This window comes from Hypanus sabinus, chromosome 3, assembly GCF_030144855.1.
Source record: "Hypanus sabinus isolate sHypSab1 chromosome 3, sHypSab1.hap1, whole genome shotgun sequence".
In the NCBI taxonomy this organism is placed as follows: domain Eukaryota; kingdom Metazoa; phylum Chordata; class Chondrichthyes; order Myliobatiformes; family Dasyatidae; genus Hypanus; species Hypanus sabinus.
This window is the reverse complement of record NC_082708.1, coordinates 8,631,859-9,161,845: the sequence shown is the minus strand read 5'-3', so window position 1 is coordinate 9,161,845 and position 529,987 is coordinate 8,631,859. Positions and strand designations below refer to the sequence as shown.

The following is a 529,987-nucleotide window of genomic DNA, read 5'->3' as shown; positions in this document are numbered from 1 at the left end:
CTTACTCGTCACCATACAAGGAGACATTGTCAGTGCGCTGTTGAATGTGGCGTGTCCTCTGAATGCTTGTCCTTTATATTGGTCACTATGTCGGAAGCTCGATTGTGATGCAGGGAGGGAATCTCCTCACTGATTGGTTGCGTGACGACCTTTGTGTGTTGTGGTCTGGAATTCTGCCCGCGTTGGCTCATAAGTAGGATCGAGGTCCACTTGTTTGTTTTCAGAATTGTTTGTGGATAAACACACTTCTAGGAATTCCCTTGTGCCCTGACTCTCACTGCCTCCCAGTCCATTTTTTGCCCCTCTTGATCTTCATGGGTAGAGATGAGGAAGAGTTGGTCATGCTGCTTTACAGCCAGTTGAGGTTCGTGTTGCTGAGACTTTAGCAATGTACTGTACATGCGAGGGGTAGAAAGTTGTGGGCATGTTGTATTGATGCTGGAAGTGTGGTACTTGAGGGCTGCTCACCCCCCCCCTGCCCCGGCACGATCTCAAACTGTGTTGGTTGTTGACTCAAATGACACATTTCACTGTATGTTTAGATGCACATTTGACAATTTGAAAAAAAAGCTAAAGCTAATATTTTCGTGGTGGTAGGTGGGGTTACGAGGTGTGGTCAGAATATCCTGGGCAAGTAATTACAGTGCTTAGGTAGGTGGGAGGCACAGTGTTGACTTTGCTAATGTTTGGGAGAATTTAATGTTTAGAGGAACACACACGAAGAACTGGAGGAGTTTGACACGTCAGGCAGCATCTGTGCGCAGGAATAAACAGTCGACGTTTCAGGCTGAGATCCTTCTCCAGGATCTGACCCCAGCAATCCGCGGTGCACTGGCTGCTATCACAAACTATACATTTCACCGTACGTTTCCACGTACATGTAATAAATAAATCCTAATCTGATCTGATCTGACTTGCCAACTTCCCCCAGCATTCTGTGTGTGTTGCTCAAGATTTCCAGCATCTGCAGAATCTCTGGTGTTTATAGTGGTTAGAGGAAGTGGGCTCTGATTAATGGGGCAATCATCAAGCAGCCCGCTTTGTCCTGAATAGTGTTGAGTGTCTTGAGAATTGTCCAAGCTGGAAAACTACTAATACATAAAATTATTAAAAAAAGATGCCCTGTTGACTAAAGGAGACGTGTGTCACATAGAGTTATAGAGTAATACAACTTGGAAAGAGACCCTTCAACCCACCTCAGCCAAGCTGAACAAAGTGTCCATCTAATTCTAGCCTTTTTGCCCCTGTTTAGCCATTATCCTTCTGAGCCTTTCCTATCCATGTACTTATGATGACATGAACATTAATTTCTCCTTACAGTATGTTTTTTGCTTCCCCTTCCCTCTTCTTCTATTCCCTCTGGCCTCCTATCTCTTCTCCTCACCTACCTTTTGCCTTCCCCTGATGCACCTCCTTCTTCCCTTTCTCCCATGGTCCACTTTCCTCTCCTGTCAGATTCCATCTTCTTCACCCCTTTTCCACCTATTACCTCCTAGCTTCTTACTTCATCCCCCTCCCCCACCCACCTGGCTTCACCTATCACCTTTTAGCTTGTCCTCTTTCCCCTTCCCTGAACTTTTTACATTGGCAACTTCCTCTTTCCCTTCCAATCCTGATGAAGGGTCTTAACCTAAATGCCGACTGTTTATTCATTTCCATAGGTGCTGCCTGACTTGATCAATTCTGCCAGCCTTAAGAAATAGGACTGGAATTAGGCTATTTGCCCCATCAAGTCTGCTCTGCCATTTCATCATGGCTGATCCATTTCCCTCTCCACCCTAACCTCCTGCCTTCTCCTTATATCCCTTCATGCTCTGACCAATCAAGAATATATCAACCTCTGCCTTAAATATACCCAGTGACTTGGCCTATACAGCAACACATGGCACCAAATTCCACAGATTTGTCACCCTCTAGCTAAAGAAATTCCTCCTCATTCTAAATGGATGTCCCTTTATTCTGAGGCTGTGTGCTCTGGTCTTAGACTCTCCCATCAGAGGAAACATCCTCTCCACATCCACTCTATCTAGACCTTTCAATATCTGACAGGTTTCATCGAGATCCTCCTTCATTCTTTTGAATTCCAGTGAGTACAGACCCAGAGCCATCAAAAACTCCTCACATAAGTCAGACAATTCTGGAATCATATTCATTAACCTCCTCTGAACCCTCTCGAGTGTCAGCAGATCCTTTCTTAGATTAAGTGGCCCAAAACTGCTCACAATGCTCCATGAAACTTCACCAGTGCTCTACCTTAAATAAGCCCAATTATTGGCTTTCACAGCTGCAATTCCACAAATTTGCCACACTCTCTTCCTCATCTCTGTTTTAAATAGACATGCCTCCATCCTCTCCACAGACCTTTTAATATTCGATGTTTCAGTGAGATCCCACCTTATTCAAATCCAGAGCAGCAACACACACACACACACACACACACACACACACACACACACACACACACACACACACACATACACACACACACACACACACACCCACACACTCACCCACACACACACACACACACACACACACACACACACACACATACACACACACACACACACACACCCACACACTCACCCACACACACACACACACACACACACACACACACACACACCCACACACTCACCCACACACACACACACACACACACACACACACACACACACACACTCACACACACACACACACACACACACACACACACACACACACACACACACACACACACACTTTGTTACTCTGGATTTCCAGCATCTGCAGAATCTCTTTATCATGTACTTATCTAAGCAGCTTTTAAACCTGGTCTCCATTGATGATGCCCGACCCGCAGAGTTCCTCCTGCATTTTGTTGTGTTACATTTTACCTGCTTTGATCACTTCCTCCGACAGCTCATTCCATCTACCCACCAATCTCTACGTGAGTAAGTTACCCCTCAGGTCCATTCCCCTCCCATGTTTTACCTGCTTCAATCACTTCCTCTGGCAGCTCATTCCATCTACCCACCCAAGTTGCCCCTCAGATCCCTTCTCCTCTCACTTTGAATCTATGTCCTCTATTTTAATTTATTAATTTTATTTTGAGATGTGCCCAAAACAGCGCCCACCCACCCCAACACCACCAAGCCTCACCACCCAGCCAACCAACTATTTAACCCTAGCCTCACCACAGGACAACTTACAATGACCAATTAATGCACTAACCGGTACGTCTTTGGACTGTGGGAGGAATGGAATCCTGAACATAAATGCCCCTAGCTGTAATAGCATTGTGCTAACCACCTACACTACCATGGCTTTCCTTTTAGTTCCCTTTCCTCGAGGAAAAGAAGCGTGCATTCACTCTGTCTATGCCCCCCCCCAATCTGAGAATGGCCTCATTGTGGCAGTAGAGAAGGGCTGGACCGACATATCAGAATGGGAATGTTGACTTGGAAATATATCACTGCACTGAGTCTAAATGACAGAACTGCCTCTCACCAGCCCCCTCGGAGCACCTTTACCAGAAGGACGGCTGCACGCATCGCCCCTATATTCTCAAGGCCAATTGGGGATGAGCAATAAATGCTGACTTTTCCATTGATTCAAAACATTCCAAAAAGTCAATTAAAAATTAATGGTTTAATCTATCAATATTCCTTGTAAACCAATACAAGATTCAAGAATGAAGATCTTTTCCTTGCCGTTCTTCAGTGCACGAATGTAAAGGAGAACTAAATGATAAACACGAGGAAATCAGCAGATGCTGGAAATTCAAGCAACACACACAAAATGCTGGTGGAACACAGCAAGCCAGGCAACATCTATAGGGAGAAGCGCTGTCGACGTTTCGGGCCGAGACCCTTGGTCAGGACAAACTGAAAGGAAAGATAGTAAGAGATTTGAAAGTAGGAGGGGGAGGGGAAATGTGAAATGATAGGAAAAGAACGGAGGGGGTGGGGTGAAGCCAAGAGCCAGACAGGTGATTGGCAAAAGGGATACAGAACTGGAGAAGGGAAAGGATCATGGGACAGGAGGCCTCGGGAGAAAGAAAGGGGAAGGGAGCACCAGAGGGAGATGGAGAACAGGCAGAGTGATGGACAGAGAGAGAGAAAAAAAAACTAAATATGTCAGGGATGGGATAAGAAGGGGAGGAGGGGCATTAACGGAAGTTAGAGAAGTCAATGTTCATGCCATCAGGTTGGAGGCTACCCAGACGGTATATAAGGTGTTGTTCCTCCAATCTGAGTGTGGCTTCATCTTGTCAGTAGAGGAGGCCATGGATGGACATATCAGAATGGGAATGGGATGTGGAATTAAAATGTGCGGCCACTGGGAGATCCTGCTTTTTCTGGTGAACCAAGCGTAGGTGTTCCGCGAAATGGTCTCCCAGTCTGCGTCGGGTCTAACCAATATATAAAAGGCCACACCGGGAGCACCGGACGCAGCATACCACACTAAATGATTGTTACTCTGGATCTGATGCAGCGCAAAAAAAACAAAATGCCTTGTCTCTGGTTGTCCTATTCAATGAAATCCACACAATGCAGTCATGAACACTACAGATCCTGCAGAGGCTGGAAATTAGACGATTGAGACCATAAGATCTTGTGCAACACACACAAAGTGCTGGAGGAACTCAGCAAGTGAGGCAGCAACTATGGAGAGTAGTAAACAATTGACTATTTATTCTCCTCCATAGATGCTGCCGGACTTGCTGAGTTCATCCGAACTACGTGGCATTTTTTGAAGTCCTTTACATCACAGTCTCCAGTCTACAGTGTTTAGTCAATGGCCGTTCTTCATGAAACATTCCATTTCCGGCAGCAGTCAGACCATCCTCACGTTCAGAGTCAGAATCAGGTTTATTAGCACATACGTGTGTCATGAAATTTGTTGTTTTGTGACAGCAGTACAGAGCAACACATAATAAAGTATAAATTACAATAATAAATATACTGTATATGTATATATATAGATACATACATTACTGTGCAAAAGTCTATGGCACATATATATTCGTAGCTAGGGTGCCTAACACTCTGCACAGGACTGTATTTGTCAACTTGGAGTGGAAAGCAAGTTTGTAAATCTGGCAGGACCAGAGGACGTGAGGAATAGCGAGGGTGAAGCGCTGTGGGAGGGGTGTGGGACAGGTGGCAGAGAAAGAGTGCCAGGGCAGAGTCGCCAGGCAAGGTAATTTGATTCCATGCAAGTGGTCTATTGATCATTACAGAACGTCTCTCTGGTGCTTCCTGCTCCCTCCCCTCTCCCTTCCCTTTTCCCAACCATGATTCCCTTCTCCTTGTCCCCGTCACACCCTCAATACACAATAGAGGCCCGTATCAGAATCAGGTTTATCATCACTCAGATATGTCATGAAATTTGTTTTTTTTTGTGGCAGCAGTACAGTGCAATACATAAAATTACTATAGTCCTATGTAAAAGTCTTAGGCTCCCTAGCGCACTCTCTCCCTCTCTCTCTCTCTCTCTCTACATATACATATGCACTTAAAACTTTTGCAGAGTTCTGTATATGTGTATGTAAAAATTAAATAAATTAAATTAAATAAGTAGTACAAAAAGGGGGGAGAAAATACTGAGGTAATTTTCATTGGTTCATTGTCCATTCAGAATTCTGACTGCAGAGGGGCAGAAGCTGTTCCTGAAACATTGAGTGTGAGTCTTCAATCTCCTGTACCTCTTCCCTGATGGTAGCAATGAGAAGAGGTGATGGGGGTCCTTAATGGTGGATGCTGCCTTTTGAAGATGTCCTTGATGCTGGCCTATGCCATAAGCAAATCCATCCAATCTCACTGTGTCAGGGGAGTTTGCCGGGCAGGAAGCAGGGACCACTCAGATATGGCATTTGCTTATGAAAGCCCATCTTTCCCTGAAACAGTTAAATATTTATAACCCTCTGTACTGCATGTTGCTGGATGACCTCACCAAGTTCTCACTCTATCTCGTGAAATCTACAGCTGGTCTATAAAACTTCCCACAGAGCTCTGGATTGTAAAAAGAGCAAAAATATACAACTTATCTGTTTTGCTTACAAACCAGGTTCCTGTGGAAAGCTTTACACTACAGTCACAGAATGCAGGTTAAGATGCTATCACTGAGTTGCAAAACAGAATGATTTCATCTTAACATGCTTTCTGTGGCTAGAGTCCAGATCTTTCATGTCTCTTCCTACCATGATATCCTATTGGTCTTCAGTGACCCAATGGAAGATCAGAATGATTCAAAATGACAAGAAGATGTCCTTCACAAGAAAGTAGAAAACCTGAGGCTTCATCAACAACACCTCACAAGGCCAGCCATGTCCTCCTGTAACAAGCGGGGGGTGATACAATGCTTCATGCTCCCATTCAACATCAAGTTTTTATCAATTCCTGTCCACCCTTACCAGGTTTTATATAGAAAACAGCCTATCTGGATTCATCAAGAATTGATAAGGTGACTGCTCCGCCTGAGTTTGCAAGAAACAGCAAAGAGTTGTGGACACAGTTCAGCTTATCACCTAAACCAACCTCCACTCCATGGACTCCGTCCGTACTTCCCAGGGCCTTGGTAAAGTAGCCAGAATAGTCAAAAACCCAATCCACCTTGGACGTTCTCTCTCCGTCCTTCTCACATCGGGCAGAAGATACAAAAGCCAGAACGCATTTCCCAACAGACTCCAGGACAGCTTCTATCCCACTCTTATAAGACCATTGAACAATCCTTAGTTTGATAAGATGGACAGTTGACCTCATAATCTTCCTTGTCTTGGCCCTTGCAACTTATTGTCTGCCTGCACTGCTCTTTCTTTGTAGCTGTAACCCTTTTCCTACATTCTGTTATTGTTTTCCCTCAGTGTCCTGTTGTGATTAAATGATCTGTATGGATAGCATGTAAAATAAAGTTCCTCCATACATGTGACAAATCTCCAACAGGATCCCACCACCAAGCACATCTCCACCCCACTTTCTGCTTTCCACAGGGATCGCTCCGTACGCGACTCCCTTGTCCATTCGTCCCTCCCCACCAATCTCCCTCCTGACACATCCTTGCAAGTGGAACTGGTGCTACACCTGCCCGTACACCTCCTCCCTCGCTACCATCTAGGGCCCCAAACAGTCCTGCCAGGTGAAATGACACTTCACCTGTGAGACTGTTGGGGTTATCTACTGAATCCGGTGCTCTCAGCGTGGCCTCCTGTATCTTGGTGAGACCTGATGTAGATTGGGAGACTGCATCGCCAAGCACCCATGCTCCGTCCACCAGAAAGAGTGGGATCTCCTGGTAGCCACCCATTTCAGTTCTTCTTCCCATCCCCATTCTGACACGTCGGCCCATAGCCTGCTCTACTACTGCGATAAGGCCACACTCAGGTTGGAGGAGCAACACCTTATATTCCATCCGGGTAGCCTCCAACCTGATGTCATGAACATAGATTTCTCGAACATCTGATAATTGCCTCCCTCCTTCACCATACCCCATTCCTGTTTCCCTCTCTCACCTCATCTCCTTCCCTGCACATCACCTCCCTCTGGTGTTCCTCCTCCTTCCCTTTTTTCCATTGTCCTCTCCTATCAGATTCCCCCTCCTCCAGCCCTTCATCCAATCAAATTCCCAGCTCTTTACTTCACCCTTCCCCCCCTCCTGGTTTCATCCATCACCCTTGTACTTCTTCCTCCCCTTCTGCCACCTCCTTACTCCTCCTCCTCATCTCTTCTCCAGTCCTGATGAAGGGTCTCGGCTGGAAACATTGGCTGTGTTGATGGCGGTCGATCACGATGGATGCTGCCGTTTGAAGACGTCTTTTCCATAGATGCTGTCTGACCTGCTGAGCTCTTCCAGCATCTTGGGTGTGTTCTCATGTGACAATTTATTTATTTGGAGATACAGTGTTGAGGGGGCTCTTCCAGCCCAACCAGCAACCCACCTATTTCACTCCAGCCTAATCACAGGACAATTTACAATGACTAATTAACCTATTAACTGTTACTTCTTTGGACTGTGGGAGGAAATGGAAGCACCCGGTGCAAACCCACACATTTACGGGAAGAATGTATGAACTCCACGGCACCAGAACTGAACTCTGAACTCTTGAGCTGTAATGGTGTTGCTCTAACCACTACACTACCATGGCACCATGCAATAATAACCAATTTACCCAACACATACTTCAAGAGTTAGGACCTCCAAGACCAACAGATAATTGGGATTGCTACCATTTCCACCTACCCCTGAAAACAACCCTCTGGTCTTTCCCCAGGGCAGCATCTAAACCCTGGAACTCTCTCCTCCACCAGAGGGACCACACAGTTCCCAGAGGCAGCTCTGAATCAAGTTGAATATCACTGGCATACATCGTGAAATTTGTTGTTTTGTGGCAGCAGTACTTTGCAATACATAATCAAAAATCTATAATTTTAAAAATATATTATCATTAAGAAATATATTTATATAACTTAAATAAGGAGAGCAAAAAAGAGAGAGAAATAGTAAGGTTTTGTACATGGATTCATTGTCTGATGGTGGAGGGGAAGAAGCTGTTTCTAAAACATTGAATATGTGTCTTCCGGCTCCTGTACCTCCTCCTTGATGGTCGCAATAAGAAGAGGGCATGCCCTGGCTGACGGTGGTCTTTCATGATGGATGCTGCTTTTTGAAGATGACCTGGATGCTGGGGAGGCTAGTGCAAATGATAGACCTGGGTGAGTTTTCAACCTTCTGCATCTTCAAAAGGCAGCATCAATCATCAGCAGTGGTGTAATCAGTTATGTCGAGCGGGCAGCGGAGTCCGTGGAAGCAGAGTCCTGGGCTTTGGCTAAGTGGGCTTCGGCATAAGGGGACTTCGGTAAGCCTGTGTGATTGCTCGCTGAGGGGAAGAAGGTAAGGTCGCTAGGTGCTTTTTAGACTTATTCTATTAATTCAGTTCAGGTATGGGGGAGACAGTCAGAGCAGTGGTGTGCTCCGTATGCAGTATGTGGGAGGTCAGGGTCAACACAGTTGTCCCTGATGACCACACCTGCAAAAGGTGCGTCCAGCTGCAGCTCCTATCAGCCCGAGTTAGGGAGTTGGAGCAGGAGCTGGATGAACTACGGATCATTCGGGAGGCAGAGGCAGAGATAGATAGGAGTTATCAGGAGGTAGTCACACCAAAAATCCAAGAAGTAGGCAGATGGGTGACGGTCCAGAGAGGCAGGGGGAGCAGGCAGAGAGAGCAGAGCACCCCTGCGGCCATTCCCATTAACAATAAGTATACCGTACTGGATACTGTTGATGGGGATGACCTACCAGGAATGAGTTGTAGTGGTCCTGCCTCTGGCACAGAGGTTGAACCCTCAACTAGAAAGGGGAGGAGGGAAGAGAAGAGAGCGTTAGTTTTAGGGGATGCTATAGTCAGGGGGGCAGATAGGAGATTTTGTGGGGCAGATCGGGAGTCTCGGATGGTATGTTGCCTCCCTGGTGCCAGGGTCCGGGACATCTCAGATCGGGTGCAGGCTATTCTTGAGAACGAGGGCATGAACCCAGATGTAGTGGTCCATGTAGGGACCAACGATGTAGGTAAGGTGAGTGAGGGGGTCCTGCTTAGAGAGTTCAGGGAGTTAGGAGTGAAGCTGAAAGGCAGGACCTCCAGGGTGACAATCTTGGGATTGCTACCTGTGCCACGTGCGAGTGAGGCGAAGAATAGAATGATTATGCACATTAATACGAGGCTGAGAGCATGGTGCAGGAAGGAAGGGTTCAGGTTTTTGGATAATTGATCTTTGTTCCAGGGAAGGGACGATCTACATCTGAACCGGAGGGGTACTAACATTCTTGCAGGAGTGTTTGCCAGTGCTGCTCGGGGGGGGGGGGGGTTTAAACTAGATTTGCAGGGGGCAGGGATCCAGATCCAGAGGGTTGGTCAAAAGGAGCATGGGGTTAAATGTGTACAAGGTTTGGGTGATCTTGAGAAGGTCATCAAAATTCAGGGTGCAATTTGCCTGATGGAAGTTCAAGGAGCTGGGTTAGGTACAGTAGACAATGTTTTAAGCAAAGAGAGGAGGAATGGGCTAAGAATTCTATACTTGAATGCGTGTAGTGTCAGAAATAAGACAGATGAGCTTGAAGCTCAGATGAAAATGGGGAACTACGATATTGTTGGGATAACGGAGACATGGCTGCAAGGGGATCAGGCCTGGGAATTGAGTGTACCAGGGTATACGTGCTATCGTAGAGACAGAAATATGGGAAGAGGGGGTGGGGTGGCCTTGTTGGTGAGGAATGAGATTCAGTCCTTAGCGAGAGGTGACTTGGGAACAGGGGAAGTAGAGTCTGTGTGGATTGAGCTGAGGAACAGTAAGGGTAAAAAGACCCTAATGGGTTTTGTGTACAGGCCCCCAAACAGTAGCATGGATATTGGGTACAAGTTGATTAGGGAGTTAACATCGGCATGTGCCAAAGGTAATGTAGTCGTTATGGGAGATTTCAACATGCAGGTGAACTGGGGGAATCAGGTAGGTGCTGGACCCCAGGATAGGGAGTTTGTGGAGTGTCTAAGGGATGTATTTTTGGAACAGCTTGTGCTTGAGCCAACCAGGAATGAGGCTATTTTGGACTTGGTGATGTGTAATGAACAGGAATCGATAAGTGATCTTGAAGTAAAGGAGCCATTAGGAAGTAGTGATCATAACATGATAAGTTTTTATCTACAATTTGAGAGGGATAAGGCCAGATCAGAGGTGTCAGTGTTGCAATTAAATAAAGGAGACTACGGAGCCATGAGGGAAGAGCTGGCCAAAGTTAAATGGGCGGATGCCCTGGCAGGAAAGACAGTGGATCAGCAGTGGCAGATATTCTTGGGCATAATACAAAAAATGCAAAAGCAGTTCATTCCAATGAGAAGGAAGGATTCAAAGAGGGGGAAGGGGCCACAGTGGTTGACAAAGGAAGTCAGAGATTGTATAGCATTAAAGAAAAAGAAGTATGACAGGGCTAAGATGAGTGGGAATACAGATGATTGGGAAAGTTTTAAGGAACAGCAGATCTTAACTAAAAAAGCAATACGGAGAGAAAAAAATCAGGTATGAGCTCAGTCTAGCCAGGAATATAAAAGGGGATAGCAAAAGCTTTTTTAGCTATGTGAAGAGAAAGAAGATAGTTAAGAACAATGTTGGCCCCTTGAAGAATGAATTGGGAGAAATTGTTATGGGAAACAGGGAAATGGCAACAGAATTTAATGCGTACTTTAGATCTGTCTTCACCAGGGAGGACACAAGCAATCTCCCAGATGTATGGATGGGCCAGGGTCATAAGATATCAGAGGAATTGAGACAGATTGACATTAGGAAAGAAACTGTGATGAGTAGACTGGTAGGACTGAAGGCTAATAAATCCCTGGGTCCAGATGGTCTGCATCCGAGGGTTCTAAAAGAGGTGGCTCAGGAAATTGCGGATGCATTGGTAATCATTTTCCAATGTTCCTTAGATTCAGGATCAGTTCCTGAAGACTGGAGAGTGGCTAATGTTATCCCACTATTCAAGAAGGGAGGGAAGGAGAAAATGGAGAACTATCGCCCTGTTAGCCTAACGTCAGTCGTGGGGAAGATGCTTGAGTCCATTATTAAGGACGAAATAGTGGCACATCTAGATGGCAGAAATAGGATTAGGCTGAGCCAGCATAGATTTACCAAGGGCAAATCATGCTTGACTAATCTGTTGGAGTTTTTTGAGGGTGTAACAAGGATGTTAGACGAGGGTAAGCCAGTGGATGTTGTATACCTAGATTTTCAGAAGGTATTCGATAAGGTGCCACATAGGAGATTGGTGAGTAAAATCAGAGCTCATGGCATTGGGGGCAGGGTTTCAACATGGATAGAAAACTGATTGGCAGATAGAAAGCAAAGGGTAGCAGTGAATGGGTGTTTCTCAGACTGGCTGGAGGTGACTAGTGGGGTACCACAGGGCTCTGTATTGGGACCACAGCTCTTTACGATTTATGTCAATGATTTAGATGAGGGCATTGAAAACTATATCAGCAAGTTTGCTGACTATACTAAACTGGGTGGCAGTGTGACGTGTGAAGAGGACGTTAGGAGAATACAAGGAGACTTGGATAGGCTGGGTGAGTGGGCAGATACTTGGCAGATGTCATTCAATGTGAATAAATGTGAAGTTATCCACTTTGGAAGCAGGAACAAGAGGGCAGAGTATTGTCTGAACGGTGTAGAGTTAGGTAAGGGAGAAATGCAAAGAGACCTAGGAGTCCTAGTCCACCAGTCAATGAAGGTGAATGAGCAAGTGCAACAGGCAGTGAAGAGGGCAAATGGAATGTTGGCCTTTGTTACAAGGGGAATTGAATACAAGAGCAAGGATGTCCTTTTGCATTTGTACAGGGCCCTGGTGAGACCACACCTGGAATATTGTGTACAGTTTTGGTCTCCAGGTTTAAGGAAAGACATTCTGGCAATTGAGGAAGAGCAGCGTAGATTCACTAGGTTGATTCCTGGGATGGCAGGGCAGTCTTACACAGAGAGATTGGAGAGATTGGGCTTGTACACACTGGAATTGAGGAGATTGAGAGGGGATCTGATTGAAACGTTTAAGATAATTAAAGAATTTGATAGGATTGAGGCAGGAAATATGTTCCAGATGTTGGGAGAGTCCAGTACCAGAGGGCATGGATTGAGAATAAGAGGTCAGTTATTTAAAACAGAGTTGAGGAAGAGCTTCTTCTCCCAGAGAGTTGTGGAGGTGTGGAATGCACTGCCTCGGAAGACGGTGGAGGCCAATTCTCTGGATGCTTTCAAGAAGGAGCTAGATAGATAGGGGAATCAAGGGATATGGGGACAAGGCAGGGACTGGGTATTGATAGTGAATGATCAGCCATGATCTCAGAATGGTGGTGCAGACTCGAGGGGCCGAATGGTCTAATTCTGCACCTATTGTCTATTGTCTATTGTTTATTGAATGCTCTCCATGGTAGGGAACATCCACTCAGACAATCGGGCAATTTCATGCCTTACAAAGCGCGGAACGGAAGACTGTGTGGCGCGCCACTCCTCACACAGATATCTTGTTTTTTCTTTATTTTACGAGGTTGAGTTGCGAGCCGAACGCTCAACCCCGTGGTAGAGTTCATACTCACCTGAGTGCAAAGAAATTCTTTGCCTGTGTGAAGTTCACGGAATAAACAGTATACATGGTGATAATAAATACAATGGATTCAGATTTGGATTTACTTTACACATGAAAATGTTAGAGTCGGTTATCAAAGATGTGATAACAGCACATTTGGAAAGAGGTGAAATCATCGGACAAAGTCAGTATGGATTTGTGAAAGGAAAATCATGTCTGATGAATCTTATAGAATTTTTTGAAGATGTAACTAGTAGAGTGGATAGGGGAGAGCCAGTGGATGTGGTATATTTAGATTTTCAAAAGGCTTTTGACAAGGTCCCACACAGGAGATTAGTGTGCAAACTTAAAGCACACGGTATTGGGGGTATGGTATTGATGTGGATAGAGAATTGGTTGGCAGACAGGAAGCAAAGAGTGGGAGTAAACAGGACCTTTTCAGAATGGCAGGCAGTGACTAGTGGGGTACCACAAGGCTCAGTGCTGGGACCCCAGTTGTTTACAATATATATTAATGATTTAGACGAGGGAATTAAATGCAGCATCTCCAAGTTTGCAGATGACACGAAGCTGGGCGGCGGTGTTAGCTGTGAGGAGGATGCTAAGAGGATGCAGGGTGACTTGGATAGGTTAGGTGAATGGGCAAATTCATGGAAGATGCAATTTAATGTGGATGAATGTGAGGTTATCCACTTTGGTTGCAAGAACAGGAAAACAGATTATTATCTGAATGGTGGCTGATTAGGAAAAGGGAAGATGCAATGAGACCTGGGTGTCATTGTACACCAGTCATTGAAGGTGGGCATGCAGGTACAGCAGGCAGTGAAAAGGGCAAATGTTATGTTGGCATTCATAGCAAAAGGATTTGAGTTCAGGAGCAGGGAGGTTCTACTGCAGTTGTACAAGGCCTTGGTGAGACCGCACCTAGAATATTGTGTGCAGTTTTGGTCCCCTCATCTGAGGAAAGACATTCTTGTCATAGAGGGAGTACAGAGAAGGTTCACCAGATTGATTCCTGGGATGGCAGGACTTTCATATGAAGAAAGACTGGATCAACTAGGCTTATACTCACTGGAATTTAGAAGATTGAGGGGGCATCTTATTGAAACATATAAAATTCTAAAGGGATTGGACAGGCTAGATGTAGGAAGATTGTTGCCGATGTTGGGGAAGTCCAGAACGGGGGTCACAGTTTAAGGATAAAGGACCGAGATGAGGAAAAACTTCTTCACACAGAGAGTGGTGAACCTGTGGAATTCTCTGCCACAGGAAACAGTTGAGGCTGGTTCATTGGCTATATTTAAGAGGAAGTTAGATATGGCCCTTGTGTCTAAAGGGATCAGGGGATATGGAGAGAAAGCAGGTACAGGGTTCTGAGTTGGATGATCAGCCATGATCATACTGAATGGCGGTGCAGGCTCGAAGGGCCGAATGGCCGACTCCTGCACCTAGTTTCTATGTTTCTATGCTTCTATGTACATCAAAATGCAAAGTGCAATGCATTGTTTGTGTTGACATCTGTTGGAATCTGATGTTATGATCCAAGGTTCTTTCAGAAGTGAAGAAAGAGTCATAAAACCTGTTGCTTCATGACCACTTTATAAAACACCATTTGAAAAAAGAGGACTGGAAACATAGAGCTGCAAAAGTCTAGTAGCTAAGAACAAAGAACAAAATAAAGATATGTTCAGCCCTTATTAAACTATAGATAAGGAACATTCCATTCAAATTTGTAGATAAGAGTTAACCAATCAGATAGCCATTATTCAAATAATAATCCTCCAGTTCCACACAAAGAACTGTCACCACTAAGAAACATATTAAACAGTTCCATGCATAAGCAATTGAACAATTGGATATACATACTGTGGCCACCAGGAAATATACTAAACAGTCATGTGCATGAAATACTAGCAAGCATAAAGTGTTAAACTGCAAAGTAAATAATGGTTATACAGTCAGATCTAACACAACCAACACACACGGATGTGCTGGGGGCAGCTTGCAAGCAAAACAATGGAATGGTGCAGTGTGGCGTAGTACAAATTGCAGTGGTGCAAATACTGAATCATCCCCTTCATTCTTTAACAAATCACCATCGCTGAATCCTATTCCCATTTCCAATTACGATAATCAAGATTATCACAATAATTCAAGATTCAAGATTGTTTAATATCATTTTCAGTACACAAGTGTAAAGGAGAAGAAAATAATTATAACTTCAATCTGATGAAGCCCAAATAAACACAATAAGGTAAAGGACACAATACATAAGATAGCTCATGCACATAGATCAATTGTATGTCCATAAAGGGACTCTAGGCCCAGGAGTGTCTGTACACAAGGTGACTGACAGGAAATGATAAAGTAGTGGTGGTTGGGGGTGTGGAGCCTTGGGGAAAGTAACTGTTTTTGTATCTGTTGGTCCTGGCGTGGATGTTATGTAGCCTTCTCCCTGATGGGAGTGGGACGAACAGTGGGTGAGATCCCTCATGATGTTACTGGCCTTTTTCCGGGACCTTTCTATACATTTGTCCTTGATGGCAGGTAGGCTAGTGCCGATGATGCGTTGGGCAGTTTTGACTACCCATTGTAGAGCCTTCCCTGCCGCAGTGCAGTTTCTGTACCATGCAGTGATTTAGCATTGTATGATACTCTCTACTACACATCTGTAGAATGATATGAGTATAGATGTGCACAGTCCAGCTCTCTTCAGCCTCATCAGAAAGTAAAGGCGTTGGTGAGCTTTCTTGATTGCGTACGACGTGTTCTGAGATCAAAGGAGACATGCATTTGAAACTGCTCACAGTTTCCACTGCTGGAATGTCACCAGACAGAGTTAAGAATTACAAGAATGCCGTCTTGTCATACTATTAGCTGGATGTGCAAATTAACAGATTTCTCAATAGGTTAATCTTTTGAATTTTAATTCAATTCTGTGATTAAATAACGTGACCTAAATGCTGGTGTATTTCTGTACCTGCACTGCGTTGATGTTGTACATGCACACAGTGAGCACTGCGCTACCTGAGAGTCTTAGAGATGAGATATTAAGTTAAGTCCCAAAGATTCACGAGGTTAATTCCTGGGATGTCCGGACTGTCTTACGCAGAGAGGTTAGAGAGACTGGGCTTGTACATGCTGGAATTAAGGAGATTGAGAGGGGATCTGATTGAAACTTATAAGATTATTAAGGGATTGGACAAGATAGAGGCAGGAAATATGTTCCAGGTGCTGGGAGAGTCCAGTACCAGAGGGCGTGGTTTGAGAATAAGGGGTAGGTCATTTAGGACAGAGTTAAGGAAAAACTTCTTCTTCCAGAGAGTTGTGGGGGTCTGGAATGCACTGCCTCGGAAGGGAGTGGAGGCCAATTCTCTGGATGCTTTCAAGAAGGAGCTAGATAGGTATCTTATGGATAGGGGAATCAAGAGATATGGGGACAAGGCAGGAACCAGGTATTGATAGTAGATGATCAGTCATGATCTCAAAATGGTAGTGCAGGCTCGAAGGGCCGAATGGTCTACTTCTGCATCTATTGTCTATCCTAAACACAAAAGATTCTGCAGATGCTGAAAATCCAGAGTAACACACAGAAAATGCTGGAGGAACTGAGCAGGTCTGACAGCAACTACGAGAGGAATAAAGAGTTTCGGGTTGAGACCCTTCTTCATCGCTGGAAAGGAAGGGGGTAGAAGGTGGGGGAAGGGGAAGAAGATGGGGGACGGGGAAGGAGGACAAACTAGAAAGTGATAGGTGAGACCAGGTTAGGGGGGAGGTGGGTGGGTAGAGGAGGGGAGAGGTGAAGTGAGATGCTGGGAGGTGATAGTTGGAAAAAGTAAAGGACTGAAGAAGAAGGAATCTGATAGGAGAGGCCAGTGAATTATGAGATAAAAGGAAGGAGGAAGAGCACCAGAGGGAGGTAATGGGAAGGTGAGGAGAAGGTGTAAGAGGGGATCCAGAATGGGGAATAGAAAAGGAGAGGGGAGAAATTACTGGAATTTGGAGAAATCGATGTTTATGCCATCAGGTTGGAGCCAACCCAAGTGGAATACGAGGTGTTGCTCCTCCACTCTGAGAATGCCTCATCATGGCAGTAGAGGAAGCCATGGACAGACGCGTTGGAATGGGCATTAAAAATGGGACATGTTAGGATTGGAATTAAAATGGTTGGGCACTGGGAACTCCTCCCTGTGGCAGACAGAGGCGAATGTGCTCAACAAAGCTGTTCACCAATGTATGTTGGATCTCACCGAAGTAGAGGAGGCTGCAACGGGAGGACTGGATGCAGTTGATGACCCTGACAGACTTGCAGATGAAGTTGTCTCACCTGGAAGGACAGGTGGGGGGCCTGAATGGACGTGAGGGAAGAGGTGAATCGGCTGGTGCAGCACTTCTGCCGCTTGAAGGGATAAGTGACTGTAGGGAGAATAGACGGGAGGGAAGAATGGACAAGGAAATCATGGAGAGAGTGATCCCTGTAGAAAGTGAAGGATTGGGGTGGGGAGGTGGGCAGGTAGGTAAAGATAGTACATTTGCTTTGAACTTATAGTGGCATTTTATCAAGCACAAGGTGGCAAGAGATAGCTGTGGGAGTCAGTGGGTCCTGGTTATGTGACCACTGGTGTCAGGCAGTTTCTAAAGAGTCCTGATTGTGGCTGGGATCACCCATCTTGTAAAGACACTGCCCAGAAAAAGGCATTGGCAAACCGCTTCTGTAGAAAAATTGGTCAAGAATAATTATGGTCCTGGAAAGACCATGACCGCCCTTGTCATAAGACATGGCACATAAACGACCAAACAGTAGGGCCCAGAGATGGAGACAGAGAGATCAAGAAAGGGGAGGGAGGTGTCAGAAATAGACCAAGTGAACTTAAGGGCAGGGTAGAAGTTAGAGGTAAGATTGCTGTGATTGACGAGCTCAACATTGGTGCATGAAGCAGCAGCAATGCAGTCATCAATGTAGCGCAGGAAGAGTTAGGAAGCATTACCAGTCAACCCAGCTAAACTTTTTTCGTGGTCACAAACAAGAGAAAATCTGCATATGCTGGAAATCCAAGCTACACACTCAAAATGCTGGAGGAACTCAACAGGCCAGGCAGCATCTATGGAAGAAAGTACAGTTGAAGTTTCAGGCCCAGACCCTCCACCAATCCTACCCCAGGGTTTCGGTCCAAAATTTCGACTGTATTTTTTCCCATTGATGCTGCCTGGCCTACTGAGCTTCTCCAGCATTTTGTGTGTGTATTTTTTTTGGTATCAGTTTATTATTGTCACATTTAAAGTGGTACTTGATTAATCAGGGTGTCAAAGATTATAGGGAGAAGGCAAGAGAATGGGGTTGAGAGGGACAGTAAATCAATCATGATCCAATGCCTCCAAAAGGATAACAAACTTGTCAATAGATTTGGAGGCTTGCATGCCTCAATGACCCAGAGCTCTATGTTGGCTGGAGTGAGGCCTTTATGCTTTGGCTCTTGGGAGAGTTACCCATGCCGAACAGGTCAAAGGGTAGAGGTCAGACCGGTCCACCAGTCCTCCAGATTTAGGGGTTCTGCTCAGGGCTAACAACCCCGACTGCTAAAACAAAACTGTTAAGGAAACACCAAATTAGAATCCTTCTCCATCTGAGTGTGACGGTGTTCCTGAGTGCCCACCCAGGACTTGCCTGTCTGACAGAAGTGAACACCGAAAGGAAGCCACTGACGTGATGAAGGCAGTCCTAAACACTGCCATTGACTGAGGACCTTTATTGCTGCTCCAAGTGCTAGTGGTGCCACAAGTAATGAATAAGTAACCAACTTTTTTTCTGCAAACAAGTTAGACTTGTTCTGAACAAGTTAGGTCTTTATTCTTTGGAGCATAGAAGGTTGAGGGGGGACTTGATAGAAGTATTTAAAATTATGAGGGGGATAGATAGAGTTGATGTGGATAGGCTTTTTCCATTGAGAGTAGGGGAGATTCAAACAGGAAGACATGAGTTCAGAGTTAGGGGGCAAAAGTTTAAGGGTAACACGAGGGGGAATTTCTTTACTCAGAGAGTGGTAGCTGTGTGGAACGAGCTTCCAGTAGAAGTGGTAGGGGCAGGTTCGGTATTGTCATTTAAAGTAAAATTGGATAGGTATATGGACAGGAAAGGAATGGAGGGTTATGGGCTGAGTGTGGGCCAGTGGGTCTAGGTGAGAGTAAGTGTTTGGCACGGACTAGAAGGGCTGAGATAGCCTGTTTCCATGCTGTAATTGTTATATGGTTATAAACAATTCCATAATCAGACAGGTAGACCTTGATCTCATTGATATGCTAATACCAGCAAAATTTCAGACAACGCACAGAGTTCACTCCACAGCTAATCAGCAACAAGGCGCCCTCCCTACATCACAGCTGTATTTCCGTAATGATAACCAATCAACTGATTGATAAGTAAACAAAGGCCAAGCATTTGGAGGACACGCCAAAAGTGATGTCACCTCGTTTGGTGACAAAATACTTGGATTGCCAAGATCGGAGACCAACTCAACCCAGCCATAAGTAAGTATGATCAAGTAGCAAAATGGATTTGATGGACCGAATGGCCTAATTCTGCTCCTATGTCCTATTATCTTCTTTGACAACAATAAACCAATCAGCAGGTGGAACTTTTGTGAGTCAGAAGCTGGAGGCAAAGGACTAACCATTCAGTGCAGTACAAAGGGATCTCTGTAACCGAGAGACTCAGGCTAATAGCCCAGAAAATGTGAGTTCAAATCCCACCCTGAAAGTCATAAAAGTTCAACTCAGTTAAAAAAATCTACCAATAAAATAACTGACATCAGTAAAAGTGATTATGAAACAGTCAGGTTGTTGTAAATCCCAATGGCTCACTAATAACTTTTGGAAAAGAAGAAAGATGAACAAGTTCCATTTATATAACACGTTTTAAGATCCAAGTTCGACACAGGAGTGGAATTAAAAAAATAACCAGAGTGGACTATTTGCACAGGTCATCAGAAACAGAGAGTGGCGGGTACATAGAACACTCTGCCAGGGGAAGTGTTGGATGCGGGTACAATTACTGCTTAAGAACAATTTAGATGCCCACCTCCATTAAGGACATCTTCTAAAGGCAATGCCTCAAAGAAGCAGCATCCATCATTAAAGACCACCATTTACCAATAACATGCTCTCTTCCCATCGAGGAGGAAGTATAGGAGTCACAAGACCCACACTCTGTGCTTTAGGAGCAGCTTCTTTCCCTCTGCCATCAGATTTCCGAACAAATTACGAATCCATGCACACTTCCTCACTATTGTTCTTGTTCTCTTTTTGCATTTCCCACTGTGATTGATAGTTTTTTATTATTATATATTGCAATGTACTGCTGCAAATCTCACATTGTATGCCTGTGATAGTAAACTGATTCTGAATGTAAAGCACTTGAGAATGGGAGACTAGGGACCCATGTACCGGCAGATGTGTTTTGTTCAAAGTTCCATGTCCCATGTTCTATCTTGTACATGCCAGTGGCCACTTTATTAGGAACACACATACACTTCATGAATGCAGATATATAATCAGCCAATCATATGGCAGCAATTCAACGCATAAAAGCATGCAGACATGGTCAAAAGGTTTAGTTGTTGTCCAGACCAAACATCAGAGTGGGGAAGAAATGTGATCTAAGTGACTTTGATCGTGGAATGATTGTTGGTGCCAGACGGGGTGGTTTGAGTATCTCAGGAACTGCTGATCTCCTGGGATTTTCATGCATAGAATCTCCAGAGTTTACAGAGAACGTTGCAAAAAACAAAACACATCCAGTGAGCGGCCGTTCTGTGGGCAAAAATGCCTTGTTAATGAGGGAGGTCAGAGGAGAATGGCCAGATTGGTTCAAACTGACAGGAAGGCGACAGTAACTCAAATAACTACCTGTAGCAACAACACACACAAAGTGCTGGAGGAACTCAACAGGTCAGGCAGCAGCTATGGAAATTAATAGACATTCAGCATTTTGGGCCGAGACCCTTCTTCGAGAATGGAAAGGAAGGAAGAAGATGCCAAAGTGTTACAACACGTCTTTACAGTGGCTTGCAGACGAGTATCTCTGAACACACGCAGTGATTCAAATCTTAGACCATAAGACCATAAATCATAGGAGCAGAAGAAGGCTACTTGTCCACCAGGTCCTCTCAGCCATTTCATTACTGATATATTATCCCTCTCAAAACCGTTTTCTTGCCTTCTCCCTGTAACCTTTGATGCGTTGACTAATCAAGAACCTATCAGCCTCTACTTTGAAAGTACTCAATGACAGCCGTCCGTGCCAATGAATTTCACTGACTCATACCTTCTAGCTAAAGAGGTCGAAGCAGATGGGCTACAGTAGCAGAAGGCTACAGGTTTGCTTCCTGTACTTAATAAAGTGGCTACTAAGTGTATATTACAGTCTTACCATTCAGCTATGACCAGTTATTACCCTACAACCATCAGGCTCCGAAACCATCTCACTTCAAGACTGAACTGAGGACCCTGCTGGTTCCTCAGTCCGGTTACTGATGGATTCCTTTAATATTCATTTAGAACTGCATGGAGTTCACATGGAGTCTCTTGGGATAATTTTACCTTGGTGGATTGTGAAAAATGATACGTTGAGGTGAGATGGCATCAGAGGAGAAGGCTTTCCGAAATGATCTGATCTGACCGCTGGCTCCCATAAAGCTCCAGCGGATGACAGTCCACTGTTAGTGTGGTAAGGCCAGGCGTTGTCAGCTGAGTGGTCAGCAGGGGTCTATCAGCCAAACAGAATTGAGGGTCATTGCAAATGTCCCTCGGCTGAAACCCTCAACCTCCACACTATATCCTGGAACCTGGCATCAGGTTACTCTCCCCAGCAACACAACGGGATGGGGGCCAGATTCAAGCAACACACAGCAGGAACCCAGCAGGCCAGGCAGTATCTATGGAAAAGAGTACGGTCGATGTTTGAGGCCGAGACCCTTCAGCAGGACTGGAGAAAAAAAAGATGCAGAGCAGAGTTAAAAGGTGGAGGGGGGAGGGTAAAACACAAGCTGATGGGTGAAATGGGGGGGGTGTTCAAGTAAAGAGCTGGTAAGTTGATTGGTGAAAGAGATACGGGGCTGGAGAAGGGGGAATCTAATAGGAGAGGATGGAAGACCATGGAAAAAAGAAAAGGGGGGAGAAGGAGCACCAGAGAGAGGCGATGGACAGGCAAGTAGATAGGGTGAGAGAGGGAATAGAGGATGGGGAGTGGTGAAGGGGGGAGCATTCCCAAAAGTTCGAGAAATCAATGCTCATGCCATCAGGTTAGAGGCTACCCAGATGAAACAAAAGGTGATCTTCCTCCAGCCTGAGTGTGGCCTCATCGCGACAATGGGGGAGACCACGGATTGACGTATTGGAACGGGACGGGGAAGTCGAATTAAAATGCGTGATCACTGGGAGATCTCGCTTTTTCTGGCGGATGGAGGTTAGGTGCTCAGTGAAGCGGTCTCCCAATCTACGCCGGGTCTCACTGACATATAGGAGGCCACACCAGGAGCACTGGACACAGTATATGACCCCAACAGACTCACAGGTGAATTCTCATTCACATTCCACTATGTCCCAACCATTTTAATTCCACTTCCCTCCACCCACCTTTTAACTCTACTCCTCATCTTTTTCCAGTCCTGCTAAAGGGACTTGGCCCGAAATATCAACTGGACTCTTTTCCAGCATTTTCTGTGTGTTTTGCATGGATTTTCAGCACCTGCAGATTTTCTCTTGTTTGGGCCAAGATTCAAGTTTGTTTGTCATGCATACATAGAGAAATACAGTTAAATACAGTACTGTGCAAAAGTGTAGGCACAGCTATATAGCTAGGTTACCCAAGACTTTTGCACAGAACTCTATTTGTCAACATGGAGCAGAGAGCGAGTTTGTAAATCTGGTGGGAGTAAAGGAGGTTGGCAATGGTGAAGGTGGAGCACCGTGGGAAGGGTGTGGGATAGGTGGCAGAGAAGGAGTGGCAGGATATCGGACCACTAGACATCGGGCCACGAGACATCGGGCAAGGCCATTAGAATCCAAACGTTGGCTTATAGATCATCATCTCTGGTGCTTCCCACTTTCTCCCCTCTCCCTTCCCCTTTTCCCAAGCATAATTCCCCTCTCCCTGCCCCCATCCTATTCTCAGACGACAGAAGAGACCCATATCAGAATCAGGTTTATAATCACTTACATAAAAATTGTTTTTTTTGTGGTAGCAGTACAATGCAATACATAAAATTACTACAGTACAATGCAGAAGTCATAGGCATCCTAGCTATATCCATGTGCCCAAGACTTTTGCACAGAACTCTATATGAGGCACTGATCATTACAGAACGTCTCTCTGGTGCTTCCCACTCCCTGCCCTCTCCCTTCCCCTTTTCCCAACCATGATTCCCCTCTGCTTGCTCCATTCCTATTCTCAGTCCACAATAGCGGCCCGTGTCAGAATGAAGTTGATCATCACTGACGTATGTTATGAAACTTGGTGGGTTTTTTGTGGGAGCAGTGCGGTGTAATACATAGAGATACTAAAGTTATGGCCTCAATCTGCCATTGAGAACATCTGTACGGAGCACTGTTGCAGGGAAAGCAGCATCGGTCGTCAAGGACATGCTCTCCTCCCACTGCTGCCATCAGGGAGGAGGTACAGGAGCCTCAGCACTCACACCACCAGGTTCAGGAACAGTTGAATAGATAGATAGACAGATGGATAGATACTTTATTGATCCCAAAGGAAACAACAGTGTCACAGTAGTAATTGATCCTGAGCGGAATTGGCTACAAGTGCACAGATATACAAATATTAGTATGAAAGAATAAAAAAAAAGTTACCTCAAACAGTCTATGGGGGGCGGGGGGGGGGGGGGTGGGTCATCACTTCCCCAGCTTTAGGTTGACTCAATATAGAGCCTGATGGCTGAGGGTAAGAATGACCTCTTTGGAGCAGCACAGTTGTCTTGGTCTATTACTAAAAGTGCTCCTCTGTTCAGCCAAGGTGGCATTACCAGGAGTTTCCGTAGGGTCCTTTGTTCTACCTCAACCTCCAGTGTGTCCAGTTTGACTCCTTTAACAGAGCCAGCCTTTCTAATCAGTTTATTGAGCCTGTTGGCATCACCCGTGTTGATGCCATTTCCCCAGCACACCACCGCATAGAAGATTGTACTGGTGACAACAGATAAGTAGAATATGTGAAGGAGAGGCCTACACATTCCAAAGGACCTCAGTCTCTCAGGAGGGAGAGTCGACTCTGGCCCTTCTTGTACACAGCCTCTGTGTTGATGCTCTACTCAGTTCTGTCATCCAGGTGCCCCCCCCCAGGTACTTGTAGTTCCTCACCACACCCTCGTCATCACCACCAATCGTAACAGGGAGCAGTGCAGGCTTAGTCTTCTTAACGTCCATCACCATCTCCTCTCTCTTACTGATGTTGAGCTGCAGATGATTCGGCTTGCACCATTTGACAAAGTCCTCCATCAGGGTCCTGTATTCATCCTCCCGTCCTCCCTTTATACACCCAACTATTGCTGAGTCATCAGAGAATCTCTGCAGATGACATGACTCAGTGGTGTATCTAGTCTGAGGTATACAGGGTAAACAGGAAGGGAGCCTATGCGGTCCCCTGTAGGGCCCCAGTGCTGCTTATAGCCATGTCTGACACACAGCTCTGAAGCTGCACAAACTGTGCTCTGCCAGCCAGGTAGCCTAATATTCAGGATACAATGGACGTGCCAACCTGCATTGAATGGATCTTTTCCCCCAGCAATGAGGGCTGTATGGTATTGACGGGACATAAGAAACCCAAAGAACATGACACTCACAGGCTACTACCCCTCAACCATCAGGCTCTTGAACTGGAGGGGATAACTTCACTCAGCTTCACTCACACCATGTCTGAGCTGTTCCCACAATCTACGAAGTCACTTTCAAGGACTCTTCATCTCTTGTTCTCAATTATTTATTAAATATTATTATTTTGTTTGATCTCTTCTATTTTTGTATTTGCCTAGTTTGTTGTCTTTTGTACATTGGTTGTTTGTCAATCCTGTGTGTGGTTTTTCCTTGTTTCTGTTGTTTTTCTTTGTATTTACTGTGAATGCCTGCAAGGAAACGAAGCACAGGGTTGTATTGGTGACATAGGAGGGGTGATTGATAAGTTTGTGGCCTAAGGTAGAAGGAGATGAATTATTAACTTCAAACTTTCTGCATAATTACTCAAAGAGTTGAACTGCATGTGCATGTAACAAGAGCTATATAACTTATCTCCTTCTACCTTAGACAACAAACTTATCAATCACCCCTGCTGTGGACACTCTACGGAGGTCCAAGATCTGTATGCTCCACGACTGCTGGACTAAGTGGGTAAATGTAGGAGGGGACTGTGTTGAAAAATACATGTGCCAGGTTTTCTAAAATTGACTCCTTCTATCTTAGGCCACGAACATATCAATCACCCCTCGTATGTGAGTTTTGATAATAAATTTTCTTTGAACTTTGAAAAGGACTATGCACCTTCAACCTGTCTGCGACCTCAAGATTTTGAACTCCTCCACAAGCCATGATGAATTGGCGGAATGGACTACCGGCCAAAATGCCTAATTCTACTTCAGTGGCTTAAGGTCTTATGAATCTGCTTGTGTTGACTGCGCAGTGTTTAAGAGCAGTGCAGTGCCTCTGGTTTGACAAGAAATTGCTCTAACACATGTCAATGTTCACTGAGTTCCCTTGCCATGGGAGGGCTCCAGCTCGTTCATCACGGCCCAGTCAGACCGCTGGATCCAGACGCAGGTCACAGGATTCAAACCAGCAGTTAGCACCTCCCCACATCCCCATCCTCGCACACACCTCCCCCACCTCGATCAAAGGTTGTCCTGTGCAACTGAGCCGAGCAGATGATCTCTGTGGGTAGCACTTACACAAACTCCTCTCCTGACCGAGCAAGGGGAGAGAGGGAGAGGCCGCATTTAGTCTTTTATGACTGCTCTTACCTCTTGTCCCTGTTATTTTCAGCCTGTTCCTTCCTGCCAATGTTGCACCTTGTGACGTCGGGCAACGTTTTTGCCATTTCCGTGGCATTTGACTGTTTTTATGAAGCTGATTTGTTAGCTTGATGGTCTACCCAGTACGGGTAGGAAGCATGCAAGAAGCCAGCCAGATTCGAACTCGAGACTATTCAACCGATGCCACGACACCACTGGCTGCTTTCCTACCAATGAATGCAGACAATATGACATCACAGTCTAAGAAATGGGAAGGATATTGGAATTACATTCAGTGGCCACTTTATTATGTAGGTGACTGTCATGTATTTGCAAAATATCCTAGTACTTAATCGGATAGTGCATTTATCATGACTCTCGACGCTTAATGCTCTGAATGTGTCTTTATTTCTCATTCTCACTTCCAAGTTCCCTCACGTGTGTTCCTGTCCCAGACTGATGACATCATCACCATACCTAGCAAGTGTCAAACTATATTAACCACACTTACCATTTCAATGCATGACAGTGACCAGAACTTCATGTGATACTCCAAATTATGCCTCACCAATGTCTAATACAACTTCGACATAATGTAATGTGTCCAGTGTGTTAAAAAGTCTCTGTCTCCATCCTCAAGCAGTACATTCCAGATTCTAACCAGTCCCTAGGTGATTTTTTTCCCCCTTAAATCCCCTCAAATCCCCTCTCAATGTCAGACACTTACCTTAAACTTATGTCTTCCGGTTTTAGACCCAAAGGGAGTGGAGTTTACCTTTCCCCTCTGTACTCCTCATCAATTTATATGCCTTGAAGATTGCATGCAATGTCTGGGGAAAGAGAAAGTGACAAATCAGAGAATTTAGTTGTTTCATGTTTAAGGATCCACCATCAGCAAGTCTGGAGGTTGAGGCCTTATATTCGGGAATCCATCATCAGTGAGTCTGGAGTTTGAGGCTTAATGTTCAGGGATACATTATCAGCGATCTGAGCTTGAGGCCTGGTGTCTGGAGTTCTGCCATCAGCGAGTCCAGAGTTAGAGGTCTAGTGTTTGTGGATCCATTATTGGTAAGTCTGGAGTTTGAGGCCTAGTGTTTGGGGATCCATCATCAGTGAGTCCAGAGCTTAAAGCCTCGAGTTCAGCATTTGGCAAGTCCTGGGATTGAGGGTTGAATCTGTGAATCTGTTAATCTTGCAAGTCCACGAGGGAGGTCGAAGCCCTGTGCCTGCAGGATCCACGTCAATGCCCGCTGGAGGGTGGAGACTGGATTCTTGTCCTGGGGTTAGTGTATGTGCGTGGGATTGAGAAAGAGGGCTATTTTTTGCCGTTGTTGCTTTGATGCTTGTTGTCACGTGTTTCGCTGTGGTCTGAGTTGTTCTGCTGAGCATCGTGGACACGTTACACTGGCACCGGAATGTATGGCAACACTTGCGGGCCGCCACCAACGCATTCTTGGGCGTGTTGGCTTGTTAATTCAAATTGCACACTGTATGTTTCGATGTATACGTGATAAGTAAGCTTGAGTCTTGAGCAATGAGCTCTCTCAAAGAGCTAGGACAACCACAATGGCCTGAATGGCCAATCTGTGCTTGCTTCAATAAGACAGTGACACTTACCATCTCATTGCTGTGTTTGCCTGAGCTGTACTTAAAGTGATTTATTCTGTCTGCTTATATCCCGAGTACAACATGCTTAGATTTATTGGTGGTTATATTAAAGTCTAGAATTTTCCAAACAGTTAGTTTCATTGTATCCCTGGAAATGCAAGCACTTTTGTTTGATCTTGTATTGAGAGCATTGTGGACAATCTTGGAATATTATGAGCAGTTTTGGGGCTGTTATCTGAGAAAGGGTATGCTGGTATTGGAGCGGGCCCAGAGGAGGTTCACACCAGTGATTCTGAAAAACAAAGGATTAATGTATGATGAGTATTTGACGGTTCTGGGTCCGTACTCACTTGAGTTTAGAAGAATGCCAGGGATCTAACTGAAAACTATCGAATGTTGAAAGGCCTTGATAGAGTGGATGTGGAGAGAATATTTCCTTTTGCAGGTGAGTCTAGGACCAAAGGGCACAACCTCAGAACAGAGGGATGCCAATTTAGAACAGAGATGAGGAGGAATTTTTTTTTTAGACATGGGGTGGAGAATCTGTGGAATTCATTGCCGCAAATGGCTGTTGAGGCCAAGTCAATGGGTATATTTAACGCAAAGGTTGATAGGCTCTTCATTAGTCAGGGTGTCAAAGGTTATAGGGAGAAGGCAGGAGATTGGGGTTGAGAGTAATAGTAAATCAGCTATAATGGAATGCAGAGCGGACTCAATAGGCCAAATGGCCTAATTTTGCTCCCATGTCTTATGGTCTTGTGGATTTGGATATCTTTCATAGGTTTGAGAGCCTGGTTTTCTTTGGGGTTTATTTGATTTCTGTAGAGTTAGAGGATTGTGGAATCATGCAGCCTGTCTCTTCTGTGCTTGTAGAGAGTAGATGAAGTCTGACCGAGTAAACCAAATGGAGCATAGACTGGGAGTCCTTGTGCAGGATTCCCTAACGGTTAATTTGCAGATTGAGTCAGTGATGAGGAAGGCAATGTTCGCATTTATTCTGAGAGGACTAGAATATAAAAGCAAGGATGAAACGTTGGGGCTTTATAGAGCACTGGTGAAGTTTTATGGACCATTGTGAGCAGTTTTGGGCCCCTTAATCTAAGAAAGGATCTGCTGACACTCGAGAGGGCTCAAAAGATGTTCACAAATATGATACTGGGATTGGAAGGCTTATCATATGAGGAGATTTATTGATGGCTCTGGGTCTGTACTCACTGGAATTCAGAAGAATGAGAGAGGATCTCATTGAAACCTATCGAAAGTTGAAAGGCCTAGGCAGAGTAGTTGGGGAGGGGATGATTCCTATGGTGGGGGAGTCTAAGACCAGAGGGCACACCCACAGAATAGATGGACGCCCATTTAGAATGGAGATGAGGAGGAATTTCTTTAGCTCGAGGGTAACAAATCTGTGGAATTTGTTGCCACAGGTGGCTGTGGAGGACAAGTCTTCAAGTATATTTAAGGCAGAGGTTGATAGATTCCTGACCGGTCAGGGCATGAAGGCAGGAGATGAGGGCTGAGAGGGAAATGGATCATGAAATGGTGGAGCAGACTCGATGGGCCAAATCACCTAATTATGCACGTATATTTTCTGGTCATGTGGTTGTATAGATTGTATGGACAGTCAGAGACATTTAGTGTACGGATTGACTTCAAGAGCCACAAGGTATTGTTGCAGCTCTATAAAACCCTGGTTAGACCACACTTGGAGTATTGTGTTCAGTTCTGGTCACCTCATTGTAGGAAGGATGTGGAAGCTTTAGAGACGGTGCAGAGGAGATTTTCCAGGATGCTGCCTGGATTAGAGAGGTTCTCTAATAAAGATAGGTTGAGCGAGCTAGGGCTTTTCTCTTTGGAGGGATGGAGGATGAGAGGTGGCTTGATAAAAGTGTATAAGATTATGAGAGTCATTGACAGAGTGGACAGCCATCACCTTCTTCCCAGGATGGAAATAGCTAATACAAGGGGGCATAATTTTAAAATGACTAGAGGGAAGTATAGGGGATCTCAGCCTGAAACGTCGACTGGAGAGAACCCTCCACAGATGCTGCCTGACCTGCTGAGTTCCTCCAGCATTTTATGTGTGCTGCTCTGGATTTGCAGAATCTCCTGTGTTAATGTTACCAAGGACCTGGCTCCTGGGTATGTTTTGATTGGCTGGTTTGCAGCGAGTGCCCATGTTTTCATTGGACGATTGGCCCTCCTTGTTCTGCTTGTCTGGGCTTCAGCTCTGTATGCACAAAGGTATGTGAGCTGTGAGAAGTCTAGAGGGAGTGGGGTGGGGGTGTGAATATTCAGAAATGTCTGCTCTTCATGTTGGAGGCAGCCATATATCGGTGATAGGATTCTGGCCTTCCTGTCAGGGAGGGTGATGTCACATGTACATGGAAACACACGGTGAAGTGCGTCATTCTGCGTCAACGGCCAACACAGTCGAGGGTTGTGCTGGGGACAGACTGCCGGTGCCAATATAGCACAATTTACTAACCCTAAACACAGGAGGTTCTGCAGATCCAGAGTAACACACACAGAGTGCTGGAGGAACTCAGCAGGTCAGGCAGCATCCAAGCAGTGTCAAAGACTTGGGCTGAGATCCTTCATCAGGACTTCCTCTCCCCAACCCACATGTCTTTGAAACGTGGGCGGGAAGTGGAGAATCCACAGAGGAAACCCACGTACTCTCGGAGAGGATGGACAAACTCCTTCGAGACAGCAGTGGGAATTGGGCTGGCACGGTACCATAATGCTTCATAATACCCACAACTTGTGTTCAATTCCCACAGCTGACTGTAAGGAGTTTGCACGTTCTCCCCGTGACCATGTGGATTTCCTCCAGGTGCTCCGGTTTCCTCCCACAGTCCAAGACCTACTGGTTGATAGGTTAATTGGTCATTGTAAATTGTCCTGTGATTAGATTAGGGTTAAATTAGGGGTTATTAGGCGGTATGGCTTGAAGTTGATTTCATGCTGAATCTCAATCAATCAATAAGTAAATAACCCCCAATCACCAACGCTGTAAAGCATTACTCTAAGTACAATATTACTGTGCCACTGCCCCGTGCAGAGGAACAGGCAGCTGGGCTCTGGAAATAATGCTGGGTAGGGCAGGGTGGAGTTAGAATTGTACATACAGGCCCTTCAGCCCATTCAGCCTGTGCCAACCAATCCCCTCTCTGTAAAACAAAGTTTCCTCCCCTCGCTAATCCGACACTAATTCTATTATTTTTAACACCAGGGCCAGTAGAGTGTCTGTTGTTTGGCAAATGACCCCACATCAAAACTATCACTTGAAAGATATTCCAAAGCAAGTGTGGGAATCCAAATGTGTGTGTGTGTGTGTGTGTGTGTGTGTGTGTGTGTGTGTGTGTGTGTGTGTGTGTGTGCGTGTGTGTGTGTGTGTGTGTGTGTGTGTGTGTGTGTTTGTGTGTGTGTGCGTGCATGTGTTATGGGGATAGTATGTAACAAATTGTGTGGTGTTCTGGTCACCTACCTACAGGAAAGGTATCAAACAGATTGAGAGAGTGCAGAGAAGGTTTACAAGGATGTTGCCAGAACTTGAGGACCTGAGTTACAGGGAAAGGTTGAATAGGTTCAGACTTTATTCCCTGGAGCGTAGGAGAATGAGGGAGATGTGATGGAGGTATATAAAATTATGAAAGGTATAGGTAGGGGAAATACAAACAGGTGTTTTTTACTATGGTTGGGTGACACTAGAACCAGAGGTCATAGGCTATGGGTGAAAGGTGAAATGTTAAGAACACAAGAGGGAGCTTCTTCGTTTAGATGGTGGTGAGAGGCTTTGATTTCAACACTTAAGAGATGTTTGGATAGGTATGTGGATGGAAGGGATATGGAGAGCTACGGTGCAGGTGCAGGTCAACGGGACTAAGCAGGTTAATATTTCAGTATGGACTAGATGGACCAAAGGGCCTGTTTCTGTGCTGTCATGTTCTTTGACTTCTATGACTAATATTGAGTGTGTTCAAAGCAGAGATCAAAATCCTTTCTAATAATCAGTGATTCACCACACAGTTTTCAGCTTATTTACAGATAGATTATCAAACCAGGACCGGGCTCAGAGACAAACTGTTCTCTTTGACAAGAAGTCTTTTTGTCAGAGCTCAGGCCGGGCTGTCAAGTGCTGCAGCCTCTGAAGCTAATCCTCCATCTGACTGTCCAGGCAGGGTGCGGGCTGAGAGGAGGCTGTTCGAAAATGGGCCTCGTTGTTATGACAACTCTCTCTGAATAAAAGAAAGGCCAAAGCAATCAAAAGTCAGAATATTACTCAGAGAAACAGAGGCAGGGTGAGAGTTTTATAGCGGGAAGGATATATCGGTAGTAAGCTTTTTATTGTCCTTGGCCAAACTCCCATGGTAACCAGCAAAATGCTTCCTTGGCAAGTCCCACATGAGTCGTGTTTGATCATTCTCTGAAGAATGTTTTTTACCTTTGCACAGGCAGGGATTAGCAAAATAACTCAAACAGTGAAGTTTAACAAAAGTCTTCAAACGCAAAATGGTCTGTTGAGCGAGGAGGCAGATTTTCACATAGTTACATCATTTTCCTCGGTTGTTAATATTGAAAAGTACTTGAATGAGCGAGGCCCAGTGTAAGTACTGGTAAATGGGCTTAATATTGATAGGTGCTTGTTAGTGGGTCGAAGAGACAGTTTCGGTGCTTGATGCCGCTATGACCTTGGAAATTTTTACAGATGCACCTTAGAAAGCATTCTGTCTGGATGCAGAACGACTTGATACGGCAATTGCTCGGCCCATGACCACGAGAAACTGCAGGGAGTTGTGGATTCAGCTCAGCACATCATGGGAAACAACATCACCATCCACGGACTCTGTCTGCACTTCTCGCTGCCTCCATAGAGCAGCCGGCATCATCGCAGACCCCACCCACCCCGCACATTCTCCCTTCCCCCCTCTCCCCTCAGCAAGAGGGACAAAACGCTAACTGCACATACCACCAGCTCAAGCTTCTACCCCACTGTTAAACCCCTGTCATAATATTGTTGTGATGAAGCTCTTGTTCAGGGTGAGAATTAACTCGTGCTTGAACAAGGGCTTGCACACGCTGCAACTTGCTTATCACCACAATAGGCCTACAGTGGATTCAGTCTTACTGGCTCTCAGCTTGGCCTTGGATCATCTGAACAATAGCAGTGCCTAGACCAGGCTGCTGCTCATAGATTACAGCTCAGCGTTCAGTATACCTGTGGTGAACTACATATACCTGTCTGGACATGCCCCCTTGCTGACTGCTCCTGTGGCTCCACCCACAGACCCCTGTATAAAGGCGATCAAGGCCTGAGCCCGGCCTCTCAGTCTCCAGGATGTAGTATGGTGGTCACTCACTGCTTGTTCCTTCTTCCAGTCAATAAAAGCCGATATCCGTCTCAGAGTGAGTTATTGATGGTGCATCAATACCCACAGCACTAATTAACAAGCTCCAAAATGTGAACCTCCAGGACCTGCCTTTGCAGCTGGATCCTTGACTTCCTCAACGGGAGACCAGTCGGTGTGCATCAGAACATAACATCTCCTCCTTGCTGATGCACCTCAAGGATGCTGCTTACCTCTTTCCACTCACGACTGTGTGCCGAGGCACCGTTCAAGCGCTGATGATGAATTTGCTGATAACACCACTGTCACTGGCAGAATCTCAGATGGAGATAAGCAGGCGCACAGGAGCAGGATAGATCAGCAGGGTGGGTGGCGCCACAACAACAACCTCACACTCGATGTCAGTGACAGCAAGAAATTGATTGTGGACTTCTGGAAGGGGAAGTGGGGAGAACACACACCAGTCTTCATCGAGGGATCAGTAGTGGAAAGGGTGAGCAGTTTCAAATTCCTAGTTGTGAACACTTCTGAAAATCTATCGTGGGCCCAACATGCATTTCCAAAAAAAAGCATGTTTGCCGCTATATTTCATTAGGAGTTTGAGGCAATTTAATATGTCACCAAAAATTCAAGCAAATTTTTACGGATGTGCTTTGGACAGTATTCTGACTGGTCCCAGCATCGTCTGGTACGGTGGAGTTAATGCACAGGATCGGAAAAGCTGTAGAGAGTTGTAATCTCAGCCAGATCCATCGTGGGCATCAGTCTCCCCACCATCAGTGAAATCATCCACCATTTAAGGACCCTCAGTTCCCAGGAGATGCCCTTTTCTCACTTCTACCATCAGGGAGGAGGTAAAGACACACATTCAACGCTTTAGGAACAATTTCTTCCCCACGGCCGTTAGATTTCTGAACGGACAATGAACCCATGAACACTACCACACTATCTTGCTCTCTTTTCAAACTATGTATTTATTTGCTTGTTTGTTTATTTATTATTGTTACCTGTAGCATATTTTATGTATTGCACTGTACGGTTGCCATAATAAAAACACAAATTTCATGATAAATGTGAGCGATGATAAACCTGATTCTGATATGGGTCTCTACGAGGGGTGATTGATAAGTCTGTGGCCTAAGGTAGAGGGAGTCAGTTCTAGAAAACCTGGCACATTTATTTCTCTGCATAGTCCCGGCCTACATTTACACACTTAGTCCAGCGGTCGAGGAGCATACGGATCCCTTCTTTGTGGAAGTCGCCGTTTTGGACCTCCAGGAAGTGTCCACAGCAGGGGTGATTGATAGTCTGTGGCCTAAGGTAGAAGGAGATGAGTTATACAACTCTCGTTACATGCACATGCAGTTCAACTCTTTGAGTGTTTATGCAGAAAGTATGAAGTTAATAACTTTTGTGTTATTTCTGTTTCTGATAATTGAAAATTGCAAGTAAGCACTGTCTGAGAAAATGGACAACATCGGCCTTCGTGCAGTCATCCGCTACCTCGGTCTCAAGGGCTTATCACCCAAGGAGGTCCACGAGGACATGGTGGCAACACCAGGGGAGGGTGAAAAATAAATGTGCTAGGTTTTCTAAAATTGACTCCTTCTGCCTTGGGCCACAAACTAATCAATCTCCCCTCGTATTGTGGACTGAGAGTGGGAAGGGGGCAAGGAGAGGGGAATCATGGTTGGGAAAAGGGAAAGGAAGAGGGGAGGGAGCAGGAAGTAACAGAGAAATGTTCTGAAATGTAAATAAACCAATTGCTTGGAATCAAGTCACCTTACCGGGTGTCTCAGGGCTAGTTGCGTCCTCACCCATACCATGCCCCACCCCTGGCACTCCTTCTCTGCCACATGTCCCTCACCCCTTCCGCAGTGCTCCACCCTCACCACTCCCAACATCCTTTGCTCCCACCAGATTTACAAACTTGCTCTCCGCTCCACATTGACAAATGCTGTACTGTGCAAAAGCCTTAGGCACTCCAGGTATATACTGTACATGTGACTAAGACATTTGCACAGTACCGTATGTCAGTGATATTAAACAGAATCAGAATTCAACCAGCCCTGAGACACCAGGTAAGGTGACTTGATTCCAAGCAATTGGTTTATTTATATTACAGAACATTTCTCTGTTGCTTCCTGCTCCCTCCCCTCTTCCTTTCCCTTTTCCCAACCATGATTCCCCTCTCCTTGATTCTGATTCTGATCCAGATCAGTGATAATAAGTCAATGATAACTTGAAACTTCTGATTCTGATCCAGATCAGTGATCAATAAGTGATCAGTAATCCAGATAAGTAATCCAGATCAGTGATCAATAACTTCTGATTCTGATCCAGACCAGTGATCAATAAGTGATCAGTAATCCAGATAAGTAATCCAGATCAGTGATCAATAACTTCTGATTCTGATCCAGACCAGTGATAATAAGTCAATAATAACTGAAACACAAGAGAAAATCTGCAGACGCTGGAAATACAAGCAGCACACACAAAATGCTGGAGGAACTCAGCAGGCCAGGCAGCATCTGTGCAAAAGAGTGAATCCAACTTCCATCCTGCACTCAAGTTTACCTGGTCCATTTCTGTCACCTCTCTCCCCTTTCTCGATATCTTTGTCTCTGTCTTTGGAGACAGTCTATCTACTGGTTCCGGAAAACTGGAAAATTGCACATGTCACTGCACTCTTCAAGAAGGGAGCGAGGCAGAAGGAAGGAAGCTATAGTCCAGTTAGTCTGACCTCAGTGGTTGGGAAGATCTGGAGTTGATTATTAAGGATGAGGTCTCAGGGTACTTGGGGGCCCATGATAAAGTAGGCCAAAGTCAGCATGGTTTCCTCAAAGGAAAATCTTGCCTGACCAAATCTGTTGGAATTCTTAGAAGAAATAACAAGCAGGATAGACAAAGGAGAATAGGGTGATTTTGTGAATTTGGATCTTCAGAAGGCCTCTGACAAGGTGCTGCACGTGAGGCTGCTGAACAAGCTACGAGCCCATGGTACTACAGGAAGGATTTGAGCATGGATAAAGCAGTGTTTGATTGGCTGGAGACAAAGAGTGGGAATAAAGAGAGCCTTTTCTGAATGGCTGCTGGTGAGTAGTGGTGTTCCACAGGGGTCTGTGGTGAGATCGATTCTTTTTACAGTATATATCAATGATTTGGATGATGGAATTGATGGCTTTGTTGCAAAGTCTTCATATTATATGAAGATAAGTGGAGGGGCTGGTAGTCTTGAGGAAGTAGAGAGACTACAGAAGGATTTAGACAGGTTAGGAGAATGGACAAAGAAATGGCAGATGGAATACAGTGTCAGGAAGTGTATGGTCATGAACTTTGGTAGAAGAAATGGAAGGGTTGACTATTCCCTAAATGGAGAGAAAATACAAAAAAAAAACTGAGGAGCAAAAGGACTGGGAGTCCTTGAGCAAGATTCCATAGTTTACAGGTTGAGTCTGTGGTGAGGAAGGCAAATGTAATGTTAGCATTAATTTCAAGAGGACTAGAATATAAAAGCAAGGATGTAATGTTGAAACTTTATAAATGACTGGTGAGGCCTCACTCGGAGTATTGTGAACAGGGTTGGACCCCTTATCTTAGAAAGGATGTGTTGAAACTGAAGAGGGTTCAAAGGATGTATACGAAAATGATTCCAGGAGTGAATGGCTTGTCATCTGAAGAGTACCTGATGGCTCTAGGCCTGTATTCAATAGCATTCAAAAGAATAATGGGGGATGTCACTGAAACCTATCGAGTGGTGAAAGGCCTTGAAAGAATGGATGTGGAGAGGATGTTTCCCATGGTGGGGGAGTCTAAGACCAGAGGACACAGCCTCAGAATAGAGGGGTGTCCTTTTAGAACAGATCTGAGGAGGAATTTCTTAAGTCAGAAAGTGGTGAATATGTGGAATTCTTTGCTAAGGCAGCTGTGGAGATCAAGTCTTTATGTATATTTAGGCAGAGGTTGATAGATTCTTGATTAGTCAGGGCATGAAAGGATATGGGGAGAAGGCAGGAAATTGGAGCAGGGAGAAAAATTAAATCATCCTGTCACTTGTAAAAATGCCATCCCCTTCTCTCAGTCAGAATCAGAATAATAATCAGGTTTATTATCCCTGGCATGTGTCATGAAATTTGTTAACTTAGCAGCAGCAGTTCAATGCAATACATTTCAAAGGTTTAATGTCAGAGAAATGTGTACAATATACATCCTGAAATTTTTTATCTTCACAACCACCCACGAAAACAGAGGAGAGCCACAAAGAATAAGTGACAGTTAAATGTTAGAACCCCAAAGTCCCCCCAGCTCCCCTCCCTCCCGCGTGCAAGCGAGAGCAACGACAATACCCCCACCAACAATAAAAGCACCGGCACCCACCACTGAGCACTCAAACATGAGCAAAGCAACAGCAAAGACACAGAGTTGCAGTTACCCCAAAGAGTTCGCGTTTCACCCGGCATTTGACATACCACAGGCTCCCTCTCTCCTTAATAAGGGAGAAAGAGACGTCTCCATTTTCACAGTGAGCGGGGAGACATAACAAACAACTCGCTGGTTTTTGAGTCCATTCCGTCGCTTTTTTTTGAGCTCTGTGCCCAAAGATCTGGGCACACAGCCATAGGTATTCTGACTCCCCCAACAACACACGGGTCTCCTGCTGTGACACCGACCCTCGATCCACCCGTCTCCTAGGCTTCCAAATCCGAGCTGGACTGACAGGCCGAGCCCTTGGCGTGCTGAACAACAATGGCCAGTTATGAAACCCCGAGAGTGGGTCCCATTCCCACAAAGAACTGTAGTCAGTGTGTAACTCCAGGTCAGGGTCTTCAAAAGAACCCTGAAAAGGAAAAATAAAAATACTAAAGATGGAAATAGAGCTGTTTCCGAAGATGCAAGGAGAGGAGTCGCCACTTAACCCCATCATCACTCCACTACATACTATAGATGAAGAGAAAAAACAAATAAATAAATCAATGAATAATAATAAATTAATCAATTACAGTATACATATATTGAATATATGCAAAAAAAGAAATACATATTTAAAAAGTGAGGTAATGTCCATTTAGGAATCAGCTGGCAGAGGAGAAGTAGCTGTTCCTGAATCGCTGAGTGTGTGCCTTTAGGCTTCTGATGGTAACAGTGGGAAAAGGACATGCCCCGGGTGCTGGGGGTCCTTAATAATGTATGCTGCCTTTCAGAGACACCGCTCCCTGAAGATGTCCTGGGTACTTTGTAGGCTAGTATCCAAGATGAAGCTGACTAGATTTATGACTCTCTGCAGCTTCTTTTGGTCCTGTGCATAAATTGAAGTTTTTTAGTGTTTTTGTTGACATACCAAATCTCTTCACACTCCTAATGAAGTATAGCACCTGTCTTGCCTTCTTTATAGATGCATTGATATGCTGGGACTCCTCAGAAATCTTGATACACAGGAGCTTGAAGCTGCTCACTCTCTCCACTTCTGATCCCTCTATGAGGATTGGTCTGTGTTCCTTCATCTTACCCTTCCTGAAGTCCACAATCAGCTCTTTCGTCTTACTGATGTTGAGTGCCGAGTTGTTGGTGCAATACCACTCCACTATTTGGCATATTTCACTCCTGTATGCCCTCTCCTCCCCATCTGAGATTCTACCTACAATGATTGTATCATCAGCAAATTTACAGATGGTATTTGAGCTATGCCTAGCCACACAGTCATGTGTATATAGAGAGCAGAACAGTGGGCTAAGCACACACCCTGAGGTGCACCGGTGTTGATCATCAGCGAGGAGAAGATATAATCACCAGTTCACACAGATTGTGGTCTTCCAGTTAGTAAGTCGAGGATCCAATTGCAGAGGCAGGTACAGATGCTCAGGTTCTGCAATTTCTCTATCAGGATTGTGGGATTGATGGTATTAAATGATGATCTATAGTTGATGAACAGCATCCTGACGTCGGTGTTTGTATTGCCCAGGTGGTCTAAAGCCATGTGAAGAGCCATTGAGATTGTGTCTGCCGTTGACCTATTGTGACGACAGGCAAATTGCAATGGGTCTTGGTCCTTGCTGAGGCAGGAGTTCAGTCTAGTCATGACCAACCTCTCAAAGCATTTCATCACTGTCGATCTGAGTGCTACTGGGTGATAGTCATTAAGGCAGCCGCATTACTGTTCTCTGTTGTGGCCTCTGTCGGTCGTGGTCGACCATGGGTAGTGCGCCTCTGGCAGTCACCGGGAGTGGCTTCTCCGGGGCACAAGCCAGGGCAGAGTTGATGTGGAGGTCCGCCTGTTGCCCGTACAGTGGGACCCCCCCCCCCATGCCGATGACGGGTCCAAAGGAACGACGGGAGTCGATACGGTTTGGCGCCAGCAGCATCGCGGGAGTTGCCGTGCCGGTGCTGGGTACAGCAGTCAGCTGCCTTCGGGACTCCGATTCCAGATTTTTCCTTGGGGTTCATCCCCAAAGCCTTTCCTGTGAGCGGGTATAGCTGCAAGGCAGCGGAGGTTTGAAATCGGAGTTTTCCCTCTCCTAGATGAGCTGCCATCCGCGGTTAATGTCCCATCTGCCTGGAGCGACTGGTTTTAAGGTGCCAGTGGCCCGCCTTTGCCCCTTCTCCGGTCAGTGAGAACAGCTCCGCCAGGCTTAAGAACTATGCCACACGTGCAGGCCTGGAGTTGGACTTGATTGTTAGAGGCTGTTTGAGACACACGCCATGAAGAGCATTTGTTCAGCAGTGGGAGCTCATCCCCACTACCACCCTTCGTCTATGACTACCCTTGGAGCCTATTCTTCTTAGGCACTGGTATAATTGTTGCCTTTTTGAAGCAAGTGGGAATTTCCGCCCATAGCAGTAAGAGGTTGAAAATGTTCTTGAATACTCTCCCCGGTTGGTTGGCACAGGTTTTCTAAGCCTTATCAGGTGCTCTGTTGGGGCCTTTCGTTTTGCAAGGGTTCACCCTCTTAGACAGCCTAACATCGGCCTCCAAGACAGAGATCACAGGGTCACCAGGTGCAGCGGGGGTTTTGCATCTGCGGTTGTGTTCTCCCTTTCAAAGTGGGCATAGAAGGCATTGAGTTCATCTGGTAGTGAAGCATCACTGCCATTCATACTATTGGGTTTCACTTTGCAGGAAGTAATGTCTTACAAACCCTGCCAGAGTTGTTGTACATCCAATGTCATCTCCAACCTAATTTGAAATAGTCTCTTTGTCCTGAAAATAGCTCTCTGCAAGTCATACATAATTTTCTGCTACAGACCTGCTTCTCAATTCCTCTGTCTCTGCTGCATCTGCTCTCAGGATGAAGCTTTTCATTCCAGAACTAATGAGACGTCCTCTTTCTTCAAAGAAAGGATATTTCCTTCCTCCATTATCAACGCTGCCCTCAACTGCATCTCTTTTATTTCACGCATATCTACCCTCACCCCATCTTCCTGCCGCCCCACCAGGATAGTGTTCCTCTTGTCCTCACCTACCACCCCAGCAGCCTCCATGTCCCGCAAGTAATTCTTCATAACTTCCGCCATCTCCAACAGGATCCCACCACCAAGCACATCTTTCCCTCCCCCCACTTTCCGCTTCCTGTAGGGTTCACTCCCTACGCGACTCCCTTGTCCACTTGTCCGACCCTACTGACCTCTCTCCCAGCACTTACCCTTGCAAGTGGAACAAGTGCCACACCTGCCCCTACGCCTAATCCCTCTTGAACATTCAGGGCTCCAAACAGCCCTTCCAGGTGAGTTGACACTTCACCTGTGAGCCTGTTGAGGTCATCTCTATATTGGTGAGACCCAACGTGGATTGGGAGACTGCTTTGCCGAGCACCTACGCTCTGTCGCCAGAAAAAGTGGGATCTCCCGGTGGCCACCCATTTCAGTTCTTCTTCCCATTTCACGTCAGTCCATGGCGCCTTCTACTGCTGCGATGAGGCCACGCTCAGATTGGAGGAACAACACCTTACGTTCCATCTGGTTAGCCTCCAACCTGATAGCATGGACATCAATTTCTCAAGCTTCTGGTAATTGCCCCTCCTTCTCCGTCACCACTCCCATCCCCCTTTTCTTCTCCTTACCTGCCTGTCACCTCCCTCTGGTGTTCCTCATCCTTCCCTTTCTTCCATATTCCCTCTTCGCCAGCCCCTTACCTCGTTCAACAATCAAGTTCCCAGCTCTTTATTTCACCCTTTTCCCCTCTTCTGGTTTCACCTATTACCTACCACTTTGTACTTCTTCCTTCTCTCCTCGCCCATCTTCTTACTCTGACTTCTCATTCTTTTTCCCAGAACTAGTGAAGGGTCTGGGCCTGAAACATGGACTGATTATTCATTTCAATAGATGCCGCCTGACCAGCTGAGCTCCTCCAGCATTTTGTGAGTGTTGCAATAGTAATCCGATTCTTGATCTCCCTCCTATACTCCAACTCACCGTTATTTGAGATTCAGTCCACTATGGTGGAGTCATCGGCAAACTCATCGATGGATTTAGAGCATCTGTTCTTGATTTTGTTAGATCCCCAAAGCCAGACAAGGTTTTCCCTTATGGTCCTCCACCAGACCCATTTTAGAATCTATTTCCACTGCTCTTTCAGATAATTCCTTCCAGAATATAGCAGCCAACAGCACAAAATACGTTCTCCTCATCCCGGCCTCCAGCCCCTGTGCCAACTATCTTTAGGCCTCTTCCTCAAGTTACCAATACAGTTGCCAGTGGAAACACGTCTCCCTCATTGGCTCCGTCAGAACCCTGCAGAACATTGGGATTACATTCTGAAATAACACAGGAAGGCATTCCAGAAACATTTTTCTGGGATAATCAGTGGCAGAACAGGGAAGGAAGGATGCCAAATCTGGTTGGAAGCGTTCCTAGAAGTTCAGAAGCTGACCTCCCACCTTGCATCAACACTGTCCTCCATTCCTCTGCCATTGGATTCGTTCTCTTCTGGTCGGTTCAAGAACCCGTTGGTTGTAAGAAAATAGTTGACCCTGAACCTGGTGGTGGGCAGCTTCTGCACCTCCTGCCCAATGGTAGCGGTGAAAAGATGGCATGGTCTGGGCAGTGGGGATCCTCAATGATAGACGCTGTCTTGTTGGGGCAGTACCTCCCGTAGGTGCTGCCAGTAGTGGGGAGGGTTGTGCCTCCATGATGGGCCAGGGTGTGTCAACTATTCTCGTGTTTCTATGCATTGAATCAAGAATCTAATAGCTTTATAATCAGAGCAACACATACAAAATGCTGGAGGAACTCAGCAGGCCAGGAGGCATCTATGGAGAGAAACAAACTGTCGACATTTCAGGCCAAGACCTTTCATCAGATTGGAAAGAAAATAGGAAGAATCCAGAGTAAGAAGGTGGGGGGGGGAGAGGAAGTAGGACAATCTGGCATGTGGTAGGTGAGGCCAGGTGAGAGGTGACGATAAAAGAAGCTGGGAGGTGATAGGTGGAAATGTGAAGGGCTGAAGAAGGAAGAATCTGATAGGAGAGGAATATGGACTATGGGAAAAAGGGAAGGCGGAGGGGCACTAGAGGGAGGTGATAGGAATGTGAGAAGAGAAGGGGTAAGCAGAGGGCCAGAATGGGGAATGGAAAAATGCAGAAGAGGGAGGGGAGACATTACCAAAAAATTAGAGAAATCTTTATAGTCATCACTGCCAGTGACCAGATTTATTTTACCTTCCACAGCTGCTGGGGTACAGTTTAAAGTCAGGTCTTCGGGTTATTGCTCAAAGCCTTTGGATATCTATTGATGTCTCACAGCAAGTGTCCTATCTGGATGTATCACGGCTTGGGATGACAACTACTCTGCCCGTGAGCGCAAGAAGCCGCAGAGAGCTGTGGACACAACTCAGCACATCACGGAAACCAGCCTCCCCGCCACAGATTCTGCCTACACCGCTCGCTGCCTTGATAAAGCAGTCAGCATAATCAAAGGCAACCCCCCAGCCCCGGACATTCTCTCTTCTCCCCCACTCCTATCAGGCAGAAGGCACAAAAGCTGGAAAGCAGGAACCACCAGGTCCAAGGACAGCTTCTATCCCGCTGTTACCAGACTATTGAACGGTTCTCTAGGATGATAAGATAGAATCTTGACCTCACAATCTAGCTCATCATAGTCTTGTACTTTATTGTCTACCTGCACTGCACTTTCTCTGTAACAACTGTAATGCTTTATTATATATTCTGTTATTGCTTTCCCTTATACTACCTGGATGTACTGATGTGTTGAAATGATTGGTATGGATGGCATGCAAAGCAAAGTTTTTCAGTGTCTCCTCCATTGAAGCTGTCTGCCTCTCTGAGTTCCTCCAGTATTTTGTGTGTATTGCATGATATTGCAGGTGTGGCCTCGCCAAAGTCTAGCACAAACACAACTTAATGCAACGCAGTGCTCACTCCATCTCGTGCCGCCTTAACGGTGATGACATTCGTCTCGCCCTTTCCTACCACCCTGTGAGCCTAGCATCCGACACAACATCCCCCGCAACTTCCACCAACTCCAACAGATTCCTACTGCTTTACCTCCCCCCCCCACCTTCTCCGCTCCGTAGGGTTCGCTCCCTCCGTGACTCCCTTGTCCATTCATCCCTCCTCGCTAATCTCCCTCCCTGCAAGCGGCCAAAGTGCCACACCTGCCCGTTCACCTCCATTCATGGCCCCAAACAGTCCCTCCACGGGAGGCAACAATTCGCCTCGAATTTGCTGGAGTCGTCTACTGTGTTCGATGCCGCCGATGTGACCCCCTCTGCGTTGTTAAGGCATGTCAAGAAATAAGGGACCGCTTCACTGAACATCTGTGCTCTATCCCCCAAAAGCAGATCTTCCCAGTGGCCAAACATTTCAATTCCCATTCCACTTCCCGTTCCGACGTGTTCAGTCAGAGCGTGGATGCATTTGGTCCATCACCTCCTCTTGTGCCAAGATGAGGCCACCCTCGGGGAGCAACACTTCATAATCCATCTGGCTTGCCTGCAACCTGATAGCATGGATATTAATTTCTCCTTCTGCTTAAAAAAAAATTTCCTTCCTCTTCAGTCCCCCCACCTCCCACCCCCCCTCCATCATGGGCACTAGCCTCCATCATATCCAGGACATCTTCAAGGAGCGATGCCTCAAAAAGGCAGCATCCATCATTAAGGACCCCCATCATGCAGGACATGCCCTCTTCTCATTGCTACCATCAGGAAGAAGGTACAGGAGCCTGAAGACAACCACTCAATGATTCAGGAATGGCTTCTTCCCCTCAGTCATCTGATTTCTGAATGAACATTGAACTCATGAACACTACCTCACTACTTCTTTAATTTCTGTTTTTTGCACAACTTATTTAATTTGCCTATTTAACATGTACATATATATATTTACTGCAATTCAGTTTTACTTTCTCTAATATTATGTATTACATTGTACTGCTGCCGCAAAGTTAACAAATTTCACGACATCTGCCAATAGTATTAACCTAATTCTGATTCTGATTCTAGTAGTATAGCCTGGACCACCGAGCACGTCCCCGAGCCCTGCTGTAGGCAACACGTAACAAAGGCAAATGAACATGATCCTACACTCGCTACGTTGGTGCCAGAAATGTGCCGACACTTGCGGCAGTTCACAATCCTTGCTGATTTGAATTGACGCCAACTCCGCATATTGCTGTATGTTTTGATGTATACGTGACAAGTAAGGGTAATCCTTAGCTTAATCAATGCCTCTGTGATGTACAGTTCCAAGAGAAAAACTGGGTAGGATTTGGTGGAACATTTGTAACACTAGTTAGGTAGGTCTGTACTTCCAATGCTCCCTCTAAGCAGAAGCCTGGTGCCTGTAATGAAAATCATTTTACAATTCTTTCTGTGTTCTTTCCTGATTCAGTTCAGGGCACTTGCAAGGGAGGTTCTGCACACGTGTTAAACACTTCGTTAGAACTAGCACACATTTATTTATTTATTGAGATAGGCCCTTCCGGCCCTTTGAGCCACACTGCCCCACAACCCCGACTTTAACCCTAGCCTAATCCCGGAACAATTCACAATGGCTACCAACGATACGCCTTTGGACTGTGCGAGGAAATCAAAGCACCCATACATTCCACGGGAAGGGTATATAGATTCCTTACAGATGAAGAAGCAACTGAACTCTGAACTATCACCCTGAGCTGTAATACTGTGGTGAACTACATATACCTGTCTGGACACGCCCCCCCCGCCCCCCGCTGACTGCTCCTGAGGCTCCTCCCACGGACCCCTATATACCGGGGTGTAAAGGCAATTGGAGACACAGCCCTGGCCTCAGTCTCCAGGATGTAGCGTGGTGGTCATTTGCTGCTTGTTCTTTCTTCCAGCCAATAAAAGCCTATATCTCGCCTCACGTCTCCGAGAGTTATTGATGGTGCATCAAATATGGTCCACAATACAGAAAGAAAATTAAATGTCTACAGCAACAGTGCCACAGAAATCAAGATAACATTTAACATCCACTAAACAAGCTTATCTGCAGAATGCCGACATCTTCCACACAGCCTTTTCACTCTCTCTAACTCCGACTCGCTATATTCCCCCTCGTTCACCATACTTGCCCCTCATTTTCTCCAACTCTTAGCACTAGCTCCTGCCATGACCAAGCCAAAGACAAGGCTCACCCCAAGACAAAGGAAGTTCCCCCTTTTTATACCCTTCAATACCCCTTACACTCATACTTCTCAAAGTTCAGAAAGTTCAAACTCAAACTACATACAGTATGTGTCACCCTAAGATTTGTATTCCTGCGGGGATACACAGTAAATCAAAGAATTATAATCAAATCAGTGGAAGACCACACCCAACAGGGTGGATAAACAATTAGTATGCAAAAGACAAAGAAGTGAAAATACACAAAGAAAAAATAATAATATTAAATAAATAGGCAATAAATATTGAGAACGTGAGATGAAGAGTCCTTGAAAGTGAGTCCACAGGTTGTGGGAGCATTTCGGTGATGTGATGAGAGAGTTGAATGAAGTTATCCCCTTTGGCTCAAGAGCCTGAAGGCTGGGGGGTAATAACTGTTCCTGAACCTGGTGGTGTGGGTCCTGAGGCTCCTGTACCTCCTCCCCAATGGCAGCAGCAAGAGGTGAGCATGTCCTGGATGGTGGGACCCTTGATGATGGACGCTGCTTTCCTGCTTTCAGTGCTCCATGTAGGTGTGCTCAGTGGTGGGGAGGGCTTTACCTGTGATGGACTGGGCTGTAGCCGCTGTTTTTTCTAGAATTTTCTGTTCAAGAACTTAAGAGTTTCCATACCATCCCTCGATGGTACTACCTCCAGCCCAGACAACATGTTTCTCACTGTGTTCCACTATCATGCCTGCAGACTTGAACTTCCTTGACTCCCTCAAAAATTTGTGTAGACCGGTTCTCTTATACTTTCTCAAAGCAATCTCACTACAAGTTAACAGCATTTTGTCTTATAGGCTTCCGTTTTATTTTAGCCTATCTCAAGGAGCATGGGTGGTGGGGTGGAGATACGAGGTGTAGGGAGCTCCTTCCTTCCATTAGACTGCTGGCCACCCTTGGGCAAGGTGGAGCGCCTGCTTAACCCCCTCCACCCCCCCCCGAGCAGGGTCACGTGAAGCCACGGGATGGTTGTACGAGCAGCCGGTGCAGATCATATTCTGGTTATGTGACTACTGACACCAGACAGACAATCTCTGAAGGAGTATTGATAATGGCTGGGATCCCCCGTCTTGTAAAGCAATGGTAAACCACTTCTGTAGAATTTGCCAAGAACAATCATGGTCATGGAAAGACCACGATCACCACGTCATACAACATGGCACATAATGAGGATGATGACTAAGGGAGAACTACCACTTAGCATATTTTTCCCTACCCTTACCTCCCTCTCTGCTTTCTGCGGTAATCACTCCCCCTGTGGTTCCCTTGTCCATTCATCCCCCTCCACTAATCTCCCTCCAGGGACAACCCTGCAAGTGGCCTTAGTGCTACACCTGTCCTCACCTCCACTCAGAGCCCCAGACGGTCCTTCGCGGTGAGGCAACGCTTCACCTGCGAATCTGCTGGGGTCACTTCCTGACTCGGGGACCGCTTTGCCGACCACCTCCGCAACATCTGGCACAAGCCCGGTGTCCGAACTGTTTAATTCCCATTCCCCTTCCTGGTCTGACACGTCGATCCACGGCCCCTTCTTGTGCCAAAGTGAGGCCACCCTCAGGGTGGAGGAACATCACATCCATCTGGGTAGTCTCCGACCTGATGGCATGAACATTGACTTCTCTAACTTCCGTTAATGCCCCTCCTCCCCTTCTTACCCCATCCCTGATATATTTAGTTTTTTTCCCCCTCCATTTTTTTTCTCTCTTTCTGCCCATCACCCTGCCTGTTCTCCATCTCCATCCCCCCCCTTTCTTTCTCCCGAGGCCTCCCGTCCCATGATCCTTTCCCTTCTCCAGCTCTGTATCACTTTCACCAATCACCTTTCCGGTTCTCAGCTTCACCCCACCCCCTCCGGTCTTCTCCTATCATTTCGCATTTCCCCCTTCCCCCACTATCAAATCTCTTACTGTCTTTCCTTTCAGTTAGTCCTGACGAAGGGTCTCGGCCCGAAACGTCAACAGCGCTTCTCCCTATAGATGCTGCCTGGCCTGCTGTGTTCCACCAGCATTTTGTGTGTGTTGCCTGATGCATGAATACTGATTTCTCCTTCCGGTAAACAACACTGCCCTCCCCCCCCCCCCCACCCCCTTCCATTATCCTCACTCTGATCTTTTTCTTGCTTGGGTCCCCTCCTCCTTCCCTTTCTCCTACTGTCAACTCTGTTCTCCTATCAGATTTTTTCCTCTCCAGCCATTGCCCTTCCCCACCTACCTGGCTTCACCTATCACCTTCCAGCTAGCCTCCTTCCCCTCCCGCCACCTTGTTATTCTGGCATCTTCCTCTTTCCTTCTCAGTCCTGAGGGTCTCGGACCGAAAAGCCGACTGTTTATTCACTTCCCTAGATGCTGCCTGGCCTGCTGAGTCCCTTTGTATGTGCTGCACTGCATCTCCAGCATCGGCAGACTTCCTTGCGTTTGTGGATCACATTTGACCCTTTCCTTGCAATCCCAAAATACATGAGGATTGAATTAAGACAAAAATGTCCACCAAAAGTCACACTCAGGTTTTGAGCGGCTAAACCAAACCAGAGAAAAGTCCTCCACGATGAATGAGTTGACCTCGTCAGAAGCATAAACCCCAAAGACTGAACGTAGCTACAAACAATTAACTCTCAAGAATTGTTTATTATTTATCCAAGAAATAAAAATACGATAAAGATGATGCTCGACACAACAGTACAACAGTTGTTTATGAGATGTAAACATCTGAGCAAAGGAAACCCAATTAAAATTAAAGATGTAAGCTGTAGGAATGAACCTTCCTAGACAAACTGAAAACAAGTATTGATGTCATACAAGAGAAATCTACAGCTGCTGGAAATCCATGCAACACACACACAAAATGCTGGAGGCCAGGTAGCATCTGTGGGAAAAACTACAGTTGACCTTTCAGGCCGAGACCCTTCGGCAGAAGTACCAACCTGCCGAGTTCCTCCAGCAATTTTGTATGTGTTACAAGTACAGATGTGTTTATGTATCCACTCATCCACTGGGAGCCTTAAACTATGTCCGGCTGGGACAGGACAGTCTACTGTGAAGGTACAAGAGAGTGGAGGTGCTTGAATCCACAACAACAGACAAGATTTTGGCTATGAAGCAAAGAAACAGGCCAGCTGGTGGTATAGTGGCATTAGCGCCAGACTTCGAGGCGAGTGTTCCCAGGTTTGAATCCAGAGTCTCCTTGCATGCTTTCCATCCGTACTGGGTGAGCATCGAGCTAACTTCGCCTCATAAAAAACAGACAAAATTCTAAAGAAATGGCAAAGTTGTCACTCAGTGCACCACAGGGTGCGGAGAGGAACAGAAGCTACGATAGATACAGGTCCTTCTTGCAACTACCATCAAGGAGGTGGATCGCCACGGTAACGTAGCAGTCAGCGTGTCGCTATTACAGCTTGGGGTGTCGGAGATTGGAGTTCAGTTCCAATGTCCCCTGTAAGCAAGTTTGTTTGTTCCTTCCCATGTGTGCATGGGTTTCCTCCAGGTGCCCCGGTTTCCTCCCACAGTCCAAAGTTGTACCAGTTACTGAGTTAATTGGTCATTGTAAATTTCCCCATGATTAGCCTCAGGTTAAGTCGGTGAGTTGTCGGGTGGAGTGACTCAAAGTGCTGGACGTGCCTGTTCTACACTGTTTCTTCACATAAATAAAGCACAAGAGTCCACTCCACCAGGTTCAGGAACAGTTACTGCCCTTCCACCATTATACTCCTGAACCACCGTGGATAATTCCACTCACCTCAACTCTGAACTGATTCCGTGACCTACACACACACTTTCAAGGACTCTACAACTTGTGTTCTCAACTTCTTTTTTTGAACAATTTGTTTTCTTTTGCATATTGGTTGTTTGTCAGTCTTTGTATATATATTGTTTTTCAGAAATTCCATTGTACTTCTTTATTTTCCTGTAAATATCTGCAAAAAATGTATCTCTTTATAATACATGGTGACATATGCATCAGTAAACCTTGGGACTCAGGGACTGGGTCTATATTTATTTTTTGTGACCTTATGTTTTGCTGCTATTGTGATTAACTGTGCTATCTGTGCCTTGTGCTGTGTGCTGTTGGTACTGCGTTTTACACATTGGTCCCAGAGGAACGCTGTTTCGTTTGACTGTATTCAGGGGCATGGTTGAATGACAATTAAACTTGAACCTGAACTTCGATCCAAGTTGGTCCCATTTGCCCATGTTTGGCCCTTATCCCTCCAAACCTTTCCGATCCACGTACGGTTTCAATTTTGTTAATGTACCTGCCTGAACCACTTTATCTGACAACTCATTCCATATATTGACCAGGCCCTTCGGCCCAGCTCATTCATGCTGACTAACATGCCCATCTAGGTGAGTTCCATTTACCCATGTTTGACCTGTTCAGAACATGGGACTGAATGGTTAGTTAGGTTCAAGGAGCTGAGTGGCCTCCTCCTGTTCCCAATTCGTTCAGCTTTCACTATGTGTAAACATAGGGAACATTGTTGTCCTGATGACTGATGGTTCTGGACCAGTCAGACAGAGGATCATAATATTCTGTACTTTGTCTAATTATGTCTTGTGGGCCACTGTAATGAAACAAGCCGGTGTACTCCAGCTAAATAGTGGTTGACAGTATTTTGTGTTATGCAATTCCAGATTATGTTCAAAATTCAACATAAATTTATCATCAAAGTACTTAAATTTCACCATATCGAGCATAGAACAGTACAGCACCAGAACAGGCCCTTCAGCTGCACCATTTAAATTAGTAATCAAATGGACAATTAAACAAAACCTGTCTGCCTACACAATGTCCATATCCTTCCACCTCCCTCACTTATCTAAACACCTCTTAAAAGTCTCTAATGTTTCTGTTTCTACAGCCACCCCAGGCAGCATATTCCACACCCCCACCTCCCCCCAACTCTGTGCAAAAAACTTGCCCTCGACATCTCAATAGTTCAATGTCTTCATTTAATATTAGACAATAGACAGTAGGTGCAGGAGTAGGCCATTCGACCCTTCTAGCCAGCACCACCATTCAATGTGATCATGGCTGATCATACACAATCAGTACCCTGTTCCTGCCCTCTCCCCATATCCCTTGACCCTGCTATCTTTAAGAGCTCTATCTAACTCTTTCTTGAATGCATCCAGACACTTGGCCTCCACTGCCTTCTGGGGCAGAGCATTCCACATATCCACCACTCTCTGGGTGAAAAAGTTTTTCCGCATCTCTGTTCTAAATGGCCTACCCCTTATTCTTAAACTGTGGCCTCTAGTTCTGGACTCACCCATCAGCGGGAACATGCTTCCTGCCTCCAGCGTGTCCAATCCCTGAATAATTTTATATGTTTCAATCAGATCCCCTCTCAACCTTCTAAACTCCAGTGTATACAAGCCCAGTCGCTCCAATCTTTCAACATATGACAGTCCCGCCATCCTGGGAATTAACCTTGTGAACGTACGCTGCACTCCCTCAATAGTAAGAATGTCCTTCCTCAAATTTGGAGACCAAAACTGAACACAGTTGGTCCATGGATTCATTAGAGAATGTATAGAATATACAACCTGAAATTCTTACTCTCTGCAGACATCCATGAAACAGAAGGAAAACCTAAAGAATGAATGACAGGAAGACATTAGACCCCAAAGACCCTTTCCCCACTTCCTCGCCCAAGCAGCAGCAAAACGTCAACCACTCTCCTTCCTCCACCTTTCAGTAGAAAGCATCATCCTCACCCCCCACCGCTCACCATGCTGGGAATAGCAGCCTCTGAGAAGACCATGAGTCCATCAAAACCTACTGTTCACCCCAAAAGCTTGGCAGTGTACAGGTTCTCCTTTGAAATTACCCCCTCTCACCTTCGATGGATGCCCTCTGGTATTAGACATTTCAAACCTTGGAGAAAGGTACCTGTTGTCTACTCTATCCATGTCCCTCAGAGTATTAAAATCCTTACAGGGGTTCCCACCCTGGGGTCAGCCGACCTCTTGCTTATTGGTATTGGTCCACGGGTAAGAAAAGGTTAGGAACCCCTGCTCTATCAGATCTCCCCTCTGCCTCTGCCACTCCAGAGAGAACAGCACAAGTTTGTCCAACCTCTTGTTACTGCACATGTCATCTAATCCAGGTAGCATTCTCGTAAACTTCTTCTGCACCCTCTCCAAAGCCTTCACATCCTTCCTATAATGGGGTGATCATGATATCTCTCTGAACCTTTCCTATACAAACTTCTTTCAAATGTTCTCATTGAGTCATAGGGAGACAGAGCATGGAAATGTGTCCTTCAGCTCAAGGGAAAACAGCCCATAGGACTTCATGATTAATGACGTATCTCTGACGTATGGTCGTTTCTATGACATGGGACATGTATATAGTCCGGTGCCACCACCATGGTGCCAGTCTTGGTTCAGATGGCAGTTTTTTTGCCTTTGAGTGAGAAGATCATGGTTCAAGCCCCACTCCCAGAAGCTGAAACAAGGGGACGTACACTCAGTTGCTGTCTTATAAGGTAAAATGGTACAATAGCTGGTTAATGCAAATATCTAATTAGCCAATCATGTGGCAGTAACTCAGGTCATGAAAGCATGCAGATGTGGTGAACAGATTCAGTTCTCATTCAGATCAAGCATCTAAATGTGATCTAAGTGACATTGACTGTGAAATGATAATTGGTGCCAGATGGGGTGCTTTGAGTATCTCAGAAACTGCTGATCTCCTGGGATTTCCATGCACAAGTTTACAGAGAATGGTGCAAAAAACAAAAAAAAACATCTTGTGAGCAGCAGTTCTGTGGGTGAAAATGCCTCGTTAATGAGTGAGATCAAAGGAGAATGGTTCAAGCTGACAGGAAGGTGACAGTAACTCTAATAACCATGTTATAAAAGAGTTGTTGAAGAGAGTGTCTCTGAATACACAGCGTCAAATCTTGAAGTACATTGTGCACAACAGCAAAAGACCACAGGAGGTACCTAATAAAGATGCCACTGAATGTAGTTACAAGATCATAGACCATAAGACCACAAAACATAGGAGCAGAATTAGGCCATTTGGCCCATCAGGTCCACTCCACCATTCAATCGTGGCTGATCTTTTTTTCCCTCATCAGCCCCAGTTCCCGGCCTTCTCTCTGTAACCATTGATGCCATTTCCAATTAAGAACCTATCAGTCTCTGCCTTGAATACACCCAACTACCTGGCCTCCACAGCTGCTTGTGGTAACAAATTCCACAAATTCACCACCCTCTGGCTAAAGAAATTTCACCTCATCTGTTTTAAGTGGACCCCCCTCTATCCTGAGGCTGTGTCCTCTTGTCCTAGACTCCCCCACCATTGGAAACATCCTTTCCACATCTACTCTGTCTTGGCCTTTCAACATTCGAAACATTTCAATGGGACCCGTCCTCCATCCTTCTGAATTCCAGTGAGTACAGACCCAGAGCCATCAAACCTTCCTCGCATGATAACCCTTTCATTCCCAGAATCATCCTCGTGAACCTCCTCTGAACCCCCTCCAATGCCAGCACATCTTTTCTTAGATGAGGAGCCCAAAGCTGTTCACAATACTCAAGGTGAAGCCTCACCAGTGCCTTATGATACTTCAGCATCACATCCCTGATCTTGTATTCTAGACCTCTTGAAATAAATGCTAACATGGAATTTGCCTTCCTCACCACCGACTCAACCTGCAAGTTAACTTCTAGTGTGTTTTGCACAGGACTCCCAAGGACTCACAAGATTAAAGTTGTTACTTAAAACTGTGTTACAGCAGAACTTCTTCTCTCAGAAAGTGGAGTTCTCTGCACCAGAAGCTGTGGAGGTTGGACTGCTGGGTGTGTTTTTACACAGGAAGCAGATACATTTTTTGAGGGGAAAATATATCAGCTTTGTCCTCCAAACTTTGCCAGCCTCTGTGAAAGAGAAACTTCCCAAGGACCCAAATGTTCCAAGCATGCTCAAAAGTAGCAGAGGTCACCGATGTTACAACAGGCTGGACTGCTCCTGACTCTCACCTCCCTGATGCTATTTGGATCTGGTCCATTCTCCAGCTACGCCTCCCAATTCAAGCTTCAAGATTGCTTAATGTAATGTTCAGTACGCAAGTGCAAAGGAGAACAAAATAATTGTTACTCTGGATCCGATGCAGTACAAAAAACCAGAATAATAGTAAGTCAAATCACTTTTATTGTCATTTCGACCATAACTGCTGGTACAGTACATAGTAAAAATGAGACAACGTTTTTCAGGACCATGGTGTTACATGACACAGCACAAAAAATAGACTGAACTACGTAAAAAAAAAACACAGAAAAAAAACACTAGACTACAGACCTACCCAGGACTGCATAAAGGACACAAAACAGTGCAGGCATTACAATAAATAATAAACAGGACAATAGGGCAGTAAGGTGTCAGTCCAAGCTCTGGGTATTGACGAGTCTGATAGCTTGGGGGAAGAAACTGTTACATAGTCTGGTCGTGAGAGCCCGAATGCTTTGGTGCCTTTTCCCAGACAGTAGGAGTATACATAAATGCATAAGATAGCTTATATAAGTAGATTGGTTATATATCCGTAAAGTGACGCTAGGCAGAGAGTGTCTGTACATAGGGTGACTCTGACAGGAAACGATAAAGGTCGTGGTAGTGGGGTAGGTTAGTGGATGAAGATATTGATCACCCTTACTGCTTGGGAAGAGCAAAAGTGTTTTGAGTTCTGGTGGAAGCTACGTAGCCTCCTCCCTGATGAGAGTGGGGGGCAGACAGTCCATGAGCAGGGTGGGCGGGATCCTTCACGACGTTACTGGCCCTTTTCCGACACCTTTCTGTACGTGTGTCCTGGATGGCAGGTCGGCTGGTGCTGGCGATGCGTTGGACAGATTTGACTCCCCTTCCTGTATTCCGAGCCGAAATCCACCGTGACATTCCAGCTAATTAAGCCAAAACACGCTCCGTCCCTGTAAGGTCTCAAGAAAAAAGCCTAGTGACAGCTTTGATTGTAAAATAAATAAGGCTTACAGTGGATTAATTCATGGCGATCCACCGTGCTCTCTCCAATAATGGCAGCCCAAGTATACGGCCAGGGAGGGTTAGGCAATGTGGGAGAGCAAGTGTGCGTTTAGTCTCATTAATCATACGTTAACTGCCTGCTCTCCTACCACTGAGCAAAGCACTAAAGGCATCGGCTTCAATGAGGTCGACACCACGGCACAAATGGAGCCTTTTAGCATACTCCAAACAAAACCTGTCGCCTCACTTGATATTTTCTCAAGCAAATATCTGCTTTGAATGGCGCAGTATGACATCTTGAAAGAAGAATGCTTGGAATGGCAGGCAGGTTAGGGATGGCAGATTGCCACAAGGCTGAATCAGCAGGTTCTGAAGAGTTAATGACCCTTTTCTGCCTGGCTTGGAGACTTTGACATTAGCCAAATTTAATCCTTGTTTTCAGACCCTGACGTGGTCTTGCTCTTGGCTCCCTGCCCCTCTAAATTACTGGGCTGTTCCGCCAGAGACATGGAGGATGCTGGTGCTTTTCCGAAGCAGTGGGAAATATAGAGTCTGAGTTAATAGAGGGGAGGCTGGTTTTTCTGATGGACTGGGGTCCTCAGACCCTTCTGTTATAGGTAGGTGACCATGGCAAAAAGAACTGCTCTGCTAGGTCACCTATTAACCTCCTTCACTCCAGGAAATATCCTCTCCACATCAACTCTATCTAGGCCTTTCAATGTTTGATTGGTTTCAATGAGATTTCGTCCCCCTCACCCCCATTCTTCTAAACTCCAGTACTTATTTATTTAGAGGTACAGTGCAGAACAGACCTTTTGGCCCAACAGGCCGCACCACCCAGCAACCCACTGATTTAACCCCAGCTTCTCACAGGACTATTTACAATGACCAGTTAACCTATTAACCAGTAGGTCTTTTGACCGTGGGAGGAAACCGGAGCACCCAGAGGAAACCCACACCATCATGGGGAGAACGCACATGGGGCTCCAGAAATGAACTCCGAAATGCAGGACACCCCGAGCTGTGATAGCATTATGCTAACTGCTACACAGCTGTGGTTCCCCCCAAAACAGGCCCAGGTCCAACAAGCGGTAGTGTAAACTGTGGAAGGTTCTATCCCCACCACTGATCATCTGCAGTGCATTTTACTAACCAAAGGACCATTTATTTTTATTCTTTCCCTTAGCTAACCAATGTTCTATCCACGTACTGTGTTTGTAGGTTAATAATAATAATACTTTATTGATCCCGAGTGGGAAACTCTGTTACAGCAGCAACATTTATAAACATACTTAGCAGTGTTCAGACTTAACTAATAATAAAGCACAGAATAATAATATACATAATTATAATTTACCAGTGTGCAATAATTTGTAATAACGTATGAAATAAAACAGACTATTGTACTATGATGTGTGTTCTCCTGTCACACAGAGATGAACTGTTGTACATGCTTATTGCATTTGGAAGGAAAGATTTTCTGTAATGATCCTTGTGACGGCAGAGCTGAATGAATCTGATCAAAAGGGTGTTCCACTGCTTATTCAGCCGGTCATGGAGAGGATGTGCCAGAATGTCCAAAATGAATAACAGTTTGTTTAGTGACCTCCTCTCCACCATTAACTCAAAAGAGTCCGGGTTGTAGCCAAGGGCGGATCTAGTCTTTCTGATGAATTTACTTAGTCTTTTTCCATCACCAGCACCTGTGCTGCTCTCTCAACGTAAAGCCATGAAGAAGACTGCACTCGCTAGAAAAGATCTCCAGCACCCTACTGCGCACATTGAAGGATCTCAGCTTCCTTAGGAAAGAGAGTCTGCTCATTGAAATTGCTCATTGTAAAATGTCCTGTGATTAGGCCGCAGTCAAATCTTGCAAATGTACCTGGCTGGAGCACTTCCTCTGGCAGCTCATTCCAGGTACCCACTAAGCTCAGGGTAAAGGAGTTACCATCAGCTTTCTTAAAATTGCCTCCCTTCTCTTATGCCCTTCAATTTTGGGCTTCACAACTCTGGGGAAAAGACCATGACTTTGTCCATTCACCTCCTGAATTTAGAAACTTCTATGTGGTCACCCTTCACTCTCCTATGCTCCAAGGATAAAAAGAGCCAAATGAGCAAATCCTTCCCTTAAACTCAGACCCTCGAGGCCAGGGGTTCCCAACCTGGGGTCCACGGACCACCTTGGTTAATGGTTGGGATCCATGGCATAAAAAATGTTGGGAACCCCTGCTCTAGTCCTTGCAGCATCGTTGTGAATTTCTTCTGCATCCTCTTGCCAATGTTCTTCCTTTAACAGGGTGATCGAAACCGTACACAAAACTCCAAGTGCGGCCTCACAAACGACCTATACAACAGCAACATGATATACTTCCCTACTCTTGAATATATTGCCCTGACTGATGAAGGCCAGCATGATAAACACCATCTTCAACACTACCCTCCCCCCCCCCCACCAAGGTGGAGGTGTCAAGGATGAGAACATTTGTTTAAGGTGAGAAGGAGGAGGTTTAGAGGGGATCTGAGGCAGGATATTTTTCACCTGGGTGGTGGTGGTGGGGGGCAGAATGGTTGCAACTTGGAATGTCCTGCCTGAGGGGGTGTGATGCAGTCTGTTCCATCATGGGCACAGCCTTGCTGACTGACAACACCTCAAGGTGTCTGTCATTAAAGACTCTCGCCACTTTGGTTGTGCCCTCTAATCATTATTACCAACAAGGACCGACACTCGATGATTCAGAAACAGCTTCTTCCCTTCCAACATCATATTTCTGAATGGCCAATAATCATGAAGGCTACCTCATTGTTCCTTTAATTTATTTTTTTATGATTTATAGATTTTTATGACTTTGCATGGTACTGCAGCCACAAAACAGCAAAGTTTCGCATCAGACATCAGTGATAATAGAAGTTTAAAGTTCAAAGTTTCTGCCACTGTCTGTAAGGAGTCTTAACGTTTTTCCTGTGACCGTGTGGGTTTCCTGCAGGTGCCATCATTTCCTGCCACAGTCCAAAGACGTACCAGTTGGTAGGTTCACTGGTCATTGTAAATTGTCCTGTGATTAGGCTGGGGTTAAATCGGGGGTTGCTAGTAATGCCGCTCAAAGGATCAGAAGGGCCCGTTCCACGCTGTTTCTCAATAAATAAATAAATACATTTATTATCAAAGTACGTCAACCATATCCTACCCTGAGGTTCATTTTCTTTCAGGTATTCACAGAAAGAAGCACAATAGAATCAATGAAAAACCACATATAACATAGACCGACAGACAGCCAATGTGTAAAGACAACAAATTGTGCAAATCCTCAAAAGGAAAGAAGAAAAAAAACCAAGAATAACGATTAAATAAACAATAATAGAAAATATGAGCTGTAGAATCATTGAAAGTGAGCCCACAGGCTGCGTTTGATGATCAGTTCAGTGTTAAAGTGAGTGAAGTTATCCATTGCTGGTTCAGGAGCCTGATGATTGAAGGGTAATAATTGCTCATGAACCTGGTGGTGTGGGTCCTGAGACTCCTGTACCTCCTCCCTGATGCCAGCAGCAAGAAGATAGCATGGGCTGGATGGTGAGGGTCCAGACATTTAAGAAATAACTGGATAAGCTGTGCATAGACAGCTACTGACATAATGAGGGTAAACCGGATTACTGTAGAAAGGTACTGCAGCCCGCACAAGCATGGAAGAATTGGAATTGCAAATGGAATTGGTTTATTATTGTCACATAGACAGACAGACAGACTGGCACATGGACAAACTGAGTGCCCTGGCAGATAATAGCAAGTTTCTAGAGTCACAAACTCAAGAAAATCTGCAGATGCTGGAAATCCAAAGCAACACTCACCAAATGCTGGAGGAACTCAGCAGGCCGGGTAGCATCTATGGTAAAGAGTAAACGGTTGATGTTTTGGGCCGAGACCCTTCATCAGAACCGGAAAGGAAGGGCAAAAATCAGAGTAAGAAGGTGGGGAGAGGGGAGGGAGAGGTACCATGTGGTAGTGAGAGGTACAACTGGGTCAGGGGGATGGGTGAAATGAAGAACTGGGAAGATGACTTGTGAAAGACATAAAGGGTTGGAAGAGGAAGATGGGACAGAAGTCCATGGAAGAAAGGGAAGGAGGAGGAGCAGCAGAGGGAGGTGATGGGCAGGTAAGGACACAAGGTGAGAGAGGGAAACAGGAATGGGAATGGTGAAGGAGAGGGGAGGTCGACGATTGGTTGAAGTTCAAGTAATCAAAGTTCATGCTATCAGGTTACAGGCTACCCGGACGGAATATGAGGTGTTGCTCCTCCATCCTGAGTGTGGCCTCATCGTGGCAGTGGAGGAGATCACGGACTGACATGTCAGAATGGGAGTGGGAAATGGAATTAAAATGAATAGCTACAGATCTTCTTGCGTGGCCACTTTCAGTGAGTAGTCACTAGACAGATAGACAGACAGACAGACAGGTAGCTAGCTAGATAGAGAGACAGGTAAACTGACAGAAAGACTGATAGAGCTTATTGAGAAAGTAAGGAGGCATGGGATCCAAGGTGACATTGCTTTGCCCAGATCTGGCTTGCCCACAGAAGGCAAAGAGTGGTTGTAGATGGGTCATATTCTGCATGAAGTTTGGTGACCATTGGTGTGCCTCAGGGATCTGTTCTGGGACCCTTACTCTTCGTGATTTTTGTAAATGACCTGGATGAGGAAGTGGAGGGATGGGTTAGTAAGTTTGCTGATGACACAAAGGTTGAGAGTGTTGCGGATAGTGTGGAGGGCTGTCAGAGGTTACAATGAGACATTGATAGGATGCAAAACTGGGCTGAGAAGTGGCAGATAGAGTTCAACCCAGATAAATGTGAGGTGGTTCATTTTGGTAGGTCAAATATGATGGTAGAATATAGTATTAATGATAAGACTCTTGGCAGAGGGATCTTGGGGTCCGAGTCCATAGACGCTCAAAGCAGCTGTCCATGTTGATTCTGCTGTTAAGAAGGCATATGGACCCTGTATACGGACCCTATATAGGACCCTGGTCAGACCCCACTTGGAGTACAGTGCTCAGTTCTGGTTGCCTCATTACAGGAAGGATGTGGAAACTATAGAAAGGGTGCAGAGGAGATTTACAAGGATGTTGCCTGGATTGGGGAGCATGCCTTATGAGAATAGGTTGAGTGAACTCGGCCTTTTCTCCTTGGAGCGATGGAGGATGAGAGGTGCCTTGATAGAGGTGTATAAGATGATGAGAGGCATTGATCGCGTGGATAGTCAGAGGCTTTTTTCCCAGGGCTGAAATGGTTGCCACAAGAGGACACAGGTTTAAGGTGCTGGGGAGTAGGTACAGAGGAGATGTCAGGGGTAAGTTTTTTACTTAGTGAGTGGTGAGTGCGTGGAAGGGGCTGCCGGCAACGGTGGTGGAGGCGGATACGATAGGGTCTTTTAAGAGACTTTTGGATAGGTACATGGAGCTTAGAAAAATAGAGGGTTATAGGTAAGCCTAGTAATTTCTAAGGTAGGGACATGTTTGGCACAACTTTGTGGGCTGAAGGGCCTGTTTTGTGATGTAGGTTTTCTATGTTTCTAGATAGAAAGTCAGATGCAGATAGACAGGGAACTAGTTGGAAAGATAGATAGAATGATAGATAAATAGACAGATAGATACACGGATATACAGATAAATGGGTAGATGGACAGATAGAGATGCAGTAGCTGGGAGAAGCTGGTAGACAGGGCCTTGACCTTCCTGGTCTGGTAGTTTCTGTTAGTACTATTATCTACCTGTAACTGGCAGTGAGTTAATTTCCCTTCTTGGGCAACACCATTTTCTCTGAAAACGTTCCTGCCACATGGAAAATAGCCACACAGTGAGCGCTGAAGCAGAGCTCTTCATGGCAGTTCAGGAAATACCCTGCCAAGCTGAAGCCTTGACTTCCTTTTCTTTCAGTGGCATTTTAGCTGAGCTGAAAGATCTCATCTTGAACTGATTATCTCTGAAAAACAAAGCAGGCCCCTGCGCTCATGAAAACCACTTGCTGAGCTCAGGGGAGATGGATGATTTCCACGAGCCCTCCCAACAGTGGCGCCAATCCATCAGCTCCGGCTGGGGGACAGACCTCACACCCAGAGCTTCTCCACCTCTCAGAACCCTTCATCATTTCTCCTGGACATTGAACTTCGCCCAGCGCGGGCCGTGAGCCATCACTGTTACACAGAAGGAGACAAGGAAGTCAATCCGGAAAGCATTTCCATATGTGGGTAAACTGTGAGCAGCTGATTGAACACATTTGGGTAACTGACGTGGCAAGTGAGGGTTGAATTGTCTGAATCGATTCACCAATAGAAACACCATTGAGAACTGGTAAAACAAGTATCGAAGAGACCTTGACTGCTCCCCCTCCTTCTTATTCTGGCTTCTGCCCCTTTCCTTCCCAGTCCTGATGAACGGTCTCAGCCCGAAATGTCGATTCTTATTCCCCTCTATCGATGCTGCCTGAGCCGCTGAGTTCCTACAACGTTTTGTGTGTGTTACTCTCAGAATGAGTTGTCTGAATGGCTCACCAATGGGGAAAGTGCCATCACAAAATGGCACAACAGTGCCTCCCACTTTCTTAGAAGTTTGAACAAACTTGGCACCTGAAACTTTGACCACCCTCTATAGATGCTCTGTGGAGACTATCCTGACTGGTTGTAGAAAGTAAGATAGATAGATACCTTATTGATCACAAAGGAAACTATATTACAAGTGCACAGATATACACATCACATTCTGGCATGAAATGGAAAAGTTTAAAGAAACTGGTGGATACAGCTCACTCCATGACAGGAAAAGAACTCCCCACCATTGAACACATCTACGACAATCATTGCCACCAGAAAGCAGCATCCCTCATCTCGGAACCTCACCATCCAGGCCAGGCTCTCTTCACACTGGGAAGGAGGTACAGGAGTCTTAAATCCCACACCAGCAGGTTCAGGAACAGCTAATACCTTACAAACATCAGCCTTCTGAACCGGTGTGGATAACTTCACTCATCTTAACACAGAACTGATTCCACATCCTGTGGATTCACTGTTAATGATTCTACAACTCATCTTCTCAGCAGTTTTTATTTATTTTGTTTGCACCGTTTGTCTTCTTTTGCACATTGGTTGTTTGTCAGTCTTTGTGTGTAGTTTTTCATCGATTCTATTGTATTTCTTTGTTCTCTGTGAATGCCTGTAAGAAAATGAATCTCAAGATAGTATATGGTACTTTGAGAATACATTACTTTGAACTTTGAACAATAGAAACACCATCTCCAATGTGACTGATTACTAAATGGTGAAAAATAGATACCTTTCTTGAAGGTCTTGGCTCTAAACATCAACTGTTTACTCCCCTCCATGGTCTGGACTTACAGCATCTGTAGAATCTTCTGTGTTTATGACTTTCTTTTATTCTGTTTCTCCATTCCTCAAAATCCCTCAATGTCCAGAAATCCCTGTAGTTGTTACCCTTAGCTTTCACCCACGAAGGAATAAGTTGGCCCTAAATTCTCTCCATCTCTTCTTTGAATAATTCCCTCTGTGCAGGAGGGGACTGACTTCCAGGTATTGGTCCAAGAGCCATGAGGTAACGTTTCAGCTCTATAAAACTCTGATTAGACCACACTTGGAGTATTGTGTTCAGATCTGGTCACCTCATTGTAGGAAGGATGTGGAAGCTTTAGAGACGGTGCAGAGAAGATTTAACAGGATGCTGACTGGATTAGAGAGCATAATTTATGAGGATAGGTTGAGCAAGTGAGGATTTTTCTTGCTGGAGTGAAGGAGGATGAGAGGCGACGTGATAGAGGTGTAGAAGATGATAAGAGGCTGAGTGCCTTTTTCAGTGTGGCAATGGCTAACAGCAGAGGACCTCCTTTTAAACTGTTTGGAGGAAAATATAGAGGGGGATATCGGAGGAGGGTTTTTTGCACTGAGAGTGGTGGGTGCCTGGGGTGGTGATAGAGGCAGATACATCAGGCTGAAACATAGATAGGCACACGGATGATAGAAAAATGGAGGCTATGAGTGGTGGCATGGTAGCGTAGTGGTTAGCACAGCACTTTACAATGGGGATGACCTGGGTTCAATTCCCATTGCTGCCTGTAAGGAGAATTATGTTCTCCTCATGACCGCACGGGTCTTCTTTGGGTGTTCTGGTTTCCTCCCACAGTCCAAAGACATACCGGTTGGTAGGATAATTGATCATTGTAAGTTGTCCCGTGACTAGGCTGGGAATGAAGCTGGGGTTGCTGGGTGGTACAGCTCCAAGTGGCTGGAAGGGCCTGTTCTGCACTGCATCTCAATAAATCAATGAATCAATAAACAAAATATTGATCTAAGAGCAGGTTAAAGGTTGGCTCAAGGGCCTTTTCTGTGCTGTACTGTTCTACAAGAAGAAGGAGTTTTACAATGTTCTGGTGTTATCACAGATACTGAGATGGACATTGTTTGTTAAATTCTAGATTTATTACTCAGATTTAATCTCCGAGTTTCCCCACTATGAGATATGTCACTATTTCAGTGCACTGGGTTTCTGGGAATGGACCTTTATGCCGCTAGACTAGAGGCTTTAATTTGATCCACAAGGCGTCCAGCATTCACACAGATGCCATTGGTAGCTGGAGACACAGGAGTCTCCAGATGCTCAGTTGTGAAGCAACAGACTATTTGCTGGAGGAAGAAATCTGTTATGGAATTCTTCGCCACAGAAAGCTGTGGAGGTCAAGTCACTGGTCATATTTAAAGTGACGGTTGATAGGTTCTTGATTAGTAAGGGTATTAAAGGTTACAGAAAGAAGGCAGGAGAATGAGATTGAGAAGAATAATAAATCAACCTTGATGGAATAGCAGAGCAGATTGGATGGGCTGAATGGCCTAATTCTGCTATGTCTTATGGACACTTTCAGGGAAACATGTACTTGCAGTTCAAGGACTCTCTGTTCTACTAAGGAGTATGTACAGGTTACAGCCAAGATGCCAGCATGGCATGTCCACACCAGATCTTTGACAGACACTGCCTAACCTGAAAAGCTTCATTGAACAAAGGCTATTAGTGTGATAGTACATATTTAATCCCTGTATTTCACCTGATCAAAAATGGATCAGCGCTGAACACCACAGACAGATTTGGAGGCCAAGTGGCTGGGCATATTTAAAGCAGAGGTTGATAGGTTCTTGATTAATAAGGGCATCAAGGTTTATGGGGTGGAGGTGGGAGAATACAGTTGAGGAGGATAATAAATCAGCTATGGTGGAATAGCAGAGCAGATTCGATGGGTTGAATGGCTTAATTATTTTCCTATGTATTATGCCAGGGGTTCCCAACCTGGGGTGCCCGCACCCCCAGGGGGTGAGAGATGGAATTTCAGGGGGTGCGACAAGACTGGCTTGTGTGCTTGAGTGACGAGTCAGGAGTCATCACTCAGCCAGCTGCCAGTGTGCCTTGAGAAGTGGTAGTAACATTTGTCCCAAGCACACTCCAGTCTCCCGCTGCCTGAGTCGAGAGAGACGTAAACTCACTCCAGTCTCCCGCTGCCCGAGTCGAGAGAGACGTAAACTCACTCCAGTCTCCCGCTGCCCGAATCGAGAGAGATGTAAACTCAATACAGTCTCCCGCTGCCCGAGTCAGCGTTGAGGATTCTCATCAGTGTTAGCTGGGAAGTTACACCTCAGAGATGAGGAGTCTCATCAATTTACTGTTTACAATTTTTTCTGAATAAATTAGAATCTAATTGCTCAATTTATATTTGCATTTTATGCACTGAGTTAAAAGCTTATATTTTAAAGTTCAATTTGTTCACCCACAGTATTGTATGTGGTTCAAAAATTAGAAATTAGACTTCTTCATCTTCAAGCATGATATTACTTTTGTAGGGGGTGCGAACATTAATCAAACATTTCCTAGGGGTGTGGGGGATAGAAAAGGCTGGGAACCACTGTATTATGCTCTTATGGTGGACTGACTTTCAAGGGCTCTGCATCTCTTTCTTCTTGACACTTATTGTTTGCTTACTTACTTATCTATCTATCTATTTACTTATTTATAGTTCTTTCTTTTTGAATTGCAGGTTTGTTGTCTTTTGAACACCAAAGTTGACATGGTCTTTCCTTGATTCTATCATAGTTATCATTCTGTTTTGGACTTATTGAGTTGCCGTGCAAGGAAATGAATCTTAGCATTGTATATGTTGACATGTATGTACTTTGATAATGGCTCTACTTTGAACTTTGATCAATGGATCCAATTTCTGGGAAATGGACCACTTGGTGCCACATTGCGTCCATTATACACACAGGCACTCTGGTAGTTTGGCTTGGAGACTCCAGACGCTGGGTTCTGGAGCAATGATTGATCTGCTGGAGGCTCTCAGTTGAGCAACGTTCACCATTTGTTGTGGTTTCGGGGGGAAATTGCAGATTGCCTGTTGCCCCAGACTCCAGTGTCTACAGTCTTCTATGTCTCCTTGCAGGGGTTCAATCCAAAAGGTGATATCTGCATATCCCTGCGTCTGCTTCTCTAGTTGCAGCTCAGGTATCTCGGTAAGTGGGGCCGGGCTGAGAGATTGATGCAGTCTGACTCCTGTTTGCAGATACAAACCGTATCTGTCAACACAGAGATGGGAACTGAGCTCGGTCTTTGGGAGATCAGGTTACACTTGTACAAGACCACACTTGGAGTATTGTGAGCAGTTCTGCTTGCCCAGCTATAGGAAGGATGTCATTAAGCTGGAAAAAGTGCAGAAAAGATTTGTGAGGATTGAATTTAATTGAATTCAATTGACTATTACTTACATCCTTCATAAACATGAGGAGTAAAAATCTTTACGTTATGTCACTGTCTAAATGTGCAATTTATAGTAATTTGTAATAAATAGTATGTACAGCAGGACAGTCAATATAACATAGAAATACAGTTGTGTCAGCATGAATTAATCAGTCTGATGGCCTGGTGGAAGAAGCTGTCCCGGAGCCTGTTGGTCCTGGCTTTTATGCTGCAATATCGTTTCCCAGTTGGTAGCAGCTGGAACGGTTTGTGGCTGGGGTGATTCGGGTCTCCAATGATCCTTTGGGCCCTTTTTACACACCTGACTTTGTAAATGTCCTGAATAGTGGGAATTCACATCTACATAAGTCTTTTTCACCACACAGCCAGTACGTACAGACCACGTGAGATCCTCAGTGATGTTTATGCTGAGGAACTTAAAGCTGTTCACCCTCTCAACCCCAGATCCATTGATGTCAACAGGAGCTAGCCTGTCTCCATTCCTCCTGTCGTCCACAACCAGCTCCTTTGTTTTTGCAAAATTGAGGAGATGACTTCCTCTCTGTAGGCCACCTCATTATTATTTGAGATCAGGCCAATCAGATGTTGCGGTGACTGGACAGCTTGAGTTATAGAAATCACAGAACACTACAGCACAGTAAACAATGTTGTGCTGGCCTTGTAACCTGCTCTAAGATCAATCGAACCTTTCCTTCCCACTTAGTCCTATGTTGTTCTTTCATCCATGAGTCTACCTAGGAGTTTTTAATACCCCTAATGTGTCTGCCTCTACCACCAATCCCAGCAGGATATTCCACACACCCACCACTCTCTGTGTAGAAAGCCTAGCTCTGACACCCACCACTGTACTTTCCTCCAATCACCTTAAAATACTGCCCCTGGTATTAGCCATTTCCACCCTCTGACTGTCCACTCCATCTATAGAAGGAAAGGACATATATAACAAGAACATAAAACAGTACAGCACAGGAACAGGCCCTTCAGCCCACAATGTTGAGCTGAACCATTAAATTAGTGATCGAAATGGCAACTAATTCCTTCTGCCTAGACAAATGGATATATTTTTCAACTTCCCCTATGTTCATGCTCCTTCCTAAATGTCTCTTAAAAGTCCCTGATGTATCTGCCTCTACCACCGCCTCAAGCAGCGTGTTCCAGGCACCCGTCGTTACCTTCCCACTGCTGCCTGTAAGGAGTTTGTGTGTTCTCTCCGGTTTCCATCACTGGTCCAAACACGTACCAGTTGATAAGTTAATTGGTCATTGTAAACTGTCACATAATTAGGCTAGGGTTAAATCGGGGGGTAACTGGGCTGTGCTGGAAGTCTATTCCGCACTGTTACTCAATCAATCAATAAATAAATAACTTGTCCTCACATCTCCGTACCCCCTCTCCCCTGGGTGATCATAGTCTTTCCATGACCATGATTGTCCTTGGCAATTAGTTCTATAGAAGTGGCTTGCCAATGCCTTCTTCTGGGCAGTACCTGAGCAAGATGGTGACTCCAGCCATTATCAATTGTCCATATAGAGTCCTGACCAAGGGTCTCGGCCCGAAACATCGACAGTGCTTCTCCCTATAGATGCTGCCTGCCCTGCTGCGTTCCACCAGCATTTTGTGTGTGTTGCTTGAATTTCCAGCATCTGCAGATTTCCTCGTGCGTGCCCATGGATATTGTCTGCCTGGTGTCAGTGGTCTCAAAACCTGGACTTGTGATAGAGTAGAGGAGGCTAAAACTAGAAGGCAGAGGTTTAAGGTGAGAAGAGACAGATTAAACGGGTCTGAGGGACAAGTTCTTCCACACAGAGGGTGGTGAATGTGTGAACTGGGCTGTTAGAGGAACGGTGGAGGTGGATATAATAATATTTAGCAAACACTTGGTTTTGGAATTGGTTTATTATTGTCACATGTACTAAGAACAGTGAAAGCTTGTCTTGCATTCTTTTCATGCAGATCAGATCATTACAGAGCATTGAGCTATAATAAGATAAAATAAACGATACAGAATAAAGTATAAAAGCTTCTGAAAAAGGTCAGTGCAGGTAAACGATAAGGTGCAAGATCACAGGGAGGAGGACTGTGAGGTCAAGAGTCTATTACATTGTTCAACAGCCTGAAAATCATGTGATTGAAGCTCTAACCCCTGCACCCCATCCTCCTGCCCACTGACCTCTGCTCACATCCAACAGCCCTGCAAGCTTAAGCCCACTGAAACAAGACTAATTGGCCGGTTCACTCAGTGACAATGGGATCTTGCTATGTCCAAGGTGGCGGCAACACGGGCGCCACAGTGGTTAGCGCAATGCTATTACAGCACCAGCAACACAGATTCAATTTCTGCCGTTGTCTGTAAGGAGTTCGGACGTTCTCTCCGTGACCGTGTGGGTTTCCCCCGGGTGCTCCCGTTTCCTCTCACAGTCCGAAGATATCTGGGTTAGTAGGTTCATTGGTGTAATTGGGTGGAACGGGCTCACTGAGCTGGAAGGACCTCATAGTCACAGTAAAGTACAACCCTTTTGGTCCATCAGGCTCATGCCAAACTATTTAAACTGCCTACTCCCATCGGTCTGCACCTGCACCAAAGACCTCCATACCCCTATCATCCATGTATCTATCTGAACTTGTCTTAAATGTTGAAATTGGCATGCTGTTATCGTGATGTATCTCTAAAATCCTAAAGCTTTCTACGGTGGCCTGGGACGAGAGATGCGGGCACGTTTGTGGGAGACGGTGAAGGGCTCTGTGAGTCAGACCCTCATTCCCCAGCTGTATAAAATCGCTGCTGCTGGGTACGTAGAGTGGATTGGGAGTTCTAATTTTTAATCTGGGTTGAGATCTGTGAGAGATGTTTATGCAGGGATCTCACAGAACATGTTGCAAGCTGGAATATTCATAGTAAATACTCTGTATTCCCCTAGACAGACCTCATTAATCACAGTCGGATCATTTAATTTTTACCTACCACACAGCTCTCTACTTAAAACCAAGTTTTATTTAAACATACTGAGTCTCCACCGCTCTTGGGTTGCTGAATTTCCAGAATAACGCCGGAGTCTCCAGGAGTTGGATATTAATCTTCAGCACTCGGCTGTGGGGGACCCCCAGAGAGAAATCAGAGAGGTTTTCACAAAGCATTTAACGTTTGCTGAGAACACTTCTGTCTATTAGTTAAAATAATATTGGACCTGGGAAAAGAGATTGATTGATGACGCAGCTGGATAAGAAAAATTCTGTAGCCCAGTGACTATCTGAGGCCGGACATGGCGCATTAAATGTGCAGTGCAATGGGCTTCAGGGGCAGGCACACAACTCTGTTCCCTGTAAAGTCCCTGTCACAGAATAGGCCCTACAGACTGTAGCATGCCCTTCACTCACAGACCATGCAACAGAAAAGATCAGGTTTAATATTACAAGAAGAAATAACATTCTTACAATAAGAAATATATAAAGCATAAATAAGTAGTCCAAAAATAGTGAGGTAGTAGTTCATGGGTTCATTGTCCATTAGAAATCTGATGATGAATGGTAAGCTGTTGCTAAAACATTGTGTATGTACCTTCAGGCTCCTGCACCTCTTTGATCATAGTAGTGAGAAGAAGGGATGTCCTGGGTGATAGGTGTCCTTAATGATGGATGGTGCCTCCTTAAGGCACTGTCTTTTGAGGATGTATTCGATGCTGAGGAGGCTCAGTACAGAAGAGCTCAACAAAATACAAGCCCTTCGGCCTACAATGTTCTGTTGACCTTTTAACCTGCTCCAAGATCTCCTCCCTTTCCAGACCTGGCGAAGGGTCTTGGCCCAAGACATCAACTGTTTATTTCCCTCCATTGATGTTGCTCAAGCTGCTGAGTTCTTCCTGCATTTTGTAACGTCGCTCAGGATAATTAAGCCTGTGATTTTCCATTATGTTTGAGTGACTAATACCATTGGAATCAATGTCCCTTCTCCTTACCTGTCCATCACCTCCCTCCTCCTTCCCCTTCTGTCATGATCCATTCACCCCTCCTCTCAGGTTCCTTCTTCTTCAGCTCTTTACCCCTTCCACTTCTCACCAGTTTCTCACTTCATCCCTATTCCCCCACCTTCCCCCTCACCTATCTGCCAGCTTGTATTTTTTCCCCTCCCTCTACCTTCTTATTCTGGCTTCTACCACCCACCTCTTCTCAGCCCTGATGAAGGGTCTTGCCCCAAAACATTGATGCTGCCTGACCTGCTGAGTTCCTCCAGCTTTTGTGTATTGCTTTGGATTTCCAGAATCTGTAGAATCTTGTGTTTGTGTATAGAACAGTTCTGTGCACTGCAGGCCCTTTGGCCTACATGTTGTGCTGACCTTTCAACCTACTCTGAGATCAAACTAACCCCTCCCTCCCACAAAGCAATCAATTTGTCTTTCATCCATGTGCCTGTCTAAGAGCCTCTCTAATGATATCACCACCCCCGGCAGTGCTTTCCATGCACCTATGTGTTAAAGACCTACCCTGACGTACCTTGTATTTTCCAAAGACTTTAAAGGTTTCGCATCATTATGTGATGTGTCGTATGGCTGAGGCAATCATGGTCTTAACCATGATTGTTTTTGGCAGATTTTTCTACAGAAGTGGTTTAACGTTGTCTTCTTCTGGGCAGTGTCCTTACAAGGTGGGTGATCCCAGCCATTATCAATACTCTTCAGGGATTGTTTGCCTGGCATCAGTGGTCACACAACCAGGACTTGTGATATGTACCAGCTGCTCCTATGATCATCCATCACCTGGTCCCATGGCTTCATATGACCCTGATTGGGGGCTAAGCAGGTGCTACACCTTGTCTAAGGGTGATCTTCAGGCTAGTGAAGGGAATGAGAGTCTTCCACCTCCTTTGGGAAAGATGTATTTCCACCCCACTATCTGTTTCTCCACCAGCCATTCCTGCCCCAGGAAAAAGATCTCTGGCTGTCCACTTTATCTATGCCTGTTATCTGTGTATCATATTAAAAAAATTGTACAGTACCTACCTCAACTACTTTCTCTAGTGGCTCCTTCCAAATACATACCACTCTTTGCTAAAAAGTTGCCCTTAATCTATTAAAAACATCTAGATACTGCAAATTGTAAGTTGAAAGGTGAGGGTTGTTTTCTTAAGCTTCTGATGAATTTCACTGTTACAGAGGATAGAATACATTCGCTTTATTTGACACATGTATAGTACATCAACAGTGAACTGGGTTGTTTTGTGTCCATTAGACATTGAAAAATTAGGCCATTGGGCCCATTGAGTCTGCTCTGACATTTCCTCTAGATGGAACAGTGTTGGGAAATGTATGATAATGCATTTTGGTAAAAGAAACAATAGTGCAGACTCTTATTGAAATAGGGAGAAGGTTCAAACATCAGAGGTGCAGAGAGACTTGGGAGTCCTCGTGTAAGACTCCCGGAAGGTTAATTCACAGGTTGAGTCTGTGGTAAAGAAGGTAAATGCAATGTTGGCTTTTATTTCAAGGGGAATAGAATATAAAAGCAAGGGGATAATGTTGAGGCTTTATAAGACACAGGGCAAGCCACACTTGGAGTATTGTCAACAGTTGTGGGTCTCATATCTTAGAAAGAATTTGTTGTCATTGGAGAGTCCAGAGGAAGTACATGAGGACAATTCCAGGAATGAAAGGGTTAACATACGAGGAGCATTTGGCAGCTTTGGGCCTGTATTCAGTGGAATTTAGAAGAATGCAGGGGGATCTCATTGAAACCTACAGAATGTTTAAAGGATTAGATAGAGTGGATGTAGAAAGCATGTTTCCTATGGTGAGGGTATCCAGAACTAGAGGGCACCACCTCAAAATTGAGGGGTGACCTTTTAGAACAGAGGTAAGGAGGAAGTTTTTTAGCCAGAGAGTAGTGAATCTGTGGAATGCTTGCCACATACTGTGCTGGAGGCCATGTCTGTGGGTATATTTAAGGCAGAAGTTAATTGTTTCCTAACCGGTCAGGGCATCAAAGGATATGGGCGAGAAGGGAGGTGTATGTGGTTGAGTGAGATCCTGGAACAGCTATGATGGAATGGCGGGGGAGACCTGATGGCCTAATTCTGCTCCTATGTCTTATGGAGTGTGGGAGAAATGATAGAGGTATATAAAATTATGAGGAGTATACTGAATGCACACCCTATTCACAAGACCAATTTATTTTTCTACTGAAGTTGGGTTAGACTAGCACTAGAAGTAGTGGTTCAGGAGTGAACGATGAAATATTTAAGGGGGATCTTCTTCACACAGGTGGCACAAGTGTGGAACGAGCTGCCAGCGGAAGTGGTGGATGCAAGTTCAATTTCAACATTTAAGAGAAGTTTAGATTGGTACATGGATGTGAGGGTAATGGAGGGCCTATGGTCTGGGTACAGGTACATGGACTCAGCAGAATGTCAGTTCAGCACAGACTAGATGGGCCGAAGAACCTTTTTACGTGATGTAGTACTCAAGCCAGAGAAAGCAATCAACATTTTTCCCAGCAACGCCCACACAAGACTATTTTTTTAGAAAGCAAGAAACCACACAAGATATGGTAAAACAATATTTTATTTTGTTTTGCTTACCAAGACGATTTTCATTGACACTTCAATCATCAGCAAGAATGTGAATACAAATTGCAAATGATTACAGCCTTTTACTGTTTGCAGGAGTAACAATTTAAATAAACACTGCATATTTTTTCCTTAATAAATAGAGACCTTATAAAAGGGTTTACCAAAGTGAGGGGAAGGGTGAACATAACTACAAATCAGCAGTGATTCTGGCAGACCTAGTGCCACTATAGTTGAATGGAGAAATTTAGAACCAAACTCAGCTTGCTTGGACACAAGTGATTCTGCAGATGCTGGAAATCCAGAGCAACACACACAAGATGCTGGAGGAGCTCAGCAGGTCAGGCAGCATCTCTGGAAATGAATGAACAGTTAACATTTCAGGCAGGGATCCTTCATTTCCACAGATACTGTCTGACCTGCTGAGTTCCTGCATCACTTTGTGTGTGTTGCGCTACTTGCTTGGATATTGTTCCGTGGACTTTGTCTCTGCCTTCCTGTGATAACCAAGTATGTCAGCTCCGCAGAAGATTCGGAATGAACTCATCATTGCTGGCAAGGGTGCATTGGCTTACCTCCACTTGGCCTCATGGCTTCAAGCTCTCCCAATCATCAAACAGCAGTGTGTTATCACCTGATCTGATTGAGGCAGCACTCTATGACTACCACATTTCCTGCTTCTATGCTATACAGAGACAAGCAACCAACTGTATCTTCCAGCTTTGTAAGTGGAATGATACAAGAATCTTGGGGTTCCCATATTCTAAGCCCCATCTGGATCTTATTCCCTCACTCTCAATGTTATGAAATAAAATGGTGGCTTCCACTAAGTGAGCCTCAGACTGGTGAGAACTGGTTCCCACACATATTGAGGTGGCGTTTAGGAGAACTTTTACACATCAGAGAAGCACACCTCTGGAAGGACAACTATTTGATGAAGGGCTGGGTGGTCTTCACCCTGGCTGCACTCACTGTCAGGGAACTGTGGGACAAAGTATATTGCATTAAAGCTGCCAATTTGTACACAGCAGGTTTCTGCCACTGGCAAGGTGACGACGATTAATCTGTTGTTTTAACAATGTTGGTGGAAGGACACATGGCACTGGTAAGAATGCTCGACCTTTCGGGGAAGTATCACTACTTTAGATACTGGGAGCTAGATACCTAGAGCTGGGAGGCATTTCCATTCAACAGAAAGATGGACTTGTACCTGATTACAAGGGTGGGATCTTTGCAGGCGACACTTTCCACATACTGACCCATAATTGTAAGGTTCTTGTGATTAGGTGAATGCCAAGAATGAGTTTTGATGGACTAATTCTCTAACTCTGTCATGGGTGGTCCCAAGCCCAGCTGTGATAGGAGGAGGGTTGGGCATGGGGCTAGCAAACCCCATCCTATTAAAAATCCATTGCTACAGAAGCTCCAAGGACCTCATCCCTGGGAGAGGAAGGACAAGATGGGCTGTGCCTGGAATAACTTGATAGGCTGGCCCATGGAAGAGGACTCCAGCAAGCTGTGGTCAGTGGCCTATGCCCTAGTTAGGGGCGATGGGCTTAAGTAAGTAATTCTCTGGAGTTCCAATTCGTCTGCTGCTGACAAGTCTTGTTGTTTCTTGTACTTATGTTGTTCTGTTACCAGAAGAAACCTGCTTGTAAAATAAACAATATCCTTGTTATGTAGGAGTTCGTTGGAGCTGGCCATTGCTCCCTGAGTGATGGCTCAACTTTCAGCTTGGAGTCGAGCACAGACATAATAGGCCTGGTTGGAAAATAGCAGAAAGTGTCCATGATATGGTGAGGGAGAAGGCTAGTTATACACCAGCCAGGATAAGATTATCCAGACCACACTACATTGTGTGAGTTCTACCCTGCCAGCTTAGTCTTTATGCAGAACATGACAGACAAGACATTATATTATTTGCTCTAAGAAAGTTTACCAGAAATAAATCTTTGGTGTGGCAGTGAAAACCAGGCGCAATGACTTATCTAAAAATATTCCCAGCTCATTTGTAATAAACTCAAGAGATTGTGCAGAGGCTGGAAATCCAGTTCAGCACACACAAAATATTGGAGGAACATAGCAGGGCAGGCAGCATCTATGGAAAGGAATAAACAGTCGACGTTTCGGACTGAGACCTGATGAAGGATTTCAACACAAAACATAGATTGTTTATTCCCCTCCATGGATGTTGCCTGAGCTGCTGAGTTCCTCCAGCAGTTTGCTTGTTGATGTGTTACTCTGGACTTCCAGCACCTGCAGAATCTCCTGTGTTTCTCAATACTCAGCCTATCCAATTTTCTAGTAGCTTTTATTTTCCCTCAGTAAACCAGTATAAAGAGGTAAATGGCAGATTTAAAGATAGTGAGGGGGAAAATGGGAATAATTTTATGTAGGGTGTGTGATATATATATATATTGTGGGTGTACAATAGTTCAGAGGAACGTTGTTTCATTTATGAACAGGTCAGATGACAATAATCTTGAACTAGGAAGGAACAATTTACAGTCTGGATTTCATGTCACACTGACCACTCTGAATACTCTGTGATCTCATCCCTTGTCCCCAGCTTCACTGTGTTTCACCCTAAACCAACTAGGCTTCTAGTGCATCTGTTATTTATTTACTCCTTTGAGTTCCTTAACTGGATAAGATGGTGCTAGATTCACTGTACACTGGATAAGATTGTGATTCCACCCAAATACCTAAATCCTACACAAAGTAGTGGATTAAGGTCTAGTCTAGCAGGTATAAAGGCCTCCTTACCATTGAGTACATCTATACAAAGGGTTGTTACAGAAACACTCTGTTCTCCCTGCTGCCATCAGGAAGAAGGTTATTACCCCTCAATCATCAGGCTCTTGAACCAGAGTGGATAACTTCACTCATCCCATCACTGAGCTACTCCCAAAACCTAGGGACTCACTTTCAAGGACTCTTGAAAGTCCTTCTCATGTTCTTGTTATTTATTTATTATTATTATTTGTTTTTTGTATTTGCAGAGTTTATTGTCTTTTGCACACCGGTTGAACACCCAAATTGGTGTGGTCATTTGTTGAGTCTATTATGGGTTTATTGAGTATGCCTGCAAGAAAATGAATCTCAGGGTTGTATATGGTGACATATATGTATTTGATAATAAATTTATTTTCAACCTTGAACTTCAACTAGACTTCCATAGCTTCTTTAAGCTAACTGTTTAACATGATAAAAACTGTCATTTGGGCTGTGTACATACATGGCTCAATCATGTGAAGTGTCTTTCAGTAAGGGACATTTGGAAAGAGATCTAAACTGCAAGGGCATATGTTCCAAATGATTAAGGGCAAAACAAGTAGTAACGTTCTCTGATTAAGAGATTTAGTCCTCTCACGTGAGTGATGAACTGAGTTTTTGAGAAAGCTCAATAGACCACCATTGAATGTATGTGAATTTATTGCAAACATTATAAAGCTAGCTGATCCAGTTCCTAATTCTGCCATGGATGGTCCCAAGCCCAACTGCAGAACAAGGAGGATAGGGCATGGGGCTAGCAACCTCATCCCATAAAAGCCCAGAGCTACAGAAACACCAACAGAAGTGCCAAAGGATCTTCAAAGATGGGTTACACCTGGGGACAAAAAGGACTGGTCCAGGATAGAGGACTCTGGCAAGCTGCAGTCGGCAGTTTATGCCCCAGTAGGGTTGATGGGCTTAAGAAGATGAAAGATCCTGTTCCTGGATGCAACAGTTCAATTTTCTACTGATGGGGTTACGTTTTATTGCTATGGAACATTAAAGCCAAAAGCAACACAAGCCCATCATTATCTGAACCAAGAATTGAACACACTGTACTAACACACAGAACTGCTCCGTCTTCAACTGTGTGATGCTATTAATAAGTAACCTCTGGTTTTGGATTTGGGTGACAGATGCCCAACTACAGGTGAAGGTGACAGCAAAGCACAAACCACAGACTGAGATCTTCAGAGTTTGACCAAAGTTATCCCAAAGACAAGATGCAAGTCCATTCACTTGGCAGCGTGGATTAGCTCAACAGTTCCTCTGTCTGCAATGGGCAACTAACCAATGATTTTGGTGTGCAAACTCAAGAGTACAGTCAAATAATATCAGTGCATGGTATTAGTGAACTCCACCACAGATGGTCCCAAGCCCGGCTTCAAAAGAAGGAGGGTTGGGTATGGGCTAGCAACCCCATCCTGTAAGAGAAAACAGAGCTACCAAAGCTCCAGCGACCTTGTCCCTGGGAGAAAAGGATCTTGGAAAATAGGCAACACATGGGGACAACTTGAAGGACTGGTCCAGGACTGGCGACTTTGATGAGCTGCAGTCGACAGACAATGCCCCTGTAGAGGTGATGGCCTTAAGAAGAAGAAAATAGTTCTAATGGGGCAAAAGATATGAAATGTAACAGCCTCATACCATTGACAACTGTCTTATCCGTCTCAGTGGAACAGCAAGGTATGCACATGTATATTTTAAGTGTGAACACCAGGTGTACAGGGCTGTTGGGTGGTAGTCTCCATGGATAAGTACTTACTCCCAACTGGCTGCTTGGAAAGCCTTCAGCACCAAAGTTCACAGCAAACAGCATTCAGACAAAAACATACTTAAATTTGATCCAAGCAGCCGATACACAGAATTGTATGCATTAATGGACCGCAAACAAATAATTACATTCATAATGCCAATACTTCTAAAAGCAAAAAAAAACACACACCAAATTAACTTGTCAAATTCAAATCAGCGCCATGGTGAAATGTCATACTCAACAGTGCTACGCCACGGGAGAGGCAAATGAAATTGCACAGAGATCCCACAGGCAGAATGTTCTCCCTTATCTGCACTTGCCCCAACCCTGTACAGAAGCGAACCATACCTTCTTTATTCAAAAACAGGGCCCTCTGACCCCAGTGAATGGAACCTGGGATGAAAACAGACCAGACAGCTAAGTTAGAAAAGTTTTGGAAGATTCGAAGTGAGGAAGAGGAGACTGTAAAGCTAGTTAATACTTGAATGTAATTAGATTCAATTCTCCAGACCAAATACTTTGGCAATGCAGTGGTTTGTTCACTAGAACTTTTCATCCTCAGGAAAGTTGTGTTTTTAAAGTAAGGTTTGGCGGGGGGGGGGGGGGGGGTCGAAGGAGGGAAAGGGGAAACAAAGATTGATTAAATTTGTTGTACGAAGTAACAGGAGCCATTAATCTTGACGAAAGAATGTCTTTGCTACATTTGCAAACTTATTCCAGTGTATCTTAAGTTCAGCTGGTACAACATACTGTGCAGTTCAAATCTCAGTGGACAACATAAATTATGATTTAATTATAATTTTAAAAAAAGGTTCTTGAGGGAGACATCCAGAAACAAATGTATTCTGTCCACATACTCACTTGGAGGGCAGCAGAGCTATAGTCAGTATCACCTGTGTAAAGGAGGTATAAATCAGTCCATACTGAACCTAACACTATGTAGATAGCACAGGTAGGCAGCAGTTCTAGGGACAATGCACCTGTCAATTGAATTCAGGTATTATTTCCTTAACCTACTTCATCAAAACAGAAACTCCCAATGAGGTTGAGATTGGGTGCCTCTTGCCGGCTGAGGCTGCTCAGCCACTGGAGGCAATACCGGTCAATGAAATCTATGAAGGTCAGGTTTGCCTGAGGTGCTGGAATTCTGGGTGGTGTCCCCCCCCCCAACCTGAATTGTATGGGCGGCTGCGGAGCTGGTTAACGAGTTGTCACCAGAAGTCTCTATGAAGGTCAGATTTACCCTGAGGCACTATGAGCCCAATATGAATTCCAAACAATGTTCCCCCCAATTTCACATGTGTGATTTTTGTACGGGCAGTCACAGTGCTGGTTAATGAGTTGTCACTGGAAGTCTTTATAAACGTCAAATTTGACTCACCAGGAGGGCCGGAACAACTGTCTATTTTAAATCTGATATTTCAGAGGTTAGATTAAGAAGCAATTTTTTTTTGGGGGGGGGGGTTAGTAAAACAAGTGCAAGGGAAAGAAAATGAACCGCTCACATCAATTAAATCAACAGATAAGTGAACATCACACACCCACAGCCTTTTATATTACCAAATGCATAGGGGAATTTCATGCACTTTCCCTGTTTTCAGTTCCTAGGTGGCTGTCGAGTTGTGAAGGGGAGAAGGTTCGGATAGTTATCAAAACAGGTCAACAATACCTGAGACTGTACAATTCTGTAGTCAAAATGTAGGCAAGCAATATTTGGCCAATTAAATTAAAACTATTTCCTTGATGTTTTCAACTGCATGGAGAAATAGCTCTCAAAGTGGTTTCCACCAAATGACTGACTTTATTTTTTATTTTCCAATTACCTTCAGCAAGTTCTATTGCAAAGAATAAACGAAACCTGAACCAGAAGTTGTTTGGCAGGACTTCATCAGAACCCTGCAGCAAGCCCCCATCTCGGAGAAATGTCAGGAGCTCAGAGCTTCTGCATCAGGGTCAAAGAAATTCTGCTTGGAGTCATTGCACGTAAGTTACTTAGCAGACACAGCCAGTTGTCATTTCTTGGCAGCTTCCTGGGTTGACATATTTTCGGCACGAGGGCGGTCTGCACTGAGGCATAGGTGCTGTGCTGGCTGGACAACGTTAATGCGGCTGAAGGCCAGATCTCGTGCCCTTTCGGCGTTATGCTCAGTGCTCCTCTCAGTCCCAGGAACGTAATCCTGGGTTCACTGGGAAAGGGTGACCAATTGACTGATTCCTGTTTAGTTGAAAAGACTGGGCAAGTTTATCTGCATACAAAGGTTGGTAGATACAAGCATGCAGCCATGGATAACATGAAGTCATTCTGCAAAGCCATGGATCGAGATGCATTTGCTCTGCTCCTTCTCACATCTCTGTGTATGATTCATTCATTTTCTCTCAGCCTTTCCATTTCAAATGCAACAGCCATAATCTCATTTCAGCAAACTCTCTCAGAAAGTGCAACTTGGCTTCTCATTACAGCTCACAGGTCTTTGCTGTGCTTTGACCTGAGTGTCTCACTTTTCGGAGCCTTTGCGATGTCGCCGGAAACTCGAGACATTCTCGTTCAGTGCATAGATCCTCCGGGAGAACTCCTCAAACCCTTCGGCATCGAGCTCGCCCAGAACCTGGTCATCGCTCTCCACAGCCACGGCTTGGTCAACAGGAATGCAGAATCCTTCTAGCTGTTCTTCTGAACTGAAGCCTGTGGCTTCCATTCCGATGATTTCCTCTGCCCGCTCCACCGAGCAGAAGACACCTCCGCCCTTAGGGTGGCCAAAGTCACCCGAGTGTGGGCTGCTGGACTTAGCGATGGGTGCACTGGGCAATGTCATCCCATTTACCCCAGAGGAAACTGGTTGTGACCGTGGCGCTTCATCAACAACACCATTTTCATTACCGTGCACTCCATTCTTAAAGGGGTCACACACTGCCTCCTCCTCCTTGAAGGAGCTGCCAGGTACCTCCAGCATTATAGAGGTGCGCACCTTGCACGCGTCCGTCGGCGGTGGCTCTGCTTGACACGCTGCTGCATTGTGGCTTGGGGTCAGATCTTCTTCCAAACACCCGCGCGACTGCCTCCAAGCTTTGTCTGGAGAGGGGATTCCACCACTCCGAGCCTGCGTCACCAAGCCTACTGACGCGATGGCCGTTTGCCTCCGAGGCACGGGAATGGTACTGGAGAGAGGCCGGTCACTTGTGGGGAAAATAAAAAAAATACTTGTTAACTTGGGAATGTAACACAGACACCAGATCATATTTTCATCCTCTGCATAAAGTTAGCCATCACCATCAGGGTCCTGAACCAGCGTGCATAACTTCACTCTCCCCATTGCTGAACTGATTCTACAACCTATGGACTCATTTTCATGGATTCTACAATTCATGTTCTCAGTTTGTATGTATGAATTTATTTACTTTACAGTGAATTCTGGTTAATTGAGCCATTGGTTAATTGGTGTATCTGCTTATTTGGGACAACTCTGAAAGAACAAAAACTAACCAAGAAAATAGCCAGGGTTCCCTTTGTTTATGTAACCCTTACCCAACAGGCTGGTATATGTCTAGGGGAAAAAGGAGATCCAGCCACTCTCCAACCCACCTCCCGTACACGCAGGTGCTGTGAGAATCGAGTTAATGCCTCGCGCCCGCCAACAGTATCAAACCCACAACAAATACCGTTATGAAATACACTTTAAAGAGTTTACTAAAATTAAAAAAATAGTAGGCAATACAATATATATATATATATATATATGTATACAAGGAAAAAAACAAAAGGCGCCAACTTATCAAAGTTCAGTCTGTTTAGTGCACTCGTTGGAGCTCAATCAACGAACCAATTGACCCATCCGGCCATCGCACCTGGGACTACCCCGGTGGTCTTACGAGCAGTCCAGCACACGTCCACCTTCCTCAGAGTCTTCCTCGGCCTCTCCAAAAAAACCCGCGAAAACCCCTCCCCCAAGTTCCCAGCATCACAAGACACAATGACATTCCCCATTGATTAACAAAATGAATACAATTACCATATCAGCCAATCTAAAGTGAAACAACGGCGAGAGAAACACTTATCCGACAAAGAAACATTCCTACTTGTAACAAACCAAAGAGGCTATTTTGAGTAACATACCCAGGACATTGTACATTCTCTCCCCACCAGCAAATGTCATGCCCTCATGGCATTACTAGAGGTCCCCAAAGCTTCTTGCAACACACAAAACCCAACCCAAGTGCAGAAAGCAGTGACATAACTACCCAGAGCAGTAGAAATCACACTCGGTTCTCCCGGTACCACATATGTCAACCTCTCCGGGGGGCGCCTAATCCTCTGAGATCTCCATACCCCTTCTGCCCCACTGGGCTCCCTCGTCACCTGCGAACCCACTGTCTCGGACACCCCAGGTCTACCTGACAGACCCGCACCCCCTTCCTCACAGGGGTCCTCCCTCACCTGAGATCTCTCCGGCTCACGCTCGGGTTCCACCCTCTCTCCCACCAATGTAGGCTGCCTCTCCATCTGACCCTCAAGACCTTCCCTCCTCTCACCCAATTCAGTATGGGAAGGGCCAGGAGCCTCCTCTCCTGGTACTGGAGCACCAGCGAATGGGAACAGGGCCCACTCATCTGAGTCGTCCTCCTCTGAATCGGTAGCCATTCCCGGATGAGGGACCCGTCCCCGCTCTTCAGCAGCGGGCTCTTCCCGTTCTCCGCGCCCTCGCAGAGTCCTTGTACTGGGCGTAACCTCCCACTCGGGCTCCTTATCCACCTGCACCGCTTGACCCTGTGGCAGCAGGTGATTCCTATGGAGTACCTTGATAGGCCCTTTTCCATCCTCAGGTTTCACCCGGTAAACGGGCAGGTTCGGCATCTGGCTCTCTATTACATAGGGGCTGGCCGCCCATCGATCTGCCAACTTGTGCTTACCAGGGAGTCCCAAATTCTGTAAAAGGACCCGGTCGCCCGGTAATAATTGTACAAACTTCACCTTTCGATCATACCGCATCTTATTCTTCTGATTTTGTTGGGTAGCCGCCGCCTCGGCCAACTCGTACGCCCGCTGTAACTCCCTCTTCATGTCGGACACGTACTTTAGATGGGACTTCCTGGGAAATTCACCCACTCCACCTCCAAAACACATGTCAATGGGCAACCTCGCATCCCGCTCGAACATCAGATAATAGGGTGAATACCCTGTAGCCTCATTGCGAGTACAATTGTAACAGTGAACCAATTGTCCAATATGACGACTCCACCTGCTTTTCTGCCCAATCTCCAGCATCCCGAGCATATCCAACAGGGTCCTGTTGAATCTCTCTGGCTGAGGGTCTCCCTGTGGGTGGTAAGGGGTAGTCCTGGATTTCTCAACCCCAAGCATAGTCAGTAATTCCTGGATAAGGCGGCTCTCAAAGTCCCGCCCCTGATCACTATGGATTCGCCTGGGAAGGCCGTAATGCACAAAATACTTCTCCCATAACACCTTCGCCACTGTCGTCGCCTTCTGATCCTTGGTGGGAAATGCCTGAGCATAGCGAGTGTAATGATCGGTGATGACTAATACATTCGCGGTGTTGCTGGTGTCAGGCTCAATCGACAGGAAATCCATACATACCAGGTCCAGAGGTCCCACACTCTACAAGTGCGACAGTGGAGCCGCCAACGCTGGCAGGGTCTTCCTCTGGATGCAACGACGGCATCCCCTACAGTATTCTTCGACGTCCCCCCTCATCCGGGGCCAGTAGAACCGGTCTTTGAGTAATCCATATGTCTTTTCCACCCCCAAATGTCCAGAATCATCATGTAAGGCCTGGAGTACAGCATGGCGATACTCCTCCGGCAGGACCAGTTGCCAACAGTGGGGTTGGTCCGGAGGCGTCGTTACCTGGTACAAGATTTTGTTCTTTAACTTCAACCGAGACCACTCCTTCAACAACAGAGGCACGCATGGGTGTTTCGCCTTCTCAGCCAACGCCCCATCCCCCTTCTCGACCGCATGCAAGGCTTATTGAAAAAGTAAGGAGGCATGGGATCCAAGAGGACATTGCTTTGTGGATCCAGAACCGGCTTGCCCACAAAAGGCAAAAAATGGTTGTATACGGGTCATATTCTGCATGGAGGTCGGTCACCAGTGGTGTGCCTCAGGGATCTGCTCTGGGATCCTTACTCTTCGTGATTTTTATAAATGACCTGGATGAGGAAGTGGAGGGCTGGGTTAGTAAGTTTGCTGATGACACAAAGGTTGGGAGTGTTGTGGATAGTGTGGAGGGCTGTCAGAGTTTACAGCGAGTCATTGATAGGATGCAAAACTGGGCTGAGAAGTGGCAGATGGAGTTCAACCCAGATAAGTGTGAAGTGGTTCATTTTGGTAGGTCAAATATGATGGCAGAATATAGTATTAATGGTAAGACTCTTGGCAGTGTGGAGGATCAGAGGGATCTTGGGGTCCAAGTCCATAGAACACTCAAAGCTGCTGTGCAGGTTGACTCTGTGGTTAAGGCGGCGTACAGCGCATTGGCCTTCATCAACCATGGGACTGAGTTTAGGAGCAGAGAGGTAATGTTGCAGCTATATAGGACCCTGGTCAGACCCCACTTGGAGTACTGTGCTCAGTTCTGGTCGCCTCACTACAGGAAGGTTGTGGAAACCATAGAATGGGTGCAGAGGAGATTTACAAGGATGTTGCCTGGATTGGGGATCATGGCTATCATGGCTTATGAGAATAGGTTGAGTGAACTCGGCCTTTTCTCCTTGGAGCGACAGAGGATGAGAGGTGTCTTGATAGAGGTGTATAAGATGATGAGAGGCATTGATCGAGTGGATAGTCAGAGGCTTTTTCCCAGGGCTGAAATGGCTGCCACAAGAAGGCACAGGTTTAAGGTGCTTGGGAGTAGGTACAGAAGAGATGTCAGGGGTAAGTTTTTTACGCAGAGAGTGATGAGTGCATGGAATGGGCTGCTGGCAACAGTGTTGGAGGCGGATACAATAGGATCTTTTAAGAGACTTTTGGATAGGTACATGGAGCTTAGAAAAATAGAGGGCTATGGGTAACCCTAGTAATTTCTGAGTTAGGGACTTGTTCGGCACAACTTTTTGGGCCGAAGGGCCTGTATTGTGCTGTAGGTTTTCTATGTTTTTATCAAACCTTAATCCTAGGAGGACCAAGCTCTCCTTAATGGGAGCTTTTGTGAAACGGGGCAACACGTTGAAACTGACCATTATGTCCTCCGGGGTCAGCTGGATGTTGATTATCGTTTTTATGAAGTTGGTCAAATTTGTGATGTGATGCTCACAGCCCCCAACAAAGGGAGACAGCATGGTCATTCAATGCTTAGTGAGGTAGTAAGTTGGAGTATCAACCCCACTGGTGATAGGTTTTGGGGGGAGCCCTCTTTGTATGTCTTAGGGAGTCCGTGAAGTTTTGGTGGTACTGGCAACACTGGCACTTGAGGAGTGGGCTCGGAGTCCACTGCCCTTAAGGCCCAAATGCTTCTTCAGATACGTCGATGACACCTTCACAGTAAGGCCTCATGGACTCCAGGCACTTCAACAGTTCCACAACCATCTGAACAGTATACATCCAAACATACAATTTATGATGGAGATGGAGAAGAATAGTTGCCTCCCATTCCTGGACATTTTAATATGATAGAAACTGGATGGTAGCCTCAGACATGCTGTCTATCAGAAATCCACTCACATGGACTTGTGCCTCAACCATAACAGGCACCATCACATCTTCCTACATAGAGTAGTTTTTTCTACTTTGATTAACCATGCAAAAACTATTTTGGACTTAGAGAGTCTCCTTGAAGAAATAAGATGATTATGCACGACATTAATACAGAATGGGTACATGGTGAAGGAACTCAATAGGGCCCTTAAAAAGGCCGATGAAAAAACCAGGAAACCTAACAACGAGGAGGAACCCATTGCAACCACCTCTCTTCCCTATTTCCACAGCTTTTGGAAGGATCGCCAGAAATACTAGATTAATACCATCTACAAACCTGTAAGGAAGCTCAAATCACAGTTTATGCGGGTCAAAGATGACCTGGGACTCAGGACAGCTGGTGTTTACAGGATTCCCTATGAACGCTGCGTAGTGTATATCGGCCAAATGGGACATACGGTGGAAACTCGCATCAAGAAGCACAGGAGGTGTTACCATTTGGGTTACCCAGAAAAATCAACAGTACCAGAACATTGCATTTGCAATGGTCATAGGATTAACTTCGACGGCACTTAACTATTGTGCCGTGCCAATGGCTTTTGGAACCACCTGGCGAAGGAAGCTATTGAAATAAAACTAGAGGAAAAGAACTTTAACAAAGGTGAAGGTCTCGCTTTGAGCAAGAACTGGAATTCAATTATAAACAAGGTGTGTCAATGGAAGTCTGATTGGATGAGATTAACCAATCAGGAGGGATGAATGATGGGGGTGTAAATACCATTGGACTAGACATGCCTAGGCATCATCCCTGATGAAGATGGCACAGCTTGTCATCGAAGAGTCAGTTAAAATCAATAACTGTACACGGCTGGAAGCCTGAGAAGAGTTTATTTATCATATCTGTCAGGAAAACACTAGATCCTATTTCCATGAAACTTCGACTAATTGGGACAGCTGCTTAATTGGGCCAAAATATACTGGTCCCTATCGGAATTCACTGCATTTTGTTTTCATTTCTTTTTCGTATTTGCACAATTTGTTGTCTTTTGTACATTGATTGTTTGTGCATCTTTGTCGTGTGCAGTTTTTCATTGGTTCTATTGAGTTTCTTTGTATTTACTGTAAATGCCTGCAAGAAAATGAATCAGGTTTGCATATGATAACGTATTTGTACTTTGATAATAAATTTACTTCGAAATTTGAATTGTATCTTCATCATTTAAAACAAAACTACACCACATCTTACGGGCATTACAGATATCCCACAGCTTTTCTGAATTGATAGGTATCAAAGAGAGAGCAGAGAAGTTTAGCAGCCAATACTCCTGAGTCACAGAACACTACAGCACAGAAACAGGCCCTTCAGACCTTGCTGAACTGTTATCCTGACCAGATCCACTGACCCACATGCAGACCATGGTCTTTCATACCCTTTGAGTCTATGTACTTATCCAAGTCTCTATTAAAAAATTCGTCAAACCGGCACCCACCACTTCTACTGACATCTCGTTTCACACTCTCACCACCCTCTGAGTGAAGTTCCCCTCACGTTCCTCTTAAACATTTCACCTTTCACCCTTAGCCTCTAGTTCTAGTTCTAGTCTCACCCAAGCTCAGTGGAAAAAGCTTCATCAAATCAAATTTTAATCTTCTGTGTAATTTGCATTTTTATCATTTAAAACAAAACTAAGCCAATTCTTATAGAAATGCTGAAGCTTGACTAAATTCAAGTTCAGGTTTACTGTCATTCAGCCATATACATGTACACAGCTAAACAAAACAATGTTCTTCCGAACCAAGGTGCACAACACCCTACATATAACTCACACACAACACATGAAATAATATTATTACAATACATTAACAAATAATAAAATATATTCCACAACATATAGTTTCAAGGAGAGTGGAGACAAGTTTAGCAGCTGATTCTCCAGAGTTGGAACTGAAACAGCTTATTAGACATGTTTGCCACTTTAAGCAGGAGATTTGTGGAAGGACAGATGTGGATGAGCACAGATAATTCTGGATGTGGAGGTTGATAGAAATAGAGAGAAAGAAACAGGAACAGAAGCCCATAAACATGAGGAAGTCTGTAGATGCTGGAAATTCAAAGCCACACACATAGAATGCTGGAGGAACTCAGCATATCAGGCAGCATCTGTAGAAATGAACAAACAACAAATGCTTAGGGCTGAGACTCTTCTTCAGATCTGGAAAGGGGAAAGACGCCAAAATAAAATGGAGTGTGGGGGTGGGGGGTGGGTGGAGGAGGAAAGCTAGAAGGTGATAGGTGAAGCCAGGTGGGTGGGAAAGGTAAAGGGCTGGAGAGGAAGGAATCTGATAGGGGAGGAAAGAGGAACACAGGAAAAAGGGAAGGAGGAGGAGACCCAGGGGAAAGCGATAGGAGAGGAGAAGTAAAGAGCCTCCAAGCCCGGTCAGCATTGGCTAACTTTTCACTGACTCCAGCTTCCATGCTGTTGCTTAACTATGTTATCACCCCCCAAAAAAATCAAAGTTTCACAAAAGTGTGAAGAAAACAGTAGGGTAGCACAGTGGCTACTTAATGCTTTACAGTGCCTAAGATCAAGCTTCAAACACCCTTATCGATCCTTAGTGGCTGTAACTCCTTAGAGTTGCTGTCTGTAATGAGTTTGTAAGCTCTCCCTGTGACTGCCTGGGTTTGCACTTGGTGATCCGGTTTCCCACCACAAACCAAAAAATGTTGGGGCTGGAGTTAATAAGTTGTGGCCATGGTATGTTGGCGCTGGAAGCATGCAACACTTGCGGGCTGCCCACAACACTTCTCGGACTGTGTTGGTTGTTGACGCAAGCATTGCATGTTTGGATGTACAGTACTGCACAACAGTCATAGGAACATTTATATAACTAGGAAGCCTAAGACTTTTACAAAGAACGCGTAGTAATTTTATGTATTCTATTGTACTCCTGCAGTAAAAAAAACAAATTTCATGACATGTGAGTGATGATAACCTGATTCTGGTATGGGGTCTCTGTTGTGGATTGAGAGTGGGAAGGGGGCAGGGAGAGGGAACCATGGTTGGGAAAAGGGAAAATGAAGAGGGGAGGGAGCAGGAGCATCACAGAGACATTTTGTAATGATCAATAAACCAATTGTTTGGAATCAAATGGCTTTGCCTGGTGTCTCAGGGCTGTTGTATCTGCACACATGCCACCCCCCCCCCCCCCCACGCCCCTGGTACTGCTTCTCTGCCACCGACCTGTCCCACACTCACCTGCGGCGCTCCACCCTCTCCATTCCCAACATCCTTTACTCCAGCCAGATTTACAAACTAACTCTCCACTCCGTACTGTGCAAAGGTCTTGGACACCCTAGCTATATATGTGCCTAAGAATTTTATACAGTACTGTACATGTGACAAATACAGCTAATCTCTAATCTTTTATTCTTGGAATGTGGGAGACTGAGGGGTGACCTATTAGAAGTGTTGAAAATTATGAGAGGCATTGATAAGGTGGACGGTAAGTGTCTTTTCCCCAGGGTAGGGCAGTCCAAAACTAGTGGACATAGAGGGTGGCACGGTAGTGTAGCAGTTAGCACAACACCTTAGTGTATCAGCGACCCGCATTACATTCCTGCCACAACTTGTAAGGAGTTCGTATATTCTCTCCGTGACTGTGTGGGTTTCCTCTGGGTGTTCCGGTTTCCTCCCAAAGTCCAAAAACGTACTCATTGATAGGTTAATTGATCATTATAAGTTGTCCCGTGATTAGGCTAGGGTTAATTTGGGGGATTACTGGGCAGCTCAAAGGGCCTATTCTGTACTGTATCCTAACAAATAAATAAATTTAGGGTGAGAGGGAAAAATTTAAAAGGGGGTCAAAGGACAACTTTTTTCATGCAAAAGAAGCTGTCAGAGAAAGTGGTTGAGGCAGGTGCACTTAAGAAGCACTCGGAAAGGTACATGGAGGGGGGGTCCTGGAGGGACATGTGCTGAATGCAGGAAATTGGGGCTAGCTGGGTGGACAACATGGTTGCTCATGAACTCATTGGGCCAAAGGGCCTTATATTTGTCCTGTATTGCTCTTTGACTCTTCTTAGTCTTCCAAATATTCAAGCCCTAATTTTAAGGCAAGTTTGTCAAATTTTGAAGCTTCCAGCCAGAAAACACTTCTCTTCAATATCTGTCCAAATATTTCCAAGGATTGGAACAACACAGAGTCTTGCCATCTTCAGAAGTTTTCTGATGACTCTGCCATAGTTGGATGCATCAGCAAGGGAGATGTGGCTGAGTACAGGGCGACGGTGGGAAACTGTCACATGGTGTGAGCAGAATCATCTGCAGCTTAATGTGAAAAAGACTAAGGAGCTGGTGGTGGACCTGAGGAGGGCTAAGGCACCGGTGACCCCTGTTTCCATCCAAGGGGTCAGTGTGGACATGGTGGAGGATTACAAATACCTGGGGATACGAATTGACGATAAACTGGACTGATCAAAGAACACTGAGGCTGTCTACAAGAAGGGGCAGAGCCGTCTCTATTTCCTGAGGAGACTGAGGTCCTTTAACATCTACCAGACGATGCTGAGGATGCTCTATGAGTCTGTGGTGGCCAGTGCTATCATGTTTGCTGTTGTGTGCTGGGGCAGCAGGCTGAGGGTAGCAGACACCAACAGAATCAACAAACTCATTCATAAGGCCAGTGATGTTGTGGGGGTGGAACTGGACTCTCTGACGGTGGTGTATGAAAAGAGGATGCTGTCCCAAGTTGCATGCCATTTTGGACAATGACTCCCATCTACTCCATAATGTACTGGTTAGGCACAGGAGTACATTCAGCCAGAGACTCATTCCACCGAGATGTAACACTGAGCGTCATAGGAAGCCATTCCCACCATCAAACTTTACAACTCCTCCCTCGGAGTGTCAGACAGCCTGAGCCAATAGGCTGGTCCTGGACTTATTTCCACTTGGCATGATTAACTTATTATTATTTAATTATTTATGGTTTTATATTGCTATATTTCTTCACTATTCTTGGTGCGGCTGTAACGAAACCCATTTTCCCTTGGGATCAATGAAGTATGTCTGTCTGTCTGATTAGAGAGTATGTCTTATGAGGATAGGTGAGTGAGCTCGGGCTTTTCTCTTTGAAACAAAGAAGGATGAGAGATGACTTGATAGAGGTGTACAAGGTAAAGCAAACAGACTTTTTCCCAAGGTAGAAATGGCTAATATGAGAGGGCATAATTTTAAAGTGATGGAGGTGAGTATAGGGGAAATGTCAAAGGTCAGTTTTTTTTAAAACACAGATAGTGGTGGGTGTGTGGAACGCACTGCCGGGGTAGTGGTAGAGTCAGATACATTAGGGATGTTTATGAAACTCTTAAATAGACAAATGGATGAAATAAAAATAGAAAGCTAGGTAGGAGGGAATGGTTAGATTGAACTTAAGAGTAAGCTGATATAGCATGGTAGGCCAAGGGTCTGTACTGTGCTGTAATGTTGTATGCTTTATTTCCGAGGAAAGCAATGGTCAAATATTAATGAAAAACAGATTATTTTGAAAGGGAGAGAGAGAGAGTGAATGGGAAAGAGAGAGTGAGAATGCGAGAGAGAGAGAGAGAGAGAGAGAGAGAGAGAGAGAGAGAGAGAGAGAGAGAGTTTGAAAGAGAGTGGGAGTGGGAGAGAGAGTGTGAGAGAGAGTGAATGAGTGTGAGAAAGTGAATGAGAGAGGGATGGAGAGGGAGGAAAGGAGGGAGGGGAGGGGAAGACAGAGAGGGGAGGAGGAGAGGGTGACAGAAAGACAGTGAGAGAGAATGACAAAAAGAATGACAGAGTGGGAGAGAAAGCGTGAGAGAGAGTGAGGGAAAGAGGGAGGGCAAGAAAGGAGGGAGGCAAGTGAGAGAGGTAGTGTGGGAGGTGAAGGGGAGAGAGAAGAGTAGTGAGGGAAGGGGAGTGGGAGGTGGGGGAGAGAGAAAGGGAGAGGAAGAGGGAGAGAGAGAGGTTATAGGGAAATAAGAGGCAAATGGTACTGGTAGGAATGTTTCTAAAGATGCATTGATAATGTTGCAAAGAAATATAAAAGGAAATATGAACGTAAGAATCCTGCAGAAATAATGGGGAACTGCTGGATCTAGTGACTCATACCCCAGTATTTAAGAGGTTTCCTTTGGGATAATAAATGCATATGTTTTGATCTTCCAAGTTCCTTAGATTCTAGAACAATTCCTATGGATTATGCAACCTCTCCAACCCCTAGGCTTGTTATTTTTGGCATCACTGCAAGCTTCTCCTTTCAATCCAATAGTACCTTTAATTTTCTGGATTGCCACAAAGTGTCAGGGAGCAAGGTTAAAACGATTCTTCCATGCACCCAGCGTTCCAGGATTCATTTTCCATGTAATTTCCTGTCAATTGATCCAAAAGATCGGAAAATCTGCAGCCACAGCATTTTTCTTGGGTGGTATGATGAAGGGTTTTGGCCTGAAACATTGACTGTTTATTTCTCTCCATAGATGCTGAGTTCCTCCAGCATTTTGTGTGTTTCTTGGTTAGTAACTGTGTAAATTATGCTTTATCAGTTCAGATAGAGGTGGTTGTTCTGTGGAAATGAATCTGATAGCATCACTGAACTATCGAGATTCAAATTATGAACTCAAGCTTGACACATTAATAATAATAGGGATCAGCAATTAGGGTTCAGTTCCTTCTGTTTATCCATTCCTCCATGGCCACCCAGGGTGCTCTGGTTTCCTCCCACATTCCAAGATGTATAGGTTAGGGTTATTAAGTTGTGGCCATGCTATGTCAGTGCCACTTGCAGGCTGCCTCCAGTATACCTTCGGACTTTGTTGGTCATTGACACAAATGATGCATACACTGTGTTTAGATGTTTCAATGTATATGTGACAAATTATCAACTCAAGCCAATCTTTATCTTTAGAGTTAACTTTATCAGTTCAGAAAGAGGTACTTACTGAATCGGATGTCATCACTGTACTACAGGTATTCGGATTATGAATTCAAGCTCACTCTTATCACTTTTGCTCAATATACTCTACAATCTTTAAGTAACGTTACTGGCGTAAAAGCAGTAGCTTTAAATAAAATTTTAACAAACATAAATTGGCAATTTTATGTCTGCTACAAAGGATGTAATACAAGGACTCCACTTATAAAACTGAACCATGCTGGCTCACTAGATCTTTACTCAAAGAACATTTGGCATAATTTTTATTCACATAATCTTTGGCAGAGGGGTTTGACAGAAATTGTGTTGTTTTAGTTTCTTGTTCACTGGTCTGCATAACTCTTCAAAATTATCACACAAAAACTCTCTTTTTTAATATAAATATATCAACCTCCCACAGATGGATTGGACAAACCAAAATCAATACTTCTACCGATCAAATATCTTCCCATAAATCACAAGTTAACTAGAATCAGATGAGGTCACATCAATCTTATTTTGAGAGAATAACAAAAGAAAATTCCACAGCACTTTAAGAACACTGAAGGAAAGAAAAAGCACCCAGAATATGAATTTACATAGCTTAATTTCAATTTAAACTTGGGCCAGTACAGTGCAGGAACAGGCCTTTCAACCCACAATGTGGTGTCGAACCAAATAAATTAGTAATCAAATGGCTAACTAAACTAAACTCTTCTGCCCACACAACGTCTATATTCTTTCATTTCTCCACATTCATGTACCTATCTAAATGTCTCGTAATACTCCCTAATGTATCTGCTTCTACCACCAGCCGAGGTGCGCAATCCAGGCACCCACAGCTCTCTGTCTAAAAAAATCTTGCCCCTCAAATCCCCTTTGAAATACCCCCTCTCCCTTTAACTGTACGCTCTTTGGTATTAGACATTTCAACCCTGGGAAAAGGATACAGTCTGTCTATCTATGCCTCTTTTAATCTTATAAGTTTTATAAGTGCAAATATTGCCAATGTTATTGCTTGGAATCTCCAGAATTGAAATGACTTCAGTTTCTTTAAAACAGAGTAATGACTTTGCATTAATGAGAGAAGATTATAGATGCAGTGACAAAGTTAACCACGTTTCAGTGAAGCAGACTGAAAATTTTCACACAACAGCATTTGAACTGAATTAGACATTTAGGCCTTTCAGACATGGGTTGTGTCTGGAATATTTTGTGTAAGATGGGAAGAGAGCTACAAGTCTGGTTTTGGGAGTGTAAACAAGCCGAGATAATACACTTAAAGAAATGAGCCTTTCAGAATCATTCCAAGGTGCGGGACAATAATTAAATACAGGGGATTCTGCTTAACTCTCAAAGAACAAAATCAAAAACTGTTCCCACAATCTAAGGACCCACTTTCAAGGACTCTTCATCTCATGCCCTCCATATTAATTATTTATCTATCTATCTATCTATCTATCTATCTATCTATTTATTTATTTATTTGTTGATTGATTAATTAATTATATTTATTTTTTTTATATCTTTAAAAGATTTGTTGAATTTTGAACAATGGCTGTTTGTCCATCCTGTTAGGTGCTGTTCTTATTACAATTCTTGGATTTATTGAGTGTGCCTACAAAAAACTGAATCTCAGGGCTGTACATGGTGACTTTGATAATAAATTTATTTCGAATTTTCAACTTTAATTGAGAAAAAGGCCGGGGTTCCCTTAGTTTACTTGGTACACTATGCCGTTTAATTGTGATGCAGAGTGTTGCTGAACAGTTTCTAACTAGCGTCAGTTGCATGCACTTCTGTGGCTGTTAGACAACACTATGCTTAGAGCAAAACAATTTTTGATTAGCGTCAGTTGTGGCATTTGTGTTCAAAAGGCAGTGAGTTTTATCATTGATAGCTGGTGAGAAATAAGCAGTATTACAATTCTGAACTGTTTTGCCCACTGCGGTTTCAAGCAGTCAGGCTTGGAGATGCCTGAAACAGCTGGATTGAAAATGAAGCGATTTCACTACTTCAACTAGTTAGAGAATATTAAGGATTTGAATGTTACAATGAAACTGAAGATTTGGAGGATGCAACTGTCAAAAGCAGTGTATGAAGGAAGTCCATTATCTGCACTAGGTGTCTGTGCTGGTTTTAGAACATAGAAATCTACTATACATTACAGGCCCTTTGGCCCACAATGTTGTGCTGACCATGCAACCTACTCTAGAAACTGTCGAGAATTTCCCTACTGCAAACCCCTCTACTTTTCTAAGCTCCATGTACCTAGATGCCTCTTAAAAGACCCTATTGTATCCGCCTCTACTTGGCAATGCATTCCACACACCCACCACACTCTGTGTGAAAAAACTTACCTGACATCCCCTTGTACCTACTTCCAAGCACCTTAAAACTATGCCCCCTTGTGTTAGTCATTTCAGCCCTGGGAAAAAGCTGCTGGCTATCCACACATCAATGTCTCTCATCATCTTATACACCTCCATCAGGTCACCTTTCATCCTCTGTTGCTCCACGGAGAAAAGGCTGAGTTCACTCAACCTATCCTCATATGGCTCGCTTTCCAATTTTGTTCAATTACAGCCAATCAAAAGAACACGGCAGCATACACTGGATGAATTCTAGGAACTAATACAGTTTCATAGTACTGTATTAGTATGGGTAGTGTTCTAATTTGCTCTGTATTTCATTTAAATACCTAATTTGTTACCATTTAAACAGTTGTTTGCTTTATTATACCTTTTTAACTATTTCCATGAAACTTCAGCTAACTGGGAGAGCCACATAATTGTGCCAATATATACTGGTCCCAATGTGTCCCAAATCCACTGTACTTTTGAAGTGCAGTTACTGCTGCCATATATAAGCAGCAGCCATTTGTACACAGCAAAATCCACAAAAAGACATGTAAATACTACCAGATAATCTATTGTTTATTTATTTTGAGGTATAGCATCTTAACAGGCCGTCCAGCCCAATAAATCTGTGCCACCCATGTGACCACTGAGCCTACTAACCCGTACGTGGGAGGAAAATGAAGCACCCACAGGAATCCTACGTGGATTTAAAGCTAGGTCACTGGGGCTGCAGTAGCATTATGCTAACTGTACCACCCATACTGTTGAGATGCTAGTCCAGGGTACACCTCAGCTCTCCTATCAGATTCCTTCATCAATCCTTTACCTCTTCCACCTATCACCTCTCAGCTTGTCATTTCACCCCCCTCCCCCACCCACCCAGTCTCATCTATCACCTGTCAGCTTGAACTCCATCCTCTCTCCCCATTTTCTTATTCTGTCTCCTGTCCCCTTCCTTTCCAGTCCTGAAGAAAGATCTTGTCCTGAATGGACGACCGTTTATGTCCCTCCATTGATGTTGTCTGGCCTGTTGAGTTCCTGCAGCATTTGTGTGAGTTGCCTAAGATTTCCAGCATCTGCAAGATCTCTTGTGTTTATAATATAACAATCTGATCTATTACACTTAATTGACCAATACAGTCCAATTCTGACAGGAGAAGGACAAGGTGGATTACTGGTACTTTAAAACCGGTCGCTTCAGGCAAGTGGGGCTCATCAGCCATGGTTGCCAGCTCATCTAGGAAACTGAAAACTCTGATCTCAAACCTCTGCTCTTACGGCTATACCCACTCATGGGGACGACTTCGGGAGTAAATCCCGAGGGAAAAAACTAGAGCTGGAGTCTCTAAAGCCGTCCTACATTGAGTTCAACGTTGACTGGTAACTCCTGTGATGCTGCTGGTGCCAAACTGTATTGGTCTCTGCCGTTCCTTTGCGTTCATCAGCTGCGTGGAGAGGGGTAGCCTGCTACATGGGCAACAGTTTGCTCTCCATGTTGTTCTGTCAAGGCTTGTGTATCTAGATAGCTAGGATGCAACATCCATGATCAACTCTGACTGGCAGAGAACCATACCTTAGTCTAATTCTCCACACTAGCTTATCTCAATGTTACCTCAGTCATAACTATAATGGTAGAAATTAACATAACAAGTGAGTCTTATTTACGTAATAGGACTAGAATGGTTCTTTAAAGGAAAAAGCCAAGATAAAAATTTGGATTATCAGTTTTAATAATCCTACCATTAGAAGTACAGCTATTTTATCAGTGGAAATTCATGACCTCCACCAGGATATTGTAAGAAAGCAATTATAGTTTCTACTTTTTGAAAGGGTAGTGAAATATAGAGAGAAATTTTATGTAACGTTAATTGTTTTAACCTGTAAAAAGCATTTCAGGATGTATATTGTATATATTTCTGTGACATTAAATTGGACCTTTGAACGTTTGTAAATGTTTATGAATAGGGTAGGGATGTGTATGGTCATGCACCTTGGAAAAAGGAATAAAGGCATATACTATTTTCTAAATAGGCAGAAAATTCAAAAATCAAAGGTGCAAAGGGAATTAGGAGTCCTCATGTAGGATTCCCTGAAGGTTAACCTGCAGGTTGAGTTGGTGGTGAGGAAGGCAAATGTAATGCTAGATTTCATTTCAAGAAAACTAGGATATAAAAGCAAGGACGTACTGCTGAAGCTTTATAAGGCATTGCTCAGATGACACTCAGAGAGTACTGCGAGCAGTTTTGGGCCCTTTATCCAAGAAAAGATGAACTGACATTCAAGAGGGTCCAGAAAAAATCCACGAAAATGATTCCAGGAATGAAAAAAGGTTAATGTATGAGGAGTGTTTGATGGCACTATGCCTGTAGTCACTGGAGTTTAGAAGAACGGGGGGGGGGGGGGGGGGGTGGAATCTCTTTGAAACCTATTGAATATCAAAAAGTCTAGACAGAGTAGATGTGGAGAGGATGTTTCCTACTGTGTGTGGGTCTAGGACCTGAGAGCACAGCCTCAGAATAGAGGCACATCCATTTAGAACAGAGATGAGGAGGAATTCCTTTAGCCAGAGGGTACTGAATCTGTTGAATTCTTTGCCATAGATGGCTGCGGTTGCCAAGACATTGAGTGTATTTAAAGCAGAGATTGATAGGTTCTTGATTAGTCAGGGTGTCAAAGGTTATGGGGGAAAGGCAGGAGAATGGGGTTACGAGGGATAATAAATCAGCCATGATGGAATGGTGCTGCAGACCTGATGGGCCAAATGGCCTAATTCTGCTCCTGTAACCTTTGCTTTTATGGTCCTCTCTCTTCATACCCCACTCCTAGTACACAGAGGATTCAAGAATATGAAATTTGTTATAAGAAAATAAGATGGGCTCTTATTGTACGAGGGAACATTAATAAAAACAGTTCCCTATGCACTAGGATGGAGCATTGACTTCATAACGGCAGAGCAGATGCAATGGGCTTAATGGGCTCATTCTGCTCTTACGTCTTGATATCTTGTCCACTTGCACTTCATTTTTTTTGTAACTGTAACACTTTATTCTGCATTCTGCTATTACTCTTCCTTGGACCACCTCACTGCACCGTTGTAATGAAATGATATAGATGGATGGCATCCAAAACAAATGCTTGTTACTGTACACGTAACATTAATAAACCAGCTTCCAATAGTCATGCTTGGAAATACATTTAGGGCAACAGGCAGGGCTCAAAGTTCAAGTTCAAAGTAAATATATCAAAGTCACCATGTACAACACCAAGATTCAATTTCTTGCAGGCATATTCAGAGCAAGAAGGCTGCGATTTCTAGAGCAAAGACATTTTCCTACTCGGTAAAGAGAGGCAAGACTGTGCAGGCGCATGACATCAACCAGTAAAGTGGGAAAAGTTTAAAAAGAAGGCAGCCATATTCAGCAGGAAGCGTTCAGAGCTGGCAGCGAAGTGAGAGGTAGCAGAGTGGTAGGGCTTTGGCGGTAACGAGGCGAGGTAGGTCTACCTGTGTTAATTGCGGAAAGGAAGTATGTGTGTGTGGCTGGTTTTATGTGCTTGGTGTCAGACGAGGTAGGTCCTGGAGTGTCCCAGCCTCCCGGACGGCCATATCTGCACAAGGTGTGTTGAACTGCTGCTCCTTAGGGACTGTATTAGGGAACTGGAGATGCAGCTTGATGACCTTCGTCTGGTCAGGGAGAGTGAGGAGGTGATAGAAAGGAGTTAGAGGCAGGTGGTGACACTGAGGCCACAGGAGACAGACAAGTGGGTCACAGTCAGGACAGGGAAGGGCAAGAGTCAGGTACTAGACAGTACCCCTGTGGCTGTACCCCTTGACAATAAGTACTCTTGCTTGGGTACTGTCGGGGGTGGGGGGACAGCCTACCTGGGGAAGTGGCAGTGGCTGTGCCTCTGGCACAGAGTCCAGCCCTGTGGCTCACAAGGGTAGGGAAAGAAAGAGGAAGGCTGTGGTGATAGGGGACTCTATAGTTAGGGGGTCAGACAGGCAATTCTGTGGACGCAGGAAAGAAACTCGGATAGTAGTTTGCCTCTCAGGTGCTAGGGTCTGGGATGTTTCAGATTGTGTCCAAGATATCCTGCAGTGGGAGGGAGAACAGCCAGAGGTCATGGTACATATTGATACCAATGACATAGGTAGGAAAAGGGAAGAGGTCTTGAAAACAGACTACAGGGAGTTAGGAAAGAAGTTGAGAAGCAGGACTGCAAAGGCAGTAATCTCGGGATTACTGCCTGTGCCACGCGACAGTGAGTATAGGAATAGAATGAGATGGAGAATAAATGCGTGACTGAGGGATTGGAGCAGGGCGCAAGGATTCCGATTTCTTGATCGTTGGGACCTCTTTTGGGGCAGATGTGACCTGTACAAAAAGGACGGGTTGCACTTGAATTCTAGGGGGACCAATATCTGGTGGGGAGGTTTGCTAAGACTTTTGAGGAGAGTTTAAACTAGAATCGTTGGGGGGTGGGAACCCAACTGAAGAGACTGGGGAAGAGGGGGTTGGCTCACACATAGCAGACAGTGTGAGAGGGAGGATAGGCAAGTGATAGAAAAGGGACGCTATCAGACTGACGGTTTGAGATTTTAACCCAAGGAGTGTTGTGAACAAAGCGAATGAGCTTAGAGTGTGGATCAGTACTTGGAGCTATGATGTGTTGGCCATTACAGAGACTTGGATGGCTGAGGGACAGGAATGGTTACTTCAAGTGCCGGGTTTTAGATGTTTCAGAAGGGAAAGGGAAGGAGGCAAAAGAGGTGGGGGCTTGGCACTGTTGATCAGAGATAGTGTTACAGCTGCAGAAAAGGTGGATGTCATGGACAGATTGTCTGTGGGTGGAGGTTAGGAACAGGAAGAGGTCAATAACATTACTGCGTGTTTTTTATAGGCTGCCCAATAGTAACAGGGATATCGAGGAGCAGATAGAGAAACAGATCTTGGAAAGGTGTAATAATAAGAGTTGTCGTGAAGGGAGATTTTAATTTCCCAAATATCGATTGGCATCTCCCTAGAGCAAGGGGTTTAGATGGGGTGGAATTTGTTAGGTATGTTCAGGAAGGCTTCTTGACACAAAATGTAGATAAGCCTACAATAGGAGAGACTGCACTTGATTTGGTATTGGGAAATGAACCTAGTCAGGTGTCAGATCTCTCAGTGGGAGAGTATTTTAGAGATAGCGATCATAATTCTATCTCCTTTAAAATAGCATTGGAGAGAGATAGGAACAGACAAGTTAGAAAAGCGTTTAACTGGAGTAAGGGGAATTATGAGGCTATCAGGCAGGAAAATGGAAACTTAAATTGAGAACAGATGCTCTCAGGAAAAGTACGGAAGAAATGTGGCAAATGTTCAGCGGATACTTGTGTGGATTTCTGCATAGGTATGTTCCAATGAGACAGGGAAGTTATGGTAAGGTACAGGAACCATGGTGTACAAAGGCTGTAATAAATCTAGTCAAGAAGAAAAGCTTACACAAGGTTCAGAGAGCTAGGTAATGTTAGAGATCTAGAAGATTATAAGGCTAACAAGAAGGAGATTAAGAAGGAAATTATGAGAGCCAGAAGGGGCCATGAGAGGGCCTTTGCGGGCATGTGAAGAGCAAAATGATAAGACGTGAAAGAATAGGACCTATCAAGTGTGACAGTGGGAAAGTGTGTATGGAACCAGAGGAAATAGCAGCAGTACTTAATGAATACTTTACTTCAGTATTCACTATGGAAAAGGATCTTGGTGATTGTAGTGATAACTTGCAACAAACTGAGTACATTAGATATTAAGAAAGAGGATGAGCTGGAGCTTTTGGAAAGCATCAAGTTGGATATGTTGCTGGGACCAGATGAGATATACCCCAGGCTACTGTGGGAGGTGAAGGAGGAGATTGCTGAGTCTCTGGCAATGATCTCTGAATCATCAATGGGGACAGGAGAGGTTCCGGAGGATTGAAGGGTTGTGGATGTTCTTCCTTTATTCAAGAAAGGGAGAAGAGATAGCCCAGGAAATTACAGACCAGTGAGTCTTACTTCAGTGGTTGGTAAGTTGATGGAGAAGATCCTGAGAGGCAGGATTTATGAATATCTGGAGAGGTGATTAGGAATAGTCAGCATGGCTTTGTCAAGGACAGGTCGTGCCTTATGAGCCTGATTGAATTTTTTGAGGATGTGACTAAACACGTTGATGAAGGAAGAGCAGTAGATATAGTGTATATGGATTTCAGCAAGGAATTTGATAAGGTACCCCATGCAAGGCTTATTGAGAAAGAAAGGAAACATGGGATCCAAGGGGACATTGCTTTATGGATCCAGAACTGGCTTGCCCACAGAAGGCCTTTACTTGTCTGGGTTGAACTCCATCTGCCACTTCTCAGCCCAGTTTTGCATCCTATCAATGTCCCGCTGTAACCTCTGACAGCCCTCCACGCTATCCACAACACCTCCAACCTTTGTGTCATCAGCAAACTTACTAACCCATCCCTCCACTTCCTCATCCTGGTCATTTATAAAAATCACGAAGGGTAAGGGTCCCAGAACAGATCCCTGAGGCACACCAATGGTCACCAAACTTCATGCAGAATATAACCTGTTTACGACCACTCTTTATAACCATAACAATTACAGCACGGAAACAGGCCATCTCGGCCCTTCTAGTCCGTGCCGAATGCCAACTCTCACCTAGTCCCACCTACCTGCACTCAATCCATAACCCTCCATTCCTTTCCTGTCCATATATCTATCCAATTTTTTTTAAAATGACAAAATCGAACCTGCCGCTACCACTTCTACTGGAAGCTCATTCCACACAGCTACCACTCTCTGATTAAAGAAATTCCCTCTCGTGTTAGCCCTAAACTTTTGCCCCTTAACTCTCAACTCATGTCTTCTTGTTTGAACCTCCCCTACTTTCAATGGAAAAAGCCTATCCACGTCAACTCTATCTAACCCCCTCATAATTTTAAATACCTCTATCAAGTCCCCCCTCAACCTTCTATGCTCCAAAGAATAAAGACCTAACTTGCTCAACCTTTCTCTGTAACTTAGGTGCTAAAACCCAGGTAACATTCTGGTAAATCTCCTCTGTACTCTCTCTAATTTGCTGACATCTTTCCCATAATTTGGTGACCAGAACTGTACACAATACTCCAAACTTGGCCTTACCAATGCCTTGTACAATTTTAACATTACATCCCAACTCCTACACTCAATGCTCTGATTTATAAAGGCCAGCATACCAAAAGCTTTCTTCACCACCCTATCCACATAAGATTCCACCTTCAGGGAACCATCACTCTGTTCTACTGCATTCCTCAATGCCCTACCATTTACCATGTGTGTCCTATTTTGATTAGTCCTACCAAAATGTAGCACCTCACACTTATCAGCATTAAACTCCATCTGCCATCTTTTAACCCACTCTTCTAACTGGCCTAAATCTAGGACCCGAGAGCACAGACTCAGAATAGAGGCACATCCATTTAGAACAGAGATGAGGAGGAATTCCTTTAGTCAGAGGGTAGTGAATCTGTTGAATTCATTGCTACAGACAGCTGTGGTTGCCAAGACATTGTATTTAAAGCAGAGGTTGATAGGTTCTTGATTAGTCAGGATGTCAAAGGTTATGGGGTGAGAAACACCCAGAAATATGCTGAATTAAATGAGGAAATTTAAAGACTATGGAATATGAACAGGGTATACATTGTCCCAATAGTAATATCTACAACCGGTATTATCCCAAAGTCCCTAGACAATAGTATGAAACAATTAGGCTACACAGCAATATTTATGTAAATCCTCAAAAAGCCACAATACTAGACACCACCAGAATAGTCTGAAAGGTCCTAGCAATTGAGAATGAGTGTGTTTGGCCATGGAATTCTAGCTGAGAACTCTAAATAAAAACAGAACTTAATTGTATATATAGAAATCAACTTGAGCTGAGAAAAAAATCAATAAATATCAAGAAAATGAGATGAAGAATCTTTGAGAGCAAATCCATAGGTTTTGGGAACATATGGTCAAAGGAAAATTAAATCCAGTTTCATAATGCTCTGCATTCAAAGAAAGGAAATTTAATGAAAGTTCCTTTCTGGAAAAACTATGATGTTACACTGGGCAAAAATAGAAAATTGGTTTTTTACAGGAAACTTTCTTTCCATATGCACCTCTGAGACATAAGGCTATGTGTTCAATTGCCAGTCTGACTGAAGCGTTGAGGGCTGCGTGGTAAGTAGCTCCAGTTCTTGTTGAGTTATAAAATCGAGGGCCCGCTTTTTACGCTCTGAAGTGAACACATTGACCAAAGAACACATCTGCTAATCAGGAATAGACCTGTTCCTCTAGTCACGTAAACAAATCTTATCTGGACATTATTTTATTTTCATTTAGAGATACAGAGCAGAAAAGGCCCTTCCAAGCCAATGAGGTTAAATATAGTACTATGCAATAGTCTTAGGCACATACATCCAGCTTCGTGCCTAAGACTTTTACATAGTACTGTATATTATGTCTTTCCAATTACCAAATAACACTTAATACCACTGAGTTAATACAAAGCAAAGTCCTCTTATTTCTTTCTCCTATCCCCTTATCCTGCCCATTACCTCTCTCTGGTGCTCCTCCTGCTTCCCTTTCTTCCATGATCTTCTACACTCTCCTATTAGATTACCTTTCCTCCAGCCCTTTCACCAATCAACTTCCCTGCTCTTTATTTCAGGCCCTCCCTACCTCCCGGTTTCACCTATCACCAACCACCTTGTGGTTCACCCCTCCACCGACCTTCTTGCTTTGACTTCTCATTTTTTTTTTCCCCAATGATGGGCCTTGGCCTGAAACGTCGACTGTTTATTCCTTTCCATAGATGCTGCCTGACCTGCTGAGTTCCTCCAGCATTTTTTGTGTGTTGCCTTGGATTTTCTCATGTTTGTGGTACTCTTATTTCTGTTTCTCAATCACCTTCCTGTTTTAACCAAGATAGAGTACTGTGCAAAAGTCTTAAGACACCCTAGCTATACATGTGCCCAAGACTTTTGCACTGTGCTATATTTAACCCGAGCCTAGTCACAGAAGAACATACAATGAATAATTAACCTAGGAACAAATATCCCTTTGGACTGTGGGAGGAAACTGGAGCACCCAGAGGAAACGTACAGATGCCATGCAGAAGATGCCGGGATTGAACTCTGAACACCGAGCTATGCAGCCTTGATGAACTTGGAGGCTTGATTTGCACAAATTTCTGCAACATTGCGCACATTACTACAGTAATGTTAATTCTAAAGGTCCTTTAGTACAAAGGTACTATCTACTTTTACAATTAAATTATCAAAATATGTACGCTCAGTGACTATTTTATTAAGCACATCTACTCTTTAATGCAAATATCTAATCGGCTGATCATGTGATAGCAACTCAATGCATAAAAGCATGCAGACATAGTCAAGAGGTTCAGTCGTCGCTCAGACCAAACATCAGAATGCGGAAGATATGTGATCTAAGTGACTTTGACTGTGGGATAATTGCTGGTGTCAGACAGGGTGGTTTGAGTATCTCAGATACTGCTGACCTCTTGCAATTTTCATACAAACAAAAATAGCTAGTGAGCAGCCGTTCTGTGGGCGAAAATGCCTTGTTAATGAGAGAGCACAGAGGAGAAGGGCAAACTGGTTCAAGCCGACAGAAAGGTGACAGTAACCCAGATATCCACGCGTTACAACAGTGGTGTGCAGACAAGCATCTCTAAACACAGGGCACGTTGAATCTTGAAGTGGATGGGCTTGAGCAGCTGGAGACGATAAATGTACACTCAGTGGCCACTTTATTAGGTACAGGAGGTACCTAATAACGTGACCACTGAGTATATACGTCACCATATACTACCTTGAGATGCATTTTCTTAGAGACATTTACAGGAAAATATAGACCAATAGAATTCATGAAAAAACTACATAAACAAACTGACAACCAATGGCAAAAGAGACCAACTTTGTACATTCTTTGAAAGTGAGTCTGTGGTTTGTGTAATCAGTTCAGAGCTCAGGTAAGGAAAGGCCTTCAAGATATAGCCCAATCAATCACAGGAAAAGCCTCCGTACCATTGAGTGCTGCCACAAAAAAAGCGGCATCCATTATCAGACCCTCACCATTCAGGCTAAGTACTCCTCTCACTGCTGTCATTGGATATGAAATACAGAAGCCTTGGGTCCCACACCACCAGCTTCAGAAACAGTTAATTCCCTTCAACTACAAGGTTCCTGAATTGGAGTGGATAACTTCACTCACTTCAACTCTGAACTGATTCCACAACCTATGGACTCACTTTCAAGGACTCCAGAACTCATGTTCTCAGTATTATTTACCTACATAGTTAATAATTTTATTGTATTTGCATAATTTGTTCTAATTTGCACATTGGTTATCAGTATTGATTTACAGGACTGTGCAAAAGTCTCAGGCACATATATATAGTTAGTATGCGTAAGACATTTACAGAGTACTGTATTTGTCAACGTGGAACGGAGAGCGAGTTTGTAAATCTGGCTGGTGCAAAGGATGCTGGGAATGGCAAGGGTGGTGCGCTGCGGGAGAGGTGTGGGACAGGTGGCAGAGAAAGCGTGCAAGGGGCGGGGGTTGGCAAGGGTGCAGACACACCAAGCCCTGAGACACCAGGCTAGGTTACCTGAGTCTAAACAATGGGTTTATTGATCATCACAGAATGTGTGTGTAAGACTTTTGCACAATACTGAAGAATATAGTTTTTCATAAATTCAATTGTATTTCTTTATATTCTGGAAATGCCTGCAAGAAACTGAATCTCAAGAGTTGTATACGATGAAAATATGTATGCTGATAATAGGTTTACCTAGAACTTTGAGAGAAATTCTAAGCAAATAGAAGTGAGTAGAGCGCCACAATAGCGTAGTGGTTAGCACAACGCTATTACTGCTTGGGGCATCAGAGCTCAATTCCGGCAGTATGAATTCAATCATATTATGATGACTGCTTCCTAATGGTTCTTTTATGTTAAGCACCTTAATAAAATCTGGATTACTACACAACACCCAATCTAAGATGGCCTTCCCCTGAGTAGGCTTTAGCACAAGCAGTTCTAAAAAGCAATCTCACAGGCATTCATCAAATTCCCTCTCTTGCAATTCGATACCAACCTGAATTTCCCAATCCCCTTGCTTATTGAAGTCCCCCATTACAAATGTGTCATTACCCTTATTTCATTCTATTAATCCAGTTCAGGTATGGGGGAGACAGTCAGAGCAGTGGTGTGCTCCGTATGCAGTATGTGGGAAGTCAGGGTCAACACAGTTGTCCCTGATGACCACACCTGCAAGAGGTGCGTCCAGCTGCAGCTCCTATCAGCCCGAGTTAGGGAGTTGGAGCAGGAGCTGGATGAACTACGGATCATTCGGGAGGCAGAGGCAGAGATAGATAGGAGTTATCAGGAGGTAGTCACACCAAAAATCCAAGAAGTAGGCAGATGGGTGACGGTCCAGAGAGGCAGGGGGAGCAGGCAGAGAGAGCAGAGCACCCCTGCGGCCATTCCCATTAACAATAAGTATACCGTACTGGATACTGTTGATGGGGATGACCTACCAGGAATGAGTTGTAGTGGTCCTGCCTCTGGCACAGAGGTTGAACCCTCAACTAGAAAGGGGAGGAGGGAAGAGAAGAGAGCAATAGTTTCAGGGGATTCTATAGTTAGGGGGGCAGATAGGAGATTTTGTGGGGCAGATCGGGAGACTCGGATGGTATGTTGCCTCCCTGGTGCCAGGGTCCGGGACATCTCAGATCGGGTGCAGGCTATTCTTGAGAACGAGGGCATGAACCCAGATGTAGTGGTCCATGTAGGGACCAACGATGTAGGTAAGGTGAGTGAGGGGGTCCTGCTTAGAGAGTTCAGGGAGTTAGGAGTGAAGCTGAAAGGCAGGACCTCCAGGGTGACAATCTCGGGATTGCTACCTGTGCCATGTGCGAGTGAGGCAAAGAATAGAATGATTATGCACATTAATACGAGGCTGAGAGCATGGTGCAGGAAGGAAGGGTTCAGGTTTTTGGATAATTGGTCTTTGTTCCAGGGACATTGGGATCTGTTTCGAAGGGATGGTCTACATCTGAACCGGAGGGGTACTAACATTCTTGCAGTATTTGCCAGTGCTGCTCGGGGGAGGGGGGGGTTTAAACTAGATGTGCAGGGGTCAGGGATCCAGATCCAGAGGGTTGGTCAGAAGGAGCATGGGGTTAAATGTGTACAAGGTTTGGGTGATCTTGAGAAGGTCATCAAAATTCAGGGTGCAATTTGCCCGATGGAAGTTCAAGGAGCTGGGTTAGGTACAGTAGACAATATTTTAAGCAAAGAGAGGAGGAATGGGCTAAGAATTCTATACTTGAATGCGCGTAGTGTCAGAAATAAGACAGATGAGCTTGAAGCTCAGATGAAAATGGGGAACTACGATATTGTTGGGATAACGGAGACATGGCTGCAAGGGGATCAGGCCTGGGAATTGAGTGTACCAGGGTATACGTGCTATCGTAGAGACAGAAATATGGGAAGAGGGGGTGGGGTGGCCCTGTTGGTGAGGAATGAGATTCAGTCCTTAGCAAGAGGTGACTTGGGAACAGGGAAAGTAGAGTCTGTGTGGATTGAACTGAGGAACAGTAAGGGTAAAAAGACCCTAATGGGTGTTGTGTACAGGCCCCCAAACAGTAGCGTGGATATTGGGTGCAAGTTGATTAGGGAGTTAACATTGGCATGTGCAAAAGGTAATGCAGTCGTTATGGGAGATTTCAACATGCAGGTGGACTGGGAGAATCAGGTAGGTGCTGGACCCCAGGATAGGGAGTTTGTGGAGTGTCTAAGGGATGTATTTTTGGAACAGCTTGTGCTTGAGCCAACCAGGAACGAGGCTATTTTGGACTTGGTGATGTGTAATGAACAGGAATTGATAAGTGATCTTGAAGTAAAGGAGCCATTAGGAAGTAGTGATCATAACATGATAAGTTTTTATCTACAATTTGAGAGGGATAAGGGCAGATCAGAGGTGTCAGTGTTGCAATTAAATAAAGGAGACTACGGAGCCATGAGGGAAGAGCTGGCCAAAGTTAAATGGGCGGATGCCCTGGCAGGAAAGACAGTGGATCAGCAGTGGCAGATATTCTTGGGCATAATACAAAAGATGCAAATGCAGTTCATTCTAATGAGAAGGAAGGATTCAAAGAGGGGGAAGGGGCCACAGTGGTTGACAAAGGAAGTCAGAGATTGTATAGCATTAAAGAAAAAGAAGTATGACAGGGCTAAGATGAGTGGGAATACAGATAATTGGGAAAGTTTTAAGGAACAGCAGATCTTAACTAAAAAAGCAATACGGAGAGAAAAAATCAGGTATGAGCTCAGTCTAGCCAGGAATATAAAAGGGGATAGCAAAAGCTTTTTTAGCTATGTGAAGAGAAAGAAGATAGTTAAGAACAATGTTGGCCCCTTGAAGAATGAATTGGGAGAAATTGTCATGGGAAACAGGGAAATGGCAACAGAATTTAATGCATACTTTCGATCTGTCTTCACCAGGGAGGACACAAGCAATCTCCCAGATGTATGGATGGGCCAGGGTCATAAGATATCAGAGGAATTGAGACAGATTGACATTAGGAAAGAAACTGTGATGAGTAGACTGGTAGGACTGAAGGCTAATAAATCCCCGGGTCCAGATGTTCTGCATCCGAGGGTTCTAAAAGAGGTGGCTCAGGAAATTGCGGATGCATTGGTAATCATTTTCCAATGTTCCTTAGATTCAGGATCAGTTCCTGAAGATTGGAGAGTGGCTAATGTTGTCCCACTTTTCAAGAAGGGAGGGAAGGAGAAAACGGAGAACTATCGCCCTGTTAGCCTAACGTCAGTCGTGGGGAAGATGCTTGAGTCCATTATTAAGGACGAAATAGTGGCACATCTAGATGGCAGAAATAGGATTAGGCCGAGCCAGCATGGATTTACCAAGGGCAAATCATGCTTGACTAATCTGTTGGAGTTTTTTGAGGGTGTAACAAGGATGTTAGACGAGGGTAAGCTAGTAGATGTTGTGTACCTAGATTTTCAGAAGGCATTCGATAAGGTGCCACATAGGAGATTGGTGAGTAAAATCAGAGCTCATGGCATTGGGGGCAGGGTTTCAACATGGATAGAAAACTGGTTGGCAGATAGAAAGCAAAGGGTAGCAGTGAATGGGTGTTTCTCGGACTGGCTGGAGGTGACTAGTGGGGTACCACAGGGCTCTGTATTGGGACCACAGCTCTTTACGATTTATGTCAACGATTTAGATGAGGGCATTGAAAACTATATCAGCAAGTTTGCTGACGATACTAAACTGGGTGGCAGTGTGACATGCGAAGAGGACGTTAGGAGAATACAGGGAGACTTGGATAGGCTGGGTGAGTGGGCAGATACTTGGCAGATGTCATTCAATGTGAATAAATGTGAAGTTATCCACTTTGGAAGCTGGAACAAGAGGGCAGAGTATTGTCTGAACGGTGTCGAGTTAGGTAAGGGAGAAATGCAAAGAGACCTAGGAGTCCTAGTTCACCAGTCAATGAAGGTGAATGAGCAAGTGCAACAGGCAGTGAAGAGGGCAAATGGAATGTTGGCCTTTGTTACAAGGGGAATTGAATACAAGAGCAAGGATGTTCTTTTGCATTTGTACAGGGCCCTGGTGAGACCACACCTGGAATATTGTGTACAGTTTTGGTCTCCAGGTTTAAGGAAGGACATTCTGGCAATTGAGGAAGTGCAGCGTAGATTCACTAGGTTGATTCCTGGGATGGCAGGGCTGTCTTACGCAGAGGGATTGGAGAGATTGGGCTTGTACACGCTGGAATTGAGGAGATTGAGAGGGGATCTGATTGAAACGTTTAAGATAATTAAAGAATTTGATAGGATTGAGGCAGGAAATATGTTCCAGATGTTGGGAGAGTCCAGTACCAGAGGGCATGGATTGAGAATAAGAGGTCAGTTGTTTAAAACAGAGTTGAGGAAGAGCTTCTTCTCCCAGAGAGTTGTGGAGGTGTGGAATGCACTGCCTCGGAAGACGGTGGAGGCCAATTCTCTGGATGCTTTCAAGAAGGAGCTGGATAGATATCTGATGGATAGGGGAATCAAGGGATATGGGGACAAGGCAGGGACTGGGTATTGATAGTGAATGATCAGCCATGATCTCAGAATGGCGGTGCAGACTCGAGGGGCCGAATGGTCTACTTCTGCACCTATTGTCTATTGTCTATTGTCATGCTTTTTCCAGCTCCCTTTGCAATCACAACCCCACATCTTGGCTACTAGTTAGAGGCCTATATATAATTCCCATAATGCACTTTTTCACTCTTGCAGTTTCTTAACTTCACCCACAAAGATTCGACATTCTCTGACCCAACGTCACCTCTTTCTAAAGATGAAACTCCATCGATTACCAACAGAACCCTTCTTTCAGCCACGACTCAGTGATGTCTACAACGTCATATCAACCAATTTCTAATTGCGCCATGAATTTGTAGATCTTATTCTGAATACTACGTGCATTTAAATACAGTACCCTCACTCTTGCATTCTTTGCCCTTTTGAGTTTTGCCTCTGTGGTACAATTTACCTCTTTGTTCTGTCTGTATTTGTACCCGGTCATTGCTTGTCCTTCTTTAAGCTCATGTCATAATAACATGGTTGTTATGATTGTGTCATAATAACATGGTTGTGTATTTTCCCCAATATTGATTGGCATCTCCCTGCAGCAAAGGGTTTAGATGGAGTGGAAGGCTTCCTGACACAATATGTAGATAAGCCTACAAGAGGAGAGGCTGTACTTGATCTGGTATTGGGAAATGAACCTGGTTAGGTGTCAGGTCTCTCAGTGGGAGAGCATTTTGGAGACAGTGGTCATAATTCTATCTCCTTTACCATAGCATTGGAGAGGGATAGGAGCAGACAAATTAGGAAAACGTTTAATTGGAGTAAGGTGAAATATGAAGCTAAAAGGTAGGAACTTGAAAGCATAAATTGGCAGCAGATGTTCTCGGGGAAATGTACAGCAGAAATGTAGCAAATGTTCAGGGAATATTTTCATGGTGTCCTGCATAGGTACATTCCAATGAGACAGGGAAAGGATGGTAAGATACAGGAATTGTCGTGTACAAAGGCTGTTGAAAATCTAGTCAAGATGAAAAGCTTATGACAGGTTCAAAAAACTAGGTAATGATAAAGATCTAGAAAATTATAAGGCTAGCCGGAAGGAGCTTAAGAATGAAACTATGAGAGCCAGGAGGAGCCATGAGAAGGCCTTGGCGAGCAGGATTAAGGAAAACCCCAAGGCACTCTACAAATATGTGAAGAGCAAGAGGATAAGACGTGAGAGAATAGACCCAATCAAGTGTGACAGTGGAAAAGTGTGTATGGAACTGGAGGAGATAGCGGAGGTACTTACTTTGCTTCAGTATTCACTACAGAAAAGAACCTTGGCGATTATAGGGATGACTTATGGCGGACTGAAAAGCTTGTGCATATAGACATTAAGAAAGGGGATGTGCTGGAGCCTTTGGAAAGCATCAAGTTAGATAAGTCACAGGGACCACAGTCTGGTTGAATTTTTTGAGGTGGGACTAAACACATTGATGAAGTTAGAGAAGTAGATGCAGTGGATATGGATTTCAGCAAGGCATCTGATAAGGTATCCCATGCAAGGCTTATTGAGAATGTAAGGAGGCATGAGATCCAAGGGGACATTGCTTGGTTTGCCCACAGAAGGCAAGGAGTGGCTGTAGACGGGTCATATTCTGCATGGAGGTCAGTGACCAGTGGTGTGCCTCAGGGATCTGTCCTGGGACCCTTACTCTTCATGATATTTGTAAATGACCTGGATGAGGAAGTGGAGGGATGGATTAGTAAGTTTGCTGATAACACAAAGATTGGAGGTGTCGTAGATAGCGTGGAGGGCTGTCAGAGGTTACAACAGGACATAGATAGGATACAAAACTGGGCTGAGAAGTGGCAGATGGAATTCAACCCAGATAAATGTGAAGTGGTTCATTTTGATATGTCAAATATGATGGCAGAATATAGTATTAATGGTAAGACTCTTGGCAGTTTGGAGGATCAGAGGGATCTTGGGGTCCGACTCCATAGGACACTCAAAGCTGTTGCGCAGGTTAACTCTGTGGTTAAGAAAGCATACAGTGAACTGGCCTCCATCAACCATGGGATTGAGTTTAAGAGCCGAGAGGTAATGTTAAAACTGTATAGGACCCTGGTCAGATCCCACTTGGAGTACTGCGCTCAGTTCTGGTCACCTCACTACAGAAAGGATGTGGAAACTATACAAAAAATGCAGAGATTTACAGGGATGTTGCCTGGATTGGGCAGCATGCCTTATGAGAATAGGTTGAGTAAACTCGGCCTTTTCTCCTTGGTGCGGCGGAGGATAAGAGATGACCTGATAGAGGTGTATAAAATAATGAGAGGCATTGATCGTGTGGATAGTGAGAGGCTTTTCCCCAGGGCTGAAATGGCTAACACGGGAGGGCACAGTTTTAAGGTGCTTGGAAGTAGGTACAGAGGAGATGTCTGGGGTAAGGTTTTTACACAGAGAGTGGTGAGTGCGTGGAATGGGCTGCTGGTGGTGGAAGCGGATACGATAGGGTCTTCTAAAAGACTCCTGGATAAGTACATGAAGCTTAGAAAAATAGAGGGCTATGGCTAACCCTAGGTAATTTCTAAAGTAAATACATGTTCGGCACAACATTGTGGGCTGAAGGGCCTGTATTGCGCTATAGGTTTTCTATGTCTCTATGTTTCTATATTACACTCATCATCTACTTGTAAACCTGCTGGCTCAACCTCAGCTCTATCACTACTCCCTGCCATATTAGTTAAACCACTCCCAACAGCTCTAGTAACCCCATCCGCAAGAATTGGTCCACCTCGGACTCAAGTGCAACCTGTCCCTCTTGTACAGGTCACACCTGCCCCAGAAGAGGTCCACAATCCCTGTCTCCTGCACCAATTCTTCAGCCACACATTTATCTGCCACCTAATTCTACTCTTATCCTCACTGTCACGTGGCAAAGGCAGTAATCCCAAGATTACTACCCTTGAGACCCTGCTTTTTAGTTTCCTTCCTAACTCCCTGTATTCTGTTTTCAGGACCTTCTCCCTTTTTCTACCTATGTCGTTGGTTCCAATATGTACCATGACTTCTGGCTGCTCATCCTCCCCTTGTAGGGTAGGCTTTGTGCTGAGGTTATGAAAGGCATCACAGGCACAGTCTGGCTTGTCTGACTGAGCAGGAAGCTGTTTCTCCATCTGTGCACAATGAAGTCTGATTACATGCACCAAGTGGCCAATGAATGTGTCTGCAGAACAGTCTAAGAACTTCACATAGTCACACAAAGCATGCAAGCATTTTGTGATATTTGAGAGATGTGATAAAATGCCATGTCACTGCAAGGATTTTTGACAAGGAGTCATATTTTTTCAAAAATGAATTTGGCTTCACTCTTACCTACTTAACTGCTGACAGAAATGGCTGACTCCGTTGGGGAATCATTATAATAATGATCTATTGAGTATAAAATAATGTGCTCTACAATAAAGCACACTTGGTAATCATTTGCATTTTATGAATAAAAGATTAACACATAGAACATTACAGCACAGTACAGGTCTTTTGACCCACCATGTTGTGCCAACCTTTCAACTACTCAAGATGAATCTAATCCTTCCCTCCCTCATAGCCCTCCATTTTTCTATCACCCATGTGCCTATCTTAAATCTCCCTAATTTATCTGCCTCTACCACCACCCATGGCAGCATGTTCCACGCATCCTCCACTTTGTGTGTAAAACATTTACCTATGTCATTCCCCTTATACTGTCCTCCAATCACCTTAAAATTATGCCCCCTCTTATTAGCCATTTCTGCCCTTGAAAAAAGTCTCTGGCTAACCTTTGAACTATGCCTCTTATCATCTTGTACACCTCTATTAAGTCACCTCTCATTCCCTTTTGGCCCAAAGGAAAAAGCCCTAGTGCAGAAGGATGAGAGGCGACTTGATAGAGGTGTACAAAATGATATGAGGCATAGACAGAGTAGCCAACCAGAGACTTTATCCCAGGGTAGAAATAGGTAAAATATAAGGACATAATTTTAAGATGATTGGAGGAAATTATGTTGGGATTGTTTTACATAGAGAATAGTGATTATGTGGAATGTGTTGCCTTGGGCAGAGGTCGAAGTAGATATATTAGGAGGATTTAAGAGACTCTTAGGCACATGGATGAAAGGAAAATGAAGGGCTATGTGGGAGGGAAGTGATAAATTGACCTTGGAGTAGGTTAATAGGTTGGCACAACATCGTAGGCCAAAAAGCCCATGCTGTACTGTGATGTTCTACACTCAGTAGTCACTTTATTAAGAACACCTGTACATTTGCTCATTAACACAAATATCTAAGCAACCAATCACGTGACAGCAACTCAAAGCATAAAAGCATGCAGACATGATCAAAAGGTTCTGCTGTTGTTCACACTAAACATCAGAATTGGGAAGAAATATGATCAAGGAGTCTTTGACCATGGAATGACTATTAATGCAGTCGGGGTGGTTTGAGTATCTTAGGAACTGATGATCTCCTGGGATTTTCACACACATCAATCTCTTGAGTTTGCAGAAAATGGTGAGAAAAACAAAACAAAAAAAAATCCAGTGAGTGGCAGTTCTATGGACGAATATACTTTGTTAATGAGAGAGGCCAGAGGAGAATGGCCAGATTGGTTGAAGCTGACAGGAAGGCGACAGTAACTTAAATAACCGCGTGTAACAACAGTGGTGTGCAGAAGGGTGTCTCCGAGTGCACAACATATCTAACCTTTAAGTGGAAGGTTACAGCAGCAAAAGACCATGAACATATATTCAGTGGCAACTTTATTAGGTACCACTTGCACCTAATAAAGATGCCACTGAGTATATGTTGTATGTTCACACACACAGTGAGATCTGAAATTTAAGTTGTAGTGTCTAACTAAGTATGTGAAAGGAAAAAATTTGGCAGAGATTGTGAGTTTGGAACTAGACAAGACGTCCCTGGAACAGGTCTGGAGTCAACAGGCTGAATGGCCTCATTCTGTGATGCTGGTGATTCTTGGAAAGTGATGTTACAATAGATAGGTAAAGATATACAAAACACATGAGATTCTGCAGATACTGGAAATCCACAGCCAGTCTCTTTCGGAGGATCAGAGGTGGAAAGGATTAGCAACTTTAAATTCCTTGGTATGATCATTTCTGAGGCCCAGCACTTAAGTGTAATTACGAATAAAGCACAGCAGCACCTCTTAAGAGTTTGTGAAGATTTGGCATGACATCTAAAACTATGACAAACTTCTATAGATGTGTGGTGGAGAGTATACTGACTGGCTGTATCAGGGCCTGTTATGGAGACACCAATGCCCTTGAATGGAAAATCCTGCAAAATGTAGTGGATACAATCCGTTATGGGTAAGACTCTCCCCACCACTGAGCAAATCTACACTGAGTGTTGCTGCAGGAAAGCAGCATCCATCATCAGGAACTCCCACCACCCAGGTCATGCTCTCAGCTCATTGCTGCCATCATGAAAAAGGTACAGGGGCCTCAGGACCCAGACCACCAGGTTCAGGAACAGTTATTACCCCTCAATCATCAGGCTCTTGAATCAAAGGGGTAACTTAACCCATCACTGAACTGTTCCCACAAACTATTGACTCAATTTCAAGGACTCTTCATCTCATGTTCTTGATATTTATTGTTTATTTATTTATTATTATTCCTTTCTTTTTGTTTCTGCACAGTTTGTTATCTTTTGCACACTGGTTGAACACCCAGTTGGTGCAGTCTTTCATTGATTCTATTATTATTATTCTAGTATGGATTTATTGAGTATGCCTGCAAGAAAGTGAATCTCAGGTTTGTATTTGGTAACATATATGTACTTTGATAATAAATTTACTTTTAACTTTGAGTGTAACACACAGAAAATGCTATAGGAACTCAGCAGGCAGTATCTATGGAGAGGAATAAACAGTCACTGTTTCAAACAACACTCTTCATTAGGGCTCACCAACATTTTAACCTACTCCAGGATCAATCTAACCTTTCTCTGCTATATAGCCCTCTATTTTTCTACCCTGATGAAGGGCTTTGGCCCAACTATCAAGATTATGAAGGAAAACTGACAAAAGGCGTTGCAGGAAACTGCTCTTAATGGTAATGAGTTCAAGATAGAAGGAAGACATGTTAACTGTACATCTTCGCACCAAGAACTTAACTCAGTTTAATATGTCATCAGCCACTGAAAGAAGTTTATTTAAAAGGCAATTATTTTCATTTTGGAGAGAGAAGGAATTGAGGGAAAGAGGGGGAGCTTGTTAAGGTACAAGGATGCTGGCATTTTGACTGATTTTACAATTTTTTTTGTTCTTTTCCCCATGCCATTTTAAAATAATGCTAAACTGATTCAGAATCTGAATCAAATTAAAGATCAGTGGCATATGTGTTGAAATTTATTGATTCCAATTATGTCCATAAGTCATAGGAGCAGAATTAGGCCATTTGGACCATTGAGTTTGCTCCATCAGGGCTGATTCTATCTATTTATTTATTGAAATAGTGTGAAATAGGCTCTTCCAACACAATGAGCTGTGCTGCCCAACAATCCCCTGATTCAGCACAGGCCTCATCACAGGACAACTTACAATGACCAAATAATCTACCAACCAGTATGTCTGGCCTGTGGGTGGAAACCAGAACACTTCCTCAGGAGCCTGCACAGGTTCCGCATGTTATCAAAAATCTTGGCAAGCTTCCATAGATGTGTGGTGGAAAGTGTGCTGACTGGCTGCATTAGAGACTGGTATGGAGACACCTATGCCTTTGAGTGGAAAATCCTACAAAAGATTGTGGATTCAGCCCAGTACATCATGGGTAAAACCCTCCCAACCATTGAGCACATCTACATGAAACACTGCCATAGAAAAGCAACATCCTTCATCAAAGATCTTCACCACCCGGGCCATGCTCTTTTCTTGCTGCTGCATTAGGCAGAAGCTAAAGGAGCCTCAGGACTCATCACCAAGTTCATGAACAGTTACCACCCCTCAACTATCAGGCTCTTGATCAAAAGGGGATAGCTACACTCACTTAAGGACTCTGTTATATTGTTATTTTATGCTTGTTATTTATTACTATTTACTTATATCTGCATTTGCACAGCTTGTTGTCCATTGATCTTGCTTACAGTTACTGTTCTATAGATTTGATAAGTATGTCTGCAGAAAAAGAATCTCAGGGTTGTATGCAGTGACAATGTGTGGACTCTGATAATAAATTTTACTTTGAACTTTATACCCAGAGGAAACGCACAGTTATGGGGAGAAAGTATAAACTCCTTACAGACGGTATCCCTCTCCACCCTATTCACCTGCATTCTGCCCCGTAAATTATGATGCATTTACTAATCAAGATCCTATCAAACTCTGATTTAAATATACCTAATCATAAACAAGAAAAAATCTGCAGATGCTGGAAATCCAAGCAACACATACAAAATGCTGGAGGAACTTAGCAGGCCAGGCAGCATCAATGGAAAAGGGTACAGTCAATGTTTTGGGTCGAGACCCTTCAGCAGGACTGAACCTGCCCCTATACCTCCACCTTCCCTACCATTCAGGGGTCCAAACAGTCCTTCCAGGTGAGGCGACACTTCACCTGTGAGTCTGTTGGAGTCATCTGTTGTATCTGGTGCTCCTGGTGTGGCCTCATGTATATTGGTAAGACCCGACATAGATCGGGGACCGCTTCACCCAACACCTATGCTTTGTCCGCCAGAAAAAGCGGATCTCCCAGTGGCCACCCATTTTAATTCCACTTCCCATTCCCTTTCCGACATGTCTATCCATGGCCTTCTGTACTGTTGCACTGAGGCCGCACTCAGGCTTGAGGAACAACACCTTACATTCCATCTGGGCAGCCTCCAACCTGATGGCATGAACATCAATTTCTCGAATTCCTGGTAATGCGAGCCCCCCTTCTCCTTCGCCATTTCTTGTCCCCCTTTCCCTCTCTCATCTCATCTCCATACCTGCCCATTGCATGCTTCCGGTGCTCCTCCTCCTTTTTCTTTCTTCCATGGTCTTCCATCCTCTCCTATTAGATTCCCCCTTCTCCAGCCCTGTATCTCTTTCACCAATCAACTTCCCAGCTCTTTACTTCACGCCTCCCGGATTCACCTATCACCTTGTGTTTCTTCTTCCCCTCCCCCACCTTCTAACTGACTCCTCATCTTTTTTTTCTCTAGTCCTGATGAAGGGTCTTGACCCGAAACATCGACTGTGCTCTTTTCCACAGATGCTGTCTGGCCTGCTGATTTCCTCCAGCATTTTGTGTGTGTTGTTTAAATATACCCATTGACTTGGCCTCCACAGGCATCTGTTGTGTTAAGAGTTCATCCATTTTTGACAAGTCATAATGCAGGGATTAGATACGTACCATCGCACCATTAGCCCTTGTTCCATGAAGCTTTTCAGGTTAGGCAGTGTCTGTCGGAGATCTGGTGTGGACATGCCATGCTGGTATCTTAGCTGTAAATACAAAATAAGTTTATTGTCTACTGACAGCTATAGTTTTCAAACACTGCACATATTAGCATCCTGATATTAGCGTCCTTTGTATAGTTTTTTAAAATAAACTCTATTGTATTTTTTATTTCCATAAATGCCTGCAAGAAAACGAATCGCAAGGTAGTATATGGTAACTTACCTACTTTGATACTAAACTTACCAAGCTACTTTGAGGATCCTTGTGGCTTTTACAGGATCTATACAGTATTGCTGCCACAAAAAAACCATAGTTCATGTGCATGATACTAAATCTGATTCCGATATGGGTCTCTTTTGTGGACTGAAAGTAGGAAGGGGGCAGGGAAAGGTGAATCATGGATGAGAAAAAGGGAATGGAGATGGGAGTAAGCGGGAAGCACCAGAGAGACATTCTGTAATGATCAATAAACCAATTGTTTGGAATCAAATGACCTTGCCCGGCGGCTGAGGGCTGGGTGTATCTGTACCCATGCCACCCGCGCACCTGGTACTTCTCTGCCCTCCTGTGGCATTACACCCTCACCATTCCCCACATCCTTTGCTCCCACTGGATTTACACACTTGCTCCCTGATCCACATTGACAAATACAGTACTGTATGTTAGAGATATTACACCTGAAATCTCAAACTTTTCTGTGGAACATTCTGACATGTCAGTCCGTTGCCAACCACAGATGGTGAGCCCCATCAGCCCAAAGTGACTGGTTTTAAGGTGCTAGTAAGATGCCATTGTCCCTTCTCCTGTCAGTAGAAATGGTTCTGCTGGGCTTAGTAGCTTAGCTACATGTGAATGCCAGGAGCTGGACTTGGTTGCCAGAGGCTATTAAATGGGAGCATTTAATAGGTAGTGGGAGCTTATCCCTACTACCTCCCCTGGCTACAGCAACCTGATACTTTAACCGTAACCTTATACTCTGCCGAATAAAAACCAGCTACTGTATTTATCTATAAGCTGATCAATCACATTGTAAAGTCATTCACTGGATGTTGAGATAAACTTGTCTGAACAGTTTTAAAGATGGAGATTAAAAACTTGTTGATTCACTTACAATGGTTCTTAGACTGATCATAGAGTTGTAGAGACTTGCAGCCATAAAAGGCCCTTCACTTCATCTAGTTCAAGCTGAAATATAATTATGTCAAGTCATATCTGCCTGTAGCTGGGCAATACTACTCCTGTCCATGTACTTATCCAAACCTCTCTTAAATGTTGTAATCAAATCTGCTTCCACCACTTCTGCTGGCAGCTCGTTTCACACACACATCAACCACGGACTGAAGAAGTTCCTCTTAAATTATTTCACCTTTCACCTTTAATATATGACATCTGGTTCTAGCCCCACCCAGCCTCAGTAGAAAAAGCCTGCTTACATCTACCCTATCTATACCTCTCCTTGAAATCTCCCCTCCATGAAATCTCCCCTCAGTCTCCCACGCTCCACTCTACACCGGTATTCCACTTTCTTCTCACCTTCCATTAAAGGCATATCTTAATTGGTAATTAAAAAGGCCAGAATTATAACTTTGATCCCATCTTTCCAGACCGAAGAGATTGCCTCCATCTTGGAGACCAAGTCATTGGGTATATTTAAAGCAGGGGTTGATAGATTCTTGATTAGTCAGGGCCTTAAAGCTCACACGGAGAAAGCAGGTGAATGGGGTTGAGAGGGATAATAAATCAGCCATGATGGAATGGCAGAGCAGACTCGATAGGTTGAATGACCTAATTCTGCTCCAATATCACATGATCTTAGTTTTCCACATTCACCACTGGCGTGGAACCAAGTTGCAGGTGCTCCCAGTACAGTGCTTTGCATATGCCGACCTTTCACTATTATAGTTCTTAATGTACTAATGCATAGTTTATAACTTCCCAAACTACTCCAACAAGAAAAATTGCCTCTTCTAATAACTTCTCTCTCCTTGTAATGTGGTTTAGTTATGACTCCCAGAGGCAATATTATTGAGCAGCTATTGTATTGGAGTTATCTTCAACTAGAATAACTCCACTTTTTGGCAAGAAAGTAAAGGGGATGCTTTCAGAACGAGGTCTTCAAGATATCCGTTAAGTAATAAAAAATCAAACATGTGTTACACTGTTCCCTAAATTTCAGAGCCTGGTTGGTTAGAACAGCCAAACATCTGCAGCTAGGCTACATAATTATAAACATAAGCTGCAGCGACGTTAGAAAATCCATCTCAGTAGGGTGGTTTTAGATTGGATTCAATGTTAGAGCAGACAGAATTGGTACCAAGCTTGGAGGGAGCAGGTAGGGTAATAATGAAGTCTGGTTTTGAACAGGGTTTCAATTGCTCAATTCACTCGCATCGATGTTCAAGCAATGATGGTACAAGGCTCCAAACCAGGATACAGTTAAAAGCTGTATAGATATACCAGTGGGAGTAAGTTTAAGGTGACTGGAGAAAAGTATGGGGCTTGGGGGGAGATGTATAGCTTTCTCTTGCCTCTTGTATGTGTCATGAAATTTGTTGCGTTGTGGCAACAGTATGGTGTAAGACAAAAAAATACTATAAGTTACAAGAAATACAGACTACAAAGGATGAATAATCCACTGACCATTCAGAAATCTACCAAGCTAGTCCCAATTTCTTGCATTTGACCCAATTCCCTCGAAAAACTCCTTTTGCATATTCATGGTAGTGTAGTGGTTAGTACAATGCTTTACAGTACAGGTGACCTGGGTTCAATTCCCACTGCTGCTTGTAAGGAGTTTTTACATTCTCCCAGTGACCACATGGGTTTCCTCTGGATGCTCTGATTTCCTCCCACAGTTCAAAGACGTACTGGTTTGTAGGCTAATTGGTCATTGTAAATTATCCTGTGATTAGGCTAGCATTAAACTGGAGGATTGCTGAGCAGCTTGGCTCGAAGGTCCGGAAAGGCCTACACTGCGCTGTATCTCAATAAATAAGCAAAAAAAAAGTTCTAGTATATAATCAATGAAAACTACCATAATTTCCTAAACAAGTGAAAAAATCAGCAATTAACAAGAAAAATGTACAGAAATCTAATGCAAGAGGGCAAAATTTTATAGCGTTTGGAGAAAAGTATGGAAAAGTTTGGAAGTCAGCAGTAAGTTTTTTTTTACACATAGAGTGAGTGGTGGGTCCATGAAATGCTTTGCCAAGGGTGATGGTAGAGACAGATACATCAGGGCATTTAAGGGACTCTTAAATAGGCACATGGATGAAAGAAAAGTGATGGGCTAAATAGGAAGGAAGAGTTAGGTTGACGTTAAGAGTAGGTTAAAAGGTCAGCACAACATCATGGGTCAAAGGACCGGTACTGTGCAGTACTATTCTATGTTTTACCCTCCACGAATCAAACAATTACTTCTTAGTCAGAAGTCACAAATCCTGCCCCTGGTGCCCAAAATGGTATTCATTGTACCAGTTACAAACATGACCTCTTGTCCCTTTGAGTCATGGAGATATACAGCATAGAAATAGGCCATTTAGCCCAACTCATCCATGCCAACCAAGATGCCCATCTAAGCTTGTCCCATTTGTCTCTGCTTGGCCAACCTTCCTTCAAGTTAGAGTCTAAACCTTTCCAATCCGTCTATTTCAGCAACATTGTAATTTTATTGTACCTGCGTTAACCTCTTCCTATAGCAGCTCATTCTGTATATGCATTACTCTCTGTGTGAAGTTGAACCTTGCTGCTCTTTCCCCACTCACCTTATGGTTAAGAAGGCATATGACGTGTTGACCATCATTACTTGGGGTACTGAGTTCAAGTCGTAAGGTAACGTTGCAGCCCTATAAAACCCTGGTTAGACCACACTTGCATTGTGTTCAGTTCTACTTGCTTTATTATGGGAAGGATGTGGAAGCTTTAATGAGGGTGCAGAGGAGATTTACCAGGATGCTGCCTGGATTAGAGAGCATGCCTTATGACAATAGATTGAGCAAGGTCAGACATTTCTCTCTAGAGCGAAGGAGGATGAGAAGTGAGTGACTGACAAAGGTGTACAAGATGATGAGGCGTAGATTAAAAATTAAAAATAAAATTAGTCAGCTCTAGCATGGGTATGAGTCTCTGTAGTGTCCCAAGACATCTTCAAGGAGTGGTACTCTAGGAAGGCACTGTTCATCTTTAAGGAGCCCCATCACCCAGGACATCCCCTCTTTTCTTTGTTACTATCAGGAATGAGGCACACACTCAGCGATCATGAACAGCTTCTTCCCCTCTGCCATCCGATTTCTAAATGGACATTGAACTTATGAAAACTATCTCACAACTTTTTTTGTACTTCTGACCACAGATTTTTTTTGCACTACTTATTTTAACTTAACTATTTAACTCTGTGTGTGTGTGTGTGTGTGTGTGTGTGTCTATATTTGTTTAACTTTCAGTTTTTTTCTCCATATTTACTGATCATGTATATCATTGTACTGCTGCCATAAAGTTAAACTACTTCATGACTTATGCCAGTGATATTACACCTGACTCTGATTGTGATAGAGTGGTTAGCCAGTACCTTTTTCCTTGGATGGAAATGGATAATACGGAAGGGTATAGCTTTAAGGTGACTGGAGGAAAGTATAGGCTGGACGTCAGAGGTAGGTTGTTTTTTACACAGAGACTGGCGGGTGTGTGGAATGCTTTGCTAGGGTGGTAGAGGCAGATATATTACGGACATTTAAGAAACTTTTAGATAGGCATACAACAATGGAGAGCTTTGTAGGAGGGAAAGTTGGATTGAGCTTAGAGAAGGTTAAAGGGTCAGCACAACATCGTGGGCCTATTGTGTGATGTAATGTTCTATGTTCTATGCTTTTGCACCTATACCCTTTTCACGACATGGCCAAGGCAAGATAATTATCTGGTATAACACTCTTCTGCATATTTTACCCAATAAAATTCTGTCAATTTCTGGACAAATCTATGGAACATCCCAAAGCATTTCATAAGTAATGGATTGCTAGTTGCTGAACACAATTCACTTCCAGCAAGGTTTCCTGTGAGTAATAACCAGACAATTTGCTCTTCAGCTGTTGTGGTGAAGAACATGTTTGGGCAAGATTCTGAAAACTGCTTGCTTCCCTTCAAATTGTGCTGCACTAACGTAAGCACCCCAAAGAAGGCAGATTTATCTCCATACAGGATCAGAAAAAGCCACAGAGGGTTGTAAACTCAGCCAGCTCCATCATGGGCACTAACCTCTCTAGCATCGAGGACATCTTCAAAAGGTGGCATTAAGGACCCTTAACATCCAGGACATGCTCTCTACTTATTACTACCATGAGGAAGGTGGTACAGGAGCTTGAAGACCCACACTTAAAGTTTTAGGAATAGCTTCTTCCCCTCTGACATCAAATTTCTGAACATATATTGAAGCCATGCAAATTACCTCACTATTTTTGCTTTTTTTTTCACTACTTAATTTAATTTTTTAAATATTTTCATTGTAATCTATAGTTCTTTTAATATATTGCACCATGCTGATGTCACAAAACAAATTTCAAGACATATGTCAGTGATACTAAACCCAATTCTGATACTAATACATATCTTCAGAATTGGAGGCAAGAAATTTTGGAAGGTGGAATCGTCCGAAGGGAGCTAAGTATCAAAGACCAACCAAGTGATGTGTTACATGTAGTTCTGGTGGTCACACTACAGGGAGGATATGGAAGCCTTGGAGAGGGTACAGAAGAGGTCAACAAGATGTTGCTTGGATTGATGAGTATTGGCTGTCAGGAGAGGGTGGACCAGTTTGAATTGTTTTTTCTGTAGCACTGGAGGCTGAGGAGCAACCTAGCTGAAGTATGGTCTGCAAGCAAAGATGGTCTGCTTTCCAAAGATGGAAATGGCAATTAGGACCATAAGACATTGTAACAGAAAAGCCCACAGAGTCTGCTCTTCTATTCCATCATAGCTGATTTATTTTCCTTCTTGACTCATTCTGCTGCTTTCTCCTCGTAACCTTTGACACAATTACTAATCAAGAACTGATAAACCTCCACCAAGGATTTAGCTCCAGAGCTGTCTGTTGCAATGAATTCCAGATATTCACCACCTTTTCACTAAAGAAATTCTTCCTCATCACTGTTCTAAAGGGACGTCATTCTATTCTGAGACTGTGTCCTCCAGTCTTAGGCTCTCCCACTAATGGAAACAACCTCCCTACGGCATATGATCTTGGCCTTTTGAAATTCAACAGGTGTCAATAAGATCCGTCATCATTCTTCTAAACCATAGTGAGGTACAGGCTCTGAGCCATCAAACGGCCCTCATACACTTTCATTGCCAAGACCATTTTCATAACTCTTGTTTGGACCCATCTCCAATGCCAGCACATCTGACCAATGCCTTACAAAGCAACTGGATTACATCCTTGCATTCATATTAGTCTTCTCAAAACGTTAGAGGGCAAAGCTTTTAAGGTGAGAGAGGGAAGCTTAAAGGCAATTTGAAAGGCAAGCTTTTATTGAAAACAGAGTGGTAGGTACCTGGAACACACTCCCACAGGAGCAGATGCGAATGCAGTGTTTAAGAAACCTTCAGGCAAGACACATAAACAGGCATGGAACAGAGGATTATGGACCATATGCCAGGAAATGGATTAGTTAAAGTAATAGAATCAGAGCACAGAAAGGTACCCTTTCAGCCTATCTAGTCCATGCCAAGCTATTGATCTACCAAGTCTCGTCAACCTGCAACTGGACTGTGGCTCTTCATATCCCCCCACCCCCATCCATGTTCCTATCCAAATTTATCTTAAATGTTGAATTCAAAATGACATCCACCACTTGTGCTGGCAGCTCGTTCTGCACTCTCACCACCCTGAGTAAAGATGTTCCCCTTAAACATTTCACCCTTCACTCATGATCTCCAGTTCCAGTCTCATCCAAATTCAATGGAAAAAGTCTGCTTGCAAAAAAAACCCTATCTATACCTCTCATAAATTTGTACACTTCTACAAAATCTCCTCTCATTCCCCTACGCTCCAGGAAATAATGTCCTAACCTATTGAAACTTTTTCTAGAACTCAGGTCTTCACGTCCCAGAACTCATAGCACCTCTCTGTGTTAACCTCCAGTCCATTTCCCTTCCCATTGGGGTGTTGCTAATACAAGATTCAAGATAGGTTAATGTCATTTCCAGTACACAAGTGTAAAAGAGAACAAAATAACTGTTACTCTGGATCTGACGGATGGGTGGAATTAGTGGGTGGAGGTGTTAATCAGCCTGATTGGGGAAAGCAACTGCTTATGAGTCTGGTGGTCCTGGTATGGATGCCATGTAGCCTCCTCCCTGATGGGAGTGGGACAAACAGTTCATGAGCAGGGTGGGTAGGACCCTTCATGATGTTACTGGCTCTTTACTGGCACCTTTCTGTATATATGTCTTTTGATTGCAGGTAGGCTAGTTCCGGCAGTTTTGGCTACCCATTTTATAGAGCCTTCCTGTCTGCCGCAGTGCAGTTTACATACCATGCAGTGACGCAGCTTTTAGAATGCACTTTACTGTGCATCTGTAGAAGGACACGAGTATAGATGTGCAAAGTCCAGTTCTCTTCAACCTGTGTAGAATGTGTTCTGAGACCACGAAAGGTTGTGTAAGGTGTGTACTCTCAGAAGTTTGACACTGCTCGGAATTTCCACTGCTGTGCTGTGTAAAAGGGGGTGCGAGTTCTCCTGAAGTCAATAACCTTTGTCTTCAATAGTTTTCTCCAGTAATATACTCAAAGATAATTGCTCTGCTCCACCAGTCAAAATCCTGGAGTCCCCCACTTCATGTTGGGAATACTATCAGTAGAATGCAGCAACTCAGCACACAGCAGACAGAATAGGCAATAAATATACCCATGCTCAGCAAGCTCCATGATAAATCACCTCTCAGGCTATTGCAAACTACTTGAGCACAGTGTCTACTTAATCTACAACTTATTTTTGGCAGAGCTCCTGAATTTAGTTACAGGGTCAGTTAAGAACTGGCAGGGTTGCTCACAAAGGAATGATTTGTTGCATCTAATGTTCTGAATAGATTTTACACCAGAATCTGCGAGGGATTCACTCCACATTAGGATTGAGATGCACTGTTAGCAGTCTCTCACCACCAATGAACACATTTACAAGGAGCACTGCCATAAGAAAGCAGCATCCATCACCAAGGACCCCAACCATCCAGGCCATCTCTTCTTGCTACTACCATCAGGAAGGAGGTGCAGAAGCCTTAGGTCCTACAGCACCAGGTTCTGGAACAGTTCGCACCCTGCAACCATCAGGCTCCAGAATCAGTGTGGATAACTTCTCTCACCTCTACTATGAACTGATTCCTCAACCTGCAGACTACCTTTGAAGGATTCAACAGTTAAGGTCTCAGTATTATTTACTTTTTATTTGCACAATTTGTCTTCTTTTTCACATTAGTTGTTTGTTATTCTTTACTTATGTACAGTTTTTCAGAAGTTCCATTTATTTCTTTATTTCCTGTAAATGCCTGCAAAAATGAATCTCAAGGCAGCATATGATTACATATACACAGAACAAAAGAGCACAGTATGGGCCCTTCAGTCCACGATGTTGTGCAAACTGTTTAACCTACTCCAAGATCAATCTAAACCTTCCCTCCCACATAGCCACATTTTGTGTGATCCAGTTCCCAAGGAGACATTGGATTGTGCATAATAGGAGGTCCAATAAAAAGAAGTTATGCTTTAAGTGGAGTACCCATTGTGATAGTGGGCCAGTGTTAGATTGGGAGTTGAGGCTTTGGCTCATCAAGGTTTCAAAGAGGGGAGGCAGTAGGTAGATTTTTATTGGTTATTTATTATTCTTTTCTTTTTTATTGCATGTGGTAGAGCAGTGGGGATACTAGACAGGACAGTGGAATGCTCCTCTCGCGGGAAGTGGGAAGGCAGGGAGACATCCAGTATCTCCGGCGACTATTCCTGCAAGAAGTATATTCAGCTGCAACTTCTATCAGACCACAATAAGGTGTTGGGAGCTAGAGCTGGATGAACTCTGGATCTCTCGAGAGGCTGAAGAGTTGATAAACAGGACATGCAGGGAAGTAGTTACCCCCGAGATGCAGGACACAGTTAACTGGGTGATTATCAGGATGGGGAAAGAGGATAGGCTGCCAATGCAGAGTATCCCTGTGGCTGTTCACCTCAACAACAAGTAAACTGTTCTGGATACTGTTGGGGGGATGGCCTAGTAGAGGAAAGCCACAGTGCTCAGGTCTCTGGTACTGAGTATGGCTTTGTGGCTCAGATGGAAAGGGGCGAGAATAGGTGAGCTGTAGTGACAGCGGGTTCTTCGGTTAAGGGAACAGAGAAGAGGTTCTGTGGACAAGAACAAGATCCCTGGATGGTATGCTGCCTCCCAGATGGCAGGGTCAGGGACATCTTGGATTGAGTCTACAGCATTCTTAAGTGGGAGGGTGGGTGAGCAGCCAGAGGTCTTGGTCTACTTCAGTATCAATGATGTGCGTAAGGAGGGGTGATGAGGTCCTGTAAAATGAGTTCAGGGAGTTAGGTGCTAAGTTAATGGACAGGACAGGACCTCCAGGATTGCTACCCATGCGACATGCTAATGAGGCCAGAAATAGGAAATCATACAGTTTAACATAAGGCTAAGGAGATAGTGCAGGAAGGAGGTCTTCAGATTTTTGTATCATTGTGCTCTCTTCCAGGGAAGGTTTGCTAGTGCAACATTTCCCAGTTGGGGAAGGGTGGTGGTTAAACTAGAGTTGCAGCGGGATGGGAACCAGAGTGCCAGAGCAGATAGTGGAGAGGTTGTGGAGACACATGTTGCTAAGTCTACAAAGTCACAAATCAAAAGGTCAAGCATGGTAGGACTAATGTTCTGAGCTGACTATATTTCAATGTAAGGTTTATTGTAGGAAAGGCGGATAAGCTTAGGGTATATAGATCAGCACGTGGAATTATGACATTATAACCATCAGTGAGACTTGGTTGCAGGAAGGGTAAGGCAGGCAGTTCAGTGTTTCAGGGCTCTGTTTTAGATGTATAGTAAGGAGGGGTTAAAGAGGGAGGAGTGGCATTACTAGTCAGGGATAGTCACAGCAGTGCTCAGTCAGGACAGACTGGAGGGATGGTCCAGTGAGTCTTTATGGGTAGAACAAAGGAATAAGGTCGATATGACCATGTTAATAGGGTTATATTATAGACCATCCAACATTCTGTGGGATTTAGAAGAGCAAATTTGTAGAGATATTGCAGACTGCTTCAAGAAACATAAGGTTCTGAGAGTAGGTGATTTTAACTTTCCACATATTGACTGGGTCTCCCATACTGTAAAATGGCTAGATGGGAAAGAGTTTGTCAAATATGTTCAGGAATGTTTCCTTAATCAGTACATAGAAGTTCCAATTAGAGTGAGTGCGACTCTAGATCTCCAATCAAGGAATGAGACAGGGCAGGTGACTGATGTTTGTGTAGGGGAACACTTTGCATCTAGTGATCACAATGCCATTAGTTTCAAGGAAATTATGGAAAAGGATAAGTCCTTGGGTTGAGATTTGAAATTGGAGGAAGGCCTATTTTGATGGTATCAGAAAGAATTTGGCAACTGTGGATTAAGACAGGTTGTTTTCTGGCAAAAGTGGACTTGGTATGTGGAAGGCCTTCGAAAGTGAAACTTTGACAGTACAGAGTTTGTATGTTCTTGTCAGAATAAAAGGCAAGGATAACAGATTTAGGGAACCCTGGTTTTCTAGAGGTATCGGGGCCCTGGTTAAGAAAGAGATGGAGATGCATAGCAGGTATAGGCAGGAAAGAACAAATGAGATACTTGAGGAGTATAAGAGATCAAGAGAACACTTAAGAAGGAAATTAAGAGGGCTAAAAGAAGGCATGAGGTTGCTGAGCATAGAAAGATAGAAATCTACAGAACATTACACGCCCTTTGGTCCACAATGTTGTGCCGACCATGTAACCAATGCTAGCAGCTGCCTAGAATTTTCCTACCACATAGCTCTCTATTTTCCTCATTTCCATGTACCTATCTAAGAGTCTCTAAAAAGACCCCATTGTATCCACCTCCACCACCTTCACTGGCAGTGCATTCCATGCATCCACCACTCTCTGTGTGAAAAGTGAAGGGAGATCTCAAGGGCTTCTACAGATATATTAAGAGACAAAATATAGCAAGGGATCACATTGATCCTCTGGATCAGCATTATCTACGTGGACTTTAGCAAGACTTTTGGCAAGGTTCTGCAACAGAGGTTGGACAAGAAGGTTCAGTGCTTGGCATTCAAGATGAGATAGTAAATTGGATTAGATATTGGCTTAGTGGGAGAAGCCAGAGAGTGATTGCCTCTGCCTGGAGGCCTGTGACTTGTGTTGTGCTACAGGGATTGGTGTTATATCAGTGTTCTGGATGATAATGCGGTAAACTGGATCAGCAAACTTGCAGATGGTACCAAGATTGGGGAAGACAATCAAAGCTTTCAGTGGGATCTGGATCAAATGGAAAAACTGGCTGAAATTTAATGTTACTGTCTATTTGAATATACACCCACTGCAACAGAGGCTGTGACTTTTCATACCGTACTATGAAAACAGTACATTACCAGTACTCCATAATGTACTGGTTAGGCACAGGAGTACATTCAGCCAGAGACTCATTCCACCGAGATGCAACACTGAGCGTCATAGGAAATCATTCCTGCCTGTGGCCATCAAACTTTACAACTCCTCCCTTGGAGTGTCAGACACCCTGAGCCAATAGGCTGGTCCTGGACTAACTTCCACTCGGCATAACTTACTTATTATTATTTAATTATTTATGGTTTTATATTGCTATATTTCTACATTATTCTTGGTTGGTGCGATTGTAACGAAACCCAATTTCCCTCAGGATCAATAAAGTACGCCTGTCTGTCTGTCTGTCTATCCACATATTTAATGCTAAAAATACTTTTCAAAACCACAAGAAAGTATTTTAAAGTAATTAGAATATGAGCTACTGTTTAGAAGCAAGTGATACTGCAATTCCCAATACCTGAGTATCTCTAGCATTTTGTGTGACCCAATACCACTATATAAATGCAAAATGACACTGTAGTGTCATGGTTGGTGTTCTGCTACTACAGGCCCCGCAATCCGGGTTCAATCCCAGTACTGTCAGCAAGGAGTTTATACATTCTCCCTGTGACCTCCAGGTGCTCTGGTTTCCTCCCACATTCCAAAGATGTACCAGGTTAGGGTTAGTAAGTTTTGGGTATGTTATGTTGGCCCTGGAAGACTGGTAACACTCGTGGGTTCCAACAGCCACATATTTGGATTATATTGTTTGTTACCACAAACAACACATTTCACTGTATGTTTCAATGCACATGTGACAAAAAAAGCTAACCTTAAATTGTCTTAAGCATGAACTTTGTTGCGCTGTACAACTGAAGTAGAAGGTGAAGGGTGCACAGTGTAGTAAGTTCAAATTCTTTTCCAGGCCTCGATTTGCATTTGTGGTAGCTTGTTTTAATTTTGAATTCCAATTACTCAATTTAATTTCCCTTTCTGCCAGTATTCATGTGTGCTCTTTCTCCCCCTCCAATATCCAACTCCATATTGTCAGTTCTTAACTAAAACAAAGCTGATGATTGATGTTGAGAGTTTAAAGCAGACTCATCCTTTATGTGCTCTTCAGCCTGACCCTGACTTTGAGGGGCAATCATCACTCCTCCGGAACACGACAGTTCCTTGATTTGCCGTTGAAGGAGCAGAAGTCCCAGTGGACTAGTAAGGTGATGAATTACTTTTGTACAACCATAGGGTGCACGGCACATCAAAAAAAAATTGTGAAGGAATAGATGAAGTACATCTAGTGACAGTTAACTTAAAAATAGCAGAGCTCTGGTGCTTTGATAACAATATGATGTAGTGCAAATTAATTGTATTCCACTCAAGGTTGCAAAGTTGAAGCTGGGAAAACTTGGTGTGATTTTGTTTCCTTAATTAACCCCCTGCCCTTCTTTCTGCTGCTTTGTGGAGTTGTGGGAAGGACAGATGATCATATTTCAACACTCCCATGCTCATATCCAATTTTTTACCCCCTTCTGGTCCCAGAACCTCTCATGTCTCTGCAGCTCACTTCTCATGGACCCCTGACTTTCAGTGTCACCTGAATGTGCTTCAGGCTGCAAGAACTTGCACTGTCTGACCTGTGGCAATCATGGAGACAATAGATATACCAACCAAATGAAAAGAGGACCTGCAGTTGACTACTCAGTAAGAGACAAAGAAGATACTTTCATTACTGAGATCCTGTTTCTAATGATCTACAGATTCACATGCAAGGACTCTTAATGACTCATGTTCTCTGTATTATTTTTTGAAATTTGCAAAATTTGTCTTCTTTTGCACAGTGGTCTTTGTTTATCTATATTTTTTGTAATTCTATTGTATTTCTTTATTTTCCTGTATATGCCTAGAAATAAATGAATCACAAGGTAATCCTGAAGAAGGGTCTCAGCCTGAAACATTGACTGTTTATTCCTTTCCATAGGTGCTACCTGAGATCCTCTAGTATGTGAATTTCAAGACAGTATATGGTAACATACAGTGCCTACAAAAATTATTCACTTTGCTTGGAAGTTTTCTTGCTTTATTGTTTAACAACATTACATCACAGTGACTAAATTTGACTTTTTTTTTAACACTAATCTACAAAAAACACTCGCATCAAAGTGAAAACCGATATCTATAGTGATCTAAATTAATTACAAATATAACACTAAAAATAATTGACTGCTTAAGTATTTACCCCCTGCAAGTCACTATTTAGTAGATGCATCTTTGGCAGCAATTACATCCTTGAGTCTGTGTGGCTATGTCTTTATTAGCTTTGAACATCAGGACACTGCAATTTTTCCCCCATTCTTCTTTACAAAACTCTGTTAGATTGCATGGGGATTGTGAGTGAACAACTTTTTTCAAGTCCAGCCACAAAATCTCAATTGGATTGAGGTCTGGACTCTGACTTGGCCACTCCAGGACATTAACTTTGTTGTTTTTAAGCCATTCCTGTGTAGCTTTGGCTTAATGCTTGGGTTCATTGTCTTGCTGGAAAACGAATATTCTCCCAAGTTGCAGTTCTCTTACAGACTGCATCAGATATTCCTCCAGATATTTCCCTGTATTTTGCTGCATTCATTTTACCCTCTATCTTCGCAAGCTCTCCAGTGTCTGCTGCAGTGAAGCATCCCCACAGAATGATGCAGCCACTACCATGCATCACGGTAGGGATGGTGTGTTTTTGATGATATGTGGCGTTTGGCTTACACCAAACATAGCGTTTAGTCTGATAGCCAAAAAGCTCAATTTTGAATTCATCAGACTATAGAACCTTCTTCCAGCTGACTTCAGAGTCTCCCACACGCCTTATATGAGTTTTATTCAACAGTGGCTTTCTCTTTGCCACTCTCCCATAAAGCTGCAACTGGTAAAGCACCTGGGCAACAGATGTTGTATGCACAGTCTCTCCCATCTCAGCCACTGAAGCTTGTAACTCCTCTAGAATTGCAATAGGTCTCTTGTTGGCCTCCCTCACTAGTCCCTTTCTTGCACAGTCACTCAGTTTGTGAGGACGGCCTGCTCTAGGCAGATTTACAGCTGTGCCATATTCTTTCCATTTCTTGATGATTGAATTAACTATACTCCAAGGGATATTCGCTGACTTGGAAATTTTCTTGTACCCATTTTCTGTTTATTGTGGTTTTCAACAACCTTTTGGAAGAGTTGCTTGGAGTGTTCTTTTGTCTTCATGGTGTAGTTTTTGCCAGGATACTGACTCACCAGCAGCTGGACCTTCCAGATACAGGTGTATTTTTACTACAATCAATTGAAACACCTTGTCTGCACATGGTGATTTCCAGTTAAATAATTATGTGAATACTTTTTATTGGTATTGTATAAATATTTTGATAACAAATTTACTTTGTCTGCTTTGTCTAATAATAATGAGACTCCATTGTGGCAAGTACTTAAACCCAGGATTCTGCATACAATCTCAAACTTAATGCACTGTTCCATTCCAGTATCATCACACAGTGTGCATGAGTGGGCACCTTCAATTCAATTCAGATTTAATTACCATTCAACCGTACATGAACGCCCAGGAATACAGTCAAATGAGAAAGCATTACTCCCGGACCAAGGTGAAAAACACAGTACCAACAGTCACACACAGCACATACAAGGTCGCAAGTGGCAATCAATCACAATATAGCTTGTCTTCTGCTGAGCAAACACTGGGTGGGGGCAGAACTTACTCCAGACTAGACGCCGCACCACACCACCCCTGTTGGAGTGCACTGGCTTTGATGCCTCTCCCCTGGCGGTTGTAAACAGGTGACACTGTGGCTTGAAGCCTCGGCCTTACTATGACCGAGGCCATGCAGCTCCCCCACCGTCCACCCCTTCTGTCCGCCAATAAATCAGTGAATGCCTCTGTGTATGTATATGTGCGTGCATGTGTCTGTATTGCATTGCATTACTGTAAATGGGTGCTTGATGGTTGGCGCGGAGTCCACTAAGCCAAATGCTTCTATTCTATTGCATCTATCTTTTTTTCATCTCTCATCATCGGAGCTACGCAATAACAATGTTAAAGGCCAGACAGCACTAAATGATGAGGTGCCCATCAGAAGAGCCTACAGGTGGTGCCTTAGTTTCCAGTGTCCGAGCCAATGCAATGTTAGCATTTGTTTCAAGAGCTCTCGAATACAAGAGTAAGGATATGATGCTGAGGCTTTATAAGACACTAATGAGGCCTTACCTTGAGTATTGTGAACAGTTTTGGGCTCTAACTTGGAAAAGATGTGCTGGCATTGGAGAGGGTCCAGAGGAGGTTCACAAAGATGATTCTGAGAATGAAAGGGTTATCATTCAAAGAAAATTTGATGTCTCTGGGTCTGTACTTGCTGGAATTTAGAAGGATGAGGGGGGATCGCATTGAAACTTTTCAAATGTTGAAAGACCTAGATAGAATAGATGTGGAAAGGATGTTTCCCATGGTGGGGGAGTCTAGCACAAGAGGGCACAGCCTCAGGATTGAGCAGCACCCATTTAAAACAGAGATGTGGAGAAATTTCTTTAACCAGAAGGTGCTGAATTTGTGGAATTTGTTACCACAGGCAGCTGTGGAGGTTAGGTTGTTGGGTGTATTTAGGCAGAGATTGATAAGTTCTCCTTTGGACATGGCATCAAAGGTTACAGGAAAAAGGCCAGGGAATGGGATTGAGGAGGGGAAGAAAGGATCAGCCATGACTGAATGGTGGAGAAGACTGAATGGGCTATATTCTATTCCTAAATCTTATTGTCTCATGGTCTAAATCAGTGGGAATTGGAGCACCTCAAAAAATGGCCAGAGGAGAGGCCTGCAGAATTGTAACATGAGGCAGCACGGTAGCGTAACGATTAGCATAATACTATTACAGCGCCATTGACCCTGGGTTCAATTCCTGCCACTGGCTTTAAAGAGTTTATACATTCTCCCTGTGGCTGAGTAGAGTGTTCCGGTCTCCTCTCACATTCTGGTGACAAACAGGTGAGTTGGTTTATTGACACAATGGTAGAATTGGGTGACACCAGCTCTTTGGGCCAGAGGGCCTATTCCATGCTGGATCTTATAAAGATTAGCTTTATTTGTCACATGTACATCAAAACATGGAAACATACAATGAAATGTGTCATATTGCGTGATGCTGGGGGCAACCCAAAAGTGTTGTCATGCTTCCAGTGCCAAAATAACATGCCCACAACATAATATATAATAAAAACTTCTAAGTAATAAGGCCATAAAATAATAACATTGGCAGGTATGTTCCTGCAAAAGACCAGCGTGACTACAGGCATTCCATGAGAGGTGAGCTTGGCTCTGGGTAGTTTTGGACATATCCTTGAAAGCCTCTGGGATGTCTAATCCCATATAATGTGCTGTATAACAACACTCAGTGGCCATGTTATTAGATGCACGAGATATCTAATGAAATAGCCATTCAGTGTATGTTCATAACCTTCTGGTACTATAGCCCATCCACTTCAAGGTTTGATGTGTTGTGTGTTCAGAGATGCTTTCCTGCACACCACCGTTGTAATATGTGGTTATCGGTGTTACAGTCACTTTCCTGTCAGGTTGACAGAACTGAATATTCCTGGACTGTTTTGGTGTGGTTTGATGTATTCTGTATTTTTCTCTCGTTTTTTTGCTGGTTGTGTGAGCCGCCTTTCTCTTTGCACATTGGGTGTTTGATCTTTTTCTTTGTATAGCTTCTATGGTTTTCTTTGTTGCATGGCTCTCTTACTTTGACAATAAATTTAATTTGACTTTGTACTAGTCTGGCCATTCTCCTACTGAAAAGCTATTCTGCCCACTGAACTGCCGCCCACAGGAATTTTACGTTTCACCCAATTCTCTGTAAACTCTAAAGACTTGTGTGTGAAAATCCCAGGAGATCAGCAGCTTCTGAGATACTCAAACAACCCTGTCCAGCACCAACAATCACTCCATGGTCAAAGTCACTTAGATCTCATTTCTTCTCCATTCTGATGTTTGGTTTGAACACCAACTGCATGTTTTTATGCATCGAGTAGCTGCCACATAACTGGCTGATTAGATACTTGTATTAGCGAGCAGGTCTAAGGTGTACCTAATAAAGTGGTCACTGAGTATATACACTACTGCCGTTGTTGAGAAAGGCTAAGTTTAAATCATTTACTGAAAAAAATCAAACAGAGGACCAATTAGCCATACACAACTGACTAATCATTTCAGGATTAGCTCCTCGAGTGCTTTAGTGCTGTCAGCTGTCCATTGCTAGCTGCCGAGCATGGTGCTACCCCTTCACAAGGAAAATTAGTGTTCAGTTTGGAAATTATAAATGACATGCAAAAGAATACAACTAAAAAGTCATTATAATTAACAGTATGCAGAAATATTTCCCACCCCCAGCCAAGCAGATTGCCAATATTTGTAACTGAGGAACAAATTTTAAAAATAATCCATTTGTCAATCCACCATATACTGAGTTATGAAGGGGCAGCATGGGATTGTAATTGCTCGTGCAATCGCTTTACAGCACCAGCAATCACCGATCAAGTTTCAATTCCCGCTGCTGCCTGTAAAGATTCTGTGCATTCTCCCCGTGACTGCATGAGCTTCCTCTGGGTGCTCCAGTTTCATCCCACATCCCAAAGATGCATAGGTTAGGGTTAGTAAGTTGCAGGCGTGTTATGTTGGTGCCAGAAGTGTGGCCCCAGCATGATCTTTGCTGATATTTTTTGATGTAAATGACCCATTTCACTCTATGTTTCAATGTCCATGTGATAAATAAAACTATTTTTTAAACAAAATCTTAAATGGCTAAGTGAAATAAGGCAACGAAACAGAAACATCTGTGATTTTGCACAGAGCTCTAATAAATTGATTTGATTTTTTAACACACATATTCAGTGGACATTTTATTAGATGCACCTGTACATCTGTTCATAAGTGCAAATATCTAATCAGCCAATCCTGTGGCAGCAACTTAATACAAAGAAACATGCAGACATAGTCGAGAGGTTCAGTTCTTGTTTAAACTAAGATTCAGAATGGGGAAGAAATGTGATGTAAATGACTTTGACCGTGGAATGACTGTTGGTGTCAGACGGGGTGGTCTGAGTATTTCAGAAACTACTGATCTTCTAGAGTTTTCATGCACAAAACTCTCTAGATGTTACAGAGAATGGTGCAAAAAACAAAAAAAAAGTTAGCAGCAGTTTCTGTGCATGAAAATGTCATGTTAATGAAAGAAGTCTCAAGAGAATAGCCAGACTGGTTCAAGCAGACAGGATGACGAAAAGTAATTCATATAACTATGTGTTTCAACAATCGTGTGCAGAAGAGCATCTCTGAACGCACAACATATTGAACCTTGAACTGAATGGGCTGCAGCAGCAGAAGACAACGCCATGTTCCATTCCTGTTCCTAATAAAGTGGCCATTGTTGTGCACAGAAAATTGGTCCTTGGGTCTATGCAGTCTTTTTAACTGGAAATGATGAGAATGCTTGTTTACTTATCTGGAGCACTTAGTCCATCAAAGTATGAAAATTAAAGGATTTTATAATCTTTGGAATGGATATAACACTTCTACTTATGGAAAATATGCCTGCATAGAAACCTGCCAAAATGCTTCATGCAATGAATTACCCTCAGGATATTGAGTATTGATATTGGGGAAATATTGGGGAAAAATGTCTTCTTCAGTAAGTTGCTCGGAGATGAGTGACTATTTTTTGTTGTTGACAGAATTAACTAAGGCAGGTATATGGCCAAGACAACATGGAGAAGTTCATGATTATAGGATCTTTAACAGCCATCCACTGAAAAAGTAGCAAACTGGACCCCAAACACAGAGTGATGCTTTCATAAATGCTGAAGCCCTTTCATTTTAAATCCTAAAACCTACACATATTATTTCTTTAAAACATGCAAAACATTAGGTAAAGGGAAACTGTAGATTCTGGAAATCTGAAACAAATTCAAGATTCAAGATTGCTTAATATAATTTCCAGTACACAAGTCAAAAGGAGAACAAAATAACTGTTACTCCGGATATGATTCAGCACAATAAAACAATAAGGAACACAATAATAATAAAAACACAATAAATAAAAATATGTAAGATAGCTTATATAGATTGATTGTATATCCATAAAGTGGTGATTAGGAGAATGGGAAGGGAAAGGGGAGGGAAAGGGAAGCACCAGAGTCATTTTGTAATGATCAATAAACCAATTGTTTGGAATCAAATGATTTTGCTTGGTGTCTCAGGGCTGGGTGTGTCTGTACCCGTGCCACCCCAGTCCCTTGCACAGCTTTTCTGCCACCTGTCACACTCTCCTCCCACAGTGCTCTACCCTTGCCATTCCTAAGCTCGTTCCCTGCTCTATGTTGACAAACAGTACTGTGCAAAAGTATCGGGCTCTATATATAACTAAGATGCCTAAGACTTTGCACAGTACTGTAGATAGTACCTCCAAGTGTTCTACATGCGAATTACAGCATTATTGCAGTTCAACACTATTACATCAAAGTTGCACTGCAGGGTCAACTATTCAAAAACCTCTGAGCCAATACCTTCTCCATCAAAGTTCAAAGTAAATTTATTATCAAAGTATGTATATATTACCATATCTTACATTGAGATTTATTTTTTGGTGGGCATTTTTCAGAAAAATAGAGAAATACAAAGGAATTTATGAAAAAAAACTATACATAAACTAAGACTGACAAACTACCAATGTGCAAAAGAAAACTGACAAAGAGTGACCAGGCAACACACACAAAATGCTGGAAGAACTCCACAGCATCTCTGGAAAGGAATATACATTAGATGTTTCAGGCCGAAACCCTTCATCAGGACTGGTGGGGGGGGGGGGGGGAGATCCCAGAATAAAGAGGTGGAGGAAGGGGAAGGAGTACAAGCTGAAAGATGAAAGGTGAAGCCAGGTGGGTGAGGAGGGGGGATGAAGGGGGAAGCTGGGAAGGGATAGGTGACAAAGGTAAAAAGGCTAGAGAATGAGTAGACCATGGGAGAAAGGGAAGGGGAAGCACCAGCGGTAAGTGATAGGCAGCTGAGAAGAATAGGTTAGAGGCCAGAGTGGGGAATTGAAGAAGAGGGAAGAGGAGAGGAGGAAAAATTACTGGAAGTTGGAGAAATCGATGTTCATGCCATCAGGTTGGAGGCTACCCAGATGGCATATGAGATGTTGCTCCTCCAATTTGAGAGGGGCCTCATTGTGGTAGAAGAGGAGGCCAACGACTGACATGTCAGAACAGGAATAAGGATAGGAATTAAAATAGTTGGCCACTGGGAAATCTCACTTCTTACAGATGGAGCAGAGGTGCATGATGAAACAGTCCCCTAATCTACATCAGGAGCACCAGATACAGTAGATGATCTCAACAAATTTGCAGGTGAACTGTTGCTTCACCTGGAAGGACTGTCTGGGGGCCCTGAATGGTAGTGAGGGAGGAGGTGAATGGGCAGGTGCACCACTCTGCAGCTTGCAGGGACAAGTGCCAGGAGGGAGATTAATGGGAAGGGACAAATAGAGAAGGGAAACACAGGTGCAGCAATCTCTGTGAAAAGAGGAAAGTGTAGTGGAGGGCAGAATGCAAAGATGAGTTTGATGATAGGGTTCTATTGATGATGGCGGAAGTTGCGGATAATGATGTGTTGGATGTGGATGGTAGGGTTCCATGGATGATGACGGAAGTTGCAGAGAATGATGTGTTGGATGTGGATATTGACAGTATTCCACCAGCTAAACAGATTAGCCTCAGGCCTTGCCTCACACACATGCAGCTCAAACAGTCGTCCATGTTTTTGTTCATTCTAGACATGGCCATTCCAATGCAGTTCTTTCTGTCCTTCCACTGTCCAACCTTCATAACCGCCATCAAATCTTCTCTCATACTCCTATTCTCCAGGGAATAAGTCAATCTACAATGTCCTCAAGTCCCAGTAATATCCTTGTGAACTCTCTCCACACCCTTTAAATCTTAGTGATAACATTCCTGTAGCTAGGTGACCAGAACTGCAAACAATATTTCAGATTAGGGCTCAACGATGTCTTATACAACATAACATCTTCAACTCCTGTACTCAGTTGGTTGATATATGAAAGCCAACATGCCAAGAGCTCTCTTTATGACCCTATCTATCTGTGCCACCTGTACCTCCGACAAAATCGTATCTTGAATCATATTTTGTATCTGATTTCAAGATGCTTTTACATGCAAGAGTTATTTAAGCAGTGGCTGATTGCTTCACAACAGTGGCGATGTTCTCATAACCACTGCGAGATGAGCACAGTGAGATCCCTTCAAGTTCCTGTGCACATCAAAAGGGGTTGACTGAAATACAGCATCATGAACAAGATCAGAAGACAAGGGAAAAGTACAGAAATCCGGTAAAACAAAAACTTAATCACAACTTAGATAAAGGTAAAGTTTGTGTTCCAGTATTTTCATTGTGTGTGTGCGGGTTGGTAAAGGGATTTGGTTTGCTGTTGTTGCTTGTATGCTGGCTGCATGTCATCCTGCTAAACGTGCTATGTTGGTACTGGAATGTGTGGCAACACTTTGTGGGCTGCCACCAGCATATTCTCAGCTGGTGTTGGTTGTTAACATTTCACTGTATGTTTCAATGCACACGTGATTAAAAAAATCTGAATCTAAAGCAAAACACACACACACAAAATTCTGGACAAACTCAGCAGGTCAGGCAGCTTCTATGGAAAGGAATAAACAGATGACATTTCAGGCCGAGACATTTTTTCAGGACTGAGAAGCAAGAGGGAAGATGCCAGAATAAAAAGGTGGGTGGAGGGGAAGGGAATGAATCTGAATCTGTCACAATCTCTTGCAGATGTAAAACATGTGTATATGATTAATAAATAAAGGAGCATGGAGGTTGGTGACCAGTGGTGTGCCTCAGGGATCCATCTGGGATCCGTACTCTTCGCGATTTTTATAAATTACCTGGATGAAGAACTGGAGGGATGGGTTAGTAAGTTTGCTGATGACACAAAGGTTGGAGCTGTTGTGAATAGTATGGATGGCTGTCAGAGGTTACAGTGGGACATTGATAGGATGCAAAACTGGGCTGAGAAGTGGCAGATGGAGTTCAACCCAGATAAGTGTGAGGTTGTTCATTTTGGTAGGTCAAATATGATGGCAGAATATAGTATTAACGGTAAGACTCTTGGCAGTATGGAGGATCAGAGGGATCTTGGGGTCTGAGTCCACAGGGCGCTCAAAGCAGCTGCGCAGGTTGACTCTGTGGTTAAGAAGGCGTATGGTGTATTGGCCTTCATTAATCGTGGAATTGAATTTAGGAGCCGAGAGGTAATGTTGCAGCTATATAGAACTCTGGTCAGACGCCACTTGGAGTACTGTGCTCAGTTCTGGTCGCCTAACTACAGGAAGGATGTGGAAACCATAGAATGGGTGCAGAGGAGATTTACAAGGATGTTGCCTGGTTTGGGGAGCATGCCTTATGAGAATAGGTTGACTGAACTCGGTCTTTTCCCCTTGAAGTGACGGAGGACGAGAGGTGACCTGATAGAGGTGTATAAGATGATAAGAGGCATTGATCGAGTCGATAGTCAGAGGCTTTTTCCCAGGGCTGAAATGGCTGCCACAAGAGGACACAGGTTTAAGCTGCTGGGGAGTAGATATAGAGGAGATGTCCGGGGTAAGTTGTTTACACAGAGAGTGGTGAGTGTGTGGAATGGGCTGCCGGTAACGGTGGTGGAGGTGGATACAATAGGGTCTTTTAAGAGACTTTTGGATAGGTACATGGAGCTTAGAAAAATAGAGGGCTATAGGTAAGCCTAGTAATTTCTAAGGTAGGGACATGTTCGGCACAACTTTGTGGGCTGAAGGGCCTGTATTGTGCTGTAGGTTTTCTGTGTTTCTATGAATATAAAGCAATCTAAATCAAATAAGTGCAATTTATAAGACTATAAAACATAGCAGCAGAATTCAGCCACTGAGTTAGTTCCAGCATTCCATCATAGCAAATGTATTATCACTCTCAAATCAAATCAAGTTAATTATCATTCAAACTGCACATGGATACAGTTGAAAGAGACTGCATTCCTCTGGGACAAGGTGCATAATATACGTTCAAAATAGTGAGAAAAAGAAACAAGTATCATTATGCAAGAAAACACATGTGTAGTCCAAGACCCTGAATGATATTCTCTTGCTTTCGCCCCATAATCTTTGACTAATCATGAACCTACCAACCTCTGCTTTAAATATACCCAATGACTTGGCTTCCACAGCCATCTGTGACAACGAGTTCCACAGATTCACCACCATCTGGCTAAAGAAATTCCTCCTCATCTCCGTTCTAAAGGGATGCCCTCCTATGCTGAGGCTGTACTAAATCTAATAAATCTAAATCTAATATAATCATTGCCAAGAATTAATTTCTATATAATGGCCTATAACTAACTTACACAACACATTAATATTATTCAATACTTGAGATCTTTGTCCTTTAGGTGAACTTCACTGGTTAAGTTCTCCCGAGGTAGGGCTGTGTAAAGTTTGCTCCCAGTTAACAGTACATGGCAATGAGGTAATTTTACAGCTGAGATTTGCAGCTTTTACGGAAGGATTCGGTGATGGGAACGCGTATATCAGCTCACCAACGCAAGCGGCTTCAAAAAACAGCAATGAGGTGGGAAACAAAAAGCTGTGAAAAGTAATACTTCCACAGGACAGGGATGATACAAGTCCATTCAATACCATGGTTTTGTCTCCATGAATAAACAGCATCAATGCATTCATTTCACAATTGAAGAAAGAAATTATAAAAAACTCCAAGATTACGATAGTATTTCACATCATTTCAAAGAGTGGCTTAAGATTTTTAAGATTTACTTTAGGACAAAATGGGGAGGAAGCTGGTTTAATTCCTGTCGCTGGGGGAGTGACTAGTTTCATAAAAGGGAAGACTGTGCAGACGTTATTTTAAATTACTAAGGACTTTATTTTATTGAATCCAATGTGCACAAATATAAAAATCAGTCGACAAGATGACAAAGAATGCTGAACACCAAACAGAGTACAATTAGCAGTGATTGCATTCCCTCCTAACAAAGAGATGAGAAGTGAGCAATGGCTCGAAAATTTCTCCCACACAAGAAGAGGGGTGGAGTGTTGGACGCCATTCAAAACACGATAGAGCAAACAACTGCCTGGATTAGAAGCTTTGTTCGGACCCTGGCTCTGAATAGTGACATCTGTGGTATATAAAGAGCAATATGTAAGCCATATTCAGATAAAACCAACAAACATATGTGTCTATTTTTACACACACGCATCCAAATTGGGCAACCTCGTAATTTCAATCATTCTTTTATAAATTTAGACTTTCTAAATGCCACCTACCGAGACGACATTTCATCGTCTCATCCTTATCAATTTACCTTCAACTTTAAGGGGTCTCAGAAGAGATGGCAGAGGGTGGGGGGGGGGGGGGGGTGAAGAAATGGTGGATGGATCAAGCAAGTTATGTTTGACCCACAGGGACATTTGGAAAAGCTTGCTACTCCATGATCTTTGCTTGGAATCTCTGAAATTTGTCAAAATCAAAAAAAAAGATAAAAATAGAGATTAGTCAAAGTACACTTATTATCAAAGTATGTATAATTTATACAATCTTGAGATTCGTCTTCTCACAGGCAGCCCCAAAACAAAGAAACCCAATATAACCGTTTGAAAACAAAGAAGAATGTCGAACACCCAACGTGCAGAGAACAAGAAAGAAAAACAAACACAAACAATAAAAATAAGCAAATAGCATTCAGAACTGGTTCTCAGAAGTGGGTTTGCACTGTGATTGTAGCAGGTCACAGCCACAGTTTGGTGGCGAGCTCAGTAAACCTTGCGGAGTAACAAGTAAACCTCGTGCAGCAGTGATTTGAACTGGCCTGAATAATCTGGCTCGGTGCTTAAATTGTCCAGACCTTACTCTCAGACATGGACCCTGCCACTTTGATACTTTCTAGGGCCAGTGCCCCACCACCTCAATTCGCCTGTACCCAGTTCAGTGGTTAAGTCAATCAAATCTCAGGTCTTTACTCACTCTCAGGCCCAGGCCTGGGCCTGGGACCCACCAAATGGACTTTCCATCACCCCCATACGCCTCAGTTCTGCCAAATCAAATTGCCCCCAAGTTCACTCCTGGAATGGCCAAATATTGGCTTGTACCCCGCTCTCTGACCTGGACCCCACCGCCTTGATTCAGCCTGTACACACCACGGCACAGCCAACCTGCACCTTCAAGACTTCAGTTCCCAATGCAGGAATGTCAGGTCGCATAGGCGCCTTGAAAGCTCAACTCCAACAAGGAAGTTACAGTCTGTTGCCTGCAGTGATTAGCTTTCTTTGTTACATATATATCAAAATATATAGTGACACGCGTTGTTTGTGTCTAATCAAATCAGCGAGGATTGTGCTGTGGGTAGCCCAAAGATGCTGCCACACTTCAGGTGCCAAAATAGCATGCCCACAATTCACTAATCCTAAGTACCTTTGGAAGGTGGGAGGATCTGGAAGAAACCAACATGGTCACGAGGAGAACGTACAGACCTCTTGCAGAGAACGGTGGAAATCAGACGCTGATCCTCCAGCTGGTATTATAATAGCGTTATGCTAACTGCTATGCTACCGTGCTGCTGTAGTACATTGAGTCAAACTATAATACACTCAATGTTGAATAAATAGTCATATGCACAAATACATGCATACACGGGTGTAAGGAAACAAAAAACTGAGAAAGACATGAAGATTAGGCACCATCTTCTCAACCATAAAAATGATACCAGAAGAAAGGAAAACGAGGGCTTGAGAAATAAAGTCTTTCACTGGCCATCATCTCAGGATAAAGAACCAATCACTTTGGACTGAAGCAGGGAAACACTACTTCACCTAGAAAGCTGTGAACCACTGAAATCATCTGCCTCATATAGATGCTCAATTATTGAATACATAGAGGAAAATGCAAGATCCATGGACACCAACATTTATTTATTTACTTACTGACATACTGCACGGAATAGGCCCTTCCAGCCCTTTGAGCCCTGCCGCCCAGCATCACCCAATTTAACCCTAGCTTAAACACGGTACAGTTCAGTGACCAATTAACCTACCAACCAGTACATCTTTGAACTATGGGAGGAAACCAAAGTACCTGGAAGAAACCCACATGGTCGTGGGGAGAATGTACAAACTCTAAACAGACAGTGGCAGGAATTGTACTCCAGTCACTGGTACTGTAAAGCACTGTGCTAACCACTACACTACCCTGCTGCCACCCATAGCCTCCATTGCCCTGACGAAGGGTCTTGGCCTGAAATGTCAACTGTATTCTTTTCCATCAATGCTGCCAGGCCAGCTGAGTTCCTCCAGCATTTTGTGTGTGTGGCTTGGATTTCCAGCATCTGCAGATTTTCTCTTGTTTGTCTAAATTAAATCCACTGTGATTCAATGCTGGAAAACAATAAAACTTCGAAGGAGAGGGTGAATATTTTTATAGGCACTGTAGCTTCTCCATTTTTTCCATTCATGTTTATCTAAGAGTCCCTTAAAATATATCTGTCTTTACCACCACCCCCTGGCAGGGTGTTCTGAACAGCCACGATCCTCTATGTAACAAAACTTACCTCTGACAGCCCCCGCCCAACTTATACTCCAATAACCACTGCCTGGGGTGATGGTAGAAGCACAAGCATTAGTGACTTTTAAGAGATATTCAGATAGGCACATGAATGTGAAGAAAATAGAAGAATATGGACATTGTATTAGCGCCCCCCCACCCCCCCAATCCCTGGATGAGGGTCATGTGAAGCCATGGGAGTAGGTGGTGGATGGTTGTAATGAGCAGCTGGTTCATATCACAAGTCCTGGTTATGTGACCACTGACGCCAGGCAGACAATCTCTGACGAGTATTGATAATGACCGGGGTGAACTGTCTTGTAAGGACACTGCCCAGAAGAAGGCAATGGCAAACCCCTTTTGTACAAAAATTTGCCAAGGATAATAATGGCCCCCGTCGTACAACATGGCATATGATGAATGAATTAATGTTTTATGGTCTTGATTGATTTTTAATACAAGATCAGCATGTTACCGTTGTCCTGCATTTGCAGAACAGTGATATTTAGTACTTGTAGCCAATATCCTGTTATCCTGTGGGCCAAAACAAGCAGAGTGGGTGCCAATTTTCATCAACAGATTAAAGCCTTGCAGGCAGTAACATGTATGCCGATTAGTAAATTGGTTAACCTGTACTTTTTGAGTCACTGGTAACGGCATGGATGAATGACAACCCAGATGTGAGAGGGTGAGTGGGAGGGAGGGATGGAAAAGGTGTTTGTTTCGCTGTTGTCGCTGCAATGTGTGGCAACACTTGTGGGCGGCCCCCAGCACAATCTTAGGTGTATCAGTTATTAATGCAAATGGCGCAGTTGGCTGTATGCTTCCGTAGAAATGTGATAAATAAATCTATCAGAAGATGTCACAATTGTCTGAGGGTGCAGAGCAAGGGCACACACTCAACCTTATACAACACCTTCACCCATTCTACTTGCGAGAATAATTAACAGTAAATTAATCAAATAAACAATACCCTTGCAAGGAATAAAAATCATCCTTTACGGCTTTGTTTTCCTCCCTAGTAAAGTGGCATATACATAGAAAGTTTTGATTCATTAAAACTTCTTTACTTGCATGGGAAATTAATAAATTCCATTCATTATGTTGATGGAAAAAGTCAAAATTATCCATGATTCACAAACACCTGAAAATTAGTTAACTCTTATCACGGGCACTAGCCTCCATGGTATCCAGGACATCTTCAAGGAGCAATGCCTCGAAAAGGTGGAGTCCATCATTAATGACATCCAGCACCTAGGTCCTGCCTTGCTCTCATTGCTACCATCAGGAAGGAGGTACAGAAGCCTGAAGGTACACACTCAATGATTCAAGAACAGCTTCTTCCCCTCTGCCATCAGGTTTCCAAATGGACATTGAATCATAGAAACACAGAAAACCTATGGCACAATACAGGCCCTTCAGCTCACAAAGCTATGCCAAACATGTACTTCCTTTAGAAATTACCTAAAGTTACCCATAGACCTCTATTTTTCAAAGCTCCATGTACCTATCCAGGAGTCTCTTAGACTCCTATCGTATCCATGAAATCCATGTTATCTTTCGTATCCGCCTCCACCACTGTTACTGGCAGCCCATTCCACACACTCACCACTCTCTGCATAAAAGACTTACCCCTGACATCTCCTCTGTACCTACTTCCAAGCACCTTAAAACTTAGCTATTTCAGCCCTGGGGAAAAGTCTCTGACTATCCACTCAATCAATGCCTCTCATTATTTTAGACACCTCTATCAGGTCACCTTTCATCCTCCGCCATTCGAAGGAGAAATGGCCGAGTTCACTCAACCTATTCTTATAAGACATGCTCCCCAATCCAGGCAACATCCTTGTAAATCTCCACTGCACCTTTTCTATGGTTTCCACATCCTTCCTGTAGTGAGGCAACCAGAACTGAGCACAGTACTCCGAGTGGGGTCTGGCCAGGGTCCTATATACCTGTAACATTACCTCTTGGCTCTTAAACTCATTCCCATGGTTGATGAAGGCCAATGTACAGTACGCCTTCTTAACCAGAGTCAATCTGTGCAGCAGCTTTGAGTGTCCTATGGAGTCAGACTCCAAGATCCCTCCGATCCTCCACACTGCCAAGAGTCTTACCATTAATACTATATTCTGCCATCATATTTGACCTACCAAAATCTCACACTTAACTGGGTTGAACTCCATTTGCCACTTCTCATCCCAGTTTTGCATCCTACCAATGTCCTGCTGTAACCCCCGACAGCCCTCCACACTATCCACAACACCTCCAACCTTTGTGTCATCAGCAAATTTACTAACCCATCCAGGTCATCCACTTCCTCATCCATGTTATTTATAAAAATCATGAAGGGGTCCCAGAACAAATCCCTGAGGCACACCACTGGTCAACGATGTCCATGCAGAATATGACCTGTCCAGAACTACTCTGCCTTCTGTGAGCAAGCTAATTCTGGATCCACAAAGGATCCCAAACCTCCTTATATTCTTAATAAGCCTTGCACCGGGTACCTTATCAAGTGTTTTGCTGAAATCCATATACAGTACACATACTGCTCTACCTTCATCAATGTATTTAGTCACATCGTCAAAAATTCAATCAGGCTCGTAAGGGACGACCTGCCTTTGACAAAGCCATTCTGACTATTCCTAATCACATTATGTCTCTTCAAATGTTTATAAACCCTGCCTCTCAGGATCTTCTCCATCAACTTACCAACCACTGATGTAAGACTGACTGGTCTATAATTTCCCGGACTAGCTCTGCTCCTTTTCTTGAATAAGGGAACAACATCTGCAACCCTTCAAACCTCCAGAACCTCTACAGTCCCCATTGATGATGCAAAGATCATTGCCACAGGCTCAGCAATCCCCTCCCTCACCTCCCACAGTAGCCTGGGGTACATCTCATCCGGTCCTAGAGACTTATCCAACTTGATGCTTTCCAAAAGATCCAGCACATCCTCTTTCTTAATGTCTATATGCTCAAGCTTTTTAATCCACTGTAAGTCATCCCTACAATCACCAAGATACTTTTCCATAGTGAATACTGAAGCAAAGTATTCATCAAGTATCTCTACTATCTCCTCTGGTTCCATACACACTTTTCTACTGTTACACTTGATCAGTTCTATTCTCTCATGTCTTATCCTCTTACTCTTCACATGCCTGTGGAATGCCTTGGGGTTTACCTTAATCCTGCTCACCAAGACCTTCCCATGGCCCCTTCTGACTCTAATTTCATTCTTAAATTCTTAAAACCTATGAACATTACCTCATAACTTTTTAAATATTTTTTCACAACGTTCTCACAGTTTTTTTTTACTATTTTGATGTACTGCATTGTGCTGCTGCCGCAAAGTCAACAAATTTCACAACATATGCCGGTGATATTGAACCTGATTCTGATTTGAAGATCAATGCTTTGGAAAATGTGGTATGCAAAACAAGATTTTCACTGTACCTCAGTACATGTGGCAATATTAAACCAATTTACAATATTTCCATTTTATATAATCTGCACCAGGTAAGGAGGGAGGGAGAGGGAGGGGGAGGGAGAGAGAGAGAGGAAGAGGGAGAAGGGAAGGGGGTGAGGGAGATAGGTGGAGGGGGAGGGGAGAGAGAAATGTCTAGCAGTGGTAATTTAGTTTTTGAACGTGCTAGAAACCAGGTTTCTAAGCACAGTATAGCAACACTAGGACAGCTTGCTGGGACTAGAAAGCAGTTGGACTGGTGCAATAATTCAATTGGTTTTGGAAAGTCCATCTTCAACAGAAGTCAAAATTTCATTTCTATCTTTGGACAGGTAAAGGGCTGAAGCTGGGAGGTGATAGGTGAAGTTCTATCACCTGTCAACTGCATTTCAACCCTCTTCCCTCACCTGGTCTAATGTATCACCTGCCAGCCTGTATTACTTCTCCCCCCACCACCTTCTTACTCAGGCTTCTTCCCCCTTCATTTCCTGACCTGATGAATAATCTCATCCTGAAACACTGTCTGTTTATTCCTCTCCATGGATGCTGCCCTGACCTACTGAGTTCCTCCAGCATTTTGTGCGTGTTGCTCGGATTTCCAGCAACAGCAAAATCTCTTACATTTATATTCCTTTATTTTGAGCTACCTTCACACACCAAGACTTTCCTTTACTGAGTAGAGCATAAAAATCAGCATACTTTTATCACTTACAAATACTGTACAACTCGTTCTCAGTACTATTTGTTTCATTATTATAATTATTTGAATTTTTTTGGTATTTGCACAGTGGTTGTCAGTCTTTGTAGTGTTTCATTGATTCTATTGTATTTTTCAGTTTTGAAAATAAAATGAATCTCAGGGTAGTATATTGTGACATACATGTACTTTGATATTCAATTTGCTTTGAAGTTTGAACTCATAAAATCGCCCAACTCTCTGGCAATTCCAAAACTTCAAATATTTAAACGTCAGAATATTGCGATGATGTCACCTAACTCGAGCCAGAATCTGAAAAACCGCCCGTTAAAATGGATAAGTTGGTTATTTGGTACGATCCACCACATTTTCAAGGAGTGATGCCTCAAAAAGGCAGTGCCCATCATTAAGGACACCTTTCACCCAGATCATGCCCTTTTCTCACTGTTACCATCAGGAAGGAGATACAGAAGCCTGAAAACACATACTCAATGATTCAGGAACAGCTTCTTCCCCTTTGTCATCAGATTTCTGAATGGACATTGAACCAATGAACACTATCCCACTACTTTTTATTTCTGGTTTTGTACTTAGTTCATTTAACTATTTAATATATGTGTGCATGTCCATCACAAGTGATGAAGACCACTGACATCCTTGGATGGGTGGGTTTGTGATGTTTGTGAGTTTTATTAAAGTAAGGGAGAGTTGTTTATACACACACACACTTACTGTAATTCATTTGCTTTCTGTTATTATGTATTATATTGTACTGCTGCCACAAAGACAACAAATTTCACGACATATGCTGGTGATATTAAACCTGATTCTTCTTGGGACAAACTCAAGAGGAATATGGGAAGTAGAGTATCAATGAAGCACAAGAAGAGAGTAAGGGAACATGATACATCACAAACTGCTTTGAAATTTGTTGGCCAATCAGAATATTCAGAAGTTGAAAATTCAAAGTACATTTATTATCAAAGTATGTATACCGTAGACAACTTTGAGATTCACCTTCCTGTAGACAGCCACAAAACAAAAAAATACAATAGAACCCACAAAAAAACCTGCACATAATAAAGACCGTCAACGTCCAATGTGCAAAAAAAAAAGATCGTGCAAACAATAAAATGTAAACAAAGAAAAAACAGAACATGAACTGTAGAGTCCCTGAAAGTGAGTGCACAGCCAAGCAGCCAGTTCAGCACTGCCAGTAAAACCTCACGTAACAGTGAGCTGAACACCAGTTTGTCCTTTGCCCTTGGCCTGAACACTTTAAACTTTTTAAAATGGCACAGCACTTAAAATGGCTAAACATCTCAGGCTTGGGTGCCACAGTGTCAATCCAGCCAGAAGTTTCAAAGTGTTTAGGAAGCGATGAGGTGGCTCTACTACAGAACCACCAGTATATCCACATTTGTGTTAGTCATTCCTTTGTCTTTAATCTATTCAGAAAGTAAAGCATAACTTTCATCCTCCTTGCAGTTTAATAATTCACTGGCCTTTACACTTGCTCTATTTTCAGATTTTGACCAAGGCTGCATTAAGATGTTAGTCCACTTTACATTTTATCCTCTTTCTGAGTCTACACAGGCTCCAGTTTACAGATGTGATTCTGAAATTCAATTCCTTGGTTTATAAGAGCATGATTGCACAGAACTGATTGCATCCCTTAAAAATGTCTCAAAATTTCACATGTAGAATAAATAATTTTGAATTCCATTAATGGTCTTGTAAGTAAATAGAGCAAGCATTTTTGCACAGTATGAATACTTTTGCATTTTGCACAGGGGCAGCATGGTAGCGTAGTGGTTAGCGCAACACTATTACAGTGCCAGTAACCTGGGATAAATTCCAGCCGCCGTCTGTAAGGAGCTTGTATGTTCTCCCTGTGACCACACAGCTTGTCTTCTTTTGCACATTGGATAGTTAGCATTTGTATGTAGTCTTTCATTGACTCTATTGCATTTCCCTGTTCTACTGTGAATGCATGCAAGAAATTGAATCTCAAGGTAGTAAATGGTGACATATACACTCAGATCCTACATAACGCTACCCCACATAGCACTGATTCGTTACATGGTGGTTATTCAATTCTTTATTAAAACTTTTAAAATGACAAGTCATTCTAAACTCTTAAAACTTCCTAACAGTGGCTGCCATTACAGTAAACAATCAGCCAATGAGAGTACTTTATATATGCTCCGAGCCACTCACACCCAATCATATATTAATTCATGCTCTGCCTGCCCTGCATGTGTAAACGCTCTGCTCTCTCGCCAATTTATTCCATTTATTTCACCCATGTTTGAAAAATAGCCTACAATTCCAGTGAAGGTAATACATCTAAGATGTCTAGGAAAAGCGCTGGCATGGATATGAAACTGCAAGTGATACGGTGTTTGGGAGATGGTGAGTGTCAGGTTGATGTTGGCACCTCTTTGAAATTTGCAATGTTCATTGATAAAGTCCCTGATGGGAGCGAGGCAGTAAGGCAAAGGGAGGTGTTCTCAACATGATTTCCTGGTCCTGAGAGCTGCTTCATGGAGGAAACTTAAGGAAAGGCAGTCAAATCTCGATGCCTACTTGAAGAAACCACCAAAGTCAGAGAAGGATCCACAGCCTGGTCCCTCCTCTGAGATGTAACCAACACCCGTTTTCCTCCGCTGATGTACAGGTTAGGCCTATTTGTATGTTTGTTAGTCCACAAATAAAACAATATTTCATATATCTTGGGTTTGATTTTTTTTATCAGGCAGACATGTCCATTTTGTAATGTTATAATGTCCCCATAGAGTGCTGATTTACAGAGCGCTCCACCTTCAAGGAACTCATCCTCAGCATAAAGCAGGGTCTGAGTGTACATACTTCGATAATAAACTTACCTTGAGCTTTTGGTTAGTTTGATGGAGGCAAGGAATATAACATTGAACAATAGGACTTATTTCAAGTACTTGTAAAACATAAACCATATCAACTGTAAAAGCTGTTTCTGCTGAACGATTTATACAATTACAGTGGCGCACAGAAATATAGGTCATTCCACAAATATGCATGAGGATCATTCTCCTATGTTATGAAACAGAACTTGAGTCAAAGAGCAAACTGACTAAGTGCATAAGCAAAGACCCTTCACAGATGAGTGAATTGATATCTGTTTGAAGATGAAAGGGCAGCAGGATTTAAAACACTTGATAATAATGACAGAGTCTATTTAAATGGAAAACACCATCTGGCAGGTGCCACAGAGGTTTTGTGCAATTGTGTGCTATATTAACAGCTTAGTCTGCATACTCATTTCCGCTGTAGAAAGCTTACATGATATAAATAACAGCCAAAATACAGCAAGATTCTCATTCTGAAAGACCCAAATTGATAACTTGCCTTAAGGAAAAACTTCCCACATGCCCCAAAAGATGAAAACCAAAATGATTTGTAATCAGATTTAGATTTCTCCTGCTGTCATTAATGGTCACAGTTCAAGCATACAGATTTTCTCCTCTCATCATAAAATCAGTATCTGAAGTTTTTATAGCTGTTTAACTCAGGGTAGGGCAAACGGAAGTAGGACATTTCCACTGAGGTTGCGTGAGACTAGAACTACAGGTCATAGGTTAAAGGTGAGATGTTTAAGGGGAACATGAGTGAGAACTTCTACACTCGGAGGGTGGTGAGAGTGTGGAACAAGCTGCCAGACAATCCTGAGTCCATGGCAGTAGTGTCTTAAGTTAAATTCTTACTTCTAAATGTACATGCCTACTCCTTCAGTATCACCAAGAGGACATGGCCGCAATCATCATGAAGAGACACTGGAGATGGATTGGGCATGTGATGAGAAGAGAGGCCAACTCCATCACAAAGACAGAACTTCACTGGATCCCTGAAGGGTGGAGGAAACACGGGAGACCAAAGACAACTTAGCACCATGCTGTAGAGGCAGAAATGAGGACCTTGAACCACTTGGAGCACAATAGAGAACTTGGCCAAGGACAGAGAGAGATGGAGGACCTTCATTGTTATTCTAAATGCCAGCATTGTGACAGGCAGTAAGTTAACTAACTTTTAAATGTAGGATTTGTAGGATCGATGATCAATTCAGATAAATACTTTCATCTCAAGTTTGAGCTATTTGGTACACCAGATATAGCAAAATAACTGCGTATTAGTACAGATGAGTATATAGAGACGGAGTCCTACAGCATGGAAACAGGTCTTTAAACCTGATGCCCACACTAAAGACCATTTGCTTTAATCCCACTAATCTCACCACATGGACTACCCCTGTGATGGTAGTTGATATGGCCCAGTACATCATGGGTAAAGCCCTCCCCACCACTGAGCATATCCACATGGAGTGCTGTCACAGGAAAGCAATATCCATCATCAGGAACCCCCACCATCCAAGCCTTGCTCTTTTCTTACTTCTGCCATCAGGAAAAAGGTACAGGAGCCTCAGGACCCACACTACCAGGTTCGTGAGCAATTATTACCCTTCAACCATCAGGTTCTTGAACCAAAGGGGATAACTTCACTCACTACAGCATAGAATTGTTCCCACAACCTATGGACTCACTTTTAAGGACTCCTCATCTCATGTTCACTATATTTATTGCTTATAAACATGAAGATTTGTACAGCCAGATTTGGGAACAGCTTCTTTCCAACTGTGATAAGACTGTTGAACGGATCCTGACCCGGATCTGGGCCGTACCTTCCAAATATCCGGACCTGACTTGCACTACCTTACTTTCCCTTTCCCTTTCTAATTATGATTTATAATTTAAATTTTTATTATATTTACTTTGATTTGTACTTCAGGGAGTGCGAAGCGCAGAATCAAATATCGCTGTGACGATTGTACACTCTAGTATCAATTGTTTGGTGACAATAAAGTAAAGTATTTATTTCTCTTTTGTATATTTGAAGTTTACTTTTTGCACATTGGTTGTTTGTCTGTCTTGTTTCATGCAGTCTTGCATTGATTTTATTGTGTTTCTTTGTAATTACTGTGAATGCCTGCAAGAAAATGAATCTCAGAATCAGAGTTGTATATGGTGACACATACATAATCTGATAATAAATTTACTTTGAACTCCCACCACGAGTTCTGCCACTCATCTACACACTGAGGGCAACTTACAGTGACAATTACCCTACCAGCCTGGTGGAGGGGTAGGCAGCACAGTGGCAGAGCAGTTGGTGGATCGCTTTGAGCAGCAGCAGTTGCCGATCATGGTTCAGTTCCTGGTGCTGCCGGTGGGGAGCTGGTGCACTCTCCCTGTGACCACATCGATTTCCTCCGGCTGTTTCAGATTCCTCCACATTCCGGAGACGTTTGTTGGGGTTGGTGAGTTTTGGACATGCTGTGTTGGCACTGGCAGCACTGCAACACTTGCAGGCTGCCCAGCACAAACCTCACTGATCTGATTGAATGCAAAAGATATATTTCACTGTGTGTTTTGATGTACATGTGACAAAATGAGCTAATCTCTAATCTTAATCTTTTACTAGCCCACATTTGTTTGGGATTCTATTTAGAGATAGAGCGTGGAACAGGCTTTTCCAGCTCTTCGGGCCATACCGCCCAGTAGCCTCTGGTTTAACCCTAACCTAACCATGGGACAATCTACAATGACCAAATAACCTACTTGCCAGTACATCTTTGGACTGTGAGAGGAAATTGGAGTACCCGGAGGGAAACCCACACGTTCCATGGGGAGGGTAGACAAACTCTTTACAGATGATGCTGGGATTGAACTCTGAACTCCAACGCCCTAAAGTGTAATAGTGCTGTGCTAACCACTAGGCTACCGTGGAATGTGGTGGGGAAATTGAAGCAAATGGGTAAAACACAAGCAAGCACAGGGAGAGTATGAAAATTCCATGCAGACATCTTAAGTCAGGATCAAAGTTGGCTGTCCTAGTTGTTGCACTGTGCCTAATTCATCGGGCTAAGCTTTCAGATTTCGAGGGATGTCAGCTCAACTTTGCAGAAGTTTAAAGTTTGAAGTAAATTTTATTATCAAAGTACATATACAACCTTTGTCAGGACGAAGGGTCTCGGCCCGAAACGTCAACAGTGCTTCTCCTTATAGATGCTGCCTGGCCTGCTGTGTTCCACCAGCATTTTGTGTGTGTTGTTGTTTGAATTTCCAGCATCTGCAGATTTCCTCATGTTTGCTCATTGAGTGTAATTATCCCCTTTTGTTCAAGAGCATGATTCCTAAACCTGGTGGTGTGAATAGTGAGACTCCTGTAATTTCTACCTGATTTAGATTTGCTGATGTGATAGAGAAGAGGGGGTAGTACAGGGGGGCAGGGAGATGATGTTTTAGTGATTAGGGAGAACGTCACAGTTGCACTCTGAAAGGACATCGTGGAGAATTTGTCCAGCAAGCCCATATGTGTAGAGCTCAGGAATAAGAAAAGACACAATCACTATGATGGGGTTATACAACAGGCTTCGCAACAGCCACTGGGAGATTTGTCAGTAGATCATAGGAAGATGCACACAGGGTAATGTTGCAGTAGGTGATTTTAACTTCCTCAATATTAATTGGGACCCATGTGGTCTTGCAGCAGCCATGCTAAGATGCAACATCCACGGTCAACCCTGACCGGCGGAAGCCTGTGGTCCCAGAGAATTGGATAGAACAGAATTTGTTAGGTGTGACTTGAAGGGTTCTTGAAACGATCCATGGATGGTCCAACTAGAGAAGGGGAAGTGCCAGACCTTGTAGTGGGGAATGAGCCTGGCCAAGTTGATTGAAGTTTGTGGGGGGGAGGGGGAGAGAGACAGTGATCAAATCTCTAAGTTTTCAGATCGTTATTAACAAGGATAAGACTGTTTCCAGTGCAGAAGCACTACATTAGGAGAAGGCTGATTACAGCAGCACCAGAGAGGACCTGGGCAGTGGTTGTTGTAAATCCATGTCTAACATGTGGGACTCTTAAAGGCCAGCATGCTGCCATGATGACGAGAGATTAAGGATAGGAAGGCTCTGGGGACTCTAGTCAAAAAGAAAGTAGATACAAGGTTGAGAAAGCTAAAACCTGACACAATCCTCAAGGAAAACAAAAGCAGTAAAGAACTTCAGGCATTAGTTATGGTAGAAGGGGCCGTGAAATGTCCTTTGTAAGGGGAATTAAGGAGAAGCGAATATAGAACAGTATAGCACAGTACAGGCCCTCTGGCCCACAATGTTGGACCAAGCTTTTAACCTACTCTTAAGATCAATCTAACCTTCCTCACGAAACAGCCCTCCACTTTTCTATCATCCATGTGACAATCTAAAGTTCTCTTAAACGTCCCTAATATATTTACCTCCACCACTACCCCTGGCAGGGTGTTCAACATACCTACCACACTCTGTGTAAAAAAAAACCTACCTGACTTCCTTCTCGTACTTTCCTCCAATCAGCTTAAAATTATTCCTCTTGTATTAGCCGTTTCCACCCTGGGCATTTTGTGCAATATTGAGAGCGTGAGGATCTCTAGTGTGCGTGTAGAGCAATGCTTTATAGTGCCAGTGACGGGTTTCAATTTCCGTCACTGTGAGGAGGTTCTCCATGTGACTGCATGGGTTTCCTCCGGGAGAAGTTCAAAGTTCAAAGCAAATTTACTATCAATGTCACCTGGAGATCCATTTTCAAAGTTCAAAGATAATGTATTATCAAGGTACATATATACCAACATATATTACCCTGAGGTTCATGTTCTTGCAGGTATCCACAGTAACTACAAAGAAACACAACAGAATCAATGAAAAACCACACACAATAAATATGCAAAAGACAACAAACTGGGAAAATTCAAAAAGCACAAAAGAGACAAAATGATAATAATAAATAAACAATAAATATCAATAACATGAGTTGTAGAGTCCTTGAAAGTGAGTCTACAGGTTGTGGGAACAGTTCAACGTTGAGGTGAGTGTGGTTAAATGAATTTAGCTGCTTTGGTTCAAGAGTCGGATGGTTGAGGGGTAATAACTGCTCTTGAAGTTAAGGTTAAGATAGCTCTACTGACTGAATATGTGTGACAGCTTCTGGTACTCAAATTGGTAAGAAATTTGACTAAAAGAATCATTAAAATACTTTTTCTGTGGTAAATTATCGCGCAAACAGTGAAGGGGTGAGCGATAGTGAGGCCAGTTCAGAGGATGAGCCAAGATGATGTGTTGCAGAATTGTTGCGGTTGGAATTCCAACGCATGTACAGCTAGCCCAGGTGTGAGGTTGGATCACTCTACACACCGAAATAAATTGAGGCCTGGGCAGAGAAGTCCTGATGCTTGTTCAATTGGCCCAAGAGTGAGGTTGGATCGCTCTGGCTGTTGAGCTGATCTGAAGAGCTTGAGAGAGCCTTCGGATTGGCAATGGAATCTGAGCCTGGAGCGAATTGTTGGAGAGTGTGGTCTAGGTTTGTGGCCGTACGCAGCAGCAATGCGCTGTTTAGACAATTTGGGCAGGCCCAGATTGGAGATGACAGCTGATTTTGCTTGCTTTCCGCAATCTTCACTCCTCTACTCCAGGGCTCAAAAGCTTTTCACTATTCTGTTGTTGGTTCAGTTTAAGTGCTAGCCCAAACAGACTGAAAAGGCGGTGTTGGTCAGGACAAGAGCCGATTTTGCTTGTTCTCCATGATGGTCAATGCCACAGACTGATTTGTCTGCTGTGCTCTGTGCCCGTTAATATGGTGAATTGATAAGCGTGGCTTTGGGCTTACTCAGGGTTCCGAGGATCCAATTTTGATTCGGAATGCTTCAATTGTTTGCATAATTTGTATTCTTTTACTTTCCCTTGCACATCAAGTATAGATCTTTTATTTGTTAATTCTTTTTTCTTTTAATTGGGTTCTTTTGGGTTTCTTATTTGTGGTACCTGTGAGCAAGAAAATCTAAAGGTTGTATAATTTAAATAATAAATAAATCTGGAAAAATTGAATCTTGAAGTGTGAGACCTGAGGCTCCTATACCTCCTTCCCAAAGACAGCAGTGAGGAGGGAGCATGGCCTAGAATGGGTTCCTAACCTTTTATATACCATGGACCAACAACATTAAGTAAGGGGACCATAGATCCCAGGTTGGGAATTGCTGGTAGATGAAAGGGGTCCTTAGTAATAAATGCTGCCTTCTTGTGGTGGTGCTCCTTATAAATGTGCTCAATGATGGGGAGGTCCTTACCTGGACCAGGCTGTATTTACCACTCTCTGTAGACCGGGCATCAGTGAGTCATGGCGCAAGCATGCAAGAGAATTCCTAGGCGTGGTTTTCCATGAACAATTCTGGAAACAAACATGTAGATCTTGATCCTATTTATGAGCCAATGTGGACAAAACTCCATACCACAACTCATGAAGTTTGCCATGCAACCAATCAGCAATGAGATTTCCTCCCTACATCACAACTGAGTTTCTGAAGTGATGACCAATCAGCTGATTGAAAAGTATATAAAGGGCAAGCATTCAGAGGACACACTGCAATTGATAGCACACTGATGATGTCTCCTCATATGGTGACAAAACGTTTGCAGGTAAATTGCCAAGATCAGAGGACAACTCAACCCAACCAGTCTCTTTTATTCCTTAACATTGGTGTTTCCATGCCAGGCCACGATGCAACCATTCAGGATACTCTCCACTATAGAAGTTTGTCAAAGATTTAGGTGACATGACGAATCTGCACAAACTTCTAAGAAAGCTATTGTGCCTTTGTCAAACTGCAAGCAGTGAGATATGTTGGAGGACTCCCCATGGGCCTAGTTGCTAGTGCTCCTATAAGCAGGATTAGGGGAGTGAGCGTGTGATGAGAGGGAACATGTGTGAAATGGTGTGTTGCCAAGGTGCTGACAAACCAAACAGAACCCATACCACCAGGGGTAGGAGATTTAAAAAGATCTCCCTTTGGGGAAAGGGTGAAGGAAAAGAAAGGAATACTTTCAATTGAAATACTCCTTCCTCCTTTGAACCACAAACAGGTTATTGCTACTATTATTCATTGCAATGCCGAGATGGCTGGGAATCATTTCACATTACGAAAGCTCCCTTGCACATATCCTCAGCTATTTGCAACACTTTCATGTCATGAAGTCAACAAAGTAGAATATGTGCACCAGAACATTACATGCATCTTTAGTGCTGCTGTTCTTTTTGGGCTGAATTTATTTGACATCTTGCCGAGAATAAGCAGACCCCAAGGCTCACAGCTCTGAAAGATGGAAACGTATTAAGTGACAAGAGGCGTTACATAAAACAACAGGTGGTTATGTAGAGGAATGCTCTTAAAAAGTGATCATGGTTTGCAGACGGACTCATGCAGATTTAATTGCAAATAACGTTTCCCAAGGAAATCCCAGGGAACAGCTTTGGCTTGTTCAACTCCAATAATAATTCTTTTTTCTTTTCAAAATCTTTCTGCAATAAAGGAAGCCTTATACTTTCACTGTCAGCAGTCCAAAACTATTGGGAGTTCCTGACATCAACAGCAAGCGGGGAAAAAAAAACCGAGATATCCGAGTCCCATAAAACATTTTCCCGCAAAAGGACCGCATACAAGTGGAACTTCCACAACTGTTTTTGAATTCATTGAGTTCAAAGCACCAGCTATTGTCAAAACGTAGATTTCTGCTCAGCCCAAATGACTCAAAGTTGCTGCGCAAATTGATAGAGTGGTGCAGAAGGCCTATGATGTGTTGTCAACGGATTGGGTTCAAAAGTCATGAGGTTTTGTTGCAGCTTTACATAGAGATTGGTGGTGTGGGGAACGAGTTGCCAAGGGTGGTCGTAGAGGCAAAGTTTCAAAGTATATTTATTATCAAATTATGTATGCAGTAGTTAACCCTGAGATTTGTCTTCCCACAGACAAACAAACACCATGGAACCCGTTCAGAGAAAATATCAAACACCCAGTCTGCCCTGATCAAAATCACACAAAATAGCACTAAAAAAGGAGTAACCTGAAACACATATAATATGAACTGCAGAGTCTAATCCACAAACCGCGCCGATTAAATACATCATACATTCGGGCCATTTAATAAACCCTTATGATAGGTATGTGGAAGATAGAAAAATGGGGTAGAAAAGGAGGGAAGGGTTAGATTGATCTTCGGTCAGCACTACATTGTGGGCTGAAGGGCCTGTATTATGTTGTTGTGTTCTAGGTTCTATGTAACTTGATTTGTATATAAACCCAAGAATTGAAGTGTCTTGATGTTTCTGCTGTTACATTATGATTAATTAACCACAAATAAACAATATCAGCTATATGCACATTAACTTTCAACTGATCCAACAGTAGATTTGCATTGGCCTCTGGAGCTCAACATCTCATTTTATTCCATACTGGACTCACGGATACATCTATAAGAAGTGCTGCCACAAGAAAGCACCACCTATCATCAAGGAACCCCACCATCTATACCATGCTCTCCTCTCACTGCTGTTATTATGAAGAAGGAACAGGAGCATCGAATCCTACACCACCATGGTCAGGAACAGTTATTACCCCTCAACCATCAGGCTCTTGAACCAGCATAGATAACATCACTCACCCCAACACTGAACTGATTCCACAAACTTGTGTTCTTGGTATTATTTATTTAGTTATTGTATCTGCACAATTTGTCTTCTTTTCCAGGGTTGATTGTCAGTCTGTGTTTGTATGTAGTTTTTCCATCGATTCTATTGTATTTCTTTGTTCTACTGTGAATGCCTGCAAGAAAATGAATCTCAAGGGCAAGTTTCGTTTACACAGAGTTGTGGGTGTCTGGAATGTGCTGCATGGGCTGATGGTAGAAGCAAAGACATTAGGAACTTTTAAGAGATGTTTAGATAGGCAAGTGAATGTGAGGAAAATAGAAGGATATGGACTTGTGTAGGCAGAGGAGTTTAGTTTAGTTGGCCATTTGACTACTAACTTAACTGGTTCAGCACAGCATTGTGGGCCGACACATAAATTGCACCATATAGAATTTAGAACAGTTCTATATGGTGCAATTTATGTAGTTTGATGATAAATTTACTTTGAACTTTGAACATAACACAAAAAAACTGTCAACCACTGCTTAGCTGGAGTACACCATCTTGGTTCATTACAGTGGCCCACAAGGATTGGACAGACATGATTAGACAAAGCACAAAATATTATGATCCTCTGTCTGACTGGTCTAGAACCAACAGTGATCAGGACAACAATGTTCCCTATGTTTACACGTAATGAAAGCTGAATGAACTGGGAACAGGAGGAAGCCACTCAGCCCCTCAGATCACAATAGTGGAACACTTCGCAGCGTCAGAAATCACCGATCGGAGTTCAATTCTCACCACTGTCTGTAAGGAATTTGTGCGTTCTCCCGAATTTGTGCCCCCCCCCAGCACAATCCTCACACCATGTTGGTTGTTGAAACAAAACAACACATCTCACTGCATGTTTCGAGGTACATGTGACAATTAAATCTTTTCTTCTAACTCTGCATCCCTGCCAAACATGTTAATCCTCCAGTCAAATGCTCACAAGAATCTAACTGCCTTCTATCTGATTCTACAAAGACTGCTTCTCTGAGGAAAACTGGTGACTCTAATTAAGAAAAATCAGAATCACCAGCATGTGACGTGAAATTTGTTAACATAGCAGCAGCAGTTCCATGCAATACATAATAGAGAAAAAAATAAATGAAATAAAAATATTCATAATAATAAAAAGTAAACAAGTAAATCAATTACAATATATGTATATTGAATATATTAAAAATCGTGCAAAAAACAGAAAATTGTATATTAAAAAAAGTGAGGTAGTGTCCAAGGATTCAATGTCCATTTAGGAATTGGATGGCAGAGGGGAAGAAGCTGTTCCTAAATCGCTGAGTGTGTGCTTTCAGGCTTCTGTACCTCTTACCTGATAGTAACAGTGAGAAAATGCCCTGGGTGCTGGAGGTCCCTAATAATGGATGCTGCCTTTCTGAGACACTGCTCTCCTCACCCATCTTCAATGGTATCCACTAGTTCTAGACCCCTTAGGTCCTTAAATGTTTTGAGTAAAGCAAAACAAAAACTGACCCCTTTTCTCACACCCTGTTTAGCATAGGCAGTGCAATCTTACTTTATTAAGTTTAAAGTGTTCAGGTAAGGTGACACCCAAACAACACACAAAGTGCTAGAGCAGGGGTTCCCTACCTAGGTTCCACGGACCTCTCGGTTAATGGTAGGGTCCATGAGATATAAATGGTTGGGAATCCCAGAACTAGAGGAATTCAACAAGTCAGACAGCATCTGTGGAGGGGAAGAAACAGCTGATGTTTCGGGCCAAGGCCCTTCATCACGAATCCGTTGTCCTATCTGACATAGGTAGGCTGGCAGGACTATGGTGTCCCCATATGACTCCATAGATGCTGCTTGACTTACTGAGTTCCTCCAGTATTTTGTGTGTGTTGTCCAAGATTTTCAACTGCAGACTCTCTTGCATCTATGATCATTTACAGATAATTCAGGTAGGACATACAACATTGTAGCAGAATTAAGCCATTCAGCCCATCGAATCTGCTCTGCCATTCCATCGTGGGTGATTTATTATCCTCCTCGTCTCAAGTCAATAAACATGACTTGATTTGACCTGACCTCATTCTCCTGCTTTCTGCCTGTAACCTCTGGAGACCTTACCAATCAAGATCCTACCAATTGTTGCTTTAAATATACCCAATAACTTGGCTTCCATTGCTGTCTGCAGCAATAAATTCCACAAATTCATCACCACCTGGTTAAATAAATTCCACCTCACCTCTGTTCTAAAGGCATGTACTTGTATTCTGAGGGTGTGCCCTCATTATAGGAAACGTTCTCTCTACATCTACTCTATCAAAGCCCTTCAATATTCAATAGGTTTCAATGAGATCCCCCTCATTCTTCTAAATCAAAAACTTCAACTGGCTACTTCCTTTCATAAATACTGCCTGATGTGCTGAGTTCCTCAAGAACTGTATGTGATGGGGAGGCTAATTTGCATGGAAGAGGAGGGAGGAGGGAAGAGGAAAAAAACCGTCGGATTCAGACAATGCCAAACATAAGGTTCGGATGACATTTACCTTGTGAAGCAAACAGCCAGTGTTAATTTGGAACACGTGATACCAATACTTTGTCCATTGCAAATTGGAGTTAGACCAAGATAAGAAGATGGAGGCTACACAACATTTTTCCAAATCTGCAGACAATCTGGCTTTGCACCTCAAAGATAGCATCAATCTTCCTTCACACATATGTTAGTACTGGCAATTATAACAAGGAAGAGAAAACACAAAATCTTGATATGAGAAATTTCGAAAGAGGGATGGTGCAATTTAGAATAGAGATGGGTAACCCAGCAGATAGGTGTTTAGAAGGATAATGATGGGGATTTGGTATTGGCATTGGTTTATTATCAGACCAAGACATAGGAGTAGAATTAGGCCATGCAGGCCATTGAATCCGCTCCGCCATTCCATCTCTGTTCTAGTGAATGTCTCTCTATTCTGAAGGTGTGCCTTCTGGTCCTAGACTCCCACACTCTTGGAAACATCCTCTCCATATCCACTCTCTCTAGGCTTTTCAATATTCTGTAGGTTTCAATGAGATCCTCCCTCATTGTTCTAAACTCCAGGGAGTATAGGCCCAAAGCCATCAAACTCACCTCATCCATTAACCCTTTCATTCCCGCAATCATTCTTGTGAACCTCTTCTGAAACCTCTCCAAAGCCAGTACATTCTTTCTCAGGTATAGGATCCAAGACTGATGACAATACTTCAAATGCAGTCTGATCATCCTAAACCCATAACCTCTAGTTCTAGCTCACCCAATTTCAGTGGAAAGAGCCTGCATTTATTTACCTTGACTATACTCCTCATACTTTTATATATCTCTATCAAATCTCCTCCCATGCTCCAGAGAATGAAGTTCTAACCTATTCAATCTTTCCCTATAAGTCAAGTCCCAGCAACATCCTTGTAAATTTCTTTTGTATTCTTTCAACCTTATCAATACCTTTCTTGTAGGTAGGTGATCAGAGCTGTGCACAATACTCCAAATTTGGCCAAGAGTTGAATTATTTACAGTCTGGCATTTATATAACAATCAGGTGAGCAGTTACACAACAGCAACTTTTCAAGCTCATTCCAAAGACTGTTTGAGCTAGGGCTGGAGATGAGAGGATTACAGGTCAGACTGAGCATCTTGGAGTTAGCCAAGGCCGGCAGAAATAAATCAAAGTGTACAGACTTTTGATTGCTCCCAGCAACTCCTACTGAAAGTGCACGTGTGGATGCTAGATTCAGGCAGAATAGGGTTTAGGCAGACTGTGTAATCTGTTTACCCTATATGAACCACTGAATAGTTATTAGCAGGAGGAATCATGCCCAGTACACATTCGAGTCAGGGATTGGGGGAGGGGAGGTTTGGCAGGTTGGGTTTTGTTTCAATTAGAGTGTAGCAGAGAGAGGGGTGAGCAGTAAGATAGAGTGAATCACTCAGCCTTTTCCCCAGGGTTGTGGAATCAAGAGCAGAAGGCACAGGTTTAAGAGGAGAGATTAAATAGAAACTTCAGGGACAATAGATTCACCTGCAGAAGAAGACAGGGCACAATGGTGGTGTAGCAATTAGCACAATGCCATCACAGCTTGGGGCGTAGGAGCTCAGAGTTCAATTTGCAGCCATCTATAAGGATTTTGCACATTCTGCCTTGACTGAATGGATGTCCTTCAGTTTCCTTCCATATTCCAAAGAGGTACTAGTTTGCAGGTTAATTAGTCATTTGAATTGTCCTGCGATTAGGTTAGTGCAGGGGTTCCCAAACAGTTTTATGCCATGGACCAATACCATTAAGCAAGGGGACCTCAGCTTGAGAACCCCTGGGCTAGTATTAAATAGGAGGATTGCTGGGTGGCACAGCTCGAAGGGCCAGGAGGGCCTTCTCCGAGCTTTATCTCTAAATACATACATTTGCTTTATTTGACACAAGTACATTGAAAAATCAAAACATACAGTGAAATGCTTTGTTTTGTGTCAAATCATATCAGTGAGGATTGTTCTGAGCAGCCTGCGAACAGGATAACCACAACTCTCTAACCCCAAACATACGTCTTTAGACTGTGGGAGGAACCTGGAGCACGCGAAGGAAACCCACACAGTCATGGGGAGAACATACAAATCCCTCCAGACAGTGGTGGGAATTGAACCCAGTCAGTGGTGCTGTAAAAACCTTACACTAACTGCTATGCTACAGTGCTGACCTGATCGGGAATGAATTGAACACTGCACATTAAGCAGACTACAATCAAGGGTTACAACCACGTTCACCAGCTCTGCTCGGAGACAAAGAGAGCCTCATCGTGTGCCCTCAATGAAAGAAGATTTTAAAATGTCATTGAGTAAGGCAGGCTGTGTTGATTACTCCCTCAGTTTGGCCAATACATGAAACGGGGTCTCAACATCATGATAGCACCTGCCACAGCTCAGCTCTGTTGTGAGAAGTTACCTCAAACACAAGTTATAAATAAAAATTCATCTCCAGTTGGATATCACTTCAAAGAGTATGTGCTGTTAATGGCCTCCAGCCAGCTGTCTGGGATCAATTTTAAACAGTAAGGGAAAAACTGATCACTGAAACAGTTTTAATATACACATTTTTGCTTGAAACCATCACAATCTTCGCTTTTAATATAGAAAACAAACAAACGATTACACACTAGCTGCGTTCGCAGTTTGCTGTTGAGTTAGGAAGCAAGGTGCAATATTCCCCTCAGGGGTTCAGCAATCCCCCTGTGGTTAAAATGCCAGAGATAGTTGAGCCCCTCCAACTAAACTAGAGAGGTGGTGGTAGGAGATGCCTTTTCATCTGGAACTGCTCTTAGCACATATCTCGAAGTTGTGATGGGTTATGTTTTGTGACTAAATGTTCAAGCTGCAAGATTGTTTGATGTCACATCCAAGGCAGAAGTGTAAAAGAGAATTGTTACACTGAATCTCAACTGCAAAAAAAAAACTGCTATAAGATAAAGGCAATATAATAATTAAAAAACCACAATAAATATAAATGCATAGATAGCTTATATACTTAGATTGACTGTATGTCCATAAAGTGATGCTAGGCACAGGAGTGTCTGTATATAAGATTCAAGATTGATTTATTATCAAAGAATGTATAAGTTATACAATTTTGAGATTTGCTTGCTCACAGGTAGCATCAAAGCAAGAAACCAAAAAGAATCCAATTAAAGAAAACAAAGAATAAAAAAAATAAAAGAGCAACATTTGATGCTCAAGAGAAAGGGTAAAAATACAAATCATGCAAATAATTGAAATGAACAACAGCATTCCCAACCAAAATTGAGTCCTTAAATCCAAAGCCTAGAGCAGCCTAGAGTAGTGCCCAAAGCCTCGCTTATCAGTTCATATTAGCTGGCATGAAACACAGCAGCCAGGGCAGTCTTCGTATCCTCAGCACCATGCAGATAATCATCGCGGAGAACGAATAAAATCGGTTCTCTTCCTGACTGACACCCTGACTTTTCCGTCTATCAGGGGCAGCATTTAAATTGACCTGATGACGGAACAGCAAAAGCCTCCGGCGCTCTGGAGAGATAAGTGAAGATCACAGACAGTAAACAAAATCGACACTTGTCTCCGATCTGGGACAGCATTTAAATTGTCTAAGCAACACATCGTACATTGCACTAGGATCCAGGCACTACCGCTGCGAAATGCTACGGGCCTAGACCGTGAAGCCTACCAACTTGCTCCAGGCCCAGATTCCGCTGCCCAGCCCTAAGCCACTCTCCAGTTCTCCAGATCAGCTAGGCACCCTCAGCATCCCAACTTCGCACCCAGGCCAGTTGAACAAGCAGCAGAACTTCTCTTCTGGGTCCCAACCTCTCCTTTCAACACCTACAGTGATCCAACCCCACACCCAGACCAGTTGTTTGGGCATCAGAACTCCTCTGCCTGGGCCCAGAGCAATCCAACCTCGGTCTCAGGCAGTTGTTCAGGCATCAGAACACCAACTGCAACGATTCTGCAACACACCATTTCGGCTCATCCTCCGAACTCACCTCGCCTTCACAGTTATCAGCGATAATTTAACACAATTCACCACAGAAATGTGGATAGGTGGAAGGCAGGACAGAGACTTATTTTATTCTTCTTGTTGCTTGTGTTGTTCTGGTGCACACTGTGGGCATGGTATGTTGGTGCGGAATGTGTGGTGACACTGGCAGGCTGCCCACGGTACATCTTTAGGTAGTGTTAGTTAACACAAATGAAGCATTTCACTGTATGTTCTGATGTATATTCAATAAATAAATGACTCCAACATGATGCTATTAGCAAATTCTATTAAACATGTAATTCTTTCTACATCTACTTGTACTAAGGCAGGTTTTATTTTTGTAAGGACGCAGTTGCTCAGTAACACAAGCGCAATGCTGGAGGAACTCAGCAGGTCAGGCAGCATTTGTGACAGGGATTCCTAAATCCGGGTCCATGACCCTCTGCTTAATGGTATTGGTCCTGGCATTACAAATGGTTGGGAACCCCTGATCTATGGAAATGAATAAATTGTTGACGTTTTGGGCTGTGACCCTTCATCAGGACTCAGTAATTGTCTTCCACCCTCTAGGATATAAACGGAAACAGCTAGGTTGTGATTTTGAAGGAAATCCTGATAATAAATCTAGATGAACACTGATTGAAACACCAGCTCTCTCTGCTGGAAGAGGTTGAGCCATAAATTCAAAACTTCAAAAATAAAATGCACTGCATGTGTCAGTTCTGGCTCAGTGGTAACTTGCTTGCTTGTCAGAAGATTGCTGCTTCAAGACCACTCTAGAGACATGAGCACATAAATCTAGAGACATTGCTTTTTTGGCTGCATCAATAAATGCAAATTCCCTTTTACTTCACAGATGGATTTAAAGTAGCAGTAGTTTGAATACTTGAGTATGATGTTCTCCTGTGAATGCCAGCGTGTGAGGTTGTTTAATGTGGGGAGGCTGATGCACGGGCAGCCACCACACTGCCCTTGACAGATCAGGGTCAGGGTCCAGTGGCATGGAGTGCAAGAGAAATGGGGACCGTTCATTGCCGCAGCCTTCTTCCACCTTCACTGCTATTGTAAGATGTCATCATTTTCCACCTGCTCCACCATTGAGGTCTTGGTTGGATCACTCTTTGTCCAGTACCTCCCCTTTGACCTTACTCCATGGGTGACCCTATCAGGAGCTAAGCTCCAGACAGCATCACTCTTGGGACATAAGGAACTCACAGACCTCTCCTCCACAACAAAGCGATGATCCTCAGAGAAAAGACTTAGAATATCCTATAATACACTCTGGGAGAACTATAATGATGAATGGTTTATGGTTTATAAGGCATTGGTCAAACTGTAGTTGGAGTATTGTGGATTGTTGTGGGTCCCTTATCTAAGAGCGGATGAAGTCCTGATGAAGAGTCTCAGCTCGGAATGTGCTACCTGGCTTGCTGAGATCCTCTAGCATTTTGTGTGTGTTGCTTGGCTTTCCAGCACCTGCAGATTTTCTCTTGTTTGTGAATTATCCAACTTAATGGATCAGCGGGTGGAGAATCTGCAGAAATCTTTGCCACAAACGGCTGTTGGGGACAAGTCATTGAGTACATTTAAAGCAGAGGCTGACAGGTTCTTGATTTGTCAGGGCTTCAAAGATTATGGGAAGAGAGGGCAGAAGAATGGGGATGAGAGGGATAATAAATCAGCCATGACTGATTGGCAGAGTAGGCTTGATGGGTAGAATGGCCTTAACTTGAAAACGTGACTGTAAAAGCCTCCATCTATAAGAACTCTCACTTTTAGCAATATCCATCATGACAAATTATATTAAAAATCTAGTCAATCGAAATTTCCTTCTTTTCTCTGAGAGGACAGAGGGACCACCAAAGAAATCAGTTTGACGAAGGTGGCTGTGTGGAATCTGGCTGCTACATTTCTTCGTATTAAATGAGTCCTGGCTCCTTAAATTTACTTCATTGGCTGTAAAGCCCTTTGGATCATGAGAGGCGCAAACAAGACGCATACCTATGCTTCCTGTTCAGGGGATTATGTGGAACCAACTCTCAGGTTCTGCCTCACCCTGGACATAAACAACACTCGAAGTTTCAAAGGTATTTGTAGGAAAAGGGAGGGAAATAATTCTTTCACTCTGTTGTGCTCTTCTGATGCTTAACATTCCCAAAGCAACAAAGTTTGCTTGCTTCATTTCAAGGATCAGCTTTACATATATTGGGAATTTTCTGTGGCATGTCAATGCGACATGCAACAGAAAACAACATTCAACAACTATCAAGAACAAAATATAAAAAATAAAGTTAAGAGATTAATGTATGGATATTGAATAAAATGTGCATGTGTAAGTTTTCTGTTTCTATGTACATAAATACCAGCATGTACTGTATTTACAATCTAAACAGCATTATAAAAAGTGGTTTAAAATGTTTACAGTGCAGTGACTGAGGGGGTGGGGCAGGGGCTAACTAGATTGGTTGATCAGTTAAACTGTCTGTGGGAAGTAACATTTAAGATAGCGTGAAGTTTTTGTTTTAATAGCCCAGAGCGTTTCCAGAAGGGAGCTTTGGTGGGCAGTGTCCTGCAATGATTTTTTCTGCCTGCTTCTTTGTACTGGACTATGAATACACCAAGAATATAAAAGGAGGAGAAATAACAGCACTAACTCTTTCACTTAGCTGTGTACCTCTGATGACTTACACTCTTAGAAACAAATTTCGTTTATTTTTTTATTTAGAGCTACAGCACAGAACAGGCCCCTCTAGCCTAACCAGCCGCACAGCCAAGTAACCCACCTATTTAACCCTAGCTGAATCACAAGATAATTTACAATGCCCAATTAATCTACTGACAGTCATGTCTTTGAACTGTGGGAGGAAACCGGAACACCCAGAGGAAATCCACATGTTCCTGGGGAGGAATCTACCAACTTCTTAAAGGTGGCATTGGAATTGAACTCTGAACTCCGATCCCTGTGCTGTAATACTGTTGTGCTAACCACTATGCTACCGTGGCACCCTACTTTAACTAAGAAGTATTCATATAAAGGGCAGCAGAATATTAGCAGAATTCATACAAATAGCATACATACAGTATTCACACAATAGGAAACTGCAAACAGCAGTGGGGTACAGAAGAAAAAGAGTATGAGGGTAAATTGAACCTACAAGCAATCTCAAGTGGTCTAGGGTTTCATTTCTTGATTGTGCCGCTTGAAAAAAAACAAGGTAAATAGTGGCAGACATACTGAGAAAATTAATTGCAGCCTTTTTATCAGGTCTAGACTGCGCCATTTGGGAAATTACAATCCAACTGAAAATATACATAAGAATACCAACAAGCAGGTGGCTGTTTTCAACCATCAAGATATTTCAAAACACAACCTTGGTTTAAATATAAGAGCATGAATGTACATAGTGAACAAATAAGCTTTGAAAATGAAAAGATATCACCAATTTTTGATGTTCTAATTGTGCAAGTAAAAGCACAAGGAATTTTCAGGCTTCTTCACAAATAAAAACAGGTAATTTGCAAAGATAAAGAGTGGAAGCATTTCCTGATCTAGTAATATGGGACCGCACGGTAGTGTAGTGGCTAGCGTAACGTTATTACAGTGCCAGTGACCCGGGTTCAATTCCACTGCTGTCTAGGTGCTCTGATTTCCTCCAATATTCCAAAGATGTTAGGATTACTATTGATGCACCATCAATAACTCACACTGAGACGTAAGGCGAGATATCGGCTTTTATTGACTGGAAGAAGGAACCAGGAGTGTGTCCATCATACTACGTCCTGGAGACTGAGGCCGAGCGTCAGGCCTCAGATCGCCTTTATACAGGGGCCTGTGGGAGGAGCCACAGGAGCAGTCAGCAGGGGCGTGTCCAGACAGGCACATAGTTCACCACATTCACCCCCCCTTTGTTTGAAAGAGTCCCCATGTGGCGAAGTTTCTTACAAGTCAAGTCTATCAGGTAGTCGAATCTGTCGCTGCGATCTACGTAGCACCGGCTGTGATCGCATGGATGCCGGTGACATTGGTGATTGCACAGGGGACAGAGGTTGCGCTTGTTCCTGCCCACTAGGCGCCGGTGATCCCTCACGCATGTGCGAGGCGCCTGGTATAAATGCGTACGCGTCAAGCTGCGTAAACCTATTGATGGTTTGACTATAGTCCACCACCATCCTATTTTTCTGCCCAGTCCGAACAACAACCACCTGGGCCCTCCAAGGGCAAGCCGATATCTCGCCTTATGTCTCAGTGTGAGTTATTGATGGTGCATCAATTTTATTGACTGGAAGAAAGAACCAGGAGTGAGTGTCCATCATACTATGACCTGGAGACTGAGGCCGAGCGTCAGGCCTCAGATCGCCTTTATACAGGGGCCTGTGGGAGGAGCCACAGGAGCAGTCAGCAGGGGCGTGTCCAGACAGGCACATAGTTCACCACAACTATGACATGGGCATGTTATGTTGCCGTCAGAAGAATGGCAACACTTGCAAGCTGGCTGCAGCACATCCTTGACACAAGCACACATTTCACTGTATGCTTCGATGCACATGTGGCAAATGAAGCTGTAATCTCCATTACAGGAAGGGTGCATTAGTACTGGGAAGAATAAAGGAGAATTTTACAAGGACACTGCCAAAAACTAAAACATCTTCATTCTGAGAGACAAGTGGGTAGGCTGGGACTGCTTGCTTTCCAACCTAGCACACTGGGTACACAAAGTCAACTACCTCTAACAGAGAGGACCGATTTAACTGGTAGAGACCACATTAAACCATATGTAATCCTCAGAGCATTCAACAATATCCAAGTACTCTAAAGGAATTGCTCCTCACTGCTGTTCTAAAGGGATATCCTTCTAATCTGAGGATGTGCCTTCTGGTCCTAGACTCCTCCACTAGAGGAAATATCCTCTCCACATCCACTCTTATCTAAGCCTTTCAATGTTCGATAGGTTTTTCAAAGAGATAAGGAGGAATTCTTTAGCCAGAGGGTGATGAATTGCCAAAGGTGGCCATGGAGGCCAAGTCATTGGGTATATTTAAATTGGAGGTTGATAGATTCTTGATTAGTTAGGGTGTCAAAGGTTACCCAGAGATGACAAGAGAACAGGCTTAAGGGGGATAATAAATCAGCCATGATGGAATGGTGGAGCAGACCTGATGGGCAGAATGGCCTAATTTTGCTCCTATGTCTTATGGTGTTATGGTTCTCAGCAAATTAACAACAGAGTGCCACAACAGTGTAGCAGTTAGCGTGACATTATGACAGCTCGGGGGGGTCAGGAATTTGGAACTCAATTGCGACATGATCTGTAAGGAGTTTATATGTTCCATGCTGTGAATGCATGGGTTTCCTCCAGGTGCTCCGGTTTCCTCCCACGTTCTACAGACGCACCGGTTAGTAGGTTAATTGGTTATTGTAAATTGTCCTGTGATTAGGCTAGGGTTAAACAGGTGGACTGGTGGGCAGTGTGAGTGTGTACCTCTAAATAAGCAAATAGATTGAGAAATTTGCTCCCCTCACCCAAGTCTTTTATAGGGGGTGTGGGCTGGGGTAGTGAGGGTGAGAAGGTTCCCGAGAGACAGATGGAAGCTGACAACTTCACATTTTAAACGTGCCTGGGTAAGCGCTTGAAGGACTACAACAAACGAGAAATGGGATCAAGCTATACAGCTGGTGTTGACACTAAGAGCTAAGTGATTGATTCATGTCACCTCCTGATGTATGAGCTATGAGGGAGGGAAAAGGTGGGGGTGGAAGAGGGGAATTTCCACCTTTATGTGCAATGAATAATTTAGCTTACCCTGAATTTCCAAACCTCTACAGTTTTGGGGGAATGTTGTGTTTGGGAGGGGGATGATGAAAGAAGGGGTTGAGACCACTACCCTTCAGTGCTCGATTACAGTGAAAATTTTAAGTATTTCCTCTGTATAAGTACTGTGAACAATGAAGGGTGAAAAGACCTTTTGACATCAATGGGGTAATGTGTCTTGGAGTGATGGCTGACGGTACCAAAATGGTTTCAGATACACACACTGACAGGAAACCAATGCTGTAACTTGCGACTCAGAAGCTGACCTGACACTTGACTGTTTTGAAGTCACGCAGTTGAGAACCAACTCCAAGAGACCCTCCACACTTCCTGGGCTTTGAATCAAACACAGTATAACTGTAACCTAAATTTTAAAATGATCCCAATGGTACTTTACAGCTAGAAACAAAAGACCTATAAAAAACATAACATCCTACAATCTGAAGACAGATGATTGATTTCAAAGACCTGCTCCTGAACGGGTCAAAACCAAAGCAGAAAGAGGCTGAGATGGAATTACACTGGTTAAAAGGAGCAAACTATTGTAAATTTTACAAAACATTTGCAGAGTTCCCTGCCCAGAGTTGTATGACCATGGAACTCAGTACCAAGTTTCCAGTCAAGATGACGCCGAGCTGTGGTCTCCATCTTGGTTGTGGCTGAAACTTAGCTGTTCTATTTAGGTTCGTAGGGATAGATATGGGGTCAGAGAGGGGAGTGAGGGCAAATCGATACTCATGTCATTCTACAAATGCATAGTAGAGAGCATCCTATCATCCATGTGCCTATAGTTTTACTGTTATTGTTGCTTGTTTCTTAAAGTTGGTAATAGGGACAGGCTCCCACTACCTATTAAATGCTCCCAATGGCATGCATCTCAAGTAGCTTCTGACAACCACCTCCAGCTCCTGGCCTTCACGTGTGGATTAGCCATCAAGCCCGACTGAATCATTTCCACCAACAGGAGAAGGGGCAAAGGTGAGTTACTGGCACCTTAAAACCAGTTGCTTCAGGCAGACAGGGCTTGTCAGCTGTAGTTGGCAGCTCATCTAGAAGAAAGAAAACTCTGATTTCAAACCTCCGCTGGCTTGCAACTATACCCGCTCATGGGGAAGGCTGCAGGAGTAAACCCCAAGGGAAAGTTCTGAAGCTGGAGTCCTATGTTGAGTTCAAAGCTGACTGGCAGCTCCTGCAATGCTGTTGGTGTCAAATCGTATCGGCCTCTGCAGTTGACAACGGGTCTCGGCTCAGACTCCTTTGGGCTGATATGCTGAGGTGCTCCAGCATTTTGTGTGTGTGTGTTGTGCTGCATTTCTCCCTATATTTTGATGTACATGTTGTGAATAAATGTGAATCTGAATCAGAAAGCAATAGCCAGGGTTGATAGCATAGAAATATTTAATAGGGCGTAGTGAAGCAAGAGTAGCGTAACAGTTAGTGCAAAGCTATGACTGCTTGGAGCATTCTGGAGCTTGGAGTTCAATTTCGGCACCATCTGTAAGGAGTTTGTGTAATGTGAAATGTGTGAGTTTCCTCCGGGTGCTCTGGTTTCCTCCCACAGTCCAAAGATGTTAGTTGTCATTGTAAAATGCCCTGTGGTTAGGCTAGGGTTAAATCGGTGGACTGGAGGGGCCTGTATATGCTGTACTACTGTATTTTTACACAAACTCAGCATCTATGGAAAAGACTACAGTCGATGTTTCGGGCCCAGACTCTTATAATGGCAACTCCTGCAACGCTGCTGGTACCAAATTGTATCACACATCGATAAAAGTTGGCCAGCAATTTTTGAAGCAGATTAGTCTCCTGAAGCACCTCAATAGGTTTCAATACGTACATTTAATGGCAGAGAATTGCATACAATATACACCCTGAAATTCTTTTTCAGGTAGTATAGTCACTATTATGCCTTCCCTACTATCAGGGTAGTGTTGACAGACTAAGGGAGCTCCAAGGTAATGTTCATCCCCAAAAACTTGAAACTGAATACCCTTTCCACTACCTCACCATTTATGAATAGTGTGGTTTGTTCAGGACCATTTGCCTTCCTGAAGTCAATTGTCATTTCTTTTGTCTTCTTGATACTGAATGAGGCCTTCTTGATGTTAAGAGGTAGTAAAGAATAGAAAGTTAATCTTGTTACACAAACAAGTGGAGCATAAATAATAAGAGTCCAGTGAGCAAATTAGTTCAATTCTCTACATGGTATTCTTTGAAACAAGGATGCAAACAAATGCCACATCGCTTTACTCTATAGTTCAAAGTGCAAACACTCATCTTTCACCAGGCTGTCTGTTTGTCAGGGTCAAGCATAGATGTTGCATCCTAGCTGTCTATGTGATACGCAAGGCAGGACAGTATGATATGGAGAGCACGCTGTTGCCCATGTTGCAGGCTCCCCCTCTCCAGGCAGCTGATGACTCCAAAGGGACAACAGAGACTAACACAGTCCGGCACCAGTGGCATCGCAGGAGTTGCCAGTCAGCGTTGATTTCAGCATAGGACTGCCTTAGGGACACCAACTCTGGATTTTTCCCTTTGGGTTTACTCCAGAAGCCTTCCCAATGAGTTGGTATAGCCACAAGGCAGCAGAAGTTTGAGATCAGTTTTCCTTCTCCCAGATGAGCTGCCAACTACAGCTGATGAGCCTCATCTGCCGCGACTGACTGGATTTAAGGCAGCAGTAATCAGCCTTTGCCCCTTCTTCTGTCAGTAAAAACCGTTCTGCTGGGCTTAGAAGCAAAGACACACGTGAAGGCCAGAAGCTGGACTTGTCAGAGGCTACTTGAGATGCACTCTATTGGGAACATTTAGTAGGAGTGGGAGCTTATCTTCACTACCACCTCCCCCCCCCCCCCCCCCACTATGACAAGCATGACCCTTCTATTTAACGGCTGCTGTTAATAGTGCAGAGGAGTCTCATCACATCAACTAAAAACAATGTATTCACTTTCACAACTAACAGCAACTTACAAATACTTTGTAGCCACTTAAAAGATGACTGTTCCATTCCTCTCCGTGGGACAGGAATTCCATTACAGACGACAGAGGTTAAATGGAATGTCACCACATCTGGATTTGCTCTAATTCGTTATCGACTTCCCTTTCAGGACAGAAAATAACTCACAATCTAAATGAGTTGCAAAACTTGTAAGCTGTAAAGCCTATATAGAGTTCCGCGCATGGTGTTAAATAGCTTCACAGCTGCAGTTGCTTCACAGAAGTACATAATCAACTTTGAACTTCAGGATCGTGATCTGGAAAGCTAAGTAGTGGAGGTGTTAATCCAAACGCTGAAGTGCTTGCGAAGCACTTCGACATAACAGACGTCACCAATCACACCTTTTCTACTTGACCCCCAATACCACAGCACAAAGGTTCAGAATGAAATTGGAGAACAAAAATTCAAAGGCTGACTGCGTATATATGAGGCGAGAGGAGAGAGAAAGGAGTGGAAGAAAGAGAAAGGGAAAGAGAGAGACAGACAGACAGACAGAGTGAGAGACAGGACAGGGACAGAGAAAGGAGTGGGAGAGAGAGAGAGAAAGAGAAGGAAAGGGGGAGAGAGGAGAGGGAAAGAGAGGAAATGGGGAGAGAAGGGGAGGGAGAGAGGGAGGGAGAGGGGGAGAGAGGAGATGGTGAGGGAGAGAAGAGGGGAGGCAGAGAAGGGGAGGGAGAGAAGAGGGGAGAGAGAGAAAAGGGGGAGGGAGAAGAAAGGAGGAGAGATGTGGGGAGAAGGGGAGAGACGAGATGGGAAGGGGAGAGAGACACGATGGGGAGACGAGAGTGGGAGAGAGATGAGAGGTGTAGAGAGGAGGAGGAGAGAGGTGAGAGGGGGAAAGAGAAGGATGAAGTGGGAGAGAGACAAAACAGGGAGATATGAGAGGGGGAGAGAGAGAAGAGGGAGTAATGAGGGGGGAGGAGAGGAGAGGGGAAAGAGAGCGGAGAGATTGCAAAATATTAAATAGAAATAAACTATCATTTTGATGTCAATCAGGAAAATAGGTGCAGAGTATATAAATTTAAACTAGTGAGAACCAAATCTAAAACAAGGAGGAAGAATGACCTCATACCCCGATAAATGTTGGCAATAAACTGGGAGCTAGGACATGAGGTTAAAAATTCTGCAGTGTCTTTAAAATATTATTGGATGTTACAAACTGATCATTCAGATATTAGAGAAATTAACTTAAATTGACTCGATGGGCATCCTTGGCCTTCATTTTCTAGTCTTCATAAAAGATATTAATTGAAGATGCTCCACTGGTCGGGGTCAACCATGGACGTTACATCCTTGCTGTCAAAATAGTTGATACACAAGCCAGGGCTGTACGATATTGAGAGCAAGCTGTTTCCCATGCCGCAGGCTCCCCCTCTCTTTATGCATGTGCCAAATCCAAAGGAACACCAGAGACTGATACAGTTCGGCACCAGCAGCATTACAGGAATTGCCAGTCAGCATTGGACTCGAAGTAGGACTGGCTTAGAGAATTCAGCTCCGGAGTTTTCCTCTGGGCTTCCCCATGAGCAGGTATAGCCACAAGGTAGCAGAGGTCTGACATCAGTTTTCCTTCTCTTAGATGAGCTGTCAACCACAGCTGATAAACCACATCTACCCGGATGATAAAAGATATTACAATTGCTCATTATTAAAGATGATAGTTTTAGAATCATTACGAAGCACATTTAATAGAACTTTACATTTAAAATTAACACATGGGGTGAAACAGCAATGTTGCAAAATGGTATAGCTTATAACAATAACACTTTCAACATGCTGCAGTTTATGGATTATACTGCCAGGAAAGGACAAGTATACTCTGCATTTCATGGACCAGTTACACAGATGCTACTCCTGCTAGAGTATGTTGGAGTGTGAAGAAAGATCAACGTATAATCATTCTCAGACGAGCTCAAGCAATTCATCAGCGCACTGACATACTCAACATGTACTTGCCAGCACATATATTCAGCTGTGCATATTTATCTGTCAAAATATCCCAAGAGGGGCACATAGTTTCCCTTTTATCTGTGCAAGCAGAAGTCTTCCACATATTGTAATATCCGTTACCTCAATTTTTATTGTGAAATAAAAATATCAAAATCTTTTATGGCTGATGAGATAAAGGCACTAGCTGATGTGGCTCTTTGTCGAGAAAGACCAGAGTCCAACTCGATCTACATGCCATGCCTAATTATTTAACTGGCCAATTCCAGCTGAAGGGCACTGGGTTTTTACAAGTTCAAGTTCATATTTGTGGTCATCTGACTGTCCTGGCGACGAGACCTCTGGAGGGTCTTGCAGTCCGATGCCTTGAAAGTTGTCAGGATGGGGGGGGGGGGGGGGTGGGAAGACTTGACGCCTCAATCTCCTGCGCCTTCTTCACTAGTAAAGAGGTGTTGTGAGGCCAGGTTAGATTGTCCATTATGTGCACTCCAAGGAACTTTATACTCTTCACTCTCTCCATGGCAGAGGCACTTTAAGGTGTTTATGGGGTATTGGTACATAAATGAGAGAAGCTGATACGCACTGGTGACGTCCAGGAATAGGAAACAACCTAACTGCTGGCCTTTCAGTGGAGTTTATCTAAATACAGTGAGGGAAGTTCGGAATTTATTTTGCAATTGATGGTCAATGCAAAGTTAAACATAGGTATTACATGGTTTAGGATATATTACATATATATAGTATAGTTAATTTAAATAAGTAGTGAAAAAATAGAAATAAAGTTGTGAGGTAGTGTTCATGGGATATATACATATATAGATACATGTACACACACACATACATACTTACTGTAATACACATTTTTCTATTGTTATTTCTTTGTACTGCTGTCACAAAGTTAAAAAATTTCATGAAATATGGCAGTGATATTAAACCTGATTCTGATACCTAAGCCCTGTTATCTTGAAAACACTCAGACCCAGTACCTAGGCCAGTGCTTGAGTAATGCAATTGAGCAATGTGGCAGAGCGAGACTACATTCTCATGAATCACTACCTTCAGAAATCAAATGTGGAGGATATAAGCAAACAAAGACACATTCTCCCATTGCATAAAGCTTCAGTACCAGAGTATTTGGACATGGGACCATAGTAGTGTCAATGAATTATGACTCTTCTACAAGATAGCAGGTAGCTAGAAAAATCAAAATCCTACTGGAGGAAATTAAAGTTCACAGTTATCAAAGTAAATTTACCAAAGTAAATTTGCGTATACGTCACCTTTTACTACCCTGAGATTCATTTTTTTTGCTGGCATTCAGCAAAGAGCAAAGAAATATAAAAGAATCAATTAAAAAGTACTCACAAAGACAGACTAACAAATAAGGTGCAAAAGAAGACAAACTGTACAAATACAAAACAAAACAATAAATAATTAAGTGAATAAGTAAATCAGTTCAGGTAGCACTTACGGAGGGAAATAGACAGCTGATGACAACAGTTCATTTGCCTACACAGATGTTGTCCGACTTGCTGAGTTTCTCTCGTTGCTTGCTTTTTGCTCTCGATACCAGTATCTGCAGTCTCTGAGTAGGTAGAAGATGCTGTCTATTTGCACATTTGGTTAAATGCTATCCACATCAGAGTAATGTACTCATACTCCCCAATATAGAGTACGTGAAAATGAAGTGTTCAGATCCAGTGTTCCTTTGGGGGTGAAGGTAATAAAGCAGAAGGTACGAATGGCCAAGTCAAATTGAAGATTGGCTCTTTCAGAGTAAGATTTATACATCCGATCAATCAGTTTGAACATGGTCTCAATGTGCAGGAGAAAGATGACTAAGGTTATCAGCAGTCCAGGCCTCTGTTCTGGGTTGAATGTCAGAGAGCAGGGGGTGTAAGGACTGGTCAGCCGGCCTTCCCAGAGTTCAAGCCTGGAATTTGGGTTCTGCCACCTAGCCAATCCGGAGGTTGATACTGAAAATCAGAGCCTGAAGGTTGCTCAGTTGTCTGGAAGTTGAAGCCTGGAGGCCCAGATACCAGTCCTGGAGTTTTATTTTAGTTAGAGAAAAAGCACCGAGCAGGCCCTTCCAGCCCACAGAGTGGTGCTGCCCTGCAACCCACTTATTTCACATGAACTTAACTGTAGGACAATTTACAATGACCAATACAAGTCTTAGCACTATAGGAGGAAACTGGCAAGAACTGTCCTGTGTGGGTGGGTGACAGGGAGAGAGGAAAAGGGCTTGTCTGAGTGTAGGTAAGAGGGAGAAATGGGGCTTGTTTTTCTGTTGTTGTTTTATTGATTGTTGTTTTCTGTGTTGTTCTGCTGAGCGTTCTCCAGCTATGTTGGCGCTGTAATGTGTGGCAACACCTGCTGGCTGCCTCCAGCACATCCTTAGCTTGTGTTGGCCATTGACACAGGTGACACGTCACTGTGTGCTTCAGTGTACGTGCAGTAAAACATTCTCAATCGGAATCTCAGAATCATTGCTGATAACTGCACAGCGGCTTCCTACCAATCTCACACCAAATTGCTCATGTGTCTCCGTAATGGACTCAAGATGGAATGCATATCTTAGATGAGGTAAAGTATCATTGTGGGGGGAAATAGAAAACTGAGGCAAACTGGCCTTGGGACACTCACAGTTCACAACTGTCAAGGATAGGCTTTCACAGCCAACAAAAACAGTAAACTGATACATCCCATGTATCAAAAAGTTTTAAAAGTCCATCTAGAATAATCAACTTCTGTAAAGAAGCTGAATGTTTGAATATCTGTTGCTGATTAACTGTGGTACAGCACAGAACCTCAGGTTACCACCTAGATATGACAGGCGGATCAGACTGCATCACTATCAAAATGAAAATTTCAAAATTTGGATATGCAACAGATCTCCGAAGAAAGGGAGACCAAGAGATACAGTACTGTGCAAAAGTTTTAGGCACCCTAGATTTTTTACATGGTTTCAGATGGTGTGGCCTCCACAGAGCCCTGATCCCAACATCATCGAGGCTGTCTGGAATTACCCGGAGAGACAGAAGCAAGTGAGATGGCCAAGGTCTGCAGAAGAACTGTGACAAGTTCTCCATGATGCTAGGCATGACCTACCAGCCGATTTTCTTATAAAACTACATGAGAGTGTACCTAAGAGATCTGAATCGGTTTTAAAGCCGAAGGGTAGTCACATCAAATACTGGTTTGATTTAGTTTCATTTTACTCTTTACTGTTCTTTATAGTAATCTTGTTGATATTTAGATACTTTTCATTTCATTATTTTTGAAAGCCTCTAACTATCCACAAGATTAATGCCTCCCATCATCTTTTACACCTCTATTAGGTCACCTCTCATCCTCCGTCACTCCAAGGAAAAAAGGCCAAGTTCACTCAACCTATTCTCATGCTCCTCAATTCAGGCAACATCCTTGTAAATCTCCTCCGCACTCTTCCTGTAGTGAGGCGACCAGAACTGAGCACAGTACTCCAGGTGGGGTCTGACCAGGGTCTTACATAGCTGCAATATTACCCCTCAGCTACCAAACTGAAACCCACGATTGATGAACGCCAATGCACCATATGCTTTCTTAACCACAGAATCAACCTGTACAGCAGCTTTGAATGCCCTACACCTCCAACCTTGGTGTCATCAGCAAATTTACTAACCCGTCCCTCCACTTCTTCATCCAGGTCATTTATAAAAAGCATGAAGAATAGGGGCCCAGAACAGATCCCTGAGGCACACTGCTGGTGACTGACCTCCGTGCAGAATATGACCTGTCTACAACCACACTTTGCCTTCTGTGGGCAAGCCAGTTCTGGATCCACAAAACAATGTCCCTTGGATCCCATGCCTCCATACTTTCTCAATACCTTATCAAATGCCTTGCTGAAATCCATATACACCACACCTACTGCTCTATCTTCATCAATGTGTTTAGTCACATCCTCAAAAAATTCAATCAGGCTTGTAAAGCATGACCTGTCTTTGACAAAGCCATGCTGACTATTCCTAATCATACTATGCCTCTCCAAATGTTCATAAATCCTGCCTCTCAGGATCTTCTCCATCAACTTACCAACCACTGAAGTAAGGCTCACTGGTCTGTAATTGAACAGAGTGATCTAGGAATAATGGTGCATAGTTCCCTGAAGGTGGAATCTCATGTGGATAGGGTGATGAAGAAAGCTTTTGGTATGTTGGCCTTTATAAATCAGAGCATTGAGTATAGCAGTTGGGATGTAATGTTAAAATTGTACCAGGCATTGGTAAAGCTGAATTTGGAGTATTGTGTACAGTTCTGGTCACCAAATTATAGGAAAGATGTCAACAAAATAGAGAGAATACAGAGAAGATTTACTAGAATGTTACCTGGGTTTCAGCACCTAAGTTACAGGGAAAGATTGAACAAGTTAGGTCTTTATTCTTTGGAGTGTAGAAGGTTGAGGGGGGACTTGATAGAGGTATTTAAAATTATGAGGGGGACAGATAGAGTTGACATGGATAGGCTTTTTTCACTGAGAGTAGGGGAGATTCAAACAAGAGGACATGAGTTGAGAGCTAGGAGGCAAAAGTTTAAGGGTAACACGAGGGAGAATTTCTTTACTCAGAGAGTGGTAGCTGTGTGGAATGAGCTTCCAGTAGAAGTGGTAGAGGCAGGTTCAGTATTGTCATTTAAAGAAAAAATGGATAGGTATATGGACAGGATAGGAATGGAGGGTTACCGGCTGAGTGCAGGTCAGTGGGACTAGGTGAGAGTAAGCGTTCGACACAGACTAGAAGGGCCGAGATGGCCTGTTTACATGTTGTAATTGTTACATGGTTATATGGTCTATAATTTCCTGGGCTAACTCTACTCCCTTTCTTGAATAATGGAACAACATCTGCAACCCTCTAATCCTCCGGAACCTCTCCCGTCCCCACTGATGATGCAAAGATCATCACCAGAGGCTCAGCAATCTCCTCCCTCGCCTCCCACAGTAGCCTAGGGTACATCTTGTCCGGTCCCAGTTACTTATCCAACTTGATGCTTTCTAAAAGCTCCAGCAATCCTCCTTTTTAATATCTACATACTCGGTCCACTGTAAGTCATCCCTTCAATCACCAAGATCCTTTTCTGCAGTGAATACTGAAGCAAAGTACACATTAAGTATCTCTGCTATCTCCTCCAGTTCCATACATACTTTTCCACTGTCACACTTGATTGGTCCTATTCTCTCACGTCTTATCCTCTACTTAGTGATGCAAGTTTTCAAATCGCATCCACTACTCCTTTCCATAACCAACATACCAGGACTTCAAATTCCTAAATAAATTTATTGTGACAGGACTGTAGATACAGTACTGTGCAAAAGTCTAAGGCACATATATATGTATATAGCTCGGGTGCCCGAGACTTTTGCACAGTACTGTAGTAATTTTATGTATTGCACTGTACTGCTGCCACAAAAAAGAAGCAAATTTCACAACATATGTAAGTGATGATTAACCTGATTCTGACATGGGTCTCTATTGTGAATTCAGAGTGGGAGGAGAGAACGAGGGATTGGACACGCTGGAGGCAGGAAGCATGTTCCTACTGATGGGTGAGTCCAGAACTAGAGGCCACAGTTTAAGAATAAGGGGTAGGCCATTTAGAACAGAGATGCGGAAAAACTTTTTCACCCAGAGAGTGGTGGATATGTGGAATACTCTGCCCCAGAAGGCAGTGGAGGCCAAGTCTCTGGATGCATTCAAGAGAGTTAGGTAGAGCTCTTATAGATAGCGGGGTCAAGGGATATGGGGAGAGGGTAGGAATGGGGTACTGATTGTGTATGATCAGCCATGATCACAGTGAATGGCGGTGCTGGCTAGAAGGGCTGAATTGCCTACTCCTGCACCTACTGTCTGTTGTCTATTGTCTATTGAGAGAGCAGAAACGAGAAGCACTACAGAGACATATGTATTGATGCTGATGCAAGTTTTTGAAATTATTCCAACTCACATCCACTGCTCTTTTCCATAACCAACATACCATGACTTCAAAGTCCAAGTAAATTTACTATCAACATACATATAAGTCACCATATCCAACCCTGAGATGAATTTTCTTGCAGGCATTCATAGTAAATACAAAGAAACATAATAAAATCAATGAAAATCAGCACATGAACAAAGAGCAATCAATAAGCAAGACAACAAATTGTGCAAATACAAAAATAAATGATAATAATAAATAAGTGATAAGTATTGAGAACGTGAGTTGTAGATACTTCCCTACCCACAGAGTTGCTTGTTTCACTTGCTCCTGTGTTCTCACCATCATGCCTACCTGTGCAATATTTTTGTTTAGTAGATAAACTCCATATTCAAACTGAAACTTCTCTCCTCCTCTTGGATACAGAGGGAACCTGTGGAGGCAAGCACAAAGAGAGCCTAGAGTTAGAGATATCTAGGGAACCAGCATTGTAACTAGTTTCATAACACAATAAAGCTTTTCTATGGTGACATTCAATGGGAAATAAAATGCTAATGCAGTGACTGAGCAGGAAATACGCAGACTTGACAAGCATTTGGCTGTAATGTTTTTGTCATTGCCAATAACTAGACTCAGAACACACACATTCACTTAAGGACTCAATCATACTTAATTGGACGCAGAACACTCATTCTCTTACAACTAAATCATACTTTATTTTACTTGTGCACAAGGAGAACAGCATTGCCCCATCACCACACTGTTCTGACATCTGAACAGAGAAATGCCATTTTTATACAGAATTGACTTGGATGGTATCTGTTAGTTTCGTGAAACCATGGATCTGTGTCCTCTCGAGGGCGCAGGCCTGTGCAAGGTTGTATGGGAGACCGGCAGTTGCCCAAGCAGCAAGTCTCCCCTCTCCATGCCACCGATGTTGTCCAAGGGAAGGACAAGGGCCGATACAGCTTGGCACCAGTGTCGTCACAGGAGTTGCCATAATGAGGTTGAAGGCAACGTCAGACTGCCTTAGGGACTCCAGCTCCGGACTTGTCCTCAGGGTTTACTCCCGAAGCCTTTCCCATGAGTGGGTATGGCCGCAAGGCAGTGGAGGTTTGAAATCAGAGTTTTCCCTCTCTTAGATGGACTGCCTTCCCAGGCTGACGAGCTCCATCTACCCGAAGCACTGATTTCAAGGCGCCAGGATCTGCCTTCACCCCTTCTCCTGTCAGTAGAAACGGTTCCGCAGGGCTTAGAGGCAAAGCCACACGAGAAGGCCAGGAGTTGGACTTGGTTGTCAGAGGCTATTTGAGGCGCTTGCTGTGAGGAGCACTTTTAGGTTGTGGGAGCTCGTCCCCACTACCACCCCTCGGCTTGACAACCTTGGAACTAGACGTTACAGATATTAACCATTTGGTTAGCTATGCATGTTTGCTTGCAAGAGCAGTCAGTACTAAAAGTTAAAAGTCAATACAAACTGAAAACCAATGGTACTTTGAAGTTAGTAAAGCAACCTTCCATAGGACAGCACAGAGGACTCTGGTGAGCTGCTGTTGGCAGCCTATGCCCCAGTGGGGGTCATGGACTTAAGAAGAAGACAGGCCCTTTGGTCCATGATGTTTTGTCAATCTTTTAACCTACTACAAGATCTATTTAACCCTTCCCTCCAACATAGCTCTCTCTTAGTTGGTGTGTCTGCCTTGGACTGCTTACAGTATATCGTCTCCAGACTCCAGGTGTGTAAAGGGAAACTATGCTTTTAAAAGACCTTTTTTGCCTGTGCTATCTGCACTCTATTTGGCTGTATATTGTCAACTCTTACTTTACCTCAACTTCCACACTTTGGATCAGAGGTTCCCAACCTGTGGTCTTATGGATGCCTCGGTTAATGGGTTAATGGTAGGGGTCCATGGTATAAGAAAGGTTGGGAACCCCCGCGAAAGAATCTCCTCTCCATACTTGCTTAGGTACGAGGTTACCACTTGTACTTTATCCTATAATACTTCATTCTATTAAACTTCAGTGGTATAAAATCAGATGGCTTTGATTGGGTGAAGTTAAAAGATGACACCAAGATTAATTGTGCCTCTTGAGTTCTCATCAGTCATTTCACAACACCAAACAAATAACACGTTACCTCCAGCATGAAAAAAATTCTCATTAAGTTGTGAAAATACACAAAAGGCCCAAGAACATTTCTCTCAAAAGACTCTGAATGCTGATGGGCATTGAAAAGCTTCCAAACTAAAAATCAAAGTTCAAAGTAAATTTATTATCATAGTTCAAATATGTCACCATATACAACCCTGAGATTCATTTTTTGTGGGCATATAAAGTAAGTCCATGAAACACAATAGAATCAATGAAAGACTGTACCCAACAGGACAAACAACTAATGTGCAAAAGACAACAAACTGAGCCAATATAAAAGAAAAAGTAATTTATATATATATATAAATAAAAAAAAAGCAATAACTATCGAGAATATGAGATGAAGAATCCTTCAAAGTGAATCCGTAGGTTATGGGAACATTTCAATGATGGGCCAAGTGAAGTTGAGTGAAGTTATCCCTTTTGGTTCAAGAGCCTGATGGCTGAAGGGTAATAAGTGTTCCTGAATCTGGTGGAGCGGTTCATGGGGCTCCTGGTGGCAGCAGTAAGAAGAGAGCATGTCCCAGGTGGTGGAGGTCCTTGATGATGAATTCTGCTTTCCTGCAACAACGCTCCATGTAGATGTGCTCAATGGTGGAAATCAAAATCAGAAGATTTCTATTAACAGCATCAGCAGAAATGTATTAAATCAAGTTCCAAAACTTGATTTTTTGCTCCAAAACTTTATTCCAAAATAAATCTGTCCTGATCTAACCATGATGATGTCATGGTCAAGAAAATTCACCAGCACTCTACTTCCTCAGGAGGCTAAAGAAATTCAGCATGTTCCCATCGACTCTTACCAGTCTTTATCGATGCACCATTGAAAGCATTGTGTCTCAAGGCAAAATGGCTTGGTATGATAATTGTTCTTCATGTGACTAAGAAACTGCAGAAGGCTGTAGACACAACTCAGCACATCATGGAAACCAACCCCTGCTCTGAGGACTCTGTCTACACTTCTCTGCCTCAAAGATCCCATCCATCTCGGACATTCTCGCTTTTTTTAATCATAGAGAAGGCAGAAGAATGAGGTTGAGAGTGATAAAAAATCAGCCAAGATCAAATGTTGGAGCAGACACGAAGGACTGAATGGCCTAATTCTGCTCCTATGCCTTATAGTCTGTGGTGTTTTGCCCTCCCCATTCATGCAGAAGATAGATACAAAGGCCTGAAAGCACGTTCCATCAGGCTCAAGGACGGCTTCTATCCCACTGTTATCAAACTCTTGTACAATAAGGTGGACTCTTGGCCTCACAGTCTACCACGTTATGATCTTACACTTTATTGTTTACTTGCATCACACTTTTTCAGTAGCTTTTACGCTTTTTTCTGCATTATTATTGTTTTACCTTGTGTTAGTTCACTGCACAGTGTAATGATGTGATCTGTATGAACAGTATAGAAGATAAGCATTACCTTGCATCTTGGTACATATGACAATATAAATCAATACCAAATTGATTCAACATACTCACTCATACACCTGTTCCTAATACTCTCTGTATCACTTGAAGCTATGTGTACAGTTGGTGAATATTTTACTCTGCAAGATCTTCCAGTAACATTTTCAGTACCAACTTATGTTATTTTCTGACGGACTTCTACAGATGTGTAGCTGAGAGCATCCTACATGCTGCATCACTGTGTGGTACGGAAACAGTACTGCGGCGGACAGGAAGGGTCTACAACAGGTAGTCACAAGTGCCCAATGCATCACCGCCACCAGCCTACCCGCTACCAAGGACATATATACAGAAAGGTACTGGAAAAAGGCCAGCAATATCATGAAGGATCCCACCCTGTGAGGGGAGAGACTACGCAGCATCCACACCAGTACCACCAGACTCAAAAGCAATTACTTCCCCCCAAGGCAATCTCCAGCCACCACTACTTTATCATTTCCAGTCAGTCATGTTAAGTACAGATACTTCCGTACCTAGCTTCACTTTCTGGACACACAATCTATATATAGCTAATCTTATGTATTTATATTTATTGTGTACTGTATTTCAAAATTACGTTCTTAATAGCAATTTTTTTATGCTGCATCAGATCTGGAGTAAGAATCATATTTTCTCCTTTTCACTTGTGTACTGGTGAATAACAATAAACAATCTTCAATCTTTCTCCCCTTTAATGGTTAAAAGTTATTGCTCTCACAGATATACCAGAGTGACAAGAGGGTCAATGAGAGGGTTATCAAGAAGGAATGCAATCACATATTTATGCCTCTTCAGCACAAAGTTGTGACATATCCAAGATGCTGGAAAATAGTTTTAAAGAATAACGACTGCTCTCCCCCACAAATGAATACATTCTGGAATGGCAAATAAAAAATGACTGCAATAAAATTTGAACAAAATGAAAACAAACGCGTGCCAAAACAGTGAACAGGGAAGGGCCGTTTGACTGGTAAGGTCCATTTGTTTCACAAGCGGACACATCGGACTCGAGCCAATCAAACAGCCATCTCCAAGCTCAGGAGGCTGTCAGTCTTCACAAAGGTGTCCAGAAATACTTTTGACAATCTGGAACAGATTTTACAGACAACAGTTAAATAACTTCAAGAGGATCACTAGGGACTTCCTTCTCCCTATTTGTGACATTTACTGGGAACATTGTACACGAAGGGCCTGAAGCATTGTTGAGGATCCCTACCACCATCTCACAATCTCTCTGACCCATTGCCTGGAAGGAGGTACAGGAGCACCAGGACCAGGACTGTTAGACTGGGTAACAGCTTCTCTCCTCTGTCAGACTAATGAATACTCTGCCACCACCAATGTTTCATCGTTAAAGAGATGTTCACTGTTTACCCGTGCTGCACACTATATGCATTTTACATTCTATTTTAGTAACTTAATTATGGTAACATTTTTTTTTGTGCTTTGTGTGATATATCTTTTGTGGGTACAATGTGGTCCGGAGCAAGCAGCCTTGTTTCATTTAGTTGTATATATGCACTGTCAGATGACAATAAACTTGAATTTGAACTTGAACTTTAATCCATGCCTGAATCACAGTAAAGATACCATTCTACACTGTCTTCAACTTTTCCTATTTATGGCTGCAAAGGGAAATCAATATCAAATTCATTGTCACTGATATACATCACATCATGAAATGTGTTGCTTTGCGGTAACCATACAGAGCAGACATAAAATCATTGTAAATTCAAAATAAATAATGCAAAAAAATTTATTTCGATAACAGTGCAGAGTATCCTGACTGGTTGCATCACTGGAAACACCAATGGCCAAGAATGGAAAAGCCCACAAAAAAGTAGTGATACCACCTAGTCCAATTCAGGAAAAGCCTTCCCCACCATTGAACACATCTACAAGGAGCACTGCCACAAGAAAGCAGCATCCATCATCGAGGATGCACACCATCCAGGTAACGCTCTCTTCTTGCCGCTGTAGGAACTTTAGGTCTCACACCACCAGAGTCTCAACTTCAGGTATCAACTGCACCTTTGGCTCCACCGATGTTGCCTGACCCGTTGGCTGGAATGAAGTTTGTTTGAAAAATAAAATAGAAGGCAAACTTTCAAAGTGTTAACAATGCTCTACCCATCTGCCACCCTCAACACATAAATGCTTTCACAGCCCCAGTTAACATTAACAAATCTTGCTCAGGTCTTACCTTGACCTAAAAATTGGAGTTAAACAACTATAGAACTTTTTTAAGCTCCATGTACCTATCCAGGAGTCTTCTGAAAGACTCTATTGTAACTGCTTCCACCACCGTTGCCGGCAGCCCATTCCACGCACTCACCACTCTCTGCATAAAAACTTACTCCGACATCTCCTTTGTACCTACTTCCAAGCACCTTAAAACTGTGTCCTTGTGTTAGCCATTTCAGCCCTGGAAAAAAGCCTCTGACTATCCACATGATCAATGCCTGTCATCATCTTTTACACCTCTATCAGGTCACTTCTCATCCTCTGCGCTCCAAGGAGAAAAGGCCGAGTTCACACAACCTATTCTCATAAAGCATACTCGCCAATCCAGGCAACATCCTTGTAAATCTCCTCTGGACCCTTTCTATAGTTTCCACATCCTCCCTGTAGTGAGGCAACCAGAACTGAGCAAAGTACTCCAAGTGGGGTCTGACCAAGGTCCTACATAGCTGCAACATTACCTCTCAGCTCTTAAACTCAATCCCTTGGTTGATGAAGGCCAGTACACCATATGCTGCCTTAACCACGGAGTCAACCTGCGCAGCAGCTTTGAGCGTCCTATGCACTACCTCTTATCCCAGTTTTGCATCCTATCAATGCCCCGCTGTAACCTCTGACAGCCCTCCACACAATCCACAACACCCCCAACCTTTGTGTCATCAGAAAATTTACTAACCCATCCCTCCACTTCCACATCCAGGTCATTTATAAAAGTCACAAAGAGAAGGGGTCCCTGAGGCACACCTCTTGTCACCAACCTCCATGCAGAATATGACCCATCTACAACCACATTTTGCTTTCTGTGGGCAAGCCAGTTCTGGATCCACTAAGCAAGGTCCCCTTGGATCCCATGCCTCCTTACTTTCTCAATAAGTCTTGCATGGGGTACCTTATCAAATGCCTTGCTGAAATCCATGTACACTACATCTACAGCTCTACCTTGGTGGAAGATATAAAGATAGGTGGAAGGGTAGGTAGCTCTGAGGATTATTTATTCAATGTTCAATGTTATGACGCTGCAGGAGTAGTCTGGGGAAAAGGGATTTAGTTATTGACGTACAGCACAGAACAGGCCCTTCTGGCCCTTCAAAACATTCCTCTCAGCAATTGCCCGATTTAATCTGAGCCTAATCAGAAGACAATTTATAATGACCAATTAGCCTGTCAATCAGCACGTCTCTGGACTGTGGGAGGAAACCAGAACATCTGGAGGAAATCCACACAGTCACAGGGCAGCGGCAGGAATTGAACCAAGTTTGCTTGCACTGTAAAGTGCAGTGCTAATCACTATGCTACCATGCTGCAAGGAGAAAAATTACTAATTACTTTTGAAAGATTTGGGTACGCTTGCCTTAAAGAGCTTATTCTTTAAGAAAGAGGGAAGCACGATAGTGCAGTGGTTAGCACATCACTTTACAGCATCTGCTGTTCGATTGCTGCCACTTTTTGTCAAGTCAAGTATTGTCATTTAATTGTATACATATATATATATATATAAGCATATAATGTATATAGAAATGAGAAAACGCTTCTCTGAATCAGGGTGTAAAGCACAGTAGTACACATAACACACATAAACATGATGTTAGGAAGGAAAGAATAAAATTTACAGATGAATATCACATATATAACAAATTAAAGTGCATTCATATTAAGTTATTGTAAGGTATGGAACAGATTAACCAGTGACACCAAATGCAATGTGGCTGGGAGTTCAGAAGCCTAATGGCCTGGGGGAAGAAACTGTTTCTCATCCTGACCGTTCTTGTTTTTATGCATCGGAGTCTCCTGCCTGATGCAGAAAGTCAAAGAGGATGCTGGATGGGTGGGTTCCTTGATGATACTAAGGGTCCAGCGTATGCAGCACACCTGATAGGTGTCCCCAGTGGATGGTAGGGAGACCTCTATGATCCTCTCGGCTGTTCTCACAGTCCTCTGTAGGGACTTCCAGTCCGATGCTCTGCTGCTCCCATACCAGATGAAGAAGCAACTTGTCAGGACGCTCTCAATATTGTTCCTGTAAAATGATGGTGGTGATGAGGTGTTGGGGGGGGGGGGGGGCGGGGTGAGGGAACTTTGTATGTTCTCTCGGTGACTGTATGGGTTTCTTCCAGGTGCTCCGGTCCCTCTCACATTCCGAAGACATACAGGTTAGAGTTAGTGAGTTGTGGACATGCTATGATGGTGCCAGGAGTGTGGCGACACTTGTGGGCTGCCTCCCCAGCACACTCCACACTGATTTGATTTGATGCAAATGACGCATTTCACTCTATGCTCACAGTTCAAAGTAAGTTAATTATCAAAGTACATAAATATCACCATATACAACCCTGAGATTCATTTTTGTGCAGTAAATCCACAGTAGAATAACCACCATAATAGAATTAGTGAAAGGCTACACTAACTGGGAGTTCAATCAGAGTGCAAAAGAAAACAAACTGTGCAAATATAAAACAAAAGAAGTAATACAGTCGGCCCTCCTTAACAGTGAATTCAACCAATCGCAAATCGTGAAAACCTGAAAGTGCTCTTCCAGCACTTGTTGTTCAAGCATGTACAGACTTTTTTTTCTTGTCATTATTCCCTAAACAATGCAGTATGACAACTATTTTACTTACTATTCACATTGTATTAGGTATTATAGGTAATCTAGAGATGATTTAAAGTATACGGGAGAATGTGCGTGGGTTATCGTGGATCGGAATCGAAAAAAATCGTAAGTTCTCTTACTAAGTAAGTCGGAACAGGTACTTCCGGTATTATTTTGCATCAATTAGTCAAACGTCTGCATTCGTATATAATACATACTTTACCTATTTATGCATATAAAACACTTAAGAATGTATGCTTCAGCGCCAGGCTTGGGAAGTGTCCAAGTTTGATCTAGTGACAGATCGATATGGAGTGCGCTCTCCATCTTGCCAGGTTGACGTGGAGGATCAAAAACCCAAAACCCCAAAACACAATAATTAAAGCACTGCGTTGCTTAGTAATAATTGTAGCTTTCACTGGGGCACAGCTTTCTCACTTTATCCTTTAAAATTGTTCTGATTGTTGACCGATGTAGCCTAACACTTTTCCAATGACTGATGGCGCTTCAGCTCTTTCCAATCGCTTTATTATTTCCACTTTATTTTCAATTGTAATCATGATTATTTTCGTGAACAGAAACACTGTGGATTCAGATCTCTGCCACTGGGTCCTAATGTCCAACGCACTGAGACAGGTTAAATAAGATCTTGGGTTCCGCTAGGTCCTAAGGCCCACTGCATTGAGACAGGTTGAATAAGGGACTTGAGCATTCGTGAATTTTGGTATCCGCGAGGGGTCCCAGAACCAATCCCTCGCGGATAAGAAGGGCCGACTGTAATCATTAATAAATGAGCAATAAATATCAAAAACATGAGATGAAGAGTCCTTGAAACTGAGTCCACAGATTGTGGAACATTTCAATAATGGGGCAAGTGAAGTTGAATGAAGTTATCCCTTTTGATTCAAGAGCCTGATGGTTCAGGGGCATTAACCATTCCTGAACCTGGTATAGTGAGTCCTGAGGCTCCTGTACCTTCTTCTTGAAGGCAACAACGGGAAGAGAGTATGACCTGTTCTTGATGATGGATGTTGCTTTCCTGTGACAACAGTCTGTGTAAATGTGCCCAGTGGTGAAGAGGGCTTTTACCTGTGATGGACTAGACCACATCACTATTTTTGTAGGATTTTCTATTCAAGGGCATTGGTGTTTCCATACCAGTCTGTGATGCAACCAGTCAATATACTCTCCTCCACATCTACAGAAGTTTGTCAAAGATTTAGATGTCATGCTGAATGATATCTAAAACTCTGTTTTGATGTATGTGTGATAAATAAAGCTAAATTTTAATTACACTGTTGAGTCTGAGCCTGAGGCTTCTGTTGGTCAGAGTTGACCATGGATATTGTGCCCTAGCTGCCTAGATATGCAGGCTTGGGCTGTGTGATATGGAGAGCGAGCTGTTACCCATGCAGCAAGCTGCCCCTATCCACGCATCTGATGAACCCAAAGGAACGGCATAGACTGATACAGTTTGGTTGGTAGCAGCAGCATCGCAGGAGTTGTCAAGTCAGCATTGAACTCAATGTAGGACTGCCCTAGGGACTCCAGCTCCGGATTTTTTCTCAGGGTGTACTCCTGAAGCCTTCCACACAAGTGGGTATAGCCACAAGGCAGTGGAGATTCGAGATCAGAGTTTTCCTTCTCCCAGGTGAGCTGCCAACCACGGCTGATGAGCCCCATCTGCCTGAATTACGCTGTTGCAATAACAAATAAGTCCACCAAAAGAGGGCAAATTAGTTAGGTAATTGACCATTCAGAAATCTAATGATGGAAGGGAAGAAGCTGTACCTGAAGCATTGAGTGTGTGGTAGGAATGAGAAGAGGGCAGGCCCTGGATGACAAAGGTCCTTTAAGGTAGAGGGTACTCAGCAAAGAGGTCACCCATACCATACTGTACAAAAGCTTTAAGCACATATATACAGCTAGGGTATGTAAGACTTTTGAATAGGACTGCATTTGTCAATGCCAAGTGCAGAGCGAGTTTGTAAATCCGGCAGGAGCAAGGGATATTGGGAATAGCGAGGGTGGAGCATCGTGGGAGGGGTGTGGTGCAGGTGCATACACATCCAGCCTTGAGACACCAGTCAAGGTCATTTGATTCTAAACAACTAGTTTATAGTATCAAACAGCAGTAAATGGTCAGCTGGACTTGCTGTGTTGTCTGGAAGTCATTCTTCAGTTCTGATCCATGGTGGCTAGTTTTCCAGCTTATAAACTCTGTGAGATGTTTACAGCAATCACATGACCCTCACCTTTAAACAACTCACAGGGTTTATAAAGCAGAAAACTACACACCATGGATCAGAGCTGAAGAAGTTACTCGGATAAGTGGCAAAACACCTTCTACACTACACAGTAAGTCCACTTGCCTTGGTTTACTACTGCTTGATATACAATGATCTGGATGACTGAAAACCTTCATAGACAAATTGGTCCTTGATCATCGCAGAATGTCGTTCTGGTGCTTCCTGTTCCCTCCCCTCTCCCTGTCCCCTTCCCACACTTAGTCCACAATACAGACCCATATCAGAATCAGGTTTATCATCACTCGCATGTCAATTTTTTTCTTTCTGTAGAAGTAGTACTGTGCAATACATAAAATTATTACAGTACTGTGCAGAAGCCTAATCACCGTAGTTATATATATATGTGCCTTAGACTTTTGCACAGTACTACATACGTAGATATAGGATTAATTTCAGATCTCTAGGGGGTAATCACTCTCTCTTAATCCAGTACTGCTAAGGAACAAGGGGTGATCCCCACAGGCTGGAAACCACTCAGCTCCCCATCTCTCCTTAAAAAAATGAATTCGGTCTCAGCTCATGTAACAAAAGCAATTCACTAATAATTTTGTTTTTCATTTCTCACCGCAATAAAGTAAACTTTCCCATGTCGAACAACTTGAGGCTCACCCTTCCAGGAGACTGTGTGTTTGCTTTAGTATGGCCTCGAATGTTAAAGGGGCACTGTGTACAAAGTCTGGCCCTGAGTTGAACCTGGCTAATTCATCACCTGGCATGTTTAATTGGTAGCACGCACTGGAGTTTTAAACTGTACGGAGCAGCTTGCTGTAACAATGCATGCTATTTATGCAAAATAATACGGAATTGGGGAATAGAGTTCCATGACCTTTTATTTAGTAGCAGGAAAAGGATACTGGACCAAATCAGCCCACCTCTTACGAAAACAAAATTACCTCCTTGTTAAGATTTGAAAATTTTTACATCTTTTCATTTTAAATGGAGCCTACATTCAAGAATCAAGATTGTTTAATGACATTTCCAGTATACAAGTGTAAAGGAGTTAAAATAATTGTTACTCTAGATCTGATGTTGCACAAAAAAGCATTGAGATAAAGAATGCAATATTAAACCAAAAATGGAATAAATATAAATACATATGACAGCCTATATACAGTACACAGATTGATTGTATGCCCATAAAGTGACTCAAGGCAAAGGAGAGCCTTTATATAAGGAGACTGACAGGAAATGATAAAGTAGTGCTGGTTGGGTGGGTTAGTGGATGGAGGTGTTGATCAGCCTTACTGTTTGGCGAAAGCAACTGTTTTTGAGTCTGGTGGTTCTGATGTGGATGCTAAGAAACCTCCCTGAAGGGAGAGAAAAACAGCCCATGAGCAGGGATACTACAAAGGGTTTGTTTTGATTCACAGTGGATACCAGTTAACTGTGCCACATCAGGACCAGTACATCTTGGACCAAACATAAAGTACACGGCAGATGCTGTGGTCAGATCAATACGTACAAAAAAGCTGGACGAACTCAGCAGGTTGGGCAGCATCCGTTGAAAGAAGCAGTCAACTTTTCCGGTCGAGACCCTTCGTCAGGACTGAAGAAGGAGGGTGCAGGGGCCCTATAAAGAAGATGGGGTGAGGGTGGAAAACCGAAGTTTGGCCTCATCATGGCAGTAGAGGAGGCCATGTACGGACATATCCGAATGGGAATGAGAGGGAGAGTTGAAGTGAGTGGGAACCGGGAGATCCTGTCTGTTGTGGCGGACAGAGCATAGCTGCTTGAGTGCTCGACCTCTGTGAGTTGTTTAAAGGTGAGGGTAATGTGATGCTCCATCCGCCACAACAGACAGGATCTCCCGGTTCCCACTCACTTCAACTCTCCCTCTCATTCCCATTCGGATACGTCCATACATGGCCTCCTCTATTGCCATGATGAGGCCAAACTTCGGTTGGAGGAACATCATCTCATCTACCGTCTGGGTAGACTCCAGCCCCTTGGTATGAACATCGAATTCTCCAACTTCCGGTAATTCCCTCCCTCTCCCTTCCCCTATCCCACCTTCACTCTGTCTCCTCTTCTAGCTGCCTATCACCTCTCTCATGATTCTGCCTTCTTCTACTCCCCATAGTGCTTTCCCCTTAGATTCCTTCTTCACCTCTCCTGCTTATCCTCTCCCTCACCCCTTGATCTTTCCTCTGACTGGTTTTCCACCCTCCCCCCACCTTCTTTATAGAGCCCCTGCCCCCTCCTTCTTTAGTCCTGACGAAGGGTCTCGACCTGAAACATTGACTGCTTCTTTCAACGGATGCTGCCCGACCTGCTGAGTTCATCCAGCTTTTTTGTACATCTTGGACCAATTAAGCAGCTGACCCAATTAGCTGAAGTTTCATGGAATCAATTAAAAGGTATAAAAATTTAACTGAGTATCAATTTATTTAAATGAAATGTAAAGCAAATTAGAACACTATCAATATTATAAAACTGTGTTTTAGTTCCTAACATTGACGGAGGAATTCATCTGTCATGTTCTAATGATTGACTGTAAATGAACAAAATCAGCGTAGACACCTAGTGCAGATAATGGACTAACTTCACACAATGCTTCACACAACTGCACCCTCCAAATCTTCATTTTCATTGTAACATTCAAGATGATTGTCAATACCTTCAAATTCTTCATAATTCCTAACTTGCTTAAGTAGTGAAATTGTTTCATTTCTACTCTCAGCTGTTTCCAGCATCTCCAAGCCTGAACACTTGAAAGTGCAGTGAGCAACACAGTTCCAAATGTTTTACTTCTTATTTCTTCACTAACTACCACACTGCTCTTTGAATACAAGTACATGCAACTGATGCTATTTAAAAATAGTTTGCTTTAAGCATGGTGTGGTGTTCAACAGCATGGTTAAGATGGTTGTTGACTTTAGGAGGGCACAGAGCAACCACTCTCCAATGAACATCAACGGCTCCTCGGTAGAGATCGTAAAGAGCGCCAAATTTCTTGGTGTTCACCTGACGGAGAATCTCAGCTGGTCCCTCAACACCAGCTCCATAGCAAAGAAAGCCCAGCAGCGTCTCTACTTTCTGCGAAGGCTGAGGAAAGTCCATCTCCCACCCCCATCACATTCTACAGAGGTTGCATTGAGAGCATCCTGAGCAGCTGCATTACTGCCTGGTTTGGAAATTGCACCATCTCAGATCGCAAGACCCTGCAGCGGATAGTGAGGTCAACTGAGATGATTATCAGGGTCTCTCTTCCCGCCATTATGGACATTTACACTATGTGCTGCATCCGCAAAGTAAACAGCATTATGAAGGACCCCACGCACCCTTCATACAAACTCTTCTCCCTCCTGCCATCTGGGAAAAGGTACCGAAGCATTCGGGCTCTTACAACCAGACTAAGTAATAGTTTCTTCCCCCAAGCCATCAGACTCCTCTATACCCACAGCCTGGACTGACACCAACTTACTGCCCTCTACTGTGCCTATTGTCTTGCTTATTATTTATCGTAATGCCTGCACTGTTTTGTGCACTTTATGCAGTCCTGGGTGGGTCTGTAGTCTAAAGTAGTTTTTTTTTTGTCTGTGTTGTTTTTATAATTCAGTGTAGTTTTTGTACTGTTTCATGTAACACCATGGTCCTGAAAAACGTTGTCTCGTTTTTACTGTGTACTGTACCAGCTGTTATGGTCGAAATAAAAAGTGACTTGACTTGACAAGTTCACGCGACTGATGCTAGTCAGAAACTGTTCAGCAACAGTCTCCTATTGCAATTAGATGGCAAATTATCCCAAATAAATGAAGGGAATTCCAGCTATTTTCTCAATGAGTTTTTGTTCTTTCAGAGTTGCCGCAAATAAATGACTGCCCCTATTAACTGATGATCCAATGAAGTGGAACTCAGAGCAGGATAAAACAAAAGAGTGCAATGGGTGGCGATAGTGGTAGAAATCACTGGCTGAAACCAAGGACCTGTTGATGATAAGATTAAATGCTCAAATGTACTTTCAAACTTGCAGTCAGACATACTTGGCAGTATGCCATTTCTTTCAGTGTGCTCCTGGGTGCGGTCTCCTGGCAGAGGCAGTCCCCAGGTGGTCAGCAACCTTGTGCAGTATGGGGTCTTCCGTGTTCCTGGATGTCATTGTTGATTTGCTGAGGGTAAAGTAAAGATGATGCTGAGCTGCAGTCTCCATCGAGGTTGCACCTTAGACTTAGCTGTTTATAAGTTCGTTGTACTGGCTTTCACTTGGCCATGGGTAGTACTAAGCCTGGCTTCAAAAAGAGGAGGGCTGAGCATGGAGCCAGTAACCCAATGCTGTAAAAACCTTGTGTTACAGTAACGCCAACAGATGCTCCAAAGACCTCCTCCCTAGAAGATGGGCAAAAACAGGATGCAGCATGAAGACTGGTCTGGAACAGAGGACTCTTATGAGCTATTGTTGGCAGCCTATGTCCCAGTAGGAGTAATGGGGCTCAACAGGAAGAATAAAAGGTATGGTTTTGGGGACAGGGAGGGGAGTTAGGTGTCAGGAGTTTACGGACTGGGATATAGGAAGAATTAGAGGTCAGGCAGTGTCTAAGTCTCCAGTTCTTTTTTGAAGGCCAGCACATTAAAGCTTGGAGTAGAGACTCATTACTGGACCTAGATAAACCATGTTGTTGTGTGGGGTTCAATAATTTTTTATTTTGTGTTCTCTTTGGTTTATGGAGCAGCACTTTGGTAAGTGTGATTGTTATAAGCTTATAAAAACTTTTATTTTGTTAAGTATGTTCTATTGTAAAATTTTCAAATATGGATGCTCAAATAATGTGAAAGCAGATTGCAATAGTCAGAAAATCCATATCTTTGATATGAATCTTGCTAATGTGTAAATCTAAGATAATAGAAGATTGTTTGCATGGACTAGATGGGCCAAAGGGCCTGTTTCTGTGCTGTATGACTCTATGATGCAGATGTGGGACATCCATGTTCACAAGCTGGACCAGCAGACCAGCATGGACGAGTGTGATTCCCCCCAAGCAAACAATGCATTTCACTGCATGTTTCAATAAATCTTGAATCTAAATTGGGGGGAAGGTCAGATCCAGAGGGCTAGGAAACTTGCAACTGTGCCTTCTGAGGTGCAAACACAGTTGCAACCTCCCACCATGGAGCACACTGGGTGAACATTTCAGTTGCCCGTGATACTGCGAACTGCAAAAGGGTCTGGAGACACCTGGACTACAGAGCTTCAGCATCTATCATCAAGGACCCCCACCATCCAGACTATGTTCGCTCTCACTGCTACCGTCGGGAAGGAGGAACAGGAGCCTTAGGTCCCATACTACCAGGTTCAGGAACAGTTATCACTCTTTAACCATTAACCTCCTGAATCACTGTGGATAACTTCACTCACCAAACACTGAACTGAGTCCACAACCCATGGACTCGTGTTCAAGGACTCTATCTCAAGTTCTCAATACTTCTCAGCCCCAAACATCAAATGTGCTCTTTTCCAGGAAGCTGCCTGGCTTGCTGAGTTCCTCCAGCACTTGGTGTGTGTTGCTTGGATTGCCAGCATCTAAAGATTTTCTCTTGTTTCTCAATATTTATTATGTATTTATTGTTATAATTTTGTATTTGCACATTTTTTTAACTTTCGCAGAATGGCTCTTTGTGTGCAGTTTTTCACTGCTTCTATTGTCTTTATTTGTATCTACTGGGAATACCCACAAGAAAATTAATCTCAGGCTAGTATATGGTAACATATATGTATTTTGATAATAAATTTACCTTGAACTTTGAACACTGTTGCTCAGTAAGATTCCTTGGGGAATGGGAGCTGAAGAGATGCTGTGTAACCACAGACAATTATAAAATGCTGCAATTACAACAGCAACATCTGTGTGCCCTTGGTGGACTTGACTCGTAGATGCTTGGCATTAAGTTACCTCCAGTGATGGACTTTTTAAACCTTTGGTTTATTAAACATTAACATTTAGTATTTTGAGAGCCAGTACCTGCACCCAATCTCAAAGCTTAACTTGTTTTCATTTAGAGACATAGCATGGTAACAGTTCCTTCCGGCTAACAAGCCCACAAAGCCCAATTATGCCCATGTGACCAATCATATGGCCACAGAGAAATCTGTTGCATGAAGTTCTTTTAAGTGCATTTCTTAAAAAATATATATTGCGGTCAATTGAGAAAGGGTAAGAGGATTGAAGTAGCAAATACCTGTTTCTAAAATGTGCTTTACTTTGTATCCTTTGCGATTTTTTTAGTATAAGCTTCCAACTAGTATGTATGAGATTATCTATTGTAGCTTAAATGTGGATGTTAATTTTCAGCACGAACTGAAAAAGTAATGAATTTTATAAACTCCTTACAGACAACAGAGGAATTGAACCCAGGCTGCTGGCGTTGTAATAGTATTATGCTAACTGTTATGCTACAGTGCCGCCACACAAAGAATACTTCTTTGAAAAGAACTTCTTAACATATTTCACAGTATGGGTTAATAGTCTGGGGGAAGTTACTAGCCTATTGGGTGCAAGTAATCTTAATTAGTTAGGAAATTGTCTGCAATTGAAATTACTGTTTTTGCTGAAAACCAGAGGCTGAAGTAGAATGATAACATTTTCTTTGGTTTGAACCCAAGTTTCCTAATTGACAGTAGAGACTGAAAATCTTCCTGCTTTTGTCCACAGAAGTTTTAACTACAGCATATCACATGGCACACCACTAACGTACATGGATATGATATGCAAAAATTTTCACAATGATTAACGGATATGTCGCAACTGGTAAACCCGAAGGTGGCATCCATCATGAACCATCCATACAGGAAGAAGGCAGGAGAATAGGATTGAGAGGGATAATAAATCAACCGTGATAGAATGGTAGAACTAACTTGATGGGTGGAATGGCCTAATCCTGTTCCTATATCTTATGGACCTATTGCTAACCAAACCTTTCAAAGTCTGTACTATTACAGTAAAATTGAGTGTTAACAAAAAAATCTGAAATGTTTACTGTTTTCCTTTCCATGGATGCTGCCTTACCTGCTGATGTTACTAGCATTTGCTATTATGGTGTCTGCTCCAGCAGAAATTGTTCTATTCCAAGTTTCAAGCTTTGGGAATGTAAGCCACTTGGAAACTAAGCCAACATCTTTTCTCACTCTTTTGACAACCATCACAATGGATCCTTTGCTTGAAACAATAAAACCAAGCCCGACGAGGAGGGATGTGATATCGAACGTAGAATACCACAGCAAAGTACAGGCCCTTTGGCCCACAATGTTATGCCGACCCTTTTACCAACTCAAAGTTCAACCCAGAACAATCCAAGAAACTTTGAAGTCACACAAGGTACGCAGGCATTTTGTGATATTTGGAAGAGGTGATAAAATGACATGGTGTCATATATTTTTCAAACCTACATTTGGGTTTACTCTTAATTAAATATTGACAGAAGAGGCTGAGACAGTTCCGGGAGCATTATAAGAATGATCTACAATACATTCACCTAAACACAAAAGCTCACTCAGCAATCATTTGTATTTTATTAATAGAAGTTTAACATATAGTACAGGGCACAGGTTTGGAAAATGTGATGCAATTAACTTTTAACACCAGAAGTCAGCTAGTTGAGTGTTAAGTCTCCCCTCTCGCTGTAAAATGGGACACCTCTTTTTCCATATTAGGGAGAGAGAGAACCTGTGGTAAGTCGAACACTGGGTGAATGAGTAGTCTTTGGGATACTGCAAGTCTATGTCTATTGACGCTTTGCTGCGTGCTTAAGTGCTCGGTGGAGGAAGCCGATGCTTTTTTGTGCTGGTGGTGGGGGGTCGTTGCCTTGCTGCTGCTTGTGTATGGGAGGGGGAGCTGGGTGGGGGGGGGGGCTTTAGGGTTTTAACATTTAACTGTCATTCATTCTTTGGGGTACTCCTCTGTTTCCGTGGATGTTTGCAAAGAAAAAGAATTTCAGAATGTATATTGTATACATTTCTCTGACATTAAATATACCTATTGAAACCTAGAACATTACAACGTAGTATACATTCTTTGGCCCACAATGTTTTGTCAACCATTCAACTTATTCTAAGATCAATCTAACCCTTCCCTTTCACATAGCTCTCCATTTTTTCTATCATTTATGTGCCTATCTGAGAGTTCATTATATGTCCCGAAGTAACTGCCTCTACCACCATCCTTGGATGGGCGTTCCATGCACCCACCTCTCTCCATGTAAAACACCTAACTCTGACATCCCTCCTATCCTTCCTCCAATCACCTTACAATTATGCCCTCTTGATTAGCCATTTCTACCCTAGGAAAAAGTCCACTCTATCCAGTTCAAGCTCTGTTTATTGTCTTTCAACTGCACATATGTATACCACCAAATGAAACAATATTTCTCTGGACCAAGGTGCACAACACAGTACATAATAACTCACACACATAACATAAAATATTACCAGAAATCAATTACAAATTATAAGGTGCTTTTACAACACAAATTAAAAAGTAAACAATATAACATTACTGGTGTTTCATACATGATGAGACCTGTGTGGTGGCAAAGAGTTCAGTTACTTCATGTCCTGACAGAAAAAGCTGTTTTCCATCCTAACAATCCTTGCCCTAATGCTATGGTACCTCCTGCCTACGATAGGGGGAAGAAAAGATTGTTGGACAGATGGGAAGGTCATTGACAATGATCTATCCCTCTTATAATCTTGTACACCTCTCTCAAGTCACCTTTCATCCTCCTTTGCTCCAAAATCTGCTGGATTAGCTCAAGCGCATTTATGAGGGAGAAGGAATTGTGGACGTTGTGGGTCAAAACTCTGCAACAGGACAGTTTTTCCAGCAGATCTGCTCTGTTTCCCAGATCGATGGTTCACAATCTTTCAGAAAACCAATACTCACATGAATTACTGGACGTGAATTATTATTTCTACAGACAGCCACCATGATCTACGTCATCCCAAAACATTTCTTCCTGATTTACAAAGTAAATTCCATCGAACCTTCTCTACTGATTCCTTCAAATGTCCAGTTGGAGTGTTTAGTTGGAAACATCTCATTTTAGAATTCTCACTCGAAATCTTTATCACTACTGAGGTGGGGCTTCACTGTCACTAACAGAAAGGGTCATTAATAATGAGGAACTATCTAATAGGATTATTGTAACAGTTAAATTTATGATCACTGGCATACAGTATATTTGGGTGGTGGGTTGGCTATGTCTCTACCAAAGGAGACAGTGCAAGGTGCTCCTTCCTTCCACTTGCTCTCAGGTCACCCCCGGGCAAAGTTTAGCACCTGCTCAGCCCCTCTGATCAGGATCATGTGAGGCCCTGGGAGGAGGTGGTGGATGTTCGTATGAGCAGCTGGTGCATATCACAGGTCCTGGTTATGTGACCATTGACACCAGGCAATCTCTGAACAATGTTGACAATGGCTGGGGTCATTGCCCAAAAAAAGGCAATGGCAGACCACTTCTGTAGAAAAATTTACCAAGAATAATAATGGTCATGAGATCATGATCACCTACAACATGGCACATAATGATGATGATACAGTATATTATGAAATATGTTGTTTTGCAACAGCAGTACAGTACAATGCATAATAATAAGTAACTTTAAGATAAAATAATATTAAAAAGATTTGTGTCTTCATGCTCCTGCACCTCCTCCCTGATGACAGAAATAAGAGAATGGCATGCTGTGGATGGTGCGGGTCTTTAATTATGGATGCCACCTTTTCAAGGCATCGCCTTTTTTAGGTGACCTGGGTGCTGGGGAGGTTAGATGGAGCTGGCTGAGCTTACAACTTTCTGCAGCTTTTTCCAATCCCGTGCAGTAGCTATACCCCCCCACCCCCCATACCAGATGGTAATACAGCCAGTTAGAATGCTCTTCATGGTACATCTGTAGAAGTTGCTAGAGTCTTTGGTGAAATACCAAATCTCCTCAAACTCCTCATGAAGTATAGCCACTGTTGTGCCTTTTTATTATTGCATCAATATGTTGGGGTCAGGAAACCGTCATAGATGTTGACACCCGGTAACTTGAAATTGTTCACCATTCCCACTGCTGATTCCTCTGATAAGGACTAATGTGTGTTCCCTCGACTTCCCTTTGCTGAAGTCCACATTCAGTGAAAAGCTTGGTGTGTACCATACAGACCATTCCATACACAAGGGACCACAAAGGAAAGCAATAACAATGAAAAATCAATGTTTCTTATTGATATTGGTTTATTATTGTCACATGTGTCAAGGTACAGTGAAGCCTTTTCTTACATGTTGGTTCAAAGCCTCTTTCATGTTCCTCTGAAGCCCTTCCAGGAACCAGCCTTTGAACTGACCTAATGATGGATTCTCCTAGACTAAAAAGCTAGTAATTGTTACATAAAGAGTCTGCTTCTGTGAATTTCACTATTAATAAATCAATAAGCCATTGACTTTTATTTAGTTAGAGATACAGGGTCACCGGCCCAACGAGGTAGTGTGGTGCCCAGCAACTCACCTAGCATAATCACAGGACAATTTACAATGACCAATTAACCTACTAACCCGTACCTCTTTGGACTGTGGGAGGAAACCCACACGGACAGACGGAGCCAGAATTGAACCCTGAATTCCAGAATGCCCGGAGCTGTGATAGCATCACGCTAGCTGCTATGCGACTGTGTATTATGTACTACGTAATACTGTGTATTATGTATACCCCAAATTCTAATTCACTATCGTCCATGATTATAAACTACTGTTCTTTAGTAGGAACAGCAGAGTGTAAAGGAACTTTCTATTAGGATTAGCTGAATCAAGACATTAGGTTTGTGTAAGTGTTGTTGGCTCACTGGCACTACTACTGTACCCTGTAAGATAATCCTCCTGGCGGTAATAAAAGTGTCTTGAAAACTATAAACACCAGTGGTTACAACTTGGGAGTTTCTTTACTGCACTTCCCTTCTTTAAAGTAATAAAGAAGTTGACTGAAAGTGGATAGAGCCTTAACAGGAAACAAATGTTTCTTTGGTACAACAAAGTGTTAAACAAAAATTATGGATTGACATTTTATGAATCCTTAGCCACATTAGCCTGCTCCTTCATTATACTGCTGTGGCGCCTGTTATTTATCATCAGGAAATAACAATCAGTTTCAGTCAGAAAAATTTCAGTGTTATTTCAAAGTTTTCATCGATTATTAAACTGGCCTTCACTTTAACGATTATTAGGTCACTGTCTTTTCTGATACAGATCCACACCTATAAATAAGCCTCAGATGTGGTGCCCCTCCTCCTTCCCTTTCTTCCATGGTCCATCCTCCTCTCCTATCAGATTTCTTTTTCTTCAGCCTTTTACCCTTTTCACTTAACTCCTCCCAGCTTCTTACTTCATCCCCCCTCACTGAGCTTCACTAATCACCTACCAGCTTGTACTCTTTCTCCTCCCCCACCTTCTTATTCTGGTGTCATTTCCCCCTTCCTTTCCAGTCCTGAGGAAGAGTCTCAGCCCAAAAAGTCAACCGTTTATTCCTCTCATAGATGCTGCCTGACCTGCTGAATTCCTCCAGCATTTTGTGTGTGTTCCTCAACTGTGGAATAACCTTTTCAATGTATTTTACCTCATCTCCTCCATCATCTCACCCTTACTCGATGTAGATTCTTTAATATTTCATGAAGTAAACCAAAACCACAGATGCCACGGTAGCATAGCAGTTAGCATGAAGCTATTACAGCTTGTAGCGTTCCGGATTTCAGAGTTCAATTCCAGTGCTGTTCTGTGAGGAGTCTGTACGTCTCCTGGTGGATTGCGTGGGATTTCCCGGGTGCTCCAGTTTCCTTCCATAGTCCAAAGATGTACCATTGTACAACTGGACATTGTAAATTGTTCATGAAGAGGTTAGGGTTAATCGTGGTTGTGGGGTGATGTGGCTCAAAAGGCTGGAAGGGCCTATTCTGTGCAGGATCGCTAAATAAATAAATAAATAAAAATAGCGACATTTAAACGGAAAGGAGCAAACGCTCTCAACATCTGGCCATGCTTATACTTCAGACAGCAATGTATATTGGCACTGAGGGTAGAAAGTGGAGAACTTGTTCCATTACCCAACACCGGCCATCCATCAACATGACAAATAGAAAGAAACAACCAACAGAAAAGAAGTGGTTGCTGCTTACATCAGGGAAATGATTTGGAAACGTTTCAAAGGAGAAAACCAACTGGCTTATGATACCCTTCAATGAAGAAAATCTGGTACCTTTTTATTCAGTCTGGTCTAAAGCGACTCCAGCTCACATATTGAACATGGATGTCTTTTAACTTCCTTCTGTAATGCCCCAGAGTTCAAAGTAATGATACTTGGGAATGGGCAAGAAATGATGAATTTGACAGAGACAGTCACATCAAGAGAAGGAACTATTTAAGAACATAAAAAAAATGGATAGTGTAGTAAAGGATGTGAGGGGTATGGAGGACTATTGTCTGGGCACAGGTCAATGGGACTAGGCAGATTAATGGTTCAGCAGAGATAGATGGGATGAAGGGCCTGTTTCTGTGCAGTTGTGTTCTATGACTCTAAATGCAAGAGATCCTGCAGATGTCGGAAATCCAGAGCAACACACACAAAGTACTCAAGGGACTCAGCAGGTGAGGCAGCATGTATGGAGGGGAATTAGCAGACGATGTTTCAGGCCTAGACTCTTCATCAGGACTGGAAGGAAAGGGAGGAAGAAGGAAGGTATAAATGTTGGGGGGGGGGGAGGGAAAGGAGTACAAGCTGACAGGTGATAGGTGAGATCAGGTGAGGGGGAAAATCAGAGGGTGGGTGGGTGGGTAAGAGGAGATGAGGTGACAAGCTAGGAGATGATAGGTGGAAGAGGCAAACGGCAGAAGAGAAAGAAATCTGATGAGAGTGGACCATGCGTAAAAGGGAAGGAGGAGGGTCCCCAACGGGAGGTGATGGACAGATAAAGAGGTGAGAGGAGAGCCAGAATGGGGAATGGAAAAAGAGAGAAGGGACGAAGTAGAGAAATTGATTTTCATACAGCAAACACGAGGAAATCTGCAGATGCTGGGAATTCAAACAACAACACACACAAAATGCTGGTGGAACACAGCAGGCTAGGCAGCATCTATAGGGAGAAGTGCTGTTGACGTTTCGGGCCGAGACCCTTCATCAGGATTTTCATGCATGGTTGAGGCTACTCTGACAGAATATGAGGTGTAACGACCCACTCAGCTACCTCCATGTTTTGCCATTCAGTAAGGTCAATACCAATTTCTTACAATGGCATCACTTTCCTGGACTGATCCCATCTCCCTCAATTTCCTTAATGTTTAGAACCTTTTTATTTCCATCCTGAGTATACTCAGTGACTGAACCCCAACTGCCCTTCTAGGTAGGCAATTCCACAGAGGAAATTTCTTCTGCAGTAATTTAGCAGTTAGCACAACACTTTACAGAGTCAGATGGAAGATTGGGGTTAAATTCTCACCACTATCTACAGGGAGTTTGTACGTCCTCCCCTGGACCATGTGGTTTTTGTCTGGATGCTCTGATTTCCTCCCTCTTTCCAAAGACATACGGTCAGGGTTAGCAAATTGTGGGCATGCTATGTTGGCACCAGAAGTATTGTGACACTTGCAGGCTGCCCAGCACTAACCTCACTAATTTGATGTGCAAAATGATGCATGTATGTTTTGATGTACATGTGACAAATAAACCTCATTTAATAATCCTGAATGGACTTTGTTCCTGACATCCCAGCCAGTGCATGTATTAAGAATGGACATTTTGATAAAATCAGCCCTGTTTATTCTAGACAAGAGCACATGGACCCTGTCTGCTCCAGCTCTCCTTGCAAGACAAAGCAGGAATCAATCCAGTGTATCTATGCTGCATTCCCCCTGGCACAAGTAACTTCCTCTTGCTTGCTTGCTTCTTCCGCTTGCTGTCAACATTCCCTGTATATCACACATGGTCAGTGATGCTGGGCAGGCCATAATGACTACAAGCTTGACAGTGGTCTCCCAAAGCAGTCAGCACCCCAAGGGAAGAGATTAGGTGAAGTATCAGGTTAATTAATGTAAAATGCTTAAGGGCAACTTGAGGGGGAACTTCACTCAGAAGGCGGTGCGAGTATGGAAAGAACTGCCAGTATTAGTGGTGAATGCAGGTTCGATTTCAACATTTAAGAGAAACTTGGATAAGTACCTGGATGGGAGGGGTATGGCGGGCTATGGTCCATGTGAGGGTTGATGTTATCTTAGGCAGCAAGGAACAGATGGGCTGAAGCACCTGTTTCAGTGCTGTTGTGCTCTATGACTCTATCATCGGGGAAAGGAAACGATTCAAGATCACATTTAAAACCACCTTGGCAAAATATTGTAAAATCCTCACCAACGCCTAGGAATCTCTAGCCAATGTGGAAGTGCAATTGTGAACCTCAAATGCATGCATCAGGTATACACAGAAGTTCTGATTAAATGGTGCAAGAGCACCAGCTCACAAACTAATGTTGGATTAGGGTGTAGTGTAGTTCGACTTTCCACCGTTTGCTTATAATTTTTGATATAATCACTGATTCTGTATTTTCCAGAAGCTGCTCAGGTTTTGTGCAGCAGCAATCACACCAACTGAATTTGGTTATTTTATAGGTTAATTGTTATCACTGGATTCTGTTTATCTCCAGTCTGGGTATGAGACAACCATGACTTCTTCTAGCTCCTGACCCATTTGAGAAAGAACAGTGAATCAGACAACTCCAAATTCATAAGTTGTGAAGTGAAACAACTCATCTTTGACCCCAATCTACCCAAATGCGAGATGACATAATATTCCAGAAGGAGTCTCACCCTCGACTTACATAAGGGGCGGTATGGTAACGTAGAGGTTAGCACAACGCTTTACCGTACAGGTAACCTGGGTTCAATTTCCATTGCTGCTGGTAAGGAGTTTGTACCTTCTCCCTGTGATCACTTGGGTTTCCATGCATAAATTGTCCCATAATTAGGCTAGGTTGGTTCCTAAAGTTGTCATAGCCGGGGTTGGTAGTGTGGATAAGCTCCCACTACCTATAAGGTGCTCCAAATGGCATGCCACTCTTATAGCCTCTGACAACAGACTCTCGGCCTTCATGTGTAGCTTAGCTACTAGGCCTGGCCGAACTGTTTCTACTGAGAAGAGAAGGGGCAGAGAGAGGTAGACCACTGGCGTCTCAAAACCAGCTGCTTTGGGCAGGTGGGGCCCATCAACCTTGGACAGCAGCCTGCCTAGGAGAAGGAAAACTCTGATTTTAAACCTCTACTACCTTGTGGCCATACCTACCCATGGGAAAGGCTTTGGGAGTAAATCCTGAGGAAGAAATCTGGAGCTGGGGTCCCTAAGGCAGTTTGATGTTGTTTACAACTTCACTCTGGCAACCTCTGCGATGACACTGGTGCCAAGCTGTATCAGCGTTTGCCCTTCCCTTGGACTACATCAGTGCTGTGGAGAGAGGGATCCTGCTGCATGGGCAACAGCCGGTTCTTCAAATCTTGCTGCCCAGGCTTGCGCCCTGGAGAGGATACAGTCCCCTGCTATTTAGGCTAGGATTAAATTAGGTGATTGCTGGGCAGCATGGCTCGAAGGTCAGAAGGGCCCATTCCATTCTATGTCAATAAGTAAATAGATAGACAGATAACTGGTGTGAGGCACCTTGTTTCTTGTGATCAGGTTCTCTTGCAATAAAAGTCTACATACTTGTTTGTACACCTCTATCAAGTCACATAGATGCACCGATAGAGGTGTTCAAAAATAACAGGAAGCATACATCAAGAGATCAGTCAGAGAGTAGTGATAGATTATGCAAGAGGGAAGGATTGGACTGATCTTAGAGTAGCCATTGCTGGAGTGGACTTGGAGGCAATTCAATGTGGCAGAACCAAGGTGCAGCAGAACAAGTGGAGGTGGTGGGGCCTGCTCCTGAGCCCAAGAGCGAAGGACCTGAGGTTTGATTGACTTAAGCATCGGGCCAAATTGGAAAGGTCAGGTATAGGCAGAATTGAGGGGTGGGCACCGGGCCTGACAGCATATCGAAGTGGCAGGACCTGTGTCCGAGATCGAGGAACAAACCAAGGTTTGGTCGATTTAAGCACCGGGCCGGAACAAAAAGGTCAGGGAGTCAAGGCCAGAGGTGACAGATAGGCCAGTTCAGCTCGCTGCTCTGTGAAGCTTACGTGTCTCTGTGCTGACCCGAAGCTGTGGCCTGTAAACTTCAATTCTGAATGCTATTTGCTTTCTTTTATCTTTTGCATAATTTGTTTCTATTTCCTGCACATTGGCCTTCAATTTTTTTTCTGATGGGTTCAGTTGGGTTTGTTTGTTTTGTGGTTGCCTGTAAGGAGAGAAATCTCGAAGTTGTATATAGTACTAGACAACAGGGTGATCCGTTGAGGCACCCTCTGAGAGAAGGGTAGTGCAGTCTAATGTGACCAGAATGAATGTTAAATTTTCCTGAATGCTTTTGGTATCACTTTGCTTTGGAAATTAAAGAAGAAAACTTCAGTTTATTAAAGAAGAATGATATGTAGCAAGGCAAATTATAGCTCCTCCTCATTTAATGAAGGACACTTTTGATGGCATAATTTCTGGTTGATCTGCCACCCTTGTGCCTCTTTTTGTCATTCTGGAGACGTGCAGCCCTTTCACCCCCCCGCCCCCCCCCCATCTCTTCATCTCTTCTGCTGTTTGTTCTTTGTCTCTGATCTTGGAGATGTTCATTTCTCAGCTCCTTTGTCTCTTTCTCTCTCCTCCTTCTATGCCTGTTGTTGTCATTCTGGAGACGTGCAGCCCTTTCACCCCCCCCCCCCATCTCTTCATCTCTTCTGCTGTTCTTTGTCTCTGATCTTGGAGATGTTAATTTCTTAGCTCCTTTGTCTCTTCCTCTCTCCTTCTCCTGTGCCTGCTGTTGTCATTTTGGAGACGTGCATGCCTCTTCTCCTCTGTCTCTTCTTCTCGCATCTTTTTTGTCCTGACTCTTTGATCCTGGAGTCATGTGGCCCTTGCCTCATCCGATTCTTGTTCTTCCCCTCTCTTTGCCACTTTCCAACGACGTTTGGTATCATCTCTTGACAATAATGTCCCCTTCTCTTTCCATGCGGCATAATTAAGCTGACCATATTTTTTTTACCTTAATACTGGATAGAAGATACGAAGCAGTAACACCAAAGCCTCCAGGATGCTGATTATTCTTGATGATGTGGTTGGCGCTCTCCTAAATGGACGGGATATAGTCACCACTGTCCTTTAAATGCAGTAAAGAGTTTTATGGGTGTCTCAAAGTATGTCATGACAATAAGATTTAATTATCTCTTATTGATGGGTGGCTGTTAGATCTGTCCCAATCCTTCACATTCTGATGGTGATTAGCAGAGTGCAACTGCTCAAAATAGAGCTGCCTTGCCCTTTTGCTCCGGTTGGTGTCGCTGCTGTGAGCATCATGAGTCGCTTCTGAGGCTGGCCATGTGCATGTGTCGTCGTGTCGCCTCATGGTTTCCATCATGGCTGACATTGGCTCTCGGGTGAAAGTGGGGCTGTTGATTTTGGTGAGTGAGCAATTTTATACAAATATATAACCCCGAAATTTGCCAGCATTCTGTAAGTTAGCGCATTTTAAGTTGATTTAGCTAAAAATAGTACCGCAGTAATTCACCGTTTGCGCTAATTGGAGGTCACAAACAGACAGAGCATTAGAGTTTTAGTAGTATATAAGATACATACTTTGATAAATGTACTTAGAACTTTGAAAAGGTCAGCACAACAGTGTGAGCTGAAGGGCCTGTACTGCGCTGAAATGTTCTGTGTTCTATACCACATGCTCTCCTAAAGACTTTCTGTACAGGGACATTAACTTTCAGTGTTTCGTGCTTAAGGATACCAGATCATTCTGAACAACCTTAGTCTTTCACCATTTAAAACAAAAATACAGCTTTATGTCTTTCTCTTGGAGTGGATGACGTCACATTTTACCAGATTATATTCCATCTGCCTTGATCCTGTCAAATTACTGGTAGGGTAATTCATGTAAAAGTTCCTAAATTAGAGAGCTTGTTTTCTCAACAGATGGCAAAACCAATGAGATTTTTTTCTCTGTGTATTGTACAATTAAAAACTAAAAAACAATTCCTTCTAAGTAAGCTTATAAAATGTACAAACTTTATGCATCAATTGCTTCAACAGACTGCATATCTACTTTACAAAATATTTGTAATGCATTTAGCAACCACAACTTTTAAGAAATTAACCCACATACTTAAATTTTGTCAAGAGCCTGGTTTTACTAATTTCACTGTTGGTTCTTGGATTGAGCAGCCAAAACCAAAAGTACTGCCCAATGTTGTTTCCCTGTGGTTGTGTACACCACTCTCCTTCAAGTATGAAGGTAATTGCTCCATTAGCAATCCAATCATCTCTAATTCAAACTGCAGCAGAGTGCTCCAATCTCTAGAAACAAATTTAACATAACCTTTCTCCTGATTATATTTTAAATTCATGCCCCAGTCATAATCTCCCCAACTAGAAGAAATGGGCTTTCCCCAAGCACACTATAAAAACAATTTATAACTTTAAAACATCTACTTGTCTCGACCTTTGCCAATTCAGTGGTTTTACCCTCAACGTCATGAGTTACTACAGCACCTTTCAAAGATTTAAGATGGTTTTTATGTCATTTTCAGTACACAAGTGTAAAGAGCACAAAATAATTGTTACTTTGAATCCTATGCAGCACAAAACATAATCAGATAGAGCATAAAAATAAAAAAAACACAATAAATATAAAAACATAACAACACACACAAAATACTGGAGGAACTCAGCAGGTCAGGTAGCATCTATGGAGAGGAATAAACAGTCGACATTTCAGGCCAAGACCCCTCTTCAGGAGAGAGATGCCAGAATAAAAAGGTAGGGATGGAGAAGGAGGATAGCTAGAAGGTGATAGGTGAAGCTAGGTAGGTAGGAAAGGTAAAGGGCTGGAGAGGAAGGAATCTGATAGAAACATAGAAAATAGGTGGAGTAGGCCATTCGGCCCTTCGAGCCTGCACCGCCATGATCATGGCTGATCATCCAACTCAGAACCCTGTACCTGCTTTCTCTCCGTACCCCCTGATCCCTTTAGCCACAAGGGCCATATCTAACTTCCTCTTAAATATAGCCAATGAACCGGCCTCAACTGTTTCCTGTGGCAGAGAATTCCACAGATTCACTGCTCTCTGTGTGAAGAAGTTTTTCCTCATCTCGGTCCTAAAAGGCTTCCCCTTTATCCTTAAACTGTGACCCCTCGTTCTGGACTTCCCCAGCATCGGAAACAATCTTCCTGCATCTAGCCTGTCCAATCCCTTTAGAATTTTATACGTTTCAATAAGTTCCCCCCTCAATCTTCTAAATTCCAGAGAGTATAAGCCTAGTCAATCCAGTCTTTCTTCATATGAAAGCCCTGACATCCCAGGAATCAATCTGGTGAACCTTCTCTGTACTCCCTCTATGGCAAGACTGTCTTTCCTCAGATTAGGGGACCAAAACTGCACACAATATTCTAGGTGCGGTCTTACCAAGGCCTTGTACAACTGCAGTAGAACCTCCCTGCTCCTGTACTCAAATCCTTTTGCTATGAATGCCAACATACCATTTGCCCTTTTCACTGCCTGCTGTACCTGCATGCCCACCTTCAATGACTGGTGTACAATGACACCCAGGTCTCGTTGCATCTCCCCTTTTCCTAATTGGCCACCATTCAGATAATAATCCATTTTCCTGTTCTTGCAACCAAAGTGGATAACCTCACATTTATCCACATTAAATTGCATCTGCCATGAATTTGCCCACTCACCTAACCTATCCAAGTCACCCTACATCCTCTTAACATCCTCCTCACAGCTAACACCGCCGCCCAGCTTCGTGTCATCCGTAAACTTGGAGATGCTGCATTTAATTCCCTCGTCTAAATCATTAATATATATTGTAAACAACTGGGGTCCCAGCACTGAGCCTTGCGGTACCCCACTAGTCACTGCCTGCCATTCTGAAAAGGTTCCATTTACTCCCACTCTTTGCTTCCTGTCTGCCAACCAATTCTCTATCCACATCAATACCATACCCCCAATACCATGTGCTTTAAGTTTGCACACTAATCTCCTGTGTGGGACCTTGTCAAAAGCCTTTTGAAAATTTAAATATACCACATCCACTAGCTCTCCCCTATCCACTCTACTAGTTACATCTTCAAAAAATTCTGTAAGATTCGTCAGACATGATTTTCCTTTCACAAATCCATGCTGACTTTGTCCGATGATTTCACCTCTTTCCAAAGGAGAGGAGAGTGGACCATAGAAGAAGAGGAAGGGGGGGAACCTTTGAGGGGGAGGGTGATAGGCAGATGAGAAGAGGTTAAGAGGCCAGAGTAGGAAATAGAAGGGAGAGGAGGGAGAAATATTTTTTTAACCAGAAGAAATTAATATTTATGCCATCAGACCGAATATAAGGTGGTGTTCCTCCATCCTGAGGGTGGCCTCAAATTGGCACAAGAGGAGGCCATGGACCAACGTCGAAAATAAATACATAAGAGAGCTTATGTACACAGATTGTATGTCCACAAAGTGACGCTAGGTACAGGAGTGTCTGCACATAAGGTGACTCTGACAGGAAATGATAAATTAGTGGTGATTGAGAGGGGTGCTGGCATGGTGTGGAGGGGTAGGTTAGTGGGTGGTGTTCATCAGCCTTACTGCTTGAAGATTTTTTTTCAGTCTGCTAGTCCTGACATGGATGCTATGTAGACTCCTCTCTGATGAGAGTGGGACAAACAGTCCATCATCAAGCTGTCATTGGAGCTTTTCTGACACCATTCTGTGTATATGCCCTAGATGGTAGGTAGGCTGGTGCTAGTGTTGCATTGGGCAGTTTGTAGAGTCTACCTGTCCACCACAATATAGTGATGCAGCAAACTATAATGCTCTATACTGTGCATCTGTAGAATGGCGTGAGTACTGATGTGCACAGTCCAGCTCTCTTCGGCTTCCTCACAAAGTAGAGACATTCTTAATTGTGTAGGATGTTTTCTGGGACCATATGCACTCCCAGGAATGTGGAGGGCGGTGCTGCCCGCAGCACATTCTTGGACTATGTTGGTCATTGATACAAATGACACATTTCACTGTGAAGTTTGATGTACATGTGACAAATAAAGCTAATCTCCAATCTCAATTCATATGTGGCTATCTGCCTTGCTTATTATATGCTCCCCAGCATCCAGGACATCTTCAAGGAGTGATGCCTCGAAAAGGCAGCAGCTATCATTAAGGACACCCATCATGCAGGACATGCCCTCTTTTCAATACTACCATCAAGGAGGTGGTACAGGAGCCTGAAGACATGCACTCAACATTTTAGGAATAGTTTCTTCTGCTCTGCCATTAGGTTTCTGAACGGACACTGAATCTATGAACACTACCACACTACTTACTTTTTCACTTTTTGAACTACATATTTAACTTTAAAAAAAATATATATTTACTGTCACTTACTGATTTTATTATGTATTGCAATGTACTGCTGCTGCTTAACAAATTTCATGACATATGCCAGTGATATTAAAACTGATTCTGATTATACGTCATTCATCATTGTTAGCTAGAAAGCAAATACAGCAAATAGTTTATCCCAGCACAGAGTGATGAAAAAGAATCTTCAAGTAACAAATCTTAGCATAGTCCATTCTAGTCCATGAATGAGAAAGCACTGGGCATGTTCCTGATGGAAATCTGTGAACTTTGCATTCCAATTTCAAGTGTATGAAATTGATGATAAATGTTGACGTTTAATTCTGGGATGAGATCGTCTCGTTGTCGCCTGAACCCTTCGTGCCTAGGTGGCACATGGGGCCTGCACAAGGGTCTTCTATTTCTGCCGGTCTTCCGCTCTGCTGCTTGCCAGTACCTAGTTCATGCCTACTTCTTTCAGTGCTGCTTCCACAGATCTTCGCCCCCACGTCACTTTGGGCCTGCCCCTACTTCGCTTTCCCTGTGGGGTCCACCTTAGTGCTTCTTTTGCTAGTTGACCACTTGGCATTCTCATTACATGGCCAATCCATCTCCATCGTCTTCTTTTCACACAAACTGAGATTGATTCCATATTGCAAGATGTAAGCAAGTCTTGGTTTCTGATTTTCTCGGGCCAGAAGATCTTCATACATTGTAGACATTTTGTCTGGAAAATGTCAAGTTTCTTGCAGATGTCTTTCGTCATCTTCCAACATTCACTTTCATAAAGTTGCACGCTTTTAAAAATTCTGATTTTGGTGTTAAGTTAGAGTTGTGTGGATTTCCAAACTGCATTGAGGCTACCAAGAGCTTGATTTGCTTTAGATAGTCTTGCTAATAGGTCCTTCCCACTATCTCCATCAGTGCTGACTTTACTCCCAAGGTACGTGAACTTGGGATGAGATTCCACTTTGAACTGAAAAGCAACTTGTCAGAAACAAAGTTCGAGGTCAAAGTACATTTATTATCAAGATATCTGTACTATATACATTGAAACCTCGATTTTACGCGCCCTGATTTAACATGAATTTGGATATAATGCGATGAGTCAATGGATTCCATGTTCATCCATACTACCCCTTCTCTAGCCTTGTATCCCTTTTGCCAATTAACTTTCCAGCTCTTGGCTTCATCCCTCCCCCATTGTGTTTTCTCCTATTATTTTGAGTCTCTCTCTCCCTCTCCCACCTTCAAATCTCTTACTATCTTCACTCCTATTCTCAAAAGCTCAAACCAAGAAGTTTCAAAAGCAGATCAATGGAGAAACCTCACAGCTCAAAGCTAGCAATGGATGGCTAGACCAGTTTAAATACCGTCACAGGATTTCTCAAGTGTTAGTGTCTGGAGAAATTTGCTCGGCTGACAGTGCCACTGCCAGCGAATACCCAGCTGAACTGAAACACTGATTTTCTTGAACCCTGATTTAGCGTGACCCCGCGATGCCATTTTATGGACCCAAATGATCGCGTTATAACAGGGTTTCACTGTACAAACTTGAGATTTGTCTCCTTAAAGGCAGCCAAAAACATTCAAACCACTTAAAAAAGAATACTGTCAAACACCCAATGTGCAGAAAAGACAATAGTGCATCTCAGAGATGCTGCCCAAAATTGCACAATTCCACTACAGAGTAACAGAGGGGGGAAAGGCTTAACAATGCAAAACTTGCTGAACTTTCCACCTTTCTAGAAGAAATTTAGTTCAAGTTTATTGTCAGTCAAACATACACAAACATATATGGGAAAATGAAACAATATCCCTTGGGACCAAGGTGCACCACACTGTACATATCACTCACACACACAACACATAAAGTAATATTATCACAAATAACTTAACAAATAATAAGCTCAATTTACAACACAAGTTAAAAAGTAAACAGTCTAACACTACTAACGCTATATATGTGATGAGCACTGGGCGGTGGGCAGGGAGTTCAGTAATCTTACTGCCTGGGAGAAGAAGCTGTTTTGTATCCTAGCAGCAATGTCCAAATGCTATGGTACCTCCTGCCTGATGATTGGGGGGGGGTGGGCGTCAAAGAGATTGCTGGATGGATGGGAGGGATGATTGACAATGCTAAAGACCCTGCTCCTGATACATATCTTGGATGAATGGAAGAGAGACCATGTGTACCAGATGCAGCTGGTCAGGACACTCTCAACGGTGCTCCTGTAAAAACTGGTTAGAATAAAGAGAAGTGGGGCAGCATCACTCGCCTCAATCTCCTCAGGAAATTAAAGGCACTGCTGTGCTTTCTTGACTAAATGCCATGTTTTCAGACCTCACCACCGATCAACATCAACATTGCAGCCTGTAGTGGAGACCAGGAACAACGAATTGCTGGATGTACATTGCAGATACCTGGGAGTCGTTACAACGGTCTCTCATAATTGAGGTCAAGAGCATGCAGTTTATAACAGTTTTAACTTAGAGATCAGATTGCAACCTTGTGCTTAATCCTGGCATGGACTATTTAAAATTATTAATGCGCTTTGCTTTTGTTTTCTGGTTTAGATTATTTTCTGCTGTTGGTGTATTCTGTTGCCCTTGATGTGAGAGGACATTCATGCATTAATTTAAGACATTTCTTGCCACGGTTTTGACTCACAAAATAATCTGCAAGTCATTATCTAGAAATTCGATGCCGCCTTGCATGTGTTAGTTGATATTTCCATTAAACATTCTTGAATCTTGAGGCAACACGGTAGTTCAGTGGTTAGCATGGCGCAATTACAACGCCAGAGACCGGGTTTCAATTCCTGCCGCAGTTTATACGTTCTCTCCGTAACCACTTGGGATTCTTCTGGGTTCTCTGGTTTCCCCCACACTCCAAATTCATGCTGGTTACTAGGTTAATTGGTTACATGGGTGTAATTGGACAGCACAGGATTGTTGGGCTGGAAAGGTCTATTATTGTGCTGTACCTCTGAATAAAATTTTCAAAATAAAAAGTCATTTTAGTAAAAATAAGATGGCCTCCTACTTAAAATCCACTTGATGTTTTCATTTTTTTCTACAATTACCTTGCGAACCCACCCCACAGTGCTGTGAACATTTCAGATATCGAAGGCAAACAATTAATTTCCTAACACTTCCCAAAGTCAGATGTCAGTTGCTAAGCTTAAAACAAAGGAAAACAGATCATAAATCAAGTCACAGGTTCAAGTGCAGCACCTATCTTCTCAACCCTATGTAAGTTTATAACTTTGTAAAACAAATGAATTTGTTATTGTTAATTTGGCTGCACGTGCCAAACTTGCATTATACTAGCTCTAGCAATTTGGGGCTATTAAAACATTTATCTTCAATACAATAGTCTAATAAAATGTATTATAATCCAGTGCATGATGTTAACTGGCATCAGCTGGTCTCTATTATAAAGGACACATCTGGTTTGCATCCCAACTGCTCATTTAGAGTGATATCATAAATGTGGCATGTGTAGAACACATATCTCTGAATTTAAATACAATTTGGTTTATGAAACCAAGTATTTCTTTCTTGTTTTCGGTGACAAGTTATCACAGGTGCAGATCTCATCCGGCATGTGCAAACTTTAAAGACATGGGAAGAAATAACGGTGGAACAATTACAAGAGGGCAACGAGGAACAAGGATAAATGTTTAAGAGCTTGCAAATTACAAGGTGCCACAATATTTATATAATAACAAATACTGTGAAGTTCTGCATTAATCTCCTTGAAAGACACATTTACTTGCAGGATTGTAGATGGAAGGGAGTTTGTGGAATAGCAAAAGATGATTCTGATAGTAAGGAAGTGTAGGACCATAAAGCACAACCAGAAAGAATAGAAGAATGCCCCTTTAGAAAAGATGAGGAGAAATTTTGGTATCCATCATTAAGGACCCTTATGACCCAGGACATGCCTTCTTCTTATTGCTACCATCAAGGAGGAAGTACAGGCGCCTGAAGTCACACACTCAACATTTCCACCATAAGATTCTGAATGGATTCTGCAAACTCCCATGCATTTACAATGCTGGATGGAAACATGTCTTTCAAGAACACTTCTCAGATTTTTTTTTCTATAAACAACAAATTTTACGACATATGCTGGTGAAATTAAACCTGATGCTGATTCTGAATTTTTTTGTGGTGAATCTTTGGAATTCATTGCTACTGATGGTTACAGAGGCCTGATCCTTGAGCATATTGATAGATTCTTGATTAGTCAGGGCGTCAAAGGTTATGGGGAGAAAGCAGGAGGATGGGGTTGAGAAGGATAATAAATCAGCCATGATGGAATGGTGAAACAGACTCAATGGCCTGAATGGCCTAATTTTCCTCCAGTGTCTTATGGTCTTATGCAGCAAAAAGAACAAATGAAGAAACAAATTAAAGGTATAAAAACCCGTCAACAACAAAGCAGCTCTGTATACTGGTTATCGCAACTGCTTTACAGTGCCAGCGATCACAAATCAGGGTTCAATTCCCGCCACTGTCTGTAAGGAGTTTGTACAATCTCCTTGTGATAAGATGGACAGTCTTTTTCTCCAGAACTGAGGAGTCTAAAACTAGACGGCACAGGTTTAAGTTAAGAGAGGAAAGATTTAAAAGGGGATCTAAGTGCACATCTTAACTATATGGAGATTAAAGATTAGCTTTATTTGTCAAATGAATATTGAAACATACAGTGAAATGCCTCATAGATAAGATGCTGAAGGAACTCAGCAGGTCAAGCAGCATCTATAGAAATGAATAAACAGTTGAAGTTTCAGGCCAAGCCCTTCACCAGACTGCATGTTTATTCATTTCTGTAGATGCTGCTAGACCTATTGAACTCCTCCAGCATTTTATGTGTGTTGCTTTTGAAACCATCTTGGTTTCCTTGGCTGTGTAAGTCTAGGGAAGACAATCTCCGGCCCAGCCAAATTTGTGACAATGAGGCGTGCTTGATTCCACCCCAAACCTTGGTTTGTGTGGATACTGTGTCATTTGCTACTCTTACAAATTAATGCCACAAAATAGTTACAGCTGGTCAGACCCCACTTGGAGTATTGTGTTCAGTTCTGGTCACCTCACTACAGAAAGGATGTGGAAACCATAGAAAGGGTGCAGAGGAGATGTACAAGGATGTTCCCTGGAAAGGGAAGCATGCTTTATGAGAATAGGTTGAGTGAACTCGGCCTTTTCTCCTAGGAGCGACGGAGGATGAGAGGTGCCCTGATAGAGGTGTAGAAGATGATGAGATGCATTGATCATGTGGATAGTCAGAGACTTTTTCCCCGGGATGAAATGGCTAGCATGAGAGAGCACATTTTTAAGGTGCTTGGAAGCAGGTACAGAGGAGATGCCAGGGGTGGGTTTTTTTACGCAGAGAGTGGCGAGTGCGTAGAATGGGCTGCCAGCAATAGTGGTGAAGGCAGATACGATAGGATCTTTTAAGAGACTCCTGGATAGGTACAGGAAGTTTAGAAAAATAGAGGGCGATGGGTAACCCTAGGTAATTTGTAAAGTACGTACATGTTCAGCACAGCATTGTGGGCTGAAGGGCCTGTATTGTGCTGTAGGTTTTTCTGTTTTTCTATGTTTCTAATAAAAGGCAGTACACTGCATATGAATAAAATAATTATATTTATGAATCTTAACTGAAGGGTTAGTAAAGAATAAGAAAAAGAAAAGGGCCCATTCTAATTAAACAGTCAAATGTGCACAAGTTGGAGCTCATCTTGAACTCTGTCTCTCACGCACTGGGCCCTCGGTCCACATGAAAGCCCACACCACCTTCCGAATGTCGCTCGAAATCCGTCTCAAACAAACAGGCCTCCCACCGGAGTGTACGCTACAACTGGTTCTCCCCACAGTCTTCTTTCTCATCTCCTCTCGAACAAAAGCCCAAGACCAACCTTATTGTCTCTCACCAAGAAAAACCTCCCGCTAAGTGGATGGCACACATTCCACATCATCCCTCATCTTCAACGGTAACCCAAACAGGCTGAAAGCAGAACAGAGCTGCTAAATGAAATACCCACAGCAGAACAGTCAAGATGTGAACCAGGGCATCACACTCTGGATTTCTGCAGAATCTCGCGCTCGTGATATGCTCATTTTGCGACAGTGACCAACACAATCCGAGGTTTGTGCTGAGGGTAGCCCGCAAGCATTGCTATGTTTCTGGTGCCAACGTAGGAAGACCGCAGTTCACTAACCCGAACACAAACCCTATCTGTACGCCTTTGAAATGTGGGAGGAATCCAGAGCACCCAGAGGAAACCCACATGCTCATTGAACATGCACAAGCTACTTCCAGACAGCAGTGGGAATAACCCTAATCGGTGATCATTTGCTAAATGCTATGTATGTGCAATGAGAATTTGAACTAGGTACTAAAGAATAACATAATTTCAATGGGTATGAAGCTCAAGAGTGTTGTGGTACTACGTTCATTCCACATTAACATATGGAAGCGAACATTGGACAATATAAAAGCAAAATGATGACAGACTCGAAGCTGCAGAAATGTGGTTTTTGAGAAGAATGGTGAAAATATCATGAAAGGACAGAGGAACAAATGAGGAAGTGCTACGGAAAGCCAGAATAAGAAGAGAGCTGATATCATCAATCTGGAAACAGCCGCTGGAATTTCTGGGATGTGTACTGAGGAAAGAGAAGCTCAAACATTTTGCAATAACGGGAAAAACTTATGGAAGAAAAAGTCCCGGTCAACAGCTCATGAAGTACATGAGTTACATCAATGGATGGCAAAAGTTTTGAAGCACTTATTAAAACTTCTCAGATTAAAAGATAAATGACCATGATCGTCCATGTCCTTCGACACGGCACATAATGATGATGAGGATGATGTCAAAGGAGGGTACAATAACAATGCTTAAAAAGAATTTGGTCAGCTTCGTGGATAGGGGATACAAGCTAAATGCTGGCAAATGGCACTAACTGAGGTACACAGCATTCACAGGTATGTTACACAGGTATGGTCAAGTTTGGCTGAAAGGTCCACTTCCATACTCTGTTACTATCATATTATATTTTCATTTCAGCTTCAGATTTATTTATCACACGTACATTGAAACACAGAGTGAAATGCATTAACAACCAACAGCTTGTTGTCTTCAGCACACTGGTTGCTTGTCCATCTTGTGTGTGGTTTTTCATTGACAGTATTGCTTTGCTCTGTATTTATTGTGAATGCTTGCAAGGGTTGTATGTGGTGACATATATGTCCTTTGATAATAAATTTACTTTAAACTTTGAACCCAAGAATGTGCTGGGGGGACATCGCAGCTTTCAGAGAACCCATAGTGTGCCTATCCCGAGTGGTTAAGATATTAAAAACATAACCAAACCTCGCTTTGAAATCAATACTTCAATTTCTCTGGAAAAAAGAAGATAGATGACTGCACATTAAAAATAACAATGTATAACCTGGGCTCCCTCTGAGGCCTCCGTTGGTCAGAGCCAACCATGGATGTTGCGTCCTAGCTGGCTAGATACACAAGCCTGGGTTGTACGATATGAAGAGCAAGCTGTTGCCCATGTAGCAAGCTCTTTTTCTCTGTACATTTGATGAATGCAAAGGAACAGCAGAGACCGATACAGTTTGGTACCAGCAGCAATGCAAGAGTTGCCAATCAGCATTGAACTCAATGTAGGACTGCATTAGAGACTCCAGCTCTGGATTTTTCCCTCAGGGTTTACTCCCAAAGCCTTTCTCATGAGTGGATATAGCTGCAAGGCAGCACAGGTTTAAGATTGGAGTTTTCCTACTCCTGGATGAGCTGACAAAGGCTGATGAGACCCATCTGCCTGAAGTGACTGGTTTTAACGCAGCAGTAACCCGCCTTTGCCCCTTCTCCTGTCACTAAGCTACTAATCCCGCTGGGGTTAGTAGCTAAGCCATATGGAAAGCCGAGAGCCGGACTTATTTGTCAGAGGCTATTTGAGGTGCACGCCATTGGAAGCATTAAATAGACAGCGGGAGCTTGTCTCCATTAGCACCCCTGGCTGTACCAACCTTAAGGAACCAACTTGGGCTCCACTTGCCACAGAACTACAGAATGCTCAAGATTGTGGGAAGCTCCCTTGGTTGTTTCTTGTCATGGCGTCAGTAATGGGCCGAGACAGCTGGAACACACTGTGTAATATATGATGACAGTAACTCTGAGAAACTGATTGCAATTCCATCATTCCCAGTTCCCTGAGATATAATCAAATGATCAGCAAGATAACAAGCCAGCATGTAAAAAAATGAGACTTTAATTAACATATGTATGTAGACATGTTTCATGCAGTCTGCTAATTATGGTTCCAATGGCATCGTGGTAATAGTTTTGCAAGCCTCAACACAGGATGACACATTAGTGTAGCGTCTGGCATAATGCTATTACAGCGCCAGCAATCAGGGTTCAATTCCTGCCGCTGTCTTGTAAAGAGTTTGTATGTTTTCCTTGTGATTGCGTGGGCTTCCTCTGGGTGCTCTGGTTTCTTCCCACGTCCAAAGAAGCGTGGATTAGTAGGTTAATTAGTCAGACGGGCGTAATGGGGTGGCGTGGGCTCGTTGGACGCAAAGGGCCTGCTGCCTTGCTGTATCACCAAGCAAAAAGAATAACAACAAAAAGCGATACAAACAACAAAAGTAAGTTGCCTTCTTCTTGCTGGTATAAAATGCAGAATGCTGGAAACACTCAGTAGGTCAGATTATCATCTGTGCATTGAGATCCAAAGTTAATGCTTCATGTTACGTCAGGTTCTGATAAAGATCTGTAGTCTGAAGTGTTAACTGTTTCTTTCCATCAATGCCGCCTGACCTCCTACCTGCTTCCAACATCAAAAGTTTCTGCTTTACTGTCAGGTACAGAGAGGCAACTGCACAGGCTCGAAAGAAGCTGCAGCTTCATCTTGGGTTCTAGCCTCCAAGGTACCCAGGACATCTTCAGGGTGCAGTGAAAGGCAGCTTCCATTATTAAGGACCTCCAGCACCCAGAGCATGCCCTTTTCCCACTGTTACCATCAGGTAGGAGGTAGAGAAGCCTGAAGGTACACACTCAGCAATTCAGGACACAAAATTACAACTGCAGATGCTGTGGATCAAAGAATACGTACACAACGCTGGAAGAACTCAGCAGGTCAGGCAGCATTTGTGAGAAAAGAGTAGCCAATGTTTTGGGCCGAGACCCTTCATCAGGAAAGCCAACGTTTCGGGAAGGGTCTCGGCCCAAAACATTGGCTACTCTTTTCTCATGGATGCTGCCTGACCTGCTGAGTTCTTCCAGCGTTGTGTACGTATTCAGCGATTCAGGAACAGCTTCTTCCCCTCTGCCATCCAATTCCTAAATAGGCATTGAATCTTTGGACACTACCTCACTTTTTAAAAAAAAAATACAGTATACAGTATTTCTGTTTTTGCAAGTTAAAAAAAAAAATTCAACATATGTATACCATAATTGAGTTACTTATTTATTATTATTTTTCATATTTTATTTATTTTTTTCTCTGGTAGATTATGTATTGCATTGAACTGCTGCAGCTAAATTAACAAATTTCACATCACACCAATGACAATAAACCTGATTATGATCTTTTGTTCTTGGTGTTGTTATCAGAGGGAAATATTCACTAAAAATTAAAGAGAAGGACCAATCCTCCTGCACATAGTATTGTTGGAACTCCAACTGTTTAAATCACATACAAAGAGACAGGTTTCAAATGCCACCTGTGTCAGTAAACAAGCAATTCACTTCAGAGCAAACTCCCTACAGTTAGCAAGCTGAAAGGAATTAGTACATTCTCTCCATGACCATGTGAGTTATCTCCAGGTGCACCGATTTCCTTACACATTCCAAAGATATACAGTTAGGGTCAGTGAGTTGTGGGCATGCTACATTGGCAACAGAAGTGTGGCGACACTTGCAGGATAACCTGTATGTCTTTGGAATGTGGGAGGAAATCGGAGAACTTGGAGGAAGCCCATGTGGACATGGGGAGAACATAAAGACACCTTACAGAGGGAATTAAACCCAATTACTAGCACTGTAAAGTGCCAATGTTAACCACTACGCCACTGTGCTGTCCCATCAACAAGTTGATTCAAAATCAGAATCAGAACAAAGTTAACACCACTGGCATATGTCATGAAATATGTTGTTTTGCGGCAGCTGTGCAATGTAATACATAATACTAAAATAGCTATAAATTACAGTAAGATATATAAAAAGAGAGAAAATAAGTTAAGTAATGTTCATGGATTCCTTGCCCATTCAGAAATCTACAGGAGAGGTGAAAATACTGCTCCTGAGATGTTGAACATGCGTCTTCAGGCTCCTGCACCTCCTCCTTGATGGTAGCAGTAAAAAGAGGGCATGTCCTGGGTGATGGGGGTCCTTAACAATGATGCTGCCTTTTTGAAGCATTGCCTTTTGAAGATGTTCTCAGTACTGGGGATGGAGCAGGCTGAGTTATCTGCTGAAGTTAAGAACTTGAAGGAAGGAGAACAAAGGATGTAGCTGGAGAGTTTGTGAGTAGCAGCAGGGGTGGGATGGGGAGGCAGGTATTGTTTAAAGCAAGGCTTCAAAGTAAGTTGGTGAAAACACTTATTTAAGACCGAGACACCCGACCTAAAATTTATATAGTTATTTTATTCAAGACAGTAACATTATAATACAAAATAATGCTGCATGGTATGGCATCTCTCTATGCTTGTAGAGAGGGAAAACTGAGTCAGACAGTTGGAACGAGAGAGAGTGGTATATTAGACTCTACCACCTACGAAGCACGAGGAATGCTAATGGGTCTGTTTTTTTGTTCTCTCAACACTAGACTGACTGCCAAGTTATTCTGTGTCAGTAGACTTGATGAGGATAAAATAAGCGCGTGATATATATTGAAAGTTACAGAGATTTTCAAAAAAAATCCACCTTCTCTTTTCAAAAAATCTGACTGTACATATTATTGCATAACTTACTTCATCTGGAAGTTCCAAACTGGCATTTGCAGCTTCCAGTATGGCTAGTCCCTGATTAATGTCGACTTTCAACACCAAACAACACTATGGGAGTCAGAACTGAAGACTTTCAGTGACCCACCACTGGCTGAAGCCAGAGCATGTACTAGGAGATGTAGATCTTGCCTCTTTTGCCAAGTATCTGCATTAGTGGCCTGCAAAACTGGTTTTCACTGTACCTTGGTTCATGGGACAATAATAAACCAGGTTATCAAGCACAGAAACAGGCTTGTTGGCCCATCTAGTCCATGCAGAAGTTATTCTGCCAGGTTCCAACAAGCTGCACCTGGACAATATCCCTCCATACCTCTCCCGGCCATGTACTTATCTAAACATCTCTTAAATGTTGCAATCCAACCCCAATGCATCTCTGGCAGCTTGTTTCACACTCACAACACCCTCTGAGTGAAAAAGATTCCCCTCCAGTGGTCATTAAATATTTCATCTTCCACCTTGAACCTGTAGTTCTAGCCTCATCTGATCACACTGGAAAAAGTATGCTTGCATTTTTACACCCAAACCATTCCCAAAATTCTTTGCTCCACCAGATTTACAAATTTGCTCTCTGCTCCATGATGACAAATACAGCACTATGCAAAAGTCTTAGGCACCCTAGCTATAAATCTGCGCCTAAGGCTTTTGCGCAGTACTGTAACTATGAACAAATGAAAAGGGCCTTGAAAATTGATTGAGGAGGAATGGGACAGTAATTGTAAGAAACACAATATCAGCAATATTCCAATCATTTCACATTTACAGCAGCTTGAAAAATGTAGATTTGAAAAGAAATTTAAACAATGAGAAATAATAAATATGACTCACTTAAAATACTTGATTTTATATTGAAAAACACAAAAATAAAGTGGCACATTTAGATGGCCTGGCAAGAAGATCCAAGTGAGACTACCTACATAAACCTTAGCCAAGTTCAACGATGTCCCTGCTTTACTGGAAAGAAATTATCAGAAATGTGATGCTGGAAAGGGTCCAGATCTTTGAGGCAAGAACACCTCATGAGATGCCATAGGACTCCAGACTTGTGCCTGTGATCAATCAAACTTCTTAGTCATCTCTATCAAAAGTGAACCCTGTAAAATGGTACACACAGCATCAAAGTAACAATCTAGTGTTTTAGTTCACCTTAAAGAGAACCAGTACTAAGATTCAGCTGGCTTCCAAGTTGGAAGATTAGAGTTTAATTCCCAATCTTAAATTCAACAATTCAGACGGCATTCTAAGGTAGGACTGACAGACTGCTGCAGTCAAGCATCAAGCCGGGGCCAGTCTGACTCCTCAGGAGACTGCTAATGAGCCCCTTCTGCTTTCAGAAGTGTAGCAATTCTCTCTACTGACCTGTGATCGTATATTTCTTACTCAAAATCTTTGAAAGACAGATCTGCATACAGAAACATCTTTCACAACTTCTAGACATCTTAGAACATTTTAAAGATATTGAAGCATTTACTGTACATAATAATGTAGGAAATGTGTGGTCTTTCTCTCATAGCAATCTATGGGAGTTTGTTGTGTGCATATTGGCTGTTCTATTGAATTGAATTGACTTTATTTCTTACATCCTGTACATATATGAGTAAAAATCTTTACATCATCTAAATGTGCAATGTGCAATCAAAGTAATTTATAATTTATAACAGTTAGAACAGTCAATGTAATATAGAATACACTCAAATCAGTGTGAGTTCATCAGTTTGATGGCCTGGTGGAAGAAACTGTCCTGGAGCCTGTTGGTCCTGGCTTTTATGCTGCGGTACCACTTCCAGGATGGCAGCAGCTGGAATAGATTGTGGTTGGGATGACTTGGATCCCCAGTGATCCTACGGCCATTTTTTCACACCTGTCTTTGTAAATGTCCTGAATCATGGGAAGTTCACAACTACAGATGCGCTGGGCTGTCCACACCACTCTCTGCAGAGTCCTGCAATTGAGGGAAGTACAGTTCCCATACCAGGCAGTGATGCAGCCAGTCAGGAGGCTCTCAATTGTGCCCCTGTAGATTCTTAGGATTTGGGGCGCATACCAAACTTCCTTAACCGTCTGAGGTGTGCCTTTTTTACCACACAGCTGTACACACCCGTTTACCCTCTCAACCCCAGATCCACTGATGTCAATGGGTCTCCATTCCTCCTGTAATCCACAACCAGCTACCCTGTTTTTGCGACATGGAGGGAGAGGTTGTTTCCTTGACACCACTGCGTCAGACAGTTGACTTCTACAACTTAGGCCATCTCGTTATTGTTTGGGATAAGTCCAATCAATGTAGTGTCATCAGCAAATTTAATTAGCATTTGAGCTGTGGGTGGCGATACAGTCATGGGTATAGGAGTAAAGGAGGGGACTCAGTACGCAGCCCTGAGGGGCTCCTGTATTGAGAGTCAGAGGGGTGGAGGTGAGGGAGCCCACTCTTACAACCAGCTGGTGATCTGACAGGAAGTCCAGGACCCAGCTGCACAAGGCAGGGTCAAGGCCAAGATATCTGAGCTTCTTGTTCACCCTGGATGGAACTATGATGTTGAATGCTGAACTGTAGTCTAAGAACAGCATTCTCACATAAGCATCCTTCTTCTCCAGATGTGTAAGGACGGTGTGTAGAGTACTGGCTTTTGCATCATCTCTTGATCAGTTGTGTTGGTAGGTAAATTGTAGGGGTCCAGTCTGGGTGGTAGCAGACTGTAGATGTAATCCAACACCAGCCTCTCAAAGCATTTGCTTATTGAGTGTGACAGGACAGCAGTTCAGGCATGTTACCTTGGTCTTTTTTGGTACAGGGACAATGGTGGATAATTTGAAGCAGGAGGGCACTCTACACTGGAGAGGGAGAGATTAAAAATGTCAGTAAACACACCCGCTAGTTGTGTTGTGCACATCCTGAGTACTCGCCCTGGGATGCCGTCCGGTCCCTCAGCCTTGCGACTGTCCACTTGTTGGAAACATCTGCGTACCTCAGCCTCAGAGATGACCATGTTGCAGGCTGTAGTGGTGGCTTTCCTCGGAGGCTTAGAGTTAGTTACATCAAACCGAGTGTAAAAGTGATTGAGCTTATCTGGGAGAGAGGCTGCGATGTTGGCGGCACCACAACATTTGGCTTTGAAGTCTGCAATGGTATGCAGCCCTTGCCACAAGTCACGTGTGTTATTTGTTGTGCATCTTGACTCAGTCTTGTCCTTGTATTGTTGTTTCGCAGCCTTGATAGCCTTGCGCAGATCACAGCTGCTTTTCTTGAACTCTGACTGATCTCCAGTGACGTAAACTCGATATCGCGCGGTAAGTGCTGCTCGCGTGGAACTACTGATCCAGGGTTTCTGGTTCAGGAAGATCCTGACCAACTTCTGAAGAACAACATCATCGATGCACTTCCAAATGGAGCACATGACTCCATTTGTGAACTTGGAGACATCCTCATCACGGAAGACATTCCAGACGACGTCATCGAAGCAGTCCTGCAGCATGGAGACTGACTGTCGGACCAACAGTGCACGCTCTTAACTATGGCCGCCTCTTGTTTCAGCTTCTGCCTGTATGTCGGTGAAAGCAGGCTCGAAGAGTGATCTGATTTTCCAAAAGCTGGGCGAAGGAGAGCTTTGTAAACGTTGCGGAAGGGAGTGTAACAGTGGTCAAGTGTGTTATCTCCTCGAGTGCTCACCTGGATGTGCTGACAAAACTTTGGAGAGACTTTCATCAGCGACGCTCAATTAAAGTCGACGATGAAGGCAGCCTCTGGGTGTGCAGTCTCCAGCGTGTCAATGGTCTCGTTCAGTTCCTTGAGAGCCAGGTCAGTACCGGCCTGCGGTGGAATGTACACCACTGTGATGGTAACAGTCGTGAACACCCTAGGCAGCCAGTAGGGTCTGCACAGCAGCACCAGGTATTCCAGGTCTGGGGAACAAAAGGATTTGAGTGAATGCACATTCTGGGGGGTTGCACCAAGCATTGTTGACCATGAAGCCTACCCCTCCTCCTTTACTCTTCCCAGTGAGGTTTTTCAACTTGTCTCCCTGGAACAGGAAGAACCCAGAGGGCTCGATGGCATGATCCGGGATCTCCTCCATCAACCAGGTCTCCACGAAGCACAAAATGTTGTATTTTGTTCCCCACTGAGAGGAGATTCTAGCTCTCCGTTCACAAAGATTGTTATCCAGGGACTGAATGTTAGTCAGGAGTATGCTAGAGAGCGGCGGTCGATTTGCACGCCGTCTCAGCCTCACCGGGACACTGCCCTTCTCCCTTGCCTCTGGCATTTCTTCTGAGGTAGAGGCGGTGTAAGAGATGGGTCTCCCTTGGATCACACAAGCAGGGATCCCAGTGCAGGAAAGGCAGCACATAGTGGGTAAATGCCATCTTGCAGATGTTCAGAAGGGGCAGTATATCATATCGATGTGGATATCAGCTACTTGAACAGAAAATGCTACGAAAATAGTAGAAATTAGTAGTATACTGTAGATTTAGAACGGAGCTAGCAACATGGCTGCAGTACACAGTGCCGTCTCGGTGAGAAATACAGCACAGAACAGGCCCTTCTGGCCCATGGAGCTGCACCACCCTGCAAACCACCTATTTAACTCTAGCCTACGCACATATTTACAGTGAGAAGTTAACATGCAAACTGAACTATCTTGGGAAGGACATACAAATCTCTTACTGAGGATGCCAGAATTGAACTCAGATCTTTGACGCCCCGAGCTCTAAAAGCAACAGGGCATCAATCTGTTTCTTACAAGCCTACAAAATCAGAAGAAATTAAGTTCCTTTTGTGTTTCAATGATATATGATTCCAGTTCTGATTGCGGTGGTAAGTTTCACTTCAGTGTGCTTTGAAGTTTCCCTTGAATTTCAACCAGGTTGTGCATTTCTATTTTACAAAGCTCCTGAAGCTGATACAATATCTAAGTGATTTTTTTATGGGGATTTTCAAAATTGTGCCTTTCACCTTATGTCTGTGCTACAGCTTTTTACAGGACTTTTGGGGAAGAGAAACTCAAGGAAAGGGAAATGGAGAAGTTATCGGCTCTGCAGTTGTAATACTGCACCATTTACTGGAAGACGTGCATTCCAAAGATTACCATAACAGTCAAAGGATATTAATGTCCTTTCTGAAATGTGGTAAAACCAAACGCATATTGGACTGCTACGGTAGCGTAGTGGTTAGCGCGACACTATTACAGCTCGAGGTGTCAGGGTTTGGAGTTCACCACCAGCTTCCTCTGTAAACAGTTTGAATGTTCTTCCTCTGAGCACATGGATTTCCTCGCACAACCCAAGGATATACCACTTAGTAGGTTAATTGGTCATTGTAAATTGTTCTGTGACTAGGGCTAAAGTGAAATCTTTCGGTTGCCAGGTGATGTGGCTCGGTGGGTCAGAAGGTCTCATACCACACTGTATCTCTAAAACAGTAAATAAAAAGGCCGGAATACCTCACCATGAAGGAAATACACATCTCTGTAGAACATCCTTCAATTTATAATGTGGCCAAGGAATGTAAGGAAACAAATTGTACTCTAGAGCACAGATTCCACCCACCGTGCTCATAGACTATTTGTCCCACTCCCATTAGGGAGGAGGCTATGTAGCATCCACACCAGGACCACCAGACTCAAAACCAGTTCCTTTCCCCAAGCAGTAAGGCTGATCAACACCTCCACACCCCCAAGCACCACTACTTTATCATTTGCTGTGAGTCACCTTACATACGGACACTCCTGGGCCTAGCATCATTTGATGGACATACAATCAATCTATGTGCTGTATATAAGCTATCTTATGTATTTATATTTATTGTTTTTTCCCCATTATTGTTGTATTCCTTATCCTTTTTTTGTGTTGCATCAGATCAGGAATAATAACTATTTTGTTCTACTTTACACTTGTGTCCTGGAAATGATAGTAAACAATCTTGAATCTTGAGGTTCAATCTTGAGTTGGAGAATTCAAGGAAACATCAGGTTAACCTGGTATTGCTAAGTGCAAAGAGAACCATTTATCACTGTTGCAAAGTAAAGGAACCTCCTTCAAACGATGTGGACTAGATTCAACTTTTAGACAGCCTCCTTGAATTGAGCCTTCAAAATGCAAGATAAATTAGTACTCTTTGAAGACTGCTCAGTCCAAAATGTTTAATTTATTTACATACCAGTGAAGTTACTGCAGCTGGTTTGGCTTTAATAAGCCCCTGATGTTATTGGGAATCCTTCACATGAGAAGGGACATTAATAAGAATTTCATTTAAAAAAAACCCTGTCACCATCAGTGGCCCTGCCACAAAATCAAACAATTATAAGATGGATGTTCTGGAGAGCATGGAATATCCAAAGATCTTTTTTTCTCTAGCCTGCCTAATTAATCATGCTTTATAGAGCCTCTGACACTGAACAATAGGTTCTCAATGTGGTTACATGCTAGTTGGGGAGCAGCAAGAACACCAAGCCTTCCAAGTTCTTGATGCTCTGCTTTCTAATCCCAGATTTGAACACTCGCTTGCTCAGGAGACAGACAGAACCCCAATCACAGTGCCCTTTATGCCACTGACCACAGCTTAATGTGATTCTGTGTCTGTCCCACTCCCATCAGGGAGGAGACTATGTAGCATCCACACCAGGACTACCAGACTCAAAAACTGTTACCTTCCCCAAGCGGTAAGGCTGATCAACACCTCCACCCACTAATCTAATCCTTCACACCCCTCACCAGTACTACTTTATCATCTCCTGTCTCTCACCTTAGGAACAGACACTCTTGGGCCTAGCACTATTTTATGGACATGCAATCAATTTATGTATAAAAGCTATCTTATGTATTTGCATTTATTGTGTTTTTTATTACTGTGTTCTTTACCTTGTTGTGGGTTTTTTTGCTGCATTTGATCTGGAGAAACAATTATTTCATTCTTTACGCTTTTTCATTAATTCTATTGTGTTTATTGTATTTATTGTGACCATATACAACCACGAGATTCATTTTCTTGCAGGCATTCACAATTTATTGATAATAAAGTTACTTTGAACTTTGTAGTTGTGTACGGGAAATAACATAAAAACTATACTGAACTTCGTACGTATCACAAACCAGGACATGGGATGCCTCCATGGCTACACAAGAGAGTTTGCTGATGCTGAAAATTTGGAGTAACACATAAAGAGCACCGGAATGATTCAGACAATCTAACTGGATTTTCAGCATCTGCAGAATCTTGAGTTTATAATTTGCTGCTCCGCCCGTAGTCCCTTCAAAGTATGCCTACCCTGAGGAAGTTTAAATCTTCCCTTCAACAGGAGTGGAGTAAAGCCCGCTCTCACTGCTTCCCACAACCCACTTGATCTCTGTTGCCTCCTGATTCTTACCATGTGCTCACTCAAACACAGTCATCTATCACCTGCTAGCTTGTACTCCTTCCCTTCCCCACTCCACCTTCTTATTCTGCTTTTCTCCTGTTTCCTTTCCAGTCCTGAAGAAGGGTCTCGGCCCGTAATATTGACTACTTATTCACCTCCACAGAAGCTGCCTGACCTGCTAAGATCTTCCAGCATTTTGTGTGTGTTGCTCTAGATTTCCAGCATCTTCAGGATCTCTTTTTTCTCTGGAAGAAAATTGACACTTGACATTTTGAGTCAGGGCACTTCATTCAGTCCTGTTGAAGAGCCTGAATTGAAATGCCAAACGCTCACCTCCTTCCAGAGCTGCGAAGTTCCACTTCCACTTTCTTTGTGTTGTTTATTAAGCACCCAATACATCATACCATTGCCCTGACTCTATAAATCTCAGCAACAAGATATTCATTATTATTTTGTGCTGTGGCGTTGGGAGTTTGGAGTTCGTTTCTGGCATCGTCTGTTCAGTCATGCATTATGTGCCATGTCATGGGAGATAATGGTCTCATTATCATGATTGTTCTTGGCAAATTTTCTTACAGAAGTGGTTTGCCATTGCCTTCTTCTGGCTAGTATCTTTACAAGATGGGTGGCCCCAGCCATTATCAATTCTCTTCAGAGGACGTTTGCCTGGCATCGGTGGTTGCATAACCAGGTCTTGTGATATGCACCGGCTGCTTGTACGACCATCCACCACATGCTCCCATGGCTTCACACGACCCTGATCAGGGGGCTAAGCAGGTGCTACACCTTTCCCAAGAGTGACCTGCAGGCTAGTGGAGGAAAGGAGTGTCTTACACTTCCTTTGGTACAGACGTTCCTCAACCCGCCACCTAAACAAGATTGTGATTACTCCAGTATTCATCCCTGGTGAATTTACAACTCATTCACAACTCTGCCACTTTCAATTAATACCAGATCTGCATTGATTCCATTTTAAAGTCACAAACAAGAAAAAATCAGCATATGCTGGAAATCTAAGCAACACACACAAAATGCAGGAGGAACTCAGCAGGCCAGGCAGCATGTATGGAAAAAAGCACAATCGACGTTTTGGTCTGAAACCCTTTGGCAGGACCATTTTACAGTTACTAGTTTTAAAATGTAGCCTATTTTAATACTACAATATCAGTGGTTTTCTCACTACTTGTGGCTCTAACATTAAGCTGTCTTGTCCTGGCACTCTGAAATGGACACAAATCGTTGCTCCTTCTCTGGAGATACCAGAGACTGCTGGCATCTACATCCTAAAGTTCTGATTGTAGGGTTTCAAACTGAAATGTAAGAACATAACTCAAAAAAAAGCGAGAGTCGACCATCTGGCCCATCGAGCCGTTCTGCCATCAGTAAGATCGTGGCTGATCTGGCCATGGACTCAGCTCCACATACTTGCTTTCTCTCTGAGACTAGAACTAGGGGACGTAGCCTCATGATTCAGGGGTACAGATTTAAGGTGATGAGGAGAAACTGCTTTTCACAGCCCATTCTGAAGCTCCAAAACGCAACACCAGGCACAAGGGCAGCTTCCATCCTGCTGCTGAATGGTTCCCTAGTACAATAAGAAGGACACTTGACCTCAATGCACCACTATCTTTTATTACTACCATTTTCCCCTGTACTGTTCTCTTCACACGACTACCATCAGGCAGGAGATATAGAAACCTCAGAACTCACATCACCAGGTTCAGGAACAGTTATTACCCCTTAGCCATCAGGCTGTTGAATCAGCGTGCGTAACTCCCCTTATCACAACTGAACTAATTCTATGACTTACAGACTCACTTTCAAGGAATCTTTTCAATTCATGTCCTCAGTGTCTTTATTTGCACAGTCCGTCTCCTTTTTCACATAAGTTGTTTGTCAGTCTTTGTTTATGTATAGTCTTTTGTAAATTCTATTGTACTTCATTTTTCCCCTATAAAAGTCTGCAAGAAAAGGAATCTTGAGGTAGCATTTAGTAACATCTGTGTATTTTGATAATAAATCAGGAAAACAGCATCCATCATCAAGGACCCCTGCCACCTAGGTCAAGCTCTCATACTGCTAGTCATCAGGAAGAAGATACAGGAATCTCAGGACTTACACCACCAGCTTCAGGAATAGTTATTACCCATTAGCCATCAGGCTCCTGAACCAAAGAGTATAACTTCACTCAACTTTTCGAGCCCTATCAATGAAATGTTCCCTCAACCTATCAACTCACTTTCAAGGACTCTTTATCTCATGCTCTCGATATTCACTGCTTGCTTGTTTGTTAGTTTGTTTATTTATTTGCTTGCTTGCTTGCAGAGTTTGTTGTCTTCTGCACTCTGTTGGAATGTCAAATTTGGTGAGGTCTTTCCTTGATTTTATTATGATTATTTTCTACTATGGATTTACTGAGTTCATCCTTCATCATAAATATAGTTATAATAGCTATAATCAGTTAAGTACTTAATCTATTTCACACTTCCATCTGCTTATTTCTTACCCTTTCTGTTCCTCCCTCCCAATGGCCGTTTAGTATTTCTCCCCACAGCCCCAGGCTGGCATGCAGCAATTTAAAATTCTCACTAAATATTTTTAAAATTCTGCCCACTCAGTTTGTATTTTTCAATTCAAACTTACTGAATGCATTAATAAAGAAAAATCCTTGTGGTTTGCAGTAAGGTGGGAGCTTTGCCAGAATAGTATGCTGATGCGACGGACTTGCTACACTCCAAACAGTTGCTCATTTCTGGAGACCCGAGAGACTGCAGATGTTGTAATTTGAACCAAAATTAAAGCTACTGGAGAGAAGAGTTGACATGATGGGACAAAATTTTTATCAGTACTTCACCATAGAGATGAATGTCTTGGGTATACTTAAAGTGGAGATTGACAGATTCTTTATTCATCAGGGCATCAAACATCATGGGGCGAAGGCAGGAGAATGGGATTGAGGGTGATAATAAATCAGCCTTGATGGAACGAATGGCGGAGCAGACTCATTTGTTCCTATATCTTATGGTCAACCCAAAATATTAACTGTTTATTTCTCTTCGCATATGCTGCTGGACATGCTGAATTCTTCCAGTCAACACACACAAAATGCTGGAGGAACTCAGCACGCCAGGCAGCATCTGTGGAAAAGAGCACAGTCAATGTTTCGGGCTGCAATGGAGGCTCTCGGCCCGAAACGTCAACTGTACTCTTTTCCATAGATGCTGCCTGGCCTGCAGCGTTCTTCCGGAATTTTGTGTGTGTTGACTGGACTTCCAGCATCTGCAGATTTTCTCTTGCTTGTGATTGAATTCTTGCAGTAGTTCGTTTGGGTGCTCATCATTGAGGACTTCAGCCTGATTGCTTTCTCCTCCACCAGAACATAGCACAGCTCAGAAACAGGACTTGGGCCCACGGGGTCAGGCTGAACCTAATCCTTCCTGTCTGCACATGGTCCACACCACTCCATTCTTTGCACAACCAAGAGTATCTTAAACATCTCCATCATATGTTCTTCCGCCACGACGACGACAGCACAGTCCAGGCACCCACTACTGCCCTGCACATCATCTTTAAGTATTAGGCATATTTCTAGTGTAAGTTCCCAGCTGTCTGTCTATTCCTCTCAAACTTAAAAATCTACCAATTGATATGTATGAATTAAGACATTAAGTAGTCAAGAGCATAAGTGAATGAGGGGAGATTTAATAGAGGTATACAAAATTATGAGGATTATAGATAGGATAAATGCAAGCAGGCTTGTTCCACAGAGGCTGGGTGAAATGAGAAATAGAGGTCATAGGTTAAGGATGAAAGATAAAACTTTTCAGAGGAACCTTTTCATTCAGAGGATGGTGAGAGTGTGAAACAAGCTGCCAGTGGAAATGGTGGATGGCAGTTCAATTTCAAATTAAGAGAAGTCTGGATGGGTAGAAACATAGAAAATAGGTGCAAGAATAGGCCATTCGGCCCTTCGAGCCTGCACCACCATTCAGTATGATCATGGCTGATCATCCAACTCAGAACCCTGTACCTGCTTTCTCTCCGTACCCTCTGATCCCTTTAGCCACAAGGGTCATATCTAACTTCCTCTGAAATATAGCCAATGAACTGGCCTCAACTGTTTCCCGTAGCAGAGAATTCCACAGATTCACCATTCTCTGTGTGAAGAAGTTTTTCCTCATCTCGGTCCTAAAAGGCTTCCCCTTTATCCTTAAACTGTGATCCCTCGTTCTGGACTTCCCCAACATCGGCACCAATCTTCCTGCATCTAGTCTGTCCAATCTCTTTAGTATTTTATATGTTTCAATAAGATCCCCCCCCCCCCACCCAATCTTCTAAATTCTAGCAAGTATAACCTTAGTCAATCCAGTCTTTCTTCATATGAAAGTCCTGCCATCCCAGGAATCAGTCTGGTGAACCTTCTTTGTACTCCCTCTATGGCAAAAATGTCATGGATGGGAGACATATGGACGTCCAGATGCAGGTCATGGGGACTAGGCAGAATAAGACCATAAGAACATAAGCCACACGAGCAGAATTAGGCCATCTGACCCATTGAGTCTACTCTGCTATTCAACCATGGCTGATCCTTTTTCTATCTTCGCGTAACCTCTGATGCCATGTCCAATCAAGAACCTATCAATCTCTGCCTTAAGTACACCCAATGACCTAGTCTCCACAGCTTCAAGTGGCAGCAAATTCCACATATTCACCACCCTTTGGCTAAAGAAATTTCTCCGCATCTCTGTTTTAAAAGAGCACCCTTCTACTCTGAGGCTATTCCCTCTTGTCCTGGACTCTCCCACCACTGGAAACATCCTTACCACATCTACTCTGTCTAGGCCTTTTAACATTCGAAAGGTTTCAATGAGATCCCTTCCTCATCCTTCAGAATGCCAGCAAGTAGACACCCAGAGCCATCAAATATTCCTTGTACGATAACCCTTCACAGTCATCCTTGTGAACCTCCTCTGGACTCTTTCCAATACCAGCACATCATTTCCAAGATGAGGGGCCCAAAACTGTTCACAATACTCAAGATGAGGCCTCACCAGTCCCTTATAAAGGCTCAGCATTGCATTCTTGCTCTTGTATTCTAGACCTCTTGAAATGAATGCTAACATGGCATTTGCCTTCCTCACCGCCGACTCAACCTGCAAATTAACCTTCAGGCTGTTCTGTACAAGGACTCCCAAGTCCCTCAGCATCTCAGATTCCTGGATTTTCTCCCCATTTAGAAAATAGTCTGCACATTTATTTGTAGTACCAAAGTGCATGCGCATGCATTTTCCAACATTATATTTCATCTGCCACTTTCTTGCCCATTCTCCTAATCTGTCTGTCCTTCTGCATCCTACCTGTTTCCTCAACACTACCTGCCCTTCCAACAATCTCTGTATCATCTGCAAACTTGGCAACAAAGCCATCTATTTTATCATCTAAATCATTTATATACAGTATAAACAGAGGTGGTCCCAATCCCAACCCCTGCGGAACACCACTAATCACTAGCAGCCAACCAGAAAAGGATCCTTTTATTCCCACTCACTGCCTCCTACCAACCAGCCAATAGTCTAACCATGTTAATAACTTTCCTGTAATACCATGGGCCCTTAACTTGGTAAGCAGCCTCATGTATGGCACCTTTCAAAGGCCTTCTGAAAGTTCAAATATACATCATCCACTGAATCCTCTTTATCTATTCTAATTGTAATCTCCTCAAAGAGTTCCAACAGGTTCATCAGGCTGGATTTCCCCTGAAGGAACCCACGCTGACTTTGTACTATCTTGTCCTGTGTCACAAAGTACTCCATCACCTCATCCTTAACAATTGACTCCAACATCTTCCTAACCACTGAGGTCAGACTAACTGGTCTATAATTTCCTTTCTGCAGCCTTCTTCCCTTCTTAAAGAGTGGAGTAGTGTTTGCAATTTTCCAGTCCTCTGGCACCTTCTCTCTTGTAACAGCAGCTGCAGCCACTTCTCTTCCTTCACACACTACAACATCACGCATACTGCTATTGGCTTCCATGGTGAAGACTGATGCAAAATATTCATTTGATTCATCAGCCATCTCCTTGTCCCCCATTATTATATCTCTTGCCTCATTTTCTAGCAGTCCTATATTCACTCTCATTACTCTTTTATTTTTAACATACTTGAAAAAAACTTTCACTAATAATAGTTCTAAGAATAATAGTTCGGCACAGACTAGATGGGTTGAAGGACCTGTTGCTGTGCTGTAGTGTTCTATGACAATGACTAGCAACAGAAATGGGCCATTTAGCCCTTCAAGCCTGCCCTGCCATTCAGCAAGAGCAATGTTGGAGCATTGTCAGCCAAGATAGTTCAGTTTTATGCGGCATAATCTCATAGTTGTATTCTGCAGACATACTTAGACAATAAATGTATTTAGATTCAGATTAGTTGGTTATGTACACTAGGGTGGAACCCAGTTCCTTACTTGCATGAAGCACTCAGAAGTGCTAAACTGCAGAATGGTGCAAAGATCGTAGTGCAAGCTGAAACAGTGCAAAAGCTGAATTGACAATGAAAGAATAAATGAGAGAGATAGAATTAAGAGTACAGGAATATAGCAGCACAAAAAGTGGGAGGGTTAGGTGTGAAAGAGGTAGTCAGTTCAGAAGTCTGTTTGCAGTGGGGAAGAATCTGTTCTTGAACTCTGGACACCCCGGCCTTTAAGCTCATGCATCTTCTCCAGAAGGTCATATGAGTAAGCACTGTAGATGAAGACCAGCAAAGACGAGGGTTGGTATACCATCGCATCCCCAGATCAGCCAGTCTCTTGTGGGATCAGTAGGATCAGAATTCCTTGTGGGCAGGAGGAACGAGGGCTGCTGGTACCCTGGGTCCAGGGGTTCAAGGTCTGGAGTTTGGGGTCCTGTAATCGGTGAGTCCTGGAGTTGATACTGAAGATGAACGCCCTAAACTCATCCAGAAGTCTGGAAGTCAAGGACTGATATTTGCATGCCTGAGACTGGAGACCTGAAGGCGGTCTGCACTGGATTTGGACAACAGACTTTGTACAGGGATAGAAGGAAGAGAGGAAAGGGGCCTGTTTTGCTGTTGTTGTTTTCTTGCTTGTTGTGTTGTTTTTTTTTGTTGTGTCCTGTGTTGTTCTGCCAAGCATTATGGGCCTGCTATGTTGGTACTGGAATGTGTGGACATATTTGCGGGCTGTCCCCAGCACATACTTAGCTTCTGGTGATCATTAACACAAATGGCACACTTTACTATGCATTTTGATGTACATCTGATAAATAAATGAATCTGACTCTGAAGGTGCAGAGAAAAGGGAAGGGTGGCCTTTGATGATAACTCTTGGTTCTCTTACTGATGAGAAAGATAACTGACACAGAGCTCCACAGACACTCATTCTTTTGTAGAAATTCTTTCTCATTTTAACTGGGTGCACACCTCTCAAAGGGTGAAGCCTAGAATGTCAAATCTGTGCCCCATCCACAAAATCTTTCCTTCATTTGCACTCAGCAAGATATGACAGGAAGGCAACAGTAATTCAAATAACTGCCCATTACAACAGAGCATCTCTGAACACATCGAACCCTGAAGTGGATGGACTATAGCAGCAGAAGATCACAAATATACACTCAATGGCTACTTCATTAGGTACAGGAGGTACCTAATAAAGTGGCCAGTGAGTGTACATTAATGTTAAAAATGAACTGTACTCTGTAGCTTTTTTTCAACGACTCATAAATATTTCAGACTTCTTTACAGCTAATGAAATATACCTGGTGTATTCACTATGGTAATGTTGAAGACATGCCAATTGAAAAAACATTCTCCATAAATAATCTGAATCAGAATCAGGTTTATCATAAACATGTGTCATGAAATTTGTTGTATTGCAGCAGCAGCATATTGCATAAATAAAAGATTTATTATAAATTACAATAAATAAATAAAATAAATAAACAAAATAGTGAGGCAGTGTCCATGGACTGTCCAAGAAACCTGAGGGTGGAGGGGAAAAACCTGTACCTAAGATGTTAAATGTGTGTCCTCAATCTCTTGTACCTTCTCTCTGATGCCAGTCATGTGAAGAGGGCATCCCCTGGGTGGAGAAGTTCCTAATTATGGATTACCCGACCTTTCCAATTAGGCCTGGCGCTTAAATCGATCAAACCTCGGGTCATTCCTTGCTCTCCACACTTCCACACATTTGTTACACAAGGCAAGGTGATTTTCTAGCCTTTAGTATTTGGATCCCATTAGCTCACTCCTCCATTCCCACATTCTTCAGCCAATCCAAAGGAAGAGATGAAAATTACTTAGTAGATTGACAGATTACGCATATCTTCTAAATAGGCAATCATGTATTTTGTTGACATTCAGTGAATTATATGATACCATCTCCCAGAGACCTCAAGAAGTCTGGTAATCATACATCCCATGTAAAGAAAATAACTGTTTTCACACATTCCAGGCTGGACTGATATGACATTATTGCACCTCCCTCAAAAGCAACCCTTATTTTTTTTTAAATGCTAAGTTACTGATTAATCATACTTCAGAATGTCTGAAACAAAGATTCACGTACACCTGGACAGATCAGTACAAAATTTTAAAAAAACACAGGAGATTATCTATTTTGTCTCTCTACAAACATGATCACTACTTGATAAGAGACAGGGCTTTACGATCTTTAGCTTGACAAACAAATCCTGCGTATAATCGTTTTCATTCCGCAACAAGCAGTGCTTACTAAAACCTACAAATCAATATTATCTCCAAACAACTGAAAGGAGCTCAAAGTTGATCAGTCAGAGATGTAACAGTGGCTACATTATTGTGTACCTCCTGTACGTAATAAATATATGGGGAGAAGGCAGGAGACTGAGGCTGAGAGGAAAAATTGGATCAGCCATGATGAAATGGCAGAGCAGACTTGATGGGCCAAATGACCTAATTATTATGATCTTTTTTGTGTACCTCCTGTACTTAATAAAGTGGCCACTGAGTGTATGTTCATGGGTTTTTTGCTACTGTAGCCCACCCACTTCAAGTTCAAAGTTTTGTGTGTTCAGAGGTGCTTTTTTGCTTCTTCTTCGGTTGTCCATCGAAATCTGATGACGACATCCACTCTTAACGGTGAGATCTTTGGTGACTATACAGTCCTGTCCTGGACCCACAAGCTCTACTGCAGGTGGGACATGTATATGTGGTCGTGATGGCAACCATGGCTGCATTTCTCCTGGCTCTCTTCTGGTTGTTCTTTCCATCTCCAGAATACAAACCCCGTTCCTACACAGCTGTTGCCAAGTGTTATGGTCAGCAGCAACATCCTCCAGGTCCTCAGGTCTGATCTTACACTTCCTTAAAGCATTCTTCATCTGATCCTTATAGCGTTTCTTTGGCCCTTCAGCTGAGCGTCGACCATGACGTAGCTGGCCGTATAACACTCTGCGGGGCAGCCGACATGGGGGCATCCTTATCACGTGCCCCAGCCACTGCAGCTGATGCTGGGTGATCATGGCCTCAATACTTCTGCAGTTGGTCTTTACAAGTATTTCAGTGTGAGGCACCCACTCACGTCAAGTAATTCCTAGGAGGTGCTAAAGGCAGCTTATGTGGAAGCTCTCCAAGGACTTGATGTGACGGCTGTAGGTTACCCAAGCTTCACAGCCATAAAAGAGGGTGGTGACACAGATCGCTTGGATTTGATTTTCTGCACACCACTGTTGTAACACATGGTTATTTGAATTACTGTCACCTTCCTGACAGCTCCAACCAATCTGGCTATTCTCCTCTGACCTCTCTCAGTAACAAGATGCTTTTGCCCACAGAACTGCCATTCAATGGATGTCTTTGTTTTTTGCACCATTCTCTGTAAACTCTGGAGACTGCTATGTGTGAAAATGCCAGATTATCAGTTTATGAAATTGTCAAGTCACCCCATCTGGCACCGACAATCATCCACTTAGATTACAGTTCTTTCCCATTGTGATATTTGATCTGAACAACAACTGAACCTCTTGATCGTGTCTGCGTGCTTTTATGCATTGTGTTGCAGCCAGATGCATGGCAACATTTGCGGGATGCCCCCAGCACATCTTCGGACTGTGTTGATTTTTGACACAAATGGCACACTTCAATGTATGCTTTGATGATTATGTTATAAATAAAGCTAATACTTATCTTTAATAACATCCCTTATAAACTTGGAATTGATTCTATTTCTTTGAGTATTAAACAGTGTACATGTATGGTGAATATGGAGTAATGCAAGAGAACACTAAAGATAGAAATCAGGAAGGCAAAAGGAAGGCATGCAGTTGCTCTAGCAGACAAGGTGAAGGAGAATCCTAAGGGATTCTATAGATATGTTAAGAGCAAAAGGATTGCTAGGGACAAAATCAGTCCTCTGGAAGACCAGAATGATAATCCATGTGAGGAGCCAGAAGTCCCTTGCAATTCAGGTCCTCCAGACCCAGAAACATCCTTATAAATCTCCTCTGCACTCCTTCAACTTAGTTTACATCTTTCCTGTAGGTAAGTGGCCATAAAGTTCAAATTAGGTCACACAAATGTCTTATACAACTTCAACATAACATCCCATCTTCTGAACTCAGTACATTAATTTATGAAGTCCAATGTGCCAAAAGCTTTCTTTATGACCTAATCTATCTGTGATGCCACTTTCAACGAATTATGGATCTGTATTCCCAGATCCCTTTGTTCTACCACATTCCCCAGTGCCCTAACATTCATTGTGTAAGACCTACTATGGTTGGTCCTACTGAAGTGCAAAACCTCTCATTTATCTGCATCAATTTTCATCTGCCACTTTCAGTCCAATTTTCCAGCTGATGCAGATCCCTCTGCAAGCCATGATAGCCTTCCTCATCGGCTGCTACAAACACAATCTTGGTGTCATTGCAAATTTGCTTATCTAGTTAACAAGCATTATCATCCAGATCATTGATATAGAAGACAAACAAAGGACCCAGCACTGCTCCCTACAGCACACCGCAAGTCCCCCGGCCTCCAGTCAGAGAGGCAACCCTCTACAACCACTCTCTGGCTTCTCCCACAAAGCCAATGTCTGATCCAATTTAGTACCTCATCCTGAATGCCGAATGACTGAAACTTCTTGACTAGTCTCCCATGGGGGACCCTGTCAAAATCCTCACTAGTCCATGTAGACAACATCCACTGCCTTGCCTTCATCCACTTTCCTGGTAACTTCCTCGATAAACTCTATATAATTTGGTTAGAGCTTAACTACCATGCACAGAGCCATGCTACTATGCCTAATCAGTCCATGTCAATCCAAATATTTATATATCTGGTCCCTTCCAATAACTTTCCCACATAAGGAAAGAGTGAGTAAATTAGGACATAAACAGGTGTAAATTTTGACAAACGCTGCCCACGTACTCCAGGATTGAAAACCGTGTTGGTTGAATAGAGGGAGCAACTGGCATGTATTGTGCTATCTCCTTACAAAATAAAATGCCTCTGATAGCACACATCAAACAACATTTCTACATCATATCCAATTGTCAACATCGTATCTATGCTGGGACACAAGAGTTTCACAAAGTGATCAAAGTTCAAGGTAAATTTGTTATCAAAGTACATATATGTCACCATATACAACCATAGATTCATTTTCTTGCAGGCATTTACAGTAAACGCAAAGAAACACAATAGATTCAATTTAAAGAAGTGCACAAGATGGATAAACAACCTATGTGCAAAAGACAATAAATTATGCAAATACAAAAGGAAAAAAAAGCAAAAATATGAAGAACATGAGATGAAGGGTCTATGATGAGATCATAGGTTGTGGAAACAGTTCAGAGTTGGGGTGAGTGAAGTTGAGTGACGTTACACCCTCTTGGTTCAAAAGAATGATGGTTGAGGGCCAATATTATGTAGATTCTGGGAGGAGTGTACTTGCACTTCTGTGGATCTTCTCGACCATGGATTCCCAACCCTTTTTTATGCCATGGAGCCCTACCATTACCCAAAGGATCTGTGGACCCCAGGTTGGGAACCCCTGTTTTAGACCAAGCAAAAAATATCTACGTGTCATCCAGGTGTTGGGATTTAAAAAAAATTATTACAACAGACATTACAATTCCCTGAATATTCAACCACTGGTTTTCTTCTAGAGCAATGTCATATTATTGGCAGTGTTCACTGAATTATACTGAATGCCAAAGCAATGCAGTTTCACAGGAGATCAGACTACAGTGATATGCACATATTGCAATAATTTATATAATCACCACAGTAGAACATTTCAGTTAATTTGAGCGATAAGCAAACATTACTTCATTCTCTCTGCAAGTTGTCGTACAGCAAGTCTTGGGATAATTACTATTGTTTCCAATATAAGTGATTGGTTAAGTAATTGCAGATTCTGACTTGAAGCGTAAGAGTTTAAACATTTGCAAAGAGAATTCTTAAAGGGAATAGATCATTTTATTAAACAACTGAAACAGCATCAAAAACTGGTCTTCTTTCCCTGACTGTTTTCTGTTTTCATCTTGCAGTTGTAGAGAACAGTTCACTATTGCTTAGGGAACAGCAAACGTCACGTATACCCTCAAAACAGTGGAGATAGATATCGACTTCAGGAGAAATGAGTCTCTTCTCTACCCACTTATCATCACCAATTCTACAGTCAGCACCATTTCAACAATCAGGTTCCTGGACAGAACCTCATGGAAGAAGCATATCTCCTTCATTAACAAAAACACTTGGCAAAGGATGTATTTCTTGCGACAGTTGGTAAAATTCCATCTTCACCAAAAGGTACCGGTGCAATTCTATGCTGTCATCATAGAGAACATCGTCACATCAGCCATTACCGTCTGGTCTGGCGCAGCATCCCCTCACAATAAACAGAAACTAGTGAACTGTCACATCAGCAGACAAGAGCATTGGCTGTACTCTACCATCACTGCAGAACTTGTATATGTTTGGGACAAAGATGCAGGCAGGAAAAAAATCTTTGGCAACACTACCCACTGTATAACCTGTTTTTTCCTAAAGATCTCTTCTGGAAAGTGCTATAGCATTATTAAAACAAAAACTTCAGGTTATCTTAAATGTTTCTTTCCCCAGGTAGTTAATCTGATCAACCATTCAAGTTAGACCCCCCACCACTCCTGCCCCTCCTATTACCCCAGTCACTGCACTTTAAACCACTTTTTATTCCATCATTAAGTCTGCAGAAGTACTTGGACAAATTGGGAGAATAAGCAAAGAAGTGGCAGGTGGAATATAGTGGATGGCCATGCACTTTGGCGGTGGAATAAAGGCATAGACTATTTTCTAAATGGGGAGAAAATTCAAAATCAGAGGTGCAAAGCGACTTGGGAATCCTGAGGCAAGATTCCCTAAAGGTTGTGTATGTTGCTTCCCTGAAGGTTAACTTGCAACCGAGTCGCTCATTTGTATTAATTTCTGGAGGACTAGAATATGAAAGCAAGGATATGAATCTAAGGCTTTATAATGCTTTGGTCAGACCGCACAGAGTACTGTGAGCAGTTTTGGGCTGCTTATCTAAAAAAAGATGTGCTGGCATTGGAGAGGATACAGAGCAGGTTCTTGAGAATGATCCAAGGAATGAAAGATTTAACAGGGAGTGTTTGATGGTTCTAGGCCTATACATTCTGAAGTTTAGCAGAATGAGTTGGAACCGCATTGAAACCTATAGAATATTAAAAGGTCCGGATAAAATGGATGTGGAGAGGATGTTTCCCATAGTGTGGTGAAGTCTAGAGCCAGAGGGTACAACCTCAGAATAGAGGGATATTCCTTCAGAACAGAGATGAGGAGGAGTTTTTTTTGCCAGAGGGTGCTGCATCAGTGGAATTCATTGCTACAGATTGCTGTGGCAATCAAGCCAATGGGTGTATTTAAAGTCATATTTGATAGATTCTTGATTAGCCAGAGCTTCAAAGGTTACAAGGGCAAGGAAGTAGAATGGGGTTGAGAGGGATAATAAATAATACATCAGCCATGATGAAATGGGGGAGCAGACTAGATGGGCTGAATGGCCTAATTCTGCTATCTCATGGTCTAACTTTAATTTTTAAATAATTCTTTATTACCAGGAGACTAGCAGACACTTGGACAACAGACAAAAAACTTTGGCACAGTAAAAGGTTGGATCATCAGCACGACACTACCACCCCGCACCCCTCCATACTCAACTCCCTGGACATGCATGACTGTGCAGCCAGATTTTACTCTAGCTCCATCTGCAGGTTTACATTATGACGGGCCATACATTGATCGTGATCAACTGGTCGATCTTTGAGACTTTCCCAGTAGATCCCGAAAAAATGAAAAATAAATACACAAATACTGTTGAGAGATTGTTTCTGGGTGGTGGGGTTTTAGTTCTGTTCTTTCTGCCCAGTGCGCACGTGTGTAGTTCCCCTGCCATGCACTACACAGTGTACTTCAGTGGTCCTCAACCACTGGGCCGTGAGGAAACGATATGATTAGTTGATATGAAATGATATGAGTCAGCTGCACCTTTCATCATTCCACCACGCTCAGTGTTGAACTTGAACGCACGCGAGGTCATCAGGCGCCTAAACATGATAGCCTCACGCCAAGGATCACTGGTTGACCTCGAGTAACCGCCGCTTTGCGCGGCCGGCGAGGTGCCGTTGCTACTAGCCTGGAGCACGGACAGATGGCCGCCATCTCTAAACCTCTTTAGCACACCGAATGTTCGTGGGGAATCCGGTGCTAAAATATTCGCAGACGACCTAATTTGGGCTCAGGGTTTCGCAAGTAGCAGAGCAGCTACCTCGCTGCGATCTACTGAAAGTCATCCCTCGAGCCAAACTTTTGTTGGCCTATAAATCCTACGGGGAGGGGGGGGCATGGGCGCATGCCCTGTCGTACTTCTCGCTTGGTCGGCCGCTCTCTCTGGACTGCGACTGCCGCGGCCCCGGTACGGGGACCTCCAGCACTTACTTTGTCCACTCACCCACCCATGACCAGCTGCACCTGGCCAAGGTGTCTGGCGGTGGGCGGAGGCTGTAAAATGAAGCCCTCAAAACTGCTTCGGCACCTTGAATCCAAGCACCCTGCATTTAAAAACAAACCCGTTGAGTTTTTTCAGTGGAAAAAACATGAGCAAGCAGGACAGAAGCTAAGTGCTGAGAGCCAGGTAAACTAAATTGCAGAATAGACTGGACATAAGGAACCTGCTTCGAGTATCAGTGTATTCCGTTGAGATGAAAAACTGCAGATGAAATTTAATACAGACATGAGTGCGGTATTGCACTTCGGGAAAATCATCTAGGGTAGGTCCTACACAGTGAGTGGTAGGGCACTGAGGAGTGTGGTAGAACAGAGGGACCTGGGAATACAGACCCATAGTTCCTTGAAGGTTGTGTCATAGGTAGATAGGGTAGTAAAGAAACCCAGGTAACATTCTAGTAAATCTCCTCTGTACTCTCTCTATTTTGTTGCTATCTTTCCGATAATTTGGTGACCAGAACTGTACACAATACTCCAAATCAGATCGCTTTCAGTGTGTGCTGTGTCTGCGAGGCTGGGTTCGATGGAGCTTTCATTGTGTACTGCGTCTGCGAGGCTGAGTTGGGCGGTGCCGTGGAAGTCCATAGCGGAGGTATTCTCTTCTGCCGTCTGCGTGGGATGACGAGTCTATCGGGAACCCTGAGGACTTGTGGAAACTGTGTGGTGACTTCTTTTGAACTTATAGTCTTTTAACATCTTTGGACTATTTTTACTGTGCCCATGGTCTGCTTTTTTAATCGGTGACCAGAACTATACACAATATTCCAAATTTGGCCTTACCAATGCCTTATACAATTTTAACATTACATCCCAACTTCTGTACTCAATGCTCTGATTTATAAAGGCCAGCGTTCCAAAAGCTTTCTTCACCACCCTATCCACATGAGATTCCACTTTCAGGGAACTATGCACCATTATTCCTAGATCACTCTGTTCTACTGCATTCCTCAATGCCCTACCATTTACCATGTATGTCCTATTTTGATTAATCCTACCAAAATGTAGCACCTCACACTTATCAGCATTAAACTCCATCTGCCATCTTTCAGCCCACTCTTCTAACTGGCCTAAATTTCTCTGCAAGCTTTGAAAACCTACTTCATTATCCACAATGCCATCTATCTTAATATCTTAGAATCCTACAGAAAATCCTGGCAGTTCTGGACAATGTTTCTTACCCTCTGCATGATACCTTGGCTGAACAGAGGAGCACTTACAGAAATAAGACCAAGGCAACTGTGCTGTTCCAAAGAGCACTATATGAGCTTACCATCAGCTATTAGGCTCTATAATCAGTCAACTTATAGCCGGGGAAGTGATGACCCCCTCCTGTTAAACTGTTTAAACTCTGTTTCCCACACCTTGTTATCCTGACACACTGTGCAATACTATCATCACTTATCTGGACAGCGTGAATGTGCACCCATTACTGTATAATAATTATGGCAAAGTTTGCACTACCACCTTGGTTTGAACTTGGAAATCTTGTAATTTTTATTTGTAATTCTTGTACATCTTATTTTTAAGGTAATTTAATTTTTATTCTTTCTTACTTCTCTTCTAATATTGTATATCTGTACACTTATAATGCTACTGTGACACTGTAATTTCTTTTAGGATCAATAAAGTATCTATCTATCTATTAAACCAGTCACATATGAGGGGAATTCATGCAAGACTTTCACAGATTCTCATCTTGTTTGATAAACCTTCCTGAAGCTTGTTTTTACATTGGTTCCCTATGAAATGAAGCCACATCTGTGTTGGCATAATATTGTTAATATAATCACAAATTGTTCTGGTTTCAGCTTTGGCTGAAAACTCCATTCAGTGCGAACAGTATGTCATAAAAACACTTGCCTGCTACAAAACAAGGAAATTCAGAACCAGGTACACTATGCCTAGGACGGTTTTGATTAAATACAATGGAATATGACACAATGTGATTGCATAGTTTTGAATTTCAGCCAATTTTGGAGGCTTGCACCTTTGAAGTTCCCATGCTGGTTTCCAAAAACTCCCATTACTTCATCACTCCCAATCTCTAATTTCCTCCATCTTGCAGCTTTCCAGATCTCCGTGCTCCTCCAATTCTGACCTCATGCAGGCCTTCAATTTTAATTATTCCCACTTGTCTTAAGCTCCAGAATTCTCTCTGCACAGATAGTTCAGGTGAATGAAAACTATCGCTGTGGAATCAAGAATTGGAGGGTCTAGATTTAAGGTGAGGGAGAAAGATTTAAAATAGACTTGAGTGGCAACTTCTACACGCAGACAATGACATGTATATGGAATGAGCTGGTACAGAAACATCAGTAACATTTAAAAGCTACTTGGACTGGAAATATTCATAACTACATCAAAAAACAAAGTCCAAAGTAAATTTATTCTCAAAATACATATACATCAGCAGAAACCATCCCAAGATTAGTTTTCTTGCAGGCAATCACAGGAAATCTAAGAAATATAATAGAATCAATGAAAGACTGCACCCAAAAGGATGGACAAACAACCAATATGCAAAAGACAACAAATAGTGCAAGTACAAAAGAGAGAAAAAAGGTAATAATAATAATAAATAAATAAGCAATAAATATCCAAAATATAAAACGACAAGTCCTTGAAAGTGAGTCCACAGATTGTAGGAACAGTTCAGTGAAGGGGGGAGTGAAGTTATCCTCACTAGTTTAAGAGCCTGATTGTTGAGGGGTAATAACTTTGAACTTAGAACTTCAAAGCTCCAGTGAGTTACCCCAAAATATTCAATGAGCATCTGAAACCTATTAGATTAGGGGATATAGGAATCACTTTCCATACTTCTGTCACCTGGCTTCTACAAATGTATACCTGTAAGGTGTGGTGGTAGACAGTGGATATTCAACAGGATTGGAAATTCTATATATTTTTATTACCTCCATGTTCTCATGTTCAGATCAAGGGAGCTACCAATAGTAACGCACACAAAAATAGGTAATCTTGAGATTTTAAGATGTTCTTCCAATTAAAAAAAACCAGCCTTTTAAACTAGATTTGGCACTGGTCCTCACTGAAGTTATGAACATCTCAAGCTGGTAAGGCATCATACTCAAGCTGGAAGACTAATATCCAAAGTTCAAATGATCACTTAGACAACAGACTTAAGGGCATTAACTTGTATTCTACCACAGGAGAAAGGGAGATTAAATTCTATTAGCTAAATAAGTTTCAATTAATAACATTACCAATAGTGCCTAAGAAAATACAAGCCCCCTTACGGTGTGCATTTCCTCCGGGTGCTCCAGTTTCCTTCCAAAAGGGTTAGTTGCAGATTTGATCTGGCATAGGTAACACAATTTGTTGTATGTTTCAGAGTTTTGTTGTATATGTGATCTACATAGTCTTTATCTTTATACGGCGGTATGGAGGTGCAGCTGTCAGTGTAAGGCTTCACAGTGCCAGCTATAAGATTGGGGTTCAACTCCCAGTGTTGTCTATAAGGACTCTGCACATTTTCCCCATGACTGCATGCATTTTCTCTTGGTGCTCCCGCCCACATTCTAAAGACCTATAGGTAAGGGTTAGCAAGTTGTGGGCATACTGTGAGGAAATCTTTAGCCAGAGGGTGGTGGAATCTGTGGAATTCATTGCCACAGTCGGCTGTGGAGGCAAAGTCATTGGGTATATCTAAAGTGGAGGTGATAGGTTCTTGAATAGTAAGGGCGCCAAAGGTTACAGGGAGAAAGTGGGAGAATGGCATTGAGAGGGAAAATAAATCAGCCATGATGGAATGGCAGAGTTGACTCGATTGTCTGAATGGTCTTATTATTACCATTTATGACTGAACGGTCTTATTATGGTCTTACTGTATCAGCAGGAAAACATTCATTTGTCACTCTTAAGATGGGATCTTATTCAAAACTATCAAATATTTATTGGCCTGAATAGAGTGGACATGGAGACCAACACTGGAGCGCACCTCCTCAGAATAAAAGGATACCTCTTTGGTATAGACATGAGAAGGAATTTCTTTAACCAGAGGGTGGTAAATCTGTAGAATTCATTGCCACAGATGGCTGTGGAGGCCAAGTCACTGGATTTACTTAAAGCAGAGGTTGATAGGTTATTGATTAGTCAGAGCAAGAGGCGAAGACAAGAGAATGGGGTTGAGAGGGAAAATAAATTAACCATAATGAAATGGTGAAGCAGAACTGATGGGCTAAACGGCCTAATTCTGCTCCTAAATTTTATTATTTTATGCTGCATAAAAGCATGGCAACACTTGCAGGCTGCCCCCAGAACATCTTGGACCGTGTTGATTGTTGGAGCAAACAAAACATTTCACTGTGCGTTTCAATGTATATGTGATAAACAAAGCAGATCTTTTAATCTCTTTACATCTCGATCACACATCCTCAGGGAAAGGAATCTGCAGCCCTCATTATTTCTACACAATGTGTTAATCCAGTTCCAGAACCATAGCTCTCCCCTTCAAAATGGCCCAGTGAGAGTTGCTTCAGAGGACGATTAGGGACAAATACCACTGTAGCCAGCAATGCCATGCCTCGCAAACAAACAACTACATTACTCTATGTGTATGGACCTTATTTAGTCACTCCTGGCATTTGGATTTTTAGCATGTGTACCCTGGGAATAATAGAAAAGGTGTTGAAAGCTGTTAATGGAGTTATTAAAAGGAGAGCCTTGGTTCAGAATATCAAAGTAATACGGTAAGCTGATGGTATCTGTCAGCGAGGCACTTGAACCGTCTAGTAGGTTTCACTGTTCATTCAGCACTTTTCAAACCAACACCAGTCACCAATCCAAGATAAAAGCTAATTTCATTTCAAAATATACAAATAGTAGACATCTACCAAAAAGATTCTAGACAAAAAAAAGAAATCCCATATTTCTTCCTGTTCAAGCTAGATTCCTGCTCTCCTTTGTCTTAGAAAGGCCACTTGACTTGAAAGACATCCAGATGTACTGTCAATGTTAGTAATTGGTTGTCTACCTCCAAAGCGGCGTGCAATTAATTCCTAGAATGGAATCCTCCTTCAGTCTCAGAACATTATCTTGTGGGTGTTAAGCAACCTTTCATCACTGCCATGGAAAAGCACATTCCAAAAATATCTATATACTTCAAGAAAGGAACAACAGTCTCTGCTTAGGCAGCAATATAATGGCTCACCATGTGGTCAGCATCACCCGTGACCTGCCCATACCCGATCAAAATTATCTAAACTAATCTTCCTGCCTTTCAGGATCAAAGATCATTTGTTTCCCACTGTTTCCACAGGATCTGAGGAAACAAGTTTGGAATTGGAGACTCTTCCACGGATACGGCAGATAGTGCCTGTAGGCATCGAAGGAAGTCTAATTTGTGAGGTGAGAGCCTCTGTCTACAGCCTATGAATGGCCCCCGTGCTCTTAATGTGTTGCCTCAAGGTTCGCAATTCTATCCAGAATGCTTCTTCTTAAGGTGTTGGAAAAGTGTCAACACCATTTGAACTAATATTTGTGTACTGAGAATCATGGAACATAGAACAGTCCAGGCACAGTACAGGCTCTTCGGCCTACGATGTTGCGCCAAACTTTTACCTTCTCCATGATTATTCTAATGCTTCTCTTCCACATAGCCCTTCATCCATGAACCCCTCTAAGAGTCTCTTAAATATTCCTAATGATATCTGCCTCAACCCCTGGCACAACATTCTATACACCCACACCACTGTTCATGTAAAAAAAAATTACCTCTGATACCCCTATACTTCCTCTGATCACCTTAAAATTATGCTCTCTTGTATGAGCCAATTCCCTCCTGAGAAAAAGCCTCCCGCTGTCCACTCAATTTATGCTTCTTATCAACTTGTACAACTCTACCGTCACCACTCATCCTACTTCTCTCCAAAGAGAAAAGCACTAACTCACTCAATCTATCCTCTTAAAACATACTCTCTGATCCAGGCAGCGTCCTGTAAATCGCCTTTACACTCTCTCTAAAGATTCCACATCTTTCCTATAAATGAGACAAACAGAACTGAGCCCAAGTGTGGTCTAACCTGAGTTTTATAGCACTGCAATATTACCTCATGGCTCTTGAACTCAATCCCCTAAGGAAGTTCAACACACCATACATCTTCTTAACAATCCTATCAACTTGTCCAGCAACTTTTGAGGGATGTACAGACATGTACCACAAAATCTCTCTGTTCTTCCACGCTACTAAGAATCCTGCCATTAACTCTGTATTCTGCCTTCAAATTTAACTTTCCAAGGTGAACCACTTCGCCCTCCTCTGGGTGGAACTCCAGCTGTCACTTTTCAGCCCAGCTCCGCATCTGGTCAATGTCCCACTGTAACCTAAGACAGCCTTCTACAATATCTACAACTCCACTAACCCTTGCGTCATCTGCAAACTTACTAACCCATTCGTGATTGGTTGGTATGATATTGTGGTGATCACTGTGTTATGGCTAAAAGGCCATAGTTGGGAACTTAACATCAAAGGATATACTGTGTATCAAAAGGACAATTAGGAAGGCATAGGCAGTGGTGTGGCTCTGTTGGTATGAGGTGGAATTACAACTTTAGAAAGAGGTGACCTTTCAAACATTGTGGGGACCTTTTCTGAATTACTTTCAAAACCTTTGATTTGCTGTTAAAGCACAGATGATGACTAACAATCTTTTTTGTTTTTTTTTCTACTAATCAGCTTCGGTCTTGGTAGTGGGTTAGATTTTTTTAAATATAATAAAATTATTACTTTTCAATGTTACAAACTAATTGACGTACGAATATAGGGTAAGGAGTCTTTATATGCGATTTAGTTTAATGTATTAACATTTTTTTTCCTGTACTCTGTATATATATATATATATATATGTATGTATATATAAATTAATAAAAATACTGGAAAGGGAGAAAGAGGTGACATAGGGTCTGAGAATGTTAAATCTGTGGGTGGAGTTAAGAAACTGCAAGAGTAAAAAAAAACCCTTATGTGAATCATATATAGACCTCCAAATAGTAGCCAAGATGTGGGGCTGAGATTGCAAAGGGAACTGGAAAAGGCTTGTAATAAGGGTAATGACACAATTGTAATGGAGGACTTCAATATGCAAGGGGATTGGGAAAATCAGGTTGGTGTTGGATCGCAAGAGAAGGAATTTGCTGAATACCTACAAAACAGTGTTTTAGAGTAGCTTGTGCTTGAGGCTACTTGGGGAAAGACAGTCTTAGATTGGGTATTATGTAATACCCAAAACTTATTAGGGAGCTTACTATAGAAGAACTCTTAGGAGGCAGTGATCATAATATGATTGAATTCATAATATGACTGCAATTTGAAAAGGAGAAGCACAAGTCACATGTATCAGTATCACAATGGAATAAAGGGAATTACAGAGGCACAAGAGAGGAGCTTGCCCAGGTGGACTGGAGGAGGACACTGGCAGGGATGATGGCAGAGCAGAGGTGGCTGAAGTTTCTGGGATTAGTTGACAAGGTGCAGGATAGATAATGTCCTACAGAGGAAGAAGTTCTCAAATGGCAGGAGTAGGTAACTGCGTATATTTAAGGTGAAAGATGATCGTTTTCTGATCGGTCAGGGCATCAATGGATATAGCAAGAAGGCAGGTGTATTAGGTTGAGTGGGATCTGGGATCAGTCATGATGGAATGGTGGAGCAGACTTGATCAGCTAAATGGCCTAATTCTGCTCGTATGTCTTATGGTCTTATTAATAAAATTCACAAAGAGTAGAGTCTCAGAACAGATGCCTGTAGAACACCACTGGTTACAGACCTCCAGGCAAAATACATTCCATCCACAACCATCCACTGCCTTCTAGAGCGGAGCCAATTCTAACCCACACAGCCAAGTATCCCTGGATCCCATGCTTCCTGACTTTCTGAATGAGCCTACTGTAGAGAACCTCATCAAAATCCATGTCACCATATTCACTGCTCTACCTTCAACTGCGTATTTTGTCACATCCGCAAAGAATTCAATCAGGTTTGTGAGGCATGACTTGCCCCTCATAAAGCTGTGCTGACTATCACTATCACTTCTCCAAATGTTTGTAAATCATGTCGCGAAGAATTTTCTCCAATAATTTACCCACCACTTAAGTAAAACTCACTGGACTATAAATTGCCAGTGTTATCCTGACTCCCTTTCTTCAACAAAGGAATAACATTTGCCACTCCCCAATCATCTAGTGCTACTTTTATGGCCAGTGAGAATGAAGAGATCATCACCAAAGTTGCAGCAATATCTTCCTTCGCTTCCTGTGGTAACCTGGGGTATATATCCTGTACAGCCCTGGGGTCATATCTATCCTATTTTTTCCAAATGTGCCAGCTCTTTCTGTTTCTAGTGTTCTGTGTTCAAACTTGGACCAAACTCAGATGACGCCCTGTAGTTTCAACTAAGGACGAATAACGATGATGTAACAATGAAGGAGAATTGAAATCCTTAAAAACAAAACTAAGCAAAATAGATTGGTTTCAAGTTACTGAAAGCTGCAAGGATCAAACCTTTCATTTACACAATGCATCAAGCAGAACAATGGATTCCTTTCAACACCACTGTAAATTTATAGGATTTATTTTGTTTAGGATTTTTTCCCTCCACTATACTGTACAATGGAAGCTTTGTAGGACAATGGCTGTACAGTTTGATTCTAACACAATAATATCAATCCCAGTTAAACTCATTTCCTACCATGATAACAAGAGTAGCAGTAATTAAAGCAAGCATATAAAGGGCAATAAGAGGAGCAGTGGCTGGTACTGTTAGCTGAGCCAACACTTTCACACTCAAAGGTAAATCATTAGATATCTAAAAATTTCCATTACAAATATCAGGTATTCCACTTTCCTAGATATTAAGTCACAAGTATCTGCTGGTAATTTGGACAGGTGAGCATTTTCCTCTCCCAGGTAATTGCTGTCATTAACTGGAAGCACTTTGATGCAAAGTTAAACCTAAACTCACGTGGTATGGTAGCAAAGTGGTTAGTACAATGCTTTTACAGTACAGGCAACCTGTGTTAGATTCCTGCCGCTGCCTATGAGGTGCCAGTACGTTCGTGTGGGTTTTCCCCAGGTGCTCTGGTTTCCTCATACAGTCCAAAGACGTACTGGTTGGTGGGTTAATTGATCATTGTAAATTGTCTCATGACTAGGCTAGGATTAAATTAGGAGATTACTGGGCAGCTCAGCTCAAAGGGCCAGAAAGAACTGCTGCATGCTAAATCTCAATAAAAATAGAAAAACCTACAGCCCACAACCTATAAACTCATTTTCAAGGACTCTGCAAGTCATGTTCTTGCATTATTTATTTGTCTATTTGCATAATTTGTCTTCTTTTGCATATTGTCAATTTTTGTGAAAAAATTTCATAAATTCCATTGTATTTATTTTCCTGTAAATACCTGCAAGAAGATGCATCTCAAGGTAGAATATAGGGACACACACAAAATGCTGGAGGAACTCAGCAGGTCAGGCAGTATCTACGGAGAGGAATAAACCACCGTCGTTTTGGCTGAGACCTTTCATCAGGCTTACAAAAAAAACCCCTAAAGTTCACAGAGTTTTACTTTTCTCTGCTATTGAAACTGGTCATTGGTAGTCAGTGAACAAAAAGAAAATAGATTTTCATTTTTCTGCTTTATATTACACATTTTTGCAGATTTCACTTCAGAAATTAAAAGGTCATGCAATCTCATTGAAGGTTCAAGTTCTGAAAGAAATTAACAGTCCTGTTACTCTGCAGTCAACATTGTAGATTTTTGCAATAAGCAATGCTCTTAGTGCAACGTTAAACAAGAGATTCTGCAAATGCTAGAAATCCAGTTGGAACAGTCATGGCCTGAAATGTCAACTGTTTACTATTTTCCATACCTGGCCTGCTGAGTTCCTCCAGCATCTTGAGCGCATTGCTAAACAAGCTAAATGGTCGACAAGCTACAATGGTAGACCATGAAACGATTTATTTCCCTTCTTTTATATCTTTTACGTCAGTTTTTTGCCTTGAATATGATTCTGGAACCGTCAGAGCCTGTGATTTACAGTTTGCAGATCATTTGGGTGAAGCAGTCTCCGAGAGGATTCCGGGAGGCAAAGGCGGTGAGCATGAGCCTTATGGCGAGGAGGCCGTAGGGGGCACAAGCCAATGTTTGACTCTATTTTGCTGATTAAAGCTTCCATCGTTCGCCAATTAAAACAATGAGGGAGACTGAAACATCGAGATAACTGCGGAGGGTGAGTGCTAGCTGCCTGCCTTTTGATCGCTGGTAGGATCACTCTGTTGCCAGAGAGGGAAGACTGTGAGGCACAAGGGATTTTTTCTGCGTTTTGGATATGGACTTGGACTATGGATAATTGAGCTTTTTTCATTCTTATAGCTTTTTTATATTCTGTGTTTTTTGCCTGATCTTTCTCTTTTTTTTGTACAGGAGAGGGGGATTTGGGGGTTGGTGTGCCTGTTCAGTTTTTGTTCGTATTTTGTGCAGGGAGGGGGGAAATTGGGGGTTGATGATCATGTTGACATTCTTTTCTTTCTTGGTTTCGTGGCTATTTGGAGTATAAGAATTTCAGAGTTGTATACTTTGATAATAAATGAACTTTTGAAGCTATATTCACATTTTTAATATACATAGAATATTTTAAATCACTTTACAGAGTACCATAAAAATAATTGACAATATTATGGCTAAAGCAGCGGGATTTGAACATTTCTGAAAGGGTGAAAGACGTGATTGGGGTTCAACTCCTGCTGCTGTCTGTAATGAGTTTGTACGTTCTCCCTGACATAGTTAGTAAGTTAACTGGTCATTGTAAATTACCCTGTGATTAGGCTAGCATCAGAGACGTCAGTAACTTGTGGCATGCTCTGTTAGACCTGAAGCGTGATGGCACGTGCAGGTTTACCCCCAGCAAAAGGTCAGACTAAGTTGGTCATCGATACAAACGATGTACTTCACTATATGTTTTGATGTACGTGTGAAGCTAATATTTAAAAAAGATCTTACCATTCAGAGGAGGAGAGAAGATATTAAGGGCAAAAAAGGTGAGGGAGGAGAAAATAATGCATTAAGAGTGGATTGAAATCAGATGAGCAAGCCTGTTACTGGGACACAGCACAGATATATGAAGTTGATTTCAGGGTCAAATATGACATGATAGTTTCAAACAGTCTGGTTCAGTTTCAAGTAGATATCAGTGACTAGAATAAGAAATCAATGGTTTTAAATATAGAACATAAAGCTGAACCAGCCCTTCAGCCCACAAAGTTATGCAGCCCTTTTAACTTACTCAAAGTTCAATCTAACTACATACATAGCCATCCATTTTTCTTTCATCCATATGCTTAAGAGTCTCTCATGCATCTGCCAAAGCCCATAAGACCAAGAGCAGAATTAGACTATTCAGTCTGCTCCGCCATTCCTGGCTGATTATCCCATTCAACCCCACGCTCCTGCCTTCTCCCTGTAACCTTTGACAATCTGATTAATCAAGAACCTATCAACCTCCACCTTAAATATGCCCAATGACTTGGCCTGCACAGCTATGTGTGGGATTAAATTCCACAGATTTATTAACCTTTGGATAAAGAAACTTCTAATCTCTGTTCTAAATGGACAACCTTTAATTCTAAGGTGTCCTAGACTCCCCCATTATAGGAAACACCCTCTCCACATTCACTTTAACCAGACCTTTCAGCATTTGATAGATTTCAATCAGATTCCCCCCCACCCCCCATTCTTCTAAATGCAAGTGAGTACAGGTCCAGAATTATCAAACACTTCTCATATGTAAACACTATCATTCCTGGGATCATTCTTGTGAACTTCCTCTGGACTCTCCAATATCAGCACAACTTTTCTTAGATAAGGGCCCTAAGACTGCTCACAGTACTCCAAGTGCAGTCTGACCAATGCCTTATAAAGCCTTAGCATTACATCCTTGTTTTTGGATTCTAGTCCTCTCAAAATGAATGCTAACATTGCATTTGCGTTCTTCACCACTGACTCAACCTTTAGGGAATCCTGTACAAGGAAAGTCCTTCTGCACCTCTGATATTTGAATTTTCTCCCCATCTAGGAAGTAGTCCATGCCTTTTTATTTCTTCTGTCAAAGTGTATTACCATGCACTTCCTTACATTATATTTCATCTGCCACTTCTTTGCCCATTTGCCCAATCTGTCTAAGTCCTTCTGCGGACACCCTGCTTTGTCAACACTACCTGCTCCTCCACCTCTCCCCATTGTCCGCAAACTTGGCCACAAAGCCAACAATTCCTTCATTCAAATTACTGATGTGCAATGCGAAAAGAAGCGGTCCCAACACTGACCCGTGCAGCACACCACAAGTCACTAGCAACAAACCAGAGAAAGCTCCCTTTATTCCTACTCTTTCCCTCCTGCCAGTCAGCCAATCTTCTATCCATGCTCACAAGAAAATCAGTTGATGCTGGAAATCCAAGGTAACACACACAAAATGCTGGAAAGAAAGGAATAAATAGACAACATTTCATGCCAAGGAGCACTGGGGAGTCCTGATGAAGGACCTCGGCCCTAAGCTTCAACTGTTTATTCCTTTCCATAGATGCTGCCTGGCCTGCTGAGCTCCTCCATCAGTTTGTGTGTTACTTTCTATCCATGCCAGTATCTGTACTGTAATCTTGTTAAGCAGCCTCACGTGTGGCACCTTGTCTAAGACCTTCTGAAAATCCAAGTAAACAATATCCACCAACTCTCCCTGCCTGCTATTTCTCCAAAGAATTCCAACAGGTTTATCAGGCAATATTTCCCCATTAGAAAACCATGTTGACTATGGCCCATTTTATCATTTGCCTCCAAGTACCCCAGAACCTCATCCTTAATATTAAACTCCAAGATCTTTACTGAAGACAACTAGCCTATAATTTCCTTTCTTCTGCCTCTCTCCCTGCTTAAAGAGTGGAGTGACATTTGTAATTTTCCAGTCCTCAGGAACCATTCCAAAATCTAGTGATTTTTGAAAGATGGACAGTAGGGGAATGGAGGGCTATGGTTGCAGCGTAGGTCAGTGGGAGTAGGCAGTTTCAATGATTTAGCACAAATGAGATGGGCCAAGGGGCCTGTTTCTGTGCTGTACTTTTCTATGACTATCACTACCAGTCTCTCCGCAATGCCTTCAGCCAGCTTTCAGAACCCTGGGGTGTGGACCATCTGATCCTCATGTGTCTGCTATGTTTTGGTCATGTATTGAATTGACTTTCTTTTTTACATCCTTCACATACATAAAAATCTTTACGTCATGTCTCCGTCTATATGTGCAATGTGCAATCATAGTAATTTACAATAAATAGAACAGTCAATGTAACATAGAATCAGTGTGAATTAATCAGTCTGCTGGCCTGGTGGAAGAAGCTGTCCTGGAGCCTGTTGGTCCTGTCATTTACACTGCGGTACCATTTCCTGGATGGTAGCAGCTGGAATAGATTGTGGTTCAGGTGATTTGTGTCTCCAATGATCTTTTGGGCACTTTTTTCACACCTGTCTTTGTAAATGTCCTGAATCATGGGAAGTTCACAACTACAGATGCGCTGGGCTGTCCACAGCACTCTCTGCAGAGTCCTGTGATTAGTTCCCATACCAGGCAGTGATGCACCCAGTCAGGATGCTCTCATTTGTTCCCCTGTAAAAAGTTCTTAGGATTTGGGGGTCCATACCAAACTGCCTCAACCGTCTGAGATGAAAGAGGCGCTGTTGTGCCTTTTTCACCACACAGCTGGTACGTACAGACCACGTGAGGTCCTTGGTGATGTGGATGCTGAGGAACTTAAAGCTGTTCACCCTCTCAACCCCAGATCCATTGATGTCAATAGGGGTTAGCCCGTCTCCATTCCTCCTGTAGTCCACAACCAGCTCCTTTGTTTCTGCGACATTGAGGGAGAGGTTGTTTTCTTGACACCACCCACTGTGTCAGAGAGATGACTTTTTCCCTGTAGGCCACCTCGTTATTGTTTGAGACTAGGCCAATCGATGAAGTGTCGTTGGCAAATTTAATTAGCAGATTAGAGCTGTGGGTGGTGACACAGTCATGGGTATAAATGGCGTAAAGGAAGGGACTTACTGCATAGCCCTGAGAGGTTCCTGTGCTGAAAGTCAGAGGGGTGCAGGTGAGGGAGTCCACTCTTACCACCTGCCGGTGATCTGACAGGAATTCCAGAATCCAGCTGCACAAGGCCAAGGTAATACTAAATTGGGGGAAAAATTCAGTTCAGTGGTATTCAGACCAGTGTTATGACATCAGAGATGATGGAAGGAGTGGAAGGGGGTTAAGCGAAAAAGGGCTGAGACTTAAAGCTAGTTATGACCAGCTGCATTTGTATGTAATAGTACTACAGATTCAGATGCTCCTATCAAAGACAGCACAAGATTTGAAACAGATGTGGTGTATGTTGAAAGAGAAGTCATGGTACAGGAACAGGAAGAGAAGTTGTTATTCTAGATTCTCCAACTTTGAATGTATAAGAATGGCTGTGGTCATAACACCCACAATACACATAAAACTAAATATTACCACAAATAAGTTACTAAAGTAACAAGTAAACTGTAAGTAGCTCATTGTACTAGTGACAAGGCCTTGGTGGTGGCAGGGTATTCATTAGTCTCACAGCCTGAGAAAAGAAGCTGTTACCCAGCTTTAATCTTTTCACTCTTTAATCCAAGAGTAAAATGGCCTATAAAGTCTGCTTCCAACAGAAAATAGAAAAGATTTATATTGAATCTACTGAGCTGGACAGATGAGTAACAGAAAGCTACAGTGGTGCTGTTCCTTCTTTCCACAGTCTTTGCAATACACACCGCCACAGATAACAAAGTCATATATGGCAGTCGTTCGCCTTAAAGGCCACCAAACTTTCCTGGAAGATCATAGCTAATCCTGCACCCTAGTCCATTTTCCTGTCTGATCTCTGTATTCTCTGGATTTCATATCCAGCTACACAAATTTATAACATAGCCATTCCCTGTCATCAATGGCCATGAAACACACTTCAAAAATTTGTGAACGACTAGGGTGAACTGTGAATCGAATTCTTCATGAGCTGGGCGATGAAGTATTATTGTTGGCAGAGGTCAAAGAATTTAAGGTTGGTTTTGCACTGGCTCAGATGTATGTGGCTTTATAAAACAGATTTACATTGTGCAAATATATATTTCGTCCCATTTGCATGCAATTCAAGTCCAGTGCAAACCACATGGATCATAGGGCATTGAGTGTAGGTTGGTCTTCTCCCCTCAAATCTCTACTCAGCCCACATTTATTCTGGCCTTTCATACTAGGAAGACTGGAGTTCTCCTCTCAAGTGAAAGAACTATTCATTCAGCAGTAAGCTGGTGAACACGCTGGACACAATGGCAAAGTAAATTTATTATCAAAGTTCATTTCATTAAGTACCATCTGCACCCAATAAAGTCATTACTTGGTATACAGTAATGTGCAAGAGTCTTAGCCACATATATATAGCTAGGGTGCCTAAGACTTTGGCACAGTACTGTATATTATGTCTTTCCAGTTACCAAATAACACTTAATACCACTGCGCTAATACAAAGCTAAGTACTCTTATTTCTGTTTCCCAACCGTCACTCTATTTTAACCAATGTACAGTACTGTGTAAAAGTCTTGGGTGTCCCAGCTACTATAGATATGGACCTAAGACTTTTGCCAAGTAGTGTATGTTCATGGTCTTCTGCTGTAGCCCATCCACTTCAGGGTTCGACATGTTGTGAGTTCAGAGATGCTCTTCTACACACCACTGTTGTAACACATGGTTATTTGAATTACTGTCACATTCATGTCAGCTTGAACCAGTCTGACCATTTACCTCTGACCTCTCTCATTAACAAGGTGTTTTCACCAACAGAATTGCCACTCGCTGGTGTTATTTTGGATTTTGCAACATTCTTTGTAAATTGTGTGAAAATCCCAGGGAATCAGTAGTTTCTGAGATACTCAAACTACTCCTTCTGACACCAACAACCATTTTATGGCTCACTTTTAAAGACTCAACTACTTATGTTCTCAATATTTATTACTTATTTATTATTATTCTTATCTTTTCTTTTTGTATTTGCATAGTTTGTTGTCTTTTGCACATTGGTCTTTCAATATTTCTATTGTGTTTCTTTCTATTTACTGTGAATTACTACAAGGAAATTAATCTCAGGGTAGTATAAGGTGACATACATGTACTTTGAATATTGAACATTGAAGTCACTTAGATCACATTTCTTACCCATTCTACACAACTGAACCTCTTGACCATGTAGACATGCTTTCATGCATTGTGTTGCTGACACATGATTAGCTGATTAGATATTTGCATTAAGGAGCAGGTGTTCAGGTGTAACTAATAAAGTGGTCAGTAAGTGTATATGCTACCATATACTACCTTGAGATACATTTTCTTGCAGGCATTTACAGGAAAATAAAGAAATACAAAAGAATTTATGAAAAACCATACATAACAAAGACTGACAAACAATGGGCAAGAAAAGACAAATTGTGCAAATAATATTAAATAATATCCAGAATATGAGTCCTTGAAAGTGAGTCTTACAGGTTGTGGAGTCAGTTTAGTGGTGAGGTGAATGAAGTTATTTATACTGGTTCAGGATAGTAAAGGTGCTATCTGAAGTAACAATTTTCAACATAGAGGAGATGAGTTCATGTTCGAGTAATGCCTTCAGAATTTTTTTGAAAAAATAGTCCCATCGATAAGGCAGGAGCGGATTTAATGTGCAAAGGAAGGAGCCTCACCGACAGCAGTGTTGGCATGTTTACTTGGAATACAAAACCCAGCTTCTGGTTAGCTTGAAACCGCAAAGATTTCTGATCCAGTTATGTAATAGCTTTGCCAAGAAGACATTCTCCTGTAAATTGTTGGTTAGGTGGAGGCCATTCTAAAGAATATATTTTACTTGGAATTCTAATTTTAGCACTCTATTTCAGAAACAGCCTTGGAAGAACAAGTAACTCTTTTATTTGTTTGTTTTTTTCATATCAGCAAATTTACACAACTGAATGAAATTTCAAAGTTCAGGGTAAACTTATTATCAAAGTATACAACCTTGAGATTCTTGCAGGCAGCCACAAAGCAAAGAAAAACAAAAGAATCCACGAGAAACCTCACACAATAAAGACCGACAAACATCCACTGTGCAAAAAAAGAACAAATAGTGCAACAATTCAAAAAGTAAACAAAAATACACAACATAAACTGGAGAGTCCTTGAAAATGAGGCCAAACCACGAAGCCAGTTCAGCTGTCCAGCTTCACTCGTTACAATGCTGAACAGACTGGTTTGTGTTTGCTCTGTGGAATACAATGAGACTGCTCAATCTCCACGCATTTTGGAAAATTATTTCATGATCAAACTACCATCAGTTTCCATTTCACTAGCATGGAGGAAATATCTGTGGAAAATAAACCTTTTTGTAACAATATGAACATTCTTAAGCCTTTCAGGACTCTGGGCATCTCCTGATGAAATCTGAACTGAATGGTCAGCTTACACAAATGTCTTTGTACACATTTTATTTATGGAATTCAACCAAAGCACTAATGTAAAGTATGAACAACAGATACAATTAGAAAGTCTACATTGATTCTTATAATGACTATAATAACTTCTTCCAAAGGCAAAGTACAAATGCTGCTCATAGACATTTTTAAGTTTAGTGTTTAAGACCATAAAAGAGGAGCACCACTATTCCATCATGACTGATTTATTATCAGTCTCAATCCCATTCTCCATCCTTCACCCCATTAACATTGAATGCCATTACAAATCAAGAATTTATCAACTTTAGCTTTAAATATACCCAATGACTTGGCCTCCATGGCCATCTGTGGCAATAAATTCCAGATTCACCACCTTCTGGCTAAAGAAGGTTCTAGATTCCTCCACTACAGAAAACATCCTCTTCGTGCCCACTCTATTGAGGCCTTTCAATATTCGATAGGTTTCAATAACATTCCACACCCGCTCCCAATTCTTCCAAATTCCAGTGAGTTCAGGCCCAGAGCCATCAAATACTCCTTAAACATTAATTAACCTATCACTTCCAGGATCATTCTTGTGAACCTTTTCCATTGATTAAAGTTGACTAGTTCCTAGAAATATTTGTGCAAGTATATAAATGTACTCAGTTTGGATGAGAGAGGTGAAGGCTGGCGCCCACTCCTTGTGATTCCTGCCATTTTAAATTCTAATTCAGGACACAGCTGAGATTCCTCGCTAAATGGTTATTTAAATTACTCTGCAATATTGGCACAAAATGCTGCATATATTCATAAGCCTTGACTATTTCTATAGAACATTACAGCACACTATAGGCCATTTTTCAATCATCCATGTGCTTATCTACATGTTTCTTAAATGACCCTGATGTACCTGCCTCTACCAACACCCCGGTAGGGCATTCCACTCACCCACCACTCTTGAGGGGAAAAAATTCTACAAATAGCTTAAAATTTTGCCCCCTCATATTAGGTTTCCCTGCATTATTTGTTAATCACTGAATGTTTCACTTGTTTAGAAAATGATGCAAATTTGCTTTGATTATATAGTACAATCTGAACAAGCAAGATGAATTTTAGAGGGTATGTGAGGCACTACAGAGGATCCAAATAAGCTGCAGAAAGTTGTGAACTCAATCAGCTCCATCGTGGGTGCTAGCTTCCCCAGCATCCAGGACATCTTCAAAAGGTGATGCCTCAAAAGGGCCATATCCTTCATTAAGGACCCCCATCACCCAGGATATGCCCTCTTCTCACTGCTACCATCAGAAAGGAGGTACAGAAGTCTGAAGTTTCCTTTCCTTTCCTTTCCTTTTAGTTAGTCCTGACGAAGGGTCTTGGCCCGAAACATTGACAGAGCTTCTCCTCGTAGATGCTGCCTGGCCTGCTGTGTTCCACCAGCATTTTGTGTGTGTTGCTTGAATTTCCAGCATCTGCAGATTTCCTCGTGTTTGAATATGTAATTATACTCACTTCTTCTACGACTCCCCAACCCACGTCACATTTTATTGTAACCCATAAAAAAAACATGCAGCACAAAATACAGAGAGAAAACAGATACATGTCTTCTACATGGAAAAACCTAGTGCAGCCATTTCCAAACTCGCAAAAACTTGCTGACATTAAAGAGGTGAAAGTGATGGAAAAAGAATGAGGTTAAGATTCTAAGTATTTAGATAGACCATACAACCAGGCAGAAATACAAATGGAATTTAACCAAAGAAATGTGAAATATTGTACATTGGTCAATAAAACGTGTATCAGAAACAAGAGTTGGTTTTATGGTTTGATGTCATATTCAGTGTTGGCAGTCTAGGAATAAACTGATTCGGTCCACTTCTTCTTTGAAAGCCAAATAAATCAATAACTTTGGTATGAAGTTCCATTCCACTTGTTGTGTAATGCAAGCGGACTTTGAAATGGGCAGGGAAGTAACAGTAGACATGATGCTTTCAGTGTCTAGACATCGGGGCACAGTATTTGCAAGAACTGCTCAAATCCTGTGATATTTTGCCAGAAATGTAGTGGGCAAAGCTAGAGGTCATTCCAAAAATGCAAAGAGTGGTGGTAAAAAAGACACTAGGGACATTGAGTGAGATTCTGGTCACTATGCCACTAAAAAGATGCAAATACTTTGGATGTATTACAAAGTACAGCAAGTATAAAATATCAATATTCTTGAAGTAGAGGAATTTAATTGGGCTGCATAAATTATTAAATGTAAACATGGTAAATACAATATTTTTACAAAGGCAGGAAATTAGGATGTGTGCTTGAAACTGAAGTGGGTTAGATTACAATGGGAATGATCTAAAAAACTCACCGTTGTTGTGTTTACCTAGAAAGCTGTAGTTTTTGCAGTTGACAGACACAGTCGTGTTAGGAACATTTTGAGGTTGAGGGTTTATATAATTTATTTACTTTGTTTTTTTTTATTGCAAGATTATTTTACTAAATATTTAGCACAGTCAGGGTTTCCCAAAGGCAAATGGGTAAAGAAGTTTAGACGAATGGGGGGGGGGGGGGGGGTGCGGGGAGCTCATCGAAAACTATTGAATATTGAAAAGTCTAGATACAGTGGATGAGGTGAGGATGTTTCCTGTAGTGGAGAGTCTAAGACCAGAGCACAGCCTCAGAATAGTGGGACATCCCAATAGAACAGTGAAAAGGAGGAATTTCTTCAGCCAGAAGGTGGTGAGTTTGTGAAATTCATTGCCACAGACAGTTGTAGAGGGCAAGGCATTTGAATACCAAGTCACTTTAAATATGCATTCAAATATGCAGATTTAAAGCACAGGTTGAATCATTCTCGATTAGTCTACACAGTCTACATGGAGGTTAGCAAAGCATTTGACAAGGTTCCTCATGAAAGACTCATCCAGAAAGTCATGAGGCATGGGATAAGTGGAACCTTGGCTGTTTGGAAAAATTGGTTTAAAGGAAGAAAGCAGAGGGTAGTTGTGGAAGGAAAGTATTCTGCCTGGAGGTCGGTGACTAGTGGAGTGCTGCAGGGATCTGTCCTGGGACCCCTGCTATTTGTGATTTTTATAAATGACCTAAATATAGAGGTGGAAGGATGGGTGAGTAAGATGGCGGATGACACGAAGACTGGAGGAGTTGTGGATGGAACTGTAGGTGATCAAAGGTTACAAGAGGATATAGACAGGCTACAGAGTTGGGCAGAAAAATGGTCAATGGAGTTCAATCCGGACAAGTGTGAGGTGATGCATTTTGGAAGGACAAACCAGAAGACTGAGTACAGGATTAATGGTCAGTTATTTAAGAGTGTGGATGAACAAAGGGACTTTGGGGTTCATTAACAGGGGGATTGAGTTCAAGAGTAGAGAGGTCATGTTGCAACTCTACAATTCTCTGGTGAGACTGCACTTAGAGTATTGTGTTCAATTCTGGTCACCTCATTATAGGAAGGATGTGGAAGCTATGGAGAGGGTGCAGAGGAGATTTACCAGGATGTTGCCTGGATTGGAGAACAAGTCATATGAGGCAAGGATAGTTTCTCTTTGGAGCGTAGAGGAATGAGAGGGGACTTGATAGAGGTCTACAAGACTATGAGAGGCATAGATAGGGTGGGTAGTCAGTACCTGTTTCCCAGGGCACCAATAGCAAAGACCAGAGGGTAGATGTACAAAATTAAGGGAGGGAAGTTTAGGGGAGACAGGGGTAAGTTTTTTACACAGAGGGTTGTGAGTGCCTGGAATGACTTGCCAGGGATGGTGGTGCAGGCTAAAACATTAGGGGTATTTAAGAGCCTCTTGAACAGGCACATGGATGAAAGAAAAATGGAAGGTTATGGGGTAGTGTGGTTTAGTACTTTTTTTTAAAGGATTATATGGGTTGGCACAACATGGAGGGCTGAAGGGCCTGTACTGTGCTGTAGTGTTCTATGGTTCTAGTCAGGGCATCAAAGGTTACAGGGAAAAGGTAGGAGAATGGGGTTGAGAGGGATAATTAATCAGCCATGATGAAATGGCAGAGCAGAGTCATAGAACATAGAAAACTTACAGCACAATACAGGCCCTTCGGCCCACAAAGTTGTGCTGAACATGTCCTTACCTTAGAAATTACTAGGCTTCCCAATAGCCCTCTATTTTTCTAAGCTCCATGTACCTAACTAAAAGTCTCTTAAAAAACTTACCCCTGACATCTCCTTTATACCTACTCCCCAGCACCTTAAACCTGTGTCCTCTTGTGGCAACCATTTCTGCCCTGGGAAAAAGCCTCTGACTATCCACTTGATCAACGCCTCTCATAATCTTATACACCTCTATCAGGTCACCTTTCATCCTCCGTTGCTCCAAGGAGAAAAGGCCGAGTTCACTCAAGGCATGCTCCCCAAACCAGGCAACATCCTTGTAAATCTCCTCTGCACCCTTTCTTTGGCTTCCACATCCTTTCTGTAGTGAGGCGACCAGAAATGAGCACAGTACTTCAAGTGGGGTCTGACCAGGGTGCTATATCGCTGCAACATTATCTCTTGGCTCCTAAATTCAATTCCACGATTGATGAAGGTCAATACACCTTATGCCTTCTTAACCACAGAGTCAACCTGCACAGCTGCTTTGAGCATCCCAAGGACTTGGACCCCAAGATCCCTCTGAGCCTCCACGCTGCCAAGAGTCTTATCATTAATACTAAATTCTGCCATCATATTTAACTTACCAAAATGAACCACTTCACACATATCTGAGTTGAACTCCGCCTGCCAGTTCTCCATCCTATCAATGTCCTGCTGTAACCCCTGACAGCCCTCCACACTATCTACAACACCTCCAACCTTTGTGTCATCAGCAAACTTACTAACCCATCCCTCCACTTCCTCATCCAGGTCATTTATAAAAATCACGGAGTAAGGGTCCCAGAACAGATCCCTAAGGCACACCACTGGTTACCGATCTCCATGCAGAATAAGACCCATCTACAACCACTCTTTGCCTTCTGTGGGCAAGTCAGTTCTGGATCCACAAAGCAATGTCCCCTTGGATCCCATGCCTCGATGGGCTGAATGGCTTGATTCTGCTCCATGTCTTATAGGCCTGCTACAAAGGTATGGTTATATTCATAAGAAACAAATGGAAAAACTAAACATGAAAAAAGATCATGTCAATCTATTTTAACAGATGCATTTGTGTCATATTTAGGTAGGTCAGGAGGAGAATTCTGATTTTCCTTTTTAGTGGTATTGTAATCACTTGTGCCAGTCTGATAGGGTGTCAAATAAAGGTTTAATTCAAAAGAAAGGATGCATAATATTTCAGCATCTCATCATCTCATCTCAGCACTGGAATGTCAACTGGATTACTTGCCAGAACTTGGTAGGTAACTCTAAGTGCAAGATATGAGTGAATCCATTCTATTTTAACTAAACCTACACAGAGACAGAGTTGATAAATAAACCTACAGTCATAGAGTTACACAGCACATGAACCTCCTTTGAACCCTCTCCAATGTCAGCACATCCTTTCTTAGATAAGGGGCCTGGCTTGCTACAATGACCACCCATTGATTTAGCTGATAGATTTGGGATGCTAAAAGAGATTCAGCTATCTGCACCTAGCATGAATTAAGTTGAAAGTAAGCTGTCTGTGTTTTAACAAAAGGATCATTTGATAAAAGACATGCGTCTTCCAGGAGAGATTCCAGTACTTTTATAACAAATTGTGTAGCTTTAGAGAACAATTTGCATGAATTCATGCTCTCTCAAGGGCAGCATACCCAATGATACAGCATAAAGGTTAGACAATATGAAATTGCACCAGAAGTTTTAGCCCATTACAATTTATTCCAGCTGTCAACATATTCCCAGGTGCACTTTGATTTACACACAATTCATTGATTTTTAATATTATTCAGTTCAACCATAACTTATTTGAGAGAGCTGCCATTAGATAACTTTTCACAAATTCATTTCAATCAAAATGGTTTTGTTCTATGCTATAAATAATTTTAATACATTGTCTGTTTGATTACTAGCGTAAGAATTTTCCTTCTTTAGTACAATTGCTCATAATTTGCATGCACCTTTCCCCATATGATCTTTATTTATTACATATATTTATAAACATATATTAAAATGCGTCATTTGCCTCAAAGCAAATCAGCGAGGATTTGGCCAGGGCAGCCCACAACCCACTCACCCAAACCATACGTCTTTGGAATGTGGAAGGAAAGCCATGGGGGGGAAACGTACAAATTCCCTGTAGACAGAGGTGAGAAGTGAACGGACTGTTGATCACTAGCTGCTGCTGTAAAGTGATGTGCTAACCACTACACTACAGTACAACTCTGGTTCCTAACAACTTGCTTCTTATTGTTCATGTTTCTGTGGAGCACAACATTTAACACTAGGTGGTTACTACTCAAGCTGTCAGCCTGTTCAACCCTTCCACCCACTAACCCATCCCAACCAGCGCCTCTCTACCACCTCAACTACATTATCATTTTCTTTCAGAGTCACTGGATGTACAGGCACTCGTGTGCCGAGCAACACTTTTTTTGACATGCAATCAATCTACGTATATAAGCTAATCTTAAGTATGTATATATAAATAATCTTGCTCTTTTCTCGCTGCTGCCATCAGGTAGAAGGTACAAGAACCACAGGACTCACACCATCAACTTCAAGAACAGTCACTACCTCTCAACCATCAGCCTCTTGCTGATGGCGATGGGGATAACTGCACTCACTTGCCCATCCATTGTGGTGTTCCTGCAACCAATGATCTCACGTTAAGGACTCCTTATCTCATATTCTCGTTATTTATATTTGCCTTTGCACAATTTGCTGTCTTCTGCACTCTGGTTGATCTTTCATTGATCCTGTTATAGTTACCATTCTATAGGTTTGCTGAGTATGCCCATGGGGAAATGAATCACAGGGTTGTATATGGTGACATATTTGTACTTTAATAATAAATTTAATTTGAACTTTTGAACTTTATATTTATTGTTAGTTTCTCATGCTTTATTTTGTGCTGCATTGGATCTGAAGTACCTGGAGCAGCGCAGTAGCATAGTGGTTAGCACAATGCTTTACAGTACAGACGAACCGGGTTCAATTCTCACTAAAGCCGTGAGGAGTTTGTACGCTATCCCCATTACCATAAGAGTTTTCTCTGGCTGCTCCAGTTTCATGCCAAGTGTCCAGGGATTCCATCATCAGCAAGTCCAGAGTTTGAGGCCTGGTGGTCATGTGGCTGATGTCAAGGATCAAGGTCCAAGGATCGAATCGGAATTCCGGAAGTTGAGGATCGTTTGCCAGAATCCCGCCTCTGAGAATCTCTGCTAGGGTAGTCAAAGGACTAATAACTATGTGTCCATGTCTTGGGGTTAGAGGATTGTGAATCTTCACGAGCAGGAGGGAGGAACAGGGCTTGTTTTGCTGCTGTTGTTTTGTCACTTGTTGTGTTCTGTGTTGTTCTGCTGAGTGTTGTGGGCATGCTGTGTTGCCGCTGGAATGTGCTGTCGAGCATTCATCAATGGAATTAGGTTAGGAAACTTAATCAGAGCTTGCATTTTATTGTCTCTGCACAAGCAACAATGTAACTATGTTGACCCCGAGCCAACAATCTAGGACATGAATTCTACTGATCCCTTTGTGCCAATACTCATTCAGACAACTGAAATAAGGGATCGCTTATTGGCCAGATGATTGTTCCTTTCTTCTCAGTGACTGGCATGAGGGTTCTCACTTGCAATAGTAGGCTTCCGGAGTTGTCATGCCTTTACATTTAAGCTCCTTAAATACACTTCATTCCTGTTGGCTCAAGGTTATCTGACTCACCTATGACATCTTTCCACTGGATGTAGTGCCTTAGGTGACTGGTTCAAACCAGTCAAACCAGGTCACTTAGACACTGGGCCAAGATAATGAGATTATTCTACAAACTTGTCATTGTACACAATACATAGCTTATTTACAGATAATATCAATTTAGCAGGTCAATAGGAGAATCTCCTTCCATCACCCATTCAATTGCTCTGATTAGATTATCCCAGAGAAAGAAACAGTTCTCAAACAGTTTACAAGATGGAGATTACAGAGCAGCTTCACAAAATGACAGCCTTCATTCCTTCAAGTACATGGCAAGAACAAAGACAATTGGTTTCTCTACTTGTTTTCTTCCATATTTTAATTCCTCCATGGAATGGAGTGTGGCAATATCTATGGGCTGTCCCCAGCACACCTCTGGATATGTTGATCATAAACACATTTCACTGTACGTTTCTATGTACGCATGATAAGTAGACTAATAGGTTTGAATCTTGGTTGGCTATCTATTCATATCTATGCCTCTTGGTTTCACATAGCTATGTCATGGTAACTTCTAAGCTTCCTTTGCTGCAGGGAAAACAGACTCAAGCCCTCCAATCCAGGCAACATCCTTGTGCATCTATTCTATAACCTTTTAGCTTAAAGACATCTCTCTTGTAGTGTGGCAATCAGAACTGCACACAATAAGCAGTGTGGTCTAACCAATCCATCGTTGAATTGCCATCAGTCAAGTAATCTGGATGTAGATAGCATTTGGCCAAGAGTACCTTTATCACAAAGTATTAAGTGTCCCAATAAAGACTTTGCAAAGTTATCAATAATGTGTCAAGTAATTTTCATTGAAGAATATGTCACTTGATACTGTGTTATCAGATTCAGTTCTCATGCCAACTTAGTTATATTTAACAAGAATGTTTGATACCCACGATCACACCAACAATGATATCACCAATATAAATTAGCATTTGAAAAAAGACCTAGTGCTTTCCCAGTGTATATGATGCATAAACTCTTCTTGGGCCTCCAGCTGGGTACAGATGTTAACTTTAACTGACGTTTCGATGACAAACTGTGCCATCTTCATCAGGGATGATCCAGGGACAATGGTAAAACCAAGCCATCATGATTTTACCAGGGGACAAAAGAAATGCACTGGTTCTGATGTCCATGGAGGAATACCACAGAAAAGTCCAACAGATTCTGGACAATCCCACCTATAGAATTCTACAGTGGGTTCCAATGGACTCGACTGTGAGGATCACCTCCGCTTTACTGAAGAAATCCGGACTGCCAACAGACATAATGCAAGACACTTCCACCTCAGGCGCCAGTACCACGAAGACTGTACTACTGCGAGTTTTTTTTGTTGGTGGGGAGAGGGGATCTTTGTTCGCTGCTGCTTACGCGCGCGGGGGACGACGACTTTGGGTTCTCATATTTAAATGTCATTCATTCCTTGTGGCACTTCTCTTTTCTTGTGGATGATTGTGAAGAAAAAGCATTTCAGGATGTATATTGTACACATATCTCTGACATTAAATTTGACCTTTTAACCTTTGAAGATACTAGAACTTGTCAACGAGACATCAGTTAAAATTAACAACCATACCCGGCTATAAGTTTGAGAAGAGCTTATGCGTCGAATTAGCATTTATTTAAATCTGCTTCAGGAACTCGCGCGGATACCAAAATCCGCAGATGCTCAAGTCCCTTATATAAAATGGTAGTATTTGCATATATAACCTATGCACATCCTCTCTTATACTTTAAATCATCTCTGGATTGCTTATAATACCTAATACAATGTAAAGCTATGTAAATACTTGTTATACTGTATTGTTTAGGGAATAATGACAAGAGAAAAGTCTGTACATGTTCAGTACAGACACAACCATCGTAGCTCTTCTGGGAATGCTGATGCTGCCTCGGCATCAGTCGATGCCGATTCTCTCGTGATCTTTAAGTTCTTGAGGCTGTAGCGCTTTACATAGCTAGCCAGCCATCCCTTACTAGCCTTAAACTCCTTCCTCTCGCTCACAACACAAGATGCAAGGCAAACAATGCTCAAACAATGAGTGCTGGAGAGAGACTGAGGATCTGTGAAATGGTGGGAAGCTACAGCAGGGTACGCCTACACATCCAGTCATTTGCATGGATTCAGCGTAGTGCTCGGCGTGTGGCAAATTCAAGTTTTGCTTTTTGGAACTTACTGGAATATTTTTTTTGAATATTTTCAATCCGGATGCAGAACCCACGGATACGGAAGTCTGACTGTACTGATCTTTAGCTAATGCATAGAGGCCTCAATTCACTGTGCATTGGGTAGAGTCAGAGAACAAACAAGCACAGAAACAGGCTTTTCAGCCCATCTAGTCCATGCCAAAATATTAATCTGCCTAGTCCTATCAAAATACATCTGGACCGTAGACCTCTGTACACCTCCCACCCATGTACCAATCCAAATTTCTCTTAAATGTTGAAAAAGAACACGAATCCACTACTGGCAGCTCGTTCCAGACTTTCACCACCCTCAGTGAAGACCTTAACACTCATGTTCCCCTTAAAGTTCACTTCTAACCCTTAACCCGTAACCCATAATTGTAGTCTCAACCAACCTCAGTGGAACTAGCCTGCTTGCACTTACCCTATCTATAACTCTCATAATTTTATATACCTCCATCAAATCTATCCTCATTCTCCAATGCTTTACAGCAGGGGTTCACAACCTGGGATCCACAGACCCTTTGGTAAATGATAAGGGTCCATGGCATAAAAAAGGTTGGAAAGCCCTGTTCTGGGGAATAATGTCCAAACCCATTCAACCTTCCTCTATCACACGGGTTTCTCAATGCCTGGCAACAGCTTGGTAGGTGACCAGAATTCCACACAATTGTTCAAATTGGGCCTCACCAACGTTTTACACAACTTCAACATAATATCCCACCTCCTGTACTCAACACATTGATTTACGAAAGCCAATATGCTAAGAGCTTTCTTTACAACCCCATCTACTTGTGGCATCAATTTTGAGGAAATAGGAATTGATATTTCCAGATCACTCTGGTCCACCACACTCTTCAGTGCCCTACCAATCACCCTGTAAGTCCTACCTTGGCTTAGCCTCCCAAAGTGCAACACCTCACACTTGTCTGTAGTAAACTGCATCTGCCCTTTTCAGCCCATTTTTTCAGATGTTTCAGAATCCACTGCAAGCTCTGATAGTCTTCCTCGCTGTCCACTACACCCCCATCTTAGTGTCATCAGCAAATTTGCTGATCCGGTTTACTAAGGATACAAGTTTATGAAGTGCACCAAGTTTCTTCCAGATGTACTGTAGTTGGACAGGATTAAAAATGCACATTCAGCGACATCAGCAGCAGTCTTACCTTTAATGCACAAAGGCAACACAAAACTATTTCCTACACAACTCCCAGTGGCAGTTGTACTTACTCTCTCTCCTTCTCAGAAAGCTTGTCTGTGATGTTGTCTTTGACGGACGACCTGGAACCCCTCTGGATGATGGGATACCTGAGGGGCACTTGCAGGAAATAGGAAATCATAAGCACCAGATGTGCTGTGTAACCCAGAGCGACTGCGATGCTCCCTTCATCTTTAGCTTTAAAAAGAGAAAGAAAGTAAAGGTCAAAGGTCAAACTACTGCTGGTTAACTGTGCTCAAATAATCACCAGACCACAGATCTACCCAACTTAAAGAATGAAGGATGTTGGTTCTTTCAGAATGAAACAATTTTGGACATTACAGCACAGTACAGGCCTCCTGGCCCGTGATTTTGTGCCAACCTTAGTTTTCCTGTGTCTATGCATCTATTTTTTTTATCATCCATGTGCTGACCTCGTTTCTTAAATGGTCTTCAAAATACTTCCCTTTCTCCATGGTCCACTGTTCTCTCCTTATCAGATCCTTTCTTCTTAAGCCCTTTACCACTTCCACCGTTCGCCTCCCAGCTTCTCATTTCTTCTCCCCCCTCCACCCATCCACTTTCCCCCTCGCCTACCACCTGCCAGCTGGTACTTCTTCCCTTCTACTCCAGCCTCTTATTCTGGCTTCTTTCCTTTCCTGTCCTGATGAAGGCCTCCACCCAAAGGGTCAACTGTTTATTCCTCTTCACAGATGCTGCCCGACCTGCTGAGTTTCTCCAGCATTTTACATGTTGCTTTGGATTTCCAGCATCTGCAGAATCTCGTGTTCAAAATGCACCATTTGCAATTAGTGGGATGGATCCAAATGTACAGCTCAGGGTAAGGTGTAAATAGTGGAAGCCTACTCCACCTCCTTTCCATACAAACTTGCCATATAATAGCACCTCCTCTGAAACACATAAATCCTATAAAAGCCTTTCTATTTAATATATGAAATACTGACCACAGCTGAATCATTAAAAGCCTTGGATTATCAACCAACATCTTAAATGAACGTAAAACCATAAGACAAAAGACCAGTACAAGTCCATTGAGCTGAGGAGGAATTTCTTTAGCTAAAGGGTGGTGAATCAGTGAAATTAATTGCCACAGAAGGCTGTGGAGGCCAAGTCATTGGGTATATTTAAAACAGAGATTTTTAGGTTCTTGATCAGTCAGAGGGCCAAAGGTTACAGGAAGGCAGGAGAATCCGGTTGAGAGGGATAATAAATTGGCTGTGAAGGAATGACGAAGCAAGCTAGAAGAGCCAAATGGCCTAGTTCAACTCATATGTCTTATGGACTTGTATATTATGGAAGTACAAATTTATACGAAAGAATGAGGACAGCAAGATGCTGTTTTATAGATACAGTGTACGTTCAAGCAGACCAAGTTGCTTACCTGAGCTAACCGCAAAATGTAATTGTTAAGTTTTGAAACTTCAAAACATTAAACTAATTCAAAGGAAGACAAGGGAGTCTGGGAATGCTGGTCTAACTTCGAATTTACTTTCAGCAAGGCACTTACATATCATGTGGTAGCGTGATGACATATGCAATTAACGTATTTTTATATACAACCAGCAATTAATTATTTAAATGCACAAGAATGCTTAATCTATATATAAGATATATAGATTATATATAGATCTATAATATATGTATTATTAATAACAATAATATTAATTAGTATTATATAATGGTTAAAAACTGTGAAAACCTGGACTAGGAGCACACTATTTTCCGGCTACTTGCAGAAATCAAGTGGCTTAGCAGAGGAAGAGTTCTCAATAGGGTCTTTGGGCTGAAAGGTAACTTGCAGAAGTACATTCAAGAAAATAGAATGTCAGATTTTGCTAAGTGTTTTGAAGATGAAGAATGGCTGCAGAAAGTAGCCTACTTAACAGACATTTTTCATCGTATGAACCAGTTGAACATGTCTCTGCAAGGCCCTAGAGAAAATGTTTTGACTTCAAGAGACAAGATTCTTGGATTTAAAAGGAAATTGAATCTTTGGAAAAATCATGTGCAAAAGGAAATCTTGAAATGTTTTCAGTGCTGCTTGAGCTTGAGAATGAGGAAGGATATCAAAAAGTCTTGAATCTTATTGAAAACCACCTTGAAGAACTGGAGAACAAAATTGAACAGAATTTTTCCTCCCTTCCAACACAAGTGATGACCGGGAGAAAGACCCTTTCTCTGAATCTTCTGCTCAGCCTGAGAACTTGACTTTGAAGAAAGGAAGAACTTTGTGAGCTGTATTCTGATCATTCATTCAAGATGAGATTTACTGACGTGTCCTTGGACAAGTTCTGGATTTCTGTGGAAGAAGAGTATCCTGCCATTCATAAGAAGGCACTGAACATTTTGCTGCAGTTTTCAACTTCTTACATGTGTGAGCAAGGTTTTTCTTGCTTAACAAGTATTATGAGCAAGGATAGAAATGGTCTCATTTCAGTTGAAAGTGAAATCCGTGTGTGCCTATCTCAAGTTCGACGCAGAATTGAGAAATTTATGTATGCCTTATGAGCTTTTAATATTTATGAGAGAGAAAGAAAGAGTAATTTCAAGAAAGGTAAGCTTAGCTTAACTGTTTTCCCCCCCCCCAAGAAAGGTTGGCTAAAAGTTCATTCTCTACTCAAAAGAGCATTGGCAACTATTTTTTGATTATTATACATACAACTTACTGATCATGCTAATGTACTGTGGGCTCCAGATATAATAATTTTTATGTAGGGGTTCCCTGAGACCTGAAAATTATTTCAAGGGTTCCACCAGGACAAAAAGGTTGGGAGAGGCTGCTGATAAAGTTTCTGGTCATGAGTCCATTAGAAGAAAAGGCTATTGCAGTTACTTGAAAATCGGATACATATTTAAGTATAGATTGTCGGAAGAAAGAAATTTATGGCTGTATTCCATTAGAAAAAATTACTTATAATTTAAGAGATAAATATGAAACATTTCTGAAAATTTGGTGCCCTTATTTACAAAAGACAGGACTAAATATATAGGTGCTCTGAAGATGAAACAATTGGTTACTTGGGGAAAGAAATAAATATATATACTAAAGTTATTACGAACTCCATGGAGCATGTGGAGATCTTCCAACAACCAGGCATTCTTTCTTTTTTTTCTTACTTTCTTTCTCTTTTTTTTTCTATAGGGAAGTTAGGGGGAAGGGGTTAAGGGGAGGGGGGAATGGTTATATACATTTTTTTTCCATTCTTTACTCTGTAATCACTTAAAATCGCAATAAAAAAAGTTTTCAAAAAAAAAAAGAAAAACACTGAACAAGAATCATGTTCATGGAAGGACACCACAGAGGAAACCAATGCTCTCCAAAAAAAAGTGCTGCACATCTCAAGTTTGCAAAAAAAATCTGGATGTTCCACAACACTTCTGGGACAATGTTCTGTGGACACATGGGACAAAAGTTGAACTTTCTGGCAGAAATGCACACTGCTATTTTTGGAGGAAAAAGGCCACTGCACACCAACACCAAAACTTCACCCCAACTGGGAAGTGTGGTGGAAGGAGCATCATGGTTTGGAGCTACTTGCTACCTCAGGGTCTGGACAGCTTGCAATTGTTGAGGGAACAGCAAATTCAAAATTATATCAAGACATTTTACCGGAGAACGTCAGGGCAGTGGTCCATCACCTGAAACTTAATAGAAGTTGGATGAGGCAACAAGACAATCATCTGAAACACATGAGTAAATCAACCACAGAATGGTTTAAAAAGAAAATTTGTGTTTCACAATGGCCAAGTCAGATTCCAGACATTTACCCAATTGACATGCTGTGGTATGTGCCGAAAAGGGCTGTTCATGCAAGTATCCCAGAAATACTGATGAACTGAAACAGTTTTGTATGGAAGAATAGTCTAGAAAATTCCTCCTCACCATTGTGCAAGTCCGATCAGGAACTACAGGAAATGTTTGGTGGAGTTCATTGCTGCTAAAGGAAGTTCTACCAGTTATTAAATATAAGGGTTCACATACTTTTTCCAGCCTGGGCTGTGAATGATTAAACAATGTTCAATTATTTTTATAATATATAAGATTACTCAAATATTAAATACACATTAGTAATGTCTTCTATAAAATCTAAATAAAAAGCCTGCATGATAACAATGCTTTTCATACTTACTGTCCTAGCATGTGATTCACGTAGACAGCTAGAAAGCAACATCCATGGGTGACTGATCCCAACCAACAGAGAGCCTCCTACAGAAAGCTGTCGCTCATTTTTTAAAGAGTGTTTAAAAAAGGTTAACTTTTTCCTATGTGCACTGAAACATACAGTGAAATGCGTCATTTTGTGTTGACAAACAACAGTCCAAGGATGTGCTGAGAGCAGCCAACGTGGCATGCCCACAACTTACCAACCCTAACCCACTTCTTTGGAACGTGGAAAGTAGTGGAAACCCATGTGGTCACAGGAAGACTGTACAAGCTCCTTACCGACAGCGCTGGGAATTGAACACTAGCTGGTGGCACTGAAAAGCGCTGTGCTGACCACTAAACTACTGCACCACCCTGTGTTCTTTCTTTCATGCAAGCCCTTTGGCCTGCTATTAGTTCAAAAACTGATACAGATCTTGTACAATGTTACATAGTGAAAACTACACTGCCAACAATCAAAGAATATGTGAAGGTTATTAACACATAAAGATTGAGCTGACATTTACCTGATCAAACAATCCAAGTGTTATGTTTACACCAGTGCAGTCATTTTTTTTTTCTCACTAGGCTTTTATTGGTATAGTTTGAGTACAACTCCCACTTGATATTTTTATAGCTGCTGACACATCATCCCAAAATCCCAAAGGACATCACTGTCTTGGATTTTGAAATATTGACTAATAAACACATCTCATCCCTTAAAAGACATCTATTTGTTGCTTCCGTATCAAGATCAAATCCAGATATTTCAGTTCTCCACCACACTAGATTAGCTTTTTAAAGTTCAAGATTAAAACTGTGCTAATTAAAACAGAACTGGAGAACTTGAGTTATAAGGAAAGACTAAAAAGGTTAGGACTTTATTCCTTGGAATAGGGAAGGTCGAGGGGAGATTTGATAGAGGTATATAAAATTATGAGGGGTATAGATAGGGTGAAGGCAAGCAGGTTTTTTCCACTGGTGCAAGTTGATGGAACTAGACAGTTTAAATGGCTTGGCACAGACTGGATGGGCCGAAGGGCCTCTTTCTGTACTGTAGTTCTCTATGATTTTATGACTCTTTAAATAAAGAGCCTGATGGCTCAGCCAAGATAAGTGGATGTGGAGAGGTTGCTTCCAATAGTGGGGTAAGTCTACGACCAGAAGTGGAAGTTGATAGGTTCCTGATTAGAGAGGAGGTCAAAGGTTACAGGGAGGAAGCAGAAGTTGAGGTTGAGTGGGAAATTAAATCAGCTACAATCGAATAGTGAAGTAGACCTGATGGGCCAAATAGCCTAATTCTGCTCCTCTTATTGAATTTGCTATTTCCCCTTGGATTTTTTATGGTTATTTGCTATGCTTTTCCCTCAGACCCTTGAATCAAATGCGATCTCCAACATACCGGAGAGTAAATTTTTCCCCAATTTTTAGATGTATCATTCTGCGTTCAAAGATTTCAGACTGGCCCTTGGAGGCCAGAGCAAATTTGACTACAGCTATTAACAAAATCAACAGTTGATCCTTCAGTGTGAATATCACCAGCCAAATGGAGATACTGGTGGGATCCCAAGAAGAAGACCAAAAAAAATCCTTACTCAAATGACCATGGTTGTATCTTGTGGTATACCACAAACAAGAAACACAGTATGTTTCTTGGTTTCAAGTGACAAGCTGTTCAAACTCCACATGTAATCAAAACCTCCTTGATTAGATTACAACCATGTAATCACTTCCAGGACCTCATTATTTTCCTTTTAATTACCGTTGTATTTTTTTGTAATAACTATTCTGTTCACTTCTTAGTCACTATTTTGTCAGCATTTTCCCAAGAGACATGATATAATCTATAGTGATATTGTCAGAGCAGAAATTTCTTTCTCCCTATAATCTGTACTCTGCCCAGAGCGAATAGTTTCAGCTTTGGATGCTGCCTCTGCATCTGGCCCTGATTGATGGGAATTCTGGCTATATTTCATCCTTAAAAAGCAGCTGCTGTAAATGGAAACGGATTCTTTCTGAAGTGCGGCAATTACTGAGAGATTTAACTTCGCTTTTTTTTTCAAAAATTGTTATTTAAAAAGGCTTGCATCAAGTAAAACTTTAGCTCAGGCTACACCTAAAACTGCACAATGGACATGTGAGATGCTCGAGTTCAGTTACCAAACTGACAACTCTTAAGAGTGTTAAAAGCATCAAAATGTTTTCCAAAGTTACTGCTGCTCATTTCTACAAAGACACAGCTCACATCACTAGGTCTAGGTTTCAGTATCTCTAAAGATTGACATCTGTCTTTCTTTGTACATTCTGTGAAACACAGGAAAGATATTAATAAGATTGAAAGAGTACAGAGAAAATTTACAAGGATGTTGCTGGGACTTGAGTCACAGAGAAAGGTTGAATAGGTTAGGACTGTATTCCCCTGGAGAGTAGGACAGTGAGGTATACAAAATTATGAGGGGTATAGATAGAGGAAATAAATCGAAGCAGGCATTTTCCACTGAGCAACACACACAAAATGCTGGAGGAACTCAGCAGGCCATGCAGCAAAGAGTACAATCGACTTTTCAGACAAAAAAAGAGTACAGTCAATGTTTTGGGCGAGACCCTTCTACTACTCACCTTTTCTCACCAGTCCTGCTGAAGGGTCTCAGCCTGAAAAGTCGACTGTACTTCTTTCCATTGATGCTGCCTAGCCTGCTGAGTCCCTCCAGCATTTTGTGTGTTGCTTGGATTTCCAGCATCTGCAGATTTTCTCGTTTAGTTTCTACTGAGGATGGGTGAGACTAGAACTAGAGGTCGAGGGTTAAAGGTGAAAAGTGAAATATTTAAGGGGAACATGAGGGGGGATCTTCTTCACTCAGGGGGTAGAATGATTTACCAGAAGTGGTTGATGTGGGTTCAACTGCAACATTTAAGAGTAATTTTGATATGCACATGGAGGGCAAATGGATAGCAATGGTCCAGGTGCAGATTGAGGGGGTCTAGATAGAATAACAGTTCTAAGGGCTTGTTCATGTTCTGTAGTGCTCTATGGTTCTCTATATCAAAATTCTGTGCACAGCTACAGAGCAGCATGTGGAAGAGCAGTTGGCACTGCAGCCTCACTGATCCAGGGGTCCAGTTTTATCATGACCTTACTACTAGCAGCAGCATAACAGCAGTAATTGAACCCCGATCACTGGTGCTGAAAAGCATTGCTCTAAACTCTAAACCACCATTACTGTCACATACCCTTAATTTTCTACATTTTGACTTTGGTTGTACAAGCTGAGCAGGGGAATTTTCAGTTATTGCTCAGTACTGTCTTGATGCAGAGATAACGAGGCACTTGCTTGAACAGGTTATGCCACAAAAGCCAATATTCGTGCAGATAATAGAGAAGCAGGACTCAACTGAAAACAACTGGAACATACAGTGAGTCTAGATGTAGGGTCTTGACCAAAAATGTCAACTATCCATTTCAAAGTTCAAAGTAAATTTATTACCAAAGTGCATATATGCCATATAAATAATATCATGTGCATGAGTATCTATCGACTACTGTGCAGAAGTCTTAGATACATATATAAAGCTAGACACTCCCAGCCCTGAGACATTAGACAAAGTCATTTGATCCCACACAACTAGTTTATTGATAATTACAGAACGTCTCTCTGGTGCTTCCCACTCCCTGCCCCTCCCTTCCCCCTTTCCCAAACAAGATTCACTATCCCTTCTCTTAATCCCAAACATGATTCCCCTCTCCCTGCTCCTTTCCCACTCTCAGTTCCACAATAGAGACTCATTTCAGAATCAGATTTATCACCACTCATATATGTCATGAAATTTGTTTTTTTTTGCAGCATTACAGTGCAATTCACAAAATTACTACAGTATTGTGCAAAAGTCTTTGGCTCCCTAGCTACATATATATGTGCCTAAGAATTTTGCACTGTACTGTGTGTCGTGAAAACCAACAGTTGATCCTTCAGTGTGAAAAGAGTTTGGTGCGATCTCAAAAACCAGACTGTACACGACAAACATTTTTTGATTTTCAGTTCGATGGCACAGGAAAAGAATATTAACATATCTCCATCACTATTCCCTCTGAATATTTTACAATCTAAATTTTATAGCAAGAACTGGTTTGTTAAACCGCACTGGAGCTAAATAAATCAATAAACTGTGTGACCCAGATTTTAAACAAAAACTGCCTGATTTCCTTTTTAAATTAAAAGGTATGAGAAAATGTTAGACTCAGAGTTATTATCATTGTGAAATTTGTTGTTTTATGGCAGGAATAGTGAGCAAAATGTAAAAAATTACTATGTTACAATATGAAATGTAAAAACATAGATAAGTAGAGGAAAAAGTGAGGTAGTGTTCATGGGTGCATAAGCCATTCAGAAAGCTGATGGCAGAGGGGAAGAAGCTGTTTCTGAAGTGTGTGTATGTCTTCAGGGTGCAGTACCTCCTCTCTGATGGTTGCAATGAGAAGAGGACATGTCTAGTATTGGATTTTTGAACACACAACTCTCATAATAATATAGCCAAAAGGACATCTGATATTTGTACCTAGACTGCTTTACAAGTGAATAGCTAGGTCCCACTCCTAATCTTTATTTTTTTATTTAGAAATATAGTGCAGAACAGGCCCTTCCGGCACAACACGCCGCACCACCCAGCAACCCACTGATTTAACTCTAGCCTGTTCACAGGACAATTTACAATGGTCAATCAACCTCCCAACCAGTGGGACTATGGGAGGAAATCGGACCACCCAGAGGAAACCCACATAGTCAGAGGGAGAACGTACAAACCGCTTAGAGACAGGGCCAGAAATGAAATGCGAACTCTGAAACCCCGAGCATCATGCTAACTGCTACAATACTGTAGCACCCGAGGCCATTCATTCTAACGATATAGCACTTACTTATTTTTAATATTACCTTTGATTCCTTTGCCAATCATCTTAAACCTCTGAGATGCATCAATGACCTTTTGGCTACTGGAATAATTTTCTCTTTACTCTACCCAAGAAAGTCTCAACCTTACACGTCAAATATCGTTTTCACAATGACAATCCTCATTCATGCTTATGTTCTGGTGGCACTCAATAAATTAAAAACTAATCATGAAGTTTAAAGGAATAAAGAGGAATGAACCATCATCAATGTGACTGCAGTCACGTACAATATATCTCCCCACAGTTCCAGCTGTGAACCTGTTACATGCAATGCAGATATGGCAACTGTGTCGAGATTAAGGGGAGTAAAAGAGGGAGTGTGACCCTAACCTCACGGCAGGGCACCACACGAGTATACAGCAGCACAACACTATTACAGCTCCGGAGTTCTGGCACCACCCTGTAGGGAGTCTCTGTACTTCCCCTACATGGAAAGCATGGATTCTCCCCAGGTGTTCCAGTTTCCTCCCACAGTCTAAAGAAGTACTTGGTAGGTTAATTGTCTGGTGATTATGTTAAGGTTAATTTGAGTTGTGGAGTTGCTGGAGCGTCATGGCTCGAAGGGCTGGAGGAGTCTACTCACACTGTATCACAAAATAAATAAAGATTTAACACCAGAACCTAAAACTGTAAGATCAGCTTTCATGCAATAAAAGTGTAATTGTTTGAGTGATATGACACCCTAGTTAATAAGGAGGAGGAGATACATAGCAGGTATAGGCAGGAAGGAACAAATGAGGTATTTAAGGGGTATTATAAATGAAAGGAGGAAATTAGGAGTGATAAAACAAAGCATGAGGTTGAAAGTGAACTGTTTAAGGGGAACATGACAGGGAATATCTTCATCAAAGGGTGGTGACATTGCAGAACAAACTACTGGCAGAAGTGGTGGATGTGGGTCTGATTTCAAAATTTAAAGAAGTTTGGACAGATGCATGGAAGGGCTACCATTCAGGTGCAGATTGTTGCAACTAGTCAGATCAACAGTTCAGCACTGACTAATGGGCCAAAAGGCTGGTTTCTGTGCTGTAATATTCTATGACACATAATAATTTTACCATTTTGTGACTCATAGTAATTTTATCTTGTGTGTAGTTTTGGTCACCAGGTTACATAAAAGATATGGAGACTCTGGACAAGGTACAGAAGAGGTTTACCAGGATGCTGCCTCGATTCGAGGGTGTGAACTATATGGAGTGGTTGGATAAACTTGCATTGTTTCTCTGGAGCATCAGAGGCTGATAGAAGATCACAAAGGCATAGTCTTTTTCCCAGGGTGGAAATGACAATATAAACAAAGCTTCAAGGGAAGAGGGGAAAGCTTAGAGAAAACATATGGGACAAGTTTCAGAGAGCATTTTGTTTTATATAGACAATGTAGAATGTGAAGCTGGGGGTGTGGTGAAAAATGTGACGGTGTTGTTGGAGATGTGCAGGTACGGAGGGACATGGATCACAGCAGGCAGAAGATATTAGTTTAATTTGGCACAAGCATTGTGGCTGAAAGGAATGTACCTATGCTGTAATGTTCTACAGTCTATGTTTAATTTAGTGAGTGAACAAGAGAGCACAAGGACCGTGGTGATGGCAGACATGATGAGAAGAGGCAGAAAAATAGCCACGATCCACCAGAAGAGAAAAACGATGAACAACTTCTACCCTTATTTCTGTTCTTGATCAACAAGTGTGATTAGATGCAATTCCTTTTAATGATATAACTGAAGCAAGACCACCTGGGGACTGGGCAAGAAGAATACATAATCTACATTTAAAGATTGATAAAAATCTATTTAAAGCATATGGTGTCTCATTACAAAGCAACCTGCAGAGCATCCAACAATATCCAAGGACTTAAACAAATTCCTCTTCATCTCTGTACTAAAGATACACCCATCCATTCTCAGGCTGTGCCCTCATGTCCTGGACTCTCCCACTAAAGGAACCATCTCTCCACGTTCACTCTATTTGGGCCTTTCAATATTCAATAGGCTTTTAGAACAGAAATGAGGAGGAATTTCTTTAGCCAGAGGGGGAGAATTTGTGGAATTCATTGCCACAGACACTGTGGAAGACAAGCCATTGGGTATATTTAAAGAGGAGATTGATAGTTTCTTCATTAGTCAGGGTGTCAAAGGTTCAGGGGAGAAAGCCACGATGGAATGGTACAGCAGACTTAATGGCCATTTCTGCTCCAATGTCTTATGGTCTAAGATGCTTCGTCCAGTATAAATAGCCATATCTTCCAAAACTCTACTTCAGCTTTGGCGCTTATCATGTGGTCTCCTCAACATTACGTGAACAGTGATTTGAAAATCAGAAAATGACATAGTAGAAACTTCAACACAAGAGGAAAAGGACTGTCACTGCGAGCCATCATTGATTAGAAAGATTGAAAAGACTGAATAGCCTGTGTTTACGTCATGATAAATTAGCAAAGGAATATTCAGATTAATTATCACCTGCATAGCAGGCTTAACATTCCCACGGAAAGACTCTGATAATAAACACAATAAACACAAGAGATTCTGCAGATGCTGGAAATCCATAGCAACACACACACACAATGCAGGAGGAACTCAAGTCAAATAATGTTGTAGCTCTATAAAACCCTGGTTGGACCACACTTGGAATGTCACGTTCAGTTCTGGTCACCTTTTTCATATAACATATATATAAGCATAGGTAGAGTGGACAGCCGGAGACGGTTTCCCAGGGTGGAAATGGCTAATACATGGAAGCATCATTTTAAGGTATTTGGAGGATAATATAGGGGAGGGGGGGGGGGGTCTCAAGGACAGAGGTGTGTACATCGAACGCGTTGCTAGGGGTGGTGATAGAGGCAGATACATTAGGGACATTTAAGAGACTGGAAGATGCACACAAGAATGATAGAAATATGGAGGGCTATGTTGGAGGGAAGGGTTAGATTGATCTGAGTTGGTTAAAGGTTGGCAGAACCTTGTGAGCCAAAGGGCCTGTACAAGAAATCAGCATCCATCATTACGGACCCCCACCATCCGGGCCATGCACTCTTCTCATTGCTGCAATCAGGAAGGAGGTACAAGAACCTCAGGTCCCACAGCACCAGATTGAGGAACAATTATTACCCTATAACCAATCCAATAGGCCCCTGAACAAGCGTGGACATCTTCACTCATCACAACACTGAATACAACGTACAGAACAAGGTTCTGTACAATTTATGCTCTCAATATTATCTATCTATTTATTTGCAGCTTATCTATTTTGCACATCGGCTGCTTGTTAAGTGTTTTTCTGTAGTTTTTTTTTGTTTATTCCATTGTATTTCTTTGTTCTACTGTGAAAATGAATCTCAGGGGAGCATATGTGACATACATATATTTGATAATAAATATATTTTGAACTTTGACCTTGTACTATGCCGTGATGTTCTATTATTCACAATATGCAGAGTCCACAGTGATCTGCCTTTACAATAATGAAGTGACAGATTGTACTAAATAGTAATTATTGCTACTCAAGCTGAGTTAGAAATAATGTTTAACAAAGTGAAGGCTGCTCGTAAACATTATTGTGCAATGTGGTTGTACTCAATGTGGAGTGCAGTTGGGAAGCAAATTCAGTTCATTTTCTAACAGTCTTAAGCTTGGATCTAAAAGCTGGTGGAAACAACTTCAAAAGCTGTGAAATTTAGATCAGGCACTGACGAAAAATAGTTAAAGTTGTTGAGTTTCTTTAAAACACAAACATCTGGTCAGGAATGAGATAAGTTTAACTGAGATGAGATGGTTTTCAGTTCACAAGTACGGCAAACACAAAATGATCTGTCTTGAGATAGTGAACACAGGACATTTCATTGAAAGGCCTCGAAAGAAATAGCTGGTATATTGTAGTGACTGTGAAGCTTTATTTAATCAAAGCTTTTGATTCATGGCACAGAATATGAAAGTAAAACTAACCTGTTTTTACACAATATCTTTCAAGACATTACCTTATCCTCATGTGTTTTAGAGCCAATCAAGTGTTATTGAAGAGTAGGCAATGCAAGACCCACAAAAAATAGTAAAAATCACTGAGAGGATCACTTGAGGTCTCCCACCCCCCTATTTGTGTCATTTACTGATAGAATTGTAGACTAGGCTCCTTAAGCATTATTGAGGATCCCTACCACCCATCCCACAATCTCTTTGACCCACTACCATCAGGAAGGAGGTACAGCAACATCAGGACTACGGCTGACAGACTGAGTAACAGCTTCTTCCCTCAGGCTACGAGACTAATGAGTACCTCGCCACCACTGAGGTCTTGTCACTAGGACAATGAACTGTTTACTGTTATCCTGTACTGCACACCACATGCATTTTGAGTGATATTTTATAAACTTATTTGTAGTAATATTTTGTTTTATATATGTAATATATATGTTTTGTGGGTGCACTGTGGCCCAGAAGAATGTTGTTTCGTTTGGTTGTGTATGTAGTCAACTGACAATAAACTTGAACTTGGTTATCATGTGTGAAATGCACAAGCTCCCAGAAATAACAATAATGTGACAATGCCCAGATAGTCCCTTGATTGATGGTGGTTGATGCAGAAATATTTTCCAAGACGCCCAGAAGAGCAATAAAGGTGAAGTATTTTATAGTGCAATGCAGACAGATTTAAGAAAGGCATTCCAGGACTGCAGCAAATTGGTGGAGGGTTGAGGGGGGGGGGAGGAGAAAATTTGCCCCACACATCTCCTTTGAACTTAACCCCTTTCACCTTAAATGCATGCATACTCAAAAGTATGAGATATTTCAATCTTGGGGAAGAAGTACTGTCTATGCCTCTCATAATCCTATAAACTTCAAAAAGAACTCCCTCAGCTTCCGCCACTCTAGAGAAAACAACCCAAGTTTGTCCAACCTCTCATTATAGCCTTCTAAACCAAGAAACATTCTGGTAAATCTCTTCTGCACCTTCTCCAAAGCCACAACATCCTTTCTGTTATGGGGCAACTAAAAGTGAATGCAGTAAATCCAGGTGCAGCCTATCTCTAGGGTTTCATAAAGTTGTAAAACAGCTTCCTGACTTTCAAATTCAATTCTCAATTAATAAAGGCAAACATTCTTATGTTTTTATTACCAGCAAGGGTTCCCAACCTGGGATCCATAGATCTCTTGGTTAACAGTAGGGGTCCATGGCATAAAAACGTTTAGGAACAGTATCAAGTTGTGTAGCCACTTTTAAGGACTTATGGACTTGGACCCAAGATCCTTCTTTACATCAGAATTGTTGAAGGCCCTGCCATTTGGACAACAATCTGGAATGACAAGGATGAAGCGCTTCAACCCGAGACATCGATTACCCATTTTCCTCCATACACACTGCCTCAGCAGGTCAGGCAATATCTGTGGAGGTAAAGAAATGGTTGATGTTTTGGGTCAAGACATCATGGTATATGCTGGATGAGAGCAAATGAGAAAAGGGGCTTGTTTTACTGCGTTGCTTGCTGTGTTCTCTGCCAGGTATAGTGGCCATAGCTCTGCTAAGTTGTCGAATGGATGCATTGAGGAACCCGGAGGAAGCCGATGTGGTCACAGGGAGATCATACAAACTCCTTCAGACAGCGAAGGAAAGTGAAAGCAGGTCGCTGGTACTGTAAAGTGTTGTGCCTTCTTCTCATTGCTACCATTAAGGAGGTGGTACAGGTGCCTGAAGATGCACACTCAACATTTTAGGAACAGCTTCTTCCACACCACCAGATTTCTGAATAGATAATGAACCCATGAACAGTACCTCATCATTCTTTTATAACCATATAACAGTTACAGCATGGAAACAGGCCATCTTTGCCCTTCCAGTCCATGCCGAATGCTTACTCTCACCTAGTCCCACTGACCTGCACTCAGCCCATAACCTTCTATTCCTTTCCTGTACATATACCTATCCAATTTTTTTCCGGTTCTTTTCCTCTCTTTTTGTACTACTTATTTAATGTATTATATATTATTGTAATTTATAGTATTTTTATTATGTATCGCAATGTTCTGGTGCAACAAACAGGATATTTCACAACATATGCCAGTGATACTAAACCTGATTTTGATTGAGGTACAGCTGACTTTACTAACTATTAAACACCAATGTTGTTGTACAGAAATCCTACACAAAAGTAGTGGATACGGCCCAGTCCATCAGTGGCAAAGGCCACCCCACCATTGAGCATTTCTATACAGGAAAGCAGCATCGATAATCATTGACCTGCACCATCCAGCACATGCTCTCTTCTCACTGCTGCCATCAGGAAGGTGGCACAGGAGCCCCAAGACTCACACCAGTAGGTTCAGAAACAGTTACTACCCTTCAACCATCAGGCTCTTGAACCAATGGGAATAACTGCACTTGTTCCATCACTGAACTGCTCCCACAAACTGTGAACCCATCTTCAAGGACTCTTCAACTCATGCTCTTGATATTTATTGCTTACTTACAATGCCTATATTCAGTGACTTGGAAATTTTCTTGCACTCACCTCCTGACTTGTGCTTTTCAATAATCTTTTCATAGAGTTGCATGGAGTGTTATTTTGTCATCATGATCTAAAACATATCTCTATAAAGGCCTCCAAAAACAGATCTCCATTTAACCAATTATGTGATTTCTAAAACCAGTTGGCTGTACCACTGATGATTTAGTGTGTCATATTAAAGTGGGGACAATACGTACGTAATTAATTATTTTGTGTTTTATATTTGTGATTAATTTAGACCATTCTGTTTTCACTTTGACACAAAACAGTCTTTATCTGTTGGTCAGTGTCATAAAAGCCAAATTAAATCCACTATGATTCAATGTTGTTAAAAAATAAGACATGAAAACTTCCAGGGAGTGAATACTTTTTGTAGGCAACATATTTATCATTATAGTTTTTTTCTTCTCTTTTTGATTTTGCACACAGTTTTTTGTTTTATTTACACACATTAGTTGTTGTCCATGCTGTTGGGTGCAGTCATTCATTGACTCTATTGTGTTTGGAACGCAGCAGGCCAGGCAGCATCTGCAGGGAGAAGCACTGTTGATGTTTCGGGCCAAGACGCTTCATCAGGATGGAGTCCTGAATATATCCTGACGAAGGGTCTCGGCCCTAAATGTCGACAGTGCTTCTCCCTATAGATGCTGCCTGGCCTGCTGCGTTCCACCAGCATTTTGTGTGGGTTGCTTGAATTTCCATCATCTGCAGATTTCCTCATGTTTGCTCTATTGTGTTTCTTGTATTTACTGTAATTACCCACAAGAAAATGAATCTCAGGGTTGTGTATGTACTTTGATAATAAATTTATGTTGAACTTTATTACTGGCTGGGCACAGGCTCCCTGCTCCAGACTGTATCACTCATTCTCATCTTCTTAAGAAAAATATCAGTTATATGATTTTAAAATGGGCTTCAGTTTAAGCTATCTAGAGGACGTACAGCTGTGCAGAATACCAAAGTGATTGTAAGTTTGCACAAATATTCAAAACAGACTCAGAAAGGAAACAGTAGTACTAAGTTAAACATACATAATTGATGAAACCACACCATTAGCACTTGACTTTAAATGGAATTAGATTCAGTTCTATTAAGTTTTTCCAACAATGCCAAGAATCATTATTCTACATTTGAAAGAGCAATGAAACATCAAAAATAAATTAGTTGATAGATTACATGCAAGTTTGCTGTGACAGATAAGGAAACCAGACTAAACTGATGTGAAATGAGAATTACACTAAATGGTAAATAATTAATAATTGATATTTAAAGAACTATTTCATATTTTGCAATAAATATATCCCTTTGATAATATATATTTCTTACTAGAACAAAACCCACCCCTACAGAAAAAGTAGTTGTGGCTACCAGAAGCATTTGATCAAAAGAAAAGCTTATATTACCAAAAGAAAAAAAATTGGATATGGAAAATCAAGTACATTGAAAAAGGATGCAGTAAAACTACCCTATAGGGAAACAAAAAAAAATTGTAATAAGCTCCAATGGATGTTAAACTAAAAAGGAAAAAGAATTCAAAAATTAACGTGGGCCTCTTACTGACAGGCAGAGAGAGGTATTATAGTGGGGAATAAGGAAATAGAAAACTTGGCAAATATTTTCCATTTGCCTTCAACCTGGCAATGATGAAGAACTATAAGGTCTGGAGTGAACATGCGATGAAAAAAATTTGTAAAGAAGTGATGGAGAAGTGAATGAAACTGAGAAAATTCCAGTTCCTAAAGACCTGCATCTTGAGATAGGAGAAACGTGGTTATGGTCATTGTAGATACACTAGTTTCCAACTTCCAAAATTTCCACAGATTCTAGGAATTCCCACACACTGGAAAATAGGGGTGGGCAAGGGGGAAATTGGAAAAACTGAAGCTAAAATAATAACCATTATAGAACGTTATAAAGTCATACTGCACAAAAACAGGCCCTTCAACCCAACCAGTCCCTGCCACCCAAGATCCATCATCTAAATTAGTCACACTTGCCAGTTTTTTGCCTATATCCCACTAATCCCCTTCTGTCCACACACTTGTCAAGGTGTCTTTTAATGTTGCTATACCCACCTCAACCACTTCCCAACAACTCATTCCATTTATGTACCACCCACTACGTGAAATGATCCTTCAGGTCCCTCTTAAATTCCTCCTCTCACCTTAAACCAATGCCTCCTAGCTCTTAGTTCCCCTTTCCCTATGAAAGACTGCATTCACCTTATGCCCCCACAATGTTATAATACACCTCTATGTGATCATCCTTCATTCTATTTTTCTCGAACAGCAAATCCCATTCCACTCAATTTAATTACTTAACCGCCCGTAACACTGTGGGCATTTAGGCAGCAATGAAGGTCCACCAATTCTCGCTCTGTCCAGGGCTTCCTTCAACATGTCAGTAGCTTCCTTTTGGTTTTCATTACTGTCAATCATGCAAGTCCCGAGTTGGGACTGAGGAACACCACTGCACTCAGACATAGAAGGAATCTTCATTGCTATTTCCATAACAATTTTGTTTTACCTGTCAGGGCTGTTAGTCCTGAGCCAAGAACCCGAATCTCAAGAACCTGTGGGCCACTCTTGGTCTGATCTCTAACCTTTGACCTGTTTGACACAGGTGACCCTACCAAAAGACAAAGCGTAAAGCCCTGACTCTACCCAGCATAGCTCTCCGAGTTACTGAGGCACTCAAACCTCCAAACCACGACAAGGTTGTGGTCCTCTTGGAGGCTTCCACTCAATCTCTCTCCATAACTCAGTCTGTTGGGTCCCAGCAGCATTCTCATAAAAACTGTTCATTAAAATCAACGTGGGGTGTTATGTTTTGTAACTCCAAACATAAGACTAATGTTGCATTACATTCAAAGTGTCACTGGTTAATCTGTTTTGTACCTTTCAATATTTAATTTATGCCGTTAGTTTGTTATTTTTGTATAAGTTCATCCTTACTTTCATATGTTATTGTGTTATGTGTATTATATATACTACAATGCTTTACACCCAGGTCTGGAGGAACATTTTCTAGTTTGATGGGAATACATGTATATAGTTAAATGACAATAAACGTGACTTGAATTTAAAAGAAAAGAGAGTACGAAATGTGAATCTAACTTAGTTTTTACTTTAAGCAAGGCTTGCTTGTACAAAGGCAAATAATATTTTAAATACAATAAATAAAACATCAAATCTAAAAGAAAATGTTGAAACATCGACTAGATGATCCTGAGACTGTATCTAACAGTACAAATAGACAGCAACAAACCAGGATATGGTGTATTTTGACTTGTAGTATCAGAATCAAGTTTTATCACCAGCATATGTTGTGAAATTTGTTGTTATTGCAGCAGCAGTACATTGCAATACCTAATCATAAAAATATCTAAATTACAGTAAGAGATATACAGATACCGTACTGAGCGCAAGTCTTAGCCACATACATATAGCTAGGATGCCTAAGACTTTTGCACAGTACTGTACTTGGATTGAAGAGCAAGAGTGTACATTGGCAGAGAAAAAGATGTAGGGAGTGGCGATGGTGATGTCCCGTAGGAGGGGAGTGGGACAGGTAGCAGACAAGGAATGCCAGCATCATTGAGGGGGGAGGGGTTGTGCAGGTACAGACACACCCAGCCCCAAGACACCAGGCAAGGTCATTTGATACAAAACAATTGGTCTATTAATCATTACAGAATGTCTCTCTGGGGCTTCCTGCTCCATTTTCTCTCCTTTCCTCTTTTCCCAACAATGAATCCTCTCTCCCTGCCCCCTTCTCATCCTCAGTCCATAATAGAGACCCATTAAAGAATCGTTTTTTTTATCATGCACGTCATGTTTTTTTTGTGACAGCAGTACAGTGCAAAATATAAAATTATTACAGTACTATGCAAAAGTCTTAGGCACCCTAGACTTGTGCAAGCAGTACTGTGTAATAAATAAGCTGTGCAAAAAAAAAGTAAGAAAAAAAGTGAGGCAGTGTACAGATAATACGATTGGTCTAAATGTGCCAAAAAGAGGCCATTAAAATTAAAGCACATGGGATTGAGAGCAATATATATACATGGATTGAATATTGGTTAACGGATGGAAAACAGTAGGAAAACAAGGTAAACCTTTGTTACCCCGGAGGAAATTATTGTTGCAAGGTTGCTCAGTCAGAAATATATATTTAAAATACAAAATGTGCATTAAAAATAGTGCAAAATACAGATGTGCAATGAAACCATATATTTATATACTTAAGGAGGAGTTGTAGAGTCTTACAGTCACAGGGAGAAAGGATCTCCTGTGGCATTCAATGGTGCACTTCAGTGGAATCAGTCTGTTACTAAAGGTGCTTCTCAGTCCAGTACACCATGGGATTGTGAGAGGGATTGTCCATAATGCTCCGTTGCTTCTGCAGCATCCTCCTCTCAGACACAAGCACCAAGGAATCCAGTTCCAGCCCCTAAACAGAACCAGCCTTCTGGGTCAGATTCAGATTCATTCATCAAATGTAGATCAAAACATATTGTGAAATGTGATATTTGTGTTAACAACAAAAACTCCCAAAGGATGCACTGGGGGCATCCCACAAGTGTCTCCACACATGCTGGTGCCAACACAACAAGCTCACAATACTTGGCAGAACAATACAGAACACAACAACTGAAAAGCTCCTCTCCTCCCTCCTACCCACTCATACAACACATACAGCCTCCACCCCAGGACAGGCTGCCATCAGCCTCCAGTGCACTGGGACATGCAGACCCTAGGCCCTCGATTTCCCCAGTGGACCCATTTTCGAGTATGGAGGCTGTTGCAATGGACCACGATAGAGGCCAGTGCTGAAGCCAGAGCTGATTAGCCTGAATCAATTAACTGAACTGAACCAGAGGAATAAGTGTAATATATCCAAAGTTGATCGAGCCTGCTGCTAATAAACCAGTCTCGAACCTATACATTTATTTATTTGCATGTATTTCAACAATTTGTCATCTTTTATACATTCTTTGTTGTTTTTCATGATTCTACAGTATTTCTCTGTTCTACTGTGAATGCCTACAGGAAAATGAATCTCAGGGTAGTATAGGCTGACTCATATGTACTTTGATAACAAATTTACTTCGAATTTTTAATATTCAAGCCAATTATTGAAGGGTAATTCAAGTACATTGTGTAATTAGGGGTATAGGGATAGCAAATGCAGAAATTCCTCTCTCAGTGAAGGTCATAGAGTTATAGAACATTAAAGCTTAGAAGCAGACCTTTTGGCCCATACAGTCCATGCCGAGGTACTAATCTACCTAGTCCCGTTGACCTACACCAGCACTATAGCCCTCCATACCACTCCCATCCATGTACATATTCAGATTTCTCTTAAATGTTGTAATCTAAACTGAATTCACCACTTCCGCTGGCAGCTCGTTCCACACTCTCATCACCCTTTGAGTGGAGAGGTTCCCTCTTATATTCCCATTAAACAATTCAGCTTTCACCCTTAAACCATGACCTCTGGTTGTAATCCCACTCAACCTCAACAGAAAAAGCCTGCTTGCATTTACCCTAACTATACCCCTCATAAGTGTATTCTCCTCAAGGTAGAAAGCAAAAACCACGCTTTGCAAAATAACATCCAATTTTTCCTTCATCTAATAAAACATTCAAAGTAATGGAGAAATGACAGTATAACTTCAAAATGATGATTTCTAATAAAAATTTAAGCATGGACTTTTCGAAGATACCACACAAACCCTATTTGCAATTTATTAAAGGCAACAAAAGGAAAACGACATTAAAAATTCCTTCAGGCCATTAATCTGCCATTCAGTTTTCAGATGTCTTTTCCCCCCATGCATAAACTTTCAATCTGATTAAATCAATACACGACACTTATACAAAGGGCAATTTTAAAATTGTATACATCAAATGCAAAATTCCACTCACAACGTGGCCAGCTTGGGTGTATTAGCAGCAAATATGGCCCTGGATATTAGTTGTAAGGATGTCGGAAATGAAATGCAGGTGCAGCACAGTAAAGACTAGCTAAACTTTATTGGGTCAGAAATAACAGAACAGTGGGTGTTTCAATTTTAACAGATAATCTTTTGAAATGATTGTATATAGAACATCATGTACTGTACCAAATAGGCACAGGTCATGAGTCATGATAAACCTGGGTCTTATTTCAAAAGTTACCTTTTCCAATTATCATCCAACTGCTGCAAACGCTTTCTGGTTCACAAAAAAAAATCTAATTCTCCAAAGACGAATTTGACTTGGAGGGAGTTGGAGGAGTAACACATTCCAAATGCAAACCAGTACGTTTTTTGTATTTTACTAACATCTGCAATGCAGATATTCCTTATGGAAAAAAATAGAAATACAAGTTAAGAAATCAACACCACTTCGCAAGAGGAAGAAACTGCCATTAAACTGGGTACCAGCACAAACCTTTTCACTGATTAATTTGTTTATTGATTAGGCCCAGTGAGCCACAGCATCCAGCAACCCACATACTTAACCTTAAATTAATCACAGAACAATGACGAATTACCCTACTAATACAGTCGTTGGGCTGCGGGAGGAAACCAGAGCACCGAGAGGAAATGCATGCGTTCTTGGGGAAATTCCCAAACTCACTACAGATGACACCATCGGTGGCAGGGTGAAGATGTGTCCCTACAAAAGGAGATATAAAGCACTCCTTCCCTCTGCTTGTCTGCAGGTTACTCTAGGCAAGGTGTAGCACCTTCTTAGCCCCTAATCAGGGTCACATGAAGCCATGGGAGCAGGTGGTGGATGAGTCGTGTGAGCATTTGGTGCGTATCACAAGTCCTGGTTATGTGACCACTGACATCAGGCAGACAATCTCTGAAGAGCATTGATAATGGCTGGGGTTACCCATCTTGTAAAGATGCTGCCCAGAAGGCAGCAATGGCAAACCACTTAAGTAGAAAAATCTGCAAAGGACAAACATAGTCATGGAAAGACCATGATTGCCCAAGTCATATGACATGGCACATAACGAATGACTGAATGGATGGTGTTGGAAATGAACTCCAAACTCCAACGACACAAGCTGTAATAGTGTTGCGTTAACCACAACACCACTCTTTACTTATGCACTTAGTGCAACTCAAAATAAAATGGCAAGAAAGAAAAGAAAAAATGAAGTACTGAATGGGGTCTGCAAGAGAGCATGCAGTACAAACATTCTACCCCAGTCTTTTTGCTCATGGGATAGGGGTAAACAACTTTTAAAAAGCATGTTCCACAATGGCCTGAGAAAATAACACCAATCACAGCTTGAGTGGAGATTAGGCCAAATCAACCAAATAGCAAATCTCTGAAAGGCTTCAGCACACCATTTGGATTTTTATGATCATTCATCCACAGGTGCTTCCCGAGTATTTCCAGAATTTTGCATTTTAATTTCAGCTGTATAGCATCTGCAATTTTGGTTTCTAGGGGCTTTTAAATGTATAGTACACAAAGCAAAGTTATTTGACTCCAAATAATTGATTTATCAATCATTACAAAATGTCTCTCTGGTGCTTCCCATTCCCTCTCCTCTCCTTTCCCCTTTTCCCAACCATGATTCCCCTCTCCCTGCCCCCATCCCACTCTCGGTCCACATAGAGACTCATATCAGAATCAGATTTATCATCACTTACATATGCTATGAAATTTTTTTTTGCGGTAACAATACAGTGCAATACATAAAATTACCACAGTACTGTGCAAAATCTTATGCACACTAAAGGTATGTTCCAAAGACTTTTGCACAATACTGTCTACACACCCACACCCCAGAAGTTTTTATGTTTTATTGTTTTACAACATTGAATCACAGAGGATTTAATTTGGCTTTTTTGACACTAATCAACAGAAAATCTCTTTCATGTCAAAGTGAAAACAGGTCTCTACAAAGTGATCTAAATTAATTACAAATATAAAACACTAACTTATTGATTGCATAAGTTTTCAACCCCTTCAAATCAGTATTTAGTGGATGCACCTTTGGCAGCAATTACAGCCTTGAGTCTGTGTGGATAGGTCTCTATCAGCTTTGCACATCTGTGCACTACAATTTTTCACCATTCTTCTTTACTAAACTGCTCAAGTTCTGTCAGATTGCATGGGGATCCACAGTGAACAGCCCCTTTCAAGTCCAGCCACAAATTCTCCATTGGTTTGAGGATTGGACTCTGATTTGGCCACTCCAGGACATTAACTTTGTTGCTTTTAAGCCATTCCTGTGTAGCTTTGGCCTTCTGCTTGGGGTCGTTGTCTCACTGGAAAACAAATCTTTTCGCAAATCACATTTCTCTTGCACACTACATCAGGTTGTCCTTCAAGATTTCCCTGTATTTCGCTGCATTAATTTTACCCTCTACCTTCACAAGCCTTCGAGGGTCTGTTGCAGTGAATTATCCCCACAAAATAATGCAGCCACCACCACACTTCACAATAAGAAAGATTTGTTTTCGATGATGTGTGGTGTTAAGATTGCGCCAAACATAGCATTTAGTCTGAAAGCCAAACAGCTCAACTTTGGTTTCATCAGACCATAGCACCCTCTTCCAGCTGACTTCAGAGTTTCCCACATGCCTTCTGGCAGACTGTAACTGAGATTTCATGTGAGTTTTTTTCAACAGTGGCTTTCTCTTTGCCACTCTCCCATCTCAGCCACTGAAGCTTGTAACCCTCCAGAGTTGTCATAGGTCTCTTGGTGGTCTCCATCACTAGTCCCATACTTGCACAGTCACTCAGATTTTGAGGACGGCCTGCTCTAGACAGATTTACAGCTGTGCCATATTCTTTTCATTTCTTGAAGATTGACTTAACTGTACTCCAAGGGATATTCAGTGACTTGGAAATTTTCTTGTAACCATCTCCTGACTTAAGCCAAGGATATCCATGCATGGATGTTCTGTTTTCTTAGAATTTTGCATAGATTCAACATGTCATCTAAAACTTTGACAAACTTCTATGGATGCACAGTGGAGAGGGAACTGACTGCTTATGGCTTATGAATGGAAAAGCCTACAGAAGCTAGAGAATATAGGTCAGTCCATCACAGGTAAAGCCCTCCCCACCATGGAGCACATTTACAAGGAACACTTTCGCAAGAAAGCAGCATCCATCAAGGACACCCACCATCCAGGCCATGCTTTCTTCTCATTGCTGCCATCGGGGAGAAGGTTGCAGAGCCTTGGGTCCCACACCACCAGGTTCAGGAACAGTTATTACCCCTCAACCATCAGGCTCCTGAACCAAAGGGGATAACTTCAGTCTTCTCAACTCTGAACTGATTCCACAAACAATGGACTCACTTTCGAAGACTCTACAACTCCATCTTATTTATTACTTATGTATATTATTTTGTTTTCACAATTTGTAGTTTTTTTCACATGGGCTGTTTGTTCATCTTTGTTATAACAAGATTTTCTATTGATTCTATTGTGTTTCTTTGCAGTTATTGTGAGTGCCCGCAAGAAAATGAATCTCCAAGAGGTTTCTGTTTCCACTTTTGGTTTTGGAAGTACTCCCATTGCAGTAGGACTTGTGTTACAATGTGCGCTGTGTCAATGCTATGTTCTTGCTGTCTCTAATCTATTTAACTAGCTCCTGAACTACCCTGTACTCACTTCTGTGAACTACCTTTTCCTCCCTGCAGATTTTGTAGATGCCATATGTTTGAACTTTTCCATCAGCTGGGTTCTTTAGTCAGAGCTTTTGATTTAGTTATTGGTCCTGTTTATACAACGATACTTTTTTCAAGGTTTGCGGCTGATGTTCTGTCAAAAGAACAAGGTCTATCCTCTCTACTCTCCTCTCCCATCAGTCAGAATATACAAAATCCTGAAAGCTTGTACGACTTGATGAGAAGCATTGATCATGTGGATAGTCAGAGGCTTTTTCCCAGAGCTGAAATGGTTGCCACAAGAAGACACAGGTTTAAGGTGCTGCGGAGTAGGTACAGAGGAGATATAACCATATAACAATTACAGCATGGAAACAAGCCATCTTGGCCCTTCTAGTCCGTGCTGACGCTTACACTCACCTAGACCCACTGGCCCGCACTCAGCCCATAACCCTCCATTCCTTTCCTGTCCATATGCCTATCCAATTTTACTTTAAATGACAATACCGAACCTGCCTCTACCACTTCTACTGGAAGCTCATTCCACACAGCTACTACTCTCTGAGTAAAGAAATTCCCCCTCATGTTACCCTTAAACTTTTGCCCCCTAACTCTCAAATCATGTCCTGTTTGAATCCCCACTACTCTCAATGGAAAAAGCCTATCCACTTCAACTCTATCTATCCCCCTCATTATTTTAATTACCTCTATGAAGTCCCCCCTCAACCTTCTACACTCCAAAGAATAAAGACCTAACTTGTTCAGCCTTTCCCTGTAACTTAGGTGCTGAAACCCAGGTAACATTCTAGTAAATCTTCTCTGTACTCTCTCTATTTTGTTGACATCTTTCCTATAATTCGGTGACCAGAACTGTACACAGTACTCTAAATTCGGCCTTACCAATGCCTTGTACAATTTTAACATAACATCCCAACTCCTACACTCAATGCTCTGATTTATAAAGGCCAGCATACCAAAAGCTTTCTTCACCACCCTATCCACATGAGATTCCACCTTCAGGGAACTATGCACCATTATTCCTAGATCACTCCATTCTACTGCATTCTTCAATGCCCTATCATTTACCATGTATGTCCTATTTGGATTATTCCTACCAAACTGTAGCACCTCACACTTATCAGCATTAAACTCCATCTGCCATCTTTCAGCCCACTCTTCTAACTGGCCTAAATCTCTCTGCAAGCTTTGAAAACCTACTTCATTATCCACAACGCCACTTACCTTAGTATCATCGGCATAATTACTAATCCAATTGGCCACCCCATCATCCAGATCATTAATATATATGACAAACAACACTGGACCCAGTACAGATCCCTGAGGCACACCACTAGTCACTGGCCTCCAACCTGACAAACAGTTATCCACCACTACTCTCTGGCATCTTCCATCTAGCCACTGTTGAATCCATTTTACTACTTCAATATTAATACCTGATGATTGAACCTTCCTAACTAACCTTCAGTGTGGAACCTTGTCAAAGGCCTTACTGAAGTCCATATAGACAACATCCACTGCTTTACCCTCATCAACTTTCCTCGTAACCTCTTCAAAAAATTCAATGATTTGTCAATCATGACCTTCCACGCACAAATTCATGCTGACTGCTCCTCATCAGACCCTGTCTATCCAGATAATTATATATACCATCTCTAAGAACACTTTCCATTAATTTACCCACCACTGACGTCAAACTGACAGGCCTATAATTGCTAGGTTTACTCTTAGAACCCTTTTTAAACAATGGAACCACATGAGCAATACGCCAATCCTCCGGCACAGGAGTCAGGGGTAAGTTTTTTACTCAGAGACTGCTGAGCGCATGGAATGGGCTGCCGGCAACAGTGGTGGAGGTGGATATGATAGGATCTTTTAAGAGACTTTTGTATAGGTACATGGAGCTTAGAAAGATAGAGGGCTATTCGTAACCCTAGTAATTTCTAAGGTAGAGGTATGTTCAGCACAACTTCATGGGCTGAAGAGCCTATACTGTGCTGGAGGTTTCCTATGTTTCTACGACTAGGCCTAAGGCTGCTTCTGTCCGCATCATTATAAGACTATTGGACCATTCCCTAGTACTAGACCTTAATAGGATACAGAGCCTTGGCTGAGAAGTGGAAGATAGAGCTCAACCCAAAGAAGCGTGAAGTGATTTACTTTAGAACGTCAAATTTGAAAGCAGAATGCACTGTTAATGACAGGATTCTTAGCAGTGTGAACAGAGGAATCTTTGGATCCACATCCATCTATCCCTCAAAGTTACTGTGCAAGTTGATAGGGTGGTATGTTGGCCTTCATTGGTCGGGGGATTAAGTTGCAGCTGTATCAAATCCTGGTTAGACAAAACTTGGATAACTGTGTTCAAAGGATGCAAAGGAGATTTACCAGGATGCTGGACTAGAAAACAATGTTGTAGTAGGTTAGGTTGAGCAAGCTAGGGCTTTTGTCCTTTGAGTGAAGGAGGATGAGAGGTGACATGATTGAGGTGTACAAGATGATAAGGGGCATAGATAGAGTGGATAGCCAGAGGCTGTCAAGGCACAAATAACTAATACGAGAAGGCATGGCTTTAAGATAATCAGTGGAAAGTATAAGAGATATGTCGGAGCTAGTCTTTTTTTTAGAGTTGTGGGTACCTGAAATGCTCTGCCACGGATGGTGGTAGCAGCAGATACATTGGGAGCATTTAAGAAAGTCTTATATACACTCATGGATTAAAGAAAAATAAAGGGCTACGTAGTAGGGAAGAATTAGATTGCTCCTAGAGTAGGCTAAAGGGTCAGAACAACATCGCGGGCCAAAGGGCCTGTACTGTGCTATCATGTTCTATGCTTGTCCTATTTACAAAACTGTCAAGAACATCATATTTGCCATTACAATAAATAGAACGAGAAAGCTTGTTTCTTATGCACAGGATAAAAGAAGAACATTCCTTCAGCTGGAAAGCCAGTCATGAGTAAGTATCAGCAGAGCAGCTAGGATTATACAGTTGTTGTGTGACACACAGCTGTACAAAGCAAGGAAAGGGACATTGAATGGAAAAATAAAAGCATCATTGCTTCACTCAAGATTTAAGTACAGGAGTTGGGATATTATATTGAAGTTACATAAGATACTGGTGACAAACAAGAGAATATCTGCAGATGCTGGAAATCCAAGTAACTTACACAAGATGCTGGAGGGATTCAGCAGGACTGACAGCATCTAAGGAGGAGTGTACAGTTGGCCCTCTGTATCCATAGGTTCCACATCCGTGGATTCAACCAACCGCGGATCAAAAAGCAAAATTTGCCACACACCAAGCACTACGCTGAATCCATGCAAATTAAGTGATGTGTAGGCATACCCTGCTGTAGCCTCCCGCCATTTCACAGATCCTCGGTCTCTCTCCAGCACTCGTTGCTTGAGCATTGTTCGCCTTGTGTCTCATTCAATCGTTACTTGTTTTGTGAGCAAGATGAAGGAGTTTAAGGCTAGTAAGGGATGGCTGGCTAGCTATGTAAAGCGCTACAGCTTCAAGCACTTAAAGATCACGGGAGAATCAACATCAGCTGATGCCAAGGCAGCATTGCTTGAAGCTGTAGCTACGATGGTTGTGTCTGTACTGAACATGTACAGACTTTTTTACCTTGTCATTATTCCCTAAACAATACAGTATAACAACTATTTACATTGTATTAGGTATTATAAGTAATCTAGAGATGATTTAAAGTAGAAGGAGGATGTGCGTAGGTTATATGCAAATACACCATTTTATATAAGGGACTTGAGCACCCGCAGATTTTGGTATCCATGGGGGTTCCTGGAACCAATCCCCCGCGGATACCGAGGGACGACTGTACAGTCGACACTGTTTTGGGCCGAGACCCTTTGGCAGGACCAAGGATGTTGGTGAGGCCTAATTTGAATTTGGAGTATTATATGCAATTTAGGTCACCTACCCACAGGAAAAACATCAGTAAGATTGAAAGAGTGCAGAGAAAATCTACAAGGACATTGCCAGACTTAAGGAGCTAAGTTATTGGAAAGGATTGAATAGCTTACAACTTTATTCCCTGGAGCGTAGGAGAATGAGAGAAGATCTGATAGAGGTATACAAAATTATGAGCGGTATAGATAGGACAAACACAAGCAGGTTGGGTGAGACTAGAACTAGTGGTCAAGGGTTAAAGGTGCTAGGTGAAATACTTAAGGGGAACTTGAGGGGGAATGTCTTCATTCAGAGGGTGGTGAGAGTGTGGAATAAGCAGCTAGTGAAAATAGTGGATGTGGGTTTGATTTCAACATTTAAGAAAAATTTGGTTAGGTACATGGATGGCAGGCGTATGGAGGGTTGTATAGAGGTGCAGGTTGATGGGACTAGGCAGTATAATAGTTTGGCATTGACGAGATGAGCCAAAGGGTCCCCTTTCTGTGCTGTGGTATTCTATGACTGTAAGTCTCTTATACAAGACCCAATGCAACACAAGTTTGCTTCTTCATGAGTATGATCCTCATTCATTGGTCATTTTCTTTAATGTAAACAGGTCTATTTGTAGGCTAATCACAGAGGCTGGGTACCTTGGAAGTCTTCTGAATTGGGTAGCTTTACTCCACACATGAAGTAATCCTTCTGATCATTCTGCACAAGAGAAAATTTGAGGAAAGTTACAGTCTGACATTTTTTAAACCAGGTTATTCATAATACCAGAAACACAAACCTAAAAATCTATGCTTCAAATAGTAGTCAACCACATATAGGATCGACTTTATTCACCATATACACTCAGTTGTCACTTTATTAGGTACACCTGCACACCTGATCATTAATGCAAATATCTAATCAATCAATCAATCATGTGGCAGCACCTCAATGCATAAAAGCATGCACACATGGTCAAGAGGTTCAGTTGTTGCTCAGATCGAACATCAGAATGGGAAAGAAACGTGATCTATCTGACTTTGGTCGTGGAATGATTGTTGGTGCCAGATGGGGTGGTTTGAATATCTCAGAAACTGATGATCTCTTGGGATTTTTACACAGAAGTTCTGGAGTTCACAGAGAATGGTGAGAAAAACAAAAAAAAAAAAAAAATCCAGTGAGTGGCAGTTCTGTGGAGCAAAAACAGTTTGTTGTTTAGAGAGGTCAGAGGAGAATGACCAGACTAGTTCAAGCTGACAGGAGGGCAGCAGTAACTCAAATACCATGCAATGGTGATGTGTTGAAAAGCATCTCTGAATGCATAACATGTTGAACCTCAAAGTGGATGGGCATCAAAAAACCACACTGCTTTGTAATCCTGTACTAATAAAGTGGCCACTGGGTGTATGTTTACATGTATTAGGAATTTGCTGCGATGTGTTATTCAGGGTGCGACACACTATAGAAAACAATATTCAAGAATTATAAAGAATAAAGAATTAAATAAAATATAGCTAGAAATCAAAGTACAGATTATGGAGTAAAATGTGCATAAATACCAGCAATACAACAGCATTACAAAAAGTGGTTCTAAGTGTTTACAGCCGGAGACAGAGGTAAAGGATGGTAAAGGGGATCTAACCAGAATGGTGGATCAGATTAAGGGCCTGGGGAGGAAACTTTTAAGGTGGCGTGAGGTTTTCATCTGAATTGCCCTATCGCACTTTCCAGAAGGAAAGGCACTTTATATGGTGGTAGTGTCCGCCATGATTTTCCTGCCCATTTTTTTCCCTGAACTAATACAAGTACTGCAGTGGCCTCATCTGCAGTCTTGTGCCTCTATTTATTTTTATTTTCAAATTAAATGAAGACATCCTGAAAAGCTTCAATTTGCTTCAAACATTACAACACCACAGCCACAAAATCTGCTGGATGGACTCAGTGCCTCTCTGGGAGGAAAGGAACTGTCAACATCTAAGGGGGAAACCCTGCATGAGGACATTTCCTTTGCAGCTTTCCTCCAGCAGATTGTTCACTGCTCCAGATTCCAGTATCTGTGGACTCCCAAGTCTCCTTTACAAAAGCGCAGACGAATTGAAAACTTGGATGGTCACCAGAATGACAAAGTGGAATAATAAGTGTAAAGATTAGGAAGAAGAAAGATATGGATGAATGACCAAAAGATGGAGGGATGTATAATATCAATGATTGCACACTTTATCACAGTACCACAGGGCCCGGGAGGAGAGAAGCCACTGGTTAAAACGACTAAGTCAGGGTAGTCAAGAAATAAAGCTTGACAAGGCCCCACTTAACTCCGCCATAGATGGTCCCAAGCCCAGCTGCAAAAGCAGAAGGGTTGCACATGAGGTTAGTAACCTCATCTCTTGAAACCCTGAGCCACAGAAGCTACAAAAATCTCATACCTTGAAGTCATATGGTCAAAGTGGAAGCCACAGGGCCAATCAAACTTCAGGACAGAGGTCTCTGGCAAGCTGCTGTCGGTGGTTTATGTAGGAGTGATGGGCTTAAGAAGAGAAGACGCCCCTATTTGAGTATAGTTTTAGATCTTCAGAAAGAACACAGATCATAAAACGGTACAGCACAGTACAGGCCCATCAGCCCATGACATGGTACCAAACCTTTAGCTTATTCCAGGTCAATCTTAACCTTCCCTCCCATATAGCCCTCTGTTTTTCTTTCATCCATTTAAGTCTCTTAAATGTCCCTAACGTATCTGCCTGTACCACTGACCCTAGCAGGGTATTCCACGCACCTACCACCCTCTGTTAAAAAACACCCTTTCTCTGACGTTCTCCCTATATTTTCCTACATCTCCAAGATCCTTCCATTCCTCCACACTGTAAAGGACCCTGCCATTAACCCTGTTTTCTGCCTTCTAATTCGATCTTCCAAAGTGAATTTCTTCACCCTTGAAAAATACATTGATTTTAATTAATGTCACCAGAAAATATAAACATAAAAGGTGGCTTTGAACAAGAAAGAGCTAATTTTCTTGAAGTAGAAATCAAGGTACAGATTTAATTTTCCTGCCAGCACCATTCTCCTGCCTTCTCCCCATAACCTTTGATACCCTTGATCAAGAACCTATCAACCTCTACTTTAAACGAACCCAATGATTTGGCCACCACAACCGTCTGTGGCAATGAATTCCACAGATTTACCACCCTCTGGCTAAAAAAATGTCACCTCCTCTCCATTCTAAAGAGACATCCTTCTATTCTGAGTCTAAGCCAGGCATGGGCAAACTACGGCCCGCGGGCCATTTGCGGCCCGTTAAGCTTTTTAATCCGGCCCACAGAACTTGATGAAATTATATTAATAAACCTTGTTAATGTTTTTTCCCCGCAATTCTGGCGTTTTCCCAATAGATGACGCACTCTATATACATTGACCTTTGTTGAGGTGCAGCGTATTACTCCACATTTGCGCTTTACTCTTTGTTCGGCTCGACCTATTTGTGTGAACAGGCGTTCAGCGTCATGAACATCAAAAAAGCCAGCCACAGATCCAAGTTAACTGACCAACACCTCAGATCCATCCTGAGAATCGCCACAACAAAACTAAACCCAGACTTTGATGCGCTGGCTAAAAAGGGAGACCAACAACACTGTTTCCACTGAAATTAAAAATAAGTTTCTTCGTTGTGTTATGTAAAAAATGCATTTGAAAATATTTTTTTCAATAATCCTTACATGTTACATGTCATTTCTGTTAAATGATAGACATGAGTAGTGCGCAAGTGCATGTACGCTCTCAAAATAAAAAATGCGCTCCAGATCAAATAACGCACTCCAGATCAAATAACGCGCTCCGCATACTGGCGCGCTGTCACTGTTCTGTCTTTGTGCTGGTCGTTGTTGAGTTTTGGCACAGGGGACAATTGAATAAGAAGGAGCAGGACAAGTAGACCTGCATCTCCTACCGTTTTTGAAATAAAGACAGTCAGGAGGAGAGTGATGATGATAATATCTTGAAGGATAACAGAATTTTCAGTGTTTTAAAATAATAACTGTTACTTTTAAAAAAAGCTGTATTTTATTCATATAATTTTCAGTGTTTTAAAAGTCATTTCAATAAATAGCTAAATACCATGGGACTTCAAAGACAGATATTTTGTTGTAATGCATTTGTTCATTTTCAATTGAAATTAAAGCACATGTTTTCTACATATCCCATGATATTTTATTTTCTCTTATGAGGTGTATTACCAAAACACTCCGTCCATCTGCTCCTGGTCCAGCCCCCCTGTCAAATTTTAGAACCCTTTGTGGCCCACAAGTCAAAAAGTTTGCCCACCCCTGGTCTAAGCCCTCTGGTCCTAGACTCTCCCACTATTAGAAACATCCTACCCATGTCCATTCGATCAAAGCCTTTCATTAAAACCATAGGACTATAAGACATAGGAACACAATTAGGCCATATGGCCTATTGAGTCTACTCTGCCATTGTAACATGGCTGATCCAATTTTCCTCTCAGCTCCAATCTCCTGCCTTCTTCCCATATCGCTTCACGCCCTGACCAATCAAGAATCCATCAACCTCTGCCTTAAATGTACCCAATAACTTGGCCTGTGGCAAAGAATTCCACAGATCCACCACTCTCTTGCTAAAGAAATTCTCATCTCTGTTTTAAAATGACCCTCTACTCTGAAGCTGTCTCCTCTGGTCATAGACCCTTCCACCATAGGGAACATCCTCTCCACATCTACTCTATCGAGACATTCCACCATTCAATAGGTTTCAATGAGGTCATTCCCTCATTCTTCTAAATTTCAGTAAATACAAGCTCAGAGCCATCAAACCCTCTTCATATGACAGGCCATTCAATCTTGGATTCAGTTTTGTGAATCTGCTTTCAACCCTCTCCAGTTTCAATGAGAACCCCCCCTCCCATCTCTTCGCTTGGAAGCAACCACAAATAATAGAGGAAAGTTTAATCTCTAGACTAGCCACACAGCATCAGCATTACTGTCCTATTGCATCTATGATCTTAATGATTATCCTGTGTAGAACATTATTCTAAATGAGATTCAGACAATAACTTATTATTATATAAGATTTAGCAGAACTTAATTGCTTTTGTACTTCATGCCAAAAAATCCCAAATATATATTTAAACTATATCTATAGCCTCATTCAAAGATTTGAGAACTGTAACCCTGAAGGCTCAGCTCCTTCTTGAAATAGTGTCATATAATTTCCTGCCTCTCATGGCTCCTCCCAAGATGTGTCACTTTACACTTCGACAATAAATTGCAACTTCCAGGCATCTCCATTTCAATAAGGGAGCTCTCACGGCTGAAATTTATTCCTCGACCAACATCAAAGAGAAAGGTCATCAAAAGAGCACAATAAGGCTCAATATGATCAGGCTGGCTGCCAATCATGACGACATCTGAAATGTATTGTGTGACCTAATCCAGAGATTGTGAAGCAATACAAGAGGAGCAGCTTCCAGAGCACGGGACCTATTACCCCCAGATCCAGAGCAGGTTCATGAGAATAATTCTGGAAATGAAAGGGTTAAGGTATCAGGAACCTCTGATAGCCAGAGGGCGGTGAATCTGCGGAATTCATTGACACAGAAGGCTGCAGAGGCCAAGTCATTGGGTATACTTAAAGCAACGATTGTTAGGTTCTTTAGTAGTTAAGGGCATCAAAGGTTACAGGAAGGAGACAGGAGAATGGGGTTTAGAGGGATAATAAATTAGCCATGATGGAATAGTGGAGCTGATTCAATGGGCTAAATGGCCTAATTCTGCTCCGATGTCTTGTGTCTTACTCCTATTTCTTACACAGGCGAGTCAGAGAGTGAGAGAGAGCGAGAGAGAGCGCAAATGTGAGCGAGAGAGAGAGAGAGAGAGAGAGAGAGTGTATGTGTATGTGTGTGAGTGGGGGTGGGGTCGTATTCATCCTGTTGTGGTCACCTCATCATAACAAGAACATAGAAGACTTAGAGAGGGTGCAGGGGAGTTTTACCAGGATGTTGCCTGCATTTGACAGGATGTCTTATGAGAAAAGGTTGAATCAGTTAGGGTTTTTCTCTTTGGAGTGCAGGACTTGATAGAGGTGTAGAAGATGATAAGAGGCAAAGATCCAGTGGATAGACAGGGTGGAAATGGCTAATTATCAATAAGATGTCTATTTAAAGTAAAAGTTAAAATAAGAAAGCTATGAATTTTGAAATGTAAAATTTCCCAACAATCGGTATGCATGAAAGCCATCTGATCATGGAAAGGAATTGCAGTCACACTCTTAGCAGGCATTTGTGTCCTTCATGAAGCATACCAAACCTCAGGTGAGAATGGTACATCAAATCTTAAAGGGAGAAAAATAATTCCAGAATTGGGACTCTGGCCCTTATGAATATTGAGTAGTAAATGCTCAGGAATCTTACCACTTCAACAGGGTAGATGTAAGATAGTTCCGACAGCAGTTGTCGACGACGGATGTTGAGCTGAGCATTGGTCTTCAGGAACATCTCTCTGTTAAATAAAGCAGTAGCAACAAACCAATTATTAACACATAGCTTGCAAACAATAAATGAATTGACAAAACTCTCTCAGATCATTCTAACAGATGCACTATAGAAAATATCTTAGCGAGATGTATCATGGTTTGGTACGGCAACTGCTCTGTCCATAATTGCAAGAAACTGCAGAGTTGTGGACTCAGCTCAGCACATCAAATAAACCCAAGGGTAACAGCAAAAGACTTACAGAAATCTCTAGAACTTGCTAAGGTCGCTGTTCATGTGTCTACTATAAGAAAAACAGTGAACAAGAATGGTGTTCATAGAAGGACACCATGGAGGAAACCAATGCTCTCCCAAAAAAAAAGTGCAGCACACCTAAGTTTGCAGAAGACCACCTGGATGTTCCACAATGCTTTGGGGACAATTGAGACAAAAGTTGAACTTCTTGGCAGATTGCACACTGCTATGTTTGGAGGAAAAAGGGCACTGCACACGAACACTAAAAACTCATCCCAACTGTGAAGATGGAAAAAAGAACATCATGGTTTGGGGCTACTTTGCTGCCTCAGGGTCTGGACAGCTTGCACTTGTTGAGGGAACAATGAATTCAAAATTGTATCAAGACATTTTAAAGGAGAATGTCAGGGTACAGGTCCGTCACCTGAAGCTTAACAGAAGTCGGATGATGCAGCAAGACAATAATCCAAATAACAAGTGTAAATCAACCATAGAAAGGTTTAAAAAGAAAAAAAAAATTGTGCATTGGAATGCTGAAGTCAGAGTCCAGACCTTATCCCAACTGAGATGCTCTGGCATTACCTAAAGAGAGTTTATGCAAGATATCCCAGAAATATTGATGAACTGAAACAGTTTTGTTTGGTAATGGTCTAAAATTCTTCCTCACCCTTGTGCAAGTCTGATCAGCAGCTACAGGATGGCTGATGGAGTTTATTGCTGCTAAAGGAGTTTCCACCAGTTATTAAATACAAGGGTTCATATACTTTTTTCCAGCCTGAATTGTGAATGATTAAACAATGTGTTCAATGAAGACATGAAAAGTACAATTGTTTGTATAAGTTTAGGCAGATTGTTTTAGTGACTTAGAAAAGATCAAGCCACATTTTATGAGTAATTAATGCACAAAACCAGGTAACTGCAAAGGGTTCACAAACTTTTTCTTGCAACTGTATATGTACTTTGGTAATAAATTTACATTGAACTTTGAAAGCACATTAACACCAGGCTCAAGATCAACTTCTATCCCACTGCTCTAAAACTACTAAATGGATCCCTAATACAATAAGATGGACTCTTGACCTCACAATCTAAGGTCATGGCCATGTACTTTATTGTCTGTCTGTTCTGTGTCTTCTCTGTAACTGACACTTTATTCTGCATTCTTTTATTGTTTTACCTTGTACTACCTCAATGCATTGTGGTGATTAATAAATCTGAATGCACAGTATACAAGAGAGCTTTACACTGTAACTTTCTCCTCGGTAGGTGAGACAATAGTAATTTTAATTCCAATTGGGATGATGGTCCCTTGGAACCAATTTGGTGAAGGGATAGGAGACCCAGTGGAATGCGCATGGGTGATGGGGACATGGATCCAAACTGGGAGGGGACCAAAGCTGAGTACCTATCAGTGTACCTACTTGGAATTATTTGTACAAGTAGTGCACAAAACAAGTTCTTCATTGTCCCTGAGTAAGTGGGAGAAGAATAAACTGATCACATAGAATAAGCGTGAGCTTGGAGAATGTAAATTAGTTATTTTATTTCACTGCACTGCTATACTGAACATTAACAGAGTCACAGATCAATCCAGCATAGATACAGGCCCTTTGGCCCAATGAGTCTATGGCAACCATGGTGCCCAAGCTGGGGTTAATTTTGTGCTCCATTATTGTAGTAATCAGTGGTGATGTGGGGGTATCAAAGGCAATACATACATAAAACAAGATGCTGTTGGTTTGAGAAATAGCTATGCAAATGTTGGGCAAGAATAGAATACACAATGGCGCACCCCACTCAAAGCTCTTTAAAGCATATCCTCAATTACGGTTCAAGACTTGGCAGCAAGGGGAAACGGGATTCATAGAAGAGGCAGTGAGAAAACTGCTGAGAAGCAGCAAGACATTCATGCTTAAGTTTACTAAGCACAATAATGCATAGTTGTAAGTGCAATGACCAAACATATGTCACTGCAACTCATTCTCATTTGATATGATTTATATAATTTGTCTTCTTTAGCGTACATTGTTTATCTATGTACAGCATTTCATAAATTCTACTGTGTTTCTTTACTTTCCTCAAATTCCTGCAGGAAAATTGAATGTCAAGGTAGTATATAGCAACAAATGAGTACTTTGATAATAAACATATTGTTACTTTGAAAGCAGCTGCAGCCTTTTCAGAATCAGAATCAATATCACTGGTATATATCACTAGATTTGTTAACTTTACAGCAGCAGTACAAAGAACTACATGATAAAGAAATAGAGAAAAAAAACTGAGTTACATTGAGTATATATATGTCTATTAAATAGTCAAGTTAAAATAAGTAGTGCAAAAAAACCCAGAAATAAAATAGTACTGAGGTAGTGTTCATAGGTTCAATGTCCATTTAGAACTTGGATGGCAGTGGGGAAAAAGCTGTTCCTGAAACACTCAGTGTGTGTCTTCAGGCTTTTGTACCTCCTTCCTGACAGTAGCAGTGTGAAGAGGGGTTGTCCTGTGTGGTGGGGATCTTTAATGACGGACACCTCCTTCCTAAGGCACCACTCCTCGAAGGTGTCTTTTATACAACGGAGGCTAGTACCCATGATGGAGCTGACTAATTTTACAAGTTTTTGCAACTTATTTTGATCTTGTACTGTAGCCCTCCCCCACACCAAACATGATACAGCCAGTCAAAATGCTCTTCATGGTACCTTTGTAAAAGTTTGAGTGTTTCAGTTGACATATCAAAGCTTCTCAAACTCCTAATGAAATATAGCCACTGTCTTGCCTTCTTCATAGCTGCATCAATATGTTGCATCCAGGTTAGGTCCTCAGAGATCTTGACACCTAGGAACTAGAAATTGCTCACACTCTTTGCATAATTCAGCTACATATAAATCCTTTCAAACTGTGGTGCATCAACACGGATCTGTTCTGAGAACATTGCTTCCACAGAGATCTGTACTGGGATCATTGCTTCCACGAGAATCTGTTTTGGGAATCTTGCTCTTAGTGATGCTTATGAATGATTTGGATGAGGAAGCATTATGTGGACAGTGTAGAAGGTTTTAACTGGATATTGACAAGATGCAGAGCTGGGCTGAGAAGTAGCAGATGGAGTTCGAACCAAAGGAGTGTGAAGTGGTTTACTTTGGAAAGACAAACTTGGAGGCAGAGTACATGGTTAACGGCAAGTTTCTCTGCAGAGATCATGAGGTTCATGTCCATAGATTCCTCAAAGTTGCCGCACAAGTTGATAGGGTTGTTAAAAAGGTTTACCGTGCATTGGCCTTCATTAGACAGGTGATTGAGTTTAAGAATCATGAGGTAATGTTGCAGCTCCGTAAAACTCCAGTCAGACCAGAATTGTGTTCAATTCTGGTTACCTCATTATAGAAAAGACGTGGAAGCTTTGGAGTGGGTGCTGTGGAAATTAATTAAGATGCTACCTGGATGAGACAGCATGTTTTATGAGGAAAGGTTAAGTGAGCTAGGGCTTTTCTCCTTGGAATGAGGATGACTTGATAGATGGATGCAAGATGACAAGAACCCAAATAGAGTGGACAAGCAGCAACTATATCCCAGGATGGAGATATCTATAATACAAGGGGGCATAGTATAGGAGTGAAGTTAGAGGTTAGTTTTCACACCAAGAACGGTGAGTGCGAACTGCGCTCTGTCAGGAGTGGTGGTAGAGGTGAATACATTAGGAATATTTAATGAACACTTGGATTCTTGAACACTTGGTAAATGGATGAAAGAAAACTGGAGGGCTATGTGGGAGGATAGGGTTAGATTATTCTTGGAGTAGGTTACTGGATAGCACAACATCGTGGGCTGAAGGGCCTGTTTATCCATGTTCATCCAACACCCTGGGTGCTGCAGAGATTTCAGCTTCACGATAAAGTTCCTGCTCCCTGAATATATGACTGTGCAACAATTCAGCTGCCATTTACAGCACTGATTACGTTTCCCTTCATTAGAGTGCAGTGAGACAAACACTATTTATGTATAAACAATTTGGCAAAACTGAATCAATTGCAGACAGTAGCTCCACTATCGATACAGTTCCTGCTCTCTGCAAAAACCATAAACTGCTGGAGGAACTCCACAAGTCAGGCAGCATCAATGGAACAGAATAAACAGTCAACGTTTTGGGCCAAGACTCTTCATCAGGACTGGAAAGGGAAGGGGCAGAAACTTCTCTCACATCTGTGAGAGTGTAGCTTTTCTGGGAATGATTTCAGTTCAGTTTTACCAATTTTTTTACATGTATAATCCTTTACCTCTCTGTACAAGGGAGAGAAGTTTGTAATCAATGCTATAAAAAACAGCTGAATTATTGCTCAATCGTACATTCTGATCTCTAGATACATTGCCAAAACGTTCTGCACTTATGACCAATTGTGGCATCAATGTTTTAACAAAAATATCTCCGGATATTCACACAGGGTGCAAAACCACACAGCATGCTCATCTGGATTGAACTCAAAACAATTCCAGATGCTGGGAAAAGAAAAGCAGAGAATGCTGGGAATTGTCGGTGAACTGGGCAGCATCTGTGAAGAGAAAAGCTTGGGTCTTTTTTAAATCAATGACTTTTCATCTCAAAATTATGGAAGCAAGTTGTAGAGAACAAAGATTTGTAACAGGGTGGCAATAAACTTTATGTGATACAATTGTTTTCAGTGATATCCAAAGTATATGATACCTCATAATGATCTTGCACTTTATTATATACCTGCACTACTCTTTCACCGTAGCTGTTACTTTTTTTTCTGCATTGTTAATCAAAAGTTTATTATTACTGACGTATATGTCATGCAATTTGTTATTTTGTTGCAGCAGTGCAGTGCAAGATATAAAAAATACTACAAGTTATAATAGGAAACAAAAGCAAATAAGCAATGCAAACAAACAGAGAGCAAAATAGTGAAGTACAAACAAGAGAAATTCTGCAGATGCTGGAAATCCAAAACAACATATACAAAATGCTGGAGGAACTCAGCAGGTCAGGCGGTATCTTTGGAAAAGAGTAAACAGTCGATATTTTGTTCTGAGATCCTTCTTCAGGACTAAGGAAGGGGGAAGGAACCTGATGAAAAAAAAGGTGGGGCGAGGAAAAGGAGGCTACGTGGAAGGTGATAGATGAAGCCTAGGTGGGTGGGAAAGGAATAATCTGATAGGAGAGTAGTGGGCCATCGAAGAAAGGAACAGAGGGAACACAGGGGGAAGTGATAGGCAGGTAAGAAAAAGTGCAAGGTCAGAGTAGGTAATAGAGGTTGGTGGGGTGGGGATGGGGGGGTGTGGATTTGTTCACTGGAAGGAGCAACCGATATTCATGCCATCAAATCGGGAGGGTCCCCAGACTGAATATAAGGTGTTGCACCTCCACCCTGAGGGTGGCCTCATCTTGACATAAGACACCTTGGGCCAACACAACAGAAAGAGTGAGATAGTGTTCATGGATTGTCCAGAAATCTGATGTTACTGTTTTACCTGTTCTAGCTCAATGCACTGTGTGATGATATGATTTGTATGAACAATATGCAAGAGAAGCTTCCTGGTCATTCCTGGGCTGAATGGACCAATTACAAGCAGCCTATCAACAGTCCTGGAGCCACACTTCAATTCCCTTCCCTATTACTGCTCTTTCCTTGAAAACATTTTTAAAACAGCCTCTGACCAAGCTTTGCAAGATGCCGTAGTACCTCCTGAGGATCAGTGCCAAACTCTGGCTGGCCATGTTGCACAACCACATACTGCTAAGAAAAGCATATGACACAGCTCGAGGTAAGCTTGATAAGTGCTAAAGCCTCAAGGAGCAATTAACGGGGTCTAAAAAACATTCTATGAAGTACGATTTTCAAAAGTCAACTTCTCCAACACATCTGAGGGTTCAGAGTAAAATTCTTCAAAGGAAGGCACAGTAGCGAACAAGTTATCATAACACTATTACTTTGTCAGAGACACATATTTAATTTCTGCCACTGCCTGTAAGGAGTTTGTATGTTCTCCCTATGACCCCATGAATTTCCAATGGATGCTCCAGTTTCTTCCCACATTTCAAAATACAGATTAGGGTTAGTAAATTGTGGACATGCTATATTGGCACTGGAAGCATGGCAATGCTTGTGGGCTACCCAAACACATCCTGCGACTGTGTTGACTGTTGACACAAAACAATCCATTTCAATGTACATGTTTAAAATAAGGCTAATCTTTATCATTAGTCTTTTAAGATGAACAAAATACCCATGTTTGATGAAGCATCAGTATGCGGATATGGTTTGAGTAACGCAGATGCATTTCTAAACATATTTATTTACTTAGAGACACAGCCCAACAAGCCACACCGGCTAGCAACCCATCTATTTAACTCTAGCCTAATCACATGATTAACTAACCTACTAACTGATATGGCTTTGGACAGTGAGTGGGCAGAAACCGGAGCACCCTGAGGAATCCCACATGCTTACAGGAAGGACATACCTACATCTTACAGATGGCATCAAAAATGGAACTCCAAACTCTGACGCCCCAAGCTGTAATAACGTTGCGGTAACAAACCATTTGAATGGAGTCAGACCTTCGGGCATTGGTGAGGTGCAGCTGGTTAGTAAAGGAAGGCAGAGGAGAACTCTTTTGCTGCGAGTAGCATGAAATGCTCAAGGTATATGAACGTTGAGTAACAAAAACGGTTTGCTCTGCCTCTTGGCTAATACTCAGACTTTAACACTGGTGGGTGAATGGAGTGGGAGAGTCTAGCACTTCAGCTTACTACAAAAGGATGTGAACTTCCTATTAATAACAGAATTGGGAAGACAACTTTTGAAATTAAAGATATACAAGATTGTGTTTATAAATACCATTACTCAGGCTCAGCCTTAGTTTTTGCAGTGCCTGGACATGTTTACTTAGAAGGATGTCAAGCTAAATCATGAAGTACTCTTCCCACTGAGAGGCACAGAAGATTGTGCAGCTGGACCAGATAAACATGGTCTTAAATATACTTAAATGTACTTAGCTTCTCAGAGTTTAAGTGAAATGAAATTTAAACCAAAAAACAGATGCTGAATTTGCCCAGAAGCAAGGTAACCAGGCGTGGAGGTTGGTAAGTTTCTTGATTAGCAAGGGTGTGAAAGGTTATGGGGATAAGGCAGGAGAATGGGTTGAAAGGGATCATAAATCAGCCATGATGGTGGAATAGCCTCGATGGACCAAATGGCCTAATTTTGCACATATGTCTTATAGTCTTAAGGAGAGAGTTCTGCTTTCTTAGTTGGTCATGGTAGAGCTGCTGCCTTACAGCACCGGCATCACAGGTTCAATCCTGACGTCCGCTGCTGTCAGCGTCAAAGTAAAAGTCAATTTATTATTGAAGTGCATATATACAGTGCAACCATACACGACTTTGTGATTCATTTTCTTGCAGGAATTTACAAGAAAAACAATTGGGTTTATGAAAAACTATAAAGACTAACAAACAACTAATGTGCAAAAGAAAACAAAATGTAAATAATAAAAATAATACTGAAAACATGAGCTGTTGATCCATGAAAGTGAGTTTGCAGGTTGTGGAATCAGCTCAGTGGTAGAGCTGAGTGAAGTTATCCACGTTCGTACAGGAGCCTGCTGGCTGTAGAGTAATAACTGCTTCTGAACTTGGTCATGCGGGACCTAAAGCTCCAGTACCTCCTACCCAATGGTAATAGCGAGAAGAGAGTATGGCCTGGATGGTGGAGGTCCTTGATGATGGATGCTGCTTTCTTGTGGTAGCATTTGTAGTAAATACATTGAATGGTGGGGAGGACTTTGCCTGTGATAGACTGGACTGTATCAGCCACTTTTCCATTCCTGGGCTTTGGTGTTTCCAAACCAGGCTGTGTTCCAATCGTTAGGATATTCTCCTCTGCATCCATCCCTGTGAATGTTCTCCCTGCCAGTTTCATTCAGGTGCTCCAGTTTCTTCCACATCCCAAAACGTGCAGATTGGTGGTATAATAATCCCTAGAAAATTATTCCCTGAGAGGAAGAAATCTAAGAAGGCATTGTAGAGATGCAGCTTCAAGTTCCTGGATGTTAACATCTCAGAAGATCTATCCTGGTGCCAACACACTGATGCAATCACGGAGAATGCTCACCAGCAGCTATACCTTATTAGAAAGTTGAGGAGATTTGATATATCATGAAGACTCCAGCAAACTTCTACAGATGCTCGTTTCTGCCCATGGTCAGCAGTCTGACCGGTTGCATCACCGCCTGATAGGGAGGCTCCAATGCACAGGAATGAGAGAGACTGCAACGGTGCCTCCCCAACATTGCAGATCTTCAAAAGGCAGTGCCTCAAGAAGGTTGCATCCATCATTAAGGACTCTCCCCGTGCAGAATATGCCATCTTCTTGTTACTACTATTGAGGTGGTGGCACAGCAGACTTAAGACCCATTCTCAACATTTTAGAAACAGCTTCTTCCCCCTTCCCATCAGATTTCTGAATAGTCCATGAACACTCCCTCAGCATTCCCCTTTGCATGATTTATTTTATTTTCATACTGTACTGCTACCATAAAAAGAAGTTTCACAACATACATCAGTGATAATAAACTCAGTTGTGATACGTCTGAGCATGAAATTAATGTAAAACTGGGTGGGTAATGGTCAGCATGAACACATGTCAAAAGGCCAGTAGCCCTGCTGTATCTAAGAGCCTCAGATTTTCACTACTTGCGTAGAAACTGAAGCCAGTAGATGTCCATGATAGTTTATAAAGTCGGAACTGTGCATCATCATGTCCACGTCAACCAACAAGTACTTATGTATAGCAATCCTGTAGGTCCACTGGCTAGAATTTTCTTAAATTTTGTGGGAGTCTTTGCCTCTACATAAGGTATCATAATTTTACAATGATTGGAGTAAAGGGGGGGGATGTCAGAGGTAGGGTTATCTTTTAACAAACAGTAGTGGATGTGTGGAATGCGCTGCCAGGGTTGATGGTAAAACAGATACTATAAAGACATTTAAGAGACTTGGCAGGTGGGAGAAGCAGTCATTGAACACAGGTTCCAGGCCTGTAAACAGAGTGGAAGCGAACATTTAAGAGACTCTGAGATAGACACACATGTGGGAGGGGAAGGTTAGATTAATTTAAGTGTACATTAAGAGATTGTCAGAACATTGTGGGCCAAATGGTCCATACTGTGCTGCACTGTTCTCTGTTCTATATTCTGCCATGCCTTCAGGAAGTGGCTTTTGTTAAAATTATTGGAAGTTTATTATCTATCCATTTGCAATTTGACAATCTATTCAGATAACTAATTAATATAGCAGCAACAAGCAAGATACTGGAAAAATTCAGCAGGCTGTGTTGTATCTGTAGAAAAAAATGGAGAGTCTATGCTTTTGGTGAAGACCCTTCCTTTGGACTGAAAGATAGAGAGATAGCCATTAAAGAAATGAGGGGAAGGGCTGGAACAAGAGCTGGTAGGTGAAAGGTGGATCCAGGTGAAGGGTGCTGATAGGCAGATGGAGGAGAGACAGAAGGCAGCAATGGAGGGTGGGAGGAGAAAGGTAGAAGCAACAGAAGGCTGCAGATGATGGAATCGATAGGGTGGAGCATGGAATCAGACACCATCATCTACAGACCTTTGTTGCCTCCACCTATCACCTCCAAATGTTTACCTTTTTTAAACTGGTTAACTCCACAGCATGGCAGAGTAGTGGTGAGCATAACACTTTACAGTACCAGCAATCTGGGCTCAATTCCTGCTGCTGCCTGTAAGGAGTTTGCTCTTTCTCCCCATGACCATGGGGTTTCCTCCAACAGTCCAATGACTGATAGGTTAATTGGTCATTGTAAATTGTCCCATGATTAGGCTGGGGTTAAATTGGGAGATTGCTGAGCAGCACATCGCAAATGACCAGAAGGGTCTCTCCCACGCTATATCTCAGTAAATAAATTAATCTTTTAGTCCAGATGGTGATTTGAAACATTTACCTGCCCATTTCCACCCCCACCCCACAGATGCCACCCAACCCACTGAGTTTCTCCACTGTAGAACAATACAGAACATAGAACAATACAGCACAGTACAGGCCCTTCAGCCCACAATGTTGTGCCGACCATCCTGTTTGTTATTCTACATTCCAGTATCTGCAGTATTTAATGACTTCATGTAGTCTTCAGAGATCAGAGGCCATGACCTCCCTGCAACCACTCAGATCTCACCACATTTGAATCACCAGTAGCGGTACACTGTTTACCTTTTAACTTGTGATGTAAATGCACCTTATTATTTGTGGTAATATTACTCCAGGTGTTGTGTATGAGTTATATGTGGTTATATATACTTTGGTCTGGAGGAATGTTGCTTTGGTTGGCAATATACATGTCAGAATCAGAATCCAGTTTCATATCCCCATTTTTTGTGTCAGCAGCACAATGCAAAGCATAAGATTAAAAAACATGAACTACAGAAAGTATATATATTAAATAATTAGTGCATAAAAAGAAATAACAAGTAAGAAATTGGATGGCAGAAACTGTTCTTGACTCACTGAGTATGTGCCTTCAAGCTCCTGTACCTCCCACCTGATGGTACCAATGAGAAGACAGCATGCCCTGGGTGATGGGGATCCTTAATGACAGATGCCACCTTTTTGAGGCATCACTCTTTAAAGATGTCCTGGAAGTAGTTAAAATGAAAATAACCTTGATTTTGACTTGACTTCAGAGACAGCACAGTAAGAAGACCTTCTGGTCCAAAGAGCCTGTGCAGTCCTATATTACAACTCTGTCGCCAATATAGTCCAGACACCTAAATCCCCACCCCAGCCCACCAATATCATCTATCCACTAGCCCCCAACGCCTACTAGGCAACACCATGGCTTTGAGGCTTAGTCCTTGCATATATAAAACACAACCAGATAAATATATATGTATATAGTCCAGACCCCTCAGTTCATTTTAAATCTTCAGTCACCAGAAACATGCTACACCTCTATGGTAGAGCACAATGGCTCAGACACCTCACCTCCAGCGGCTACTAAATTGTACGTCTTTGGAATGGGGGGGAAACCAGAGCACCTGGAGGAAGCCCACATTATAATAGGAAGAATGTACAAAGTCTTTACAAACAGCAGTGGAACTGAACCAGAATTGCTGGCGCTAGGCTCATTGCTACGCTACCGTGCCGCTCCAAACAGATGCCGGAAATTTGAAAGCAGAAAATACTGCAAATTCCCTGAAGGCAAGATAGCATCCATTTTCAAAAATAAACTATTTCCTTTTTGATAAAGATTTCAGTGTTTTATTTTCAGCATTTTATTAGCTAAGGAGTTTCAGCCCTTTATTTAGTATGTTCTTGATTTAATTCCTTTTCCACCTTTGAAGGGAACGTAATGTAACTGAATGTAACTATTCAATATTTCCAATTTTAAGGGCAAACTCCTAAATTAATAATCTCACTGGTTTGCATTAATCCTACTTACTCAAATAATTAACAAATAATTTCAATGAGCTGCTTATCTGAACTACTTTGGAAAGATCTAGCATTTGAATTCTCTAATAATTATTTGCATGCTTAATATTTTAGTTTGCACTGCCAAACTATGATTTTTGACTCTATCCAGATACGACCACTGGTAAGAAAATTTTATTTCATAAGTTAGGGGTCGTATTCCCTTACTGAAGAACACTTGTAACGTTTAACTTGGGGAATCTGATGCAGACAGCCACCACACAGTCCTTGACAATCAGGGTCAGGGTCCAGTGGCATGGAATGCAAGATGACTGAGAACCCTTCACTCCTCTAGCCTTCCTTTGCCTTCACCACTGTTGTGATGTGCCATCATCTTTCACCAGCTCCACCACTGAGGTCTTAGTTGGATTGCTCTTTGTCTGGTATCTCCCCCTTGACCTTACCGCCTTGGGTGACCTCACCAGGAGCTAGGTGTCAGGCAGCATTAGTTTTAGGATCTCAGGAACTCTTAAGCGTCTCCACCATGACAAGTTGTTGACAGAACATAGTACAGGCCCTTCAACCCACAATGTTGTACTAACCCTTTAACCAACTCTAAGATCAATCTAACCCTCTGTCCCACACAGCCTGCCATTTCTGATTTTATTTCACATGGATCCTGAGAGTTTGGTGGTATAAATCCTCATGTATATAAACTGCTCGATGTAGGAAAGTTGAACAAGACAAATTCACTCCTAGACGAAGTCTCCGTGGTATACTCTGATAGCATTCGATGACATGGTGAGGGGCTAAGTATTTACTTGGTGTTCTTGGTTATTTTTTCGGTGTGTATGTCCAATTGTTCTCAGATGAATAAGAAAGCAGGAACCATTTAAACAGGAGCAGCTGCTTATAAGGGAACAGAGCAAATTGGGAGAGAAAAGATTAAAGATATTGTAGCGATGTACTACATACAGAGCTAGGGATGACGACACGCAGTCGGTAAGTCATTTTGAGACTAGTTTATTCAAACTTCGCGGTGCTGGCATTAACTCCCTAGCGCCCACCCTCTCCAGGCGGAAATGACGTCAGAGGTACATTACCAAAGTCTCCCCCCATGCACTGGCTATTTGTGAGCCAGTTCGCCTGCGCAGAAAGTGAGTCGCCACATAACCAGCGATACACCCCCCAATGTCCACAGTCTGGATCAGCCTCTGCGCCGCGGTGCCTGAAGCTCGACTGGCTGCGCTAAGTCCACATGGGCTGGTTTGAGTCGGTCCACCATGAAAACCTCCTCTTTCCCCCCAATGTCCAGAACGTACATGGACCTGTTGTTGTTGATCACCTTGAACGGCCCCTCGTACAGCCGCTATAGCGGTGCCCAGTGTACAAACACAAACTTACAGTTCTGCAGGTCTTTGGGTACATGGGCCGGGCTCCGTCCGTGCTGTGAAGTCGGTACGGGGGCCAGGTTGCCGAGCCTTTCGCGTAGTCTGTCCAGGACTGCTGTGGGTTCTTCCTCTTGCCCCCTTGGGGCTGGTGTGAACTCTCCTGGGATTGCCAGGGGTGCGCTGTATACCAACTCGGCCGACGAGGCGTGCAGATCCTCTTTGGGCGCTGTGTGAATTCTAAGCAGGACCCAGGGAAGCTCGTCCACCCAGTTAGGTCCTCTCAGGCGGGCCGTGAGAGCCGACTTCAAGCGACGGTGGAAGCGTTCCACTAGTCCGTTCGACTGTGAGTGGTAGGCAGTAGTATGGTGTAGCTGCGTTCCCAACAGGCTGGCCACAGCCGACCACAGGCTGGAGGCGAACTGGGCGCCTCTGTCGGAGGTAATGTGGGCCGGTACCCGCCGGTAATGCGTGCTACCCAGGTTGCAATCAGTGCTCGGGCGCAGGAATCGGCAGATGTGTCGGTGAGCGGGACCACCTCTGGCCACCTTGTGAAGCGGTCTACCATAGTTGGGAGGTACCGCGCTCCTCGGGACACTGGTAGGGGGCCCACGATATCCACATGAATGTGGTCGAACCTCCGGTGGGTGGGTTCGAACTGCTGTGGTGGGGCTTTAGTGTGCCACTGCACCTTGGCTGTTTGGCACTGTGCGCATGTTCTGACCCATTCACTGACCTGCTTGCGAAGTCCGTGCCACGCAAACTTGCTGGAGACCAGCCGGATGGTTGTCCTGATAGATGGGTGCGCCAAACCGTGTATGGAGTTGAAAACTCGCCACTTCCAGGCTGCCGGGACGATGGGGCCAGGTTGGCCGGTAGCCACGTCGCACAGGACGGTCCTCTCACCTGGGCCTACGAGAAATTCCTGCAGCTGCAAACCCGAGACTGCAGTCCTGTAGATGGGCATCTCGTCGTCTGCCTGCTGTGCCTCCGCCAGTGCTGCATAGGGACAGGGCCTGGACAGCACCCCACCGACTGCTGTGTCGGATGCGTCCACCGTGAGTGCGGTCAAAACGTCCGTTCTGGGGTGCACCAGCATCGCGGCATCTGCCAAGGCTTCCTTGGCTTTAACGAAAGCGGCCACGGCCTCCTTGTCCCAAGTAATGTCCTTGCCGTTACCCGACATCAGGGTGTACAAAGGGTGCATGATACGGGCTGCTGCGGGGAGGAAACGGTGGTAGAAGTTCACCATACCAACTAACTCCTGCAGGCCTTTGACCGTGTTGGGCCGGGCAAAGTGGCGGATCGCATCTACCTTGGCGGGCAGAGGTGTTGCCCCGTCTTTGGTAATCCTGTGGCCCAGGAAGTCTATGGTATCGAGACCAAACTGGCATTTGGCCAGGTTGATTATGAGGCCGAAATCACTCAGGCGGGAGTAGAGCTGGCAGAGGTGGGACAGATGCTCCTGGCAACTACTGGGGGCTATAAGGATGTCGTCCAAATAGAGGAACGCAAAGTCCAGGTCGCGTCCCACCACATCCATTAGCCGCTGGAACGTCTGTGCGGCATTCTTCAGGCCGAACGGCATTGTGGATGTCTTCAGGGTGCACCGGGATTTGATGGTATCCCTGGACGAGGTCTACTTTGGAAAATATTCTTGCCCTGTGCAGGTTTGCTGCAAAGTCCTGTATGTGTGGCACGGGGTAGCGGTCTGGAGTTGTAGCCTCGTTCAGTCTGCAGTAGTCACCGCATGGTCTCCAACCCCTGGCTGCTTTGGGCACCATGTGCAGGGGGAAGGCCCATGGGCTGTCGGACCTCCGTACGATCCCCAATTCCTCCATCCTCTTGAACTCCTCCTTTGCCAGGCGGAGCTTTTCCGGGGGGGAGCCTTCGTGTGCGGGCGTGGAGGGGTGGTCCCTTGGTCGGGATGTGGTGCTGAACCCCGTGTCTGGGCATGGCTGCCGTGAACTGCGGTGCCAGAATCGATGGAAAGTCCGCCAGGATTCTGGTGAATTCGTTGTCCGACAGCGTGATGGAGTCCAGGTGTGGGGCCGGCAACTTGGCTTCACCCAGGGTAAACATCTGGAAAGTCTCAGCACGTACCAGTCTTTTCCCTTGCAAGTCGACCAGCAGGCTATGAGCTCGCAAGAAGTCCGCCCCCAGGAGTGGTTGGGCCACGGCGACCAGTGTGAAATCCCACGTGAACTGGCTGGTGCCGAACTGCAGCTGCACTGTGCGGGAGCCGTAGGTCCATATTGTGCTGCTGTTTGCGGCCTTCAGGGTGGGTCCTGGCTTCCTGTTGCAGGTGTCGTACCCCGTTGGGGGCAAGACGCTGATTTCCACTCCCGTGTCGACCACGAAGCAGTGGCCCAACTGTTTGTCCCAGATGTACAAGAGGCTGTCCTGGTGACCAGCCGCCATAATCATCAGCAGCAGCTGGTCCTGGCCCTGGCCCTTGCAGGGCGGGCAACAATGGCGGGCTTTCGTGCCCCACCACTGGCGGTAGAAACACCACTGTTCACTGGCCTCCTCACTCCTGCCTCTGTGTTGTGTGTGCCCCCCTGCCGGGCCTGGTCTGGTCTGGTCTGGTCTGCTGTTGGGCGTGTGGCCTGGTAATCTGACTGACTGACACCACGCTCTCCCTCTTGGCTTTCCACAGCATGTCTGTCCGGGCCGCCACCTTCCGGGGGTCGCTGAAATCTGTGTCGGCCAGCAGCAGATGTATGTCCCCGGGCAGTTGCAATAGGAATGCTTGCTCAAACATGAGGCAGGGCTTGTGTCCGTCAGCCAGGGCCAGCATCTCGTTCATCAATGCTGACGGCAGACTGTCTCCCAAACCATCTAGGTGAAGCAGGCGGGCACCCCGCTCACGCCGTGAGAGGCCAAAGGTCCCAATGAGCAGCGCTTTGAATGCTTCATATTTGCCTTCTTCTGGGGGCGACTGTATGAAATCCGCAACCTGGACGGCCGTCTCCTGGTCAAGGGCGCTCACCACATGATAGTAACGCGTGGAATCAGAGGATATCTGCCGAATCTGGAACTGGGCTTCTGCTTGGCTAAACCACACGCGTGGTCGCTGCGTCCAGAAAATCGGCAGTTTTAGCGAAACTGTGTGAACAGATGAAGTCAGTCATTTTTGGTCCAAATCCCGTTTGGACTGTCGGGGTCACCTATGTAGCAACGTACTACATACAGAGCTGGAGACAACGACACGCAGTCGGAAAGTCATTTCGAGACTAGTTTATTCAAACTTCATGGTGCTGGCATTTAATCCCTAGCGCCCGCCCTCTCTGGGTGGAAATGACATCAGAGGTGCATTACCAAAGTCTCCCCCCGCACGCTGGCTATTTGTGAGCCAGTTCACCTGCGCAGAAAGCGGGTCGCCACAATATTAGCTTTATTTATTACATGTATATTGAAACATCGAAGCCTACAGTAAAACACATCACCTGTGTCAATGAGCAACAAGTTCCAAGGATGTGCTGGGGGTAGCCCACTAGTGTTCACATGCTTCTGGTGCCAACAAAGCCTGCCCACACTTTCTGACTCCAACTATACGTCTTTGGAATGAGGGAGAAAACCACAGCACTTGGAGGAAACCAATACGGTCAGGGGAAATCGTACAAACTGCTTAAAGGCAGCAGTGGGAATTGACCCTCCATTGCTGGCCCTGTAAAGCTTTGCATTAACTGCCAGTCTTGGAACAGTCAGATTAGTCAAGACTAGAATTGACAAAGGATGCACCATTAAACCTCCAGAAATTAGATATGAAACGGAAATGCCGAGGGAGAGATAGGGTCACAGATGGCTCCCACACAGTAGAGAAAACTGGTAAAATTCCAATTCAGCGCATATGGAGTCCAACTCAGTGCCAGAGGAGGAAAATATTGGCAAGAACTTGCAACTCTCACAGTCCAAAGCAATATAGGACTTGACAAACAGTCAAATGGAGCAATAAATCATATATCCTGCGCACCAGATCAGTCGAATCAAATATGCTGCTTCAGACAAAAGCCACATGTCAAATACAGCCTCAAAATGCACTTAATAAACAAGGCTTCAATATTGGGAAGTTAAACAGAATTTTCTTTTTTTTACCCTGTTTTGAGCTTAAGAGTCCAGTTCCTATGATAAAAATGCAGATTTCCAACAACACACGTGGCCTCCATTACGTCAGCAACAACACACAGTCATTGACCAATTTACTGGGCTTGTTAATGCAAATTATCTAATCAGCCAATCATATGACAGCATCTCAATGCATAGAAGCACTCAGACCTGGTCAAGAGGCTCAATTATTGGTCAAGCCAAACATTAGAACAGGGAAGAAATGGAATCTAAGTAACTTTGACAGTGGAACGATTGTGGGTGCCAGAAGGGATGAACCTAGAACATGAACAGGCCCTTTGGCCCTTAATGTTGTGTCAATCCAATTAAATCAGTGATCAAATGGGAACCCAACTAATCCCCTCTGCCTACACATTGCCCTTATACTTCCATTTACCTCGCATTCATATGCCTATCTAAACGTCTCTTAGCAGTCCCTAATGTATCAGCCTCTACTATTACCCCAGGCAGCGCATTCCAAGCACACATATCTTCTTTGAAATTAAGCCCTCTCAGTTTCGATGTACGCTCTCTTGTATTAGATAGTTCGACCCTGGGAAAAAGACACTGTCTGTCTACTCTATAATCTTCTTAACCTCTATCAGCCTCTGCCACTCCAGAGAATACAACCCACGTTTGTCCAGCCTCTCGTTTTAGCACATGTCCTCTAATCCAGCAGCATCCTGGTAAGCATCTTCTGCACCCTGTCCAAATCCTCAGCATCCTTCCTGTAATGGGGTGACCAGAACTTTGAGCAATACTCCAGACGCGGCCTAACTAGAGTTTTATAAAGCTGCAACATAACTTCCTGATTTTTCAACTCAATGCCTCAACTAAAAGGCAAGCATGCTATACGCCTTCAGAACCACCTTATCAATCCATGTAGCCACTCTCAGGGAGCTGTGAACTTGGATTCCAAGACCTCTCAGCTCCTCAACACTGTTAAGGGTCTTGGTTATGGGTGGTTTGTAGTATCTCAGAAACTGCTGATCTCCTGGGATTTCACACACAACAGTGTTTACAGAGAATGGTGCAAAACACCAAAAAAACATCCTGTGAGCAGCAGTTCTGGGGGCGAAAACATTAACAAAAGATCAGAAGAGAAAGGTCAGACTGGATCAAGCTGACAGGAAGGTGACAGTAACTCAAATAACCACGTGTTATGACAGTAGTGTGCAGAAGAGAATCTCTGAATGCACAACTCATCAAATCTTGAATTGGATGGGCTACAACGGCAGAAGACCACGAACACACACTCAGTAGCCACTTCATTATGTACAGATGGTACCTAATAAAGTGGGCACTGAGTTTTGATTGTGTCCATTTTGGCCTCTGGTAAGAAACAAACTGTATGTTATTCAGTTTCTCTTCACTGTCTTGTATAGCTTCTGTACAAGTTTTAACTGTTGCTCTGGGCATTGTTTGAATCTAGGTCTCTGCAAATGCTGCAGCATGCAAATCTCTACTATACCTGTAACATCACCATTGTTGTTCATGTGATATTGACCCTGACCAAAGACGAAATGATGAACATTTTTGTTCAAACACGAAGAAATCTGCAGATGCTGGAAATTCAAACAACAACACACACAAAATGCTGGTGGAGCACAGCAGGCCAGGCAGCATCTATAGGGAGAAGCGTTGTCGACGTTTCGGGCTGAGACCCTTCATCAGGCCACTTTTGTTCAGCTTTTTCCTCACCCAATGCATTACTCTGCAGACAAGGACACTCCTCAGGAATAACTTCAAAGATTTTAATCCATAAGAATTTATTGCCTTCCTTAACAAAAAGGCTACTAGTCTGAAAAAGTTTAACTGTAGCACACCAAGAAAAATAAATGTCAGTCCTAGCCACTTTACTTAGAACGATAATATTTATATTGGATTAATTACATTTTTCTAATTACAGCAATGCTAATTCACATTTTAAAATCTCGTGACAAGTTGTATTATAGAAGATCAATGGCCTGGTTAGTATCTTACAGCAAATTACCAATACAACATTTATCATGCATGGGAAAACAACAGACAGCCAGAAGTCTACAATAAATCAGAAGCTTTATTGAAGTGTTTACCTTTTTGCTATACACCCTTTCCGTTCTTCAGTCAGAGATGAGTCCTCCACTTGTAAGCAATGCTGTTTACTCGCGAACACTTTTTCTGGAGGGTCACAAAAGGAATCTACATTTCAGTTTTTATTTATAATGAATGCAGTCAAGAGATTAGAAGGCAAGTATCTGTTTAAATGGATTCAAATCTTGCCGAGTTACAATAATTTGTGAAAGATTCTCAGTGGAAATTTAGTAACTGTTGCAGCCTCAACAACTTTGCTCAGTGTTTTTCAGCCTCCATTCCAACTTCAGGTTAAATGCGCTTCCTAACTGTTTATGCACATGTAATTTCCTCAGGATTTCAAGCATAGGATTGCAATTTGTCATTTGTGACAGAATGGAATTAAATTTTTTAAAAAAAGAGTCATAGTCATAGAACACTATAGAACACAAAAAACAGGTCTTTCGGCTCATCTATCCTACGCCAAACTATTAATCTGCCCTGTCCTATTGACCTGCACCCAGAGTATAGCCTTCCATACCCCTCCTATCCATGTACCCATCCAAATCTCTCTTAAATGTTGAAATTGAAACCGAATCCTTCACTTCTGCTGGCAGCTCGTTCCACACTCACACCATCCTCTGAGTGAAGAAATTACCCCTCATGTTTCCCTTTCACCCTTAATCCATGATCTGTAGTTCTAGTCTTACCCAAACTCTGTGGAAAAAGTCTACCTGGTTTTAACCTATCTTTACTGCTTATAATTTTGTATACCTCTATAAAATCCGGCTGGTGGCATAGTGGCATCTGCACTGGACTTAGGGGTGAGAGGTCCCGAGTTTGAATCCAGCTGGCTCCTTTGCATGCTCACATGCCTGGGTTGAGTGTGGAGCTTGCAATTCGAACTTGTAAAAAAAACCTGGAGAGGGATGGGATGCCCAAGACACGCCATACGATGTGCAATCACCAAAAAGATCAGTGCAAAAAGCTTGTCATGACAGTGCCCCGACGACTCCACCAGAAGTTAAGGGCGCACACACACACACACACACATCTCTATAAAATGTGATGAGACCAGTACATCACAGTTAAAGCCCTCTCAACCACTGAGCACATCTACATAACACACTGTCATAGGAAAGCAGCATCCATCACCAAAGATCCTTATCACCTAGGCCATGTTTTTTTCCACACTGCTGCCATCAGGTAGAAGAGCCTCAGGACTCACACCAACAGGTCTAAGAACAATTACAACTATCAGGCTCTTGAACAAAGGGGGATAATTATACTCATCTACTGAGATGTTCCCAAAACCAATGATCTCACTTTAAGGACTCTTTAACTTGTTATTTCACGCTCTTGTTATTTATTGCTATTTACTTATATTTGCAGTTGCACAGTTCATTGTCTCCTACGCTGTACTTGATCTTTCATTGATCGATTCTATAGATTTGCTGAGTATGCCGGCAGGAAAAAGATTCTCAGGGTTGTATGTGGTGTCATATATGTAATCTGATAATAAAATTTACTTTGAAATCTCCCCTCATTCTCTTCAGCTCCAGGGCATAAAGTACTAACCTATTCAATATTTCCCTATAACGTAGGTCCTCAAGCCCCGGCAACATGCTTGTAAATTTTCTCTACAAATAAAGACATTCATGTAATTGGTTTCAAGTATCAGTAATAAACTATGGAAGCTAGTTAACTACACTGATAAAATGAAAGGCCAACGTGACATTTCTCTTCTGTTAAGGTCATACTTGTAATTAAATATGAGTAAGCAATTCTCAAATCTTCATACGAAAAGAGCTTGAGGGATTAATCAAGTGTATACCAACATAGCGCGGTAAATGCTAACAGAAACTAAGTAGATAACATTCTATGTTTGAGTTTTATTGAGGAAATTACCTCAGATTTACTTTCTTGATAAACTACACAGCAGAACATAATTACATGCTTAATGTTATTATGATAAAATGCTGCACAAAGACTGCAGAATCAACAGAGAAGTGGATCCCGGGCCAAAAAGTGGACTGTTTACTGCTTGGGTTAAAAGCAGGCCACTCACTTTACAAGGGGGGGGTGGAATAAAAAATATTTATACCCATGCTTGGAGACAGGAAAATAAATCAATCTACATTTCAGGATGTAGAACGTAGACCAGTACAGCACAGGAACAGGCCCTTTGGCCCACAATGTTGTGCTGATCCAAATTAAATTAGTAATCAAACAGGCATCTAACTAATCCCCTCTGCTTTCACAATGTCCATAATGTGTCCTTATATCAAAGTTCAAAGCAAAATGTATTATCAGAGTACATATGTGTCACCACATACAGGAGAAAGATATTGCCTGTCTACTCAATCAATGCCTCTTGTAAACTTAAAAACCTCTATCAGGTCTTCCCCCTGCCTCTGCTGGTCCAGAGAAAACAACCCAAGTCTGTTCAACACATACCCTCTAATCCAGGCAGCATCCTGGTAAACCTCTTCTGCACCCTCTCAAAGCTTTGATATCCTTCCTATAATAGGGCAACCAGAACTCTATACCATACTCCAGATGTGGCCTAACTATTTTATAAAGCTGCAACATAAGTTCTTGACTTTTCAACTCAATGCCTCAACTAAAGGCAAGCATGCCATATACCTTAACTACCCCATGGCTACTCTCATGCAACTATAAACTTGAACCCCAAGATCCCCCTGCTCATCAACACTGTTAAGGATCTTGCCCTTAACAATCTGCTGTTTTTTTACATTTTCTTTCTTGGTTATTACTACCAGAAGATGAAGCAACCTGTAGGTCAGAATTCCAGAGGCTTTGCAACTCACCAATACAGAAGAGTATAGAAGTCACACCAGCCTTTCTGCCAACCAAGTTGCCTACCTGAGCTAGTCCTAGTTGTCTGCACATAACCCACATCCCTCCAAACCTTTCCTATCCATATAAATGTCCAAATGCCTTTTAAATATTGTAAAGGAACCTACCTCTACCACTTCATCTGGGAGCTTGTTCAATATACCCACTAGCCACTGTGTGAGAGAATCTTTCCCTTTCCACTTTAAAGCTATGTCCTCTAGTTTACATTGCCCTGTCCTGGGGAAAACACTGTAACCATTCATCTCCTCTAGGACTCTGTTGATTTGATGAACCTCATTTTTTTTCTAATTTAGTGATACAACATAGAACAGGCCCTTCTGGTGCAATGATCCACCATCCAGCAACCCACCAATATACTCCTAGCCACTCCAAAGGCCAAATTAACCTGAGAGGGTGCAGAGCAGATGCTGTTTGCACTAGGGGGCATGTCTTATCAAGATAGGTTGAGTAACTTGGGCTCTTCTCCTTGAATCAAAGGAGGATAAGAGGTGACTAGAGAGGTGCACAAGATATAAGAGACACGGATTGCCAGAGACTTTTTCCAGGTTGGAAATGGCTAACATGAGAGGGCATAATTTTAAGGAGACTGGAGGAAAGTATTGGGGGGGTGGGGATCTCAGAGAGTGGTAGGTGAGTGGCATGCCCTGCCAGACATGATGGTAGAGACATTAGGGGCCTTTAAAAGACTCTTAGATAGGCACATGGATGATAGAAATATGGAGAGTTATGCAGGGTTAAATTGGCCCTAAAACGTAGACAGAACATCATGGGCTAAAAGGTCTGTACTGATCTATGCTCTTAAACAATTCTGAACCTTGCCAGCAATTCCATCCAGCTCCAGCAGGCAAAACAGAACCACGTCTCCGATTTTGAAGCACAGTGAAACAAAGGGATTTAGAAGATTGAATCCGTCCGTTCAGTCTGAATGTGGAAAGCAGGATTGACATACACCAGGATGTATTTTACAGAGGACTTTAGTTGGGTGGCAGGGAAAGTAAATTATATTTTCAACAAGTTTAAATAACATTAATTATTTACAAATTACTTCAGTGGAGTTATAACTTTTTTTATTTATTTTCTGTAAATTTTAATTAAATTCAGATTCATTTATTAATCATATGTACATGGAAACATACAGTGAAGTGTGTCATTTGCATTAACAACCATAAGAGCATAAGAAATAGGAGCAGGGGTCGGCCACCTGGCCCATCGAGCCTGCCCTACCATTCAATAAGATCATGGCTGATCCGTCCGTAAACTCAGCTTCATCTATCTGCCTTTTCCCCATAATCCTCAATTCACCCACTATGTAAAAATTTATCTAACTGTATCTTTATATACTTAGTGAAGAAGCCTCAACTGCTTCCCTGGGCAGAGAATTCCACAGATTCGCCACTCTCTGGAAATAAGTTCTCCTCATCTCTGTCCTAAATCTTCTCCCCTGAATCTTGAGGCAATGTCCCCTAGTTCTAGTCTCACCTACCAATGGAAACAACTTTCCCACTTCTATTTTATCTACCTCTTTCAAAATTTTGTTAGAGAGTGCAGAGATGATTTACTAGGATGTTACCTGGGTTTCAGCACTTAAGTTACAGAGAAAGGTTGAACAAGTTAGGTCTCTATTCATTGGAGCGTAGAAGGTTGAGGGGGGATTTGATCGAGGTATTTAAAATTTTGAGAGGGATAGATAGAGTTGACGTGAATGGGCTGTTTCCATTGAGAGTAGGGGAGATTCAAACGAGAGGACATGATTTGAGAGTTAGGGGGCAGAAGTTTAAGGGAAACACGAGGGGGTATTTCTTTACTCAGAGAGTGATAGCTGTGTGGAATGAGCTTCCTGTAGAAGTAGTAGAGGCCAGTTCAGTTGTGTCATTTAAGGTAAAATTGGATAGGTATATGGACAGGAAAGGAGTGGAGGGTTATGGGCTGAGTGCGGGTAGGTGGGACTAGGTGAGATTAAGAGTTCAGCACGGACTAGGAGGGCCGAGATGGCCTGTTTCCGTGCTGTGATTGTTATATGGTTATATGGTTGTTATAAGATCCCCTCTCACTCTTCTGAATTCCAGAGAATACAGTTCCAGGCAACTCAATCTCTCCTCTTAGGTTAACCCCTTCATCTCTGGAATCAATCTGGTGAACCTCCTCTACAATGCCTCCAAAGCCAATATATCCTTCCTCAAGTATGGAGACCAGAACCACACACAGTACCCCAGGTGTGGCCTCACCAGTACCCTGTATAGTTGCAGCATGACCTCCCTGCTCTTGAATTCAATTCCTCTAGCAATGAAGACCAACATTCCGTTTGCCTTCTTAATAAACTGTTGTATCTGCAAGCCAACTTTTTGGGATTCATGAACAAGCACTCCCAAGTCCCTCTGCACAACAGCATGCTGAAATCTTTCACCATTTAAATAATAATCTGCTCTTCTATTATTCCTTCGAAAGTGGATGATCTCGCATTTACCAACGTTGTATTCCATCTGCCAGACCTTGGCCCAGTCACTCAACCTATCTATATCCCTCTGCAGACTCTCCACATCCTCTGTACAATTTGTTTTTCCACTCAGTTTAGTGTCATCAGCAAATTTTGCTACACTACACTCAGTCCTCGCTTCCAAATCATCAATGTAAATGGTAAACAGCTGCGGGCCCAGCACTGACCCCTGCGGCACCCCACTCACCACTGACTGCCAACTGGAGAAACACCCATTTATACCAACTCTCTGCCTTCTATTGGTTAACCAATCCACTATCCATGCCAATACACTTCCTCTGACTCCATGCATCCGAATCTTTTTATAAGTCCTTTTGTGCAGCAACTTATCGAATGCCTTCTGAAAATCCAAGTATATGACATCCACCTGTTCCCCTCTATCCACTGCACTCATATGTCCTCAAAAAACTCCAGTAAGTTTGTCAAACAGGACCTGCCCGTTCTGAATCCATGCTGCGTCTGTCTAATGAAACCACTCCTTTCTAAATGTTTCGCTATTTCTTCCTTAATGACAGCTTCAAGCATTTTCCTGACTACAGATGTTAAGCCAACTGGCCTACAGTTGCCTGTCTTTTGCCTACGAACCAAGTGCTGGAGGCAGCCCACAAGCATCGCCACGTATTCCAGCGCCAATAAAGCAAGCCCACAATGCTCAGCAGAACAATACAAGCAACAATACAACACCAGTTGCATTTTTATATGCCTCTGAGCAACAAGAATGCATTGCCAGAGCACTGTAACAGGACTCACCAGAGGTTCTACAAACTGGGCAGAAATCAAAGGTCAGACTAACATTTACATGAGGCCAATTATTTAATGACAAGCTCATGTTACTGAATGACAGACAATTAATATGGGGCAAAATGACTAGCTCACTTCTACATTTTTTTGTTCTTTTCTCTCAAGATGTAATCTGAATTTCTCAACAGTACTCTCCAAATATCAGTGTTATCCACTAGACCATGAGACATAAATGTATATGGCGAATAAAGTTGGTCCTTTAAAAAAATTGTGACCCTAAGACATAGGAGGAGAATTAGGCCATTCAGCCCAGCGAATCTGTTCCACCATTCCATCATGGTTGATTTATTATCCCTCTCAATCCCATTTTTCTGCCTTCTCTCCATAACCTTTGACACTGACTAATCAAAAACCTATCAACCTCTGTTTTAAATATACCCAACAACTTGACTTCCACAGACATCACCCATTACAATGAATTCCACAGATTCAACAACCTCTAGAAAAAGAAATTCCTACTCATCTGTTTTCTAAACGGGTGTCCTTGTATTATGAGGCTCTGCCCTTGGTCCTAGACTCCCCGATTATTGAAAACATCCTTTTCACATACACTTTATTAAGGCCTTTCAATATTCTGCAGATTTCAATGAAATCCTCTCCTCATACTCCTAAACTCTAGTGAGTACGAACCCAGAGCTATTCAACACAACTCATAGTTAACCCTTTCATTCCTGTCATGCAGAGGAACCTCCTCTGGAACCTCTCCAATGGCAGCACATCCTTTGTTAGGTAAGGGGCACAAATTTGCTCACGATACACCAAATTGGGTCTGACCATCTCTGGCTCATCCCATCCCTTGCCCAGTTTCCAATTATAACCCACAGATACCATAGCAACGAGAAGTGTGGATTGAACTTGGGACCATCTGGGCTTGATGGCCTGCGCCTCATCTTTAAAAGATTTTTAGCACATCATTAGCATTAAGACCACCAAGTACTTGCATGCTTTTACGGACACACTAAGCAGCTGGTATCTTGTTAATAGCTATCCATTTCCACTATTTTGTAGGAAAACACATCAGATGTGTCCCTGAAGAACTTGTAAATTTATGAGCCAGAGCTGCCACAATGGAATTTCTTACTCCCTGTGCAGTGACAGAATGAAGTCATCCAGGGCAAAACATATTGCAACCACTGGAAACATCAGGCAACATCTGCAGATAACACAAGCTCCACTGCCAGTAAATGCTCTCAACACTCAGGATTCATTCCACTGTTTACATACTGAGTATACACACACTCTTCCGGGAGAACAAGCAAGCAAAACTCCATCTCCGATCTCAAGTCACTAAAATTAGGTGGATTTTGGTGGTATGACTAATTAGGTTATAGAGATTGGTCACATTGTGATTGGATACGGCAGGGATGGCTACCAGAAAGATGGGCACATTATACAGAAGGATCCCATCCACTCTGCTCATGGACTGCTTGTCCCTCTTCTATTAGGGAGGAGGCTATGTAGCATCCAGGACCATCAAACTAGATAGTTACTATCCCCAAGTTGTAACACCTCCCTCCACTACTTTATCATTTCCTGTCAGTCACTTTATGTACAGACATTCTTGGGCCTAGTAGCATCACTTTATGGGCATACAATCAATCTACGTATATAATCTATCTTATGTATTTATACTTATTGTGCTTTATTATTATTATTATTATTATTGTGTTCTTTAGCTACTGTGTTTTGTGCTGGACTGGATCTGGAGACAATAATTTCATTCTTCTTTACACTTTGCGGAAATTACATTAAATAATCTTAAATTCTGAATCTTATTTGATCAGAATCAGGTTTATTATCACTGATGGGCAGTTGCAAGAAAAAGTTTGTGAACCCTTTGCAATTACCTGGTTTTCTATAATAATTATTCATAAAATGTGGGGTCTGATCTTCATCTAAGTCACAATAATAGACAAACACAATCTGCTTAAACTAACAACACACAAAGAATTATACTTCATCTCGTAATACTGAGAACACCATTTAAACAATCACAGTCCAGGTTCAAAAAAGTACATGAACCTCTGGGTTAATGCCTTCTACAAAAGCTATTTGGAGTCAGGTGGTCCAATCAATGAATACTGAAGGAAGTGAAAAAGAACAGCAAAAGACCTGCAGAAATCTCAAAAGAACTTGTTAAAGTCTCTGTTCATGTGTCCATTAGAAGAAAAACACTGAACAATAATGGTGTTCGTGAAAGGACACCGCAGAAGAAAACACTGCTCTCCAAAAACAAAACATTGTTGCACATCTCAAGTTTGCAAAAGAACACCCGAATGCTTCTAGGCCAATGCTCTGTAGACAGATGAGACAAAAGCTGAACTTTTTGGCAGAAATGCACACCACTATGTTTGGGGGAGAAAACTGCACACCAACACCAAAATCTTATCCCAACTGTGAAGCATGGTGGAAAGAGCATCATGGTTTGGGGCTGCCTTGCTGCCTCCAGACCTGACAGCTTGCAATTTTGGGACAATGTTCTGTGGGCAAATGAGACAAAAGCTGAACTTCTTGGCAAAATGCACACTGCTATGTTTTGGAGGAAAAAGGCCACCGCACACCAACACTAAAACCTCATCCCAACTGTGAAGATGGTAGAACAAACATCATGGTTTGGGGCTACTTTGCTGCCTCAAGGTCTGGACAGTTTGAATTTGTTGAGAGAACAATGAATTCAAAATGGTATCAAGAGATCTTACAGGAGAATGTCAGGGTAGCAGTCTGTCACTGGAAGCTTAATAGAAGCTAGATGATGCATTAAGACAATGACCCCAAACAGAAAAGTAAATCAGCCACAGAATGTTTTAAAAAGGGAGCTTGTAGCGCCTCATTTCCTAGCGTATCCGAACCGACTCACAATTAGATAGCCTACGGGGGTTTGCGAGCACAGAGCTTTGGAGCCTCTTCGCCATGGGGGGCCGGTTGACAGAGGCTTAAAAGTGAGGCTGAAGTTTTCGAATAAAGTTTTTCCTTCGACTGCAGTTACCAACTCCGTGTCGTAATTTTAGCGCTGCTTGTAGCACACCGCTACAATTGGTGACCCCGACGGTCCAAACGATTTTTGGACCAGAAATGACCGACGCCGCCTCTGTTCATGCGGTTTTGTTGAAACTGCCGGGTTTCTGGACACAGCGCCCGGACCTATGGTTCCAGCAAGCCGAAGCCCAATTCCACGTTCGCCGGATCACCTCAGAAGACACCCGCTACTACTACGTGGTGGGCTCCCTCGACCAGGACACAGCTGCCCAGGTCGCGGAGTTCGTACAGTCGCCCCCGGCAGACGGCAAGTACACGGAATTCAAAGCCCTGCTCCTCAGGACTTTCGGACTCTCACGGCGCGAGCGGGCTGCCCGTTTACTGCACCTGGATGGCTTGGGCGACAGACCTCCATCGGCTTTAATGAATGAGATGTTGTCTCTGGCCGAGGGACACACAGGCCTCATGTTTGAGCAGGCATTCCTGGAGCAGCTGCCCGAGGACATACGCCTGCTGCTGTCCGACGCGGATTTCAGTGACCCCCGGAAGGTGGCAGCCCGGGCGGACTTGCTGTGGAACGCCAAAAAGGTGAGCGGGGCGTCCATCGCACAGATCTCCCAGCCACGCTCCCGGCAGCAAACCAGTCCAGGCCCGGCCGCAGAGCCCACTAACCCCCGGCCCGATGACCACTGGTGCTTCTACCACCAGCGGTGGGGCGCAGAAGCCCGCCGTTGCCGCCCGCCCTGCAAGTTCCCGGGAAACGCCAGGGCCAGCCGCCGCTGATGGCTACGGCGGCTGGCCATCGGGATAGCCTCCTGTATGTGTGGGATAGAAGGTCGGGACGCCGGTTTTTGGTCGATACTGGGGCTGAGATCAGCGTTTTACCTCCGACGAGTTACGACACCTGCAGCAGGGCACCGGGTCCCCCCCTGAGGGCCGTGAATGGCAGCACAGTAAGGACCTCTGGCACCCGACAGGTGCAGCTACTGTTCGGCCCCAGCCAGTTCACATGGGACTTCACACTGGCCGCCGTAGCCCAACCGCTTCTGGGTGCGGATTTTTTGCGAGCTCACAGCCTGCTGGTTGACCTGCCCAGGAAGAGACTGGTACACGCCGAGACCTTTCAGACGTTCTCCCTGGGCGCGGCCCAGTTGCCAGCCCCTCACATTGGCTCCATCACGCTGTCCGACAACGATTTCACCAGGGTCCTGGCGGAGTTCCCATCGGTTCTGGCACCGCAGTTCACAGCAGCCATGCCCAGGCACGGCGTACAGCACCACATCCCGACACAGGGACCACCCCTCCATGCCCGTGCTCGGCGGCTTCCCCCGGACAAGCTCCGACTGGCGAAGGAGGAGTTCCAGAGAATGGAGGAATTGGGGATCATCCGGCGGTCCGACAGCCCCTGGGCTTCCCCCCTGCACATGGTGCCCAAAGCGACGGGGGGCTGGAGACCGTGCGGCGACTACCGCAGGCTGAACGAGGCTACCACACCGGACCGCTACCCTGTGCCGCACATTCAGGACTTTGCGGCAAACCTGCACGGCGCCCGGATCTTCTCCAAGGTCGACCTTGTCCGAGGGTACCATCAAATCCCGATGCATCCTGACGACGTCCCCAAAACGGCTCTCATCACCCCGTTTGGCCTCTTCGAGTTCCTCCGCATGCCGTTTGGCCTGAAGAATGCCGCACAGACGTTCCAGCGGTTAATGGACGCGGTGGGACGGGACCTGGACTTCGCGTTCATCTATTTGGATGACATCCTCATAGCCAGCGGCAGTCGTCAGGAGCATCTGTCCCACCTCCGTCAACTCTGCGCCCGACTGAGTGAGTACGGTCTTACAATCAACCCTGCCAAATGCCAGTTCGGACTTGATACCATTGACTTCCTGGGCCACAGGATTACTAAAGACGGGGCAACCCCTCTGCCCGCTAAGGTAGATGCGGTCCGCCACTTCCCCCGACCCACCACGATCAAAGGCCTTCAGGAATTCGTAGGTATGGTCAATTTCTACCGCCGCTTCCTCCCTTCAGCTGCCCGGATCATGCACCCCCTGTTCGCCCTGATGTCGGGTCCGAGCAAGAACATTACCTGGGACGAGGAGTCCGCCGCCGCTTTCGTTCAAACGAAGGAAGCTTTGGCTGACACCGCAATGCTAGTACATCCCAGAATGGACACCCCTACCGCCCTCACAGTGGACGCATCAAACACGGCAGTCGGTGGGGTGCTGGAGCAGCTCATCGCAGGTCGCTGGCAACCCCTGGCGTTTTTCAGCAAACACCTGCGGCCACCCGAGCTCAAGTACAGTGCTTTTGACCGGGAACTGTTGGCGCTCTACCTGGCAATCCGGCATTTCAGGTACTTCCTAGAAGGTCGGCCCTTCACCGCGTTCACGGATCACAAACCGCTTACCTTTGCGTTTACGAAAGCATCCGACCCCTGGTCATCCCGCCAGCAACGCCACCTGTCCTACATCTCTGAATACACAACGGATGTCCGGCACGTCTCGGGTAAGGACAATGTCGTGGCGGATGCGCTCTCTCGCCCTACCGTTCATGCCCTTTCCCAAGGGGTAGACTTTGAGGCACTGGCAGAGGCACAGCAGGTAGATGAGGAGATTCCGAGTTACAGGACTGCAGTCTCTGGTTTGCAGCTCCAGGACTTCCCCGTGGGCCCAGGTGAGAGGACCCTACTCTGTGACGTCGCCACCGGCCAGCCCCGTCCGGTCGTCCCCGCAGCCTGGCGGCGACGTGTTTTCGACTCCATTCATAACTTGGCGCATCCCTCCATCCGGACAACTGTCCGGCTGGTTTCCAGCAGGTTCGTTTGGCACGGTCTCCGCAAACAGGTCAGTGAATGGGCCAGAACGTGCATGCACTGCCAGACGGCCAAGGTTCAGCGGCACACCAAAGCCCCACCGCAGCAGTTCCATCCCGCCCACCGGCGTTTCGACCACATTCATGTGGATATCGTGGGCCCCCTGCCAGTGTCGCGCGGAACGCGTTACCTCCTGACTATCGTGGACCGGTTCACAAGATGGCCAGAGGCGGTCCCGCTCACCGACACCACCTCCGAATCTTGCGCCCGAGCCCTGCTCGCCACCTGGATATCCCGCTTTGGTGTACCAGCCCACATTACCTCCGACAGAGGCGCCCAGTTCACCTCCAGCCTGTGGTCAGCTATGGCCAGCCTTTTGGGGACTCAGCTGCACCACACCACTGCCTACCACCCACAGTCGAACGGGCTAGTGGAGCGTTTCCACCGTCACCTGAAGTCGGCCCTCATGGCCCGCCTGCGGGGAGCCAACTGGGCGGACGAGCTTCCCTGGGTCCTTCTCGGCATCCGCACAGCGCCCAAGGATGACCTGCACGCCTCGTCGGCCGAGTTGGTATACGGCGCGCCCCTGGCCGTCCCCGGGGAGTTCCTACCAGCCCCGAGGGGGCAAGAGGAAGAACCCGCTGCAGTCCTGGGCAGACTTCGCGAGAAGCTCGGTAACCTGGCCCCCATACCCACTTCACAGCATGGGCGGCACCCGACCTGCGTACCCAAAGACCTACGGAACTGTAAGTTTGTGTTTGTACGAAGGGGCGGGCATCGGCCACCGCTGCAGCGGCCATACGAGGGGCCGTTTACGGTGCTCCGGAACAACGGGTCCACGTTCGTGCTGGACGTTGGGGGGAAGGAGGAGGTTTTCACGGTGGACCGCCTCAAGCCGGCCCATGTGGACCTGGCGCAACCGGCCGAGTTTCCGGCGCCTCGGCGAAGAGGCCGACCTCCCAAGCAGGTTCTGGCCCAGGCTGTGGACATTGGGGGGTGTATCGCCGGTTCTGGGGGGGGGGGGTTATGTAGCGCCTCATTTCCTAGCGTATCCGAACCGACTCACAATTAGATAGCCTACGGGGGTTCGCGAGCACAGAGCTTTGGAGCCTCTTCGCCATGGGGGGCCGGTTGACAGAGGCTTAAAAGTGAGGCTGAAGTTTTCGAATAAAGTTTTTCCTTCGACTGCAGTTACCGACTCCGTGTCGTAATTTTAGCGCTGCTTGTAGCACACCGCTACAAGCTCATGTTTTGGAATGGCCAAGTCAGAGTCCAGACCTTAACCCAACAGAGGGGCTATGGCATGACCTAAAGAGGGCTGTTCAAGCAAGGTATCTCAGAAATATTGATGAACAGAAACTGTTTGATATGGAGGATGGTCTAAAATCCCTGCTCACCCTTGTGTAAGTCTGATCAGCAGCTACAGGAAACGTTTGTTGGAGGTTATTGCTGCTGAAGGAGGAGGTTCTATCAGTTATTAATTGCAAGAGTTCAATACTTTTCCCAGCCTGAACTGTGAATGATTAAACAACGTGTTCAATAAAGACCTGAAAAGTACAACTGCTTGTATGTTATTCGGTTAGGCATATTGTGTTTGTCTATTATTGTGACTTAGATGAAGAATAGACCACATTTTTGAGTAATTAATGCAGAAAACCAGGTAATTGCAGAAGGTTCATAAGCTACAACTGCACATTATAAATTTTTTGTTCTGTGGCAGAAGTATAATGTAAGCCATGAAAATTGCTATACATTTCAAAAATAAATCACTGGTGCAAAAGACAAATAGTGAGGTAGAGTTCATGGACCATTTAGAAATCTGATGGCAGAGGGAAAGAGGCTATTCCTAAAATGTTTGAGTGTGGACATTCAGGCTCCTCCTTGATGGCAGAATGAGAAGGCGGCACCAGAATCAATTTTAATAACATTAACATATGTTGTGATATTTCTTGTTTTGCCACAGCAGTACATAGCAATACATAAAAATACTATAAATTAAAATAAATATATATTTAAGTAAATTAAATAAGTAGTGGCAGAAAGAGAAAAAATAGTGACGTGGCATTCATGGGTTGTTTCACTGACTATTCAGAAATCTGACGGCAGAGTGGAAGAAGCTGTTCCTAAAGTACTGAGTGTGAGTCTTCAGGATCCTATCTGTACCTCCTCCCTGATGAGAAGAGAGGTGATGTGTGATGGATGGATGTTGACTTTTTGAGGCATTGTCTTTTGAAGATGCCCTCGATGCTGGAGAGGTTAGTGCCCATGATGGAGCTGACTGAGTTTACAACCATTCATCAACAGGAGTGACAACACATCTTCATCACATCAGCTTACTAAATGCTTCACAGGGAGATGAATACTGCCACAGTTTCAGTGCTGCTTCTGATAAAAATCAAGATTCAAGTTGCGCCAACAAATATACTGTGTTCCCACTGCACAACTAAAATCTTACACTCACTTGAGTGCCATAAAAGGTTGTGCGAGCTAGGGCTTTTTTTCTTGGAGTGAAGAAGAATGATAGAGGTGCAAGATAAGAAGGGCAGATCAAGTGGGCAGCCAGAGACATTTCCCAGAATGGAAATTACTAATATTACGAGACATAATTTTAAGGTGTTTGTTGGAAAATATAGTGGGGAGATGTCAGAGGTGTGTGGAACAGCCTGTCAAGGGTGATGGTAGAAAAAGATACTTTAGGGATTTTTAAGACACTCTAAGCTAGGCACATAGATGGAAGGCTATGTAGGACGGAAGGGTTATGTTGATCTTAGAGTAGGCTAAAAGGCTTCAGCACAACATCATGAGCCAAAGGGCCAGTACTATGCTGTGCTGTTCTATGAAAAGAAATTGGAAATTATGAAATAGTCAGAGCTGATAAAAGATTATTTCAAATTCAGGTTAAGATTTATTTATCTTATTAAGCTCCTCTCCTCTCTGGAAACATACATAATATGCTGGAGGAACTCAACAGGTCAGGCAGCATCTATGGAAATAAACAGTTCTTCAAGACTCGGAAGGAAGGGGATGGGAACGAAAATAAGAAGGTGGGGGAGGTGAAGGAGGATAAGCTAGAAGGTGACAGGTGAAGTCAGGTGGGTGGGGAAGGGGGAATGAAGTGAGGAGATGGGAGGTGACAGGTGGGAAAAGGAAAAGGGCTGAAGTAGAAGGAATCCTTCATTCCTCCCTACCATTCTCTCTCTCACACACACACACACACACACTCACGAACAGTCCTACAACCTCAGAACTATTTCTTGCCCCAGTTGTTGCCCAACCTGTTTGATATTTACAACAGTAGCTGCTTTTAGATTTCCAGCAATGAGCAGTTGTTTTCTGATTTTTGATTACTTCTCCCCAAGAGGCCGACATACCTCACATTCACATTCCATAAGGAATCTTTATACAAATCAATACAGGTGATTTACGACAAAAGGAAATAATATGAAAAAGTCTCAAGTGAAGACATGCTACATCATGCGTCAGCTTCATCTTTTGTTCAAGATCAGCTCAACATCTGTCCAATATGACAAGAACACCACAAACAGAAACAACCAATCTATAGACTTAATTTGAAGTACAAAATCAAAGGATTATATTTGACAACTAAAACATATAGATTTAATATTTTCCAGTGTTTTCATTTAGTCTTTGAACACTACAGCACAGAAACAAGCCTTTCAGCTCATCCAGTCTTAGTTCTCCATATACCTATCCAAACTTCTCTTGAATGTTGCAATCGAACCCACATGCACAACTTCTGCTGGCAGCTTGTTCCATGCTCATACTATCTTCCGAGTGAAGACATTCCCCTTAAGTATTTCACCTTTCACCCTTAACCTATTACCTCTAATTCTATTTTCACCCAACCTCAGTGGAAAAAAACCTGCTTCCTTTTACCCTATCTGTAACCCTCATAATTTTGTATACCTCTATCAAATCTCTCCTCATTCTTGTACGCCCCAAGAAACAAAGTCCTAACCTATTCAGCCTTCCTTTATAACTCGGGTACTCAAGTCTCAGCAACATCCTTGAAAAATTTTCTCCGTGCTCTTTCGATCTTATTGATATCTTTCCTGTAGTTAGGTGACCAAAACTTCATCATCATTATCAGGTGCCATGCCCAGTTTGAGCTTTGACTGCCATGCCCACGAACTCCTGTTTTGGGTCAAGTGGATCAATTCACTGGTATTAATTTCCAGTTCTCTGGCTGCTGTCTCCATCATCATTTGCCTTTGCCTTCCACTTGCTTTCTTCCCTTCATTCTTTCCCATAATTACCGTGCATTCTAACTCCACCAAAACTTCACACGATACATAGTGTAGTGGTCAGCACTATCACTTTACAGCACCAGCAATCACCAGTCGGTGTCAGATTCCTGCCGTTGTCTGTAAGGAATTTGTATGTTCTCCCCATGACAGCATGGTGTCCTGGTTTCCTCCCACATTCCAAAGATGTACAGGTAGTGTTAATGAGTTGTGGATATGCTAAGCTGGCACCGGAAACATGGCAACACTTGCCATCTGCCCAGAACAATTCTCAGACCATGTTGCCTGTTGACATAAATGACACATGCCACAATATGTTTCGATGTGTACGTGACCAATAAAGCTTACCTTTTTAAATCTTCCTTTTTAAAATTATCAACTCACCAATATCTCACACAACTTCACCATAACATCCCAGCTTCTGTACTCAGTACTCTGATTTATGAAGGCCAAGAGTATGGTGGCACTTAGGTATTCATGCACGTTTTATTCCATATCCGTACTTTAATCTCTAGCATTTTTATGTAATTCTTGCGTTCTTGTTGCATGACACTCCAACATACCATAGCAAACTCCTAACACGTGCAAAAGAATTACATGTATTATTATTTATAGGAATTACAATTAAAACCTGCTCAGTCACCAAAGAAAGAAAATGTTACTTATGATTCTCAATACTATGTCTAATTTCACATTTTTCTTTCTGTAGTGACCTAGTAGGCTTTAGATCAATAGAGATGTACAAACTATCTGTCAACTAGAACTAAAAGACACTAATTCCGCACAAGTAATTTTCACGCTATTTCCAATCCACTCATTGGAATTCAGTTTCTGATCTCCCTGCTCTACCTGGACCAAGAATTTCCACATTAATAGTAATTCTGAAAATCAGTTACTTGCAGATAGCTCCAAAAGGCAGCAGCCCAAGCAGTCAGCAAGTAACTGGTTTTTAGAATTTTTATTAACATGGAAATTCTTGGTTCAGATAGAGCAAGGCAATCAGAACTTGCTTTATTTTTCCAATTCCGCTTTATGATCTGAATTCAATAATTCAGATGGAACTGAGAATTTTGGCAGCTCACTGTTGAACATGTCCTCAACATGCCACTGGAATACAATCACAAGAGGCAGAAGAATTTGGACTTTTGTTTTTAAATGCACAGTTGTAGAAGATAAGCAGGAAAGATAGAAAAATACAATAGCAACTAGCCACAGGCGATACTGGAGCCAAGTAGAAACATCCTCCTTTTTTAAAAAAAAGACTGTGGCTAACTTGAACAACAGCCCATGGATCTGATTTCAAGGTGGTGATGTAACAGGTTTAGAGCTGATACCCGCCCTTCCTGATCGCGTTTCAACAAAACGGAAAAATTCACCTAACAAGCTTTCACTCTGAAAAATACAAGTTCTTACATGCAAGAGGGAAAAAAATACAATCAGTGGCCACTTTATTAGGTACAACTGTACTTTAATGCAGATACCTAATTTGCTAATCAGGTGGCAGTAACTCAGTGTATTATTTATTTCTTTAGATATACAGCGTGGAAGAGGACCTTCTGCCCCACCGAGTCGTGCCATGCAACAATTCAGCGATTTAACACCAGCCTAATTGTAGGACAATTTACAATGACCAATTAACCTACAAACCAGTACACCTTTGGAACGTAGGAGGAAACCGGAGCACTCGGAGGAAACACACATGCTCACGGGAAAGGTGTACAAGCATTCTTACTGTGGACACTAGAAGTGAACTCAACTGTAATAGTGCTGCAATAACCGTTATGCTACCATGGCAGTGCCTATAGACATGGTCAGTTGCTGTTCAGTTCAGACCAAACATCAGAATAATGTGATCTAAGTGATTGAGACTGTGGATTAACAATACAAGTAAATTCCCATGCCTTGGAAAATCTGAATCCCTCAGTTTGTCCATACGTTTGTAATGAGAAGGATTGAGACCAAATTTGAAAAATTAATAAGGGTCTATGATCCAAAAAATATGAACATAATTTATTGTTGAGCAAATATTTTAACTTTTACAATTATATCGCCAGGTTTTAAAATATAACAATTTGCTTATCCATCAATGCCTTGAATGAGGACAAACAGTACAAACTACAAACATGAGAAAGTCTGCAGATGCTGGAAATCCAAAGCAACACACACAAAATGCTGGAGGAACTCAGAAAGTCAGGCAACAACTGTGGAAAAAAATGAACAGTTGACGTTTCAGGCCAAGTCTCTCCTTCAGGATTGGAAAGGAAGGTAGAGATGCCAGAATAAAAAGGTGGGGGGGGGGAGAGGGGCAAGGGGAAGGAACATAGCTAAGTGATAGGTGAAGCAGAGATCATGGGGAGTAGGGGGAACAGTGAGACGGGGTCTCAGCAAACTCCCCTTGAAGAGAAGATTTAAACTTCTTCAGGGTAGACATCCCTTGAAGAGACTTTGCAGTGGAGCAGAAAATCATAAACAGGAGAACAGTACAAACTGATAAGTGAGTGGGCAGAGATGTGGAAATGCTTCAGATTCTTAGTTATTTATCACAAGTATGTTGAAACATACAGAAATCTGATGGTGGAGGGGAAGAAGCTATTCCTAAATCATTTAGTGTGTCTCTTCAGGCTCCTGTACCTCCTCAGATTCAGATTCATTTATTTATCACATGCATATTAAAACATACTGTGAAATGTATTGTTTGCATCAACAACCAGCACACCCAAGGATATGTTGGGGAAGCCCTTAAGTGTCGCCACATATTCCAGTGCCAATACAGTATGTCCACAATCAAGAGAAAATCTGAAGATACTCGAAATCCAAGCAACACACACAAAATGCTGGAGGAACTCAGAAGGTCAAGCAGCATCTATGGAAAAGAGTACAGTCAACACTTCTGACCGAAACTGTACAGCAAGACTGGAGAAAAAACTGCTTGGCAGAACAATGCAAAAAGAAAATACAGTACAAAAAAGGAAAAATTGTATATTTGCAGGAAAGATTCAAAGTCTTTTGTACTAAAAAATTTTGAATTCCTTTAGCTATCCAAAGATTTAACCCTGCAGCCAAATGCTCAGAACAATTTACAGCAATTAAACAACTACAGATAGTCCCAGAGTTACGAATGACCGACTTACAGACAACTCGTACTTACAAACCGAGGAAGGAGAATGCCGTCCGCCATTTTAAGTCTGATTGTGACGCCATCTGCCATTTTAAGTCGTTGCCGTTGACGGTGTGTTGAGTGTTTAACTTTGTATTTGGCTTAAATTTTTCTTAGTAAGATTTACCCTGACCCCGCACCCCCCCACCCCATTCCAGTTGGCAGGTGGCGCAGTGAGATCAGCGCCGGGCTGGAGAACATAGGTTCTCGAGTTCGATCCAGTGAGAGACCACTCCTGTGCCGGGTTGATGTTGATCCAGTGATTCTCGTACCATCCATGCCGGGTTGATGTCGAGTTCGCAACTCAACCTCGTGAAAAAAACACTACCACCTCCAATTTAAATTCCCACGCAGAATATTGTGGAGGATCAAATACCCAAAACTAGCACAGCCCCCACTTGTCTCGTTTAGCCTGCCTCAGTGCAGTGGTCCTTAAGACCCAGTGGACCTCGGGAGCTGGCGGAGCTCAGGACATGCCGCCCACAGTGCTTCTGTTCCATTGACGAGAAGCGATCGCGATTGAAAATAAAGTGGAAATAATAAAGCATTTAGAAAGACGTGAAACGCCATAGGTCATTGGAAAATTGTTAGGTTACAGTTGGTCAATGATCAGAACAATTTTAAAGTATAACGGATAAAGTGAGAATAATGGAGCATGTGAAAGGCCCTGCCCCGATGAAAGCTACAATTATTGCTAAGCAACGCAGTGGTTTAATTATTGGAATACATACATTTCTTAAGTGTTTTATATGCATAGAAAGGTAAAATATATACTATATACTAAGACAAACGTTTGATTAACTGACGTTAAATAATATCTGATGTACTTGTTCCGACTTACGTATAAATCCGACTTAAAGACAGACTCAGGAACGGAATTCGTACGTAACCCGGGGACTGCCTGTAACTCATATGTACTATATGTGCCTTGTGCTCTGTGTGTGACTGTTGGTACAGTATTTCCACCTTGGCCCTGCAGTAACACTGTTTCATCTGGCTGTAGTCATGGGTATTCCTGTATGTTGGAATGACAATTAAACACGAACCAGAGAGCATGCGTGGAAGGTGAAAGTTGTTAATTGCAAAGGAGATGTGGGGGCCAGGTTTTTTTTTACACAGAGTGTGGTGGGTGCCTGGTGAATCTGTGGAATTTGTTGCCACGGGTGGCAGTGGAGGTCAAGTCACTGGGTGTACTTAAGGCAGAGATTGACAGGTATCTGAGTAGCCAGGGCATCAAAGGTTATGAGGGGAGTGGGACTAAATGGGAGAATAGATCAGCTCATGATAAAATGGCAGAGCAGACTCGATTGGGCCAAATGGCCGACTTCTGCTCCTTTGTCTTATGGTCTTATGGGATGCACTGCCAGGATTGATGGTAGAGGCAGGTACATTAGGGACTTTTAAGAGACTTTCAGATAGGCACATGAATGTGAGGAAAACATAAAGAAATGGACATTGTGTAGGCAGAGAAGATTAGATTAGTTGGTCAGCACAACATTATAAGCTGAAGGGTCTGTTCCTGTGCTGTACTGTTCCATGTCCTACAGACCAGTAAATTCCTTAGCCAGACTACCATCTACAATCTCCTGTCTCCAGCAAGTTCTGAATGCTTGCAACTCTTAACTAATTGCATGAATGCCACAAATCTGATTATGTACTTGGATACTGGCAACACAGGGCCTTAACATTATTTATCTAGCAAGGTCTAATCTGGTGAAGTTATGCCAAACCTTCACTAGCTGTCAGTCTATCAGAAGGACAAAACATACTTCACAAATGTTTCCGACTGTATCACAAATGTGCAAGTTGATAAATTAAATCAAAGTATAAATGTTTTTATCAAAGTACTTACCATAAATTAAAAAAGCAAAGCTTCCTTTTGTTAACTTTGTAAAAGCAGCCATTGTACCAAAGTGACTGGAGCTGTGGAGGGAAGACACAGTCGATGCTACTACAGTTCAGGGTTCAATTCCAACACCGTCTATAAGGAATGTGTACATTCTCGCCATGACTGCATGGGTTTCCTCTGAGTGCTCCTGTTTCTTCTCACAATCCAAAGACATACCAATTAGTAGGTTAATTGGTCAGTGTAAATTGCCCTGTGAGTAGGCATGGGTTAAGTAAGTGGGTTGGTGGGCAGTGTGGCTCTTTGGGCCAGTTCCGCATTATATCATTAAAAAAAATAAAACGAAATAAAAGAAGCAACTTTCCATTCTGACTATAAGTTACTGTTAGATTGATGTTTCTTGGCATCAAAACCTCCACCATATATTTCCAGCGCTCTATTCAATTGGGATCGAAAAGAAAAACCAAAACTGCTGACAAGTCAATGGTCCCGTATTTTCTCCATACCTGAACAGAGATAGGAAATCCGACTAAAGGACTTGTGATGATTTGCATGCTAAATTTAGCTTTCCTCTTTTATGTTCTTATGTGATAAACAGTCCACTTAACACGAATGTGTAAATTGTTAGGATGATTTCAGGAGCATTTGCAGGACAAGTTGTTGTTTATATTCACCCTCTTCAGTTCTTGCAACTTTTCGATACACTCAGTGGCCACTTTATTACGTACACCCTTAAACCTGCTTGTTAATGCAAATATCTAATCACCAATCATATGGCACAACTCAATGCGTAGATGAAAGTCGAGAGGTTCAGTTGTTGTTCAGACCAAACATTAGAATGGGGAAGAAATGTGATCTAAATGACTTTAACCATTGAATGACTGTTGCTGCCAGATGGGGTGATTTGAGTATCTCAAAAACTGCTGATCTCCTGGGATACTTACGTACAACAGACTTGAGAGTGTACAGAGAATAGAATGAAAAACAAAAAAAAACATCTTATGAGTGAAAACACCTTGTAAATGAGAAAGATCAGATGAGAATGACCAGTTTGGTTCAAGCTGACAAGAAGGCAGCAGTAACTCAAATAACCATTGTTACAACATTGGTGTGTGAGCAGCGCACAACACCTCAAACCTTGAAGTGGATAGGCCACAACAGCAGAAGACCAGAGAAATGCATGAGGTGGCCACAGAATGCATAGTATTATCATTCAGAGAATATTGATATAAGTGTGTTACAGGTAAGTACAGCATTCCCAAACTGGAACTGTTCCAACTACAGTAATTCTATCTAGTTCACCTCCTCCCTAATCCATTTGTTACTCTGCAATATACTGACAAAACCAATTTCCTTTCTTCCTCAAGGCGATTTTATCTTACTTTGATAATGAAGAGCTGACATCTGATACTAACTTGATGACAGCAAAGTGCCTTTTTAAAGACAAAAGAAAACCAGATAAATAATGAAATAGCTAAAAAAAACCTCAAAAACAGAGGGACTGTACACAGTTGTTTCCCCTTATCCCATTGAAAACAAGATCGAGCCGTCTTCTATCCCAATGCATATGGATTGTAAAACCTTACAAAAAACCTCTTAGAAACACCATCTCTTGGGGCACAAAATCATTGTTTCAATTTTGTTCATTATTTCCTTCAAATATGGTCATTACAGCCCTCAAGATTTTGTTTTTTGAAGAAACTAAAACCATTTGCACAATCGCGTGAAATGCTTTATAAAGGTAATTATAAGTTGTAAGTGTCAATGGTTGCAACTCACACATATTAAACATAATACCTTAGGCTGATTTATGAGAATTAATGATCTCAATTACATTTTAATTCAACTCACTAGAGAGGGCTTTGTGTTAGGAATTTCACCAATTTTAACTAAATATATTCCAGTGATATCTACATTAATAGCAACTTGTCACACTGAAGGATTTGACTCCTATCCAAATTGAGAAAATGTGGGATTTCCAACAATTATCATCTTCAGTTACTTAATAATTTCATGCTAACCAGCTACAGTCTAGGCCAATTTCAACTTCCACACTTTTCTAATATGTACTCGACACACAGTGCTCAACACAGAACTGAGAATGAGTGATAGCACTGGAGACAAACTTTTCCAGATGCTGTGTAAAACAAAATAAAGTTAATTTAAATCAAATTGGTCCCAAATCTTAATGGGCAAATGCAAATATCTGATGTCTCAGAACGACAGCTTAAAACTCTGTTGTTGACAACAGTTAGATCTTGAATATGAATCAGAAAAGAAATTTATCTACTGATTGTCATGACAACGAGGACACCATTTTTAGGGCACTCTTTGATATGGGGTACTGCAGATGCTGGAAATCTAAAGCAATACACATATCTTGCTGGAGGAACTCAGCAGGTCAGGCAGCATCTATGGATGGAAATAAACAGTGATGTTTCAGGCTGAGACCCTTCATCAAGATTCTCTTTATACCTCTTGGCAGATGTTGTCTGACCTACTGAGTTTCTCAAGCATCTGCGTAATCTCTTATGTTTACAAGACCACATTTTTCTCCCATGAATCAATTAAATTAGCAAAAACTATAGATGATCTCATGTTCAGTCCCATCTGCTCAGACAATAGCTACTATTTTCACTCAAACATTTAACATGAATGTTTTATCTTCTGCATTGTAAAATGCAACAGGAGAATGAGAAGTAAATTGATAGACGTGTACAAGATGATAAAATGCATAGATGGAGAAGTGAGCCACAGACATTTTCCCAGGGTAGAAATGGCCAATACCAGGGGCATAATTTTATGGTGAATGGAGGGATGTAGGGATGTCAGGTGTAAGATTAACATGTATGTGGGCTTATTGAACAGACAGACAGACAGACATACTTTATTGATCCCGAGGGAAACTGGGTTTCGTTACAGTTGCACCAACCAAGAATAGCATAGAAATATTGCAATATAAAACCATAAATAACTAAATAATAATAAGAAAATTATTCCGAGTGGAAGTAAGTCCAGGACCAGCCTATTGGCTCAGGGTGTCTGACACTCTGAGGGAAGAGATGTGAAATTTGATGGCCACAGGCAGGAACAACTTCCTATGACGCTCAGTGTTGTAACTTGGTGGAATGAGTCTCTGGCTGAATGTACTCCTGTGCCTAACCAGTACATTACGGAGTGGATGGGAGACATTGTCCAAGATGGCATGCAACTTGGACAGCATCCGCTTTTCAGACACCACCGTCAGAGAGTCCAGATCCACCCCCACAACATCACTAGCCTTACGAATGAGTTTGTTGATTCTGTTGGTGTCCGCTACCCTCAGCTTGTTGCCCCAGCACACAACAGCAAACATGATAGCACTGGCCACCACAGACTCGTAGGACACCCTCAGCATCGTTCGGCAGATGTTAAACTTACTCAGGAAGTAGAGACAGCACTGACCCTTCTTGTATACAGCCTCAGTGTTCTTTGACCAGTCCAGTTTATTGTCCATTCGTATCCCCAGGTATTTGTAATCCTCCACCATGTCCACACTGACCCCTTGGATGGAAACAGGGGTCACCAGTGCCTTAGCTCTCCTCATGCCCACCACCAGCTCCTTAGTCTTTTTCACATTAAACTGCAGATGATTCTGCTCACACCATGTGACAAAGTTTCCCACTGTAGCCCTGTACTCAGCCTCATCTCCATTGCTGATGCGTCCAACTACGGCAGAGTCATCAGAAAACTTCTGAAGATGGCAAGACTCTGTGCAGTAGTTGAAGTCCGAGGTGTAGATGGTGAAGAGAAAGGGAGACAGGACAGTCCCCTGTGGAGCCCCAGTGCTGCTGACCACTCTGTCTGACACACAGTGTTGCAAGCGCACTTACTGTGGTCTGTCAGTCAGGTAATCAATAATCCATGACACCAGGGAATCACTGTCAGCTTCTCACCCAGCAGAGCAGGGCAGATGGTGTTGAACACACTGGAGAAGTCAAAAAACATGACCCTCACAGTGCTCGCCGGCTTGTCCAGGTGGGCGTAGACATGGTTCAGCAGTAGACGATGGCATCCTCAACTCCTAGTCGGGGCTGGTAGGCAAACTGGAAAGGGTCTAAGTGTGGCCTAACCATAGGCCGGAGCTGCTCTAGAACAAGTCTCTCCAGGGTCTTCATGATGCGGGACGTCAATGCCACCGGTCTGTAGTCATTGGAGTCACTGGGGCACGGCGTCTTCGGTACAGGGACAAGGCAAGACATCTTCCACAGCAAAGGAACCTTCTGGAGACTCAGGCTCAGGTTGAAGACATGGTGAAGTACTCCACATAGGTGGTGGGCACAGGCTTTGAGCACCCTGGGGCTGACACCATCCAGGCCTACAGCCTTGCTTAGGTGGAGACATTTCAGCTGTCTTCTCACCTGTTCAGCTGTGAAGCCCACCGTGGTGGTTTCAGGTGGGGGAGGGGTGTATTCATGTGAGCGGGGGGGGGGGGGGCTGTGAGGAGGGGTAGGAGGGGAGAGTGGAGTATGTGTTGGTTGGGGGCTGACAACAGAGGAATCATGTGGGGGATGGGCAGGGGCCACAGTGTCAAATCTGTTGAAGAACAGGTCAAGTTCGTTGGCCCTGTCCACACTGCCTACAGCTCCTCTGTTGCTAGTTTGCTGGAACCCAGTGATGGTCCATATCACACTCCAGACCTCTCTCATGTTGTTCTGTTGGAATTTCCACTCAAGCTTCCTCCTATACCTGTCTTTAGCCTCCCTGATCTTGGCTTTCAGGTCCCTCTGTATTGTCCTCAGCTCCTCCCTATTTCCATCTCTAAACGCCCTCTTTTCAGTGTTCAGGATGTCCTTAATGTCCTTTGTTACCCATGGCTTGTTATTTGAATAACAAAGGACAGTTCTTGCTGGAACATTGCAGTCCACACAGAAGTTGATGTAACCAGTGATGCACTGTGTGAGCCCATCAATGTCCTCTCCATGTGGCTCACAGAGTGCCTGCCAGTCTGTCACCTCAAAATAACTCTGGAGTGTCTCCCTCCCTCCGACCATTTCCTCATTGTCCTCGAGGTTGCAGGTTTACTCTTCACTAGAGGCACGTAGCAGGGTTTGAGATGCACCAGGTTGTGATCTGACCTTCCCAGTGGGGAAGCCATCAAGGGTGGTGGTAGAATCAAATACATCAGGACATATAAGAGACTCTTAGACTGGCACATGGATGGAAAAAAAATGGAGGGCTATGTAGGAAAGAAGGGCAAGATTGTCCTTAGAGTAGGTTATAAAGTTGGCACAACATCGTGGACCATAGGGGCATGTACTGTGCTGTTGTACTCATTGACCTGTATTGGAGAGGTTCTTAGATAGGCACATGGATGAAAGAAAAATGATTGCTATGTGAGAGAAAAGAGTTAGATTGATACTGGAGTATTTTAACAATTCAGGACAACATCATCGGCCAAAGGGCCTACTGTATATTGTGCTTACTGCTCTATGTTTTATGAAACTATAAAAAATGCTCAAAGTTTGTCTTCACCTGACACACATCAATATTACAGGAATTGTAGCTTTGCCAATATCATAAACAAAATAAATCCAGGTACTTCTGTAAAATATAGGCTCACCCTTGTCATGGAATGCAATCAGTTCTTTTTGCAACATCTCCAGCTCACGGCCCAGTGCCTTCTCCTGTCTCTCGAGTTCATTTCGAAGCACCAAGATCTTCAGCTGTAAATGCTCCTGCTCCTTCTTCTAATGGGAAGAGAACAATGAAACCCTTTTACTTCCATCAATCACCACCTTAGCTCATCAAAATTTCCATACTTGAATGCAGATAGCCACGCTAGAAATTGACCATAAGACACAGGAGCAGAATTAGGCCATTCAGCTCACCAAGTATGTTCTGCCATTCCACTATGGGTGACTTATCATCCCACTCAACTTTATTCTCTCACCTTCTCCCCATTACCATCAATTCTCTTAACTAATTAAGACCTATCAACCTCTGCTTCAAGCATACTCAATGACTTGGCCTTCACAGCAGTCAGTGGCAATAAATTCCACAAATTCACCACCTTCTGGCTGAAAAAAATCCCCCTCATTCTGTTTTAACAGGACATCCTTCTTTTCCAAGGTTGTGCCTTCTGGTACCAGACTCTCCCACTATAGGAAACATCCTCTCCACATCCACTCTAACTAAGCCTTTCATGAATGAACCCCCTTCATTCTTCTAAATTCCAGCGAGCACATGCCCAGAGTCACTAAATAGTCTTCATAAGTTAACCCTTTCATTCTTGGAATTATTCTCATGAACATCCTCTAACTTACATATGGAGATCACAGTCCTTGAATTTTGCAACGAAAGTATGACAATTTTGGCACACCAACCCTCTCACCAACGTGCCAATTTATGAGTGATAATTCAAAGAAAGATTTCAGTTATCCCCACTGGTATAGATTGAAACAAAGGGTTCTTTAAAAAATTCTTTGGGTTCCTTCATAGTACTAATCAAAAGTATTATCAAAAATATTAGGCAAAGGCAATTACAAGAATAAGTTTCAGAACCCTTCGCAATTACCTCATTTTCAGCATTAAATACTCATAAAATGAGGTTGAATCTTCATCTAAATCACAATAATAGACAAACACATTCTGCCTAAACTAATTACACTCAAACAATTGTAGTTTTCATGTCTTTTTTGAACACATTGTTTAATCATTCACAGTCCAAACTGGATAAAGTATCTGAACCCTAGTACTTGATGAATGGTAGACCTCCTTTAACATCAGTAATCTCCACAAAATGTTTCCTGTAGCTGCTGATGAGATTTGCACAGGAGCAAGGGGGAGTTTTAGACCATCCCTCCATACAAAACTGTTTCAGATCATCAATATTTCTGGGATACCTTGCATGAACAAAACTGTTAAGGTCATGCCACAGTATCTCAATTGGGTTAAAGTCTGGATTCTGACTTGGCCATTCCAAAACACAAGTTTTCTTCTTTTTAAACCATTCTCTTGTTGATTTACTCGTGTTTCGGATCATTGTCTTGTTGCATCATCCAACTTGCATTAAGCTTCAGGTGACAGACCACTAACTTGACATTCTTCTGTAAAATGTCAATACAATTTTGAATTCATGGTTCCCTCAAAGACTGCAAGCTGACCAGGCACTGAGGCAGCAAAGCAGCCCAAAGCCTTGATGCCCTTTCCACCATGCTTTACAGCTGAAATGAGGTTTTGCTTTTGGTGTGCCGTGCTCTTTTTCCTCCAAACATAGCGGTCTGCATTTCTGCCAAGAAGTTCAACTTTTGTCTCATCTGTCCACAGAACATTGTCCCAGAAGCATTGTGGAACATCCAGGTGGCCTTTTGCAAACTTGAGGTGTGCAACAATTTTTTTTATATATGCAGAGAGGTTGTTTACTCTGTGATGTCATTCCATGAACACCATTCTTTTTCAGAGTTTTTTCATAGTGGACACATGAAAGAGACTTTAACAAGTTCTATAAAGATTTCTACAGGTCTTTTGTTGTTACCCTTGGGTTCTTTTTCCCCTCCTTCAGCATTGCATGTTGAGCTCTTGGTGTTATCTTTACAGGATGCCCACTCCTAGGGAGAGTACTAACAGTAATGAATTTCCACCATTTGTAGACAATTTCTCTTACTATGGACTGATGAACACGCAGGTCTTTAGAAGTGCTTTTGCAGCCTTTTCCAGCTTTATGCATTTTACAATCCTTAAGAGTTCTCCCAAATAAGCAGCTGGCCTGATTAACCAATGATCCAATCAACCAGAATCCAGTGTATATTGCCACCGTTAGTCTATAAACCACTCCAACATGTTTGATGTCCATCATCTCTTCTTCCCCCAAGCACTGTACAGCAGTCACAAAACAAACTTCATGTCATCTAAGATAATGATAACAAAACTGATTGATTTTATTTCCTTTATGCTTTGTGGTCTGGCAGTTATTGCATTTGCCTCATACAGGAAAGGTCCCCATTTTGATTCTGGGCAAAAACACATTTTACATTTGAACAAAGAGGGATTAGAGGGATATAGACTATGTGCAGGCAGACAGGATTACATTAGATTGACATCAAAGTTAGTACAGACATGTTCTATCCTTGGATAGGATCTCAGAATCAAGTTTATTAGCATTGACATATGTCATGCTCTGTAGCAGAACAGTGCAAGACATAAAAGCATTTCTACAACACAATACAAAAGAGGAATAGTGAGGTAGTGTTCATGGTTTCATGGACCCTTCAGTAATCTGATGGTGGAGAAGAAGCTGTTCCTAAAACATTGAGTATTCATCTTCAGGCTCCTGTACTGTTTCCCTGATGGTAGTAACAGGAAGAGGACATGTCCTAGATGGTGACGGTCCTTTCCATTTGTAATCATAAACACACAGAAAATGCTGGGGGACCTAGCAGGTCAGGCAGCATCTGAGGAAATGAATAAACAGTCGACGTTTCAGGCTGAGATCCTTATTTAGGACTGTTAAGGAAGTGGGAAAATGCCAGAATAAAAAGGTGGGTGGAAGACTAGCTAGAAGGTGACAGAAGAAGCCAGGTGGGTGGGAAAGGTAAAGAATTGGAGAAGAAGGAATCTGACAAGAGAGGAGAGTGAACCATAGGAAAAAGGGAAGAAGGAGGGGCACCAGGGGGAAGTGATAGGTAGGTGAGAAGAGATAAGAGGCTAAAGGGGGAAATAGAAGTGGGAAGCAGGAGGTAAAAAAAAAATAACAGAAGGACAAAATGGTTTTTCATGCCATCAAGTTGGAGGCTAATTAGATGGATTTGAGGTGTTACTATGAGATGGCCTCATTATAAAGAGGAGGCCAAGGACCAAATTCTCAAAATGGGAACGGAGACAGGAATTATAACGATTGGCCATGAGGGATTTCCACTTTTGGAGGATGGAGCAGAGTTGCTTGACAAAAGGGTTGCCCAATTTATGTTGGGTCTCACCAACGTACAGGAAACTGCATCAGGAGCACCAGATACAGTAAAAGACACCAAGAGATTCGCAGGTGAAGAGTTGCCTCACCTGGAGGGACTGTTTGGGGCCCTGAATGGAGGTGGGGGGGTAAGGTAAATAAGCAGGTGTAGCATTTCCATCACTTGCAAAGATATGCACCAAGAGGGAGATTAGTGGGGAACGAAGAATGGACAAGGGAATCACAGAGAGAGAGATCCCTGTGGAAAGCGGACAGTGGGGTGGGGTGGGGGGAGGTGAAGGTGTGTCTGTTGGTAAGATCCCATTGAAAATAGCTGAAGTTGCAGTGAATGACCTGTTGGATACATGAGGTAGTAGGTGAGGACAAGAAGAACTCTATCCCTGTTAAGGTGGCAGGAAAATAGGGTGAGCGCTAATGTTCAGGAAATGGAGAAGTGGATGAGGGCAGCATCAATGGGGGAGGAAGGGAAACCCCATTTTTTTTGAAGGAGGAGGACATCTCTGCTGTGCTGGAAAGGAAAGCCACATCCAGGGAACAGATGAGACAGAGATGAAGAAACTGAGAAATGGGAATAAGAGTTTTTACAAAAGACAGAATAGGAGGAGGTATAGTCAAAATATCCATGGGAATCAGCAGGGTTATAAAAGATGTCGGTCGATAGTTTGTCTCCAGAGGTGGAAACAGAGAGATCAAGAAATGGGAAAGAGTTGTCAGAAATGGACCAAGTGAACTTAAGTGCAGGGTGGAAGATAGAGGCAAAGTTGATGAGATTGATGAACACAGCATGAGTGCATGAAGTCGCACCTAGAGAGCTGGAGCCCGTGCAGGTGCCCATGGCTACCCCTCAGGGTTTTAAGAAAGTGGGAGGAGCCAAAGAAAAATTTATTAACGGTGGGGACCAGTTTTGCCAGATGGAAGAGGGTGGTGATGGAGGGGAACTGGTTGGGTCTTTTGTTGAAAAAGAAGCAGAGAGCTACAAGGTCTTCTTGACAGGGTTAGAAGTGATTAGGGACTTAACATTCATGGTGAAAATGAGGTGGTCAGGGCCAGGGAATTGAAAGTTATTGAGGAAATCAAGAGCATGTGAAATGTTACGGATGTGTCATGGGAATGGAGACAGAATGGAGTTCAAGTACACAGATACAAGTTTAATGGAGCAGGAACAGGAGGAGACAATGAGCCTACCCAGACAGTCAGATTTGTGGATCTTGGGTTGGAGGTAGAAACGAGAAGTGCGGGGTAAGGGAACTATGAGTTTGGAAGCTACGGATGGGAGTTTTCCAGAGCTCTTGATGGTGTCGATGAAAAAACATATCTCATGCTTTCTTAAAATAATTCATCAAAACACTTGCCTTCCCAAGGACTATTTCATAATCAAAAGAAACTCTGAATTTCTATTGAGTCATGAACAGATAAACAGATTGTAATAATGCAGATATTCATATGTATGGTCCTAAGGGTGGCCATTTATTTGGATGGGCTGAGGCCAGTTACACAATGAATCAGATGTCTCTGATTGCAGTTTTTAAAATTAAAGATTAGCTTTATTTGTCACATGCTTACAGTCAAATGAGTGTCAACTGCCAACACAGTCCAAGGTTATGCTGGGGGAGCCTGGAGGTGTTGCCATGCTTACAACACCGATATAGCATGCCCACAACTTACTAACCCTATCCCGCACCTCTTGGCAATGTGGGTGAAAACCCATGTAGTAACATGGAACACATAAAAATCCCTTACAGACCGCGGCAGAAATCGAACCCAGATCGGTGATCGCTGATCTGTAAAACTCTTGTGAGAGTTGCTACACTATCATGCCGCTCTTTCTTAAAATAATTCATCAAAATATCTCAAACAAGAGAGAATCAGAAGATGTTGTAAATCTGAAGGGCTTCGATCTGAAATGTCGACTGCACTCTTCTCCATAGATGCTGTCTGGCCTGCTGAGTTTTTCCAGCATTTTGTGTGTGTTTCAACAAAGTATATTTTGTCTTCCCGAGGACAATTTTAGAATCAAAATCTGTAAGAATCTCTGAATTTCCTCTGGAGTCATGGAAAAATTAACAAAGATTCGAATAACGCAGTCATTCGTATGTATGGTTCTAAACTTGAAAACACATGAGCAGAGAAAACAGTCTCTGTAATTTTCCAACCGCAAGGGATTCTAACATTGCTGGAAATCCAGAGAAACATAAACAACTGCATCACTGTCTGGTATGGGGGTGGGTGGGAAGAGGGCCTACACAAGATCGAAAAAAGCTACAGAGAGTTGCAAACTTAAGTCAGCTCCATCATGGGTACTAGCCTCTGTAGCATCCAGGGCATCTTCAAGGAGTGATGCCTCAAAAAGGAAACATCCATCATTAAGGACCCCCATCACCCAAGCCATGCCCTCTTCTCATTGCTACCATGAGGGAGGTGATACAGGAGCCCGAAGGTACATACTCAATGCTTCAGGAACAGGTTTTTCCCCTCTGCTGGCAGATTTCTGAATGGATATTTAACCCATAAACACTATCTCACTACTTCTTTTTCTCTTTTTACACTACTTATTTAACTTTTTTTAATATATATACTTACTGTAATTTAGTTTTATTACGTAATTCAACGTAGTGCTATCGCATAACAACAAATTTCACGACATATGCCAGTAACATTAAACCTAATTCTGAAAATGATGGAGGAACTCAGCAGGTAGATCAACATCCATGGAAAGGAAAAAAGACCATTTCAAGCCGAGACCCTTCAGTAAATTTGGCCATTTTATTTGGATGGGCTGAGGCCAGTTTCCTGATGAATCTGATGGCTCTGGCTGCATTTGAGACATCAATCCTAATAAACACTGGTTCAAATGTTAAACTTACAAGAAAAGATCAAGGGTATAAGAACAAAGTCACCATTTGAATGATAAGCAGTGAGATAGGAAGTGACTATTGTTTGACAGTAATTGTGTATCAGTAAACAGCCAAAGAAAACGCGAAAGAAATGAAAAGCTAAAGGTCTTTGTCCGGATGTTTGAAGTTTTCATCAAAATAGACAAAATAATGGAACAATTACAGACAAATGGGTTTGATCTAATGACCATGATAAGTACAATTATACCATGATAATGACTTGGAATTAAATATTCCAGGGCACTTAATGCTCAGAAAGGGCAGGCGAAGGAGAGAAGAATGCTATCTCAAATAATAAAAGGAATTGGAGAGTAAGGATATTAAGATCCTTTGTACTTGGCGAGAGTTTTCCTCCATTCGTCTGGTTGCTTTGTACATTCAACCCCAGCAAACACTCAGCTGGCACTGGAGCAACTGAGCACCATGATTGACAATTACAAAGAAGGCATGATAACAGCTACATTTCAGGAGTTCGAGAAGGCTTGGTATGTCACCAAAGACAGTCACGAAGGTATACTACTGCACCATGGAGAGTATTCCACATGGTTGCATCACCATCTGGTATGGAAGGGTCACTGCAGAAGATTGGTAAAAAGCATCTAACTGGAACACTAGCCTCCAGTGCAACCAGGATATCATCAAAGTGCAATGCCCCAAAAAGGTGGCATCCATTCTTAAGGAACCCATCACCAAGGACAGGCCTTCTTCTCATTGCTACCATCAGAGAAGAGGTACAGGAGCCTGAAGACACACTCAACAGATTGCAACATGTTGTTGTGCAGAGGGATTGCAGCATGGAGTGCTTGTGCATGAATTACAAAAGGTTGGTTTGCAGGTGCAGCAGGCTATCAAGAGGGATTGAATTTAAGAGCAGGGAGGTTATGATGCAACTGTATAGAGCAATGGTAAGGTCATATCTGGAGTACTGTGGAGGTGGTGCAGAGCAGGTTCACTAGGTTGATGCCAAAGATGATGGGATTAGACTATGAGGAAAGATTAAGTCGCCTGGGATTGAATTCATTGGAATTCAACAGAATGAAAGGAGATCTTATAGAAACATATAAAATTATGAAAGGGATAAATAAGATAGAGGCAGGAAAGTTGTGTCCACTGGTAGGTGAGACAAGAACTAGGAGATGTGGCCTCAAGATCGGAGGAGTAAATTTAAGATGGAGATGAGGAGGAACTGTGTTTCCCAGAGAGTGGTGAATCTGTGGAATTCTCTGCCCAATGAAGCAGTGGAGGCTACCTCAGTAAATACATTTAAGAGAAGGTTGGACGTTTTTCTTTGCATGGTAGGGGAATTAAGGATTACGGGAAAAAGGCAGGTAGGTGGAGATGTGTCCATGGCCAGACCAGCCATGACCTTATTGAAAGTGGAGCAGGCTCGACGGGCCAGATGGCCTACTCCTGCTCCTATTTCTAATGCTCTTATGTAACATTTTAGAAACAACTTTGTCCCCTCCATCATCAGATATATAAATACAGTATGAACCTATGAACATTACATCATTTATTTTTGTTTCTTTTGCTCTTCTTGCACTACTTATTCTATATATATATTTCATGACATATGCCAATGATATTAAACCTGATTCTGGCATATATATAGCTTGGTGGTATAGACTTTTACACAGTACTGTACTTGTCAATGTGGCGTGGAGAGCAAGTTTGTGGTCTGGTGGGAGCAAAGAATGTTGGGAATGGCAAGGCTGAACTGCTGCGGGACAGATGACAGAGAGGAGTGTCAGGGGAGGGAAGTGGCGTGAGTGCAAACACACCCAGCCCTGAGACACCAGGTAACGTCACTTGATTACAAACAATTAACTATTGATCATTACAAAATATCTCTCTGGTGCTTTCCGTTCCCTCCCCTCTCCTTTTCCCTTTTCCCAACCATGATTCCTCTCTCCTTGTCCCCTTCCCACTCTCTATCCACAATAAAGACCCATATCAGAATCAGGTTTCTCATCACATACATATGTCATGAAATCTGTGGGGTTTTTTTGAGGCAGCAGTGCTGTGCATACTTAAAGTTTTGTGCAAAAGTGGTTTCATGTTTTACAACATCAAATCACAGTGGATTTAATTTGGCTTTTATGACACTGATTAATAGAAAAATACTCTGTTGTGTTAAAGTGAAAACAGATCTCTACAAAGTGATCTAAATTAATTACAAATATAAGACACAAAATAATTAATTGCATTAGTACTCACCCCCTTCAAGTCAGTATTTAGTAGTTACACCTTTGGCAGCAATTACAGCCCTGATTCATGTGGATAGGTCTCTATCAGCTCTGCACATCTGGACACTGCAATTTTCCCCCATTCTTCATTAGAAAACTGCTCAAGATCTGTCAGATTGCTTGGGGATCGTGAGTGAATAGCCCTTTTCAAGTCCAGCCACAAATCCTCAATTGGATCGAGATCTGGACTCTGACTTGGCCACTCCAGGACGCTAAGCATGCTGTTTTTAAGAAATTCCTGTGTAGTTTTACCCTCTACCTTCACAAGCCTTCCAGGGTCCGCTGCAGTGAAGCATCCCTATAGCACGATGCAACCACCACCATGCCTCACGGTAGGGATAGTATGTTTTTGACAATGCGCGGTGATTGGCTTATGCCAAACATAGCATTTAGTCTGAGAGCCAAAAAGCTCAATTATGGCTTTATCAGGACATAGAACCTTCTTCCAGCTGACTTCAGAGTCTCCCACATGCCTTCAGGCAAACTGTAGTTGAGATTTCATGTGAGTTTTTTTTTCAACAATGACTTTATCTTTGCCACTCTCCCATAAAGCTGCAACTGGTGAAGCACCCGGACAACAGTTGCTGTATACACAGTCTCTCCCATCTCAGCTGTTATAGGTCTCTTGATGGCCTCCCTCACTTGACCCCTTGCATGATCACTCAGTTTTTGGGGACAGCCTGCTCTTGGCAGATTTACAGCTGTGCCACATTCTTTCCATTTCTTGATGATTGACTTAACTGTACTCCAAGGGATATTCAATGATTTGGAATTATCCATCACCTGACTTGTGCTTTTCAATAAGTTTTTTGCAGAGTTGCTTGGAGTGTTCTTTTGTCTTTATGGTGTAGTTTTGCCAAGACACTGACTCACCAGCAATTGGACTTTCCAGTTACAGGGGCATTTTTACTACAATCAATTGAATCACCTTGACTGCACACAGGCCTCCAAAACAGATCTCCATTTAACTAATTATGTGACTTTTAAAACCAATTGGCTGCACCAGTGATGATTTGGTGTATCATATTAAAGGTGGTGAATACTTCTGCAATCAATTACTTTGTTTTATATTTGTAATTAATTTAGAGTACTTTGTACAGATCAGTTTTCACTTTGACACAAGAGTCTTTTTCTATTGATTAGTGTCAAAAAAGCCAAATTAAATCCACTGTCATTCAATATTGTAAAACAATAAAACATGAGAACTTTCAAGGGGGTGAATACTTTTTATAGGCACTGTATTTTGATGATAAATTTACTTTGACAGGGAACCCCTCTGTATGGAGCAAAGGAGGACAGAATATGTTTGCAACAGGTAATCAGAGGAGATGATGGCTGTTTTTCAGGAGGATTGGAATATAAAAGTAATTATACTGTAACTGTCGATGGTGTTAGTTTGACCACAAGGTGCTAACATGGTCAGCTTATTCAAAGGAAGATACATCATTGGAAGAAGACTTAAGAGAAGAGTTTTAGGAAAAGCTTCTCCCCTTTTGCCATCAGATTTATGAACGGACAGTGACCCCATGAACAGTACCTCACTAATTTTGTTCACTTTTTGCACTACATTAATGATCTTTTCTGGATGTCTCTACCAAAGGAGGTGTAAGGTGCTCCTTCCCTCCAACAGCCTGCAGGCCACCCTTGGACAAGGTGTAGCACCTGCTTAAGTCAGCTGCAATGAAGCCATGGCAGCATGTGGTGGATGGTCGTATGAGCAGCTGGTGAGATCACAAGCCCTGGTTATGTGACCACTGACACCAGGCAGACAATTTCTGAAGAGTATTGATAACAGTTGGGGTCACCCGTCCAGTAAAGACACTGCCCAGAAGAAGGCAATGGCAAACCATTTCTGTCGAAAAATTTGCCAAATACAATCATGGACATGGAAAAACCATGATCACCCATGTCATAAAACATGGCACATAATGAACAAAGTATTTATTTATCTGTTGGCTATACTGCTATCACAAAATAACAATTTTCACAACCTGATTCTGAGTTAATGTGAGGACGCAAGAGACTACTGATGCCAGAACCTGGACTAAGAACAATCTGCTGGAAGAGCTCAACAGGTCATAGAACAATACAGCAAGTACAGGCCCTTTGGCCCACAATGTTGAGCCGACCCTTAAACCCTGCCTCCCATATAACCCCCCCCCCCACCTTAAATTCCTCCATATACCCGTCTAGTAGTCTCTTAAATTTCACTAGTGTATCTGTCTCCACCACTGACTCAGGCAGTGCATTCCACACACTAACCACTCTCTGAGTAAAAAACCTTCCTCTAATATCCCCCTTGAACTTCCCTCCCTTTACTTTAAAGCCATGTCCTCTATATTCTCTAAACCAGGCAGCATCCCTGTAAATCTCCTCTGTACCCTTTCCAATGCTTCCACATCCAGGTCAAGGAACATCTGTGAACTGTTGGGGAGTGGGAGGAGGGATTTGTTGACCGTCATTATCATGATCCTGTCAATGGAGGGATTGTCTTATGAGGGAAGGCTGAAAGAGACACAGTGTTGGTAGCTATTTCTAAAGAGAAGCTCCAAGAAATACTAGATAAAATCATCAAAGTTCAAAGAGAGGATTAACCATCAACTGCTAGAAGACCGAATGTTTGGTTGGCACAAAGGAGAAAGAATACAGAAATGCGAACTGAAAGTGGGCAACGAAACAATTAAATAAACATGGAAGTTCAATTACCTAGGGACACAATGGTAGGGCTGATGTTAAAATTAGGAGGAGGATTGGGATTAAGTGCATGTTCAAGTGTTTGAGCAAGTTTCTAAAGAATAATATATATTTCCTGGGTATGAAACTCAGAGTTGTGGTGCTACACTCATTCCCACTAACATATGGGAATTTTGGACAATATCAAAGCAAAATGAGGGAAGACTCGAAGCTGCAGAAATGTGGTTTTTGAGAAGAATGGTGAAAATATCGTGGAAAGACAGAGAAATAGATGAGGAAGTGTTAGGAAAAGCTGGAATAAGAAGAGAGCTAATATCATCAATCAGGAAATGCAATTGGAATTTCAGGGACACGTTCTGAGGAAGGAGAAGCTTGAACATCTCAGTGACAGGAAAAAGTGATGGAAGAAAAAGTCACAGTCACAGTGCATGACATTCATGAGTTAATACATCAAGGGTGGACAGGCATAAAGTGTGAACAACTTATCAGAAATTCTCAGATTAAAGACAGAAGGAAAACCCTGATTGGGCATGGCATATGAGAGCTGGACCAGCCATGATCTCAGAGCGGACTGAAAGGGTTGCATGGCTTCCTGCTGAACTTACTCATGGCTTTGCATTGTTGACCTAATTTATACGAAGTGCAATAGCTGTGGACGATGAAACAAGCTGAAGGACAATTTCAGAAAAACAGGAAGACAATGATCTGTACCAAATTTTAAACACTTAAGAGAAAGGGAACAGGGGTGGCAACCACATGAACATTTACTTGAATCATGCAGAGAACACACTGCGGCACAAAGTATGTGGTAGCATAACAGTTAGCATAATGCTATTACAGTGCCAGTGACCCTGGTTCTATCCTACAGCTGCCTGTACAGAGTTTGTATGGTCTCCCTGTGACTGTGTGGATTTCCTCCATGTGCTCTGGTTTCCTCCCACATTCCAAAAATGCACAGGTTAGTAGATGAAGGGGCTTGTCTTCCGATTAAGGTGGCACCTGTGTACAACACTCTTTTAGTCGACATCTTCTGGATAGATCATGAAACCATATATCTCACTTCTTTTAGGTCTTTTACATTTATTTTTCATTTCGAATGTGATTCTGGAACTGTTGGAGCCTGTGATTTGCACTTTGGAGATTGTTTGGGTGTTCCAATGCTCTGCAGTCTCCGGGAGACAGAAGTAACGTGTGGGAATCTCATAGCGAGAAGGCTACAGGACAGGTGCAAATCAATGTTCGACTCCATTTCACTAATTTAAGCTTCCATTGTTCACCCATTAAAACAATGAGGGAGACTGAAACATTGAGGTGAACGTGGAAGGTGTCCTCTGGCTGTCTGCAATTTTATCCCTGGTGGGATCGCTCTGCTACTGGAGAGAGAAGACTGCCTTTTTATTGCTGGTGGGATCACTCTGCTACCAGAGAGGGAAAGACCTGCCACTGTCCCCAGAGAAAGTTATCAGGTTTTCTGCATTTTGGATATGGACTTGGACTATAGACTATTTTTCAGTCTTAAATTTTTTTAAATATTCTGTGTTTTACAATTGATCTTTCTCATTTTGTGTGTGGGGGGGAGAGGGATTTGAGGGTCGATGTGTCTGTTCCATTTTTGTTTGCTTTTTTGTGTGGGGAGATTTTGGGGTTGATTATCATGCCACCATTCTTTTCTTTCTTGGTTTTGTGGTTATCAGCAGAAGAATTTCAGAGTTGTATTATTTTGATAATAAATGAACCTTTGAAACTTTTTTGTTGTATCCATTCCGGGGCAGCTCACTCATCCTTGGTCCTGCCAGAAACTCAGCTCTCATCTGTGGCTCCCAGTAGCATTTTGCACACGGCAGCAGTATTCCACTTCGAGAGGGAGACTAAACCACGTGAGGGTAGTCGGTGGGCTTCATACCCTAGTAAGATAGGGACATGCCTACCTTAACTTACAAAGTCAATGCAGGTGGACTGTGTGTTTTGAGATCGACAGTGAGATCCAACAGCCAAGAAGGCAGATCTACAACACTTCATACACAGTGAAGGGCATGAGGATGCACATAAGTAGTCATGGTAATCCACTGCAAACAAGGAAGTCCCAATTCTGACTACTACTCATACCACGAGACCTGAACTGAGGTTGAGAGCGGAACTGCCCCAGTGCAATGGCTTTTCCATTTTAAAAACTCTACCGCAAAGGTCTCTGTCATCATCAGATACACAACAGGCAATCATTCTAGAGGGAACTTCCCTGAAGCATGGCATAATTTTATACCATCGTTCGTCACTTCTTACCACTGAGGTACTGCAAACTATCTACAGCAAATTATTTCCTCCCAAAAAAAGTGATCCCTGAATTTGACACCAGTCATGTTTTCACAGATGTCTACATTTAACCAAAAAGCAGCAAATGGTCAGGAAAACAGAATAAGAGGTTGAAAATTGCTGCAGTTCTGAACAACTGCAGCTGTAACCTCGCTAGAGAGGACACCACAGATTTATACGTTTGTAGAGAGAGCTGTTAGATGAATAGCCATGACATGATCAACTATGTCACCTCGGGGCAATGCGTCTTTTAAGCTGGTGGCCTCAGACGGAATTTAGTGGTCTTAAAGACCTCCAGATTGAATTGGGTGTTAACACACCGGGAAGATGTATCGTGGTACATGATTGATATCTTTCAGCACAGATGTGGCACCTACAAACAGCAGATTGAAATAACACTTGCTAGTGGAAACTCTTACACAGTCAAGTAAAAGAAAACAAGTCTTTGCAATGACTTTTCAGAAAGTGTGCCTACTGCACAGAACCAGATTGATTTAAATCTCAGCAATTTTAAATTATCATCAATTTTGCCCTCAAGGCAACATTTCACAGTGGTGGGACGGAGAACTATTCAGCCTTAAGTGATCCAGCATCAATGCTGAGGAATCCTAAGTTTTCTACACAGAGTTGAAAGCTGAATAAAGTTCTTTGTCTATAATAATATGCTCCACCCTGAGCCACATGCCAAGAAGATGCAAAACAATTCAGTATTAAACAACATGGTGGAATGTTTAGCTATAATTTCTGTCAACACTTTATCATTCCATACCATTAGCTGTCACCCATAACTACAAGCAAGCTCTTGTTGCTTGAAGTCATCAAGTTCTCACATAAATTTCATTTGAATAGAATTGAAATCCTGCAAGTGGAACGTGCCCTGCACAGTACCGTACAGTTTGCTTCAAGCAAACTTCAGAGTAACTCAATTTGTTTCAGGTATGGAATTTTCAATTTTTAAAAATTTATTTAGAAATATGGCACTGAACCCACCAATTTAACCCTAGCCTAATCATGGAACGATTTACAATGATTAATTAAACTACTAACCGGTACATCTTTGGACTGTGAGAAGAACCCAGAGTACCTGGGAAGAAACCCGTACATACACAGGAAGGATCATATAAACTTGCTTACAGAGCATGCTGGAATTGAATCTGAACTCTAATGCCCTAAGTTGTAATGGTGTCATGCCAAACGCTACACTTTTGTGGCACCAATCTACAGTTACGTTCCAAGCTCAACTTCAAAAGGACAGAATCTAGTTATTCTACTACACACCGACATTTTCTTCTTAAAGAAAAAAAACAGCTACTACATTGAGCAAATCCTTTTATCTACATGCTCTTTGTCCAACCTCTCCCTTGACCTTGCCACCATTAGTAACCCTACCAAAAGTTAAACACTAGATGGCATCACTCTTGGGATGTCCAGAACTCAAAATGCTCTCCAAAACAAAGTGACGATCCTTGCAGAAGTATCGACATAGTGTTGTAGAAAGAAAAACAACATTCATTTCTTTCAGCTTCACAACACTACCAATGTAGACATCTTCCATGATGTTATGCAGTTAATCTCATTTTTCCCTTGCAACCTTGTTGCAGTATCCTTGCTGTTCCTAGGAGTGCACTCTTCAGGACCAAGATCTTAAATGTTGTTCCCAGGATTTGTTGGAGCCACTCTTCAAGTCCAGGTGTCACAGCTCCAAGTGCTCCTATTACTACTGGGATTAGTCTGGCTTTAAACTTCCACATCCTCTCTATCTGCTCTTTCAAGTCCTGGCATTCCTCCAGCTTCTCATATTCTTTCTTCCTAATGTTGCTGTCATTCATGATTACCACATATATTATTATTGTTTTCTTCTGTTCCTTGTCCAGCACTACTATATCTGGTTGGTTGGACAGTACTTGCTTATCAGTATGTATTAGGAAGTCCCACAGGATCTTAGCTCTGTCATTCTACATTCCTTTCTCAAGTGTTTCCCACTTGGACTTGGGATTGTCCAATTCATACTCAGCACAGATGTTCCTGTACACAATTCCTGAAACTTGCAGAAATAGAGCAAAAATAGAGAGGAGGTGGAGTCCATGGGTTCAATGACCATTCAGAAATATGATGGTGTTCACACAAAATATTAGTGGAAGTCGAGCAGCATCTATGGAGGGAAATAAACAGTCGATGTTTCTGGCTGAGACCCTTCATCAGGACTGGAAAGGAAAACAGGGAAGAATCTAAACTTGAACGGCCGGGGGGCTGGGGAGGAGTACAAGTTGACTGGTATTCGGTGAGATCAGGTGAGGGGGAAGGTGGGTAGGTGAGGGAGTGGGGATTAAGTAAGGAGCTGGGAAAGGATAGGTGGAAGAGGCAAAGAGCTGAAAAAGGAATCTAATAGAAGACAGAAGACTATGGAAGAAAGTTTCCATCATTAGCAGAATTGCTAGTGTTTAAATTGAACACCTTAACAATTCGCTTACTGCAAAGCAAAATACACCTCAGTGTCTTGCAGAAAATTGGATGTAAATGACTAATCATTCCTTGGATGGTGTGAGGGCAAAAGGTTAATGGAGACAAGAAGGATAGAAGAGCCCATCCTTTTCAGATCAGATATCACTTGGTATGGCAACTGCTCTACATGTGACTGAGAAACTGCGGAGTTGTGGAAGTATCTCAACACGTCATGGAAACCAGCCTCCCTTCCATGGACTCTGTCTTGAATTCTTGCTGCCTCAGTAAAGCAGAATCAGAAATCACTAGCATACGTTGTAGAATTTGTTTTGTGGAAGCAGTATATTGCTAATACATAATAGTAAAAAAGCTATAAATTACAAAAGAAATATATTTTAGAAAGAGAGCAAAAATGTTGAGGCAGTGTAAATGGATTTGTTGTCCATTCAGAAATCTGTGAGGGGAAGAAGCTGTTCCTAAAATGGCTTCTGTACTTCCTCCATGAGGGGAGAAATGAGCAGAAGGCACGTCCTGAGTGATGGCGTCCTTATTGATGTATAACTAAATGCAGTTGTATAAGAAACAGAAGTGGGTAATGTACATTCCCACCCCCAATCATCCCTACTCCTTTGAACCTGCCATGTTTTTTGACATCATAGTGATCTCACTTTCACTCTCGTGCTACAGTCAATATCCCTCAACTCCCCCACAGCCCAAACTGTCCCACTCTGCCCTCAATACAGTTGCAAGACCACATTTTATGAGTAATTAATGCAGAAAACCAGGTTTGATGGACCAGTGGGCTAGATTCATGTATTTGTAGAACCAAGGTGCTGCCCCTATAGACAGTATAGGGTGGCACAGTAGAGATACGTCTCTCCTAAGGAGGTGTAAAGCGCGCCTTCCCTCCGCTAGCTTGCAGGTCACCCTTGGACAAGGCGTAGCACCTGCTTAGCACTCCCCATCCCGATCAGGGTCACATCAAGACATGGAAGCAGGTGATGGCTAGTTGTATGTGCAGTTGGTACATATCACAAGACCTGGTTACATGATCACTGACACTAGGCAGACTATCTCAGAAGAGTAATGTTAATGGCTGGGGTCACCCATCTTATAAAGACACTGCCCAGGAGGCAATGGCAAACAACTTCTATAGAAAATTTGCCAAGACCAATCATGGTCATGATCACCTATGTCAAATAACACCACACAAAACACGCGACAATATTGGATCAATAACTCCATTACTAAAACATACAATATCCAAGTGCATTCCCATATTTCAGATGGTGTCAAAAATTCCACAAGCTTAAAATAAATATTTTAGAAGTATTTAATACGAGTCTTACCAATTGTGTTGATGATGCTGTTAAACGCAACTTCTCCTCAATTTCTTTGCCTACTCTTTGAACAGTTACCTGAGTCTGTTTTATTGCACGTTGGGCAGTGTGAAGTCTGTAAAATGAGAATTAAATTCACAAGTTTAATTCATGAGAACAAGTCCTGCCTTTTGGTAAAAAGAGCAAGGTACATCCTTCAGCCCCCACTGCAATTTGTATATTATTTAGTTAAATTTGGGCACCACAGTAGCACAGCAGTTAGCCCAACATGGGGCATCAGAGTTTGGAGTTCAATTCCAACGCCAGCTGTAAGAAGTTACCATGTCCTTCCTTTGAGTGCAAGAGTTTCCTCTGGGTGCTCTGATTTTCTCCTACATACCAAAGATGTTCTGATTAGTAGGTTCATTAAACTGTCCTGTGGTTAGGCTAGGGTTAAATTAATGGGTTGCTGGGGGCTGTATCCCATTGGACCAGAAGGGCCTGTTCTGCATTGTATCGCTAGATAAAAATAAATTGAAAATGAAGGGAAAAGATCACTGTCATCACAAAAAGCTGCAGAAGGTTATAAATCTAGTCAGCTCCATCTTGAGCACTAGCCTACAAAATACCCAGCACATCTTCAGGGAGCGGTTTCTCAGAAAGGCAGCGTCCATTATTAAAGACCTCCAGCACCCAGGACATGCCCTTTTCTCACTGTTGTCATCAGGTAGGAGGTACAGAGCCTGAAGGCACACGCACAGTGATTCAGGAACAGCTTCTTCCCCTCTGCCATCCGATTCCTGAATGAGCATTGAAGCTTTGGACACTACCTCACTTTTTTTAATATAAAGTATTTCTGTTTCTGCACATTTTTAATAATCTATTCAATGGACATAATTGATTTACTTGTTTATTTATTATTGTTTTATTTTATTTATTATTTTTTCTTCTCTCTGCTAGATTATATATTGCTTTGAGCTGCTGCTGCTAAGTTAACAAATTTCACGTCACATGCCGGTGATAATAAACGTGATTCTGACAATTTGATGAATTATTTCTGTTCAGTGGAGACAGCGATATAAGCAATGGATTGTGGGGGAGACACAAGGACAGAGAAAGTGAACCACTGTAACAATTTTCTCACCATGTAAGATGGTACATGGAATCTAGTGGAGTAGCACTAAACTACTTGACAGGAACAACACCTCATAATCCATCTGGTAGCCTCCAACATAAGACATGAACATCGATTCCTCCAACTTCTTCTGGTAATTTTGCCCCCTCCCCTTCTCTCTTCAATTCCCCATTCTGCCCCCCCCCCAACCTCTTCTCTTCTCCTTACCAGCCCATCATCTCCCTCTGGTGCTCCTTTGCCCTCCCTTTCTTCTATGATCCACTCTCCTCTCCTATCAGATTCCTTCTTCTCCAGCCCTTCACCTTTTCCACTTATCACCTCCCGAATTCTTACTTCATCCACCTGGCTTCAGCTCTCAATTTCTAGCTTGTACTCCTTCCCCTCCCCCCAACTTCTTATTTTGGAGTCATCCACCTTCCTTTCCAGTCATGATGAAGAGTCACGGCTCGAAATGTTGACCGGTAATTCATTCCCATAGATGCTGCTTGAGCTGCTGAGTTCCCCCCAACATTTTGTGTGCATTGATCTGGATTTCCAGCATCTGCAGAAGTCCTAGTGTCTGGGAATTCATCCCATGCTGACAAAAAAAAATTAAGTATCACTAACAAAGGTCTCTGTAGTTAGGACCACCTAACGAACCACATCTGGCATCATGAGTTCATCCCATAAATATTCAACTAAGTTAATTAGGAAGGTTTTCCAGCTTGGAACACATTCACAACTGCCCTCTTTTCTCCCATCCACACAGAAAAAAGTATGAGTTTTTCAAATGTGACTTTCTTAAGTACAAGTTTAATAACACAAAACCATAAGACACTGGAGCTGCATTAGGCCATTCAGCCGCTTGAATTTCCAGCACATCTGCAGATTTCCTCGTGTATGCTACATTCTATATCCAGTTCAGTCAATATATTGGATTTACTGAGTACATAAGTACTTCTGGAGTTTAGAGGAATTAAAGGTTTCACTGAAACTAAGAACATTCCTACAGGTCTTGGCAGATTCTAACAAACTTCTACAGATGTTCTATTGAAAGTATCCTGACTGGCTCGATCACAGTCTGGTATGGCCATTCAAATGCGCACGAAAGCAAGAAGCTGCAGACAGTAATGAACTCAACACAATACATCACAAGCACATCTCTCACCACCATCGGTAGTATCTACAGAAAGCACTGCCTCAAGGCAGCGATATCCTAACAATTTCCCCCCCCCCCACCTCCCACCAACTATCTGACCCATGCCATCATCACGCAGCAACCATCAGGCAGGAGGTACAGAAACCCGAAGTCGCATACAACCAAATTCAAGAACAGCTATTCCCCTTCAAAGATTAAAGATTAGCTTTATTTGTCACAGCTATAGCAAAACATACAGTGAAATGTGTTGCTTTGCGTCAATAACCAATACAGTCCAAGGATGTGCTGGGGGGTAGCCCAAGATGTCACCATGCTACCAGCGCCAACACTGCATGCCCTCAAGTTACTAAACGTAATGAAAAGTGTTTGAAATGTGGGAGGAAACGGGTGCACCCAGAGGAAACCCACATAGTAACAAAGAAAGCATTCAAACTCCTTACAGAGAGTAGCAGGAATTCAAACCTGATCGCAATCACTGACACTGTAAGAAATTACACTAACCACAACTCTACCACACCATATGATCTGTACAGACAGCATACAAGACAGGATGTTCACTGTATCTTGGTGTGGGTGACAATAACACACTCAGACCCCACTTAGAAACATATGTAACACTTGCCCAACAGGCTGGTATATGTCTAGGGGAAAAAAAATCCAGCCTCTCGCCAACCCCCGCCTCCCATAAACGCAGGTACTGTGGGAATCAAGTTAATGCCGTGACACGCACACAATATCAAACTCACACCAGATACCGTTATGGAATATACTTTAGAGATTTTACTAAAACTAAATGAATACTAACAATCTAACAATACAGTATAAATGAAGGAATAGAAAATAAAGTAAAAGGTGCCAAAATCAGAGTTCAGTCAGTTTAGTGCACATCATTGGAGCTCAACCATCGAACCATTCGACCCCTCGTCACTTTCCTCCGACTTCCACATCCTTGTACCTGGGACCACCCTGGTGGTCAACCAAGCAGTGCAGCACACGTCCACCTTCTTCGGCATCTGCTTCCCCGACTCCCCGAAAAGACCGCGAAAACCCCGTTCCCAGACCCACAAGTCAAAATAACATTTCCCCATTGGTTAACAAATGAATACAATCCCTGTTATCAGCAATTCTAAAGTTAAACAACTGCGAGAGAAAGCACTTACCATAACAAAGAAGCATTCCTACGCTTAACAAAACAAAGAAGCCATTTTGATTAACATACGCAGTACACTGTACACATAAAAATGTCCTATGGACTCGGACCTCAAGATCCCTCTGATCCTCCGCACTAAGAGCCTCACCATTAATACTATGTTCTGCCATCATATTTGACCTACCAAAATGAACCACCTCACAATTATCTGTATCAAACTCCATCTGCCACTTCAGCCCAGTTTTGTATCTGATCAATGTCCTGCTGTAACCTCCAAAAGCCCTCCACTCTATCCACAACACCCCCAACCTTTGTGTCATCAGCAAATTCACTAACCCATCCCTCTACTTCTTCATCCATGTCATTTGTAAAAATCACAAAGAGTAAGGGTCCCAGTACAGATCCCAGAGGCACATCACCGGTCACCAACCTCCATGCAAAATATTACCCGTCTACAACCACTCTTTACCTTCTGTGGGCAAGCCAATTCTGGATCCACAAAGCAAGGTCCCCTTGGATCCCATGCCTCCTTACTTTCTCAATAAGTCTTGCAGGGAGTACCTTATCAAATACCTTGCTAAAATCCATTTATACTACCTCTACTGCTCTACCTTCATCAATATGTTTAGTCACATCCTCAAAAAATTTAATCAGAATCGTAAGGCACGACCTGCCTTTGACAAAGCCATGCTGGCTAGGCCATATCATATTATGCCTCTCCAAATGTTCATTAATCCTGCCTCTCATGATCTTCTCCATCAACATACCAACCACACTAGTATGACTAGCAACACACACAAAATGCTGGTGGAATGCTGCAGGCCAGGCAGCATCTATAGGGAGAAGCACTATTGACATTTTGGGCCGAGACCCCTCACCAGGGCTCCTGACGAAGGGTCTCAGCCCAAACGTCAACAGTGCTTCTCCCTATAGATGCAGCCTGGCTTGCTGCGTTCCACCAGTATTTTGTGTGTGTTGCTTGAATTTCCAGCATCTGCAGATTTCCTCGTGTTTACTTAAGTATGACTCACTGGTCTCTTATTTCTTGGGCTAACTCTACTCCCTTACTTGACTAAGGGAAGAACATCCGCAACCCTCCAATCCTCCGGAACCTCTCCCGCCCCCATTGATGATGCAAAGATCATTGTCAGAGGGTCAGCAATCTTCTCCCTTGCTTCTCACAGTAGCCTGGGGTACATTCATCCAGTCCCGGAGACCAATCCAACTTGATGCTTTCTAAAAGCTCCAGCACATTCTCTTTCTTAATGTCTATATCCTGAAGCTATTCAATCCACTGTAAGTCATCCCTACAATCGCCAAGATCCTTTCCTGTAGTGAATCCTGAAGCAAAGTATTCATTAAGTACCTCCAGTTCCATACACACTTTTCCACCATCACACTTGATTGGTCCTATTTTCTCATGTCTTATCCTCTTGCTCTTCACATACTTGTAGAATGTCATGGGGTATTCTTCAGTCCTGCTCGCCAAGGCCTTCTCATGGCCCCTTCTGGCTCTCTTAATTTCATTCTTAAGCTCCTTCCTGCTAGCCTTATAACCTTCTAGACCTCTATCATTACCTATTTTTTTTAACCTTTCCTAAGCTTTTCTTTTCCTCATTGACTAGATTTTCAACAGCCTTTGTACACTACGGTTCTACTACCCTACCATCCTTTCCCTGTCTCATTGGAATGTACCTATGCAAAATGCCATGCAAATATCCCCTGAACATTTGCCACATTTCTGCTGTACATTTCCCTGAGAACATCTGTTCCCAATTTATGCTTCCAAGCTCCTGCCTGATAGCTTCATATTTCCCTTTACTCGAATTAAACATTTCCCTAATTTGTCTGTTTCTATCCCTCTCCAATGCTCTGGTAAAGAAGATACAATTGTGATCACTATCTCCAAAATGCTCTCCCACTGAGAGATCTGACACCTGACCAGGTTCATTTCCCAATACCAAATCAAGTACAGCCTCTCCTCTTGTAGGCTTATCTACATATTGTGTCAGCAAACGTTCCTGAACACACCTAACAAACTCACCCCATCTAAACTCCTTGCCAAACCCCTCGGGAAATTAAAATCTCCCATCATGACAGCCCTGTTATTATTACTTCTTTGCAGAATCTGTCTCCCTATCTGCTCTTCGATGTCCGTTACTATTGAGCGGTCTATAAAAAACACCCAGTAGAGTTATTGACCCCTTCCTGTTTCTGAAACGCCTAAAGCCTGGCACTCGAAGTAACCATTCCTATCCCTGAACCGTCTGTAATGGCCACAACATCATACCTCCAAGTACTGATCCACGTTCTAAGCTCATCCACTTTTCTCACGATGTCGCTTGCATTAAAATAGACACATCTCAAACCATCAGTCTAAGCATATCCCTGCTCTATCACCTCCCTATCCTCTCTCTCACACTGTCTCCAAGCTTTCTCTATACGTGAGCCAACCGCCCCTTCTTACATCTCTTCAGTTTGGTTCCCACCGCCAAAGAATTCTAGTTTAAACTCCCAATAGTCTTAGCAAACCTCCCTGCCAGGATATCGGTCCTCTTTGGATCCAAGTGCAACCCGTCCTTTTTGTACAGGTCACTCCTGCCCCAAAAGAAGTCCCAATGATCCAGAAATCTGAATCCCTGCCCCCTGCTCCAATCCCTCAGCCACACATTTATCCTCCACCTCACTCAATTCCTATACTCACTGGCACTGGCAGTAATCCCAAGATTACTACGTTTGAGGTCCTGCTTCTCAGCTTGCCTCCTAACTTCCTGTAGTCTGTTTTCAGGACCTCCTCCCTTTTCCTACATGTCATTGGTACCAATATTCAGATTCAGATTCAGTTTAATGTCATTTAGAAACCACAAATGCAATGCAATTAAAAAATGAGACAATGTTCTCCGGAGTGATAGCACAAAAAAAAGCACACGACAAAACAGACCATACAAGAAAAACCACATAACGTTTGGTAATCCCCAATCCTGAGTCCGGAGAGGCTGCTGCGTATCAATATCGTGCTACCATCTTAGCACATTCCCCGGAAAGGAACTACAAACCCATCAGACAAAACAAGACTACCCAGACACACCAAGTCAAGAGACCAACACTACCATCCAACAAACCAAAAACCTACACAAAACCACATAGTTATAGTTAAAACATTTAGTTGCAATAGTGCAGACAATACCATAATTGATAAAAGACAAACTGACAAAAACCACATAATTTAACATATAGTTCCAACAGTGCAAAGCAATACCGTAATCTGATAAAGAGCAGACCATGGCACGGTAAAAAAAGGTCTCAAAGTTTCGATAGCCCATCATCTCATGCAGACGGTAGAAGGAAGAAAAACTCTTCCTGCCATGAACCTCCAGCGCCGCAGCTTGCCGATACAGCACTCTGGGAGCCCCGACCACAGCCAACTCCGAGTCCATCCAAAAACTTCGAGCCTCCAACCAGCCCTCCGACACCGAGCACCGAGCACCATCTCTGCCAAGCGCTTCGACCCCAGCCCCGGCCGCCAAGCAACAGGCAAAGCCGAGGATTCGGGGCCTTCCTCCCAGAGATTTTCCAATTGCACTGTAGCAGCGACAGCAAAACAGGCATTTCAAAAGTTTCACCAGATGTTCCTCCGTGCTTCACCCATCCGTCTCCATCAAATCAGGATTGTACACAGCATCCTACTTGACAGTTCACAGATATTAATTCCGAAGTGGCCGCTGTGTCACACCACCATCTTAGCCCACGACCTCTGGCTGTTAACCTTCCCACTGCAGGATATCATGAAGGTGATCAGAAACATCCTGGTACCTGGCACCTGGGAGGCAAACTACCATCCGCATTTCTTTCCTGCATTCACAGAATCACCTGTTTGACCCCCTAACTATAGAGTCCCCTACTACTGCTGCCTTCTTCCTTTCCCTATCCTTCTGAGCCACAGGGCCAGACTCTCTGCCAGAGATCCAGCCACTGCTGCTTCCCCCAGGTAGGCTGTCCCCACCCCCCCCCCCCCAACAGTACTCAAACAGGAATACTTATTGTTAAGGAGACAGCCACAGGGGTACTCTCTAGTATCTGACTCCTGCCCTTCCCTCTCCTGACTGTTACCTGCTTATCTGTCTCCCAAGACCCCGGTGCGACTACTTGCCTGTAGTCCCTCTCTTATCACCTCCTCACTTTCCCTGACCAGACAAAGGTCATCGAGCTGCATCTCCAGTTCCCTAATCTGGTCCCTAAGGAGCTGCAGCTTGACGTATCTGGTGCAGATGTAGCTGTCCGGGAGGCTGGGAGTCTCCTGGACTTCCCACATCTGACACCCAGTACAGAACACCAGCCTCACAGACATACTTCCTGTTTCTATTCCTCACAGGTAACTTACCTTGCATTGACCCGTTATCACCAAAGCCCTACCACTCTGGCTCAGATCACTTTGTCGATGACCGCTCCGCTATTCTGTGTCTCCCTTTTATGCCTGAACCTTCCCTGCTATTTAACTCACAATTGGCGCTCTAGTTATAGCCACTGATAGGCCACATACAATGGACTAACACTGTCGAAGCTTCCTTTTTAATTAACCGCCGCCTACCCGCGAGAAATCCCTCTTGGTAAAGCTCTGTTGGCACCGCTGATAGGCCACGTACAATGGACTAACACTCTCGAAGGTCCCTTTTTAATTAATTTTAATAGCGTTGATTCGTAACAACGTGGTTGTTTAATTATTTATTGAAATTTTTTCAAATGACTAAAATTCATTCTCAACAACACTTAAAACTGCTCAAGAGTGGCCACCATTACAGTAAACATTCAATCAGCCAACAAGAGCGCTGTACACACGCTCTGAGCCACTCACAGTCAATCACATATTAGTTGATGCTCTGCCTCCACCGTATGTGTAAACATTCTTCCTATCTTGAAAACTTATTCCATTGTTTTCAGCCATAATGTCTGGAATACTGCCTGCAACTTCCAGTGAGGGTAGTATATCAGAAAAGCACTGGCATGGGTATGAAACTGCAAGTGATACAGTGTTTGGAAGATGGAGAGCATCAGGTTGATGTTGGCACCTCTTTGAAATTTGCAATGTTCATTGATAATGACCCTGATGGGAGCCAAGCAGTAAGGCAAAGGGAGGTGTTCTTGACATGATTTCCCGCTCCTGAGAACTGCTTCATGGAGGAAACTTAAGAAAAGGCAGTCAAATCTCGATGCCTACTTGAAGAAGCCACCAAAGTTAGAGAAGGATCCACAGCCTGGACCTTCCCCTGAGACTTAATCAACACCTGCTTTCCTCTGCTGCTGCTGTGATGTGTTGCTGCTCCACTGATGTACAGGTTAGGCCTATTTGCGTGTTTGTTACTCCACAAACTACTGTCATACAACACACACAAAATGCTGGTGGAACACAGCAGGCCAGGCAGCATCTATAAGGAGAAGCACTGTCGACGTATCTTTCCTTTCAGTTAGTCCTGACGAAGGGTCTCGGCCCGAAATGTCGACAGTGCTTCTCCCTATAGATGCTGCCTGGCCAGCTGTGTTCCACCAGCATTTTCTGTGTGTTGTTTGAATTTCCAGCATCTGCAGATTTCCTCAAAATTACTGTCGTATCTTGGGTTTACTTTAAAAAAAAAGACATGTCCATTTCATAATGTTAAAATGTCCCCATAGAGTGCTGATTTACATTAACACTCCACCTCTGAGGCACACATCCTCAGAGTAAAGTGGGATCTGAGTGTATACTAATTTACCAGTTCACCAAGATAACAGTGTACACTTAATGGCCACTTTAATGCAAACGATGCAGTTCATTGTATCTTCCAATGTCTTGATCTACACGAGACAATACACTGGGTGGCCATTTTATTAGGCACACCAGTACACCTGAATGTTTTGCAAATATCTAATCAGCCAAACATGTGGCAGCAATTCCATGCATAAAAATGTGTAGACACGGTCAAGTGCTTCAATTAAACAAATCAAAGATAAGAATGGCTAAGAAATGTGGTGTGAGTTTGACCATTGAATGACAGTTGGTGCCCGATAGGGTGGTTTGAGTATCTCAGAAACTCTAGATTTCTTGGGATCTTCACATTTAATAGTCTCTAGAGTTTACAAAGAATGACGCAAAAAATTTTATAAAAACATCCAGTGAGCAGCAGTTCTGTGGGTGAAAATGTCTTGTTAATGACAGAGGTCAGAAGAGAATGGCCAGACTGGTTCAAGCTGACAGAAAGGTGACATTAACTCATTTACATCAGTAGCATGCAAAAGAGCATCCCTGAACATACAGCACATCAAACCTTAACTTGGATGGGCTAAAACAGCAGATGACCACACCGTATTCCAGTTCTGTACCTAATAAAGTGTCCACCAAATGTACAATTACAGTAAATCAATGCCTTGTCAGAACAATTTTCAATGCACTCCAACCAAATAAAATATTAAATCAATGACACCAACAAGCTGGCTAGCTGAATATCCTTGCATGTGATAGGCCAACCCACCACTTCCCTTGACAACACCAGCACATACACATACACTTCAGCTCATAAATCAGGAATAATCAAGACAGATGCCAGAGCCAATACCACCAGTGAAACCAGGCACACAAAATTTGGGGTTAAATAATTTAGGAAAAGTATTTCAAAGTTCAAAGTAAATTTATTATCAAAGTACATATACGTCATGATATACAACCCTGAGATTTATTTTCGTGTGGGTAAATACAAAGAGACACAATGGAATCAATGAAAAACTGCACACAAAGAAGGACAAACAACCAAAATGCAAAAGGCAACAAACTGCAAATACGAAAAGGTACAACAAAAAAGATACATACACACATAACTACATATATACTGAGGATCTGAGTGTTTAACTGTGTAAAAGACAAACTATCCAAGTACAAAAAGAAAGAAACAATAATAACTAAATAATAAATATCAAGGACATGAGATGAAGAGTCCTTGAAAATGAGTCCATAGGTTGTGGAATCAGTTCAGTGTTGTGGTGAGTGAAGTTGCCCATGCTGGTTCAGCAGCCTGATGGTTAAACGGTAATAACTGTTTCTGAACTTGGTGGGGAGGGATCCAAGACTCCTCTATCTCCTACCTGATGGCAACAGCGAGAAGACAGCATGCATAGAAAGCAACCACTCACACGATGCACTCAGTGGTGAATCCAAATAAGCATTCAGAATATAATCACAGACCTCAAGCCACAGGGCATGTGGCTCCTTTTAACTCTGTCTTCTTTGGACATATTAAAAGTAAAAACTTCACTGTTTATTTTGGTTCAGAAAAGCCAGTCCAGTTCCCCACAGATTAATCTTTCAGAGCTTGGTTACAGCAAGAACAATTTATGGCCAATTCTATTTGCTTAGTACAAGCCTGTCAGACAGCAATCCTCTCTCAAGCTAAGTTTTATTACTTCAGGAGACTGGTACTGATACACAAAAGGCAGACTATAGTGAACACACCAGATGTCTTGACCATACAGGTTATAGATAGGGGTCAATTCCTTTCATTCCTGGTATGGCTACATTAGCTGAGCTCTGTCACTACATCATGATCAGAATCATTATTATTGGCACATGTTCATTGCAGCAGCAGTTCATTGTAATACACAACAGTAATAATTGAGTAGTGCAAAAAAAGGAACAAAAAAAAGTGAGGTAGTGTTCATTGGTTGATTGTCCATTCAGAAATCTGATGATGGCGGGAAAGAAGCTATTCCTGATTTAGTCAGCTCCATCATGGGTACTAGCCTCCATGGTATAAACCACGTGAACTATCCATCTTTATAACATACATAACCATATAATGTATATAAAAATGAGATGTTTCTTCAAACCAGGATGTAAAGCACAGCAGTACACATAAAACATGTTAACTTATGAAAGTAAACATAAAATCCACAGATGAATCACACATAAATAACGAACTAAACTGCATTAATATTAAATATCGTAAGGTATGGGAGAGCTTAAACAGTGACACTTCAAATACAATGCAGCTGGGAGTTCAGAAGCCTAATGGTCAGGGGAAAGAAAATGATTTGCATCCTGATCATTCTTGTTTTTATGCAAGAATTTCTAACCCCTACCTGATGTTAGAAAGTCAAAGAGGAAACTGGATGGATGGGTGGGATCCTTAAAAACATTAAGGGCCCTCCCTACACGACGCTCATGATAAATGTCCCTGATGGATGGTAGGGAGACCATTATGATCCTCTTAGCTGTTTTCTGTTCTCACAGTCCTTCCTAGGGAGTTCGTGTGCGATGCTTGACTGCTCCCATACCTACTGGAGATGCAACTTGTCAGGACGCTTTCAATGGTGCTCCTGAAAAACGTAGTAAGATGGGGGGGGAGTGGTGAGAGCATTGCTTGCCTAAATTTTCTTAGGAAATAGAGGCTCTGCTATGCCTTCTTGTTCAGGGAGGTGATATTAAGGGAGCAGATGAGGTTATCCACGATGTGAACTCCCAGGAACTTTTCTCAAGACATCTTCAAGGAGCGGTGCCTTAGGAAGACAGCATCCATCAATAAGAATCCCCAACTCCAGGATATGCCTTCTTCACACTGAATATCGGGATGGAGGATCATAAGTCTGAAGGCACACACTCAGCGATTCAGGAACAGCTTCTTCCCCTCTGCCAAATGATCTCTAAATGGACATTGAACACATGAACACTAACTACTTTTTTATTTTTGTTCTTTTCACTACTTATTTTAACTTAACTATTAATAGATGTATACTTACTATAACTCAGTTTCCCCTCTATATTTGTTTATCATGTATTTAATTCTACTGCTGCCATAAAGTTTACAAATTTCATGACAAATGCCAGTGATATTATATCTGATTCTGAATTATTCACAAATGTAGAGGCTCTTGTACACTCTTTCTGAAGGCAGCAGCGAGAAGCGAGCCTATCCTAGGTGGTGTGAATCCCTGATAATCGATGCGGCTTTCCTACAACAGTGTTTCATGTATATGTGCCCAATGGACTTTACCTGTAATGGACTGGGCTGAATCCACTGTTTTTGCAGGATTTTCCATAGCTGTCTGCAGAGATCACCACTGCTGTTAAGAGTGTGTTCATTCTCCCCGTGACTGTGTGGCTTTCTTTCGGGAGCTCCAGTTACCTCCCAGATTCCAAAGATGAATGGTTCGGGATTAGAAAGTTCTGGGCATGCTATTTTGCCCCCAGCAAACCCTCACACTGACACAATCAAATTAAATGAAGTTTAATTATCGTTCAAACCATACGTAGATACAGCTTAATGAGGAAGTGCTCCTCTGGGGCCAAGGTGCAAAATATTCAAAATAGCAAACAAAAATTAAAAAATAGCAAGTAACATAATTCCTACCTGATGAACTTGTTGAAATTCTTTGAGGAGATTACAAGTAGGATAGATAAAGGGGATGCAGCGGATGTTGTATAATTGGACTTTCAGAAGACCTTTGACAAGGTGCCACACAGGAGGCTGCTTACCAAGTTAAGAGTCCATGGTATTACAGGAAAGTTACGAACATGGTTAGAGCATTGGCTGATTAGTAGGAGGCAGTGAGTGGGAATAAACAGATCATTTTCTGGTAAACTGCCAATGACTAGGGGTCTTTCACAGAGGCCGATGTTGGGACCACTTCTTTTTATACTGAATATAAATGATTTAGATGATGGAATAGATAACTTTGTTGCCAAGTTTGCAGATAATATGAAGATTGGTGGGGGGGCAGGTAGTGTTGAGGAAACAGGTAGGATGTAAAAGGATTTAGACAGATTAGGAGAATAGGGAAGAAAGTAGCAAATGAAATACAATGTTGGAAATTACATGGTCATGCACTTTGGTAGTAGAAATAAATGTGCAGAATATTTCCTAAATAGTGAGAAAATCTGAGATGCAAAGGGACTTGGGAGTACTTGTGCAGAACACCTTAAAGGTTAACTTGCAGGTCAGATGAGGAAGGCAAATGCCATGTTAGTATTCATGACAAAAGGTCTACAATACAAGAGCAACATTGTGATGCTGAGGCTTTATAAGGCACTGGTGAGGCCTCACCTTGAGTATTGTGAACCGCTTTGGGCCCCTCATCTTAGAAAAGATGTGCTAGTATTGGAGAGGGTCCAGAAGAGGTTCACAAGGATGATTCCAGGAATGAAAGGGCTAGCATACAAGGAACAATTGATGGCTCTGAGTCTGTACTCACTGGAATTCATAAGGATGAAGGGGGATATCATTGAAACCTTTTAAATGTTAAAAGGCATGGATAGAATAGATGTGGAAAGAATGTTTCTCATGGTGGGAGAACCTAGGACAAGAGGGCACAGCCTCTGGATAGAGGGGCTCCTTTCAAAACAGAGATGTAAAGAAATTTCTTTAGCCCAAGAGTGGTGAATTTGCAGAATTTGTTGCCACAGGCAGCTGCGGAGGCCAGGTCATTGGGTGTATTTAAGGCAGAGATTGCCAGGTTCTTGATTGGACATGGCATCAAAGGTTACGGGGAGAAGGCCGGGAACTAGGGTTGAGGAGGAGAGAACAAAAGGATCAGCCATGATTGAATGGCACAGCAGACTCGATTGACCAGATGGTCTAATTCTGCTCCTATGTCTCATGGTCTTGTGGCGACCCACTTCCTAGCACACTCGAACCGGCTCACAAATAGCCAGCGCACCGGCACAAAGGCCAGGTCTGCAACAAAGGGAAAAAGCCTGCGGGGGTTTGTGAGTACATGTCCCTTACAGCATCCGCGCCCGGGGAGGGCGGGATGAGGGAGGCTTTAAAGCAAGGCTGTGAAGTTCGAATAAAATCATCTTTAATTGCAGTTTACCGACTCCGTGTCGTTATTTTAGCGCTGCGTGTAGCACACCGCTACAGTCTTACAATTCAAAACAAGCATATGCACTCGAAAAATATATAGCTCAAGACCTTGAGCAGCATAAGCAACACATTTCACAGTATGTTTCAATATTCATGTGACAAATAAATCTTAAATTTCATCTGTGTTCCACATAAGGATATCATAACCAAGGTTGCTTGCAGAAACTTAAAATAATTTCAGCTGAGGTCACCCGGCTCATCGAGCCTGTGCCGACTCTCTCCAAGAGCCATCAAATCAGCCCCAATCCCTGACTTTTTAACCAGCCCTGCAAAATTATCCGTCCATTTACCATGTTGAAAGTTAGAATTGAATCTGCTTACAGCAAATTTTCAAGCAGTAAATTCCATGTCCTGCTTTAATATAATTTGCTGTAACTTTAAATTCCTCAATGTTTAACATTACAGAGGATCTGTCCTGGGCCCAGCATATAACTGCAACTACAATTAAAGCATGGCAGCACCTCTACTTCCTTAGAAGTTTGCAAAGATTCAGCATGTCATCTAAAACTTAGACAAACTTCTAAAGATGTGTAGTGGAGAGCATATTAACTGGTTGCATCACAGCGAAACACCAACGTCCTTGAATGGAAAACCCTGCAAAATGAAGTGGATTTTGCCAGTCCATTACAGATAAACTTCTCGTCAACGTGGAGCACTGTCGCAGGAAAATAGCATCCATCATCAAGGAGCCCTACCATCAAGATCATTCTTTCTTCTTCTTTTTGCCATCAGGAAGAAGGTACAGAAGCCTCGGGGCCCACACTATCAGGCTCTTGAACCAGAAGGAACAACTTTACTCAACTTCACTTGTCCCATCAGTGAAACATTCCCACAACCTATGGACTCACTTTCAAGACCTTTTCATCTGTCTCATGTTCTCAATTTTAAATGTTTATTTATTATTATTATTTCTTTTTTTATTTGCAGTTTGTTTGCCCAATGCCATTTTTCATTGATTCCATTTTTCTTCTTGCATTTACTGTGAATGTCCGCAGGAAAATGCATCTCAGGCTAGCATATGGTGACATTTCTGTACTTTGATAATAAATTAACTTTGAACTTAACAAAAAAAGAACTTGAAATGGACAATTAATCTGCTGGAGGAACTCAAGTAGTTTCCATGGGAGGAAAGGAACTGTTGCTCTGATATGTAAACAATGCCTTGCCTCCCCTCACCCCTCACCCCCCACCGATAGATGCTGCTCAACCTACTGCAGACTGTTTATTGTTCCAGCATCTGCACACTCACATCACTGATAAAATAGACAATTGTGAAGTTTCATGTCGGAGGACGCCCCATTAACATTTTGCATAAAAGCAGCTATTATTGACAAATTAGTCAACCTCATCCAGCAACAGAAAAGATTTAAGCTTGGGATAAATCCCAAGGGAATAGGATTAATCCAGTTGTCATTTTTAATAGCTTTGAACATAAATGGAACTGAACTGCCAAAGGTCAATTAAGGGGCCCTTAGATAGGCACGTGGATGATAGAAAAATGGAGGGCAACATGGAAGGTAAGTACTAAGATTGATCTTGGAGTAGGTTTAAAGTTTAAAATAAATTTATTATCAAAGCTGTAGTAGTGGTGGTTACAGTAGAGTTTTAAAGCCATAGAACTAGGGCGGTTCCACTCTTGACTTCTGAAATCCAGGTCCACTGGTACAAATAGCTGCCACAACTGTGGTCTTCTTTAGTTACGGTGGATAACCATAACATCTTCTGGGTCTTGTCATTCCCTTCCATCTCCATAAAGCATTGCAGAATTTCCTTCCTTGCCACTGAGTTTAATTGTTGACCTCGTGCCCAGTCTGGAAATAACTTCGCATGCTCGGACAGGTATGTCTCCATCTCACCAGAGTACGAAGCCCACCAGCTACTCTCACTTGTCAAAATACATTATCATATACAACCTTGCAATTAATTTTCTTGCTGGCCGCACAACATTGTTCTTTGTTCTAAGAAAGGATGTGCTGACGTTGGAGAGGGTTCAGAGAAGATTCACTAAATGATTCCAGCAATGAGGGGGTTAACATATGAGGACAGTTTGACCACTCTTGGACTGTACTCCTTGAAGTTTAGAAGAATGAGGGGGGACCTCATAGAAACATTTTGAATGCTGAAAGGCATGGACAGAGTGGATGTGGCAAAGTTGTTTCCCATGGTGGAGGAGTCTAGTATGAGAGGGCATGACTTAAGGATTGAAGGGTGCCCATTCAGAACAGAGATACGAAGAATTTTTTTTAGCCAGAGGGTGATGAATCTGTGGAACTTGTTGCCAAGGGCGGCAGTGGAAGCCAAGTCATTGGGTGTATTTAAGGCAGAGATTGATAGGTATCTGAGTAGCTGGGGCATCAAAGGTTATGGTGAGAAGGCAGGGGAGCAGGACTAAATGGAAAAATGGATCAGTTCATGATAAAATGCTGGAGCAGACTCGATGGGCCAAATGGCACTTATGATACTTTGTCTTGTCTTATGTTCTAAAAGTTTACTTTATAATTGGCTAGCTTGCTCTAGAAGTAACTTTTTAGACCAGGACATTTGTACAGTACATCCTTATACAGTTGGCTTTCCTTATCCATGGGGGATTGGTTCTGGGACCTCTTCCCCCCCCATCGCGGATACCAAAAAACGAAGATGCTCAAGTCCCTTATTTAACCTGTCTCAGTGTGATGGACTTTAGGACCAGGCGGAGCTTGGGACCCGCCGCTGCAGCTGCTACTGAATCCGCAGTGTTTCTGTTCTGTTGACAGAAAACAATCACGATTGAAAATAAAGTGGAAATGATAAAGCAATCGGAAAGAGGTGAAACACCATCGGTCATTGGAAAAGTGTTAGGCTAGTCAGTCAACGATTGGAACAATTTTAAAGGATAAAGTGAGAATAATGGAGTATGTGAAAGGCTCTGCCCCGATGAAAACTACAAATGTTACTAAGCAACACAGTGGTTTAATTATTGAAATACACACCTTTCTTAAGTGTTTTATATGCATAGAAAGGTACAATATATACTAAGACAAAAGTTTGACTGACGCTAAATAATACCCGATGTACCTGTTCCGACTTACTTATAAGTCCTAATACAAAGTAAATTCAGATTCAGATTATTGTCATTTAGAAACCACAAATGCAATGCAGTTAAAAAATGAGACAACGTTCCTCCAGAATGGTATCAAAAAAGCATATGACATAACAGACTACACTAGAAAATCCACATAATATTTGGCAATCCCCAATCCAGAGTCCGGAGAGGCTGCTGTGTATTAATATCGCACTACTGTATTAGCGCGTTCCCCGGAAAGGAGCTCCAAATCCACCAGACAAACAAGACCAAAAACTAAAGCTACAAGACCTGCACAAAACCACATAGTTACAACATATAGTTACAACGGTGCAAACAATAGAATAATTGATAAAAAAACAGACCATGGGCACAGTAAAAATAGTCCAAAGATGTTAAAGGACTCTAAGTTCAAAAGAAATCACCACACAGTTTCCACAAGTCCTCAGGGTCCCAAATGACTCATCATCCCGTGCCGGCGGCAGAAGGGAATACCCCCGCTATGGACTTCCATGGCACCGCCCGACTCAGTCTCGCAAACACAGCACACACCGAAAGCGACCTGACCGCAGCGGACTCCGAGTCCGTCGAACCTCCGAGCCGACAACCATCCCCTCTGGCACAGCTTCTCCGAGAACCGTCCTCTGCCGAGCGTATTATGATGGCCCCACCAACAGCCATCGGCAACGCGACCCTGTGGACTGGGGGCCTGTTCTTCCCAGCAGAGTCCCGGACCTCACAGCAGCAGCAGCAACGAAGAAGGTCTTCCTGGAGATTTCCCGATGTTCCCCCGTGCTCCCACGTCCATTTTCAATCGATTATGATTGCGCACGGCACCCCACTTCACAAATAACAGATAATCAACTCCGGAGTGGCCGCTGCAAGCTGCGTCACGCCGCCATCTTGGAAATCATTGCTATGTAAATAGTTGTTATACAGTATTGTTTAGGGAGTAATGACAAGAAAAAAATAGTCTGTACATGCTCAAACAACATATGCTGAAGAGCGAACTTCCGGGTTTTCCCGATTCGCGGTTGGATGAATCCGCGCATGCAGAACCCGCGGATAAGGAGGTCGACTGTACCAGACATATGTACTGATATCCTGAACAAAGGTTAGTATATTGAAGACTAGAGATGACATTTTTGCAAGCTTTGTGAACAGTGAGAACAGGATATTTCAATGACAGATCAAGGCGGACTCTCTGGTAGACAAAGTTCCATGTCAGCAAATGTGAGAATATGACCTGCAAGTGTGGCGAAACCAAAAGGTAGCGGCCCTTCCTTGGTTGGGGTCGACTACAGGTGTTCAGTCCTAGCCATCTGTGCTGCAAGCCAAAATGCAAATCAGGTGAGTATGATATGGACAGCAAGCTGTTGCCCATGCAGCAGGATGCCCCTACTACACTTCTGATGAATCAAAGGAACAGCACAGACTGATTCAGTTTGGTACCAGCAGCGTCGCAGGAGTTGCCACTCAGCATTGAACTCAATGTAGGCCTGCCTTAAGGACTCCAGCTCCATATGTTTGTCTTGGGGTTTACTCCTGAAGCTTCCCCATATAAAAAGTACAAAAGCCCATGTTCTCACATCTGTATTTGCACTTTCATTCCAAATCCAAAGATAACGGGGAAAAAAAGTATCAGATGCATTTCCTCTGCTTGAGAAAATCTATTCCCAGTCAAAATCAAGGCTGATTTATAAATACATTTACATCTAAGTGGATCATCTGGCTCACGCTATGAACAAGTCAAACAGCTCCTCCCCAACACCCCCCCACCAAAAGAAAAAAAATTCGGAGAAGCAAAAGAAACTTACAAAAATTCTACCTGGGTTTAAAAGATTGCAATGAGTCATATAAAATGCAGACAAAAACCTTTGTTTAAATTATAACATCACAATTTAAAAGGGGAACTTAATTTACTGTTTGATAAGAGTATTTATATTTCCTCTCAGGAAGAAATTTAGAAGTAAAAGATTTAGGGCACCACGGTAGTGTAGCAGTTAGCGCAATGCCATTACAACTCAGGGTATCATGGAGTTCGGAGCTCAATTCCAACATCTTCTGTAAGCAAGTTTGTATGTTCCTTCCCATGTGCATGTGGATTTCCTCCAGGTGCTCCGGTTTCCTCACACAATCCAAAGACATACAGGTTAGCAGATTAATTGATCATTGTAAAGCATCCTGTGATTAGGCTTGGGTCAAATAGGTGGGTTGCTGGATGGCATGGCTCAGTAGGCCAGAAAGGCCTGGTGTGCACTGTATCTCATTATAAAAAATAAAAGTACAGTACTGTGCAAAAGTATTAGACATATATAATGTATATAGCTATGGTGCCTAAGGCTTTCATACACTGTATTCGTCAATGTGGAGCAGAGAACCAGTTTGTAAACTGGATGTGAGCAAAGGATGTTGGGAAGAGTGAGGGTGGAGTGCTATGGGAGGGTGTGGGACAGGTGGCAGAAAAGGAGTGCAAGGGGTGGGGGCCGCGCAGATGCAAACACACCGAGTCCTGAGACACCAGGCAAAGCAGCTTGATTCCAAATAATTGGTTTATTGAATGTGGGTCTAGTGTTTCCCACTCCATCCCCTCATCCTTCCCTTGTTCACAACCACGATTCCCCTTCCCAGTCTTCGTCCACAACAGAGATCCATATCAGAATCAGGTTTATTATCATTCACATGTCATGATATTTGTTATTTTTTGCAGTACAGTACAATATGTAAAATTACTATAGTGCTGTGTAAAAGTCATATACATATATATATATACATATACATACACACACACTTAGTTCTGTGTATGCACACTCTTTTAAGACTTTAGTACAATACTGTAAACAAAAATAATCTTGTAATCACAACTTGTTTATTCTACATTTTTTTGTAGAATAAGTCTTGAGATCTGGTACTTGCTTCCTAAAAAGCCTGTCGAGACTGAAAATCAAAGTTCTTAAGAACTTGATCAGCAGTTTTTGATAGGCAGGCTAACTGAAGTTTATTGATTTATTCTAGTCACGTGTACCAATACAGTGAAAAGCTTGTCTTGCATACTGTCATGCAGATCAAAACATTACACAGGAGTGCACTGAGGTAGAACAAGGTAAAACAATACTGCAGAAAAAAGTGTAACGGATACCACAAGACCACATGGAGACATAGTGGTTAGCACCACGCTTTATGGTAAAGGTGACATGGGTTCAATTCCTGATGCTGCCTGTAATGAGTTTGTACGTTCCCCCATGACCGTCTGGGTTTTCCTCCCACAGTCCAAAGACATAACAAGTGGTCAATGCAATTGTCCCTTGATCAGGTTAGAGTTAAACTGGTGGGTTGCTGGGTGGCATGGCTTGAAGTGCCAGAAGGGCCTATTTTACACTGTATCTCACAAAAAATAAACAAATTGTGGTGAACTACATATACCTGTCTGGACACGCCCCTCTGCTGACTGCTCCTGTGGCTCCTCCCACAGACCCCTGTATAAAGGCAGTTGGAGGCACTGCTCTCCAGGATGTTGTGCGGTGGTTTCTTGCAGCTAAGAAAAGCCTATCGTTTGCCTCCCGTCTCTGAGAGTTATTGATGGTGCATCACAAATAAATATCAAAAAGTGTAGCACAGGTAAATGATAAAGTGTAAGATCATAATTATTGTGAGTTGCAGAATCTCATCTTATCATACAAGAGGTCTGTTTGAGTCTGATAACAGCAGAGTAGAAGCTGTCCTTGAGTACATGCTTTCAGGCTTTTGCATCTTCTGCTTGATGGGAGAAGGGAAAAGATTGTCTGGGTTGTGCAGGGTCTTGACTATGCTGGCCACTTTATTATGGCAGTGAGATGTGCAGGCAAAGGCTGGACCCTGCAATGTGCCAAGCTGAATTAGAGGCAAACAGATACAGGCATATATCAGCTATGATTTATTTCTGGCTTCTATCCCTTTCCTTTCCAGACCTGAGGAAAGGTCTCAGCCCAAAACGTTGACTGGTTATTCCTCACCATAGATGCTTTCCGACCTGCTGAGTGTGCTCAGCATTTTGTATCTGTTGCTGAAGATTACCAGTATCTGCAGAATCCCGTTTATGATTTATTTGAATGGTGCTCCTTGTTTGAAGAACTGAATGGACTACCAAAACCACTAAAAGTGCAGCTTTAAGGCAATCGCTGTTCCACGTCTGATGTGCACACATTCTCATTTTATTATAAGCAGCATAGAAATGTGGCTTCAGGATCACTGGCCAAAGGAAACAAGGACAACTCCCAACCTGGGGCCTCCATGGCCCAAGCTTTCACAGGTTGACAAAGTAGTTCTTGCTTCTGATCTCATCGTTCATTCAAACTTGTCAAGTCAATTTGTTTGGTGAGACTCTTTCATTTTGCTTCAGAAATGTAACCTACTTTAATGTATCTTGCTGTGGAAAGTAAATACATCCAAGTAGGTTTAAAAAATGGGTTTGCATCAACTTTGTTCCTTTTAATCATAAATCTCACTCCTAATATTTCATCTTATGTTGACAGTTCAAAGTATAATGGAAGCAACAGGGCAAATTTTAAAAGAATAAGAACTTATTTGCTAGGTGCTTATGAATGGGCATTACAACAGGAGAAATAATACTAAATAGAGGTGAGCTTGTGTTTGCTTCATTCAGTGTTAGCATTCATTTCAAGAGAACCAGAATATAAAAGCGTGAATGTAATGCTGAGGCTTTGGTCAAACCATAAGGAGTATTGTCAGCAGTTTTGGGACCCATATCTAAGAAAAGATGTGCTGGCATCAGAGAGGGTCCACAGGAAGTTCACAAGAATGATCCCAGGAATGAAAAGGATGAAACATATGAAAAGCATTTGACAACTCTGGGCAGACTATTTTCTAAATCCAAAAATCTGACATGCAAAGGGACTTGGGAGATCTTGCATAGAACACCCTAAAGGTTAACTTGCAGGTCGAGTCGGTGGTGAGTAAAGCAAATACAAGAGCAGGAATGTGATGCTGAGGCTTCATAAAGCACTGGTGAGGCCTTAACTTGACTATTGTGAACAGTTCTAGGCTCCTCATCTTAGAAGAGATGTGCTGGCATTGGAGACAGTCCAGAGGAGGTTCACAAGGATGATTCCAGGAATGAAAGGGTTATCAGTCAGGGAAGGTTTGATGGGAAGGTCTGGGTTTGCACTCGCTGGAATTCAGAAGGATGAGGGGTATCTCACTGAAACCTTTTAAATGTTGAAAGGCCTAGACAGAGCAGATGTGGAAAGGATATTTTCAATGGTGGGAAAATCTAGGATAAGAGGGCACAGCCTCAGGATAGAGGGGCACCCATTCAAAACAGAGATGCGGTGAAATTTCTTTAGCCAAAGGGTGGTGAATTTGTGGCCACTTGCAGCTGTTTAAGGCAGAGATTGATAGGTTCTTGATTGGGCATGGCATCAAAGATTATGGGAAGGCTGGGAAATGGGGTTGAGAAGGAGGAAAAAAAGGATCAGCCATGATTAAACAGTGGAGCAGACTCGATGGGCCAAATGGCCTAATTCTGCTCCTGTCTTATGGTCACTAGTGCTTTATGAAGTCTCAACATTACATCCTTGCTTTTATATTCTAGTCCACTTGAAATTAATGCTGACATCACATTTGCCTTCCTCACCACAGACTCAACCTCCAAATTAGCCTTTAAGGAATGCTCCACAAGGACTCCCAAGTCCTGTTGCTCCTCAGTTTTTTGTATTTTCTCTCCATTTAGAAAACAGTCAACCCTTTCCTTTCTTCCAAAATGCATGACGATACACATCCTGACACTGTATTTCATCTGCCATTTCTTTGCCCAATCTCCTAATCTAAATCCTTCTGTAGTCCCTTTACTTCCTCAAAGCTACCCGCCCTTCCAGCTATCTTTATATTGTCTGCAAACTTTGCAACAAAGCCATGAATTCAATCATCCAAATCATTGACATATATCATAAGAATTGGTCCCAACAGAGAACCCTGTTGAAGACCACAGCCAGCCAGAAAAGGATCCATTTATTCCCACTCTTTGCCTCCTGCCACTCAGCCACTACTTTATCCATACTAGAATCTTTCCCATAATACTATGGGCTGTAGCTTGTTCCCGTGAGGAAAACATGCTGACTACAGCCAATTTTATCATGTGACTCCAAGTACCGAGACCACATCCTTAATAATCAACACCAACATTTTCACAACTACTGAAGTCACACTAACTGGCCTATAGTTTCCTTTCTTCTGCCTCTCTCCCTTCTTGAAGAGGAGTGACATTTGCAATTTTCCAGTCTTCCAGAATCATTCCAGAATCTTTTGATTTTTAAAAGATCATTACGAATGCCTCCACAAACCCTTCAACCACCTCGTTCAGAACCCTGGGTTGCACATTATCTGATCTAGGTGACTTATCTACCTTCAGACCTTTCAGGTTCCCAAGAACCTTCTCTCTAGTTATGGTAACATCACACACTTCATGACCCAATACCTGGAACTTCCATCATACTGCCAGTGTCTTCCACAGTGAAGACTGATGCAAAATACTTATTCAGTTCGTCCACCATTTCCTTGTCCCCCATTACTACCTCCAGCATCATTTTCAAGCAGTCTGATAGCCACTCTCACCTCTCTTTTACACTTTATGTATCTGAAGAATCTTTTGGTATCCTCTTTAATATTATTGGCTAGCTTACTTTTGTATTCCATCTTTATCTTAATGACTTCTTTAATTGCCTTCTGTTGGTTTTTAAAAGCTTCCCAATCCTCTAACTTCCCAGTAATATTTGCTCTATTATACACCCTCTCTGTGGCTTTTATATTGGTTTCAGCTTTTCTCGTTAACCATGGTTGTATCACCTTGCCTTTAGAATACTTCTTCCTCTTTGGGATGTATATATCTTGTGCCTTCTGAATTACTGCTTTGCCGTCATCCCTGACATAATGTTCTTTTCCAATCAATTCTGGCCAATTCCTCTCTCGTGCCTCTATAATTTCCTTTACTCTACTGTAATACTGATACATCCACCACCCATGGAACTTGATAGGTTCTTGTTTAGTAAGTATTTTAGCAGTTATGAGGGGAAGGCAGGACAATGGAGTTGAGAGGGAAAGTAAGTCAGCCATGATTGAGTGGCAGAGCAGGCTCACTAGGCCCAATGGACTAATTCTGCTCCTGTCTTATTAATAAACTCCCTCACAGCAGAACAAGGAAGTAGTCAAAAGAATTAAGATAGCACTTTATTATTACTAACTTTGGCATAACTTTTCCATGATATTTAGGAGGCTCTTATTTAGACCCACTGCTTCTCTTAGATCGATCTTCGGAGTGCACAGAACAAAGAAAAGTACACCACAGGAACAGGCCCTTTGGCCCACATTGTGCTGAATATTTTCTGACTACATCTGTCCACATCATTCCATTTTCCTTATATTCATGTGTCCAATCTAAACATCTCTTAAAGTCTCTAAATGTATTTGCCTCTACCACCACTACAGGCACCCACCGCACTGTGTAAAAATTACTTGACTCTCACATCTCGTTTGAAATTAACTCCTCTTACCTTAAATGCATACCCTCTGGTATTAAACATTTCAACTCTGGAAAAAATATACTATTTGTCTACTCTATCTTTGCCTCCCATAATCTTATATGCCTCCACCGCTCCGGAGAAAACAACCCGTGTTTGTCCAAATTCTCATTATAGCACATGCCTTCTGATCCAGGCAACATCCTGTAAACCTCTTCTACATCCTCTCCAAAGCCTCGTCATCCTTCCATTAGTGGGGGGACCAGAACTGCATACAGTACTCCAGATGCGGTCACAGTAGGTTAAAAAGTCAGCACAACTATTTTTTATTACCGAGATGCAGAGCAGAGTAGGCCTTTACAACCCCTCAAGCCATGCTGCCCAACAATTCCACAATTTAATCCTAGTCAAATCACGGGACAATTAAACTACCAACTGGTATGTCTCTGCACTATGGGAGGAAACCCACACAGTTCATAAGACCATAAGATATAGGAGTAGAAATAGGCCATAGAGCCTATTGAGTCTGCTCCACCATTCAATCATGGGCTGATCCAATACTTCCAGTCATCCCCACTCGCCTGCCTTCCTCTCCATACCATTTGATGCCCTGGCTAATCAAGAACCTATTTATTTCTGCCTTAAATGCACCCAATGACTTGGCCACCACAGCCGCTCATGGCAACAAATTCCACAGATTTACCACCCTCTGAGTAAAGTAATTTCTCTGCAGCTGTCGAAATGGACATCCTTCAATCCCGAAGTCGTGCCCTCTTGTCCTAAAATCCCCTACCATAAGAAGCCCAAAACTGCACACAATACTCCAAGTGTGGTCTCACAAGTACCTTATAGAGCCTCAACATCACATCCCTGCTCTTATATTCTATACCTCTGAAAATGAATGCCACCATTGCATTCACCTTCACAACTGACTCAATCTGGAGGTTAACCTTTAGGGTATCTTGCTGCATAAAGACTCCCAAGTCCCTTTGTATCACTGCATTTTGAAGTTTTTCCCCATCTAAATAATAATCTGTCCGTTTATTTCTTCCACCAAGGTGCATGACCATACACTTTCCAACATTGTATTTCATTTGCCACTTCTTTGCCCATTCCCCTAAAGTATCTAAGTCTCTCTGCAGGTTCTCTGTTTCCTCAACACTACAGTCGGCCCTCCTTATCCGCGAATTTCGCATGTGCGGATTCAACCAATCACGGATCGGAAAAACCCAAAAGTTCTCTCTCTAGTACTCGTTATTTGAGCATTTAGACTATTTTTTCTTGTCATTATTCCCTAAACCATGCAGTATAACAACTATTTACATAGCATTTATGTTGTATTAGGTATTATAAGTAATCTAGAAATGACTTAAAAGTACAGGCAGTCCCCGGGTTATCAACAACTTCCATTCCTGAGTCTGTCTTTAAGTCGGATTTGAAGTTGGAACAGGTATGTCCAGTATTATTTAGCGTCATTTCGTCAGACGTTTTTCTTAGTATATAGTATATATTTTACCTTCCTATGCATATAAAACACTTAAGAAACATATGTATTTCAATAATTAAACCTCAGCGATGCTTAGTAATAATTGTAGCTTTCATCGGGGCACAGCCTTTCACATGCTCTATTAAAATTGTTCCGATCGTTGACCGACTGTAGCCTAATGCTTTTCCAATGACTGATAGCTTTTCACCTCTTTCCAATCCCTTTATTATTTCCACTTCATTTTCAATCACGATTGTGATTATTTTAGTGAACAGAAACACTGCAGATTCAGATCTCTGCCGCTGGGTCCTAACGTCCATCACACTGACACAGGTTAAATAAGGTCTGGGGTTCCGCTGGGTCCTAATGTCTACCGCATTTGAGACAGGCTGAATAAGGGACTTGAGCATCCGTGAATTTTGGTATCCACGAGGGGTCCCGGAACCAATCTCTCACGGATAAGGAGGGCCGACTGTACTCACTCCTCCACCTATCTTTGTATCACCAGCGAATTCAGCCACAAATCCATTAATCCCATTGTCCAAATCACTGACATACATTGTAAAAAGCAGCAGTCCCAACACCAACCCCTGTGGAGCTCCAGCAATCCTGGTGAGCTCATCAACAAGCTGTTCTGAAAAGCCATCCCTTAGACCAGGGGTCAGCAACCTTTACCACTGAAAGAGCCACTTGGACCGTTTCCCACAGAAAAGAAAACACTGGGAGCCGCAAAACCCGTTTGACATTTAAAATGAAATAACACTGCATACAACGTTTTGTTTTGCCTTTATGCTATGTATAAATAAACTATAATGTGTTGCATTTATGAAATTGATGAACTCCTGCAGAGAAAACGAAATTACATTTCTGCATGCAACAAAAACATTTTGAACTCCGAAAAAAAGACGTTGGGTTGAAGGTTACTTTTAAGTAAAATACTCAACGTCTATTTGAGTCCTTCTTGTATTTATGAAAAACGCCAAACTTAAATTTGCCGCCAGCAGCAAACCAAAAATAACGTCAGCCAGCTGTCAACCTGAAAAATAAAAGGACTATTTCACTGAACAATGAAAACATATGAATATACGTAAAATAATACGCAATTAAAATATTTATCATACTTCTTCAGGTTGACTCACACCTGACAATGCAGTCGTATTCAGTAGGGATGGATCGATGCTTAGGGGAGTGACCGGGAAGGATAATGTGTTTTTTTCCTCTCTGAACTCACAGAAGCGTTTCCCAAACGATGTTTGCATTGCGATGATTGCAGAATGTAAATACTCCGAATTTATCATGTCGTGACATTGTTTGAACTCTCTCAAATTGGGGAAGTGAGACAATGTGCCTTTCTGTAAATCTCTGGCAAGCAACGTCAACTTGCGCTCGAATGCAAAACATCCCCCAACATGTGCAGGGCTGTACGTCCTTACCCCGTTGAAGAGCTGTGTTCAGCGTGTTCAGGTGCGCTGTCATGTCTACCATGAAGTGTAGCTTTTCCAGCCACTCTGGCTGTTCCAGCTCAGGAAAGTTGAGCCCTTTGCTGCCCAGGAAAGTTTTCACTTCTTCCAGACGCGCGACAAAGCGTTTCAGCACCTCCCCTCTGGACAGCCAGCGATAAAAACACGTTGTAGCGGTTGCTACACGCAGTCAGTAAACTGCAGTCAAAGATAGCTTTATTCGAACTAAACAGCCTTGCTTTTAAGCCTCCCTCAACCCGCCCCCCATGGGCGCGGATGCTGCAAAAGACACGTACTCACAAACCCCCGTAGGCTATCTCCCTTAGCCTGAACGCTGGCTAATTGTGAGCCGGTTCGGATGTGTCAGGAAATGGGTCGCCCGCCACAACGTCTTATTTAGATTGTACAAGATCACCATAATCTTCAAATTTAGATTTACATTTCAAAAACTAACAAACTAACATAAAAAACATATTAATTAAATACTGACCATGTAGCGGTGTGCTACACGCAGCGCTAAAATTACGACACGGAGTCGGTAACTGCAGTCGAAGGAAAAAAACTTTATTCGAAATCTTCAGCCTCACTTTTAAGCCTCCCTCAACCTGCCCCCCCCCCCCCATGGCGCAGAGGCTCCAAAGCTCTGTGCTCGCAAACCCCCGTAGGCTATCTTATTGTGAGTCGGTTCGGATGTGCCAGGAAAAGGGTCGCCACAACCAATTATTTCCCAAAGCAACAGGGAGCCGCAGCACAGACCTAAAAGAGCCACATGTGGCTCCGGAGCCGCGGGTTGCCGACCCCTGCCTTAGACATTATACAAATTCTCTCTTGAGGTTCAGTACTGACCTGGTTTTCCCAATCCACTTTCATGACATAATCCCAACGATTATCATGACATTGCCCTTCTGACACACCTTTTCTATCTCCTGCTGTAATTTGTAATCCACATCCCGGTGCTATTTGGAGACCTGTATACAACTGCCATTAAAGTCCTTTTACCCTTCCCATTTCTTAACTCAACCCACATAGACTGTACACCTTCCAATCCTATGTCATCCCTTGCTAATGATTTAATATTATTTCTTATACACAGGGCCACATCACCCCCCACCCCTCCAGCCTATTAATCTATCTTTCTGATACACCGTATATCCTTGGATGTTCAGCTCCCAATGGCAGCCATCCTTTAGCCAAGTTTCGGAGATGGCCACAACGTCAGACTTGCCACTCTGTAGCTGAATTTCAAGATTGTCCATTTTATTTCTTATGCTGCGTACATTCAAATATAGCACTCACGGAGAACATACAAACTCCTTACAGGCAGCGGCCTAAAGGCCAGTACTGTGTGCTGTAAAGTTCTATGTTCTATATTCTTAAAACTATCAAATGACTGACAAACACTACCCCGGCTTTAACTATTGAGTAGTTGGAACAGACCAAGGAGACAGACTAATACAACAAAGAACATTTTAATGCAGGCAGGAAAAACAAGTTCCAATGACTGACACCAGAGTTGGATGCCTAGTGTTTATGTGGCTGCCATCAGCGATTCAGGAGTTTGAACCCATGTGTTTGGTGATCAAAACCAAGGACCATTCCGGATTCCAAGAGTTGAGGACCACTGAATAAAGCTGAATCAATCTGCGAATCTCTGGGGAGTTCAAACGCAGTATCTGCAGGCCCGAATCCATGTCTACTGGAGCTTAAGGTAGGGGTTTGTGGTGGTGCATACACACTTGCAATGATATAGTTTGTTGCTTGATGTATCCTGTGTTATTCTGCTGAGCAATATGGACATGCTATGCTGGCATTGGAATGTGTGCCAACACTTGCAGGCTGCCCCCAGAAACCCCTCGGGTGTTTTGTTAGTTAACACAAAGAATGCATTTCACTTTGTGTTTCAATATACAAATCTCAGATGCCTTTCTTCAGAGCCAGTTTGACACTATTTTATCCCTTCCTTATTTTTTTTCGCTTTTGAAAATAAGCCAACGATGCATTTTACTGTATGTTTCAACGTACACTTAACAAATAAACTTTTCTATTGAAAGGCTATACCAAACAAGTGTGCTCACTAGCAGAGGGATTGAATAGAGTGTAACCAACTATGCATTACAAGCTAGAGCAGGGGTCAGCAACCCGCGGCTCCGGAGCCGCATACGGCTCTTTCACCTCTGTGCTGCAGCTCCTTGTGGCTTTGGAAAATAAATGGTCAGTATTTAATTAAAATGTATTTTATGTTAGTTTGTTAGTTTTTGAAATGTAATTCTAAATTTGAAGATTATGGTGATCTTGTACAATCTAAATAAGATGTTGTGGCAACCCACTTCCTGGCACATTGGAACTGGCTCACAATTAGCCGGCGTTCAGGCTAAGGGAGATAGCCTACGGGGGTTTGTGAGTATGTGTCTTTTGGAGCATCCGTGCCCATGGGGGCCGGGTTGAGGGAGGCTTAAAAGAAAGGCTGTTTAGTTCGAATAAAGTTATTCGACTGCAGTTTACTGACTGCGTGAGCACACCACTACAACGTGTTTTTATTGCTATTAATATACGTCACCACTGCCAATACCTGACACCCGTCAGTGCGCGATTTCTTTAATTTTTCGATCCAAGGTAGGCTAACTATGGAGAATTCTAAAAAACGAAAAGTGACTGAAGAAAACAGAACGTTTAATGATACGTGGACAGATTCATTTGCTTTCACTGTTGACGAGACTGGTTTACCGGTATGCTTAATATGCAATGAGAAACTAGCAAACAACAAAAAGTCAAATGTCGCAAGGCATTTCCAGAATAAACACGCAGCCTTTGCTCAAAAATATCCGGATGGAGATGAGAGAAAAAAAGCCTTTTCGGAACTGATGCGGAAGGTTGATCTGAGCAAAAATCATTTCAAGAAATGGATGAAGTCTGGAAAATCAACTACATACGCTAGTTATATTGCCACTCAGGAAATAGTCAGGCACGGGAAGCAGTTTACAGATGGTGAATATATAAAAGAATCTTTCATTAAGATTTCAGAACATCTATTCACGGACTTTAAAAACAAGAGTGAAATTGTGCAGAAAATCAGGGATATGCCCCTCTCTGCAAAGACTGTCAAAGACAGACCCATAAAAATGGCAGAAGACATCACAAGACAGCAAATTAAAGACATCAATTCAGCTGTGGCCTACTCGATTGCCTGTGACGAGTCTAAAGACAAAGGTGATATTGAACAAATAGCGCTGTTCTGCCGGTATGTAAACTCTGCCGGGCCACAGGAAGAACTGATTGAGTTGATACCTCTAAAAGACCAAACACGGGGGGAGGACATCTGTGAGGCTGTCTTGAATTGTTTAAGAGCCAAAGGAATAAAGACCACCCACCTGGTGTCAGTAGCTACTGATGGGGCACCGAACATGACGGGAGCGCACAAGGGATTTGTGGCTTTACTGCAGAAGTCGCTGGACAGAAAGCTGCTGACTTTTCACTGCATCTTGCACCAAGAGGCACTGTGCGCTCAAACATTTCCTCCGGAATGCACAGAAGTAATGGATGTTGTCATTCAGATTGTCAATAAAATAATGGCAAAAAGTTTAAATCACCATCAATTCCATTTGTTACTGGACGAGTTGGAAAGCGCATATTCTGATCTCCTGCTGCACAACAAAGTCCGGTGGCTGTCCAGAGGGGACGTGCTGAAACGCTTTGTTGCGTGTCTGGAAGAAGTGAAAACTTTCCTGGGCAGCAAAGGGCTCACCTTTCCTGAGCTGGAACAGCCAGAGTGGCTGGAAAAGCTACACTTCATGGTAGACATGACAGCGCACCTGAACACGCTGAACACAGCTCTTCGGGGGAAAGGACGTACAGCCCTACACATGTTGGAGGATGTTTTGGCATTCGAGCGCAAGTTGACAGTGCTTGCCAGAGATTTACAGAAAGGCACTTTGTCTCACTTCCCCAATTTGAGAGAGTTCAAAGAAGGTCACGACATGATAAATTCGGAGTATTTACATTCTGCAATCATCACAATGCAAACATCGTTTGGGAAACGCTTCTGTGAGTTCAGAGAGGAAAAAAAGCACATTATCCTTCCTGGTCACTCCCTTAAGCATCGATCCATCCCTACTGAATACAACTGCATTGGCAGGTGTGAGTCAACCTGATCTTGAGATGGAACTGGCGGATATAGCCGACAAAGACATATGGGTGTCCAAGTTTAGACGCTTGACAGCAGACCTTGAAGATGTTGCCCGTCAGAAGGCTGTTCTTGCTCAGAATCACAAATGGAGTGATATTGAAAACCTCTCAATACCGGACAAACTTGTGTTCGAAACATGTAATGCTATCCCCGACATTTATGTAAACATTAAAACGTATGCGCTTGGAGTCCTGTCGATCTTTGGATCCACATATGTATGTGAGCAGGTGTTCTCCAACATGAACTTTATTAAAAACAAACATCGCGCACGCCTCACAGATGACAGCTTGCGATCCTGTGTAAAGATGAAGGTGACGTCATATAGCCCTGATGTCCAAACGCTGTGTGCTGAGGTCCAGGAGCAGAAATCCCATTAACCAAGTATGATAAATATTTTAGTTACCTATTATTTTACGTATATTCATATTTTTTCATTGTTCAGTGAAATAGTCCTTTTATTTTTCAGGTTGACAGCTGGCTGACGTATTTTTTGGTTTGCTGCTGACGGAAAATTTAAGTTCGGCATTTTTCGTAAATACAAGAAGGACTCAAATAGACATTGAGTATTTTACTTAAAAGTAACCTTTAACCCAACGTCTTTTTTTCGGAGTTCAAAATGTTTTTGTTGCATGCAGAAATGTAATTTCGTTTTCTCTGCAGGAGTTCATCAATTTCATAAATGCAACACATTATAGTTTGTTTATACATAGCATAAAGGCAAAAAAAAACGTTGTATGCAGTGTTATTTCATTTTAAATGTCAAACGGGTTTTGTGGCTCCCAGTGTTTTCTTTTCTGTGGGAAACGGGTCCAAATGGCTCATTCAGTGGTAAAGGTTGCTGACCCCTGAGCTAGAGTGTCGGACATGGCTCTAATGGATGACTTTCAGCCTTTACAGACCTCCTACAAGCAATGAAAGTTGAACCTTGACATTACGAATTGCTGCCACTACTATGTTTCCCACTGTCAATACTGTCAATCTAAATTACTGAATTAAGAGATTATTCCGTCAGTTTCAAATGCTGATATTTACGAAGGGTGGAATGCACAGTTCATTCTCACACACACTGGTGAGGCCAAAGTTAGAGTACAGTTTTGGTCACCAACCTACAAGAAAGATATCAATAAGATTGAAAGTGTGCAGAGAAAAATTACAAGACTGTTGCCAGGACTTGAGGGCCTGAGTTATGAGGATAGGTTAAATAAGTTGGGACTTTATTCCTAAATTATTCAGCACAACATCGTGAGATGAAGAGCCTGTACTATGCTGTAAAGTTCTATGTTCTCTGTTCAATGTTTATTCACTGGAGCATAGGGGAAATTTGATACAGGTATACACAATTATGGGTATAGATAAAGTAAATGCAGCAGACTTTTTTCACTGAGGTTGGACAAGATTAGCGGAAATGGTGGATGCAAGTTCGACTGCAACATTTAGAAAAAATTTGGATAAGTACATTAATAGGAGGGGTATGAGGGTGCGGTCCAGGTTGCGGTTGATGGAACTTGACAGAATAGTTCAACTTGGGCTATTCAGTATGGCCAAAGAGCTTGTTTCCATGACTTTGACACACTGAAATTCTATGACTGTATCAAAATGAAGCCTTCTGATCATCAAAGATATATATACTGAAAGATCCCAGAAATTTCATGTTCCCACCGTGCTCATGGACTATTTGTCCCATTCTCATCAGGGAGGAGGCCATGCAGCATCCACACCAGAACAACCAGACCCACTTTTTAAAAAAGGAGGGAGAGAAAAACCGGGGAATTATATACCAGTGAGTCTGACATCGGTGGTGGGGAAAATGCTAGAGTCAGTTATCAAAGATGTGATAACAGCACATTTGGAAAGAGGTGAAATCATCGGACAAGGAAAATCACGTCTGACGAATCATACAGAATTTTTTGAAGATGTAACCAGTAGAGTGGATAGGGGAGAGCCAGTGGATATGGTATATTTGGATTTTCAAAAGGCTTTTGACAAGGTCCCACACAGGAGATTAGTGTGCAAACTTAAAGCACACAATATTGGGGCATGGTATTGATGTGGATAGAGAATTGGTTGGCAGACAGGAAGCAAAGAGTGGGAATAAACGGGAACTTTTCAGAATGGCAGGCAGTGACTAGTGGGGTACCGCAAGGCTCAGAGCTGGGACCCCAGTTGTTTACTATATATATTAATGATTTAGACGAGGGAATTAAATCTCCAAGTTTGCAGATGACACGAAGCTGGGCGGCGGTGTTAACTGTGAGGAGGAAGCTAAGAGGATGCAGGGTGACTTGGATAGGTTAGGTGAGTGAGCAAATTCACAGCAGATGCAATTTAATGTGGATAAATGTGAGGTTATCCACTTTGGTTGCAAGAACAGGAAAACAGATTATTATCTGAATGGTGGCCGATTAGGAAAAGGGGAGGTGCAACGAGACCTGGGTGTCATTGTACACCAGTCATTGAAGGTGGGCATGCAGGTACAACAGGCAGTGAAAAAGGCAAATGGTATGTTGGCATTCATAGCAAGAGGATTTGATTACAGGAGCAGGGAGGTTCTACTGCAGTTGTACAAGGCCTTGGTGAGACCACATCTGAAGTATTGTGTGCAGTTTTGGTCCCCTAATCTAAGGAAAGACATTCTTGCCATACAGGGAGTACAAAGAAGGTTCACCAGATTGATTCCTGGGATGGCAGGACTTTCATATGAAGAAAGACTGGATCGACTAGGCTTATACTCACTAGAATTTAGAAGATTGAGGGGGGATCTTATTGAAACGTATAAAATTCTAAAGGGATTGGACAGGCTAGATGCAGGAAGATTGTTGCTGATGTTGGGGGAGTCCAGAACGAGGGGTCACAGTTTAAGGATAAAGGGGAAGCCTTTTAGGACCGAGATGAGGGAAAATCTTCTTCACACAGAGAGCAGTGAATCTGTGGAATTCTCTGCCACAGGAAACAGTTGAGGCCGTTTCATTGGCTATATTTAAGAGGAGGTTAGATATGGCCCTTGTGGCTAAAGGGATCAGGGGGTATGGAGAGAAAGAAGGTACAGGGTTATGAGTTGGATGATCAGCCATGATCATACCGAATGGTGGTGCAGGCTTGAAGGGCCAAATGGCCTACTCCTGCACCTGTTTTCTATGTTTCTAGGTAAAATCAGATACTCTCCTCAAGCAGCATGGCTGATCAACATGCCCACCCTAACAGACCCCCCAATTGTACTTTATCATTTCCAAGGTCACCTTATTTAGTTATTTATTTTTGCGACACAGCACAGAATCTGCCCTTCTGGACCTTCGAGCCCCATTGCCCAGCAATCCCCAATTTAACACTAGCCCAATCAGGGGACAACTTACAATGATCAATTAACCTACCAACTGATACATCTTTGAACCATGGGAAGAAACAGAAGCACCTAGAGGAAACCCACGCTATCCCAGGGAGAATGTACAAACTCCTTACAGGCGCCAACGGGAATTGAACCCAGGTTGCTGGTACTGTATGGTCATACAATGAATTTTTAGATGTAAACTATCTTATGTATTTATATTTATTGTGTTCTTTATCTTATTGTGTTTTTTTTTGTGCTTCATTAGATCCAGAGTATCAATTATTTTGTCTCCTTTACACTTGTGTACTGAGACATTAAACAATCTTGAAACTATAGGATGTGAAAACTATAGAAAGGGTGCAGAGGAGATTTACAAGAATGTTGCCTGGATTGGGGAGCATGCCTTATGTGAACCGGTTAAGTGAATTTGGCCTTTTCTCTTTGGAGTGATGGAGGATGAGAGGTGACCTGATAGAGGTGTATAAGATGATGACAAGCATTGATCGTGTGGATAGTCAGAGGCTTTTTCCCAGGGCTGAAATGGCTCACACGAGAGGGCACAGTTTTAAGGTGCTTGGAAGTAGGTACAGAGGAGATGTCAGGAGTAAGTTTTTTTTATAGAGTGGTGAGTGCGTGGAATGGGCTGACAGCAACGGTGGTGGAGGCGGATATGATAGGGTCTTTTAAGAGAATTCTGGATAGGTACATGGAGCTTAGAAAAGTAGAGGGCTATGGGTAAGCCGAATAATTTCTAAAGTAAGTACATGTTCAGCACAGTATTGTGGGCCAAAGGGCCTGTCTTGTGTTGTAGGTTTTCTATGTACTATATTTCTAAACAGAACCAGAGCAATTTTCCTTGAGTGTGAACAATGGACTGAATAATAAGTAAGACTACATTTTTACATGGAAAAGTATATCATTATTTACAGACCAGATATATTTCCAGCAAATTTAACTTGTCTTTAACTTTATCTTTTGCTAGAGATTAGATCATGGAAAAACAAATATCTATACCTTGAGGTCTGGCTATTTAAAGCCAGTCATTGTTTCATGATCAGCTTCTTTTAAGATTGGAGAAACTGCACAGAAGTCGCCTAATTTGACAAATTCAAGCACACCATGGGTTGGTTCTACAAAAGCAGTGGCAACCAGATTGAATGGCAGGCAATATCCATCCTCCAAAGACTGCACTTGATCACTTGCTATATGCTGACAACGGCAAGGAAAGCAAGATCACCCAATAACCACCCACCCCCACCCACACAGGGGCAAGAAAAATCTTCAAACTTTCCTCATAACTGCAAGGTAAAAAATATTGCATAGAAGACTGCTTAACACAGAGTCTAGGAACACTGCAGCATAAAATGACCAATCAAGTGTGACAGTGGTAAAGTGTGTAATGGAACTGGAGGAGATACCAGGCGTACTTAATGAGTACTTCGCTTCAGTATTCACTATGAAAAAGGATCTTGGCAATTGTAGGGATGACTGGCAACAGACTGAAAAGCTAGAGCATGTTGATATTAAGAAAGAGAATGTGCTGGAACTTTTGGAAAGCATCAAGTTGGATAAGTCACTGGGACTGGATGAGATATACCCTAGGCTACTGTGGGAGGCGAGGGAGGAAATCGCTGAGCCTCTGGCGATGACCTTTGCATCATCAATGGAGACAGGAGAGGTTCCGGAAGATTGGAGGGTTGCAGACGTTGTTCCATCATTCAAGAAAGGGAGTAGGGATAGCCCAGGAAATTATAGACCAGTGAGTCTTACTTCAGTGGTTGTTAAGTTGATGGAGAAGAACCTGAGAGGCAGGATTTATGAACACTTGGAGAGGCATAATTTGATTAGGAACAGTCAAGCATGGCTTTGTCAAAGGCAGGCCGTGCCTTATGAGCCTGATTGAATTTTTTGAGGATATGACTAAACGCATTGATGAAGGGAGAGCAGTAGATGTAGTGTATATGGATTTCAGCAAGGCATTTGACAAGGTACCCCATTGCAAGGCATATTGAGAAAGTGAAGAGGCATGGGATCCAAGGGGACATTGCTTTGTGAATTCAGAACTGGCTTGCCCACAGAAGGCAAAGAGTGGTTGTAGGCGGGTCATATTCTACATGGAAGTCGGTCACCAGTGGTGTACCTCAGGGATCTATTCTGGGACCCCTGCTCTTCGTTATGTTTATAAACGGCCTGCATGAAGAAGTGGAGGGATGGGTTAGTAAGTTTGCTGATGACACAAAGGTTGGGGGTCTTGTGGATAGTGTGGAGGGCTGTCAGAGGTTACAGCAGGATATTGATAGGATGCAAAACTGGGCTGGGAAGTGGCAGATGGAGTTCAACCCAGAAAAGTGTGAGGTGGTTCATTTTGGTAGGTCAAATATGATGGCAGAATATACTATTAATGGTAGGGCACTTGGCAATGTGGAGGATCAGAGGGATCTTGGGGTCCGAGTTCATAAGACACTCAAAGCTGCTGCACAGGATGACTCTGTGGTTAAGAATAGGGCCCTGTTCAGACCCCACTTAGACAGAGTACTGTGCTCAGTTCTGGTCACCTCACTATAAGAAGGATGTGGAAACCATGGAAAGAGTGATATTTGACTTTGTTTTGGATGGAAGGCAGGATAGCTGTAAGGTACAGAACAGGTGGACAGTCAGCACCTCTTTCCCAGGGAGGAAATGGTTAATATGAGAAGGCATAATTTTAAAGCGACTGGAGGACATTGTAGGGAGGGGTAGATGTCAGATGTACTTTTTTAAAACACATAATAAGTGGTGGGTGCATGGAACGCACTGCCAAGAGTGGGGGTAGAGGCTGATAGATTAAGAGCTGCACACAGATGATATAAAATAGAGGGCTATATAGGAGGGAAGTGTTAGATTGATCTTAAAGTTGGTTGAAAGGTCAGCACAATATCATGGACCAAATGGCCTCTACTGACCTCTTATGTTCCATAGAAAGAACCTACTGAAGGTTTCAACAACATTACTACAGCATGTCACCTCCAGCAAAATACACTTTGCACCAAGAAAACTGTGTAAAAAAAAAATTACTCCAATTACTGAATCTCAAGTGAGGGGTAACATTAAAAAAATTGAACCACAAAGTTAAAATTACAGATTTGAGCTAAGTTAATAATTCTACTTTCATGGCACCTACCAATACATGCAAGCATAGTGGGCAATCTGAATGAAGAACCTATTTAGCCAGAGGGTTGGTGGGTTGCTTTGTTTGTCCTTTTTATTTATTTAGAGATGCAATATGGAAAGGATCCTTGTGGCCCTTCAAGCCGCGCTGCCTATAAACCCCAATTTAATCCTAGCCTAATGACAGGACAATTTACAATAACTAATTATAATTTACAATAATTAATTACCTACTAACTATTACTAACTGGACTTTGGGAGGAAACCAGAGCACCCAAAGAGGGCCCACATATTTCACAGGGAGGATGTACAGAGACTCCTTACAGAGGACAGACCTGAATGTTTGAAACTGTAATGAGCAAAACAGTTCAGAATCGTCTTACTACTTTTTCCCCACCAACTATCTGTGACAAAAATTGCTGCTTTTTGAACACAAACAACTGAGGCTATTTAAAAACTGTTCACTCTAAGCACCATGTAGTGTCTAATGGCTACACAAGTGCACACAAGTGATGCTAGTCAGAAATTGTTGAGTAAGCCTCCTATCCCAATTAAGTGAAGTAATGTCCCAAATAAACAAAGGGAAACCTGGCAATTTTCTCGATTAGTTTTTGTTCAAGAGTTGTCTAAGTAAACAGCTGCCCCAATTAACCGATGCTCAATGAACCAGAATCCAGTGTATTTGTGACGGAGTAAAGTCAGCACACTGCATTAAAAAGTTTTTATCATACATTCTCTTCCAAGTGGGTGAAGGGGGTAACATATAGGTTTGCTGACGACAGCAGTCATTGACTGGGTCAAAGGTGGTATCAAATCAGTAAAGGAGGAAATTTAAAACCTGCCTGAGTGGTGCCACAACAACCACCTCTCACTCAACGTCAGCAAAACCAAGGTGGTGATTATTTACTTCAAGAAGAAGAAACCAAAAGTCCATGAGCCAGTCCTCATTGCGTGTTCAAATGTGGACAGGATCAGTAACTTTAAACTCCTTGGTGTTATCATTTCAGAGGACCTGTCCTGGGCCCGGCACAAAGGTACAATTACAAAGAAAGCACGGCAGCATTTCTATTTCCTTTGAAGCTTGCAAAGATTCAGCATGACATCTAAAAGTTTGACAAACTTCTATAGTGTAGTGTGTATATGTGTAGTGGAGAGCATGATGAATGGCTACTTCACAGCCTGGTGTGGAAACACCAATGCCCTTTAACAGAAAATCCTTCAAAAATTACAGCTCAACCCATCACAGGTAAAGCCCATTGAGCACGTCTACATAAAGTGCTCTCACAGGAAAGCAGCATCCGTCATCGGGAACGCCTTCCCCACCCCACCCACCGCCAAGGTCATGCTTTCTTCTCTCTGTCACCATCAGGAAAAAGGCACAGGAGCCTCAGGACAGTCACCACCAGGTTCAGGAACAGTTACTACCCCTCAACCATCATGCCCTTGAACCAGTGGGGATAACATCACTTGCCCCCATCACTGAACTGCTCCCACAAATTATGGACTCATTGTCAAGGATTCTTCATCTTATACACCAGGTGCACCGAACTGCAGCTCCTGAGGGACCGAGTTAGGGAACTGGGGCTGCAGCTCGATGACCTTCGCCTGGTCAGGGAGAGTGAGGAGGTGATAGAGAGGAGTTACAGGCAGGTGGTCACTCCGGGGCCACGGGAGGCAGATAGGTGGGTCATGGTCAGGAAGGGGAAGAGGCAGGTACTAGAGAGTACCCCAGTGGCTGTACCCCTTGACAATAAGTACTCATGTTTGAGTACTGTTGGGGGGGGACAGCCTCCCTGGATGAAGTGACAGTGGCCGGGCCTCCGGCACAGAGGATGGCCCTGTAGCTCAGAAGGGTAGGGATAGAAGAAAGAGGACCATAGTAATAGGGGACTTGATAGTCAGGGGTTCAGACAGGCGTTTCTGTGGAGGTGATCGGGAGTCCCGGATGGTAGTTTGCCTCCCTGGTGCCAGGGTTCGGGACGTTTCTGATCACGTCCAAGATATCCTGAAGTGGGAGGGTGAGGAGCCAGAGGTCGTGGTACATGTAGGTACCAATGACATAGGTAGGAAAGGGGAAGAGGTCCTGAAACGAGAGTATAGGGAGTTAGGAAGGCAGTTAAGAAGAAGGACCACAAAGGTAGTAATCTCGGGATTACTGCCTGTGCCACGAATTAGGTGGAGGATGAATGCGTGGCTGAGGGATTGGAGCAGGGGGCAGGGATTCAAGTTTCTGGATCATTGGGACCTCTTCTGGGGCAGGCGTGACCTGTTCAAGGAGGACGGGTTACACTTGAATCCTGGGGGGACCAATATCCTAGCGGGGAGGTTTGCTAGGGCTACAGGGCAGACTTTAAACTAGTAAGATGGGGGGGGGGGGGGGTGGGAATCAATTTGAGGGAACTATGGGAGAGGAGGTTAGTTCATCGGTAGAGCAAGTAAATAGACAGTGTGTGAGGGAGGAAAGGCAGGTGATGGAGAAGGGATGCGCTCAGCCCGAAGATGTAGGGGAGAAGAAAGAAAAGGATAATAAATTTGAATGCATTGTTAGGGATGAAAAGAGAGGAGGAGATGGAGAATATCTTAAATGTATCTATTTTAATGCTAGGAGCATTGTAAGAAAGGTGGATGAGCTTAAAGCGTGGATTGCTACCTGGAATTATGATGTTATAGCTATTAGTGAAACATGGTTGCAGGAAGGGTGTGATTGGCAACTAAATATTCCTGGATTTAGTTGCTTCAGGTGTGATAGAGTAGGAGGGGCCAGAGGAGGAGGTGTTGCATTGCTTGTCCGAGAAAATCTTATGGCGGTGCTTTGGAAGGATAGATTAGAGAGCTCCTCTAGGGAGGCTATTTGGGTGGAATTGAGGAATGGGAAAGGTGTAGTAACACTGATAGGAGTGTATTATAGGCCACTAATGGGGAGCGTGAGTTGGAAGAGCAAATGTGTAAGGAGATAGCAGATATTTGTAGTAAACACAAGGTGGTGATTGTGGGAGATTTTAATTTTCCACATGTAGATTGGGAAGCTCATTCTGTAAAAGGGCTGGATGGTTTAGAGTTTGTGAAATGTGTGCAGGATAGTTTTTTGCAACAATACATAGAAGTACCGACTAGAGATGGAGCAGTGTTGGATCTCCTGTTAGGGAATGCGATAGGTCAGCTGACAGATGTATGTGTTGGGGAGCACTTCGGGTCCAGTGATCACAATAGCACTAGCTTCAACTTAATTATGGAGGACAGGACAGGACTGGACCTAGAGTTGAGATTTTTGATTGGAGAAAGGCTAACTTTGAGGAGATGCGAAGGGATTTAGAGAGAGTGGATTGGGTCAAACTGTTTTATGGGAAGGATGTAATAGAGAAATGGAGGTCATTTAAGGGTGAAATTATGAGGGTACAGAATCTTTATGTTCCTGTTAGGTTGAAAGGAAAGGTTAAAGGTTTGAAAGCACCATGGTTTTCAAGGGATATTAGAAACTTGGTTCGGAAAAAGAGGGATGTCTACAATAGATATAGGCAGCATGGAGTAAAGGAATTGCTCGAGGAATATAAAGAATGTAAAAGGAATCTTAAGAAAGAGATTAGAAAAGCTAAAAGAAGATACGAGGTTGGTTTGGAAAATAAGGTGAAAGTAAATCCGAAAGGTTTCTACAGCTATATTAAAAGCAAGAGGATAGTGAGGGATAAAATTGGTCCCTTAGAGAATCAGGGTGGTCAGCTATGTGTGGAGCCGAGGGAGATGGGAGAGATTTTGAACGATTTCTTCTCTTCGGTATTCACTAAGAAGAAGGATATTGAATTGTGTAAGGTGTGGGAAACAAGTAAGGAAGTTATGGAACCTATGACAATTAAAGAGGTGGAAGTACTGACGCTTTTAAGAAATTTAAAAGTGGATAAATCTCCGGGTCCTGACAGGATATTCCCCGGGCCCTTGAGGGAAGTTTGTGTAGAGATAGCAGGAGCTCTGACGGAGATCTTTCAGATGTCATTAGAAACGGGGATTGTGCCGGAGGATTGGCGTATTGCTCATGTGGTTCCATTGTTTAAGAAGGGTTCTAGAAGTAAGCCTAGCAATTATAGATCTGTCAGTTTGACATCAGTGGTGGGTAAATTAATGGAAGGTATTCTTAGAGATAGTACTTATAATTATCTGGATAAACAGGATCTGATTAGGAGTAGCCAGCATGGATTTGTGCGTGGAAGGTCATGTTTGACAAACCTTATTGAATTTTTTGAAGAAGTTACGAGGAATGTTGACGAGGGTAAGGCACTGGATGTAGTCTATATGGACTTCAGCAAAGCCTTTGACAAAGTTCCATGTGGAAAGTTAGTTAAGAAGGTTCAGTCGTTAGGTATTAATGCTGGAGTAATAAAATGGATTCAACAATGGCTAGATGGGAGATGCCAGAGAGTAGTGGTGGATAATTGTTTATCCGGATGGAGGCCTGTGACTAGCAGGGTGCCACAGGGATCTGTTTTGGGCCCAATGTAGTTTGTAATATACATAAATGATCTGGATGATGGGGTGGTAAATTAGATTAGTAAGTATGCCGATGATACTAAGGTAGGTGTTGTGGATAATGAGGTGGGTTTTCAAAGCTTGCAGGGAGATTTATGCCGGTTAGAAGAATGGGCTGAACGTTGGCAGATGGAGTTTAATGCTGAGAAGTGTGAGGTTCTACATTTTGGCAGGAATAATCCAAATAGAACATACAGGGTAAATGGTAGGGCATTGAGGAATGCAGTGGAACAGAGAGATCTAGGAATAACAGTGCATAGTTCCCTGAAGGTGGAGTCTCATGTAGATAGGGTGGCAAAGAAGGCTTTTGGAATGCTGGCCTTTATAAATCAGAGCATTGAGTACAGAAGTTGGGATGTAATGTTAAAATTGTACAAGGCATTGGTAAGGCCAAATTTAGAATATAGTGTACAGTTCTGGTCACCGAATTATAGGAAAGATATCGATAAATTAGAGAGAGTGCAGAGACGATTTACTAGGATGTTACCTGGGTTTCAGCACTTAAGTTACAGAGAAAGGTTGAACAAGTTAGGTCTCTATTCATTGGAGCGTAGAAGGTTGAGGGGGGGATTTGATCGAGGTATTTAAAATTTTGAGAGGGATAGATAGAGTTGACGTGAATAGGCTGTTTCCATTGAGAGTAGGGGAGATTCAAACGAGAGGACATGATTTGAGAGTTAGGGGGCAAAAGTTTAAGGGAAACACGAGGGGGTATTTCTTTACTCAGAGAGTGATAGCTGTGTGGAATGAGCTTCCTGTAGAAGTAGTAGAGGCCAGTTCAGTTGTGTCATTTAAGGTAAAATTGGATAGGTATATGGACAGGAAAGGAGTGGAGGGTTATGGGCTGAGTGCGGGTCGGTGGGACTAGGTGAGATTAAGAGTTCGGCATGGACTAGGAGGGCCGAGATGGCCTGTTTCTGTGCTGTGATTGTTATATGGTTATATACTCAATACTCAATGCTTAATTGTTTTTTATTATTATTATTTCTTCTTCTTTCTTTTTGCGTTTGCAGTTTGTTGTCTTTTGCACACTGACTGAACATCCAAGTTAGTGCAGTCTTTCATTGGTTCTATTATGGATTTATTGAGTATGACCGCAGGAAAATTAATCTCAGGGTTGTATATGGTGACATGTATTTCAAAAATAAATTTACTTTGAACTTTGAATAATACAGAAGACCCAGGCCCTTCAGCCCAACAAGTCCAGCTTAACCATAATGCCCAGCTCATTTGTGACTGGTTTACCTGTTTCTAAAAATCCATCTTGAGTGGCTGCCATCAAATATATCAAAGACAACTCAGCAATTTCTGTCTGGGGAACCCTGTGGATAGCTCACATGCAGCCAAATTGTAACTCTCTGCTCAGCTGCCTTCTTCTGAGCATCTGTCAGAACGACCTGCTCTGGAGAATATGGCATCCGTAGCCAGATTTGCCATATCTGTTCTGTCCAATATAATAAAGGAGGAAATGGCAGGTTAGGCAGCAACAGCACCTCGAGTTGAAGACCTTTCTCCTCTGGCTCAATACAGTCGGCCCTCCTTATCCGCGAATTCCGCATGCGGAATTCAACCAACTATGAATTGCGAAAACCCAGAAGTGCTCTTTCAGGACTTGTTGTTCGAGCGGGTACAGACTTTTCTTGTCATTGTTCCCTAAACAATGCAGTATAAAACTATTTTACATAGCATTTACATTGTATTAGGTATTATAAGTAACCTAGAGATGATTTAAAGTATACGGGAGAATGTGCGTGGGTTATCATGGATCGGGATCGAAAAAAATCGTAAGTTCTCTTACTAAGTAAGTCGGAACAGGTACATCCGGTATTATTTAGCGTCAGTTAGTCAAACGTTTGCATTCGTATATAGTATATATTTTATCTTTCTATGCATATAAAACACTAAAGAGCATATGTTTCAGTGCCGGGCTCGGGAACAGAAATTCCCGAGTTCGATCTAGTGACAGATCGCTATCAAGTGCACTCTCCACCGTGCCGGGTTGATGTGGAGGATCAAAAACCCAAAACCCAATATTTAAACCATTGCGTTGCTTAGTAATAATTGTAGCTTCCATCAGGGCAGATCCTTTCTCACTTTATCCTTTAAAATTGTTCCAATGGTTGATTGACATAGCCTAATGTTTTTCCAATGACCGATGGAGTTTCACCTCTTTCCGATCGCTTTATTATTTCCACTTTACTTTCAACCGTCATCGTGATTATTTTCGTGAATAGAAACTCTGTGGATTCAGATCTCTACCGATCTTAGATCTCAGATCTAAGGCCCACTGCATTGAGACAGGTTGAATAAGGGACTTGAGCATCCGCGAATTTTGGTATCCGTAAGGGGGCGCGGGACTCCTTGCAGATAAAGAGGGGCAACTGTACTTCTGGCAAAGGGTCTTCAGTCTGAAATGCTGCAACTGGAACACAGATGGCCAAATTTTAAGGAAGGTCCTCTCTTCTGTATTGGGATCTTTCAATTATCCTTCAAATAGAGCGGCATGGTACTGTAACAGTTAGAGTAATGCAGGGAATTCCCAACCTTTTTTATGCCATAGACCAATACCATTAAGCAAAGGGTCAGTAGACCCCAGGATGGGAAACCCTGGCATAATGCTATTACAGCACCAGAGAAACATGTTCGATTCCTGGCACTGTCTGTAAGGAATTTGTACATTCTTCCCATGACTGTGCGGGTTTCCTCTGGGTGCTCTGGCTTCCTCCCACATTCCAATGACACACGAGTTAGGGTTAGTTAGTTTGGGGCATGTGATGGTGGCACCAGAAGTACGGTGACACTTGCGGGCTGCCCCAGCACATACTCGGACTACGCTGGTCGTTGATGCAAACAACACATTTCACTGCATGTTTTAACATACTTGTGACAAATAAAGCAATTGTAGGAGCAAGAAAGAATGAGTTAAATTTACTATGTGCTCTGTTGATTGATTTAACGTTTAATACGATATTGGGGTAGGGAGGAGGTCCTGACTAAACCTATCCATCTCCACATTAAATATACCCAATGACTTGGCCTCCACAGCCATCTGTGGCAACAAATTCCACACATTCACCACCCTCTGGTATATGAAATTACTCTTCTGCTCTAAAGGGACGTCCTTCTATTCTGAGGCTGTGCCCTCTGATCCTAAACTCACTCATTTTTGGAAACATCTTCTCCATGTCTACTCCAGTCTAGGCCTTTCAATGTTCAGTAGGTTTTAATGAGATTCCCTTCACCCACTCATTCTTCTAAACAGTGAGTACAAGCCTAAGGCCATCAAATACATTAACCCTTTCATTCCTGGGATCATTCTCATGAACTGCAGGAACTTAGCAAGCATAATCCACTAGTTTTGACATAGCTGGGATGTCACCATGTAATCTGCAACTGTACTACCTACAAAAAGATTGCACGGCTGAAGGTAGTTTCAGAGGAAGCTGCAGTTATTTGGCCACTACTCCAGAATGGGCTTTCTAAAATGGCTCCTGCCGTAAGGTTTGGGCTGAAACATCGACTGTACTCTTCTCCATAGATGCTGCCTGGCCTGCTGAGTTCCTCCAGCATTTTGTGTGTACTGCTCGGATTTCCAGCATTTACAGATTTTCTCTTGTTTGTTTCTAAAATGGCTGGTTAATTAGACACAAGCTTATCTATTTGTCACAACCATTTCTTATTTAACCAGTTCCCTGTAAAGTACAATTATTGATAAAACATCCAACATTCAAAGGGAATTCTGTTGAAAATATCCAATCAGTGAAATGAAATGAGTCAATCTCGAGCTCCTTGAGTGAGAGTTCATGGCCAATTTATGATTAGTTATCAGCTATCATTTTCTACCCATTTGTAAGCAAACTCAATTTTAAGCATCTATTAGATCTCATTAACTCTGGCAAGACTAGTTTAATAATGTCAGATACTTCAATTAGAGGGAATGGTTAGATACTTCAATTAGAGGGAATGGTTCACCTTACACTTAAATGATGCAATCAATCTACTTGGTGGGTTTAATTTGCATTCAAATACTCAAAGACTGTGCATATACATAATTATTAAATAATGAATTCTCATACATCAAATTGTTGGAAGGGTCTGACATCTAAATAATAAATGGCAGAAATTCTGCTAGAAATATGCTTCCAGATTTAATTACCTGTGTTTTAAGTAAGTTAGATAATAGTGTCTCAATTGCAAAGGGTTGAATTATTGGTAATTATTATCATTATTGTCATATATACTGAGCTACAATAGAGAACTTGTTTTGCATGCCATCCACATAGATCACCTCACTGCAACAGTGCATTGAGGTAGTACATGGTAAAATAACACAATGCAGAACAAAGTGTCAGTAACAGAGAAATATGGGGAGATGGGGCTCATCAGCCACGGCTGGCAGCTTATCTAGGAGAAGGAAAACTGATCTCAAACCTCTGCTGCCTTGCAGCTATGCCCACTCATGTGGAAGGCTTCAGGAAAAATTTGGGACTGGAGTCCCTGAGGCAGTCCTACATTGAATTCAACACTGATTGGCAACTCCTGTGATGCAGCTGGTTCCAAACATTGGTCTCTGCCATTCGTTTCAGTTCATTAAATGCATGGAGAGGGGGAGCTTGCTACATGGGGAATAGCTGGCTCTCCATATCGTACTGCCCTGGCTTGGGTATCTAGACACAACTCAGGCGCAACATCCATGATCGACCCAGACCAACCGAGGACTCATCTCAACAGCAAAAGTGCAGTGGCAGTGCAGAGAGACATTGAAGCACGAGGTCATTATGAGGTTAATTATGATGTTAAGAGTCCATCTCAATGCATTACAGCGCTTTTCCATAGTTATAATAACAGCACAGAAGCTGCCCTTGAGCGTGGTTGTATGTGCTTTCAGGATTTCTTTTACTCTGCCCAATGGGAAGGGGGAAAGAAGGAACGTCTAGGGTGGGTGGGTTATCACAAAACATATGTCAACTTCTGAAACAGAGCAAATGTTTCAGGATGATGACATTTCTGATGGCCAGTTTTAGGACCATGAGACATAGGAGCAGAATTGGACCATCAAGTCTGCTCTGCCATTCCATCATGGCTGATTTATTATCCCTCTCAATCCCATTCTCCTGCCTTCTCCCCACAACCTTTTACACCCTTAATAATTAAGAAACTATTAACTTCAGCTTTAAATATACCTAATGATTTGGCCTCCACAGCTGTCCATGGCAATGAATTCCACCGATTCACCATTATCTGGCTACAGAAATTCCACCTCATCCGTTCTAAATGGACATCCTTCTACTCTGAGCTTGTGCCTCCCATTCTGGATTCCACCACTATAGGAAACATCCTCTCCATGCCCACTTGTTCTAGGTTTCAGTCAGATCCCCCCCCCCCCACTCTTCTCAACTCCAGCAAGTGCTGGCCCAGAGCCATCAAATGTTAATACAGTACAGTCCTTATCCGTGAATTCCGCGTGCGCAAAGTCAACCAACCACGAATCGTGAAAACCCAGAAGTGCTCTTCCAGCACTTGTTGTTCGAGCATGTACAGACTTTTTTTCTCGTCATTATTCCCTAAACAATATAGTATAACAACTATTTACATAGCATTTACTTTGTATTAGGTATTATAAGTAACCTAGAGATGATTTAAAGTATATGGGAGGAGGTACGTGGGTTATCATGGATCGGGATCGAAAAAAATCGGAAGTTCTCTAAGTAAGTAAGTCAGAACAGGTACATCCGGTATTACTTAGTGTCAGTCAGTCAAACGTTTGCATTCGTACATAGTACATATTTTATCTTTCTATGCATACAAAACACTTAAGTACGTATGGTTCAGCCCCAGGCTCGGGAACTTCTTCCCGAGTTCGATCCAGTGACAGATCGCTATCAAGTGCGCTCTCCACTGTGCTGGGTTGCTGTGAGGATCAAAAACCCAAAACCCAAAAATTAAGCCACTACGTTGCTTAGTAATAATTGTAGCTTTCATCGGGGCAGAGCCTTTCTTACTTTATTCATTAAAATTGTTCCGATTGTTGACCGACTGTACCCTAACGCTTTTCCAATGACCGATGGCATGTCACCTCTTTCCGATCGCTTTATTATTTCCACTTTATTTTCAATCGCAATCGTGATTACTTTTGTGAACAGAAACACTGCGGATGCAAATCTCTACAGCTGGGTCCTAACATCCACCGCACTGAGACAGGTTAAATAAGGTCTGGGGTTCTGCTGGGTCCTAAGATCCACCACATTGAGACAGGTTGAATAAGGGACTTCAGCATCTGTGAATTTTGGTATCCGCGAGGGGTCCTGGAACCAACCCTCGTGGATTAGGAGGGCTGACAGTATGTTAATCCTTTCACTTCCAGGATCATTCTTCTAATCCTCTGCTAGATCTTCTACAATGTGCCCATCCTTTCCTAGATAAGGACCCAAAACTGTTCACACTACTCCAAGTGCAGTCTGACCAATGCCTCATAAAGCTTCAGTATTACATCCTTAAATATTCTAATTCATCTTTTGATGATCATCAATTTTTAATGGTATTTTTCATCCTGCTGTCTGATTTGCTGAGTGTTTCAGGGATTGTTTCCTCCTTTCAGACTTCTAGCAGGAACCATGCTTTGCTCTTGCAAGTCAAGTTCTGTTGCGAGTACTCTGGAATAAAAGATTCCACTGGGTGGGGCAATAAACAGGCCAAGAGTTATACTAAACAATTCAACTTTTAGTAAGTGCAATGGTTGCCAAACTTTAGATTTTTAATATGATGCTGCATTCAATTCATTACACAGAACCTTCTACTCAAATTTCAACTCTTCAAACAGTGCTGAAAGAACCCTCAACAAAATAGGGGAACCACGAGAGTGTAGCGGTTAGCATAACACCATTACAGCTTGAGGCATCAGAGTTCTTAGTTCGACTCCAGTGGCGCCTGGAGAGAGTTTGCAGGTATTTCCCCATGATGGAGTGCTTCATCCAGGTGTTCCAGTTTCCTCCCACACTCTAAAGATGTACCGGTTAGTAGGTTAATTGGTCGCTATAAATTGTCCTAAGATTAGACTATTGTTAAATAGGTGGTTTGTGGGTTGCATGGCTTATTGGGCTGGAAGGGTCTTTTCCACACTGTACCCCCAAATAAAATGAAATAAATATAACAGAAACAACATCTCCCTCCCCTCCCAAGACTGAACATCAATAAAAGATGACAACATCCAGATCAACACACGCAAAATGCTGGAGGAACTCAGCAGGTCCAGCAGCACCTATGGAGAGGAATAAACAGTCGACTCTTCATCTGGACCTGATGCAAATGATGAATCCTGAGGACAAGTCTCAGCCCTAAACGTCGACTGTTTAGTCCTCTCTGTAGATGCACCCTGACCTGTTGAGTTCCTCCAGTACTTTTGTGTGTGTTGAGAATTCAAGGTTAAATGACCACCGACATGAATTGAAAATAGACATTAATCAATTCATGCCTACTTTTGGCCTTCACCTAATTTCTTCCTCAACTTCCAAGTGAACTCCCACCATGATGCCTGATATTCTAAGATCTAACCTCCTCTCCTCCACAAAAATATTAATGTCAACAATCTCAGCATGCCATCAACGTCAACCTGGAAAATGTTCAAACTGCTTGCACCTGATCCAGAACTTCCTTACAGGAACTGGGATGAAACTGAATGTCATGGGCTTAAGTTTAGGAAGCTGGTGTATTAAGTAGACAAGCTTGGTTTCTAATAGCTCCCAATTCCAAAGTTTTTCCAAAAATATCTACTTTCTCTGAATTACACACCTCTGTAGAATACAAAACTCCAGAGATTCTGAACATCAGCAGGATGAATCTATGCACCTCAGTTTTAAAATGGCAATTCCCAACTGATTATACCTACAAGAAAATTAATTAGGCTTGCATATGGTGACATATAGAGCCTATAAAAAGTATCCCCCACCCCATAAGTTTTCCTGTGTTACAACATTGACTCAGTGGATTTAATTTGGCTTTTTTTGACACTGATCAACAGAAAAGACTCTTTTGTGTCAAGGGGAAAACAGATTTCTACAAATTGGACTAAATTTATTAAATTATTAATTCACAAGCCTTCCAGGGCCTGCTGCAGTGAGGCATCCCCACAGCAATAGGAGGCCATCACCATGCTTCACAGTAGGGATAGCGGATTTTTAATGAAGTGCAGTGTTTGGCTTAAGCCAAGCCTAGCATTTGGTCTGAGGCCAGAAAGCTCAATTCTGGTTTCGTCAGACATAGAACTTAGAACTTTCTTCCAGCTGGCTTCAGAGTCTCTCATTTGCGTTCTGACAAACTCTAGCTTTCCTTTTGTCATTCTCACATAAAGCTGTGACTGGTGAAGCACCTGGGACACAGTTGTTGTATGTGTAGTCTCTCCCATCTCAGCCAATGAAGCTTGTAACTCTTCCAGAGATGTCAGAGGTCTCTTGGTGGCCTCTCTCACTAGTCCCCTTCTTGCACAGTCACCCAGATTTTGAGGATGGACTGCTTTACACAGATTTACAGCTGTGTCATATTCTTTACATTTATTGATGATTGACTTGACTGTACTCCAAAGGATATTCAATGACCTGGAAGTATTCTTGTAACCATCACCTGTCTTGTGTTTATCAATAACCTTTCTGCAGAGCTGCATGGAGTATTCTTTTGTCTTCCTGATGTAGTTTTAGCCAGGATACTGACTCACCAGCAGTTGGACCTTCCAGATACAGGTGTGTTTTTTTACTACAATCAACTGAAACACCTTGGCCACACATAGGTGATCTCCATTTAACTAATTATGTGACTTCTAAAACCAATTGGCTGCACCAGTAATGATTTGGTGTGTCATATTAAAGGGGATGAATACTTAAGCAATCAATAATTTTGTTTTATACTTGTAATTAATTCAGAGATCTTTATAGAGATTTTTTTTCACTTTGCCACAAGAGCCCTTTTTCTGTTGATCAGTGTCAAAAAAGCCTAATTAAGTCCACTATGTTTCAACGCTGTAAAACAATAAAACATGAAAACTTCCAAGGGAGGTGAATACTTTTTATAGATAGTGTATGTACTTCGATAATAGATTTACTTTGAACTTTTATTCAAGATTGAGGGGGTGTAGATAAGATATACAAAATTATGAGGGGCACAGATAAGATAAATGCAAGTAGGCTTTTTCCACTGAGATTGGCTAGGACTGGAACTAAGGGTCATGGATTAATGGTGAAAGATGAAATATTTAAGGAACATGAGGGAAGCTTCATTCAGTGGATGGTGAAAGTATGGAACAAACTGCCAGTGAAAGAGGTAGATGTGGGTTCAACTGCAACACTGAAGAGAAGTTTGGGCTAGTACATGGATGGAATGATATGGAGGGCTATGGTCCAGGTGTGGTTTGATAGGATAGGGTAGAATGGGCTAAAAGGCTTGTACTGCGCTGTACTGTTCTATATTCAAATCTCGGACTGCCTTGAAACATCAGCACTGCCTTTTTTATAGGGAGCAAAACTGCACAGGTGGTCAGGTGTGTCCTCACCAGTACATTTATAACGTAACAAAGAGAAATCCATTTGAGTAAACAAAGTGATAATGCCTTAATCTTCAAGTTACAGAAGCACTTAGTATCATAAGGAAACAGTAACCAAAAACCATTGAACAGCTTTAAATTCAAAGCTCTAGTGGTGGAATTTGTATTTAATAATGGCCTAGATACTCATAAAGTTCAAGATTGTTCAATGCAATTTCCAGTACACGAGTGTTAGGGAAAACCAAATAATTGTTACTCTGGATCCAGTGCAACAAAAAAAAAGGCACTTAAAAAGAAACACAATAAATATAAATACATAAGAATTCTTATATACCAGGGGTTCTCAACATGGAGTCCACAAATCCCTTGGTTAATGCTATGGGTCCATGGCATAAAAAAAGGATGGAAACCACTGTCATATCCATTGATTGACTGTTAAAGTGATGCTAGGCACAGGACTATCTGTATAATTAAAGTTACTGACAGGAAATTATAGGGGTGGTTATGGCTGTCGTGGGGTGGGTTAATAGGTTGAGGTGTTGATGAGCCTTGCTGCCTGGGGAAACTGATTTTTTTTTAAGTCTAGAGGTCCTGGCATGGATGTGCTGGAGCCTCCACTCTGATGGGAGTGGGACAAATAATCCATGACCAGAGCAGGTGGGCAAGTCCTTAAGACTTACTCTGAGCTACTTTTAATTGCACAAGTGGATATATGTGATGCAGAGTGAAGGCATGGACCTGTGCAGAGGAACTCAGTAACAAGTACCATTTAGTGCTAAGCAGGATACCACCTAATTGCAAGCAACATAGGGCTAAAGTACGAAAATGAGGCCTCAAAGGAGTGAAACTAAAATGTAGTCAAGAGCTGAAGGGAACGTATGTAGATGGATGTGAATCCATTCATTTTCAAAATGCAAGAATGATTAATTGTCACAGAACTGGCCGTCAAATGTTTAACATTTACTGATCTGGTGCATTATGCTAACAATTTCCTTGGTTTAGCCTATAGCAAAAGGACCATGTAATGACAGGAAAAGGTACTTTGTGCAGACTTTGGAGTTGGAATACCAAGGACTCGATTAGCAGCACAGCTATTTATATCTGTTATTCTTTTATGTACAACATATGATACAGTTAAAATCCAATTTATTAAAATGAAGGTATAATTAGAAAATGACGAACAGCACTCTGTTACAGACCTTCTCAACCACTGTATATAGTTTGGTCAATATCGCGGGCAGTAATTTCATCACTTGTATGAGAGCTATTAAACTGGTTTTTTAAATGCCATAAGTTTCTTTAAAAATTGAACCAATTTTTGTGACAACAGCCTTGAAGAATGATGAATATTGCTGAAACAGAAATTATAGATTATATTTTTATTCCCAGCACTGTTAACCATTATATACCATTTAGAAACCATGACATTTTGAGTACAGATAGTAGATATTCATACAAGACAATTAAATGCTGCTTTAAAACCGTAAGACATAGCAGCACATAGTATCTGCTCCACTATTCCATCATGGTTGACTTATTACCCCTCATCTCCATTCACCTGCTTTCTTCCCCAAAACCTTTGACACCCTTACTATTCAAGAACCTGTCAACCTCTGCTTCAGATACACCCAATGACTTGGATTCCACAGCTGTCTGAGGCAATGAACTCCACAGATTCAACAAATCCCTGGCTAAAGAAATTTCTCCTCATCTCTGTTCTAAAGGAACAGCCAAAAACAGCTGGACAGACTTAGAATATCCTGTGGAGTTTGGTAGGATAAGTTGGGGCAGCAATATTTTGTAGTGAAATGGATGGATTTTAAAAAAATAATGGAACTGTTTATAGCATATAGCATGGGCATCAGTAGTTAAAGACTTACAAAAAAAAAACTCATTTATGGAACAATCAGTTCTTGGCTGATTTTCAGTTATGACACCGATCCACTTATCATCTTCTCATCTTTCAAAGTTCAAATTATCAAAGTACATACATGCCATCACATACAACCCTGAGATTGAATATACCCAATGACTTGAGTGGTTTTGTAAAGAATGAGGAAAAATTGCAGTGTCCAGATGTGCAAAACTGATAAGAGACCTATCCACACAGACTCGCTGTAATTGTTGCCAAAGGTGTGTCTACTAAATACTGACTTGAAAAGGAAAATTATGCAATTATTTTATGTTTAATAATTGTAATAAATTTAGACAAATTTGTAGAAATTTGTTTTCACTTTGACTCAAAAGTCTTTTCTGTTGATCAGTGTTAAAAAAGCTAAATTAAATCCAGAGTCAATGTTGTAAAACAGTAAAACAGGAAAACTTTCAAGGGGGCTGAATACTTTCTATACACACTGTATATTGAGAACATGAGATGTAGAGTCTTTGAAAGTGAATTCATAGGTTGTGGGATCAGTTCAATGTTGAGGTAAGTTATCCACGGTGGTTCAGGAGCCTGATGGTTGGGGGCAATAACTGTTTCTGAACCTGGTCATGTGGGACCCAAGGCTCCTGTACCTCCTTCCCAACAGCATCAGTGAGAAGAAAGCATGGCCTCTCTTCATTTTAATTACAAAGTGCAAAGTAAATTTATTTTTAAAATACGTATCTGTCACCATATACAACCCTGAGATTCATTTTCTTGTGGGCATACTGAATAAATCCATAATAGAGTAACAACAGAATCAACGAAAGACTTCACCAACTTGGGCAGTCAATCAGAGTGCAAAAAATGACAAACTGCAGAAATACAAAAAGTAATAATAATAAGCAGCAAATATTGAGAACACAAGTCCTTGAAAGTGAGACAATTAGTTATGGGAACAGTTCAAAGATGGAGCAAGTGAAGTTATCCTCTTTGGTTCAAAGAACCTAATGATTGATGGGTAGTAATTGCTTATGAACTGGGTGGTGAGAGCCCTGAGGCTCTGGTGCCTTCTTCATGATAACAGCAGCAAGAGCATGTCTTGGGTAGCAAGGTCCCTGATAATTGATGTTGCTTTCCTGTGACAAAGCTCCATATAGACATGCTCCATAGTTGGGAGGGATTTATCTGTGATGGACATGGTCGTATCCATTAACTTTTGTAGGATTTTCCATCCAAACTATTGGTGTTTCCATACTAGGCTGTGATGCAGCAGATATACTCTCCACTAAACATCTATAGAAGTTTGTTAAAAGTTTTAGAAGTCATGCCAAATCTGTGGAAACTCCTAAGGAAATAGAGGCATTGCCGTGCTTTCTTCTTAATTGCACTTATGTGCTGGGCCCAAGTTAGTTCCTCCAAAACAACATCTAGGAATTTAAAGTTGCTAACCCTCTCCACATCTGATCCTCCTCAACTGGCACATGGATTCATGGTTTCCCTCTCCCTGAAGTCTACCATCAGCTCCTTGGTCTTGCTGACAGTAAGGACAGTAAGAGGTTGTCGTTATGACACCACTCAGCCAGATTTTCAATTTCCTTCATGTGCTGATTCATCAGCACCTCTGATTCAGCCAATGACAGTGTCTTATCAGCAAACTTGAATGCAGGATTGAAGCAACACATACAAAGTGCTGGTGAAACACAGCAGGCCAGGCAGCATCTATAGAAGTACAGGCGACGTTTCAGGCCGAGACCCTTCGTCAGGACTAACTGAAAGAAAAGATGGTAAGATGGGAGGGGGAGGGGGAAATCCAAAATGATAGAAGACAGGAGGGGGAGGGATGTAACTAAGAGCTGGAAAGGTGAATGGCAAAAGGGATACACAGCTGGAGAAGGAAAAGGTTCATGGGACAGGAGGCCTAGGGAGAAAAAGGGAGGGGAGCACCAGAGGGTGATGGAGAACAGGCAAGGAGTGATTGTGAGAGGGGCAGAGAGAGGGAGAAAAAATGGGGAGAATAATAAATAAGGAATGGGGTAAGAAGGGGAGGAGGGGCATTAATGGAAGTTAGAGAAATCAATGTTCATACCATCAGGTTGGAGGCTACCCAGATGGAATGCAGGATTGAAGTTGTGCTTAGCCACACAGTCATGTATAAAGTGAGTAAAGCTGGAGACTAAACACACAGCCTTGAGGTGCACGTACAGATAGGCAATTGTGGAGAAAATACTGCTGCCAATCTAAACAGACTGAAGTCTGCAAGTGATCTTAAACTATCACTTACGAGTTATCTTAAATTATGAGTTGCAGTAGTTGTCAAAATCTAGTGGGCAGAGGTTTAGCATGAGAGAGAAAAGAAAAAAGGGCCCCCGAGGGCCCTAAATATACAACTGTATATTTAGGTAAGTAACATAGATACAGCAAGGCTTAGAAGGATATGGGCTGAATGCAAGAACTTGGGCCTAGCTGGGTGGAAACCATGGGTCAGCATGGGCTCATTGAGATGTAGGGCCCATATCCACACTGTATTGCCCTATGACTTTGTTTCAGAATAAGTAAGAATTGCTCGTTTTAAACACTGCATTTGCAGTAAATCTGAAAAAAAAGCTTTTCAGCTCAGCATGAACAAGTTGGGACAAAGGGGCCGTTTCCATAGCAACACGCACAAAATGGTGGAGGAACTCAGGTCAGGCAGCATCCATGGAAATGAATAAACAATTGACCATTTGGGCCGAGACCTTTCATCAGGACTGGGGGGGGGGGGGGGGGGGGGGGGGGGGAGAGAAGAAGCAGAATAAAGAAAGTGAGGGGAGTGGAAGGAGGACAATCTAAAAGGTGATAGGTGAAGTCAAGTGGATGGGGGGGGGGAAATGAAATAAGCTGGGAGGTGATAGGTGGAAAAGGCAAAAGGCTGGTGAGGGAGGAATCTGATAGGAGGAGAGTGTAGACCATGGGAGAAAGGGAATGAGTAGGAGCACCAGGCAATGAGAAAAGGTGAGAGGCCAGAGTGAGGAAATGAAGAGGGAAGGGGGAGGGGCGGAACCTTTTTTTCCCCACATCATATTACTGAGGGATTGATGGGGTCAGGCAATATCTCTATATAGAAATGGTTTATTTATGAAATTGCTATAAATAATTTCTGCGGCTGAGATTTTCCTCAAAACTGGTTAAGGAAATAAGGATAAAATTGTCTACGTGGAAGCACTTCACCATATATCCTGAATTATGAAGTGGGGCAAACTACCTTGGAACAACATTTCTGCTGCTTCCTAGAGGTCCAGGAGTCCAAGTCAGTCAGGTCTAAAATTCCAACTGGTCAGTGGTCACAACCAGACAAATTACAGTTACACCAGAAGCAGGTTATAACATCAATACAGACAAGGTTGTGATATTTTTTTTTTACAAAGAACTGATTTTACATCAGAATCTTTCCAACCATGGGGAGTGAAGAACAGCATAGAACTGATGGAGTGTATGCTGATTATTTCTGTATTGTAACTTTGGTTGGAGATTCCATTCTATCATTTGAAATCAGCTCTTTCAGTAAGAACTTACATTTTCATGGGACCATTAACATAATTATTCCACACTTGCACATTTTGTGTCACTTATAGATTTTTGACTTTGTATTGCAATTCCGCCGCAAAATAAATTTCACAGTTGTCAGAGGGTAAAAAGGGCGAGTAATTTCAAGTTTCTGGGTATCTAAGGATATCGATACAATCACAAAGGCAGCAGGACAACGGCTATATTTCTCTAAGAGTTGAGGAGACTTGGTACGTCACCAAGGCATTTGCAGATTTCTACAGACATGCCATAAAGAGCATTCTAACTCATTGCATTACCGTCTGGTATGCTGGAGCCACTGCACAGAATTGAATTAAGGTGCAGAATGTTGTAAACTCAGCCAGCTCCATTATGTGCACTAGCCTCTCCAGCATCCAGGACATCTTCAAGGAGCAATGTCTCTAAAAGGTGACATCGATCATCAATGGATTCCAACACCCAGGACAAGCCCTGTTCTTATTGTTAGCATTAGGGAGGTAGTACAGAAGCCTGAAGACACATGCTTGACGATTCAGTAATAGCTTCTTACCCTCTGCCATCAGACTTCTGAATGAACATTGAACCCATGAACACTACCTCAATTTATTTACACTTTTCGCACCACACATTTAACTTTAATATATATTTATTGTAATATATAATATTTTAATTATGCATTGCAATGTGCTGTTGTTGCATAACAAATTTTATGACATATGCCAGTCAGAGGTATTAAATCTGATTCATATGTCAATGATAATTTGATTCTGAAAACATCTTAAGACACAAGATTATTGACAGAGACTGAAATCAAGTTCTTGGCATCCTGCAGTGAATATAATTTAATAACATGAATACAATAACTTGGACACATTGAGAACAATAATAATAAATGAACCAATGCACTCTAATAACACTTTTGTGTGTGACATATAGATTTGCTAAACAATAGAGTACTTGCACTCAGCAGCCCATCCTGCTCAGTAATATCTAATTAGCCATTCATGTGGCAGCAACTCAATACATAAAAGCATGCAGACATGGTCAAGAGATTCCGTTGTTGTTCAGACCAAACATCAGAATGGGGAAGAAAGGTGATCTAAGTGTCTTTGACCATGGAATGATTCTTGATGACAGATGGGGAGGTTTGAGTATATCAGAAACTGCTGGTCTCCTGGGAATTTTATGCACAATACTCTATATAGAATAATGCAAAAAATATCCAGTGAACAGCAGTCTGTGCGCAAAAATGTTCTGTTAATGAGAATGGCCAGGCTGGCTCACCAATAGGAAGGTGACAATAACCCAAATAACAGCGATGTAACAGCGACGTGCTGAAGTGCATTTCTGAACGCACAACGCATTGAACCTTGAAGTGGGTGGAATGCACCAGCAAAAGACCAGTCTGGGTTCCACTCCTGTACCTAATAGAGTCCACTGAGAATACTTTAACATAGTCAATGTGCTGCATGGCCCTGTAAAGCAGCTTTTAGTGTATGATCACAGATTAGAGTGTGTCTTTTATTATGCACAGAATAACTCCCTGCATAGAATGTGCAATGGAAGTGTACTTAATCACTGCTCATATTGTATATCAGTGCCTATGGGCTATACAAGTAATTCATTTAATCTGAGATGCTCATCATATGAAACATTGCCTTATGAGTCAGATTAGCAGCTTTTGCACAATGGCAAACTATCCAGGTGGACTGGGCAGAGTCAGGATGCAGGACAGAGAAGCAAACACCAAAATTGAGTTGGAAAGCAAGCAAGTGTACAATCCAGGCCAAACAGAAAGGGACCAGCAGTTCTATGAGGTTTGGAGGTATTAAGTATTAAGAGGTATTAATCTTTCCATCCCACTCCCACCTATCAGCCTGTGGTCTCCTGTACCATCAGATGATGTCATTGTTAACATTCCAGCAATCAGAATGAATAGCTTTCACGTAAAGAAGAACTAATTACATTTATTCCATTATTGCTTTTTCAGGGAGAGAACAAAGGCATGCTCTGTCTCTGCCCTACCACCAAAGTCTCTGGAGTTTAGTGCTCACAAGCTCATGATATTGAATGATATTCAAGACAAGCAACATGTAATGTTTTCGGAGCACCTGTCTCGCTGTATAGAAACGTACCTTAGGTTTCAATGACCATGATTGAACGAGAACCTGCATGGTGCCAGACATGGGAATAAAAACAGAAAATGCAAAACATGTGCACTGCAGAAGAGCAAGAGTGAGAGGGGATGATTCTTCTAGGGGTGAAACCTCCACAATTTGTTAGCTTCAGAGAGGTTCCACCACCAGAAGTAACTTCCCCTCTCCTTCCTTTCACAGGTATCTGTTCCCTTTGCGACTCCCTGGTCCATTCTTCCATTCCCAGTCTGATGCACTTTCCCTTGCAGCCGCAGGTGATGCAACACCTCTTCCCACCCCATCACTGAAGGACCCAAACAAGCGTTCCAGATGAAGCAGGGACCATTCGCACTTCTTCCAATCTAGTGCACGGTGTTCAGTGTTCACAATACGGTCGCCTTTAAGGACAGGGTGAACATTTTACGAGGCACCTGTATTCAGTCAGCAGAGGTTAACCAAAGCATCCCATTGCAGACATTAACTTTTCTATACATAAGACATAAGGGCAGAATTAGTTAATCTGCTTCATCAGCTTCTATTGCCTTTCAAATTCACAAGAAGGGCCTTTTTGCAAAACTAATTCTGTTTCCTTCTCCCATTGCTGCTGCCTGACCCACTGAGCATATTCAGTATTGACACTTTTTTCCTGTGCTTTTTTCCAAATGTGGTACATGTCACTCAGCTGGACCCCCACCACCCAAGTTCATGTTCTCCTCTCACTGCTGCCAGCAGGAAGATGGTACAGGAGCCTCAGGATTCACACCACCATGTTCAGGAACTGTTATTGCCCATCCAGCTCTTGAACCAGAGATGATAACTTCACTCATCCCAATAATGAACTGTTCCCACAACTTTTGGATTCAACTTCAAGGATTCTGCAACTCATTTTACTGAAATTTATTATTCTTTTGATTATTTTTCTTTTTGTATTTGCAGTTTGTTGGCTTTTGCATGTTGTTATTTGTCCAACTTGTGTGTGAATTTTCATAAATTCTATTTTTTTTTGTATTTACTGAGAATGCCCACAAGCAAATGAATCTCCGGATAGTATATGGAGACATATTTGCACTTTGATAATAAATTTACTTTGAACTCTTGGAACCCAATAGGGCAGTGTAAATTTCCATTAATTGTCCTTCTACCAAAGGAGAGGATTACCTAACCAAAGGGAGGTGATGGGCGGGCAGGTGAGGAGAAGGGAAGGGGCAAGAGGGGAACCAGAATGGGAAATGTAAAAAGAAAGATGGGGGGGCAAAATTAGCAGAAGTTAAAGAAGTTGATGTTCATGCCATTAGGTAGGTTACCCAAAAGAATGAGGCTTTCCTCCCGCCTGCTCCCCCCTTCTTATCCAGTCTTCTTCCCCCTTCCTTTCCAGTCCTAATGAAGATTCTCAGCCACAAATGTCAACACTATTTCTGTCCACAGGTGTTGCTGAGTTCCTCTACTATTTTGTGTTTTACTCTGGATTTCCAGCATTTGCAGAATCTTGTGTTAAAGTAAAACATTTGACATGATTTAAATAGATTAAAGTCACGTGGGCACCGAAAAGCTGGCAGCAGTTTTTTTTCAAATTAAAAAGCAAAATAGTTAACTTAAATATAGGTTCTGACAGCCAGCAAGTCAGAGACTTCACTGCACAATCCTTGTCATCAGCTCAGGAGTGGCCAGGCTGCTGGAGGAGAGATCATCTTCTGGACGACACTGTTGAGATAACCAGTAAATAGGGGGTACAGATAACCAGTAAATAGGGGGTTCAGGAAAATCTACCATTATAACTACTGCATTCATCAAGTAAATTCATTAAATAACACCACATCTAAATTCACCAATGATACAACTGTTATCAGTAGATGGTGACAAGGAGGCTTACAGGAGTAAAACAGATTGGCTGTGAATGGTGTCACAACAACCACCCTACACTCAAGGGCAGTGAGACCAAGGAAGGGGAAATTGGGAAAGCACGCACCAGTACTCAGAGGGATCTGCAGTGGAAAGGGTGAACAGCTTCAAGTCCCTGTGTGTCAACATCTCAGAGGATCTATTCTGATCACAAAACACAGAAGGCATAACAACAGCTATACTTCATTAGGAGATTGAGGAGATTTGATATGTCACCAAACTGCAGTGAATTTCTAGATACATTATTCTGACTGATTACGTCACCGTCTGGTATAGAGGCTCCAATTCACATGATCAGAAAAAGCTGCAGAGAGTTGTAAATACTGCCAGCTCCATCAGACACCACAGGCAAGAGCCACCTCCCTCCTATCCCCCACCACTGAGATCATCTTCAAAAGGTGATACCTCAAGAAGCCAGCAAATGTCTTTTTTTCTTAAAAAGCCTCACCATCCAGGACATGAGGTCTTCTCATTACTACCATCAGGAGGAGGTAGCGGTCTCCAAAGACACACACTCAATGTCTTAGGAACAGCTTCTTCCCCTCAGTCATCCGATTTCTGAACAGTCCATGAACACATCCCCATTATTTAGCTTTTTGCATTTGTTTAATATTTCTTATTGTAACCTATAACATTTTACGTATTCTACTAGACTGCTGGTGCAAAACAAATTTCACAAAACTGATAATAAACATGACTGTGATTTAGAAATTTAGTAAAGTGATTCTCCAAGTATGTAACATAACAACATATTTTTAATTGTTGGAACAATTCAACCAAAAAGTGAGCTACACTCCATTCCACTTCTATCCTGCTTTTACTCACTAACTGTAGCATTCTATTGCTTCTCTCGCTTGGTGCCACTTAGATGCTGGTTTCTCTGCACATAATGTTTCGGGCTGCAATTTGCCCACACAGTGCCATCTACTGCAATTGCTGCAGCACTGCAGAGTGTATCATTGGCAAAACACAAGTTTATTTCATGTTGAAACTCACTACTGTACAGTATCCAAGTTTTGTTTAAATGCCCATTATGCCTCTGATGTTTTCACGACTGTCAGTCACTCAAGTCCTAAATGGAGATGCAGGAGTACCATCACTCTCAGATGCAGAAAGACTATTCATTGTGATTTCCGGAACTATTTTGTTTTACCAGTCAGAGTTGTTCAGCCTAAGCTACACCCCCAAACACGGTGGATCACTCTTAATCTGGCCTCTACCCTTTGACCTTTTAGGAATGGGCGACCATACCAAGTTTGAAAACTTGGCAAAAAAAAAGAATTTGGGCTTATGTCCGGAGCCTAGTTCAACATAATGGTGAAAGTGGGAAGACTTAATAGGGGCACACAGAATCACATGGGAGCAGTTGGAGCAGACAGAAACTTCAACTGCCATAATGGTTAATGACCAGGGAATATAAACTCAAGGTAATGTGGAAAAGATCTGGGGAAGATAAAATTTTAGAATCAGAATCAGGTTTACTATCACTGACATATGTAGTGAAACTTGTTTTGCCACAGTACAGTGCAATACATAAAAATTAGCCATAAGCTGCAATCAGAAATATAACAAAAACTAGTGCTAAAAAAAGTAAAAGACTGTGAGGTAGTGTTCAAGGGTTCATGGACAGTTGAGAAATTTGATGGCGGAGGAGAAGAAGCTGTTCCTAAAACATTCAGTCTGTGCCTTCAGACTCATGTACTTCCTCCCTGTGGTAATAATGCAAGGACAGCAAGTCGTGGTTGGTGAGCATCCTTAATGATGTATGCCACCTTCTTAAGCCTTCGCCTTGTGAAGATGTCATCAATGCTGGGAAGGCTGGTGCTACAACACTGCAGCTTTTTTCCGATCCTGTGCATTGGAACCTTCATACCAGACTGGGGTGCTACCAGACAGAATGCTCTCCACAGAACATCTGTAGAAATTTGCTAGAGTCTTTGGTGACACAGCAAATCTCCTCAAACTCCTAATGAAATATAGCCACTTGCATCTAATGCATCTTCATTGTGATTACATTATTTGTGATTTTAAACAATAAGTCCTTATGAAATAAACTTTACTGTCTGAAGATTTAATGAAAGGATATTTAATAATCCACTATATATAGCTCTTTGGAAATCCTGTCAGTCTGGCATCTGGCTTTTCTGCTGGTGATTTCCCAGTTCTGTTTCCAGAAAATCAGAGACCATGTTTCTAAGCTCCCTTTAATGCATTTTTAATTAACTTCTTTTTCGATGTTGCCCAGTAGAATAATACATTTTTCTGGTGTAGCTTTAGAGTATTAAAAGCAATATCCCTCTGTAGTCCAGAAAATCTGCTAGTACAGCACTGAATGAATTAGATTACTGGAGCTTCCCCCTCACCCCCCCCCCCCCCCCCCGCACTGTGGCTTTAAAAACCATTAGGTTAATATTTGGCAAGCCAATAATTTGCAGATCAATGTATTTATTATATTTAGAGATAGAACAGATCCTTACAGCCCAACGAGCCATGCTGCCCAGTAACCCACCTATTTAACTCTAGCCTGATTACAGGACACCTTACAATGACCTAATAACCTACTAACCAGGACATCTTTGGACTCTGGGAGGAAACCAGTACACCCAGAGGAAACCCATGTGTACATGGCGAAAATGTACAAACAGCACCAGAAATATACTCCAAACTCAATGCCCCGAGCTGTTGTAGCGTCAGGTTAACGCTATTACCGTGGCACCCAATTATGTGTGTGGCATTAAGTAGGCAGCATAAGTACAGTTTTACTCACTTGATAATATTTCGGTGAACTTTTCCAAACAAGCAGTGAAAACTAAATCTGAGAGACAAATTCAAAAGTGCAGTTCTACTGCCCTCTGGTGTTCAATATCATACAAGTTCATATGATTCAGAAAAGAATTTGATCATAAAATTTTGTTACATTCAGTTGTAAAGACCTTGACCTTAGTTCTCTGATTTTGCCAATTTACTTACAAACATTTTGTCCCCATCTTGGTCATTATGTATTTATCAATTGGCTGATTGGTTGACATTTCAGAAACTCAACTGTGATATGGGGAGTCGCTGATCGGTTGTGTGGCAAACTTCATGCCTAAAAAACTTCAGAGGACACACCACAATAAAAACACACTGATGATCATCTCCTCATATGGTGATGAAATGTTTGCAAGCAAATTGCTAAGATCGGAGAATCAATCAGAATCAGGTTCAATATCACCAGCGTAAGTCGTGAAATTTGTTAACTTTGCGGCAGCAGGACAATGCAATAAATGACAAATATATTTTTTAATGAATTATAGTAAATTTATATATGTATATTAAATAGTTAAATTAAGATAAGTAACACAAAAACAGACATTTTTAAAAAGTAGTGATGTCGTGTTCATGGGATCACTGTCCATTTAGAAATTGGATGGCAGAAAGGAAAACGCTGTTCCTGAAGTGCTGAATATGTGCCTTCAGGCTGCTGGACCTCCTTCCTGATGTTAACAATGAGAAGACGGCATGCCCTGAGTGGTGGGGGTCCTTGATGATGGAAACCTCTTTTCTGAGGCATCGCTCCTTGAAGATACTATGGAGGCTGGAACCCATGGAAAAGACTAACCTTACAACTTTTTGCAGCTTGCTTTGTTTGACCCTATGCGGTAGCACCCACCTCCACCCATACCAAATGGTGATGCAGCCAGTCAGAATGCTCTCCACAGTACATCTGAAGAAAGTTTGAGTACAATTCAACCCAGCCATCAACCACCCAAACCACACATTCTCCAAATTATTTACACCTTGAGCTTAATCTCTCTAAATTTAGCATTATTCAATCTCACTCAATATCTTAGTGAATGAAACCTCAGAGCAGAACACCAAGAACCAAATCTTCACTGAATAGGTTGTTAAGCAACTACATTTGCAATTACTCACAGTGAAGAAAAGTGGGGCTATGGCACAGTGATTAGAAGAGTCAAAGTTGATAATTCCTCCTGCTTTAGTCTGGAGGCTGGCTGAGCTGGCACTAGGAGCAATCCAAGCACCCTCACCACAGTTGCATGGGTGAAGAGACCGCTGCCCACTATTGGAATTCACCTTAGAAATGTGCAACATATACGGGCCACAACTTGGTAAATGCTGCCTGACCTGCTGAGTTTCTCTAGCATTTTGTGTGTTACTCTGGATTTCCAGCTTCCTTCCCTCCAGTAGGATGGTGGCACATTCAGACAGCAGCAATCTGGGATCCAATCAAAGTTGTATTTGTTCGTCCTATATGTCTTTTTTTAATGATCCCAAGTCACTGCTGGTTATGAAGAACATCAAGTACTGCGACAATCCCAGCGGCAAGCTGCTTGACAGTGATGGAGCTGGACTTACTGCACATTGTTGCAGTGTTGTCATCTGGAATTTTTGCACACCATTGTGGTGTGAAAGTGCACAATTCAACACACCAAGCAAGTGATTATCTTGCAAACACAAGGAAATCTGCAGATGCTGGAAATTCAAGCAACACACACAAAATGCTGGTGGAACAAAGCAGGCCAGGCAGCATCTATAGGGAGAAGCACTGTGAACGTTTTGGGCCACGACCCTTCGTCAGGACTAACATCTTTGATGCAGCAACCTATTGCAATTGGCCAGGGGATAGAGCAGGGACCTCTGCTGGGCACGATTGTGCTGTGCTGGAGGCTGGCCCCTCTGGTTGGTGCTGTTCGCCTGGTGCTTGCTACCCCCACTAGTCTTCACTCTGTGCTGCTCTCCAGTGTTCACTCAGTAGAAGAACAAGCTAGACCAGGTCAATCTCCAGTCATGCCACTCAGGGAATTCGGCTATATTTTTTTTCTTTGTTACTGTATGTTCTGAAATTATAACCACATGTTCTATCTGCTATTTGCAGTGTTCTGTGTGTTTGGTAATGTGTTTACTCCTTGGCAACAGAGGAACACTGATTCGTTTGGTTATAACTATGAATGGTTGAATGACAATTAAACTTTACCTTAAACTTATCTGCAGGATCTCCTGTGTCTATGAGCTCCTGTTATCAACCAGATACCCTTTCAAACTCCTAACTCTCACCTCAACACTATGCGTTTGTTTTTGACTATGGGGAAAAAATTCTGACCATCTACTCTATCTATAATTGTCATATATTTCAGTTTGCTTTAAAGTTCTAAGTTCCAAGTAAATTTGAAAGTATATATGTCACCATTTACAGTCTTGAGATTCATTTGCTTGCGGGCATACTCAGTAAATATAAATAAACATAACAGAATAATTGAAAGAATGCAACAGGTCCAACAACCAATGTGCAAAAAAATTGTGCAAAGACCAAAAGAACAAATAAAACAAACAAAATAATAAGCAATAAATATCAAGAACAACAGTCCATGAAAGTGAGTCCATAGGTGATGGAACAGTTCAGTGTTGCGTTAAGTGAATTTATACCCTCCAGTGCATGGTTGAGGGGTAGTAACTGTTGCTGAACCTGGTGCTGTAGGTTCTGAAGCTCTTTACCTTCTTGATGGCAGCAGCATGAAGAAAACATGACCTGGGTAGTGGGGGGTGGGGGGGGGGTGGTCCCTGATGATGGATGCTGCTTTCCTGCAACAACACTCCACGGAGATGTGCTCAATAGTGGGGAGGGCTTTACCCATGATGGACTGCGCCGCATTCCTACATTTTGTAAGATTTTCCATTCAAGGGCCTTGGTGATACAGCCAGCTGATATACACTCCACCACATATCTACAGAAGTTTTAGATGTCATGCCAAAGCTTCACAACTCCTACGGAAGCAGAGGTGCTCCTGAACTTTCTTCGCAATTGCACTTAGTGCTGCTCTCAGGTCAGGTCCTCGAATGGTAACACCGAGGAATTTAAAGTTGCTGACACTCTCCACCTCTGATCTGCCGACGAGGACTGGCACATGGCCTTCCAGTTTCCTCCTTCTAAAGTCAATAATCAGTTCCTCCACTATCAGAGTATACTGATTTCTGACCATGCCCCAATTACTCTCTCTCTGAACTTTCCTGGTCTCCCTCAGAGGAATAAACACTGGCGCTTTGATTCAACTTTATTGTCGGATGATGATTTTTAAAAATTTATTAAGGATCAGATAATGTTTTATTTTAACACTAATACATCACCTGAAGTGTCATCCCAGATTGTCTGGGATGCCATGAAAGCATATCTGCAGGGTCAAATAATCTCTTACACAGCAAATCTCAACAGAAGATCCTGTGCAGATCGAATAGACCTCATTAACCAGATTAAAGAATTGGATCAACTGTATACTCAAACTAAGAACCCTGAACCATACAAGAAGCGTGTTGAACTCCAAACTAAATTTAATCTTCTGTCTACTCAACCTGTTGAATGCCAACTTCTCGAAAGCAAGAGTCGCTTTTACATTCATGGGGATAAGTCTGGTAAATTTCTAGCCAATCAGCTGAGGTGTTCCAAAGCCAAACAACATATTACAAAGATCCGGAAGGAGAACGGAGACTTTACATCGGATCATTTAGAAATTAATGACACATTTAAAAATTTTTACTCTCGGCTTTATTCCTCTGAATCTTTGAATGACAATATCTCTGTTGATCAATTTTTAAAGAATGTGAATATTCCTTCACTTTCATTTGATTTTAAAGCCAAACTTAAAGCACCTATATCATCAGAAGAAATATCTTTTGCAATTTCTGCACTGTCCTCAGGGAAATCTCCTGGACATGATGGGTTCCCTGTAGAATTTTATAAATCATTCTCTTCACTTCTTTCTCCTCAGTTACTTTCAGTATTATCTGACTCGTTTAATTACGGCAAATTGCCACCCTCTTTCAATGAGGCATCTATTATTCTTCTATTAAAAAAGGGTAAAGACCCAACAGAGTGTTCCTCGTAAAGGCCAATTTATTTGCTCAATGTTGATGTAAAGATCTTAGCTAAAGTTTTGGCTTACAGATTAGTAACCGTTATTCCCTCCATTATCTCTGATGACCAATCAGGTTTTATTAAAAACCGTCTCCCTTTTTTTAACATTCGGCATTTATTTAATATTTTATACTCACCTCCAACTGGGATTCCTGAATGTGTTATTTCCCTTGATGTGGAGAAAGCATTTGATCGTATAGAGTGGAACTACCTTTTTGCAGTCTTAGAAAAATTTGACCTCGGTCAAAGTTTCATCTCTTGGATCAAATTGCTGTACCTGTGTCCTACTGCTTCTGTTTTAACTAATTTTCAGAAATCCCAGGTATTTAAATCTCAAACGTGGCACCCATTAGGGATGCCCCTTAAGTCCCTTTCTCTTTGATTTGGCTATAGAACCTTTGGCGATAGCATTTCGAAATTGTCCTGAATTGACCAGAATTTGGAGAGGGGGTGTTGAGCATAAAGTTTCTCTTTATGCTGATGACTTATTACTCTTTCTCTCAAATCCGTCTACATCCTTACCTCCAATGTTTTCACTTATTGACCAGTTTAGCCAGATCTCTGGCTATAAACTTAATTTACATAAGAGTGAACTTTTCCCAACTAATAAAGAAGCACAAGAACCAACATTTCGTGATCTCCCTTTTAAAGTAGTCCATCATCAATTTACTTATCTTGGAATTACAGTCACAAGGAAGTTTAAAGATCTCTTTCGTGAAAACTTTGCCAATCTTTCATATACTATAAAACAGAGTCTGGTACAATGGTCACCTCTATTTATGTCTTTGGTAGGTCATATTAATGTTGTTAAAATGTATGTTCTCCCCAAATTTTTATACTTATTTCAATCTATCCCAATTTTTATTCCTAAATCTTTTTTTGATTCCTTAGACTCTATTATTTTGTCATATCTGTGGAAGAATAAGCGCTCTAGAATTAATAAAATCCATCTCCAAAAATCTAAAAAAAGAGGGTGGCATGGCTTTACCTAACTTTCGTTTATATTATTGGGCAGCTAATATACGTTGTGCTACCTTTTGGTCTTTCTTCCATGGCCAACCCGAGTGCCCTAATTGCGTGGCAATGGAGTCGAGCTCCACTAAAGAATTATCTATCTCTGCACTTCTTGGCGCTGCACTCCCTAGTAGTCTGTCCAGATTAATAGCTAATCCTCTTGTTAGACACACTTGGCGTATATGGGCTCAGTTTAGGAAATGCTATGGTTTCCATGGTTTTTCCATTTCCAGCCCTGTAGTACATAATCACCTTTTTTTTACCTACTACGTATGATTCAGCATTCCATGTTTGGGATAGTAAGGGCATTAGACATTTTGAAGATCTTTTCATTGATAATCGCTTCGCTTCTTTTCAGCAGCTCTCTGTTAAGTTCAATCTGCCCAATGCTCAATTTTTCAGATATCTCCAAATTAGACACTTTATTGCTCCTCTAATTCCTAACTTTCCTGAAATGCCTGCGAAAAATGCTATGGACTTATTTCTTTCCATTAATCCACTAGGTAAAGGTTTAACATCAATTATTCAAGATAAATTAGCAGCCTTACGACGGGCCCCTGTGGATAAAATTAAAATGGCATGGGAGCAGGATTTAAATACCTCCTTATCTGATGAGAGTTGGGACTCGATTCTCAAATTGGTTAACTCAACCTCTCTTTGTGCTCGCCATTGCCTTTTACAGTATAAGATTGTTCATAGAGCCCATTTGTCCAAATCTAAACTATCTCGATTCTACCCTAGCGTTAGTCCACTCTGTGATAAATGCAAGAGGGGCAAGGCCTCTCTCATTCATATGTACTGGTTCTGTCCTAGCTTGGAGAAATTTTGGAAAGATGTCTTCACTACGTTATCGTATATTCTGAATCAGCACCTAAAACCAAATCCCTTAATTGCTTTGTTCGGTTTCTGGGGCGAGACAGATTTACGTCTGAGTCCGACCAAATGCCGAATATTATCCTTTGCCTCTCTCCTGGCTAGACGCTTGATCCTCCTTAGATGGAGAGATGTTGCCCCGCCCACTCATGCTCAATGGCTTAACGACATTATGGCCTGCTTGGACCTTGAAAAAATTCATTATTCAGTTCTTAATTCGGATCTAAAGTTCCATAAGGTCTGGGGACCTTTTATCGAGTACTTTCATAACCTTCCTCTTGACTAGGGTTTTTTTCCTTTCAGTCCCTTGCTTTCAGCTCCCTTTTTTTTTCCTGGTAGTAGGCATTATTATCCTCTGTTGCTAAGTGTATTCACAGTCTGGGAGTTTGATTATCCTGATTTATATTCTCTATATTGTGTTGTGGTTGGTCTGGAGTTTTTTTTTTGTGTTGTGGGGCTTGCTTGGGGAGGATACTAAGTTTACTTGTCTTCAATTTAGGTGCTTTTTTAACAAAATTCTCTTTCTTTGTATCATATTGTCATTGTATGCTTAATTTTGCACTGTATTAATGTTCCACATTTTGATTTGTGTTTTTTTAATTTGTAAAATATATTAAAAAACTAATTAAAAAAAAACAAAAAAAAATCAGCTCCTCTGTCTTGTTGACATTGAGTAAGAAGTTGTTGATGTGGCATCACTCAGCCAAGCTTTCAATCTCCCTCCTCCTATATGCTGATTGGTCACCGCCTTTGATTCAGCCTACGACAGTGATGTCATCAGCAAGCTTGAATATGACATTGGAGCTGTGCTTAGCCACACAGTCCCAAGAGTAAAGCAAGTAGAGCAGGGGACTAAGTGCATAGCTTTGTGGTGCACCTGTGCTGATGGAGACTGCAGAGGAGATGTTGCTATCAATCCGAACTGACATACACGTTACCATGTGCTACCTTGAGATTCATTTTCTTGTAAGCAGTACAGAAAATACAATAAAATTTACAAACTACACAAAGACCAATAAACAAAGTGCAGTGCAAAAAAGGTCAAATGGACTCTTGCCTTATTCCAATTACGTTCCTGTAAAAGATGTATAAAATTTATGTTTGTTATTCTTGTGAATCCTGCTATGATCTCTGTGCCTGTGATGCAGCTGCAAGTAGGCTTTTCATTGTACCAGTGTATATACCTATGTGTGTATATGACAATAAATGCAATTTTGCCTTTGACTCATGTTAGCTGTAAAGGAGAATTAACTATGAATGAAGTGTATACAATAGATGCCACCTTGTGGAACACAGGGAAAGATTGTTAAAGGAAATAGATATACTTTTAATTGGCCCCAACTAACAGATCCCTCTCAAAATGTGCTTTATAAAGGATACAGGAACATACACTCAGTGGCCACTTTACTAGGTACACCTGCCTGTTGAAGCAAGTATCTAATCAGCCAATCATATGGCAATAACTCAATGCATAAAAGCATACAGACTTTGTCAAGGGACCCAGTTGCTGTTTAAACCAAACATCCGAATGGGGAAGTAATGTGATCTAAGTGACTTTGACTGTGGAATGCTTGGTGGGGGTGGATCGAGTGTCTCAGAAACTGCGGAACTCCTCCATTTGTTTATTTATTCAAAACTGAGTTTACGGAGAATGTTGCAAAAAGCATTAAGAAACATCCTGTGAGCAGCAGTTCTGTGGGTGAAAACACCTTGTTAATGAGAGGTCAGAGGAGAATGGCCAGACTGGTACAAGCTGACAGGAAGGCAACAGTAACTCAAATAACACATTACAACAGTGGAGTGCAGAAGAGCATCTCTGAACATGCAACACATCAAACCTTGACCTGGATGGGCTACAGCGGCAGAAGACCACACCATATTCCACTCCTGTACCTAATAAAGTGTCCACCAAGTGTATTATTACAGTAAATCAATGCCTTGTCAGAACAATTTTCAATGCACTCCAATCAAATATCAAATCAACGACACCAACATATCGTTCCTATTGGAGTTTGGTGTCAATAATCCAGGCAACTCCTTACCTGAGCAGAGAGAATACACTGTAGGAATTCCTCACGGAACTTAGGTCCACTTGCAGAAGACTTGTTCTCTTCTTCTCAGTGAGATCCTTTGGGGGGAGAAATAAGAACAGATCCTATCAGTGGGTAGGTTGTATATTTTTAAAAGGTAAATCTTATATCAGCTGGACTGTGAAAGCACCCTCCTACTGCATAATCTATAAATGGCTAAGCTCCCTCTTTGGAGTAAATGAGGGTAGAGGTGACTTGAGAGAGATGACCAGACACAATGATAAGAGTGGATTGCCATAGACTTCTTCCCAGGGCAGAAATGGCTAATACGAAAGGGCATAATTTTAAAGTGATTGGAGAAAAATATAGGGAAATGTCAGAAGCAAGCTTTCTTTTAAAAAAAAAGAGAGGTGGTGGTAGAGGCTGAAAACTTGGGAGCATTTAAGAAACTCTTAGCTAGGCACATGATGATAGAAAAATGGGTGTCCACGTGGGAGGGAAGGGTTAGATTGACCTTAGAACAGGTTAAAAGTTCGGCACAACATCATGGGCAGCAGGGCCTGTACTGTACTGTTCTGTGTTCTACAGCAGGTGCTCCCAACGTTTTTTATGCCATGGACTCAGGGCTGAAATAGTTGCCACAAGAGGACACAGGTTTAAGGTGCTGGGGAGCAGGTACAGAGGAGATGTTGGGGTAATTTTTTTACTCAGAGATTGATGAGTGCATGGAATGGGCTGACGGCAGCAGTGGTGGAGGCGGATACAATGGGGTCTTTTAAGAGACTTTTGTATAGGTACATGGAGCTTAGAAAAATAGAGGGCAATGGGTAACCCTAGGTTATTTCTCAGGTAAGGACATGTTCGGCACAACTTTGTGGGTCCAAGGGCCTGTATTGTGCTGGAGGTTTTCTATGTTTCTATGACTCCAACCATAAATGGATGAATAGAGCCCAGGTTGGGAAGCCCTGTTCTAGAGAGGGACAGCTGAAAGGAAATGTGCAGGGCACATTTTACAGAGAGTGACTGGTGCCTGAAACAGTCTGTCATGGGAGGCAGTGGAAACAGCCATAATGGTAGAGTTTCAGAGGAATTTAGACAGGCATATGAACACACAGGGAATGCAAGGTTATGGATCATGTGTAGGCAGATGGTTTGCTCTGGTTTGGCATCATGATCAGCTTAAGCTGAGAGGTCATTTCCTGTGCTATACTATTCTGTGTTTCACCTGAAACACGATTAAAAGAAACTGATCTGATGAACTAGCCGTTCCTCGGAGCACATTTTCCTCTACCTGCACTAGTGTTATGGTGGGGAATAACGAGTCAACATTTCATACGACACCTTCATCAGGACTCAGCCCAAAACACACCATCACACTGAGCACGGCGGCCCCCCAGGGCTGTGTGCTCAGTCCACTGCTGTTCACTCTGCTGGCCCACGACTGTGCTGCAACACACAGCTCGAACCACATCATCAAGCTCACCGATGACACGACCATGGGTCTCATTTGCAAGAATGACAAGTCAGCCTACAAGAGAGGAGGGTGCAGCGGCTAATGGACTGGTGCAGAGCCAACAACCTGTCTCTGAATATGAACAAAACAAAAGAGACGGCTATTGACTTCAGGAGGGCACGGAGCGACCACTCCCTGCTGAACATCGACGGCTCCTCGGTAGAGATCGTTAAGACCACCAAATTTCTTGGTGTTCACTTGGCAGAGAATCTCACCTGGTCCCTCAACACCAGCTCCATAGCAAAGAGAGCCCAGCAGCGTCTCTACTTTCTGCGAAGGCTGAGGAAAGTCCATCTGCCACCCCCCATCCTCACCACATTCAACTGGGGTTGTATTGAGAGCATCCCTGAGCAGCTGCATCACTGCCTGGTTCGGAAATTGCACCATCTCAGATCACAAGACCCTGCAGCGGATAGTGAGGTCAGCTGAGAAGATCATCAGGGTCTCTCTTTCTGCCATCAAGGACATTTACACTACACGCTGCATCCGCAAAGCAAACAGCATTATGAAGGACCCCACACACCCCTCATACGAACTCTTCTCCCTTCTGCCATCTGGAAAAAGGCTCTGAAGCATTCGGGCTCTCATGACCAGATTATGTAACAGTTTCTTCCCCCAAGCTGTCATACTCAATACTAATCTATTGGAGTTTATCGAGGATGTAACCAGGAAGTTAGACAAGGGAGATCCAGTGGATGTTGAGTACCTTGATTTTCAGAAGGCATTTGATAAGGTCCCACATAGGAGATTGGTGGGTAAAATCAGAGCTCATGGCATTGGGGGGGGAAGATATTGACATGGATAGAAAACTGATTGGCAGATAGAAAGCAAAGGGTAACGGTGAATAGGTGTTTCTTGGAATGGCAGGTGGTGACTAGTGGGGTGCCACAGAGCTCGGTATTGGGATCACAGCTGTTTACGATTTAGATGAAGGCATTGAGAATAACATCAGCAAGTTTGCTGATGATACTAAACTGGGTGGCAGTGTGACATGTGATGAGGATGTTAGGAGAAATCAGGGTGGCTTGGATAGGCTGGGTGAGTGGGCAGATACTTGGCAGATGACGTTTAATGTGAATAAGTGTGAGGTTATCCACTTTGGGAGTAAGAACAGGAAGGCAGATTATTATCTGAACGGTGTAGAGTTAGGTAAGGGAGAAATACAAAGAGATCTAGGAGTCCTTGTTTTTCAGTCACTGAAGGTGAATGAGCAAGTGCAGCAGGCAGTGAAGAAGGCTAATGGAATGTTGGCCATTATTACAAAGGGAATTGAGTACAAGAGCAAGGAAATCCTTTTGCATTTGTACAGGGCCCTGGTGAGACCACACCTGGAGTATTGTGTACAATTTTGGTCTCCAGGGTTAAGGAAAGACATCCTGGCTGTAGAGGAAGTGCAGCGTAGATTCACAAGGTTAATTCTTGGGATGTCTGGACTGTCTTACGCAGAGAGGTTAGAGAGACTGGGCTTGTACACACTGGAATTAAGGAGATTGAGAGGGGATCTGATTGCAACATATAAGATTATTAAGGGATTGGACAAGATAGAGGCAGGAAATATGTTCCAGATGCTGGGAGAGTCCAGTACCAGAGGGCATGGCTTGAGAATAAGGGGTAGATCATTTAGGACAGAGTTAAGGAAAAACTTCTTCTCCCAGAGAGTTGTGGGGGTGTGGAATGCACTGCCTCAGAAGGCAGTGGAGGCCAATTCTCTGGATGCTTTCAAGAAGGAGCTAGATAGGTAACTTATGGATAGGGGAATCAAGGGATATGGGGACAAGGCAGGAACCGGGTATTGATAGTAGTTGATCAGCCGTGAACTCAAAATGGCGGTGCAGGCTCGAAAGGCCGAATGATCTACTTCTGCACCTATTGTCTATTACCCAGAGCTTGGACTGACATCTTACTACCCTATTGGCTTGTTTATTATTTATGGTATTGGCTGCACTGTTTTGTGCACTTTATGCAGTCCTGGGTAGGTCTGTAGTCTAGTGTAGTTGTTTTTTTACGTAGTTCAGTCTAGTTTTTGTACTGTGTCATGTAACACCATGGTCCTGAAAAACGTTGTCTCATTTTTACTATGTACTGTACATAGCAGTTATGGTCGAGACGACAATAAAAGTGACTTGACTTGAAAACACTGACCATTTATTTCCCTCCATAGATGCTGCCTGACCTGCTGAGTTCTCCTGTGTTGCGCAAGATATCCAGCATCCACAGTATCTCTTGGGCACTGGCGTTATGTTCACGTTTATTAACACACTCATGGACGGTATTGTAGCGGTGTGCTACACTCAGCGCTAAAATTATGACACGGAGTCGGTAACTGCAGTCGAAGGAAAAATCTTTATTCGAAATCTTCAGCCTCACTTTTAAGCCTCCCTCAACCTGCCCCCCATGGCGCAGAGGCTCCAAAGCTCTGTGCTCGCAAACCCACGTAGGCTATCTAATTGTGAGTCGGTTCGGATGTGCCAGGAAATGGGTCGCCACATAACCCCCCCCCCCCCAGAACCAGCGATACACCCCCCAATGTCCACAGTCTGGGCCAGAACCTGCTTGGGAGGTCGGCCTCTGCGCCGAGGTGCCGGAAACTCGGCCGGTTGCGCCAGGTCCACATGGGCCGGTTTGAGGTGGTCCACCGTGAAAACCTCCTCTTTCCCCCCAACGTCCAGCACGAACGTGGACCCGTTGTTCCGGAGCACCATAAACGGCCCCTCGTATGGCCGCTGCAGCGGTGGCCGATGCCCGCCCCTTCGCACAAACACAAACTTACAGTTCTGTAGGTCTTTGGGTACGCAGGTCGGGTGCCGCCCGTGCTATGAAGTGGGTATGGGGGCCAGGTTACCGAGCTTCTCGCGTAGTCTGCCCAGGACTGCTGCGGGATCTTCCTCTTGCCCCCTTGGGGCTGGTAGGAACTCCCCGGGGACGACCAGGGGCGCGCCGTATACTAACTCGGCCGACGAGGCGTGCAGGTCGTCCTTGGGCGCTGCGCGGATGCCGAGTAGGAGCCAGGGAAGCTCGTCCGCCCAGTTGGCGCCTCGCAGGCGGGCCATGAGGGCCGACTTCAGGTGACGGTGGAAACACTCCACTAGCCCGTTCGACTGTGGGTGGTAGGCAGTGGTGTGGTGCAGCTGAGTCCCCAAAAGGCTGGCCATAGCTGACCACAGGCTGGAGGTGAACTGGGCGCCTCTGTCAGAGGTAATGTGGGCTGGTACACTAAAGCGAGATATCTAGGTGGCGATCAGGGCTCGGGCGCAAGATTCGGAGGTGGTGTCGGTGAGCGGGACCGCCTCTGGCCATCTTGTGAACCGGTCCACAATAGACAGGAGGTGCCGCGCTCCGCGCGACACTGGCAGGGGGCCCACAATATCCACATGAATGTGGTCGAAACGCCGGTGGGCGGGATGGAACTGCTGCGGTGGGGCTTTGGTGTGCCGCTGCACCTTGGCCGTCTGGCAGTGCATGCACGTTTTGGCCCATTCACTGACCTGTTTGCGGAGTCCGTGCCAAATGAACCGGCTGGAAACCATCCGGACAGTTGTCCGGATGGAGGGATGCGCCAAGTTATGAATGGAGTCGAAAACGCGGCGCCGCCAGGCTGTCGGGATGACGGGACGGGGCTGGCCGGTGGCGACGTCACAGAGTAGGGTCCTCTCACCCGGGCCCACGGGGAGGTCGAGCTGCAAACCGGAGACTGCGGTTCTGTAACTCGGAATCTCCTCATCCGCCTGCTGCGCCTCTGCCAGTGCCTCAAAGTCTACCCCTTGGGAAAGGGCATGAACAGTAGGGCGAGAGAGCGCATCCGCCACGACATTGTCCTTACCCGAGACGTGCCGGACATCCATCGTGTATTCAGAGATGTAGGACAGGTGGCGTTGCTGGCGGGACGACCAGGGGTCGGACGCTTTCGTAAACACAAAGGTAAGCGGTTTGTGGTCCGTGAACGCGGTAAAGGGCCGACCTTCTAGGAAGTACCTGAAATGCCGGATTGTCAGGTAGAGCGCCAACAGTTCCCGGTCGAAAGCACTGTATTTGAGCTCGGGTGGTCGCAGGTGTTTGCTGAAAAACGCCAGGGGTTGCCAGCGACCTGCGATGAGTTGCTCCAGCACCCCACCGACTGCCGTGTTTGATGCGTCCACTGTGAGGGCGGTAGGGGCGTCCATTCTGGGATGTACTAGCATTGCGGCGTCCGCCAAAGCTTCCTTCGTTTGAACGAAAGCGGCGGCGGACTCCTCGTCCCAGGTAATGTCCTTGCTCGGACCCGACATCAGGGCGAACAGGGGGCGCATGATCCGGGCAGCTGAAGGGAGGAAGTAGAAATTGACCATACCTACGAATTCCTGAAGGCCTTTGATCGTAGTGGGTCGGGGAAAGAGGCGGACCGCATCTACCTTAGCGGGCAGAGGGGTTGCCCCGTCTTTAGTAATCCTGTGGCCCAGGAAGTCAATGGTATCGAGTCCGAACTGGCATTTGGCGGGGTTGATTGTAAGACCGTACTCACTCAGTCGGGCGCAGAGTTGACGGAGGTGGGACAGATGCTCCTGACGACTGCTGCTGGCTATGAGGATGTCATCCAAATAGATGAACGCGAAGTCCAGGTCCCGTCCCACCGCGTCCATTAACCGCTGGAACGTCTGTGCGGCATTCTTCAGGCCGAACGGCATGCGGAGGAACTAGAAAAGGCCAAACGGGGTGATGAGAGCCGTTTTGGGGACGTCGTCAGGATGCATCTGGATTTGATGGTACCCTCGGACGAGGTCTACCTTGGAGAAGATCCGTGCGCCGTGCAGGTTTGCTGCAAAGTCCTGAATGTGCGGCACAGGGTAGCGGTCCGGTGTGGTAGCCTCGTTCAGCCTGCGGTAGTCGCCGCACGGTCTCCAGCCCCCCGTCGCTTTGGGCACCATGTGCAGGGGGGAGGCCCATGGGCTGTCGGACCGCCGGATGATCCACAATTCCTCCATCCTCTGGAACTCCTCCTTCGCCAGTCGGAGCTTGTCCGGAGGAAGCCGCCGAGCGCGGGCGTGGAGGGGTGGTCCCTGGGTCGGGATGTGGTGCTGTACGCCATGTTGGGGCATGGCCGCTGTGAACTGCGGTGCCAGAACCGATGGGAAATCCGCCAGGACCCTGGTGAAGTCGTTGTCGGACAGCGTGATGCAGCCGAGGTGAGGGGCTGGCAACTGGGCCGCACCCAGGGAGAACGTCTGAAAGGTCTCGGCGTGTACCAGTCTCTTCCTGGGCAGGTCGACCAGTAGGCTGTGAGCCCGCAAAAAATCCGCACCCAGAAGCGGTTGGGCTACGGCGGCCAGTGTGAAGTCCCACGTGAAATGGCCGGAGCCGAACTGTAGCTGCACCTGACGGGTGCCATAGGTCCTTACTGTGCTGCCATTCACGGCCCTCAGGGGGGGGACCCGGTGCCCTGCTGCGGGTGTCGTAACTCGGAGGTAAAACGCTGATCTCAGCCCCAGTATCGACCAAAAACCGGCATCCCGACCTTCTATCCCACACATACAGGAGGCTATCCCGATGGCCAGCCGCCGTAGCCATCAGCGGCGGCTGGCCCTGGCGTTTCCCGGGAACTTGCAGGGCGGGCAACAACGGCGGGCTTCTGCGCCCCACCGCTGGTGGTAGAAGCACCAGTGTTCATTGGGCCGGGGGTTGGCAGGCTCTGCGGCCGGGCCTGGACTGGTTTGCTGCCGGGAGCGTGGCTGGGAGATCTGTGCGATGGACGCCCCGCTCACCTTTTTGGCGTTCCACAGCAAGTCCGCCTGGGCTGCCACCTTCCGGGGGTCACTGAAATCCGCGTCGGACAGCAGCAGGCGTATGTCCTCGGGCAGCTGCTCCAGGAATGCCTGCTCAAACATGAGGCAGGGTGTGTGTGTGTCGGCGAGAGACAACATCTCATTCATTAAAGCCGATGGAGGTCTGTCTCCCAAGCCATCCAGGTGCAGTAAACGGGCAGCCCACTCGCGCCGTGAGAGTCCGAAAGTCCTGAGGAGCAGGGCTTTGAATTCCGTGTACTTGCCATCTGCCGGGGGCGACTGTACGAACTCCGCGACCTGGGCCGCTTTGTCCTGGTCGAGGGAGCTCACCACATAGTAGTAGCAGGTGTCTTCTGAGGTGATCTGGCGAACGTGGAATTGGGCTTCGGCTTGCTGGAACCATAGGTTCGGGCGCTGTGTCCAGAAACCCGGCAGTTTCAACGAAACCGCATGAACAGAGGCGGCGTCGGTCATTTCTGGTCCAAAAATCGTTTGGACCGTCGAGGTCACCAATTGTAGCGGTGTGCTACACGCAGCGCTAAAATTACGACACGGAGTCGGTAACTGCAGTCGAAGGAAAAAACTTTATTCGAAATCTTCAGCCTCACTTTTAAGCCTCCCTCAACCTGCCCCCCATGGCGCAGAGGCTCCAAAGCTCTGTGCTCGCAAACCCCCGTAGGCTATCTAATTGTGAGTTGGTTCGGATGTGCCAGGAAATGGGTCGCCACAGTATATACATATTCATGATTCACCATTGTTTACTGTCACTTCCAGTACACAATTGTAAAGGAGAATGAAATAATTGTTACTCTAGATCTGATGCACAAACCAGATTTTAAAAAGAACACAATAATAAATAATCACAACGAATATAAAAACATATGATAGTTTATATGCATAGATTGATTGTATGTCCATAAGGTGACGCTAGGTAAGAAGTGGTGCCTTAGGAAGGCAGCATCCATTATTAAGGATCCCCACTAACCTTTTCACACTGTTACTATCGGGAAGGAGGTACAGAAGCATAAAGACACACACTCAGTGATTCAGGAACAGCTTCTTTCCCTCTGCCATCAGATTTCTAAATGGCCACTGAACCCATAAACACTACCTCACTACCTTTTTTTTTGCACTACCTACTTTAACTTAACTATTTAATAGACATACAGGTTTCCCCCGCTATCCGAAGGTACAGCGTTCCTATGAAACCGTTTGTAAGCCAAAATGTCGTAAAGCAAAGAAGCAATTACCATTAATTTAAATGGGAACATTTTTTGAGCGTTCCCAGACCCAAAAAATAGCCTACCAAATCATACCAAATAACACGTAAAACCTAAAATAACACTAACATATAGTAAAAGCAGGAATGATATGATAAATATGCAGCCTATGTAAAGTAGAGATATTGTATGTATGGTGTAGTTTCACTTATCAAAATCGGGAAGACGAGCCAAAATCGATTTGGAGAGGGAAAAAAAAAATCGGCACATACACACCTACACATGTACACGCATCCGCGCGCACACAACTGCCCACACAAGGCTTCACAGTCATGGTAGTCTTTCTCGGGGTAAACACACTTATAAAGCACATGTCTTTTTTCATAAAAGCGAAAATCCTCTTTGGTTAGCAAAAACAGGTACTAACGTAGGTCTTTCGTAACAGCGAGCTGTCGTAAAGCAAACGTTCGAAAAACGGAGGCCATTTGTATATATACTTAAGTAACTTTTTTTTCTGTTTTTTTTATCATGTATTTGATTGCACTGTGACCGTAACTTTAACAAACTTCATGACATACGCTGGAAGCAGAGCGGAGTAACGATGACGTTAAACAGTGACTCCTTTGCTTGCATCTTCAGAAACAGCTCTATTTCCATCCTTAATATCTTTATGTTCCCTTTTCAGGGTTCTTTTGAAGACCCTGACCTGGAGTTACACACTGACTTCAATTCTTTGCGGGAATGGGACCCGCTCTCGGGGTTTCATAACTGGCCGTTGTTATTCAGCATGCCAAGGTCTCAGCCTAAGAGTCCTGCTCGGATTTGGAAGCTTAGGATCTCAGGGCTCTGGAGACAGGCAGATCAAGGGTCAGTGTCACAGAAGAAGACCTGTGAGTCGTCGGGGGAGTCGAAATATCTATGGCTGTGTGCCTGGAGACCCAAGATCTTTGGGCACAAAGCTAAAAAAAAAAGCGACATAACTGACTTTGAACATCGTAAACCAGCAAGTTGTTTATTATGTCACCCTGCTCACTGGGAAAACAGAGACACCTCTTTCTCTCTTATTAGGGAAGGAGAGCCTGTGGTATGTCATATACTGTGCGAAACGTGAACTCTTTGGAGTAACTGCAACTTTGTGTCATTGCTGTTGCTTAGCTCAAGCTTGAGTGCTCGGTGGCTGGTGCCGGTGCTTTTTCTCACCAGTGGGGCGAGGGGGAATTGTTGCCCGCTGCCAATTATGCACTGGAGAGTGGACTGGGGGGGGAGGGGGGAACTTTGGGGTTCTGCATTTGACAAATACACACATACACACACACAAAGTTCAGCTCTCTTCAGAAAATGGTGGCGTTAGTGAGCTTTCCTGATTGTGCAAAGCAAAATACCATTGTTGCCAAATCTATTGGACAGAATTTTGTTTGTATGGAAAAAATACTTTGTGCATGACATAAAAAAGCAATGTTTTACAACGTAATATGAACTGATCTGGCTGTGCTCAGCGTGCAGAGCCGGGGCAGTGATCTCAGTTTCTGGCTTTCCCGCCTGACCAACTTGTCCAATCGCACCAGGCAAGTGCATAATTTAGGTATTAAAAACGCAATTTTGTATTCTCAGATAAAATTAAAATGACACAAAGAAAGTGCTTTTACCTTATGGTCAAAGGGAGTTCCATAGTAACCATCATTCAGTCCAAATATTACCTCATTGGGATTACGTGCCCGAATCTAACTCAAACCAAGAAAAGTTAGTAAACATTTTGAAATGGCAGTGTATAATTTCAGTTTTTTAGACTTCATGCATTACAGTAGTGACAGCACTACCAAAATACATCTTTGACAATAAGATGCTTTGTGATGTAAAATTACTGATATTTCAGAAATTATATCGTCACAGGAAATAGAACCACAGAATCATAGAACACTACAGCACAGAAGCAGGTCCTTTGGCCCATCTAGTCCATGACGAACTATTAAGCTGCCTAGTCCCATTGACCTGCATTATTCTTCCAAATGGTACATTATCTTTAACATTCAACTATAGGAGTTGCTGAAACCCATTTTTTCTTTAAAATAGAACAAGGTCCCCTGAGACAGTTCTTAAAAAACATAAGTTTTTAATATAACATTCAAATGAAGATCCAAGGTATACAGAATTGCACGTAGCTGAACTTAATGGCGGCAAAATAGCGCAGCAATTAGTGTGATACTATGACAGTGCAGGAGATTATGGAGTTCTGAGTTCAATTCCGGCACTCTTTCCTGAGAACCATGCAAGTTTCCTCCAGGTGGTCCAGTTTCCTCCCACAACCCAAAGACGTACGGGTTAGAAGGTTAAATGGAGAGCCTTCCTGTTTGCAACAGGAACAACTTACATTCATTGTAAATTGCCCTGTGATTACCCTAGGGTTAAATAGGTGGGTTGCTGGGTGGTGCATCGCATTGGGCCTGTTCCACACAATATCTCTAAATAAACTTTTTTTTTCTTTAGAAACTTGAAGCTAATACTTCCCAACAAGTGAGAAGGCTACCACACTAAACATAGACAAGCAACATTTGTACAGGCCAATGAACACCTTGGCAAACTGCCATATTACTGATACTAAAGTAGGCTTGTCAAAACTGGAGTATTACAGGGAATAAAGTATAAAACAAAAGGTAATTGCTACAGCATTTTAATCTTAGATAGTTAATTACTATTGGATTCAGGATGTTTATTTTACCTGCTGGCCCAAGTATTTGAGTCCATCAAGGTTCACTCGCCATTCAATGATTGGATGATATTGTCCCTGCTTTCCTCCCCAGATCCTCACCAGGAAACACGAAACAGAAGTATCAAGGCGATCTGGCATCAAGCCAAAGTCCAGACTCCTCCACGTCGGGTTCTGCACCACAATAAGAAAAAAAAGTGAAGCTTCTTGTGGTCTTATGCTGATTGAAAAACTTCTAGCAATACCCCTCACTCGTCTTGCCCACTGTGGAGACAATTCAGCACCCACCTGTCAACCCCTGTAAGGATCCTGTATGCTCCACTAAGATCTTCCATTCTTCTCAATTTGATGGGCTCAGTCAGCTCCATCATGCACATTAGCCTTCCCACCACTGAGGACATCTTCAAAAGGCCTCAAAAAGCCAGAATCCTTCATTAAGAACTCCCATGACCCAGCACGCAACCTCTTCTCATCACTACAGAGAGGAGGTACAGGAGCCCAAAGACACGCACTCAACATTTAGGAACAGCTTCTTCCCCTTCACCATCAGGTTTCTGAACAGTCCATGACCCCATGGACACTACCTCACCATTTTGCTCTCTTTTGTATATAATTGTCCAGTCATATCCAACAATGACAGGAGACCTGTATGGAACAGCTTTAAGTGGAAAAGCCATGTAACATATTTTATACTGCACTGTACTACTTCCACAAAACAACAAATTTCAGAGCATGCCAGTGTAATAAAGCTGTTTGTGATTCTTTAAGGAATACAGATCTAACATATTTAGCTGTTTGTGATCAGACAACCCTCTCATCCCAAGAACTGGCCTACAGAATCTCTTCTGGACTACTTCAGATGTGAGGAACTATCTTAAAAGGGGACTAAAACTGTACATGGTAATTCAAGTGTGGCCTCTTCAACACCCTGCACAATTATAACAATACTGCTCTATTTCTCAACTTCAAACTCAGAGCAATTAAGGCCAATATTCCATTTGCCTTCATTTCAGTTTGTACCAACTTGACATTTGTTTTCTGTGGACAAGAACTGATAAATCCCTGAAAAGCCACTCATTTGCAACTCTTTCCACTTCAATAATAACCTGCCTTCCCAATCTTGATAATCCTCAAACCAGTTCTTCAAACAACTTTTGCAATATTCATTTTTCATAATTCCACTCTCCTCTCCAATCAGATACCTCCTTCAGCCATTTACCTTTATCACCTCAGTTTCTTACTTCGTATCCACTTTGGTGGCAAGAACAGGAAAACAGATTATTATCTGAACGGTGGCCGATTAGGAAAAGCGGAATTGCAACGAGACCTGGGTGTCATTGTACACCAGTCATTGAAGGTGGGCATGCAGGTACAGCAGGCGGTGAAAAAGGCAAATGGTATGTTGGCATTCATAGCAAGAGGATTTGATTACAGGAGCAGGGAGGTTCTACTGCAGTTGTACAAGGCCTTGGTGAGACCACACCTGAAGTATTTTGTGCAGTTTTGGTCCTCTAAACTGAGGAAAGACATTCTTGCTATACAGGGAGTACAAAGAAGGTTCACCAGATTGATTCCTGGGATGGCAGGACTTTCATATGAAGAAAGACTGTATCGACTAGGCTTATACTCACTGGAATTTAGAAGATTGAGGGGGGAACTTATTGAAACGTATAAAATTCTAAAGGGATTGGACAGACTAGATGCAGGAAGATTGTTCCCGATGTTGGGGAAGTCCAGAACGAGGGGTCACAGCTTAAGGATAAAGGGGAAGCCTTTTAGGACTGAGATGAGGAAAAACTTCTTCACACAGAGTGGTGAATCTGTGGAATTCTCTGCCATAGGAAACAGTTGAGGCCAGTTCATTGGCTATATTTAAGAGGGAGTTAGATATGGCCCTTGTGGCTAAAGGGATCAGGGGGTACGGAGAGAAAGCAGGTACAGGGTTCTGAGTTGGATGATCAGTCATGATCATACTGAATGGCGGTGCAGGCTTGAAGGGCCGAAAGGCCTACTCCTGCACCTATTTTCTATGTTTTCTATATCCTCTCCGCAAACCATCTACCTTTATCGCCTGCCAGCTTGTCCTCCTTTTCTTCCCCACTTTTGTTCCAGTTTTGAAGAAGCGTCTCAGCCCAATACGTCAACTCTTTATTCCCCTCCATAGATGTTGCCTGACCAGAGTATCTCCAGCACTTCGTTTGTGTGTCATGCTTAACACATCCAAATATTATTTTAATGAAGTCATCGCATGTAAATGTTTCACTGTTACATTTGGTATTCAAAAGACCTACAAGTAGTCCTTCAGTTTAATACATCACAGGATAACCCAAAGCATTTTATAGCCAGTTATGTTTGTGCCTAGCCACCGTAAGCCCAAAGTAGTAACTGGATTCCAGGAGCCAGATAATTTGAAAAATGGCTAATCTATCTATTTAGGCTGGAATCATGATAGGATTAGGAGATACTAAATCTATCCTCAACAAATAGTTCCTTGAAATCTTTTGCTTATTCTACAATCTGCCAAACATGATCTCAGTTTAATACTATTATCTCTATGTATTCTGTTACATCATCTCTATTACCTCAGTCACTGCACTGCAAACACTTTAAACTGCTTTTTGTAATGCTGATTACATTGAAAACACATGCTGGTACTTATGCATATTTTATTCCATATCTGTGCTTTTAACTTTGTGTTATGTAATTTTTCATTCTGTATAATTGTTCCTTTCATTCAAAGGAAAGGACGGGAGTCCAAAATGTAAGTGTAATTTCATGTTTACTTTAAGTGAAGCATGGTAGCGTAATGATGTATGCAATTCATTTACTTTTACATACGACCTGTAATTTAAACAAGAATGCTTAAAACACACACACACACACACGTGTATACATGTACACACTGTTACTCAAATATTACTGCAATATTAAATAAGCAAGAACTACTCCACAGGAGCAGCTGTAGTTACACCCCGCTCCGAATCTCCTAGAGAACGCAGAAGTGTCAGATCGTTCACTCAGTCAAAAATTGTATTCTTAAAAGGGAAATTACAGGCTACAATCAAATGCAGTTCAGAAGAAGAGAACCCAGTCTGGCAATCAGGTCCGAAACAAGCAAATGGGGGGCTATATAAATGCAAGCACGCCCAGAGAGAAACACCAACAACGGCACACTGAGGTTGTCACCTCAACTGGTGATGAAGCGTCTGCAAGCTAATAACCAAGCTTGGCAAACATCACATCATCAAACACCTCCACCCCAGCTACCCACATTCACCACCATCCTATGGAATCCATGTAAAGGAATCTGAAGAAAATTCCTTTCTTGTAAAACTACTGATGGATCTGTCCTGCCACCAGAACACAATCACAAGGGATTCTAATGCAAGGTTCTGGCATTTTGCTGGTAATGTGCGAATTCACTACGTCAGGCTGCTGGTTGACCAACCTGGAAGACTTTTCCCAATTCTGTTAGTAGTCCTTATATGCTCCAGAGGACCTTACAAGATCCAGTGGACTGGGAACATCATTTTCCAACTGAAATATGGTGGGGGGGGAGGGGAGAACCCAGGCCCAGAGCATACTGATGCAACGGGGTCCAGGTCTTAGAGGGAGGGGACACCTTGGTATTTAGATCATTTAAACACCAGACCAGATAGATTGAAAAGGCAGGTTGTTGAGACCAGAGGCAGGAGACGGGACAGTTCTGCTCGCTGCTCCATGATGTTTGCTCCTTTCTCTGTGGCACTGAGGCTGTGGCTTTGGCTCCCTCCATATGTCCCGAGCTCCTTGTCTATGGATTCACTTTTGGTCTGAATGCTGTTGCTTGCTTTTGTTGCTTTCATGATTTGTGTCTTTCTTCCTCTCCGCACATTGGGTGTCTGCTGGTGCTTTTTAAAAATGGTTTCTTTCGGGTTTCTTGCTTCACGGCTGCCTGCAAGAATACAAATCTCAAGGTTGTATAACTTACACATACTTCGATAATAAATGTACTTGGAACTTTGAATTCAGTATTATTCAATGCCAGGTGGTCCATCCAATTTCAAAGCAGCACTTAAGGACAACAGATATACAAAGCCATTTCAGGAGCCATCTGAGAGCTAACCACATGGATCAGACTATTTAAAGATGATCTGTTTCCTTCCTGGAGATATTTAATGAAATAAATAAAGGTGGTTTGAGTAATTCTCAAATCATACCACAGTCAAACTTATCTATACTAAATATCTAATCTAGCTACCCAAACTGTAAACCAAACTTGTGAAAGTTGAAACTTGTCACTTCAAATATTCAGTGAATGCTGTAGCAAGCACAATGTTCATTGTTATTTAAATAAAACATTGTGGTGGCAGTGAGAATTTTACAGCACTAAAAAGGGTTAGATTTGAAATGCCAGACTTAGTACTGCAGCTGCAGAGCATGAAATTCACAGTACAAACACCTAACTACAATGCTACACAACTGAATGATACCACACAAACATCCGTTCTGCACCACTGCCGACCCACTACTAACTTTCACTATCTCACTTATCATGTGGCCATCTCCACCTCAAAAGTATTCAAACACATGCACTACTTAAGTGTTTCAAGTCTTTAGAACTCTCTTCCCAAGTAGTAATTGCCCTCATTTCTCTTATATGAGCACCCCTTTCATTTTAAACAATGATTCGTCCTTTCTCCACTGTTCCCACAATCCCTCCCACCCAAGTCCAAATTAAATTGTTATTCAACCATGGACAAGAATACAGCCAAGCAAAACAGCATTCCTCTGGGGCCAAGGTGCAAACGCACTACCATCAATCACACACAGTGCATATAATTACGATAGCAGAAAAATAATATCACTAGGGTTTTTGAGTGTCATGGTCTGTAGGTTGGTGTATGGATGTTGTCCTGGAGCCACGTTGCTGCAAGAACAGCCACAGCAGTTCCTCATATGGCACAGTGCAGGCTCAGGTGAACACAATCCAGGCTGTCTTCCACCAAGCTAACACTGGCGAGCAGCACATATGAAAGAGGCCAGCTGCTAACCCAGCACCGAATCCAGCAGCACAAGCCAGCTCCAACACCCCTTCCCTGGCAGCTGCAACAGCCAATCCCAAGACACAAGAGCCTGGTCCGTATGACAACCGAGGCTATGCTGCTCCCCAATGAATCAAATTCACAGTATTCTACATTACCAATATGCAACAGTGCCTTGCAATCACATTAAAAACATCCAAAGCAATCATTTGTTGGACTGCACGCCGCCTCTGTCGCCTTCTTTTCTAGGTGGCTGCCGCAGGCTGCAACACGACGCACAATGTCCAGCTCCACAACTGTCCAGCAGCTCACTGGTGGGATAGATCTGCAGTACCTGGTGTGTTTAATATTCAGCAGCATTTCGCAATCATGAAAACAACAAACAATTGCCCCTTCGCCTAGACCCAGAGAGGCTGCTGTGTCTGAGCATTCCAAAATCTTTGCAGAAGACCACCAGTGCTACCTAGCTGACCCATCCTTAAATAGTACCAGCCCATTAGGAACTGCCCCCAGAACATTCACATCCATCCTTTAAAACAGACTGTAGAGTGCAACACACAAAATGCTGTAGGATCCATGTGATCTCATGAATGCCCTATACAAGTGCAGAACATTCTTTTGTAAAATATTACATAATTATATTATGCATAATAAATATATAAATATATAATATTATCTTGTTTATATCATGGCCTGCATTTTCCTACCAAATTATGTCATACGAGGAAAGAGTGAGTAAGCTAGGGCTTATCTCTTTGGAAAAAAGGTGAGAGGTGACTTGTTAGAGGTGTACAAGATGCAAAGAGGCATAGATTAAGGGGACAGCCAGGGCATTTTTCCAAGGGCGTAAATAATTAATACAGGGGGTATCATTTTAAAGTCACTGGAGTAAAGTATGGTTGGGGGGGGGGGGGGGGGGCGGGAGAGAATCAAAGCTAGTCTTTGTTTATACACACAGTGCTGGGTGAGTGGAATATCTTGCCGGGGTGGTGGTGGTAGCGCCAGGGACATTTAAGAAACTCTCAGATAGGCACTAGAATGATTTTTTAAAAATGTAGGGCTACGCAGGAGGGAATATGTTCTAACTGGCCTGTGGGGCAGATCTCAGTTTAAATTCCAGTCATAAGTTTGAGGGCTTTGCAAAATTAACTGGACTAGAGGTGACCAACAGGTGATTCAACTGCAGATAGTTAAGCTGGTTTAATTATTTACTTGCTTGACTGTAGCAGTAACAGTGTAACTGACTGACTGTTAACCATTTACAGAAGTACAAGAATCAACTTCTTCTAGGTCTGGAGTCACACATCGTCTAGGATGAACATGGACAGATTTGCTCTCCAGAAGGAGACAAAAGGGTTATGGCCATCCAGTAGTTCCTGTACATTTTGATGGTCTCAGTTTTTACCAGGCTTGACAGAACAGGGAATGTTATGACCCCCCGGTAGAATTGTCTTGAACAAGGGTCACAATTTCATAATAATGCAATTTACTCAAACTGTATCAAATTTGCAGAAGGCACAACAGTGTTTGGGCTCATCAACAACAATGATGAATTAGAATACAAAGTGGAAGTCAAGCAGTTAGTGGACTTTTGCGAGAATCCAAGTTTGAATGTGGAGAAGAACGATGAAATGATGCAGATGAACCACCTCCCTCTGTGCATAAATTGTTCCTCCAGCAAGTTTCTGGGAGTTTACATCACGGACAGCCTCACCTGGTCCCTCAATACCACAGCAGTGCCTCCACATCCTGAGGAGTTTGAGGTAAGCGAGGCTTTGTGCCCCCCCCCCCCCCCATTTTAATTTCATTATCACCTACCTAAGCAACACAGCAGCACCTCTACATCCTGAGGAGATTGAGGCATGCAAGGTTCTGACCCCCCCCCCCCCCCAAAATGTATTTTACAGAAGCACCATTGAGAGCATCCTGACAAGCTGTATCTCCACCTGGTGCGGGGGCAACAGAACATCGGACCGGAAGTCTGTACAAAGGGCAGAGAGAATCTTAGGGGTCTCCCCATTATCCATCGGGGACATCAGGAGCACTGCATACCCATCTATCCAGCATCCTTTAACTTTCTGCCACTAGGCAAGAAACTCCAATACATAAAGGGAAGAACGGTCAGGATGAGCAACAGCTTCTTTCCTCAGGTTATTAGGCTTCTGAACTCCTTGCTGAATCACATTTGAAGAGTCACCAGGTAATCTGTACTGTACCCTACAATATTTAACATAAGCAGTTTACCTTGTTTACCTATGCACAATTCATTTGTAGATTTAATGATTGCTTTCCTAAATTGTGTGTTGTACGTGTATTGTGTGTACTACTGTGATTTACATCTCGTTCTGGAGAAACATTGCCTTATTTGGCAGTATTCATGTATAAAGTTAAATTAACAATAAACTTGACTTGGATTTACAATAGAGATGTAAAGAAATTTCTTTTGAGGACACCTGATAGACCTTTGATGGATCTTTTAGATCTTAAGAGAAAAAGCAAGGAACATGCAGATTAAAGCAGAAAGGTCATGCTGAGGTAACAAAAGATAAGTACATGACTGCTTTTTTTAAAGTAACAGTAAGCAAGCATCGTCAAATGGCTATTCTATCTCCTATTTCCTAATGATCTTTACCACTAAGCAAGAGGCATATCACTTATCCCTAATCTGCAAAGTGTTTTGTCTCCAAGTTTGGCAGGATGGACATAACACAGCTGCCCTCAGGAGTCTAGGTTGATAAGAACACCAAGAAATCCTATTTATGATTGCTCAGCTCCACAAAACATGGTGCGCTCCAGTGCTCCATTTCTTGTTTTTTTTTAAATGAACTGGAAACATGCTCGCTCTAATTTTTTCTAAATATATAGCTGTGCTGACCAACCATTGATCTGAGCAAGATTTTATTTTAAAAACACGGCCTAAAAATTGCACAGTCCTTCGAATGTTTTTGTAATATGCATACTACAAATATTTAGAATGAAAATTGAAAAATAACATACTTTTATTAATTGAAAGGTATAATGAAATATATTATACAAAAAACTTTCATGTTTCAGAAACATTTTCTCTTCTGTCTTTATTCCAGCTGCATGTCAAAGGCTATGTGCACAGAAGCATTTGAGTTACTGTGCAGCTTAGAGGGAACAGTGATTATCAAAAGTTGAAAATCAAAGTTAATTCAAAACAGCCAACAATCTAAAGAAGGTTTTAAGATTCTGATGCAGATAAGATTCATTTAAAAACATCTCCAAAGCCAGGCTATCGAAGATCACTTACCAAAGAATCCTTTATGACCTCACTGGTGTAAAATGCTGATGGAAAGAAAAAGAACCAAGTGTGTTATGTATCCATTTTGAAAAGTTTTTGTGTAAACCAGTAAAATTCAACAGTTCCAAAATAATGGCTTTAACCATAGTTACTCTTCCTGCATCATCCCCTGTGCTGTTGGTATTGTTGAGCCAACAATGCACAAGCTTATGAAATCAAAATCAGGTTTGAAAGAGACTGTAAAGAGTTCCTCAAGACCATCATAGGCCAGAATTGTGATCCAAGTGCAACACTTAAGACAATCTTCAATTAATTCAAGCTCACAAGGATTCAGATCAATTCATAGAACACTACAGCACAGTATAAGCACTTAGACACATTGGCCTTTTAACCTACTCTTTAAGATCAATCCAACAGCTCCCTCCTACATAGATATCTATCAAAACACCGATATGCCCATCTAAGAGTTTTTTTCTTAAATATCCTGAATATATCTGCCTCTACCACCATGCCTGGCAGGGCATTCCACACACCCACAACATCTATGTAAAAAAAAACATACCTCTAGCATACCCCTAATACTCTCCTCCAATCACTAAAATTATGCCCTTTATATCAATCATTTTCACTCTGGGAGAACATTTCTGGTTGTACACTCCATCTGACATCCAATAAATCATCTTTCATTCCCCACTTCACTTCAAAGAGAAAAGCCCTAGCTCTCTCAACCTTTCTTCACAAGTTATGCCCCACTCGAGGCTTCATTCAGGTAAATCTCCTCTGCACCCTCTCTAAAGCTTCCCCATCTTTCCTATAATGAAGTGATTATAATTACTCACAAAACAATTCAACATCCTAACTGCAAAGCAAGTCGCACAATATACTTGACGATGTACTAATTACTATTTCTCAATTATTCTTAATTACCACTAATTATAAATTACTAGTTTTGTATTGAAACCAATGCTGGTGGGAAATGGCAGCAAATCAGATCCAAAATGCTGCAAAAGTTACAAACTGATACCACCAGATTCCATTTTTGTGTTGATAACCCAAGGCAGGTCCCATGGCAGGTTCCACTGTGTCACTGTCCTCAAGATGAACATCTGGGCCTCAGCACAGTGATGCGGGAGTTAATCAAACATTAATTCATTCAAACCTCTTTTGAACCAACCAAGCAAAGACAAGCATTGTGCAGAACCTTCAAAAACTCTTGGAACCTTTGCTAGAAAAGTGTCACACTGCATCGATAAGGAATTAAGACATCTACTTTTAATGCCAATGTTAAATAGATGGAGTTGGAGTAAATTAAACAGTTCAATTAAAACAAGATGGGAAGGCAAGACTTCTAAGGATTTAACTATAACAGTACAACAGTTAATGTAATGTCCAGTGAAATGCCCTGATTCTAACTCAAGGGAAATTTCATTCCATCTATTATTTTAAAAAAATGTAATGTTTTGTACCTCTGATATTCAGAAATACCTAAAACCAATGCCCTACTTTGCAGTTCCTCCTAATCGCAGTAGAAACCTCAGTTATGTTAAGACTATAAGACATAGGATTAGAATTGGGCCATTCAGCCCATTGAGCCTAATCTGCCATTCCATCATGGCTGATTTATTATCCCTCTCAGCCCTATTCGCTTGCCATCTCCCCACAACTTTTGACACCCTTACTAATCAAGAACCCATCAACATCTGCTTTAAATATTACCCAGTGACTTGAGTTCCACAACTGTCTGAGACAATGAACTCCAAAGATACACCACTCTGGCTCCTCATCTCTGTTCCAAAGGGGCATCCTTCTATTATGAGGCTGTGCCCTCTGGTCCTAGACTCACCTACTATACGAAACATTCTCACTACATCCACCTTATCTAGGTCTCTCAATATTCAACAGGTTTCAATAAGATTTCACCAACCCTTGTCACCCATCTAAGCTTTAGCCAGTACAGGCACAGAGCTATCGAGTGCTCCTCATACATTAACCTTTTCATTCGTGGATCATTCTTGTGAACCTCCTCTGGACCCTCTCCAAAGTAAGCACATCCTTTCTTGGATAAGAGACCCAAAATTGCTCACAATACTCCAAGTGCAGTCTGCCCAATCATTTATAAGCCTCAGCACTACATCCTTTCTTTGTATTCCAGTCCTCTCAAAATTAATTCTAGCATTGTATTATACTTCCTTCCCGCCAACTCAACCTGCAAGTAAACCTTTAGGGAAATGTGCACCAGGACTTCCTTTGCATCTCTGGCTTCTAGCGTCAGTTTCTGGACATACAATCAATGTATATAAGCTATCTCATATTTGTATATGCATTTATACTTACTGTGTTTTTTATTAGTATCCTTCATCTTCCTGTGTTTATTTGTACTGCAGCAGACCTGGAGTAACGATTATTTTGTTCTCCTTTACACTTGTGTACAGGAAATGATGTTAAATTACCTTGAATATACTCTCCATTTTTAAAAATAGCCTGCACCATTATTTCTTCAACCAAAGGGAACAACCATACATTTCCTGACACTGTATTCTACCTTCTACTTCTTTGCCCATTCTTCTAACAGACTATAATAATAAGGTTAATAATAAGGTTCCATAGCACAAACAAGGTGGGGAACCCCCTTAATCTGCTCATCCTTCTGCAGGCTCCCTGCTTCAAAGTGTTGTTTTGCCATATATGCTCCTGTACTTTTCAACAAAATCTTATTTTGCACAAGTCAATTTCATGTAAAGATTACCTTTAAAGATCTTCTTATCATCACACAAATGTAGGCTAAAGTAGGTGTCCAGAAGATGAGAACCATTCTTGCTGACGATGTTTCGTGCTGCAATACTTCGCAGATGTCGAAGTCGCCGCTGTAACAAAAAAATAAAAGCATACATTTTTATTCATTACTGGTTTTCCAAAAAACATTTTGCATTTATTTACTTCATTTCCTATAAGTTTAGAACATCATTTCATTAGTCAAATTCAGCCTGCAATTAAAAACTGTGGCACTCAGCAGTTCAGGCAAGTCTTGCCAAGGACAAAGTATTTAGACCGCTTGAAATCTAAAAGCAATTACATTTTACTAAAATCCACATGACTATCATACCAAGTCCAAATAGCTTGCCCTGTGCAACAGAAAGTGTTCAAGTAACCGACTGAAAATACTATAAAACTATACTCATGTTCTATCAAGTCCTATGGAATTAGCAAAGACACGAAAGCAATGAACGTTTCATCTTCTCACAGCATGACCATAAGACTTAACAGCAAACTCAGCCCATCTAATCTGCACTGCCATTCTATCATGGCTGATCTATCACCCTCTCAACCCCATTCTCCAGCCCTCTCCCCATAACTTTTGACACCCTTAGTAATTAACCTAGCAACCTATTTAAATATACCCAATGACTTGACCTCAACAGCCATCTGTGACAATGAATTCCAGAGATTCATCACCCTCTGGCTAAAGAAATTCCTCATCTCTGTTCTGTGTTTTTGCCCCCTGGTCCTAGATTCTCTCACTATATGGAACATTATCTTAACGTCCAATCCACTACACAAAGACCCACACCATCAGGTTCAAGAACAGCATTACCCCTCAGCCATCAGGCTCCTGAACCAGAGGAGACAACGTCACTTAATTTCACTCACTCCATCATTGAAATGTTCCTATAAACTATGGGCTCACTTTCAAGGACTCTTCATCTCATTTTCTTGATTTTTATTGCTTATTTGTTTATTATAATTGTTTTTGGTATTTGCAGATTGTCTTTTGCACACTGGCTGAATGACTAAGTTGTTGCAGTCATTCATTGATTCTGTATAGTTATTAATAGTTATTATTCTATTATGGATTGGGTATGCCCACAAGAAAATGAATCTCAGGGTTGTATACGGTGACACATGTACTTTGAACTTTGAAAATTGTGTTTTAGTTTCGGGTTGCCAGTATCTTTATTCATGTGGATGGTTGACTGACAATTAAACTTCATTTTTTTGTTTCCTTTTCCATAACATCAACTTCAACCCCCCCCCCCCCCTCAGTTCCATCACCCTACTCCCCAAAACACTACATCCTCTCAATCTGGCCCATCTGTACATCTCTGACTTCAATGGTTCACATTATTATTTTTCTTAACAGATTTCAGCACTTGTACCCTTGATCCCCACATATCACTGCTGCAGGTGACATTTAAACCAACGTCCTGGACCTAGCATGCAAGTGCATTTGCGAAGAAAGCATGGCATTCAGCATGACATCTAAAATTCTGACGAACTTCTATAGGTGTGTGGTGGAGTACAATTACTGGCTGAAGCACCAATTCCTTTGAAAGGAAAACCCCACAGGAAGTATTAGACTTGGCCCAGTCCATCAAGGGTAAAGTTCTCCCAACCACTGAGCACATCTACATGAAACACTGTTGTAGGAAAAGCAGTATCCATCATCAGAGATCCCCACCACCCAAATGACATTCTTTTCTTGCTGTTGCCATTAGGTGGAAGGTACAAGAGCCTCATGACTTTCAGTACTAGGTTCAAGAACAGTTACTACCTCTCAACCATCAGGTTCTTTAATAAAAGGGGATAACTACACTTAACTTCATTTGAAATGTTCCCACAACCAATATCTCACTTTCAAGGACTCTATCTCATTATCTCACGTTCTTGTTTTTTATTGCTATTTATACATATTTGCATTTGCACAGTTTTCTGCACTCTGGCTGATCTTTCACTGATCCAATTATAGTTACTATTCTATAGATTTGCTGAGTATGCCCACAAGATGATGAACCCCAAGGTTGTATATGGCGAGATATGTACTTTAATACAGGTCAACCTTCACTAACCCAGCACCATTGGAACCTGCAGAGTGCCAGATTGGTGAAAATGCCGGATTACAGAAGGCTCATATTAAGCAATAGCTAACCGCCTCATCATACCTTTAAAATATGATGTAAATGAGTACAAGTTAGATAATAAAACAAATATTAAATGAGTAGCAAGTGAAATTTTAATAAAGTCATACTGTACAGGAACAGATAAAATAAAGGGTATAGGTACATGTACAGGAATTAATTTATGCAGAACAGTTGAGCACTTCCACTTCTAAAGTGAGACATTTAATATACCTTCAGGCAAGGTTACATGTCTGCAAGTGTGGGGTTGTCAGGATCATCAACATCATCATCTTGAAAAATGAGTGAAGCATCAGGAACTGGTGCTGAAACTGGCACAACAGTTTCTTCAAAAACTGTTGATGGTGGCAGCACATATGGGTGAGCAGAAGCAGAAATCGGAGAAAGGAGGTCTTCTATACACATTTCACGTGACTGCCAGGCGGCCGGGGATTCGGTGCTGGGCTCTTACCTCACAGTTACTGAAGGAATCCTCGTTAGTTTCTTTTCCTCCACTTAGTAATATGCTTAAATTCAGTGGGTCACCACTTCTAATCTGAGGTCGTAGGCAGAAGAGAACAGAGCACCAGCCGAGCAATGCCAAAGGGCAGTGTGTGAACGCCGGCAGGCGGGCGAGAAGGCAGACCGACCCAGCGCATATCAGCTCCCCTGCCGCTGGCCGGTGAGACGGGCAGGCGCTGGGGGGGCTGCACCTCACCCAAAAGATATTATTGCAGGAAAACAAGCAGGAATCGCCTGTGTGTTTACAAGAGCGCGCCAACACGTGAACAGATCTAGTGCAACCAAAACAATGTGCAGCAGATTGGTACGGTGGCCAAGGAAATTTGAAATTACAGTTGCGTGGTAAATTTGATATCAGTGCCGGATTATTGAAGGATCCGGATTACAGCTACCTTGAATTCCCCCAGCAGTTTTTATTTGACAGATTAATTTCTTTTAAGAGATACAGCACAATAAATTCAAGTTCAATTGTCATTCAACCATACATGAATACCCATGAACACAACCAAACGAAACAGCATTCCTCCAGAGCCAAGGTGCAAAACACAGTACCAACCGTCATACACACTTACATATAACATATAAGTACAATAGAGTCACACAAAAAAAAATAGTCCAGGAGCCTGAGTCCATAAATGCTGCAGCAGGCTTCAGTCGAACACAATAGGTTTGTCTTCTGCCAAGCAAACATTGAGGGGCACCACCAACTCCAGTTTGGACACCACACCGCCTTCTGATGGAGCACACCAGCTCTGTGCTCCTCTCCTGGGTGTCTGTAAACAGGCGACATTGAAGCTTGAGGCCTAGTCCTCGTTACTGTTACGATCCAGCAACAATGAATATATAATTGAGACAGGTTTTTTATTAAAAATAAACACTATTAAACACTGCTAAAAAAACCCCCAAAAGTAAACAAACAACTAACTTAACCCGAAGTCGTCAACCAGTTCTTAAAGCGAGAAATGCGAACTCAGTTCTTTAAAGTAGTATTGCAAAAAGTGGAAAATGATTTACAGTCAGTTAGAAGAGACTGTCCTTGAAGTAATAAATTCTCTTTCGTGACATTACTGCTGCTCCCAGCCAAAGTATACCTTGCCTGAAGGATTTACGATGAAGGAAATAAAACGGCTTAAAGGCACTGACCTTTCCATGGTGCAACCCTGCATCCAGCTCTTTCTGCTCTTTTAGCAGAAGCTATCTTGGATTGCAGGTTACTAATTCCTTTCAAAAGAGGATCAAATAAGGTCGAACCTGTTTTACCACCAACACCACCAACTTTCCTCGATTCTTCGGCTTCCCAAACTTCAATAAATTTTCACTCTCCGACTGGACTTTAACTGGCAGCGATTTTCAGAACTGCCAGCACAACGATTCTTACAGCAGAAACTAAAACTCCACTTTTAAAATGAAACTGCGTATCATGAAATCAAATACACAGCAGAACGGAGTCACTGACGAATTAAACCACGAACTGACCTGCGTCACAGGGAGGTGTTCTCCTTTTATACCCTGTTGTAAAGGGCCATCACATGACCTCTCACTGGCTGGAAAAGTACATCACTCCACCATCACAAGACCATTACATCATGCCCAGCAGAGCCTCAATTACATTCTGGTCATGTGACAGTCACAGGTACGTAATTCTACAACTGAGGCTACACAGCTACCCCGCCGTCCACATTTGCCTTCTGCCAATAAATCAGTGAATTGAAATTGCATCATTCCACATTAAAATGCTCAACAGCATGTTGTGACCACAACAAAGGCACATGGCCTTTGAACGACAACTCTTCCGATACCTCCCTGACGTCAGCAGTAGCACAACCTCCACAAAGTCCAGCTTCTTTAGTTTCTCCAACAACAAGCAACTTGCTGATGTGTACTTTAAATTCTTAATATCCAGCAGAGTTTTGTGATAATACATTTAAAATGGGCACTAACACCTTTAGTTGACCACACAGAAGCTGCTGCGATCAAATGTGCTGTCAATTTACCAGGCCAAAAAACTGATGTTGCCCAATTACACCATGTGACCAATTAACCGGCATATCTTAGGAGGAAATTGGAGCACCCAGAGTTAAGCCAAGCGGTGATGGGGAGAATGTGCAAACTCCTTAGATCAGCAATTCGCAACCTGGGGTCCACAGACCCCATACTCAATGGTATTGATCCATCCAACAAGAGGCTGGGAAACCTATCCCACACAGTGGTAGAACCCAGGTATTGTAATAGCGTTACACTGAACAACACATTGCCATGCCGCTTTGAATCTGATGCAACTTAAAACAAAAGAAAATGCAACTTTGCGTTCAGGACGGTTGCCATGATGCCCTACATTGTGACCAATGTGACTTCAGTTTAAAGTGGCAGTACAGTAGAGCTACAATAATTCTGAAATTCCAATGGTGCAACATGAATCACCATGTTTGTCACACTCCTTTCCCACTTGTCTGAGAGCTATTTCCACCCCCACCAGCGCGCACACACGCACACACAGACAAGCCTAGGTCACATTTCCCTTTCCCAGTTCCTTTAGCTTACTACATTTACTAAGAAATTAATAATACAGCATAACAGATACAAAAATGCACAAATTAAAAGCTGGGGTATTAAAGAACAAAAGAATATCCAGAAAAATGAGAAGGGATCTCATTGAAACTGATCAACTGTTGAAAAGCCTTTGATTGAGTGGATGTGGAAAGGATGTTTCTTTCCTATGGTGGGGAAGTCTAAAACCAGAGGACACAGCCTCAGATTAGAGGCACGTCCATTTAGAACAGATGAAGAGGAATTTCTTTAGCCAGAGTGGTGAAACTGTGGAATTCATTGCCACAGGTGGCTGTGGAGGGCAAGTCTTTTCATATTAGTCTTATTAGTCAGGGCATGAAGGGGTATAGGAAAAAGGTGGGAGATTGGGGCTGAGAGGGAAATGGAACAGCCATGATGAAATGACAGAGCAGACTTGATGGGTCAAATGGCCCAATTCTGCTCCTATACAGAAACATAGAAAATAGGTGCAGGAGTAGGCCATTCGGCCCTTCAAGCCTGCACCGCCATTCAGTATGATCATGGCTGATCGTCCAACTCAGAACCCTGTACCTGCCTTCTCTCCATACCCCCTGATCCCTTTAGCCAAAAAGGCCATATCTAACTCCCGCTTAAATATAGCCAATGAACTGGCCTCAACTGTTTCCTGTGGCAGAGAATTCCACAGATTCACCGCTCTCTGTGTGAAGAAGTTTTTCCTCATCTCAGTCCTAAAAGGCTTCCCCTTTATCCTTAAACTGTGACCCCTCGTTCTGGACTTCCCCAACATCTGGAAATATCTTATGGTCTATCATCCAACAGTCCCAGAATTCACTGTTCCAATATTACCACTGTACTAACAATACTGGATAATTGCTTCTTACTATACGACATTACCTATCCTTTAGCCGACAATTCTTCAAAAATATCCCTTGGTTGTAGAAGTTACCAAGTAGATTCAAGCTTGAATTGTGTCCGGGTACACATTCATCAAGGCAATGACTGTTTACAGTGCTGTGTTCACTTTGCCCTCTCGGCAGACATGCTCAGCAACAAACCACCACCCAGGTCTTAGCACTAGGACAGCCAGCTGCCTACTCACTACTATACTGCACACTACATACACTTTGTGGTAATTTATTTGTGGTAATATTTTGCGTTATGTGCTGTGGTTGCACTGTGGTCTAGAAGAATGTTGTTTCATTGGGTTACGTGTACAGTCCGATGACAATGAACTTCTACTTGCTTTGACTGGTGTGGACGTGTTCCTTTTAAATAAGTACAGTGTGGTGAGGAGCCAACAGACCAGGGTCAATATATAACCTCACATGAAATAAGATCAGAAATGCATCTGATGGCATCCCCAAGCTGTAGAAAAACTGAGGATATTTCTCCCATCCTATTTCAGTGTCTATCAGGGACCTCCAACACCCAGGACATGCTCTCATCTCGCTGCTGCCATCAGGAAGAAGGTACAAGACCCTTAGGGCTCATACAGCCAGGTTCAGGAACAGTTATTAGCCCTCAACCATCAGGCTCCTGAACCAGAGGGGATAACTTCACCCAACTTTACTTGCCCCATCAGTGAAATGTTCCCACAGCCAATGGACTCACTTTCAAGGATTCTTCATCTTATGTTCTTATTGCTCATTTATGTTTATTATGTTTTGTATTTGCAGTTTGCTGTCTTCTGCACTCTGGTTGAATGCTCTAGTTGGGTGGTCTTTTATTGATTCTGTCAAGGTTATTGTTCTATGGATTTGAGTATGCCCACAGGAAGTGGTAGATGTTGGTTCAAATGTATTATCTTAAGACAAGATAGGTACGTGGATGAGAGATATGGAGGAATATAATCCAGGTGGATGCAAATAGGCAGAAAACCAGGTAAGCACATACTAGATGGGCCAAAGGACCTGTTTCTGCACTATGACACTCTGATTCTCTAAACAGATTTGGTATCATATAGGTAGATGCCAATAAATCTGTTCAGAGAAGCATTTTAAAGAGCAACTTGATGAAAGATAAGAACAGTTTCAGAAAAAGATCCAGGCTGAGGCAGCCAAAGGAGCACAATCACAGACTGATGAGAATCCAGGATGTCCGAGAAATAGAGTACAAACGCTTCAGATTAATGTTACAGAAATAAGAGTCCTAAAGCCATGAAGGGATTTAAAATATAAAAAAACATTAAAAAACAAACCCTGTTGGATGAGAAAGCAGTCAGCAGAATCAATAGGAAAATAAAAATACAGGCAGTCTCCGAGTTAGTTATGTCTGACTTACGGACAACTCGTACTTACGAACCGAGGAAGAAGAACGCCGTCCGCCATTTTAAGCCGGATTGCGACGCCGTCCACCATTTTAAGTCATTGCCGTTGTCTCTGTGTTGAGTGTTTAACTTTGTATTTGGCTTTAATTTTTCTTAGTAAGATTCACTCTGACCCCCCCCCCCCAACGTTCCGGTCGGTTGGTGGCGCAGTCAGATCAGCACTGGGCTAGAGAACGGAGGTTCCCGAGTTCGATTTAGTGACAAACCGCTCCCGTGCCAGGTTGATTATCGATCCAGTGACTCCCGTTCCATCTGTGCCAGGTTGATGTCGAGCTCACAACTCGACCTTGTTAAAAAAAAAAATCACTGCTATCTCCAGTTTAAATTCCCACGCGGAATATTGTGGAGGATCAAATACCCAAACCCAGCACAGCTCCCAGTTGTCCCATTTAACCTGTCTCAGTGTGGTGCAGTTTAGCACCCAGGGAATTCAGTACTGTGGTCCTTAGGAACCAGCAGACCTCGGGAGTCGGCGCAGTTCAGGACCTGCTGCCCACAGTGTTTCTGTTCCATTGACGGGAAGCGATCGCGATTGAAAATAAAGTGGAAATAATAAAGCGTTTGGAAAGAGGTGAAATGCCATTGGTCATTGGAAAAGCGTTAGGCTACAGTCGGTCAATGATGGCAACAATTTTAAAGAATAACAGATAAAGTGAGAATAATGGAGCATGTGAAAGGCCCTGCCCCGATGAAAGCTACAATTATTACTAAGCAACGCAGATTATTGGAATACATACGTTTCTTGTGTTTTATATGCATAGAAAGGTAAAATATATTCTATATACTAAGACAAACGTTTGACTGACGCTAAATAATACCGGATGTACTTGTTCCGACTTACGTACAAATCCAACTTAAAGACAGACTCAAGAACGGAACTCATACGTAACCCGGGGACTGCCTGTATGTTAAGACATCGGCAGCAGAATCTCCATGTTGAAATTAGTGTTCAAGGTGGAAGGTTGGAGGTCAGAGGTCACTGGACGTGACTGATTTAGTGAGAGCAAAAGCTCAGATGAAGCTTTTGGCTGCTACAACTAATGTTGCCAGGCAAACTCACCAAGTTTACACCTACCTGTCCATTTAATTTAGCAATCAAATCGAAACAGCAGGAAACACAGCATCAGCTCCTGCTCTGCCGTTCACCATCATCATTTTTGACCCACCTCAACATTATCTTTTACTCCTGCAGCACTTGGTGTATAGCTATTGCAGCACCAGAGACGCAGGTTCAATTCTGCCAGTCAGCAAGATGTTTGCATATTTGCCCTGTGACCACATGGGTTTCTCCCACATTCTAAAGCCTCCAGACTCAAAACTCTGAAATGGAGAAGTGAAAATCCAGGCACAGGACACCTTATCACTACAGATCTCAGTATAACACAAAAGCAGAAAGGAATTTTGCAGATCAGGCAGTGTTTGTAAAAAAAAGAGGAAGTTAGTATTTCAGGTCAAAGACACTTAAAGCACAATTGGAAAGGAGAGAAAGCTACTACAAAGTGCAGATCGGAGAGGAAGATGGCAGGGACAAAGTACTTCTGATAGGGTAAGGCTAGGGGTACCATGTGTCTAAGGTGTATATAAAGTCACTTGGTCAATGAGTTAATAAAGGTTGTAAGTAAGAGCATGGTTTGTTTGCTTACTAAGCTACGAAAAAATTAGCCTTGTCACATCTACGTCCAAATCATTGAAACTATGAAATACATCATTTGCTTCAACGACTAACAGTCCAAACAAACAAGAGAATATCTGCAGATGCTGGAAATTCCAAGCACAAAATGCTGGAGGAGCACAGCAGGCCAGGCAGCATCTATAGAAAAGGGTACAGGCAACATTTCAGGCTGAGAGCCTTCATCAGGACTGGTGAAGGGTCTCAGCCCCAAACATCACTGTGCTCCTTTTCAACACAGTCCAAATATGTGCTGAGGGGAACCTGCAAGCATTGCCATGCATCCAGGGTCAACATAACTCACTAATCCTAATCCGTATGTTTTTGGGATGTGGGAGGAATCTGGAGCACTTAGGGGAAACTTACACAATCAGGCAGAGAATGTACAAACTCCTTACAGACAGTGGTGGGAACTGAACCCCAATCACTGGTGCTGTAAAGCCTTATGCTAACCACTAGGCTACCATGCTGCCCACAATGAAATGAGGCCACTAAGTAACAACAGGGGAGTACAGGACTTGCCCATCAGGTCCTATGCAAATTGAAAGAAAATGGAGTTAATATCACTGACAGGAGGCCTAACCCATTCTAATACACACAGGAAAGTGGGAGTTACCAAAAGTGCCGAAGTGCAAAATGAGTTGTTTCTTAAAATGCACTGAGGGTTATTATAACAGTGCAAAAAGGCACAGAGGCCAGTCTGGACATGGGATGGAGGAGCAAAATAGCAAGCACAGAAAACTCAGGGTCATCCCTACAGACCGTGGGGTGACGCACCACAGTCATCCAATCAGTATTTGATTTTTCCATTGTAGCACAGTGCACCATGGTAATGTAACAGTTAGTGTGACACTATGCCAGCTTGGGACATCGGTAGTTCAGAGTTCAATCCTGGCCTCCTTTGTAAGGAGTCTCTGCGCATACTCCCCATGGAATGTGTGCATTTTCTCCGGGTGCTCTGGTTTCCTCCTACAAAGACATTCCAGTTAGTAGGTTAATTGGTCATTGTAAATTGTCCTGTGTTTAGGATAGAGTTAAATCCAGGTTGTTGGGCAGCATAGCTCAAAGGGCCTATTCCACACTCTCTCTCTAAATAAAACTTAAAAATAAAACAAAAACATTGTGATCACTAAATAGTGTTGTTGGTCAGGAGCAAGGTGAATCACTTTATCTGAATAGACTGTTTGTGTCACTGGATTATGAGGGGCAAAAAGATAAAATCATGGCTACATGATCTCACATGGCTACAAGGGAAAGTATTCTAAACACTCCTTGGTATAGAAAAGAAAGTGGAGAAGTGAGCCACAAATGACACTTGTTTTCAAATTCAAAAGATTAAAGATCAGCTTTATTTGTCACACACACATCCAAACAGTGAACTGCGTCATTACCATCATCACTTACGGAGCAGCATGCGGGTTTCACCAATGAACTTCCCAGCTTTTTACTTCATCCTTCCCCCTGCAGGTTTCACCTGTTGTGGTTCTCTCTCCCCTTACCCCTCCTCAGTCTTTTGCCTGCAGTCCTTCTGAAGGGTTTCAGCCTGAAACGCCAACTGTCCTTTTTTTCCATACATGCTGCCTGACCTGCTGAGTTCCTCCAGCATTTTGTGTGTGTGGCTTGGATTTCCAGCACCTGCAGATTTTCTCTTGTTTGTGAAGTGTCACTGTTTCCAGCACTAACATAGTATAACCACAAATCACTAACCCTAACCTGTACGTCTTTGGAAAGTGGAAGGAAACCTGAGCACCCAGAGGAAACTCACGCGATCACAGGGAAAATGTTGAAACTTACAGACAATGGCAGTCACAGGAAATACATGCAAATGTACAGACAACAGCAGGAATCAAACGCTAATCAATGATCGTTAGCACTGGAAATCACTTGCACTGACCACTACCAGCTCACCCTAACTCATAAAAGTTTTAATAAAGTCTTAAGAATTATTTTTTATGGGGGAGGGGGTGGAAGAGATATCGTCTGTGGTGGTGACATCTCAGTGGAGGTAGATGTTGCAAATAATGATCTACTAAATGCAGAGAGTCCTGGGAAGAAATGCAGGGGCAGGGGAACTCTGTTCTTGCTCTGTTCAGACAAGAGAGGGCAAGAGCAGAATGCAGGAAATAGATAGCATACAGGCATTGTTAACAATGGGAGAGGAAAACATTCCGGATGCACTGTGTGGAAAGTCTCATCAATCAGGATCAGAGAATTGAAAACTATCAAAGTGGCAGAGAAGCAATAGAAGAAAGGTGGGGGGGGGGGCGGGGAAATTCAGTTTGTGGGGCAGATTCTTTCAACCTAGTCTACTGCATTCAGCATTTACAATGTTGTCTCTCCCGCATCACTCACTTTGGATAGCATCTGCACTCAGGATGCAGGTATATTTCAGGAGCTGATAATCTGAGATAGAAGAGAAACAAATTTCATTTAGTAGAAGGGGGACAACTTCACTCAACCTTCCTTGCCCCATCACTGAAATGTTTCCACAACCAATGGACTCACTTTCAAGGACTCTTCATTTCATGTTTTTGATATTTATTGCTCGTTTATTATTACTTCTTTTTTGTATTTGCTCAGTTTGCTATTTTCTGTACTCTGGTTGGATGTCGTAGTTGGGGGCCTTTCTTTGATTCTGCTGCAATAATTCTATTGATTTACTGAATATACCCAGAAGAAAATAAATCTCAGGGTTATGCAATGACATATAGGTACTTTGATAATAAAATTTACTTTGAACTTTGAATAGAGAGTTAATCTCAGCTGGAGGTCAAATACAAAGCTGTAACTGATCCAGCTGTAAGAGTCCAGGTTAAGGTAGAAATAGGAGGAATGCTTCTGATTTGTCTGGGAATGAGTTGTTGCTAGTACCAAAGACAATGGTTTTGATATGTGCAACATCTTACTAGATAAAGTCTATTCATCCAGTACAGATGGCAGACAAGCACTGTACATACTAATAGAGGAGGCTACTAAATAGATAGTGTAATGGACCAATAAGGTTCAGGAGCATGGATTTTTAAAAGGTGATAAACTAATATTCAAGCCAAAGGGCGGCAAGTATTGTAGCAGTTAACTAATGATTTACAAAACCAGGGGTTCGATTCCCACAGCCGTTTGGAGTTTGTATGTTCTCTCTGTGACCACATGGGTTTTCTCTGGGTGCTCATGTTTGTTCCCACCTTCCAAAGATGTATGGGTTAAGGTTAGTGAATTGTGGGCATCACATGTCAACGCCAGAAGCATGGTGGGTGAGACTTGCACAATACTCGTGGATTTCAAACACATTTCACTGTATGCTTCGACGCACATGTGACAAAGCGAATCTTTAATCTTTGAAGACATCATAGCTTACTGAACAAGAAATCAATATTAAGTTAATGAGCCAAAAACTGGAGGCTTGTAACATGACACAAGTCTCTAATGATAGAACTATAGAACCTTCATGATAAAAGTAAAAGCTTAGACTATTTTCTAAATGGAGAGAAAATTCAAAAAGCTGAGGTGCAAAAGGACTTGAGAGTCCTCATGCAGGATTGTATAAAGGTTAATTTGTAGGTAAAGTCAGTGAACAGGAAGGCAAATGCAATGTTAGCATTTATTTTGAGAGGATTATAATATAAAAGCACAGATGTAACATTGAGGCTTTATAAAGCTCTGGTGGGGACTCACTTGGGGTATTTTGAGCCGTTTGGGCACCTTAACCAAGAAAGCATGTGCAGACTTTGGAGAAGGTTCACGAAAACGAGGCCAGGACTGAAAGGCATATTATACAATGACAGCTTAATGGCTCTAGGCCAGTTCTCACTGGAATTCAGAAGAATTAAGGTAACCTCACTGAAACCTATCAAATGTTGAAAGACCTCGATAGAGTGGATGTGGAGAGGATATTTCCTGTGGTGGGGGAAATCCAAGACCAGAGGACACAGCCTCAGAATAGTAGGACCTCCATTTACAATGGACATGAGGAGCAATTTCTTTAGCCAGAGAGTGATGAATCTGTGGAATTGGTTACCACAGGCAGCTCTGGAGGCCAAGTCATTGGGTATATTTAAGGCAGAAGTTGATAGATTCCTAATTAGGGCATAAAAGCATATGGGGAGAAGGCAGGAGATTGGGGCTGAGGGAAATGGATCAGTGTTGCTGAAAAAGCAGAGCAGGCTCAATGGGCCAGATAACCCAATTCTGCTCCTATCTTATGAATACTGTTAAATGCTTGGATCACACCTCATCTCAGTCTATTAATCATGCCTACATCTGTCAAGTTTAGCAATTAATTTTCATAATCTTTATTTCATGCTATTAAAATCAAGGGTGACCATGAGCCAAAAACAAAATCACTGACAATACAGTGATCAACTAGGTCATTGTAAAACAGCGCTGGTGAACTTCAAACATTATTTCCTCTGCCATTTTCACTTTACTGCAAGTTGTTTGGAAACATAAGGAAATGGCCAAAAATAGAACAGAACAGAATTTCATTGCTCAAGACAATGAGATTGCACTGCTTCTCCACTCCATGCAAAACAGTTATTTACAATGCATGGGGTAATGCTTAATTTTTTTTTAATCTCATATATACATGCAACAAGTGACTTTTAAAAGTCCATAAAATTCAAAGGCCACTGGCAAGCTAAGTTGTAGCATTATTCACCTGGAGTAGTTCATAAAAATAAAGATATTCTGGAGATGTTGGAAATCTTGAGCAACACACAAAATGCTGGAGGGACTCAGCAAGTCAGGCAGCATCTATGGAGAGGAATAAACAGTCAACACTTCAAGCTAAGACCTTTCATCAGGACTGAAAAAGGGAGCAAAAGCTAGAAAATGAATTGTTCATATTTACTTCCTATAAAAGGAATTACTTCACTAGATACAACAATTGAAATCAACTTCCAGACACTATAGTTTAAAATAAATGAATGCTGAAAGCCATTCAAAGGGCATGAATTACTTGGGGCAATAATAATAACTGGATGGAAACATTGTGCAGTGCAGTATCACATGCTGAGAAAATTTACTGTGAATGGGTCTTAAGTATGAGCCACAATGCTAAGTAGACAAAAGTTCTGAGAAGATTGCAATTGCAACTATTATTCCTCCTACCCTGAAAAATATGTTGACGCTCCTACCAAAGTCCACTTTTTCCAACAAAATAAGTGCCCTAAGTTGCTGACCATTCAGAGGCTTCTGAACTGCCTACACCAAATTACAACAGCTGCTAAATAAATTTCTGCATTTCAACACCTTTTACAATTGGCAATTCACTCCGTAAAATCGGGAGGAAATGTTAACTTCCACCTTTCAAGGACAGAAGGGCAGGTTCAGTGAAAATTATTTTAAATTTTTCCAGCTGGCTACACTTGAGGTCATGTTAAGAAAAGCCAGTCACTGTGATATGCATGTAAAACGTGGGCTAGACTTAATCAACGGTAATCAGTGTCGTTAACATCTAAAACTTCAATGATATATTGAATTTCAATCACAAGTTAATTCTTTGGTAGTCCTATAGCACAAGAACAGGCTCACTGGCTCTACAGAGAAAGGTGCCAGAAAAAAGTTAGTAGCATCATGAAGGATCCCACCCACACTGCTCATGGACTGTTTGCCCCACTTCCATTAAGGAGAAGACTATGTAGCACCCATGCCAAAACCACCCGATTCAAAAACAGTTACCTTCTCCAAGCAGCAAAGCTGATCAACATCTCCTCCCACTAACCCAACCCCCAGTACCACTTTTTCATGTCCTTTCAGAGTCATCTTGTGTATAGACACTCCTATGCCGAGCACCACTTTATAGACATACAAGTTATCTTATGCATTTATATTTATCCTGTTTTTTTCTAAATCATTGCATTCTTATCTTATTGGGGTTTTTTTGCACTGCATCTGATGGGGAGTAACAATTATTTTGTTCTCTTTACATTTGCGTACTGGAAGTAACATCAAACAATCTTGAATGTCCCTCCCCACAGAACTCCCACCTGGCACTTATCCCTGCAAGCGCAAATGCTACACTTGCCCCCACTCCCCCCTTACCACCATTCCAGGCCCCAAGAAAGTCCTTCCAGGTGAGGCAACACTTCACCTGAGAGTCTGCTGGAGTTGTCTATTGCATCCGGTGCTCCCGGCACGGCCTCCTCTACATCAGCGAGACCCGACGCAGATTAGGAGACCGCTTCGTCGAGCACCTATGCTCCGTCTGTCACAATAGACAGGACCTCCCAGTTGTCACCCACTTCAACTCTGCCTCTCATTCCCATCTAGATATGTCCATACATGGCCTCCTCTACTGCCATGATGAGGCCAAACTCAGGTTGGAGTAGCAACACCTCATCCACCGTATGGGTAGCCTCCAGCCTGGTGGTATGAACACTGAATTCTCCAAATTCCGGCAATTCCCTCCCCCTCCCCCTATCCCAGGTCCCTCTCTGCCTCTCTCCCCTTTCATCTTTCTGCTTCTTTATCTCTAGTTCTTTCATGCTGATCCCCTCCCCTTTCCCCCTTTATCTTTCCTCTGATTGGTTTTCCACCTGGCATCTCTAGGCCCTACCCCCTCCCCTATTTCTATTACTGGGCTTCAGCCCTCTCTTCCCCCCCCCCCATTCCTGATGAAGGGTCTCGGCCCGAAACATTGGCTACTCTTTTCTCACAGATGCTGCCTGACCTGCTGAGTTCTTCCAGCATTGTGTACGTAATCTTGAACTATTCCATGGCAACCAAGATGCCCATTAGTCCTATTTGATAGCATTTGGCCCATAGCATTTTAAACCATTCCACAAAATATAGCAGAATAAAGCCATTCAGCATCTGCTCCACCAATCATGGCTGATGCTTCTTTCAACTTCATTCTCCCACCTTCACCAATCAAGAACCAATCAACTTCTGCCTTAAAAACACCCGATGGCTGGTTCTATCACCCTCCACAAAAAAAAAAGGAATTCCACAGATTCACCACCATCTGACTGAAGAAACTTCTCATCTCACTTCTATGGTCTCTTTATTCCAATGCTGGTCCCATAGATCCTAGACTCTCTTACTAATGAAAAAAAAAACTTTCCACATCCACTCTATCCCAGTATTGGGTAGGTTTCAATGAGACCCCCCCCTCCATCCTCTGAACTCCATCACGTTATAATGCATCAGCAGTACATCTTTGTTTTTATATTCTAACCCCCTCAAAGCAAATGTTAATATTGCATTTGCCTTCATTACTACTAACTCAACCTGCAAGTTACTTAAGGGTCTCCCAAGCTCCATTCCACCTTTGATTTCTGAACTTTCACCCTATTTAGAAAATAATCACTTTCTCCTGCTTATAAAAGTGCAGAACCCTATAACTTGCCTCTGCCACTTCTTCCCGTCCGTCCAATTCCTCCTGCAGACTTACTACTTCTACTGCACTACCTGATACTCCATCTATCTTTGTAGTCTGTCAAATTGACAATGCCATCAATTTCTTTATTCAGATCATTAATGTATTAAGTTGTGGTTCCAATATGGAACCATGCAGATTACCTCTAGTCACAAAGACATGTTATCACCTTTGACTTCTACCAGTTAATCAACCTGCCCATGCCTTGCCTCTAACACCATGGGCAATGATCTTGTTTAGCAGCCTCACAGGTATAATACCTTGACGAAGGCCTTCTAAAAATACAAGTACCTACTGACTCTCCTTTGTCTAAGTTGCATGTAACCTTCTTAAAGGATTGAAACCAATTTGTCAGGCAAGAGCTCCGCTCAATGAAATTATGCTAACTTCACCCTATTCCATACATATAAAAAAAAACCCCTCCAGATCCTATTAAATCTTTCCCTACTCACATTTAACTCATGCCCTCTAGAGATAATGAAAGTTACTAAGCTCCTGAGCAGTATGGTAGTATAGTAGTTAGTGCATTGCTTACAGTGACAGAGATCACCAATGGGACTGGGTAACGGATTCTTCCTTCAGGCTGTGTGACTAATGAATACCCTGTTACCAGTGACACCAAGACAGTGAACTGTTTACAGTTTACTTTGCTGCACAGTACTTCGTATTATATTTTATTAATTTATATGTGCAGTGTGTGATTCATGTTTTGTGGGTGCACTGTGGTTCAGAAGAACTTTGTTTGTTATGGTTGTATACATGTACAGTCAGTTGACAATAAACAAGAACTTGAGTTCAATTTGTGCTGCTGTCTAGAAGGTGCTTGCATGTTTTAACTGTGGGTTTCTTTTAGGAGCATCAGCTTCCTCCCACATTCGAAAGACATACTTAGGTCACGTCGTGGGCATAGTGTGATGATGCCAGAAGTGTGGCAATACTTGCGGGCTATCCCCAGCACAATCACTGATCTGAAACAAATGAAGTATTTCACTGTATTTTTCAACATACATGATTAGCTGAAGGTAATCTTTAAATTTTAAATGACTGAATAGGATTGTCGTGTACAATGGAATTCAATCCTTAGAAGATAATTCATCAGCAGACATCAATACTTGCAGTTTAAAAAGAGGAAATAATCCAAGAATTATGTGCAGTGCAGTCTAAGGAACTCTGAACAATCATTGGCTCAGTATTGTCATATACAAATGCGCGCGTGCGTGCGTGATACAGATACAGCAGAGAGACACCTATTTTGCATGTCGCCCATTCAGATCATTCCATAGGTCAAGACAGGCAAAAAAAAGGTACAAGCACCACAACAGTAGATTCAAAGATTAGTCAAGGTTAAGTTTAAAGAGCTTCAAAACAGGAGGAGAAAACTGTATAGTTCAGTGCTTACGCAGTTCAAGGTATGCAGAGTTGGGGAAGAGATCAAACTCTGGGAAGTACAAGTCATCAAATATAAAAGTAAGACATTAGAACAGAGGTTCCCAACCTTTTTTATGCAATCTATCTATATACTACTAAAACTCTCATGCTCTGTCTGCTTGTGACCTCCAAATAGTGCAAACGTTGCATTACAGCGGCACATTTTTTTTGGCTAAATCGACTTAAAATGCGCTAACTTACAGAATTCAGCCAAAGTTCAGGGTCATACATTCATATAAAATTGCTCATTTGCAAATATCAACAGGTTGCCTTTCACCTGAGAGCCGATCTGCCATCGTGGAAAGGGGTACATGACACCAAGACACATGCACACGGCCAGCCTCAGCAGCGACACCAACCGGAGCAAACGGGCAGGGCAGCTCTATTTCAAGCGGTCACATATTACCATCAGAATGTGCAGGATTGGGACAGATGTAACTGCCACCCATCAATAAGAGATCATTAAATCTTATTGTAATGACGTACTTCTCTTTCAATTTTCTTAGTTTCTGCATAAAGGAATACAGAGTACAAGAAGATATACAAGTCAAAAAAAGTACCAAATACATTGTATTAAAAATACAGTTACAATCACAAAACTCTGAATTCATAAAAATTAAATTAAATCGTAATATTGAAATATAAAAAATTTGGTATACAGAAAACCCACTACCAAAGTCAGAGCGGTTAAGAAAAGCAAGAGAAAAAAGAGGGGGGGGGGGGGGAGAAATCCTTATCATACAATAAAATATAATTAGCCACCATCTGTACTTTTACAACAAATCAAAGGTTTTAAAAATAACTCAAAAATGGTCCCCACAATGTATTGACTAGATTGAAAGTCTATAGTCTTGACTAGATTCAAAAACTGAACATCAGATCTTCTCTAAATTTAAGCATGACATAACATCCTGTAACCTGTAATGATGTACTTCGAGACACCCATAAAACCCTTTGCTGCAGTCAAAGGACAGCGCAGACTATATCATGTCCATTTAGGACAGCGCCAACCACATCAAGAATAATCAGCTTCCTTTGGTGTTACTGCTTCATGTCTTCCATCCAGCATTGGGGTAAAAAAAATATGGTCAGCCTGATTATGCCGCTTGGAAAGAGAAGGGGGACATTATCGTCAAGAGATGACGCCAAACATCGTCGGGAAGCGGCAAGGAGAAGAGAACAAGAATCGGATGAGGCCAGGGCCGCACGACTCCAGGATCAAAGAGTCAGCACAAAAAAGATGAGAGAAGAGGAGACAGAGGAGGAGAGGCATGCATGTCTCCAAAATGACAATGAGAGGCACAGGAGGAGGAGAGAGGAAGAGACAAACGAGCTGAGAAAGGCATGTCTCCAAGATCAGAGACAAACAACAAACAGCAGAAGAGATGAAGAGATAGTACATGAAAGGATTGCACGTCTCCAGAATGACAACGAGAGGCACAAGGGGGGCAGATCAACCAGAAATGTTGCCATCAGAAGTGTTCTTCGTTAAACGAGGAGGAGCTATATTTGCCTTGCTACGCGTCTTTCTTTTTTATCAAACTGGTTTTTATTCTTCAATTTCCAAAGCAAAGCAATAAGCATTAAGGAAGATTTAATGTTCATTCTGGTCACATCAGACTGCACTACCTTTCTCTCAAAGGGTCCCCAACAGGACACCCTGTTGTCTAGTGGATCAATATTATTAACACAGGGTCCGTGGACCTTTAGTTTGGAACAGCTGCACTAGAGAATTTTAAGCAACACACAAAGAATGCTTAAGGAATTCAGCAGATCAGACTCTCCCACCTTCGAATTTTGGTTTCTTCCCCCTTCCTTTCTAGTCCTGATGAAGAAACAGGTCAAAAGACAGACTTTTCATTACCATTCATAGATGCTGCCTGACTACCTGAGTTCCTCCAGCATTTTGTTTGTATTGCAATGGATTTGAAGCATCTGCTAAATCCCGTGTTTGTAAGAGGATTTTAGGGATTGATATGCCTGACACTCATACCTACCTACACTAATTTCACTGTCCTGCATTAATTCCACACTCCATTCTTTTCCTCAAATACCTGTCCAACACTGTACTGCAGCACAGTATTGCACGGTACAGCTGCCGTGAAAAATGCAAATTTCATCACATGCAGTGATAATAAACCTGATTCAGATACCTCTTAAATGTTATTATTCTTGCCTCCACCATCTTCACAGGAAGCTTATTCCAGAGTTCATCTGGCATTGAAATAAATGCACTTTCAAGTTTATTGCCATTCAACCGCTCACATGTATATAGCTAAACAAAACAGATATGGCTGAATGACAATAAAATAGAAAATGTATTTATTTCAATGCCAGTCTTAAATCAGTCTTTTACATTTCTTTGCTACACTCTAACAAATTTGAGTTAAGTATTTGCTTCTCCTTTTTCAGTTCCTTCATTCCTACTCAAGACCCAAACTTCAAGTAACACTGGACAGCAAGATTTTGCTTACTGAACACTTCTGAGTGTATCTTATGGATTTTGGGCTGCTGACAATGAAAATCACCAAAAGAATTCCCAATCATGCGTATTTTTTTAATAATCTATAATTGCTAATTCAAAATTCAAGTCAGAATAATTGATGCCAAGATTAAGGAAGACGAGAAATGCTGGAAATCCAAGGAGCACACACAAAATGCTGGAGGAACTAAGCAGGCCAGGCAGCATGGACAAGAGTACAGTTAATATTTCGGGCCAAGACCCTTCATCAAGACTTCAGTCCAAAACGTCAACTGTTTACACTTTTCCATAGATGTAGCCCAGCCTGCTGAGTTTTTCCAACATTCTGTGTGTTGCCAAAATTAAGGAAGGCATTTTTGTTGGTCTACAAATCAAACAATGCTGTCAATGACTGCCAATTCTAAGAACATCTATCTAGCGGGACCAAAGAAAATAGCATGGAAAGCACTCAAGGATGTTGTCAAAAATTTTCTTGGCAACTACAGAGCACCAAACTATGTGTTAACAACATGCCACTAAAGATTCATTTTCTGCCTTCCCATTTTGACTTCTTCCCTGCAAATCTTGGCACTGTCATTGAGAACCACGGTGAAAGGTTTCACCAGGACATCACAATCATGAAGAAACAGTATCAGGGCAACCGGAGTCTATCAAAGCTGGCTGATTATTGTTGGGACACTTAAATAAGAAGCCTCAAACACCAAGTACAAATGAAAATCATGAACAAAACGTTTTTAACTTAGTTGAACTATTGCAAAGCATCAGCACCATTATGAAATTAAATGCATTATATTCCATAAAAGGTAATTTGTTTCTCCAAATTCCTAGATGACACAAAGAGTCTGAAATTAAATTTGTGTTCAACTTCAGTCATAAACAAAATTCTGAGGAAGCAAAAATCAGGATTAATATCACCAGCATATGCTGTGAAATTTGACAACTTTGCTGCAACAGTAAGACATAATAATAGAGGAAAAACATATATAAAATAGTTCAATTAAAAAAGGAGTGCAAAAATAGAAGTAAAAACAAAAATAGTGAAGTAGTACTTGTGTCAATGTCCATTCAGAAATCGGGTGGCAGGAGGGAAAGAGTTGTTCATGAATCATTGAGTAGGTGCCTTCAAGTTTCTGTATCTCCTTCCTGATGGCAACAATGAGAGTAAGGTATGACCTGGTGATGTGGGTCCTTAATGACAGATGCTGCCTTTGTGACACATCACTCCTTGAAGATGTCCTGGATACTTTGAAGGCTAGTGCTCATGATGAAACAACACTTACAAAACAATTTGTGGTCCAGTATAATTTTTCCTGAACTGCTGTATTTTTAAATAAGTTGCCGGAAGGTTCAGAACATTAATATTTGAGGCACTGATTCAAGCCTGGCCAACAACAAATGTATTGGTTGGCTCATGTGATATAAAGATAAAGCCTATTATTTAAATATAGAACTATACTGGCACAAGAGCCTCAGCTATCATAAGTCAGATGTTGTGAACCAACTTTCACCCAGGCAACTTCCTGTAGCCTCGGGGAAAGCAGCCAACGGTATCAGAAACATCTGTTGTTTATTCCTCTCCGTACATGCTCCACGACCTACTGATTTCCTCCAGCATTGTGTGCGTCGCTCTGAATTTCCAGCATCTGTAGAATCTTATGTTTATGATCAAAAACCCTCCTGCCCTAGTCATTCCATCTCTCCCATCAGGTGGAAGATACAAAAGCTGAGAACACATTGCATCAGGCTCAAGGACAGCTTCTATTCTGCTGTTGCAAGACTCCTGAACAGAACTCGAACAATAAAGATGAATTCTTAATCTCTTGATCTACCTAGTCAAGGTTCCAGCACTGATCTCCACTGCTATGGTAACATTATATCCTGCATTCTGCTACGGCCTTGCAATTGTACTAACTCAATGTACCTGACCATGAAATGATCTGCCTGGGTGGCGAGCAAAAAAAGCTATTAACTGAATCTCAGTACATAACTAAAATAAACCATTTAGCAAGCTAAATTTTAAACTCTAAAAAGCAACTTCCAAATTTCATCAATCCTTTTCTTTGCTCAAGTTAAAGTTTCAATTTATTGTCATTCAACCATCCACAAGTATACCGCCAAACGAAACAATGTTTCTCAGGACCAAGGTGCACAACACAGTATATCTAACTCTCAAACACAACACATTAAGATTACCATAAATAAATGCACAAATAACAAGGTGCACTTATGACAAGTTAAAAAGTAAACAGTATAATGCTACTGGCACTTCATACCTGATGAGACTTGGATGGTAGCAGGGAGCTCAGTAGTCTCATGGTTTGGGGAAGAAGCTGCTTCACATACTCAGTTTTTGTCCTAATGCCCTTGCCCCTTGCCAGATGGTAGGGGGTGAAAGAAATTGTGGGACTGATGGTAGGGATCATTGACGATACCAAGGATCCTGCTCCTGATAAATATCTCAGATGGGTGGAAGAGAGACCCCGATGATCCTCTCAGCAGTCATTGCAATCCTTTGCAGGGATTTGTGGTCAGATGCCTTGCAATTCCTGTACCAGATGGTGATGCCCCCAATCATCCATGCTGATCAAAAAACAGTGATCTATGTTAATCCCATTTTCCTGCATTAGATCTATACATTTCTTTTCCTCCCTATGTATTCATCCAACTGCTTATTAAAGACTGATGATATCTCCTCTGGTATCTTTATCCTTTGAATATTCCCCCTCCAGCAGCTTGTTCCAATTACTCTTTAAATATTCCATCCCACTTTCTAGTTGTAGATGTCCCTACACTCAAAAAAAGAATAATTATCTACATTACCTGTACTCAATTTATGAACATTTTTCAGTCTCCTACACTCCAGGCAGAACAGTGCTAGGCTATTCAGTTTTACTTGTAACTTATGGCCTTCATCCCAGCCAAAATCCTGGTGAATCGCTTCCGTACTCATTTGAGGACTACCACATCCTTTCTATAGTGCAGTGAATGGAACCACACAAGTGTCAAGAGTACTACAGCATAGAAACAGGACCTTCAGCTCATCCAGTCCACACCAAACTTGCCCCATTCACTCATACCTTAACCATAGTTCTCCATTTCCCTCCCATCCACATACATACAAATTCCTTGCAAGCAGGCTAAATCAAAGCCAGGTTGCTGGCTGTGCAATAGCTGTTCACTAAGTGCTAAAGGAGTACTGCAGGAAAACTGTGCTGAGGCAGGTAGGTGATGATGTTGATGAACGGCAGAGCAGATTCAAAGGAGCTGATGCCCGTTCCCAGCTGTTTCAAATTGCATTGTCAAATTAGATGAAAACTTGGTGAGCTTGCCTGACAAAATCAGTTGCAGCAGCAGAAAGCTTCATCTCTGCTTTGCTCAGAATCAGGTTTATTATCACCACCAGGTGTCCTGAAATTTGTTAACTTAGCGTGCAGCAGTTCAATGCAATAGATAATATAGAAGAAAAAAAATAATAAATACAGTATATGTATATTGAATAGATTAAAAAACAATATATATTTAAAAAGTGAGTTTCTGTCCAAGAGTTCAATGTCCATTTAGGAATCAGATGGCAGAGGGGAAGAAGCTGTTCCTGAATCGCCAAGTATGCACCTTCAGGCTTCTGTATCTCCTACCTGATTGTAACTGTGAGAGAAGGGCATGCCCTGGGTACTGGAGGTCCTTAATAATGGACCTGCTTTTCTGAGACACCACTCCTTGAAGATGCCCTGGGTACATTGTAGGCTAGTGCCCAAGATGGAGCTGACTAGATTTACAACACTCTGCAGCTTCTTTCAGTCCTGTGCAGCAGCACCCCCCCCCCCCCCCCAAATACCAGACACAGTGATGCAGCCTGTCAGAATGCTCTCCAGGGTATACCTATAGAAGTTTATGAGTGCATTTATTGGCATACCAAGTCTTTTCAGATTCCTAATGAAGTATAGCCACTGCCTTGCCTTCTTTATAACTGCATCGATATGTTGAGACCAGGTTAGATCCTCAGAGATCTTGACACCCAGGAACTTGAAGCTCTCCACTTCTTATCCCTCTATGAAGGTTGGTATGTGTTCCTTTGTCTTACCCTTCCTGAAGTCCACAACCAGCTCTTTCATCTTACTGATGTTGAGTGCCATGTTGTTGCTGCAGCACCATTCCACTAGATGGCATATCTCACTCCTGTCAGCCCTCTTGTCACCACCTGAGATTCTACAAACAATGGTTGTATCATCAGCAAATTCATTGAAGATATTTGTGCTATGCCTAGCCACACAGTCATGGGTATATATAGAGCAGAGCAGTGGGCTAAGCACACACCCGAGGTGCACCAGTGTTGATCGTCAGCAAGGAGGACATGTTATCACCAATCCGCACAGACTGTTGTCTTCTGGTTAGGAAGTCAAGGATCCAAATGCAGAACAAAGTACAGAGGCCCAGGTTCTGCAACTTCTCAATCAGGATTGTGGAAATGATGGTATTAAATGCTGAGCTCTCACTAAATCAGTCAAGTCTAGTGACCTCTGACCTCCAACATTCTGACCTTGAACATGAAGTTTCAACATGGAAATTTTGCTGGCGATGTCCTAGCATAAAGTGTTATTTTCCCATTGCTTCTCTGCTTGCTGACTTTGATCTCACATCCAATAGTGCTTCAGTTTTTAATGATCTGTTATTATATTTGCAACCCTTCCATGGCCTTGAGACACCCTAGTTCAGTAACCGCAATCATAGACATGCGTACTCCATTTCTTGGACATTCTGGATTCTCATCAGACTATGATTTTTTTGTGCTCCTTTGGCTGCCTTGGCCTGGGTCCGTTTCCAAAACCACTCTTTCCTATAATCAAGTTGCTCTTTCAAATTCACCTCTGAACAGAATTATTAGCAGCTGCCTAAATGGTACCAAATCTGGTTTGATAATCAGAGGACCACATCACAGAAACAGGCCCTTTGGCCTATCTAGTTTATGCTTGCCTAGTCTTCTGCCTAGTTCCACTATTTGCACCTCGATCATAGCCCTCCAGACCCCTCTCAATCTATATGCCTACTCAAATTTCTCTTCAATATTGAGAATAAACCCACATCCACCACTTCCACTGGCAACTCATTCCACAATCTCGTGACTGTTTGAATGAAGTTCCCCTTCAGGTTCCCCTTAAATAATCACCTTTCACTCTTAATCATGACTGACTTATCTCACTCAACTTCAGTGCAGAACACTTGCCTGTACTTGCCCAATTACCCTCATAATTTTATATATCTCCATTAAATCTCCCCTCAAGCTCTTTACATTACAGAGAATAAAGTCTTAATCTATTCAGTTTTTCCTTGTAACTCAAGTCAAGACCCAGCAACACCTTTGAAAGAGTGCAGAGAAAACTTACAATCTAATTATCTTTCCTGTAGGTAGATGACCAGAACTGCACGCAACACTCCAAGCCTCACTGCCTTCACAAATTTCAACATAACATCCCAACACCAGTATTCAATACTTTGATTATGGAGGCCAATGGGCCAAAAGCACTCCATGATCCAATGTACTTGTGACACCACTTTGTAGGAATAATTGATCTTTAGTCCCAGACTCCTCTGTTCGAACACACTCCTCAGAGGCTTACCATTCACTGTGCTAGTCCTATCCTGGTTTGTCCTCCCAAAGTGCAACACCGGCCAAATCGAAGTCTTGAACAGCCGCAACACATCATCCCAACTCTTATTCTCAATACCCATGAAGATTAGATTTACTATTACCAAGATACACCAAGTAGCCACTTTATTAGGTACACCTGTATGTTAATACACACATCTAATCAGGCAATCACGCATCAACAACTCAATGCATAAAAGCATGTAGTCATGGTCAAGAGGTTCAGTTGTTGTTCGGATCAAACATCAAAATGAGGAAACGTGATCAAGTAGCTTTGACTGTGGAATGATTGTTGGTGCCAGACAGGGTGGTTTAAGTATCTCAGAAACTGCTGATCTCTTGGGATTTTCACATACAACTGCATCTAGAATTTACAGAGAATGGTGCGAGAAACAAAAAAAAAGGTAAGCAGCAGTTCCGTAGGCAAAAACACCTTGGCAAAGAGAGAAGTCAGAGGAGAAAGGCCAAACTGGTTAACTGGTTCAAGCTAACAGGATTACCATGTGTTACAACAGAAATGTACAGGAGAGCATTTCTGAATGCACAACATATCAAACCTTGATGTGGATGGGCTACAGCAGAAGACCTAAACATGTACTCAGTGGCCACCTTATTAGATACAGGTGGTGTCTAATAAAGTAGCCACTAAGTGTATAGTTGAAATTTTTGTCTTGCATAGTACAAAAATCAAATCATTAATTACAATGCAATCTACCTCATTATGATCTTGCACTTCATAATTTACCTGCACTGCCTTGCACTTTTTGGTAGTTTTACACTTAATACTGCATAGAACAAGGAAAAATAACTAGAATAAAATGCAACTGGTACTGAGAAACTGCAGTGCGGGTAAGCAATAAAGTACAATTGACTTACCACAGAAAACAATCTGTCTGGAATGTCTAGCAGGGTTAATGGCAACTGCTCTGCACAGGTCTGCAAGGAATGGCAGTGAGTTGTCATCACATCATAGAAACTAACCTCTCAATGGACTATGTGTCTTGCTACCTCAGTAAAGCAGCCAGTATAGACCCACCTACCCTGGACATTGTTCTCCCCTCTACCACCAGGCAGAAGATACAGAAACCTGAAAGCATCTATCACCAAGCTCAAGGACAGCTTCTACCCCACTGGTACAGACTCTTGGAACGGATCACTTGTACAGTAAGATGGACTCTTGGCCTCTCAATCTACCCCATTATGATCTTGCACTTTATAGTTTAGCAGCACTGCACCTTTTTGGTAGTTTTACACTTTATACCACATTGGTACTGATTTACCTTATCCTATCTCAACGCACTGTGTAAAGATCTGATCTGTATGAACAGTATACAAGAGAAGTTCCTTGAGCCTGGCAGTACATGCTTTCAGCATGTCTGTATCTTTAGCCCAACAGGGGAGGGGAGAACAGAAAATGTCTGGGAAGGGTGGTAAGCATATCAAATGCCTTTTACCACTAGCCTATCCATTTCTATAGTCAAGTTCAAAAAGCTATGAACTTGCAGCCTAGCACTCTCTGGACATCAACACTTCTAAGAACGTCACCGTTTACAGTACAGCAATGTCCTATTAACAGCTGCATACACCAACCATTGTGCCATTGTTCTGAGGCAATGGCCTGAAAACTGTTAAATGTTAAGAAAATTCCAGCTGTGCAACAACAAAGGCTTTGTGAGCAGGAGCATTAAATATCTGTACAATTTCCCTGGCATTGCACAAATACATTTGCAATGTCACACAGAATAGGGTGTCGTAGTGGCTAGCACAACGCTTTACAGCAGCAGCGACCCAGGTTCAATTCCCACTGCTGTCTATAAGGAGTCTGTATGTTCTCCCCGTGATGGCATGGGTTTCCAATGGATGCTCTAGTTTCCTCCCATAGTCCAAAGACACATCAATTAGGTTAACTGGTCATTGTAAGTTGTCCTGTGATTAGGCTACGGAAAAATCAAGTATTGCTGGGTGGCTCAGTTCAAAGGGCCAGTAGAGCCTATACTCTTGTTTCTCAATAAATAAATAGATTTCAGTTGCACACCCGCTCAGCTAAGACAGAACAGAGCTGTCTAGTACTACCCAAAATTCATTACCACACATTAAGTTCAATCTGGCACCATTCCACCCAATTTTCTAGCTTATCTTTGGCCTCTGTCCTTCAGCAATCATTCTTACTTGTTTCAACTATAATCTTCACTTCATTAGCAAATTTAATAAACATTGTCAACTAACATATTAGTGTTTGGTTGGTATCAATGCTTGTTTTTTGAATTAAAAATAACATTAGTCAATTAAATTGGGCAATTATTCATTGCTAAACTCAAAGTCAATATTGGACAATAGCTCATCGTTAATACAGGAAAGCAGTCTGAATACAGTTAATTGGATCGACCGAAGGAATAACACTGACTTAATTGGGGACATGTGACAAAAAGATTAAACACCTATTGTGGAGTTCAAAACTTTCTTTACTCACTGATCAACACACAAAATGTTGGAGGAACTCAGGAGGTCAGGCAGCATCTATGGGAATGAATAAACTGTTGATGTTTCGGACCAACACCCTTCTTTAGGACTGGAAAGGAAGGGGGAAGATGCCATAATAAAAAGAAGGGAGAGAGGAAGGAGGATAGCTAGGTGATAGGTGAAGCCAGGTGGGTAGGGAAAAAAGTGAAGGGCTGGAGAAGAAGGAAGCAGATGGGGGAGGAGGGTGGACCATAGGAGAAAGGGCAGGAGGTTCACCGGGGGAGGAGGAATGCAGGTGAGAAGAGGCAAGAGGACAGAATGAGGAAATTTATTTTCTTCTTCCAGTTAAATTGATGTTCATGCCAACATGTTGGAGGCTACCCAGATGAATACAAGGTGTTGCTCCTCAACCCTGTGTGTGGCCTCATCTTGACACAAGAGGTGGCCATGGACTAACATGTCAGAATGGGAATTAAAATGTTTGGCCTCCAGGAAGTCCCACTTTTGGCAAAGGAGCAGAGGTGTTTGACAAAGCTATCCTCCAATTTACAATGGGTCTCACCAATGCAGAGGTGGCTGCATCAGCAATATCAGACACAACAGATGACCCCAGCAGATTCACAGGTGAAGCACTGCCTCACCTCGAAGGACTGTCTGGGGCCCTGAATAGAGGCGAGGGAGGAGGTAAATGAGCATCACTCACTAATACGACTTCTCCCAAGTTTTTTTTAAAATACAAGGGTATTTATGAGTTTGGGGTAACAAATTTAAGCAAATTTCAAAAATATTTGACCAAGATTCCATTCTGATATTTTTGAAAGCAAAACGGAGAGCAAAAATAAGGATTAGAAGGGAAAGCGTAACCAAATGAAAACATCTAAATTAATTTAACAAAGTATGGTTAATAGGTAACAGGACTACAATTAAGAAACAAAATACATCAAAACTCAATTTTTAGAACAGAAAAGATTCGATGAAAAGCTGTCATTTGAGGCAGAAATTACACTGGACAACAAAGATTTTGCTTCCTGAATACCGTATGTATTTTGGACTACTAATCATGAAAATCACTATGAAATTTCCCTATCACACACCATTCTTTTAATAAACATTATTTCAATTCATAATTCAAGACAGTTAAAATGTTGCCGACAATGTAAGCTGGAAAGTTTCCTATCTTGCCCAGGCATGCTTGGGTATGCTTAGGCGGCTGGCGCTGCTGTGCATGGCAGGACAGGTCTTAGCAATAATTACTGGGTTCAGGACTATAAGGATGGAATTTGCTATCACCAGGCACAAAAGTTTCCATGAAGGATTTTGATATTTGAGTCAGATGCTTCCCAGAATAACTGATGCCAAGATTAAAGAAAGCATTTTTGTTGGTCCACAAATCAAACTGGTCATCAATGACAGGCAATTTGAAGAATTTCTAGTGGGACTGAAGAAAATCACATGAAAGGCATTCAAGGAAGTTGTTGAAATTTTTCTTAGCATTTACAGAGCACCAAACTATATGCAGTTGGTTGAAAGCATGCTTCAAGCATTTCATAAAACCATGAAATGCAACTTGTCACTAAAGTTCATTTTCTGCATTCCCATTTAGACTTCTTCCCTGCAAATCTTGGTGCTGTTAGTGACGAGCATGGTGAAAGGTTTCACCAGGACATTGCGGTCATGGAGAAACAGTATCAGGGAAACTGGAATCCATCAATGCTGGCAAATTATTGTTGGACACTTACACGAGACGCCTCGGACAGTGAGTACAAATGAAAATCATTAACAAAATATTTTTAACTTAGTTGAACTATTGCAAAGCATCAGCACCATTATGCAATTAAACACATTATATTCAACAAAAGTTAATTTGTTGCTTCTCCAAATTCCTACGTGATACAAATAGTCTGAAATTATATTTGTATTCATCTTCAAGCAGTCGATCATAAACAAAAAAAATTCTGAAGCAACACTTTTGAAAAAATTTGTTGTCCAGTGTTATTTTACATTTACAAGTTACAGAATAAATGAAAGTTAAAACAAAATTGTAAAGCTGAAGAATGATTATTAAGATCAAGTGGAGGAAATAGAGATATTAGAACAATAGCAAGGGAAGAGAGTTTGAAATATGGTCATTTCCTTTAAAACTCTAAAAATGCATATTTACTTTGTGATTATTCAGCAAGAATTGTCTTTGACCTAATCAATGCTCAAGCTGTCACAGAACAAATTACTGTCTATTGTTCTGCTGATGAATATATCCATTGTTTTAACTTGCCTGATTTTATGACCGCAGAGCACACATTATAACTCCGCACCAAACAATTCTCCTTAAATGCTTTTATTCCCCCTACAGAAAATTAACTGACTTGTATTCACTTTAAGCAAAACTTGGGCTCAAAGAAAAAGTGAGTGTAAATTTTGCTTTAAAAAGTGATTTTAAAAGCAGAATGATTTCTACCTCAAATGTTTTCATCAAAATAACCTTCTAGTACACAAGTGTAAAGGCGAACAAAACAATTGTTACTCTGGATCCAATGCCGCACAAAATAAAGAACATAATGATAAAAAAAACATACACATAAATTGATTGCATGTCCAGGAGAATATACCACAAATTAGCAGAATCAAGCCATTCGGCCCATCAAGTCTGTTCCATCGTCTGCTCACAGTGATGCTAGATGCACAAGTATATCTGCACACAAGGTGATTGACTGGAAATAATAAAGTAATGGGTGGGGGAGGGGTGATTTCTGCCTTACACCAGTACAGTCCCTCACCACAAAAAGGCACAAGTTATAGTTTCAATACAGCTTGGAAACAAGTACTTTGAAACTAGGAGACCACAGTGCAATCTAGATTATTCAAGATGCCAATTTAATGACCCCACTGTTCAACAGAAAGTTTGAGAATTATACAACAATCTTCATAGGGGAAACTGAACAGCACAGCTGAACTGACTCACAGGCTGTTTAAAGTACCGAACCAACTGAAGTCTCTGGAAACCCCCTCAGCCTTTCCACTTTTCCAAGAAAGTAGAAATTAGGACATTTGTCTGCCCTATTGCAGAGGCAGTTAAGAATCAATGTGGCTACTGATAGTTATCAAAATCTAGAGGCTTTGTTGGCAATGGGTACCTGATAATAAGTGTGCAGAAAATCTTGCTACTAATAACTCCATTCACATTTCTGTGGACCTTTTTATTATGCAGAGAAAATTGATATCTTCTTTGTGAACATTTTATAAAGGATTTTATAAACATATCCCAATAGTTAAGTAACTAGTTAAAGCTTCAACTATGGCAATCTCCCAAGTTCCCCTAGAATTCCCACTTTAAAAGCAACATTCACTTGAAATTGCTTGCTTCTTTCAAAGAAAAGAAATTGCTTTGTGTCTAGCTGGAAACTCCCTTGAACTTCATGCTCCCATCTCTTGCTCTCTTTTAACAAAGAACTTCAGCAACAATGCATACAATGTGTTTGCATTTAATGTCAGTTAAGGCCTTTCCTTCCACAATAACCACTGCTTCCCTTTACACATTATAGAAAAATGAGTTTTTTAAAAATATAAACCTCAACTCCACCTGCCAACATATTGATTCAGGTCCTTTTCAAAAATGCCAAAAGACCCCAAGTTCTTGTTTTTTCCTTCCTTCCACATAGAGAATGTTAGGCTCACAAGAATGCTATCAGAAATGAAAGTGTTAATGGATGAGGAGCGTTTGACAGCTCTGTACTGGAGTTTAGAAGAATGAGAGGAGTTCTCATTGAAGCCTATCAAATATTGAAAGGCCTAGACAGACTGGGTGTGGGGAGAATGTTTCTTATGTGAGGGAGTCTAGGAATGGGGGCACAGCCTCAAAATACAAGGACGTCCCTTTAGAATTGAGTGAGACACACTAGCATAGTGGCTCCATAGTACCAGCTTTACTGCGCCTAGAAGGAGTTCATACAACCTCCCCTTGACCGCATGGGTTTCCTGTGGGCTGATAGGTTAATTGGACATTGTAAATTGTCCCTTGATTACGCTAGGGTTAAATTGGAGAAATGCTGGGCAGGGTGGTTCGAAAAGCCTATTCCGTGCAATATCTCAATTTCCTGTGGTCTGAATTATCACAATATTAGGCCAAAGGTCTTCAGATTTTAAACAAAATCAGCTGGGTACTTATCTCCTTGATCTTTCCCCAAGACATCGGAGCAGAATTGGTCCATTCAACCCATCGATTCTGCTCCACCATTCAAACATGGTAATTATCCCTCTCAACCCCATTCTCCTGCTTTCTCCCTGTAACCTTTGACGTCCTTATTAACCAAGAACATATCAACATCCACTTGAAATATACCCAATAACTTTGCCTCCACAGCCACCTATGATAATGACTTCTCTCCTGCAATCTACAAGCCTTTACTTTCAAAGCCTGGCAAAAGCAGTATGCTTTGGTTCCAAACTAAAGGGTATTTTGAAACACACTGGGCTACTTTTGTTAATTTTTACAGTTAACCATTTTAAAATTACATTTTAACTTTGCCACATTCATTCAGAATCAATCCAGGTTGTTAAAAACAAATTAGAGCATACAGATAAATAGTCAAAGAAATTCAAGAAAGGCCTTTGAAATGTTATTGCATTACCCAGGATGCCACAACATTATTCAGCTAAATAGATGTGACTGTTAGTGCATATTCTGGACATAGGATACATAGCAAAATATTAACTTCAGCAACCGGTCTTTAAACCGGAATGTGGATTGTACATTAAGTTTGAATGCAGCCCTGAACAACAGCATCCTAAAACTGTGGACGTCAGGTAACTGAAAAACCAAATAATGCTGATTCATTTCGGGTGCCTGGAATGTGGATGTGAAGTAGTATGAAAATTATATGAAATTCAAAGTATTGCAGATACATCATAACGGATCTTTAGAATACAAAACGTCATGTAAAATTGGGTCAAACAGGCCTCTTCCTCCAAAAGGGTCTCTCTCCAGTGACTTGGTTCACATTACAACAATAACCAAACGTCATGAAAAACATCAGCCACTGATCAAGGTAAGTCCATAAGGCAAGACAAGCGTATTGTAATATTCCAAACTAAATAGTTATCAAGAATCTACCTAAAAACGCATGCATAAATGCAGACATGCAGAAATTTGTTCATTCTCTCTGCAGTGAAAAGCATTGGTAAATTAGTTTTACTGTTTCCAAATAAACCACAGGACAGTGACAAGCATTTGTTCTGCATACAGATCATTTCATTACAACAGTGCAAGGGAAAATAATAGCAATGCAGAATAAAGTTATTGAGAAAGCATGATACTTTACAGGTAGACAATAACCTGGAAGGCCACGAGATCAAGAATCCATGAAAGGTGAAGGAAAGATTAGTTTTACTTGCAACATGTACAGAGATGGCATGATAGCATAGTGGTCAGCAAAATGCTTTAAGCAGCTATAAGACTGGGGTTTAATTCCCACCAGCATCTATAAGGAGTCTGCACATTCTCCCAGTGACAGCTTGGGTTTCCAATGCTCCAATTATCTCCCACATTCTAAACGATGTAGTTAGGCTTAGTAATTGTGGGTATGTTATGTTGATACCAGAAACGGGCTGCACAATCCTTGGTGATCTGATTTCATGCAAATGACACATTTCACTGTATGTTTCCATGAACATGTGATGAATAAAGATAGTAATTCTTTCTTTGAAATGCTTTGCTTGTGTTGGCACCACAAGCAAGCCACCACTTCTGGAACCAACATAGTAAGCCCACACCTTACTAACCCTAACACGCACATTCCTGGGAATGTGGGAGGAAACGGGAACTAAATCCTGGTGATGCAAAGTGATTCTACTAACCACTATGTTACTGTGCCACTCTTACTAGGGGAAATATTAAATATTTCTATAACAATGGAGTAGAAGCTGTCCTTGAATCTATTAAGTGCTCTAGAATTTTTGTATTTTCTGCCCAACGAGAAGACAGAAGACAGGATGAACAGGATAGATATGGAGGAATCAATAAGAGCTCAGGACCCAGCTGGCAATAAACACCTGGGGGTGGGTGGGGGAGCAGTTGACAATTAAAGAAATATGACCATTTGAGTCAGATGCCTTCCAGCTCCATGCAGTAGCGCCGACATGTTCATATAGCCAGCCATTCACACAAGCATTCAGTTCCTTGCATAAACAGCACATGACGCCCACATCAAGCCACAAGTGTCTGTAATAGCAAATGAACAGTTAGTTGACTGAAACACAGAGATATTATTTTCCATTAGCAAAGTTGAAGCAATTTGTTGGAATCCTGTACATGAAACTGCTCATTCTGCTCATGCAATCTGTTATTTATTATCCAGACACAAGGCCGAATGTGCACAAGTAGGAACTCTTGAGACCATCTTAAAAAGTTTTTGCACATGCTATAGTAATATTGCATTCTTTTAATAATCTATGAGGGCAGTATGTACATTAAAACAATGGTATAATTTTAAGGGATACAGAAGAGCAAAGTCTGGGGAGGTGGGGGTGGGTTTAAGTTCATAAAATTTTGAAGTAGAAATATATGGGTTCTTATTAACGGAGGAAGGGTTCAAAATAAAACCTGCCAACACTACAAAACTACCAGATCAGGCCCCAGCCAATAAACTCAGTGCAACACACAAAATTCTACAACTCAGCAGGACAGGCAGCATCTATAGAGAAAAATAAATAATCAACGTTTTGGACTGACACACTCTATTAGGTACCTGAATCAGTCTGTCCATTCCCCTCTGACCTTTCTCATTAGCGAAGCATTTTCACCCATAGAACTGCCACTCACGATTTTGTTTTTCACACCATTCCCTGTAAATTCTAGAGACTACTGTGCATGAAAGTCCCAGGAGGTCCTCAGTTTGAGATAATCAAACCACCCCATCTGGCACCAACAATCATTCCACGGTCAAAATCACTTAGATTACATTTATTTCTTCCCCATTCTGGTGTTCGGTCTGAACAATCACCTTATTTTGATGCACTGGGTTGCTGCCACATGACTGGCGGATTAGATAATTGCTTTTACAAGGAGTGTGGGTGTCCCTAATAAAGTGGCCATTGACTATGTTCACCTCTGGTCACTGTATGTATGACATGTCATGGGGAAAGGGAGCAGAGGAACTTCAGTTGTACAGACTGATTAAGCACCAAAAAGACAGTGATATTTACAATGGAAGCTTATATCACTGGCTTTGTCACACAGCAGGGTAACAAATACAACGCAAGGACGAGAAGACTTGCAAAATGGCTGCACAATAAGCGGTGGAATGACATTCCAGGGAACAGAACTTAACCCACATTAAAAGAACCTTGAAGGTAGGTTGGTTAAGATGGTGTACAGAATATCTTCCTTCTGTGGTTGATGCACAGAGAGAGTCAAAGCTCCTGCTAGAACTATATAAAGCATGAAGTAGGAAGATACAATTCTGGTCACCACTGCAGAGAAATGCCAAGAGCACTAGAGGAGAATTTTAACAAAGATGCTACCAAGGCAAAGGAAGTTTTGCCATGAACAGAGAATGGAAAAGCTGGTGTAGTTTTCTTTGGAAATGAGGCCAAGAAAGATTTGACCAAAACTCAGTCACAGGCTGAACAGAGTAGACATAATCTCTTAATGGGGACTGCAAGAGGAGGAGGATTGCAATCAATAGAGAAAATTCAGAACAAATTGTATTAAAATTTAAAAATACATATTTTGCATTGTGGAGCAGCCAAGGGTCTGGAACTGGAAAAGGGTATCTGATCCAGGTACTTGATTAGTTAAGTCTTCAAGGATATGGGGAGTAGGCAGAATGGGGTCGAGGTACAATAGGTCAGCTGTGGTGGAATGACGGAGCAGACTGGGTGGACCAAATGGCCTAATTCTGCTTCTATATCTTATGAATTACTACTTGAGCTGCCATCACGAAAGACTGAGACAGATATAAATGGAATAGTTCTCCTAGGCAGTTGCTCACATGATCTCATTGTACCATTAGTCAATGAAATATTCATTGAGCACATCTTACCTGAAATGCTGTCGCGGGAAAGCAGCATCCATCATTATTGACCCCCCCCCCCCCCCCCCACCTCCCAGGTTATCATTTCTTCTCGCTGCTGCCATCACAGGAAGGTGGTACAGGAGCCTCAGGACTCACACCACCAGGATCAGGGATAGTTTTTGCACCTCAGCTATCAGGCTCTTGAACCAAAGGGGATAACTTCACTCATCCCATCTCTGAAATGGTCCCACAACCTACAGACTCACTTTCAAGGACTCTTCATCTCATTATTGGTCTTTATTGCTTACTTATTTATTATTAAATCTCCATTTTGTATATGCACAGTTTGTTGTCTTCTGCACTCTAGTTAAATGCTCTAGTTAGATGGCCTTTCATTGATTCTGTTATGGATATTATTCTATAGATTTATAGAGTACGCCTGCAAGGAAATGAATCGCAGGGTTGTATATAGCAACATATATGTATCATTGTAAGAAAAAATTTGTGAACCTTTTGCAATTATCTGGTTTTCTGCATTAGTTACTCATAAAACGTTGTCTATTGTGACTTGGGTGAAAATTAGACCAACACAATCTGTCTGAGCTAATAACATACAATTTGTGTTTCTTCTCATCAATACTGAGTACATCATTTAGACAATTAGTCTAGGTTCAAAAAAGTATGTGAATCTCTTCTACAAAAGCTATTTGGAGTCAGGTGTTCAAACCCATGAGATGAGATTAGGGGTATCCTGCCCTATATATTAAAAAAATCACAAAGTCAGGTTTGACAGCCTGCTCTTCTCAAGAAAGATCTGCTTATGTGCAGCATGTCTCAATCAAACCAACTTTCAGAGGACCCAAGAACTGTAGAGATGCAGGAAGCTGTGAAAGGCTACAAAAGTATTTCTAAAGAGCTGAGTGTTCATCAGTCAACAGTAAGAGAAACTGTCTATAAATGAAGGCAATGCAGCTACTCTCCCTAGGAGTGATAATCTTGAAAAAAAAAATCACAACACAATGCTAAATGTAGAAAAACAGGTAATTGCAAAGGGTTTACAAACTTTTTCTTGTAAGAGATAGGTCCTAAAGGATGTGTCAATAAGGTTGAATCAAGTCTTCATTAGAATTTACAGATCTGCTTATACCATCTTGGTCAAATGGCCTGTCACTATGCTATTAAAGACTAACTTTTGTTCACAGATTTCTAGAATATGGTATGAAAAGTGATAAAGTGGGCTAAGGCTCTATCTCATACAATATTGAGAGTGAAATAAAGAGACAAAGTGGGCTATGGCTCAGTCTCATAAGCTTAGAGATGACTGCATTCTCTCAACTTCACTCAATGCACTTTAGTAAACTATTTAAGAACTTTTTAAAAGCTATTTATTAATGCTTTTTGGGAGGGTGATTTTAGATGCATATCATATTTATACTGAGTTAAATACTGTATGTAATTAGTTTTGCTATAGTAAGTGTATGGGACACTAGAAAAATGTTGAATTTTCCCTTGGGGATGAATAAAGTATCTATCTATCTATCTTCAGCACTGACCATAACCGTCAGGCTCACTTTCAATCATTCGTCATCAAATGTTCTTGATATTTATTGCTCAGTTATTATTTTCTCTCTGTATTTGCAGTTGGTGTCTTTTGCACACTGGTTGAATGCCCAAGTTGATTCAGTCTTTCATTGATTCTGCTTTGGTTATTATTCTATTATGCATTTATTGAATATGCCATAAGAGGGATGGTCTGACGGAACATGGAGTTAAATGTGTTGAAAGAATAAGTAAATTTAGGAAGGACAACAAAATTCTAGGGGCATATAGCCCAATGGGAGTTCGGGGAGCTGGGTTAAGCCCAATAGGCAGCAATTCAAACAGAGAGAGGAGAAATGGGCTAAAAATTCTATATCTGAATGCACCAAGAGTCAGAAATAAGGTGGATGAGCTTGAAGCCCAGGTGCGAATGGGTAACTATGATGTTGTTGGGATAACGGAGACATGGCTGCAGGGAGATCAGACCTGGGAAATGAATGTACAAGGGTATATGTGCTATCGTAGGGACAGAAATGTGGGCAGAGGGGATGGGGTGGCCCTGTTGGTGAGGAATGAGATTCAGTCCTTTGCAAGGGGGGACATAGGGTCAGGAGAAGTAGAGTCTGTGTGGATAGAATTGAGGAACAGTAAGGGCAAAAGGACCCAAATGGGTGTTGTCTACAGGCCACCAAATAGTAGCATGGATATTGGGTGCAAGTTGAATAGGGAGTTAACATTGGCATGTGGCAAAGGTAATGTCGCAGTAGTTATGGGGGATTTCAACATGCAGGTGAACTGGGAGAATCAGGTTGGTGCAAGACCATAGGATAGGGAGTTTGTAGAGTGCCTATGGGATGCATTCTTGGAACAGCTTGTACGAGAGCTGACCAGGGACAAGACTACTCTGGATTTAATGTTATGTAATGAACAGGATTTGATAAGCGATCTTGCAGTAAGGGAGCCATTAGGAGGTAGTGATCATAATATGATAAGTTTTTATCTGCAATTTGAGAAGGATAAGGGCAGCTCGGAGGTGTCAGTGTTGCAGTTGAACAGGGGAAACTATGGAAACATGAGGGAGGAGTTGGCCAAAGTTGACTGGACGGATAGCCTAGCAGAAGACAGTGGAACAGCAATGGCAGGTATTCTTGGGAATAATGCACAAGGTGCAAAATCAGTTCATCCCCCAGAGAAGGAAGAATTCAAGGGGGGGGGGGAAGGGGCCACAGTGGTCAACAAAGGAAGTCAGAGATTGCATAGCATTAAAAAAAAGGAAGTATGACAGAGCTAAGGTGAGTGGGAGGACAGATGATTGGGAAGTTTTTAAGGAACTTAACTAAAAAGACAATACGGGGAGAAAAAATGAGGTACGAACGCAAGCTAGCCAGGAATATAAAGGAAGATAGCAAAAACTTTTTTAGGTATGTGAAGAGAAAGAAGGTAGTTAAGAACAATGTTGGGCCCTTGAAGAATGAATTGGGTGAAATTGTTATGGGAAACAGGGAAATGGCAGAAGAACTTAATGAGTACTTTAAATCTGTTTTTCACTAAGGAAGACACAAGCAATCTCCCAGATGAATGGATGGGCCAAGGACATAGGGTAACAGAGGAAATGAAACAGATTGACATTAGGAAGGAAACGGTGATGAGTAGACTGATGGGACTGAAGGCTAATAAATCCCCGGGTCCAGATGGTCTGCATCCTAGGGTACTAAAGGAGGTGGCTCTGGAAATTGCGGATGCATTGGTAATCATTTTCCAATGTTCCTTAGATTCAGGATCAGTTCCTGAGGATTGGAGAATGACTAATGTTATCCCACTTTTTAAGAAAGGAGGGAGGGAGTAAACAGAGAACTATCGACCAGTCAGCCTGACATCGGTGGTGGGGAAGATGCTAGAGTCCATTATTAAGGATGAAATAGTGGCATATCTAGATAGCAGTGATAGGATTGGGCCGAGCCAGCATGGATTTACCAAGGGAAAATCATGCTTGACTAATCTGTTGGGAGTTTTTCGAAGATGTAACCAGGAAGTTAGATCCAGTGGATGTAGTGTACCTCGATTTTCAGAAGGCATTTGATAAGGTCCCACATAGGAGATTGGTGGGTAAAATCAAAGCTCAGGGCATCAGGGGGAAGACATTGACATGGATAGAAAACTGGTTGGCAGATAGAAAGCAAAGGGTAGCGGTGAATGGGTGTTTCTCGGAATGGCAGGTGGTGACTAGTGGGGTGCCAAAGGGCTCGGTATTGGGACCACAGCTGTTTACAATTTACGTCAACGATTTGGATGAAGGCATTGAAAATAACATCAGCAAATTTGCTGATTATACTAAGCTGGGTGGCAGGGTGACATGTGATGAGGATATTAGGAGAACTGGAGTATTGTGTATAGTTTCCGTCTCCAGGGTTAAGGAAGGACATCCTGGCTGTAGAGAAAGGGTAGGTCATTTAGGACAGAGTTAAGGAAAAACTTCTTCTCCCAGAGAGTTGTGGGGTCTGGAATGCACTGCCTCGGAAGGGAGTGGAGGCCAATTCTCTAGATGCTTTCAAGAAGGAGCTAGATAGGTATCTTATGGATAGGGGAATCAAGGGATATGGGGACAAGGCAGGAACCGGGTATTGATAGTAGTTGATCAGCCATGATCTCAAAATGGCAGTGCAGGCTCGAAGGGCCGAATGATCTACTTCTGCACCTATTGTCTAAAATGAATCACAGGGTAGTATATGACGACATACATACAACAAATTTACTTTGAACTTTAAAGACATACAAAGTATTCAGGCAGATCAACAGCATAGAGGAACAGGCATAATCCGAACCGAGGAATCCAGAACTAGAGGTTTCAGTGTCAAGATAAGGGGCAGACTTTTTAAAAGGACCTGGTTGATGAGAAATCTCTTTATTCAGAATGGTGACTGTATGGAGCACTGTATTCTCCACATTTTCCAGTTTCCTCCCACAGTGCAAAGACGTACGGGTTAGCATTATGAGTTGTGGGTATGCTATGTTGATGCCAGAAGTGTGGTGACCCTCATGGGATGCCCAGCACAATTGTCGCTGATTTGATGTCAACACCATATTTCACTGGTTTGATGTACATGTAACAAAGCTGATCTTTAAACTTTAATATTTGAGATTATCCATGCCAAAGGCAGAGATAATACATACAAATCTATCGGTCTTTTTTTTTGTGGAGAAATCAAGGGGATTTGGGAAAGCAGAGGACAATGATGTTGAGTAGAGTTGAATGAAGAGCCAAGCATGTTTCATGGGATTTATTACCTCCCTTGCACCTTCATCCCACGATCTTGTCTGAACACTGAACAAATTCTACCAATTATTATTGTGATTTGTAAAACACTACTTGATACGACAGTGGAAGTAGTTTCATTAGTGGCTTTTGAAAACTTAAGGAATTATCAGGGAATGGAGCTGTAGAGGCAGAACCACTCACCATATGCAAATACAAGATTGCTTAAACTCTAGTGCATGTAATTACTTAGCAGCAGCGGCAGCTCAGAACGTTCAAGGCCTTACTAGTCTAATTTTAATACAGAAATCTAAACTCACACTAATGTGGCATTGTGCAGTGTTTCTGATATCTTGCTACAGGGTCTTGGCAAAACCAAAATGTGGAACAGGGTAAACTTGCTATGAAGGTTCTTCAGACTAATTTATTTGGATGGCAGAACCACTATTCGAGAAGAAATTATGTTGATTAATATAGAATAACAGAGTGCCATGTGGGTGGCAAAAGTGTGGGAATGTAAAGATTGTAATGGAAACATTTGTAAATGACTGAGTCATTGAATGGCTTATTGTACATAATTTTATTTTTGAATAAAGTATATTTTGATTAAAAAGATGTTGATTAGGTTTATTATTCAAGAGAAGCCCTACCACCCATCCCACGATCACTACCATCAGGAAGGAGGCACAGAAGCATTCAGACTAGGACTGCCAGACTAGGTAACAGCTTTTTCCCTCAAGCTGTGAGAAATGAATACCCTGCCACCCCCAAGGTCTCATCGCTGGGACAGTTTACTGTTTACCTGTGCAGCACACTACATGCATTTTGAATTATGTTTACTTGGCATTCAAGATGAGGTAGCAGATTACATTAGACGTTGGCTTTGCAGAAGCCAGAGAGTGGTAGATGGTTGCCTGACTAACTGGAGATCTGTGATGAGAGGAGTGTCATTCTACTGTTCTAGTCACCTACCTACAGGAAAGATGTAAATAAGATTGAAAGAGTACAGAGAAAATTTACAAGAATGTTGGCGGACTGGAGGAACTGAGTTATAAGAAAAGATTAAATAGGTTAGGACGTTATTCTTTTGATCTCCAGTGTGTACAGGCCTGATCATCTATCGGAATATCATATTCTTGCTCTCACCCCATGATGTCTTTTTGTATCTAGATTTTGTTACCTGATAAATATTTAGTAACTTGGTATGCATGGAACTCTGTCAGTGAATTCCATACATTTGCTGCCCCTAGAGTGGAGAAATTTCAGCCCTTGCCATTTAACCTTTGATATCCTGTTATTGTCACCAAAAAGTACAGTACAGAAACAAGCCCTTCGGCCATTTAGTCTGTACTGACCCATTTAAATTGCCTATTCACATTGACCTGCACCTGGGCCATAGCCCTCCCTCCATACCCCTACCATTCATGTACCTATCCATACTTTTAAATGTTGAAATCGAGCTTGCATGCACCACTTGTGCTGGCAGCTCACTGCACACTCTCATGACTCAATCTCATTGAAACCTATCAAATATTGAGGAGTCCTAGATGGGGTGGACATGGAATCTTTCCTATGGTGAGAGAGTCCCCTGGAATAGAGGGACGTCCATTTATAACAGACGAGGAAAGACTTCTTTAGACAGAAGGTGGTAAACCTGCGGAATTTATTGCCACAGACTGCTGCGGAGGCCACGTCATTGGGTTGAAAAGTTCTCAAATAGTGAGTGCATCAAAGGTTACGGGGAGAAGGCAAGAGAATTGGGTTGAAAGGGATAATAAGTCAGCCATGACGGAATGGCAGAGCAGACTCGATGGACTAATTCTGCTCCTGGGTCTCATGATCACTGAATGACAGAACAGGTTCAAAGGGTAATGATTTCGACCTCTGCTGTTACTTTTTTATGTTTTCAGTTCAAGAAATATTTAACCAAAAGTGTATTTACAATCACCATAAAGCTAACAACCCATGACCACTACTCCAAAGGTTATATCTTGGGCAATAATCATCGCTCGTTTCAATCTAGAGAACTTGCAGACATCGGTAAGGCGGACTCACTTCAAAGGAACTACATTTGTAAAAGTCTATGGGAGTTGCAATAATATAGTTCCCAAATCCTTTTTTCTGCCGATATAAAGTTACCGCTCCGGTGGTTTAACGAAGCAGCAGACAGGAGGTAGGGCCATTGCAACAAATGCAATACAAACAAAAGCGAGCCATGATTTAGGTTTATAAGTAATGAATTAGTTTTATAACCCAAGGATAAATAGTTCTCGCGGCAGAGGTCCCAAGGTTTACCCAGCGGGCCTATATAACCGAGTTGAGGTGGGGGTGGGGGGGCTGGAACCGCTCAATAATGTACTCACAACCAATGATGCAGCTGACGCAAGGGTTTGCAAGCGGGGATTGCGGCTGGGTCCAGACACTCACCTGCTGCGAGGTTAACTCGACGTGCACCGCCCGGGATGAGCCGACATTCCTGGGGTTCATGGCCGTGGCCGCACGCCTCGGGCTTCACCTCGCATCAGCGCAGGATCAACGATCTCCCTTCACAGGCGAGCTCCCTTCCCTTCCACCCTTCCTGCCCCGTCCTGCTTCTCGCTTTGTCCCTGCTAACAGCCGGAGCTAAAAAAATCACCCTCCACCGCCGCCACCAAAACAACAACCTGAGACCCTCCTCCTCCTCCACCGGCCGACCGCTTCAGTCTCCAGCGCCTGCGTACTAACCCGTTCCCCTGCCCCCACCCCCGTCCCGGATGTTCACGCCCACCGGCCGCTCCGCGTCCTCTGATTCGTGAAATGTTCGGAGCGACTTACGCTGGTGCCGAAGTTCCCCGAAGCCTCAGTCATTGGTCGGTGGGTGGAGCGTGGCGGATCACGTGGTTGTCGGTTGCCCGCTCGCGCCGCTATTTGTTGCAGGACGGTAGAGCCGGCGGTTGGTGGGCGGAGCACCAGTGATCACGTGGTCCCAGACAGGCAACTCGCGCCGCCATTGGTTTCGGGACGAGGGAGCCTCAAGTCGGTGGGCGGAGCACGTCCAGGTCACATGGATGCTCGCGCTGCCATTGGTTGCGGTCTGAGAGGGCGCGCGAGAGGCCATGAGGGAGCGTGGAGTCGAGGGAGAGTGTTAAAGGAATACGATGAGGATCACAGAAGAAAAGTTTGAGGGATTGTCGAGGCCAATTCTAACCAAACCAAACTGCCTCCACGGATTTGTTGCACTTGTATGACACGACCTCAGCTCCAAGAAATCGAAGAAATGTAGTTACCAAATATACATCTTGAACGATGAAACTTAAGCGTACCCAAGTGTAAGTAAAAGTTAAATGTAATTGAGCTGCCAACAAAAGATGGAACATCCGTTTGCCCTCAGCGGCAGACTGCCTGGAACAAAGCACAAATACATGACTTATTCCCTTTGCTTTTACCATGCTCCCTACTCATGTCACCATTTAGCATAATAAACACGCAACAGGATACAATGCAGATGGAGAACTGGTGTGTGGCTCTGATCAGAGTGGAGGAACATTTGGGGCCATGGTAGCATAGGTTAGTGTGGCACTAATGCAGCTAGGGCTGTTGGAATCCTGACCTCAATTCCGACAGTTCTCTAAGAAGTTTCTTCATTCTCCCCATGACCTCATGGGTTTCCTCCCACAGTTCAAAGATGTATTGATCGTTGTAAGTTGTCCAGTGATCAGGCTAGGGTGCTGGGCGGTGCGGTTCACTGGGGCAAAAAGGCCTGTTCTCCACTGTATATCTAAAATGTTCACTGAGGAGTGTGGAGAGCACAGTGAAGGATTGCAGTGAAAGAACATGAGTTGCACACTGAGGGAAGGGGGTATTCCATATCTTAAATAACAAATAGAGTATTGTACAGGAACATGTGCTCATGTTAATGAGCACAAGAATAGCGTGATCAGACCTATTAATGAGTGGCTGAGAGACCAGTGTAAGGGGCAGGGCTTCGGGTTCCTGGATCATTGGGGCATCATCTGGGGGAGATACGACCTATACAAAAAAGAGGGGCTACACCTGAACCCAAAGGGGTTTGATTTCCTAGCAGGCAGGTTTAATAGAGCTGTTAGGGAGGGTTTAAATTAATTTTGCAGGAAAATGGGAACTGGAGTGATAGGGCTGAGGAAGGGGACGACAGAAATAAATCAAAGATAGCATGCAACAGAGATGATAGAAAGGACAGGCAGGAGATGAGGCATGATCACATACAGTGGGATGAGTTACAGGGCAATAGAGGCATGCTGCAGTTAAAACAGAAAGCAACAAATACTGGACTGAAAATGTTATATTTGAATGCACACAGCATAAGAAATAAAATGGATGATCTTGAAATTCAGCTACAGAGTGGCAAGTCTGATGTGGCCATGTCTGAAACTTGGCTAAAGGATGGCTGCCATTGGGAGCTGAACATCCAAGAATATACAGTGTATCGGAAAGATAGATTAGTGGGCACAGGGGGTGGTGTGACTCTGAAGAAGAAATAATATTAAATCATTAGAAAGGGATGACATAGGATCGGAAGGTGTAGAGTCTCTATGGGTTGAGTAAAGAAATGACAAGGGTAAAAGGACCCTAATGGCAGTATACAGGACTCCAAACAGCAGCCAGGATGTGGATTACAAATTACACCAGGAGATAGAAAAGGCATGTCAGTAGGGCAATGTCATGATAATTGTTGAGGATTTTAACGTGAAAGTGAATTAGGAAAACCAAGCCAGTACTGGACCTCAAGAGACAGAATTTGTAGATTGTGTAAGGGGTGGCTTTTTAGAAAAACTTGTTTGTTTAGCCCACTAGGGGATCCGCTGTGCTGGATTTGGTGTTGTGCATTGATTCAGAAGTGATAAGGGAGCTTAAGGTTAAGGAACAGTGATCACAATATGATCAAGTTCAGTTTGAAATATGAGAAGGACAAACTAAATTCCAATGTGTCAGTATTTCAGTGGAATAAAGGAAATTACAATGGCATGAAAGGGGAACTGACCAAGGTTGACTGGAAAGAGACACTAGCAGGAAAGACAGCAGAGAAGCAATGGCTGGAGTTTCTGCGAAAAATGAGGGAAGTGTAAGATATATTCCAAATAAGAAGAAACTTTTGAATGCAGTATATGTGTACTTGGATTTTCAGAAGGTGCCGCACATGTGGCTGCTTAGCAAGATAAGATCCCATGGAATTACAGGGGAGTTACAAGCATGGGTGGAGCATTGGCTGATTGGTAGAAAACAGAAAGTGGGAATAAAGGGATCCTATTCTGGCTGTTTGCCAGTTACCAGTGGAGTTCCACAGAAGTTGGTGTTGGGATTGCTGCTTTTTATGATGTACATCAATGATTTGGACTATGGGATTAATGGATTTATGGCTAAATTTGCCAATGATACAAAGATAGGCAGAGGAGGGGTAGGTGGAGGAAACAGAGAGACTTAGATAGTTTAGGGGAATGGGCAAAGAAATGGCAAATGAAATACAATGTTGGAAAGTGTATGGTCATGCACTTTGGTGGAAGAAATAAACGGGCAGACTATTATTTAGATGGGGAGAGAATTCAAAATGCAGGGGTGCAAAGGGACTTGGGAGTCCTTGTGCAGGATACCCTAAAAGTTAACCTCCAGGTTAAGTCGGGGGTGCAGAAGGTGAATGCAATGTTGGTGTTCAGCTCTAGAGGTATAGAATATAAGAGCAGGGATGTGATGTTGAGGCTCTATAAGGCACTTGTGAGACCACACTTGGAGTATTGTGTGCAGTTTTGGGCTCCTTATTTTAGAAAGGATATACTGACATTGGAGAGGGTTCAGAGAAGATTCACGATAATGACTCCAGGAATGAAAAGGTTGCCGTATGAGAAACATCTGGCAGCTCTTGGGCTGTACTCCTTGGAGTTCAGGAGAATGAGGGGGGATCTCATAGAACCAAATCATAGGCCTAAACAGATTAGATATGGAGAAGTTATTTCCCATGGTAGTGGATTCTAGGACAAGAGGGCACAACTTCGGGATTGAAGGACGTCCATTTAGAACTGAGATGCGGTGAAATTTCTTTAGTCAGAGGGTGGTAAATCTGTGGAATTTGTTGTTACGAGCAGCTGTGGAGGCCAAGTCATTGGGTGCATTTAAGGCGGAGATAGATAGGTTCTTGATTAGCCAGGGTATCAAAGGGAATGGGGAGAATGTGGGGGAGTGAGGATGACTAGAAAAATGGGATCAGCCCATGATTGAATGGCGGAGTAGACTGGATGGGCCAAATGGCCTACTTCTACTCCTATATCTCATGGTCTTATGGAAAGAGATGGAGAGCTAGTGCCACAATGTCTTGACAACAATCTTCCTCAGTTTCAGTTAAACAAAAAAAGTTTTCATTGACTTGAGGAGGGTGTCTCTCTATTATCAAGGATGATGTGTCAAGAAAGCTTGAAGTGCTGAGGAGAGAACACCAACAATAGCTTGTCCTGGTCCAACCTCATAAATGCCATGGCCAGAAAAGCTCATTAGCACCTGTACTTCCTCAGGGGGCAAAAAAATAGCATTACCTTCACCAGTTTTATCAAATTCCTAAGCTTCCTATCTGGATGCATCTTGGCTTGTTATAGCAACTGCTCGCAAGAAGCTGCAGAAGGTGACACATCACAGAGACCTCCATGGTCTCTGACTAAACTCCTTGCAGCTTCGGTAAAGTGACCAACACAATGAAGCACACTTCCCACCCCTGGACATCTTCTCGTCAACTTCCATCAGGCAGAAGATACAAAAGCCTGAATATACTTCCTGATTCTATCTCTCTATTATGAGACTATTGAACCAAGGTTCCCTGGTAGGAGAAAATGGACTCTGGACCTCAGAATCTACCCCCTCCTGGCCTTGTACCTTATTGTCTGCCTGCCTTCACTGCACTTTCTCTAACTGTAATGCTGGGAGGTCCCAGAAAATTTTGAAAACCACAATGTAATGTTTGTATTCAAGAAAGTAGAGAGACTAAAGATAGCAATGATAAGTCATTTAGCCTAACAACTGTTGTTAGTAAAAATGCTGGATCCATTATTAATGTGGTAGTATAAGGAGATTTAGAAAATTATGTCCGTTAAACAGCCAACATTTTATTCAGAAAAGAACATCTTGACAATGAAAATTTACAAGGATGTTGCTAGGTCTTGAGCAGCTGGGTTATAGGGAAAGATTGGATGTAGGACTTTATTCCCTGGAGTGTAGGAGAATGCGGGGAGACTTGATGGAGGTATATAAAATTATGAGGAGTATTGATAAATTCAAGCAGACTTTTTCCACTGAGGCAGAGTGAGACTAGAAGTAGAGGTCATAGGTTAATGGTGAAAAGAGAAATAAGTAAGGGTGAACTTAGAGGGTGGTGGAGAGTGTGGAATGAGCTGCCAGTAGAATTGGTGCATGCGGATTTGATTGAATATTTAATAGAAGTTTGGATAATTACATGGATGGGAGGGGTACAGCGGGCTATGGTCTGGGTGCAAATCAATGGGACTAGGAAGATTAACAGTTTGTCCTAGACTAGGTGGTTTCAAAGTTCAAGAAACACAAGAGAATCGATGAAAGACCATATCCAATATGAAGGACAAATATCAATCTGCAAAGGAGAACCAATTGTCCAAGTTTGAAAGTGAGTCCAAAGGTTGTGGGAACAGTTCAGTGATGGGGGTAGTGAAGTTGTTCCCTCTGGTTCAAGAGCCTGATGGTTGAGGGGTAATAACTGTTGCTGAACCCTGTGCTGAGGCTCCTGTACCTTCTTCCTGATGGCAACAGTGAGAAGAGGGCATGGCCTGAATGGTGGGGCTCCCTGATGATGGATGATGCTTGTGGTCAATGGGGGGAGGGCTTTACCCATGACTGAGCCGTATCCACCACTTTTTGTAGGATTTTCCATTCAAGGGCATTAATGTTTGAATACTAAACCATGATGCAAACAGTCAATATACTGTCCACCACACATCTAAGGATGTTTGCCAAAATTGTAGATGTCATGCCAAATCTTCATAAACTTCTAAGGAAGTAGAGGCGCTGCTGTGCTTTCTTCGCAATTGCACTTAGTGCTGGGCCCAGGACCGGTCCTCTGCAATGATAACATCGAGGAATTTAAAGGTGCTGACCCCCTCCATCTACGAGGATGGCCGCAGCATCCAGTGACTCTGTGATCACTGTCTCAGAGGTGGAAGTCAGACTGTCTTTCAGGAGGGTGAACCATCGCAAGGCAGCAGGCCATGATAAAGTACTTGGTAAGGCTCTGAAAACTTGTGCCATCCAACTGGCTGGGGTATTCAGACACATTTTTAATCTCTCATTACTACAGCTGGAAGTTCCCACCTGCTTCAAAAGGGCATCAATTATACCAGTCTCCAAGAAGAGCAGTGTAAGCTGCCTTAACGACCATCACCCAGTAGCACTCACGTATACAGTGATGAAATGCTTCGAGAATTTGTTCATGGCCAGAATCAACTCCCGTCTCAGTAAGGACCTGGACCCATTGCAATTTGTCTATTGCCACAATAGGTCTACAACTGATGCAGTTTCAATGGCTCTGCAGGCAGCCTTGGATCACCTGGACAATACAAATACCTATGTCAGTATGCTTTTTATTGACTATAGCTTAGCTTTCAACACCATCATTCTTACAGAAAGCACGAAAAGCTACAGAGCCTGGGCCTCTGTGCCTACCTCCGCAACTGCATCCTCGACTTCCTTACTGGAAGACCACGATCTGTGCAGGTTGGAAGAAATATCTCCACCCCACTGACAATCCACACTGGAACACCTCAGAAGTGTGCTTAGCCCACTGCTCTACTCTTCCACACCCATGACTATGTGGCTAGCCATAAATCAAATAGTATCTATAAATTTGCTGATGATACGATGATTGTTGGCAGAATTTCAGATGGTTATGAGAAGGAGTACAGGTGCGAGATATATCAGCTAGTTGAGTGGTGGCATAGCAACAACCTTGCACTCAACATTAAGACCAAAAAGCTGATTGTGGACTTCAGAAAGGGAATGAAGGAACACAAACCAATCCTCATAGAGGGATTAGAAGTGGAGAGAGTGAGCAGTTTTAAGTTCCTGGGTGTCAATATCTCTGAGGACCTAACCTGGTCCCAACATATTGATGCAGCTATGAAGAAGACGCAGAGTGGCTATGCTTAATTAGGAGTTTGAGGAAATCTGGTTTGTCACCTAAAACACTCGAAAGCTTCTACAGAACTACCATGGAGAATATTCTAACTGGTTGCATCACCATCTGGTATGGGGGGGGGGGGGAAGGTTGGGTGGGGGCTACTGCACAGGATTGAAGTAAATTGCATAAGGTTGTAAAATTAGTCAGTTTTATCATGGGTACTAGACTCCATTGTAGCCAAGATATCTTTAAGGAGTAGTGCCTCAGGAAGGAGGCATCCATCATTAAGGACCCTCAAACCTGGGACATGCCTTCTTCACATTGTTACCATCAGGAAGGAGATACAGAGGCCTGAAGGCATACAGTTAGCAATTCTGGAACAGCTTTTCCCCCTTTGTCATACGATTCCTAAATGGACATTGAACCCATGAGCTCTACCTCACTACATTTTTAAAATTTATTTCTGATTTTTTCACTACTTATTTTAACTTAACTATTTAGTACACGCACATACACACACACACACACACACACACACACACACACACACATATATATATACATACACACACATACAGTAATACTTTTTTCTCTATATTTATCATATATTGCATTGTACTCCTGCCATAAAGTTAACAAGTTTCACAACATGTGCCAGTGATATTAAACCTGATTCTGATTCATCCAGGGCTTCTGGTTGGGGAAGACCCTGAATGGTTTTGTGGAGATACACTCATCCACAGCTGCTTTTATAAAGTGCAAGACAACTGTGGTGTATTCATTCAGATCTCTGATAAGTCCTTGAACCCAGCGCAGTCCACAGACTCAAAGCAATCACATAGCCACTCCTCTGCCTCCCACAACTACCTCTTTGTTGTCCTTATCTCTGCACCCTTGCACTTTAGCCTCTGCCTGTACACAGGGAGGAGGACAGTATTTGGCTCTATGTAAGCTGGGGCCAGGATCACAGAGGAGAACTTTCTTAGTAAGTAGAACAGTCGGCACTGAATCGCTAGATGTTCCAGGTCGGGGGAACAAGAGTATAAGATCAAGACTGCTGCATCCAAACTTCAAACACTGCTGAAGGTTTATCATGAAACACATAGATTGCCCACACAACTTTTGCTTTCTCCAAATCAACGGTATAGTCCATCTTGTGTATTGAGAAGCCCAAGGGTCTGATAGCCAAATCCAGGGCGTTCAGAGTGAGCCGTGCCTCTGTGAAACACACAAAGCAGCAATTCCTCATAGCGCCCTTCCCCCCCCCCCCCCCCCCCACCAGCTGTGTGCTCCAATGCTCTATGATTCTATGACTCAGTGTTCAATTCTTGAAACAAAGATGTGGATGAAGAAAAACAAGTAAGTCTTCTGCAGGCAACCTAGATGTTACGCCTGTCAGGGTTACTGAAATTTGCTCTCATGGAATTCATAAATCACCACCCAGAAGTCTGAGAATTACAGAATTTAAGTGAAGAAAAGTAAGTGAGTAAATAAATAAATCAATCTTCAAGTTAGGTTTCTTGACAATATTCGCAGAAGGCATGTCTTCGCATTTTAGAGAAATCACCATACCAATCATTTTCTAGGAATGCATCCCCTCCATCCCACCCTGTAGTGCAGAAGTTATCTGTGTACTTTGACTTCCAGAAGGTATTCAGTAAGATACCACGTAGAAAGTTATTACACAAGATGCAGACTGAGATGAATATATTGGCATAGTTAAGCAGCTGGTAAATGAACAAAAAACAATTGGGAAAAATGATCAAACACGAGGAAATCTGCAGATGGTGGAAATTCAAACAACAACACACACAAAATGCTGGTGGAACACAGCAGGGCAGGCAGCATCTATAGGAGAAGCACTGTCGACGTTTCGGGCAGAGACCCTTCCATCAGGATGATTATCACGTTGCCAATCAGTGATGTTAGCAACACACACCAAAATGCTGGAAAAACTCAGCAGGTCAGGCAGCACCTGTGGAAAAGAATAAACAGTCAACATTTCAGGCTGAGAACCTTCATCAGGACTGAGAAGGAAGGGGAAAGATAGAAAAGGTGCGGGGAGGGGAAAAAGGCTAGCTGGAAGGTGATTGTGAAGCCAGGTGGGAAGGAAAGGCAAAAGGCTGGAGAAGAAGGAATCTGTTAGGAGAGGAGAGTGGACCATAGGACAAAGGGAAGGAGAAGGGGACCCGGGGGGAAAGTAATAGGCAGGTGAGAAGAAGTAAAAGGTCAGTGGGGGGAGGATTTATTTACCGAAAGGAGAAATCATGATTGATACTATCAGATTGGAGGGTACCCAGACAGAATAGAGGTTGTTGACTTTATTTCCGCGGATGCTGCCTGGCCTGCTGAGTTTCTCCAGTTTTTTGTGTGTGCTTCTTTAGATTTCCAGCATCTGCAGACTTTTTTGTGTTAGCGATGTTAACTATTTCACTGATTTCCACAAGCCTGGATACTTAGCCCCCACTGTACTCACTTTATACCAATGACTCTGAGACTAAGTACAGCTCCATTGCCATATTTACATTTGCCAATGACACCACTGTTGTGGGCCAATTCCAAGGTGACAAACCAGCTTATAGGAGAGAGATTTTAAAAATCTAGTTGAGTGGTGCCACAACAACAACCTTTCACTCAATGTCAGCAAAACCAAAGAGCTCATTATTGACTCCAGGAGGAGCAAGCTGTAAGTCCACGAGCCAGTCCTCTGGGGATCAGAGGTGCAGAAGATCAGTAACTTTTAATTCCTTAGTGTTATCATTTCAGAGACCAGCATGTAAGTGCCATTACAAAGAAGGCAAGGCAGCACCTCTACTTTCTCAGAAGTTTGCAAAGATTCAGCCTGTCATCTAAAACTTTGACAAACTTCTATAGATGGACAGTGGAGAGCATTCTGACTGGTTGTATCATGGCCTGGTGGGAAGACACCATTGCTCTTGAATGGAAGAACCTACAAAAAGTAATGGATACAGCCTGGTCCTTCACAGGTAAAACCCTCCCACCATTGAGCACATCTGCAAGGAGTGCTGGAAAGCAGCATCCATCATCCAGGTCATGCTCTCTTTTCACTGCTGTCACCAGGAAGAAGGTATAGGAGCATCAGATCCCACACCACCAAGTTCAGGAACAGTTATTACCCCGTAACCATCAGATAATTGAACTAGAGAGGATAACTTCACACCTCAACACTGAACTGATTCCACAACCTATGGACTCACTTTAAAGAACTCTACAACTCATGTTCTCAATACTTATTGCTTATTTATTTATTATTATTGTTTTGCTTTTTTTGGTGTCTCTTGCACATTGGTGGTTTGTCCATCTTGTGTGCATTTTTTCATCAATTCTATTGTGCTTCTTAGTATTATGAATGTCCGCAAAGAAATGAATAACAGGCTAGTATTGGGTGATTTAATACCTTGAAGTCATGTTTGAATTGATCTACAGTTCTATGCAAAAGTTTTAGGTACACATATATAGCTAAGGTGCCTAAGGCTTTTGCACAGTACTGTATCTGGATGGCACCCAAGCCAAAGTTCTTCACTGTATCTCATTACATGTGACTGTTACAAACCAAAGTTCAATCAAGTATGATCTTGTTGAATACTAGAGCAGGCTTGAAGAGCCAACTTGCCTACTAATTTGAGACAGCACCAGATAGGGTGGATGAATCCAGCCAGCTCCTTACACACTTTCCATCCATGATAGGTTGAGCATCAAGCTTGTAAAACAGACGGACACTAAAGAAATGACAGGATGTGCCAGTGAGGCATGGAGAAGAGCTTTTTACTTTTAAAATAGATGGAAGGAGCCAGGTTGATGCAAAGCAGGATAGGGGAGGTAGGATAGGATGGGACTGGGCAAGATGGTTTGGAATCAAAATCATCATCATTATGTGTTGTGTTGTCTGACATGGGTGATCATGGTCTTTCCATGACCATGATTGTTCTTGGCAAATTTTTCTACAGAAATGGTTTGCCATTGCCTTCTTCTGGGCAGTGACTTCACAAGATGGGTCACCCCAGCCATCATCAATATTCTTCAGAGGTTGTCTGCCTGGTGTCAGTGGTCGCATAACCAGGACTTGTCATATGCACAAGCTGCTCACGTGACCATCCACCACCTGCTCCCATGGTTTCACATAACCCTGATCAGGGGGCTAAACAGGTGCTACACATTTCCCAAGGGAGATGTTCAGGATAGCAGAGGGAAGAAATGCCTTACACCTCCTTTGGTAGAGATGTATTTCCACCCTGTCATCCTGGAGTTAGAAGGGGGAATGGAAAAACCAGAGAGATGGGAAGGGGGATGTGAGGCCATTCAGGGTGGGATGGACAGTGCTAGGTGAACACTGGAGGCAACATTTCACCTGGGAATCTGTTGGGATCATCTACTGTATTGAGTGCTGCCTCCTCTACATCAATGACACCCAACATAGATTGAGAGACTCCTTCGTCAAGCACCTTCACTCCATCTGCTACAACAGGTGGGAATTCCTGGTGGCCACTCATTTTGATTTTACTCCCCGTTCCCATTCTGACATGTCAGTCCATGGCCTCCTCTACTGTCTCGATAAAGCCACTTTCAGGTTGCAGGAGTAACACATCATATTCAATCTTAGAACATTGAACAGTACAGTACAGTTCAAGCACTTCAGCCCATAATGTTGTGGCAAACTTTTAACCTACTCTAAGATCAATCTAACTCCTCCCTCCCACACTGAGCTATTTTTCTTTCATCCATGTGCCTATCCAAGAGTCTTTTAAATATCTCTAAAGTAGCTACCACTACCCCCCCTCATCCCCCACCCCCGGCAGCCCATTCTGGGGACCCACCACTTTGCAGAAAATACCTACCTCTGACATCCTTCCTATACTCTGAGGTCTCCAAACTGATACAGCATGAATATTGATTTCTCTAACATCTGGTCACTGCTTCCCTCTGTTTGTTCCCCCTCACCCCTTTCCTTCTCCCCCCCCCCCCTGCGTTTTCCCTTATCCCTGTAGCCCCAACACCCCTTCTCCTCCCTCCACCTTCACCTTCCTCCCTCTGGTACCCTACGTCCTTCCCTTTATTCCATGATAAATGCCCTCTCTACATTCAGATTTCCTCTTCTTCAAACAGATCTGTCTACGGTCTGTGTTTGATGGCAGACCATGTTTATAGATATCAGTGTGTCTGTTTCTATTTTACATGCCCTACCCTGAACATCTGTCATGGGTGGTACAGGCACTCAGGCAGCAAGATTTCCAGGAAACATAATGTTAAGTACTATTATTAAACCCCCTACATGACCAATCACAAAGGAATTTTTCCAAGTGATACAGACAGACAGACATACTTTATTGATCCCGAGGGAAATTGGATTTCGTTACAGTTGCACCAACCAAGAATAGAGTAGAAATATAGAAAAATAAAACCAGAAATAATTAAATAATGATGAGTAAATTATGCCAAGTGGAAATAAGTCCAGGACCAGCCTATTGGCTCAGAGTGTCGGACACTCCGAGGGAGGAGTTGTAAAGTTTGATGGCCACAGGCAGGAATGACTTCCTATGATGCTCAGTGTTGGATCTTGGTGGAATGAGTCTCTGGCTGAATGTACTCCTGTGCCTAACCAGTACATTATGGAGTGGATGGAAGACATCGTCCAAGATGGCATGCAACTTGGACAGCATCCTCTTTTCAGTCACCACCGTCAGAGAGTCCAGTTCCACCACCACAACATCACTGGCCTTACGAATGAGTTTGTTGATTCTGTTGGTGTCCGCTACCCTCAGCCTGCTGCCCCAGCACACAACAGCAAACATGATAGAACTGGTCACCACAGACTCGTAGAACACCCTCAGCATCATTCGGCAGATGTTAAACTTACTCAGTTTCCTCAGGAAGTAGAGACGGCACTGACCCTTCTTGTATACAGCCTCAGTGTTCTTTGACCAGTCCAGTTTATTGTCAATTCATATCCCAGGTATTTGTAATCCTCCACCATGTCCACACTGACCCCTTGATGGAAACAGGGGTCACCGGTGCCTTAGCCCTCCTCATGCCCACCACCAGCTCCTTATTCTTTTTCACATTAAGTTGCAGATGATTCTGCTCACACCATGTGACAAAGTTTCCCACCGTAGCCCTGTACTCCGCCTCATCTCCCTTGCTGATGCATCCAACTATGGCAGAGTCATCAGAAAACTTCTGAAGATGGCAAGACTCTGTGTTGTAGTTGAAGTCCGAGGTGTAGATGGTGAAGAGAAAGGGAGACAGGACAGTCCCCTGTGGAGCCCCAGTGCTGCTGACCACTCTGTCTGACACACAGTGTTGCAAGCGCACGTACTGTGGTCTGCCAGTCAGATAATCAATAATCCATGACACCAGGGAAGCATCACTGTCAGCTTCTCACCCAGCAGAGCAGGGCGGATGGTGTTGAACACACTGGAGAAGTCAAAAAACATGACCCTCACAGTGCTCACCGGCTTGTCCAGGTGGGCGTAGACACGGTTCAGCAGGTAGACGATGGCATCCTCAACTCCTAGTCGGGGCTGGTAGGCAAACTGGAAAGGGTCTAAGTGTGGCCTAACCATAGGCCGGAGCTGCTCTGGAACAAGTCTCTCCAGGGTCTTCATGATGTGGGAGGTCAATGCCACCGGTCTGTAGCCATTGGAGTCACTGGGGCGTGGCGTCTTCGGTACAGGGACAGGGCAAGACGTCTTCCACAGCACAGGAACCTTCTGGAGACTCAGGCTCAGGTTGGACATGGTGAAGTACTCCACATAGGTGGTGGGCACAGGCTTTGAGCACCCTGGGGCTGACACCATCCTCAGTGGTAGACAGCCTCAGTGTTCTTTACTCTCATTGCTTTAACACATTAACATCCCATGGCTTCATTGAAAATCAGAGGAAGTTATATGAATTTCCAATGCCTATTTATTGATTACTGTTAAATAGCCCAGATACAGCCGGTTCATATTTTGTCTGCTATTAACACTATTACTCAGAGCCATCAGTCTCAACACCACAGTCCACTAATCAGTGGCAGGAAAATGTGTTCAAGAGGTGGCCTCACTATAGGAAGGATGTGGAAGCATTGGAAAGGATACAGAGGAGATTTACCAGGATGCTGCCTGGTTTAGAGAGTATGGATTATGATCAGAGATTAAGGGAGCTAGGGCTTTACTCTTTGGAGAGAAGGAGGATGAGAGGAGACATGATAGAAGTATACAAGATATTAAGAGGAATAGACAGAGTGGACAGCCAGTGCCTCTTCCCCAGGGCACCACTGCTCAGTACAAGAGGACATGGTTTTAAGGTAAGGGGAGGGAAGTTCAAGGGGGATATTAGAGGAAGGTTTTTTACTCAGAGAGTGGTTGGTGCGTGGAATGCACTGCCTGCGTCAGTGGTGGAGGCAGATACACTAGTGAAGTTTAAGAGACTTCTACTATGGAGGAATTTAAGGTGGGGGTTATATGGGAGGCAGGGTTTGAAGGTCGGCACAACATTGTGGGCCAAAGGGCCTGTAATGTGCTGTACTATTCTATGTTCTATAATAAATTCTGCCACACTCTGTAAGGAGTTGGTACATTCTCCCTGTGACTGCATGAGTTTCCTCCCACAGTAGCTAGGCTAATTGGCCATTGATAATTCTCTTGTGATTAGGCAAGGGTTAAATCAGTGGTTGCTGGGCTGTGCGGCTCAAGGG

The 529,987-nt window shown here is 42.7% G+C and overlaps 1 protein-coding gene across 4 annotated transcripts; it reads right to left on the bottom strand.

Moving 5' to 3' along the window:
- Window positions 1-71,992: 71,992 nt before the first annotated feature.
- On the bottom strand, window positions 71,993-516,487 carry uvrag (UV radiation resistance associated gene). 4 transcript variants are annotated; one of them, XM_059963685.1, is made up of 16 exons: window positions 515,577-516,487; window positions 490,040-490,271; window positions 471,768-471,885; window positions 469,031-469,065; window positions 460,745-460,906; window positions 459,675-459,749; window positions 449,552-449,637; window positions 376,773-376,878; window positions 359,493-359,619; window positions 332,677-332,761; window positions 313,346-313,433; window positions 307,584-307,644; window positions 277,799-277,964; window positions 183,694-183,772; window positions 117,049-117,140; window positions 71,993-79,720 (listed from the first exon to the last, which is right to left on the bottom strand). In XM_059963685.1, the coding sequence occupies exons 2-16, from the start codon at window positions 490,088-490,090 to the stop codon at window positions 79,042-79,044; spliced, it is 2,010 nt and encodes a 669-aa protein (XP_059819668.1). In that variant the 5' UTR covers window positions 490,091-490,271; window positions 515,577-516,487; the 3' UTR covers window positions 71,993-79,041. The 4 variants fall into 4 exon arrangements, with proteins under 4 accessions (XP_059819668.1, XP_059819666.1, XP_059819670.1 ...); XM_059963683.1 differs by lacking the exon at window positions 490,040-490,271 and having other exon boundaries at window positions 515,577-516,468; XM_059963687.1 differs by lacking the exons at window positions 490,040-490,271; window positions 515,577-516,487 and adding an exon at window positions 485,614-485,635.
- Between the last annotated feature and the right edge of the window lie 13,500 nt (window positions 516,488-529,987).

Excerpts from the sequence above, each read along its gene's own strand:
- uvrag (XM_059963683.1), bottom strand. The coding sequence starts at position 515,636 with ATGAACCCCAGGAATGTCGGCTCATCCCGGGCGGTGCACGTCGAGTTA. Across the intron at positions 460,907-469,030 it reads AGGTCATAAAGGATTCTTTG|AACCCGACGTGGAGGAGTCT; the intron begins GTAAGTGATCTT and ends ATTGTGGTGCAG. Across the intron at positions 459,750-460,744 it reads TCAAATACTTGGGCCAGCAG|ATTCGGGCACGTAATCCCAA; the intron begins GTAAAATAAACA and ends GGTTTGAGTTAG.